General features: G+C 44.5%; 17 protein-coding genes and 1 non-coding gene across 31 annotated transcripts; 7 read left to right on the forward strand and 11 right to left on the reverse strand.

Annotated features, from left to right (window-relative positions):
* Positions 1-20,039: 20,039 nt before the first annotated feature.
* Positions 20,040-47,674, forward strand: Skeletor (DM13 and DOMON_DOH domain-containing protein skeletor). 4 transcript variants are annotated; one of them, XM_076373155.1, is made up of 14 exons: positions 20,040-20,202; positions 29,867-30,004; positions 31,514-31,586; positions 32,473-32,581; positions 34,597-34,759; positions 35,318-35,577; positions 41,541-41,640; positions 42,765-42,949; positions 43,089-43,394; positions 43,657-43,828; positions 43,964-44,157; positions 44,425-44,649; positions 44,951-45,129; positions 45,904-47,674. In XM_076373155.1, exons 1-14 carry the CDS (start codon positions 20,115-20,117, stop codon positions 46,910-46,912), a joined length of 3,201 nt encoding a protein of 1,066 aa, XP_076229270.1. In that variant the 5' UTR covers positions 20,040-20,114; the 3' UTR covers positions 46,913-47,674. The 4 variants fall into 4 exon arrangements, with proteins under 4 accessions (XP_076229270.1, XP_031843267.2, XP_031843268.2 ...); XM_031987407.2 differs by having other exon boundaries at positions 44,951-45,112; positions 45,878-47,674; XM_031987408.2 differs by having other exon boundaries at positions 20,065-20,202; positions 44,951-45,112; positions 45,973-46,258.
* A 2,189-nt stretch (positions 47,675-49,863) lies between these two features.
* LOC116431563 (DDB1- and CUL4-associated factor 10 homolog) lies at positions 49,864-53,490 on the reverse strand. The gene is made up of 6 exons (XM_076373157.1): positions 53,334-53,490; positions 52,277-53,269; positions 52,002-52,115; positions 51,568-51,937; positions 51,282-51,497; positions 49,864-51,198 (listed from the first exon to the last, which is right to left on the reverse strand). The coding sequence occupies exons 2-6, from the start codon at positions 52,471-52,473 to the stop codon at positions 50,125-50,127; spliced, it is 1,971 nt and encodes a 656-aa protein (XP_076229272.1). The 5' UTR covers positions 52,474-53,269; positions 53,334-53,490; the 3' UTR covers positions 49,864-50,124.
* Positions 53,491-53,695: 205 nt separating this feature from the next.
* Positions 53,696-55,397, reverse strand: St2 (Sulfotransferase 2). Its single transcript, XM_031987413.2, has 7 exons — positions 55,225-55,397; positions 54,960-55,163; positions 54,771-54,867; positions 54,503-54,659; positions 54,323-54,443; positions 54,165-54,259; positions 53,696-54,081 (listed from the first exon to the last, which is right to left on the reverse strand). Coding segments are annotated over exons 1-7 (987 nt in total). The 5' UTR covers positions 55,226-55,397; the 3' UTR covers positions 53,696-53,769.
* A 636-nt stretch (positions 55,398-56,033) lies between these two features.
* On the reverse strand, positions 56,034-60,514 carry knk (cytochrome and DOMON domain-containing protein knickkopf). The gene is made up of 12 exons (XM_031987410.2): positions 60,233-60,514; positions 59,256-59,475; positions 59,069-59,177; positions 58,686-58,924; positions 58,388-58,556; positions 58,199-58,310; positions 57,875-58,011; positions 57,677-57,812; positions 57,419-57,608; positions 56,991-57,346; positions 56,742-56,849; positions 56,034-56,678 (listed from the first exon to the last, which is right to left on the reverse strand). The coding sequence occupies exons 1-12, from the start codon at positions 60,306-60,308 to the stop codon at positions 56,491-56,493; spliced, it is 2,040 nt and encodes a 679-aa protein (XP_031843270.1). The 5' UTR covers positions 60,309-60,514; the 3' UTR covers positions 56,034-56,490.
* A 342-nt stretch (positions 60,515-60,856) lies between these two features.
* LOC116431651 (uncharacterized) lies at positions 60,857-62,270 on the forward strand. Its single transcript, XM_031987414.2, has 5 exons — positions 60,857-61,240; positions 61,326-61,401; positions 61,460-61,699; positions 61,763-61,890; positions 62,002-62,270. Exons 1-5 carry the CDS (start codon positions 61,126-61,128, stop codon positions 62,268-62,270), a joined length of 828 nt encoding a protein of 275 aa, XP_031843274.2. The 5' UTR covers positions 60,857-61,125.
* A 34-nt stretch (positions 62,271-62,304) lies between these two features.
* LOC116431649 (luciferin sulfotransferase) lies at positions 62,305-64,272 on the reverse strand. Its single transcript, XM_031987412.2, has 5 exons — positions 63,487-64,272; positions 63,271-63,367; positions 62,913-63,214; positions 62,759-62,853; positions 62,305-62,598 (listed from the first exon to the last, which is right to left on the reverse strand). The coding sequence occupies exons 1-5, from the start codon at positions 63,677-63,679 to the stop codon at positions 62,305-62,307; spliced, it is 981 nt and encodes a 326-aa protein (XP_031843272.2). The 5' UTR covers positions 63,680-64,272.
* Positions 64,273-64,357: 85 nt separating this feature from the next.
* Positions 64,358-70,941, reverse strand: LOC143175208 (uncharacterized). 4 transcript variants are annotated; one of them, XM_076373153.1, is made up of 4 exons: positions 69,898-70,941; positions 65,708-69,816; positions 65,459-65,633; positions 64,358-65,383 (listed from the first exon to the last, which is right to left on the reverse strand). In XM_076373153.1, exons 2-4 carry the CDS (start codon positions 69,731-69,733, stop codon positions 65,160-65,162), a joined length of 4,425 nt encoding a protein of 1,474 aa, XP_076229268.1. In that variant the 5' UTR covers positions 69,734-69,816; positions 69,898-70,941; the 3' UTR covers positions 64,358-65,159. The 4 variants fall into 4 exon arrangements, with proteins under 4 accessions (XP_076229268.1, XP_076229267.1, XP_076229266.1 ...); XM_076373152.1 differs by having other exon boundaries at positions 65,708-69,819; XM_076373151.1 differs by having other exon boundaries at positions 65,708-69,015; positions 69,097-70,941.
* A 1,493-nt stretch (positions 70,942-72,434) lies between these two features.
* Positions 72,435-92,234, forward strand: Ets96B. Of its 2 annotated transcripts, none has more exons than XM_076373026.1 (8): positions 72,435-72,485; positions 77,421-77,532; positions 81,205-81,258; positions 84,988-85,132; positions 85,416-85,552; positions 89,780-90,279; positions 90,511-90,844; positions 91,088-92,234. In XM_076373026.1, exons 1-8 carry the CDS (start codon positions 72,435-72,437, stop codon positions 91,492-91,494), a joined length of 1,740 nt encoding a protein of 579 aa, XP_076229141.1. In that variant the 3' UTR covers positions 91,495-92,234. The 2 variants fall into 2 exon arrangements, with proteins under 2 accessions (XP_076229141.1, XP_076229142.1); XM_076373027.1 differs by having other exon boundaries at positions 91,091-92,234.
* TRNAK-UUU (transfer RNA lysine (anticodon UUU)) lies at positions 81,369-81,441 on the forward strand. The gene has a single exon. It is a non-coding gene; the product is annotated as a tRNA-Lys (tRNA).
* A 284-nt stretch (positions 92,235-92,518) lies between the features above and the next one.
* On the forward strand, positions 92,519-95,052 carry Ude (Uracil-DNA degrading factor). The gene is made up of 4 exons (XM_076373120.1): positions 92,519-92,751; positions 93,216-93,561; positions 93,727-94,464; positions 94,548-95,052. Exons 2-4 carry the CDS (start codon positions 93,218-93,220, stop codon positions 94,819-94,821), a joined length of 1,356 nt encoding a protein of 451 aa, XP_076229235.1. The 5' UTR covers positions 92,519-92,751; positions 93,216-93,217; the 3' UTR covers positions 94,822-95,052.
* A 537-nt stretch (positions 95,053-95,589) lies between these two features.
* Positions 95,590-164,784, forward strand: LOC116431652 (colorectal mutant cancer protein). 4 transcript variants are annotated; one of them, XM_031987415.2, is made up of 14 exons: positions 95,590-96,520; positions 114,526-114,755; positions 115,115-115,251; positions 156,757-157,018; positions 157,941-158,089; positions 159,174-159,392; positions 160,174-160,362; positions 161,057-161,247; positions 161,311-161,577; positions 162,711-162,906; positions 162,990-163,181; positions 163,580-163,767; positions 163,842-163,944; positions 164,637-164,784. In XM_031987415.2, exons 1-14 carry the CDS (start codon positions 96,411-96,413, stop codon positions 164,745-164,747), a joined length of 2,544 nt encoding a protein of 847 aa, XP_031843275.1. In that variant the 5' UTR covers positions 95,590-96,410; the 3' UTR covers positions 164,748-164,784. The 4 variants fall into 4 exon arrangements, with proteins under 4 accessions (XP_031843275.1, XP_031843276.1, XP_031843277.1 ...); XM_031987416.2 differs by lacking the exon at positions 95,590-96,520 and adding an exon at positions 109,327-109,493; XM_031987417.2 differs by lacking the exon at positions 95,590-96,520 and adding an exon at positions 109,349-109,493 and having other exon boundaries at positions 114,530-114,755.
* Positions 150,344-153,009, reverse strand: LOC143175245 (uncharacterized). Its single transcript, XM_076373455.1, has 2 exons — positions 152,846-153,009; positions 150,344-150,710 (listed from the first exon to the last, which is right to left on the reverse strand). The coding sequence occupies exon 2, from the start codon at positions 150,699-150,701 to the stop codon at positions 150,489-150,491; it is 213 nt and encodes a 70-aa protein (XP_076229570.1). The 5' UTR covers positions 150,702-150,710; positions 152,846-153,009; the 3' UTR covers positions 150,344-150,488.
* LOC116431655 (ubiquinol-cytochrome c reductase complex assembly factor 5) lies at positions 164,003-164,576 on the reverse strand. The gene has a single exon (XM_031987420.2). The coding sequence runs from the start codon at positions 164,474-164,476 to the stop codon at positions 164,249-164,251; it is 228 nt and encodes a 75-aa protein (XP_031843280.2). The 5' UTR covers positions 164,477-164,576; the 3' UTR covers positions 164,003-164,248.
* An 87-nt stretch (positions 164,785-164,871) lies between the features above and the next one.
* Positions 164,872-165,889, reverse strand: sloth2 (ubiquinol-cytochrome c reductase complex assembly factor 6 sloth 2). Its single transcript, XM_076373456.1, has 2 exons — positions 165,740-165,889; positions 164,872-165,637 (listed from the first exon to the last, which is right to left on the reverse strand). Exon 2 carries the CDS (start codon positions 165,532-165,534, stop codon positions 165,364-165,366), a length of 171 nt encoding a protein of 56 aa, XP_076229571.1. The 5' UTR covers positions 165,535-165,637; positions 165,740-165,889; the 3' UTR covers positions 164,872-165,363.
* A 5-nt stretch (positions 165,890-165,894) lies between these two features.
* Positions 165,895-167,033, reverse strand: BCAS2 (BCAS2 pre-mRNA processing factor). Its single transcript, XM_031987419.2, has 3 exons — positions 166,844-167,033; positions 166,450-166,715; positions 165,895-166,381 (listed from the first exon to the last, which is right to left on the reverse strand). Exons 1-3 carry the CDS (start codon positions 166,916-166,918, stop codon positions 165,979-165,981), a joined length of 744 nt encoding a protein of 247 aa, XP_031843279.1. The 5' UTR covers positions 166,919-167,033; the 3' UTR covers positions 165,895-165,978.
* Positions 167,034-193,023: 25,990 nt separating this feature from the next.
* Positions 193,024-472,723, reverse strand: LOC116431605 (spondin-1). Of its 3 annotated transcripts, XM_031987280.2 has the most exons (8): positions 428,877-428,944; positions 428,457-428,728; positions 409,490-409,724; positions 246,811-247,124; positions 245,317-245,496; positions 207,465-207,637; positions 199,284-199,651; positions 193,024-198,729 (listed from the first exon to the last, which is right to left on the reverse strand). In XM_031987280.2, exons 3-8 carry the CDS (start codon positions 409,722-409,724, stop codon positions 198,518-198,520), a joined length of 1,482 nt encoding a protein of 493 aa, XP_031843140.1. In that variant the 5' UTR covers positions 428,457-428,728; positions 428,877-428,944; the 3' UTR covers positions 193,024-198,517. The 3 variants fall into 3 exon arrangements, with proteins under 3 accessions (XP_031843140.1, XP_031843141.1, XP_076229143.1); XM_031987281.2 differs by lacking the exons at positions 428,457-428,728; positions 428,877-428,944 and adding an exon at positions 472,405-472,723; XM_076373028.1 differs by having other exon boundaries at positions 428,457-428,940.
* A 613-nt stretch (positions 472,724-473,336) lies between these two features.
* LOC116431556 (erythroid differentiation-related factor 1) lies at positions 473,337-478,139 on the reverse strand. 2 transcript variants are annotated; one of them, XM_031987179.2, is made up of 9 exons: positions 477,955-478,136; positions 476,692-477,730; positions 476,192-476,608; positions 475,328-476,125; positions 475,073-475,252; positions 474,619-474,995; positions 474,229-474,547; positions 473,852-474,155; positions 473,337-473,777 (listed from the first exon to the last, which is right to left on the reverse strand). In XM_031987179.2, exons 1-9 carry the CDS (start codon positions 477,985-477,987, stop codon positions 473,636-473,638), a joined length of 3,609 nt encoding a protein of 1,202 aa, XP_031843039.1. In that variant the 5' UTR covers positions 477,988-478,136; the 3' UTR covers positions 473,337-473,635. The 2 variants fall into 2 exon arrangements, with proteins under 2 accessions (XP_031843039.1, XP_031843038.1); XM_031987178.2 differs by having other exon boundaries at positions 475,073-476,125; positions 477,955-478,139.
* A 644-nt stretch (positions 478,140-478,783) lies between these two features.
* On the forward strand, positions 478,784-480,606 carry Arr1 (arrestin 1). Its single transcript, XM_031987176.2, has one exon. It carries the CDS (start codon positions 478,855-478,857, stop codon positions 479,989-479,991), a length of 1,137 nt encoding a protein of 378 aa, XP_031843036.1. The 5' UTR covers positions 478,784-478,854; the 3' UTR covers positions 479,992-480,606.
* Positions 480,607-487,587: the final 6,981 nt, after the last annotated feature.

The following is a 487,587-nucleotide window of genomic DNA, read 5'->3' on the forward strand; positions in this document are numbered from 1 at the left end:
CACCTAATTTCGTCGAACAACCTCTTATCAGTGCTCCTCACATTTTGCGTGTTTACAGTCTGAATTCTCTCGCGCTTTACGATCGGAAATTCTCGATTTACCGACTGATAAAATTCTTAATGTGCCACTTAAATAACCATTAACTTGTACAACTGGTTATTACCTTAATAAACCAGTCAATGCTCTTATCTAAAAACTTCAATGTATATCGGAGAAATAATATTAATAAATAATTTCCATCGAAGCCGTAGCTATTAACCCTTTGCAGGCGGAAGTCGGCGTTACAGAGAGATCGAATTTTCATAGTTGGAGCACCGAGTAACAAATGATTTAGTTATTGTAATAGCAAGAGATTAGTACGTAGTTTTTTTTCTCATTATTTAAGCAATCGTTATGCAATTCAGCTTCGTCTGCCGAAGGTTTTGTATATTTCGAAGAATCCTCGTCAGCTAAGGGTTAAAATGCAACCCTCGACGAATCACCCGTTTCAAGCTACGAGAAAAAATGCGACAGGAGACCACGGTGAAGCCTTCAACGCTCCGAAGACCAGAAATAATTTCTCACGCGTCCCCGGGGAACGTTGAGAGCTGCGTCCCGTCCATTTCCCCAAAGCGCGGCGTCCCGACGAACGTCTCGCGAGCGATTAGAAAATATCCCTTATCTCGGGGACCGCCGAACAGATCCATTATCCCGTCGTCTTATAAATTAGTCCGCCGGGTGCCGTAGTGCGGGCTCATCAGCGGCGGCAGATTGCGTCCCGCGAAATTGCGAAATCGTTTGTCGTTTCTCAGAAGAAACGATTAAAATGACTTTTGCCAGCGACGATCGCTTCGACGCTAAATCAACTTCGAATGAATGTCACGCGTTAATTGTGTAAATTCAAAGTGGCGAGGTGAGAAGTGCATCTTATTTTTCAGTTTTTGATAGAATGAAAGCGTCGAGTATTTAAATTTAACTAGTAATTGATAGTTTCACGGGAGAAGGCTTAACCTTGACCGTCACCTTGGCTCCTCTCGGCTCGACCTTGACCTTCCTGGTAATCGACGTCTAAACGATGACCTTGCGGCTCGCTGCGCTTGTTCCCGAGTATCCCGGAATAGTACAATCCGGGAAATGAAAGAGGAATTTAATGTGAACGAGATTTCTATTATTTATTGACAGATTTTCACGAAGCACTGGTTTGTGATTAAGTCTGTCGAAGGGGCAATTGGAAGCTATTTAATGAAGTCGACGATGCAGGGAGATGGAAATAACGAGAATCGTTAATTAGGTGCGTAGATAGTTATATAATAGACAGTTTAACAATTTTTTCATACTATCCCCAAATTCATTGTATTTTTTTATAAAGACACTTAGCTATGCAACTTTGCTATTTACCGCATTGAAAAAAATATTAAATTTGATTCGAATTGACTATCTATTTAAAATATGTTACATAACAATATATCTGAATTTTTGTATGTACAGTCGTATAAGTCGATCTCATTGAAAATTGCAATTGTACGCAATGCGTTAAAATGGATTCACAGAATGAGAACTCGACCAAATTGCAAAGGATTAAACAGACGGAATGCTGGCGAGATTACGAGAATACGTGATCGCAGAATGATATTGTTGAAAGTTTGCACTCGTTAGTGTGCTCTCGGCTGGCTCATGCACGCGATCGATTTTCGTCAAGACGCGCCGTGGAACTGCGAGATCGTAAGCGTTTGCGGAAAACGTAGAGCCGCCACTTTTGTAATCCGCGATTTGCGGGAACTGGGTTAGGAGATTCGACGGCAACTGGGTCGGCGTAATTACTGAAATTACCGCCGAACCCTGTCTCCGACGTCCGCGAAAACTTCACGACGCTCGGGACGTGGATTTTTACCTGAGCGAAAATATGGTGATCTTAACCTTAGATCTCAGCGAATCTGTACCGCTTCTTTTAAAAACTCTTGTCTACGATCGTTCGTCGTGTATTTCATACTAGCGGAAATATACTCTTGGTTGCGCGTATTAATCAATAATTGCTAAACAAAAAAATCGAAACCAGTCATTTTGACTGGTACGGTAGTTCTAGTGTTAATAAAATAATATTCTTCTCAATCATTAAAGCATTTGTTCCTTCGTTTCTATAGGTCAGAAAGCCCTATAGCTTTTGAATATTTTCTATAATTTCAGAAACCGAAATAATTTCTTTTCTAAACTCAACCGCATTGGCTTCTAACTCAAAGTTCTAACAGATGCATCTGAAATAAAATCGACAAGTAACACAAACCTGAAAAACATCTAACCCTAATAAACACAGAAATTAAAGTTCCTCTAAAACAATATCCAATGCATCCTAACAATCCATGAAAATTCCAACAAATCCCAATCGGATTCCACGAAATCAAAGAACCGAATCTTCCCAAAAACAAAGCCTCGAATGAGAAAACTTCATTCCACCTTCTCGCCTGATTTTTTCCCATAATCACCCTCTTTTTCATTACGCCGCCGGATCGGCAACGCGACGCGCACACACGTGCGCTCTCCTGTCAACTTTCTTCTCGTCGCCGAAACACGCGAGGTGTTGCCGTAACAGTGGCGTGCGGTATCGCGAGGATTCCGTGCACTTAGTAGAGCACGGACGAAACGAGCCGTATAAATTCATCCTCCCGCGGTTCCCACACGCGCGGCGTACCAGCGAGCGTGGACAACAATGTGGACGCCTCGAAGGACTCGCTCGCTCGCCTTCGAACGAATGAGGGATCGCCGATCGAAGGATGCCCAAGGATAAACCGCGTGGCGCCTGGAAAACGTTCCTCGGCCCTCTTTAGAAAACCATTAATCGATGACTAATCTATTCTCTGTACGCGTCCCTCCATTTTCCTCCGTCTCCGTCGATAATTTCGTCCCAGACCTGGATCTCGCTGAACTTCGAGTGTATATTGTAAATAAATGGAAGCTCGAATGCTTCGTTTAATTTTGTTAACACGTTGACACGGTGGTCACATTTGCAATAAAAATATTTAATAACATAAGTAGCTGGATAACAGTGTAATATGACTACTGTGATATCGAGTCATTAATAATTATTCCCAATACCATTTTCCGTTATTAAGAAATAAGTATTATTACATAAAACTAGAAATTCTCGTGTTACATTGACTGCTACGAGAATTTCGAACGTTTTATATAGCAATATATATATTGTTTAATGACAAAGGCAAGTGGTGTTAGAAATGATTTGGTATGGCAATACTCAAATCATAGTATTATCTAACTGATCTTGCTAAACGTGTCCAATCGACATCAGTTCTCCCATTGCAATTGTATTTAGAATTTATTACTAGAATGTAATGTTATTAGATACACCTCGCAGTATCATTAACACTAGACTTAGTGAAACTGACTTGTTAAAATGCCTCTATAGAAAGTTCGAGAGTCGATATCGAGACTAATTGATTCATGACTCAGTTTGCGTACTGCTGATTGAATTTCTTTAATTCCCCAGAGAAACAGCTGTTATCTTTGTAACAATTGCAAAATCAATAAATCAGAAATTACAGCGTTCTACTTAACACTAGAACTACGTACCAGACTGGTTTCGATTTTCTTGTTTAGCAATTATCTTCGAAATGATTTTGAAAATAGTTTCATTTGAGTACTATACTGAATGTCTGAAGAAATTGAAAATAATCAATTGTTACAATTTTTATGGGGATTGCAAATTAATCGTATTGAATGCTCGGTAATTCTAGTGTTAAATATTCACTGTAGCCTTCATTTTACAGAGATCCGTTAGGAACGGAGACCACGTGTTAATTAAGAATGATCAACCTGCCAGGTGTCCGAGGGAAATCGCAGTTCATTTGAATCCGAGGAAGCCTCGCGTGACTGGGATTACGAAATATTCAGCGATGTCTATGAATTCCCTATTTTCGGAGAGGCCCGAAACAATGCGGCGAACGCATTTCACTATTTTAATGAATGTAGCGAATTTACCTTCGTTATCCGCGGCTTCCTGCGGTCTTGCGTAACTTCTTTATTCCGCGTGTAACAAAAGGACCCTGATTGCGATGGAAAAAAAAAATGTAATTACGCACTCGCAGATGATTGAAACGCGAACGAACGTATGGACTGCCCCGATATTTTCGCGTGTGCCGCGGGCAATCAACGGGAAAAGAGGTTTCACGTGTTCGCGGAACTGACGCGCGTGCACGCCGCCCGCCGCCAGATATTTCCCCGCGAAATTGCCGGTCGTTTCCCGTCGACAAGAACGATTCGTAAACAAAACCGTAACGGGGCCCCGCATTAACCGTAATTCCCTCTGATTCCGATCTCTTTGAGGCCGGCCACGCCGGTGATTCAATGTAACCGGTGAAATTTCCGTGTCTCGTTCGTCCGAATGGCGGTTGATTAAAGGAACCGCGGCCGGGGCTTCTATTTTATACGGCGCGGTCCGCTTTTGTCGCGAAATCGTCATGATAGCGGTAATGAGGTTTTTTCTTCCGGGTGCAAACAAACATTACGGCGGATCGCAGTGTGTTAGAACGTTAATTCTTTAAACACCTGCGCTGGAAAAACGCGTTACGCGCGACGCGACGGTTTCGTTTCGGAAATTACCAGCGTTGCGTCGTACGCGTCGATAGTATTGCTGGAGTAGATATCTCAGATTGTTCTGAAATCTACCACTTTGTACGTAATTATTGAGGAACGACATTTGTGTAGATATCTGTATATAATAGGCGAAATTCTTCCTGGAACTGTCAAATGGACGGTTTTGAAATTTCATTGAAATTTCTCCTTCCTTCCTTCACTTAAATTAATTCTTATATTATCTATTTATAATATGTTCATTTATAATAGAGATATTTATCTTTTTACCTTTCTTATAACTTGTTTACCTTTACTTTGTCACTAGTTATAGGTATCACTGTACTAGTTTCTCTGTATTGACTAAGAGATTGCTAGAAACGAGATGGAATTTCACTTGATTCTATTAGCTTTCGAATGATATCTAAAGAAATGAATTAACCTTCGTAATTTGAATTTTAGAAGTTATAATTGGTAAAAGGAAACGAAGAAAGATATGAAATTCCTTACTTCGATGATCCTTCTAACCGATGAGCGCATAAGAGACATCGATCTAGAAGTTGTACGCGAGACAAGCGACAAAATGGCGCCCTTGACATTTCTCCGATCGAAGGTATCTAGAGCTTCTAGGTTTTGCTCGGGCAGCAAGAGAAACGATCGTGGGTGCTCTAATAACAGTGTTTAACCGAGAAAAACGTGAACAGGACGGGGAATTCCTTCGAGTTTACCGGGAATCGGGGGAGAGACGGCGACGAATCGTCGGGGAAAAGCGGAACGGTAAATTCTATCGGCCGATCGTCGTTTCCAGGTTACTGCCGTGAAATTGCACGGTGCCGCGGGACCGAATGAACAAAGGAGTCCGAGACCGAAGTGTCCGAACCGCGAGCGTACCCTTGGAAACAACGCGAGACCGCGAGCAAACTCGTCTTTTCCTTCTTCTTTTTCCCCCGACGCGGCCGCGGGAACGTTTACGCGCAATTACACCGGTCCGCAGACGCGCGGCAAATCGTAAAATGAGTAACGCGCCTGTAAAACGTTTTGTTACCGTCATGTTTGAGAAACGCAACCGCGCGACTGCGTTGCGACGAGAAATATCTGTTTAACACTGAAACTACAGAGCAGTTCCATTGACTTCTTCAAATTTCTCTACGGAAACTCGAAGAATCCTATCGAGACTGCAATTGATTTACAATTCAGTTTGCGTATTGCTAAATCGATTTCCTTAATAATTTCTCACGTAATCATTTGACATCCTATTAATAATTGCAGAAGGAATCAGGAATGGGTTGTTTTCACGTGTCTGGGACTTGGCTTTCTTTCGATCATTGACGCGGGAATTCGTATGGATTATTCTGTAATGGTTTGATTATTAATCTAATTGTTGCAGGTGAATATGTCTTGATAATAGTGATACGTTGTTTTGTTTATTGGAAAATATGTCTCGATTTTTCCGCAGAATCTTCTTTTTCTATTTTACTTCTATACGCGCGGTTTCCTCGAAAATTCGCTGTCAGAACGATTTATCATCGAATCGTTTCGAAATATTTGCTTCAAGACGAGCATCAACTATAGGGAAACTCGACTGGCGACACGAGCAACAAGATACGACTGCGAAACGAAAATTATACGATAAATCTGCAACGAACAGAACAAAAGACGCCCAACGGGCAACGTGAAAAATTCACGTGGCAGCGAACGTGAGCGATCAAATGCCATTCCACAATCATAAACTGCGCGATGCAACTGTAATAAACTTTCAGGAACGGTCGAACACAGCGTATCCATAGAAATGCATTCCTATTATTTAACCCTTTGCACTCGAAAGTTATTCAATAAAGATGTTCAACGTTTCCCGATGAAATATGGACGATATTCCTTCAAGCGAACTAATGAGAACATACAAATCAAAGCTATTTTAATATTCCAGATCTCGATGCATCATTATTATTACCATTACTATTATTATTATTACTATTATTACTACTACTATTATTATTATTATTACTATTATTATTACTATTATCATTACTATTATTACTACTATTACCATTACTATTATTATTACTATTATCATTAGTATTATCATTACTATTATTACTACTATTATTACTACTATTATCATTACTATTATCATTACTATTATTATTATTACTATTATTATTGCTATTATTACTACTATTATCATTACTATTAGTATTACTATTATCATTACTATTATTACTACTATTATCATTACTATTATTACTATTATCATTACTATTATTACTATTATCATTACTATTATTACTATTACTATTATCATTATTATTATCAATACAAAGCTCAACATTATACACAAAACCTTACAATTCTGCTAAATCAAATCAACCGGCGATCGAGAATCACCTATCGTGTGCAACGGGTTAACAGATCAAGGAATTACGCAATCGATCGAGCAATTGAAACAAATCGATCCAGGAACCGCGTCCGGAACAACTCATTTACCCGGCCGAGTGAAATTTCCCTGGGAAAGCCTGAAAGAAGAGAAACGCCGGAGGAGGAAAAAGAAAAAGGGAGAAGTTAATGTCGTTGTCCGGCGAACTCGCGGACCTGGAAGTCGTTCGCGTATTAATTGGCGGCCGGTGTTTCCTGTACGCAAGTCGTGCATGCGATCGCGGCAACTCCGCGTAAACGCGTGCACGTTACGGCGCCCGTCTACGTGCACAAAAGCGACAGACTGGTTGCACGCGAGTCCACGCGCAATTGTGCGCGGGTCAAGGAGTTCGAGTGAAAGTATTAAATATCAGCGGCCCGGCGAACAAGCCTGCGGTGTCTTCCATTGAATAAGCGTACGTTCGCTTCTATCGCCGCGAGCCGAACGCCCGACAGTGCCGAGCGGAATGCAATCTGATTATTGGACGGAGGATCTTTGCGCTGGGTAACATTTTTAAAGAATCTAACGGAAGGAATGGGGATTTACATGACATTTCTCTCTTTGGAGATCTTTGCAAGCTGAGGATGAAATATCGAATTTATTAACACGAGAACTACGGAGCAATTAAAGTAACATTTCTAATTTCTTGTAAACTGTCGAACAATACGTTTCATGGGATTCGAAGAGTTTGATTATTGGACGGAGAATTTTTGACAGGAAATGAAAAATGAAGACATTCTTTTCCTTGGAGATCTTCGCAAGCTGAGAATGAAGTATTGAATTTAACGCTGAAATTACGGAGCAATTAGAGTGACATTTCTAATTTCTTGTAAACAGTCGAGCAATATTTTTTATGGGATTCGAAGGGTCTCCTAGACGTGTATCTGTAGAGATATATAAATTTAACTGAAAATCCTTCGCAGGAGCGTCTTCCTTATTTAAATACTTGCAGAATAAGAATTCTGAGGTGGATCAATTCGATATGTTCAGTAGTTTTAGTGTTAATAAAGAATTGAAATAGAGAAACAATGGAAACTCTTACTCTTGGAGAGTAAGTTGTGACATTGAAACATTGAATTTTGATGAAGTGAAGGAAGCAAGCTGAGAAACAGAGTGCAATAGTTAGAATGTTTATCGTTTGATAACGTTGATATATTAATGAGTACCAGTCACTTCTTGCGATTGCGATTAACTCAGTTTCTATCGTGGCAACAATCGATCGAAAGTATCCCGAGGAATCAACTATGACACACCGATCATCAGTTCGCATTTCCATTTTGATTAAGATTCAAACGGCGCTGGCCGGTTCGAATATTTCGTGCAACTGTCGGCTAATCCCAGGACGCCGATGGAAAACTTCTCGTTCGAGAGCGCGATATCTCTTCTCGCTCGTCCATAATCATCCGCGCGGCTCGCCGTTGCTTTCCCGTGGCGAGTTCAGGGAAGACTTATGGAAATATCGGCACGAGTTGCGAAAGAAGAACACGGACACGTCGGCCGCGGCAACTTCCGACCGTCAAGTTTTATGAACTCACCGCGGAACCGATTAATAAAGATCAGCGAATTAAACATTATTCGCGACCGTGGTCCTCTTCGTTCGTCTTTAAATCGAGGGCAATTATAAACATTAAACACTTTAGCATACTTCTTGTGTTTCATCTTCCTCTTTTTAGAATACTGATAAATATTGAATTGATTTCTACAGTGGCTGTCATGAATAATTAGAGGAAACCCTTTTCTTTCTAGTCCTCGTGAAACACTTTGTTAATCCTGCTTTCGTAAAATTATTCCTTTGTTCGTCTGAATTGAGGGCAATTATATACATTAGACACTTTAGCATACTTCTTGTGTTTCATCTCCCTCTTATAAGAATACTGATAAATATTGAATTGATTTCTACAGTGGCTGTCATGAATAATTAGAGGAAACCCTTTTCTTTCTAGTCCTCGTGAAACACTTTGTTAATCCTGCTTTCGTAAAATTATTCCTTTGTTCGTCTGAATCGAGGGCAATTATAAACATTAAACACTTTAGCATACTTCTTGTGTTTCATCTCCCTCTTATAAGAATACTGATAAATATTGAATTGATTTTTACAATGATTGCCATGAATAATTAGAGGAAACCCTTTTCTTTCTAGTCCTCGTGAAACACTTTGTTAATCCTGCTTTCGTAGTATTTGAAATTCTCGCGAGCACTAGGTACTGTGTCTAAAGTGCCTGATAAACGAGGCAGTTCTGGGCTCTACGTCTAAAGTGTCTGATAGATGGGGCAGCCTTAGGTTCTGTGACTAAAATACCTAATCTGTATAAGGCATCTCCAGCCACAGTATTTAAATTGTCTGATTGATAAGATGGTTGTAAGTGGTGTGCCTGAAATATCTGATATCAAGGTGGCAACGCTAGCAGCAGTGGCTAAATTGTATTATAATTAATGGGGCAGCTCGAGATACTTTACCTAATATACCTAATACAGAAAGTATTAGATATGACACCCCGTATGTCTAATAAAACAACTTTAACCCTACTAAACAGAATAACCTTTAGCCCCAAAATATCCCAAGCTAACTACAGTGACCAAATTGTATTGTAATGAATGATACAGCTCTAAATACTTTGTCTAATATACCTAATACAGAAAGTATTAGACACCCCATAAATTTAACCCTACTAAACAGAATAACCTTTAGCCCCAAAATATCCCAAGCTAGTTATAGTGCCCAAATTATATTATAATGAATGAGGGGCCGCTATAAATATTTTACCTAATATACCTGATACAAAAAGTAGTAAATATAACACTCTAATAAAACAACTTTGCATTGTAATGAATGCAACAGCTCTAAATACTTTGCCTAATATACCTAATAGAGAAAGTATTAAATACAACACCCCATATGTCTAACAAAACAACTTCAACCTTATTAAACAGAATAACCTCTAACCCCAAACTACCCCAAGCTAGTTCCAGTGCCTAAATTGTCTTGTAACGAATGATACAGTTCTAAATACTTTGCCTAATGTATCGAACACAAAAGATACTAGGTATAACTAATAAAAAATCTTTGACCTTCCTAAATAGAATTACCTCTAACCCCAAAGTATTCCAAGTAGGCGAGTTCCTATTAACCAAAGAAGAATGCGTATCCCATAGACCTTCGTCACCCTGTTCGCCTCCTCTCGCGGTTGCGCCAGTAGAAGCAGCCGTGTTACGCAAGCCGCAGACGTTTTTGCAACGCGACGCGACTCGCTCAGCATTTTCCACTCTGTTTCGCGTAAATTGCGCAGGACACGACTCGTCCCCGTCTTAAAAACCACGCGGAATCCTTTGTGTTCCGCTCTCGGCGGACACCGACGCCGAGGGAAGACCTAGATCGCTCGTAAAAAGATCCCACGATCAATCGGTGGTCGTTACAATTACGCTAATCGGCCGTTCATCTTCGCAATTTTAATCCTTGAACACGTGGGAACTCGTTGTGAAGTTTCGCGAGGTAATAATCCATAAAATATGATGGACGCGACAGAATTTACATATTCGCTCGATTTTATGGAAGTTGAATGAACTATGGAGATCTCAGATGAAAGCTCTCTCGAAACATCTGATTAATCATTTCAATTCGAAGTGAATTTAAACTGTGACGCGACTCGGGTGAGCGATGGCCGCGATTAACAAAATTCGGTAGATCTACGGGACGATCAGGAAATAATAGATTCCAAAATTTCAGATCCTAAACGCCCAACGGATTTCACAAATTACATCCCGGAACGTTTCGATCGCGACCGCGTTCCATCGCGAAACGCCGGGCAAGTTTTTAATTACAACAGCAGAGCCATGCACGAGCCAGCGAGCAGCCGGTCGTTTGTCATCGAGATAAAAGCGACACGCGCGCCGGCACGGATGAAAGAGAGGAAAGGGGATATTCTGGGCGAGAAGAATTTCGGGACCGAACGGGAAATAATACGGCGGCGCGTTCGAAAGCGATCGGCCGAACGCGAACGTAACGTCGGACGCTTTTCTCCCCGCGATTTATGAAGAATTATAAATTCAGAGATTTTTCTAGACCGGGGGGTGGGAAAAATGTGTGTCAGGAAGGCGCGTCCACGGGAACTTTCCGAGATATCCTCGTAATTCAGCCGTAGATATATGGAGATATCGCAATCCATAAATAATCTTTCCCATTACTTCGCGGCTCCGTCGTGTTATCGTTCCGTGCGGCTGATTCTATGCATACTTAAGCGTCTTTTATGCAACAGGACTGGCACGCCTGAGTCATACGGACGGCGATAATCCAGCGGTTGAACGGCCGTTCCCGGCACGCGAACGCTTTCCGCCCCGAGGAAAAGCCGGCGGAGCCATTTTCCGGGCGTTAAGCGGGGACCGAAGGTCCTGAAAACGCAGCCGTTCACGGCCGGGAGATAATTTGAATGAAATTATTGGGGGACGTGGTCGTAGCTCTTTCTCATTTTGTTGTCCTGCGGTTTCTTTTGGAACTGAGTTTGTTGTGTTTGGAGAGCTGGGGGTTTGGAGGTTTGGAGGCTTGGAGGTTTGGAGGTTTGGAGATTTGAAAATTTAGAGATTTGAAGATTTGAAGATTTAAAGATTTGAAGTATTGACGATTTGGAGATTTAGAGATTTAGAGATTTGAAGATTTGAAAATTTGTGTAATATCAATTTCGTTTTCGTAAGTTTCTAGAATGCAAAGTCAATATTTTCACTTGAGAAATTTCTGGTTACGATATGATAAATTGATTGGAGAAATGATTCCCAAAGATTTGTAAGTACAAGTATGTTTGAAAAATAGGAATGAATGAAATTATGATTTAATGTTTCCGTAGCATAGCGTGCAGTGTGCTGTATGTCTTATTAAATTGAATTCTTGACGTTGATGTCAAAAGATGTCTGATTTATCGTGGAATTCAATACAATTCATTTTAATGGGTATAGATTGCTGCTAATTAGGCATGATGTTGCATTGATTAGTAGACCGAAGATATTTATGCAAACATAGAACTCTGTGCGATAATTTAGAGAAACCTTAGCCTGAGAGAAACGCATGTATTCCAAATAAAATGAAAAGCTCATTAAAACTCATCAGATTATTAAGCATATTGAATCTAATAAAATGACGAGTCTTACAAATCCATCAAATCAGCACTCTATTAATCATTCTCAACTAACCGAATGCTTCAGTTACCACAAAAACCTCAAAAAAATCGAACACAACCACCAAAGATGAATACTTTCTCCTTTCTTCCTTCATTACTCTTAAAAAACGATCAGATATTTTTTACCGATACTCTCCCATCTCCGTCTCCCATCAAAAAGAAACGATGAGGCCTCTTAAAAGAAAAAACCAGCGAAAAAAATTGGGACGCCGAAGAAAGTTTCGATCATCGTGAAATCTTCCGAACCAACCTCCTCGCTGATCGATCGAACTTCTGAGCGTGTACAAAAGTATCACGGTCTCCGCTAAACTCCTCAACAAAATTGACCCGCTATCATTTGCATATTCCTCCCATCGAATTTACCCGATTCCAGCGAACATCTCGAAAAAACATCCATTCAAACGTGACACTTCGCAACCATCAAATTTATTCAACTTCGACGCGCCATCTCGGGGATCCCATCGCACCCGAAGCATCGGAGGAAGTTTCCTTTTGTAGAGTCCTCGAACAACATCCTCGAACTTTCTTCGGCTAGCCGAACTTTCTTCGAAACGGACTTTCCAGCGCCAAATTCGGCTCGAAGATTATAAACGGTCGTCCGTGGGAACACGAAGATAATCGTTACCATTCCTCCCGAAGAATCCGAGTTCGGACCGGCGTCCTCCGCCGCCGGAGAAAGTCTTCCTCCTGACACGGAGACCGATTTGCTCGCGAGCACTTTCACGTTATGTGTCGCGACGCTCGTGAACACGGGATCCGTAACAGCGTTAGCGCCGCCGTGATCGACCACGCTGGTTGCGTATCGGACCGCGTAAACGAGACGCGACGTTGCGCAACGCGCGAGGACCGGTTGTCGGATTTTAGAAGACGCCTCCTCTCCCCGATCGAATTCGGCTCTATGAGTCGAAGTCGGGATAAAAAGGTCCTCTGTTGTAGACGCCTTGCGTTGACATTTTACCGAGTACCTTGGAATCTCTTTTTTACGGTTAATCTTGTGAAACAGAGAGTAGAAGTTGGAAGATGGGTTTAAAAGCTGGGAGATAGGGGATTGAGAACTTAGAGCATTGTTTTTCAAACTAGGTAATAGGGGATTAGGAGATTGAGACCTCAACTGAGCATTGTCTTTCGATTTTTTTTGCTATGATCAATCTTGTAATAGTGTGAAACAGAGGATTAATTGAAAACTGGGGAATCGGGGATTGAGACCTCAACTGAGCATTGTTTTTTAAATTTGTTTACTGTGATTAATCGTGTGATGATGTGAAAGAGAGTTGGAATTAGAAGCTAGGATTTAAAGCTAGGAAACAGTGGATTGAGAGCTCAACTGACCATTGTCTTTCGAATTCTTTTACTATCATCAATCTTGTAATAGTGTGAAACAGAGAATTAATTGAAAGCTAGGAGATAGAAGATTGAGACCTCAACTGAACATCTTTCAAACAACCGCACTACAAATTTTCCTTTCTTTTCTATGGTAGCTTTTCTTAATGAACAGATCTGGTAACGAACAAACGACAATTATAAAGAAAAACATCACTCACACAACCAAGAAGCACCAACATGAATCTACTTCCTTCCTCCGGACTAGGATTACCATAACTCCACTCAATCATCTCGCCACACGTCCGTCAACAAGTCTAAACTTCTTAATTCCAATTTAATCATCGACTAACAAACCTCAGTTGCCGCGAACGCCGCTCTCTAATCGACATACGAGCAACAAAGCCGCAAATCCGAAAGAAACGAGCAGCGGCAGAACGAGGGAAGAAATCTCGCTGGAAGAAAGCGAAGATCGATTTAATCCGCGAACCAGCGCGCGCGCGGCGTCACGCGCGGAAAATCATGCTGCGGAAAACTCGGTCTTGTTTTCGATCCGTTTCCCCGGTTATGCGCCGGCTTAGAATTTAGAAAATCGATTTCCCGGCCGCCGCGGTAAGGGGGCGCGATGTTGCAGATGGTGGCTGGGAGGCTCGTCAAAACAATTTTCTCTCGTTAACTCATCGGCCGGACTCATTAACTTCCGCTAATAAGCATGGCCAAGTGCAAGTGAAACACGGGCGAGCGTGGTAATTGCTGCCGCCGTAATTATCCGTCCTTTTGCCGATGAGGCCGCGCGTCGAATGCTTACGCTCGCGCGCCCCTGAAAAGCGCGGCTTCAATTTTCCGGGAAAACGTCCGCGGAAAAATGACCGAGTTTCCTACGCGCTCGTCCTTTTTCTGATCTCCCGATGGTTCGCGGACAGCAGCTACGTATTCAGACGATGAATAAATAAATTCCGTTTTACTCGGTAAATTGGAATTCTTTGGCGAACGTGTAATGGAATAGTTTGAATTTTTCGGAGGTAGCTTTGAAGATTTATTTAAATTTTTGATTTCTTCCGACATTTGGAGATGTTAGTGTAATTTGTTGGCGTGGATATATTTTGGTAGTTTTTGTAGCTGCGTTTGGTTATGAGAAGTTGGAGAATATAATAGTGGAATATAAAGGAGAAAATGAAGTGTTAGGACGGTTGGTCAATAACAGTATTGATAATATTATTAATGTTATTTCTAACATTAATATTATAACATTATAATATAGCTAACATTGCTACCATTAATATTATAACATTATAACATAACTAAAATTGCTATCATTAACATTATAATATTATAATATAGCTATCATAGCTACCATTAATATTATAACATTATAACATAGCTAACATGGCTACCATTAATATTATAACATTATAACATAGCTAAAATTGCTATCATTAACATTATAATATTATAATATAGCTATCATAGCTACCATTAATATTATAACATTATAACATAGCTAAAATTGCTACCATTATTATTATAACATTATAATATAGCTAAAATTGCTATCATTAATATTATAATATTATAATATAGCTATCATAGCTACCATTAATATTATAACATTATAACATAGCTAACATTGCTACCATTAATACCACTAAGATTCTCATCAATAATACGAACACTAACAACATTAACAACATCATTACCAATCCCTTCAATCTCAAACGATTCCACACAACTCGAAACCATCCTGTGAAAACAAACGAATCGCCGTTCACTTTACAGCGGACTTCGTTCATACATCAAGCCGACACTCCGACGTGCAATGTCGTCAACGCACAGGCAACGTAACCATATACACAAGGCGTCCTCAAAGTATGAACGGCGCGCGCAACCTTCTTTCCGCGATGCTGATTTCACTTTCAACGCGTACCCTCGTTTTGTCGCGCGTGCGAGCGCGAGTGACGAGCGGATCTCAAAGGAAGAGGATCCTCCCGACGAGGAGAACAGGTTTACAAAAACACCGAGCCGATTTTTCGCGCGCGAACCGTGCGCTCGCGCGAACATGAGAGACGACGGATCCGAGATGGACATGCTGAATGATCCGCGAAGTGGATCTCGGAGAGAATTGTCTCGGTCCAGGTGCAGGCGAGAACAGGTTTAAGAAGATACTGGACGCGTCAGCCGAGCGACTTTTTTTCACCGTGAACGTCCGCGTGAAAGGATAACAGTCCGGACACCGGTGGAGGAGAATGTAACGTGTCCTCGTGGGATTGGAGAAAGAGCAACCCGACACTCGGCGTTTCTGAATTAATGCGAAAAAAATTGGATAAATAGGGAATGCAGATTTTTCGTAGGAGATTCTGTTCCCGAGATAATCGATTTCGAAAGCTTGACCGACACGCACGCATTGTCCGGCGTTCGAGGGAAGTGGATGCGGTGCGTCATAGACAGACACGCGAGATTATTCCACGTGTTCCGCGATTTTTCCGAGTATACTTTCAGAAATGCAACTTTGTGGAAACTCTTTAATTCTATATTGTTTACTTATTTTTTAATGTAGAGTTTACCTTGTTCTCATCGAATGAAGATATTAGAGACACTGTTTTAATATTCTTAACTTTCGAGTTATGAAATAGGCTTGCCGCTAATTAAATAAATTGCTCGATAAGTTATTGAAAAAACTTTCTCCCTGCCCCCGTGCGTTGGGTAAGCTGAAAGTTTAGATTAAACTTCAGAGGATCGAGGGAACAAGAGAGAAAGATGTAGAATTTTCTATGATTGAAAGAACCGATTACAACGTCGCACGATCGAATTTCGATCACGGAACAGCGAACGCGGATTAAAGGAAAGATCGCAGCCGAGATCCGTGCGTGAGTAATAATCGTCTCTAATTACTAACCGCGCCTCTGCCCCTCTACCGGTAGGCGGGCGACGAGCCGCAGAAAGCGGTTTCTAGGTTGAACAGAAACCTCTTGGTTTCTGTTGGAACACGACCCGGCCCGCATACCAGTCCAGCCATGAAAGAATGGAGAGCAGCCGATGCAATGCCGCGAAATCCTGCGGATCAACGCGCGTCCAGTTATGGAGGAGCTTTCTATAATAAACTCGGGGCCAGGCTGCTGTCTCTTTTTAAAATATGTTGATACCTGGCATATTCAATCTGTTCATGAATCGATTTAAGCTATTATTCATGCATAAAATTGGGAAAATTGGAATTTTTAATAGGGTTCCTCGAATTTGTATTGTTAGTGTTTTTATTGTGATTGAGAAACTTGAATAATAATGTGTTGTGATTGTAATGAGGAGCTAAGCTATTATTGCTGTATAAAATTGGGAAAATTGGAATTTTGAATAGGGTTCCTTGAATTTGTATTGTTAGTGTTTTTATTGTGATTGAGAAATTTGAATAATGATGTGTTGTGATTGTAATGAAGAGCTATGCAATTATTGCTGTATAAAATTATGAAAATTGGAATTTTGAAAAGGGTTCCTTGAATTTGTATTATCTGTGTTTTTATTGTAATTGAAATAAATGTAATTGTAATGAAGAAGAATGACTACTGTTGTTAATAAATGAATTCTCGTATCACATAATTAAGACAGCGTCGTGCCTAACAATTCCCAAACTGTTTCTATTTCACTTACGCTCGAAATTCCTCACTCTCGGCTCCGCTACACTTCGCAATCCAGCGGTTCAATGAAAAATCCTTTCAAAACACTCACCTTCTCCGCGAACAACCCGCCGCAGTTCCAAATCTGCATTAACGAACGCAACACCGTCGACCCCACGATCATACAGCACTCCTCTCTGCAAACATTCAAAATTCACATTTCACAACTTTCCTATACCGTTATCAAATACTGTTACATCCACCATTAATTCCGTTACAAACTCATTCCTCGATCCTCCCCTTACCCTCCCTCCGAACGCGAGGTATCACAAAAACCGCACAAAACCCCCGGAGAATCTCGAGGAGTCCTCTCGACGCCTAAAAAGCGCGGAGCATTCCTAGCGCGAGACTCGATGAAAGTCCTTAAACAGGAACACACCTGCACCTAGTCCTCGGACATCATCCGCGACATTGAACGAATTCATCGGCGCGCGGAAAAAATGGCAAGAAAGAAAGTCCCCCGGCCTGCCGTTTCCATAACCGCCTGGGGGGCAATTCCGTAACAGCCGGCCGTTTCCTTAGTGCCACCGCGAAAATAGCCCAGTCCGTTCTCATAATTATTCCGTAATTATTAGCCGCAATGTAGGCGAGATTAAACTTAATCACAGGCTGCGGGAGAGCCCGTTCACGAGGAAGAAAGATCCCTGCGAGCCGAGCGGCACGTGCAACCCATTATCTTCGCCACCTCCGAGGACGGGGGAGGGCGCTAAACAAACGAGCCGCGCGCCATTGTTGCGAAAGACAATGACCAAGTGACGCGTGTAATCGCCCGGCGTGTATCTTCGGATCGCACCTGCGACAAACTCTCTCGGATCAACGGTGGCAGACACCATCTGCACGCGCCGACGCGGGTCGCGCTCGTTCGCGGGTCCATTTCTGTAATTCACCTGTCTCGCCGCGCCGCGCTGCGCGAGGAAAAATTTCAATCGAGCCCCGGCGCGGAATTTTAATTCGCAATATCGCCGCGGAATGAAAATTCTACGTTCAAGGGATTTTTCACGGTTGAAGGGCGGATTAAAATTGGAATTTTACGTTGAAGCCTCTTTCCCTCGGGGATAAAGATTTTTGAATCGCCGGATTTTTTCGGTCCGCGTTGTTTGACGCTTTGACTGCTACGTCGATTTAAGAATTAATTTTCAAATTTGTCACTCGAGAATTAATAAATATAGAAATAGTGCCATTGTGAAGAATCTTGACTTTTTGGTTTCTGTTCTATTGAGGAAACTTCCGCTTGCATGAGAGTTTTAGTGAGTGTTTGTCTGGCAGTCAACGTGTTAAGGGGTTTTCATGGGGGAAGGAGGATCGTTTTCCGGATGAACGAGGTGTGTTCGAGATTTTGCGAGAGGAGAGGTGGTTTCATTGCTGCTCGATTTAAGCTTTTGTGATTTCTATTTGAACTCTGATCGATGTAACTAATTTCTTATTGATAGTTTATTGAGGGTAAGAGGAAATTGCGTTATTCTGTCAACGCGTGCTATAATTTTAACCATTAATAATACGGGAATAATATATGCATTCAAACAAATTGAATAATATTTAGGTTTGTTACGTTCTATTTGAAATATTCACGATTCTGGCATGATATTGTATTAAGAAATTTCTTAATCCCTTGAAATTGTATCTTGCATTCGTATTAAGCGTAGTAACTTATTGTACGCAATTGTTCTCTAGATATCTTCAATCCTCAGTCAAGCAATTTAGGAACATCGACAATAGAAAATAGGTTAATTCTTTACGTTCGTAGCAAAAATATACTAAAAGAACGATCTCGTCTATGATAACGTTTCTCCAGCTGACAGTCTAAGTAAACCGAAGCATTCGCTCTAAAATTGGGGCGAAACTTCGCGATAGACGCGGACCGAGCGACGTTAGAGCTAATTTGTGTCGAAACGCACAGTTTCTACTCATTAGTAACTGTCGATGTTCCATCTAATGTTGTCAGAGGGTTGAAATAAGTGAACGTAACACCGTGAAAGTTGAATTATCCGGCGATTTCCTCGAGGAGCGTCGTACGGTGTTCGTCAGTGAGACAGGTAATAGGAAGATCGTCGAATGTATTACAGTAGCTGAAGCAACATCCAAGCGAGATCTCGGCCGCGATCTCGCTACGTAAACTGCGGCAATTGCGCGTCCCTCCGCCGCCGTCCCGGCCTGCCCGATTCCACGGGAACGCCGAAAAACGCAATCGCGGAGGGAATGCGGACAAAAGCGTGCATCATTATTTTATTCGCGTCGAAGCGGTCCCTCATCCTTCGACGCCAAGGACGTCAAGGATGAAATGGTACCCGTGGGCATTGGAACGATCATCGCTGATCGAGGAGAAATAATTGCCACCGAAGGCGATGGGGGAACTAAATGTGAAACATAGAATAACGTATAGAAGCGTTCAGAATATTCTCCAATGCTAATGCATCGGTAACGATAAATAATCAAACGAATCAAGTGACATTTACGTATCTGTAATCTATATATCGTTAAACAATGAAATACCAACGTGGAAGGATGAACTTCTTATAGAAAATTCTTCTTTCGATGACTATACAGAGTACCTAAGAAACGTTCATATTTTCGTCATTTGAACACCATAAACGGCATCGGCTGCATAATCCGAAGCACCTTCCTAGACGCACGAGCCTCCACTCGTGAAATGAATCAACGGTTACCGTTCATCTGAATGTCCCAAGTGTTCGCCGCGGAAAAACACGAACAATCACCGTTCGCCCGATCTCCCAAGTGTTTACTTAAGGAAACAGATTAACAATCGCCATTTCAGTATCGCGATTGAGTTTAAGGCCGCGAATGGAAGCCCACAGGTAGCCCATAGGAAATGACGAATCAACGGAACAGCGAACGGAAGAGGTGCAGTAGAGGGGTGAAGGAGAAAGAGAGACACCGAGGTGAAGCAAGGCGAGCCGGGTGATCGTAGTGGGATCGACAAAGCTATCTGGATCCACGACGGCCACTTTCGACGGCAGTAACCACGAAGACGCCATGACGGCACGATCACCCACATCGTCCACGCCGCGGCTCTCCACTATCTATCTGTTCGGAGCTGTCTTCATTCTCCTGGCAACGACACGTGAGTCTCTATACAGGACACCGTGCGCGTACCGCGACGCGACCTCTCTTTAAACGGCCCTCGCTGCCATTTTACGAGCCCGAATAGTAAAACTAGCATCTTCGAAATCGCGATAAACCTTCATCGTTCGACGGGGATCAAGAAACTCGTTGAAGGACCCCTCGAAGCGAATTGCTCGCTGCAAGTAGAGTGCCCGAGTTAGAGATTAAAAGTTGAGGTGATCGGCACGTTAAATTCGAACTGTCAGTAAATGCTAATCTTCTCGCGGAGCCCGTTAACTCTCCGGCGATTAACCTCTTAGCTAATTAATCTCACTGCGAACAGTCTGCGAGCAACAGCGGTGCTTTAGTACATTAACTTTGAAACGTTGATGATAGACAGGTAGTCTCTTGTGAACATAGGTTTCTATTAATCCAGAAATTTTCGTAATTCAGCGAGAGGTTAAACGAGCTTGTTCGTTAGAGCGCACCGAGGAACTGAGAAGTCACCGAAACTGCGTTGTCGTCGTGGTTGTACCATTCTTAGTGTCGTTTCGCACGTTTCACGCGCCAGCAGCGATATTGTCAAAGTTTCCGGCACAAGTTGCCGCGCTCGGGATCTATATCGCGGATGCTGCGCGTCGGGCGTCTCGCGTGCACGCGACGCGACTCGTGCCGCTCCTCGAGCGTTGTCTGTCGAGGATGATCCCGCTGCAGGGTCTCTAAATAATTATCCGCGAGGAGGATTTCGGGGAACGTCAGCGGAGTTACGGAATCGTTTGCGGTGAACGCCGCGCGCGACAAAGGGCTAGGCGGCATTTCACCGGAAACGTCGCGCGACTGTTCGAACGGTTACAAAGTCGGCTAGTCGCGGGTCAATGGGAAATCGCGTTGGAGTTTCGGCGTCCGGAACGCGTCGACACGCGTCGAAATTCCTCGACGCGCGAGTCGTTGCGAGATCGACGTCGAAACTAGCAGACGGGCTGTCGCGACGTCGAAACTCGACTGCCAGGTGGGGAATTGAAACGCTCGGAGACATTGAACTGCGTGATTTCTCGGCCGCGACATGCGCGCCCGATTAAAATGGAACAATAGCGATCGGCAGCTAGAACATTCGAATCGGAATGAGTACTCGAAGTTGATTCAGGATTCTTTGGATTGTTGATAGTTGTACTAAACAGAGGTTGTTATCGAGTCTCTTGTTTCTCGGTTTCGAAACTGTTTCAGTATTCATGTTAGAAATAGAAACTAGTTCCTTATTTTTCAGTTTTGAAACTTTTTCGATATTAACCCTTTGCGGACGAAGATTCCTTGATCGATTGCTTAGATAATTGCAGAAAGGAAACTACGTACTGACCTCTAGCTGTTCGAGTAATTAAATCGTCCGTTTGCAACCTGGCGTTCCAAATATGAACATTTCATCTTGAAATGTCGACAATCATCGCAAAGGTTATCTGTCCATCAACTTCAAATTTCTGTAATATCTGGTTATACGGGATATCGAATTAATTAGATAACAATTTATAAACGGCTATGTGCATTAAAACAGAAGCAATCGAAGAATAGCGGTTAACAAGTTCCTTGAAACAATCAGCGGGCGGAATGGGAAAACGATCGAGCACGACGGATTTCGATGGAGAGCCAATTATCGATCGAACTCGACGCGTTAATTGCACGGAGGAGCAATTAACGAAGAGGCGTCGAGTTGCCCCGCAAGCTCGTTCGGCGTCTCGATTTGCCGGTCTGTTTCGCGTCTCCGACTTTCGCGCTCCACGCTTTTCCTCCGCGCGTCGTCACGCGGATAGAAGAGAGAGAGATTCGTGATGATAGAGGAGAAAAAAAGGCGGTATTGCGGTCGCGGCAAGAAATTCCCGTCCGTCCGTCCGTTCGCCTTTACGGCCGAGAGTTCGCGCCGGACTCGAGGAGTCCCCGGAACGTTCCGATATCGTAATTCCCTCGATCGATCCCGCCGCGAGCGGGTTACGAGACCGATTTCCGGGACACGGGTAGAAACACCGAGGGAAAGGATCCATGATGTTTCTCCGCGTCGCGTTGTGTAACAAACGGGAATACGTTTCTCTAATCTCGTACAAGCGAGAATCCGATCGGGCTTTATGGAGGAACATCACCTGGAGACGTCCTAATTAGAGGCAGCTTTAGGAACTTCTTTGTTAATAACTGTTAAGCGAGAATTCCTGATGTCGTCTGGATTTATACTGTAAACCTCTGCTTTGTATTTCGATTTTTACCAAGCAAGAACGTTCAGAATGCCGCAGTTATTCGCTTTGGAACCCATTTTCGTGAAACATCCATTCTCGATTGTAAACTGAAACATTCGGAGATAGTTTCTGTGGATTCGTAAAGAGATATATATTATCTAAAATGTGGAGTACGAGCTTTCCGATGTCTCAATTGTTTAATTTTTTACTAAGACCTGAAGCTAATCCTTTCGGGTAGAAACAGGCTATGCGAATGCTTGCCATTTCCGTAATTAAAATTTCGAACAATCCGCGCGCTACATTTTAGACGATATATATGTGTTTACAAGTCCACAGAAATGTTTGTCTTCGCATGTTTCAGTTGTTTGCGATCGAGTCGGACAGTAATGGATGTTTTAAAGGGGTTCCGAAGGTAGCGAACGACTGCGCCATTTTGTAACATTTCAGCTCGGGAAAAATGTAAATATGAAACAGAGGGTTACAGTTGTACACCAAGGAAAAATCAGAAGTTTTCACTTAACAGTTGTTAACAACAGAGTTCCTAAAGTTTACCCGTATTTAGGACGTCCGTAGGTGTCCCCCCTTAATGGCTTTCGGCGTTCGTCGCGTTTATTTTCTTCCGTTGCGTCGCGTCGACACGCGCGCGGGCTCCGCGCGTCCCGCGTCAACGGACACGGGTACTTACGAATCGTCAATTGACGTTCATTAGAGAACCGGTGGAGCTCTTTGTAGGAGAGGATTTATTGGGAGAAGTCTCTTTGACCGGCTCGACTTTAACTCCTTTGTGCGATCTAATGGATTGCTGTTCCTGCATTTGTTTTAGCACTTTTTTCTACTGCACACTGTTGTTGGATACCTTTGGATTCCTTAGGCAAATGTTCATGCAAGCTTGATCCCATGGAGCTTTGTTGCGAACCTTTTGGCGAATTGGAACTGAAGGCTGATCTCGATCTTTGATAAGAGAACTAGTAGAATTTTAATAATTAAATTTAATTTAACCTTTAACTCTTAGCACTCCAGATGGTTTTGTAATCTATCGGCAACGAATTTTTATAATATCCCTAGCGGAAATGAAAAATGTTATAACATTTCTCAGATCTTTTATTTTCCTTGTTACTGCGAAATTTGGATGTGTGAAGAATCTAATGATTGTAAGGTAGTTTCTTTAAGATTCATTAAAATATCTAATATTATTCCTAATGCAATATTGGAGCCTACAGAATTCAAAGGGTTAATCTGTACAAGTTTAATTCTTAACTAAAGCTGTACTAGTATCAATCTAAGGAACCTGTCTCTACTGAACTTTAATTCTGATTCTAAACTAAAGAATCTTCGATGCCGACGTATAAGATACAAGAAATAATGTTCCACGCTACATCGATGGCGGAACATTTGTATTCCGGATCGAAAGTTCACGAATCCGAAATTATTACGGTTCATCCTCGAGAATGAGCACCGGTTTGTTTACCGGACGGTCGGCTATTTCTTCTTACGCAATGCCAACCGTAGGGGAACGGCAGGCCGTCGCCGAAGTAAATGGAATTTACTAGGCTCGAGACTTCTCTCGATATTCCGCCGTTGATAGAATTATATTATAACAAACGGGAACGCGTAGGGAACTCGATATTCCCATCGAGAGAACACGACGCGTGAACAAAAGGAGGTGAATACGTCGGGGATCGAATTTTCCTCGTCGGATGCCGTTCGACGGATCTTGTCACAGGATTCTGCGATCGATGAATCCCCCACGTAGATTTTCGAAGACAATCAACAACGAAGGAACTTAATTATTATCCTAATTATCTAGCTTCTACATTAACTTTCCAAAATCCATTTCTCCGTTGAACGTCGACTTCGATAGGTGATCAGCTAGCTCATTAAAATCAAATCGAACCATTATACACCTCGAAACAGACACTGCAAGCTATTTACAATGTTATTACAACAATAAACACACGAAGATGATCAAGATAATCCAAAATAAAAGAACTCGATCGTTATTCAAACTATCTGGCTTCCACATCAACGTCCAGACCCATTTCCCCATTAAACATACAACTCGAGAGCTAATCAACTCATCGATCAAACTGTTATATACCTCGAAACAATAGACACTGAGCACAAACTATTATTGCAACGTTACACACTACCCCCAATGCTCCTATAATACTAAACACACAAATTATCAACGGAATCACTCGAACAGAAAACTGTCGTACTTCACGGATAAATGACATTTATCTCAAAGAAACGGACGATCCCCAAGCGAAACCTCGAAACAACATTCTCCGAGCTTTAACCCTAAAACAATTCGAACACCGTGCAATCCCACTGTCGAAGCGCGGATTTCATCGCGATAGAATCATAGGTTTCCCGTTATCGTCGCGGATCCGCGGCGAGCACACAGGTTGCGACATTGCGCGCGGCTCGGCAATTACGCTTGTCCGCCGCCTTCTGCTTTCTCTTTCGTATGAAAATGTCAAAGGTCCGATACACATCTCTCTCTCCGTCCGCCGTTGTCTCTCCCTTTCCCTCCCGTATCCGCGAAACAGATATTTTTTCCGTCGACTCGCGGTTAACCGAAACGTCGTTGACCCAAATTCGCCAGTCTACTCGCCGGCTGTCTATTAGATACGCAGTATATTTCGCGGTCCGATTGGTCCGGCTTAATCCGCGGATCTCCTCCCTGTATATCTCCATTCTCTCTCGCCTGCTGTCTCTCTCTTTCTCTCTCCAATCAGTTTTTCTCTCTCCGCGTTCCGCCGCGGAATACAGGGAACCGCAGCCTCGTAACTGTTTAACCGCGCTCCGCCGTCGCTGTCGTTACCGCGACAATAATTACGCACTAATGGCCCGGCGGCCGGAACGACGTAATGCATCCTCTTCGATCCCTCGAAACCGACGCCGCTTTGACGCTTCGGCTTCTCATTAGCGATTGATATCGATGCCCCAGATATCTGCCGCGCGGCGATGCACCGCGGAAACCGCTCGGCCCGCTTCGATTAGCGCGGCGCAAGGGGCTTCCGATTTTTACTTTGAATTTCATCTCCCTTTGTCCCGCGTGTCGCGCCGTTCTAACAAGTTTCGGTTCGAGACAACCGTAACAGCGGTCGAAGAAAACCGCCGAGGATATAATCGGTTTCTTCTCGTCGAATGTTGCAACGCGCGAATTTCTGGGCCGATTCAAATGAAAGTTGCAATCGGCGAGCGGCGAGGGAACAGTGGATTGCGACGGGAGTGTTAATCGAGTGTGATTTTTCACTTCGCGCTTTACGAGAGGAATTATTCAACTTTGTTTCCCCCTTTTTATACGGCACACCTGTTCATTCTCTGGCAAAACCACGAACGTTTGTGTTTACCAAAGGAAAACCAATCGATCTCGTACACCTTTTCTATAGACCGCACTCCGCGATATCAATGGCAAACAAAGTGAAGTTTTTCGAAAGGACATTTCGCTTACGATCGTCGCGTGCAATGGGATTTCTGATCTCAGAAACTCGATCGCCAAATAAAGCTATCGAAGCCAGGAATGCAGCGAACAGCTTAGCGTCGAGCTGCTATCTTAAAGCGACAAGCGACCGGTTAATCTTCGTTGATTTCCGTTTTCTCGGGGAGCCGCGGCTTCTCGAAGCCAGCGTATTGACACGTCGAAAAGGATTACAAGTTTTTATCGGGGTCTCGCGTCGAACACCCGTTAGAGATGATTCCGGGAGCAGTTCGCAACGCGAGATCCGTGACGCATGGAAATTAAAAGGTGTTTCTCTAATGAGCGGCCGCGCATCCGATTCCTGCGAAGCGCGGAGACAAGTATACTCGTTCTCTCCGCTTTTCCGCGAATCTCTTCCCTCGTCCAGCGCAACGAGGAAGCGTATCGCGGCGTTGATCCTCGCGGTTTATTTTCATCGGCCTGTCCTACACGTCGCGGCGGATCAGGAAATGTTGCAATGTTAATCCGAATTACAGTGTATCCACAGGCGCCGATCTCCCGGCGGCCGCGGTAACGGATTCTGTAACGTTTCCCGCACTTTCCTCGCAGTTTTTTCCACGGATCACTGTAATTACATCATCGATTAACACCGTCGACGACTCGCGTATCGTTTACAGCGCAAGTAAACCAGGAAACTGGTACTTTACTGGAGAAACTAAGTATACGCACGGTAGAATGATCCTTTCTAAACGGGGAACCGAAAGTGTAACGCAGAATTGTAATATGATAAATGGAACATTCGAATTCAAAGGAAACAGGAGTGTTTGTAGCGTCTGTGTAATTATGAAATTACAGGCTGACCCTTTGCACTGGAGAAGTTACGAGATTCGACGTTCGTTGTGTACTTTGTAGGAGAAAGTTAAGGTTGATTGTCGATGTTATTGAAATTTCGAAGAAATGCTGTTAATATTGGAAATTTGGGTACTTGAAGTTTGATGGTTTGAAGTTTGATTATTGGACGTTTGGGTGTTCGAAACTTCGATAGCTGAAGCTTGAATATTTGAAATTTGGATATTGGACATTTGTGTACCTGAAACTCGAATATTTGAAGTTTGATGATTGGACGTTTGGGTGTTCGAAGCTTGAATAGCTGAAGCTTGAATATTTGAAATTTGGATATTGGAGATTTGTGTACTTGAATCTTGAATATTTGAAGTTTAAATATTTGATATTTAGATATTTGGAATTCAGATATTTGAAATTTAGATGTTTGAAATTTGGATATTGGTAATTTGAATATTGAAAATTTGAATGTTGGACATTTATATATCTGAAACTTGAATATCTGAAGCTTGGATATTTGAAATTAGGATATTGGTAATGTGAATATTGAAAAGTTGAATGTTGAACATTCGGATATCTGAGATTTGAATATTCTAAGTTCAAATACTCCAAATGTTCGAAGCATCGCGAAACAACTAATATCTACGCCAAAAACTACTATCGATCACAAAGGATCAATATCGAATCGCCCCAAACGATTCGAGTCCCCTGAAACCGTGGTCTGCCCGCGAAATTAAACGAAAATGCCTACAGCTCCCCGGCGACTGGCAAAGGCTAAGCCCCGGCAATTTTCCGAATCAGCCATCGAATTCCCGAGTCCTAGATCTCCGAGGAGCAACGTCGATCGTTAACTCGCATCGTGTAATCTCCCGCTGTCATTGATCGAGCGGGCCAATCTGCCGGTGTAAACACGCGTAACGCGAATCACGCTCAGAAGCCGCGTCCGCGGGTTCCCCCCGATCGATCGAACGATCGATCCCGTTCGCGTCCCGGCCGTATGTAAAGCGGAGTTCCCCCCGAGCAAGATGAATCTCGCGTCCCGGCAGAAACAGTTGCTCGTGGCCAGATATGCGTAAACGAGCCCGTAACGGGGGATTTTTCTCCAATTATCAGATACCCGGCGAAGTGGTACACGTTACATCACCGATTACAAACGACAGTTCGTAACGGAAACGAGGGGAACGCCGGGAACGCCGTTCCCCGTATCTAATTTCCCCGGGATTGCGCGGATTCGAGAATTTTTTCCGGAATTTTCAAAGAGACGCCGCTCGCTCGCTGGAGACAGCCACGCGGTTTTATGCGTCGCGATCGCCGGCGAACCCGTGGTTCCACGATTTATGCTCGGTCCACGCGTCAATCTCGTCCGATGGACTGATGATATCCTGTCCGCCGCGAAGAGGGACGACGGTAACGGTACCGCGCTCGGACGCGAGAGGGTTAGATGGACGAGCGGCCGATCGCACGACCGGTTCACCCGATTCGTTAGCATCGATACGAACGCCGGCCTTGATGCCCGATCCATATTTATGCCGGCTTTAATCCCGATTTCCTCGTGGCCGACTGGTGAACCGTTTACCGGGGACTCTTGCCGGCTCGACAGTAGGTCTGCGGAGCGCGATTTCACGTGGACCTTTGAACCCTTTGCGGTCGAATGTCGCTTAATGGCGATTTCGAGCTTCGGTATCTAAAATCGCAAACTACGGAGGGATAATTGCTTTCTTTTAGTTAGAGGCTTTGATGTGTAGATTCTTGTGAAATGTTAAAAGTTTGAGACAGTCTTTAAGACTTTTTGTACTCGCGTGTGAAATGTAGTTATAGTTTGCTGTTCAAGTAGCGATTTTAGTGAAATATATTCATAGCGTTAATCTTCTGTTTGCATGGAGTATGAAGTATTGTTAGGAATAGGTAGCAGCGAACGTGTTAACGATTGAATATTCGTTTCTATCGGCGGTCTGCGAAAGGAAATCGTTTCTTCTCGCAGCGGTTGCCGGCAGATTGCGAGAGCTTATGAAAATTCATGAATTTTCTGAAGGAATTCAGATTGAATTAAGTTTGTCCTCGATGCGTAATGTTGTCGGCGCTTTCAATAGATTAAGAGTAACTAATAGGACGACTGAACATTGAATTCTATTAACCGTGTTTTATAATCTTTCAGAGATTTTTGCAAGCCGCGCTCGTATCACGCTGTCAATAGCGTCTGATATTTAATTAACCCGTTAGCCAACTGACATTTTCAGCGATCCGCCGGGGATATTAAGAAATAAACGATAACCGATCGCAACAGAATCGAATTTCAGAGTGAAACAAGTGAGAAAAGAGAAAGTGCGGTTGTCTAAGACGTAATGAGTCTGTCTAATACGAAACGGATGGCTATCGCGACGATCGGAATGCCGAGGAGGCTGCGAGGTCCGAGCTATCGTTCGAGGAACTTCGATTTTGCATAGCGATCACGATCCCCGTAACGATCTGCGGATCCATCAGGATGAATGTTCGTCGATAGGTCGACTACCGTTAACCGTCGATCGAAGACAGAGGGATCGGTAAACCCGACGGAATTTATTATTCCAACTGACGCGCGATCCTGGATAACGATTAGTTATGCATGCGACCGGTTCTCTGGATCTTCGTTCCTAGAGTTCCGTTCCTTAATTATTCGAGAGGTGAACATCGCGCTCGTTTGTCACGGGTCAACAGGCTCTGCCTTTCCAAATATAACGATAATAATGGCAACAAAGTTACTGCAACAGTAACAGTAACTTTATTGTTATTGTAATAAGACGATTAAACTTCATAACCCGTAGAAGCGATACTGTTTGACCTGGAATAGGTTAAATATTTAACCTAAGCGAATGGAATATTAATTAAGTAATCAAATATTGAGAGAATAATCAACAGTGAATTCTATAGACTCTAATCTCTTCATTATCGTAATCTTATCTAGTAATTCATTAATTATAGGTTCTTATATAAATTCACAGTTTCGAGAACTGCAACAGTTATAGTCGAATATTTTCTCTATTGTAGAATATGTCATATTAAATTTGTATCGAATGTTTTGTTCGATTGTGCTTCGTCCAATTTGCGAATGCTATTGTAGAATATTCTATGTAACCCACGCGGAGACAGGAAGTTTCCTTTCTGTATCGGTTCCCGAAATCGATCCACGATAATTAATCAATCCCCTATTTTGTTTACAGAGGTATGCAGCGAGTCTTATTACGGGAAGCTTATTGGCAAGCTGTCGGAATTTCACCACGGCGTCAGCGGTGAAGTTTACGCCGTGGACGGGCGAACTCTGTTCATCAAGGACTTCACGTACGATGGCGAAGCGCCAAGTTCGTAACCAAGAAACGCGCGGCCCCCGGCCGCCGAACTTTCCCATTACCAGGCGCGCTGGTCGAGCGCTAGGCTCGCTTTCCCGCGGAAAATACTTAGCATCTCGCGGTTTCTTGTCGCCAAACGTCCTTCGTATCACAACGGCCGCTTCTAAGAAACGACACAATCATTCCCACACCTAGAATTACCTTCGAATAATCGCTGCTTTCACGTTCATTTCGTTGGAGAAAGTTTGGGCTGATTGCGGATGTCGTTGAGATGTTGAAGAAACGGTTTTTATATTTGTTGTTTGGTATTGGGAATTAGAGTATTTGGTATTTGGATGTTTGAATATTTGGATATTGGAAATTTGGATGTTGGCAATCTGAATATTTGAAAATTGAATATTTGAGACTGGGGGTTTGAAGTTTGGATATTTGAAGTTTGGATATTTGAAATTTGGATATTAGTTATTTGAATATTGAAAAGTTGAATGTTTCAAGTTTGGGTGTTTGAAACTTGAATATTTGAAGTTTGGATATTTGAAATTTAAATATTTGAAATTTAGATATTTGGAATTCAAATATTTGAAACTTGGATATTAGTAATTTGAATATTGAAAATTTGAATGTTGGACATTTATATATCTGAAACTTGAATATCTGAAGCTTGGATACTTGAAATTTAGATATTTGAAATTAGCATATTGGTTATTTGAATATTGAAAATTTGAATGTTTCAAATTTGGATGTTTGAAACTTGAATATTTGAAGTTTAAATATTTGAAATTTAGATATTTGGAATTCAGATATTTGAAATTTAGATATTTGAAATTAGGATATTGGTAATTTGAATATTGAAAATTTGAATGTTGGACATTTATATATCTGAAGCTTGGATATTTGAAATTAGGATATTGGTAATTTGAATATTGAAAACTTGAATGTTGAACATTTGTATATCTGAGATTTGAATATTTGAAACTTGAATATCTTAAATTAGAAATTAAAATATATGCTTAAAAAGAGAATTTCAGTACTTGAAACCTGACGGGCGACAAAATAATAAGGATGTTTGCAACGTTCAACGCGTCCAACGTTGAAGTTTCCTCCACCCGGTTCCAAAAGCTCCAGAAATTCATTTGCCACGGCCAGTTTCTCGACTCGTGTTACCGAAAGTACCCTTTAAACTCGACCGGAGAAATCCAATCGGAGCATTAAAGTCGAACCAGCTGCGGCCGTAAAAGGTTCTCCTACTTCTCTCCCTTTCCACTCGTCCGCGACTCTCACTTTCCTGCACGGCACTGTTCGATAGAATCGAAGGCGGTGCGTGTACTTACGAAGGACACGCGACAACGAAGGATCTGGCGTGACCGAAGGATCGCGATCTGAATGAGAGAACAACGAAAAATGTTGATCGTTATGCATCGATTGCGAACCGAGTGGATCGACCGTGCGCCTCTAATTAAGTAATTATGTACACGATCTCTGTGATCGACGGAACCTACAATTATGATTATCTCCTTTCAGCCGCCTATTTTTACGTGGGCACATCGAAGAGCCCCAATGGAAATGGAATCAGACTGCGAGACGAGCGTGGAGCGTAAGTGCATTCTTTCTACAACACTACTCAGATCAATCTCTGATAATATCGTGACCCCTTTTCACTGAAAATTATCCTCCAACTTTTTCTTCATTCTTGCATCATTTTTAGACAACTTTTAAATAGATTACACTATAATTATTAAACTATAGATACATCACTGCAAATATAGAATTTCATAAGAAAATTTCACGAAACATTAAATATTCCACTACTTACAATACTTCTTTTTTTCCCCATCATTTTTAGACAACTTTTAAATAGATTACACTATAACTATTAAACTAAAGATACATCACTGCAAATATAGAATTTCATAAGAAAATTTCACGAAACATTAAATATTCCACTACTTACAATACTTCTTTTTTTCCCCATCATTTTTAGACAACTTTTAAATAGATTACACTATAACTATTAAACTAAAGATACATCACTCCAACTATAGAATTTCATAAGAAAATTTCACGAAACATTAAATATTCCACTACTTACAATACTTCTTTTTTTCCCCATCATTTTTAGACAACTTTTAAATAGATTACACTATAACTATTAAACTAAAGATACATCACTGCAAATATAGAATTTCATAAGAAAATTTCACGAAACATTAAATGTTCTGCCACTTACAATCCTTCTTTCGTTCCCTTACGAGTTCTTCAAATTTCAAGATCAATAATTTACATATTTTACGAAGAACACTCAGACGTAAAGAGCCCATTATCGTATTACTTGCTCCGCGTTGGGACTGACGAAACCCGGTTACGCAAGCGAGTCACGAAACACCCAGAGACAATTCTCGAAAGATAAAAAAGGGAACAGACAAAAGAGTTCACGAGACCTTGTACCGAAAAAAGCTGAAACTGGTAATGTTGCTCGACAGGACGGAGACGCTGAGGCGGTACCGAAAGAAGGACATCACGCTCACGCTGCCCGAAGGCAAGACGCTGAGCAACATCAAGTGGTTCTGCGTGTGGTGCGACGAATTCGCCGTGAGTAACGAATCTATCATGCTCGTGACCTTCGCTGTCAACCATCGGCCGCGTGCAACGCGTAGAGAAACCGGTATCGTTTCCTTGCCGTGCAACTTTCACGCTCGCGGTTGTCGCCGCCGCGTGCCAGCCGTACGAGAAAGTAATATCGCCTTGCCTGGCGCTGCGCCGTACGATTAACCGACGAATTCTGTTTAATTGCGCCGGATCTGCGAAACTTTCTGCAAAAAGAACCACACGGCAATCTGATTAGGGGGAGCCCGGCTCTCCGATACTCTAAACTTGCGTCGTCTCTTCGCTCGATGTTGAACGTGAAAATTAATGGAATATTCGATGAAATAAATGTAGGTTTATGGGGATCGTTTGTGGAGGTGATAGAAGATATTAGTGTTGAGTATATGGTTTTGATGATTCTGGAGATCGTAGTTTAATTTCATTAGCTTTCCTTGGTCACTGAGGGTTGAAGAATCACCCGTTGCAGTAGCCGTAGATAGTGATAATAATATGCTCGAATCACTGAGAATTAAGGGATTAGCCACTCGAGTACGTTGATAACAGCAATTTCTTTGAATCGCTAATTGCCAGGGAATTGGTCACTACTCACCTTAATAAGTTACTTTCCTAAAGCAGTAAGGATTAAGACATACCCAATTATTCACCGAGCTATTAGCTTTACTATTCCAATTTGTCCGTTACTCGATTCTGCAATTACTTCTGCAATTCTACAATGTCCATTGGATTTTCCATTTGAAACAACATTTCAACAATTCTAATTCATTGAAGATAAGAGAAAACTCCAATTTTATTGTGTCAACGTGTGATCTAAAGTATAATCAATGATCACGGAATAACAAGTAATTTGCATTCAAAATGAATAATATCTATATTTATTAAATTTTAATCAAAATCTTCACGAGGCTAACACGACATTGTAGGACAAGGGGTTAACTAAAATCGTTTCTAGAATCAATAAAGAATATCGAACACCGACAACTCCAAGCAAATCGACTGACTACAATTCGCTCGATCGCAGGACAATTATCCGACAAGCTTTTTATATAATAGACAATGCCAGAGGTTCGTGAATCCAGCGTAAATCGAGCCAGTCGCAACCCCGTCCGCCTCGCGCCGTGGAAACGGGGTGAACGGCACGAGGCCGCCGCGTGACGTACACCGCGAAATTTCGGATTTAATGAGGAGCACGATAGAGGTACTCGTCCGGGAGATCCGCTTATCCATGCCGGTCCGCATAGATCGTCGATTTACGTCCTCGATATTGCCGGCGCGACGCAAATTTATACCGAGTCCGAGCGTCCGCCGCACGCCACGGTTTCCCCCCGTGCGCGTGTGTGGGTATTTACACGCGCGGCGCACGTTGCGGCGCGCGATGCGCGCACGATCGCGCGTACGCGACGCCGGATAACGATAAGCTCGATCGTGGACCGGACCGCGGACGCGTACGCGCGTTCGTATCAAATATGAGCGCGAGAAATTGCAACAAAATATTGTGGGAATTAATTCACCGGGTCCCGTCGCGATGCCAGATAAAGAGCGAGCCGGGATTTTGGATTGATTCATTCGACTAATTGCAGTTATTCATACGGTCGCTCGCATATTTTTCGCGCGATGCCGCGTAGAATTCGTGCGGGTTTCATTTTGTTCTCGCTGGAGATCCTTTTGGTGATTGGAAATTTGTATGCGACTCGAATGCAGTACGTGTTACTTGCGATCGATAGGCGAATATCGATCGACTCCTGGATAGGTGTCGTCGGTTACTAATATTTGCTGATGCTGTTCGTACGAATTTGGAAAAAGATATTTTGAAAGTTCTATGAAGAGATGAGGAGCGTAGAGCTTAGATTCGAATTTCAACGCTCGAAAACGATTAAACGATTTCCACTCGAGCGGCTCTCGCGAGTTTACAAAGTTTCGGCAATGGCGGCGATCCGCTCGACCTGTTCTACGCGATAGTACTCGTTATTCGGGTATAATGAGCGAGGATTGCGGGGTTTCAGGTGAACTTCGGCGATGTGAGGATACCGCGGGGATTCGACTACCCGAAACCGCAGAAGCTGGGCACCCTGAGCGGCGTGCACGGCGTCAGCTCCGAGCCGATCGTCGTCGTCGACGCTCAGACCCTTTTGATACCTAGCTTCAGCTATGATGGCGAAGCACCGGGTGAGTGTTCCAGTGATCATCTACGTTGCGCGGACCTTACATGATTTACCGGAAATAAGGAATTTACGCTAAACCTGACGGTCAAAATTACCCATTCCTGATTTCATCATTTTGCAATTTTTAAAAAGATGACAGATGTTTCTTATACTATTATAGTGATAATATATTATTATAATATTATAACGCAATTGATTGTATATTATTATATCACGTTGTTTGCGGGAGACAACGGATACTGTTAGCAGAAAGCCAACATGATCATGAAACATGCACTTGAAATGCAATTACGGGTGGATTGATGAAAAAACCGCCAACATGATATTATAAGGAAACTGATTTTATAATATTATAATAGCATATAATTATAATAATATAATTAAGTGTCAAGGGAATTGTATTCTATAAAGAGATGAGGAGTGTAGAGCTTGAGTTTCAACGCTCGAAAACGAGTAAACGATTCCCACTCGAGCGATTCCCGCGAGTTTACGAACTTCCGGCGTACGATAGTATATGATTATAACAATGTATCATCGAACGACGCAAAAAATCGTGTTACAGACGCTAAGTTCTGGGTGGGTGCCGGACCGACCCCGTCGCCGCAAGGAATCCGCGTGCCCGACGAGAACGGCAGAACGGCTCCGTTGCGGCAGTACGTCCGCAAGACCATCGTGCTCACGTTGCCAGGAGACCTGACGGTTCACAAGATCGGCCACTTCGGCGTCTGGTGCGAGGCTTTCACCGTGGACTTCGGCCACGTGCAAATTCCGGCGGCCCTCAACGTGCCGCCCTCCCTGAAAATGCTCGGAGTCTCGCCGCAGGTAAGCTGGAAAGCCCACCAGTGATCGGCTGGCTGCGTGGAAAGACACCGACGCTTCGACACACTCAAACCTATCCGAACGCCTCTACGTTAGACACTAATTCAGTCGTTCCCGCGGTTTCTGCTAGAATATTCCGAGGTTCTTTACACCGATCACCGAAAATACACATCGATCGGGTCTCGATCTGCTCTCGGTTCGATCAAATGTTCTCCATTTGTTTATAATACAGTCACGCAACGAATACTGATTTCACTTCGATTTGTTCCACCTTCGTCGGAAACAATTGACAAGAATTTTGAGCGTATCGACAGTGTATCGAGCCTATAGTCTCCGTTTCATCCGAACCTGCTGGACAAGACACGTTCAGGTAACCGGAAAGTCGGGTTGCCTCACGTTTTTCTGGAAGGAACTCTGCACTCAATAAACATTGTAACTGTCCAGCGAATTAGAGAAATTAGTACTGGCAGTCAATGCTAGCATTCGTTTTTATAGTGAAATCTGGAAAACTAGTACTGCTAGTCAGGTGTGCTACATTCTAGACATATAATTGATGATACGACATAACTGAACAGACACTTCTACGATTGCTAAAATTACTCTCTGCATCACAGAGTCATGCGAGTATTCTAGGCACTCAGGTTCGGATGATCCGGACTCGAAACACTGGGGAAATCGAGAAGATTAACACTTGAGCACCTGACAATTCTGAGACACGAGACACAGGAGATATTACAGACTCATTCAGTAAAAATTCGATTAATCCTCAACACCATATATTACATTAAAAATATTCCATCTCATGAATCACGCGGCAGGGAAGCTTTACAGAACCGCAGTGCTTCGTTTAAATTGTAAAATCGCAACCGCGTGTACGCGGGGCCGGGTGTTGAAGTGTTAAATAACCAGAAACCCATAGAATATTGCATCCCTCGAGACAACAAGCATACCGCGAAGTATCTGCACCGTCTAAACACGTCGGACCACGTGTCCCCCAGCAGCGTGCACACTGGCTCCGTGATCCCCATGCCAATCACGTTCGAGCTGACAGCAGGAAAGGGATTCGCGCAAGCTTTTACCCCGTTCCTGATCGATTTACATCGTCTTTAGCCCGGAGACTCGATGCCTCCGCGCGTCACGTCCCGCAAGTTTCCTCGGGATCGAACTTCCGCCGGCAGTTTCATATTCCGCCGACATTCCGCGTCCCCGTTACAGAATTCGCCGGCGAGCGGCAGAAATCCTCGGTGTTTTTCGCCCCGGCGAACAAAGCGCGTTCCGCGCGGGTATTTAGGCGTGCTCGAACGGTACGCGAGGGAACAAACGAGCCTGCCGGCTCGTCGATACAGGACTCCGGCCATTGTTCCGCGACGAATTTGTCTGCGTCAATATTTGACTGGATATCCGGCTGTGTCGGCGGATGTCGTCGGGCGACAGCGCTACGCCGCTCGCCGATTCACGGATTTTCCGCGTGAACGCATCCGGCAACTACCGATGCGCCCCGTTTTCTGAATTTCACCGGCGCGAGGCGGAGGCGAACTGGAGCACGGGAACTCGATTATCCGGACGAACTGGGGTATACATAAGTTTGAAGATTTCAGGAGAGGAATTGAAAATTGCTATGGCGATCGAGGAGCTGGGTAGATGGACAGTAGTGTCGAAGTGAGCTTCGGAAATATTTGGGAATCATTGTTGAATGGAGAACTATAGATTCGAAAGTTAGCTAATTTACTAGTATACCGATCTAACGCGTAAGCTTGCTGTTAGGACTTTCAACAATCAGAAAATATTTCGAGTACTCTGCTTAAGGTTCTAAACACTCTTAGAAACATATATTCACGAAAGGAATACTCCTAGAAATGATATATTCCAAGAGATTTGAAGGTACGATTATACATTCAAAAATTTGCCAATTTTATTCTACTAATGCCACTTAAACTTGCCACTCAAGAACGTCCAATAATCACAAGCATTGCAAGTATCCCTTCATTCGAATTTTCTGAACATTCTGAAAAGCATATGCCTACGAAGGAAACATTCTAAGATCAATATATTCCAAGAAATCCAAAGGTATAACTAAACATTCCAAATTCTATTCTACTAATGCCACTTAAGCTTGCCACTCAAGAACGTCCAATAATCACAAGCATTGCAAGTATCCCATCATTCGAGTTTTCTGAACATTCTGAAAAGCATATACCTACGAAAGAAGCATTCTAAGATCAATATATTCCAAGAAATCCAAAGGTATAACTATAAATTCCAAATTCTATTCTACTAATGCCACTTAAGCTTGCCATTCAAGAACATCCAATAATCACAAACATTGCAAGTATCCCTTCATTCGAGTTTTCTGAACATTCTGAAAAGCATATACCTACGAAAGAAGCATTCTAAGATCAATATATTCCAAGAGATCCAAAAGTCCAGATAATCGAGGCCGTATCAACTTGGAACACAATCGTTCCGATGCTCACCGGGACACGGTTCGACTAGAACGCCTAAATGCCTAACAACCCTGTCTCTGTCCTTGTGTTGCAGAACGTGCACCGCGGAGGGCAGGGACAGACGGTCGGCCTGGCGAACCTGTACGAGCCGTCCGCCTCGTCGTCGTCGCAGTCGCAGTCCTCCGTCCACGCGAACGCGTTGCTCGGCCAGCAGCGATACCATCGTCCGACCACCTACCGACCGATCCTCCGTCGAGACGATCAGGTCCAGGTGGTCCAGGCGGTCGACTATAGAGTACCAAAGAGCCTGGACAGCCAGGAGCCAGTCGCGGCGAGTTTAGACGACGCTGCGTACCAAGAACCGATCCGCGGTTCGACCTATCAACCGGGACAACAGGCGGAACCACAAGCGAACGCTTACGCGAGAGTGTTGCGTTTCCAGGGTGACAGGGCGGGCGACTCTTTCGTTCGTTATTGATAGGGATCGTTCTCGCTGCGGATCCTGTGCGCACAGGGTGCACCGTTTTAATCCTCGGAATTCGTAGAATCTCGCTTTCCATAAAAGTCTACTCTGTTTCGAGGCTTACCTTGGAATGGGCACAAGGTTCCTCTAGGTGAAAGCATCAACAAGGTTATCTCCGACGATACCAGTGAAAGTGTTACACGCGGTGAAAGTACTTGGCGACTAGTAAACCATGTATCCTCTAATATGTAGAAACTGGAACCAGTGAGACGACTGAGGTTCGTCTGATAAACTATGAACGTTGTCTGTAATCGAATTGACATTAGAAACAGGGTAATATCTATAGCTACTATTAAACCATTCATTCGCTTAGGTTCTATCTACACCTCGTTGAGAACAGAGTAACTTTTATCTGAAAGATTCCTCCAATAACGTCGAAATTCGGTAATAAAGAGATATTGAAACGGTGTGCTCGAACACCCACGAAGATCAAGCCTCTCCGCAGCGATCCCGAACCGTCCCCGCTCTGTTAGCCCGATCGACCGATCGTTTCCGCGATCGCTCGCCCGCGTCTCGCGCCAGGGAAGCCGACGTCCTCCGAGAAGGAAAGAATTTCTGCGACGATTTACGCGGCCGGCCGACAAACGCCGTCGTAAATCAGGCCCGCGAGGCGGCGCAGGCTTCGGGAAATTAGCGAAAGTTCCGTAAGCCTCGCGTTTACCGACTCGTCTCGTTCCGCGAGCGCGGAAAACTCCGGTGGCACAGCTGCGATAATATTAGCCGGTGAAGTTCCAGCGGGTCCCGACCCGGTCGCGTGCGAGCCACTTCGGAAAGTTCGGCCCGCGAGAGGGCAGGGAGCTACCCCTTTATTTATTTTGCCCCGCGACAGCGCCGCCGGCTATCCGTTGAACAACGAATCTCTGAATACAAATATGCGAACGTTGTACACGACGAGGACAGGAAGGGACTCCGGAGTTCTGTCTCTGCGCGTTGTCTAAAAAGTTTCTGGAAATTATCCGCCCCAGTATTTTCGCCGTGGGAATTTTGCGCGCTTCCAGCGTGGAACTCGCCCCGATTACGGTGGAAACGGGAACGTAGCGACGCGAATCTTCCGCACGTAACTTTGCGTCGGGTAATCTAGATTTTTCGCTGCTCGGAGTCCGAATATTTGGGAGTAAGGAGAAACGTGGATAACGCTGCTGAGGAATTACTCGAGGATCGCTTATCTTTCCGTTTGTATTGTCTGTAGTTTAATATTCACCTGTTTCCTACATTATACTGTCTATATTTTGACTATAGCAGCATTTCCTACGAATTGTTTTTGTTCTTCGGTATTTTTACCGATCCGAGCACTGCGAAATCTAGGTTAAACGAATGTACGTTACGCGAAGTTACTAAAGAGGACTGAGGGAATATTCTTGGATCCACTGCGAGAAACGTGGAAACGCAGACCAGGCGGACGTCGCGCGGAAAATGTTAAGAAGACGCTGCACGAAATAAAGGAAAGAAAGACGTTCGTTATGCCTCGCTGTTAGGACGCCGCCGAGTTACAGATTAGAAATCCACCGCGAATTAGACGCAGACCTTCCCGACACGGACGCAAGCCTACGTGGCACGCCTTTAATCCCTCCAGCCACCCCCCACCACCCGCCTCTAGAATTCTATTCCAAAGGGACGTGTGTGCAATCTCGCACCCCCGTGGAAGTGGATGCATCGCGCGCACGTTCTACACAGAACAATACGAGTCGCCGTTGATTCACGGTCCGCCATCGTGCCCGAGCACGCCATGAAATATGTGTCGATATTAGTGACGGTTCGATATACCCGGTTTGTTCTCCGAGTCTCCGAGGGCTGCGCCGCTCGCCGAGGAATATTTAGTTGGCGAACGGATGGAGCTGTTCCCCGAGATACCTGCGAAGATCGGATATTCCCCGAAAATCCGAACGAACGTCCTTCGCGAGAACGTTCCTCGGCGGAGAAACGAAATCGTCGATTCGGCAATTATAAAGTATCAACTCGAGAATCGATTTAACGAGCGTCAACTTGGGAATTAAGGGACGTAAGATTTCAATGAACATTGGACACTGAAATACTCGAAGTTTCTAATGGATAATTAATAGTCTCCCGAAAGAATCGAAGTTTCCAATTGGAAAGTTATCGAGAATTCTCTAAATATCGGTATTATGGATTGCAAACGGCCGAGTAACCAAGCGTCTACTTAAAGTGAAAAGACGAATGTTCACCTTGCCGGCGATCGAAAGAAAATCGATGTAGAGTCGTCGACGGAAAAAATCCGGAGAACGGCCGTTTTCCGCGCGTCACAGCTGGAAATCCTTGAAAGCGTTTCGAAGCGTGAACGCCTGAGGATTGCAGCAGAAATCCGTTGCGTGATATACAATCGAGTGGATCGCGCTCGGATCCGCGGAGGCGTTGATAGATCAGCTGGATCGCGCGGGACAAGCGAAAGTGAGCGGCTGGCGGCCCGCTCGGTCGACCGAGGGGGAAAAAAGAAGCGTTATTTTTGTAAATTCTACGCGTGAGAGGAAACTGGAAACCGCGATTATACTGTGATACGAGCCGTTCGAGAGGGAGGCGCGCTCCGGCGGGACGGAGAGAACAGTCCCCAGCGTTGTTTTGTTCTTTTAGGCCAGTTCTTGTCGACCGAGTGCAGATACTTCGTGTAAACGGGACGATTCACCGTGTACTTACTTATAACTATCGTAGATTTACAAAACATCCCACGCGCACGCAAGATATACATCTCTATTTTTGCTACCTACTTTTTGTACGTTTTTACATGAGAACGATGCGAATAAACAATATTTTTCTTCAACACACGATTCGTTTGTCTTACCTCGAGATAATCAGAGCAGATAGAAACCACTGGACATCTATCCTCCGAAAACAATGATCGACTCGCCGATCGCGTCCAAACATATTCTTACGTTTCCTCCCGTGGAACCGACACCCGAGGGAGGTATCGGTCGTAAATAACAAGACACACGTGTGCACGTGTGTAGAACGAGATGGTAAACGGTGTACGTGTCGTTTGATTTCAGTCGAAACTGAACTGCGAAGTTCTCGAGGACAGGCTGGCTTTCGAGGTGCGTTGGGCCGTGGCCGGGGACAGCATAGTCGCCCAACTCGTCGGAAAACTTGGTGAGTACATATATCCCCGGCGCTGTCCCGCGTTAACCTCCCCCGCCCGCGACCCCCGGCAGAAGGGCGAAACTTCTATCGCGGCTTTATTGAAAACCGCCCGGGTGAATTTACCCTCGCCCCACCACCGGCGGGCCGAAGATCCGGCGGGCCGAACTTTTAATTAACAATGCCAGCCGCCCAGCAGGCCAGTGTCCGGCGTGTGACGTATTTTTAGAAATAATCTGCCGCGTCCTGCGGTCGGGAAAGCCGTGGAGACACGCGCGTCTCGTAGGGTCTCCGAAAACCGTCTATAACGCGGCCGATTTGCACCCCCTGCCGCGTGTAATCGCTCTCCTGGAAAAAGGGGAGCGGAAACATCGCGTTTCACGGTCTAATTCGCAAGACCGGCGGGTTCGGAGAGCGCCTGAACCCCGGGACCACTCTGAATTAAGTGAATTAAGAGCCGATCCATTGATTTTCCACGTGTGCCGTGTGAAGAAATTAGTACGCATCGTTTGGATCGCTCGACGATAGAGTACGTGGACGGAGTCTTTGATAGGTAGAGAATAATTGGCCCGTAGGGAGCTGCTACCAGTGTCACTTTGACGGGTACAATCACCTCGTCGATGGCTTGGTTAGGTCTTGGTTGACTAGGCGAGTGAGACGAGATACTTGGAAGCTTTAGAGGCGTAGAGGGCTCGGTAACAAGCTGCTCCATTGGGGTTTAGAGCGTCTGCTATATTTATGGAATCGAAATGGCCTCTAAGGTCCTGGAGAGAGCTAGCTAACCATAGTGACTATTTTGGAAACGATTGTCCCCCGTTAATTTAGGGAATCTTATATTAATGACATTCCGTTAGGACGCAGATTAGAGTCTCGATGAACGAAGCTCGGGTAGCTCGGGCACCTCGGGATCGCTACACCCGTACTGCACCTAGATGCAGCCCCTGAGGTTAGAGATCGAAGCTCGGAAGAGCTCTAAGTTTCAGGATAAGAATCTTTTGTTACCCCTGCTTCGACTGAGCTACAATTCTAGATTTGTCTTCGAAATGCACGCGACACAGATATAAACCTAGTATACACTCGCTATTGGATCTGATCTGTTTAAACGGTTCCTATTTGTCGATGGATGCAATTGGTAGACGATGGCCAGTACATGGCGTTCGGCCTGTCGGCTGACCCAGAAAGAAGCAGGATGGTCGGTGGCGACGTGGTGGTGGCCTGGGTGGACAAGCAGACTCTTCAGGGCTACGCGATAGATTACTTCCTGGACGCGAAGTCGCAGTGTTCCGGTGGCCGAGGCAGTTGCCCCGACACACGCATACAGGTAAATCAGTTTTCCATTGGCAGCCGGTACCTAGTCTCTCCGGAGCGGCCGGCGGCAAATGGAAGTGGCCGTCGCCGATGACGTGATCGAATTGCGCATTCCTTTGCCGTTGTAACCGGAGCGAAACGTCGATCCGCAGGAGAACACGAACTCGATTCGATTGTTGAACGCCGCCTTGGTCGACGGATTCAGCATTGTCACGTATCAGAGGCCGTTGAAGACAAACGACGAGCTGGACCGTCAGATCCTGACAAACGGCTCGCAGGCGATCATCTGGGCCATCGGACCGCTGAACGAGAGACAAGAGGTCAGCTTCCATTCGGACTATCTGAAAACCGACCGGCTCATCGACTTCGGCAGGCCGCCGGTGTGGAACTGCCCCGTGCCGGATCAAGAGCAGACGCAGCTGTTCGCCGACAGCGAGGAAACAACCGTTGGGAGCCAGGTGATCGATACATTGGAAATCGAGAGCTCGACGATAAGTCCGTGACAATCAGCTCCTTGAGAAAATTATCCTTTCGCGAAGACTATCCGTTGGCAAATGAACTTTTATCGGTTCAATCTTTATAATAGTTCTCTTCTATTACGATTCCTTTCATTCGAAACTCTCGAAGTTTAAAACGATCCTCTATAGCATCTCGTTTATAGTATTATCCGAATGAACAGCAGTGCTTGTGTTCGATAACAAAGATGATTCATGGGAACAGGCACTAGTCGCGACCACAAAAAGGGCTCAGAGGGTGCCAGCAACGCCGGCACCGGCTCCGAAAACCGATGCATGGGACATTCCGCCGATCCAATGCAACGAACCCGACGATGGAGTGCTTTACGCCCAGATGGGACCCACCGGAGGGAAACACGGATATCCTGCTATCACTGGTACGAAACACGAGAATCGATGCGACGAACGCTCGGGGCGTTCGAGCGCTGTCGCGTCGGAGTTCGCGATGACGAGTGAAAGTTCGCGGCGTTAATAAAGGGGAACTGGCCGAATCGGCTGTCGCTTTTCCGCAGGTCACGTGGGCTGGGGTATCTCTTGGTACATAAACGGTCTATTGATTCCGGAGATCAACGTGGTCCGCGGTAGGAAGTACAGTTTCGTGGTGGAAGGCGGCGAGGACCCGGACACACCCGCGCGTTACCACCCGTTCTACATCACCGACGACCCGATCGGCGGCTATCAGCACAAGACACCCGAGGAGAAAGCTGTGAGCTGTCCTCCATTGAGTTTGACGATTTAGGGTATTGTCTATGAGTATTTGGACACTTGGATCTTGATTAACTATGGCGTATAGAATATAGAACATGGAATACGAATATAAGAAACAGGAGATTAATCAATGATACACATGTTGGAGCAATGGTAAAATACTTTTAACAGGTTGTAGCAAGTGTCCAGGTAATTATAGACGTTATCTATGCAGTAATTAAACTTGACGAGAGAAAATAGTGTAAGCGACGCGTTCTGCTAACAGAAAGTGAAGATATTCGCTGGCGCCCAGCGTCAACGCGGTGTGTACCGACCAACTGGCACCGGACGTTTATGCAACTGGGTGCCAGACCAAAATCAACCCCTGGCCGATGAGTTCTCATCGTTCGGTGCGTATCAACGCACCCTAACGCTCGAATGCGATCCTGGCGACCCGGGAATCGTGGAATGGACACCGGATAAGAACACACCGGACACTGTGTACTATCAGGTATATGTCAACGTCGAACATTCGAGTGAATTTACAGGATCGAGCTGCGGGATCGCAGGATTTCCATTGGATCTACACGGCGGTTGAGACAATGGGTTCGACAGGGAAGAAGCTTAAATTCGAAATAATATCTGATAAATATCTTTAGGTTTCCCAGGTGTAAAAATCTATGTATCACGACTGAACACCGCACTGCATCCTGATCAGTCAGGAAATTATTGTCCAATTGTGCGATTCATGAAAAGAGCCTCGGGTGCAAACCTAGTTCCCACATTCACATAATCACGAATAAAATGTTTAGTGTTACACTCACCGGTATCTGGGCTGGAAAATCAACGTGCACGACAGCTGCGAGGAGGGCGAGCCAGCATCCGACGCCAGCGAGAACCACGAGGTGTACGCGAGCCCCCAAGAACAGCGCGAGGATCTCGAGGGTAGCTCCAGCGTCCGTGTCGCGAGCAAGGTAACGCCAACGGCGGAGTTTCTTCAGCAGCATCTTCATCATCCCCATGGTGAACAAGGGCTTCGTTATCAGTATCACCCAGCGACTAACCACGGCAAGCTAAGCGCGTCATACACCCAGCTACTAACGTCCGCTAATAATAACAACAACAACAACAACAACAACTACGTTCGCATGCAATCATCATCAATATCGGCGTACGAGAAGCCGTCGTACGGGACGCAAGAAATGATCGGCGGGCCGCACCGTCACGAGGTACGCGTGAAGGAAACGCATCACGCGCACCTCGACGAGGATCAGTTGCAGCAGCATCACAACTACCATCCGCATTACCATCATCATCATCATCATCATCATCATCAGCTAACGCCGGTCAGCTATCGCGAGCAATCGATGATGGGAGCCGGCAGGCCAGTCGCGTCCCCCCAGTCGTCTTACCCGGCCGGCCGTCAGCAAATCATGGAGATCGATCAGGAGCTCCACCAGCAGCCGTCTAACCAGCAATTGTCTAACCTCGTTGCAGATAGCCCACGACCAATGAGCCACGGGACGAAATACACTTACAACGCCGCCGCAGCCGCCGTCCCGCAGATCCTCTATTCCAGACCGTTGCCCCCCCACCATTACGCGACCAATTACCACCATCTTTATCATCACCCGCCGCTTCACCATGCCTATCATCATCACCACCATCACCAGCCGGAGCAACGGACGCAGTTGATGCTGATCAAGAGACCGGTGATCACGCGTCGTCCAATGTTGCAGAACCCCCACCCGATGACCCAACCGAGCATGCCCTCCAGGCCAGTCTTCCTGGAACGGAAGAAGGCCGTTTACAGGCCGGCGTCTTCTACTTACAGGCGAAACGCCGAGAAGCTGTCCCCGGTGGTGAACAACGTCGCTACCCAGATGGTCAAGCTCAAGAAGATCGAAGCGAAGCAACCGATCAAGATAGAACCGAAGGTGTCCAACTTGGACGTGACCAGTCTGTTCACGACGCCGATGAAACCTGCTAGGAACACCGGCTTCAATCCCGATTCGATTGTGATCGAAGGAGGCTTCAAGCCTATCATTAAGAACATGGAGAGGTCAGAAGAGGTAGCCGAGAAGAGGATCTCCGAGGAGAAGGACGTTTCCCCGCAGGAAGCTTCTAACCATAGACCAGTCGACAGTTTCGAGCCGGTGTTCATACCCTCGCCGCCTGTCCCGACGGTTGACACAGCGAAGAAAACGAAGAAGAAGACGGGCAAACCCCGGCCAGGGGAAATAGACGACATGGAGATGGCGGCGGACAGAACGAACGCGTATTACCTGCCTCCAGTTTCTAGCACCAGTCCCAACGAGCCGCCATCTTCCGCGGTGCTGATCACTTTTGACGGGAAGAGGTTGAAAGACACCAGTCTAGCTAGGTCGATTTCGGGGATAGAAGAACGTCCTTCGGGCAAACTGTCCTCGGACATCTTGAGCAGAACGCCGCAGTTCGGCCGGTTCAAAGGGGAACTACCTGGCCAATTACCGGAAGAGATACGTTCGAGCGCGGAGAAACGTCGTCCGTCGACGGACCTCTCTGTGCCCGATGTACGATCGAGGATCAACACGAAGCTGACTCTAGTGGGACGATCGAAGAGATCACCGCACGAAGGACACATGCACGACATGGAATCCCACGGTAATCACACTAGCGACCACCAACATCATGATCATCATTTCGATTCGTCTACAGTGGCCAGCGCGGCTCAAACGATCATTGCTAACTTCGGGTGCATTCTGCTGGGCATCGTGTTCTACCGTATCATTTGAAAGAGTGGCTGAAAGGATTTCCGAGGGTTGGGAATTGTTCGAAAGTCTCTGTCGATCGATTGTTTCGCAGGATGGACCTAGGGTCCTCGTAATTTTGCCAATAAGGGACAATAAAATCGGCTGCATTCGCGGAGAAGACTCGCGACGGCTTTGGCTCGCGTTCCAGATAGATTTTAGTTGATCATGGGATACCTCCGTAACCGGATATTCACGCGAGCCACTCGATACGCGATCCTGGATCGCTTGGGCGTGGAATAATCGCTGGCGCGGCGGCTCGTCGGTTATTGGAGCGTACGCGACTCCGTGGATAACGGAGAATGTAATCGGCGCGATAACACACGGGAGAGGAATATAACTAACCATTAAAATACTGGTTCTCCATTTACTTATTTATTTTTAGCTATTTATTAAGAGATCACCGTCCTTTCGATCGTGCGCGGGCTCACCCGCGACGAAACGGTTCCGCCGAGCGACTGCGTTCCTCGTATAAAATATAATCGAACGTGGTGGTTCCGTTCACAGGGAATCGGATCGTAAGAAACAGTTCTGGTAAATCGCTGAAAATTTGTCCGACCGAACGGAACGAAACGAAACAGGAGAGAGCAAACAAAAAATAGAAAAGAAAAGAAAACGTGGAATAATCGAGTCTCGTGGTGCAACGGATAAATCGCGGAAGGATTCCGTCGATCTACGTGCTATGAGTTCGTTGACTTTTAGTGTATACGCTTGTACATACGTTCATTGTTAATAAAGATAATGTAAAACGACGAGGAAACAATGGTCATGCTTTTACCATCCCCATCATCGAGCCTCTCGATCGAGAAACATCCTTGATCTTCTTTTGGAGAAGCGTTCCTACACGATCCGAAAGGGGAACTCGTTGCAGAGACGAGCGCAGACGTTAAGCAATGTTTTATTGTATAGAAAAAAGGAGAAAAAAAAACAAACAAATCTTACAAAACAATCAGCACACTAACTACTGTACACGATCGTTATTAGTTGTAAATGAGAAGAGGGCGCGAGCGACGATCAGCTTGTCTCCGTCGGTCGCTCCGGGAACTATTGTCCGACTGGAACTGGCGGCGAACGACAAAATGGCGGATCGCGCTCCGCGAACACTGGCTCTGTTTCAGGTGCGATGGGGAAGTTCGTCGACGGTGTTCCGTCACCGTCGAAGATAATCCTGCTCGCTTCCTCGGCGATGGAAATGGTAACTGAGTATCTCGTTGTGACGACGGTTTCCGTCACGAACAGAAACACCGGTCGTCGTTCCTCTTCCGTCGAACAAAACAATGGTTAAACCGTTCCGATGAACAATTGCACGATACTCCGATTCTAGGCACGATTATCCTTCGAAATTGACAAACTCCGTATAACTTCATCCCTCTCTTCGTCTCACATATACACGTTGAACACACGCTTTCTCTCTTTCTCTCTCACTCTCTCGCTCGCTCTCGTTCTCCGTTCTCTCTTTGTCCTTGTCTTAAAAGTAAACTCCCAAAACTTGCGAAACGCCGGTTCCGTTATTACACATATTATTATTACACGTATCTAATGCCGACGATGTATTTACATATGTTACACGATTCATTTCTTCCCAGCTTCGAACGATTACGAGAAATCGTTAATAATCATCAAGGGTTTGCCTCGCGATCCTGCTTCGCACGGATAGAAACGCCAATCGTTAACTTTATTATACGATTCCCTCGACGTTATCACGTATTAATATATTAGCGTTTAATATATTAATAATACAACGCTCTTTTACGATTATTACAAAGAAAGGACACGGAACATCCGAGTACATGCTGTCTCGAATTTCCTCTCGATTACTCATGTTTCTCATTTTCCCCCTGATCGCTTCGAATCGCTCAGAAGTAAACGTCACTCCCATTGCTCGACTAAAATTTGTCTGCGCTCTCCGTCTCTTCTTCGCTTTGATCTCGGCATCACTCATTCTTTCTCTCTTCTTCCATGCTCTCTCATTCTCTCTTTCTCCCTTTCTCTCTTCCATTTCTGCGACTTCCGCCGGGAAGTCTCGAACCTTGGCGAGTCAATTACGCGAGGTACAGTCACATCGAATATGATCTTCGCACGGTTATTTCATGTTCAACACGCTTACAGCTAGTCACGCGATTGGTTTACGCGGCTAAGAAAAATTTAATACTTAAATATTATACGCCGACGATACGTTCTTCAGCGAGGGTCGGAATTGGCATTCGTCGTTTGATGGTTCGACGTTCAACCCTTCGCGCACATAAATTGTGTCGTTTCGTATTCAACATTGTTCACTGTTATCTTTGTTCCAAATGTTCCACGGCTATTCGGATGTAAACACGGTACAATCATCGAATGAAGGGAAATTAAGACTTGTAAAAAATCTAATGCACGTTTAATTCGAACACTTTTCAATGAAAATGGTACTTGAACCTTCAGAAAATAGAGGCAACATCCACTGGACGAATTGTCGCGAACGACGCGAATGGGCAGAGGGCTTTTGATCGTTCCGGTAAGTCTCGAGTATAGAAAAACTGCTGCAAACGTGAAACGTACAGTCGATCGAAATTCGAATGAAAACGAGTCAGTCTCAAGCTGGATACGGGGAGGATTCGCGCGGGGCATCGCTGGCAATGCCCCGACGGAAGTATGTACAGTTCTGCCGGAGGAATGTTTCTGAGATACAACTGTTTAAAAATTAATCGCTTGCTCGTGCGTGCTTCGTGGCGATACGAAAGACAAGTACTCTGCCGTGAAATCCGTCACCGAGACGTGATTGTGTCTATCACCGACGTCGATAGAAAGGAAAACGGGAAAGAAATACTACTCGTGATCTGATCTTAAGGAACGTAACGATACACCCGGGAAGGTGGGAGGGGATACGGACTGCATGCTAATGACTTTGAGAGAAGAAAAGAAAAACAAAAACGGAAAAGAGAAGAAGAAACGGCAAATCATGTACACGTACCTATATTTACGTACAGGGCGTTCTAACGTGTTTACAAACCTATTGATTACCTCGAGACGATTTGTCTCCCCCGAAATTCGAAGAGAAATCATCCCCGTGGTACTAACGAGTTCACAAATGTCTATCTGCAACCCGTGCAGCTGGACACCCGCAAATACAAATCATCGAGATTTGTTCCCGAAGAGATGAATTTCATAACAAAAAGACAAAAAAAAAAGAAAGAAAAGGAAGAGAATGAAGATCGATCTTACTGAACTACTGGCTCGTGCCAGACGATTTTCCCGCTGAGGCAGCCGGAGACGAGCAAGCAATGCCTAGGGGAGAACTTCGTGCTGACCACGATCCCGGAGTGGCTGACGTTCGTCGCCAGCTCGTGCAGCTGCACTGACTCGAACGGAGGAACACAATTGGATAATTCCGAGCAGTCGCCGGAGAACGCCAGCAACCGTACACCGGAGCCGAACGGTGAACATATCAACCGTCCGTCGGCAGAGAAACACAACTCTTTAATATAACCGGAACCTACATTCGGCTCTTCTATGTAGTGCGTTAACCTAGGCCTGTTCTGGTGAATCATTCGATTCCTCGGTATCGCGTACATCGTCTGTTGGCCCTGTCTGTTCTGCGTTTGTACCCTATTCCTATCACCTATAATCACGACGGTGTTGTTGCTCGACCGAGAGAGCCAGTCCCGCTCTCTCCGAAGCCTGGCCTCCCTGATCGCCACGTGAGCCTCCCACACGTCCGTCGTGCTCACGTGCAGCTCTATGTTGCCCGTCGGGAAGTTGTCGATCATGTTCGGTCTTATGTAATTCACGAGTGAATTTGGTCGCGGCGTGCTGAAGTCCAGCACAAAGTCCCTGTCCGTGTCGATGGCGGCCTCCTCGTGTATGCTCTCGTTCTCGCTAGTGTCCATGTAGAGATCCCTGTTCTCCTGTCTAGCCTCTTCCCTATCGCCACCCACCCGGGACTCGGATGAACCGGAGTTCCTCGAGAAACGCGAACTTCTCGACTGCGACCGTGACACTCTGCGAGAAGAGCCTTGTCCACCGGTCCTCCAGGGCCTAGGCGGTTGCGCGTTTTCCGATGAACCGTGCGAGTTCGAGCTCGCGTCGGACATCGTCGTGTGGAGCACCCTGACGCGATTCGGACTCTCGATTAAAAACGATGACGTGATACCTGATCGTGACGGCTGGGGTTGCTGGAAGTCCTCGAATTCGTCCACATTCACGTCGTTGAACTGGGGACCAGCCTCCTCGCCCTCTTTGCCTTCGTCACCGGAGTTGGAGTCGCGCTCTTGTATGTCGTGGATGCACGTCCACTAAGATGAGAATGGTTGCGATTGAGGGATTGCGGTATAAAGGGTACTGGAAATTGGGGCAAGTAATATGTTTGGAAACGAACCTCGGACTTTTCTCCGCTGCTGACGTTCCTGGACAGTGCACACCATCCCTGAGGATGCACCTGCAGGCTGGATATTATCTCCGCGTCGTCGCCGACTGGGAAATCGGTTAAGAATTCTACTCGATTGTGAGTGCGGGAATGGGAGAAAAGATGCGTGAAGCCCGCGACGTATGGTATCGTGGTTTGAGAGGATTGCATCAATCGGTATATGTTTGGCTGAAATTGAGACAGACTGTTGAGTTACATGTGAAAATTAAGGATAACGTGATTGATAGGCTCAACGTACTCTAAATCCTGCTAGATCTTGTGACAGAGTTTTTAACCTAAGATTGTGTATAATAATGAGGTATCCAGAAGTGGTGCTGATCAACATCTTGCTAGCATCTGGACTAAGTCTAGTTCGCATCAGTCCATTTGTGTGAAACACACGAGTATGGAGAATACTATTTTCGGTAAATGTATTGATGTCCCAGGTGTATATACTACCATCGAACCCACTGGTTAACAGCAAGCTATCCTTGGGACTGTATTCTATATTCTTAACCCAATTTGTATGTCCATTAAGAGTTCTAATTCGCTGCTTTAAATTCCTGGCATCCCAAAGAGCAGCTGTACTATCGTCTGAACAAGTCGCAAACATACGTTGATCTAGAAACCTGTCAAATAAAATAATTAGCATCAAGTACATACAAGTATCAATAATCAGTAGACACTACACACCTAACACAGTTGACACAATCGTCGTGAGCATTTTCTATCGCATGGATCAATCTCCTCCTCAAGGGATCGAACATTAAAATAGTCTTTCTCTCACATGCCGCCAACAAGAGTGAACTATAAAACAATAAAAGTATAATATCATTCTTATTAAATTATTCTAACAAGTAACCACACCAAATTACTGCTGACGCGCAATATTGCCAACGAATACTTTGTTGCAATGTTGTGCATCAATACCAGCGAAAACTTAGAGCCGAACAATTGACAACACTAACCCATCCGGAGAATATTCCAAGTTAAAGACTCCGCCGTGAGTAGCAGGGGACAGTGCGTGGTCCCAAGAGGTCACTGGCTGTATAGAAGAGTAGAGCGTTTTATGAAAGCGATCAGCATGTCCTAGTGGAAACCTTATGCCCAGTTCACGCTGCCTTAACCACAGGCTGTTCGGCTGCCTGGTTCTTATCTTAGGCATTTCACCCGGGTGTCAAATTCACCAGCATTCAATCCAATATAATCAGCAGCTCGAAAACGACAGAACACTTGGCGAACAAAGCCGAGAGGAGAGAGGAATTTCGTATACAGAGAATTCTGGGATCCCCGTTCTCAATATTTTCTCCCGTTGGACAACGTACCGTCTTGACGGACGTGTTCCGCTCGACCGACGAAAATTCACGATATATTTCCCGATAAAGAGAATACCATCAGTCACCGTGTATCTCGAGATGTTCCGGGTTATACGAGAAACGTTCGTGCAGCACTTGCGACTGCTTAGGTTAAGCGCGGAGATGCGACCAGCGGCCGACGTTACACGTGACTCTTGACAGACCCGTTCTCGTTTCTTTCCCAGCCGATGATCCCCGACGAGACCGTGAACGGCGTAAATTACAGGCCGATGTGTCAATGCCGCGTGCAATGTCAGACTCCGGATGGATTTTAAAGGAACTTTAAACACCTGACACAACACGAATCAACGCCATCTTTGCTTTGACATCCAACGTCGTGCGTGTCGGGACGAAGAGGACTCGGCGCGACTCTCAAATCCGGCGACGCGACGACAAGTAGATTCTCGTCGCGCGAACATTAACAAATAAACGAAACGAATCGCTGTTCCATTCTATTCGAAATCCACTGTTCCCCGTCGTCTTCTATTTCACAGCCGAACGTCTCATTAAAAAATAACGGATCGTCTAGTTATTTATACTCATCCGAATCTCACCCAACAAATACATCTATACGTTTCAACAAATACGCTCAACAGATTTCTTCCACTAAAATATTTATTCTCCAATAAACATTCAACTTTATTGCCGACCTTTGTACAAAAAAACGAACCTCCATTCCAGTCGCTTTTATTCAGCTCCGTCGCCGCGTGTAAACAAGTTAACAATTTAATCGCACGAACATAGGAGTCCGAATCATTCGAAATCAATGACCATTAATAGAAAACCAGTCCCACGTCGGGAACAAAACGTGTCCAAGCGCGGCGGCGTAAGCGACAGGCGTTAATTAATCGTCGCCGCGTACACGTCACGCGGACATTTTCCCTTAATCGTCCGATATATATTTTTCTTTATCGCGAGGCGGGACGCGCGTCAGCGCGCGATACATTTGCATACGCGCGTCGTTATGTAATGCGTCCGTTACACATCGATCACGGATAACAACGATGCGAGACGACCGAGAGAGAGAGAGAGCATAATTATCTTACGCACTGGGTCCCGCGCGAGGTCTGCTCGCGCGGATCGCGGTTTACATATTTTATTTGATTTCATTCCTCGTCGGGGGACACGGTGTACTTGTCGGGATCTAAATCGGTCCCGCGAAGACGTTCCTCGGTCCACTCGTCGAATCGCCTGGCCAGTCCCTCGGACATGTAGTTCTTCCAATCGCCGACCTTACCTTTCCTTATGAACCTGTTGTCCTGCGGCACGTCCTTCTCCCGCAGGATATTCTCCAAATTGATCGCGGGGTTCGCCGCCATCTTGGAGAACTCGAGGTGCTTGCAGAGCTCCGTGATCTGCGGCTTCGTCACGGTTTTCCCGAGGAATCTCGCCGTTCTCTCGATCGCTTCCGCTTGGTTCTGGAAACGCAACGATCGAGGAACACCTGACGCTAATTACGCCGCGCCGCGTCATCGGCCACCCAGAAATAACCCGCGTGTACCTTTTTCATTTCCTCGTATGTTAAGAACAACAGGTTTTTATTGTTCCTCAGCGACCAGAACTTCAACACGTGGTCCCAGTACGATCCCATCGGTGCTAATAACGAATAAAACGGATTAAACGCGTTTTGTCCCGTACGATTTACCTTTTCACACTCACAATTGCCTGTCAGGAACAATTCAGCGAAGTCGTCGAAGCTGCCATTCATGCCGTGGAACGTCCTGCAGTAGTGGTAGAAGCTGACGCACGTGTCTTTGGGGTTCCTCGAGACGTAGACGATCTGAAAGATTCGCGTGGTGAATGTGAGGTTACAGTTTCATAGATAATTCGTGAACGAACCTTCGGTTTCTTCTCGTGGATCTGTCGAGGCAACAGCTCCAGAGGGAGGTGAGTCTTGATGTATCTGGGGCGCTGCATGTTCTCGACGTTCTTCACCGAATCCCCTAATTTCGCGAAGAAGTCCACGTAATCTCCGGCGACCATTAGGCTCGAGGCCCTTAAACGAACAACATTCCATTCAGTGTAGTAATTGTACGATCTTCTGATTGCAGGAAATCTTTATATGGCGACGATAAAGTTCTACGATTACTAAGAAACGAATGCTTACTCGAGCAATGGGTTGCGTACGATTAACAAAGTCTGCGCGTTTTTGTAGTCGAAATCGTTCCCGATGCACCACACCATCTCCTGCGCCCAGTGGCTGCCTGCGATGCGCGAATACAAAGGGAGAATATTCATATGCACATTTGGAGAATAGTATTGAATAAAGGGAATTAAATGATTTATATGTATTCACCGGTTCGTGGGTATGACACCATCCACACGTCGTCCTCGTAGACCTCCATGTCCCGTATCCTGCTCCCATAGAACACAAAGTGAGGGGGCAGTATGCAATTGCTAGGTTGAACCCTGAGGAAACTGCATTTCACTTGAAATATCTTGTCCAACTTCGCTCCTACGTCTCCCTCGATGGTGGTGAAAGTAATTGGCTTCTTCTCCACTATAAAGAATTTCGATTTCAGAAGATATTCGTCTCGTGATTGTATTAAATAACCACCCACTTGTTGATCCAAGGTTTCGATCCGATGAACACGTTCCTCTTGCGATGGACGAGATGTTTGTACGGCTACAGTTTTCACAGAAATGTCCACGAGCCTTTTCTCCTAGTGCTCGTATCCCGATGCTTTTTCTCTCTTTTCTCTTCTTCGTCCGGAGCAACTTTCGATTCCGGAACTTTAACGTCCACTTGATCGTAAATCGTTTCGGCTTGGCGGAGGGCTCAGCTGTCAGTTTCCTATATAAAATGAGGGCATTGAGACGTAGTAAGTACTGTTATGTTCGACACGTTGCGACGTGTCTCTCGAGTGTCATTCTATTGAGAGGAAGAATGATAATTGAATGAAAGATCCGTTAATAACGCGTTTGAATCCTCATTTTATTCTATTCGCTTTCTCGTTCGCCGAGATTTCACTTTCGGAGAAAGTGGATGTGTTCTCGGTATGAAATGAGAGAATACGGAACGCAGCTCGATACAGGTCACGCGACAAATTTCAGCTTACGAACAAATAAAGTATAATTATTCTTTCGAGCGAAAGGAGTAACGAATTTTTATGTTACATTTTGCATTGAATAATTGAAGTTCATCGAATTGCATGCGCGGTTATTCGGGATTTTCAAATTTCGTTCGTGCAAACTGTAAACGCGTCATCTGACGATCTCAATTCTAATTGTGTAATTCAACGCCTATGTAATTATCTATAGTTGGTCAGCAAGAGGAAACGAAGACTTTCTTTTTCTTGGGTACTTTTTCTAATTTTCGATGGTTTCTTCATAAGAGTAATTAAGCGCTACTGTGGGATCACAGTGGTCAATAACTGTATTTTATTATCGCATTTTCTGGTGGAAATAATAACAATATTACAGTCTAAAGATAGTGTAGGATAATCACATGCGTTTATTTATCGCAACACATTTAATTCCAATCTTAATCGTAAAAAAGAACTTAAATGTATGATATAAAGTACGAGGCTATAAATATACCTACTATAAATAAAAGATGTTTTATTTCCATGACACATTAATTTCTTGCGTGAAACATGAAATTACGAATGCTGCTAAGATAAATAAACTACCATTAAATATTAAGAAATCAGACGAAAAAGTGCATGATCGATGACGTTAGCATTCTACGCGTACAGATGAAATTTTTCCTTTATCTCTCGTGTAGGAACTAAACGGTCTACAATCGAAAATCTCTTCATCTCAGTCAGTGAACGTTCGCATAGCGAGGAGCAGCGATTAATCTCGACAACAACTTATATCTAAATTTATAACAGACGAAAAAACACAGCCGTTAGTCCCACGAGGAACGACAATTTTTGCGAGATAGCGTCGCTCCTCGAGTAAGCGTCCACCACGTGGATCTTCCAGCCCATGTTGGCGTGGGTGAACGAATTGTAATAAACTGTGTCCGGCCACGTTGAATTCGGGGTAACTTCCAACAGTCCACCTTCGCCTATCAACGAATTACACATTTTTCAAATGTCACAGAGCGCAGAAGCAACGATATTCACTTTACCTGGTTCGCACGTATGCACTAACGTTCTATTGAAGTGTCTGAATGTCAAGAAATCATCGTCTAATCTTCTGTCTCGATCGTCGTGCTTGCTCAAACAGAGTGGACCAACTGGAAGAAGTGTTCATCGTCAGTATATATATAAATCATTCTCCATATAATCAATTCAATAAAGTATTGCTATAATATCATCTGTAATACATTATTTCTTCAACACTAATATATTAGAAATTGATTAATGGCTCGACAAACCAGCGGTAGGTCTCGGTTGACCACGTCTAGTAAACTCAACGCCAGCCAAAACCCTGATTTTGCTTTGCGCCGCGTCGCTAAGCCTATCGTAGCCGCCGTGTGGTTCATCCGTGATGATCAACGGATGATACAGATTCGGGCTGTGAGGATTATTGCCTCCGTGAACACGGAAATTGTAAGTTAACCCCCGGCGGAGGTACAGTTCAGGAACTAACTGTCCCTCGATGTACCAAGCCAAACCCGTGGCAGTTTGTTTCGTTATCCCTTGGTAACCCTTTTTGCCTCCAGACGGGCCAATGGTAGCTTTGAATGTCCTGATGCTTCTGTCAAATATTTCCGCCTTGTCCCAGGGCTCTCTAATAAAAAAGGACAATCCCAATTAACTCTTATTCTGTTATAAATGTATCTCATAGAAGTCTTTTACTCACATTAGAGACTGGTCGTCCTCAGTAAAGTCCATACAAGTGTTCTCAGGCTCTGATCGACCCAGTTCCACTTTCAAGTCGTTCTTAGGGTATAGATCATGGAAAGTAGGCTCATGGTTCTCATCCAATTTACCCAGAGCCCACACTATGTAAACAGGTCGATCTGTAGGGTACTCTTTATCTCCCGGATCAGCTGTAATTTAAGAGATTCTTGATTCAGTTCTCGTTTCTTCGATTTCTGATCATCGATCCTAGACTTACAAGAGTTTAGAGTACGCCTGTAATTGATTATGTTGATCCCGTCTGCCCTGACAGCGGTGTACAGCTGATTGTTGTCCAGACCACCGAACACTTCGTCCCTACAGACTCCTCTGTACTGTCCAAGAACTTTCCCGCACTGTTCCGAACACAAGCAAATTTATTCTATCTAATCTATGGTTGATTTCTAGAAATACTTACTGGTGCTTTCGCGGTGACGTTGTAATCAACGACGTATCCTCTGGTCCCATCCATATAAGCGACCGCAACGTCCGCACCTTCCATTCGGCTCGAAGTCTCCGAACCGGAAAGTCCGAACGCCATATACTCATTTTCGTCTGAAAATCATTAGCATTATGCAAATTGTATTGAACACTTTAACTGCCGAGTCCTTAACTAAGTAGAATTTAGAACTAAAGAACTAAGGGTTTGTTAACACCTTAAAATAGAGTTGTTATAGCTTGAGTAGATTATTAACAGATATACAAAGTGTTAATATTTAGAAACAAATGATTAGCAACTTACCGACTTGCCCAGCCAACTGAACAGTGATCTGAGGACCAAAGATCTCCCAGCTGACTTGAAACCGTTTGTGGAGTTGAATGCAATTCGGCAGGGTTTGCGTGTGCTTGATCACCTGTACTTTGATCGGTCGTTCAATGCTACTATCGCGTCTAATCGCGGGTATGATAAGGAATTAAAAGAATATGTTACTTTTACGAGGGACGGCGGCACGTTCAAGCCGTCTGGAATGATAACAGAGCCGTAATTCGATTTGCTCTTCACGTCGAACACGCTCAACCAGTCGATGTTGAAGACTGTCATATCTCCGGGTAGCTGAATCACTATATCTTCACCCTTATACACCCGTATTGGCTCTAAACTGGAAGCATACAAGAGGAAAAATGTCTCCATGCGAACAGGCCGCAAAAAAATTGTACAAAAGTTATAAAATAAATTGATTACCAAACAAATACTATTTATTGTAACAGAAAAAAAGAATAATACTCACTAGCCATACTCATCAGGAACTTTAGTTCCTTTGCTAGATGGCTGAGGTCCAAGCCCAACCCAGAAATAAGTATCCGTTCCTTCTCCATCATAGGTGAATTCAGGTATCTTGATAGTCTTCGAGTCCATAATCAGTAAAGATTCGGAGGAAACCCCATGTGACCGTTTCGTGAATTGCGAGATCTTCTGCGGTGCTGGTGGGTCGAATTCCTCGGGAATATAGACATCGCCGAACGTGTTCTGAACAATTCAATAATTCCCTGTTATACTCCTCGAAAGATATTTAAATCGCAGCTACTTAAAATAAGGTTTATTCCTCGAAATAAAATTTCATCGTCATTTAAAACGAAATTTCAAATAACTTCGTTACTAATCTCGCAATACCTGACTCCCTAGATCGTACACGGCGAACCATTTTATGTCCGTCACTTTCTTATTGTCCGGCAAAGTAAGAGTGAAATCCTTATTTAAGTATCGATTGAGGACGTTCGTTCTGAAACAAAGAATCCGTTATATAATTTTCCGGACCTTAAAAGTATTGTTCTAGCGCATTGTAAAAGCATGAACTGACTTTCCCCATTCGTCGGGCACAATGAAGCCCTGTGGTCCAGGCCGATTCGCCGCGCCAGCCCAGAAGAACGTGTCAGCCCCGTTCCCATCGTAACTGAAAGACGTCAGCAGCAACGTGTACTCGTCGACAACGTAAACGTCACCGGCAACCTGATGATGGTACGCGTTCAACTTGCCCAGGTACTTGCCTTTGTACACCTCACCCTCCTCCTCGGCGAAACCTGTTTCAAGACCATTCAATCGTGACTCACGGATCTATTAAGTAGTCTCGTCACGTATCGCGTGGTCTTATTATAATTACATATAAATAACGCTTAATTGTCCCGTTACGAGTAATCGGGAGAACTCATTGACGACCGTGAAACCGCGTGAACTCTTTGTCTCGCATCAGGGCCACCGCGAGAGAAAGGGGAAAAAGAAATCTGTGCAGCATTCGCGAGAACTGGATCACCGCGTTCCGACTGCATTCCACTTCGCCCCGCAATTTTTTGCTATTCAAATCGCTAATTGAGCTCGCTCGCGTCACGCAGTAGGATATTCGAGGACACATTTAACCACTTACGTTCGAAAGGTGCTGCAAACTATAATCAAAACTCTCTTACGAAAAGAATACTCTTAAACTTTGGTTCTTCCGTTCAAACTGATTCGATTTAAAGTGTCGTTCGTAAAAGGCGAGCGTAGAAAAATACGTTTCTATGAGGATGTTAACATACTGAAGCATTTACAATTAGGATAACAGTAGAAAAGGATTATTCGACTATCCAAGGCACAAAAGACCAAAGAAATTCCATCGATCGAGAGGAACCTCTGCCCGGAAATTCCCGAAAACTGTATCAGTCACTCGTGACGCACGGAGACTTCAACGCTGGGTAACGAAACGTCACTCGACACCGTTCGCCGCTCGACGATCGCTCGGTCGACGCGCGCCGACGAAAATCACAGATTTTCTCGCGTGAAAACGATCTAGGAGCAACGTACCACTGGCAGGAAACAGCACGCATGCCAGCACGGCCGCGAGAACACGCGTTATCCACCACCTCGTAACATCTGCCATCGCTTCATCTTCCTCGAGTCGTCCCGAACCTCTCAGGAACCGTTCCGAAACTTGCCGTGCGCGATCCCGTTCCGTTTAACGCGCATGGAAACACGAAATCCCGATTGGAAAGTCCCGAAAAAAGTGACCAGGGAGTGGAACGAGCGACGTGCACCGCAATGGACGCGGTTCCGACTCGCTCTGAACGGCTTTGCGCCTCTAGAAAGTCGACTTGGCGCGTCTGAACGGTTAGTATACCGTTCCCCGGCTACCTTGGCACGTGTTCCCGCGTGTCGAGGAGAAAGTGTGCGTGTTCCAAGAGGCGGCCGGATCGGACACGCTGTCCGCGAACGGTTCGGGTCGATGTCATTCGGGCTGTCGTCCTTCCCGTGGCCATTAACTCGGAATGCGAGCCGCGGGGGAACGAACGGGAAAGGTTCATGAATGACTAAGGGCCGATACCTGCGGCCCAGTTTTTTTATTTCCGGATGATCCGTCGGGATGGGAAGTAAACAAAGTGAGGCTACCGAACGCCTCGAGGCCGTTTATTGCAGAGTTTGTAGGAAAAAGGTGCAGCAACTGCATCGACCAGATCGGAAACCGCATGAGTCACTTCTTATCAGCTCCTGGAGAATAAGAACAATTGCATCGGGACAATGAACGAGTTCGAATAATGTCGGCAAGATTTCGATGGCTGCTTTGTTATGAACGGGATTCGATGTGATTCGATAAGTGAAATATTGGAATATGATTGGAATATTTATGAATGCAGAGTGATATTTATTTCGGAGGAATGTAGGCGGAGAAATCGCAATGCTTCGAGTATTAGGATTGTAGAATGTACAGAACAGCATGCGCGGAATGTTTGATCGATTCAGTTCCGGTGCAAAGCTTTTTGCTAGCAGGATTGTTCGCATTTATGTCGGGCATGGGAGTTTACGATGACGAACGTGGTAAGATGAGTAATATAATCGGTGAACAATGGATTTTGTATGTAGTATTTCTAAAAACGTACAGCAGGGTAAAATGTGTTTGCAGATTCAGTGGAAGAACGATTCATATGGCTGCTCAGATTCGCGAAATTCAGGAAGATTAAAGACTTCCTGTCGAAAAAGTGAGTAACACAGCTCGAGAACACGATGGTGTCGACGTAATTGCAATTGTAATTGCAGCCGAACGATCGATTTGCGTTATCCCACGGAAAATTTGAGTACGCCGCTGACTGCGGCTATCGATCGCGACGATCCCCAAATTTTATCTCTGTTATTGGAGAAAAATTCCGCGGACCTGGATGAAACGATCACGCAACCTTATGGGAGGACCGCTTTGATGTACGCTTCTTACGTTTCGAGAGATCCGGAGATGTTGCAGGTGCTTTTGAAAAAGGGCGCTGATCTTCAAAAAACTGATATGTAAGAAGAAAATATTAAGTTACTATTAAGACTGACAATTATTGAAATAATTATATTATACAGTAGAGGCTGGACTTGTCTTCAATACGCAATCGTCGGAGAACGTTCGAAAAACTTGTCGTTTCTTTTGGATGCTGGTGCATCCTTAAATCAGCAGGATTTGCAAGGAAGAACGCCTCTTATGGTGTCTGGTAAATAAAATCAAGAAAAATCATTGTTACATTGCGGGTTTGATATATTTATAAAATTTCATTTTAATTGTTACATCTGCTGGGGCTGTTAATTAAATTTTATTTGTACAGTGTATCTATCGAATTTGGATATACTGACATATTTGTTGGACCGCGGTGCTGAAGTAGATACGAAGGACAATGCAGGTCTCACGGCTCTTCAGCTAGCCATTTTATCAAGGAAAAGGGACGCGGCAGTCGTTTTGATGGAAAGGGGTAGCGATAAATCTGTCGTCACTCCCAAAACCAAAGCTTCGATCCCGGAACTCTGTAGAACCAGTATGCCTAGAATTCTTCGTAGCGTCGAGCTGGAATCGAAGACTTTACAATGGAATTATTAAACAATTACTGTGGTACGAAAGATTATTCTTTCATTTAAAAGAAGAGATTCTGCGATGACAGTTGTTCCGTCGTTTGTTGATCAAACTCTTCGATCACACTCTCAGCCATTTCTCCCTGCCACTGATTCACTCTGCCACTTCGGATAAAGTCGCCATCGACGTCGATCAATTTCAGCTTGCGATTCATCTCGACCGCTTCCTCGTAGTTCACCGAGGGATTCGACTTCATATTAGCGAAACTGAGATGCTCCATCAGCGCTTTCACTTGATCATCCGACAGAGTCACGTTCAAAAACTTGGCGGAACGATGAATCACCGATGGCAAGTCCTATATTCCAAGAAAGCGTTCTTACCAATAGATTAATCCAAAACTAGACTGCGGGTGTTCATAAAAGTTCACATTTTTAAAGACCACTCGGCAGAAAACAGGATTTGTTGTTCATTTTGATATGAAAATAATTATTAAACGCGATTCTCTCGTTACTTACAGATTTCATGTCCTCGTACTTTAAGAATAATACATTGGAATCAGTTCTCCTGTTCCAAAAACCAAGGATATGGTCCCAGAATGGCGCAAAGCACACTGTTAGGTAGGAAACAAGAAGATTAAGCTTGATCTATGGTTTCTTTTAAGTGTCGTACCTTTCATGCCCAGGAAAAGACGACAGAAGCTATTGAAGTCCCCGCGATAGCCCTCCAGCAATCTGCAGTGATGATAATAAGAGACACAGGTGTCTTTTGGGTTTCTAGCGACGTAGACAATCCTCGGCTTCTTCTCGCCTGTCCGTAGCTGTCGCGGTAGCAAGCGGAATGGCAGATGGGTTTTGATGAAACGCGGACTGCTCCGAGTCTTCACGTAATTCACGCTGTCGGAGACCAGCTCGTGAAGCTTTATTTCCGGATGACGAGGTATGATCGTCGTGTAATCGAAGAGAATCGAATGCCTGGAAGCAAACGCGCGTTACCTTTCACGAACACGTTCAAAATTCTTCTAACTTACTCCAGAAATGGAAATCTTTCCGGCAAGAGGACTCTCGCTGCTTCGAAATCCAAATTGTTCGCGATGCACCAGATCATTTCTTGGGTCCACGTTGTACCTGGTTGAAAAATTTAATATTCAGTTCCTTGATTTATCTTAAAACATGTTCAGACTGTTGAATTTTGTTTAAATGGTTGATTTTAAAAAATCGGAGAATATAAAGAAAGGGACCTGTACCAGTTTTAGGGAAGCTGCAGACCCACACGTCGTCGTCCTTGACTTCAAAATCCTCAATCGCTTTCGCGAATTCCTCGTATCTCTGTGGCAAACAGACGCCATCCACAGTGACGTAGCCTTTGCGAAATTCACTTGTGAATTTTTCTCTGAGAATCTGCTCCAAATCTGCATCATCTTCCATCCGAAGAGCCATCCTTCGAGGATTTAAATTTCCGAGCGACTCGAGAACTGATTTGGCTGATCAAATTGATCGCAGAACGATTATACCTTACGACCTCTAGATTTATTTGTAATGGTCGTTGATCAGAGACGCTAGAACCGATTCTGTGAAGAGTAACCGTGGCATCCAAGCCAAGTTACAAGCTCTTATATTTCGTTTAAACGCGACACATTCCTGTCTTCGCGAACAGATCGACTGGCTCGAAAACCCTGGTTGTTCTTATATACAACGGGCAGCGATTAAGACGAAACGAGCTAATGTTGTTAAGCGGTTTTTCTTTCGGCGTTGCTTTAGTGGAACAAGGTTACAGCGGCGTTTTTCTCGAAAGGAATCGTTCTGAAGTGTACAAAACCTGTTGACTAATGCAAGGGAAATTATTAAAAAAGAATAGGATTCAACATAGAATCATCAGCAACGAAAGATAAGAAGAAAAGTGACCGCGAGTTTTCGGGTAATCTCTGTAAGACAACGAGAAGTTAAGCTAACGAAAATGGAACGCGTGAAGTGAAATCACTCGCGTTCCTCGCTCTAATATACAAAAAAGGTTTCCGATCTTTTTACAGAATTATGATAGAACGGCTTGTGTAAAACGGCGAATGGCGCATGTGCATAACGGTGGAAAAAAATCGGAGAAACGTTTATTGTACGGGCTCACTTTATTCTTAATTAACCGAACGGGTATAATCGTCATACAAAATGGTAAAATATTAGAAAACTTCGGGGGACTGTATCGTGTCTAAGTCTTATAATGAATAAAGGGATTGTGTACTGTGATTCAGGTACTAACAACTACTTTCGTTGTTTTTAAAGCATCTCGGTTTCCCATGGAACCGGCGGGCACACGGTCCGGAACATTTCCCCGTGATGGCAGGCTTCGTGGATATTTTACCAGTAAAATGCGAAGCCTCGACACCGTGAAAATGTTCCATTGTCTTCGTTCGACTTCCCGCTATCTTGTCGCCGTATCTAACGTACGTGCGCAACGTTCACTAAATATATTCTTAGTATGAAAATAACTTGGCAAGACAAACTTCTTTATATTTGATATAGATATATATATAATATGTATATATATATATATATAAATATCGGCAGATTCTAGGCACAGACCTTGTCAAACGACGCGTTATATAATACTTCGACTTCTTAGACACGCTATACGGGATGCTCGTAAATTTCCCGCCTCGACTCGCTCTGTGTTAAACACGAACGCGCGTCGCCTATCTAATAACTTAAACCGAACGAAACTGGAATAAACATTAATGAAATGTTAATACGTATTATGCGCGCATAGAATATAGAAGTGTCTTCTAAAACGAGATTCGATTAGCCCCTCCCGCAGCGAGGGGCAAACCATTTTGTACGTTTCTGTATCCTTGGTCGAGAGTCGGAGGGCTGCGATTCGCTGATTGATATTGTAACCCTAGGCAAGTCGTCAACGAGTCCCTGGACTTTACATGTTGGATATAACGCTGACGCTCTGGGACAGATCCACCTGACCTCTTAGTACCTTTTGTTGCAGCTTCTTGCAAAAGATCTTCGCCATCAGCTTGTTCCGTCGGGTCTCTTCTTGCTTCTCCTGCTGCCGCTTTCTCTGGCGCACCTCGTTCAAACGGAGATACCGTTTCCTCAGTCTCTCCCTGATCTCCTCTTCGCTCACCCGCTTCTGCGTGCAAACTGAAAGCAGAATTATTTATTTCTCTAACTGGAACATACGGAAAAGATTCTTCTTCGGCGAGAGTGCAACCTTACCAGTCGGTTTCGTAGAAGGCTTCGGCGATTTAAGTATGTTCGACGTGGTAGCCATCGCTAGCAGTTGAATCCGCTTCTCTTTTCGCAGCTGCCGCAGGTGGGATATTTCCGACATATATTGCCTGCGCGTTTCCGCGTTGCTTACGAAATCCGCTTTGTTCCTGGTCAGGTAATCCTTGAATCAGAATAGAATAAAATATTATTTCAAATGGTAACTTTGAGTAGTAGTTTATGCACCGAAACCCTTACCTGTAAGGTATCCTTCCTTGGCGAGCTCTTACTGGGACTAATCTTCTTCACCATGTTACAAACACAGCCATCAGGTTTGCTCCCGTTAACAACACGATTCGGTAATGGCACTTTCTCCTTCGTGAACGACAATTCGTAGGCGACTGCTTTCGGGTAAGCTTGACAGCTAGGCTGCTTCAAAGTCTGAGTAGCCGTGTTGGCGTTACAGCGATGACAGTGTTTACAACTCCTATCTGCGTCGCCCGCTTCTGGATAGCCCCTGCCGTACAACTCTTCGTTGTGTTTCACTGGTCTGTTGTGGCACGAGCAATCCTTCTCGCAATCGCATTTTGAGTTTTGTGCTTTGTACTGATTCTCAGGCTGCCCGTTGTAGCGAGGCCGAACGCGGACATTACGGTCCTCTTCTGGCCAATGGCCACAATGGCGAGTACCATTGTGCAGAGCCTTGCCAGCTCTATTCTCGCAAGAACAATCAGCCGAGCATTCGCATAACTTTGTGTAACCATTCTGTTCGAAGCTCGAGGCGCATCCGTTGCTCTCCTGATGGTACTTCGGGTTGGCTCTAAATGGTACTCGGCCTTTCTTTGGCTGATTGTTCTCACAGTTGCAAGCTGTAGTGCAGTTGCACCCTTTGCCATTCGCTTCGTCCCTCTCTTGAGCACAATACACCTTCTTCTGGCAATCTTCACATTTAGGACCATTATTCGTTTCCAGTGTCTGAGCGGCAGAACTCGTCTGACACCCCTTGGACATCGGTCTTTTGGCCTGGTGCTTGCAGTCGCAAGTGTGCCTCGTCTTCGAGGCGTTTATTTGATTCTTAGTCTCTTTCTGTTTCAGCTGACTGACCTCTTTATTAACACAGAGCCGAGTGGCCTCGGTAGAGCTCTCGATATCGCCATTAACGTGTTCCAACTGCGTCTGCGAATCCGTGGGACTGTCCTCTCTAAAATGTTCAGTATTCGCGTGCACCACTTGCACACTGTTAGTCTGATCCTTTTGTTCCTGGAGGCAGTACACGCATGTGGACACCATATTCTGAATAGCACAGTGCTTAGGGCATTGATTATCCATGTTGTTCTTGTAGCTGTTCTGGAAGTGCATCGCGTTGTGCGCTGGACACTTGATATAATGCACGATCTCTGACTGTATCAAAGCAGGTATTGTCGAAGTTTCCTGAGGTTCAGTCTGCACACCGGTGTTCACCAATTTCATGGTAGAGTGATGCATGTTCGAAGCGGACACGATCTCGCCGCCAGTTCTCGAGTGGGCACTGGTAACATTGGTCGCTGTTTGAGCGCAGCTGTTTCGCTTCTTGACCCTTTGAATCATACTGTGTGCTCGACTAGGTGGTCGAAACACAAGGTTGCAGTGGGAAGACCACGGTTCATCCATGGAGTTCATTTGTCCATCAGACTCTGTGCTTCGCAGGTAATCATCTTCTCTACCATGTATACGACTCAAAGGAGCAAGTGGTTTCTTGAAGTTTGTCGACCTCGACTTCCTAGGTGATATTCTGGGTCTCTCAACCCTCCGCGGTTCTTCCAACAACTTCTTCAAGTTCGATAAATAACTGATCTTGTTCGTGATCCAAATCAACTGCTTCCTTTTCTCCATATCCGCGTAACTGACCAATTTTGAGTCTGCAGAGTCTGAGTTCCCACACTTCTTCATCTCAAACTGTCTTTCCGACAAGGTCGCTGGCAGCCTCCATCCCACTGGATCTTCGGTATTGCTGGAACGAACGTTTCCCGACCTCCTCAAATTTAAGACCGCGTCCAGCAGCATCCTGTTGTGATCGTCTGGCGTACTGTTCGATAAACTAGAGTCTTGCTGCTTCGATATGCTGGGCATCTTGCATCTCTCCTTCACGCAGAATAAGTCTTTGTTAGTTTTGCGACCCCTTTGCGGGAAGAAGCATTCAGAACTCTCGCTCTTATCCGGCTCCGTATTGGTACTTCGACGACAATCATCGGATCTCAGGCCCATTCTTGCTTTTCGCCCATCGGTCTCCGTTCTGTCAGTATTCTTGTCGATCTTATCGCTACTGCTTCCTAAAACAACGTTCTTCGCAATGACTCTCCCGCTTCCAGGTGGCTTGCGTCCGCACGCGGCTCCTTTCTGCGTGTTCCAATCCCCCGAAGAGTCGCTCGTCGTGTGCTTCTTCGTCAGAGCCTGAAGAATCTCCGCCCTGTATACCTTGTTCCTAGCATGGTCCGGATTCCAGGGTACGTTATCCTCTAAATTATGCTCGATCTTATCGTCGGTGTATTTGGCGGTGATCAGTCTCTTTACCACATGGTGAATCAGTCTTTTCCTCACATCCTTGTCGCACTTGTTCGCATCCACCAAGCTCTTCAGGATGTTGACACTACGTTCTAGGTCCCTGACTAAACTATCTGAATCGCCCCAGAGTTTCTCGTTAATGCTGGAGCTGGTGTTCGGCAGTGTAGACTGAGACCTGCCGGTGTCCGTTGACGAGACATGACTGCCGCTTCCATTCAGTACATTCTCGTAGACGTGTCCAGGGAAGTATTCGAAGCTATTTGCTCGACCGGTTATGTTCTCCACTTCTTCCAGTTGAGGTGTCTGCGACCCTGAGCCGTGCTGAGAAGGCTCCGAACAGCTACGACGCGTCTTGGTCACTCTGATATGCCTGTTGGTGTCGCTGGTCTCGTTGACTCGCTGTTTCCTCGAACTTGGGACCTTGTACGTATCTCTGGAGTTCTTCATGATCACGGTCATGCTCTTCTGTAAACTAGTTCCTCTCTTTGGTAACGGCGGTTTCTCCTCGTCGAGAACAGAGACCTGAACGCCGACGGACTCTTGGCTGCACGCATTCAGACTCGTCTGTATCACTTTGTCGCAAGTGGAGGGCTTATTTACAATGGTGGCGATCGACGAAGATGAGTTGAACATCAACGGCAACCCAGCCCGGTTCTTGTCTTTCGCGTGCAAATTCAACTCGCTCTGGCTCCTCTTCAGCGTGAACTTTGACGCCGGTATGATCAACGTGTTCATCGATGTACTCTTCTTCAACGGTGAGGCTGGGGGGCACACGTTCTCCTTGTTCGTGAACTGCTTGCTTATCGTCCGTCTTACCTCTGTCTGCTTTACCGCGGGGATTTTGAAAGGAAATGGCAATTTGGGGGTATCATTGTTTTGGTCCCTTCTTGAAGTTTGTAAAGGAGAGTCCTGTTGTTTGAAGTCTTTTGGTAATGTCCTTTCATTGGAATTTATAGTATTCCCTGCTATTATACCTGACAAATGATTCTTTACTATAGGAGTGATCTCGATTTCACTTTCAGAACCTGAAATGTTTCCCAACAGGGGAGTGGAGTTGGCATCAGGTGTAACAGTTTTAGAGTTCCTCTGTGCTCCTGCAAGCTTACCAGAGACTCCGGATTCAGTGGTGCCCTCAGGATCTAATCTTAAAGCGGCTGAACAACCTCTAGCTAAAGCCATGCGTTCTATAGTACTTAATTTTTTGTCACCTTGTTTATTCTGGGGCAATGTGTGGAAGTATCCAACATCCGCACCACTGTCCCATTCAAGTGGTTTGTGAGAGGCAATGCTAGAAGTTGGAGAAGATACTTTACGCTCTACAGTCTCTGTTAGAAGTTCTGGATTCTCATTCTTCTCTTCCAAAATTGTTTCAGGTGTGTTGCGTTTCAAATCAGGGGATGGCGATTCCGAATTCGAGAGAGGTTGAACATAGCTAGTCGACGAATCTGTATTCGAGGACTGACCTATTAAGGGAGGTCTTACCCATCTCCTTCTTTCTCTAGGCACGTATGAACGCAAGTTATATTCCTCTCCGATGCAGTCTTGTCTGCCAGCTGCTAGTTTTGGATTTAACTTATATATGCTGTAATAATATTTAATGGCTTCTGGCGATGTATTGGTCGGGGGCAACGAAAAGTATTGATCCAAATTCGTGTTCTGTGAATACTTTTGATAATATTCCATTACCTGATTGGAGAGGCTATTGTTTACCATGCCCAGTTTCAGCTTTGGCTGTGAAGCCATCACTTGCAGACTCTGCCATGGCGCAGAACCCGAGGTGCACACCGAATTATCAATCGTTCGTAACTCTCTCGAGCGCGGCAAATCTTCTGAAGCATCAAAATCTCTCAGACGATTCTCGCAACTCGACGCAGAGTCATAATCCATAATCAGTATCCTATGCGTACCTCATCTCGCGTTAACCGTTTCGTACGCTGTCACATCACGACGAGGAACAATCCTCTCGTGGAATATCGCACGGAAATGTTACATAAACCAACCATTGTCCTTCCAATTGAAAATACCTGAATTCTCCAAACGGTGAGATCCGAGAAAGAGGTTACGACGCTATCGTGAACAGACTCGGGCACAGAACCAAACCCAGTTCGTACGTAACAAACTTTACACCGAACGATTAAACGTTTATATTGTCTTCGAACTGTGCCATTTCCTTCATTGACACTTTATTCAACCTTTCCGTGGCGTTACACGGTTTCTGATCGTTCAAAACGAGAACCACGATTATTGTTTACATTTCTTCGAAAGCGCAATCGTAAATTAGCGGCGTAAAACACACTCGTACCGTTGAATCCGTGTTGAAACGCGCACACAGGCACAAGAATGCCATCTAGCTGGACGCGGACTTGCCATTGGTAGAGCACGACATTGTATTCACATATATAAGATACATTTCTCTTGCAAATCGTTAGTACTGCAGTTTCCCGCTATGAATTCATTTCCCTCCACACGCCAACAACTCGTTGTCATCCCCTTTATTTAAAAGAGGGGTTGCAAGGTATGTCATTTGAATTTTAATTCATGTTATTTGAACGGTACGACAAGCTACCGTTAAAAAAACCGTAAAAAATTGAATCAAACTGTGAAAAAGTAATTGAAAGGGCAAATTACAATTAAAAATTGAATCTGCTGGCTAAAAATAATTTACTACAGATTTCAGAAATGATATAATACGTTTAAATTATTGTCTTTTTAGTCTGTCGATAGTTAATAACAAACGTACACTACATCCGCTATAAATGTATATTTTCTAACCGAATTGTTAATGAAAATATATAATGTTGATGTGAAATTGTTTGTTATTATACTCTGCAAGGATTTCAGACAACGGTAAACGTTAAGCTGTAGCAGTGAAATATTTAATAAAATAAAAAAACTAACCGCAAAAAGAACGACGATCCGTTAAACACTGCTGATCGGTTTGGGCGTTTCGCCGTAACTGGCGCCAAAAGTCCTTCCCATTGATTTAGTCGAAGTGCAGCCAATCTGTCGGTAACGTAGATTGTAGACAAAGTCAATTCCTGTTTCTTAGTAGAAATTAAAATATTAGAAATTGTTTAACTATACATTTTAAATTTCTTTTGTTAATAACCGTGATATTCTTTTTGTAAATAGTTAGTTAGGAACAAGCCGTCATAGAAGTCGGTCGATAAAAATGTTTCAACATTATAATTTAGTGAACATTGTAAATAAACATACTGAATAAAGAAACACGCTACGTACTTTAAATTTATGTCAGAAATATGTTATATCGATCATAAGCCTCAGATGGTTATAGAGATGTTGTTCCTACACTGGATAAAACATCTCTCTACTTTGTTCGATCACATAAAATCAAATTACTTTCTTGGATGCATTAACTTCTGATAATTGCCGTAATCGTCCGATGGAATTAACAATTAAAACGCTCTTCAAAATCAATAATACATTTACGCGATTACTTACAAGTATCATACGTAAATGAACGCAACAATTCTTCCATTTCGAATGCCCAACAGCATCGTTGAATTCGCTAAAATCAAATATCGCAATGCAAAGAAGACACATTGGTATTAGATGATTATCAGCAGAAGCGAATACTAAACTAAAATCATCGTGTATACTTCCGGTATTCTAATCGCCGACCACAGGCAACGAATTTCCACGTAAACAAAGGGTGTCAACCCCCGTAACCAACAGAATTCATTATTAACTACGATCCAATTAATATTCATTCACAAAACCATACCAGTACGAAAGCAACAGCAGCTAAACGCGCTCGAGGACTACCTAGAAAATGATTAACGTTCACTTAATAATACCATATTCAACGTGTATACCTTATCAGAATATTTTACGCCGGTTTCCGGCACTCGATTTCGTCCTGGATCATCGAATCAATGAAACTTTCAAGCGACAATCCTTCCGTGAAAAAGAGATCCCAATCTTTCCATGGACAATCAGCTGCACGTGCAATTCAGGTTTGCATTGCTGCAACGTCGGAGACGCGATTCGCAAGATTATCTGAAAAGCCTGACCGTCGAGGAGTAGAGGTTCTCATAGGTGTTCTGGAGGCATGGTGCTTCGTAGGATGAGAGAAGGTCACCAATGGTTTTGAGGCTCCGCCTACCAAGCAGGGGTTGGAAGCAACCCCCTAGTCAGGGTAGCTCGCGCAGACCCGCTTTCTATATCACGCTGTGGGCGTAGACGTACCGTAGACACAACCCCCTCATGCATATACCCTGTCTTTTCGCTGTTCACCGAGATCAAATCACTCGTCTCAGTCCTATCTTTGATCTTGCCAGTGCAGCAACGTGACCCCGGTGGAACGCGAGCGACGGCTCGTCGTCGAATTCGATCGGATTATCAGTATCGGAATCGTTTTGTGGGCTGCTTGGTGACAAACGCTCGCGAGGAACCGTAACTCGGGAAGCTGCGGGAGAAGAGGATGAATCAGGATCAAGAGGTGCCCGCCGCGGCTACGGACTTGGCCAGATTGGTGAGGAAATGATTATTTAATTGGTGATCGAGTGTGATTATTCATTGTTTTGGAGCTGACGTTGCCGCAATATTAACCCTGCCGCAGTCCTTAGTTTGCACGTGTATTTCGAATATTATGAGGAAAGTTGGAATTTTTGTGCTATTCTCAAATCTGAAAGTATTCTGGGCAAAGTGGGAAATTGAAATTATTGAGAAAGATCTCGAGAATGCAACAGGCTTGAGAAAAATTCCCTTTCTGGGGTACTGCATGCTTGGAAACGAAAACTGCGCAGTGTTCTATATAGTATTGGAGACAAAATAAGTTAGACAAGCTAGCAAGCGTAGAATAGTAATGGATACTGGTTACGCAATTTTTATTAACAATAATGTAGAGTCTGTCAAACATGTACATAGGTGGTAATTTCGCATAGAAAATTTTATTCTATACGCATTCCAAAAGAACAGGATATAAATACGTTTTAAACGTTTTTCCTCGATAAGTATACCTAAACTTTGACGGTAGATCAGAATGATCCAGTATTTGCCAATCGTTCGAAGATTAATATCCCTATTACGCAGTCACCAAACCTCATATTCAATTATTCAACGGCTCCTGCATAATACAAGCCAACCCCCGCTCTCTAATTTCCAATCTTCCGATTCCTTTACTCTTCTTCTCTATCTTCTAAACGAGTCGAAATTTATCAAAACAACCTTAAAAAATGATCGAAATGAATGAACTAAAGTGTCACCTTAAAAACACAGATGGCAACATTACGCGAACTTCATTGGGAAACATTCAAACACCCAAAACTTAATAACATAATGACTCCATCAATAGAAGCCAGTATTTCTCCTTAAGTAACCCTAAAAAAACAACCATTGAATTCACACTTACATCCCACTACTCGATGATATTGTATCCTTCAAACTTATCAAAACAACCTTAAAAAATGATCGAAATGAATGAACTGAAGTGTCACCTTAAAAACACAGATGACAACATTACGCGAACTTCATTGGGAAACATTCAAGCATCCAAATCTTAATAACATAATGACTCCATCAACAAAAGTCAATCTTGCTCCTTAAATGACCGTAAAACACAACCATCCGATTCACACTTATATCCCACTACTCGATGTTTTATCCTTCGAAGATTAGCTGAATGGAAAGCCATGTCCCGTGACGTGGGTGTCCCGTTTCCGTTCTCTCCCTCGCGAGCCACTCGCCGACACAATGGAGTCATAACCGTGGACAGGAGTCATCGAAAGTCGGCGAACGTATAATGTACTCCACTGTCCGCGCGATGATCCTCGTATCGTCGAATTGCCGTAGCACGCGCCACCACGGTCCGATGGATCGTCCCACGGGTGCCACCCCTTTTGCGCCCTCTAAACACGTAATTGTCGCCGCCGTTCGACCCTCTGTCCTGCGATACAAGCGAGACCCGTGGGTGGTCGTGGCTCACCCCGCAGCCGAGGGGGGCAGCGACGAAGCCAGCTCGAGGAAACACTTGATTTATGTTTGTTGATTCTAAAAATCACTCGATTCCCACACACCCGCCTCGTACCCCAACCGGTGGTTAATTGACTCCCCCCATTCGAGAACGTTTCGCGGGAACATATGCTGCCACTCGAGGTTCCCATGATTAGGGACCCCTTCTATCAGCCCCCAGGCGTGTTACAGCGTGAAAATTTACCTGAACATATCCCTGGTGGATTGGGGAACTAGTTCGTCGGGGAATCGAAGAATTATGGGAAATGATAGCTCGGATAGTGTCCGTTCTTGTTTCAGTGGTGTTCGGGGATGATATTGTCGAATATTGGATGTACAGTGATCAAGGAAATTTTCTGTTTCCAGTGGTACGTCGAGATGGGAAAGTTCAATGCTAGCGTCGAAGGTCCAGAATCTTGATTCTTTGAACATAGATCATCAAAATTCGTTTCTTATGCGTCACCTTTCACTAACGTTCACAAAAAAATCTGATGTTGAATCACGAGCAATTACGTGTAAAGTAATATCCCACGTCATCCCGAAATTCTATAGTAAACAAAATCTTTTCAGTTCGAAAGCATTGTGACTTTTCCAACCGGGGGAAAAGATTCCTATCAACAGTCTTTCAATTCTCGCAACACCGCGCGCACAGTAGCAATTAGCAGATAGATTCTCGCGGGGCAACACGCTGTGATCATGACCGTTGTTACCTCACATTGTTCGCGAAACCGGCATTGTCTTCGCACCCTCTTCGAGTCAGCGACAGGCAGAGAAGAGGAAAAAAAGGGAGAGAGGCTTTCTCCAAGTGGCAACGCCTTCAGCCTCTCCTAATTGATAAAATTGGACTCTTCTCAATCTTCGAAGATTGGATCGTTAATGAATAGCTCCGCAATCGTAGCTCCCACCTCGTCTTATCCCTGAAACCTCAAGCATTCCGGGTTTCCCGAACATTTTGCATCCCGAAACGATCACCTGCGACTGGACACCGCGTTGCATGATGGTCCATGGCCCCGATAATCCGTTCGCGGACCCGCTATCGCAAAAAGTCGAGAGACAGGCAGGGGAGGATTCGGAACGTGTTGTCTGCTCGATGACTTTATTATAAACCGAACCGAAGTGCGCAATTACGAGGGTGGCGCACGAAAGGGAATTGGGGTGACGACCCCTCGCAGCATCATCGGGAACGATGGGGCGTTCCGGGCCCCCACTTTCATCCCCGCGAAACGATTCACGGGTATCTCGTTTTCACTAGGTACGAGGAAACGTTACCGGTTCGTTTGCTCGCGTACGGACCGTACCCCCGCAAGCGTGACGCACGGTTACGAACGATGTCTCTTACACGGGAACGATGGGAAAGGTCAGGGGAGAAAGAGCTAAAAGGGGTGGAGGGAGAGAGAGAGAGGTGGCAGGCAAACGGCACGCGACCGTGTTTGCGCGTTTGCCTTACGAGTCATTGCTTCCTGTACGCACTCGATTAACTTCTGATCGGCGAGATTACGATCGCTGGTAACGGTTTTCGAGTGTTCCGGTTTGCTCCGGGGGCAATCCGATTGAAATCGCGGATTCAATCTGTAAATCTTCGATGGACCGAAGTGTTGCGGAATTTCAGCCGACCGTTTAGCGAAACGGTCGATTCTATGAGATGACGATTAGAAAAATTGAGATTTAGTGTACGAGGAATGCAGGGATGTTACCAGTGATATTTGGTAACAATAAGAAATTGCAACGTTTGGAATTTGAAGTTTTCAGAGTCTAATTCGAGTTAGAAAGATTTGTTCATCGGTTCGACGTTTGACACTCCGCAAATGCGACACGATCGAACGATTCAGTGGTCTTAACTACAAGTTCGTTTCGACAGTGAGGAACCAACCACGGACGAGTCTCCATTTTATCGTTCGTTCAACACTGTCACAACGGCGGTCTTCACCTTCTCTCATATCGGGTTGGCGGGATTAAAGATTGAACGTAATATCGGGGAATGTAATTAAAATTTATATTAGGGGGCACAGCTTGCGGATTACGAGTGCTGAGCCATCACGGGGGACTAATTATAAATGACTATTAATTGCAATCAGAGGGGGAGACCAGGGACGAGGCAATGAACGTAAGACCGGGCCGCGAAAAAGGAAGTCGATTACGTCTTTATAAACGATAATATCCTGTCGAGTTAAACGCGAGAGAAAAACCGAAGGAAACTTAGCAATAAAGCGATTAAAAAGCGTAATCCCGCGAAAGTTGAAATCGGCGACATCTTTATTAATCCCCTATTTTTCTTTCGCTCGAAATATTGCCCGCCCGGTCAACAATATGCGATCAGAGGTTCGCGGAGACGTTGCAGTTTCGTTTTCCAATTTTTCCCTTTTTTTGTTCAATGTTAAAGTGTAAGCGATCGGCGCAAACCGCAGCGAAACTTCATAAAGGAGAAGTAGACGGCGACACGGCGTTATTGGAATTTCCAAAACCGGTAACCGGCTTTACCACTAGATTGCTCCGCAAGGAGGAAACCATCCAATCGTTCACCGGATGTCCTCCTCGCCTCCTCTAGCGGGTTCCCGCTCCTCTTCTTTCTCATTGTGCCGAGCTGCGCCGCTTTCGCTCACGGATCCAGCTACTCCTTTCTGCCCCCGCGACGGTCGCCATGTTCATTTTCGTCTTCCCTACGGTCTCTACATCAATTTCGTCCAGATTGTCTTCCCCTTTTTATTTTCTGCGGCGCGGGGTAGAAGACAGCCGCGGACCGACCCGAACGTTCACCTTCCTTCCACTTCCACGCTATTTCCATTCGTTATTGAAATCCGTTCGAAACTCAGCATTCGCACGATTCAAAGAAACATCAGAATGTTTAGAAGTTAGATATCCGCTTTGAGGTTTTAACTAATTGATTCACTACGCTGAACGAATATTAAAACCAATGAAAGTGATTTGAAGAATTAACCCTTGAACACTAGTATCTCGCTTCATTCCTGGAGTCAAGTTCCAGTTGAGCACAGAATTTCTAAAGTACCTTATACCTAATTTATAATAACAAGAACTACAGTAGGGATTACAAAGACAATGACTCGCGAAACGAGAAGCTTGTACCATTCCAATCGCAAAGCTCAGTAATTAGTTAACCGTCCGAGTGCCACGAGTCTGTAAAAACCGGTCGAAAAGTGCCAACCGGCGCGATTGCGCTTTCGTTTCAGTTCAGAACGTAAATTACACTTTTCTATTTTTATACGAAAAGATTGTAAACAGCGCGGTCATTTCGTTTTTCCATAAAAATAAATCATTAAAAGGAAGACGAATAAAGTTAATTAGATTCTCCGAACCGATAGACTGGCACTTTAGACAGTGCAACGGAGAAGCGCGATCGCGTTTGGCACTCAAACGGTTAAGCAGCTACTAGTTTATAATTACTTCCCCGCGAATCAAGGGTGTTGTTCGAAGTACAAGAAACACAATCCTATCCTTTCAGTCCGGCGAGGAATTCAGCAGACTGAGCGATCCGCTGCAAACAGTCGCCGCAGGATACTGTCCCGCTGACTATTCGGTGGGCCAGGCCAGCAACGAGGAGAAGCTGCACACCGGTAAGTGAAATCTCGACTCGGCGAACGTTTTTAGTTGATAAAAGTGGCGTGGAGGCAGAAACGCGCCCCGTCTTAGATCGACTTGAAATTACTCGTGTCCCGAGTTTCGCCGGGAATCGGGGAGAGAAAGTCGCGAAGGGCGGTCCGTTCAGGCCGCGCGCCATCCCCTTTCTCGGCACGATTTTGAAGTTCTTTGATACGACGTTACCCCGGAATGTCGACTCTTCGCCGTGACACGAAGTCCGGGGCCGCGTCCTCTCTTCCTACGGACGCTCACACACGAAGAAAGTTACCGAGAGAGAATGCAGGGAGAGAGAGAGAGAGAGAGAGAGAGAGGACGAACGAGGCTCGAAGAGCACGTGCAGAGGATGTACGCGAACTATGTACAACGGGGGCGAAGAAGGAACCACCCCCCGAAGAGAGGCTGTCACCGGCAGGCAACCAGTCGAGTCAATATCTTTATATAGTCGCATCAAGGACGATATTATTTTCTGCGGGTCCTCGGTGCAATTACGTTTCGAGACGATCTGAAAGTCTCGAAAATTGTCGACCTCGTTCCTCTAACAACGACAGCGTACGGTGGATTCGTTCAACGATACTGTTGCTTTGGAGATACACTGACAATCAAATCGTGATCTATTCCGTTTCCCTTGCCTGAATTGTGTATTACATTACTGTATATTACATCGTGTAATGTAACATTTATAAATATATGGTTTTTCATTTAAATTCGTGAAATTATATATTATTTATATAAAACAATTTATTGTTATATGCCATAGAAATGCATATTATTGTATATTATTGTATTACATTACCAGATTCTAAATTACCATCATTCACAGTCGCCTGTTTAAAAACCATCGAGGTCTTGAAGAGGCAAAGGGTTGTGATTCGAAGAGTCGATGGTAAAAGCGATGCCAGTCAGTTTTCTTCAGCCTTGACCCAGAAATCCACGCCGAGGTGCCTCGGGGCCGAATTCAATAAGCAACGTATTATCGCCGCAAAGAGCCCCATGGGGTAGTCGATGCCGGCTGTCGTACCCCCATAGGGCTCCGCGTACCACCCCACACTCGGGCGTCTGAGCACGGTGATTGACACTTTATATCTAACATTGGCATGCCGTGGTGTGAACCACCAGCCAGGATGGACCGCCTCCACCTAACTCAATCACAGCCTATAATGCTGCAATTTCTCTATCGTAATCGCGTTACGCCCCCTACCACCGCTCCACGTCCCCGCCGACGTGATTCGCCGTGAAGAAATATCGAAACCTGTCGCCTAAGGATCGCCGTTGAAAGAAACAACCTTTCGCCACCGCTCCGAACTCTGCCCTCCCGATCGGCTTCTCCTCCTTCGTTCCACGGGAAGGAAATCAGTCGAAGAGGAAACTTGTTACGCGACATCGCAACCGATCGTTGCAATTTCTATGGGATGTTAATTATTTAAGAGTATTCCAGTGAATCGTTTTTTTATATTCCTGCTTCCTGCGCTTCGATCGTGCCGCTTTTGATTCCGACGTGCGCGAAGGATTGTGAATTGGGGATTGCTCCTCGTGAATATTCGCCAAGTGTGATTTCTACAATGACGCGCAAGACGCAGCTTTGTCAAGGAAATCTTTGTCAGAGACAGAAACGGAGATTCTGTAAAAGTGAACGGTGATATCGTGTTCAGGGTGGAGGAAAATAATGAATATTATAGAATATTCAAGATCCAATGTAAATGACACGTTCCAGATCATTTCTGAGATATCGAATTACGTGAGGTTATTCTTTAAATCGTGGATCGTTCGAGTAACGGCAGGACTAATTTCCAGAACACGATGAGTACCAGCGAAGACACTTAATCCACAGGAACGTTGAAGAAAGATTGAAAATCCATTCACAAAGGAACATTATCGGAACAGTGCTGAGTGACATGGTGTAAGCGACTCTCGGGCTAAACAAATTTGTATCATCGACACGAGTTCGAGTCGTTATCCCGGCTCACGGTGAATCACTTTATTATCCACTGGGCTAAGTAAATTCGATTCGTCGGACGGGACTGCGGCTGCGAACAAAACGAGGTTACTGACAAGTGGCTACCCGTAGCGAATCCTAGAGGCCCATTAAACGGACCCCATGCAGCATCGCAGATATTCCTATCGTCTCATGCGCACTACGCTCGCCTGGAAGGGGTTGTTAGTCCGCCGTCGTGTAATCTGATCACACCCCAGATAGATGGTCTTTCATCGTGATATAACGACACAGAAATAATTTCTTACGTGTCACCGGGCACGAAATGTATACAGTATGCATTCAGTTTCACGTTAGGACTATTGATCGTGGGCGGTGAATTTCACTTATTCCATTAGATGTAGCAATTCATTCGGTGGATGGCTAAAATAAATTCGACGTTTATTTAAAGAAAACCATTACGCATCTAGTTCCCCGAAATGTATCCCTCATTTTACCGATGATTCTGTTTTACGTCCAATAAACATTGTTTACGGTGAAAATAGAAAATTCCGAAGGGGAGAAATTTGAGATGAATCTGTAATTGACTCGATGAGAATGTAGTAAATCTTGGATTTTCCTAAGAAGCATCTTTCTTTTCAGAAGTCTGAAAGAAACCAGAGATTTTAGTGTTAATAATACATACATCTGATTTAGTTTTACCGCCACACGGTATTGATCATCAAGGACAAGAAAAACCAGTCGATCTGTATAAGAAGGACGCGCTAAGAATAAAAATAGATTGACGTCGCAGTTTCCATGACAAAGAAGTATCTAACGAAGAAAATATAGTGTTACATGGAACATAAAATGTAATTCCATAATGGACAAACGTTTGCTCAATATTAATTGCGTGGGATATCTGTTTTCTGGCGTTGATGACTAACGAAACGGACATTCATCGAGTAACCGATATCAATGTAAATACGAGGCATTAATTTCGCCACGAGTTAATTATCCCCGAGCTACCATTAATCATTATACGGATCGGACGATATCATTATATTCCTTGTCGCGCTAAGAAAGCCGAGATTCCGGAACTATTATAAATAGACGTCGAACTTTATGTATTTACGAGAAATACGAGTGCATAGAAAAGTGCAAAAATATTAGTAAAAAATTAACAATGTTGTTACTTTATTTTCAACTTGTTAAGATTCTCAACACTTAGCCAACCGAATGGGGAGATCCACTTTTCACTTAGCAACGTATTGCCTTTCATTCTGTTCATCTTTTGTTTTGTTATTCAGCAAGTCTTGAAGTGGGATTATTTGCTTGTTTTTACAAAACACAGTTTCCAACCGAATTAATTGAATGATTTCGGTTGAAGGTAATGTAGCAGGTTGCAATTATAGTTCTTTTTAGGCGGTCGCGTAAATGTTAAGAGAGTAAATTAATTTCTATGTATTCTGTTCTTCTATACGTCACCTTCTTCTTCGAATTATAGATCATCTCCCCTCGTAGTTGAACGTTTTATCTAAAACTGGTCTTATCAGTGGAGTTACAGTTGCTCATATGGACTCAATACTGAAAAATCGATAAGACGTTTACGTAACTCTAAGTCACGTAATCTAATCGACCAAATAATTTCATAGAAGCATAGATCATTCAATGATATTATTGTTCATCGAATTTTTAATATAACAATTAATTAATTCCCTTCAAAATTTTATTTCAGAAAACGAAATATACTCTACCCAGGAATACAGGCAGGAATCTTGGCTTCAAGATGGTGAGTAACGTTTGTTATAAATAAATGCATTTTCATCGAAGTCAAATATTGAATTTTGGTTTAGAGAAGAGGCTGTTATTCACGTTATTTTGAGAAGGGTGATACCGACTGCCTGGATAGCTCAGTCGGTAGAGCATTAGACTTTTAATCTAAGGGTCCAGGGTTCGAGTCCCTGTTCGGGCGTTATTTTTTTTCAAATCTTCAATATTTTTTATGAAAATCACATCCTCGTATCGCTGCCAGTTTAATCGGACACCAGAGAGTAACAGAAAATGATTAAAATCTCGAAACTCCTTTAACTGTCGTAACAATGCAAGAACATTAGATGTGTTGGCAAGTGAATATAGAAATGACTCAGACACCGTGCTTTTCGAAACGAACAAGAATAATCCATTCATCGAGAAATAAAACCGCCGTCGGCGCGTCCGTAAATCTTCCTCGAAGACGATTAGCCACAGTGGCCGACCACTATCCGGAACATTAATTTTAATTACTTCGAGGAACTGTGATGTAATGCACGGTGGATGCAATGTAATAACAACCGGGGGTTCATATTTAAGGGCTGCCAGTGGAAAATCTGCGCTCACCCCTGGACGGTGAGTATAGCAGTTGATCGTTACCTAACGCCACGCAAACCAATCGCATTTCGTTCATTAACGATGAAAGTTAAACAATCTCCGTCCTATGACTTGTCTCTAGCGAACAAGATGGCGATGAATTTCTCGCGTGAACGATTTACAAACGACATTACATCTTTCATTCGCATTAGATTTGCGAGTAGAATGGCAGTGGGAAAAATGTATTGAAATAAAAGTGCACGTTGAGTTGTAACAGTTAGCAGACTTCCCACATCGGCCACATAATTTTCCATTTTCAATTCGCCGGAAATTTTCCGAGCGTTCCCCATCCGTTCGATCATGCAGCGACGCTTCGAGACTAAGTAATTGCTGCGTTCCAATAACATCAACTAGAAACATGTGCAACCCGAAGGAAGTCAATCTCCATAGACGCGGGAGTTGAACGGAAATGTTTCGCGCATGCAATTTGAGACCAATTTCGAAAGAACTTAGGATGCGGCTCGAATGATCAGAATCCTACAAACATCTTCCGCGACGAATGCTCGAGGCAATCTTCTCCGATACAACGAGTCTTTATCAAAAAGAAGTTCAACCATGATATATCAAATTTCTCCTTCCATTACTGTAATATTGCAAACATAACCAGAAATTCGAATTTTCCCGACTGCAATAAACCATAATATTTGGTAACAGATCTAATATAAATATTTACAAACCCGAATAACACAGAAACGCCATGACTGCATTCAACGAAAAGCAATTTATCCTCAACGTCAAATTCATTCAAAAAACACGTAAAAATCTGCGTTTACGTGAACGTCCATAGTTCAATACGCAATTAAACTACATTTCTATGAAATAGATTTATGTCGGATGCAGGGAAGACGATCTTAACGATCCGTCGAGCGTCTGAAGAATCGAATCGCGTTTTATCGAGCGAAGTCGATCGTTTTTCTCGATCGAACGTTGCTCTAAAGGGGACAGTGGAGGCGCGTGTCGCGCCGGAAGTGGAGGCGCATCGTTGCAACGGCACGTGGGGGTGGGTCCGCGTCTAATGGGGCCGTCGACGATTTTGCGCGGCCGAGGGTGCGCCCCCCGATAAATCAAACAGACCTCCCGGCCCGTGGGAAGCATAAGTCGGAGGCCTCCGGCGATCATTGTATTTGCAAACATCGGAAGTTTACTTGCTGCCGGATCGCCGCCGAAAAGACTCGTACAGATTGTGTAATCGACCGAACCCGGTTCCCCGGAAAATTCCGTTTGATCAGCGATAATCGGCCCACATCGACAAAAATTTTATTCTTTGCATCGCGGAGATCGTAAGCCCGTGATTACAGTTCGAAAATTAGGAAACGCCTTTGAGGAATTTCGTCGTTCAACGATTTTGTTACCAATAGCTGGAGATTCTATTTAGGAATCTAGCAAGATAACTCATTCACTGTGCTAATATCGATCTTCCGAGGGATGATCACATTAAGAAGATAATAAAGCTACAATCTGGAAGACTCGAAAGTTTCTTTGAATAATTTCGCGTTGACGAAGGATTCAATTTATCGATGGAATAAGATAAAATGGAAATTTTGATTATCACTGTTGACAATACAGATGATACTGATCGTAGACTCTGTTGATACAGGGGATGATCGCATGAAGAAGAGCAACAACGATCCGAGGATCCTTTGAAAACATGTTGTGTCATCAACAACAGGTTCTATTTATTACAAAGAGGGCAAGATAAAATCAACGCGCGTTCACCGTGATAATATCGATCATCCCCGCGAGAGGTTGAGCGCAGGGCCGAGCGAAGTGAAATACCAGAGCGTGCACAATGTTGCTCTTTCCCATCCGGCCCGTTCTCCCGTTACATTGGCGCAAAACCAGCCGTAACAGCAAACTAGCAAACAATGCTTTGAATAAAAGTTTATTGGTAAATCTGGGTCCGCGGATCGGCGTGTTTGCCCCGCGCGCGGCTCGTTCCGATTGTTTGCGCGCGTATTACGTACACAAATCCGGATGATAAAGGGGGCGGCGAAAGGTTCGATGGGGGATGGTCTCTCGCAGCCGCGGAACAGCGAATAAAATTAACCGGTAGAAGAGCAAATTTGACCTTGTAATATAGCACATTACAAACGTATAACATTTGATGATTCGCAATTACTCGAATATCACTCCTCTTCTGTTGACTCAGCGAGAGGGCAGGATAGAAAGAGGGATACTTCGCGCGCGGATCATAACCGGGTATGTTAATCGAGCTTCTAATTCATTTCTGATGAACCGCTGTAACTTTTCTCGCGGTTCACAACGAGAATTTCGAAACGATGTTCCCTCTGTTGCATTAACGCGTGCACAGGGGATGAGAGACGTGTATTCGAGAGCATATAGACATTATCTGTCGCCCCCTCTGGCCGTTTGCTCGTCTATTCCAGCCGTATCGAAATGTTTACGGGATACTGGGAGCATCGGCGGAAGGTTTCGCGAAATTTTCGAGATTTGTAGATGAAACTGTCATTTTTGTAGATTCTTCTGTGCAGGTTGATGCGTTCTCGTGGGAACTCGATGACATTCCTTTGGATTTGTATTTTTTGGAAAGTTTTAGGTTGATTGCTGCTTCGAGGAACAGAAATTTAATGATTAGAAATGTTGTAATATTGAAGTTCGAGCAAACGCGAAGGTTTTGGTTAGTAATTCAGGGGTTGAAACACGAACGTTGTAGATTGGATACGATAATCGATGGAGCTTCTTGAAAAAGGGGGTGGTAGTAAGAGGCGGAGGGTGGAAAAATCGTTTGGACTTAGTATAAAGTGCTTCCCCGTGTAACGCGATATCGATAATCGACGGGAATCTTCTGTTGATTCTTTCTTGCCGCTTTAAAAACATCAGCCCCCGGCAGTTTGCTACCTTTTTTAATAAAGTCTCGATATTGCTGGCACAAGGTTGTCGGGGGATTTCATTAACGGCAGTGCAGATCAATTTCAAGATAGTAATAATAAGAGTAGCAACGTTATCTTCGTTGCATTTACCAGAATAAAATACTTGTGACGAAAAGTGATCAGGTTTAATTCACTCTTAAATTAAGAGTACAGTATTGTGGGGCGTTCTATAAATTTTCTCGGAATCTTCCATTGAAAAGTAGTAAACTGGTCTTTTTCAGATACCAACGTAAAGCAGGAATCCGCGAATTGCAGGAGGATCAGCGATGCAAGTTACGCGCAGTATCAAGCGTCCGTCAGCCATCCTCACGGCCAAAACAGCACCTTCCTCGATCTGGATCCGGAGAATCGCTCGAATTGCTTCGGGTAAGGCTTGGATCATTCTCGAACACCACTATAATCAATACAGTAACGTAACTGAACACTGTAAACTACTAGAAATTGTCGAAACATGAAAAACTCTTAGTAGAAAATCTTTCAAAGTGAAAATTCCTCTAAAATGTAATGGCAATCGCAGTCAAACTTCCACTATAGAAAATCCAATTCTACCACTATTCTTTGTCACAAATTAGCGTTTAACATTCTCAATTGGCACGAGTATCCGCAGAAAAATTAGAAAGCAGCTAGAAATCTTGTTTTCTTTGCATAGAGCAAGCAAACTGACTTCGCAGACGAGCGAGGCAACGAAAAGCGTCGCGGTGAAGGAAGAGCCGGCGGACAGGGGATACGGCGAGCCGATTTCCGTCGCCGCCATACCGACGACGACGGCCCAAGACACGCGAAACAGTGAGTAACTGAATCATTTCTTCATTAACGACACGAGGCGCCATTCTACAGATAATATTCAGCACGGTCGACGCTACGACAAATCGAGCTTTCTGACCCAGTGATTCCCTGATCTTAAACGTGCACCGTGACAAATCTCTTGACAATGGACCCATGTGGCGGGGCGCTACCCCACGTGTCCCATAAATAACTGGAGCACAGTGGCAGTGCTCGATGTGTTTCCGTCCATTAATCGAACCCCGGCTCGTGCTCTTCTTCCGGTTCCTCTTCTTGGAACGTCTCCGCTACCCTTCCAGCCTCGTTCCATGTTTTATCATAATCGAGCGCTTGGAAATCGGGCCAATTCGACATTAGAGGTATACACCTGTATGGTAAATATTAAAATGATAACTTTTGGAGTTTGTCGAGAAGTTACGCCTTCGATAGAAAATTGTTTTACTATTGCTTTCATTTTCTGTTCGATTTTGAATGAAATACGTACCTCATCCCGATTTTCAAAGTTTCCCCTTACTACTATTCGAAAATATTCAGTATCCAACGATACCGCAAAACGCGCAACCGAACAATTGTATTCAGGGTCTTTTGCATAAAGTATCGTGAACAGAGTCCACCAACTGCCGGCGAACGTTGCAACGCGAAACGTAATCCTGCGCGGCATGCTCGCCGGTGCACCGGACTCGCTGACGCGTGACTAAGTACGCGTAAGTGAATAATTGAAGAATGCTTTCAACCCGAGAGAGCTACAGCGCCGGGGGCAAGGGGAAAAGGAAGACAGAGGATCGCAGAATCCAGCGAAAGCTGCTAAACGAAGGAAAGAGCATGGAATTCTGTCCCAGGGGAGAAGCAACGAGACTGAGCTTTTCTTCGGGCCGGGGAACCTAGTTGAAACTCCGCGTCGCGGGCCGAACGTTGCTTCCAGGAACTCGCGTCGATGCGCTCGCAACACTGACGGACCCCCGACGATTACGTTAATGGAGTTACTATAGGGTGGAAGGTTCGTCTCGCTGAAAGAAACGCGCCGCCAGCTTTCCTAGATCACGAGCAATCACCTAATAGACCTTCGACGAGGAGATAGACAACGTGTTACCAAAGGTTCAGCCGACGCGTCAGGTCTGCAAGCTCATGGTTCGTAATCGGAACGATGATTAGACTTCTTCGTTTATTCACGCGGACGAAAACGAAAGCTTCGGGAAGCTCGGGGCACGCTCGCCGGGCCGACACAGGCCGGGCCGTACGCCCGTCTACTTCCAAGTCACCCGGGAATTATGCTTCTACTTCTCTTCGCGTAATTCCTCCCTACCATTAAGCCGTTTCCATTATTTAGCAGCAGTTTAGATTAATAATAGGATCGTTGGCGTATCGGTGTTATCGATAGACGCTGACACGTGTGCGGCGTTAGCAATTTCCGCGGAGTTTGCTTCGCGAGGAAAATATGGTACTTTACAATTTTGGATATTGGAATTTTTGCTCGGCGAATCTAAGGGCTTGAAGAATCGTTGTTTTACTTGGTATCAGAATAATTTTGCATCGTATTTATAAATAGTTCGTTTGAGTATCTTCGCAAATCGAATCGCCAATTTTCAAGAATGCAGGACGCGATGACAAGAGTATTCCGCAAATCGAGCGATCCGTTTGAAACCACCGATCGAGAAATGTCACGGGGATCAACGGCACGAACCCTGAACATCCCGCAAACCGACGGGCCGTCATCGTATCAGGTGGAATAGTAATAACCGGTTAATGGCTGCAGATTGGTCGCCGCCCTACTAATTAATACGTGCACGAGGATCACGGGGATTACAGGTGGTCAAGTCCCGGGTCGGCCGGCGATCGCGCGCGTTCCGCGAAAATTACCATCGGCGCGCGAAGAAGTTCGTGTCTGCTTTGAATAAATAACAAAACCTCGCCGTGAGTAATTGCGCCGTTCGCCGCGATCATCTCCGTTCAACTTGATACGCGATCCACGTTGATTTCTCGTTGTTCGACGTGCACGGGCGCGGGCAAGGAGGGACGGACAGAGAAAGACAGACGGGGCTTCGGTGCGTCAGGTGGGTGGAAAATGGAGCTTGCATTATTAACCAGCCTCTACTCCGGAATTCGGGGATCAAGCGGACAGAGACGGAGGGATAAAGGCTCGCCTCGTTGGAGAAAACGAGAAAGATAGAGGGCTGGGACCGCGGGGGAGAAGCGTCGCGTGAAATAGAACAAGAGCGGGGGCGTGAGAGGAAAGAAGATAGCTGATTCTCGTCTGAGAGTGGACGAGTGGAGGCCGTCCTCTTTTCCGTGCAACCCTTCTGCGCACCGCCCCTGACCAGTCCCGGCTTCAACCCTTTTCCTGCTCGGTACATCGCCACCGGTTTCATCAGCTCGCGATTAATTTTAATCTAAAACTACCCGCAAAGCCTCTGGTCCCGCTTGCACGTTGAGGTCGACCCCCTTTCACCGCCCGCTCTTCGGAGAGAGTGCCAGATTGGCCCGCAGCTTTCAGCCCCCTGCACCTCCGCAGCCGCCGCCGTTGTCTGTTTCATCTGCACGGGGAACGGGGGGATGATCCGACCGACGTTTGCCGGGCGAGGAAGGTAAAGCTAACTCGCCGACACGATTAAACCCCGGCTAACCCTTCCTGTTGATTTTCTTCAGTGATCCAGCGTAATTACGGATAGAAAAAGGGAGGAGGCGGGACGGGGGTCCGGGTAATTGGAGAGATACCTGTGAGATTCTGTTTCCCTTTGTTTTTTCGCGATGCGAGAGAAGTCTGAGCGAGCTGCGGTTTGAAGTTGAGGTAACGTTCTTGGAGGGTTGCTTATTGAGTCGGCATTGAGATTTGATTGTAGTAGAAGCTTCAGTTTCTAAGATACTTCTTTCGTATATTAAGGGTTGATCTGTGGTTGCTTTGATCTTAGATCCTTGTTATTTCGGATACTTTCCAATTTAGGTCTGAGTTTCAAACTGTCGTATTTTAATGAAGTAGAACTAACAAGATGTTTGATTCTCATGTAAAACGTCGCGACCGACGTGTCATTGGATACAAGACCGAAGGCAATCAATTCCGAAGAATATTCCCGAAGAAGTTTCGGTGTTTTAATTGCCGGGCGAAAGGGGTGCGGCGCGGGCCGGCGCGACGGAGTCGCATTCCGGCTCGATATCGGAAGAGGGTTCTCAATTTTTCAATATTCCCCGTACACGACTTGGAACGTAACCGGATTACGGTTCGAGAATAGCTTTTTCGGCTCGAGGGACCGCGCGCGGGTGGATCGGCGGGATGCCGGCGGTGTTTGCCGCTCCCTGGGTAGGAGAGCGCCCGATTAATATACATATCGCGCGGAGCTCCGCGCGGTATTTCAGGCGGTGCCGCCATCCGCGAGCTTCGCCGAGCCGGCAACCCCGTGGGCTTTGAATATCAACCAATTTCCTGCCGATATTTGTGTGACGAGCACTTCACCGGCAACCGCGCGTGAGTGCAATCGCTAATACGTCGCCCGTTCCTCGTCCCCTCCTCGGGATCTTGCTGATCATCCTCGCTCTTTCCTTTGCACCCTGGGATCTATATGCTGCATCGATCTTTCACTTTAATCTCCAATAAAAACCTACTTCGCTCACCTGCTAGGGAGAGAACCGAAGGATTCATCAGGTATACCTACTTGATCGTTCGTTGATGCTACTCTATCAGTGGCAACAATTCAAAGATTGATCAAAAGCATGTGGATATGTATTCCTGAATCTCTGTAGATCATTGTTTGGTCTGCCAGCGACAACGGAAGTTGGTGTAATAAATATATACCTACATACATAGCCTACTAGCTGAAAGATTGACTGATCTATTCGGTCCTTCGTAGACAATGACTTACAAGGGAAGTTGTTGAACCCGGAAGTTTGAAAAGTGATGTAATTTTGTGTGAGTAAGTCGAATCTAATATTGCAATTTCCTTTTTGCTGCTGAATTTTACTTTAAGGGCTGAAACCACCCCTCGAAGGAAATGCAAATTTTTATTTCCGTGGATTATCTTGAACGGTAAGAGATAGCGAAAGTTTAAACAAACGATACATTCTTGTCCATGCAATTGCAAACTAAAATTTTCATGAATTTTGGTAAATTGTAATGTATTAGGCTTCACTTACTCTACTGCACAGAGTTTCATAATTTTTTGAATTTCCGAGTTTGAACTTCCCTTGTCAGCGTATCAGCAACAACCGAAAGATTGACCGAATACACTTGGTGCTCCCTAGACAACAACTTGGTCTACCAGCAGCAACAATATGGAAGCGGAACGAGGAACAGTAGAGGTTCGCCGTCGCCCAACAGACCAGCCAGCACGTCTTCGGCAGCTTCCCAATGGCAGTCGACTGTGTCAGCGTCCACCGACGCTTTCTTTCCGCGGCAAGAGAACTGGAGTTCGGATGTGTACGGCAGAAGAAGCGTGACCCCCACGTGGACGGAGCTTGGTGCTCAATTAGACAGCAGGAACCCGTCGTGGGAGAGACAGGGGAACTGCTACCAGAAGAAAGGCTCGCCCAGCTCGTGGAACGCGGACTATGCTGGCAAAAGGCCGTCGTCGACGACCGGTGTGTCGCCGTGGAGCGAGATGACAGTGGGATATCAGCAGCAACGACGTGGATCGCTTCAGCTTTGGCAGTTTCTAGTTACGCTCCTAGACGATCCTGCGAACGCGCCGTGTATTGCGTGGACGGGTCGCGGAATGGAGTTCAAGCTTATAGAACCGGAAGAGGTAAGGAACATGGGTAATTTTCATTCGTTTTCGATAGTCGTTGGTAAAAGTTATACTAATAAAATGGAAGTTGTTAATATTAGTCTTAGAGGATCAATGAAATCTATTTAAAATCTTCAAACTTTGCACACTTTGGACCAAAGAACAATTATAAGATAAAGGATTGACTACATCGAAGTTCTACCCTTCGCAGAACAGAATTTGACGTTCCCGTTTCATTCTTTTCTTCAGGTAGCTCGTAGATGGGGTGTCCAAAAGAACCGTCCTGCGATGAACTACGATAAACTCAGCAGATCGCTGAGGTATTACTACGAAAAGGGTATAATGCAGAAAGTAGCGGGTGAAAGATATGTGTACAAGTTCGTGTGCGATCCGGAAGCCCTGTTCAATATGGCGTATGGCACGGGAGGGTCGTCGAGTCTTCCCAGCGAAGTACAGAATGGCGTTCGAAGCCAGTCTATATCTAGTAAGATATCCACTACGAACGATGTCTCCGAGCTGGGAAAACATTCTGCCAATGGCTATGGGGACGCTGTTCTTGCCATGTACTCGAACACTGCAGCGGGTGAGCCTTTTGTATACCATTTAGTTCCCTAACGCTAGGTCTATGGACTTTCATTGTATAGTTTGTTCTATTGTCTTTAGAAAAACTGATGTGCTCACATTCAAATCAACGTAAATGTTTACCGAATGCTTATAAAATTCAATATGCGTCAAGCTGACGCGTTCTCTGAATCTAGTGTTAAACAGTGATGTTCTTTGCGCATTTTTCACGTGATTGTCGCTATTTATTGTTTTCCTATGTCAGCAGTGTACGGATCGTCCAGCCTGCACCATTTGCACCAGTACCTAGGTGGCAACGACGGTTTCAAGACACCTTCGAACAGATATCATCCCCATTACTCGCACGAGTACAATAGCGCCCATCATCATCCTCCGTCAAGCTACGCGGAGACCTTTTTAAACTACGGCCGCCTATCTAGCCACGAAACACCAACGGAATCGAGGACTCAGGATTTATCGAGGATCCCGTACTGCCAAGAGACCGACGGCATCACCAGGGAACGGGAAACCTCGTCGATTTTATACGATGGCGTGCAGAGAACGCAATTACCGGCCGCGCCGCAGCCAACCTTGCTAGATGCCACCACCACCAGCTCGAAGATCGAGCAAACTTCGTACGCCTGCCTCGGCGTTGGCAGTTGCGTCTGCTGAATCTTCATCTATCTTCTTTATCGGAAGACGACAAGTCGGAGATTGACGTACGAACGACGACTACGGTTGGAATAGAGGATTGATTCGTTGCCATCGTCGAACGGTACGGCAGGAGCTGACTCCCGTAAAGATGGCCGATCCTCTTTTCTCTGTAGTCGCGAATCGTTTTGAGACTTGTGCATAATATACGTGAGAAATAAATGCAACGTATAGCGTGCACAGGTGACAGATGAAACGCGCGATTCGTCATCCACGGTGCAACCAGTCTGCACCCGGTACCACTAGATCGTTTTAGGGGAAGGGAGGATGAATGGGAATGGCCATTTTTGGTACCGCAAGAGGGGAGGATGGAAAATTTTGAATTACCAAATGAATGATAGCCATTCTCAGTGATCCATCCTCTTTAGCGCCTATAGAATCGAAATTTAGAGAATCGAACCCTCCAAATAGACTACCTGGAAATCCTTAGCTAGTCCAGTTCGTTGGACCTAGAGGAACTTCGTGGTACACGGATCGAATCGCGCGATTCCGTGGATCGTGTAAATAGGTTTCGAGATGATAGAACCCTGAAGGCAGGGGCACGAATAATCGATCGGCCATATCGGTTAAGCACCATGTAGACCGGAGGATCTAATCGCTTGTGATCGTTGTCGCGAGTCCAAGTAGTTCACCGCTGGATACGCTCTGTAATTTCTGTAAATATGAAATAAATCTTTATCGAAAGAACAGGCTCGGCAGTCGTCATTACCGAATTTATCCAGTTACGTCAGCGGCCAGTGCGAAGTCCCGCAGCTTTCTCATTGATAGATGGAACAGAGGAACGCGGCGAGTCGTTCCCGATTAGCATAAGCGATTATGCCTCTGACCTAGACACGTTGGAAACGCGACGCATCGTTTTCTGAGCAACTTTTTTCCCGCGACCGGCACGTGACGTAATTCCTGGCGTATTTCAGGCAGTGACACACGGTGTCTATGTTTATATCTGCCCCTCTCTTTCCCTTGATTCGGCGGCTGTCGTTCGTCCTTCTTGCGCTTATGTCACGATGCCTTGCTGGCGAACGTCAGCAACACAAACCGACTCCCGGTGAATCGGACAGTCTCAGCTGAGCGGTTCAACGGAACTCTTTCGCTCTACTGGAACCAGAGACAATACTAGTCAAGGATAACGTTAGCATAGACCTAGTATAGCGTCAGTGCTGGTGATATAATTAAATCGTTAGTGTTTTAAACGAGATCCAGTGGATTCTTAGACATCTGGTAAGTAGTTCCTATATTCTCCAGGTATTTTCGAAAGCATCATTTTTATATTATTCCTTTATTCTTTATTTTGTATTATTATTATTTTTATATTTATTTTATATTTTTATATTATTCGCATATTATTCCGCGTAAAGTGCCTTTATCGATCGGTGTCACGATCAAAGGGTAGCCCGTCGGCGAAACAGTAAAATATAACTTTTTAGCCAACCGTCTGGCTTGTATTGATCCTTCTACATTGTAGCCTCCATCGTCCAGCAACTACGTCAACGATAAAACTGACGTGCTGGCGTCACGCTCTTCTCAAACATCCGTGTTTCCGCGGTGATTGGCCGTTCAGTTCGGTCGCGGGAATCTGGCTACCAGTCACGTGCACCGAAAACACATCCCACGCGTGCTCGAGCGTTGCTCAAACTTCGCGAAACTGGTTCAAGTAGCTCTGACAAGACAATTTTGTTTTTTAGCCATGGCAAAAATCAAATCTTCGGAACCCGAGGAAACTGGAATGGGTTTCAAGGACAAGCAGAAGGCATTGGACACCCTGAAGGTGCTGGACGGTAGGGACATCAGCTACCAGTACCATGTGATCGTGAGTTTCGTCAGCCGTGCCAAGAGAACGCTGCAGATCACCAGGGATGAAGAGAAGCTGGCCAATTTGAAGGAAGCCCTGCAAGTCTTCGAGGAATGGCTGGCTGATTACAAGGAGAACAATCGCAGCAAGGAGAATCTCGCTTACCTGCCGATCGAGACGGTGAAAGGTTTCCGGGCACTTGCCAAGAAGTATGACGTCCTCGACGATGAATTCTACAAGTAATTGCGAACTTAGTCTTTGAAGGGCTGGGAACAACCCTCTAAGTTTGGGGGCAAAATTCGTGATCGATCTCAGCTTTGAGGATAGTTTCCACCCCTTTAACAGCTGTAGCAACTAGAATAAAAGCTCGTGTGAAATATTTAATTGACGAATCGTTCAATCAGGGCCTACAAAAAGGAAAAGGGGGATTACAAAAGTATGCGATCCGTGAAAGTCCCGGATGCGAGTACCACTTGGGACATCGAGAGGAATCGAAGGCTAAAGGAGATCATCGATAAGATCAAAAAGGACCGTATACTCTGGTACGAGACGGACGTCGGCGACTTCCGCGGGCTGCCCACAAAGGAGCACGTTCGGTGCATCATGTTGGGATACAGTCCAGATCCCAGCAAGGTGAAGAAGCTGATTGCAGAGGTGGAAGAGAAGTTCGGAGACGAATGTAGCGAGGACATGGAGGTTGACGACGAGCAAAAGGAGAAGGGCACGAAGAGGAGTCACGACAGTTCATCCAGCAGCGACGAAGAAGATGAAAAGCCGGAGAGGAAAGTTGCGAAACGAACGGGGGACGACAACAAGGAAGAGAAAGAAGAGACCGGGCTCAGCTTCAAAGACAAGGAGAGAGCTTTGAGGAGCATCGAGTCGCTGGATGGAAGGGACGTAAGTTATCAGTACCACGCGATCACAGGCCTGATGAAAAGGGCGGAGCGCGTGATATCGTGCACAAAAGACGAGCAAAAGATCAAGAACATGAAAGAGGCTGTCGGGGTATTCGAGAATTGGATCACGGACTACAACGTCAACGGCAGGGCCAAGGAGAACTTCAACTACTTGCCACTCGATCTGGTGCGAGCTTTCAAATCACTGGCGGATAGATATGAAGTCGAGAATAATGGATTCCTCAAGTGAGTCGTTTGACTGAAAAGGTTGTTTATTTCTAATTACTCGAAGACTTGGGATTATTGACTGGGAGTTTGTCGTTTTACAGAGCGTACGAGGACGTGGAAGGTGACTACAAGAAGCTCAGGACTGTGCAAGTCTCAGATTCTGAGAATGTTACTTGGGACGTGGAGAGGAATAAGAACCTGAAGAGCCTGATGGCTGATATTAAGGAGAAGAACAGTAAATGGTTCCAGACAGAGGGTGAATTAGAGGGTTTGCCCACCGAAGAACACGTTCGGTGCATAATGTGGGCATTCAGTCATGACTCGGGGAAACTCAAGAAACTTCTGCCCGTGTTGACTGAGAAATTAAAGTCGTAAACGAAGATCACGTGTAACGCATTTATTAACATTAATGCTTTACCTGCCGCTAGTTTTTTGATGATCATTTTAAAGTCACTGCGCTAAGGAATATTTAATGAATCTTTAAACTACAACGGCAGATATAATCCATGTCTAGTGGTTTACCCAGGTATCCGTCAATAGACTTCCGGTAGGTGAACTGTTTATTAATAAAAAGTAACGCGAGTTCGTTACGATTGTACAGATGTACGCAAACTTTTTTGTTACCTTTTCGATCGAATGCGCGTCGGAGGCGCGTCAGCACCAATAAAAGCATTATTTTTCCAAATCCAGTTTTACTATAAACATTCCGAATTTTCCTGGTCCCCTTCCGGTACCAAAATTCATAACAATCCAATTATCGGTCTCAGAATCTCTACTCTACCGACTAAATTCTTCAATAATCTCCCACTGATAAATTTTCAACGTCATCCTACCCTCCATACCTACAGTAGAACCATATAAACTACAATCCAATTTACAACATTTCTAAACAAATAAACCATTCACAAACACCCAACATCGATTAAACCTTCAAGAGAAATATCCAAACAATTAATTCAATCAAATCACAATCATTTATCCTCAATCAAATAACCAACTAAATCTTCAATGAACTAACGTCATCTACCACGAGACTGCTCAAACTTCCCACTACCTCCGCCATCTTGGTTTCAGCGGTTCCTCCGACGTCGTCGAGATGGCGCATCATGTCAAAAGTACCTGCGTCTTCAATCGATAGTTTTTATTGCCGCTGTGCGGCTCGCGAGGGTGGGTGAGCCTGGGGTCCGGTTTTGAGGTTAGGGTTAGTGACTCGGTGACACTGGAAACGACGGTTACGGGTGTCCGTAGCGCGGCTCGCATTCGCACCGGTACAGAGGTCACGGATCTCGTCGTTTGAACCGACGGGTCGGCGCAGGTGGCACACGGCCCCCCCTGGCCGTCGAGGGGCAAGTGCGTGAGTCGGGGAGCGAAAAATCATCGGTTTTACATACGTTCGCGTGAGAATGGCACGCGCTCCCGCGGCCGATTTGTTTATGCTCCGCGCATCGGGCTCCGAGTCCACGGGAACAAGGGGATCTACGCGCCGCTTTCGGCCGTCTAAAAATAGCCCTCGCTACCATCGTGGTTCGTAGACCTTCGCCGACACGATCATCGCCGCGATCAGGCCGGTTCGGTTGTGCTGTCGTCTTTTTTTCTTTGGGGATCGATTCACGGGGGGATCGCGATGCAACACGTGACATAACGATCCGCTGTGTCCACTCGAAGACGCACGGTCGCGATCGAGTCCTGCGATTCTAAGTAGTTTTCCTAGTTTCTTGTTTCTCTTTTTTTTGTCATTTTCGTGTATACCGGGAGGGCTTCAGTTGAAGGCCGAGGTTCGTGGGAGTCGGTCGTACGGAAGAGGTTGATATGCGGGCAGTTGAGTAGAGGGAAAAAATAGGGGATTGTTCTCCGTGGACGTGGAGCTAGGAGGATCAAAGCCTAGGGGGAAAGATGGACACGAAACGAGCGGGTGGTGCGCGGAATGTTTGTCGTCCGATGGACCAGCGAGAGGTGAAGTGAAGATGTCACAAACCGCGGATGCCGAGAGTGAGGCAGGCTCCATCTGCGACGAGGAACGCGTTAGGAAGCTGTTCCAAGCATGCGACGGCGACGGAGATGGTTTTATTGATAGGTATGCTGATTATGAATATTGCTACTGAGTTCTCCGCTCAAGAGCTGTATTGAAATTTCGACTTTGAATCATTTAAGTATCTGTATCGATATATAGTGTTAACCCTTTGAACTCTGTAGGCTCCAATATTGCACCGTTATAATATTAAATATTTTAATGAATCTTAGAAACTACCCTAAAATTATTCGATTTTCCACGCATCCAAATTTTGTACAAACAAGGAAAATAGAAGATCGATGAAATGTTATAGCATTTCTAATTTTCGCTAGGAATACTATAAAAATTAGTTGCAGTTGCTAGATTACAAAACAACCTGGAGTGCTAGGGGTTAATCCTTTGCGGACGAATGTCGACATTTCGGCGAGATGAAGTTTTCATATATAATATTTTTTATATAAATATTATTGTATTTCATATATAATATTTTTCGTATAGATATTATTATATTTCATATATAATATTTTTCATGTAAATATTATTACGTTTCATATATAATATTCCACCATTTTGAATACTAAGTTGCAAATGAATGATTTAATTACTTGAGTAGCAAGTGATCAGTGTATAGTTTCCTTTTTCTATTGTTTGAGCATCTGATGTGTAATTTAGCTTCATATGTTGCAAGCTTTGTGTACTTAAAAGAGTCTCCGTCCGCAAGGGGTTAACCCTTTGCACTCGTGAGGTGACTCTCACTCACTATTTGATTTCATACAGAACTATGAAATTTGATATTTAATATTATACTTCATATAATGCATCAATTTAAGAAATATTAAAATAAAATAGCTTTGTTTCTCGATGCCCTTGTAATTTCCCTTCGAGTTTTACAAAACATCGTCTTTACCTCATCAGAGAATATAAAAATGTTTCCAATGAAACATCCGAGTGCAAAGGGTTAAACATGCATACATCTGCAATTTAGAAATACCTTATACTGCTCCAAAGTCTAACCAGGGCTTACCATAATGTACTAACCCCATAAAACTATTCCAATCGTACCCAAAGTACGAAAATATTCTAATATATATTACCGACCCAAGCTTCACTCTACAATTTTTTGGGTTACAATATTTTCCCTGACACACTTCGAAACCAACCCCCCTTAGCCGATCCGAGAAATGCCGAGCGCGCAACAATCGTCGATTAAAGTCTGTCGAACAAAGTTGCTCGTCGCGTACATTTTAATTATAACTGCCATTAATTAACCGGTCCTGAAAGGATCGCGATGTCGCGAGTTAACCCCCGGAACGCGTCCCGCTTTTCCCCTTTTTCTTTATTCCCCCCAGCCCCCCCACCGGCGCCGAATGAATACACGGCCGCGAGATAATACGATATGCACGCGGGGATGCTCGCGCGACGACGCAGCCACCGCGGTTTTCCATTAAACGCGTAACCGTTTCCCCGATATTCAAACTGCCGTCCTTCGCCCCAACCCCTTCGAACCCCGTGTGCGCTCCCATTCTTCGCGCAGCGTGCCGTTGCCACGGCCTACTCCATTCAGATCGTTTTCGCGAAAATTAGCCGTCAATTCGAGACCAGCCCCCCAGTCGCGTTCACTTTGTTACCCCGTCGAGCGGATTCGCGTCAAAGCTCTCTCGAATCCGCCAGCGATCAAAAGCCAACCTGGCCCGGGGTTAGGAACCTCGTCCCAGGAAGCCTGAATCCCGGTTTTTCCACGAATTTCAGAGATCCCTTGCTCTGATTGAGTCCTGCACGTGAACGCTGCACGGATATGGCGCGACTTTTCGTGGAACGCGAGGAGTTTGTCTCTTTTTTTCACTTCGTTGAAGCTTGGAGGGGATAGTTTGGTCTGTCGAAGCGGTCCGCTAGATAAACGTACGGGAAAGTATTTGTTTTATGTAAGGAAAAGGATGCCGCGGATAACGATGAATACTGAAAGTCGGCCTATTTGATGTTCTCCATTGTGGACGAGTGTTGGTTCTTTAGTTAGGTGTACGTTGAAACTGATAGTTCTCCATATTTTTGTTGTATAAATAGCTTCGCAATAGGTTTAAGGTAAAAGGTATTTGTGGATCTAGGATAAATTTAGTTCCTTTTCTTACATGGTCTTCTAGCAAAGTTAATGAACGATAAACTACCCTTATCTCGGCTTTGAAAGACATCGTAAAGCGAAGGGCTTGCAGAGAAAGATCTTCAGGGCTAAGAACTTCAGCTAAGTAAAGGCGTAGAGAATCATCTCCGGTCACCGCCCCGTTTCGACCTCGTCGAAAACAGTTCGATTAGTTCGTCATCCGCGCGCAAGTGGCACGTGACGTGTACGTGCGCCGCCGAACAAAAGCCCGGGCCCATGTTTCAGCGGCAGAACTATTGACATTTCAAGCGCCGCGCGGAACTGCTCTCTTGTCCGCGACATTTACGTTCTCTTTTTCCGCCTTTTTCATCCCCCAAACCCTTTCGGAAAGCTTTCCCGTGTCTCGTTTCGATCGCGCCGCGGCGCGAGAACGCCCGAGCCGGCTCCGTGCCCGCGCCCGAGCCCCGGGATCGATAAAATTAGCGATTACCATCTGCCGTTCGATCGGAGGTCTCTCGTTAAGACGATAAATCGAAGATTTATCGGCGCCGATCGGGCCCCGATCGTATCTCGCCCGAATGATCCGCGCTGGGGCCCGTAACAAGTTCCATCGATTGTTTTGAGCCGCGCGCGCGGATCTACGCGCGTGATAATTAACGGCCACCTCCACCCCCCCTAGCGTCTCGTTACATCGATAATTATCGCCGTTGGGGTGGATTCGTTAACCAGCCATCAATTTATTCAGCTTTATCGCCTTCAAAAATCCCGTTTCACGATGCTGCGAAGAATATTCTCAAGCGCTATCAGCCCTGCGTATCCTAAATTAAAGCCTCTCGATGTTATTGCCGAGTCCCACGCTGTTATCCGCCGACACGCGTCGTTGTGTACTGAACGAGGCGATCCTCGGTTTAAATTGTATTTCCGGAGAGTTTACACAAATTGGCATGTGTTACTCGCGAGGAGTATCGTCTAGTTGATATATTGATTACGATACGCGTTTCTCAAGCGAATGATTTTATAGAAAATTAACTCGGACAGTATAATTAATTTACTTCGCAAATGTTACCTCTCCGCTTAACACTGTCCCACTTTCATTTTCTTAATACAAAACGATTGCCTACTGGTAAAAGAATACTTGTTAAATATTTTTTCGAGTACCATACGATACTGGAATCTTAATAAAATCGGGTCGATCGGCCATGTTAACATCGCGGCTAATGTAATTCATTTAATTCCGTGGATCTCGGTGGTTAGAACGTGACCGTGGCCAATTAAAATCTTGGCCGCGAGGATGATATTCGAGGCACGACGGTTCTCAGGCAATTTCCGCTGCGCGCGGCGAAGACAGGCGGCCTGTGTTCCGCTCGTCGATAGGAAAAAGGCTTTCTGTAATTCAAGGGGCCGCGTTGTCGGATGAAAATGAAAAAAGGGAAAAACGCGGAGAGGAAAAATGAAGGAAGACCCGGCTCCTCTTTTCCCCTTTCCTCTCCACCCTTTCTCATCTTTCGCGTAAAACTCGCCGAGTTCCTGACTGTGGAAGAAAGATCGGTCTCTAGCTTCGAAGAGCTTCTCACCCTTCGGCTTGTACTACCTCTAAATGCTCCCCCGAAAACGTTTCTCCCCTTGTCTTACCTCGCGATTACCGACGCTCCCCCTTTTCCGCTTTGATATATCGTAGAAATAGGCAATAGGAATACGAATTCCCCTGCACCGGCTCTCCCGCTCGCGCTAGAAGCCTCTCTCGCTTATACGCCGCCTCCCTCTGCTCGACTTCTTTCGGTGAATCAGTTTCACGGATCGATAACTCGCGAGATTATTCCGCGCGTTGGGCCGCGGAACGCTCGGCGCGCGGCTGCGAATGAAAATCAGTCCCCGCTGCACGGAGGAACGCGCAGCAGTTCGATACTTTAACCCTTCGCTGTAGTTTTCTTGGAATAATCTATTTGGAAATCCTAGCCTGCCGATGCTGCTCGAATAATTGGATTGCAGGGTGCACGCGCTGCGAGGTAGCGAATGCTGTTTGCTAAAGTATCGGGGGTACGATTACCATATTTCGTCAATCTAAGAGGAGCCATTACTTTTCGTTGGTTCATTTGTTGATTTATTTGGACGTGGGTTCAATGGTTTACGAAACATTTGATCCTGAACAGATTTATAGGCGTCGCGGTCGATTTTTAAGGGGATACTATCAGATTGCTGGGCCGGGGAATAGAATCTTCGCATCGTTTATATGTAACATAGATTTGAAACAATATCCTGTTTTATCAACGATGCTTACAGAAGCTATTAATAAAAGCTGATCGACATCCCGCTTGTTCGCAAGGACACCTTACGCAATCATAGGGTGGTTCAACGTGATCACAGGTCTCGTGGTAGCCAAGGATGAGAGGAAAAATTGGCTGTCCATCCAATATCCACGCGTAACTTAACTGCATTTTCTTCATTTATTAACACTATCACGTTCCTGTACACTTTTTCCATTCTAAAATTCATTCTTCCAACAATACCTTTATGAGAAGCAAAAGAAAATCCTTACAAGTATATTCCTACTTTCTCATTCACGTTTCTATCGCATTATACTCATTTCTATTAGGCATTACTTTTTCATCACGGCTTTATTTCAATTCCTATTTCTATTACAGCCTCACGTACATTTCCATTAACATTCCCGTAATATTTATAAATAAACCAAGCGCCGTTGAGCACTGCTCTCTCACGGGACGCAGGGCGCTTTGGGGGGTGGCGAACGACTGCCATTAGTCGAAATTCAGAGGAGCGAAATTTCCTTTCCTTTTCGCGGTTCATTATTGTCCGCCCTTCCGCAGCCTCGTTAACCTTAGCCCGACGGGATCCACGCGTGGCCTCCGTGCTCCACCGCCGCCCCCGTCCTCCGCACCCCTTTCTCGAAACTCGCGCGCTACTTCGTGTGCATCCAGCCGGATGCAGGCTCACGGGATTGCGAGCGGAACCGAACTCTCAAGTGCATGCTCGTTCGCGACTTCCTCCCTCGTGCGTCTTGCTCTCGCCCCTCCCATCTTCGACTTCCTTTGCAACCCCCGACAGTGGTTCTTTCCCCTTTCTCTCCTTGTCCTTTATTCCTCGATTTTCTAAACCGTCCGCAGCTTTTGTCCTCGCCGACCCTCGATACGTTCGGATAATGCGTTTGAATTTAGCACAGAGATTTCTTTGGGGGAGTTCTTAACTGGTTCATACAACATGGTAGCTTAAGGTGCGCGAGTTATTAATGAATTTTCGTTATACCGTGGTCTTGTACTTTATTACATTGTAGCGTATCATTACGTCGTTTCTCATCGTGCCTCGAAAAAGTAGACAAAGCAACGTTTCAGTGATTCCCCGATAAAAGTAAGGGAATGAGTACGAAAATCGTAACATTATATAGTAATAACGCGGCTAGTACGATGATACGAGAGTATAATAACATAGTGGCGTCGCGATGCGAGAATATAATAATAATAATCCCACCGCGAACACGTCCGTGCACTCGGTGCTATCTGCCGACGATCGGAACATAATTTAGGAGCGCGTAAATTCGTTCAATCGATAATAATCGAATAAATCAGCCGCGTATGCGCGTCCCAGGTGACGCGGACACATAAAGGGTGTCCATTAAATATTGACCCGGGCATTAACTCCGGAATCGTCACGAATATCAGGGTCGATCTAATATTTACATCGCCGTAATTGTTGTACTTTGAGTCCTCCGGGGACTTTGTGCCCGGCCAATGAATCCAGCCATAAGCCTCCCCATTTCAACCCTTATTTCGTGCCTTTTTATTTTCTCTCTTGCTCTTCCTTTCACTGCCAACCGGCTCGCCGTGCATTTACTCTTCTTCCCCCTTTCTCCCCCTGCTTCCAGCCTCCCTCGCCTTTCCAACCCCACCGAAGCCAGCCCCGTTCCCCCGGCGGCGCGTTTCGAAGGCGAAGTTTCGCGTAAATGCTACCCCGTTCCGCGTTCGCGGCCGAGGCCAAGATCAAACGATCCTCCGGCCGTTCGCGGGAGAACGGGGTGGGTCTCTGAGGTACGGGGGTGAATCTTGTTACCAAAACCGAGCCGGGCTCTGCTCGATCAGCGATTAAGTAGACTTTCCTTTCGCTAACGTTTCGAACTTGCGTTCCATGATTTTGTCGTGCGTTTTCTTATATCTGGGGAACGTTGGTGGATCCATTGGACAACTCAGTACATATAGAAAATAATATTTATTCCATATTTTAGCAATTCGTACAGAAAATTTAACTTTTAAGGTATTGTAACTCTAGCTTTTCAATGTTTGTAATGAAGCGCTCGATTGGGTCTTCCTGGATGCAGTTCGAGCTTTGTTTGATCCTCCGTCTAGTAGAGTTAACCACTGTGGCAAATGAATAGCTCACTTATGGTGATGGATGATATATGAGGAAGATTTGGGTTTTCATGCAACACTGTACTCTAAAGAATATTCCTGTTCGCGTGACCAAGGCGGCCTCGATCGGTGCGCGATGCTCGGATGCCACGGATTTTAAATCGAATAATGACAGAGTCACGCCCCGGAATCGTTTGTCTCGTAATTGGATGAGCGCCGGCCCGAGCCTCCCTTTTTTCGTCCTGGCGCCACTCCCGAGCCTTCGAACAGCATCGATCCGCTCCAACTGTTGAATTCCCTTTTCGTCCTACCTTTAATCTGAATTAACGACGACTCGACAATGCAACGTTTCACTCCGAAAGAAACCAGTCCTATTTATCTTCTAAACACCAGCAATCGAATATACTCAACATCAAAACCGATCTCCTAGTAGCTATCAACCAACGTCGTCTAATACAAAATCTTCCTATCACGATAAACATCTCAAAAAGAATAACCATTCAACATCCAAATTCAACATTAATTACAAACAATTAAAAAAGAATCACTTCTCCTGCATTTCTGCAATCCGTCTACAGAAATTTCCATTATTCTTCGTGAGACCTGCACGATATAAACTTGGCGAACACCTTCGATCCACCTGGAACACTCCTAGGCACACCCTAATTCGCATACCAGTGGCGCAATCAAACTTCCAGGACTCCATAACCCTTGCCGGCGTATTTCTCGGTTCAAGGGCCTCCGTTTCCTCGGAACAATTCCAGTTTCACAGTCGGCGATCAACGAACGCTGAAAATTCTTGAACTGTTCGCCCAGTGGCAGCGCGGTGCGTCTCATTCCCCTTGGAATCATTCTGCAGCTCGACCTTCGACCCTCGTGAACTCCGTTATTTCGCGGTGCACCGTTTTTTCCTCTGTCGTTCGTCGAAGTTTCACGAAAGGACTCGCGCGAGCTACGGTTATCGCGTTCGAGCGTGCCCGTAGAAACGATTCACGGTTTCCAGTTGGCGAACGCTGATGCTCTAGGATAACCGAAGCGGTCTACGACACCCCGGGGTTGCGCGAAGGGTGATCGCGTTTTATGGCAAGTGAGTCACGCCGCCGCGCGCGACCCTTCCCTTCGCCGCGATTACTCCGCGGAATCGGCTGCGTTCGCAGATCCCTTCTCCTTTACAATGAAATTACACTCGTTCCGCGAGGAACAGCCCTCGGTCTGCGCTACGTCGCCGCCTTTTCACGGGAAACGCGCTGCCGCCGCGGGGAACTCGCGTAACACGTTCACCGCCACGAGAATTTCTAGCGTTTCGCATAGTAATACTTACTTTTTAACACTGAAACTACCAGGCAGGTCGAAATCACCCGTTCCTGATTTCCTTCTTTCCGCGATTATTGGAAAGATAACAGATGTTTCTCTGGGAAATGATCGAAGACATTGATTTAGCAGTGTCCGAACTGAATTGTAAATTAATTCAAGTTTCAATAGATGTACTCTTGAAGTTTCTATAGAGAAATTTCAGAAAGTCGAATATATTTGGTAGTTTTAGTGTTAACGGAGGCAAATTTTCATAGTAATCACATTACACTGTTATTAAGACAGCTACCTTTGTTACTAAATATTTTTATTTAAGATCGATTCTTTCATTGCAATTGTTCTTGAGAAATTTTGAAGCTCCGGTCATCATACTCTAATTATAGTCGATGCTCTTTTGCCACCGGAATAATCAACTTACAACCCTCTGAACCCAAAGGAACGAGCATCAGGCTCATTCTCGACAATCATTCGAATGATTCGAACGATCTTACGACTCCCCAACTCGATTCCAATTTTTGCTAAACAGCATGCGGCTCGGGTCCCTTTCGAAGCGATAATTAAGCATCAGATGGTATCTGCGCGGATGATTTACGAACTCCGAGATCAATGGTAGATATTCCTCTGGATGGAGCATCTTCCGCTTCCCTAGCCTTTTCGCGTCGATCGTGCCGCGGATCGCCGGGAAAAATCGCGTTCCTTCCGTTACTGTAATTTAAAGATCCCCCTCGACCCTTGACACTCGATTAACCGCCGCGGTACGCTCGAGGAATCTCCTGCGCCCTCACCTGCGCCGCGATGGTTCCCGACCAACCTGAACGGCCGCACGCGAGCGCATGATTCCGGGGGAATTCCGTGAATGTCGATGCCAAGGCCGCGAACGTCGATTTCTTCCTGCTCGCAGGAAAGTGGATCGTAACGGTCAGAGTTTCCGTAGAATCTTGCGATCCGGAGAAAAGCGATCAGCGAGATTAACTCACTGTTCTGAATAATAGTTTCACTGATGTCCACGATACGCGAATAAAGGATAGAAATAAGAATAGAGTGAGTGATTTAGAAACGAGTAAACAGAAATCTAGAGAATAAAATTAGAAGGAATCTAGAGCATGAATTGGTCTTGTTGTACAAAAGTGATGGATTCGATGCGGATGACAGGAGATTTTTATTCGAAAATTACAATTTACAGAGGTTCGTCGGGTAATTGGAGGATAAAGGGTGGAGGATGAAAGAAATGCAAATACGCTCGAAGATTGCGCGAGCAGGGTTACCGGGAAGATTTAAAGTGCACATGATAAATCTGTGCGCATTAAAATCAGAGAGGGCAGTGGAAAGTTGGCGAATTCCTCTTTTAATTGGCCAGCCAATAATTATCGAGTTCCTCTCCGGCTAGCTTCAGCCCCCGTCCGTTAATTACGGTTAATTACTGTCGGACCGGCGCTTCATTCTCCGGGCTCCATTTTTCCACCGACGCGCGGTCGTTCCTCGTAATTTCGTTAGACAGCTCGCGCGCACTGTCCGGTACATGTCCCGTTTTGTCCGGACCCGCCTCGATTTGCGTCCAATAAATTTGAAAATCGCGCGACCCATGGCCGACGTTATTCGCGCCTCCATTTTTCTCCCTTTTTTACGACTCTACCTTTTTTCCTTTCGTTGTTTCTACCCTTTTCATCCCCCTCTTTTTATTGTGCCCTTTGCCTCTCTGCTTTTATCAGCTTGTCTCCCATTTTCCCTTCAACTCCGCTCTCTTCTGCTACTCCCATTTCCCCCTCCTCCTTGTTCCTTCCTTTCTCTCCCTGCAATTCTCGTTTTTCCTCTCTGTGTCTGCTTCTCTTTACCTTTCTCTCTTTTCCTTTCTTTCTCCTGCCTTTCGTTTTTTCAATTTCTCTGCTCTCCACTTTTCCTCTTTTTCTATTCTCCCTTCTTTCTCTTTCACTTTGTCTTCAATCTCCCTCTCCCCTTCTCATTTTTTCTCCTCTCTCCGATTAATTCACTTCAACTCTTTCATCCTCCCTCCACTCGGCCCACTATTAAATTTTCATCTTCCCTTCGCGATATTCGTTTCACGCGACGCTCCTATCGGCCGAATCGCGGAAACCCGGCAAAATCGCACGGAAAATCAATTTCCATTCGAAAAAGAGGGTCGGCGTCGAAAGGGAAACATCTCTGGAGAGGCTGGCTCTTTGAGCGCGCGATAAAGTATCCATCGAACACGCGTTCACCTCGTTAAGCATCGATCTCTATCCGCGAAGCGCCATCGGAAAGAGAGGGCGGACGAGGGAGAAACCGTTCGCACACCGCGAAAGCTATCGAAAAACCATGAAGAGGGCCCAGCGGCAGCGGCAATTAACCCTTCGCACTCGAGACGCGACTCTCGGTCGCCGGTTGGTTTGACGCGGCGGAATTCTAAACTGCGATATTCGGCGTCAAACTTCGCACAACCTGTCGACACGCGAAACATCGCGACAAAACGCTTCTGTTCCTCGAGTCGTACGTAGCTTCGCTTCACGTCAGCTGTAAAAAGTCTCGTCGATATTTCGTCGGAAAATGCTGAATATTTACAGTGAGCAATCCTCCGAGTGCAAAGGGTTAACTCGGCAGGTCCCGACTGTTCCTCTGATGATTCAAGAGCGAGCGCGCCTGGTTGATTACTCGGAAATCGAAACCCCTCGAAACTTCGAACCGACAAAGAGGCAGACGCGCGCGTACCGCGCGATGGAAAGGAAAAAGATAACGTCGAGCCCGGTCGGGACAGGACAAAAGGGAACGGACGCGAGGCAGAGGGCACACCGGAGAATCCGCGATGTTCTCCCAGTGAAAACACGGCATTAGGTAATGCTTCCTTTCTCCCCCAGCTTTTTTCCCCTTTCACGCGGCCGGAAAGTTCGCCACCTCTCTCTCTCTCTCTTTCTCTCTCTCTTCCCGTCCCCCGCGTCGGTCGGTTCTGCGTTTTTTGTTTTTAATGGCGGACCCATTCCGGCGTATCCAGCGGGAACAGCCGAACCATCTGAAAAGGGAGAGGATTGCCCTGAAGGAGGACGCGGGAGTCCTTTTATGCGCGGCGTGGCCCCAGCCGAAGGGCGGCTCGCGAAATAGAGCGGAACGCGCGCTTAACGCGGAACACCCGCCCTGTCGCTTTTCACTGACTGACCCCCGACCCTTCGGCCGCGCGTATTTTCTCAGTGTTTCGATGGCGCACCCCTTTCGCTCTGCCTCGGAGTTTCGTTGAGGTCAAGGAGACGGGAGAACCTGCCGGGATTCCGTCGGAGTTTCGCGGTTTGCGAATGATAAGTTGGCTAATGGAAGGTGGGAGCGGCGAGAAAAGGGAAAGGCCAAGGGAAAGTGTTTCATTGGAGATTTCCGGGAGAATGGAAGTAAGAAAAGTCGAGATCTGCGTGGTTGTAGTCAATGGAATAGTTTAAAAAGATGAAAATATCAAGAAGCTGCAGACAATCTTGTATTGATAGAACAATTTATGAAGACAAAAGTAAATTGCTATTCGAAGAGTCTTGGATCAATGAAACTATCCAGGACGAGAATTCGTAGTCTAGACAATCTCAGATCGATGGAACAACTTAGAGGTACAAAAAGAAAAATTCGTAGCGCAGACAATTCCAGATCAATGGAACAATCTAGAAACACGAACGTAAGAAGAATTCATGGCCCAGACAGTGCCAGTTCAATGAAACTCGCGTCATTAATGAGATCCCAGTAGAAACTTCCCCACGCAGAGGACGAACCATGGGGCAAGGGTGGTGAACGGAGGCCTCGCTCGTCGCGCAACAATGGGGCGACACTTATTGGGTCGGTCGCCGCATTGTGCGTAGCTTTTGTAAGCGCCAGGTCGCGGCATGACGGCGGAGGAGAGCTTTCCGATACAAAAGGTGCTCGCACACGCTCAGCCACGCGAATCGGCGAGCCTGTAACGAGTCTCCGCGCAACGTCGCGCTAAGACGTCCACTTTCGCCGGGCGAAAGGGGTTCATTGCTCGCCGCGAGTGCGCCGCTGCATTGTGAAAATCATCTCACCCGTGAGAACCACCCATAGAAAGGCAAAACATCTCCTTAACACCTCCCACCCTCGGCAATTCACTGATCCTTTATTCCTCTCCGCGTTCCGCGCCCCATCGGCCATCTTCCCACCCCAATTCTCCGCCCCTCGCCTTCGCGAAATTAAACGTTCGCGGTGACCTCGATACTCGAACCCATTGAACCGCAATAACGTCCCTCGCGATCGCAGTTTCGAACTTCGATGAAGCCTCAGCCGATTGGTTGTCTTTCAAAGAGCGAGCGAATCGCGTCGGTAATCTGTTTCGCTCAGAAATAGAAGCCCCATGAAATTCCCCTAGATCTTCAATCTTCTTCAACCGAAACATATGTTCATTCTCTTACCACCGTCCCCCTCGTTCCACCTTTCAATCTTCTTATTTCGTCAACACCGCTCTCCACTCGAAAATGCTGCGAGTAGTAATTACATAGATTACAAGTGCCCACTTTTTCAATAACGTCCCGACCGTGTACACAAACTAAAGACTTCAACGGTTAATGGCGCACCGTATAATTCCACACGCGAAACCCCCAATCAACTCGGAGTCACGCGTTAACATCCCGACGGTCTCGAAGATCCTCGGTTTCCAAGGAATCAGCGCTGGCGGGGACTGTACGTTTAAATCGGCCGGTCCGCCGGTAACCCGACGAGGAAGAAAAGTCTCTAATTTCGCGGCGGTGGCGTAATGGTCAGCCGATTCGCCTCCCCGCCCCCCGTCGCGTCCGCGGCCAACAGGTACGACGACCTGCGGACGTATTTAAAATAAAGCCGCGCGTCAGCCGTAAAACCGCACACGGGACGTCGGGTGACACGCATCGCGGTGGATTAAGTCGCGTCCGTTTCACGCTCGCATCGCCGCTTCTTCTCTCCGCTCCGCTTCGCTTCTTTTTCGCCTCTCCCCCTCGTCCGTCGGTCACTCTTGTCACTTCTCGTCCCTCCTTCTCCTTCTCCTTTCTTCTTCCTCTCCTTCGTCTTCCTCTTTTCCGCCTCCATTTTTTCTTTCCCTTTTTCCTCTTCGCTCTTTTTTTCCCTCCTCCGGCTTGGAGCGACGCGCGCGCGTGCACCCGACCACCGACGCCAGTGGCACTCGCCGCACCGCTTCGGCCGGACCTTAAAATCCACGCGAGAGCGAACGGACACGCGGGGATGATATGGAGTCGTTGAAGCGCTGGGAGTCCAGGACCCTGGAGAGGCTCTCTCTTCGCAAGCTCAAGCGAAAGCTGTCGCGACGGTACGTAGCCACGACGTTTCGGAAGCTTCTTGGTGGCTGAGAATCTTCTGAATTGTCTATTGGTGGTTGTCTTGGGAAAGGGTGATTTTGATGGAACATCGTTTCTTTTCTTTTGACACTCTGTTGTTTGATCTTCTGAGATCACTTGAGTAATTCAGCTTCTCTGTTTCCGGGGAGTTTCGGTTTTGGAGGAATTGATTCGGTACTTAGAGACTCTAACATGAAGATCCAGAATTCTAGGAAATGAAACTATCCGCGTGTTGTCTAATTACAATAAAAAGGAGACACGTTTCAGTGTCATAATTATTCAGAACACATCAACGCGTAAATTCGAATATGTTAATTCCCGAACGAGACCGTGGACGGTTTCCACGGATAATTATGCTCATTACTCGCGCCGGGTCGTGCGTCACTGGATCCGGGCGCGCGTGATCCTCGCACAATGGGTCTGAAGGGGTTAATTCCCTTTGACGAGCCCCGATTCCGTCGACGACACACCGCCTGCATATCAATAATCATTCAAGTACCCGTGCCCGTTTCTGATTAATTGATTTGTTACACGGAACGGGATGATGCATGGGCCTGCCCCGGGTGTCGAGCGCAATTATTGGCCGGATTGGTCCCCGATGCGTCGCAGAAGAGTAATTCAATTCTGTCCGCGGTGAACGCGCCCGCGCGCGATCTCTCTCGTTAACATTCTACTCGGCCGAGTCAATGAACCAGTCCACCGGTATCTCCCCTTGTCCCGTTTCGAAGATAAAACCCCGGGACCCGGCGACGTAAGGTCTGAGGTCATCCGCCCGCGAAACAAGACCACCGAGAGCAACGCGTCGGCGGTCGCCGCGCCGGGGATCCGCGTGGATTTAATTAACGCGTATAAAATGAACGGAAATCGTGGTTTTCGTTGGTAGCTCCTAAACTGTGTTGCAACTTCTCGTTTCCGAGTTGATAAGCTCCGTAAACGATACTCTAGGTCCCAGAGCTGCAATTAATTTAATCTCGTAGATCCCAAAGCTACATTGTAGGTTCAACAGACGTTCAACTCGAACTTCAGTATCCACATCGAAATAAAGAACAATCCACACAATATACCAAAACACTTTAAACTAATCAACACTCCTTGCCATTTACGATACATTCAAGACCTCAACAGCATAGAACTCATTTCGCTAAAAGACTACCACAGCAAAGTACCAAGTTACAATTAACACGCTACCACTCTCCGGTACCCCTAATAAAAACTATCTACTCTGACAATATACATCTTACAATCCTACACTGTAATCAGAAACAGATTACATTGACTGTTAGAAAGATACATATCTACGAGAACTCAGGAAAGAGACTCACGCAACGCGTTAGTTCGCCAAAACATGCATCCCATCCATCATCCAATCAGCGACGCGTCCAAACCGCGGCGACGGGAACCACAATCACGCCCGTGTCGCGGGCGACACAAAGTAAGCTCGGATCAGCTCAATCGTCGTAACAGAGAAAGCTAGCCGTCATAAAAGCCGTCGTTTTTACGATCGCGTTGCCTGGCCAGCCGGCCGGTCTCCGCTGGGTTAAGCCGTTAAGCTGAACGTAACAGGTACCCGCTGTTAACCCGAATCCGCTTTCACGAAGCCCGAGGAACGACCCGTCTTAAACCGACCCGCCTCTGTCTCCCCCCGTTCGCGTTGATGCGCTCGTTCGTTCGTAAGATCTCGAGTGGGCCACTACGTTCTGTATTAACGTGCCCCCTTATCTCTCTCCCTCCCTCCTCTCCTCTCACCTCAGCTTCTTCTCGGGGGGCGGCGTCTCTGATTCGACGCCGCGGACGCGAACCATCTCCGGGAAATCTGTTCAGTGGCTTGAAGAGGCCGCGATTCATCCGCGATGACACTCGAATGACCCTACACTGGCAGCTCTCAGTTCGTACGGTGGCTGGCTGGCTGGCGGCGCATTCACGCGGCGAGCTTTCAATCACGATGACCCTTTCCTCTCCCTACCTTTCAGCGATGTTTTGTATCCACTGGCCGGATTAACCCTTTTAACGCGGCGAAGTCGCTTCCGAGAATGCCACCGGTGTTGTTTCGGTTAACGCAGCTGTTGATGCGATTATGGCTATGTAAGGGGACATGGTGTTTGACGACTTTGCGGACGAAGACTCTCCGGAGTTTACGAAACCTTTTGTACATGCCAAATCACATCGAATGCCCAATAATGTAGAATGAGGAAACTGTGTACTGGTTTCTTGCTGTTTGAGTAGTTGAATCATTTGTTTGCAACTTAGTATTACAAGTATGAAAGTTTCTCAGCAAAGTGTCAAATAATCGTGAAGACTGGGATTTTGCTAATTTCACTTTGATATGCTTGAATTTATTTTGGTATCTTTGGCTTTAGTCGTGGAAGTGACTTTGTTTCTGAATAATTGAGGAATGGTTAGTTCCTTTGACAGAGTTTTACTGATAAATCATCAATAATTGTCTTCAGCATACACTGGGAATAATCGAACACTTATCCTATCGAGAAATGAAACGTTTAAAGAAATGCATGGACAAGAGGGATTTGACTTTGGACATAGAAAGATCAAAGATCGTAGAATTCGAAAAAGTGAAATAGCAATGCGAAGGAAATAAACTAGAAATAATAGAAGGATCACTTATAAATATCGTATCAGCTAAAGCGAAACGGAGATGTTTCCATGAAATTACAGCGATGCACCTATATAGCCTTCCGCTTCCGTCATTTCCTCGGCGCGCCCTTTAGAAATGCCGTTTCCGCGTGAATCGGCACGCGCGTTCCTTGAAAAGCGCGTTCGGCGCCGGGATGCTCGCGTTCCTCGGTATTAATTACGATGGGAAATCGCTCGGTTAAAGGAAGTGCCGTTGAAAAAAACCGAAGCGAGGCGTTTCAAAACGGTCGGCGGAAGTTCCTTCGGCTCGCGTGCGCGTGCTACGCGTTTCACACCTGCTCGAGCGAACACAGAGGCAGCGGGGGAATTAGATGATCCCGCGTTATCCGATCGCCCTCGTTCCCCCCGTTCCTCGCCGAGCGAAACATTCCGCGGAAACTTCCACCGGGACGGGAGAAAAGTTCCCTCTTTCTGCTCTCGAGCCGACGAACTTCTGTCCGGCGTTCCGCGTCCGAGAATCGTTGAACTCGGAATAGGCGTGTCCTGTCTGAATAGATGTTCCGGTGAATAATTATACTCGACGATAGAATGCAACAGATAATTAATACTAGCGATCAAACGATCCTTCTTAAAATCTGAGTTGAAATTCTCCGTTCCTCTCCGTTCGTTTAACATTCAATTAATTCCTATATTAGCCGATCGATCAGTTTTTCAATCTTTGTCTTTCCTGTTTCCTGTGTCCAATAAGAATTATCGTTTAACGTGTTCATCTAACTTGAAATGGATCTTTATTAAATTAAGATTGAAAAGACTCGAACTTTACTCGAAACTTAATGAAGCAACTAATAAAGGGAACACCACAGTTATTACCAATTCGAGTATTTAAAGCTATTATCAATCGAACAATCAATCAAGCTATCAAATAATTATTAAATTAAGATTGAAATTATTTGATAGCTTGAGTGATTGTTCGATCGATAATAGCTTTAAATACTCGAATCGGTAATAACCGTGGTGTTCCCTTTATTAGTTGCTTCATTAAGTTTCGAGTAAAGTAGACTGACATCCCTTTCCATCGTAATTCTGATCGTTTATACTGCTTCCCCGGCGTGTTCATTATTCTTCTTCACGCGAAATGAAATCCGGAAACGTTTGACGTTTGTTTCGAGCGATCCTTTAATTCTTTATCGGCACGGATGGAAGAGCACAGGAATTATACATCCCGTCATGCGTCTCGACGAAAAAGAGGAGCTCGCTACGGTGTTCCGTTTGACTCTCGTCGAATATATTTCGACTCTGCCAGGCGCGCCGCCGGTGAATCTTTAATTCCCATCGTATCGATCGAGCCTGCATGTCCGTCTTCCCGCGTGATTCCCGCTCTCTCGTCCCGACGCTGACGTTTTAATCCGCCGATACTCCGTCCCGCTGTCAACGAAAATTAAGAGGGACATCGGAACGCCGGGACGACAGGGGAAAACGTTTTATGGCCACCGACGATTTTAATTAATCCGCCACTCGCCCGTACAGATACCCTTCCTTCTTTCGCCGCATCTTCGATCTCCTGATGTTTATACGCGATAGAATGTGTGTTCATCCCACATCTTTTTATTAATCGATCGAGGAATCATTGAGAAACTCATCTTGTTACTGTTATCGTCGATCGAGACAGTTTGACGAACCGATATTTATATAATTCTTGTAATAAACGTTCCATCCGATTGAAATCTCTTCAGAAAAATATAACTAGATCGTGCTTTCTGATGGATTTATCGCATAAAAATAAAATTCAGCGATATAATTCTATTTAATTCCATAGCAGAACCCTTCCCGAATGTCAATCTTCAATCTTCACATCCAATTTTCCTAGTTTCCTTCGCCAAGAGTGTCCAGACTGGAAAAATCGTTTCCCCATTAATAATCTCTCAGACAGGGGAGAAAATTGAATATCCACCATGCGAGTAAATTTACCGGAAAGCTTAAATATTCATAAAGGAGACGGTCTTCCCCGTGAGTTAGCGCGACCATCGTGTTTACCGAGTCCAATCTAAAAGTCTCCAGCCGATATTGTCAAAAAATCCTGAAGCTGAACGGTGGTCGCGACTTGGAAAAATGTTCGCCGTGCGAGGATTAAGAAAGTGAAACACGGATTTTACTATTCTTCGTCGCGTATGTGGAATGTTTATGATCGTAATAAAGCTTCTATCTAATTGCTGTTTTCATCAATTAGTTCTTGGACACGTTGAATATCGTGCAAGTATTCCCGGTTTTAACTGTCGCACTCGCATTCCACGCTGCCCGGCGGCCGGCTCCTCGAGCGTAAAGATGGCGGATGGACGCCGCGACAATTACGCGATCCCGTAATTTCCTCGCCGACCTGGGACGAGTGACGGAATTCTTCCTGTTTTTCTGTTTCAGCCAGGATCTGCTGACGGTATGCAGGGAACTGAACCTCGAGAACTCGGTGGAGGAGTTGATGAGGGAATTAGGGGCGGACGAGCACGGTCGCATTTCCTATCAAGAGTTCCTCAGGCGCCGCTTGGCTCTACGACCGGAAATCGAGGCGCTCAGGTCCGGCAGGCATCGAACAAGCTCCCATCACACCCACACGCCAGAGTATCTGCCTACCAGCAGCGATAACAGCCTCGGTGAGCCGATTGTGCCTCTAATTTCATCATTGAAATGGACGCCGTGCTGTGCGCGTTGGCAACGGGCTCTAACTCGACTCTCTGGCGTTGATGATTCTCAATAACTCCGTGAATAAATAATTCTTCACTTTTGTAACTTGCAATACTTCTTTGTTCTTGAAATCATTGTTACTTCTAGCTCTGAGGAGCAACGAAAATAGAAGTTACAGAGTTGTACTCCTGTTACAAATAATGAGCGATAGAGTGTTCGAACTTGTCCTCTTAGTAACGAGTTCTTGCACGCTCAAAGCGTATGATCTTAGGTTCAATCGTTCGATAACTAACTTCCAACGTTCACGATGCGTTGCATCCTTGTTCAGGCACTGTATCGGGCCGGCATGAGAGTTGGGAGTTCGACAGCGGAGCACGGGACCTCTCCCCCGAGCCGCACACTCTCCAAAAGCTAGTGGAAGCCGCGGCTGGCGGGACCGGAAATATGCTAGACTTGGCGAACAAGGTAAGCCGAGAACTATCAAAATCCGATAAACTTTTCTATTAGCCTACGGCGAGCCGTCGACGATCGCGCCGCCCCGTTGGGACGCAACAACGAAACCGAGTCTGTATTCCATAAAACTGAAACGACCCCTTTCGCTCTTATGGCGGGCGTAAAGCGTGGACAAAAGGGGTGTGAATGGAGGCGAGGATTAAATCCGCTGACGAATTCCACTGTAAATTTCTGCGCGGCAAATCTTGGACATTAGAATGTGTAGTAATGAAAATGGTGTATACAGGGTGTCTCTGAAACGGACATCCATTTCTCAGATCGGATTTATTTTGTCAACTCGCAATGTTTATTTTATTCAACGTTATTTCAAAGTTTCGTTAAATCATTTTGATTAAGGATATTTGTTTTGAAATCATCCCCAAATTTAAAATAAAAATTTTAAACAGAGGATTACCTTACATTCAAGATCTCAGTCATCCTCAAAGCAATCTATAGTCAACTTAGCGTGCATCTACCCAAATTTCCGGGTCAATCCAATACGCGAGGAAATAAGGGTTGCTACGTAAGAAGGGATTCTTCTGTCCCCATTGTTCCCCGCTCCCGGGGGATAAGTCTCGGATATCGTGACTCGTTAAAACCGTCCCAGTTTCCGCGGGATCGATAACGTCGACGCCATCGCGGTGCCGTTTGTGTCCACCGCCATACTTCCTCCCTCTCGCGGGGGTTGCTTGCGCGTTTCCACCTCGAAGTGCGAAAACAGATGCTAAAGAAATGCGCCTCGCGACATCTGTTATCATCCGGGAATAGGTGTTACGACTCAGAACAGGATTTATAATTTTCGCATCCTGTGACTGAGAACAGAATGTATCATCGATTCGAAGAGTACTCCTAGAAATTAGCGATGGAACCTGTTCTGCCTATAAATTATGATTCAGTTAGGAGTATTTATAGATTCTCAGTTACTTGGCACTGTGATCGATATTACTATCTAATAATACAATTCATTTAAGATTACATCCTATGAGAATAGAATTTATCATCGATTCGAAGATTGGAATTCTAAAAGTACAGTGTTTATAGTGTTTTAGTTGTGATTGCAATCGATGTTATCTAGCTAGAATCTATTCAGGATTAGATTCTATGAAAATAAAATATATCATTGATTCGAAGATTACATCGTAGAAATATAGTTAAGAATATTTATCGGTTTGCTGTGTTTTAATTACGACTGCAATCGATAACGCCGTCCAGCTAGAATCTATTTAGCATTAGATGTATCCCAAGATTAGCGACAAAATGGCGAACCGGTCTTTCGATTCGATTTTTATATACCGGATCAGAACGCGAGCATGTTCGGCCGTGTTCGAGCGAACAGGAAAGGATTCCCGGAACAAACAGGCGGCCCCGGCGCGAAAGGGAAATAAAAGTCGACCGAATTCCAAGCCGGAGGAGGAATTATCGCGCAGCGTCTCGCGATCGCGGGAACAGAGACGACGGAACGATGGAACGGCGGTGGAAAGGGGAGGCCGCGGAGAATGGCACGGGGCATTTACTGCCTATAAATAACCGTTATTACGCAGTGCATTACCGCACCGAAAAACCGAGAAAGAACACGAGCGAGAACGTTCGGGCCGGCTGCCCTCAGACCGGAGCCGCGCGAGTTTCCAAGCGGAGCCGTGCTTCAAGTGCAACGCTCGGTGTTCGCACTTCTTGTTCCCTCGGTCCGCAGTCCCTACCCTGTAGTCGTTTAAATTCGTTGTTCGGGTAGTTTAACGGAAAGAATCGTTGGTAACCACTGGTTCCACTTAGCAATCGTTCATTAAGAAAGGAAACGTTTAAAAGAATACTTTCATCACTCTACATTTTCTCTTAAATATCAGATTAAACAATTCCTAAATGCTCCAATTATTCTTAATCACACGACTTTACTTTCATCTTCTACTATTGCCATTCACATTCTCGCGATCCTCTAAAATTCGATTCAAGTTGAATTTAAATCACCCTTATTTCACTTGAAAATTTCACGCCCTAGATAATGAAGTATCACTCGCAGAAGACCTACGATCACTGGATTCATTTAAATCGCGAATACTCGCGATTGTGTGAATCGATGTCTCAGCTCCCGTTGAAAGACGAGAAAAGCGTCGTCGCAAGCCGGGCGGAATCGTTATTCGCCGGATAAAATCACAATGGCGGCCGAGCAGCCACTCAGCCACTCAGGCGCGATTCAGCGCCGACTAGCCGGCTTTCCGAAGCTTACCCCGGTCGGACAGCCGGGTTATGGAATTCCAGGGTGCCGCCGCTTTTCCAGGACAGCCTCGCGCAGCCCGGCGCCCGGAGCCCGGATTACTTTGTCCCGGGTGTGCGTCCGTCGTAAACCCGTTTCTACCGTGTCTCACGTTTCGCGAACATTGTGGCAGAGCCCGCCGCGGCCCGCGTTTTAAATACTGGTTGCGCGGATCTCCCGCGTCATCCGCTTGTCACGGGGAATGAGCGCGATACGTGTCGGCGGGCCGTTCGGCGAAAAAAATGAAGAAAAACGTTGTGTTCCAGTGTTGCGCGCGAACACGCCCCTCCGCGGAACGGGCGAAGGCTCTCCGGCAGGGGCGGAGACGCTCGAGGAAAAATAGGAATGCGAGGTCGAGCCACGTTTGAAAGTTTTCTTTTTGCGACGCGTATCGCATTCGAACGGATCCTCTAATCCTCTTAAGGCGGAATCATGAGCGGAATAACGAGGGCTGAGCACCACTGAGAAGTTGGATTAACTCTTTGCGCAAACTTCGAATGTTTCTTGTATTTGTTGCGTTGGTAACTCTGTGTATGTTATTATTAGTGGATGCCGGTCGTTCGATAGAGGTTCGCCTGGCATCCACTTTGTTTCTGTTACTTCGAGATGATTTACTGCAGTGGTTATTAGTGATCGTTGCGGTTTAGTCTTGGAGCTCTAGTAGCAAGTAGAGCACATAACGAAAGCGAGAATAAGAAAATATAGTCTGCGAAGATACTGAAACTTAAAGGGTTAAAAGATATAGAGTTTAGGTTACTAAACTATTGAAAATTAAAAGGTTAGAAGCTTCTAAGTTTACACTACTAAACTACTAAAACTTAAAGCGTTAAAAGCTCCAAAGCTTTGTATTACTAAACTACTAAGATTTAAAGGATTAGAAGCTACAAGCTTTGTACTACTAAACTACTAAAACTGAAAGCGTTAAAAGCTCCAAAGTATAGACTACTAAACTACTAACATTTAAAGCGTTAGGAACTTCAAGCTTTGTACTACTAAGCTACTAAAACTTAAAGGATTAGAAGCTACAAGCTTTGTACTACTAAACTACTAAAACTGAAAACGTTAAAAGCTCCAAAGTGTAGACGACTAAACTATTAAAATTTAAAGGGTTAGAAGCTTCAAGCTTTGTACTAGTAAACTACTAAGATTTAAAGGATTAAAAGCTACAAGCTTTGTACTACTAAACTACTAAAACTGAAAGCGTTAAAAGCTCAAAAGTGTAGACTACTAAACTATTAAAATTTAAAGCGTTAAAAGCTTCAAGGTCCGCATTACCAAGCTACTAAGGTAAATGACAAGAATCGGTAAAGAATAAGCATTTCACACAGTTCGCATTACCATGAAAACCACCAGGGATCCAACGATCACCTTTCCCGCCGCGAAACTACAAATTCAAACTGCCTGGCTCGTGTTAGCTTCTCCGCCGTCGCCCGTTATCTTCTCGCGCCGCGAATCTGCATGATTACGCGCGCAAGACCGCGGCACCTCGGTGCCCGATAGCCGGCCGCCTCGTTTCCTCGGGAACGTAGAACGGGGAACGCGGAATTTCCGAGGACTTTTCGCGCGCTGGCCCGTCGACGATGATCCCACGGACGTTAACCCGTCGAGCAACCGGAATTTCCATGGAAATGGGACGCGCGGCGCAGCCGTCGGGTACCCCGACACGCAGCCGACCCGAACGTAACGCTGTGTCGTTAATTCCGCGGGACTACCCGCGCGGAAACAACGGGAGAGGAGTCTCGCGCGGAAATTAATTCGCTTATCGAGCGTTCTCCGATGTTCTCCTTGTCGAAAGATTGAAATCTTCCAAGAGTTTAGCTCTTCTGTTACCTACCACAGTGTTTGCGTCTGATTGAACTCCGATATTCCTATATCTTCGCATAAATTTCCCATTTCCGAAGCTCGAATCAATGCAAAACCCTCCAAAAAATGTACATTCGAAAATACCCAGAGATCTTGAGAACAGAAGATAGAGATTAATTCCAAGATTAAATCTTCTTAATATAAGACACAGCTTTTCATCATTCTTCCATACCCTCTTTTACATTACCCAAAATTATCGGTTAACACGATTTCACTAAAAATGTATTCATTCCTACCACCCAGAATTATTCTCTCACATTCCTCTACCGATGAAAATTATCCGCTGCAACCTTGATCTAAATCGCTGCGCCCATCGTAAACGGGGGAAGCTTGAACCTGCAACTCGCGGCGAACCACGAAATGCACTTCGCCGTCGCGACGCTAACAAACGGCTCCGAGGACCCGTCTGTTTCCAGCTGGCTTTAACTTCCCGGCCAAATCTCTGGCTACTTAGGTTCTGCTCGCGTGATCCGCGCCGGGTGCAGGAACCGTGTCCCGGGATCGATCTCGTGGGACGCGGACCGTTATCCTCGAGGACGCGCGTCACGCGTACGCTCGCGTGCCTTCCGGCTTGATTTTCTCCGCTCCGTCGGAAGCCCTTTCGGCTGACCTACTTCCGGGGACCCTACTTCAGCGAATTCTCCGCCAATCCTTCCTCGAGGAAACCTTTTCCCGGCTGGTACGTGCTCGGAGCTGCGATCGCGAGCCATTGATAAATCGACGGTCTAGATTTTAGGGGTGGAACTACCCGTTTAGGCTCCGGAATCGTTGCTGTTGCTTCTAATCGGAGCTCTTTTGTGTCCTGTGGGCTATGTAGTTTTGAAGGGCAGTGTAGAGTTTAATATTTGTCTTTGAGAAAATTGTGCGATGGGGAGAAAGAAGGCGAGTTTCTGGAGACAATGGAGAGTTGCAGTTAATGGGGAAGAGAGTAGTGTTTGGTGAAGAGGACTAACTGTTGCTAAAGAGGACGAAGAATAGCGTCTGATAAAGAGGAATAAGAATAGTTTGTAGAGACAGAGAAGAGTTGCAGTTGCTAAAGAGGACGAAGAGTAGCGTTTGCTAAAGAGAACGAAGTGTAGCGTTTGCTAAAGAGGAATAAGAATAGTTTGTAGAGACAGAGAAGAGTTGCAGTTGCTAAAGAGGACGAAGAGTAGTATCTAGAGACAAAGAAGACTTGCAGTTGCTAAGGAGAAAGGGCAGTAGTCTTCGCTAAAAAGGAAGAAGACTAATAGTCACTAGAAAGAAATAAGAGTAGCCTTTTAAACAGAAGGAAGGCTAACGCTTGCGAAAGAGGAAGAAGAGTAGTAGTTGCCAAAGAGAGAAAGAAGCAGTACTCGCTGCAACCGATGCAACAATAATCCAAGCATCCACATTCCACTCGTCACCGTGCGAACCGAACTCAATCGTTTAAACACCTCATTCCCATTTGTTAAGCATTCAACGTTCAACATTCACAAATTGCCACAATGCTTTCCAATCTCAGGCCTTAAATTCCACCGAGGGGCGTAGCGCCTCAGCAATTTTTCAAATCCCGCCGGAGCTCCGTGCTGCGTGACTCGAGATAAACCGAACACGGCTTATTAGAGATACGACAGATTGAATTAAGCAGCACGATTACACAGTGCTTGCTCCCGTTGCTCCGTTATCTACGGATGACCGCGCTCGCTCGCTCGCTCGCTCGCGAGATACCTACAAGTTCACGGAACGGGCGGCAAGGTTTTCGCCGTGGAACAATGGCGCATCGAACATTGTAATCTCGTATCTGTGGCCCCGGTATCGCTCCCCGGACGAGCTTGATAACTTTTATGAAAGCGCTGTTATTCGGGTCATCGATCGGCTAACTCTCCTCCCTGGGGAAACTGTCCTCACGGTTTCGCCCAGTTGAAAATCATCCGGTGTTCTCGTGCCCGAGGTTCCCGATCGTCGCGATTGTTTCCTTGTTGCGCCTGTTTATGGACATGTGTACACGTGTAGCGGCTGTAACGTTAACCCTTCGCTGCTTTCATAGTTGATTTCCTCCCAGCTGCCTCGTGTGCTATTAATCTTTTTATAATTGTTCGCTGCGTCGTAATCGTATCTTTTATGAAACAGAACTTTGGCTCTTCGCAAGTGTCTTTAAATATGTGAATTAGTATCAAGTGCTAATGAATAAGATAAATTGGTCTATAGTTGATTGAAGTAATATTAGTAATGAGTTTCAAAGTGAAGATCTAGGAATATTTTAGAAAACAGAGGGATAGTTGTTAAATGTTGATAAATAAAGCTTTTCTAACAGATCGTATTTTAGACGTGAGGATAATTTGCAAAAGTATACCAAAGACTGATGAAGAAAATGAAATTTTCTGTTAGATTCATTGTCTTTCCGACACATCCTTCCACGTTGCATCCAGCTATGCTCTGGAATCATCGTTTTAGAGTGTGCACACTGCACCAAGGATAATTTTAGCGAGGCGAGGGCTCAGGGCCAGTCGAATAGAGTCTCCTTTTGCAGCGCGCCTCTTGAATTTCAAATCGGCCGACGTCCGCTTCCGATGCCTCGTTAAACTCCCGAGCCAATTGGAAGAACTTGGATTCAGTTTTCCGAGTCCGCCTGGGCTCGGCCGCTTCCGCTCCAATTTCCCCGGCGTCGAAGATTAAACCCGGCGAATAAAACTAATCCACTCCTTAGCCGGAAACAATTTTCTCGCGAGCCCTGCGCGAGAACTCCGGCTTCTTCTGTTTAATCAACGAACGCCTGAACAACAACTTTCGAGCTGTTGCCTTTTTCCTCTTTCGTTCGTTGGAACTCTGTGTCCGTGCTTGTAGGTACGTGCGCGTGTGCTGGCTGTAGCTCTAAGTTTCCGCAATTGTTTTTGAGTACGGCGTGCTTCTGTTGCAGCAGTTGCCAACTTGGGCCACGTGAAAAAATTGTATAACTGAGGAGGAACACCGTCTACCACGTAAAAAGAGCAGGGATAGTTAGAGCCTTTAATTAATTTAATTTCGAGAACAAATGACGTCTGAAAGTCTGTTCTCCAATTACCGTAGCTCTCAGCTGCAGACTGTAACTCTAACTGAAGTTCAAAGAGAATCTAGATCCCGGTTTATTAAATTCTACAAATTTTTTCCAGATATAACCGTTGCGCACTGAAATAATCGAAATCTCAGCAACTCGAGAAATCAGCCATCGCGAAAGCAATATTTTAGACCTACAAAGTATAGTTACTCCACGCGTTCTTTGGCTACCGCTGTCGTGGTACCTTGTATTCAGTGTTCCATATTCCAGAAACACGTCATGCATTTACTATTACTATCGTTACTGTTATTAGCGTTAGAAATTCGAGGGTCCACGCGCGCAGTTCCTTTTTTCCCTTGCCCCGTGGATCTGCGGGTCGCGCAGCCGGTGATTGCCAATAAAAATCAGTCTCATTTCACCGTGGAAACGTCCAATATCGTGGACGCGAGGACTCATCCTGTTGTCAGGGCGGTTGCGGGGTTGAAAGGGGGTGGGTCACGCTGTCGGACGATGTTTTTCTAGGGCAGCACGATCGTTACTTTCTATCGCGACGTCCGACCGCTCGTCTTTCTCTTCCCCCGGATATTTACTTCCGGCGGCACTGTCTTCCAGCCCCGAGAATTTCATCCCCGCCGGCGTCTACGAGCTTCGGGGTGGATTCTTCGGGCGGCGAGCGCGACGCAATAAAGCCTCGAGGCGTCCTCACACTTACATGTCGATATATCGACGCTGCCAGCCTGTGTTTGGGGCGCAGGCTCCTTGCAATTAACGAGTACCTTATTTCTTTATTAACCCTCTGAACGAACAGTCTTATGTATAAATTGTGACGTATTTATTGAATTTTTTATCGACTTATACGATAGTTTGAATGTTAATCAATTGATTTATGTAGTCGTTTCTTGGAAGATCAACTGTAGTTTTTGATCTATTCGAAAGAAGGAATCTGGGAATCTCATTTTGACCCGTTCGCTATTAGAACTCGTGCTGTCTTTGTTAGTATTATTCTACTAATAGCTGTGATCGTTCAGAAATCTAGAGACCTCAGGACGGTAATTAAAGCGATCAAGGTTCTACCCCTGAATCGCCTTCGCCGCGGAATGTAAATTCACCGTTCCCTGCAAGTTTTTGCGAGCCGCGAAAACCAGTCCCCAAGAGTCTGCACTCTAAGTCTCTTTTCCAGCCGCTCAGCGGAAGACGGCGCCGTGTTAATTGAGAAATTAGCGAAGTTAATTAAGAACCCACAGCCAGCCCGGCTGTCCCTCTAATAACGCCACCGTGGCTCGCCAGTGTACCCTCTATTTTCTCTGATTTAAATGATTTTCCGCTTGGAAATTCCACGACTTCCTTCCCTTCTGTACTTCACATGCGCCCGGTGAATGCAATGAACGATAAGAATTCTTATCTGACTCTTACATCGAAGCACTCCGATGATGAAGTTGTCCAGTGTCCAGACGCCGTGTCCTCCAACAGCGCTAACGCCGTCGAGTGGACCGTATACGTTGGGATTGCAGCGAGGATACTCGAGACAAGTGCCCTTTCCCTGATCCATTTTCCAGGCTAGGGATCGATAGAAGTTTGATCCTCCTAAAAGGATCCTAGGATGCCTTTAGTCGGGAACTTGCACCAGCTCAATTACGGACTTCAGAGTCAAGAGCAAAATCAAGAGCACAAAGAGCGCTGAGCAAGGTGCGCCTACTACACACAGTTTCCTGGCGTCTCCAATATCTTGCTTGTTCGCGAAAGCCCTACCTTATCTGGAGCATCAGCGAGATTAGGACAGAAAACATGTTTAACCTTTTATAATAACGACTTCCATCTCTAGATCCACTACTTATATTACTTCTTCCCAAATCGTCTCGAAATCCAACCAACTGCAAACTTGGTTCCAGTCCGCGAAAGCCCTACTTTATCTGCAACTTCAGCGACACTCGACTAAAACATACATAAAATTATTAATAAAGGCAAACATCTCTAGATGCCTAATCCTTAAAACTCTCCCATCACTTTCTTATTTCAAATCTTCACGCTGTCGAACCAACAGTCCAAACTTAGTTCCAGTCCGCGAAAGCCCTATCTTACCTAGAACATCGGCAAGATTTAGACAAAAGACATGTTTAGGTTGTTACAATATCGACTTTCATATCTAGCTCCACTATTTCTTCCCAAATCTTCACGCGATCGGACCAGCGACAGCCCAAACTGACTTCCAGTCCGCGAAAGCCCTACCCCATCCCGGTAACCTCAAACCGATTAAGACATCGCACTGGCACGGCCGCAAGAAACGCGCGCCGATTAAGTAACTCCCGTAGGCCCGTAACTTCCATCGGGTCGTTTAGTTTCTTACACGAGTTTCCGCGTCGCGTTCCCCGCTAATAACTTTCGTCTTCGTGCAGCGCCGACGACCGGTCCGCCGTGCGCGCGTACCGTTACGCCGCGCAGGCCGCGCGGCCCGGTACGAGGACAAATATTACAAGGCGACGAGCAGGTGTGACCATTAAAGGATACACTCGCGTTTCAATTTTTCTCGACCGGCAAACTAGTTGCCGCGCAACACCGATCGCGGAAAAATCGCCGGAAAACAGAAACCGATAACGAATCACCGATAATGGTTTCGATTAAAGCGAGTCCCACGAGGAAACCCGTGAGTTTTTCATCGGTGATCGGAGATTCTACCGGCGCTCCGATCATCGCCGTAATTATGTCAGGTGTGTACAAGTTTCCAGGCCGTTTGACTTTAAGCGGCGATCGCTCACCGGCCGGTTAATGGAATCGTTCGCCGCCGCGCGATCGCGCGTACCCGTCCCCGTAATCGAACAGAGTCATTAGTCGGCAGTCACGCCGGTGATTTTCACACTTCCTGGCAATAAATAACGCGCGGCTCGAACGGCGGCCGCTCGCGAGCGAGCAATAAACGGGCCCCGCGACTTTGTATCGATAAGGATTCGAGGGAGGGAGGGGCGGTCGCTAAAGGTCCACCTCGCCGTTCATAAATCCTCGGACGGCCGGTGAATCGTAAAGTCTCGTAAAGCGCATAAATCAACGGCCGCTCGCATAATAAACCCCCGGGAGAGACCGCGCGCTGTGAATACGCCGGCCGCTCGCTCGGACACCGGGAGCAGGACGATAAACCGGCGGGCGTTATGGCGCGGCGGCAATTAAAACTCTTCGCGGCCCATTCCGGAATACGTAGCCCGTTACACGGGCCGGGGATTGACTCCGCCACCCGGAATCGTGATAAGTGGATAGAGGATTTTACGCATCTCCGAGGAACACGACTCAGGATGTGAATTAGGGACGGCGCGGGGATAAGAGAATGATTTTACCGTATTCGCGATTTATCGAGATTAACCGTTTGCACTTGAGCGGCGGCTCTCGGTTGCCGCTTGACGAAGCGGAATTGCGAAGTTCGACGTTCGGTGGAGTTCGTAGAGTGCGTAGGGTGGACCGAAAGTGAGAAGGCGAGGGAGATTATTGGAGAACTTGGAAATCTTCGTGTTATAAGCGAAAGAAAACTGAGAAATGAGCCGTTTATTTTGAAAGTGGCTTAAGTCCATTTTTCAATGAAATCGAGTTAATCGTTGTAATAGTTACAATTCTACAGAATAGTTTTATCCATTGGTAGTTCTAGAATCTTTTTCGAGTGCGGTTAAGCCACTTTTAAAGTAAACTTCTCATTTTTCAGATTTCCGCTGTTAAATTTGAATTAATCCGATTCGCCTCGGTCTACCCTATGCGAGATATTACCTTTGTCCTTTGACCTCTGTCACTGGAGTCTAATTTAGAGACTTAACGAAGTCCTGCGCGGAGAATTTCGTTTTTACTTGTTTTACGCCTATATGTGCACTAATTTTACTTACTAATCATTTTGCATAGAGTGATACATCTCAGAATAACCTAGTATGCCTAATGCGACTAGATTATCGATGTTTATAAGATGTTATTGGCAATATTGGAGCAAAATTAACTTTCTAGCGCAGGAGATTAACTCCTCTAGCCCGATGGTATTTAAACTGATTAAATGAAATCGCCATTCTCGCGAGAGGTTTTTTAGAAAATTCTAATTTCTTATTTACAATTACGAAGCGAGCAGTTTTAGACTAGTACGAAGCATTGGAAAGTGACATTTTTTAATCAAAAATTAAAATGAGGAACCTTGCGTGAGGAAAGTTGGTAATTAGTTCAACGATTCCCGAGATGCAGTGGCTACGTCGGTCAGCGTTGAGGGTTTAATTTATGAGTGATTTCTCTTCGAGTTTCGGAAAGTTAATCTTACATTCGCAGGTGTAATTGATGTTTAATACACTGAACGCCGGTACCGATTCAAGGAATGCATCAATTATAATAATGATAGTACTGATAGGTGGATAATAAACAGGTATCTAGTGTTTTAAATTTTCAAGATCCACAGAAAAATCTGCGGATCACTGGTTTACAGGATCCACCGTTCACTCGTGCAGATTCGGTAATAAAATTTTAAGGCACGTTTCTCCGCGATATTCGTCAGTGACGCGAGCATCGCCCCAAACGGCGTAACCGATGTTCAATCGCGCCGCTCTGCAGGGACGGGGTTAATATAGCGTGCGGTCTCCTCTGCGGATCTCTCCAGGACCGTGGGTATAACTTTCCGCGGAAACTTTTGTCGTTTGTCTTGGATAGTGGTCCGAAGTTGGTCTTTCTCCGTCGAGAAGAATCGGAGTTGACCGGCAAGAGTCTGGCCGCGCTCTTCGAGTTTATAGTTCTGCTCGTATAGACGTGAAATATTCAGCAATCGCGCATTAGGAGCATGCGATTCACGAGTCAATAAAGCATCACGGAAAGCCATCATCTCCTTGCATTCTTCTACATTAAATCAACCGAAATTTCCAAACGACTTACATCGTTCATCTTACACAGGAAGTTATCGAGGAAATTCAAAAGATTATGAAACTATAGGTAAGTAGAATAAGTGACGCCTAATTCCAATTATTCTCCGAATTTCACTTTAAAGGGATGAAACCTCTTGAAATCCAAATTTTCCGAGGATTATCTTAAGTACAGTAAGAGATAGACAAAAAGTTTAATCAGAAAGATACATCCTCTCACGTCTAAAAAATTGCAAAATGAAGAATTCTCCCAGAACTTTCGGCGTATCAAACAACCAAACCAGAAAGTAGCTCAATAACCGGAAATCTCCGCGCAGCTTCCCTCTAAATCAAAACAGAAGCTTGAGACTCGCCGCGGAACATCCGTACTCTTAAACCTAACCACCAATGCGTCATTAGTCCAGTTTACTGCAAGCTCCTCCCAACCCCTTATCCATCTCCTGAACTCTTAGCCCGCAGCTTCTGCTCGCGCTCGAAAAAAACTCGTCTTCCATCGCATACGTCGAACGGAAACGCGGGAAACAAGCAAAAACAACTCGGAACAAAGTGAGCATCAGCGGCAGGAACATCGGGGGAAGATTCATCGCGGCGATATCCGGTTTTTTTCCGCGCGAGCGGGGTGAATTCGGCGTCGCGGGGGAACGCGACCGGGGGCGACCGTATTACTTTTATCAGCCGCGATAGCCGGTCGCCGGTATCGGGGACCAACGGGTTACACGGTCGTGCGAGGCGATGAAAGGGAAGCGCGAGGGCGAGGCGGGGCGGGGAAGAGGAGGGAGGAGGACGAGGAGGAGGAGGGCCGGATCGGAGCTAGAGGTTTCGGTGCAACGAGCCGCGAGATCGGCGACGCTCGGCGTCCCTCGGTCGCCCTCGGCCTCTGCTACGCGAAATGCGGCAGGGGTGTGGGAGAATCGGTGGTTCAGTCCGTCAGCGAGCGTTTCGCCCAGCGTAGCGGCCGGTCGTCGCTCCGATCGACCGATCTCGTGCGCCGACGATCGAGATTAATCGCGCGCGCGTCCCAGTGTGAACGTCTTCCGAGTGGACAACAGTGAGAAGTTACTTTTTGTGTTTCCGTCAGCCTTCTCGTCGGTCTCATCGATCCCGCCGCGAGATCGGCAGAGTTTGCGATCGATCGAGTAACGAAGTTCGGAGAGTCGATGCATTTTTCAAATTCCCGGTTGAACGATGAATGAAACTTTCCGGGGAAACGTGGAAATCCAGGCGACCGGTGGTCGACGGTTATCGGAGATCCGTTCGATCTATACTCTAGATCAGGATACACGAGGGTACCATCGATTCGCTCGCGCACGACGCGAGAAGTCGTAAAACGTTCGAACCCCAGTTACATATTAAACGACGCCGCAGTAACGCGAGCGTAGATCGAATAATCGAATGCACAGCGTGCTAGAGAATAATAGGACGCCGAATGTTTTCCGATTTAGCGGAGTGCGTAATTAACGGAAAGGCTTTTTAGAGTGATTGCATTGAGTATCAAGTGTTTACCGGGGACCCGGAGGGATTTATTTTTAAGTGGACGGAGTAATTGTCTTAGCTCGGGGGATTGATTATTCTGCCCTCTTTAATTTGATTGTCCTAATTGGCGTTTTCTGGTGGACGCTCGTTAAACCGTCAATGCTGTCTGGAAAGCAATTGAAACGCACATTTCTGCGACAAAACATTTCGAACTTCGAGGAAAACATTATTATTCAACCTCCCTTACGCCACTTCGGAAACGTCCAAAAAACCTACTCTACAACCTCGAAAAACCTACTCATAATCACTATATCCTCTTAAAAACCAAATACAAAGATTCCCAAGGAGACACGTCCAATCCTCAAGAAAGACGTTAGTCACCAGTTGTAAATCCCCGTTTCCTCTTTGAAGCCGCAAACAAACATTCCCAAGTAAGAACGTCGAATCTCCAGGTAAGACAGCGTTAGTCACCAGGTCGTCAAGGTCTCAATCGTCACGCGAATTTCGGTTCACCCCGATTGGAGAATGCAGAACCGGTGTAAATCCAGTCCGCAGGACACCACCCTGCCAGCGGGCCGCCGCGAAGGGTGCGTGACGGTGCCCTTAGCCATAGGTCACAGTGTAACGCAGTAGTCGCGACGTGCTGCGTAGCTGGCTACAGCTCCTCCGCGTTCTCGCCGAGGCCGACGTTGACCCGGCCGTAGATTGCTTATCAAGGGTGCATCGCGATGCAGCGGGTCGATCGATGCTCGCGTGTCCCGCGCCACTATTTTTCCCCGTCGATCGCCGCTGGATACCGCGACGGTGCCTGGAAATTGGCGCAGGTCCGCGTTTATGTAGGGCGCGGGGAAGACGGCCGACCTCGTGAGGACAATCGATGCAAAAGCAATTATCGGCGTATCCCCGGCCACGCGAATCGTCGCCCGGTTGTCCCCGGCAATGGCCGCTTTCGTTTCCTCCATCTTTACGTGCTCCGTCGCGGAGCATTCTTTCCCCGATACGCCGGTAATAGGGTGGGATCTTCGCTGATTGCGACTTATCGATAACCGGGACGCGGCTTCCTCGGGCTCGTTTCATTCTCCAATGAGCAGATACAATTTGCTATCGTCGCTGCTTTTTACGGGACGGGGCGGACACTTTTACGAGCGCGAGAGAACGTGTCGCTTGAATTTGGTTTCTTATGGGGCTGTGTCCCTGATTTTGGGATATGGAGGATGATAGACGCTTGGGGATGTGAATTGAGATATACTTGGATTCGGTGGATCTTTAGCTAGAGTAATCGCTTAGATATGTGTGTAATTAGATGTAATTGGAAATTGAGAGTATATACGGGATGTTAATTTAGGTATCTAAATTATTTGTTATTATTGGAAGATGAAATGAATAGAATATACATAGTTTTGAGGCGTCCGATGACGATAAAAGAAAATCCTGCGTCATTATATTTAGTCATTTCTTCTAACTTTCAATAATAATTTCAATGCTCCAGTTAGAATTAACATTCTGTATAACGATGGGTTGATAACAGAATAATTTCACTTTTATTAAGAAATCTACTTTAAAGTTTCGAACACCAAACTGTATTACATCATTCTTCGTTTATGCGTCTTTCGTAAGCCCGGGACATTATTCACAATCAGTACCAAAGTTTCGCTCGGCAATAATCATTGCGGTCCTCCGTCCGCGAAGATCAAGAACCTCTCTTTCGAGTCCTGTGTTTCGATCGATCCATGAAAGGCTTGTTTACGATCAAAGGAGCGAGCGGGTGCGCGGGCGCGCGCTCGCTCGCTCGCCCGCTCGCCCGCTCGCCTTCTTTTCATCCTGTCCCGTCGTCGCCCGCGTAGATTCGTCACGTGGCCGAGGCCTCCGTCGATTTAATTAGGCGATACCGACGGGGCCGGCCGTTAACGGCGCGGGTCCTCGGCTAATGAAACCGGGTCGTTATTCACCGATCGCCGGTTCTGCTCACCTTAACGGGTGACAATTTACATTAGCTAATGGGCCGATTTACGGGGACCGCGCAGCGGTGACGTATCTCGACGCGACACTCCGCCGCGCGTTGCGTAAATTTTTCGAGGACGCTTCGATAGCGGCTCGATTTCACGGTAAATCATTCGCTAACGAGACCCGCGGACGAGACCGCGCGAGGATCGAGCGATTTATGCACGGAGACGCCGACGATTCTTTGACAATGGATGCTTCCGATGCTGCGATCAATGAGTTCGCATTGCAGATCTCAAATTAGATTTGCATCAGACGCTGCTCTGACTACTGACGATAAGAATTCTCTTAATATTCGTTGCGTGTTTCTAGATTATTCCACGTCAATCCAACGTAATATTTCACAACAACGCTGGAATTACCGAACAATCAGAGTTACTTGTTTAAAACTTCTTATAAGCATCCTAAGAGTATTCGCGAAGCTCAAAGCATTTTTCATCGTACTCCTACAAATAGCTTCCACAATTTCTCAAAAGTATCTTCGCTTAAATAATCGCCGAATAGATTATAAATATTAGAAATTTGGAGAATATTAAAATCCATTGGCTCGACTGTGAAAAATCGGGTTCCAGAAAACAGCAGCGCGTCTTGCAGTGATTTGCGCGCGCGCGACGCGACTCGCAGCCCTTTCCACCTGTCCCGCCCGCAGGTTGTCGCTCGAAGTTCCCTGGCTCCGCTCCAAAAAGCTGCTCGACCACGGCAGCCGTGCTTTCCGGGAACAATACGATTCATTTAATTTCCATTAAACCGATGTCTCGCGCGCCCGGCCCGGCCCGGCGCGACGGTCACCCCGCGTTCGTCATTCCGTCTGGCCAAAGGAGCGCCGATACTACTAGGAGGCCACCGGGCCAAAAGCCCGCAGGAAACAGTGTCTTTAATCGCCCCGTTGGCTCGCGCTGCCCGAATTCGTTTATCCCGGGATTCATTGCCCGCCCCGTTGCTTTTTAAAGCGTGCGCCGCCTTGGCAATCGCGCTGGAAACTCGAGGGACGTAGGACACCGGTGACGGACGTATTGGCCCCTTTCCGGCCGCGCCATTGTTTTTCGACCAGTTGACTGAGAACTTGGATTAAAGGATACGTACGTAATATATATTGAAATAAACTGAAACAGAATGATGAAGAGCTACGCGTTTATTTGGAAAAGTAAACGATTGTTTACCCCTTGCCTTACAATAACGTGAGACTCGTGGCGAACGTTTTAAATAGATTTTAACAGACAATATTACTCGATTTGAATTATAATTAGGTATTGTTCTTCTGTTATCAACGTAGACAGAATATGGATAGAATTTTTCTCTTTTTAAGAACTACTAGTGATGAAGTTGTATCGATCACAGTTGGAGAATAAATCATAGGGCAAGAGGTTGAAGCGTTCGTTTGACCCTTAACGAGATGGAGACACTCGTGAAACACAATTAACTGGTTCAGTAGAATCTCGTGCGAAGCAGAGACTTGAATTTCATAGATTTCCCAGTGTCGTTATTTCTTTTCCTTTCCATTTGACTCTTAAGAAAAATCACGGTTTATCGATCGGTGAATTGCTCCCCGGATTTGTAAAATTTCATTTTCCCGACGGTGCACGTCGAGTAAACTAAATTCCTCCGCGATCCACGTCACGTATCGCGCTTATCTCGCGGGCGGTTCAAAGAAACTGACGTTAAACCTACGCAGATTTGTCTTAAACGGTCCGATGCACTGGGCGACGCGGCGTTCGCTCTCTTACATCTGATTTCCCGGAGGTTTCGCAAAGAGGTTACGATGTGTTTGATAAAACGCCGTCACCGCGGGAGCAGTTACCTAAACAAATACCGGCGGCGGGCCTGTTAAAACGGTAATCACCGTGATAAATCTTGTTTTTTTCGGTTTCAATTTCATCGGATAAATGGCTGCAATTTTACCCGGGTTATTTATGGTCCGCGACCGAGCGATATGAACGCGTCGGCGAAATTTCGACGCGACGCGCCGCGCAGCGCGCGTTCGAACATCGAACCGGCTCGGTCGGCGACCAACGACGCCCGTAAAGTGAAATTTAAAGCGACGCGAAATGTGTTAATAGCCAATTGCAAATACCGCGTAATGTTTGTCACGTGTTGCCAACCGACACATCCGCGGCCGCAGGCCGAAGCGACGCGTTCTCTATCCGACCGCCTGTGTCTCCGAGCGTTGCGAGCCGACGTAAATCAGATCGGTATCTCCCCGGTGAAGCGTTTTCGCGTTCCGACGATCTTATCGGCCGGCCTCGTGAAATTTTTCGCGATCGACCGCTGACGGAAATTGGGTCAACGCCATAACGCTCTGGTTCGCCTGGTCCGCTCCATGACCGAGAGATCATCGTTATTTCTTCACGGTACTTTCGAATCCGTGACCGTGTACATTTTATTTAAATATTCGCTTCTATATTCGAGTGCTTAGTGTTTGGAATAAAGCAGAATTTTCTCTTTGGATTGCCGTTATAGTTGAAAGTCTTCTCGATTTGTTTGAGCTCTCGATTCTCGAGAGAGGAATTTTAGAAGCTAAACATCGGTGATTCGCAGTGAACCTGTTCAAATAACTGTTGAGATATTTTATGAAAGTTTCTTCATTTTGTTGCTCTTCAGCTTCTACGTTGCTCGAATTCGTGTGACACTGGTTTTTACATAAACTTCAATATTAATTTTCTTAGTGACGCACTTGAATCGAATTTTGTTGGATGTACGGGATACAAGATAACGGATCAATCGTTGCGAAGAATCTTGGCTCTAGTTGTCGCTTTATTAAGGAAACTATGTAGAATGCTAGTTCTGATGAGTGATAACTTGACAGCCAAAGCGATAACCCCTCATAACGTGTCAGACTCGCGATAAAGATCTCAAACGCAATTCAATAAGCGCAGATATTACTCAGTCCTTTCGAGTTCAAATTAAATAATACTCGTCGGTTATCTACTACACCGCAGAGGAAACATAGAATATTCCCAGAATTTTCCTCTTTCCTCGATAAATTAACCCTAATCGTGCCACGTGTTTCTATAACGAATTACCACGATCTGACTCTCAGTTTCTTATGAGAATAAAAGGAACAAATAAAATGTTATCGAAGCTTCCGAAAATGCAATATGTAGGAGAAAGAGAATTTTATTTGAAACAGTATAATTATTTCATCACAGCTCACAATAAAACACTAACTAAATTAAACAACGCACACACTATTTATATACTCAGATGCTCTTGTCTCACTCGCACACTTTCTAGAACATTCTTTCATCACCATGCATTAACTTCACATATATTTGGAATACTCTAGATCCTTAAAAAAAAGAACATTATTAACATATGTAGAAAATCAATATAATCTAGAATATTCCAACGCTTTGAACATTCATTCAAAACACGCTCACACACACAGTCGCGTCATTCATCTATTACACACATTCATCACTCAAATACATCCATTCCCACAAATATGAAAAAATTTAAGTAAAAAGCTCAAATACGATTGAAAGTCGCATGGTCCGATCAGGGTTAACGACAAAGTAGTTGCATCGATGATTTAGGAAACGATTCCTAGAGCAAGGAGTTGAAACCATTCGATCTTACCTTCCCATCGCTGGCAACCTCTAAATCTCCCGTTTCTTCTCTCGGAAATCCCCCGGCTTCCCCCCGTCATTTGTTTACTTTCCGCTCGGACCAGCACGATCTCATTCAGTCCTGAATTATCCTTCCGCGGAACGGTACACCGACCGTGTCGCTTCACGGTTCTCGCTTCACGGTATCATTAACGCCCGGCGCGCAGACCGCCGCCAGACGTTATCCTACTTGCCCGATTCTTTGTTCCCCGCCTTACATATTCATTCGCCGCGTATTAGCGTAATCACCGCGCGTGCATTCCGCGCCCCCCTCACCCTTTTCAATTTTCGCGGAGCCCCGTTCCGCGTTTCGCCAGTCTTTGTCCTGAAAAATCAGGCGCCGCCGCGCTCCGAGGCGACGATCGGTAACAAGTTTAACGAACTGACGTTCCTTTCCCTGTCCCTTCCGCGTTCCCGATGCCCCGGCGGCTGTTCAGCCGCGGCCCTCGAAGAAAAACGCGGCCCCCATTCCGGTTTCGCGGCCAAGGAATTAAGCGATCCGATGAAAACGACATCGTTTCCCGAGGCGAATGAGCTCTACCGGTGCGATCGTTACGGTTCAAGGGTGGTTTAGGGATCTCGCTTTTTATTCCCGTCTGTCCACAGCAATTATAATTGCCGAGTGACTCTTGGACCACGGAATTCGAATGCGACTCGGTGGAAACTGATTGGAATTAACACGTTCACGACCGAGCGTTGCGTATGTGAGGCTGTTTAGAGAGACGCATGTGCAACGCTGTTGATTGCTATGATCGTATTAATCCTTTGCTCTATGGTTTCTTTCTGAACTATGATTGATACATTTATTAATAACTTATTGAAAAAGATGAAAATTCTGGGTTCTGTCTGTTATAAGCTATAATAATCGATAGAAGAATAATATTCGATTTTTAAGAATGAAAATTGAATATTTGTGCTCGTTGAATTCTTTCATTCCTTGTGTTAATCCTATCGGATGTAATTTCGTTGACGTCGGTTGTCTTCGGCGAATAGTTTCGGTGAATGGAGAATAACATTCCGTGGCGTTCGGTTTTATGAAGTTTCGGTTCCTGGTTGTTTTTTAAGGCTCGCCGATGTTACAGAGGCGCTCAGTGAATTTTCGCGGGATTATCGGCGGGAATTAGATGAGTCGGAAGACTGGTCGGATTACGCGTAAATATCGAGAACCTGATTTTTCGGTAATTATTCCTAGAGTGTAAAGGTATCGGTCGATCGAGCGTGAAAGGAATATTCGTGGCTGCCTTAATACTGGCGCTGTAAAACCCCGATAGTTGCAACCTCTATAACCCTCGAGGAGAATCTCGTTGGTAGCATTCCGATGGTTCGCCTGGTTGCGAATAAACAAAATGAAAAGGTACAGTGGAAGGAGGAACGTCTTATTGCAATCGTTATAAGAAGTAAGAGGTCTTGCGCGGCTAATTGGTTACTTCGCTAATTGCACGAACCTCGCTACTTGCATTTATTCGGTCGGCCAAAAAGACTTCTCGGGTTTCTTAAGGAAGATTAATGATAAGTTCGACTTTATTAAATTAAGGTTCATTAAACCACGAACGTTTTTCATTTTTCTTCGCCCCCCCCCCCCCCGACATGTTTCAGCGAGTTCATTCATTTATTTGGAAGGGTGAAGTCTTTCCATCGATTTCAATATTTCCATCTTCATTCCTTTGAGGATTGTATTGTCAAGGGAAATATTAATAGATAATATTATTATTATTAATAGATAATATTAATATCAATATAATATAATGTAATATTAACCCTTTGCACTCGACAATATTTTTCATTAAAGATATTCATTACTTTCTGACTAAATATTAACGATATTTCTCGCAACTGACACAATTGATTATCTTCTATAAATTAAGAGAGAACTATTTTACTTCGATGTTTTATGTGTTGATACATGACACAAGGTTTAATATTGAATTGAAATCCTTTTACCCTTACCTATTATCCATATCGATCTTATCTAGGAAATATCAAAGAACAGTATTTTATTTCGAGCGAAAAGAAACGTTTAAATATTCATACTCGTTAAATTCGGTTACAAAATTCTTCCACGAACCCGAGTGAGTATTACAGGGTAAAAGGTTAATAAATCTTTCGGGTTCAGCTACGTGACGTTTACCCGATTCGTCGAAGAATAATTACGGATTTCCATAGCGTAAAATTGGCGCCATGGTGTATCGCGCCATGTGCTACCCGCACGTGCTAATTACTCATATAATATCCGGCCACACGGCTCGATTCACCCTACCGGTTCGCCGGTAATACAGCCTGACCTACGATCGCACAGCCGCGTGAATCACGCGTCGATCGTCGTCCCCGTTCCGGCGATTCGAGTGCGGCCAGCTGCCACTGAGACGATTGTCCCCTTTTAAGGAGGTCGGCTGACCATCTGACAGCGATACAAAGAACTGACGCCGGGTCAGTGATCCATATTGAAATAATTATAATCTGCAATTTAGATTTTCATTTTCACGCGAAGATCGTGTTATTACTGTAGAGATGGATAGTTCAAACGATGTTAGAATGGACGAATAGAGTAATAGAATAATAGAATAGAATACATAAGAGGCGACTCGAAAAACTGCGGAAGTGTCTGCTGGTGTAGACATATTTTTATAGAGGAATTTAAACGAAATAAAATTTCATTTCCTCTCCAAACGATCCTAGCTAATTGGAAGTAAAGTTAAACCGTATTATATATTAATAAATATTGCATTTTATTGGTACTTTGAAGATTCTTGTACGCCATAAACGCACGAAGTTCCGCAGTCTAATTATTATAAATTAATTTAGAGAAACTAAGATCGAACGCCGAGTTTTGTTCCAGCGTTTATCGTTTCCATTAGGTTCTGAAGAAAATATACAGCTTGGAAGAATTTGCTTAAAATATTTTATTATCATGGTTAAGCGATTGTATGGGCTATGAAGGAATAGAGATACTTTCTTTTATTGTCTAACGTGATGACGGATAACAACACGCTATTACTCTGTGAAATGAGCGTTGATTGATGTGTTGATGTGTTGGAACAAACTATTTTTCCCGAGTAGCGTACGTCTTTGTGAACCTATAATGAAATCATATAGTACATTTCATTTTATTGTTTCCAGGAAGGTCTGTTCTTTGTAATGTTCAAAGTTACAAATTTTCAAGTTTCCAAATCTCCAAATCTTCAAATCTTCAAAACTTCAAAACTTCAAAACTTCAAAATGTCAAACCTTCAAAACTTCAAAACTTCAAAACTTTAAAACTTCAAAGCTTCAAATGTTCGAATATTCAAATATTGAAATATTCAAATATTGAAATATTGAAATATTGAAATATTCAAACATTCAAATCTTCAAATCTTCAAAGCTCCAAATTGTCAAACTTTAAAATTTTCAAATATTCTAATCTTTAACTCTTGAAACCTTTAAACCTTCAGAGCTCCAAATTTTCACATTTTCGGATATTCAAATCTTCAAAATATTGAAATATTTAAATATTCAAACATTCAAATCTTCAAATCTTCAAAGCTCCAAATTGTCAAACTTTAAAATTTTCAAATATTCTAATCTTCAACTCTTGAAACCTTCAAACCTTCAGAGCTCCAAATTTTCACATTTTCGGGTATTCAAACCTTCAAATCTTCAAATCTTCAAATCTTCAAATCTTCAAATCTTCAAACATTCAAATCTCCAAACAATATTCGCTCAGTTGCATCACTCAAGACCAACTGAAACTTTCCCAAAGCACCGCCTACAGAATTCGACGTCCGACAGATCGGTTCCCTGAATCCATATCCAGACTCAATCCGGGCAACGGCGATTTCAGTTATCCCCCAGAAGCGAAGAAGCTGTGCAAATCCTTTGAAAGGCCCGGTGAAAATAGACCCCGCTGCCATCGTCCAAGGGGTTAATTAATAATCGAGATAGGAATCTGATCGCGTCTCACGGGCGCGCGCACGAGTGAGTCAACGCGATGAATTAGCGGGAGGCCCCGTGCCCGCACGCTGCAAGCAAAGGGTGGCGACCGTTGAAAGGTGGCAAAGGACCGGCGGTTCTCTGCGTCAGCCTAATGTAAATGTCCGCCGGATACGACGATAAACGATAAGCTAATCCATTCAAAGCAGCAGCTGCTGAACCCAGCCGCGCAACGAAAACTGCCCGTTCGCCTTCGTTTTCCACTCGTCCACAGACTTCCTAAAGCACTAATAATACGTTCAACAAAAATATTCAACTTTCCAGCGAAAAGATAATCGATTCTCCATCGAATTTTATACTTCACTCGAGAAAAGTTTTCTATATATATTGTTCCGCATAAAATTTCGTATAATTAATGATTGAATCCGAAAGTAAAAGGAAAAATGGGTTGGAAACATGCAACGAGATTTTCCCGTGCGAAGCTTCGTTTCGGAGATAATCGACTTCGAAAGTTTAAGCTGCGCGAAGAAAGTGGAAACGGTAAGTCACGAGCAGACGCGTTCGCTGCACCTTCACGTCCTGCCGACTTTCGACTTCGATTATCTCGGTAACGAAGAGTCCTACCGGAAAAATTCATTTTATAGTTTTAACGTGGTTTTCCCCGTAGAACTTATTTCTGTATGGACATTTCAGCAATTATGCTGATTCCAGGATATTTCCTGGTGTATACGGAAAAGGAATTTTCTCTTTAACCCGAGAGGCGTGGTACGCGCGCAGGTTATTTCCGACTGAATGTAAAATTGGCTGATTATACGCACCGCAGGGCTAATCCTCGGTTTCGTGGGCGTCCCTGCGTGGTAATTAACGAGAGACGATGCATCATGTACATACGACGTCTCGATCATAAAGAAATCACGGTGTTATTGGGCTACATCACGTCGAACGACTTGTTGCGCTTTGGAGTCAATAGGATGTCTCAAAATTTTCCATCGTTTCTCCACTACTCAAAATTCTCGAGAAAACCAAACAGTGTAGTAGAAAAATCTTGAGTGTATCGATGATCGTCGCACCTAAAAATTCTCCGTCACTTCCAACCTCAGAATTCTCAATGAAATCAAACATTAAAGCAGAATCTCGATTATCTCACTAATCATTTACCAAAAAATTCCCCACCACTTCTAACTCTTAGAGGTTAGCATCTTCAACGAAATCGAACGTTATCTCACTGACCATTTCACCTCAACATCAACGAGCAAGTTCTCATTCATCAAGGATCACCACCGAAATCGAATCCCAGATCGCTCAATCCAGGAAAATCTTGATCTCCGTCGGATCAAACAAGTTTCCGCGAGAATCGCGTAGAGATGCAGCGGCGAGGTTTCCGGTGCCGTAGGCAGTCCCTTTGATCGCGTTGACCCACGCATAAAAACTAATTGCAGCCGGTAATAAGGGCCTCGTTACGCCCGCGCCGGAAATCCCGTGTCCCCCGGCCCGAGGCCGCGTACATAATTGTCGGTCGAGCAATTAATTTATTTCGCGAACGCCCGCGACGCGTCCTCCTCCGCCGGTCCAGGGATCTCGGGGATCGATACGGCCTGCCGGAGCAATTAAGCAGCAGCCTTGTAGATCGGCGAGGTTTACGCGAGGGCCCCATGCGAACTCAATTACGGTGGCCGCTCCCGTGGCCGTTGCGCCACGGAGAAGACCGCGTTACGCGCGGGACACCGCAATTTGTCGTTTCAAAGTGGATCTTGTGTACGATGGCCGCGGGTCAACGAACGAGCCGACAAGGAATCTCGATCGGTGCGAGCTCTCGGGAACTTTCGACCCTTTGACCATTGTCGTTTTCTAACGCGAAGGGCTATTAACCGGTTGCCCTACGATTTCGTTTCGCAGTTGCACTTGCTGCAACTATTCATCGTTAATAATGCACTTGTAAACAGATTTCGAGCTGTGTCCAGATTTACTCTAATTATACGGATTGCCAATGAAAATTGTTTCATTTGAACTCGGAATGGCATTTGTAAAGGATATTGAAAAGCTTCGACGAGACTGGAAACTCGCGAGTTCTTTCAGTTTCTGGTGATTATTCTTTCAAGAATTGTCATCTTACTGGTATATCAACAAGTGGCTAAGGTTAAAGAAATGAAAATTGAAGATCGAAGTTTCTTTTCGATATAAGTTCCTTCATCCACTGAACCTGAAGTTATGATTAATTGAGGTTTCCTGTGAGATTATGCGCGAATTCAGGGTACTAGGGATCTTTGAGACGTTCAAAGGATTAAGAAACTTCGAATCGAATCTAGATAGGATATAGAAGTCTACGAGTCTAGTAGAAATTAGACAATTCGTAGATCTAAGGAGTGCTTCAATTATTACATCCATCTCTTACCTTCAGTCTGAGCGAAAATTGAAAGAAAACGGAGAAGTGGCTTCGCAAATCGTTCACGCTTCCCCGACACTCAAAAACGCAACCGGCGATTACGGATTCGTGCATTGATTTCAGAATTCCGGTAGGAATTCGCGCGACGGCACAATATTTACTCTCTTCTCGCTCGCCTCGTTTGTTTCTCCGGGGTTGAAGCGCGCCTCGCGGATAAATTTACGCGGCGGCGGCGGCGGCGGCGGCGGCGGCACAATATGCAAATACGTTTACGCCCGAAAGAGATTTATCGCCGAGGCAACGCGGGAGCCGTTTGCTCGCGGCTCGTTCGCGAGGAGCGCGCGTTTCGGCGAAATTAGTCGGTTGTTTTCGAACGCGGGGCGGCCGGGCGCCGTCGAATTTTCCGCGGCTGTTGGCGGCGCGAATTTAGCCCCGCCGACGCGGAAATCCGAGGGAACGCGGCGCCTCCGCGCGAAAAAGACTCCGCGCCAACGAGGAACACCCTGTACACAAAGCTGCCTCCTATCCGCGTCCGTTTATTCCGAACTTTTCCCCGGGGATAATGGAATTTCTGCTCGGAATCCGGCGCACGGAGTCCGAAGGAGTTGATGATGATTCCTCTGGAGTGTGAAATGAATGAACGGCCGTTGCTTTAAAGTGTGAAACGAGGGAAAGTTCATTTGGAAGGTGATTAGTTCGGAGAGAGTTGATGGTGATATTAACAGTCGACAGGAGTTAATAATTACAAATCATTTGTTAAATCGTTGTTTTTATTAGGGTCTTTATATAGTTAGAAAATTACACTAAATTGAAATTAAATTAACAAAGATAGAGCTGTAGATCGGTAAAGCTTAGAAAATTACACTAAATTAAATATCAAAGATTCTAGGGGCAAAGATGGCGGCCATAAAGGAAGCTATTGGTAACTCTCGTAACAAAAATAAAGCTGTAGATTAGTAAAGCTTAGAAAATTACACTAAATTAAGTGTCACTGATCTACAGCTCTATCTTTGTTACGAGAGTTGCCAATAGCTTCCTTTATGGCCGCCATCTTTGTCCCTAGAATCTTTTTGATCATACCCTAACTATTCGAAGCACACCGCGAAGGATAATCTCCCTTTCGATTCTTCCCTTGCCTTTCCTTTCTTTTTCATCGATAGAATCATTAAGCTCGCGATGCTTGACAATTCGTTAAGAAAGGTTTCAAAGCATTCCTCTTCGGACCATTGAACACGGGACTCCGTCCCCTCCGTTTCGCCAGCGAAATTAAAATACCCGGCCCGCATTAATAAGAGGCACGACGGACGCTGCCGCGGAATATCCGATAATCAGATTAAGTCTCCACTAGCTTGCCCTTGATGTAAATCGGTTGGAGACGGTAAACCTGGATCGCGGTTACGATATTCCTCTTTCATCGCCTTCGGAGAGGACTCGCGTTCTTATCCTGGCCATCAGACCACACCCGACGATGCTGCAACTATTTAGCAATTAGGGCTAACAGTTTATAATTCTCTTTCGACAAATTGTAAGCTCGCGTTCCATTGAATTACGCGAGACTCCCATCGCAGGGGTTCGAGTAATTTTCAAATAAGCACCCACGGCGAACGGTGTTTTTAGAATTCGAACGATCGTGAAACAAGGAATTCGAGATTGACAGTTTGCAATCGAGTAGTTCGTTGGTTCCATTGTTGAATCGCTCGATTTCCAATTTTCTAGGCGAAACCACCGCGTAATCATTCGCGTAAACGCGTCGAGACAGGTCGTCGAGAAGCTAACGAACGACCCTAGCGGAGGAACATCGAAGACCAGCGGTGACCGGGCTACTAATGACAGGTTAACGAGCGGCCGGAATGCCGCGCTCGTTAAACACGCCGAGAATGTGTATAAAAATCGGGGAGAAGGGGAGAAACAGAATTTGAAACAAGAAGAAACGCGCGAAATCCGACGCCATTAAAGGGTTCGACGTCGGCGAGGATATATTTCGAGTTCGGGATCGGAATGGCGCGTGCCGAGGCGGAAAAACTCGCGCCGCTCCGCGGATTCTAATTAGTGGCTGGATTTCCCTCGTTTCCCGGCGTGCGATTATTAATAATCGTTTCCCTGAACTTCGAGCCTGAACCTCTAGACAGACGTTGCTCGATCAGAATTCAAATCCGAACCCGTAGGACATTAATCAATCGCGAAACTTTCATTCTAGAAACTTCGGATTGTTAATCTAACTTCCCGGGTTCTCCGTCCTTTGACTCCGATCCTCGAAATTCACTTCGTCCATTCGTCATAGACTCGGACAATCAGTTTCCTAGCGAGCCAAAGTCCTCCGGGGCTAATCCAATCGGAGGATAACAAAAATCTACGTAGGTTCAGTCTCCGATCGCTTCGATATCGCAATAACTCGCCGATCTTCGCGTTGAATGGATCGAAGATCCTCCGGAGGCTCTGCAGCTTGTAGCTTTGATCCGAGCAGGCGCTAAGTTACGTCCAAGAGGATTCAGAAGCTGAGTGTCGAAGGGGATTCGAGGAAAGCCGAGTTAAGTCAAGATATAGGGGAAGATCCAGGGAAATGGAGGATCCTACACTGCGCAATAATTAAGGGGAACCACGTAGGCAACGTGGCGGGGTTCACGGTGGCCGTGAACAATGGCTCCGCGGAGCCCGCGTACTACGTGGACCAGTTGCATCGGCAGAGGTTGCAGTTGCAACACCATCAACACAATTATCAACAGCCGTCCAGATTCCCGGTGCAACCGAGCCACGTCGCAGCCGCGAGCAAAGAAATCCTGGAGGCGCCGCGTAGGCTCGACCTCGTCTACGTTCACTGCGCCACCACCGAGGACGAGGATGCGGAAGAGGAGGAGGAGGAGCCGAAGAGGCTGACCAGGTCCAGGTCGTGGCTCTGCTGCCCCGGCGATCGCAGCTCCGATAAAACCGTCCCCATACAGGTCGAAGCTAGTCACAAGCATCAGGAGTCTGTAAGTCCTCGGGGTCGTTTGACGTTCATTCTTCCTCTGATCTACTTAGATCTATTATATACACATAAAGCGTTTGAAATCGTAGGAAAATCCGGTGGGATATTAATCCATAGAGAAAGACAAACTGAAAATATATGAGAAAGTTTTGTCGTAGGACACTCCGTTTCCGAGATAATTGATTTAGAAGGGTAAACGTGCGTACTCAGAGAAAGTAGAAACAGTGTGTTATGTACAGACATAATGGTCCTCGCGTTCGCTTAATCATAAAACGTGATTATCTCAGGAACGAAGCGTCCTACGAGAAAAATCCTCTCCGCGTTTTCGACTCAGTTTTTCATACACTTTCACCCTGTGTATCTCATTCCACTGTTCACCCTTCACTTCCCATGGAAAATACCATTTCACAGAACAATTGAAACTTCCTCAGACACATAGAACGTTTCTCGTCCCAAATGCTTGCGTATCCTAAATAACACGTCCATTTCGCATCGTCCGACGAGCATCCCCTGTTTCTCTCATTAAATCGATCATCCCCAATCGGCGTCGAAACCGCCACAGCTGTCCAGACGCTTCCGCAGGCTTCCTCGTCGGCGCGACCACGATTTTCGAGTTTATTCCAGGATCGATTAGAGCAGACGTGGTAAAAAGGACGATGGGACGGGGGATGGGGGATAGCGTTGAATCGACGGAGCGTCATCGAGCCGCGTTAACGAAACGCGGGACAAACCAGAGGCGTCGAATCCCCGACACCCGATAATGGAGTTCCGTAATTTTTGCCGCTGTCGTATTCGATTCGAGAGCCGAGCGGAGGATCGAGAGCTGTCTCTCGGCAACAGGACAATGTTTTCCGTCCTTCCGGTTCCCCTGCGCCGGCCGCGCCGCCCCCCTCCCCCCTTCCCACGCCGTTTCGCCTCCATATTCATCCGGGAGCGGTCTCGTTCATTTTTTATCCCGCTCGTCTTCCGCGCTCGCCACGTTTCAGATTATCTTCCTCTCGTCAGTGCCAACCGTTTGTTTCACCCCACGGCGTCCCGGTCCGCCATCTTTGTCCTCGTTCAGCCGTCAGTCCCACGGAAAAGCTTACACAGAGAATCGACTGGCTACCCTTTAAACTTTAATCCGGCGGAGACAGAGCCGGCGCTAGCTGCGGGGCTAACCAACCGGACGATCGATTTCACTGAGGTATTTCCGGATAAACTTCTCTCCTCTCTCTGTCTCCCCCCTCGCCCCGGCAGCCTCGTCTGCCCCGTCCACCGGCTCCCGGATAATTTCGTTTGCCCTTATCCGACACCTTCCCGGATCGAACAGTCTGGCCGGATCCGACTGCGTTCTCCTTCGTACGTCTGAACGATCCTCCAACCGGTACGTCTGTCATTACCGATCGCTTCTCCTCGTCGGATGTCTCGTTAGCGACGTTTCAGACGCGATGCCGCCCCGCCGCCCGTCCCCCCGATTCGGACGAATCAATTTTCCGCGTCTAGGCTGCGCCGCGTTCGTCCTGCGGCCCCCCCAGGCCAGGTCGCTGGATTACTTCTGACTGAATATGCGCATTCCTGCGAGTCATTCCGATAGTTCTTGATGGGGAGAAAAATTGTATAACCGGTCTATCGGGGACTCGCCGGCGCTCCGCGGGCTCGTTCGGTTTCTGGGGGATCCGGGAGATCATTCTGTGATCGCTGATAGCTGGGGGAAACCCCGGGGGACCTGGCTGGCTTTGGAAAGTCTTGGAAATTCAACGACTGAGGCTACGGTGTCTTCGGTTCTTGGAGTCCGGGAACGGTTCCGAAGACTTCGATGGTATTTCGGTGGTATTTAAAGGATCCGTACTCGGTAGTCTGAGAAACTCTAATGAGTTGTCAACAGTTCGCTGAAAGACACCGGCAATCCGAAGGATCGTCGACAATCTTTCAAGAATGCCTGAAAGGTTTAAGTAGTCCTCCAAAGGACTCAAGGGACGATCTCAAAGCTTCAAAAGTCCATGGAAGATTCAAAGTGTCCTCAATTATCCTGTAAGAGGAACTGAAAAACCCAAGAGATCATCTTTGTGCTTGAAAAGTCCAAAGGATCCTCGGTAGTCCTTCAGAAACCGTTCCCAAAGGATTCAGAGGATCGGGAACTCTAACAGCAGCCTCTCAACTTGCCCGGAACATTTTTCGAATACCGCGTATTCAGCTCCATTGTTCCGAAGTTCGAGGAGCATCAAAGCCAACGTTCCCGAAGCACCGCATGAAAATTTAACCGCTGCGTCGGTATTAATTATGCGGGACGTGTGCTCCGCTGGAGATCCTCCGTAAGAAGCGCGCCATTTTAGCGGCGACGCTGTCTCTCGCTCGGGCTAAACGTGTCCGCGGGTGACTCTTTTGTCCCGGGAGTTCACAAAAGGACCGTCGCCGCTCTCGCCCCTTTGGCCCGGTTGTACGTCTTCGCTGAACGATCCCTCGGATCAAAACGGGGCTAGACTGCTCGTCCCTTGTCGACGCTCGAACAAAAGGGAAGAAAAAGGGTCACCGGACAAGGAAATTTGCGATCTCGTAAGGGATAACCGCTTGACCTCTTTACTGGATTATCGGGCTCAGCCCATTTTCACCGGGAATAATCTTCTTGTCCTCTCCTGCACCGACCGGATGATTGATTGATTGGCTAACTCAGGGTGTGGAGATATTGGAATCATCTGTTCCGAAGGAACGCAAATTGATTTATCTGTCTTCTAGGGTTCTAAGTTCTTAAGAGTCTATGATTTTAAAGGTGTAAGTGCCTAGGATTGTAAGATACTGGGTGATAAAGATTTTAAGACTCTAAGACTCTAAGAATCTAGGATTGTATGACTCTATGACTCTATGACTCTATGACTCTATGACTCTATGATCCTAAGGCTCTATGACTCTATAATTCTGGAACTCTAAGACTCTAAGACTCTATGACTCTATGCCTCTATAATTCTATAATTCTAGAACTGTAAGACTCTATGATTTTAAGGGTCTAAGACTTTAACACTGTATGACTCTAAGAATCCATGATTCTAAGACTCTATGACTCTAAGACTCTACGGTTCTAAGACTCTAAAACTCTAAAATTAACTCCAAGTCTGTATAATTCTAAGACTCTAAGATTCTAAGACTCTAAAATTCCAAGACTCTAGCGGAGATCCCTCAACCGCCAAACGATCTCGTTAAAGACCGATCGTGAATCTCCTCGCAAACTGACTCGCGACTCGCGTTCGCGTGTTCGCGATGAAGTCATTACATCGTTAACCGCACGAACGTTGCCCGTTGCATCGCGGACGCGTTCCGCTCACCTCGCAACACTCCGTATTCAATTATTCGCCCGCGGCCATTGTCTGAAAGCTTCCGTAAATTACTTCGGGAAGCTTTCACCGCGTCGAATTCGCCGTTTCATCGGCGGTATCGGGTTCCTTTGAGCCGGCCGTGGATCCGGCCTTGTAAATTATTCAACGGGACCGCCTAACTATTACACTAATTTCATAGGAACACCACTCGCGCGTCTCGTATTCGAAGGAGCCCCGGTTTTTCAGCCGGGAACGCGCGCAACAGTCCGGTTACGCACACCGATTGACTTTCATGCTCTCCACCTCTGAATGAAACTTTTTCGCAGGACCTGTTCGATCACCGAGGGGTTCGCTTGCGCCCGGGACAGATGTTGCTCAGCAACTCTGTTGCCGGCCGTATTCCGTCCTCGAACGGGTGCCGCGGCTTTTTTAATCGCGCGTTGAATGTCAACCTTTCCGGGCCTTCGCTTCTGATCGTTATTAACACATCGGGAACCGGACGCTTTATTGCTTATCTGAGCTTTAAATACATTTACCAGTAATCCTACGATCTTTCAACAGTTGCAATTTATTACCACGTTGAATATTTTGTAATTAATATTCAAAACTTACTTGTATTTCTTAAGTACCACTCGATCACATCTGCTACTCGCGTAAACCTGGGATTAAACTATTAACAGCAAGAGTATAAGAAGTTACTCTTCAGGAAATTACTGAATCGTACGGTAAAATCTTTCTTTACATCATCAGCTAACCATTCAAATGACCCTCTTTCAGTTCAAAAAACCCCAAAGGGAACCGCTTTAAATAACCTTTCCCTAAATGCCTTCTTGAAGAGTCCACAGAGATTCTCTTCCCTTTGAAAGCGGCCGCCCCACTCACGCGCAACTTAGCGAGTCATCGCGGCCGCGAGATTTCGTGAATGGAAAAACGTCGAATCCCGGGACCAACAGGTGCTTTGCGCTTTTCCCCGGGTCGCGTTCGAGTTCCGGGCCAAGCAAATTCCAAGATAAACACCGGCCGGAGAAAGGCGGCCGCCTAAGTCTCCGGCATGCCTCGAGGAAAGCCCACACCGCGAGGAAAACGGGGACCGCGTGGGACGCGGCCGGCCCACCTAATCAAACGGACGATTCGCTCGTTCCAGCGTAGCTGGAGGATGATTCTCCTGGGCGTCTAAGCGATAGTCCGGCCGCCGTTTCCGGGGAATAATTGAACCGAGAGCGGCGCAGACCGAGCGCTGCGCTCGATCCTCCGCTTGGAAATTTAATCAAGTTCGGAATACCGTAGCAGTTCTCCAGTTCAGAACCGAAGTCCCGGGAATTCGAGATGGGCGATTAATAATTGATCCACGGAAAAAACCGAATCGGGAATCTCGCGGTGGGAGGGGTCGGGGGTGTTCCTGGGGTTTAGGAGAACGAGGGAAACTTGAAATTTGTGGAATGGCTGGGGACATTTTTTAGTTTGCTCTATGATGAACTAGATGAACTAGATTGAATTAATAATTGATATTATTGACACGTTGATCGGTTGATCATCGATACTGTCTAAATTACTTGATAATCATCATAAGAAACTGATGTGTCAAAGTGTTTAGCTACCTAGGTAGTGTAACTCAAGAACTATTATACCGGATCATGCTAATTAACCCTAACACCACTTGCGTTTGTTATAACACGATAATTAACGTTACACCACACGCTCTAAATTCCTGCGACGGTCTGTTACCAATTCCAATAATAATTTAGTTTAATATTAGATATACTTTGTGTCCTTTCACTCCCACGTCGATCGATCTTCGTATTTGCTCTACATTATGTCATCGATAGCTGCGCTCTCACATTTTTCACCCGAAAAATTCGATAATCGATAACACTTGACGCATCGGAGAGTTTCTAAACTCGCTCCGCCGTCTCAGTTTCCCAGGCTCCCAGCTCGAAGCGAGTGCTCGGAGAAAATCGGGGAAGACAGCCACTTTCCAAGTAATTTCGCGCGTATCAATGACGGTACGCCGGGTCTTCGACTCGCCGAGAAAGTCGACGTCCCTTCCCCGGTGATCCTCCTCGCCGCAATTTCCGGTATCGCTTTACGACAGCGACGGGGACCGTCTGGAGGCCGGTCGGTGACGCGTATTCCCGCGAGGAGAAATTCGTGTTGGCCCGGAACGCGAGCCGAAGCCCGTCCAACCTGTCCCAGGTGATCGTGACAACGTGAGTCACTGCGAAGAATTCGCCGGCGAGAGCGTTGCGTCGGCTGGCTCCTTTATTTTCTGCGTTGACGTGATGCAACGGCAATGCACCGACCGATTTGCGAATACCGTATTCTTTCGGCCGCGCGTTAACTAGTGTAACGCTAGTCGACACGCTCCTCGAGTCCTTTACGTGCGATGATTCGCAGTTATTGAAGCTAAAGGATTATACGAAGGTATAACACGTTGAATGCCGCGCAATTTCATAGAGCAGAATACCCAAATCGAAAAATATATCGTTCGACTGAACTGCATTATTATTATTGCATGTCCATCTAGCTGAATGTCGTTAGACAGCATTATTTGTAATATAGAAATCTTTTCAAGTAATCGTAGTTTAACTGAACTATAGTGATCCGATTCGGTGGGTCACCGGTGACCCACTTCAATCTGCAAAATGAAAAGTAGAAACGCGGTCCGCGCCGCGAGTGAAAACGGGACACGCTTAGATCTCGTTTCCAACTGATACACGTTGTTTCTACTTTGCTTACACGAATATCTCGAATGTAAGTTATGTTTCATGTTTTTGGTAATATTCTGCTAGTAGATCAATGTACAATTTAAAGGGAGAAGTATATAATTTTTATATACTGGTAGCGAAGATGTCAAATACAATCGAACAAATGTAAATGCCACTTAATTCTTTCAAGTTAACCTTTGCACTCGAGAGTCGCCTGATTTGACACAGCAAAATTATAAACTTCGGTATATACCATTAACTTTTGTATACTGTGAAAGAAAGAAAATAGCTTTGTTACCTAATTTATGTATGACTCGTCGAATTCATTTCAAAGAATCTTGTCTACATCCAATTAGAAGGTATAGAATATTTCAAGTGAACAACGTTCGAGTGCAAACGGTTGAATATCACATTCCTATCACCAATCCTACTTTAGAGTAAACGTAGAGCAGTTAGATTTGTCTTCTCCCAGCGGCTCGTAGGCAACGAAACGATCCCATCGATCGCTGCGAGAGAAATCATAGTGCAAGGGGTTAAGGAAGCTCCGCGGATAAACAAGCGATTCAGCGTAGAAGTCGAGAGGCTGGAAGATTCGATCCGTCGTTTCAATCGCGCGAATGACTCACGCGCGCGTCGTTATCCTCGGACAAGCTGGAATTAGTCAGCGATTCCGAAATCGTCGATTGCTCACGCTCGGGGCTCGAATTAATTGGGAAGGAGGCTCGTTTGCGGGAGGATGATGTGATTCGAAGAAAACGCAACGGGGTCGGGGTAGGTCAAGGTTTATTAGCCAGGTTACAGCCGCCGAATGATCAGGCGTCGGCGGTTAGCATTCGTGTCAGCCGATGAACGAAGAAGATGACGAGCGGCTTTTGCGACGTCCACTTGTATCGCGACTTGTACTCGGACATTCACGGTTTCGAGCCGCACGTGGGCACCGGGTCGTTGCCGCAGGTGCCCACGTTGCAGCGCGGTTTGGCCATCACGCAGGGTCTCCCGTCGGGGCAGGGCGGCGCGTCCTTGCAGGTCTTGCCGGGCAAGTGGATGTATTCGTCCTCAGCCGTTGACATCGACGCGAACAGCAGCGCTGTCAGGAGGAACGTCAGAGCGAACAGGAATCGCATCTTGTCTTTCTGGAATCATCAGGGAAAATATGTTTGCTGCAGTCTAGCTGGGATGTAGAAGCTTGTCCTTTTGGGGACGAATGTCATTTTGGGGGTGACACTTTCATATTTTGGAATGCTAGTGTACAAATGATTTAACGCTAGGTTTACGGAACGCGTCGAATTGACGCGTATTGGATTTTAGAAATATTATTTTGTAAATGTTTACTGACATGTACCCCAATTACCTACTATCAAATCTCCAGTTTCCACAATCTAAATAGACGAGCATCGATTCTTTTAGGAATAATAGAATGAAGTGTACAATAAATGCCTAGTGTTAACCCTTTGCACTCGAAAGGTGACTCTCAGTCACTTGATTTGATACAGCAAAACTATGAAGTTGATTATTCAGTATTTTAAATTAAACTTTGTATTGCAATGTGAAATATTTGAATAAAATAGCTTTGTTGCTTAATTTATCTGTAAATTATCGTTAGATTAGTTTCAAACAATGTCTATATTTCATCAGAAAATGTCCAAATATTTCTACTGAGAAACTTCCGAGTGCAAAGGGTTAACATTGCTGCACACTTTTAGTTTCAAAACAGTTTCTTTTTTAATTGTTTGCCTTGACTTGTTCAGGTAAGGAAAAATCGTACGCAAAATCGACTTACATGTTATCTAGACTGTCACGTCATTTTTGTTCAATGTATTACTGAAGAATGAACAAATGAATGTATTCGTTTGTGGCAATGAGTTAGTTAGTTAAATAGGAAAAGATCAGTACGTTGTTTCCTTTTTCTCTGTTGTTTCATACTAGAACTATACTGGTCGAAATAATTCATTCCTTAGTTTTTTCTTTTGTGACTGTCAAGTAAATAACCATCAAAACTCCCATGCAATCGAAACAGTTTTCTTAATAAAGCAAAAGCAAGAAAACCAGGATTTGTCGTCAAATCCGATACGTTCGATACGTTATCAAGAAAATCGATTGGCAGTCAAAGTATTAAAATCGGAATCTAATAAATCCACGTTCGTAGTTTCTATAAAGAAATTTTCGAAAGTCAGTTTCAATGCTCGGTACTTCCAGTTTTAAGCATCTAGTGTATAATTTGGTTTTATTTGATGACGGTTTTGTATTCTAAGGAATCTTCGTCGTTAGACGGTTAATACGTTGGCTACCATAGGACTACCATAGGTGATACCTTCGGTAAAATCTGTCTAGATCAGAAAAACATTGACTATTGGAAAAATACATAATGAATTTCGTAGAGAAATGTTTGTCTATGGTTCTCTTCGCAAACTCTGAGGGAACTTAGGCTCACGTTAAGGAATGCAGAATGCAGAAGCTGAAACTTTATAGGAAATGTTTACCAATGATTCTTTCCTCGCGGAAACTTAGCTTCGCGATGGGGAATACAGAATCCTGACGCTGAAACTTTATACAAAATATCGTTTACCTATGATTCCCCGCGAGATCTTCCTGGAAACACACGTTCGCTTTGGGGAATACAGAATGCGAAACTTAAAACTACAGCTTTGATCTCCGCGATAAAGCCACAACTCCACGTCAGAAGTTTCAACGTGTTAAACATTCCACCATTCATTTCGCGAACCTAACGCTGCGATTTACCTCGAAAAGAACCTCGACCAATCTCTGTCTACCCAAAAGATCGACAATCAACAGACATCCTTCGAAATTCTCATCGCGAGTCCATCACTAAACCGAGCAGTTGAATCGAAACAGTGCGTCTATCGAGACTCTAATCAATTTATAATCGCTAAATCAATGTCTCGAACAATTTCCCGGAGAAACATCTGTTATCTTTTTAATGGCCGCAAAAAGAGGAAATCAGTGATGAGTCGTTTCGACCCGTCCGGTGGGTTTAGTGCCAATATCGTAAAGCAGGGGGTCGTAGCGAGGCAACAGCGCGATCGCGGTCGTTCCGAAACCAGTCCGCGTTTTTCGCCGGCCCCGTAAATAGTTCATTGTATCTCCGCAAGCTCGAGCATAGCGGTCGGACATCGTCGGACGTGTTAAAAGTGGGAAGCGGCGACGGGCCCGCGAAAAAACATGGCCGTTCGAGCGAAGGGATCGCCGGAACGATCGAACCGCGCGGACGACGCCCGCAAAAACTCCCGGAGAGAACTAGTTTACTTACCTGTTGTGCGCGCGGCGATCGTGTGTCGACAGAGGTACAGCTGGATCCCGACTGATATCCCGGTAATTACGGCCGGCGACTCTTATACGCGGCCGTGTCACGTGGCCCGGGGAATCATTAGCGGCTCGTCGTATCGTAACGCACGCCACGCATCGCTGCCGCCGCGAAGGACACGGAGAGAGAACGCGCGAGTAAACGCGTCTATTTCTCGCGACGCCCACGCGGCGGGAATTGTTTTTTCCTGTCCTCCTTGGACGGTTCACGCCTCGAACGAGCCGAACGCGACGAAATTAACGAGGGCCACGCGCGGCGATAAGGGGGGAAGGTCGATCGCCGGTGACGATTTCGGCCTTTCTCGGCAATTATTATCGAGACCACCGCCGGCGGAGCGATCCTTATCGCGGCTACACTTCGAGCAGGAAATTTCCTTCGGGTTTCTTAATGCGCGGAATTTTTGTGGATCGCGGCTGGAAGGTAGTTAAGACCGCCGACGTCAGCGGATGTAATTTTGTTAATGCGGCAATTTGTTCCGATGAGACACTGACATGGTTTTCTTTCGGTAAAATCGGAGTATTGTGGGTTTTAGTGATTTCGGTGTTGAGTTTCGTTAGGATGTTAGGTAACTAGGTTGTCTTAGAGAGTTTGTTTGTCTTCACTTTCGTTCGAGTTGGATTTGGTGTTTCGAGTTGTGTAGAAAGACAAGACGTCTGAGTGAAATTAAAAAGGTTTCTTCTAAAAATGAAACATGTCCTATATATTCTTCGGTAGGTTGATGTCCGCCATGTTTCATAATTTTGTTTATTAGTCAGCTGAAAAATATACATTCACGTTCAGACTTTGCGAGATATAAAAACCTACTCTCACTGATCAATAGATTTAACGCAGCTTAACCCTAAACGGACCACGATGTGACTTTGAGTCACATTTGAAATTTTAACTGAAGTTTTTTGATTATTTCATATTGCATTTCCAGAAGTGTTTTTGTGCTCTTAAAATTTTAGCCCTATGTACAAAAACAATACATTTCAATCATTCCTTTTATCCTCATAAGTGACTGAGAGTTACATTTGAACTTTTTAATTAAATTTTTTGATTATTTCATATTGCATTTCAAAAAGTGTTTTTGTGCTCTTAAAATTTTAGTCTTATATACAAAAACAACATTTCAATCATTCCTTTTATCCTCATAAGCGACTGAGTCACATTTGAACTTTTTACTTAAATTTTTTTATTATTTCATATTGCATTTCCAAAAGTGTTTTTGTGCTCTTAAAATTTTAGTCCTATATACAAAAACAATAACATTTCAATCATTCCTTTTATCCTCATAAGCGACTAAGAGTCGCATCGCGGTATGATTCGTCACAAAAACACACGGTACGATTAGGGTTAAATGAACTCAGCTATCTAAAGAAGGTTGACGTCTGATGGGCACCCCTAATATATGTAACTACTAATTAGAACGAAAATAAAGGCTTCCCTACTCTTTCCCGTAGAGTTCCAGTACCTACGAGTGCATAAATATTCTCAGTCTACTGGATTATAAGGGTAATAGCGCGATTTTTCCTGCTAGTCCATCCCAGCACTCGTTTCGCTCTACTTATCTCTTAATGGAGGTATAGGCTAATCGTCTAAGTACTCCTCGAGTTACTGCCCAGCCCTAAACCGTAATAAGTGTCCGTCGGATTTCATGGTTCCCTGGCTAAGAAGACGCAGGCACGTATGTACGTGCCCCGTAGTTGAGTCTCTTTGACGTTAATCGACGGACGTGCGCAAGGACGAGTCTTTCCGTGGATCGAGATTACCGAGCGCCTGATTAGAAACCTTTGAGAGCGACGCAGGGACCGATCGGGTGTCCTGGCTGCGTAATTGCCGTGCCGATTACGCGCTGCCGATTGTTCCGCGTAAGCTCGAGATACTTAACCACCACGTTCACCGGTCGCCATCTTTAATACCTTGATTAACCTTCGCCTGAGTGCAAGATCATTTTGATCCAGTCACGTGATGATTAGGTATTTCAATTGACATTGTAGACGTTTCCACGTAACAAAATCTTCTGTCGGCTTGATGGGAAGATATCAATTTTCCGTCGAGCTCAATGGAAGGGAATTAAGTAATCAATTTGAATTAATTTTACTTCAAGTCGGAGATCATTTTAAGGGACAACGGAGCTTTGTATTAACTTTAAGTAATCAATTTGAATTAATTATAGTTCAAAAAGATTTTAACGCGTTAAGCGACACGAAAATCTTAAGCGCTTTCCCATAGAGTTTTTCTGTTGTAGCAGAGAAAAGCAGGAATTATTAATTATTTGACGTTAGAATCCTTGCAGTGCACTGTTATCAACTTTGTTAGGTTAAACATCTTTCGACATCGGTTGTCTTGTATGTTACGATTGTTTTCTAGTCAATCGGAAGTCACCAGTGACTGACATGGCGCTTAACGTGCTAAGAGACAACAGAGCTTTGTATTAACTTTAAGTAATCAATCTGAAATAATTATAGTTCAAGTGAAAGATCATTTCAAGAGACAACAGAGTTTTGTATTAACTTTAACTAATCAATTTGAATTAATCAAAGAGAAAGATAAAGTTAATGCAAAACTCTGTTGTCTCTTGAAACTCTAACATAGTATCGACTAATTAAATCTTCATTCTACTTCGATATCAAGAACTGATTCATTTAATTAAAGATCAGACGGGAGCAAAGGGAAAGTATCAAATTTGTATTCCATTACCTTAGAATCATTGCTTTCTCACGCCGTATTCGGTGTACAAAGATTCTCGGGGTAGTATATAAATAATTTCTTTTCGTCGAATTGGAAAATGCCGTCGAGGCGAACATTCCCGTGCACATTCGCAGAAATTGTTCCTCGGCGGCGTTCGCGTCTCGAATGGAACCGTAACGCCCTGAATATTTCATACTGTTCTCGGAGCCGGGATAACGCCGGGTGTCGGTTCAAGGCTCGGCTTAATGAAATATTTACCACGCCGAATACGTTAGCCGAGCCGGGAGATCGAGGTCTCCCTCCGCCATTTCGGTCCTCGGCCGGACGACGATCCGCAATCAGGACAAATCCTTATCTGTCCGTTCCCGGGGATCCTTGGCCGAGACGGGTTGCGTCACTAGCCGAACGAAACGCGTAGAAGGCAGAGGCTGAATCACACCTGCGACGCCGCAGAATGCTCGAATTACCTGCACACGCCGGCGATCGATGTTTCTCATTTGCATTTCACGTGTCTGCGAGCTGCGCCGCGAACATTGTAAAGAAAATATCGGGTCGGCCATCGAAACCGCAAGGAAGCTTTTTAAATATGGAGTTCATCGTATGTTTTGACTTCCCTTGGAAGATCGCTTGAAGGAGATGCATTTCGATGCTCGTTGCATTGTAGTTGTTCTCCATTGTACGATACAGAGCGTGGTGCCTGATATCTTATATGAAATTGCGCTGCAATCTGAATAAGAAACACTAGGAACGAGAATGTAAAGCATGAGTGTCGTCATCAAAGATGTTGACAAAATGAAATTAGTACTCCGAAGGTTTTTAGTGGCCAATTAGCGTCACTTTCATTAAATATCACTCCTAAGTCTTCATTATATGCTAGAAACTCTAATATCTACTTTTTTACCCAAGATTCCACTGCAATCTAAATAAAAACTACCAAAACTCAAAGCCTCAGCTCACATCATCACAAAACATGCTAACAAAACGAAATTAGCAACCCAAAAATCTGCATCATTTTCATTAACCACCATTCCTAAAATCCTTATTATATGCCACAAACTCTAATACCGACTTTTTACCCAAAATTCCACTGCAATCTCAATAAAACCTACCAAAACCGTAAACCTAACACCTCAGCTGACATCATCACCATGAAAGATGCTAAGAAAACGACAATTCTGTTGCAGTTGCACGCGGCCGCGTTATCGTCGCTGAAGTCCGAGGTGGCCGAGCTGAACTCGCGTCTGGTGGCAGCGACACGGGCCAGGGAGGCAGCCGAGGCGGCTTTGGTGAGGGCCGAGGTGCAGTCGGCTAGGGCCGAGCAGAGGGCAGAGCAGCAAGCGGCCAGGCACGAGGAGAGGCTGACCGAGTTGCATTCCGTGATCGCCGAGCTCGGCAGGCAGCTCGAAAGGCATCGGGCTACCGTAATTGCCGAGGAGGATGAGTCCGGTGAGCAAAGGGAGCGACCGATTCCGTAAATCTGTTGCCGGCGCGCACGCGTGCGGGCTGCGGACTCGATCAGCCGAGAGATTTCCTTTCGACAGAGATTTATGGGGCTAAAGGAGGTTCGATGTTTTAACGCTGTTCACCTGCTGAGCCGTATACGCGCGCACTCTCGTCTCCGCTGACGAAATTTCGACGATTCCTCGGAGAGGCGGGTCGACGCGCCGCGGGGACGCTCTGTTTCGCAACGTTCCGCTAGCGGAAACTCTGACACTGTTCGATTTCGCGGCGCGGTCCCATCGGTCTCTCGCGATCGATGCTCCTCGCGCGATGGAGATTTTGGTAACTTGTTCCTCGGCCGTTTGCAATTGCCGATGATTCGTTGGAAGGATCGTTCGGTGTTCACTTTATCCGGACGTTGACTTAGAACTGGTTTTGCAGGAGATTGCGGTTTCGACGCCAGTAGGTGTACAAGTTAATAAAATACTTAGACGATTAACTGTAACGCTGAGTTGTTCAATGTTCAACACTACCGAGCAGTCGAATTTTCAAATTTTTCTATAGATTTCAGTTGACTTGATTCAATTTATGTGTTACTAAGTCAATTTCTTCAGTAATTCAAAGAAATGTCTTCTTGTAAAGCAATGACTTTGATTCGGTAGTTCTAGTGTTAATCTAAGTAGAATCCCTCTTTTCGAGTACATTAGTAATTATACAATAATTCTGCTACAACACTAGCTCTATTGTCAAAGCACGAGATCGATATTATACGAACAATACACAACAATCGGAAATCTGTACGATTTCCAAGTTTCTACAACGTCGAAGTGAACGAGTTTCAATCGATTTTTCCAGTCTGTCGACGCCCGGCCGGGTCCTGGAAGTTCCTCGTCCTCCTCCCCTGTTCATGGTGTTTTATGATTCGCAGAAATCGAGACGAGCAGGGACGCGGAGGGTTCGATCACGAACCCGGTCGAGGAGAGCGAAGCCGGAGGCGACATCCAAGGCGACGGTGACCGTACCTTAGGGGATGCCGATTCCAGCTGTTGCGAAGACATCGAGCCCCGCGTCGTCGAGGTATATAACCTACCCACTTCCGGCCGACTCGAGCCTCGATCATGGGAACCGTTCACTTTTCCATTCCGCGACCGATCTCGGCTCCCGGCCGCCGCCTCGCCCGCTCTCGATTACGAACTTCTGTAATCGAAAGCGGGCGGTCCGGGCCGCGTGTTCCGCGGAGCTATTAAATTTCGTCCGGTACACTTCGAACCAAGTAATTTAATCGAACGGCGAAACTATGGGAATGCCGGGAACGCCTGCACGGGGCGCGGGACTCGCGGAGCCTGTGATCGATCATTTTTTGACGAGCCGATGCGCAGGATTCGGTGATTGATGGGTGAAGGTTTTTGATCAGCCGATTCGAAAGATTGTATTTAGATTAATTGGATAGAGAGAATTGTGACAGTGGAGAAAATATTCGAAGATTGATGAGTTGATACGCAGGATTCAGGGATTGATGGATGAAAGTTTTCGATGAGTTGCTTTGAAAGATTGCATTTAGATTAATTAGACAGAGAATGACATTCGAAAAGACGTTATGAAGTTATTATACGAATTCAGAGAAGTCGATGGTTTCTTCTGAATTGAAGTAATTTATTATCCTACTTGTCGATATTTATTCTTATCGACACGTTGCGCGCCGACGCGGTAATGCGGGATTCTTAGTCTATTTTAATCGCTGGTCCCACGTTAACATTTTAGATATGCATAACAAATCCAAAAGTTACAAAATCGAATTCCTTATTCTTTTCCGTAAGTTACAAATTTCGGTTTGATGTTTAACAATGTAGCAATAAAGTAGCTCGGATCTCACAATTACAGAAGACACCTAGAAATTAGGGGTAACGTTGTGACAATAATTTCTCAAAAATACTCTAGGCAAACATATGTTCGATACTTTCCGACCAACTTGTGGAATCCTCCCTGAATCTTCCCAGAGTCGAATCCGTGCGAACGGCAGTTCGAAAATAGTTTTTCCGCGCGGCGATATTGCCCTCGTAAACCGAAGGCTCCCCGGCCTCCGACCGTACAGGCTAAACGGTCCCGAAGAGTTTGTTTTATCGAAACGATCCGCGCGTGTGTGTTTTTATCTGATCGATAGAATGGGAGAGAACAGCTGGACAGTCCCGCGGCGCTACCAACCCCGGAGCCAACGCAGCAGGCAGCGTCGTGCCAAAGCGTGGCCGTCGCAGCGCTGCAGGACGAGGTCACTGCGCTTCGAGCCGAGATCGCGAGCTTGCAGACGCAGCTCGCCAATTTTAAGAATCAGGCTAACAACAGGCAACAGGCTGGCAGCGAATCACCTCGCAGAGAGCTAAGGGTGGGTTTTGCGCTTTCGTAGGGGATGATCATGGAATAAATTGGAGTAGTTGCTGGATATTCTAGACAACCCAAGTTGTCGTCTATTTATTTGTATTTATGAAGAACCCTTTAACCTCTTGCGCCGCAGACACGTACATGATATTTTTGTTGCGAAATGGCTAATGGCGTCTTACATCGACAATCTTCGCGTTGCTTTTGAAATGTACTATACGAGATTATTAATAAACAAAATTACATCTACCTGAAATAGGTAGAAAGAGAATTCTTCGAAACTGATAAATCTCCGAATGAAACGCAAGAGGTTAATATTAGTAAGAATTAGCTCTGCGCCACTTGATTTCATACGGTAAAACTATAAATTTGGTATTTAATATTATACTCCGTATAATGCGTCAATTTGAGAAATAATGAAACATGTCTTTGTTTCTCAATGCATTATCGTCTTTGTCTCATCAGAAACTCTTCAAATATTTCTACTGAAAAACTTCCGAGAGCAAAGGGTTAGAAGTAATCATTCATTAAGTATACGAAGTTTACTTAAAAGTACTCCGCTACCATGTGTTCAACCAATTAACTTCGCGATGCGTAGAATCTAATAAATGTCCGATCGGCGCAGAAAATGTATCCGACGAGGCGCGACGAACGCCGAAGTTGAACAAATTTCTCGCATCGTTACCCCACGGCTGCGGCCCAACCTTTGATCAGCCGACACTTTCACGAAAATGTTTATCAACCCTTCCCGACGTAATGTTTCCCCGTCCTCCTTTGATTCCCCGCAGACAAGAGGCAACACCAGCTCGCCGGAACCTTTGAGTGCACCTTGCTCGCCACTCTTACCGCCCCTGCAGACACCGCCAACAAAGAGCGTAACGAGGGAGGAAGCTCCTGTTCTTAAAATGGCCGAGAGGGTGAGGCTCAGGAGGACGGACGAGAGGCACATCACAGGACCCGATATTACCAACTTGGGGGTACGTTATCGTTACCGTTGTCCGCGGCCCGTGCTTTTACGATTCTACGTGGCCGGTTTACCGAAAACCTGTCGCGATCCCATTGATCGCAGGTGGCAATAGCTTCTCAACCCTCGGATCCTATTATCTTCGTCCGTCCCCGTCCAGCTTTCTGAAAACTTCGTTCGTCCCTTGGAAAGTGAACTTTAATCCTTAGCACTTCAGGTTGTCTTGTAATTTTTATAGTATTCCTAGAGAAAATGAGAAATGCCATAACATTTCTTCGATCTTTTATTTTCCTTCTTAGTAGAACATTTGGATGTGCGGAAAATCGAATGATTTTAGGGTGGTTTCTTTAAGATTCATTGAAATATGTAATAACTCGTGCAATATAGGAGGCTATAGAGTTCAAAGGGTTAATGTTTACGAGACGTGAGACCAACGAAACGGAATCTGCAAATTGTCACGCTGGGAAGCAGTAATGGGAATTGTATTGTTCAAATATTAATAAACCTATTGAAAATGTATTTCCTTTGAATTCAAACGTGGACAGAAGTTTCAACAATAAAACCATTTGCAATAGATAACCAAGGGAAACTAGAGGACTAACTGTTAGACCCAGCCTTTGCTTAGTTCCGACGTCCAACTGCGATATCCGCTTACCACTTGCCATCTCGACAGAGTTACTCAGAAAATATTCAATATAATTGGTCAGGTATGCTCCACGATGGTAGCAGAGCACCTGGTGTCCGATCTCTTAGAGCACTCGAACCTCCAAGAGCTGAACGGGTCCGAGAAGCAGTTCGAAGTTGAAACGGAGAGGCTGAACAGCCGGTTGGAACACGCGCGAGCGAACAACGCTGTCCTAGCGCTCACCTTACACGAGAGCAAGGCACAGTGCGACAGGTACTTTCCACTCAAATAGCAGCTGGTACAGATGGAATCGGCACCTAAAATCATTCCTTTCAGATTGAGTCTACTGGTGGGCAAGTACGAGTCGAACGCCACCGCGTTGCGTCTAGCTCTTTCATACAGCGACCGAACCATCGAGGCGTACGATGTCCTGGTCGCTTTGCTGGAGAGCGAGATCGCGTTGTCCACGGAGAGGAACAGCATCACGATCGACAACAGAAGAGCAGCCGAGCATGTAGCCTATCACGTTCTAAACAAGTTGGAGAACGAGTGCGTGAACAGCTTGAACACGCCTTGGGAGGACAGCATAGTCTTGTCCGATGAGTAAGTATAGTTGGAAGCGTTTAGGCAGGGTTAAAGCTTCTGTAAGAACTGGGTGTCGCTTGCATTTCCCTTCTCGCACAGAAAATAAACAGCAAAAGTAGCTGTCGGCGTTGAATGAGAAAAAGAAAGAATGTTACCCCTTGAACCAACGGTTTCCAACCTTTACGACACTGCTCCCTAAAGAAAATTTGTTTTCCATGCTCTCCTATCTTTTAATAGATATAATATAGACGTAACTTTATTACAAAATAAACATTACTTCACGGAATTTGTACTGTTAGGGTATGAAGTTTATTTTTTTGTAGGTATTACGACGTGAACGTTAATTTTTTAGTAGAAATTTTGACGCCTCCCGGGTTGGAAACTGCGGCTTTAAATCCGTATTTTGATCTTCTCTGTCTTTGAAACACGAGAGATCTAGTTCCTAAGTTTAGCTTCTAGCTCACAATGATGCAACCTATGGTCCTTTTCTTTAATAGAACTACGGAACACTTAAACTGACTTTTAAAAATTTCATTATAAAAGTTGCAAATGTGGATTTATTAAGAGTTGAATTGGTTTAAATTGTAGCTTAGGTATTACTTAACCCCTTGCCCTTATTTTCCAGCAATGATCGACAAAACTACTTTACCGTTAATAATTTACTGAAAGTAGTAAATTCTATGCCCACGTTTGCTCTGAAGCAGTTTCCCGACCTTTTTTGTGGCATGCCCCACCTAAGTCTTTCTAAAATTCTTATGCCCCCTTATGTAACATATATATAATTTTTAATATTATATTATAATATCTTTATAATATTTATTATAATTATGATATATTTCAAATTTCAAACTGCCCCCCTTAAAAATCAAATTGCACTAAACACTGCTCTAAAGTGTAATAATTGATGGCAGAAGAGTGATATTTAATTTGAATTCACAAACACTTAGTAACATTTACGTTTGTTTCATTTAAAATCTTCACCACGCGTTATTATAACGCAAAGGCTTAATCAGCTTCTTTAATAGTTTCTCAAAGAGATATTCGTGCCTCTTCAGTAATCGCAAGAGAAGAAATCAAGCATTTGGTGGTTCTAGTGTTAAGAGTATGTCAGATTAATCAGACAACTTGCATCAGTCTACGTAATTGTTCAGAGCCGACGTGACGTGGTGCGTCGAAGACGAGCAGAGACTCAGAAGACACATCAGCCGATTGAAAGGGGATCGGGCTATGGTCAGGTCAACTGCGGTGGAACTGGAGAGCGTCCATGCCGAGCCGTTGAACTCAAAGAACACGATCTCACTGGCAGAAGCCAGGAAACTGGACTTAGAAACCGCCGTGTTAATGCAGGTTCGTCGTGATTTCCGTTTCGGTGGACGAACGCTTCGAGTTCCGTCCTATGGATGAATACAGATCTGGTAATGATCACGCAGGAATTGATGGCCATGCGGGAGGACAAAGCTGAGTTACGAGCGAGGGTTTTCCTCCTGGAGAAGGAGCGAGCTACCATAGAATTAAAATTAAACGCGCGCGACACGCAAATTGCGGCGCAACACGCTGCCATTGAACATCTTCAGGGTCAGCTGAACGACACGGAGGCCATGCTGGCAATGGCTACAAATAAAGTATGAACGTTGCTTTAATTCTTGGTCTTTCAGACTGGGGGAATTTACTCTGCGAATGCAATCAGCTGGTTTAAGTATTTTCATTTGAGAATAAAATGAGTTTAACTCGTTCGCTAATTCAATTCAATGAATCTGAACAAAATATTAGAAAAATGAAACTGAAACGAGTCACTGAGTATCTAAATATAATATAGTTTATAATGTTTGATAATATCTATAGGATTAATTTCTTTTTTAATTTGTGAAATGTAAGATTACAGCCGTCACAAATATGTGATGCTGGTAGGAAATGTGTTAATGTTGTTTCTATAGACATATGTGAACGTTTTGTTAGAGAGTTGTTTGTCAATTAATTAGAGAGGGGTTTTATATTGTAATTGATTGAATTGTACTCGTAGGATCGTGGTTTAAGCGACAACGAAAGCGAAGGCATGGAATCGGAATTGATAGAGGCATTGGGCCGGGAAGCTAGGCTCAAAGAACGTTTGCAGGAGTTAGTTTCCACGTTGGATAAAGTTAATAAAAATTCTGAACTTAGACATCAACAGTCCGCTGAGCTTGTGAATGATTTAAAAAGAGCTAATGGGTAACTTAATTGGAAATATTGCAATGTATATTGATTAAAGTCATTATATATTTTAATGGAGTATGTATTTTTAGAGCTCTGGTACAAACTTTGGAGAAGTCCAAGAAGAAGTACCACTCCAGATTAAAAAAATTGGAACAACAGATGTTGGGCATGGTTGAAAGACACGCTACACAGGTATAATAATGAATGTGGACGGTGAAGTAGGGGATATTATAAATAAGTGTTACAATCATTTAGACATATTTATATAATTTTATTTATTATAGTTCTCTACGTTCTTCTGTTTTACATGAATTACACTTTATCTATGACTTCTGCTGCTTCTCGATTCCCTTTTCAAACTTATGTAAATCTTTCGCTTATGAACACAAGTCTTGTAGGCGAGCAATACTTTCACTCGCTGGAGGATTGCAATACCAAGTGTCTATATTTTGCTTGCCATTACTAAAATCATAGACACAAGCTTTAGCAGCGGCTTTCAGTTTTTCGCATACAATTCAGGGTGGTGTTGTCTTAATTTTTCTTCAACTGCATCTCGTATGCAGTTCTTCTTATATGTCTTGTAAAAGTTAACCTCTCCAACGTGCCACTTTATCATGGTAAACTCCATCAAAGCACCGGCGAGAACGAAAAATGGTAAAAAGCGATAGTTACCTAGAAACCTTTTTCCAGGTACTTTATTAGCAATTCTTCTTAATCTGCTCATAATTGCTATCGTTCCAGAGAACTATAACCTCTGACACTTGGTAAACGCCATCTTGATTTTCCTCGCCAGATTCCCCGTGCTCTGCGCAGTTGCATTTGACCAACATAGTAACGATGAAACTAAGGCCTATGTACCCATTTAATTATATTTGAATTTATAGGTGAACTTATTGAAACAACGAATAACGTTGCTGGAGGAGGAAGCAGCGGGATACAAAACAAATCTACCGCTTCAATCGCAGAGTTCTGGCGCTAGCGAAACATCGTTATGACAATTTAGTGATTAATGGAAATTGTTCGACACTGATTCAAGGAACGAGTATTTTTTACTATCTTTCCTGACTTAACAGAACGATTGAAATGGAGATGAAATTTACGTATTTTTTTACACGGATAGTTGGCCGAGAATAACGCTTGATTATTCGCTTTGTAATTCTATAAAGGACACAAAACACGTGTAGTAGCTATCCTAACGGATTTCAATTTCTAAGCTAGGTTTTACGCAGATCTGCTATTGAGATACAACAAAAGCAAACTATATAAGAAAGTCCTCCAGGTATACTGTGAAATATAAATAATTGTTACTTGATACTATATGTCATTTATAGACAGTGATATTCATCTTGTAAATATGTATATTTCAAGCTTTAAAGAAAAGCGTGATATGTGTAAACTATGATGAAATAAATTGTGCTTTATTAAATTTCCCATTGTTCTTTCATAATCCTTCAATTTTTATGTAAGTCTTTCAACCTACAATTTTATTGTAGATAGTATGAATCGGATTCAATGCAGGGGAAAGTATTAAGATTAGAAACTATTATTATTCATTATTTATGATTTAATATTATTTACATGTACAATACTATACAGAATTTTAATACTGTATCATTTATGCTCCATTTCTGCTAGTCTTCTTTTATATTCCGTTTCTATAAGTTCATCTAAATCTTCAAGAGGTTTATATTTTTGGTGAACCCATTGTGCACCCATTAGCATTGATAAGAAAGCTGCTGTAGCAAATGGAATAAATCGAGGATATGTCATGCCATATGGCATTGTGTCAGTTTTTTTACGATTATTTACTTTTAATCACTTTTCTTTTTCCGTTAATGCAATTATTCTTCAATTATGCTTCTTTTGCTTTATAACCTCTTGTACCCTATGAAAAGATCACATGCTTTCGGTTCGAAACAAATTACTTGAAATTCTGATATAAAGCCACTGCAATAAAAGCTATCAGTATTTGAAAATTGTTACAAACCACTTATTCATTAATTTCTTATATAATTTTCTTCAACTAGACGAATGCTTCACAACTAACAAACACCATGATAGTAAAGTCACGTTTAAGGTTATGCGCAATAGTACGCGCGCATGTGTACAGTATATTCAAAGAGTTGGTATAGAAATGATCAGTTGCACTTAAATAGTTAATGTATTTAAACATATATATATATAAAACGCATTTACAAATTTATACATATCTTTTTAGATGATTATTCACGATCTTTGATTTTCTTGTTCTTGCTGATTCATTTCTGTTGCCATGACCTCTGTAGCACTTTTTCCTGGAACATCAGGTTCTTCCTCACCTGGGACATCATTGATTTCAACAGCCTCTCCTTTATTCATCATGGACTTCTGTATTTCTTCCTCTAAATGAACACAAGCTTGTTCAATTTCATAATTCTTTGATACCAATCCAACCCACTGAGCTTCTAATGCTCTTAATTTTTCTCCTCCTTGAGTTTGCATTGATTTCCTTTGCCAATTAACTTCTTGAATTTTCTTCCTTAACGACTGCAATTGCTTCTGTGCTTGACTGACTAATTGTACTAATACTTCTAAGTAAGACTTCCAAGCTTCGCATCCATATTCCATCATCAATTCAAGATTACAGATTCTGCAAAAATATAAAACATCTCAGGATCACAAAGTAACCACACTACTGCACTTTGTAAATATATATACCTTGTAGCTTGATGTTCCAACTGCGCACTACTGTTTTCTACACTCTCATTCCACGCAGCAAGATCATTCATCTTGCCTGGGGGTGGTGGAGGTAACTCGTAACGCTTCATGCTAAGTACTTCCATGGGTAAACGATTCTGCATTCGTTCAAATTCATGTTTCATTACATCCGTTTCAAAAGCATTTATATTTAAAGGTGGTAAATGTTCTAAGTAATTTTTAGTTGGCCTGTATCGACGAGTTTCTTCTTCGACCATAGCCAATGCCTAGAATATTCATTAATATCGTAAAATTTAATTCAGTAAAATTTCTTTAAAACTATAAACCGGATAGTAAACAATGTAACCTAGAAGTTTCAGGATCGTAACCATTCGTATAAACAAAATTTACTCACCGCTTCTCTAACTCCCGGTTCATCATAGCCTTGATCTATATAGGGTAGGGCGTCAACGATAACTTCACCTGCCATTTAAATAGTGAAAAAGCAACTTTCCCTTCGTTTGTTAAATAATATGTCAACAACGCTTGCGATAATAAATAACGCTCAAAACAGTACTTACTTCTGCCACGGTAACGCGCCAGTCGTCAACTGATCCCGCAATGCGTGAGACAAGGATACCAATTTTGGTGCGAGCGACAGTATCGCCATCTAGCGGCGGGGCATTTTCAAAGCTTTTCCCTATACCCGCAATGTGTAAGACAAGGACGGAGCTACTGTGCGACAAGGACAGAGATAGAGATCCCGAAGCCACCTCCTTCGAAAAAGCATCTCATCAGTCCCTGGTACGTACGCGTGAAGCATCAGGACCAAGGAGGTTTTCGAAAAGAAAATAAGTCGCGCCATCTAGCGGTAGCGACTGTGAACTACAAAGCGATGCGTCGATAGAAAAACAGCAACGAATTCAATAATTACTCGACTCCCACGAATATTTTGTGAACATTTGAAGTTTTAGGCCATAGAATGGTCCTTCCGCTACTTTTTCATTTCGCTTCTGATAGGATTTTGTTCCAGGTTAATTACTTATTAATTATTTTTCAGGACGATGTCCCGTGATAACTTAGAACTTTTTGACAGAGGCCGAGTGAATGATTAAGTTCTTCAATTAATAGGCATAATTTGTGAATGTTCGGACGTGGGGAAATTATAGTGAACTCCCGACAATATTCTAGTATGGTTTATAGTCACGTTTGATTTGTGATTAATGAGTTATTAGTGATTAACGGATGAGCTGATTGCGTCCCGTAAGGAAACCAGGTGTGTGTGGCACCATCTATTGCAAGAACGTTGAAACTTCTAGGCGCCACCTAGCTATTATCTCTGTAACTCACACACCTGCATAGTTATCCGTTTCTTTCCTTAAACAAGTATCGTTTTACCATCTAGCGGAAATACTCTGCTACTATTTTTCTAGAATTTTGAGCGTTCTTGCAACAGATGGCGCCACCACTATCGACGTTTTACAGAACGCAAGCAGCCCATCGGATAATCGCTAATAACATATTAATTACGGCTCAAATTTGATTAAAACTGACACTAAAATGTTCCTAGGGGCTCACTCTAATTTCCTCAATCGCAAATATTCACAAATGATGCCTGTTAATTGTGGAACTTAATAATATGCTCGGCCACTGTCAAAAAATTCTATGATATCTACGGACATCGTTTCGAAGAATAATTAATACATAATTAATCTGAGACAAAATAATATCAAAGGCGATACAGGAAGGTAGCGGAAGGTCCATTCAATGACCCTAGATTCCAAATATTCACAAAATATTCCTGGAAGTCGAGTAATCAATGAATACGCTGCTGATTTCCCTAGGTTATTCTATCGACGCATTTCTTAGTAGTTCAAGCCACTGCCGCTAGATGGCGATAAAAACTTTCCTTTTTAAATACCTCCTTGGTCCTGATGCTTCGCGCGTACGTACCAGGGACTGATGAGATGCTTTTTCGAAGGAGGTAGCCTCGGGAACACTATCTCTGTCCTTGTCGCACAGTATCTCCGTCCTTGTCTTACACATTGCTGGTATAGGGAGAAGCTTCAGAAAATCCCCGCCGCTAGATGGCGCTACTGTGACCCGCACCGCGAATTCTCCGTCCTTGTCTTACTCATTGTGGGTATAGGGAAGACGATGTACATCGCTTTATTCATTATTATCAATTATTATTGCAAATGTTTAGATTACATTACGCTCTTTAAATTATTGTCTCGATGTTCACGTCGTCAAATACGATATTAATTATTTTTAACTATGGAGAAGGTATATTTCTATTGAATTGAAGCGTGGGATGTGTATTGTTAACACTAGAACCACCCACCACTTAAACTGACTTTTACAAGTTACTTTATAACAATCACAAGCGTGCGTCTATCGAGATTTCAATTGAGTTGCATTTCAGTTTTGCTATCACTGGATTAGTTCCGTTCGTAATTCTTCATCTAACGGTATAAATCTAATACCAGATTTTCGGAACAAGTCAATTTGACCATCGAATTTCATAAACCTCATGTTAAAGCTACTTGGATCGATTTCGATTGATAATGTTACTGTATTTCTAAAGCTTTAATTTCTAAAGCCTAAATAAACGAACATATTCTAGGCACAATAGTGCAATCCGCCCGATGAACGTCCGTAAACCTAGCGCTAAGGATTCGAGTAATCAGGTCGAACGGAATAATTGACCGCGGCCTAATTTCCCGTGCGAGTGGAATATTGTCCCTTACAATGTCCCCGGCGAAATGGAGCGCAGGGCACGGCTGTCTCGTTTCGATACCCGCTCGAAATCATAACGGGGACACGATCTTATCGAAATCTTCGGTCGTTCCATTCAATCTCCCCTCCAGCCCGCTATGCCGAAACCCGATATACGCGAGCTTTATCGTGCATTCGAGCGGCGCTCGTATCCGCAATATTGTTCGAGAAATCGCCTCGAGGCTGGTCCCCCTGTGCTCGCAATGAGACACGGAGGAAAACCGAGCGCGGATAAGCCGGGAAAATTTCTTAAACGATAAGTCGACGTGGTCTGGTCGTGCAGGCGCTTTGGAACTCGTCGCGAAGACTCTTATCGCGGCCATAGAGCCTCCCAGTGTCGCGCCGTTAATTTCTAATTCCGCTATTTCGCCTGCTAAGCTATCACATTGGAAGTACACCGCACTTTATGGTACGGTGGACCCAGTCTAAACCTGGGGGACATTAAACTGTACCTGATAACTAAGGTATCTAAAGCTGAAAGAGAAACCTAAGCGGATCACCTAGTTGTAACATTGGATTCGGCAGATCTAGGTCTACTTTCTTAGCACTGAAGGATTAGCGAAAGGAAACAACTCCAATGAAAATATCAAATTCAATATTCAATATCAAATTGAATATACTACAATTGCACATAGAACTTTGAAATCAAACAACTCTATCTCTTGATTAAGATATTTCTAATCAACACAGTTTGACGTTTCCCTAGGAACCTATAGAATATCAACAATGAGCTAAGTACTACATCGAATTCTTTTCACATAAATGTTCTTTACTCGATTTTCATTTAAAACAAATTATTCTGCTGTACACTCAGGTTTTTCATTTTCCTTTGAGTATACTATACTTATTTACCCGATCCTTCACACGGAACCTATCGTAGAAAAACAGAATTGACTACGTCCCAACTTAGCTACCTGGCAACCTTCCTGCTGAGAAATCTCCATTAACACGTTGCGTACTGGCAACGAGAAATCTCGTTTTCATATGAAGACACTGAGCTATGCAATTTCGCTAATTACCATAGTACTTAGAAAAATATTAAATTTGATTCAAATTGATTATCTACTCAAAATACATTACATAACAATATATCTCAGTTTCTATATGTATAGCGATATAAGTTGATCTCCCTGACATTCAGTTTTCTGAAAATTAACTGGTACGCAGTGTTAACACTAAAACTACCAAGCACTTAAACTGACTTTTCGAGATTCCTCTGTAGAACCTCCAAGAATGCACCTATGGAGAATTGATCAACAATTCAGCTTGAGTGTTGCTCAATTTCTTCAACCATTTCTCAGAGACACCTGTTATCATTTTAATAATTATAAGAAGAAGAAACCAGGAATGGGTCATTTCGACCCGTCTGGTACTTTGGTGTTAAGACTATTTAGGGCACTCCGGGATTCTTATCAGCTAGAAGCAGCGGAGCGTTCAGTGCCTAAGTACTCAACGCGATTTCCCCTCGCCGCGTTGAATCCTTCCGATGCTAAAGCCTCGCGGATCTCGCCAGTTGTTCCAATCGCTCGGCGTGTTCGGGGGAATCCCGTGATACGCGTCGCCGGTAAATCTGGGTTGCATACGCGAAGACGCTTATCGCGCCGCGGGAAGATACCCGATTGAAATCGCGCGGCCATGCTATTGACAGCTCGTCTACTCGCGGAATTGTAGCCAGCCGCCCATCCTACCACCTGCAATCTCAGCTGCTACCGCGGTCTCCTTTCCAACCCTGTCGACACACTTTCCTCCCTCCTCCATCCCTTTCAGCCTAGCCATTTCTCGTTCGCCGCGTGCTTGCGTCTGAAGGGTCCGCGCGAGGATTTCTTCGAGCGTCGTCGGTCGTTTCCTATTTTCCGAGCAACGAGACTTCTCCGCCTATCTCTGGCAATCGCTAAGTAGCGGTGAATTAATTTTTCGAGTTCGTTATTCTGTTAGAGGTTCTATTGTATTTTTGTGCGGCGTTGAAGCAACGTTTCTTTATACAGTTTGTAATCGCGAGGACTCGTCCGCCGGAAGTTCGTCGGCGTTTGTGAGCATTATTGCACAACGGGAAGCAGAATTTAGTATGGACGTAATTCGCGTGACGCGGTATTATTAATCAAAGAAAATGAAACAAATTTATTCGGTAATCCACGGCCGCGAGATTGCGAAGTTCAGCCTTCGGCGACGGGGGCGGAAGGGCGCGCACGCAGGGGTAGATTAAACTACAAGCTCGTTCGGCTTCTCTATTAGAAGATAAAGTCATCAGGCGAAGTTTTATAGTCGGGGCGAAGTTGGATCGTGAAAAAGCATTCGCGCGATCGCGTAAAACCCTGGTCCGCGTAAAATTCGCTAGGGTTACTTAGCGGGTTGTAGGAAGTCCGAGCCGTGGCACTTACGGATTGAACGTCCGTCGTTCGTCGAACCCTTTCAATTAATATTACTTTAGTGTTACCATAGTATAAATAATGAAAGGGTGGATATTGAGTAATCGAGAGCTAGGAATAAATACATGTATTTAACACGTTCACGCCGGCGTGTACCACCGGTGGCTCACAGTAAGATATCACATTAGACAGTGTGTACCATTGATGGTTCATTAGACTGCAGCATCAAATGCTCGTAAAATGGTTTGGTAATTAGAAAATATTGCCATGTAGTTGAGAATTAATTTACGTATTGATCGTTTTAATATTTTTATCAATTTTGAGAATTCAGCCAAATGGGAAAGAGTGGAAATTACAGCGCCGGTGTGAACGTGTTAATGAAATAAAACTAAAACTATGGACAAAATATAAAATATGGAAACAACGCGGATAACGCGTAAAAAGTACAACTCAATGCCACAGAGGACAACACACGACTCTCCCGCAACTCTTACAGGCATTCTCTCCCAAAAATCATTCTTACATTACTCTGCTTAAAAATACCTTAACCTACGCTGAGAATTCTAGATACTACATTATCCGTGTCATTCGTGAACCGTTTGCACTCTAAAAACGCCTCTCAGTCATACTATTCGATAGATCGAAACGATCAAATTTAACCCTCTGCAGGCCCATGTAACTTTGAAGTCACATATCAGTATATTGGCATCTTGTTGATTTATTTCATTTTTCACCGAAAGTGGTGAACAAAATTAAGTAATCAGTTAACTGAAACTTTTATACGCTCGGGCGTAAAACTTTGACGTTGTAACTTGAAAGTTACAAAATATCGTTTAAGATCTTTTAACCCTTTACGGACGAATGTCGGCGTTTTGCCGGGATGAAACTTTCATATTTCGGATATTGAGTTGCGAACGAATGATTTTAATAACTCAAATCGCAAGAGATCATAGTTTCCTTTTTCTCTATCATTTAAGCATCCGATATATAACTTGAATCTGCTGAAGATTCTGTGTTCTTTGAAGAATCTTCGTCCGCAAAGGGTTAAAGTCATTATCGTGTAAGAGAAGCTTCAAAAACGATCCGGCCGACAACTGTTGAACGCCATCGAATGTAATGCAGTTCCTTCCGCCGAGGATTTAGAGAAACAAGTGTCTTCTGGCACGACTGCGAGAAAAGAGGAGTTTCATTCTGTGAAACACGCGAACTGCGCGATCGAAGAGGTCCAGTCCCGCGAGGTGGATCCACACCTGCAAGATCGGCTAGTTAGCACTGAAAGTTCGGAGCCCGGGGAGTTTCCAAATTGCATTTCGGTCGCCGAGAATCGAGCTAAATGAAATTTGATCGCGCGGCTGGGGCGCGAGAGAGCCGCGGGACAAGCGGGCGGGCTGGAATCCGCCTCGCGTGTTGCATGCGGGATAAGAAGGGTCGCGGGCAACGCGAGAGGGTACGTTTGCAGCGAAGAAGCTGAGACGACGTCAAGTATTTTTCTTTGGTGTGTTTACAATGGAGTTGTAGTTCCGATAGCTTCTGGTTTTACGACGAAGAATCACTATCTTCGAGCTTTACTGAGTAGAGCAAATAACTGAGAACTCGAAACTTATCGTTGATCAATTAAATCTATGCTTTAACGTAAATGTTTTTATTAGGAATCAGAGGGTAGTACCTCTAGTTGCATAGTTTCAGTGATTTCAACTTTTGCGAAGACGATTGAGTGATAGGATCGATTCTAAAAGAAACCGTAGAAGAAAACGTTCAGAAATTTACGAAATAGTGAGAAAGTTCTTCCAAACAAAACAAATAATTAAATTCCATGGAATCATTTTACAAAATTTAACTTCTCATACATGGTGAAATTCTCACAATGCACATAATTCACTCCTCATAATCCAAAACGCGCATCTTGTGACGAACTGCTACAAAGTCGCTTTCGTCACTTGAAAAACACCGTTGGAATTCGTATAACCATAGACGTTTACTTAAACGACGACAATTTATTATTTTTCCTTATCAACACAAACTTCGTTTCTTTTAATATCTTTTTTCTCGCGTTTATTCAAAACAAAGCATACACACGCTACACCCATACATAACTCATACATCCAAGTTCACATAAATATTAACCCAAGCGTCTACATCACAAATTAAAAGAAAATCGCAAGAAAAAGACCGCGTAGAAACAGGTTCGACTGCACCTGCTTCGCTAGCATCGTCTCCGATCGAGCACGACGGCTCCACTGTAAACGCGCCTTTACGCGAAAGCTGCGTCGCCGCTTCCTCCGCCCCGTAGTCCCCGGAGACTTCTTTGTCCCCGGAATACCGTGTTCCCGGATCGTCGATGGAGCGTCCCGGGGTCTAAAGGCGAAAGGATTCCTCCGCGGGAGGAAACCCCAGGGAGCGGAACGTGGGTGCAGCGACCGAGGCAATTTCGGGATGCACTCGGGCTGGCTGGATATTGCCGCTCGCGGCACGCTTTCGTTTATTTTCGGCCGGGTATGGATTTTGCGAAAAAGACGGCTGTGTGCGGCCCCGTCGCTGGCTGGCCGCGCAACCCTTTTTCGAGCGAGCCCCGCATCCCTGCGCGCTGAAAAGACTCGGCTTCCGGATTCTGGGTCGCTCGCTTTCATAGAGGACTTTCTCTCCCCGCCGCGCTGGGACTTTGGGATGACTTGCACCTGGAATCATTGATGCCACGGCTGGGACGAGGATCCACGGAAACTGGGGCGGATTTTCTTCGTGATTTGAAAGGGTTCCGCGGAGGACTTGTTTGGGTTCTGCTGGCTCGCTCTGCTTGGTAGCTGTTGGTCACCAAGAAGACTAGGGATTCAGTTTTTTCTTGGAAACTTGTGTTTTTGAAGTTTCTTCTTATGCTGATTCTGGAGATCGCTGATAGGAGAAGTTTCTAGAGGGGTGACATATTGATTGGATTCTAGGAGCTTTACTTGATCTTTTCAGAGATCTGTGTCTACTCCTAGATCCCTTAAAGCGGTTTCTAATCTTTATACTACTACACTAAAACGATTTTGTTATATAGACACGTTTTAAATAATAAGTTTATTACAAAATAAACATTACTTCACTGAATTTGTACTGATATATGAATGTCTTCCCAGGCACACATCAGTATCAGTGTTTTTAGCCTCTGATGAAGCCAACTGCGATAATGACATAACGTTGGAAACAAATTCCTACTTACCTTGAATTAACCCCTACTATTTATTTTTCAACTATGATCGTCACAACTACTTTGCCATTAATAATTTATTAAAAAGAGAGACAAATTTTAGGTACATTCTATGCCTATATTTTCTTTAAATTATAACAATTGATAAGAAAAGAACAATATTTCATTTGTATCCATAATAACTGAGTAATATTTATAGTTGTTAAGTTCTATTCGAAACCTCACACGTTATTATAAGTGGTTAATGTTACTATGCTAGTGAATGATGTTTAAAAAATCCAGCATCCGTGAAATCGACTGGTTCCACAATTCTATTGTTAAATCCATCAGCACGTGGCGTGTAAAACAGGGCTTATCATTAGGAACTACAGTGGCAGCACTTTCTATCTCTGCAAACAGGCTTCGCCGAGCAGCAGCTTGGAAGTCTCCGGGTTCCTTTGATCAACTCCAGACGATGCGTCCCCTAAGACTTCGCCGGCCAGGTTTGCTTTAGAATTCCCAGGATGAACGGCGGAACCGTTGGTCGCCGGATCGGGGGGCAGTTTGAACCCAATACCGCAAACGTTAACGCGTGGCTCTCGGGTAACCCGGGTCCAGACGGTCCCGGTAAGTCGACGCGATTAAGTGCCAGCCGGTCCCTATAAACAACCCTGGTTTACTAACGAAATTACGCTGTCCAATGACAACGAGCACACCTCGGAGATTTCCTGCGAACGAGGGGCAAACTGCAGTCTTCAAGTGGACGCGTTAGGGGTTGCTCCGCTGCGCCTCAGATTGCGTGAAGCTGAGTGTGCATTTAAAATGGAAATGAAATTGAAAATCACGAATAATGCTGTAGGAATGAGTGCTGAGCTTTTGAATCTTGAGTCTTTAGGTTTGGAGGCTAGCCATTTGTATTAACACGTTGATTGTTGTTGACGGTGGTCAAAATGTGTTCAAAATTGCTTAACACTAGATTTACGGATATTTACTGCAGACTGTTCAACCGTTGTTAGAAGAATTGATATTCGTTTGTTTAAATCTTAGGAATTAGAAGTTTAAAAGTAGATAATTAGGGTATATATCTGCGTAATTGCGTCAATGACAATCGAGTCGACCAATAATGTTTATAAAATTCAATTCACTTAAATACAATTACAATAAGCAAACTGATGTCTGTTGTGACTTCTGGATTTCTATTATACATATCTAAAATATTAGATTAACATAGGATTAGCAATTATAGATAGACTAAAAATGGCGCATCGATGTGTTCACCTGTTAACACGTTAAGCGTCACGAAAATAATTAAGGTAATTAAACGAAAGTAATTAACCCTTCGCGGTCGAGGACTCATTGAAATATACTATACTATAGCTAAATTATATATCAATCGTTTAAACAGAAAGAAAAGAAACTATACACTGATCTCTCGCTGTTCGAGTGATTCAATCATTTGTTCCCAATTCACTCTTCCAAACAAGAAAATTTCATCTCGGAATATCGACATTCATCCATAAAGAGTTAAACCTATTCATTCGACGTTGGTTATCTCGTATATTACTATTGCGTTCATTCAAAAGCGTCATCAGTGACTAAGATAGCTCTTAACGCGTTAATCTATGATCATTTCTCTGAATAATTGATCAGACACAGGGGAGAGTTCCGCGAGCGAGCGTTACGCCAAGAGCTCGCCGTCATTCGGGATGCAGTATGCATCTTCGATGAACACCCCCTGGATGCAGCGACAGTTTTACCCCCAAATGGACAGTCAGCTTAAGAGAGGCCACGTAGAAGGGTATCTTGCGGAAATTCGATGCTAATGAAGGAAATTGCGTAGATGCCGAACCGGTATTTCCCCTATCTCTGGCCCTCCTAGCCAGCAGCGACGGCGGCGCAGATCCTCGCGCCGCGCCAGTAACGAATTTCTCCCCAGGTTCGTGTCTCCGGGCTCGCTAATTTTCTATTTACCAACCGGCTATGTACTGTTGACGGTTGCTGCCTCCGCGCGGAGCGTAGCTCGGCAAAGGGGATGATTCTGCGCGAAAAATTGAGCCGAAAATATGGGAAGTTTGTCAGTTTCCGGCTGGCTTTCAGTGAAACGCAGGATCGACTGGGTGCGCCGAACGAATCGACAGGTTTGCTTGCAGTGTTGCGTATTCGTGGCAATAAATATCTCGTATATTGCATGGAGAACATTAAATTACAATATTCAACCCATTGTCGCGCTGTTTTAGTTCCAAAATCGTGTCTAGAAACGCAGTTTTTCCTAAATCGTTTGTTTTAACTTGTTCGTGTTATGAAGGATCGTGTATAAAATCAACTTATATGTTATCTAGACTGTTCAGTCTTGATTAATGTATTACTGAAGAATAAACAAACGCGTACTAGTAATGTTTCTTTTTTTATTAACTAAAGTATGTAGGTTATAGCTGTAGTTTGCTTACATATCAAAAAATTGCTAAAGCCGTCGTTTTCGGGAATGGGTTAAGGGGTTAATAAGGTGTTCTTGTTCGAAAAGGTGTAAACAGCGAGCGTATTGATCGAAGGGCAGTTATTTCAACGAAGAAACAGGTTTATAATGCGTAACGAAATTTTTTGGTTTCGAAATTCGCGTTCCCGGGAACATTTGCTTCGAACATTTGTCGAGCACACTCGCCGCTGGCTAATTGCACAGACAGCAAGTTCAAACGCGAATTTTTGCGAAAACGAAATCCTGTATGAGCGAACTTCGCTTTACATTTTTCTCGATTCTGCCAGTAAAATAACTACCACCGATTGTATCGGCGTTTAATCAGAATTCGGCAAAGTGTGTTCAATAAAACTTCACGCTCCATAATTCCGAAAACTCAGCAGCTCTGCATTGTACGTATAGTTGTTTAGTAATAAATAAATTTACTTTCATTCTAAATGAACATACGCATATAAAGCTGTTACAACGCATACGATATAATTTTATTGGACGCTGGAGAAAGTTCGTGGTTTCTGCATCGAAATTTAGAGAACGTTTTTGTAAAGTAATTTTATTTTATTTCATACATTTTTTATTTCATATAACAAGATTATAAATAATAGATAACTAATATTCAACTTACATCTAAAACGAATGAACACTTAGATTTCTCAAATCCAATTGGAAATTCATCACGAGTCTCGCACTATTATAAACCAAGTGGTTAGAGATTTGAATTTTCACGAAGATAAGTCTGCTCGTAACTTAATGCACAACGGTGCCGCCAAGTTCCTCCATCGAAGATATTCAGAATAGGTCCAGAATTCTGCGTGGAGCACACCCTTCCATATATTTCCCAAAATATTCGGCCCACCCCCTGCCTCTCTTTTTTCTCTCTTCGACACGGTTATGAACAGCCAACCCATAGATCAGAGGGGAAGAAAGAGTCCGATGGTATCGTCGATTATTTACGGGCTCTGATGTATGCAGCCAATGTTTCACGGGATATTCGAAGAACACACATCGGTAGAAATCCGGGGAAAGAGGATTATCACCCCATAGAATTTCGCCGGGGGCGGCGGAGGGCGGCGATGGGGTCTCGCCCCGTTATCTCTATCTCGTCAGAGACGTCTCCCTTATTTAAATGGGCTGCCAATGGGACGAGGGCAGGCTTACGAGGGGTAGCGCGTTTCCGTGGGGGTTGTAGACGGTCCCAGAAACATCTTCCCCGAAGAAAGTAACCGATGAATTATCCGCCGTTCACCGCCGCGGGGGATTTCGGTAAATATCCGGGGAAAATTCGCCGCAAGAGTCGCTGCTCGAGCTACGGTCAGTTTCTCGCCCCGTCTTTTGCACCGGGAGGGGCGCGGGAGGGAGGTAATCGCGTTAGTGGACGGAGTTTTGTGGGAAACGAACATTTTTTGGAATTAGCTTGTTTTTTGGAAGACGTTCGCGGGGACATTGATAGTTCGAGGGGTTGAGGGGGAGGAATGGAGAAGGGTGAAATGGGAAGTAATTCGTTCTTTAGGGAGGATAATGAGATGATTAAATAATAATGAAATGGTAATAGGAAGTTAGGCGTTGAGGGTGATTAACCCTTTGCCCTACGATTCATTTCTCAACTATGATCGACATAGCTACTTTGCCATTAATAATTTATTGGAAAGAGGGAGAAATTTTAGGTATATTCTATGCCTACGTTTGCTTTAAGTTATAATAATTCATAACAAAAGGATAATATTTCATTTGTATTCACAATAATTGACTAATATTTATATTTGTTGAATTCTGTTTGAAACCTTCACCACGAGTTTCACACGTTATTATAAGGCAAGGGGTTAATAATGCTCAATATTCAAAGTTAATAATAAATGTCCTTCACGCAGGAGCTAGTTTATGGTCAATGTTTATGGGAAATGTGATCCTTTGTTCTCCTTTTCTGCTTTTTGGCGAAATGCTTGCATAATAAATAATAAAAATAATTTATGGCTATCAGCTGTCTTTTTGTGAACGTCCGAATGTCCGATCGGTACTGGAGTTCATGAATTAGGGGTGTTTTCGGCGCGGCATCGCGAAACTCGGCCACGAATCGGCTTATTCTTAGCTGCGGACAATTTCCGATGATATTTCTTCGGGCCGGGGAACCGGCGGAAATGAAAGTGTCCGCGACGGGAATATTTAAGGCGCGCGCCGGAAGATCAACGCTCCGGGGGATGAATTTCTTTCGGTTCCTCGTGACGGTGGAACGCGCATAAATCTTAATTAATTTGATGGTCGCTTAATCCCCGGGTGTCGGCGCGGCCTAATTCCGCATGAAATTTCTGCGCGCGGTTTTCGGAGCAGTGATTTTCATCGAGCCTGGTCTGTACTTTTCACTCGAGTGACACGTCAAATCAGAGAGCTTAATATGGAATAATTAATTAAAACTTCTTATCAAATAATAATTAAGAAACTGAAGATCCTTAATTCAGTTTATTTATTAATAATATATAAAATATAAATAAATCAGTTTATTTATTAAAGACACAAGTCAGTCATAACTGCTACATAGATTAATATGTAATGCTTATAAATTGTAACGATGGATTGTTTTCAGTTTCTTCAGACATTCATTATAGTATTCGAATGAAGCTATTTATATTCAAGATCATTTCGAATATTGACTGCTTTTCAGATATTAGTGATCGTGAAGCAAAAAGATCGGAACCGGCCATTTCGTCTGGAACGTAGTTCTAATGTTAATTCAATAGAAGCATTAATAAATATTGAAAGACTCGACAATTTGGTTAATGAGACAAGAACGATCCGATTGCTAGTCGAGATCTCGGACAATTTTTATCTCGCGAGCCGCCTGTGCACGCATAAAAAACCACCCTGGGAATTCCGATAACGACGCCGGCCGCCCGCTAATTGCCGTCGCAATTAACGCGAGAAAACGCTGGTCTTCTTGGAAGTTCTTGGACGGCGACCAGGGCTCGGCCGGCCGAGTTCCACGCAATAGAACGACTGCCAGTGGACAAAACCCGAGAATTCGACTATTCGCATAACGAAAATTCAAGGTTAACGCGTTGTTAAGTAGTCTCTACTATAGAAAAGGATTACATTCCAAAAATAACAGTTTTCTGCAAATTAATTCCGTCTCTCTATTTATATTCCGATGGAATCGAAACGCGAAATATCCATTGTCGCTGGAAAAACTTCACAATATCCCCATAATCTAAAGAAAAATATAACTACCGTACGGTTAACTGTATGTCTTACAACCTTTTGTTTGAAACATTTGTATCTACCACTCATATTTTTTAAGTCACTGAGTTCTGTCCAGAAAACGTCCGTTCGGCCGCAGTGTGCGCCGCCCTCGTTGGCCGCACATGCGTATCCAGGTCACGTAAACAAGCTTTCATTCACGTAATTGCGACTGGATATAGTGGACGTTTTGTCTCGCGCCCGTTTCCAGCCCCGCCACATCACCGGATACGTTGTTAGCAAAATATCGACGACCCCGAAAATAACGAAGAAGAATGGGACTCGTTGTCCCGGCTGGCGAGCGATTTAATGAACAACGCGCTCACGGATTAAATGAACCGTTGCGACGAGGGCGGACGGGGCTCGGCGCACTGACGGATGCCCGCGGAACATTGACGTAGGTCACGGTCAATGTTCGCTATTTTTCTGTGAATATTGACGCGTCGGCTATTAAGAACTTGTTGAGACTAGTCAAACTTCATATAATCGCAAGTAAGCTGGTTCTCGAGGTATTGTAGTCTGGTAGTTCTAATGTTAAGATTGCTAACAGAGGAAATTAGTTATTTCAAGAAACGACTTTTCTTAAGAATCCGCAAATTATCGCGTGCAACTCTATAACACGGGTTCCCAAACTTAACACTAGAACTATTAACTTCTTCCGCAATTATGGAAAAGGCAGAAACCTGAGAAATTATTCAATAAATTGATTTAAATAGACAAAAACTAGAATATAAAGAAATATAGAACTCAATGAATCTTTAAACATTCTATAAGGTAATACAGAATAATTAGTTTTACTGTTAGTTTTAGTGTTAAGTATGGCGCGAACGGAGATTCCAAGGCAAGAATCTCGCTAGTCGTCAGTGAAGCGGATCGAACACAATTCCCGCTTGTGTTTCCCTGTCGGCGGTGCAGCTTCGCGCGTTCAGACGCGTCCACTGATCGCTACCCTTGAATAGTGCTCGATACTTCTCTCCCGCGTTTCGAGAGTACGCGATCGGGTTGTTTGCATCTTTATGGGGAGGCGTTCCAGGCCGCAGCCCGCTCGTAAACGCGTGCACGCGCTATTGCCTCGTTTCGAGGGGGTTATTCGCAGGTTAGGCGATGAAACGTGGACGAGCGACGGGAAATAAACCGTCGGGCCCGATAGGATGCGCGTTTTTCACGTGACTGCCGGCCTTTCTCTTCCTCCGCGCCCCCTCCCGCCCCGCGGCTCTCGCTCTCCGTCACTTTTTAAAAAAGGAGAAAAACGCAGGGGTTGTCGCTCGAGCGCGAACGCATCGCCCTTTTTATTATTCGTCCGTTGTTTCGTTGCGTAGTATTTGCCGCGCGATCGATCCGGCTGATGGAACAGGGCGGAGGGTGGATCGGGGAAAAAGGGAAAAATAATTTCGATTTCATTTCCGGCTCCGCTTTCCCTTTCTCCGGCCGGTGTTTCCTTGCCGCCGGATCGCGTTGATTAAACCGGCTGGCTGCAGGGGTTATCGAGACGATGGGGGTGTGTTCCTACAGCGTTTAGGACGAGATTCTATCTGCCCCGTATCGCAAATATTTTCTGTTTGCTCGGCTGCGATACCGTCGGGCCGGCTCGCTGTAGCTTGTTCGAGCAATGGGGCAGTTAGAGGGATGATTTCTTGTTTGCAGGGGTAATTGATGATGAACCTGACTGTGTCGTTCTTGAATTTGAAGGTTTGATTTGCTAAAAACTACCACTGACTTCATTTTGGATTCACTGTAGCTTGTTCGAGCAATGGGGCAGTTAGAGGGATGATTTCTTGTTTGCAGGGGTAATTGATGATGAACGTGACTGTGTAGTTCTTGAATTTGAAGGTTTGATTTGCTAAAAACTGTCATTGACTTCATTTTGGACTTTTTAAAAATTGAAGTTCCATATTTGTAAAATAATTAAATAACATTAGCAGGATTTATTGGGGATCAGGTATGAAGGGGTGGGATCTTTATACTAAATAATCTTCAGATAATTAGAGATCGTAAGAGTTGTAATGAAATTTATTCAGCATTGACAATATGTAGATCTAAGACAAAGTCGAAGAAGTGTACAGGCAATTCATTTTATTGAAAACCATTTCAATCTCTAATAATCAAATTAATTAGTATAAAGATTCAACCCCTTCACACCTGAATCTCAATCAACCCTAGAAATATCTAGTTATTTTATATATGGAACTTCAAGTTACAAGAAAAACATAAACTGAAGTCAATTTTTGGTGGAATAAATCTTCAAGTCCAAGATGTCGGACGATTTGCGCCGCAAATTTGCGGTGTGCGCCAGGTTGAAGGGGGCTAAGATCGTCCCTTAGGGTCGATCGTCTTTAAGAAAGACGCTGACGTGACTTCGAGTCCTTTTCCACCGAGCAACGGGTAAAAGACAGCGAAAAGGTCCTGCGGTATCCAGTTTTTCGCTGATATCGAGCCGCGTTAATGCGCCGGCTGCGGAAGGCAGAATGCAACAAAGCGTCCCGGATGGCCTATCACACTTTCGATTTCCTTTCCCGGGCGTCGCGTGATAGTACGCGGCCCGCGGGACAGGACAAAGCTCGCCTTTTGTCGTTTACTCATCCGTGGTGACTGCCGGTTCAACGAATTCCCGTCGATCCCGCGCACAGACGTATCGATCACTTCCCGACCACGGAATCTCCGTCCTCTCTGCGTTTGCTTTTTGCATTCGTTCGGAAAATGGGAAGCTCGAACCTCCGCCATCGAAGAAATTGAAGTGGATTTTGTGCACTCTTTCGTGGAATATTAATAGGCAATGTATTTCAACGTTTAATTCGGCTGTAATGGATTCTGCAGTGATGGTTTCTGTTCGCTCTGTTGGAGTTCTGCTTTAGAGTAATTAACGTGTTATTCACTGGCGATTGCACAGTGCAATTTTTGCATTTAACATAGAATTAAACGATGCGAAAAATGTAAACTTTAAATTTCTACATCCCACGTTCCTACAATCCCATATTCCCACATTCTCACATTCCTACATTTCTACATTTCTACACTCCCACATTTCTACATTTCTACATTTCTACATTTCTACATTTCGACATTTCGACATTCCTACATTCCTACATTCCTACATTCTTACATTCCTACATTTCTACATTTTTACATTTCTACATTTCTACATTTCTACATTTCTACATTTCTACATTTCTACATTTCTACATTTCTACATTTCTACATTTCTACATTTCTACACTCCTACATTTCTACATTCCTACATTCCTACATTCCTACATTCCTACATTCCTACATTCCTACATTCCCACATTTACTCTTTACACCGCAAGAACCAATCGTCATACAGCAACAAGAAAAACTAAAACATCCCGAATTAAACGTATTAAAACTCTCTATCAAAAGAAGATTCCCCACGCCTGAAAAAATCCCTCTTTAATTTTCGACATTCACTATCCTCGGTCGAAAAATTCCGAGTCGAGAAGTGGCCAAAAGAAACGGAAAAGTGTCAGACGGAAGTGAACGCCGGAAGCTCGCGCGAGGCCAACGCCGGGAAGTTGCGCCGTGCGAGCCGGTTCCTCCCGCGCGGCGAAAGTTACCTCGCGCGGACTCTATTACCGTAACGAATCCATTAATTAAAAGTTAAATCGAGTGTGTTTTGGGTTGGCGGTCGCGCGCGACGCTCGTTATTCATGCCGGCCCGATATTACTTTCGCCCGGGGACGCGAGATTAATCCTCGCGTCTCCCCGCGCTCTCGATCGCGCCGGTCGGCGGTGCATCGCTCGGCCGGAGAATGCTTTTGAACTGTTTACGATCGTCGAGTATCTTATGAATTTCCCATATGGAACCGCGTATTATAGAAAAGCCCGATGCGCAGCCGGGGAGCAGAAATTTATTGGAATATTTGTACGACGGCAGTAGACTCGGCGACATCGACGTCGATGGCGGGCTTCACTAGACGGGGAGGAACCGGAATTCCTGAAGAATCACAGGAGGAACTCGGCGACAAGTTCGCTCCATGCTCGAGGAATATGAAGTTCCGAGATGTGATTTTACCGATTGCTCCTTTGTTTCGAGTGAATACACTCTAATTGCTAATGTAACTGCCATCTGATGTTCGCAGCAGCGTTCGTTAACCACTTGTCTTATGACTTCTTTCGCAACTGTGCTTGATTAACTACTATCGTTAAGAATTTAGTAGAAAAAGAAATTGATGATTAATCCTTGTCTATGTTTACTTTAACGGTTAAAAATTGATAATACACAAGTAATATTTCATTTATATACGAAATAAATACAGTTCAGATTTGCAGAATTTCGTTGAAAACCTTTACCACGAGTCTGACTCGATGTTATAGGAGAAGGGGTTAAAATCACATTGTCATCTATAGTTTACTAAACAAAGAAAAGAACTACATGTTAGCATGTATAATGTTGAACAGCCCAGTCACTCGCGAAACGATTAAAAGACACGATCGCGGTACGTTCCAAACGCGAAATAAATCCTCGAGTTGTCGCAGCCAGACGAAACAAGCAATTTACATTGACCATTGAAGAAGCGTCGGGATAATTTAGCTGTGGACTCAGCCGAGTCCCGAAACAACGCGGCTGAAGGCAAGAAACGGAGCCGTGCCCGGATCTCGCGTTGTTTGCACTAGCGAGCCCGTCGTAACGAGCGCCGCCGTTCCTCACCGTTCGATGCTTGGAAACGTTTTAGCGTGAACCGCGTTACGACGCGGCTTTATTAACCCCCGCCTCTCGCTATGGCCTCTCGTATCCGAGCTTTTTCCCGCGCTTTATACATCAGCCTTCCATCCCGCCGTTCCCACCGAGCATCGACGAACCCGCGCGTTCCGTGACCGGGATCCGAAGGATCTACTAAGTGATTGCTTCGAGTATATATACGCCCGGTCCGAGATCTCGATCCTGAATAATATACCGTAAACAGCTCCCCGCGAGCGCCGGCTTAAATAACGTTCGAGTTCCGCGATGGCGGGTCCGGACACGTTCTCGATTTAACGATAGGTTTATGAACATTTATTGTGTACTTTATTGTGTCGTTCCCGTTTCGTATCGGTCGTTGTCTGATGCTGTATTGACCTGTACTACTTGCGGGAGTGGCCGGAATGCGGAGTACGCGGCAGTTCAGGGGTTATGTTGAATTAATGGATACGGCGAGTGGAAATTTCTTTCTCCGGAATTGTGGTATGGTGTTTGGGGATTGGGCGAGGAAGGTTTTGTGAAGTAATTGGCTGTGGTCAGAGAGATATTGGAATAATTGCTGTTTGGATGTTAATTGTGGGAGATTTTGAGGTGTTGATGTTTGATATGCTTTGTTGTTATTAATAGTGGGGTATGCGTGACATAATTGTTTGCAAGAGGTTAGATAATAGAGTAACGCAGTCGAGTTTGCAGTCGATTATCGTCTGTCGTAGTTCATTTAATTAACTAAATATTTCGAAGTCTTTAGGAGTTTAGAAAATGTTCGTCTCCGAAGGGGTAACTCTTTGACACTAACTACCAGCAGATGAAGTGACTTTTTGAAATTCTTCTATGGAAGCTCCGAGATTGCATCTGTCGAGACTTTGATATACAATTCAGTTTTCGTATTGCTAAATCAATTTCTTTAATAATTCTTCTGAGAAACTGCTGTTACCTTTTCAATCATTTCAAAAAGACGAAACCTGGAATGTACCATTTTGACTCGTCTGGTAGTTTTAGTGTTAATAATTTCTAAGCTCTCTGGCTAAATTAATTTCTTCACTAATTGCACAGAGAAGCAGCTGCTATCTTTTTAATAATTGCAAAAAGAAGAAACCAGGAATGTGCCATTTTGACTCATTGACTGTCTTCGAACGTTTTGTATAAGAATACATATTCTTTCATAACAAAGGCAAATTATATTAGAAATAATTATGAATGACTTGGTATCACAATGCACGTATTACACTACCATCTAGCTGTTTCTGTTACTAACTATTTTTATTCGACATCAGTTTTCTTATTGTAGTTGTATTTAACACGTCAAATGCCATGGTGGTCATCGGTGACCCCCAACCAAATACTATTCGCTCAATAAAACGATGATTATTTGAAAACATTTCTATATCCTAATAATGCTAGTCAATGTGGTAGCATTTAGCTAAATGAACTTGCAATACTAACAATGTAATTCAATCAAGTGATTTAATGTTATACTTTTCTCATTTCGAATATTTTGCTTTATGAAATCATGCGTTCAACGTGTTAAGCAAATTTGAACTTCCGATCACCGTGGCAGTCGACGTGTTAATAATGATAAGAAGAATACATATATCCCGCGAAATCTGAAAATTTCGTCTTCCAGTCTCGACGACAGGGTTCCCATGGGTCGGTTACCGACGAGGTCGAAAGGGTAGCCGGAATTGACCCGTCTGGCAGTCGCGCGACGTCTGATTGAGAGCAGACCGACCTCTGGGGGTTTGTTCAGCGCGACGTGACCGTAACGGACGCACCGTGCACGCGGCTGTTTGCCGACTAAACATTGATTCCTGCATTCCTTCGGTGCAACCAGTGCAGGCTGCACGACGAGCTGCACGCGATTCGCTCGCGGGGAATTGTCGTCGGATGTCTTTGCCCGGGCGCGTTTCCTTTTTGATCCGCGACTCGTTAAGCATCCATATTCGCTGTGCCGTTCCGAAATGGGACCGGGTAGCTCGCGGCGATTCGACGAATTGATGAAAACAATCGGAGAACGAGCTTGCAATCAATTTCAAACGGTAATTAGAGGAAGTCAGTATAATTGAGAGGGAAATGGTATAAAAATAGAGAAGGAAAATAATGGGAAAGGAATAAATGATGTAGCCATGAATAATTAATCTCACTGTGGAATGAAAGTTCTATAACACTAATCGAAGTAGAATGCAAAAGTGCAGGGAAAGTATTGAGTCGAATATATAGTGTGGTAACTATATTAGTAGTTTTATAGTGGTAACCTTACTATGGAACTAGTATAACTATATCAACTTAATTCGTTTGCAATCGATGTATGCAGAAAAACGGAAAATATTCAGTATAATATTGTATAGTAGTAACTATATTAGTAGTTTCATAGTAGTAATAGCCTTACTACGTAACCATTATCAACTCAATTCACTTGTAATCGTTCTAGAACACAAAAATGCTAAGAAAATATTCAGTATTGTATAATATAGTATAGTAGTAATTATAGCAGCAGTCTTATAGTATCAACTATAGTAGTAGTTGCATAGAATATAACTATAATAATATTTCCCATCATCTATCGCACAAACACTATAATCCTATCAACCTGTCTTTACTGTCAATCGATCCAGAATGCAAAAACACATAAACAATATCATAGTATTATCATCCACCATACAACCATTACAATTCTACCAACTCATCTTCACTCGCAATCAATCTAAAATACAAAAACACGGAAACTGCTATCGAAACCCACGAAAACAGAGTAATTCCACAATTTTTCACTGTCAATCGATGCAGAATGCAAAAACACATAAACAGTATTATAGTATTACCATCCACCATACAACCATTACAATTCTACCAACTCATCTTCACTCGCAATCAATCTAAAATACAAAAACACGGAAAATGCTATCGAAACCCACGAAAACAGAGTAATTCCACAATTTTTCCCTACTAATCCGACAATCTAAACCGTCACGGGGTAAGTTGAAATTACGCGGGAAGGCCACGGCGTAATTTCGCAATCCCCTATCGGAACGAACGTTCCCTAACGGCGGGTATTGGCAGCGAGCACGTCCGCAGGGCAAGCCAAGCCGCTTGCCCAGCACCAGGCGTTATATATGTCCGGGTAATTTTCCCCGCGATATTCCTCGGGATTTATGGGTTATTAATTTTATGAACTCCGTGGGTCTCTCGCCTTAGCCGTCTGCCTGCCGCCCCCGCACGTGTCCCCCACGATGAGATATCTCAATTATGGCGGACCGTGGCCGATCTTCCGCACGGCCGGACACGCCTTACACGTTCCCTCCTATCATCGTTCCCCTCTCTCTATTTTCCCCACTCTTCACGCTCGATTATTTTTTATTTGAATTTTTATGGAACCACTTCGCGAAGATATGCTCGTGATTCGATCGGGTCCGTTGGTTTTTTCGGAGCTTGTACGCTGGATGAAGTACATGAAAAGTTCTGTGGGTGTTACGAGGGAAATCATTGGAAGCAGATTATGGCATTCATCCGAATCCACGGTTTCGAGTGGTAATTTTCGTGAGAAAATCGTGAAGATATCGTTAACACGTTCGCTACCGGAGTTTGTTTCAGTGTCGATCCTCTAAAATATATTTTATTCAATTCGATAAATCTAGACAAGCTATTGCAACAAATGAAGCTAAAACGAGTTGAATTCCTAAATGTAATTTCGTAGCTTATAACTTCAACCCCTTGCAAAAATGAAATGTAAATTAATAAAAAGGAACTTAGAAAAATGAAATGTCACTTTGGGTTCAAATTAAACACTATTTTACCATTATTAGTTATATTTTGAAGTAAAGTTGGATATGGATGAATCGGGAATTTTTCTTTGCTTCTTGGTAAATTCTTAATGTCAAAGTTATAACGTATCAATTTGCATATTTGTTTTTAATAAAATTACCTGATAATCTGGTAGAAACAGAAAGCTCGACGCTTACGCTACATCTAAGTTTACTGTAAACATCAATGATCGATAATAAACATCTCATTCATACCAACCATCGATACCCACCAGATTTATCAAATCCCCTCCAAAATCTTCACGAGTAACTCGATATTACAGCGGAAGGGGTTAAGATTAGACCCTCCGCGTCGCTGTGTTCCACCAGGGAAGACACTCTCCTGTTGATTTTAACGTCCAACGTCTATTAAAGCCTCCCTCCCGCAACGTGCTATATTCTCCACACAATTCCGCCGGAAACGGCTCGCTGCCGGTTATCGAGATCTATTTAATTAAGCCCCGGAATAGCCGGGACGTAACGCGGGTACCTCAGACGCCGATTCCTGGCAGCCGGACTCGTCCCGCGGGATAATAAAGTAACAAGAATCGGCGAAACTTCCGGACGGCAGCCGGTCTATTTTCCCGAAGTTCGTTTGACGGAGAGTTGCGTTTATCTCTCGCCGAGGGATAGACGAGAAGCGAAGATAAACACGCTAACGAGAGAGGGCTCCGAAGTCTCGGACGGGAGCCGGCCGGCTCCGTCCTCCATCGCGCGGTCCGGCCAGACTTGATTAATTAAAGCGTTAATATAATTAATCCGCGACGCCGGAGACGGCTCGCGGACGGGGTCTGTCTAACAAGTCGAAAGACACCCCGTTAGATCTCTCTCGTTAAGCATCGGCGACGACGGAGAAGCCGCGGAGCTGGCCCCGGGCGACGGCCGAACAATGGCCGCGCGGATTCAATGGATTTTAACGAGCGCGGGACGAGGCTCACTTACAATCCGGGGCCAATCGATCCCCCGGCGTCCCTGTCGACGTCTCGTTACACGGTTTCGCGGGCATAAACGACAACGGGTACACAGTTGCTGGATGCTGGATGAAGCCGCCTTGCCGCCCGCGGGGCTGCTCCGCGGAAATTAACTCGGCGCGCAGAAATAACGGAGACCGATAGCTGACGCGAGCGTTGCCTGTACTGTTATCGTTTCATCGCGAGAGCGTGGAACCAGCTGGTAATTTTTCGAGGAGGAAAGTTGGCCAGGCTGGTTTGACTTCTTTATTAGGCGGCTCGATGATGTTTGACTTGCTTTGTGTAACGAGTATGGAGATAATTCCTGGATGCTTTTCAAAGCGGCGGGTAGATAGTTTGGAGTTTTGATTAGGTTGTTTGACCGTGTTTAATTGAGTTTGAGGGGATCTTTGGTTGCTTTTAGATGAATCGTTGACGCTCGTGTTTGTTGGAATTTGAGTTCTGGAACGGGTAGATTTTATTACTGTGTGGCAGAGGTGGCCAACCGTGGCGCAGTGCATCCTTGCGCCTTATTCTTTTTGAGTGCTTCAATAAACGTGTGCCTTTTGAACTCGCGTGAATTTAATTGCGAGATTGAGTTGTTCGTTTTCCTCGTTTAAGCGAAGCAGATCCTGCTCCTCTCTCTGTTTTCCTACCACAACCGTGAATATTGAATGAACTTGTCTGCGAACAAAATTGGAGTATGGTATGCAAATGTTGGCCAGCTCAGGTATATGAAGTGGAGGTGACGTTTGTGACAAAGGGAGGATTGATGTTTTACTGGAGACGTTAACATGGAAGTGTTCAGTGAAAAAGTGCTTTAATTATGAATATTCCGAGCAGCACGCGAAGTAAATCGAAGCTACTTAAGTCGGCAGTCCAAGGGAGCGCGCGGAGGCCAGTAACAAGGGTTAGGCAACAGAAGCCTCGGTAATTGGGAAATAAGTTCTTCCACTGTTATTTCCCGGTGTATTACGGAACTGCTGTACTCACAGCGAGACGGTAAGCTGCCGGAGGTCATTGTCTCGGATCCTTCGTTAACTTTCACCAGCGGTTAGTTTTCTTCTTGCCGGGGAAGGGGTTGGGAAGCGGCGTTCCGGCAAAAAGGCCGGAACAGGAAGAAACGAGCGCCGTTAATGCGATTAACTGTACGCGGCCGGATGAAAAAGGCATTCAGGAACGGCTCCGTGCAGCGTCATTGCGCCCTGGCAGTCTGCTGGGCCTGGCGAGCGCGAGGGGTGGCTCCCGCCCTCTTATCTACAACGGTGGACATTTGAATTCCAGCTTCAGTGCGATTCCACGTTTCTAAGACAGCTGAAATTCGAGTCACCTCGAACTTCTGAATGTCTTGGGTGTCTCGTAGTTTCTTAATAGTTCTTTTAATTAACATTCAGTGCTGCTTCCGATGGCGAAATCAAATACCACACGTTATCTATAATGCTTAGAATAATTGTAATAGTAGTATTGCAATTATATTTATGAATTGAGATAATTATTGTTTATATTGCTGTAGAAGTGCTAGGTCCTCAAAATATTTTAATGGAAATATCAAGATAAATTATTACATTCCACTCTCCACTTAATATTAAAACTACCGAGTTGACTTTTTGGAATTCCTCTGTAGAAACTCCGAGAGTGCATCTATCAAGATTTCAATTGATTTGCAATTCAGTTCAAATTAATTTCTCAGAGAAACATCTGTTTTTGAGGAACGTCTTTTAGTGTTAATACACAACTTTTATTCGAAACGTGTCTTTTTATAGAATAAATCATTCGAAAGTAGATTCAGGTAATTACTATTAATTGACTCGCTCTGTACTGCATAAAGTTCAAGTCTCTGAAGATGGTTAAGACGAATATCTAATCCTATTCAAGGTGACCTGAATTTTGCGGTGCGTGTGCGTGTTCGAAGGGACTCAACGTCTCGGTAACCCATCGCCAGCAGTAGTCGAGCGCTAAGGGCGGTTTCCACCCTCTTATCTGGGCAGAAGGCGTTCCGCAAGATCGTGGCCGGTACTTCTCTCTCCGGTATTGTGTTCCGCTGCCTGTCCTCTCTCCCCCATCGTTCCGGCAAACACCGCGTCCTTTATTTTCGGGTAATGTTGCGTGATAACAACGGCCGACCCCTCCGCGCGGAATTGCTCCGCAGGGACGATTATTAATATCGTCGGACCGAGCTCGCGAACAGGGATCCGATCGTTAACGAAAAGAGTGCTACCCCTGAGTTTTCACTGGCTGATTTTCCTCATTTTTTTCCGGCAGGAATGAAGGGAGAATGGAGCAGGATCGATGATCATGCCAGGAATTTAATTCTGATACCACGCGGGCACGCGAACCTTTTAACAATTGAAACTACAGAGCAATTGAATTAACTAGGTTTCATTCTCGTGTAGAAAAAGAAGTGTATTCATTGAGATTTTATTTGTATTTCAGTTTCGGCGGTAGTATATGGATTTAATTAACAAAACTACCAGAATTTGATTTCTTCTTTTATGATTACTGGAAAGACAAACGCTGCTTTGAGAAATCGTTAATGTATAAGTAGAAATAAGTAGAGAATTATATGTTTTACACAGAAATTTGGAAAAGTCAGTTTATGCGTTTGGTAGTTGTGTGGTTTCTCAGGAAAGATCCATCTTTTTGTTGATCACGGAAGGAGAAACTAGGAATGAGTAATTTTAAGTCGTCCAGCAGTTCCAGCGTTAAAATCGCGTGTTTGTTGCGTTTTAACGTGGCGTACGCCTCGCCTGGAAACACGATCCCGAGGATCAGCGTGTTTGCAGACAGAGGCGCGGCTAATTTCATTGGATGACGGTTCGTTGCAGTCGCGGGGACGTTGACCGTCCGCTGCCGGGACGTCGATCAATTAATATCGTTACCGGGCTCTGGATTTTGTGCGTTTATTGTGTGGGCGAGTGTGTCGAATGCAATTAAGGGACATTGTAGCGAAGATACAATGATCCTGAGTAGGAAATGTCGATTTTCGATTGGCTTTGGTCACTGAAAAAGAAACTTAAGATTATTCGAATATCTGCCATTATTACTTCCAACGTGTAGGTTATTAGATGAATTTCAAGTAAAATTGGGTGACTCAAGATTTACCTGGAAGGGGACAGGGGATGAAAATGTTAGACGTTCGACTCCTGAAATAATAGCTACTTTATTATTATAATCACGAATACCATCCATACGTCACAAGTGAAAAATATCGTTCGAACAGATTTTTATCGACAGATTTTATTATGTAATATAAACTTATATGTTATACATTGCTACATGTTCTTGCTTAACGGCTAGGTCCTATCGTCTAGGTCCTTAGAGGCTAGAATGCACAGTGACTTGTACAGAATCATCCTCCTTCCTTTCCTTTCGTCGCTATCTCTCTCTCCCTCACTCTCTCTCTCTCTCTCTCTCTCTCTCTTTTTCTCATTGATTTGTCATCCGTTTGCGCGGCAGGGTGTCGGAAGAGAGAAAGAGAATAAGAAGCGCGTCAACACTGGAACTACCGTTCGAACCGACTTACTTAATGTAAACTTATTCAATAATTTCAATAATTTCTCAGAAAGTCATCTGCAGCTTTTCATCAATCGAAGACATTTCTGGAAAACGGATCTACAGATCTACGAACCCTATATCGATAAATAATCAAAAACAATTTATCAACAGTCGAATGAACCCTTCCAAGGTCATCCAGGATGTCCTTTTAAAATATTCACAAATTAAGCTAGAGTTAATCAACGAATCGCAGAAATTTAATCAAGGGAGAATCGAGGTTAAAACTTCCCAGACGTTCTATCCGGTTCGTCGTTTCAGCTCGCAAGAAGTTTTTCCAGAAACACCGTCTACCGCGAAGGAAGAAATCCGAAATGGATAATTTCGAGTCCTGCGGTAGTTACAGCGCCGAACCGCGCGAGGACACGTCCAAGATGGGGATGAAACGGAAAATCGAGCGGTAGAAAAGAGAAAGAAGGAAACCGTTTCCCGAGGAAAGAGAGAAAGGAAAAAGGGCAACAAGAATCGGAAGGAGGGAGAGGTTACGGGGGTAGAAAGGGTTGGAGGGGAGCGGGAAAAGGTACACATTTACACGAGCGTCTCTTTGGTAACGTCTCCTGCTTGTTATCTCGCGCTTTTATTTCTTAGGCAAAGTCCAGGCAGCTACTTCCTTTTCTCTCTCCGTGTCGTTGAAAACTTTCGTCGCGAAACCGTCCCCTCGAGCGTTTAGTTTATAAAACGTTCATCCTTAATGCTGCTAAAACTGCGACGGCTCGGTCCTGCCTCCCCCGACGCGACGCTTCCTCGAAATGAAAGATGTCCCCCCCCGCCCCCGCAGCATCCCTTTCGTCGCGCTCCACTCGATATCTCGCCGGCAGAAATCCGGATTAAACGAGAGACCGCGAGTTCTTGCCCCTTAAACCGTCTGCTTCGAGAACGGAGACTCATTCCCGCGGAAATTTCATTTGTCTCTTTCGCCGAACTTCAAGCTGGAACGCTGCACAAACCGCGAAATCCGGGGAAACAGGACCAGCCGCACGCTACGGCGCCACAGTACGAGCCTAATCAATTAACCAGTTACGATTGAACGTTAGTTGTTAATTATTATCGTTAAATTTACGCCTAAGATATAATACACTCACCTAAGACGTACCTGATGATATCATTTTTTTTGGTTTGTAAAAATTTTCCCTATCGCGCCACGAGAACGGGCATCGTAGCACTGCCGGGCGAAACAAAAGGAAAAGAAGTTGAACCTTTACACGGTGACCGACTTGTTCCTCGCTTTCTTCCGTGATCCTCCTCTTCCTCTATTAATTCCAAATTATTCAACATCCCCGGATAATTTGGGAACACTCGTTATCTGAATCCATGCACGAAGGATGACGTAGAACAAGAAAATCATACGAAGGATGAACATCTCTGATACTCTCCAAGATGGCGGACATAACAAAGTAAGGTTAGAATCATCGAATCTCCATTATAACCTGACATTCTACGAATCTTCCTCATCGATTGAACAACCTGATACATTTCCCAGTAATAATTTCCACTGGCAAACAAGTGTAACTCAACGTAATTACAAATAATTCCCCCGCATCAATGGCCGCCGCGTCCGCCATCTTAAAACCGCTCGCAGACTTCGTGTGTTCACTGCGAACCGATTCGGTGCGCCGGGAAGAAAGCTATTCCGATCGAGCCGTAATAGAAAGCCACGAAAACGCTTCGCGGGAACGTATTGTTTTCGTTTCATTTCGGAAACCTCTCGATCGAGATAATATCGAAAAGGTTTCGGGACGAAATTGATTCGAGCACGGCGCGCGGCCCGACCCTCCGACCGGGTAAACTCGTTCCGCGGCGGGACAATGGGGATTCCCGGTCGCTCTCCATCCGCTAAATTATCCTCGATACGGTTTTAACGAGGAAGAAATTCCGAAGAGAGTTACGTCGATAATCCGGGCCGGACGATAACGCTCGACCGGCGGTGCGCGGCGAACTTCGGCTTCAAAAGGCGGCCGCCGGACTCGGTTAAAGGGTTAATGGAACAGGCGACCAAGAATCGCGGCGCCAATAAAGGGGCAGGAAGACGCACGGCTGTCCGTAAATTTCGGGTCACTGGCTCGGATTCCATTTCGCCCCGTGTTCCTACGGGCATTCGAGCCGATCCCTTCGATTTGCACAGGATTTACCCTGAACTGTTTCGAGAGTTCGGACTTTACGAGCTCCTGCAATTTGCATTTGTGTGAGACGCATTAAAATAGGAGATCGGGCCAATTTTCCGGGGAAGTTTTGCGTCTTTTCATCGGGGAACTCGGGACAGATGTTTATGGACTGCTGGTTGTTGAAACGAGATCAAGCTGGTGTTCGATGCTAGTGAGACGTGATTATTGTAACCATGTAATTCTACGATGATAAAGAGTTCAGATGTTCGAGTAGTTTAAAGGAACTGCGGATGAATAGAGATTACACGCCTTTCCTATGCACTGATGACGCTTGATACTTAAATTTACGAGATAATACCACTGACAGTTCAGGAGGTTCGACAGATAAGAAACCCAAGGAAACATCTTCAATCGCAATTTTAAATTACTCACTAAACATCTATATCCTGGTGAAGATACACGAGCCAATGACTTTCTATTTCATCAAAGTCCAAAATTCAGCTTCCTTAATCCCTTCACCTGCAATACGCGTCAGAGTCGTAACGAAAATTCCAAGGTGAATTCGACAAACCTAAGTGTTATTCAATTTTTTAAAACATAAATGAAATATTACTTTTCTATTATCGGTCCTCAACCTTTTAATTAAACATACACATAGAATAGGCAAGATCTCTTCGTTTCCTAATAAATTACTACCGTAACTGAATGGATCATCAGTTGAGAAATAAACCATAGGGCAAGGGGTTGAACTCGAAATGAACCGCGATCAGCTCGATCCCGATTCTAATTCCGCCGAGAACGAGTGTACAACCGATACAGCGTCCGATTTACCAGAATTTCAGGTTCGAACATCGCGAGCGACCGGGTCGCGGACGCAGCGGAGTCGGATTTATCCGGGAACACGGGCAAAGTCCTTCTAAGACCGTCGATCGACTCACCGGCCACCCGTTGAATTCCTTCGGGAAACTTTCCCCATCGATCGGTTCGGGCTCTTTGTTCCTCGCGCGTATATACACGCGCACGTAACCGTTTCCCGCGCGTGTAGATGAACACAGGCGCTCGGACGTTCGTCGGCGCGAGTCGAACGGGCTAATTGCGTTCAACGCTTTAAGCCTCGGGGAATTGCCAGCGATTTTTCGCGCCTTCGGGAAACTCTCACCTTCTTTTTCCGCTTTTTCTTCTTCTTCTTCTTCCTCTGCTTCTTTATCTTCTTGTTCGAGTTCTCGCGACCGGATCGGTCGGATATCCGGGGAGCCCGGGAACTGCGGCACGGCCCCGCAGGATCTCGCACGGGAATTCGTTCGCGTACATCGACCGGGTAATCCGGTTCGATCGTCTCGAGAACACTTCCGGAAATTTTGCGTGCGACAGGGGAGGTCTTCTTCCGGTTCCGGCATCGGGGGTGAGAGGGATTGGAAGAAGTTCGAGACTCGTGGCTGGGTAAACGGATTAAGCCTTTGCACTCGAAAGATTTTTGCGTGGGTTATTTTTTAATGAAATATCTATGGAATCGCTGATTGTACTTTATGATTTTCGATTGAACGTTTTATATTCGTATTTTGAGTTTCGTGTTTCTAGGATTATTATGTTCGAATTTGATGTTGTAGATTGTGGTTTATAGTTTTCGTCGGATCGAATGGCGATTGCGAGTCGCGTTCTTCGAGTGCGAAAGGTTAAAGCGCACTGAGGTTGTGCAAGCTCGATCGGAAGTAATGATAAGACGCGATTCTTGGGATTCTCTGGGTTCGTTCGGGGAATATCGAAGTCGACGATCGGTTGATAGATGACTGAGGAGGAAGGGAACAATCGTATCAATCCGATCGACGGTCACCATGATAATGGATTGTCTAAGAAGTTCGTGCCGTTTCGTAAAATTGTAACGTGGTTTGTAGTGTTTAATATATTTAATATTTATATCCTTCCACGAGCACTTTAATTGTTGTTTTTATTGTTATTTATTTCTCTTTCGGCTATTCTCTGTTCTCGAAAGTGTCTCCCTTTATATTCCCTTTTCACGAGGGCAATGCACGGTTCTTTGAGAGTAAAAGTTCCCGGTTAAACGCGGGGTAATTTGTTTTTTACACTGCGAAGACAAAAATGGCTGAAGTAGATTTTATGTGTGCTCATACCGTTTAATTTGTATCCCCGGCAAAAAATAAAAGCGCAACCGTTAACTCTCGCGGAGGACGCACGTGAAACTTTTTCAAAAAACTGCCTTTTCACAGGGTTAAAAGAGGATTTATATGAACGAGGTTTCTTCTGTTTTTACTTTTATTTTGCGGCCAGTCGCTGGATGTTTGAGAACATTCGCGGAGAAGTATTAGACCTAGATTTAAAGGGTATTACCGATAAATTCATTAAACTCACGAATTCTCTATTGTCTCCGTTTACTGTCTCCAAACGAGAAAATCCTTCGAAATAAATCATTCGATTGCGATCCCATTAAACCATCTATCCAAGAATATCAAACATTCATAGTGTTCACCGGTTAACCACTAATCTCCGAGAAAATTGATCGAAACGAATGATAATAATAAAACAATTACAAGAAGAAACGACACGAACCTCTCCCGTGCAACGAAATCCAAAGAAAATGCCGACGGGATGAATTGAAACGGGATCCCTCCACCAAATAGTCGATCATAGAATAGCTCCTCGTACGTAGCACACACCAATCATCTCCACCAAGAATATTACAAAATATCCACGACTATTCGCGTGATCCAATAAAGAAAATTCGAGAACGCCGGTCGTCTCGTCCCGTTACGAAATCCCTGGGTGCTACGACTCTACACGATAAATGTTATTGACGCATTCTAGCGGGATCACTAAATGACGATCCATCGCGCGTTCTCGCCTAGGTGTGGTTCACACGCGAAGGCCCGCGACGTGGGCCCCATCGGGACCACCAGGCCATCGATTGGTTCGGCCGTGGTTGAACCGTCTCGGGTCACGTGTACACGGGACCGTTTCGGCGACGACCACGACTACCACTGGTAGCTGTCGGCGATGGACTTCCCGTCGGAGCATGGGCTCGCGCTGCCGCACCATTTTGTGTCCTTCAACGGCGGACACGATGAACCGCCGCGGCGAGGCTTTATCGTGATCTTCCGCGTCCTCTGGGTCTCTCCCACGCCGCAGCTACGACTGCAGGCGCTCCACGGGCCCCATTCGCTTACTTTGCAATCCCTTGGAGGACCTGGGAACAATTTACTAAAAGTAGTGTTGTTCCTTCGTAAGCGATGGTAGCTGGAATTTAGAGATGAGCAAGCATATATGCTAGACTGATTGAGATTTATATATTTCTGAATGCTATAATGTTGATTGATTATCACATCGGATGTATAGTTTCTGAGTAAATCAATTTTTAGGTGTACTTTCAGCTAGAGAAATGGGGTAGCTTTATTGTCAGCGTTGTTCATAATGAAAGCAATGAATTCGCTGTTCATCTCCTTTGTAAATCAATCGAGAAGGAAGTGGAGACTGTATCGACAGCTTACTGATAATAGTGGGTAATAAATAATAAAGTTATTCAGGGAAGATCCCAGGCTATCAGTTTTGGGAATTTACGATTGAGTACTTGTACATTCGTTTTACTTTGTTATTCGCATGACAGCGTTACTGTCTTTATTATTTTAATGGAGAATCTTCATGGCGAGCGTATCCATTGTCAGGAGCACGTCGGATGATTTACGATGCGGACAAGAGTGTGTATATGTGTGTGTGTGTGTGTGTATATATATATATACTCACGCGTTCTGAGACGTTTCCCCTTGGACGTCAGCCGGTGATGTTTCATCCTGAGCCTGTGCTGACGTTGGTTCGCGTTGTCAGTGGAATTCCACGCATGGCCGACGAGACTGTTACCGCTGGTCGCGTTCGCCATCTTCCTCTGGATGTCCTCAAAGATTTGAGCCTTCTGCGCCTCTGCTGTCTGCTTGTACTTCTGATAATACGGCCAGCCTGTCTTCCCATCGTATCTCGAGAGCTTCGGGGCGGGTGTCGGTGTGAGCCTCGGCCTTTGCAGCGCGTACAATGACGCGATGCTGTCTAAGATGGCCGCCTTGTTGTCCCGAGGAACGTCCGTCACCGTTTGCCCGCTTCCGGTCGTCGTCCAGTACCTGCAACCAAAAGACTATCTTGTTAAGATGTGTATAGCATGTGTCAGGAATGTCATCAATTCATTTTATCAATGTTGATAGAATATTCTTACAGTAGATACAGTTTTCTTTGACATTTTTCCTTTCTGATATACCTTAGATATCATTTATAGCCTCCTTCTCCCTCTAGTGCACCTATATCTAGATCATTTTTATTAATTACCGGTTCCCTTCTTTTATGTCTTCATTAATTATTACTTATTAATATCAATTTTTCTCAATTAATTACTTCAAGATTGTATTAATTTCATTGGTACAATTAAAACATTCGATTTCTTTGTTAATTCCTTTGTTGTTTATGCTATTTTTCCTGATACAATCAATTGCATTGATATCACTTTAATATGGATACATTTAATTACAGAAATTTTCTTCCCATCATCATTGCCATCTTAAAAATCATAAAATTATGTTTCATTAATTATAAAATTTCCCCTTCAGCGATCACCCATCTTGCTGCAGACCACGGTCCTTCGTCGCTTGACTTCACTGATCAAACAAGAATATCACTCAACTCGACTCTAAAACTTCATACTCACGTTCGTTCTGATATCAAATCGTTTTATACACTTAAACTTCCGTTCACCAAAAAACGTTAAAGCCCTCAAATACTCAACCAAACGATTTTCTCGCCAGGAAAATTGTTGGATCGGCGGGACGAACGACGCGAGATCGTTCCCCGTTTCGGCGCGGCGCGTCGATACTCGAATTTCCAGACGCAGGGTTCGTCGTGCCACGGTGCCGCGCCTCTTGAAAACAATTTCGAGCGTTGATTTACGGTTGCCATGTCTACGGGGAGGAAAATGCGGCGGGGCGGGACGGGGCGGAAGCGGAACGGCAGGAAAGAACGGGGAGAGACTCGCGTTTCACCGCCGCCGAAACTTATTCGCACTCCACCCGATCGCTCCGCACGCGGAATGTTTGATCTCGTGTTTCCTGGTATTGGTAGCCTACGCACGAGGGCGCACGGCCATTGGTTCGGGTTTCTCGCGAGGAATACGAACCGAAAATGATCGGAAGAGCTTTATCATAGGGAACGGATGCGGGGGCTCTCGAAATTATTTGATTTTAGGGACGCACACTTTGTTTTACGATGTGGAATGATATCCTCTTGTTGTGTCGTATATTTCATCGATCTTTCGTGCGAAATTTGTCATTCTTACTTCAGCTTCGACAGCTTTGAAGTCGAAGTGATGTAACGTTCTTTAGCGTACGTTTGGAGGGGTTAGATTTTTCTTATTAACCCTTTGCACTCCGATGTTTTCCATTAGAAATATTTCAACATTTTCTGACGAGATGAAGACGATATTTCGTAAAAACAACTCGGCGAGAAATTCACGTGAATTGACGGAGGAAGCTATTTTACGTCAATATTTCTTAGATGCATTATATGAAGTATAATATTAAATATTAAACTTTATAGCCTCACTGCAGGAAATCAAGTGCACTCGAGAGGTGACTCATTCACCAGCAGATTTCATACGGTAAAATTATAAAATTTAATATTATACCTAGTATAACGCATTAATTTGAGAAATTTTGTCTCAAGAGAAAATGTTCAAATGTATCTACTAAAAAGCTTCTGAGTGCAAAGGTTTAAAATTTCTCAGAGGACTGACGAGTGGAACAATACTTTGTTCATAATTTTCGTTGGAGCAACTGATATCGAACAGAATGAAAAGAAAGTTTTGGGAAAATCGTTTGAAATAGCATGGTCTCACCGTTGCCATCCAATTCTATTTACGTTAAATTCCACGCACGAAATTTCCACTTGTCCGGCGTTAATTATATCAGAAAGGCGTTGCTCGATGTACCGTGATACCGCGTGAAGTAAATTGAAGGTGACGAGCGAATACATACGTCAGGAATCTCGGGCGAACCCGACACGGAACCGAGCGATCCCGTTCCTGATACAACCGGGCCAAGTAGCTCGCGTTTTTTAATTTATTCTCCTCGCATTTGCATGATTTCAATTCCCCCCGGCGAAATCTGGTTCGCGGCAGGGATAGGACAAACTCTGAGTTCGCATCAAGCCCCTCGGGGATTTCGTTTCGCGCCTTATTCCTCCGCTTCCGGTTGTGCCCGTTCTCCGGCGCAATTCGATTTTTCAATTTTCCTGGGCAGCCGTACGTCGACTCAGGGACGCGTCTAAATTTGTCAGTCTCCGCGATTCCCTTTAAAACAACGGAGAGCTGTCGGAGATTGCAAAATAAAATGGCATTCGCGAGATCAGAAATATATTAATATGAACTACTTTTTTTCTCTCGAATATGCACACTGGGGAAATGGTGTTATAATGGAAACATTTGTATTTTCTTATTCTCGATGGTTTATGATTAATTTTGAACGAATATATTATAGAATAGTCTCTAATTTCACTGAATTAATTATTCGTCAGTTATCCTAGGGGAACATAACGTATATCTTGATAAAAATGGTACTTGAATGGTAATGATAAGAACAGAATAGTCTCTAATTTCACGGAATTAATTACTCGTCAGTTATCCTAGGGCAACAGAGAACGTATATTTTGATAAAAATGGTACAACATTTTTATCTCGTGTCTCGCAATCAATCTCGACACGATTCCTCGATCTCCTAACCTCGATCTCGAAGCCCGCGATCTCGGAAATGAATTTCTGTACCGGGGATCGCGCTCCTGGCAGCGCGAGGGACGCGCGTCGCCGCGTATCAGGAAAAGTTTCGCCGAGGCGGAGCTCATTTACGTCGCCCTCGTTATTAATGGGCCGGTTAATATTAAAAATCGCCGGCCTCGTTTATTTGCCTTACACGGTTATTTACAATTACGCGGATCCGGCCGAACCATTTCTCAATTCCCCCTCCAGCGCGGTTTTTCTCGTTCTTCGCAGCCCTGCAGCGAAACTAATTATGTTTCTCACGGGGGAAACCGCGACAGGTGAATCAAGCGAACGCGCCGAACAATATTGCAGATGACGTCCGGATACAACGCTCCACTTTGTCCGTGAATGAATTTTGATATCGTTGGTCCATTCAGGTTCCGAATGGAATGAATAATTGTAATCGAAAACTGAATTTCTAAATAGAATCTAAATATTCCATAGACACTGTGAATGCATTAATGACACTTTTAGATTTCTAGTATAACGAGAACAAGTGTTATAAGTGAAACTGGTGCGCAAGATGAATATTTCAAGTGATAAATTATTATCGTCTATTTTATTCTCTGCGGACCTCTTCAATTTCAAGCTTATGCAGTCCTTCGGCCGTCAAATCTACAGTTCAACGTCACGGCGACTACAGTGCGGAATTATAGGATGAAATAAAGTCGCTATTATCATAATCTTCTTTATTATTTACCCCTCCGTGGTTATTCTATCAAAACCGCAATGAAAAATCGCCGTTGCGACCGGTGGATTCCAGCTCGAGTGAAATTCTATGGAACGTCCGGCCCGAGAGGCGGGCGAAGCGGACTGGAAGTCATCCCGCTTTCCATTATTGCGCTTTCTAATGGCCACCGGCGGTCCGAAACAGGAACGAGAGCGGTCGTTTCTTTGACGCGCGGAATCGTCGGAACGACGCCGCGTAGGAACAACATTTGCCTGGCGAGCGTTTCCGCCGGAACGACTCGTTTCCAGCGCGCGTTCCGACCGTACAGCCTCGAGAGATCGATTCCGATCCGTGATTCCTCGATTCCGGAACAGACGCCCGGTGTATTTCGACGAAACGAAACGCGTCTCGGCGATTCGTCGCTCGAACGGAGATCAATTAAGCGAGGCATCACCTTCGCGAGGGATAATTGAAAACGTATTTACGAGGATACAGTTATCATATCGAATCTGCAATGCAGATCGCTCATTACCGCCGTGCCGCTCCGATGATTTTAAAATGCAAATCATCCGCGCCGCGAATTTCTGTACGACAGCTGACGCGAGTTCCGGGGTCGCACCGGGCATTTCCGGTCCGTGAGAAATGCGGCGGGACGCGGCCGACGTTTGCTTCAGGCCTTTTGGAGAATCCTCCTTTGAAAAATTGGAATAATCTGACTTTGATAATAATTCAGAAAGAAGTTGTTGTGTTATGCTATCTAAGATTCATCGATGAACTACTATTATTTCTGTATTATTCCTGTACATCTCACGTATTGAGATATTTTTAAGGAAATCATTACGTGTGAATCGTTAGTTTTTGAGAGATCGAAATTATATAAGACCTCTAAATTTTGAGATTTAACTTTTTTACAAATATTGAGATTTATGGAAATTTCTGAAGTTTTCTAAGTTTTGTGGTACACATTTTCCGTTTTTAAAGACGAGTGGCACGGTGTGTTGCATCTTTTAATAAATTCATTTAAAACCGAGCTTTCAGTGATCTCGAGGCTCCCGTGTAATTCAAGATCGGCTCGCCATTTTGCCGGCAATTCGATTTCAAAGAAAAACCGGCCCTCTAGCTTGAATGGCTGTTCCAAAGGATACTGGCCGAACTATTGTTCGATCCAGCCTGGTCGTCCAATAACAGACTTCTTCGTCGCCGAGTGACATTGTTCGGGCTCGCTGTCATCCCGCCTCGGCGTTCCTGAAGTTGCCACTTCAATGGATTATTATACCCCGCCGTGTAAATAACGCGGCCCATTCAGGCCGTCGTGAAACCCGACGACGTTCCACCACGGAGCCTTTTATTAATGCCAGGCCTCAATTTAGCGGGTAACAATCGCATTATGAAATGGACAACGCTCCGTTGGTTACTGTCGCGGGAAGAATTCAACCCTTTGAGCGCCGTTGACGCTTGCCTGCTCTCGGGGAAACAAAATTTAGCCAATTGTATCTGTGATTTAACTGTTTACCTTTCCGCTTGGAGATATGCCACTTGGAGGAAGATGCTTTTTAAGTTTGTGATCTGCTTTGTCTGGAAGACTTTTGAAATTTGAAATGGAAAACTTCGAACATGAAAGTTGGAAGTTTAACCTCGAAACTTGAAGCTTGAGACTTGGAGCTTGGAACTTGATGCTTGAAGCTTGGAACTTGAAAGAATAAACTTGGTACTTGAACCTTAAAGCTTGGAAGTTGAAAGATGAAACTTGGAATTTGAAGCTCGAAGCTTGGAACCTGCAAGAGTAAACTTGGAACTTGAAGCTTCAAGCTTGGAACTTGAAGGATAAAACTTGGAACTTGAAATTTCAAATTTCAAATTTCAAATTTGAAAATTGAAAGTTGAAATTTGAAAGTTGAAAGTTGAAAATTGAATCTTGAAACTTAAACCCTGAACTTGGACGGAACTTGGACGAAACATGGAACTTGAAAGCTGAAACTTGAAACTCGAAACTTGAAATCGACAGAGCGACTGCGCCTCGTTACTAAAATTCTCCAACGCTTCGTTCCGCGAGTCGAGATTCCGCATTAACTTCGAAAAACAAGTTCCCCGAAAATATAAACCGGGAAAATCGCGCGCGTCGCGGTTCCCGGTCACAGTGTCGCCGGTGTCCTATAAGCCGCGTAATAAAAAAACAAATTCGCCGACGCTGCAATTTGGTTAAAAGTTTCCCGCCCGGGGCCAAACGCATGATATTTCACGGTTGTCGTTTGGGATATCGCAGCGGTGTCGCGAAACAATTCCCTCGCCGCGCTGGGCGAAAAAAATTTCATCGAACTCCATCGTCTGGCAGCGTTTTCGGGGAACGTAACGGCGTTTCCGGATTCGCGCGTCGATACACGGGGATCGAAATCGAACCAGCGTCTCCCTTTCAATTTTCTCGCCGGTCGTTGACGGACTAATTAAACGCAAGCGAGATTTCCGAAATTTCCCCGAAAAACCGACTTCCCACGCGTGAAATCCACGATTTTTCTCGAGCAACGCTTGTTTTCGCTCGAACGAAAAATTCGAAGGGCCGGCGGAAATCAATCGCACTCTAGGAATAGTCAATTGCGACGGAAAAACTCCGATGCTACGGAAAATTGAAAGAATTTTCAATTTTCTATACGAGCGAAAATATTTCCCGACGAAACCACTCGCCGTTTGGAAAAACGCCAAGAGCTCGGCGGCAATATTTCGAGCTGGATTAATGAATCAATTAACACGTTCAGCGGCAACGTCGCGACATCCGCAGTCCAATCATTACAATTTAAATATAGTAATCCAATGACCCGACAGTTGCATAATTACCCCAACAATTACGTGCCAATTCGCCCGGTACCATCCATAAGAACTAATTTTCCGTAAATAACCGATACCATCCGCCTAATTATAAAGCAAGTTTACGAATCATCTACCAAAAATGAATAAAACCGACTCGCAAAAACTAATTCGATATTCCCGTCTCGTCAAGACACCTTCTCTCACTGTCTAAAAGTGGCAACCTATCGGTTCGTAGACTTACATTAAATTCATTCATTTCTTTTCCTTCTAATTATCTATCTCTATTTTTCAATTATCTGCTTAGGAATGAGAAAACGATCGCGCTTACAATATATTATTCGTGAAAATATAAAAGCGTAATTCTGTTTCTAAAACGGAACGATCGCGCGGTTTACAGTTTTTTTCAATGTAAAAACAGAAAAGTGTCATTCAGTTTCTACACCGAAACGAAAGGAGCGCGATCGCTCGGAGCTTTTCAGCTGTATTTTTGCAATGATTCGCAACACTCAGGCGAACTTTTCAAATACTTCTACTCACTTTCTAAAAACCACAGTTACATCATAAACATCACCAGCAAAAACGAGAAGTATTTACAAAAGTGAATGCAAGAACCATTCGCGCAGAGCTCCGCAAGATTCACACCACAATTCAATAATATAAATTCCACAAGCTAAACAAAATCGATGCATCTCACCCGTAATTATACTCACCCAGCGATTCTCATTTACATATACAAAACAGCGAGCTTGACGGTCCAACGAGGAAGAAGACGAACTTGCATCAGCTCGATGGTAAAAGTAGAAGAGAGAAATAGGGCAAGACGGCGTCGCGGGGAAGGGATGCGATAACGATATGAAGAGAAAACGAGGAAGAGGAGAGAGACAGGCGAAAGCGGAGCGAGAACGGCGGCAGCAAAGGGGAAAGCAAACGCCGGATAGACCTCGACTGAGGCTCCTCTCGAAATGCCAGAAGGAGGCTATCTTTTCAGGGCTGCGGCGCACTCGACGACGGCCCATTTCCAGGGCTACCATTCGCGATACGTTCCCCGTCGGACATTGTCGTCGCGGTTTCAAGCCTGCCACTGGGGGCTGCTGTGTCCTTTATGCCGGCCGACCGTGTTCATTGAACGCGTCATTCTCTCCGACCACTCAGACGTTAGTGCCGAGTCCGATGACGGTCCGTCTCTCTTCTACCACCGGATACTCTTTCCCTGGCTAACGAACGTTTCCGGCAGCCGACCCATTTTTCGAACGGCGTTCCGCGGGTATTGTTCTTCGCGCGAATCGAACGCCGACTAGACGCTCCCATTGGAACTAGGGCGTTTTTATGCGCTTTCCCTTGCCAGAGTGAACGTTCCGCTTGGTTTTCCGAGCGAGTGGACGTAGACAGTTTTGGGGCTTGCTTTTGTTCATGGTCGGATAATGGGGTTAGGTGTCGGTGAAGTTTTTGGACGGTTATCGTGTTCTGTTTTGGTTTTTCGGTTTATATCGTGTCTTTTCTCCTTGCTTCTTTTATTCGTATGTTTCGTTCTTTCTCGTTTTTGTGTGTACTTTTCATTTCTGCTCGCTCATATTTTCTTCCCTCTCGCGTTACGCAGGGGGCTTCTCGAGGAAGGATTCGAGGGAGGACGATGAAAGCTACTAGACAGGCGAGAGGAACGTACCTGTATCGTTGAGTGTCCATTTCCTTCCGCTCTTCGGCTATCGCCTCGTTCAGGTCCCTGTTCGGATCGATCCCCCTGGGGGTCGCACTGTTCGCTAGTAGATTGTCGTTGCTGACGAACTCCACCTCGACGTCGTCCTCGTGATACGTTTCCGTCAGCGTGTACTCCCGCAACTGTAACGAGAAACGGAATTTCGAGATCCAATTAGAAGAATCATAAAACAAATTGAATCCGTGGGCCGAATTCGGAAGCGGGACCCGCGGAACACAGCGGAATCGTCTGTCTTATCTGAAGCTTGTTTCCTTGTTTCGATCCGGGGGATTCTTTCTTGTTAAACGCCGGCGAATTGTCCGCGCGGAATGTAGATGCGCCGCGGTTACATCGCGTGCGCCAGATAAGAATTTATTACGAGCAGAATTGGTTACATCCCGACAGTTAAGGGAACCTTCTCATTATATCCCTGTAACTGTTGGAAGCTTGACGTTTAGTATGCGATCTATTATTCATGCAAATTTCCGGCCTCGTAGATTATTTCACAGTAACTGCCCTGGACCAAAGGGAATTTTACCTCAACAGCGTAGCAATTTATCAACCCGCAAGTTGAACAATGTCCTCGTCCCTCGAAATTCTTTTCGTTTTTACGTTTTCTTACGAAATTGGGAAAATGAATTCTACGATATTCACGTGTGCGTTCGCTAAAGATTAAATGGTCGCACGGAGAGGAAGTATTTAATCTTTCCTGCGTAAAGGAGAAAAATGGAATTGAATGTTCAAAGTGGAACGAGTTGTAATCTGTTTTAAAGAATTCGTCTGTGGATTATACAATAAACTCGCGCCGGTTCCCGGGGACGCGTGGAGCGTCGAGAAAGCAGTCGCCCCGCAACTGCCTCAACTTCCGGCGCGAAGTTGCTACATCATCGCTTTCGAAATTTGTATCGACGTAGCCCGGGTCCAATAGCCGGCCCGAAGGTGAGCTCAGCGGCGAACTTGGTACATTCTCGCGCGAAACAAAGCGCACCTACATTATCCAGCCACCCTGGCGGCTAATATAACCGGTTACGATAAACTGAATAATCGTCGAATAGAAGTTCTATCGGAACTAATAATTTCCGGACGGTGGAGCCGCTCGAAATCCCTTGGAATGGGACTGTCCCTTTAGTTCGAAGGCTAGCCTATTATTATTTACAACAATATGATCGATACAACTTTGTCAGTAATTTATTGAAAACAGAGGAAAATGCATACTCTATGTCTGTGTTTGATATAGTATGATAATTGATAGTAGAAGAATAATATTTAATTTTTATTCGAAGGGATTGAGTAATATTGATAGTTGTTAAATATTTAAAATGTTAAACACGAGTCTAACACGTTATTGTAAGACAAGGGGTTAATTAAAGTGATTAAGATTAGTGAGGTAATGTATTATTATTTGAACAAAATTCAGAAAATATGTCAGTGGGACGGAGTAGTAATCAGTAGAATAAATAATCAGTAGTATGGACAGTAAGTGGAGCAGATTTACGTGTGGTCAGACATGCTAATAGAATAAATAATTCGTAATATAAATAATCGTTAGAATAAACGAACGTGTGAGTAATCGGTGAAATAAATAATCAGTAGAATGTACCGGCGCGTGGTCAGACAGCCAAATACGAGATCCACAGTGACTCAGGTTCGTCCAGAGATTTTCCACTCAGCATTCGTACAAACAGTTTTTGACGTTTCGTTATTATTTGCAATCCAATTTTCAGATACTTTACAATTATTGTTGGCGTGCTTCCACACTTTTTGCACTTTTAACGTGGAATTCACAATTTCATGCATAATACAGGGGAACGTGTATGACAGCGCGCGAACAGCGAATTTACGAGTTACCGTGCACAGCTCTCACCGTTAAAACTTTCGTTAAATAAAGTTGCAGCCGGCTTCATCAGGGGATGAAAACGATGTATTGATATTTACAAGGGAACGTAGGATTTTACGGAGAGCTAGGAAAATATTTAACACGTATTTTTCACGTGAAACTACGGAATATATGACACGCGTATTTTCTCACTAGTAATCACCCTCGTTGAAGGGATGAAGACAAGCTAACAGTTTTTAAATGAAAATCCTGTAGGATCGAATATTGTTGAAGCCACTGAAGCTAGAAAAGAAATTTTTAATTATCAAATTGCCTTATTTCTATACCTTAGTTTTAATATTTTCCAAAATATTGTTTTTCATTTATTTACAAGCAACTGCTAAAAAGAAATATATGCAATATTATTTCTAGCGTTTTTTCAGTTTTCTAGTTTCTTTTCAATAGTTTCTTGCTGCGAATGATCGAAATTATTTTTTCAAAAATCCACGGCGCAAATCTAAGAAAGGGCAAGAACCAAAATTCGGAAAAAGAAATATATACAACATTATTTCTAGCGTTTTATCAGTTTTCTAGTTTCTTTTCAGTGATTTCTTCTTGCTGCGAACGATCGAAATTATTGTTTCAAAAATCCACGGCGCAAGTCTAAGAAAGGGCGAGAACCAAAATTCGGAAAAGAAATATATACAAAATTATTTCCAGCGTTTTATCAGGTTTTTAGTTTCTTTTCAGTGGTTTCTTCTTGCTGCGAATGATCGAAATTATTTTTTCAAAAATCCACGGCGCAAGTCTAAGGAAGGGCGAGAACCAAAATTCCTAACGCGTGCATAATGATTTATCGTCGGCGTCCCCAACCTTTTTCCCTTTTCCCGTCGGGTCAAAAAGGGTTTAGCCAGCGTTGCGGAATAAATTTCCCCGCAAACGACAATCGGATCGCGTCACGATGTCACTCGAGTTCCCGGCCTCGTGATTAGTTCCCACACGGAGGATCCCGAGGGAGGCGTATCGACTCCGTATCGGTTCCAGTCCGCGATTGATCGAGCCGCGATCGATAGGTTCTACAAAATTAAAGTAGACTCGCGCCGCTCCCGTATCCAATCTACCCCCGTGCACCATTTTTCTTTTTCCCAAAAAGCCGCGGTAGAATAAAAACTATCCGTCATATCCGCCTAGCTGAAGCTTTCTTTACCGACTTCCCTTAACAATGAATATTCTTTTGCATATTATGCAACAGAATTTTTCAATCAACGTGACCGAACCGGCAACTCGAAAAGCAGTAACAACAGCTGTCACGCGAGGCAGAAACGGTAGAAACCGTTAAGCATTTCAGTACCTTAATTTTCATTTTAATCACAGATTTAATTATAATTTAGATTAAAATTTTTCTTCTAATTACAAATTTCATTATAATCCCGATGAAAATTTCAATTTTAATTTAACTTCAGCCTCAGCTCCGACTTCAATTTTAACTTCGATTACTTCGCTTTTCGTATTGCTAATTAGAAATTCAATGTTCGATATCTCAGACAGCAAAATACAACAGACTGTGGCAAACAAGTTGCAAAACGTGATCCCAGACTGACTGCCGAGCAACCGGGGAAGATCCAAAGACGGGAACATTAATCTCCCAGCGATTTTCATTCGGAAATCCTTCAACGACCGCTGTCTGACAATGTCGGTCTCGCTAATGAACTTCACCCGCTCGAATTATCCGTATCGTATTTTACAGGACCGCCAGGATAATTACACGGCGATAGGTTCTCCCGTCAGCGTCGAGTGAAAGGATGAAATAGGAAGTACGAGGCCTCTCCCGTGATCTCTTCCGCGGCGGGTTTTCGGGCGGTAACGGGAGTACAGTCACGGTTGTTCCTACCAACCGACAGCCGCTTTGAAACTGGGCCGTGCGCTAATTAAAGTCTAATTAATTGTTTCACGTACGGTGGCAGCTTCCAATTATGGTTTCCAATCGATTATATCGGGGGCTTTGCGCGTACCACGGCACGCACGGACGGCTACGCGGGCTCCAGGCCGTTCGAACGCGAGAAAAACTCGGCCGAGGAGGTTCGAGGTATCGCGAGAAACTCGACGAGTACGCTCGCGAGGTAATGGACGGGGAAACGGAACGAAGACTGATGGACGAACGTGTACGTGCCTCGAGGACGCAGCAAGAACCGGCTTGTTTCCTTCCCTTTTTAAGGTGTCGACGCGGTGCCGGCTCGATTAGCAATAATCTCTAATTAGCGTCGTCGACGAGGATGACGTTGGCGTTTAATTAATTGAGAATAACGCTCGTGGGAGCGTTGCGGAGCCGGCCTTCGTTGATTCGTTCGTTAAGAGGGAATTGTGAGCTCGCGATTGACGTTTCATACGTGAGTTCTCCTTTTAGATTGAGTTTGGAAGATTGTAGTTTCAATTGGGGTTAACTAGATGATTGATCAGGGGATGGTCCTTTGGGAAAATGGAAACAGAAGGAACATTTTATTTCTAATCTTCGTCTCATGTCGCTCTAATTTTCTTTTTACTGAACTCTGTACATTTACAGGAGAAACATCAAGATTAACACTAGATTTACTGACTACTGTACAGTTCTATTGTTCTTAGAAAAATTGTTATTCGTTCGTTTAGATGTTAGAGATTAGAGGTTTAAGGGTAGACAATTAATACATATTTGCTGTACTATTTACTTTCGCTGCTAAGTTCGTGTAAGATTTTACCATCGACAATTTGGAAGCAACGCAACAAAATTTTCCGTTCTACTTAAAGTGGAAATTTCATTTGAAGACAAATTAACAATAGCAAAATAGTTGTTTGATCCATGGGTAGTAAGCAACGTTGATTGTTAAATTGATCGAGAAATCTTCATCACGAGTCTCGCTCGTCGTTGTACGTCAAGGGGTGTATAAAGGTCGATCCATTCACCAAATAATGCTTATAAAATTCAAAACGAGTTAAACCGACTCGTTCCGTAAATCCAGTGTTAAACGTTCTACCGTAACGATCGTGTTTCGAACTGCAGCGATACCGGTAATAATAATAAATTTATCGAAGCCCCTTTGGCGCGGCAGGAATAACATAGAAACGAGAGATATACACTTTCCATGAAATAATGTCATAGATTTTGTAAATGACCTAAGATTAAATTCAACCCGTGGCACGGGATACAGAAATGCGTCCCGTTGCCGGCCATTTCCAGAAACGCTTCGTTCTCAGCAACGAGCACGGCCGGCCGTGTGTTTACACACGTAGGGTCGCATAAATTTCGCGACGTGAAATTTGATTCGGCCCGGGACATGCACTGGGTGTCCAGAACTCGCGAAACCGGACACCGGCGGCACCGTTGCGGGGTCCACTTTTCTTCGTGCCACGCCGGAAGTCACCGACGCGACCGAGACAAAAAGCCCGGGGCTAGTTGCGAGGGGGAACTGTGTCGTGAATGGGATTCGCGGCCGGCTGCGCGCTGGGGTTGATATTACCAACCAAAACACACCCAGACTCTACGTGACCGAGAAAATTACCCAGCTGCATACAGGGTGATCCACAACCGGCGATATACAGATCATTATCCTACACGTAGAAATAAAACGAAAGAATCAAATTTTCTTACACGACATCTTGTCTTCTAGAGAATTCGATTCGACATTTTTTTTAATATGACCAACGGGAGATGGTTCTATATAGGGAATTGAATAAATAAGAAAGAATAACATTTTTTCGTTTGACGCTTCGTTTAAAAGATAATGAGGTTTCAAAAGTAGTCGAGTTGGTACTCAGTGTCTGAGCATGACCTGCCAGTTCTACTGCTCGAGGATATCGAGCTAGAGTCTTTGAATTTGATTATCTTGGAAACGAAGCGTTGAAGGAGAAAATTTTATTCTTTCTTTTTGATTTGGTGTTAGTTGTAGAATAAGCTACCGTTGACTGTTGCGACGTGGGACACCCTGTATCCGAGTTTCTACGTTGCAATGTCACCCGCAACCTTGCTTCCGTGTCTTTTCTCCATGAGCTTTCTGTATTTCCCACCGTAGCCGTGCCTTCACTCATTTCCATAGGACGCACACGCTTTTCTTTCCCCACGGGTACTTCGCGATTCTTCGCCATACGCCTGCGAGACCGCCGGAAACACGAGTACAGGTCCGTGGACACTTTTGAGACTGGCTCTTTGAGTCGGGCATCCCATCGCCGATATAAATTCAGGAGATTAATTAAGAAGTACGAATATCAAAACGTATCTATCACAAGAAATCTAACTTAAAAGATTACTACCAAAAGAATATTAATAAATACAATTCATTATATCAATTCCAACCAATTTTGATAATACCCCAAAAATGAACAATATTATAATATTCCTTAGATCTTCTATTTCTCTTCTCAGTACAAACTTTGAATGCCTGGAGAACCTAATAAACTTAGGATACTTCCTTTAAGACCCATTGAAACAATTTAACAGTATAACTAGTGCAATATTACAGCCTACAGAGTTCAAGGCGTTAAATATTAACAAAACTCACTCACTCACCTCGTTCTCAATTTCACCCCGACGTTCCATTATCCAAAGAAATATAAATGAAAACAATTTAACATCACAACTAGTGCAATATCGCAGTCTACAGAGTGCAAATAGTTAATTATTAACAAAACAGTACTCCCCCAAGATCAGTAGCCTATCGCAGAGGGTTAATCCAAAGAATCCACTCACCCCCGTTCTCAATTTCACCCCGACGTTCCATTATCCAAGGAAAAAACCGGATCCGGTAATAAAAGAGCCCGACGTAAATGAGACTCGGTTACAGCGCCCGTCCCAAAACATTCGATGCGCGGGACGGGGTGGCTCGTGCAGGAAGAATCGAAGGGGTAGCGGCCGCCGGAGAATAAATCTCGCCTGTATTTACGGCCGGGTGTATTTACGCGTTCATTTGCGCGGAACGCCGGCAAACGTTGGCTGGCGGCCGTCGGCTGCGCTCGGGGGTATGCGCGCGCGCGCGCGTGTGTGCGTGCGTGTGTGCGCTGGGGACATTCGAGAGGGGGTCGGTTAGCCCCGGGGCGTAAACACAAATTTGAAAATTTTCTCCCCAGCCCCCGGCCCCCGTGCAAACGACACCTCCTCGTTCATTAGCGCTCCGTGTCGCGCGAAACCTAATCTACGCGAGAATATACACGCGGCCGGAAACTCGCGGCCGGACCCAATGGATCGTGGCCTGGCTCCGGGCGCTGTACGACTACCCCCTGAAACACCCGTGTATTTACCCTCGAACTCGCAACAACTCGCATAAATCCACGGCGATTAGTTTTTGGCCGTGTAGATCGACCCTTCGCCCTGGACACGCTCGAACGTAGCTTTTTCGAACGTTTCCGCAGTTCGCTGCCGGCTTCGAGGACCGGAGCGGTATTTTCTTGAATATCCAGGGAGGATTTTTGGAAATTACTCGGTATGATTGTAGGTATTCATTCTTAGGGTGGATGGAGTATTGGTTGTGGCGGGTTTATTGTGTATTAAACGTTGCGACATAGAATTCAGTTATATAGAGGGATTGGTTTTCTTATTTTCTGGTGTTTATTTGTAGTCATTAGGATCAAGGTGAGATCAAAATTTTCGAGAGTGAGGTTAAGAATACAGGAGATTTATTTCCCCTTGTGGACGAAGATTCTGTGGAACAGAAAACCTTCAACAGGTGGAGGTAAATGATATATCATTTGCTTAATTAACAGAAGAAAGGGAAACTACGCTGATCTCCTGCTGTTCGAGTAATTAAATCAATTATCTGCGACTTAGTCTTCCAAATATGAACCTTTCATCTCGGCGAAATGTCGACGTCCGCAAAGGGTAATTCAGTCCGTGATCTTTATAGTATCTTGAATGAGTTTCTCAGATATAAAGTAACATATACGCGGAGAGTGCATCTGGAATTCAAGGAGTATACATCTAATTATTATTTCCATGAGTTTCATATGACCTACAATATCCTATCAAGCTCTTGAAAATTTCAAACCGAATTCGACAAATTAGTTTCTTAGAATATTAATTAAATACTACTATTCCATTATGAATCGTTACACCGAGTAGGCATAAAATAGGCATACAAATGTTTCCCTAATTATTGTACATCATAATTACGAAATATATCATAGAACAGGACAATCTCGAGTTCCCGGCCGCAGTCGCGAATCGATAGTCGAGTTTCTTTCGAACAAGGATCGAAGTTTCTTCCGAAGTCGAAAACTTCGTAGGGGTTCGAGGGGCGTTCCCTTTAATTAGCCCGAGCCGCGGTCCATCGAGAGTCTTCCGGTCGTGAATTGCAGCTTCACTGGTCCGCTCGGTGTATCTTGAGGCCTGAGTTGAAAAGGGCCTCCGAGTCGGTCGCGGCGCCCCTTTCTTCGACGGGAGACCGGTGAAAGCAGCCTCTGGACCCTTGCCTTGCACCCAGTGCGCACCACTTTAGGCTTTCACGGCCGGATGACCCCGTAAAGTTCTACGATCGCCGTTTTGGATCAGGGAGATCTCGACCGGCACCGGCAGTATTTGCGAAACCGACGACGGACACTGAAATTCTCCCATTCCCCCCTTCCTGCAGGACTCGTCCGAGCGGATGCACTTCCGCCGTGCACGATATACGCACACAGGGTGTCCGATTTTGACCTCGCCGGGGAAATATTCTTGAGAGACGGGAAAACTGGAAGAACGGCTGTTAACGCTGAAACTACCGGGCGTAATTAACCCCTTGTACAATGACGAGTGAGACTCGCGATGAAGATTTCTAAACTAATTTAACAAGAATCAATGTTGTTCGTTACCCACGGATCAAAGGAAACAACTATTTTGCTATTATCAATGTATTATCTTCAAATGAAATTTCCACCTGAAGTAGAATGGAAAATTTTGTCGTATTTCTTACAAACTGTCGATAGTGAAATATTACACGAGCTTAGTAACGACAGTAAATAGTACGCCAATGGGTTAAACGAGCTGTTACTAATGTTACCTTTTTGTAATTATTGAGGATAATAAATGCAACATTTGTTGCTACGTAGCTGTTCCTCTGAGTAGAATACAAATTGAATGGTGGCAATAGAAGTGGATAATGAATATGATAGATAAATATACGAGATGGAAGATAGATATAGTTGCAGTATAGAACAACCTTGATATCTTCCCCTCGCAATTATTAAAAAGATAATAGATGTCTCTCTGGGAAAGTATTAAGGAAATTCATTCCATAATGTGCGAACTGAATTGCAAATCGATTAAAGTCTCGATAGATGCATTCTTGGAGTTTTTATAGAGGAATTTCAACAAGTCAATTTAGTTGCTCGGTAGTTTTAATGTTGATAGGCGAGAGTGGATTGATTCGATTTAGAATATAGCTTGATGTTACACAGTGTAATTAATGAGATATGAAGTGCTGATTAGGTACTTGGGTACAGTCAGTTTTTATCAGTCGAATTTCAAGGGGAGGCGAGAAAATTTCGAATTATAGAGATTTTATAGATGATCTATGGTGCGTGATCACTGATAATCACTAAATTCCAGTCGAAATTAATACTAGATCTACGTTCAACACTTTATTCTTTGGTTCTAGAATACTATGAGTTCGTTTATATAGGTCCCAAAAATTGTAACTTCGGAACTAGAGTATTGCAACGTGTATTCACATAATTGCACGAATCAAAGTCGACGTAAGCTACTAAATAATTTTTAAAATATTCAATATCCGTCGGTTCGATGGGTTCCGTGAAACTAGTGTTAAATAAGGACACCCTGTGCACACACGTATGTGTCGCGCACACAGCCTGGCCACGGCGATTCTCGAGGCCGCGTCGCATTTGCGCGGACGTGATTTTGCGGGTGAAATGTCCGTTTGTTTTACATCGTGTCCCGGACGGTCGGTTCTTCCGCCGGAAACTCGTAATAGACACGCCCACGCGGCCCTCGATACATCCCCGGCTCGCGTGGAGCTTGTACGTTAGGTGGCTGCGCATGAAACGTCGAGTGTTGCGGAAATGTTCGTCAAAAATCTGACCACAAATAAACGCAGCTCGAAAGATTGTCATTTAATTAATTACACAGAGAACATGGTGACATTAGAAAATAGTACAAAATTCTTGAACGAGTTTAGGGTCGGTAGATTCTTTCTAAATTGAAATAATTTATTTTCCTATTAGTTCCGATATTATACTTTATCAATAATAAAGTAACTTCGATAGCACAACTATGAAAACATTTATCCGTATTCTTAAACGAGTTTAGAGTCGGTAGATTCTTTCTAGATTAAAGTAATTTATTATTCGACGACTTTAGATATTATACTTTATTAAGAATGAGGTAATTTTAAAACTATGAAAACATATTGGGTTGGTCGAAAAGTTTCGTAGCATTCTCGAACGAAGTTCGACGAACAATTTCGCTATATGAAATTAAACTTCGTCGAACTATTCGCGGCCGATTCTATTCGGAATGGCTGTTAGCGCATTATAATATAAACGGTGCATTATAGAATAAAGGACTTTTTAGGTAGCCCTATATTCCGTTTAATTAACGCAGCACAATAGGAAGACGAAGTACTCGTTCTTCGTCTCTTCAATACGCGTCCGTGCAATGTTATTAAAATTGTAATTACCGAGATTGAAGGCACGCTCTCGTTTTGTCGGAGATTTTTGAATTCGATATTGTGCGTCGAATATTCATTATTACTTTCCGCGCGGTGCGATTTAATACCGATCTCTGCTTTGTTCATTACGAAGCTGATATAATATTTTAATAACGAGATTTTAAATCGCGAATAAATCGGATGAAATACTATTAACAAAACCGAATGGGGTCGGGCAAAGGTACTCGCGCGGCGAGCCCGGCTTGTTGTAAGGGATGACTAAAAGGGAAACTCGATAAAACGGACGAAGAAACAAAACGAAAAAAAAAAGGAAAAACAGAATATACCGGTGAAAGCGTATTATAGAGTATTCAACCGGCAGCAAAGCCGGAAAACGTGGACATTGTGCGAGCCTGCGACCGGAAACGCGGATAGAATACACGGTGCGCTGATACCGGCCGAGCCCTATATAATTGACTCGAAAATTTCCCATGCGTGCACCTAATAAGATTCCCCATCCGCCGACGGAGCTCTTTTTTAATCCGATTCCCTATTTTTCGGTTGCAAAAATGGAAAACGGATTTCCCCTTGGAAAATTTCTGCCGCTCATCCACTCTGCTGCCTTCCGGTTTTCGGAATTCCGGGGAAACACGAACAGAAACCTATCAGCACAGTTAATTGGCGGAACATTATTTTTCCGGGTTGAATACGCGGCATTCGGTTGTCGGAAATTAAAAGAATATCGCGGATCTACGCCTTCTCGAAATAGAAAATATTTTGAAGCTTCTGAATTACTGCAGGACCGCTATAATGTAAGTAGATAACAATCTAACGCAACGATTGCTACGAAATAATTAACACTAACACTATCCAGCAGTTACATTGATTTTTAGGAACTCTATAGAAACTTTAAGAGTGCATCTATCGGTACTGTGGTATTAATGGAATTTAAATGTATTTTATTTTAAAAACATAGGAATAGATAATTGAAGAAAATACAAATAAATGGAAACGATATAGCTCGTAGATCCCAAATCTCTCCCAAATCTCTCGCCATCCGCACTTAACCCTTTGCACTCGGAAGTATTTCGTTAAAAATACTCAACATTATCTAACTAGACGAAGATGATATTTTTTGAAATTAACCCAAAGAGAAATCACAAGTAAATTGAGAAACAAAGCTTTTTTACATTGTCTAATACTTCATCAAATCAGGTGGTGACTGAGAGTCACCTCTCGAGTGCAAAGGGTTAAAAATCATTCTCTCCCAAAGCATTCTTCTTACTCTCACCTCCAACAAATTCTCAAACATACTCGGGAAAACCCACTAACCCTTTGGCCTGATCTCCACGAGTCCCTTCCTCTTTTATGGTCCTCAGAATACTCGCTGTCCCACTGTCTTAAAACTACAATAGTACTCTAATTGATTTGCAATTAAATTTGCGCATCGCTACATCGATTTCCTCAATAATTCCTCAGAGAAACTTATCTTTGTAATAACTGAAAGATATCAAAAATACCTGATATCGACCCGTCCGGTATGTGTAGCGTTAACAATCGTTTCTATATATCTTTCCCGCGGAAACAGTGATTAAAGTGATACACAAAATGCACGAGAACATTAAAGTTTCCACAGCTTCCGGGCAGTGGTACAGTTAAATCGTGTTACGCCAGTTGTCGCGTTAGGGGCTGTTTGCACGAGGAGCGGAACACGCAAATAACCTGCAGATCGCTGCATCCGCCGCGCACGTGTGCGTGCGGGCGGTGTTCGTAAAAGGAGGGAATCGTTGTTTATCGAAGTCGTATATCCCGGAAACGATCGACAGATACCCGCCGGAGTGGCGGGGCAATAGAACTTTCGGACGCGTTCCCGCGGTTAATTTCGTAATGCCCCATTTGCGCGATTCGGGGGCGAACAGGGGAAAGTTTGTTGGGGCGGGTAAACAGGTCCTCTCGATTCCAACGGGAAACTGGAAACAATTCGTGGCAGTGGCGTGCACGAGTTTTCGAACCAAGGGGTCCTGTTCGCGGGCTTCATTTCGACCGGTGACGCAATCTCTTGGCCGGGTTCTTACGACTTAACACATCGAACGCCGGCTGAATTTCAGCTACCAAAAACGCGAGCGTCGGTGATTATATTGATACATTTTTAACCCTTTGCACTCGGAAGTTTTTCACTGGAAATGTTTGAACAGTTTCTGACGAGATGAAGACGATATTTTGTGAATCTAACTCGAAGGGAAGTCACACGTACATTGAGGAACGAAGCTATTGTATTTCATTATTTCTCAAATTGTATATATATATATATATAATGCATCAATTTGAGAAATAATGAAATACAATAGCTTCGTTCCTCAATGTACGTGTGATTTCTCATAAATCGCGGAAACTTTAGCTCCAAACTCAGAGTATTACAATGCGTATTCGCATAATTGCACGAATCAAAATCGACTCAAACTGTTACTAGATAGTGTTTAAAAACTTCAATATCCGTCGAATTGACGGGTTGAGTAACTAGTTAATAGAAAGCAACGTTACAACTGACCATTCTCAATTTAACACATTGACTGCCACGAGAATTTCTATCTTTTTGAATAGTAATACTAATTCTTCGATAACAAAGGCAAATAATATTCAAAATAATTATTAATGATTTAGTATCACAGTAGTCATATTGCGCTATCTAGCTAATTATGTTACTAAATATTTTTATTTAAAATCAAGTTTGTTCTAATTGTTCTTCAGCAATCTGAAAGTCATCGGTGACCAGCGTGGCAGTCAACGTGTCAAACGTTCCTGAGAATTTTCTCCTCGCACACGCTTGTAAAAACATTTTCACAACGAAACAGCTTCTCGTCTTTCACGTTCCCAAGGTACCCCACTTTCGTCGCGTGGCCCGCTGAAAAATCCCGCGGTCCGGACGCGACGGCTCGTAAACGGCCGCTCGTTCCCGCGTGTCCCGGCCGCGACCATTGTTCCGAAATTAGCGTTTCATGTAAATTAATTTCCAGGCTGTCGCGCGTTCGCGTTTTCGTTCCGCGTGACGTGCAACACGCTTCCATCACCCCCTCCCCCCCGTACGTATACAGATAACGACATTCGGGTTTTACTGAGAAATATTTCGATACTTTTCGCGATAATTAACGCGACGGAGCAGCCGGATCCACGCACCGGCGATACGAGATAATTGAAATGATATGCTGCGAGCGTAATGCGTTGTGGAATCCGATGGCTATCCCTATTGCTCATTATCCTTAATCTATTCGAATTATTAATTAACAACAGGATTCGATTGGACTCCGATTTCCTTCGATATACTAGAAAATTTGTCCTTATTGCGAACCAATAGATTGTACTAATTAATCGCTATTATCATGAAAGAAAGATACGATTTAAAAAAAGTGTTTTTATATAAAAAAATAAGTAGAAAGTATATAATACAGATTCTTTATAAGATACTCCGTTTCCAAGATAAGCGTTTGAAAATTTCATGACGCGTCTGACTGTGGCCCACCGTTTCTACTTCGAAGGAGCGTTCGTGGAAACTTTCGAAGTTGATTATCTCGAAAACGAAGGTTCACGTGGAAAAGTTTTACCCCACGTTTTTTTAATCGTCCTTTCGTGTAGAATCGTCTCCCCAATTTTCGTTTCCCTCAGTTCGTCCGTAAGCGAGTGAATCATGATGATTGCAATCGGTGTTATGCAATTCGAATGAAATATTTGATCAAGTCGATGGCTTTGCAGGTGATAAGCTCGGCGTAACACCCGAGTTACAGCGGCAGCTCGAGAAAGAAGACACAGTGGTGCTTCTCGGAGACCATAAATCGTGAAACATTTTTCTATGATTCCCCCTTCCCCGCCGATTCGTTTGGCGGCTCGGCGTTGCATTAGCAAAATCAACTCTTAGCTTCCGCTCGTTTGCATAATTCCCGGTCCCGACGGATTCCTCCATCGAGAATGAATTTCACCGGGAAGAAACAGCTTAGGTATTGGTTTTCAATTTACTCTTCAGATCCGCGCCCCATCCGGACAAACTACGGAATAATGGGAAACAGATATCGGATAATAAGGTGAAGTATCTTCGGCGGGAATTAACATACAAAAGGAACCTGGATATCATTTTATCGGGCAGGGGATCGACCTGGAAAACCACTCTGTCGTGTACACCACAATCCAGATATATCGAGTTACTTCGGCAGAATTTCCAGACGTTCTATTAACCCCATGAAAAATGGAAATTGTTTATCAGTTAATAATCTCGTTTATCAATTCCTTTATACGTGTTTTATAACGGACTTCTATAAGATACTTCGGTCTTCGCGCATGTGAATCATGAAATATTACTATTCTGTTGATAAATATAAATATTTGAAAATGCTTCGAATATCAAGGGTTAAATTTAATATATCATTGTAGGAGAAAGAGAATTTTATTTGAAACAGTATAATTATTTCATCACAGCCCACAATAAAACACTAACTAAATTAAACAACGCACACACTATTTATATACTCAGATGCTCTTGTCTCACTCGCACACTTTCTAGAACATTCTTTCATCACCATGCATTAACTTCGCATATATTTGGAATATTCTAGATTCTTAAAAAAAGAACATTATTAACATATGGAGAAAATCAATATAATCTAGAATATTCCAACGCTTTGAACATTCATTCAAAACGCGCTCACACACACAGTCGCGTCATTTATCTACTGCACACACATTCATCACTCAAATATATCCATTCCTACATAATCAGCTATGAATTCAAAGTAATTATAAGAAGATGAATTAAATAGTTTTCGAAAGTGTGGGTCGGATTGGACCCAGCTTATCGAGAGGACAAAGGTTCCAATTCAGTGGACATATTATTTTTCAGAGGAGATGTCGAAAATGAGTGTCTCTCGTCGGCGTTCACGACACGTCCGTCCGGGAAACATTTTTCCCCTGGTTGTCGGCTTTTCACCGGGCGACTGGGAAAAAGGCTGGTGATTCGGTTAGAACGGTTGTCACCGCGATCGGCGAGTCCAATCACGAACACGCGAGGGCCCTCTCAACGGCGGGACAGCTGGCGGGAAAATTTAGTTTGCTAGGAACTCGAATAACTCGCATAAATTTCCACGTTCGGTTTTTGGACGGGACACGTCGGTCAATCGGCGTTGCCAATTTCTATGCCGGACCCGGCGTGCGTCAGTTTTCCAACTGGGGAGGACGCGGATCGCTTTTACATAGATTCGCGGATGCGGCTGGCGCACGTGCTCCTGTACGGTGGATCGTTTCTTCGAGGGTTCCGTTGGATCTGCTTGTAAAGTGTTTGAGCAAATAAGTGGAATATGTCAAACTGACGGAAGTGCAGTAAATAGAAATGGTAGGAGGATGGAATGATGGAAAGATGGGAAGATGGAAAGTATACAGTGATAGAAAGGTAGAATGGTGGGAAGTATACAGAGATAGAAAGGTAGAATGATAGAAAGATGGAAAGGTGGAAAGTATACAGAGATAGAAAAGTAGAAAGGTAGAAAGATAGAAAGATAGAAAGATAGAAAGATAGAAAGATAAAAAGATAGAAAGATAGAAAGATAGAAAGATAGAAAGATAGAAAGATAGAAAGATAGAACGATAGAAAGATAGAAAGATAGAAAGATAGAAAGATAGAAAGATAGAAAGATAGAAAGGCAGAAAGATAGAAAGATAGAAACATCTGTATGATTACTGAACAGAAGTCAAATGAAAATTGCTTCGATTTCTGCAATGCACTTACAGAGAAACATAAATTTTACTGAACGCCAATGACTTTAAGCGTCTTTGTAACAACACACATGTAGGACACCGTTATTTCATAATTATTCATCCCTTCGAGCTGGAAGCTATATTTATTTCTCCAATGCGTCAGGTGCAAAGAGTGTCGTTTGTTTTTTACACGTCCCCGGCGTTTGTAGTCTTGAAAAGCGTTCTCTTAAAAGTGGATTCTCATCGGAACGGGGACACCTTTTGCTCGTGGAAGCTTAACTACCCCGGGGGCGAACAAAGAGGATACCGATTCAACGCGCGTAGAAATTAAAGCGGCGAAGTTATCGCGCGCTCCTCCCGCGTCCGGCTCGCGTTCGAAAAGCGGAAGGAGCGAAACGCGGAACTCCCGGGCTTGTTTATACATTCCTGGTGCGCCTCAAAGAGAAAGTTTCGGCGGTGGATGATTCTAATAAAACGCGGTTTGAATCTCAATTCCGCGGGCCGCGGGGAACGCGTCGTAAAACGCGGAAAGAACGAACAATTCCCCGAGTTCGGGGTGTCTCGGCAAAAACGCCTCGAATTCTAGTACCGCCGAACATCTGGGAGCAAGAACATCGAAAAATTTCAATGAATACGACCCTTCCCCCATGAACCACATCGAAATTCCAATGTATCCACTCGCCCTCTGATCATTATGCTAAATCCTAAAAAATATCTCAAATAACTCTAATACATTATTCTTTATCAAATTTAATTTATCAGTTCATTACAAACATATCCTACGATTTCCTTCTAAACTGTGAACGACATTGTTATTAATAATCTATCAATAAGAAGAGAAAATTGTACTGTTATTCTATCAACGTGTGCTCCAAGGTATAATCGTTGATAGAGAGATAATACGTAATTCGCTTTCAAACAAATTGAATAATTTTTGTTTGTTAAATTCCATTCGAAATATTCACCGCGAGTCTAACACGATGCTGTAGAGCAAATGGTTAACACTCCTAGTCAAAAATCGATCATTCCCTACAAACACAGATGTCAATCGTGTGTCTCATAAAATTCCCAATGAGCTTCCCTCCCTCCCAGTATCGCGGTGATTAAAAACTACACGTCACCGCCGCCCATCGTGCCCGCGTTCTAATCAATTACACGCAAAAAGTAATTAAGCCGGTGAAATAGTGCGCCGCGTTATTTTCCAGCGGTAACGCCGCAAAACATTCGAAATTCTCGTCGCAGCGGCGGCCAGACGGGGGTCGGGGGTCGTGCCTCGTAAATCTGCGGTCGCTGAGGTCCACCGAGTGTCCTGCGACCGCCATTTCTCTTCGCCGCGGGCCGTTGCAGTCCGTCTGCGGACCGTGTGTATGCACTTCCTTGGAAAAGCTGGGCCGCACGCGACGCACACGTGTTACCCGTTCACCGGGCCGAGAAGCTCAACTTCCGGGCTGATGACCGGACTAATCGCACGGCCAGCTGCCGGACCTACTGCACTTCACTCGGGATCACCCGTTTCTCTTGATGAACTCGCCGGACACCTCCTGCAGCCGGTCCTCTTAGCGGAAATTTTCGATTCCTTCGGGCAGGTGTGCCTTACTGGACTGCGGACCTTTATGCGTCTATGGGAAACTTGGCAGTGCGGCGGACTGCGCGGAAAATGTGTAAAATACTCGAGGTGCTGTGATTCTTATAGTGTTTCTTGGAGGAATGTGTTTCCCATCGCAATTCGGGTTTCATGATTATCGAAGGATACTCGGTGTTTGGAGATTTGAACTTTCGTAAGGCTTCTGCGAGAAATCCAGGAATGAACTTGTGTTTGTAAGCTTGAAAATAGAAGAGCTTGCGAATTAAGAGAAATGTTTTGTATTTCTTTCACTACTGTTTGGAGATCTGAACTCATGTTATGAAGATTCTAGGAGTAATCTAGGAATGAACTTGTATTTATAAGCTTGAGAATAGAAGGTCTTGCGAATTAAGAGAAATGTCTTGTCTTTCTTTCACTACTGTTTGGAGATTTGAATTTTCAAAAAGCTCCGCGATCTATTTATTACACTAGAGCTAGCATCAACTGACGATATATATGTTGAATTACTGAAGTTATGAAGATTCTGTGAGAAATCGAGGAATAAACTTGTATTTGTAATCTTGAAAATAGAAGGTCTTGCGAATTAAGAGAAATGTCTTGTCTTTCTTTTTCTACTGTTTGGAGATTTGAATTTCCTGAAGATCCGTGATCTGTTTATTACACTAGAACTAACATCAACTGACGGTATATATGTTGAATTACTGAAGTTATGAAAATTCTACGAGAAATCGCAGAATAAACTTGTATTTGTAAGCTGGCGACAATAAAAAGTCTTGCTAATTACGAGAAACGTTTTGCCTTTCTTTCCTACCGTTCCTTTTCTGTCTGTTCACCCTTCCCTCTTCTTTCCCTTGTTTCGCGTTCTTTAGTCACGCATACAGGGTGTACCAGCGCGACTTGTCGTCATTAATGCATGCAAACTCGGCCGGATCGCCGGCCTTTTGTCCGTCGGGCCCGTGACATTTGTAGTTAATGCTTTAGGCACACACGGTACACGCACGGCTGCCGGTCCGTTTGTTTGTAGTAAATCGCGATCCGCTGATTGCCACCCGCGCCAGATTGGACCTTTACCTTTTTAGCGACGGAACAATTTCGGCCCTCGTCCATAGCGTCCGGCCGGCCGCCGCCCACGTCCCCACGGTGTAACGCAATTTTTTCGATCCGACCGGTGGCCCGATCGTATTTCCCGCCGGTGAAATGAAAAATTCTACGCGCACGCGATTCCACGTTTCGTTCCGGGGATTCCCGGGCCTCCGATCCACCCGTTTTGTGTTCGAATGAATGCGGGAACTCGGCGATCGTTGTATAAATACTGTGGTCTATCTATTAACACGTTGAATGCCATGGCGGTCGCCCCCGACCAAATCGAATCACTATAGTTCGCTCAATTAAACGATGATTATTTTGGACCATTGCTATATTCTAGATGACGCTATCTATTGCGGCGACGTTCAGCTATAAGCGTGCAACAATAATACAATTCAATGAAACGATTTAATATAATATTCATCTATTTCGCGTATTCCACTCTACAAAATAGTGCGGCATTCAACGTTAATAGTCGCGATAGAACGTTCATCCGACCGAAAGAGGAAAGCGGAGAGCGATCGGACGTTCTAAAACAACAAACTATAAACTGAAGATTAAATTAAAAATGTTCTATGACCCGTGTCCTCTTCCAGTTTCGTTTATCTTTCGCCTTTGTCCCCCGTTCCCTCTTTCTTCGCTTTTAATCGAATGAAGAAAGTACCGGCGAATAATCCACAGCTCTAAAATCACAAAGGTAAAACTGGGAACTCGACTCGAAATCCCCTATGAATCTCGTCTTCCCGCGTTATCATTTCTCCTTCCGGGCCGCTCGCCTCTTTTTCCCCGTTTGTCGAACGGAACCGCGGGAAAATCGATTTTCATCCCCGCGAAAAGGGGGCGAGAGGGACACGGGAGCCGCTAAACAGGGCGCGGTAAAGGGTGAATCGTTTTCCTAATTCCTTTTTGCGGCGGAACAAAGCGAGGAGGATCGAGTATCGTTATGTCAGTCGTGCGCCCGCACAGTATTTGTCCAAAACCAATATCTCGCTGGGTGAACACAGCGCCGGGAACCGCCTCCTTTCGAGTGCATCCACGTGCACGTGCACCGAACGTGTCCTGTGGCGTGGCTCGCGAAGGGAAACGTGACGCCGCAAAGCCAGACCCCGGTTCAACGGTTCTCCCCGTTTTGTGCCCCGGCTGTTTGATCGTTCCAGGATCTTCCTCGGAGATCCACAAGCAAATTCCGATGGTTACCTTTGCGGGATTCGAATGATTCTACCGGAAAAAGTGTTAAGAATATGTTGTCCCTTATAGGAGCGAATGGAAATGTATTTAATGTTGGGAGATCGCTGGAACGATATTATTTTGAAATTTCGATAGAACCATTGTTAACTGCCACGTTGATCATTGATGACCGGAGCTTCCAAATTACACGACAATAATTGTAGTTTGTCAGAGAACTATATCGAATGAAAATATTTGGTATAGTAAATTACTAAATGACAGTGTAACCAAATAATAATAATATTGTGATAAACAATAATTAACTGTTCCTCATGTTTGCTAGAAAAGAAGCGATTGAACTGAAGGTTTTCATGAGAGTCAATGTATTAATACATTCATCCAAGATAATCTATTACAAATTCCAACTAATCAATAACAAGCTACTCGAATAACGTTCATTCGAATACTCCCGAGCAACTGCCAGTTTCTACTAGGTCCGCACATTCAAAACGAAATTCGCCATTCCCAAAAATGCCGACTATCATCTCTCAAATTCCCAATCAAGCCAAACAAAAAGGAGAAATCGAGTAACTCTTCGCTGATCAACATCCCGCAGCTCTCCAATTTCAAACTCGACTCTCCCAACCCAGTTTCCAGCGTTCAATCGGAAATCCAGCTCCCGATTCCTAATCCTCCATCCTGAAACGTTCATTCGCCGCAACTTCGCGTTGCCCGGACGCGAATTTTCACGGCGAACGTCGCCCGGAAGCGGCGTCGACCAAGGGGGTCCCTCCGGCAGCGTGTTCCGCTCGCGGCCGGGGTTAACGCAATTAATTCTTGAGAGTTTATTAAAAATAATTGCAAAAGTAATTGCTCGACGGCGCGGCGGGGCTTTTCACTCGCGCGGCAGCGTGCTCCCGTTTTCGGTTTGAACCGGGCTCGGCGGGGCGGTCGCCGGCGAACTTGCAAATTAACTGTTTCGATTATACGCGGCGGCCGCGATCGGACGAAGACGCGACACGGCCGAATGGAAATGAACGCGGCCGCCCCGTTCGATCCCCGTCGTCCGTCCGCCGAGTTTATCCATATTAATCCGGGACGGGTTCGACGCGAGCGCCCTTGTCCCCGTGCCGGCATCGAACAACGGGGCTGTAATTAATACGTTTCTTCGGCCGGTAATTAATTAATTAATTTCTCTGGCGCGGCCTCGTTTCACGCGTACAACGAACGCACGGGGAATTACCGGAGAAACACGGGGGCCAGACAACGTCCGTTGTGCGACAAGAACGGAGGGGAAAGGGACCGAGCGACGAGAGGGGCGCGAAGAACTCGAAATATTTTATTTACTCTGTTTAATCGCACGCGAGGGAGTCGCCTCTCGATTCGCCGGCACGTTCGACAGGGAAGTTCGAGTGGCCGGGGCTGCCGCTTTGAACTTAAACGGCGCGGCGGACGAGCGTACCGGCGAGCAATTTATTATTCATGATCGATTCCGTGTCGAGATCGGCTTGATCTTTCGGAGCTTATTCCTTGGGACGGTGTACGTGTGTTTCTTGGATAAAGGGTAGTTTGCAGGAATCTTCGGGAATGGGAATAGTTATTTTCGAGCGAACACTTCGATGCTTCTGACTACTGTTTGATCGACGCGATGGAATGAAGTCTTGTCTACACTTTTCAACTGGATGGTCAAATATATACTTTAACTGTTGCACTCGAAAGATTGCCGCTGGAAATATCCAATATTTGATATATAGAGAATATATTTATAATATTCACGTATAAATTATTATTTCAACGTTCCAGTATTTATACAAAGTTCAACGTCAACACTTCGCGCTCCAAGTTTTTACATGAGCTCCCAGTAACTCTGAATGATTTTCACTCTGAACTAGCTAGTCCAGGAGTATTGACAGTAAGAGCTCTGCGAAAGATTGAAGATGCTTCCATTAAGACGCGTATACATTTGGAAGTTCGATTAAACACGGAGTCATCAACTTATCTCACAACGTCGGAGTGCAAATGATTAAACATTCAGCTCTACAGTTGCACTGCATGAAACCAAGCGGCTGTCGCCTCTCAGGTGCAAGGGGTTAACACTTAATCAACGAAGGAACAGTGGTGGAAACAAGCAGCGGTGGGAACCAGCGATCGACCAATCGCGGAGCGCGGAGTACCGTCCATCTCCGGCTACAATCGCGTTGCCAGTCCCAAGCCGCCGCCGCGAGCAGAGAATACACAATCCGTCTAAAAAAAGCCGAGCGGACACTTTTTATTTATATTCCTAACGACGGCTTTTCACGATGCTCCTCGCGTCAGAGCTCGGCCCGCGTGAATTTCGTTGCGCCGCGCCGCGTCGCGCCGCGTCGCGAGCCTCCCCTCGAAAAATAAAAATCAAAAATACGTGTGTCCGCGTGCACGCGCCGGTTCTTCGTTTTTGCCGTGGGTAACGAGACCCGGCGATCGATACGATGGTTTTTCGCCGGCGCGACGCCGGCCGGCGTTAAAACGAGTTCGTCCGCCGTGAAATCTATAATCCCGCCGCCGCGGCCGGCGATAATTACCCGAGTCGTCGCTGTAATTCCATAATTGCCGGTAATTTCGCGCCGTTTACTTCTGTTGTTAAGCGTTCCTCGAGTTCCCGAGCCGTCGCTGTGATTCGCTGGGAACCGGACGATCCGTGAACTGGATTTTTCGGGATTGGAAGCGAGTGAATGATCGAGTTTGTGTCCGGGATTCTGGGATCAGAGATTTAGACGGTTCGTTAGAGTTTATCGGACATTTTTAATAGATTCTTTTGTATCTTTCGGAATATTTGGAGGGGTTTTTGGAGGTATTTGTCAGTGGATTAATTCGGGGGAGAGTTCTATCGTTATTGTTACCGTGCAGACCACGCCGTGCGCGCGGGGAGCAATGGTGGAATGAATAATTGTGGTTTGAGTTAATATTGCAACGAATGTGTACTAATAACACTTCGTTAGGGCGGCGGCGAATTGCGATACAAATCAGCGGGGAATATAGGTTTGAGGGTGGCGTGGAATGCGGAATACGCGTGTACTTCGTTATTTCAGAAAGCGGAGTTTCGCGTCTCTTTTAATTGTGATTGTATTTTAATTATGAACGTGGCTCTTTGAATGCATTCAATTCGAAGAAATCGGGTGTACGCTTTGACGAGGGAATTTGAGTTTGTGGGGAGGAAGATCGAGGTAGGCAGGAATTAAGGGTTAATAGTCGAGGATGAAGGGATAATGAATATGTATGTTACACAGAGTAACGTTTGCGCTGCAAGAAATGACTAATTACCACGCGTTTCTGGCATCGTCCACAGTTGGAAGCGAAGTTCAAACTTCGGCGAACTTCCCTTCCCGAACGCTCATCTTTATTAGTCGTTCGGTCAAATAGTTCCAGCGCCGACGTCGTAAACCTCGGACTTAATTTTACGCGGAAACTTTTCCGTTCAGCTTGTAATTAGAAGCCTCGGCTGCCGTTAAATATGTCGCGGCGCGGCTTAAATATGGCCACTGTTTCCCTTCTTTTTACAACGCTTCGCACCCGCGGCTTCGCTAATTCTCCAAACCGACGAAATATGAATCGAAGAACTTCGGGCGGCACGAACGTCGCTAAGAAACGCGATCAACTTTAAATGAAACGAACTTTTTAATCGTCGCTCGAATTCATTCGATTCTTAACACGAATGCCGCAGGATTTCACAGAGCGAACTGCACGAAATGGGAACGAACGTAGTATTTGATCATTGAATTGAATTGCTTTATTTTTATTGCGCGTCTATATCGTTGAACTTTATTGCACTCGGTAATATAATGTAGAAATCTTTCCAAATAGTCAGCGTTTAATTCAATGAATAACTAATAAACTAATAATTTCAACGAATTTCCCAGTGAAATCTACCAAGTCTTTTACTCGCTATTCTTAAATGTTAATCCAAGAAAAAGATCTGCCTATTCCACAAACTCAAACACGTAAAATGAAAGTTCACAAAGTGTACGCGTTAAATTTCAATAAATCTACGGTAAGACTCATCGAACGCTCGATCGAGTAGCAAGTTTCTGACAAGATTCACCGATAGCTCTAATTAATATCAGTCCCACTGGCGACGAGCATTGTCCTCGAAAACGCGATCGCGTCTTGGACATTTGAAAAGGTTCGCTGCGACGAGGAGCGAGGAGGGGAAGAGCGGGTCGTTGAAAATTTGATTCTGCGATCGGAACGCTGATTAAATCACGGCTCCCCCGCTTTCCATCGGTTCTCGAAGCTGTTTTCCGGCGTGTTTCAGCCCCGGGGCGAAAAAGTCCCGGCGCTGCGAGTCGCGGGGGCACCGGGAAGAAATCGAATTTATCCGGTTCCGTGACGGTCTACCGATATCGATATCAATAACGGTGTAATCGAATCCCGGCAGCTCGATTATTGTAAATTGCGCTCGGAACTCCCGAGCGGAAGGAAACGGTCCGCGATCTCGACGAACGAAATTTTCATTGGCCCCGGGTTTCCGGCGTTGCGCGCGGAATTTCATTGGCTAATGGCGAACGTTTAACCGACGCCGCGCCGTTTATGGAACAACGAGACACAGTCTTCCGCGGATTTTATAATTCGGCCGCCGGTGAAATTGGAAAATCAACGAGTCGTAACGGCGGCAAATATTCCCGTTCGATTCACACTTTTCGATATCAATTCGCGGGGAAACTCATTTACTCGGGGCGCCTCGTGTTATTATTCATTAGACTAGTTCTCTGTGGAAGTTCTCTATCCGCGGGGGGCTCCGTCTGCTTCGACGGAGCTGAGAAACGGTGTTCGGGAAGGATTCTGCGAGCGTCGTGCAATTTCGTGGAATTTTCGGTAGAAGTGAATTTGCTTGAGACTCCTCGCGTATCAGTGTGAAGATTGATAAGCAATTGAGACGTTATATAATTATCTAGTGATAAATTATCTAAATATACAGTAGATTATCAAATTAGATTGGAAATTTCCGAACAAAGCAACGCATGAGATTCTCTGCATCAGTTCTCAATTGTCTATTAAATATTCGTGATTTTAATACAAAATTCCCATCCCCTCTTCCTGCGAACACATTCTCCAATACTGTTATCTACTTCGAAAGATCCTATCCGGAAAAGTTGAGAACCACTGACAGATCCGCACTCTATAGTCGGAAATATTCCAAGTAGATTTCGGTAATGATGCGAACTACATATCTTCCCCGGCAATTTTCATCGAAAGTGACAGGTGTTCGCGATACCTCGAGGAACGATTCGATATAATTAAGCGGGGGTGGTCGGGGGTTTCGCGTCGTGACGAGCCGCGTCGAGAATAGGTGGCCGACCGCATCCCTTGCATCACCGGCGGCCGGCACGACCCGGTGGTTAATCCGTCGATAATCGGACAAGCGTGACAAACCAACGTCGAGGGAGGAACGCTCGACGAGGAAGCGAGAGACAGGCGGTATGTGGGTGAGGATAGAGCGCCGGGGGGGGGAGGGGGTCGCAGGGGCTGGAGGCAACGACACGGACAGCGGACAAACCGTGACACCGAGCGAGAGGAAAAACGAGACGAGTCCCACCGACCGAAACAACCGGAATAGAAAAGAGGATGAAATTAGCGACGTCGGATTGGCAGGACTGGTTGCGGTTTAATTGGAAACGAATTTAGTTTCAGCACTGAGGGAGAGGGAGTTCAATGAACACGTGTGTGTCTCTAACTACTCGCGATCATTGGAAAGTTCCGTGCACGGGAGAAATCGTTTCATTCCGGAGAGGAGCAGAGATTAATTTCGAAGCGTTGACGCGACTGATTATGGCTGACGTTTCCCACTGATGTGGTTTATGCCAGGTAACTGTCATATAATTGTGTCGTGAAAATAGAAATAGAGTTGTTTTATTACGATCTTTGAATCTGGAAAATTCGGTTGGTCTGATCATTGCTGACAGTTTCTACTGGCGTGGTTTTTGTTAGGATAACTGTCATATAATTGTCGCGTTGTGAAAATAGAAATATAGAGTTGTTTCATTACGATGTGCACTGAATCTTTGAAGAAGTCTGTTGGTCTGATCATTGCTGACACTTTCTACTGTCGTATTATGCCAGGGAACTGTCATATAATTGTCATATTGTGAAAGTAGAAATATAGAGTTGTTTCATTACAGTCTTCTTTGAATCTTTGCAAACTGATGTTGGTCTGATCATTGCTCACACTTTCTACTGACGTAGTTTATGCTAAGATGATTACCATACAATTGACGCATTGCGAAGGTAGAAATATAGGACAAGATCCTGCCACAGTGATCTTTTTTGAAAGAATCTATTACCTGGTCTGACCATTGCACGCACTTTCTACTTATACGATAATTCCAGTTATTCGAGAAACGAAGCGCCCGAAACAGTTTCTTCCCGACACAAAGCGTCCCCTATGGCCGTGAAACGATCGATTCCCCCGCGGAGCAACTATTGCACGTCCGAGTGGACTATTAATCCAATTTCATGGCGTGCGACGAGGTACACGCGTTAGCATAATTGTCCCGGGGCCCTCGATCGAGAGGTTCGAGTGCTCTCCGTGCTCATTACAATTACGGCACGCCGTTTCGACGGGACCTTGTTAATTTCTAGGGTTTTTATCGACCCGAATTCCGGCGGAAACGGGCCGCGTCGATCGCCGGGTACCCGTGGAAACCGATTCAAACGAAAGTTCCGGGGCGCGATTTCGCGGAAAAAGCGTTTGTACGCGGAGATTCGGAGCTCGTCGGCCGTTCTACGTCGAATTGCTGCGAATCAAGAACGAAAACGGAGAGCCGACGATTGACGGAATAAACTATGTTTCGGTTCGCTCAATTTTCCTGTTCGCGCGACTGCCCGGCCGTGATTTATCTCCAGGCGGGATCGCGCCGGCAAACGGATAACGAGATCGGCCGGGCCGGTTTTTCTAAACGGAGGAAAAACTTTTAACAATCCACCGCGGCCTGCAGCTGAACGATAAAAAGCTTCTGTGTGCTCGGCTCGCTTTCGGACCTTCGAGGCCTGCAGTTCTGTTTCTATGATTCCAAACGAGCGAAAAGTATAATACAACTACAATAGATACGTTATTAACTACCTTCCAAAATGTAACATTCGATTGAATTAGAAATTCTACTTTGCAATCGTTCATTGATAATGACATAGATCGACATCGGGAAGATTATAGTTCCTAAAAGTTACAGATAGAGAATTCTAATTAATAATTAACCCTTTGAACTCTAGGCTCCAATATTGCACCAGTTGTAATATTAAATATTTTAATGAATCGTAAAGAAACTACCCTAAAATTATTCGATTTTCCACACATCCAAATTTTCTGCTAAGGAAAATAAAAGATCGAAAAAATATAGCATTTCTAATTTTCGCTAGGAATACTATAAAAATTCATTGCAGTTGCTGGCAGATTACAAAACAACCTGCAGTGCTAAGGGTTAATATATATTGAAATAATTCATGAATTCTATTCTGAGTACAATAATATCATCTGCATTGCTATTATTTTATAATCAGTATCATTTGCACACAACGGTGATCACCTACTACAAAATCACCAGGAAAACCTCGAGTGTAATTAACAATGAACAGTTCAGAAATATGAAAACCCGTTGAAACACTTTCGGTTGGACGAGTGGATAACCTCGGCCACGTGTTGAATATCTCTCGATTACCGGTGAAAAATCCAATTCCTCTCATCAGTTTCCTAAAATCCCCGGGCGGAAATCCGTCCGGCGTTTTCCACGCACGCGGGATGGAAGGCAGCGGATAGAAAAGTTTAATCAAAGGCCCCGGACCGACCGGCTTTAATTCGGCATTTTCGCTAATGACCGCGGACATCCGTGACCCAGTTTCGCCCGGTACACGCGGACGGTGCTCGAAATTAATATCTTAAGAGCTTTGGGGATGGAGGTGGCTGTAAATACCGTCGATGTTTGCCGGGGTAGCCGGCCAGCCGATGGAGGGGCGGGTTCGAGCCCGAGCAGACTCCGTTATCATTTATGCCAATTAAGTTGGTTCGCGTAATACGGCGATATTACGGTAACAAAGTAGTCGCGGTGCCCGGTTGTTGCTCCCGCATCGCGTTTCGTTTCCTCGGGGTAGGCGGAGCCGGGTTTAAACTGCCGCGATCCTCGGTTTATTTCTACGCTTGAGATATTGGGAATCAAGTGGAAATATATGGGGCAGAAACAGTTTTCTTACAGTATTTTTGAATTGAAGTGTCGAGGGTGAAGTATGGATGCGGATGGATGCAAGGAGAGTGAATAGATAAAATGGCGCTGAGAAGGAAACTAGATTTGAGGAATTTATTTGAAGTTCAGTTTTGCGGCAACCGAAGTAACGAGGTTCTAAGAGATCAATATAACTAATTTATATTTCTCAATATATAAAATATCGAAGCAAAGAATCTGCTATGACAATAAACGCGTTGATGGTGAAGTATGGATGCGGATGGATGCAAGGAGAGTGAATAGATAAAATGGCGCTGAGATGGAAACTAGATTTGAGGAATTTATTTGAAGTTCAGTTTTGCGGCAACCGAAGTAACGAGTTTCTAAGAAATCGATATAACTAATTTATATTTCTCAATATCTAAAATATCGAAACAAAGAATCTGCTATGACAATAAACGCGTTGATGGCGATGTATAAACTCGAATGGATACAAAGAGATTGAATAGATAAAATGGTGCGATAATGGAAACTAGATTTGAGACTAACTTTGAAACCGAAGTAATGAATCCCTAAGAAATCAATACCGAAAATACCAAATCAAAAAACACCTGAAATTTCACTTATAACATTCTACTACATACTAATCAACCCTCCAAAGCCAAATCCAGGAAACAAGAAACCCGCACGATAATCTGTCGCAGTCGAATTACAAGCAAAATCACCTTAGTCTTCCCCCGAAGATAAGAAACTCCCAGCTCGTTGGAAACTGCCAAGCTTGCGTAATTAACTTTTTACGAGGGCACCGAACTATTCCACACTTATCAAGTTCCGACACCGAATTTTCCAAGTTTCACGGTAGAAGACGCGGAAAGCGCGGTGGGACAATGGTTTTTATCGAGGTTTCGGTAATCGGCTATTCCCCGATCATCCCCGATATTATAATTGTTCCCCCGAACCGGCGTGGCGGCCTCGTGGGGCTCGTTAACGCTGGTAAGCCGTGAGTTAGTATCGTCGAAGCATAGATAAAGGGTGAGACGGGCGCGTTAGCTGGCGAAGCGGGCCGGCCCGGATTATCCCAACTTGGCTGAAAGCAATAGGGCTTGGTTAACCGTGACACGGTCGCCACGCGGCGCCATATTTCGATGCTCGCGCGTACTTTACGTAATTACCCAACTATTCATAGGCGCTCGATTATCTCCCGACTGTTTTCGATTACGCTGCCCGATGTCGCCGGCCGATTTATCTACCCTGCGCCGCGATACGCGGTCGCGATCTATGCGTTAATTAATTCGGATACGGCGGCGGGCGGCTTGATTGGCCTCTTGCTCGGGATACGTGAAAAGAAACGATGGTTATCTTCGATGGACGGTGGTTTTAATTAGAATAGTGTTAACCGTTTGCACTCCAAGGGTGCCTCTCACCCATTGGTGCATCAAAATTGTAAAATTTCGTACTTAACGTTAAGTCTTGAGTAATCTCTCGATACGTGAATTGTGGAAATAAAATACCATTGTTCCCCTTATTTTGTGAATAGAGTTAAGTTAGTTTAAAGAAATGTTATCTGTATCTTATAAAAATAAATTGAATATTTCTAGTGACAAATGTTTGGAGTGCAAAGGGTTAACATTTGTCTTGATTAGATTTCGAAGAGTCTTAGAAGAGATTTGAGAGTCACCTATATCTCATAAAAATAGATTGAATATTTCTAGTGACAAATTTTTGGAGTGCGAAGGGTTAAAATTTGTCTTGATTAGATTTCGAAGAGTCTTAGTAGAGATTCGAGAGAGTATACTCTAGAATTCAATCTGTAGAAATTGAAGAGAATGATTCGAAGTGAGGTAGCTTTATTGTATCATATTGAGTTTTTTATTGAGTTAATATTTAAGTGGAATTAAGGAGCAAGTGAATTACGTACGGATAGAAAAGTTAGAAGTGAAATGAAGATCTCGAAACGAGTCAACTACTTCTACCATTAACCCTTTGTGCTCGGGAGGTGACTCAGTCACTAGATTTGACATAGCAGAATTGTAGTCTTACATATTAATATAATTCTCTGCTTCGTATGTTATATGAAATATTGAAATAAAATATCATTATTTCTTAACATACGTACGTTTTTTCGTGTATTAGTTTATTACATATCTGATTGAGATGTTGCACGTCCCTAATGAAGAACTTCCCAGTGCAAAGGGTTAACCCTCTTTAAATTTAATCATCAGAATACTAAAAGACACTTCTGAACGTTCCTCGAGAACGAAGACAGTTCTCCGAACATTAGCTTCAAAGAACCCACACGTTCGGCGTCTACAAAAATCCTGTGAAATGTTCAGGATTCTTCCAGGTGTAGAAGATTCTTCATGCTCTCCCGAGAGTCCCTGTTTTTTGCTTCCACTCGGGCGATCCTTCTTCATCAGTCGTCGTTCGAGCGGTTCAGCCAGCCCTTCGGCTGGCAGTGTGTTGTTACGCAAATCGAGCGGAATTAAAGAAGAATCGCGCGTCGCCGGGGCAAACGTACGAGGGAGGATTATTCAGATTAAGCCGGGACCAATTGGGGATGATCGTTCGCGACCCCCGTGACCAATTCAGAGCCGTACCGCCCGGCAACCCCTTTCGCGCAGTCGTGTCAACGCTACGGTGTCAAGATAAGCGACCCGGTCCCCAAGATAAATGCGAGGGATCCGTGACTCCGTTCACCCTTGACTCTCAATCTCGCTGTTTATCAACGGGCATACAATTCGGCCGGTATCTCGCGGAAGCGCCCTTTCTGCTTCCCTTCCACGTGACTCGAACAGACGAGAGATATACCCGTGGCAGCCGTCTGCATGCATGTAACGTCCGCTCTTGTATATTTAATAGGGAAATATGAATAGGATAGCTACAGACATTAATAGATAAACACATATTAGACAGATATACAGAATAATTACCATCAGACTGCGGATATTCGATCACAGTTCGAAACGAATTGAATAACTAAACACTTGATTCCAATAATCCAATATCCTGTTCAATTATTCAATAATTTAATAATGTAATATACTTATCGAAACGTCTGTCAGGAAAATTCTGCGAAAGCCAGAATTTACAGTTTCCAAGCTGGAATGCTTCCATTTCCGCGAGTTTTCTGAAACTACCGTCGGCCGTTCATTAATTCATTCGATTCGCTCGAGTTCCGTCTAAAATCACAGGGAACGGGCTCGCAATCGGCGAACTTCGAATCGCCTCGTCGAAAGGAATCGACGGGATAGAACGTCGACTCGAAAAATATTTCTTTAGCACGCGTTCCACACACTCGGCGTCGCCGCCGAATGGCGAGAGAAAGGCGGAGAAAGTCTCGTGGAAATTCGATTGTAGGAAGGAAGGAGCGTGTGTACACGGGACGCTCGTCGTGGAATTCCAGGCACGCAGCGGGCGCCTCGAGTAAACAGCGACGCGGCGGCCTTCGAAAGAGCCTCGCCGTCGCGTTTTCCCTTTCGAGGGGCGTGAAAGGCCTCGTTATTATTTCGCCGTCCCGTAACGTACGTAAATAAGCGGCTATATTAGATTTCGGGAGCCCGGCCCTGGAAAAGTACGCGTCTCGCGCGGAAAATACTGCCGCCGCACGTACACGAGCGCCGAATTCCGTTCCCGTCCCCAGACCCAGGTGGATTTGGACCGGTCTGCTCTAACGAGATCAATTCTCGCGTTCGTTCCGTTGTAATTCGCCATTTGGCTCGGAATTATTGTTTCCCTGAGTTGTTAGCGGTAGCATTAGTTTCCCCTTGCGAGCGCCAACCCTTGTAAGTTAGAAACACATGTGTTGTATCACTGTTTCGTTATTATACCTGGAATTTGCTGTTTCGCGTAGGTGCACACTCTGTATTTCCAAGATTCTTTTATTTATAAAGATACCGTCGAACAGAGAAACTTCTACGCGACGTTCTGACTCTTCAAAGAAATTCCTCGAGATTCAAACGTAAGAAGCTGAACTTCCAAAGGATAAATATGGAAGATAAGAACTTCATTATCCTTTGCTGTATATCGCGCTGAAGATGGCAATACAAGGTTATAGAACGTTGGCAGTTACTGTACTACAGTCCAAAAGATTCCAAGATAATTGTACGAAATAAATATAAAGCGTTGAATTCTTAAATCACTTCAATCCCCGAAAAGTGAATACAGTTCAAAAGATTGAAACTAAATCGAGCGCAAACGGTTAAATACGAAACGCATCCAATTACTACATTACAATCATTCGAGCCTCGAATCCCTTCAAGCGAAATTTCCCGGCAATCGGCGAGGAGCCGCGGGAAGGGCAGGAATGGAAACAACTCGGCCGGTTCCGGGATAGCGCGGAGAGTCGTGTTCCGCGAGGATCGAACATAATTTCCGCGGAGCAAATCGAAAGTTGAACGCTATCTGGAAGCTATCACGCGGGGTCGAGGGGGCCGGCGGCCGGATACTCGTGTTTTATTCAAGAACCGTGGCCGTACTCAGCCTCGCAAACAATGGTTGACGATCCTCGGGTACAGCGGCGGCGAACTTTCGCGGCCCCGGGGAGAGCGCGTCATCGATTAATAGCCGGCGAAACGGCAACGACAGAGGAATATTACATCAGAGAAAAATGAAGTGCGTTCCAGCGTCGAATGGGATCGCTGACAGTGATGAATCTGCGGAATCCTGGCGCGCTCGCGGGAAGGAGCACCGTGATTCCTCGCCCGCGGAGACGCCGAGGAACGGGAAACGGACGATTTTAAGCGCGGCGAGGTTCCCCGCCGCTGATCGCCGAACGAAGACAATGGATTTCCTCGGAATGCTGATAAAGCGAGGAATAATTCGCCGTTCGGCTGAAGAACGCTTCATCGTTCGGCGATCAATAACGGCGAACGCACTCATTCGATAAGGAAATTTACGGCGAGAACGATATGAAAAAGTTCGCCCCGGAACCGGCTGAAATCTCAATTCCCGCGGGCGGACGGCCGGGAAGCCGGGGAAAGGTTGCGGCGAAGGAGCGGCTGGAAACTCTTTTTCCGCTCGTCTCGTTCGGTATTTCGAGCCATGTCGGAAACGTTGGAATTTATAACTGGTGACACGTTATTGGCTTCGCCAAGAATGTACGCTCGCTTCGCGGCTGAGGTCTTGGGAATTGAGAGGACGTCTTGCAGCCGTGACTCTTTTTGAGAGAAATAGTGTTTAAATCGTTGATGGCTGATGTGTGATGGGTAATCAGACTGGGGTGTGAAAGTATTTAACGTTGACGGTGATCGTGAGCGGAGCTTCCAAATCGCTTGAGAACAATGACAAGAAAATTCATATCGGATCAGAATATTTAGTAACATACGTAGTTATGTTTAATATGTAGTAATTATTTTTAGTATCATTTAACACTGTTACAATTATCAACATGCAAACTGCTCGAAATTCTCGTGGCAGTCAACGTGTTAGTGAGACAGATCTGGTGAAGTTAGATTTAAACAATAAGAGACTCTAATATAATTCCTAGAACAGGTTCAAACGTGTCAACTAAATCAGCAATAGTCAACATACAGCTAATCCCTAATTAAAGAACCCAATAAAATCCAGCTAAATCTCATTCAACTCTGATCCAACGCAAATAAGGCTGTAATACGAGCAAAATCCAAATAAGCAGTTCAACTTCCTGTATCTATCTCAATATTGAATGATACTCTACACAATATACCTCGCAGCCCAGAAAGCACGATGATTCAATCGCAATCCCATCCCCAAAATATCATTCCACCCGCTCGCAGCGATTCCCATCGCGGTGGAAACCTTCGAAATCCAATCCGCCATTTAAATGAAATAAAACGCACGAAAGGGAAGTAACGGTTTAAACCTCCGATAAGACTTCTTCCTTCGATTGCTTCACGCTCCTCCGGCTCGGGTAATCATCCGCGCGCGCAACCAGCAATTCGTATCCGCTCGAGCGCGTCCCGCGACCAATCGACCGGCAACGCGACGGCCTTTCCCATCCTGTCCGAGGACATAAACACTATCGATTCGAGGAATCGTCGGGAACCGAGGCTGCCCGGGAACGCCGGGAGCCGCCGGCGATACCGTGGCGCTCGGCGTTCCGTTCGCGTGTTCCAATTTCAAGCTTAACGGAGTACCTAAGATGCTCGAGCTTAAACGGCATCGTTCACGCGCTCGTTTCCACCCTTATTTGTTTCCGGCGTTCCCGTCCCACTTTTTCCCCCCTCGTCTCGCGGGACAACGGAGCATCCTGCGCGCCGTTCCAGCTGCAGCTTCCGATCGCGCGCGCCGGCGAAGACCGTCGAATTAACGCCGCACGGCTCGACGGCCACCGCGGGGACGATAAACGCGAGACGACTCCGACGGAGTGCGGGAAACGAGTCGTGCGAGCGAAGCTTAATCAGCTGTGAATCACGCCTGGCTCCCTTCGCCGACCGCGTCGCCTGACATCCGCTGCTCTTTCTGTTTACCGAACAAACGATCCGTCGATTCCACGTCCTGCGGAACGACACCTAAGTTTAGCGACGATATCGCCGGGCAGGTTTCTCGTCGAAGGAAATTATGTTGGTTCGCGATGTTAACGATAGAACTACCGAGATGAACTGACTTTTGAAATTCCTCTGTAGGAAGTGCATCTGTTGAGAGTTCGATGGAAATTCAATTTGCGTTTTGCTGAAACAATTTCTTTGAAGGTTTCTTAGAAAATGTCTGTTATGTTTTTAATCGTTATTCTAACGAGGATGAAGTACTCTTGTCGATGGTAAACAATAAATAGGGCAACGGGTTAATGTTTACGAATAAAAGTATCATTTCTTTTTATAGCGCGAGAATACGCCATCGAATCGTAAATAAACCGTGGAACTACATTCTACAACTACTATCGTTCAACTTCTCGTTACGATTCGACATACGTTCACTCTTTAAATATTTATTCCGACATTATTATAGAAACAGCGTATTGACAGAAAATAGACGACAATTTGTCCGACACAATGATCATTCAAATTCCTACGGAATACCGAACAACGCCTGCGTCCCCTTTAAAGGGAACAAAGTACGTTTCCCTTTGAATATCGGGACCCGCATGAATCTTGCATGTGTTTTTAAGACCGGCGCCCAGCAGGCACCGGAAGCCGGCGCAAAGGCGGAACGACAAAGTATTTTCTTCCATGTTCGCCGACGGAACGGTACAAGATGTCCCGGCTCGTCGAAACAGCTGACGAGGCGTCGTCGGGGCGGAGCCGAGTCAGGCCGGATTACGTGAACAGGAAGCGAAGGGAGGAAAAATAAGGGTCGGCGATGGGTCTATCGGATTAGCGTGGAAAGTTTGATAATTACGCGGTAACCGAGGCCGGGAAATATGAGCAAGTCGGTCGGGGGGGACGTGAAACTGTCATGCTGCCCGGAGAATGACTTGTCAATGGTTAAACGAAGGATTTTTCGTGAGAAACTCGGAGAAAAGTTGGGGGATATAATTCATTGTCTTCGAGGGTTGCGAAGTAATTTGCGGAGTAGACGATTGGTCACTTTCTTCCTCGGAAAATAAGTTCATTAGGGAAGAGATTGTCTACCAAAAACGTTCACTATTCGCTACACAATTTATCACAGATTTTAATGCACTTTCCTCAGCTGAATTTACAGCGAGTGGTCCTCGAAAAACACTGTTCCCAAAGACAAACGCGCGAGATAAAATTCCCATTAACCTCTCGAGGAACAATTAGACTCTCCAGTGGTAAAGAACGTTTCCCCAAAGCAAATACAATTTTAATTTGAATTTAAAACATCCGAGACACTCGGCCGGCAGAAGGTACGACGAAGAAAGCAAGTGAGGGCGAAATGACCGCAAGAATCCGCGAAGACGTAATTAGCAAGTATAACGGCCGGCCCTCGATCCTCGTTATCGTCGCTGTCGCCGCTCGAGACTCGAATCTCGCTCGAGACTGGGTCACGTACGGAGAAAAAGCTCCTATGGGGAAGTTCCACGGGAGCGGAGGGTCCGCGGCGAGAGGCCGATGACGCGAGGAAAAGTCAGCGGGGCTCGCCGAGCGGTGTCAGTGAATAAATATTGACGAAACCCGGCGCGACCCTCTTCCTTGCCGGAAGTGTGTTCGACGTTGCGGATGACGGTGTCGGTGTCGACGAAAACGGGGGAGGGATCTCGGTGAAGGACGACTTCGGGGAGTCGACGGAAGCGTGTCCTGGTTCGAGAACACGATGACTCAGCGGAGGATTGCGATGACAGGGAGGAGGGTCGATTCGAGAGGTGAGAAATGGGGGATGATGAAAGAGCTCGGGTTATGGGGAATACAGCAATTTTAATTTAACTTAGTGATCGCTCTTTCGAGGAACCATTGAGGAAAATATTTTTATTGCGGTGGAGGATGATTGAAATTACGTTGTTTGGAGCATTGTTTATTTTTTAATTGAACTTGGTGATCGTTCTTTCGAGGGACCATTGAGGAAAATATTTTTATTGCGGTGGAGGATGATTGAAGTTACATTGTTCTTTGGAGCATTGTTTGTTCGAAGGGTACGGTTCTTTGAATATGTTCAAACTGAAAATTAAACGATTCGAGGTAGAGAAATGTTAATTAAATGAAATATAGAGTTTGAATTCTATTTCTATTTAATATTCCTACTATCCAGGTTTCTAATAACTATATCAAATCCGAAGTGAACACTTACGCTTCGACTTGATTATAAAATAAGTTATAGAACAAGTTGGGTGAAGAGAAGATAATTCTAAATTAACACTAGAACTACCAGATAGTCCAAAATGACCCATTCCTTGATTATTCTTTCGCGATTACTGAAAAGGTGCGAATACTTTGAGGAACTACTAAAGAAGCTGATGAAGTGACAGCTAACTTGAACTGTAAATTAATTCAAATCTTAATAAATCTTAATAAATGTTCATAAGTCAGTATAACCCTTTGCCCTGCGATTTATTTTTCAACTACGTTCGACTGCCATTAACAATTTAATAAAATGTGGACCGATTAGGGTTAAGTGCTCTTCCAGTTTAAATTCCTCAGGTATCTTCCTACGTCTCTGTCGGAGAAACAGAGTTACCCTAATCGAACCACGACGTGACTTCGAGTCACATATGAACTTTCTACTCAAATATTTTGATTATTTCATATTGCATTTCGAAAAGTTTTCTTGGACTTTTAACATCTGGTCCCTATAAACAAAATCAATAACACCTTAATCATTCCTTTCATTCCCATAAGTGACTGAAAGTCTCATCCTGGTATAATTCGTTATAGAAACACGCGGTACGATTAGGATTAATGGGATAATATGAGTTGTAGAGTTATATGAACGAAAGGAAAGGTAGAATTTTACATTCGGTGATTTAACCCCTTGGCGTACTATTCACTTTCGTTACTAAGCTCGTGTAATATTTTACTATCAACAATTTGTAAGAGATACAACAAAATTTTCCATTCTACCTCAGGTGGAAATTTCATTTGAAAATAATACACTGATAATAGATTGATGATGAAATGATTTTGGTTAAATTAGTTCAGAAATCTCCATCGCGAGTCTCACTCGTCATTGCACGGCAAGGGGTTAACCGGTTCTCAGACTGGTTAGTGTTAATTTCGGTACGATTCGTTATAAGAACACGTGGTGGGATTAGAGTTAAACAAGAATCACCTACCTTGGTGAAGGTGAGCGTGGCTATCGGCGGCAGTCGAGGCAGATTCGGATAATAGAAGCTGCCAGCCGGATGCGCTGGGTACCGCGAGGTGATCCTGTACGCGATTCCTTGGGGCTGGGTCGGCCAGTTGGCAGCGGTGAATGTGAACCCGTTATCCGTGCCTCCATCCAGCGGGTCCAGCTGCGAAATGGAAGGAGAAAAAAAGATGATCATCCGGGTCCCGGATTGCGCACACTGGTTACTCTTCAATGGCCGCTGGATTTTAATGAGATGGGGGCGCTGGCCAGGGGAAAGCCGTATTTGCCTCGGACCTATTCCTCGCAAATGGGACGCGACCTACATATTCCGGCCGGCGATCGACAGTTTTCAAACGGCGTTTCACCCTTTTTCTCCCCTGACCCACCCCCTTTCGCTCTTTCCCGAAATTACCCCGCCGCTCCGCTCTAACGAACGCCGGATGCCCATTTCCCCGATGGCAAAAAACATTTCTCGCGGCTCCTCCGAGGGAGAAATGCCCGCACGCCGGAACTGGAACGGCGGGCCCGTTAAGTTTGGACCGGTGGCTCGATTTTCTCGGGTGTTCGGTGATCGGTACCTTTTCTAACCGATTAGAGGAGTTTTACGAATGCGGGAGTATTAACTGTGCAGGTGAATTGGTTAATTGGATCGATATTAAAACTACCGGACGTGGGAGAGCTGCAGCGTGGTGGAAATCGTTTGAGTTCAATGGGAACAGTGTGGTAGTATGTGATCTGACAATCAGTGATAGTTGAAATAATTCTTTTATAAGAATATACGAACTGAAACTGAAATGTAAGAACGGAAATATTCCAACAAAAACTACCGGACGGATCGAAGTGACTCATTGCCGATGTCATCTTCTTGCAATTATTACAGAGATAACATATATTTCTCAGAGAAGTTATTGAAGAAATTGATTTACCGATAACTGAATTATAAAGCAATTGAAGTATCAATTCTTGGAGTTTCTATACAGGAATTTCAGAAAGTCAATTTAACTGCTAGTCTTAGTGTTAACACATTGCGGACCGGTAACGAGAACGTTTTTATATAAAGTCACTTAGCTATGCAACATTGCTAATTACCACAGTATTGAAAAAATATAATCTTAATTCGAATTGATTATCTATTTAAAATATATTACACAACAATATGGTATTTAAGTTTTTCTATGTAAAGTGATATAAGTTGATCTCAGTGAAAATTGCCATCACAATTCAGTTTCCTGAAAATTCGTCCTCAATGTGTTAATAAGCGAGAATAAATTGATTCGATTTAGAAGTTTGTTTGGACACAATGTAATAGAGATATTAAGTGCTAATTAATAATTACCCGAGCACAGGAATTTCAACGGAAGTCAAACGAATTTCTGGTTACAGAAATTTTATAGATGAAGGGAAGACAATGAAGACATTTGTCCACGTACGGATGCTCGATTGTGTAACGGATATTGATTAGAATGAATGAAATTACCTCGACGGTGACCGTGTCCACCCAATTCCCCTCGACGCACAGCTGGAAGGAGTCCACCCCTATGAACCAATCGGGGCTCGGGTTGATACGCGACATGATGCTGATCAGAGTGTGATTGCCGTCGAGGAACGCTCTCGCGATACTTGTTCCTTCCCCTTGGGGCACCGGAGGACCGGCGAACGAGTGGAGGCTATTCGGGGAATCGCCGTCGGCGTCGAGGCCGTCGGTTCTTCCGGTTTCCACGTACAATCTAGCCCCGCTGGATAACCTCTCGCCCAGTCTGTACAACGTGTAGGTGGAGTCGTGCGTTCGGCCTGAAACATAACAACACATCTTGGTTAGATTGACTGGACTATATGAAATTTGATCGCATTATTATTATCTGAGGAATTTTAGGAGATTAGACCTAACCAAGACCTAACCAAGACCTACCCAAGGTCGACTGGACTATATGAAATTTGATCGCATTATTATTATCTGAGGAATTTTAGGGGATTAGGAATATATTTGATTGTTGAACGAGCACTTGGAAGATTTAGAAGAGAAGATCGAAGGTTTCTGAGTTTGGAATATTTTAATTGGAGCATTGGTAATTTATAGGAATTCTATAGATTGTTAGTTGCTGGGATATCAATTAAAAATCGATATGCAATATTCAATCAGTCCTATTAACACGTTGACTGCCACGAAAACCTTCAGAATTTTATGTCGCACTTATTCTTTTGTAGCAAAGATAAAGAGGAACACTATAGTTACACTATAGTTACATCATTATCTAATAATTTACCCTATGAAATGTTTCCATTCGACATTCGTTATCTGACAAATCGTAATTATTGTAAAGTAATTTGGAAGTTGCGATCATCGGTGACCGACGTGGCAGTAAACGTGATAAATAAATTTTCAATTTTCTTCTCTAAATCTTTCAAGTGCTCCTTCAACAATCAAATATATCCTTAATTCTTTAAAATCGCTTAGATAATAATAATGCTAAATTTTATATATACATTGGTCGCATCGTTATATATATATATATTCAATGATATAATTGTTTACTGACAGGTCTAAAATGGATCAATTAAAAGAAACACGCCTAACAAAGGCTGTTAAAGTATCAATAAAAATATAATTTTATCTTCGATCGGATTACCCTCGATCGCGCCGAGCGGCGTTCAACGAAGCGTCACTGCACGGTAATTACGCATTCAAGCGGTGTTAACCGCCACGGATAACAATGAAAAATTGACAAAAGGGATCCGAGAAATTTCGACGGTAGGCAGATTTTCGCGGTGGAGTTGCATTAGTCGATAAGCCCCGGCATAATGCAACGATTACGCGGCCTTCCCCCCCTAGCGTCGCTTTGATCGGCGCGGAATTAATTAACGTGCGAGTAACGCGGGTGGATTCGGCTCGTTAATTCGACGGAAACGGTAAATCGGGATCCCGCGGTGTCCCGTTAGCGCGGCGGCGCCGCCCGGAAAGTTCCTTTTTTCCCGATACTGCGAGGATCACGCGAACGGTTATAGGGATCGTTAACGACAGACCCTTCTGACGAGATAGCGGGATTTACGCGGGACAGGGAATTCGCAGTCGATGAACGCAACACTCGCGGGAGCCGTTCCCGGGCTGCGCTTCTGAAATCAGCCGATAGATGCTCCCGATGCATTCGCAATTATCGGATGCCGCGATCGTTCCCGTTTCCGTTCTCCTTTGGAAATCGAGCACGAGAACGACGGGGACCTCGGAACTTTAGGAGCGAAATGCGGGACGAATGCATTCGCGTGTGATCGTTGTGTTTAATTGATGCCGGGTTCAATGGGTCTTTGTGTCGCTTCGAGTCGATGGATTAAGGATTTTTAAGCGAGGAATGGCGATTGGAACTGAGAAATCGATTATTGGGAAGACTAATAAGACTGAGTAGTGTATCGATTATTTACGAATCTGTCACTTTAACGTGGAAACTTTCGAAATTGCTGTCATTGATGTATAATAAGAGTTCGAAAGCAAATGAGGAAATAGATATATTGGTGTTATTAATACACTATTAGTGATAATTAATAGCTAACAAGGAATCGGTTTAATAAAAGCGTAATTCCCCAATCAAACATTCCACTCTCCAAACTCTCTGCGCCGAATAACAAGTTTCAGAAGTCCCCAGGCCGATCGCTGCAGTCAATGAATTTTTAACTCGCAATCACTTCGCTGAATACCATCCCCATTCTATCCGGGACCATTCTCTTCAGGATTCCCGAACGGCGCCGGTACGACCCGACGTTGGTTAACCGTTTCCCTCCCCGGAGCGGCCGGCGTGTTATATGTTCGTGCTTACACACGTATCCAATTCCTCCCGCCGGTCGCGTAGAACGATCGATCGCCGACCGGCGCGAATTTCTGGCCCGAAATAGGATAAGAACATATCGGCCGGCATAATAAAATTTAAAAGCGACGCTCGGGACGCCGGGCACGTAGCGATGGCCTGCGGAACTCGTGCGCGAAAACAGGAAGCCGCTACTCGTCTCGGGTCACGGCCAGCTCTCGCGTCCTGCCAGGAGGATTCGAAGATTGACTGAACGATCACGAGTATGGGGCTCGGCATTTGCACGGGGATTTTTCATTCTGTCGCTCGGTCGGACGGTGGGAAGATTGGTAGAGATTAGGGAGATTGTAAATTGAGAGTGAAGATGTTAAGAATTGGAGATTGTGGAGGTTGGGGTTATACGGATTGGGATTGTGAAGATTGAAGGTTAGAAGGATTGGAGACTGTGAAGGTTACAGATTAGAAGGATTGGAGACTGTGAAGATTGAAGATTAGAAAGATTGGAGATTGTGAAGATTGGAGATTGTGAAGATTAACGACTGGAAATATTAGATGATGAGAAGTTTAAAGAAAAGAATTATTAGAGATAGTGAAGATTGAAGATTAGAAATATTGGGGATTTTAAAGGTTAAAGATTAGAAAGATTGGAGATTCTGAAGATTAGAGAGATTGGAGATTCTGAAGATTAGAGAGATTGGAAACTGTGAAGATTAGAGAGATTGAAAATTGCGAAGATTAAAAATTAGAAAGATTAAAAGTTGTGAAGATTGAAAATTAGAAAGATTGAAAGTTGTGAAGATTAAAAATTAGAAAGATTGAAAGTTGTGAAGATTAAACATTAGAAAGATTAAAAGTTGTGGAGATTAAAAATTAGAAAGATTAAAAGTTGTGAAGATTAAAAATTAGAAAGATTAAAAGTTGTGAAGATTGAAAATTAGAAAGATTAAAAGTTGTGAAGATTAAAAATTAGAAAGATTAAAAGTTGCGAAGATTAAAAATTAGAAAGGTTACAAAGATTGACTCAAGACAAATGAGGGGTACTGCAAAATAATTTCTACATTCGGTTATTCGTAGGAAACTATAGAAATAACCGTGCAACGTAAATTACGCTTGAAAATAATTGAAGAAAAGGAGCCTGACAGATCCCACTTCGACGAAACCGCAAAGCATCGGTTGTGTACCTCCCTTAATCCGGATTCTGCATGCTCGTTTGAAAAAGATTCGCCAGTTTCAGCGTCGTGAGCGAGGCAGATTAAACAGGAACGCTTGTAATTTGAATCTTACTTCGCTCAGCGGGACTTCAATTTCTTGGTGCCCATTTATTCCTCGAAGGATTCAATCCCGCGGGCATTCTGACCGTATCCCATGATCTTCAAAGAGTACCAACGCACACTGAGTTCGTTTCATCGTCTTCTTAATCGTCAAAACATTTACAAATCGCATTGACGCGAAATTGGAGCGGTCAACGATGAACAAAGAATCACTCCTGCGATTAATATTCTTTGAAACACCTTTCAGAGCATTCCATTATGTTTTCCAAACAATTTAAAACCCTCCCGAGCTCCTGATTTCCTTAATAAAACACCGAATTACTTGAATATATGAATATCGAGGGAAAAATCAGTTTTAATGGCTTTCGTTCCGATAAGTGTTCGCCCGGCGCTATATTCCTCCGCGCGATCCGCCATTGTTTCGCGTGCTCCAGTTCGAGGTGCGCCGCTGCCGCCGCGAAACCTATTAAGCCTCGTAGACACACGTATAATCGACGACGTAAACGTTATTCAAATGGAGCCCGGTGTATACCGACGAGCATTGCGATTCAGGATCACAGAGCAGCCCATTAAAATTCATGAGCGCCGCCCGTGTAATTTCGTTTTTACGTGCTCGCACGCATTAATTGCGCCACGCTACCGTGCTTCCTCGCGACGACGCATCGAAGATCCGAACGTCTACGAGCCGAGAACTTAAGGGCGCCTCTGCTTATCGAAGTTCTCGCTCCGCGGGAAAGTGTGGCTGCGTACAGACTCGTTATCGCGGTCTACTTAGATGAAAGCTCGCGGCGCACGAACAATGTTCTTCGTTTTCTACTTTGAAACTTCCATCGCTATTTAATTCAACTACAGTTCAACCCTTTGCACACCGGAAGATTTTCACTGGAGGTACTCAATATTTTCTAACGAGGTACTACATCTTCGGAAATTGTCTTAGCGAGAAATTGCGCATTGAGAAAGGGAACTATTTTCCTTCAATGCCTCACATATCGACGCGTTGTACGAAATTTAATATTAAATTTTACAAGTTCGCTGTGTCGAATCAATTGATGGGATAATGTCGCGATGGAACAGTTGTAGAAATTAGTAAAATACTTCACTGTTAGAGTATAATGGAATGTAGAGGCTGCTTTGATATGATTCAGAGCATAACGGGTTAACCTCTCGATGACAAAATAAGATTATGAGTTATAGAGAAGATCGACGACATCATGTACTAATTATGTGCCAGATTACCTAGTAGTTCACTAATTTCTTCGGAGCAGGGGTCCTACCGTTCGGTAACAAGTCTGCGAGCGGCCTAAGGGAGAACCAAGGGCTGGCGCCACGTGAACGATCGCGTCGAAACTTCGGCCGCGTTTTCAATTTGCCTAGCTGCCCGACAAAACGTCACCGGCTGCGGTTTCTCCGTCTGGCTCGCTCCGAAATTCGCGTTTCAAAGGGTTCCCCACCCTCGCGCCCCACCCCTTGTTGCACGCGCTGCTGCCCGTAATCCTATCGAGTTCTAGGGAGACTTAATTAGTTGTAAAATTAGCGAAAACCGCGAGGGGAATGGTTCGCGTTCCCCGTGACGCCAGCCTCCCGATGAAAAGGGTTCGACAGCGCGGCGGGGAACGCCGGGATGACGAAGAATATTCAAATTTTGTTGATCGCGGCGAATCAACGCGGGATTCTGTTAGAATCCACGAATACTCGCTTAAACCCTGTAACACTGATCGATGAAAAATCGAAATACATTTGGAATTCATCTATTCTCGATTTCCTTTTAACATGTTCCTTCTCGAATTTGGTAAAATAAGTGTTCACCAAACGATATATAATTAATTAAACGATATATTAATAGAATGCAATGCAACAAACGTCGTTTAACGCTACAAGGGTTGAATACGCGAAAACTCGCAGAAGTTACGAGTACTTTTCCGGTCACCCTGTAGACAGGCCGCCTTTTTCAGCCGTGATCAGTTGACAGCGAAACGGCTAATGGACGCTATTAGGAGTACGCGAGTTTACCCCGTGGTTTTTGAATATTCATCGATCGAGTTGTTTATTTCGACGATAACGTATGCGCGGCATGCGATAAATCGATCGGCGCTGGATACGATTTAAATTCCGGTTGCACCGCGCCCGCCGATGCAAGCTGCCCTGTATCCGTGTATTTATTCGTTTCTTCTGTTCCTTTTTTTTCGAGTTTTATTTCATTTTATTGCCACCGCGAGATGGCTGTTCGTTAGCGACGTATCCCGTTTCCGCGCGTGTCGCTGAATTTTATTACGCGAAACACGCGTACGTGCGCGTAAAGGGAAAAAAAAACACGGACAGCACCTACACCGGTTTACGCGGTGGTTCATAAATTCCAGATCATTTCCCTCGTTGGTCCGCCCTCCGCGATCCTCCTCTGTTCCGCGGCTCTTCATTGTTCGCGATGAAAACGATTACGCGGTTTGTTTTATTCCCGCGCTTATTGTTTTTCGTATTTCGCTCCTCGTTTTTCCCACGTTCCGCCGGAGTTCTCCCCGATGGGAGGGGGGCGGGCGGAGACGAAGAGCACGGGAAATATTCTTTGCACCGGATGAGTTGTTCCGTTAATTAAATTAATTAATAGACCGTTCTTTCGGGGCTTACGGCGACTACTTTTGCTCTCTCGCCCGCATTGTTCTGCTACGTTGTTTTTCTGGCCGAGGGAAATTGTACTTGTGTTCGGGAACGTTTGTTCTTGGATTTCGTTGCCGCGTCGAGGCTTTCGCCGTTTTTCAGGTTAACACGTTCCCAAGCAACGGGAAAATCCGCTGTTTCCCTTGACAAAGATGATTTATAATATTTTGCGGCGAAGTTGCAGGGAACAAAGGAGCATCGCCATTATATCACTACTTACTCGATAATTCTATTTCGAAAGATAAAGTTGAAGTACGATGTGAAGCCCTGTCACTCCCGGTCGGGTTCCCCGGGAAATCAACGGTGAAATTTGACCTGCGCTCGTAACAGCGGTAAGTAGAAACGGACAGCCATAGACGGACACGCTGGCGCGAGATTGATGAATATAAATTCATAAACTGATACGTCACGTTCTCGAAATACTAGGTGTCCGACGGTTCACTTTTTGCACTCGTTTGAAGTAGAAATAGTCGCTCATTATTAGACGTGTGAGCGACAAAGCTATGATCTTATTTTCGACACTGACATTATAGACTTGTAAACAATTTATCATAAGCATCGTATTTTCGCTTCACTGTGGACTGGATTGACTAAGTAGAAACGGTAATAAAAAGTCAGACCAGGCGTGAATGCAACACCGAATTTCGTCGTGTCTATTCTTCGCTAGAATTCAATTATAAACAGCGTATCATTTTTACCTCGACTGCATTACCGCGTTTCAAGTAGAGGAAGCAAGCAATACGTCAGACAGGAGTTTCCTCATTCTAAAAATCCTCAACTCACCGACGCATCCTCGAAAATCAAACGAAGCCATCCTCCTATTATCAATTCTACTTCTCCCTAGTGGAAAACCCAACAATGGTCAGACACATCGCCATCAATAAATAACAAAAGTCCCATTATCTCTTCCAAGTGTTCCGCTAACTCTTCGCAAGAGCGAGACCATTATGTCGTTAGATTCCTGGCCATAGCCGAGCCCAGAAAATAGGTGTTCGATCGCGGTGAATTAAGAGCCGGTCCCCAACGAAGAAATCACCGGTCGCATTGAGCGAGGTCGGATCCGTCCGACTTTTTCCTCGTGAATCCGTCGGACTTGTCGGCCAGGTCGAACCGCGCGGCAAGAACAAAGCTGCTTTCACGCCGTTGGCCCGCAGGAATTTCACTAGCCTCGACCCAGCACGGAACAATGCTTGTCCCGCGACAATGCGCCGCCCTTTTTAATTAGTAGCTCCGATAGTAGGCCGGGAAATCGGTCCGCGCGCCCTCGTTCTCACCTGGTCCCGATATCGAGTGCTCCGAACAACGGGGTTCGACCTGACAAATCGTCCGGCGAGACTTTCAGGGCACGGCCATTTGTCTTCCGGCGAATCGATCCCCCGTACGCGCGTGTGGGTACGTGTTCCCGTGCCAATGGATGAATGATTATGCATTGCGGCCCCGGGAACCCAAGAAATTTATATCTTCGACACGGAATTAGCGGTATCCACGGTGCCCACGGGTCACTGAGCTCCACGGCGACTTCCGGGACGTCTGACTAATGAGCGCCTCGACTACTGCTCGTGGGAACTTCTATCTGAAGACGCTCGGTTCATCTTCTTGCGTTCCCCGGGTCTGTGACTCAGTCACTTTCCCATTTCTTAACCTGATCGCATCGTGACGAAGTGTGTTCCTTTATCTTCGGTTTCTTCTTTTCTTATTATATTTCAATAATTAACTTCTACAGTATCGTGCCGACTTGTGGTGAAGATTTCAGAATTTAATAAACAGAAATATTATTCAGTTTGTTTGAATGCAAGTTACATATTATTCCTCTGTTATCAGTGATTGTACCTTGGAGCACACGTTGACTAGAATAAGACTGGAATTTTCTCTTATTTTCAATAAATTATTAATAACAAAGCAGTTATATCGTTCACAGTCCAGAAGGGAATCATAGGATAAGGGGTTAAAGTGCAAAAGGAAGGCATACATCTTTATGTAAAATCGTAGTAACACAATAAATGATAAAATTACTATATTATTGTATTATTATTTCCAACTACGATGCGTTTGTTTTTAAGAACTTGATAGAAACTTTTCGATTTTGGTTTTTGACTGGTGTAGAATTGTTTGAAGAATGGCTCGTATTACTACCCGAGATACCATTTGACCCTATGCAGCTACCTTCCGCGTAAAAATTTCGCGAGTTACATGAAGATCGAAATTCAGGGGAACGCGTCAACGATCGGATTAATCCTGGATTCACCTGAACCCCGATTTTTCGATCGACCATGGAAAGTTCAACGCGCGAAAGCTTTTGAGAGGGCATCGGAACAGGTTGCCCGGGGTGGAAAAATAAACGTTCGCACGGCGAAGTCGTCGAAAACTGGGACGCGTCCCTCTCCCGTAGCCGGTGAGTCGACAAATTCCGCTCGGGTTTTACGAATAGCTCGGCGAAGTCGCATCCGCTCGCCGGGCAAAGTCCCGAGCGAAACTAACTTCGTTCGTCCGCGATATCCCGCGCCTCGCAGGAGGAAACTCCGCCTTATCCGGCCTCCGAATGCGAAGCCCGGCTCACTGGTGGCTCTTTGAGCGACTTAATGGACCCAGGACCCTCGAGCCTCCGCGCAGGGGCGACAAACTGTCGGTCAATAGAGTGGAATCCTTTCCCACGCACGCATCTGTCCTTCATTCATCTTCGTATTCATCAGGACGGCTCCTTGACGGCAAGAATTTTCATACGTCGAGAGGATCCGGGAGCTTTTCAACATTTTACCGCGCTCAGAGGAAGCGGCTGGATCTTTTTCATGAAAAAACGGGTCGCCGGATGAATCCGTGACTGGAATACGCAGATTTGCTGGCCTACCTTGCTGTAACCTCAGTTTTGACGACTGAGAATAAAGCTTTAACAACTTCACTCCACAGAAGTTCTTACAGTTCTGTTTTACTCAACTTTTGGAACAACTCGAATCTTCAAATATGATCGTCGGGGGAACCTTCGAATATCATTGTTTAACACTAGGTTAACGAACTTTAGCGTAGTTATGTAATAAAGTTAATAATAAACTTCAATATGCTTGAAATTAATGTGTTCAGGGAGGCTAGTTAAACCAAACTTTCCATATTTCTCATGACACGCATCAAATTTTTAAACATGGTCATCATGAGAATCTTCGAATATCATTGTTTAACATTAGGTTAACAAATTTTATCGTAATCACCCATTAAAGTTAATAATAAGGTTCAATATGCGTGAAATTGATGTGTTCAGGGAGGCTAGTTAAAGCAAACTTTCCATATTTCTCGTGACACGCATCAAATTTTTAAACATGGTCATCATGAGAATCTTCGAATATCATTGTTTAACATTAGGTTAACAAATTTTATCGTAATCATTCATTAAAGTTAATAATAAGGTTCAATATGCGTGAAATTGATGTGTTCAGGGAGGCTAGTTAAACCAAACTTTCCATATTTCTCATGATACGCATCAAATTTTTAAACGTGATCATCATGAGAATCTTCGAACATCATTGTTTAACACTAGGTTAACAAATTTTATCGTAATCATTCATTAAAGTTAATAATTAGGTTCAATATGCGTGAAATTGATGTGTTCAGGGAGGCTAGTTCAAGCAAACTTTCCAAATTTCTCATGACACGCATCAAATTTTTAAACATGGTCATCATGAGAATCTTCGAATATCATTGTTTAACACTAGGTTAACGAACTTTAGCGTAATTACGTAATAAAGTTAATAATAAGGATCAATATGTGTGAAATTGATGTGTTCAGGGAGGCTAGTTAAAGCAAACTTTCCATATTTCTCATGATACGTATCGAAGGTTGTCGGTGGCAGCTAGATGCTAGCAAAAGGTAGCTAGAGAAGGTCCCGCCAGCTGGGCGCTGGGAATCCCCGTGGCGGGGTGATCCAACTTGATGGAACTTCTCTAACAAGTCGGTCTTAACTCGATGCAACCGCGGCCCGTCCGTGTACCATGTGCAACTGCACTTCTGTGTGCAGGCCACCGCGCCTTAGACCCTGCCAACAGCCGAGACGTGTAACTAGATAGCGGATAACCCACTTCGACGGGTTCCTCGCGGCGTTTGTGTGCCGTTCGTGTTGGTCCGCGCGCGCTGGCTCCTGGGAACCATGGTCACCGACCTTTCCTTGTTTTGACGCCGGATTTCAACTATTCCCGCGGAAACGCGGACTCCGAGGACAACTTTCTCACGGCGGACGTACTCGTTTTATTCGATCCTGGGAAAACTGTGTGGCTAATGGTGTCAGGGATGTGATTGGATTTCCAAAGGCCCCCGGCACTCTGTTCCCAGGAATTGTTTCCCTTTTCAATCGCTTCTTTCCTTGAAAAGTGTGCGTTGTAATCGTCTTAGAGCAATTTCGAGCTATCATCAAAGTTCGTCATTTTTACTGAATTCTTGATCCTGTTTTCCGTAGAATCCAGTTCCCAGTGCTTCGTGGATCCTTTTGCAATTCTTGTTTGTAGAAAATTCCATATACGATTGAAAGAAAATATAGAAATCTACGGTTCGAAGTTTTATTATCCTTTCATCAACTTCCCACTGTTTCGTCAATGTTGCCGTTGTAAGATCTAGGTACTACTTCACGTGACTATTACTTACTCGGGAATGATTCCACAGTTTAACGTCATTATTTCGAAACTTCGGTTCCCATGGGATCGGCCCTCGATCTCGTATTTCTCGGATAAAGCGACGCGAGATCGCGGAACGGTGAATAGATGGAGCGCATCTTCATCCTGGAACTCCCTTTTTCTTCCGATTCCTATAAAACTTTTCGTTGATTCCTTTTTCGATGGGTCCCGGGTAGCTAACGGATGACACGAGCCGGCTTCTTTCCAAAGAGAATAGCACAGGGAGATCGGCAGAGGCTCGTTCGCATGGAGATTTCGATCAAATCCAGGATCAAACGGCGACACTTTTCGAATCTGAATAGGAGAAGGCTGTCCCTGGTCGAAGGGGATTAGAGGGTGGGCGTCGATCGAGGGAGGAAATGAAAATTCACTCGGCCAGGTTCCACGGGAAACGAGCGATTATTGGACAAGTAACCCGAACGTTGCGTCGCTGAAGAGTAAAGAGGACGGGGCACACGGCGCGGGGAACGATGGATTTCCGGGAGCCGAGGGGGACGCACGAGATATAATTGGTTTACTAATGAATTTATCGGAAACGGCAATTAGTTTCCAACGAATCTGCTGATCGATGACGGCGGCGGACGCGAAACGAACTCGGACAACGCTCCGAGAATGGTAATATCGGGGTAAACCCGGTTTCCCTTCGATTCTGCTCGTTTAAATATTGTTTAACCGTGATTTCCGCGTTACAATTATTCTTGGCAACCATGTGACGACCCATTGACTTCTGATTCGAGATCTGAATAAAATATTCAGTACACTGCTTTCCTATTCATTAGAAAAATCATTACTCTTTTAATACCGTCAATCCCAAATCTATTTCAAAGTTAAAGTGTATCACTTTAAGATTTTCTATATATTTCAAAAATGCGAGTTAAATTCCACGCTTAATATTCACACGCCTCAAAGATAACTCATCTATGCTAAAGTATTCATACCAAAATAAACTATTAAAGCGAACGTTTAAATAATTCTCCCAGTAATCCACGAAAAGCAGCGAAGCACCAGAAAATCAACCATGCGATGACCTTTCGCCCGCTGAGTTCAGATTCGAGATCCTTGTCTTTCTAGCTGCATAAAATATTCGGTACACCACTTTCCTATTCATTAGAAAAATCATTACTCTTTTAATACCGTCAATCCCAAATCTATTTCACAGTTAAAGTGTATCACTGGGATTTTCTATATATTCCACAAACACAAGTTAAATTCCACGCTTAACCCTTTGCGGACGAAGATCCCTTGAAGTACAGGAAACGTTTCACGAACTTAAATTATATATCGATCGCTTAGATAATTGAAGAAACGAAACTACGTACTAACTTCTTGCTATTCGAGTAATTAACCCTAGGTTTACGGAACGCGTCAAATTATTTTGTAAATGTTTACGCCGATTTTGATTGATGCGATCACACTGACACGTACCCCAATTACCTACTATCAAATCTCCAGTTTCCACAATCTAAATAAACGAGCATCAATTATTTTAGGAATAATAGAATGAAGTGCACAATAAACGCCCGTAAATCTAGCGTTAAATCATCCGTTTGTACTCAGCGTTCCAAATATGAAAATTTCATCTCGCCGAAATGCCGACATTCGTCCGCAAAGAGTTAATATTCACACGCCTCGAACTCATCCATACTAAACTATTCATCCGAAAATAAACCATTAAAGCGAACGTTTAAATAATTCTCGGAGTAATCCACAAAAAGCGGTACCAGAAGATCCAGCGACCGAGTAAAGAAGATTCACCGTGTCGACTTAAAAGTTGCGAAATCGTTCCTTAGCTAAAGCGCGCGGCGGTATTAAGGTAACGAAGCTCGAATGGTTTATTCAATAAGTTGCCTTTTTAAACAAGCAGCTCTCACGATCGGGTAAATACCGTCCGCGCACGTAGAGCGTGTCTTTCGGCCGCAGTTCCCCGAAGATTCTCGCCGGACCGTGACCGCGGCGTTCATGAATTACCAAGCGGCTCCATTCACCGGTACCTTACCGCGGATTTAACACGATCCTCTCGCGAGGAGTGTCTGCCGGTGACTTACTTAACAGTTAATTAGGGAGAACCCGGCGGGAATCCCCAGTGGCCCGCCAGCATCCGCGCTCGGCTACGGTTGCGGCTTTAAAACCGAGCTACCCGGCGAACGACGACGATTTCCTTGCGTCAGACACGGTCGCCGGTGAAAGCGGAATATCGATTGGACCGCAATTTTCCGCGAAAGTGGAACGGCAACCGAGGCGAACCTATTATTCGGTTCACCGGAGGATCCACGCGCGATTTTTTCCTCGACGGGGAACCACGAATATTCCGGCGAAGCAATATTTTACGAAAGTCAGCGACGCCTTTAATATACTTTCGACATGCTTTATCGATGATTATTGTATCGGCTCTCGAATCTAACACTGAAACTGCCGAGCAGTTAAATTGACTTCTCCAAGTTCCTCTATAGAAACTCCAAGAGTGCATCTGTCGGGAATTTAATTGATTTATAATTCAGTTTGCGTATCGCTAAATCAATTTCTTGGCCAACTTCCGAGGCATTTGTTGTCTTTTTAATAATTGCGAGACGGAGAAATCGGGAATGGGTTGTTTCGACTTGCTCGGCAGTTTTAGTGTTAAATTGACGTTTCGAAATTCTATAAAATCTCCAAGAGTCTATTGAAACTTTAATTGATTTACAATTCGGTTCGAGTATCGATCAATTTCTTTAATCATTTTTTCGACGAGCGTCTGTTCTCTTTTTAATAATTCCAAGATAAAGGAATCATCTGTCTGTGTTAGTGTTAATAGCTGTTTGAGAATATTTGTAGAATCAACAGATGATTTCTACTTGTTGATCTTGATTGTTTTTTAATATAATATATTCGAATTATTTCTATTATAATTTTGAGATAATGCGTCGGATTTTGCGTGCAAGCATTTCTAAAGAGATGTTTAAAGCAGGAATATCTTTACTCGTAGAATGTTGCGAAAATATCCGAGGTCCGTGTATCCAACGCATAACAAATCGCGCAGATTTGTCTCCCAGAATATCGTGCATTTTGTAACAAGAATAGTCCAATTTCCTCATATTTGCGAGGCGATCCGCGAGGTGTCGTCCTCAGCGGTGCCGCAGCCCGCTAATTGGACATTAAGCGCGGCTCTCTCCGAGCCGTCTTCCTCGCGTCCGCCTAATTGACAAGTTCTAAGTCCGTAAATATTTCAGCCCATTACCGACGCGGCCAATTAATCGTCGCAAAACGGGTATCGTCTGCTTCGTTAACGTGTCCCTCGATAAATTCGATATCCGCACCGATACTCTGACATAAAACCCTTTCAACACCGCCGTACACATTGCCTTCATTCATTCGTGTTCCCGTTTACTGCGTTCGGGCGCGATACACGATATAATCAGCGGCACAAAACGACAAGTATTCCGCCTCTGTAGAAAATGCTAAACGGAAAATATGAAATAAAACGTTTTCATTCGGGCTCTCGTTAACGAGATAATCGCGTTCGAATGTATGAATGCTCGGTAATCAACGTTACTCCATATCAAACTAAATTCTCTCTCTCTCTCTCTCAAAAAAAAAAAAAAAACGGACGCTTCAAAAGAACAAATTTCATTGGGCATTTTCGATTCACTTTTTCTCGTCCGGTAATCCGCTAACATTCATTTCATCCGCTGCTTCGAGTTAACCTAAATAAATGCGCACTCCACGCGTTCCAATCTCGATTCGCTCGCAAAGGGAGCGAAGGTTTCTAACAAAAATATATACACTTTATCCTCGACTTAATTTCTCCCACGAAATCGTTAACGTGCCGAGTTCAACCAGCAGGACACTCGGTGTATTCGCGGCCGGACTAATTAAAAATAACAATTAATAAGAGCGAGGACGTCGGAGCTCCACTCGGCCCGGAATAACCGGGGCCCGGTGAACTTCTTCCATTCCGTCGGTCGCCGCGGAAGCACACTCGACCCAGAAAAGCTCATCTCCGTTATCTCGCGAGCCGGGACGGAAATCTTGACGAATCGCGGGGAAAAATTCGGTGACGGGGACGGCGCGGACGCAATCTCGCGTCGTAGCTCCTTAACGAAGGTCTCCGGCGTCGTCTTCGGCGAGAGAGAAAGGAGAAGAAGGAGAACTTGCGCGATATTGAGCCGAATTTGCATTTTATTAGCCGCGAGACTTCGCCGGGGAACGTCGCACGAATAGCGCAATTATTTCCGAACGCGAGGGACACGCTGCGTTCAATTTACAAAGCGCTTCTTTAAAAAGGGCTGCGATAGTTTAAAAATCCACTGGGTTCGAAGATTCGGAGGAAATGAAGCTCGTTCGAAGGTTTTTCCTTCGAAACTCGTGTCGTTGTAATCGTTTCGAAGTTTATTCCAGACTTAGGATCTTCGATTTTCCGAAGGTTTCATATGTGATACGAATTTTAGAGACGCGAAACAAGTTCTTTGAAGTTTCATTTCGCACGAGTTTCCCCGCGGAAAGTTGTTCGACTATTTGATTGTTTTAAGTTGCCTCGCCTCGTCAGCGTCCCACGGTTTTCGATTTGCCGGGTGGACCGTGTGTTACAGCTTTTCGGGCCACCAGACGAGTTTGCCACGCTTTTTTTGCGCGGCCCCGCAGCGGGCAGAGTAACGAAGCGTCGTAATCCCGCCGCGACACTGTTTGACTTTCAGCTTGAAAAGCCGCGCTAACGAAGTCCTACCGATTTCTCCGGCCATTCGAACCTTTAAGGAACACGCTCGCGCGACCTGCGCAAACGAACCGCTCGCTCCGCTGATTCCGCGACACCCGTTGCATCGCGAAATGCACAATCCGTTTAATTAACCCCCGTGTACGATTCGTAACTGCGTAATCTCTACCGGAAGGAAACCCCTGGCTCCAACGACGTCTTCGTCTTCGACTGTTCGTCGCGGAAACAGAAAGCGAACAATCTTCCCCAGAAATTCAACAGATCGTTACATTACACCTGCGAACGTACCTTATCTAACAAACTCACACTACAAAAATTCACACCAACCATATTGAGAACCGGTTGAATCACCGGATGTAAAATTCTACGTTCCCTTTCGTTCATTTAACTCTACAACTCACGTTATGCCATTAACCCTAACCGTACCACGTGTTTTTATAATGAATCATACCACGATGTCTCTCAGTCACTTATGAGAATCAAAGGAACGATTAAAATATTATTGTTCTTGTTTATAGTGCCCAAATTATAAAATCCCAGAGATACTTTTGGAAACGCAACATGAAAATCAAAAAATTTAAGTAAAAAGTTCAAAAGCGACGCAAAGTCACATCGTGGTCCAATCACTTTTCAATTTATCTCTCATGTTCCTTCTGATTCAACTACAAAATATCACCTAATTTCTTCACTTTACTTCTATAGTTACTCGACTGATAACAAAATGGCGATACAGTTAAGCAACACCTAGCAGACACCATCCCAAAAAGCTCCCTCCGCAGCAACAAAATTTAAACGACACCTTGCACACACTTTCGCCTCCCATCCACTCAACTCTCCAATCAAATCCGCCGATAATCACACCCCCGGAGCGTCCTCTCCCAGAAAATCGCCCACTGCGTCTCAGAGACAGCAGCAAATCATCCGGAAGCCATTCACCGGCGTCCCGCGTCCTCTTCCGCGCGTTTCGACGGAAAATTCGGCGGCCGGCCGATCGCGCGAACGAGTGTTTCGCAGCCGTGCAAACAAACGGCGCTCTAACGAACCGGCGTGTTCGCGCCGAGCACCGTGTCCCGCGCACAATGTCCCGTGAAACGTTTAAATGGCACGCATTAGCCGCGCGGCGGCGGCCCCCGCCCTGCCGCGCGGCAGTTCCCCAGGATTTCGAAGCCGAAAACCGTTGCCGGGCCGTAATGCCGGCGAATTGTTCGACGCTGCCGGCCACTTTCGCCCCCGACGGCCGGCGGCCGGCTTGTTTCGTTGTAACCCGGCGAATTAGGGGACCGGCGGGACGCTCCGCGGACAGGCGCGGCCGACATCCGGCCCGGAAAACGCGGAACGTGACGCCGGTCGTGTAATTCTCGACTGCTGAATCGTCGGAGTCGGTGATCCTCGGTTGACGATTAATCTCGAGCGGCAATTGGATTTTAATGGGGGAGTTTTATTGAGAACGATAAGTGGATTCCGCGCTGGAGAGTTTGGCGCGAAGGTATCTGCGAGTTAGAGGGTGATAGGATGCTTCGAATTTGAACGTTTGCGCTTTGGTTTGTTGGATGATAGAGCAATATAGGAATTGTGGGACTGGATGACGGATGATTGATACCATTGTTAACCCTTTGCTGACGGTTTATTTGGAATCAATCGCTCCTGATTGCGTTTAGTTACGCAGCAACGATGTGGGTGCGAGTGTTTTAAACACAGTTGAAGTATTATAGATTTAATGAAGCTTATTTATGAAGATAAGACAATTATTTGAGTTAGATATTTGCGAAATAGTTTGGCGAATCGTGTTTCGCGGTAAAAGCTCGCGCGAGTGGGGCTCGCCATTCAGTTCGAGGAGTTAAATGGAGTTTGACGAAGATATTCACCGCGTTGAATTCAGCTTTGAACTATCGCTATTTTATTCGGAAACTACCTTTCAGTTTAATTAGTTGAAACACTAATGAGCACATTATAATATAAACTCCAAATGGCAAAGTATAACGACAAAATCCTCTGAACAACCTGATATCTTTAGGAAAGAATAATGTGTTAAAAGAACAACCCCGAAATCTCTAAAAATCTAACGAAAAACGATTCCAGTGGACACTTCCGTCAACTTTGCACTCGAGATTATAGAAACAACATATAATTCTCTAAAAATACTAAATAAATTGACCCAGCAATCCGCAAGTAGAAGATAAATAATAAAATGAATCAATAGAAATCTCAACAGACGTACTTAGAGTTTCCACAGAAAAATCTCTAGAAGTCAATTCAGCTCCTCATTAGTTCTAGCGTTGATGTACGTACATTCCCTGATTTGTTTCAAAGAATATTCACATCTCACTGGGCAGCGTTGCATATTTCCGAGCAAAAACTCGAGCGCAGAGGGTTAAGATACGCGCGCGAAATAGTAATTGCCCGTTCGCCGACCGACGCGAATACATTACGCGCGAGTCGTGCGTACACGCGTGATCCAATACGGGATGAGGCATGGCGACCGCGTGATCCAGCGTTTCGATGGCTTCCACCGTCAACGCGGACGTGTTTGCTGATGTTTGCGAGTGCGGCGTAACGTCACTCGGCCTCCCCGGAGCCGACGCGACGGATCCGTGTAATGTATTCGTGCATCGGCCAAATATATAGGCCGTTTCGTCGGGTCATTTTCGAGCGGGCGCGGAGCGGCGACACGCTCGAGGAACCGTGACGCGATGATTCAACATGGAATTTTGTACGAGGCCATTGTTTGCATCTAGCCCGCTGATAGACGAGCCGAGCGGTATGGTCCGCTCTTTGAAGTCCACGATATTCTCGCGGCGAAACGGATTCGAGCGTTCGCGCAATAAAACACAAACATCGGCGAATATTAGCGAATTAGAACGTAAACACGAGAGGGCCTAGCGTGACCCAGATCGCGCGCGAGTCGTCTAACCGTGGAGCGGACGGTTGCAATATTCTCGCGGATAGTTCTCCGGCGAACAATAACATTGTTGCTAGAACGGGGAGCGAAGTTGTTCGTTCGAACATAATGAAATGCAGACTCCTGGCCTGCGGTCGTCGATTTAGAAAGATTCATGGAGGTTTGGTTTTATTATTACGACGGACTCTTTTCGCCGGTGAATTAATTTTCTAGGTTATTCCGCTGGAATAATGAATGGGAATGGGTAATTACGCGGCAAGTTGCACTCTACGTGCGCGTAATGTGTAATATGGTAATATTATTAGTGAATCACAGTGCGAGTTTACGAATATTATGTGTTGTATTTCGTTAAATGCTCCTGAATGCAGAGATTACTCGTGAATATTTATAAATGCACTCTCTGTTGTCTTACAATTTACGAACCGGCGACTTCACTGTTTCATTTCTAATGTTCTAATTACACGTTGGAAGATCAATTTACGCGAGAAGAGGCGCGGCGATCTAGAAACCCAAAATCTTCGCGATCAAAGCGGAAACTCCCCGGAGAACGTGAATGGGACAAGAAACGAGGTTCGCGAGAATCGTTCCAGGCGAAAGTCACAACAGCACGCTAATTGAATTCCGCTAAAACGTTTTCCGGGGCCGACACACATTTCCGTGTCGTTCGCCGCGGCGGATGGGAACGAAGTTACCGGCGGAATATCGCGGCCACGCAACACCGAACGCAATCAGTTGATGGACGGTGCGACGAATATGCACAATGGATTAAAATGATATTGTCGTCGGCGGCGGTTCGATTAAGTTTTATAAATGACCGGGGCCGCCATGAATATTCATCGGTTCCCGGCGCGGCTCGACTTGCCGCTGCTCGCTAATCGCCCCCGGAAGATAATGAAATCACCGATGACCCCTTTACGATTCCCCGCAACGGCCGAGGCGCGATTCGTCGAACGAACACCTCCTTTCGATCAATCGTTCGTCGCTTTCTCACCGGTGCGCCCAGAGTTTCCTTCCCCGTGGCCTCCATCGATCTCCGATTATCGGATTATTCTTTTTGATGAAGATTCTGACGTCCGACGATGCCAGTAGAAAAATAGAATTTCGGTGGAATATGAATTTTTTTAGAAAATGCTACGAAAAGTAGCGTGCTTTAGATGATTTTAATATGTAATATTAACCCTTAGCGCCCCAGGTTGTCTTGTAATCTATCAGCAACTGAAACTAATTTTTATAGCATTCCTTGGGAAAATAAGAACATTTCTTCGAACTTTCATTTTCCTTCTCAGTGCAAAATTTTGATGTGTGGAAAATTCAATAATTTTGGGGTAGTTTCTTTAAGATTCATTAAAATATTTAATATTATAACTGGTGCAATATTGGAGCCTACAGAGTTCAAAGGGTTAACCTTTTACAGTGCATAGACGTCTCTGAGTCGCGACTTGATTCGGTATAGCGAAGTTATGAAGTATAATATTCAATGTTAAGTTTCGTATGATGCATTAATATGTGAAATATTAAATTAAAGCAGCCTCTTTCTTTAAATTATGTACTTCTCATGAACTTGGTTTTAAGAAATGACCACTTCATCGGAAAGTGTGTTGCGTATCTGCTAGAAAATTCTCGGAGTGCAAAGGGTTAAGTATCTTAAACTCGATGAAACTACAGTTGCTACATTTAAAAAGGAACACGACCAATCCAAGAAATATTAAAACATTCGATTAATTCTCACTAAGGATATTACAGGAGTAATTCGAATTACCGGCAGATTACGGAATCAACTAGAGTGCCAAAGGTAAATGCGTAATGGCTCTATCGATTATCAGCTGTCCGAGTTCCGTCGAATTCGAGGAATCGGTCGGTTCTATTTACTACCCGCTACGTGTGTCGGCGTCCCGCAGCTTTCAACAATTACGCAACGCCGTGGATCGCCCCGCGAAAACGGTTACTTTCGCGCTGCTCGGTCAGGTTGGCGCCTACGTATTTATAGTTTGACCCAATCCCACGGCGGATTCGTGAAACACTCGCGGGGAGAAACGGGAGCGGGCTTCGTCACGCTTCTGGCATTCGTTTTCGCCTCGCCGTGTCCCCGGAGCGACGAAATTAACGTAGAAGAGGTGAGTAACCGTCGCTATCCGACGACCGGTCTACGTTCATCCCGCGCGATCATTGGAAATCGAGGGGACCGAGAGAAGATACTCGCCGAGCGTCATCTACGAACACCGATAATACAATTTTATTCGTGAACATCGTATTATATCGCGAATTCAGGCGACGCCACGCGATCTGGGTCGTTTCAAAACCTCCCATGTTTACATTTCAACTCCTCTCTCACAATTCCCTCCGCAATTATGTTCCTAGAACCATGTCGCCATTAATGTTTAATTAGAACAGAATTCTACGTTTGTCCTGTTTACTGCGAACGTCAATTAACGATAAAAACACGTTTAATCTCAATACAATTGAATACAATACCCGTTACATTCGCTAACCGCAGTCCAAAATTCTCGCAAAGTGATATCACAAGACGGTTAATCCGTGAAATTTATTAGCTCTTTAGTGAGTATACTTGTCCTACAATATCGCAGGCATGAAGACTACAAATAGAATCCAACAAACATATCATTCAGTCTAAATTCAAATTACACATTACCCTCTGTTGCATAATTGCTAATGCGAAGCTAGCAAAAGGAAAAACGCCTAACGTTCATATATCTTTAGCTTAAACAGAGGCGATAGAAAGGCAACCAGATGTGTCTGGATTTTGTCACGCGAAGTCAAGAGACTTTCCCCCAGGAAAGGCAATAAACGCTCTTCTAAAGGAAAGCGGACTTCAACTTACTTTTGGGTGTTCCGTGTCATTCGCATTCGAGAGCTTAGAAGAGCTAGACGTGTTTTTCAAAGCTGTTACAATAAAGTCACACTGTAAAATATATTTGTTTCATTATTTAACACGTTGAATGCCATGGAGGTCATCGGTGACCAATAAAATCGACTTACTTTAGTTCGCTCAATAAAACGACGATCAAAAATATTTCTACATTATAAATAATACTATCTAATGCGGTGACGTTCAGCTAGATGGACGTTATAGTAATGCAATTCAATCGAATGATTTAATATTTAATTTTTTCCATTTCGAGTATTTTCCGCCATGAAATCGTGCGGCATTCAACGCGTTAATCACCCATTTCACTCTCCATTACTATCAATGATTATTACCCATGACACAGAGTAACACAGAACTTCCCTGTTATTTCCGATCACTGACAAAGTCACATCGATCTCAGAAAGAAATCATAAGGCGAGAGGTTAAGCATCGACTCAGATAGGGGATTCGCAGATAGTAATCTCTGGTCAGAGGTCGAACGGCGCGCGATAGGCGGCAGGAAATGATTTATCGCAACAGGAGTTCGATACGCGGCGGCGTCCGCGGGACAATGAAGAGAAATCACTGGATCGGGAGGCGCGTCCTGTTTCTCCGTCTTTTTCCCGTCGCCGGTAGCTAACGCTGCAGCCGGGCCGGTGCGGGCTCGCGTCAGCCGGGCAGCAATTTATCGCGTTTAACGGCGCCGACATCGCGCGAAGCGAAGAAGAAAATCACGAACTGTCTCGCGGCAACAGCCCCGTTTTCCAGAACGCTGGAAACGTAAACAGCCACGGCTCGTTTCGAGCCTCGGGACCCGTGATACCCGTCTTATCTCCCGGGTGACTTTAAGGCGGCCCGGGCAAGTTTAACGATCGCTCGGAACGACAGCCACTTTTCCGCCGTCGAACGGTCCCGCCCCCTCTCTTCCCGCGCGGCGGCAGGGACTAACCCGATCCACGGGAAGAAATCCTTCAACTGCATTCCCCCTCCAGAAGCCGGCGTCCAATTAACCGACCGATTACCTCCGGTCTGCATTATTTGCTCGCGTCGAAAGTATCGCGTTTATCTCCGTTCCCCGTGGCCCCTAAACATCCCGGGGGATTAAGTTCGACGGGAACCGGTTGATCGACTGCTCGCCCGACCCATCTTTCTCTCTTTGCCCCCGCTAACGCCGATGTATCTGGGTCATCTCGTTATCCGGGATGATCGTCGATGGGAGAAATCGTGATTTAGCCGGGATTAATTGAATCCCCGGGAAAATCTCCGGATTCCGAGATTAGTTTCGCCTCGACTTCGATCTTCCCTTTTTCTCCCTTGGTTTCACACCCTGTTCGCTCTCCCCGTTTATAGTTGAATAGGGTAACTGCACTGAGTGTGACACCTGATTCGAGAAGCTTGGCGAAACGAGATATGGATCTTCTCCATAAAATCTGCATCGGCGGGAAGAGATTACTAGATTTGTGGAGTAATGTTGTAATAATGCAAAATATTCGAATGCTTCGAACTACGGCGAAGAATGTAGATAAAATTGAAGTCGATCTGAGAGGGTAGCTTCTAACGTGGAACACTTAGGTAGATTGTTTTCTGTTGCTAAAGTGTTTCGCATGGTAAGCTTATTTTCTGAAATACTGTGTTCTAAGTTTATTTTCTGAAATATTGTGTTCCGTATTAGAAGTCGTTACTCTGTATTTTCGGTATTCTTCTCTCTTTCTGGCGGACGTTCGCTGAACGCGTTTACCTAGGGGATCAAAGCGCATTATCTCGGAAACGTCAGACGCAATGGCGGGTATAACGCGACGGAGTCGATTGTGTGCGGCAACATCGGAACCACACGCGCTGAATCCAATTATCTATTCTCTGTTTTCTTATATCCGAGAGAGAGAGAGAGAGAGAGGGGCTCGGTTTAGTCGGACCCTTTGATCTCGACAATGGACAATGGCGGAAAGGAGCTTTCCCGTGGATTTAGCTCACGTGCGCGTTAACCTGCGCTTCCTGTGTGGATAGAAAGAATTAACAACGAACTCGAGAATAGTGTTTTGTGAGACCTGTTCCGGCGATGGCAATTGTGGCCCGTTGGGAGGTAAGTTTAACGGTGAAGGGGACACTGTTGTCAACTATGTAGCCATTGTATGTGAAACAGAAGCTTGGCAGTATGAATAACGAAGCTTCGTCGGAGAACTTTTATAAAGTTCGTAAAGATAGATGTCAAGACACATAATTAACAGATTCGTAAACTAGCCATTTGCCCTATAATATAACACGTAAGATTAGTATTAAACATTTCCAGATTGATTCGAGAAATATCATTGAAAACCAAAAACTCGTTATTTTTAATATTTCACCTTCAAAGTTAATATGTACAGCAAGTCAAACGTTCCTTCGTACTTCTTGTAATTTACCACTGATCAAATTAATTACTCAAGTATATTTACAAAGAACACCAAATAGCAAGAAGCTAAATCATTGCAATGACGAGTACTAATAAACTTCCTCTCCTTTCCAACAAACTATTGTCAATAAAATTAATTACTCAAGTCTATCTACAAAGAAAACCATCTAGCAAAAAGTTGAAATAGTAAACTAACTATCGCTCACAGTAAACACTTCCCCACCTTCCTAACAAACTATCGATAATAAAAATAATAACTCAACTCCATTCAAAAGAAAACCATATTCCAAAAAATTAAAATACAATAACAAGTATTCCTCACAGTAAACGTTTCTTCTTTCCAACAAACCCTTGGTAATAAAATTAATCACTCAAATCTATCCGCAAAGAAAACCACGCAACAAGGGGTTAAAGCGGTCCAATGACAGGTCCACGTTGAGCCGTGCGCTCTTGTGACGATCCATACTCCGCTCGGACAATCGTCAGTCCTCCACTGAATCGTAGTATCGGCCGGGCCGCTTCCTTCTGTACACGGACGCCGCCGGGGAATTCTGTTTCCTCCCGACAGGCCGGGACCGGTCTCCCGGACAAGCGTCCGGGACAAAGACAGGAGTTATCCATTGGCGTTGCAACGGACCCGCGGCTTGTACTCGTCTCAAAAGACCGGCCTCCTCTGATCCGGGCTGAAAGCTCGCCACCATCAAACCCTGCGCCCTCTCTGCCCCTCGTGGCGGCCATCCGCGAGGCCATTTGCGAAATGATTTCGCTATATCGCCGGCCGATGCGCGCGAGTTACATGATTAACCCTCTTCCCCCGACGCGTTATCAAGGCCGGCGTTTGTAGAACGGACGTACCACCATGGTTTTTGCGTCCCCGCCGGTTCTTTGACCCTCGACCCCCCTATAGCTTTGCTCTGAAAGCGGACAAATGGACCGGCAGATAGTTACCCCGCGACTCCACGCGCCGATCGTCTCGCGACGACCGGTTTTGTGCTCGGCGCACCCTTCGTTAGGGGTCCAGCGACTAGGGAAGAGGAATGCGATTATCCAGCTTGATAAAATTGCGAGCGGAGCGCGCCGTGGCAGTGATTAGCCAGCTTGCGGTTATGTTTTGGGATTTCCTTTATGAACATGCGGGGTTTCTTCGTGTGCAATTCGGGGATTGTTTTGGAGAAGTGGAGCGGGACGTGGGTTGATGATTCTAGAGTTGTTCGGGGATTTTCTTGTGATGGAAGAGTTTAAGACTAGAGAGCAATTAATTCGTTGTAATTACTGTATAGGAACTCCGGGAATCTAATGAAGCTTTAACTGGTAGCATTCAGTTTGCTGTTGAATCAAATTCTTTAACCCTCTGCATTCTAGAGGCTCCCAGTCCTGATTTGATACAGCAAAATTGTAAACTTTGGTATTTGTTAATCTTTGTATACTGCATCAATACGTAAATGTTGGAAGAATGGTTTTGTTCCCTAATTTACGTGAGAGTTCTTGATAAATTAATTTTACAAAATTTCCTGTATATCTAATTGAGAAGTATCGGATATTTTAAGTGAGAAACTTCCGAGCGCAAAGGGTTAATTTCTCAGAGAAACATGTCATCTTTCCGATAACTGCAAAAAGGAGGAATCAGGGATGAGTAGTTTCAGCGTCAATTTGTCAGTATAAAATACAGCAATCCTATGGATCGCTAACAAATTTCAGAAACAGAATTCTCAGTTTCCATTCATTCTCGCGAGAGTATTGAAGACTGAAACTCGGTTCTCAATATTCTCACTTGTCCGGGAGTTTTTCCGATGAACGGATAGAATCAGAGTCCCATTCGCGTCCTGTACATACACGTTCGATAATTTTCCCAGACGGCCCACTCGACGCTTCGACCGTAGTTGTCCGCGGCCATTAAGCCCGGGCCGCGTGATCGAAATGATTTCACGCGACCCAGAAATAGCAAACGAGGAGGCGCGCGACGTGTCTCTGTGTATTTGTCAGCCGGCTTTCGAGATAACGAGACCAGATCTCGGCACCGCAAACGACCCAATTCTCCGGCGCGGAACTGTCGATACCGGCTGAAGAACGAAAAGAGAGGCGACGTTACGGGGGGACGTATCGGCGGCATCGATCGAGTCGCCCGCCCGCCCGCCGACGCGAACGAAGATGTTCCTGCGGAGACGATCCCTTTGTCCCTTCGGCGAAAAAATCGAGTTTACCGCCGGATGTGTCCTGCGCCCTTCCCAACGGCGTACACCCTTCGAGAATGTTAACAGGTTTCCGATCGTGGCTCTCTTCGCTTTGGTAATACTCGCCCCGACACACGGGAAAACCACGATTATTGGAATCTTGGTTAATTGAACGGATGTATTTGTCGATTGTTTATCTGTAGTTTTTATATTCTATTAAGTCGACTTCTTTGCCAATTGCGCGTGACAGATATTTTATTGTCCATTATGAAACGAAGGATTCTACGATTATTCTATGGATATATTTGCTTGGAAGTGTTGTAATTAATAATGGAAAAGTAATATTCAGTTTGGAGTTGGAAGAGTTAAGTGACGTTTGCATTTAAATCGTAAAGAGTTCAAGAAGTTTTTGATTCCATTTTGTTCAGATAGATTTTATTATGTATTTAATAGTCTGAATCATCTTGTTTAGCTCTGTGTAAAATATGAAAGCGTCATTGTTACGATAATAAATTTGATTGTAGATTAACAGAAGTTATATAAATTAAACGGTTCGAAAAGTAAATTTCTGTTTGTCCCTAGTACCTGCAGCGTGCCGTAAAGTTCACAGAAGCCCATATAACGATCCACGGTTCGCCAGTAATCGACAGAAGACAAAGAAACCCCGTGTAATTTCTGGCGAAAGGGAGTCGAAGGGCTGAATTAAACTAAACTCTCGGGGAAGAATTGAATTAACTGCGGCTCGCGCTCTTTAATAAAACTCGCTCGGTCAAGAACGAAACAAACGATCTATCTAATTTCACAGAGCCGCTACATCGCCGGACAAAAACCCGAACGAACGACGTTCCGTTGCGCGAGAGCCGGCCTCTCGCGATGAAAAACGAAGAAAAAAAGAACAGCTAAAAGGATTATTTTAACGTGCTTCCCCGTGAATCACTATTCGTTTAGAAAAGCCCGGCGCGGATGGAGGGCAAAAAGAATCGAGTTCGTTTCGCTGCGGCCGAGGCCGAGCGAGCGAGCGAAATAAAAGCGTCCTCTCGCCGATTCCCTCGCAACAACCCCTTAATTTCCCCGGGAATTTTCCCTTTCTTTTTTATTGATTCGACCGCTTCATTTTCCTCTTCCACCCGCCATCGGACTTCTGCTCGATTCAATTTCACCGGGTATCTTTCCGCCCGTCCGCCCCTGTTTCCCCGGCGCGTCCCGCCCTTTGTCGGCGAACGCGCGACGTTTCTTGCGACGTTTCCTCTATCTTGCGCGCGACATTCTTCCTCTCCCTTCCTCCCGGGACTCAGCTTTTGTCGGCGTACGCGACGTTCTCGTCCGTTCCACCCATTGATGCATTATTCAGGAAGCTGCAGCGCGGATCAACGCGCTCCTTGCACTCGGGAACGCTAATGGAGATTAAGAACGGGCGAAAAACATCCGGGAAATCGCGAGTACCGCGGGGACACGCGTTCCTCGTGCATTGTTTGCCGCGCGGACAGACCGGATATCAATATACGCGAGCTGGATATGAATTTCGCGCGGGGAGTCGGCTCGCTCGACGTTTCGGCCGGGCTCGTTGGATAGTAATAATGGGAATTGTAACGCATTTTTATTAGAGACTCAGTGTTTAGTGGAAATATAAATTTCCAGGGAACTGCCGGACCGTTAATATTTATTTGTACGAATATTGGCATCGTTTGTTGATGTCGATTTGTGTGTACGAGAGTAAAAAAGTGGGACGTTTGAAATTGCACGCGCCGCTCTAAATATAACGTTCCTCCGATGAAAAGAGAATCATAATGGACGTATCAGAGCGTTGTTGACGTTACATTCGATTCCGTGATATTGACTGTGTCACAATATCCTCGACAATATCAATTTTACAATGTCCGCGTCTGTCGCGACTGAATTTCTGATTAATCGCCAATTATTATCGCTACTGAACGAGCATATTGCTTCCTCGCGCAATAAAATGTTAAAACATCGACGCGCGACAATCATGCGATCGAAATGATCGATTAATCTGCAATACTGTTAATCAAGCGTAATTCGTGGCGTTCTGAAATCGAGGGTTTTGCCGGGTTAAAAAATTCCGCCTCGAAACGAGCGATAAATCATCCTGTTATCTGCACGTCGTTCCATCGAATTAATTAATAGCGTATTTAGCGGGAGAGATCGTCGCGATCGTGCGTCAAGATTAAGGAATTATCGGATCTGCCGTCGCGATTCCGGATATCCCGCCGATTAATCGAACGCCGACAAACTGGGGAAAGGAGGAGGCAATGAGAAACGGAAAAAATGGCTGAGGGCTGCATTGTCGCGGGGTGAACTGTGCACGGGAAACGGAATAATAAAGCGGCGGACACGCGAACCGCTCCGACAAATGGCGCGACCAAATTACACCAGTGAAATGGCTACCGTTTCCCGACGATGGGAGGCGCGCCTATCGAAACGCCATCACTCCACACCAATCATCGTCCCGAGCTGTCGGCCGATGACGATCGTTCGTCGATCGATCGACCAACGGGACACGAGTACGTCCAGCGTATCGATGACCGACCCGTTCATCGGAATCAGCGGTTACCCGAACGGTTTCTGCAGTTTTGTCGATTTTTTTTCAGACATCGTGTTCCGACTCGAATTACAACACGGAATGCGGACAGCGGTTGGATTTATCCTCTCCGCCGTTCCTTTTTTTCCGTTCTTTTTAATCAATTGAACAGCCCGCGTTCGCTCGTTTGCACGCCGCGGCGGGAAACGATTTCGACGAACGACGGGACGGATGATGATTGAATTATAATGGCGGCGTATTAATCACTGGCCGAGAGGCTGCGGACGATTACGCGTTCGCTGGAATATTTATTGAAATATTTGTTTTCGGCGTGAAGCGATTGGCGCTTCGAGCGCAAGATGCGACGTGGGATTTTCTGTGTCCGATTAAAGTGGAAGTCTGATCGTTAGATCGAGAGTCCGTTGATTGGGGAATTTATAGATTAACCTCATATTCTAGTTATCCGGCTGAGGGTCTACTTATTATACTGAGAATGTGGTTAGCGGGCTGAGAGTCTATTGATTAGAGAGTTTATCGATTAATCTCGCATTCTGGTTGTCGAGACGAGTGTCTACTCGTTAAACTGTGAATCTACCTGTCAAGCCGATGGTACATTCATTAGGGAGTTTACTCTTTAATCTAACGCCTGAGTTGTTAACCTGGAAACCTACTCGTTAAGCTAAGACCCTGCTCGAGAATCTAAGAGTCTACTCGTCGGACTAACAGCTAATTTATCGGACTACGGTTCCGGAACTTAATCAACGGAAATATGATTCTATAGAAATATTTGTAGATCAGCGCGGCGGCTTCATCCTGATCGTACTTGGAGGAATCTTCGAGGATCGATTCCCGCGGAATGTGTACCTCGGTTCCTTCGTTCATCGTTCGCGTGCCGACATTTTTCTCCCGAATTTTCATTACCGTGCTCGATATGGTTATTCCGATACTTCAGCAGATCGCAGGCGGACGAGGGCAATTGATACTGTGGTATGCGTTCCGAGCTTGCAACGCGAGCGCTTTTCAATTAAGCACTTCATCGAGCCATGCCGCTCGATACCCGAGACCATGCCCGTTTCCGGCGGCCTCGATATTTTTACCGGGGCCCTCGATAAAGAGTCGAACCGGCTATCGCACGTTGTCCTGTCTGTCGGGATACTGATGTCCCGAATTAGCAACGTTAACGTTGTTTGATGATCAACGTTACCTGTGATCATCAAACCGATCAAATTACTAGGGAACTCATACTTCTAGTAGACAAGCTGGGAGTAATTGAAATTAAAGAGAATTCTATTTTAAGCATGAATGATATCTTAAATTCCATCCCCTGTATGTTACAAGCTTACGAAAATTCTTAATACTAAAACTACCGAGCAATTAAATTGACTTTTCGAGATTCCTCTATAGGAACTCCAAGAGTGCATCTATCGAGACCTCACTTGATTTACAATTCAGTTTACGTATTGATAAATTCTTATAATAATTTCTCAAGCATCTGTCATCTTTTTAATAATTGCCAAAAGAGGAAATCAGGAATAGACAATTCTGACTCTGATAGTTCTAGAGTTAATATTACAATTATAAATCCATAGATTTGAGAGCTATTATCGAATAACATAGACATTTCTGTGACAGAATTTTTAAGGACTGATTATTGAATTTCCAAAGCTCTTTCCATATTTCAGTCACAGTTGAATAATCGTGAAACGAATGATTGTAATCATTATAATATATATTCATACACACATATGTACACTAATAAATTTTACAATGTGAGTTCTTTCTTCTACACGAAAGATATTTCGAATGAAAAAATCGAGCCGATCAAAAATCTTGAATGAAAGCCCTCTAATTACAATGTCAGCGGGTTCAAAGTGCGTTCACGGGACCGCTGACGATTTTCCTGGATGGTTTTTTGTTCCCCGGGGTCCCGGGAACGCGGTTTAAAAGTTAGCTGGCAGTTACGAAGCAAATTGAACAACTGTAACGACAAAGCCCGGTTTATTTTTTCCGCGGAGCAATTTCCGTGGGGTCGGCCCGTAACGAGACCGAACTCGATTATCGCTCAATTTTTTCCCGCCCGCGCTCATTATCGGGCCCGGGGCTCTTATCCTCAGGCTGATTACGTTCCTTTGAGCAATCTCCCCTGTTACCGAGCCGCGCTCTCGTCCGAGGATTCGGCGTCGACGCGTGATGCGCGATCAAGCAAGTCAGCTCTGCCAAATTGTCTCTCTTCCGCCCTCGCGCAGAGCTGGTTAGTCTTCGACATTGATCAATCTAAATTTCTTTTCATCGGGAAACTGCGAATTATTGCGCTGGAATTATTAAACATCGTTCAATCTTCGTGGTCAGCAGTTTAATCCGACGTTATTAGCTTCTAGGATGCGATGGGTAGACGCTAATTGTAATCATGCGATTAGTTATGGTATTCATTGTCGGCGAACAACATTGTTTCGAATATTCTAAATTGATTTATGTTTCAATTTAACTCCATTAGCCTCATCGTTGTCATGAATAGTAACTTTAATCATTGAAATATATTTGTCGTGTATTAATCAACGGGACAGTTGCTTGAAGTTCGATACATCAATTTATTTCGAGGATTCAGGGCACTATAATTCTTTTAAAAAAATACCTATATAAAATTGTCAGAAATTGTATTATCCGGTTCAAAGGTTCATCGACACGATGAATAGTAACTTTAATCATAGAAATACATTTGTCACGTATTAATCAACGGAAAAGTTGCTCGAAGTTGGATAAATCAATTTATTTCGAGCACCCGACACTACGATTCCTTTTAATGAACACCTGTAAAAGCTGTCAAATATTACAACATCTGGTTGAAAAACGGAAGAAAAGGAACTGATCGCCGACAGATTAAAAACCACACGAACCACGCGAGCGTAAATTCCGTTTCCCGTCCCTGTCAGAATTCTATCATTCATTCCTCGTCTGCCGCGGTGGTTGCGCCGCAATACATCATTTCGCCGACGTTCCGCGTGCGCGAGTGCGAAACACTTTCACCCCCTCGTTCCACGTACCAAAGTAAATATATATAATATATACAGGGTGCCCTCGGAACCACGGTACACAATCACGAAGAAAATCATTCTTCATGACAAACTACACGAAAAACAATTTTCCCTATACTTCATTCCATCGCTTTCGACAATCTATTTAATAATAATAATATATTCCTCGATGATATAAAATTTCCACTTCTTATAAATATCAATGCTAAACTTTTGAAATTGATTAAGTTTCCTATAAGAAGACTTTATATAATATTTTGAATGTGTTTTCACCTGCACATTCGCTTTCTCCTTGGTCGTGTTATGATTTCGTGAACACCCTATATATAGACGTGTATGTGGAATACATACGTATGTATAGTGGTTATGTCCCGGACGACCAGGAGTATATTCTTCGCTCAAGGCGGCGCAAACGTCCTATCTGGCCGACATTGTTCGCCGGCCGCGCGTCGAAACACGGGGGTGATGTACGATTCATCGGGAGCCGGTAAATTGGAAGGGTACGTCGCCTCGTTGATACCTTACCCGCGTATCGCCGGGATACACTGTCGCCTTGGCGACTCTGATTCCTCCAATTAACTGTCTCTGTCCCAGCAACGGACGAAGGGTAGACCATATATTGTTTCTTTACGAGACTTAGGGGTTGATTCGTTCCTTTCGGGTGAAATTACGAGTTCCGTGTATCCCTGCGAGTGTACTGAAGATTCTTGTTACATTTACAGCTTGAAATAGTACTAAATACTACCGCTAAACTACTCAATTGCCATTTAATCACAATTATAAAGACCTCAACTTTTCTTTATAGAACCAACAATAGCCTCCTTTCCTACGTCAAACAATAAAAATTCATTATCCCATTCATTTTATACGAATTCTAAGGAACAAGAGATAGAAAGGCTTTAACGTCGCTCCAGATAAAACGGGAAATCGTCTTCGGCACCGCAAAAGCAAAGTACACGCGACCGTAGAACAATCTACAGTGAAACGAACGCGAGAGTCGACACTCGACGCAAGACAATTCAAAAATGGCGAGCCGAGTTCTCGTTGACCCGCGCGATTCCCATCGATTTCCCGTTCGAAACGAATCAGCTTCGATTGCCCGCGGAAGTGGTGCCCCGGTAATTGGAACGTTCGCCGGAATATAAACATCCGTGTCTCCTCGCTAGCCCCGTTTCAATAATTGATATCGCTTAATTGCGTGGGGGGCCGCGGGTTTTTGCCAGCGCGAGCGACGTTGCGCTGCTGCTGTTTGATTTGCAGATTAGTCGGGGAACGTCCGCGGACCTTCCCCGAGAATCGGGACAGTTTACCGTGTCACGGATCCTTCATCGAGGTGAGCAAACTGCGGCCGACCCGCACCGCGACCCACGCCTACGGTTTTTCTTCGTCGGAGCCTCGTTCGATAACTGGACGACAAGGACCCAGTGATAAACATTGTGTAATCTGCGTCGTTGGGAGTAACAGTTGATTTCGGTTATAATTTTAAACGTTTGCATAATTATTATGCGTGATAATGATTATATGTTTATAAGGATCACAGTGATCGTAATAATAAACGATGCACCTTTTCTATGTAAAGTGGTAGTAATAAAGATGAACTAAGGAAATAGTAGTAACATATAGAGTAACAGAGATAAGAGATAATAATGACTTAGTTTCAATTCTTTATATAAATTAGAACAATACGTTCCTTAAGATTCGAAGATATCTGTACAAATACACAAGTTTAACTGAAAATCTCTCGCAAGGACGTCTTCATAAATGAAATATCTGCAGAATAGAAATTCCGAAGTGGCTAAATTTCACGGTATCAACCCTTCGCACTCTTATTCACCACTTGATTTGACAAAGCAATCAAGCTGAATATTCAGTATCTTAAATTAAACTTGCTATGCGAAATATTCAAATAAAGTAGCTTTGTCGCTAGTTTATCTGCGAATTACCATCAAATTACTTTTAAATAACATCACCTATATCTCGTCGGGAAACATTGAACATTTCCAGTGAAAGGATTCCCAGTGCAAAGGGTTAAAAACACTTGAAATTTAACGTGCCAAATTAACAGTTATCAATAAAAAGCGAGTAGCACCGATCGCAACAGAATAATCGGCGGCAGTTGAAAAACTCCCGGAGGTTTCCCAGAACAATTAGAAGATCATCCGCGTCGCAATTCCGCCGGCAGCGGGGACGATCGATCCCCGAGGGTGTCTATCGCACGGCGAAACGCTGGTCGGGGCAATTTTTCGCTGAACATCTGCCGGACACGTCGGGGATCCGACTGCAATTCCGGTCGGGCGGATCGATCGTCCCGGGTGTCGCGTTGTCGCCGCGAATTAGCCGGCTTTCCGCCGATCGAAAAGCGTTTTTTGGACGACCGCCTGAAACCGCCAGATTCGCCGGGCCGAAAAAAAACACCGGCGCCGCGTCCCGCGGGACGAACAACCGTCCCCGACGTTTCCCCGCTCGGCAAAGAATCCCGATGAAAAGCCGGGCATTTTTTCGCCCGGGAATATTAGCCCGCGGATCGCAACACACGACACGTTTCGTGCGGCCCCCGTGCGCGCGCCGGCGTCCCGGCAATTCCGGCCGGAATCCTTGCCAAGAATTTCGACGGATTATAAAAGTTCGCGGCGGATTATTTGCGGAATCCGCGCGATCCCGGCTTTCCCGGTCGCTTTTGTTGCCCCTCCGCTCTTCCGCCTCTTCCCTCTTTCTGCTGTGTACACTCGACCCTAGATTCACGCGGCGCGTTTCCGCGCGAGTCTCTTTTTCATCCGGTAAATTGGAAGACTAGGTGGTCTTTACGATCTTATCCCTTCGCGCTCGAGAGCTGACTCTCAGTTACCATTTGATTTCATGTAGGAATTTTGTAAAGTCTTATATAGAATGTTAACCCTTTGCGCTCGAGATGTGACTCAGTCACCACTAGATTTGATATCGTCTTATATATAACGTTATGCTGTAATGCATCGATAAAATATTGAAATAAAATAACTTCGTCGCTTAATTTATGTACGTTCTCTCGTTTGTTTGATTCGAAGAATGTTTATATCTCACTGAGAAATGTTATATATTTCTAAGAAAGAACTTTCGAGTGCGAAGGATTAACTTACGTATGGTACTTTAACATTATCCATTGGATATTTTATATATCTGATCACATCGCGATTGAAATTTCTCATAAATTCATAAAGATAATTTTAATAACTACAGGAAATAGTAATATTGTATTATCGAATAAATTTACTAGTTCCTCTAATGCGAAGGTATTTAACCAATCACTTAACTTCAATGATTTCCACGTAATCTTCAAACAATAAATTTGAAGAAATAATAACATCTAATCCCAGCTGTTCGAAGCGTCGCAGTGTCACGTGTACTTCGTTGATCGGGCCAATCGCGAATCAATTGAACCGATCAACCCGGATTACAACAGCCAATTTCGCCGCTCATAAATTCGCCCCGCGGAATGAATAATGCATCGTTGATTGATAAGGAGGAGAGGGATGAGCGAGGGAGGGTGGAATTGTCGTCCCAGGCAGCACCCTCTCGAGGAGATCAAGAGTCACAAGGGTGAAGCCGATTGAGAGATTTTTCAGGGCGGAGGGGAGGTCCTCCCCCGTCCGTGGTATTTAAAGAGTATCCGAAGGGCTCGCAGCCACCCGACTTTCTTTGCGTTCTTTGTGCTCGCGGGGCGACCGGCTCCCAGCTTCCGTGCAGCGGAATAATCCCAGCGGCTTCCGAAATTCGAAGAACCCGAGGGCACGTTCGAAGAAAAACTCCACGAGAGGGAGAATCTTACAAAGAATGGAAGTAACCGGGTATTCGTTGAATTTATAATAAAATCGTTAGGATAGATCGATTAAAAATGTTAATAATTCGCGTGAAGATAAGCGGGTCGTTGGATACTGACACGAAAACTACTAGAAATGAAAATGATTTACACCTGATTTCTTTTCCTAGTTTCATTCAATTCAGTTATTTATTATTTAACGTATTTTTGAGAGTTTCCATTACAAATAGAAATGCTTTCAAGCATACACAAAAGGAAGGAACTATCTATATTTACCAAAAATGTTAACGAAGTTGTACAAGTATTTATTTAATACTACTCGACGGTACATGGAAATAGTACTTTTACGTTTCCCGCATACAATGTGTTAAAAAGACAGATGTTTCTCTGAGAATTTATTAAAAATATTGTCGAGCTTCATTTCTCGAGTCTCTATAGAGAAATTTCAAAAAGTCAAAACTGCTCGCTATTTTTAGTGCTAAGGGTCAAACTGATTAATTATAGATAATTATATTCTGTCTTTCAAGAGATACTTCATGCCGCGAATATTTGAGAAATAATTATTCGTACATACTGTTCATATATGAAACAGTACGAAGTAAAATTCTGATGGTTCATTTTAACGAAACATTCGATAGGAATGTAAAAGTTGCATTAATGAAATAAACTTTAATTCAAGGAAGTCCTCGATAAAATATTACGAAGCGGAGTGTGTTGTAAACAATTTTGATACTGAAAATATGAAGCCACATCGAATAACAGAAACTGTATACAAATATGATCGATATATTATCTCGCAGAGATCTCCGAAGAATGTTTCCAAAGGCTATTTCGCCGGTGTGATTATTTTATCAGTCGCAAACGATTGGTCAAACGATTCGATCCCGGCATTCTCGTATCCGACGATTACATCCGGTCGCGGCAAATTAAATTCCGTTTCGCCGGTCTATCGCCGGCGCACGAAAACGAAACCGAAGACGACCTCCTGTTTCCAATTTGTCGCAACGCTCTCATCCAGCGTCTCCGCGTCGACGCTGATTTATGTCGGCGGAGCTCTCTCTTCCTTGATACGGACAGCTTTGCCCGCGATATATCACCGCCGGACGATCCGTTCGTCGATCCGAGCACCGATCGAACCTTTCTACCGTCGAGCCAGCTCATTTCGCCGGCCATCGTTGTCTTCCGGACAAATTGCTCGCCGATTGAAATTGCCGTGTCGATCGAAAAGTGAGGGACGATGTACCAGCTTTTAACCTAGATCCGAATCCTGCACGAGTTATACGAGCTACATATGTTTTTACTCGGATATTAGACATCAAACGTCACGCTGTTGGAATCATCATTAAATATGAAGCTTAACCCTTTGAACTCTGTAGGATCCAATATTGCAGCAGTTATGGTATTAATCCTTTGCACTCGGAAGTTTTTCGCTAGAAATATTCAACATTCTCCGATGAGATGCAGACGATGTTCTTTGAAATGAATTAATGCGGAATCATACATGAATTAATAAGGACAATTATTTTATTTCAATATCCCATATATTGATGCATCATGCAAAGTTTAATATTATATGTAAGACTTTATAATTTTGCAGATCAGATCAAGTGACGACTGAGAGTCACTCCTCGAGTGCAAAGGGTTGAATGTTTTAATGAACCTTAAAGAAACTATAAAATTATTCGATTTTCCGCACATACAAATTTTGTGATAAGAAGGAAAATAAAAGATCGAAGAAATGTTATGGCATTTGTAATTTTCGTTAGGAATACTATAAAAAATAATTTCTGTGGAGTTGATTTAAAGAACATGGAAATCAGTCGAATATTATTATAATTTTCAATAGTTAAAAATTGGTATAATTGATTTTATGAACATTAGTTTAGGAATCACTAAGGATTTTATTTTGAACGATTAAAATTTGTTTAGGATCGAATTGGTCGAACAGAATTCGGATTTTAATAGTTAATTTGGTATTCGATGAATAGATGGTATTTCTCTAGCGTCTGTTAACCTCTTATGCCCTAAAAACTGAGTGGTTTCGTACGTTAAGCGTTCGCGAGGTAAATGAGAGGAACGTCAGGATTAAAGAGACGAGTGGGAATAAAGAAATAAGTGAAAAATTCCGCGGAGAGGATGAGTGTACGCGCAATCTCCTCGCTACGCTTGGGAAATGGGTCAAAAGTGACACGGTATAGGCTCCGCGAGGGTAGAACATGGATGATATCTAATTATACAAAATGTTTCTTCCAGTAGTCTCCGAGGAAACTCGTACTCGCGTCTCCGATGAGAATTAACCCGAATAGTTTCACGCGTTTCCGCCTGTTTGCGGGAACTTATAATTATTCCGAACGCCCGGTGCAGTTCTGCTCTGACGCCGCGGCAAATGTTTCTTTGTCTTTTCGCGCATTAACCAGAATCCTCTCTGGATACAAGGAATTTGATGCGGGAAGAATAAGACGCTGCGAAGGAACGAGATCTTAGCAACTAACCTCCATATAGAATTCATGAAATTAGAACGCTACACTAAAACAAATTAATTAAAGAAACATCAATTCGAAAGTATATTATAAAAATATAATTATTTTTATCTTATATTTTTATTTCCTGTACATCCATGTAGAATTCACGAAATTAGAAGGCTACGCTAAAACTGATTAATTAAAGAAACATCAATTCGAAAGTAAATTATAAAAATATAATTATTTATATTTTATATTTTTATTTCCTATACATCCATACAGAATTCACGAAGTTAGAACGCTGCGCCAAAATTGATTAATAAAAGGAACACATCAATTCGAAAATAAATTATACAAAAATAATAATGTATATTTCCCGAACAATAATTGCGCACAATTCTTTAGCAACGTCTACGTGTTCAATCTAGCTTCCACCATACCCTTATCATCTTTAATATTCCATATCGTTCAATTTTAAGCCTTACAGATTAATCGTGTAAAATTCAATATTCCAAAGGTAAAAATTTCTTTTAACAGCCGTTACTTTGAATAAATATGAATTTTCCGCGAACAGAGTTCCAGACGATTCGAAATGGATACGGAACTGCAACGGCGGCTGGGAAGGGTGCCCGGAATTCGAAATGTTAGCGTGAAATTACGAGTCTCGGCGCGAAAGGGGTTGCGAGCGCTGCGCCCCGTCGAAATCACTATTTTTCTCGAATCGCGAGACCCCGGGACGCCCGCGGATCGTTCAAAATGCAGGTCGCGGCGCAGCCACGTGTAACGCAATATTGCACAAGTTCGCGGAAGTTTCGGTAAGGACGTGTTTCCGGTGTCGCGGGAGCGCAGACAGTTGAATATTACACGCGGCGCTCGCAATGTTCCCTAATGCGCTGCCGGAAGATGCTCCGCGGCGGAAACAAGCCGCCGCGTCTCTCCGAAACCCGAAAATCACCGAATTTCGAACGCTGGAACAACCCCGTGAAAAATATCCGATCCCCGGCTGACTACGTTCCCCGCTGAAATTTTGCTAGGAACATCCCCTAAACGTTGAAACACGTTTTCCCGTCTCCCTGTGTGCGTGTTCGGAAATACACACAAATATTATTGGACTGAATATTTATCATATCTCTCTGACAGACGAATTCTGGAATTCACGGTGCGTGTTCTCCGTGGGAAAAATGAATGTTTCACTGTTGCGTTATTCATGTGATTGCGACGATTTCTATCATCTATTTTATATGTTATATTGTTCGAGGAGTGTTTTCGCACATAAGATCGGAGAGATACAAGAGAATCCCATGAAACTGTCATTCTATCAAGATGAACAGAAAGAAGATGCAATCGAACGCCAAAATACCCTTGCCTCCTTAGAAAATTACAGAACGAAAGATCAGGACGTTCTAATTGAATCAACATCATCAAATATTGTACCAAGCACTCGAAAGTTCCTCGCTAGAAATATTTTTTGACGAGGCGAAGATATTTTTTGAAACTTGAAGGAACATCACAAGACCATTGAAGAACAAAGCTGCTATCCCAATGTTTAACGAGATATCATACAAAGTTCAACATTAAATATCAGATTTCATAGTTTTCGTGTCAAATCTACCGGTGACTCACCGTCCGAGTGCAAAGGGTTAATTCCGCAAGCTAAAAAGGAAACCAGACAAAATCCAAACATCTCTAAACCCTCTAAACTCTACCATTTCGTTCATCCCTTAAACTCAAAGTCCGTTAAAAAATAACCAACATTTACCAGAAACACGATTCAAAGACCCTCGAGCACTTCTCACAGAGCCGAATGTCGGCGTCGGGCCGCCGGAAATCGCGCGCGAGGACACGCGAATTCCATTTATGTAATTAATACGCCGGCCCCCGTTGCTGGCCCTCGCAATTAACGGTAATGCAGCGTATGTCGAATCAAATATATTATTACGGGATCGTTAGCGTTTCAATTACAAGCGGACGAGGGTGGACGGCGAACGGCCGGGGGTTGACCGTCGTCGCGCGGAAACCGCGGAGCGTTTAATTAAACAGCTTCGACTGGCTTCGTCGAGGAGGGTGGCCCTCGGTTTCTCGCGTTTTCTCGCACGTCCTCGCGAGAGCCAAGCCCCCGTCCACTCCTGCGGCCAGATTGCACCCTGGAAATCCTTGTAGCCGCCTGATATCCGGCCCCCGCTTATCCGCGGGACTTTAATAAACGCGACCCCCGGAGGAATTCAATTTTCGAGATTCGCGCGGACCGGGTAATCCCCTTTTGTGGACGAATCGCGGCGGATTATCGCGAGGATTGCTCTTTATCGTCACTCCTGTTGTCGGATGTTTGAATCGCGACGCTGCGGACGGAGGATTTAGTTTTTTCCATCGGAGATTAATTGTTTAATTTTGATTGTGTATCAGCGTTCGAATGTTTCGGTAATTTCGTAATGGAACTTTCGGGGATGATTGGAGTAAGTGATAATAATGGATGGGATTATCGATTGACGAATCTCACGTTGTAAATGGAATTCTAAATAACGTTCTGTTTATTACCTTCGTTATCGTTAATAGTAGAAAGAAATGGAATTATTGTAGGATGAAAACCGAAACGATGGGCGTTGAGGATTCGGAGGATGTATTTGGGGAGCGCGAAAGTGACACAGTCTACGGTTTCTCAATCTAATCTTCAATTTCTAAATGTACAATGAATATGCCGGTTGGTCGGTGTACAATATGTATCTCTCCGCTGGTGGCGGGGGAGTGACGGACGCGTGGGTAAGATTCCCAAAAATTGGGAAAATCCTAGTACCCCGCCAGCGGTCCGTCGGTTGGTTCCGTTGGCCGGAGACCCGGAAATTTCTAACGACCATAGCAGCAATACTTTAAATTACATGCAGGTAGAAAATTCGTAGCTATTGCCTACCTTGGGCTCAATCCACGGATTAACCAAAAACGACAAGCAATGGCTCCCTGGGCTTTATTGCTGCTAGGATAGGCTCGCAAAAGTGTTTTTTATATATAAATGCCTGCATTATTTATAAATTGGATTCGGATTACCGAAAGAGCACTCAGTTTTGACAACGTGATCGGCAATTTCGATAAATTTCACTTTCCATTGTTTGCCAACGAGGCGGTTCTTCCTCGAGCAGAACAAAAAACGAGGGTGTTCGGAAAAAGTGTCGGCGAGCCCATATTCTCCGGGCAGGATGTCCGGTCGCGCGGTGCTATTCGTTCGGCGTGCTCCCGCGCGAGTTTAATCGCGGCACGCACATGGTGACAAGGGGTCGGCTCGATTATACTCATCCGGCGGGTAGGTTCGAATGTAAATTCGCGGGCTATTCCGGTGCGTTCGCACGCGACGGCGAGCCGCGGTCGGGGCCGCTTTTCAATTTTCCCCGTGCACGCGCCGCGAAAGAACGAGCAATCGACAGGTTCGAAAGCGACGCGGTTCGTAGTTCAGCAGGGCTTGCATATTTCGATGGGCCGAGGTGCTTCTTCTTTTTTCTTAGTTTGTGTAAAATCGACGCGAGAAAATTGGGAGAGTTGGAAAGGTATTGAATTTTGAGTCATTGGAACACTCGATCGAAGGAAATAATTGTTATTCATATATTATTATTATAACCAATCGAAAATTATTATTATTCGGAAGTTAGTATTACTGTCATTCATAAGTTACTATTATTATCATTCAAAAATTATTGTTATCAGCATCGTTCAGAAATTATTATTATTATTATCATTCAAAAATTATTGCTATCAGTATCGTTCAGAAATTAGTATTATTATTATCATGATCCAGAAGTTATTATTATTACCATTCAAGAATTATTACCATTATATCACTCAAAACATTACTATTATTGTTACCATTTAGAAATGATTATTATCATTAGTACAGAAATTGTTATTATTAATACCATTCAAACATTATTATTATTGTTATTCAATAATTCGTATCACTATTCGTAAATTATTATTCATACAGCTTCCAACAAACTCCATTATTCCCTTATTAAGGGAGAAGAATATTATTTGCACCCTCCGCGGAAGGCCCCGCCGGTTCCCACCGCCGAGTGGATTTAATAGACTTTCAAAATCGGATTCGAGCCACGTTATTCGGCAGACACAGGGTACAGAAGGGTCGCGTTTCAGATATTCGTATGCGCACCGATGTGGGTGTTCGTATGGTAATGCGGCCGGGGCGAGCGGCCACGCGCGGAATTTCTTTTTACCCCGGCGCGAGGGGGAGGGTTCTTCGCGATGACGCCTATCAATCATGCTTGACGGAATGACGTAACGAGTTCGTAACGATAATTTCGCGGCCAGGTTGCCGTGGGAGACGCGGGAGCCGGCGGTGCGCGGTGCCGATATTGCGCGAACGGGAATCGTCGTAATTGAAACCGCATGCTAGCGATTATATATTTTCAAAGCGAAGGATAATACCGCGGGGAATCAATTTCAACGCTGGATGCGTATCGAATTTTATTAACACTATTTCGTAAACGTCCACGCTGATTTTCATGGGTACGATTAGACAAATGCATACGTTAATCGTCTATTTTTGAGCTTTCGATGTTGAAGATTTAAACGAACGAATGTCAGATTTAGGAACGACGGAATAGATTGTAGAATAAGTATACGTGAACCTAATATTAAGTGACTCTCAGTCACTTATGAGAATAGAAGGAACGCAATATGAAATAATCAAGAAATTTAAGTGAAAAGTTCAAGTGTGACTCAAAGTCGTATCGTGGTCCGATTAGGGTTAACGAACATCAACCCCCGAGACCCCCATTAACGAGTCCAACAAAAATTCTGCATTCGCACGAACGAAATTCCGCGCAATTCCACGCAATTCGGTGGCCACCTCGCAGGTCCGCGCGGGGGAATTAAACAGAATTGCTTCCGCTGCGATCTAACCTCGACGATTAATTGAATGACACGTACCGGGGCGAGGCGGTGGTTTTCGGTGGAGGAAACGAAGCTGATTCGGTAGGGCGCGTGATCAAAAGTTTCGCTGAGCCGCTAATGCCGCGTTTCTTTCCTTCCACCGCGCCGGGGGAATTCCGAGTCGCCGTTCCGGGGAAACGAGCGCAAGTTTTAAGAGAGTTCGCGCTGCGAACTTCCGGGGATGGTTTAGAGAAACGAGAGGGAGCGAGAGAGGAACGTGAGAAGAAGAGGGGGGGGGGGGCGGCGGTCTAGAGAAAAGAGAGTGGAAGACAAAAGAAGCGAGAGAAGTAGAAATAAAGAGAGTAAGTTGGAAGGAGAGAATAGAGGCCTTTGATCTAAGAGAGGAGGAAGAGGGCGAAATAAAAAGGGAGGTTCCTTGTTACAAGAGACAACGGAAGAGTGTGAAACGTGGAGAAACACGAGAAGAGAAAATAAAAGGAGCGGCAAGAGAGAAAATGGCGAGAGAAAAGAGTCGGATCCCAGAGAAAAGAAACAGAGGGAGGAACAAGAACGACGGTCTTCCGATCCCGAAGGATACAGAAGGCAAAGAAAAATCGGAGCGGAGTGAAACCGCGGCGACAGCGTCGATTAGAAGTCCCTTGTTCCGTTCGTATCGCGTTCGGGCGGCTGTACCTTTTATTTTCCCGCGGTTCCCGCCTCGCTCCGCTCCCCCGCCTCGCCCTTCATCCCCCGAGAGACGAATTAAAGGGAAATCTCGTCCCGCGATCCCGGCTTACTTACATCTCCGCGGGATTGTTTGCCGGCACAAATTGGTTTGTTCGGGCGTCGAGTTTCTGACGTTCAATTCCATTTGCCGCGGGTCGGAGCAGGTGGCGCGAGAAGGGTGGGGCGGGGGCGCGGGGGTGAAGTTGCCGGGGAGACTGCAGAAATTTCTTCGTTCCGATCGCGAGCGGCTCGTCGGCCCTGAATACGAAGTTGCTCGGTGTATGGCTGGCTTCTGTCGATGAATTTCTGAATGGGATTGTGGTTATGGGGAATTGCGGCGGGCGGAGGGCGGAACGAGGCATTAGGGGGTAGGCGAACGAGAGGGATCGACGTGGGAGTGGTCGATAATTGTGCGCTGAAGTTGTAACGGTTTGCGGTGGAAAGAAATGGGACAGTAAGTAGTATAAGCACGTTATTCATCAGGCGTCAGGGGTGGTTGGTTGGAAAAGGGATTGAATGTGGCGTCTATGGTTGTAAAGGAAGATGCAAAGTGTAACCGGAACGTATCATCAGCAATGGAAATAAAACTATAGCGATAAGAAGCTAGAGACGAAACGTTAAGTAGTGGAAGTCAACCATTAATCAGGCATCAGAGAGTTTCGCTATATTCTCACCTGTTTTATCGGTCTATGGTATTATAGTCGTACAAAGCTGATTGGAACGTCATCGACAATCTGAATGCTTTGTCTAATATCCAAAGGAACGTTAAGTAGTATAAGTCAACCATTAATTAATCATCAGAGTTTCGCTACATTTTTGCCTGTTTTAACGTTCTATGGCATTACAGTCGTAGAAAACTGATTGGAACGTCATCGACAATTTGAATGCTTTGTCTAATATCCAAAGGAATGTTAAGTAGTATAAGTCAACCATTAATTAATCATCAGAGTTTCGCTACATTTTTGCCTGTTTTAACGTTCTATGCCATTACAGTCGTAGAAAACTGATTGGAACGTCATCGACAATTTGAATGCTTTGTCTAATATCCAAAGGAACGTTAAGTAGTATAAGTCAACCATTAATTAATCATCAGAGTTTCGCTACATTCTCGCCTGTTTTAACGTTCTATGGCATCATAATCGTACAAAGCTGATTGAAACCTGATCGATAATCTGTCTGCTTTGTCTGACATCCTGACAAAGACGTCAGAGCGCTGCTTTCGTATCGACCCATAGATCGCGAGGAACACTAACGGTAAACGGAGGCAGTCGTTTGTTAATCGGTTCCAGTTTGCCGACTGTTTATGCGGTGGACAAACGGGTCGGCCGTTCTGCCCACGCTACAGAAGCCGCGCACCCCCGGGCAACAACCCCTTACCGCTAATGGCTTTCCATGCGAGGCGAACCCGTGTCCAGCCGCGGCCCTCGAGAAACTACTGTTCCAAAATATCTCTTCCGACCGGTCGAGTCTCCGACTGCGGTCGCTAATGGCGTCGAACGCCTTAATAGACACCGCCGGGGACAATTAATAAATGTAATTTAACTTCGGCCCGTGGCCGCGGATTCGATGGAACAACCGACGGAAATTATTGAATCCTTTTATCGAAACGAAGTTTACGTATCAATAAGTACATTCCGAATCTATGGTTTCAGCATTCTGATGATTCGATTGGAATGTGTGTTCATTGTCTGGGAATGCTTAATTGTTTACTGTATGAACATTTCCATGGTATCCTAGCTGTGGAAGTATTCAGTTAGAAAGATTGAAATCAGTGTTTATATTTTGAAAATATAAAATAATATATTTTTAACCCTTTACGGACGAATGTCGACGTTTTGTCGAGATCAGACATGTTTGGAACACCAAGTTACAAACAAATGATTGAACTATTCGAACAACAACATAGTGTCCTTGTTCTCTATGATTCAAGCATTCAATGCCTAATTTAGCAGAATGTGCAGAAGGTTTTGTATACATTGAACAATCTTAGTCCCCAAAGGGTTAAGCTGCCACAGGAAAAATATCAAAGGAACAAGGCTTCTCGGAGCAATTTCCATCATCGAGGTAGCAATCGGAACAAAACAGGTTTGAAAAAGGGTAGCAAAAGGTCTGCAGTCGATCAACGAAGGGAGAAATCGGCCGGTTTCTCCCTCGGGGCCCATCGAAACGTTTGCAACCCCTTTTATCCGCCGCCGCGATTCTTCTCGAGAGGTTCGTGCCGAGTTTCGATTCTCGCCGCGACGATTCCCCGCCACTTGTTCGACGAACAACGAGCACAGGCAACGAGCTGGCCGTGACTCACGCCCTGCGCCTTCTTTTCCCTTCGTCATTGACTCCCCTCGCCCCGTCGAAGGGTTAACTAGAGCCACTTGAAGCCGAGACCCGACACTTCGCGCGAACGCGAGCCGATCCTCGGTTTCTCGGTCCGTTCACCCTCCAGCGAGGGCGGCGGCGTTAATCCGGGTCGCGGAACGAGCCGAAGACGCGAGGAACCAGCGACTTTTAATTGTTATTCACCGGACAATCAGTCGGCCGGCCGGTGAACGACGAAATTTCCATTGTCTGCGTCATCCACGATTTGATGCTCGTACATTGTCCACGGTGTACTCGTTGCTCGGAGGGATATAAAACCATAATAAAGGGAATCAGCGTTGTTATTTCCGCTTTGTGTTATTTACAACGAGATCCAGAGATGCGATTTCGGATTCTATTGTGCTCAGAGCCCGGGGCTGTTTTAAATAACGCGATGAATCTGTTTGCGTTGCTCCGTCCTGATGAATTCTAGTGTATTGTCGGTTATTAAGAGTTCTAATTAAGCGCTCGGAGCTCTCGCGCGTGAAGTTTGTTTAATACCTTCGTCGCTGAGAAAGGAAATAATAACTTGAATAATATGAAATATTCGTATTGAAATATTAACGATCTGAATAACCTGAAATATGAATAATCCAAGTTATCTGAAATATTCATAATCTGAACTGTCCGACACATTAACGATCTAAATCACCTAAAACATTCACGATCCAAGTCATCTGAAATATTCGCCGTCTGAGCCGTCTGAAAATCATGCAAATGATCTACAGTATGAATAATCTAAATAACGATCACTCCGCGATCATCGCAGGTTCTTCGAGGTAAGCGTAGAAACGCGTCGCGTCACGAGAGACGAGCTAGGAATTTCTCCGTATTAATCGCCGATGCGCTCCGGAGTTAATGAACTGGTTAGAAGATGATGATAGTATGCAAAACGTCGCGCAGCCGCGAACAAGCGGTCCCTTCGCGAAGGAAGCGGCGGCCTTCCGCTTCCGGTTCATGAATCATGCATCGCCCGCCGTTTCCCGTCGCTCGATGAAATCGGTCGCGCGTACAGATTAACAAGAACCCCGTCCCCCTAGGCGTTTTTCTTTTCCGCCGGCGAGCGTAGACGATTCGGTTACCATCCGCTTCCGGTACCCGTCGTTCGCGGATTCCTACGGCTTCCTGGCGCGACGGATTTACGACGGAAGGCTGGGATCGTTTCGCGTCGTTTGCCGGCGAGGCGGACCCCGCAGAAACTTTCCTTTCATTTCCCCTCGTTACCTTACCCTTCTGTACCCTTCGGGCGAAAGTGAGTTGCTCGCGTGACAAACAAGTTACAGCGGCACATAGAAATTACCGTAAATCCACTTCTTTTCTTTGATCATCTCGCTCTCGGCCGTAACGGGGAAGACCGTTTCATTGGTTCGACTTTCTCGAATGGAAACAAGTCGGCGCCAGTATATAAATAATACAACACATCAATTCGTCGGATGAGTGGTTCGTTAACACTAAACGATACTTTACACCTACCTATTCTTACCATGAGGGATGACCCCTTATGAAATAAACGTCGATTTTCAGAAGGAAATTCCTAATTTCTTAAAGGAAATAATTTTCAACATAATTTCTGATTTCTAATGAAATAATCAAACATATTTTTATTTCTATAGGCAAAATAATCAATTAATAGAGAATCTCCCTGTTACCCGAAGACTCATCCCTACAAATTTGAGACGTTCGGGACAATAGCATCGTACAAAATCGAAGGCTCGTCCGGGATTTTATCCCACAATATAGCTATTACATTTTGTAAATCCCCAAGACTCTGGATTACCAGTGTCGCCCGTGATCTGTCAACCTTTCGATCCGAAAATCAAACAAGAGAGCTCCCTTCGAATTCAATTGAATTTCCCAGACCATCGCTCCGAAAATATCAAGATCAATAATCCCAAGCAGCCGGTAATGCCGGCAACCCGGCCGACCCCAAAGTAAACAGCGCGGAGGTCCGTAATCCGTCCTCAAACGAGGCATGAAGCGAAGGGGCGCGAAGGGCCAAACAGAAATCGTCGAACCGGCCCGATCCTTAATTGCAGCGTGCCGCTGCGCCGAAAGGTTCTTTGGCCCGGCGAAAAGGGCTGGCCGGCGTGAAGGGCCTAAAAACACCGGGTTAATTTCCCGGCAACCGGAAGGACAGGACGAAGGGCGCGCGGCGCGCTCGAGCGTCGACGGAAGGGTGGCCTTTAGCGCTCCGGCTGGAGCTTAGCGCTCTTTGAAGGGCCCAGCGTTCGAGGCTCGCACCGAAAAGTCAGCGGAAAGGCTTTGACCGAACCCTGAGAACTGAAAGGGACTGCGAAAGGGTGTCGGCCGGGTTCTCGGTCCGTCGCGCCGGCCCTCCCGCGGGGAATTTCGACGCTCCACGGCCGACTGACCGGAAACGTGGCTCGGCATCGATCGCTCGGCCGGATTTCCCGGACTTTCGCTTTTTCCCTCGTTCGTCATCTTTCACCGCGGCCCGACGAGTGTTCCTGTCGCGGGGAGACGTGAAATAGGTGTTCCTGTCCGAGAGGAATCTTTTCGAGGAGAAGAATCGCCGAAGTTTTTGAACGGAGTTTTTCAGAGTTGGAAGGTGGTTTGATTAGATGGAGGTGATTTGAATTTTAGGTGGAACGTGGGTTGATGAGAAGTTTATGAAGTGTGGTAATTGCGTATTTGTTAATGTAATAATGATGTATGAACGTAACAATCGAATTCAATTTGAATGATGAGAGTAGAATAATATTAGATTAGATGTTGGAGGTGATTTGAATTTTAGTTTAATAGTCTAATATAATATAATTTGATCAAATAAATGTGATTTGATTAGATATTGGAAGTGATTCGAATTTTAGGTGGAATATGACTTGATGGGGAGTTTATGAAGTATGATAATTATGTATTAGTTAATGTAATAGTGATGTGTGAAGGTGACAATCAAATTTAAGGTGAATGATGAAAGTAGAATGATATTTGATTAGACTACGTTCCGTGTAACATTAACGTTCAGTCTAACAGCTAAATAAACCGGCAGCAAATTGGCAGCCACTGGTGTTTTTTAGACAGCAGCGTCGAGAGATCTCGAGGAATGTAGGTCAGATCGCAATTGTAATGGTGGATCGAACCGCGGTCCCGAGAATAACGAATCAGTGTTGATTATATCGTTTACCGAATCGTGTTCCAGTAGTAGAGTCAATAATTCCGTCGACCCGCACATGCACGGGCTACTTAACTCGAACCACTCGAAGCTTGGCCCGTTTCAGAGCGAGCCTATCCGCTGAATGACTCTGTTTAGAGGGGTTCGAGAGCACCGTTGCAAGTTTCGAGCGTAATCCGTGTGATCGTGTATACGTAAAGGGGAGGGTTTCAGTAGAAAAGTCAATGATAAGTCCGAAGGACAAAAGAAATTATACGGAGTCGTGCATGAAGAACCTTGTTGAAAAATCTGTTTAAACGTCATAGAAAATGTCGTGGAATCTAGATCATTACGCAACTACCTTCATCCTTCCAATGCCACCAGCAGTAATTAACCCTTTGGAAATAAATTCCTACATCCATCAAATCAAACATCAAAATATCAGTATATTCCGTTATTCTCCAACGGTTACACAGATTAATTTTAATTCTCCATTATCTTATTATATGTTTCATAATTCGAATAATTTAAATAAACTGAAATAAAATTTAATGTAACAGTATTCAAGGAAAGTTCATATTATTATAGTATCGTAATTTTAAGACAATGGGACAGCGAGTGTTCTGAGGGCCATAAAAAAAGGGACTCATGGAAACCAGACCCAAGGGTTGGTGAGTTTTCCCGAGAGAATGATTTTTAACGCTCGAGAGGTGACTCTCAGTCACCACCTGATTTGATGAAGTAAAATTATAAAATTTGATATTTAACACTGAACCACGCATAATGCATCGGTACGTTAAATATTGGAATAAAAAAACTTTGTTTCTCAGTTCACTTGTGATTTCTCTTTGGGTTAATTTCAAAAAATATCATCTAGTTAGAAAATGTTGAGTATTTCTAGCGAAATACTCCCGAATGCAAAGGGTAAAGTGCGGATGGCGAGAGATTTGAGAGAGAGTTGCGACCTGAGAAGAGAAAAGACTCATACACTTCCTACATCGTTTCTATATATTTCTATTTTATTCAATTACCTATTCCTATGTTTTTTTAAACAAAACATATTTAAATTCCATTCACACATTATTAAAATCTTTATTAAAACCATTTAGTAAGTAAAATTTACGATAAAAGACGACATAACATCTCCAATCTCCAAACAGACAAAAAAACAGAATCTCCTGTGCGCAGATTTGATCAAGAGCCTGACTCGAGAAAAATTCTAATTAAATTCCCGACAAGTGGAGCTGCCTTGAAATATAATCCCCTATTTTCCGCTGGACACTCGGCCCCCGCTCCGAGCGGGGAGTCGGTCAGCGGAGATCGATCCGCGGATGTTCCCGTATTAAAAAGTCGTCGGGAACAAGGGCGCCTCAAATATTTGCGCGGAGGGCGTCGCGTAATTAGAGTCGCTTTCGTTTCCTCGGAATCGATCGGCCGCCGCGCGGGGGCGAGGCGCGGCGAGCGGGCAGGTGGGCGAAGATTTAATTATGCAAATGGCGCGAGTGCATTTGCAAGACGCCCGCGGTGATCCCGGTTGACTTTATCGATTAACCCTCCTTAACGCCGGCCGGGGAGCCGCTAATTACAAACCCGGAGAATGATGTCGCGCGTTTAGGCCACCGCCTCGCCCATTGTACGCTTTTATTACGGCTCGTCGCTCTTGGTTAACCCCGCGGCCGGCCCGCGACCGTCAAATTTCGCCGGCACTGGATCACGGGGAAATTACTTCCTGTTTTCCCCCGGGGAAGAAAATGGTATCGATTCGGGTCAAGTCGTTTCTGACTTAATGCTCGAAATAATGGCACGTATATTTTGAATATGATATCGTCCGTTTATGTTCCCGACGACGAGCACCGATAATTCCGTGCACTTTTCCTCCGTCTTTTATACCTCACGGAGGCGGTACGGTTTTTCTCGAGGATAATGGCACGGTTTTAGTAAATCTATTGTTATGAGGGGAATGTTTCTCCTTTCTCGGGGACTTATTAATAAAGTGACCCCGGTCAGACTAATGGAGAAGGAAAATACGAAGGAAAGGTTTTAATGCCCACGACACCGTATGTTATATCGATAAGGACAGAACCCTACCTTTAATAAAAGGAAACCTTTATTAATCTTCATTATTCTGTGAACCTTAAATACATATATTTCGTTCCGTATATTCTAGGAAATACTTGTATCCTTTATTAGTATACATTGCTCATTTCCCATATAAAAAATTAATATAACGACAAACGGTACGAAAGTTCATACAACAAGGGGTTAACTCGGACGAGAATTCTTAGAACCGTCAAAAATTGTTTTCGTAGAAAGCTCGATCAGAAATCGAACTCTTCAACACTTATTTTCACGTTAGCTCGATAGTTTGTAGAACACCGTAGTGACAAGTACTCGAAATGAAAATAAGTGATTCCTCAAAATTCCATCAATGATACTAATTTAATAAATCAGCAATAATTTAAACACATTCTTACGTTCAGATTTCAAAAATTCCCGGGACTGGTGAGAAATAGACAGAAACCCAAGTGTTAACACCAGCAAATATACTACTGATGAATAGTACTGATCTTTGATTGCCGTCATTATGTACTTTACGCTGCGAGTCAGACGAAGCTCGCCCCGAGAGGGTTAATAACTCTATTAATTCAGCTTCACCGTGCGAATTGGAGGTTTAGAACGCGACAGGTTCCCGACGAGGGCGTCGTTCCCCGGAAGAAAGGGCGAGGAGGCGAGGGACAAAGATTAATGGTGGCTTTCGTCAGATTTCGCGTAATGAGCGGTCAGATCAGTCAGCCAGCCGGCGAGCTGGTTCGTGTGGCGGACCGTCACGCTGAAAAACCGTTCGATCCGCCGGCTAACTGCGGTCAGAGATTATTTCGTGTCCCTTAAAACGACACTCGACGGGAAGCTCGAGCTGGCCGGCGTCCAGATAAACGTCCCATTTACCGGCGAATGGAGCTTTTTCATCTTTTCCGGAGCGGCGGCGGCGGCGAAAGGAAGGCTTCCCCGTCTGTTTTATGATTCGAAAAAGCTGCGACCTTTTTAGCCCCGCGCGGCTGTTCCACCGGGAAAATGTTCTCCTTGCGAAAATTCAGTATCCAATTAACACACTGCGTACTGGTAACGAGAAACCTCGTTTATATATGTAGTGTTAGTATAGTGTAAATAATGAAAGGGTGGATCTTGAGTAATCGAGAGCTAGGGATAAATGTATGTATTTAACAGGTTGAATGCCGCACGACTTCATAGAGCAAAATACAAAATGGAAGAAATATAATATTGAATCATTTGTTTAAATTGCATTATTATTATTGTACATTGACATAACTGAATGGCACCGGATTAGGTAGCATTATTTTTATTATTTTTATTTTTATTATTTGTAATATAGAAATGTTTTCAATTAACCATCGTTTAATCGAATGAACTATAGTAATTCGATTTGGTTGGGGGTCACCGGTGAGTGACGCTAAGAATTCTAGATAGTACATATATAAAGACACTTAGCTATGCAACTTTCCCAATTACCACAGCTTTGAAGAAAATATTAAATTTGATTCGAATTGATTATCTATTTAAAATATGTTACATAACGGTATGATGTCTGAGTTTTTGTATGTATAGTGATATAAGTTGACCTCACTGAAAATTGCCATCCGCATAATTCAGTTTTCTGAAAATTAGCCGGTACACAATGTGTTAACTTCGGACGATCGTGTGTGTGTGTGTGTGTTTTTGGAATTTATTTGATTGCCCAATAATTGAATAATAAATATTTCTGCACGTCCATATTCAATATTCAATATTCCGCTGGGGTGAACGCTGTGTTTGTTTGATAATGTATACATGGTGTACACGTTATTGCTAGCCAGCGTTCTTCTCGTAAATGGTAAATATTAGAAGAAATTGAAACAGGAAAAAGTATTACTGTTTTTTATACAACGACGTGTGTAATATTTTTGTGTTTACACTATTTTGTTAGATATGAAGGTAACCTTCATTTTCTAAAAAATGGAACGCTGTATATTGTTTTATATCACATGAAAGCGTGTGTCTAGACAAATTCATCCGCGTACTGCACAGTGATCTTCAAGGTCACGCAAGGTCAGAAATGGAAGAAACATTTTGAATATTTCATTTACAGGAAAAATGCTGCCTAGTAATAGTGTGAACACCCTGTATACATGGATAGCCCGAATAAAATATTGCAATAAATGTTTCGATTGTTGCAGAGTGTGTATTTTTTCATGCATGCTTCTATGTGTGTTTCTATAGGGTGATTAAATTGATGAAAAAATGAAGAGATATTAAGAAGAGTGTATGAATTAGCAAGAGTTTGTAAGAATGATTTGCGGGTCTAAGATTGTCCAGGACAGCAGCCATGTTCTGCGATACAATTATAATTAACTACAACTTGGAATTACACGCCTGTGATTGTATGAACACGTGAGAGCCTATACTGACAATGCAGGACCGTCTCCCCGTGTTACCGTCTTTGTGCTGATTAACAATAAGCATCCCGATAATTACGGCCGGAGCGTGGATTAATTGATAATACACACCCGCTGTCCGAGGTATTCTAACCTATTATCCTAGACTCACCCGCAAAATTTCAGCCCTTGGAAAGTATTCATCAATCTCCCTCAGATTTCAATAAAATGATCTACCAATTCTTCATTAACGCATTAACTGCCACGGAAAACAAGAGCTTTATATATCACTAATTTTTTCTCCGTGAAATATAAAAATGAAGAATTGTTAATTGTTTGGTATCACGATTCTTACATTACGCTATCATCTTGTTACTTACACTACTGGATATTTATTTGACATCGGCTATCTTATAAGTTATAACTATTTTCTTTTAACGATTCCATTATCTCCAATGTTCAACACAGAAAACTCCTTTGCATCGTTGTTAACAGTAATAAATCAACAACATCGATTAAAACTGAAATAAGTCTAGCGAACACAATACCCAAGAAAACTGTTGAAAACCAGGGGTTAAAAACCACCCCGTGGAATTTTTATCAGTCGGTTGACGAGGGTTGCATTCCAAAGGGAACTTCGAGATCCGATGACCGAGTTAATTAGGGAATCGGTGTAATTAACCGTTGTCCACGGGGCCGAGGGGGTCGGTCGACGTCCGACGAGCCGGAAACGACATTATTTACGGGTCAGTTTGAATCGGCCGACTTCATCCAGCTAAGTGTCAGCGAAATTGCCGCGGTAACTGCCGGCTGGTGTTACTTCAATCTGCATAACAATTGGCCAAGCATCAGGGCCGCTGGAGGGGATAGAAGGGGGGCGGGAGCAGGGAGGCGGTGGCTGTCTGGCCGGCTGGATGGATCCTCGAGGGTGGCGAGGGAATAAATTATTTGCCCTTGACTCTCGCGTGCGCGCGGCCCGCCGATGAAAATTTATGACGACAGCGCTCGGATAGAGGGGTGGTAGACGGGTCGAAACAATGCGACGCGGACGAAATTTATAGGAAAAAAAGGATCCCGGCGAATCGACGGGGACAAGGTTGACTCCCATTCATGTTCGCCGCTAGCAGATTCACGGTTTGTTAGACAGAGTATTCGGTTTGGTACTCACGGTTAAATCACGGTTATAGTGTATGATTAAAACTAGGACGTGTCGAAATTATTTCTGATTATATAATTATATGTATAATTCCTCAGAGAAATAATTTTTAATACTTGCAGAATGAAAAAATATAAAATATGAATATATACAATATAATATATATCAATAATAATATAAGATCTATAATATATATCAATAATAATAATAAGAAAAGATCTAAAATATAAATATATACAATATAATATATAATAATAATAATATATATTATATTGTATATATTTATATTTTAGATCTTTTCATTTTGCAAGTATTAAAAATTATTTCTGTGAGGAATTATATATAATTATATAATCAGAAATAATTTCAGTAATATATATATATATATCAATGAAATTGATTTAGAAATACGAGAACTGAATTGGAAATTAACCCTTTGTGCTCTGGATGTGACTCTCAGTCACCACTAGATTTGATATAGCAGAATTATAGTTTTATATATAATACTCTGCTTCGTACACAGCATCGATATGTGAAATACCGAAATAAAATAGCCTTGTTTCTTAATGTACGTACGTGTTCTCGTTTATTAACTTCAAAGAACGTTGTTTATATCTCATTGAGAAATGTTGCACATTTCTAGTGAAGAACTTCCGACTGCAAAGGGTTGTAGTCTCGATAGATGCACTGTTGAAGTTGCTACAGAGGAATTTTGAAAAGTCTATTTAACTGGTAGGTGTAGTGTTAATATCAGTCATAAATAGATAAAGCTTTTTATAACATTTCTTACAGTATTTCTATGTCTTTAATACATGTTTTTCTTTATATTTTGCAATATTTTAATAATACGTGCAATTAAGAAATCATATAGAATTTGTTGAAGGGACGTTACTCGGCTCGATAAAATGTATTATGCATATGGATGGTCTGTCGTTTGTGTGAGTAACTCTATATAAAAAATTCATTTGCAAGGTACAAAGGGAGGACACCCTTTCCGCGACTATTGTTTCTTTTAACATTCAAAGGAAACCAACCCTCAACAAGGTTCCTCTGACGAGCAGCCCCGAACGTTTACCAGGAGGAATAATGTTAATGAAGGGCGGTTAACGATGCTTTTTAAATATCAACCCCATGGGAGGAGGAACGGTCGACGTGTACACGACGAATAAGGAAGGGACGAATCCTAAAAAGCGTATTTTCCACCCTTGACAGCGCGGATTCTGGTTAGAGAGGACATCAACAGAGTTGTCGAAGAATAGATGTGCAGGGGGTGCGGTGAAAAGCAGGTGCACAGCCGCGGCTACCGGAATAAAGAGCGAGGGAAGAGGAATTCCGGCCGCGCCGGGATTTCGAAACGGGTTCTGTTTGTCGATTGTCAATTCTCCTCGAGTGATTCATGGGATACTGTCCCCTGCTACGCCGCAGCCTGCGTTCGTCACGTGTCCTTGTATAGCTCCGCGATTCCTTTTATTTCCAGTCTGCTAAAGTCTTTTGAAATTTTTCCTTATCTGGGATACACCTTCTCGTGCAAAATCAATTTGAATCGTTTGTTGTAAAATATGATTACGAATGAAATTCCAAAATTCAACTTCTACAAATTTTTGAGTATGCGAATATTTTAGCTTCTATATCTTTAGATCTGTAAATCCTTTATTACCATTGCAAAATGAAATATAATATACCAATACCCAACTTCTCCAAGTTGTTGAGCATGTCAACATTTCAACTTCCATATCTTTAGATTTATGAAATTTTCATTACCATTGCCACAAAGTAAAATATAATATTCCAATACCCAACTTCTCCAATTGTTAAGCATGTCAACATTTCAACTTCTATATCTTCAGATCTATAAAATCTTCATCACCATTGCCACAAAATAAAATATAATATTCCAATACCCAACTTCTCCAAATTGTTCAGCACGTGAACATTTCAACTTCCATATCTTTGGATCTATAAATTCTTCATTACCATTAACACTTGATTGACGTTCATTTACTGTACAGTTTGTTCGATCGCTTCTTAAGAAATTGATATCTTGGATCATTCATTCAGATCTTGGAAATTAGAAATTCAAAAGTAGACAGTCAGAATACATATTAACTACATGAATCAAAATTGACGCAAAGGTTTAGCAAACAATGTTTACAAAATCCAGCATGAGTCAAAATGACTCATCCCGTAAATTAAGTGTTAAATAAAATACTCCAAAGTTGAACTTCTCATTTCTAAACACGATACGATTTCTCAGCGAAAGAAACCTTTCAGTTTCTTGTTCGACAGCCACACGACGATCCGTAGACCGATTCAACCCCTGCGGGTTCCGTCTGCAGACCCAGGACGCGCGTCGAACGCATACAGCCCTTGATCCCGAAGGATGGAGGAGTCGGTCGGTGGGAAGCAGGTGGCTGGCGTGCACTGCGTTTGAGCGGCGCATGTACCGGCAGGCTTTGTAACCGAATCATTAACAGGCAGGGGGTGTGTACACAGGCCGTGCGTTTAGTTTCTAATGGGGATCTTCGAGGGCGAATTAACGCGGCTCTTGATCTTCGAGGGGTGGAATTGTTTCCCCGAGAATGCTCCGGTGTCCGACTCAGACGGCGGCGCGATACACGAGCGATGAATCGCTCACGGTGGCCCGGCGACCTTGCCATCCACTTTGAGCCGAGGAACTTTGCCCCGATGTTTGCTCGCTTTTAAGCCACGCCGGCCTAAAATTTCGTCCGCTTCACCTATGAACTTGGGTTGCTGTCGGGTATCCTCTCTTGGAAACATTGAATCGTGTCTGGGTTAGGTGTGTTAACGTTTAGTAGAATTTTGAAGGAATATAGCTGTTTCTCTGAGTAGAATGTAGACTGAATGGAATGAGCAAGGAGTAGTGGCAATAGAAATGGACAATAAATATGATAGACAAATATAGGAGATAGGTATCGTCTCTTAGAAATATTGACTGGGCTAGGTGTGTTAACGTTTAGTAGAATTTTGAAGGTATATAGCTGTTTCTCTGAGTAGACTGTAGACTGAATGGAATGAGCAAGGAGTAGTGGCAGTAGAAATGGACAATAAATATGATAGATAAATATAGGAGATAGAAAGTAGATATAGTTACATCATAGAACAACCATTTGATTAACACTAACAGTCGGATCAAAATATCTTCGAAATTTTCGCAATTATTAAGAAGATACCAGACGTTCCTCTGAGAAATTATTAAAGAAACTGATTCACTAATAAATCAATTTGTAAATCAGAGTCTCGATAGATGCACTCTCGGAGTCTATAGAGAAATCCTAGAAAGTACATCTAACTGCTCGGTTTTAGTATTCAGTAGAATGTGTCGTACACGATCAGACGCGAATACAAACAGAATTTATATACACCGCAGCAATATTAAACCGCACACAGTCAATATCTCTGATCATAAACACGTTTCCAGTTTTTCTTTAGCGACCCTCATCCCTAAAACCACCGACACATTCCACCCCCATTCGTTCCACCCTCGGAGCCTGATATTAATGACTCCCAATCGAACGGAGCAAGACGCCCGGCGAAGATTTACAGGCGGCGGAGAGTTCGCCCCGGTCCACGGATAGGCAAAAAGGGGTTGGTTTTATCGCGGTCGAGTTCCACCCGCGGCTACGCTCCTGGAAGGCTCTCGGGTCAGGGCGGAAGGGGAGGGGGAGGAGAAGGATGGCCGTGCAATTTTTTCCAACTTATTTCACCCCCGAATCGACGTTCGCTTCTTACCCCCGCGGCGAGCGATATGGAAAGGGTGGGTCGAGAAAGAGCCGGTTGTTTCCGATGGTTATTCCGAAATTGTCTACTGTGGAGGAAGATTGATGGCGTTTTGATAGACTCCGGGAAGTTGCCGGCGATCGAGGCGGCCACACCTGGTGCCGCGTCCTCGAGATGCACGCTGCTAGGCGGTTCCCCAGCCTTCCCGCTTCGCCTCTTGTCAGTTCGACGATGGATACAGCGATTATTATAGCGTGTGATACATCGACCCGCGATGATTGAAAGGAAAAGGGAACTTCAGCTGTTGCGTGCGAGATAAATCTGGGAATCTTGATCCCTAACACTGAAACTACCAAGTTACAGGGAGTAATTCCTAATTTTCTGTAGAAATTGGAAGAGTGTGTTTAGATTCGAAGGATTGCTTAGGCTTGCATCTGTGAATGTACGAATTTAATTAAGAATCTTTTACGAGCCTTCGTAATTTGAATATCTACGGAAGAAAAATTCTGAAATGTCAGTTTGACGTTCGGTGGTGTTAAGGGATCTAAAGTTTATGATAAATTCTATTTTCAATTGAAACTTTACTGAACATTCGAGAATTCTATTTTTCATTGAAACGTTATCAAACCTTCGATAAAAAAATTAAACCCCTGTATCTAAGATCAATCCAAGAATCTTAATCTCGAGTTGAAAGCTTCTACTAAATTCCATTCAAATGAAAACACGAGTCCCAACGAAGAGATTAACACGTTGAACGCCGCGGGGGTCACCGGTGACCCAACTAAATCGAATCACCACAGTTCACTCAATTAAACAATGGTTATTTGAAACCATTTCTACATCACGAATAATGCTACCTAATACGGTGACATTCAGCTAGATCACCGTGCGATCATAATAATGCACTTCAAACGATTTAATATCATATTTTTTCCATTTCGTGTATTTCACTCTACAAAATCACAGACATTTAATCCATACCTAAAGATTCCAAAAAACTCGCCGGCGATTGGTCTACAGTCGACCGAACGGAAGGACACAGGTCCGATAACTCGATCGAAAGTCTGGCCGGCGAAATTAGCCGGAGGGTGTTGCCCGTGGGAAGATAAACGAAAGAAACCGCGGCGTAGAACGATGACCCCCGCACTTAATACCTTTAATATCGGCTTTTATTAAAAGCCGGTGGCGCCGGCGAATTGGCTCGCCGCTGCGAAAGAGAGCCACGGTTTTAATAAAAGCGAAACAAGCGAACGAGCCAGCCCGGGCAGCCCCGGCGCCGGAATATTTGCCGAAGAAATAATTACGGGGCCTGCGACCCTCCCGTGTACGTGTGCTCAGCCCATTTTCGACGTGCCCGCGTCTTACCAGCCCCCCCGTCTGCGTGTACACGCGCGAGCCCGCGAGCGTTACGGTTCGCGTGCGACGAATGCCGGCACGCCGACGCTGCGGGGATTTAATTCGAGCTAGAGCATTCACGCCGGCTGATTTCTAGGACTACTAGAGAACGGACCGGTGAGCTTCGCGCACACCTCTTCGCGTGTCTTTGGAACGACGATCCTCGAGTGTGTCTTCAATCTCGCGCTGAAGGATCGCGTGGCTTCGACGCTGACAGAGAAAAAACACGGAGGAAGTAGGTTGAGCTTTTTAGGGGACGGGGGGCTGGGGGATCGAAGCTCGCCACTTGGAATATGTCGACCGGAGAGGTTCTTTTTCGGTGTTTTCACGTTTTCTCGGGTGGACGAGTTGGTATTTCGATTGGGACGAGGCTCTGGTGTTGTTAGCGTGTTGGGTTTGTATTGGATGTTTTGGTAATGGATGTTTTGACGTGTCTAGTGGTGGTTTAAACAGTTAACTGGAATTTAGTTGGAGAAGATTCTCGTTCTGCGCGGAATGGAATAAAATGGAGCGTGTACTCGTCGAACGCAGGAATGCACGTAGAGTATATTTTAACCCCTTTACAATTTTTACTCTTTGTCGTAGCATCTGTCGATACCTTTAGTTTCTTGCACGTATTTTTCGTTGGTCTCAATAGTTATTATATTTCTGTAAACCTTCACGGCCTGAGCATGTCAGCAAGAACCATGGGTCACCCAACGGTTTCCGCGGCCGATGCAGGAAACCGTCTCCGGTGTTGACCAGATGCGTCGTCCACCACCGCCGAATTCTATAGTCTCTCCCCCTTGGAAAATCTCGCGACCCCTTCCTCAAGGAAACACGCCGAGGGCGTAACCTAGGTTCGCTGATTGGACTTTTCCAAAAATTGGAAGAACCGATCAGTGGACAATCGCAAATTCCGAGGGTCAGCTGAGAAACACTCGCGAGTTCAAATTTCATTCGTATAGCAACCACCGACTAGAAGAGACACACTTAGAAAACTTGTAACCCGGCTAAGTTGTACAAATACAGTCCACTATTTTCGCTAAGTCGCGAGTTCTAGATCATTCACGGGATAGACCGCGACCCCCAACATCCACTATTACTGCCTGGACAGCGTGCACGACCATCACCTATCCCCAAAGTGCCTGCAAACTGCTAAAATATTCCCAACTCGGTAATATCGACTATTTCTCCCTTTCAACTGATACATCCAGTCATTCAATCTCCATCGAACTTTCATATACCGTAAACTGTAAACCATCGAAGTGAAATCCGCAAAGCACAGTCCCTTCGTCCGGATTAAATGATCCTATTCGAAATTCGTCTTGGAACAAAGAAGTCTCCGATTAACGGTCGCAATTAACAGTAATCTGTAGCGCGTCGCGGCAGCTTCCGGCGGGACCGAAGGTGACCAATTACAAGGCGGGAAGCGGAGACGTTGCCCTCTAACTGTTTGCCCTCGGAGGGTTGCCATTTTGATGGAGCACTTAATCGAAATTGAGGGGGATGTAGTTCGGTATGTATCCATTAAGAGGGACCGCGCGGCCGTTGCCGACGTACCCGGCATCCGTCACCGGGGAATTATGCGCATCCAATAATTCAAAATCGTCGGCCGCGGGTTCGCCGGCCGCTCGCGCGTCGCTCGGCTCGCGGGACTCACGCGTCCACCGTTGCCTTACCGGCGAACTCGACGAAACTAATTTAACTTCTGATCCGGGGCGCGGCGCGCGCGACAACGCCCCGTGATTTTGATAGTTCGGTTAATCGAAATTTCGCCCGCGAGTACCTTTGAGCCGTCGCGAACGTGAATTCTTGGGACACGCTCGGCGTTCGTCGAAGATTGTCGACTGAAGGACTAATCGAAGATTTTACTTGTACCAGGATTCATTGTTCAACCCTTAGCAGTCTTATTTTCTATTTTATTGCAACCTCTACCTGTTTCAACAATTTTTTCTATATTTATTTGTAGTAGCATAATTGTACCGTTTGAAGGTAACGTTTCAATGACTCCCAAATATTGAATAAATAAATAGAGCGTCATATTAAGCTGCAATTGGTTAACCCTTTGCACTGAGGTGATTCATTCACCACCAGATTTCATACGGTAAAACTATAAAATTTGATATTTATTATTATACCTCGTGTAACGCAATTTGAGGAATATTGAAGTAAATTAGCTTTGCTCCTCGACGTACGTGTTTCTCTTCCAGTTTCACAAGATGCCTTTATCTCATCAGAAAATGTTCAAATACTTCTACTGGAAAACTTCCGAGTACAAAGAGTTGTTTCTACCATTAACACTAGGACTACCAAGTTAAATTGACTTTAAATTTTCTATAGAAACCCAACGAAACTTCGATCAAAAATTAGTTTGAGTATCGCTAAAACAATATCTCTAGAAATTTCTTAGAGAACCCATTACTTTTTCAATAACTGTAAAACAAGAATTCAGAAATAAGTCATTTCGACTCATTTGGTAATTCTAGTGTTAAAAATCCATCGATATTCTCCAGTTCGATTATTTCCCCACATCGAGAGACCGAACGTTCCGTTCGTAAATCGGATGTTTGAATCTATAGGGACCATAGACTCTTTTAATGCGTCCCAGGACGAAGTTCTTAAGATAAGGAACTTCTAAATATCGTTGAAAGAAAGTTTATTTATTCAATTCCTTGAATCTTAAGGAGTAAAGTTTCAGCATCCCGGAGAGCCGCTGGAACGAGAATCTTCGTGTCGCGGGATTATTCGTGAAAAAGTGGAGGCATTCGAGCGAGGCGGCTTAATTAACTGCCGCCTAAGAATGCGTCGCGATATGTAATCGCGCAACAAACTCAACGGAACTAATTTAAAGTTATAATCGAAGGTTCTCTGCCCTTCGAGTGCGCGGCACGCGTGCGCTCGCGCCTCGCCCCTCGAAACCGAATCCTCGCGAATTCGATGGTTCGCTTAATCGAAATTCAGGGGATGCGCTTTGGTATGCATCCATTAGGAGAGTCTATTCGGCTAGGGCCGCGCGTAATCCATACCTAATCGTCTTAACTTACGGCGAGGTTATCGGTGCCACGGCCCTAGAGATCGCTGTGTTATCGTTCGTCATCGAATCGTCGCCCTGAGCACCGATTAGACCTCAGACGCGCCCCGTCGTTTCGGTGTCGGGATCATTACTGTCTAATGTTTCGAGGGAACCGTGGAATTTCCTCGAGAACGAAGCGATATATTCGAAGACACTGTGATAAGGGCAATTGGAACGGAACTTGCTGAATCTATGCGTTGAATCCTTATTGTTGATCGGAAAATTTCCTGACGGTTCATCGGAAGTTTGAAGTACCTTTTGCTGCTGGCTTTCGGTGATTTTTATTTTAATTAGCGTGATTAAGGGGTGATGAAATTAGCTTTCTTCTAGGTGACGGAATTTTAATTGTATTCGAGGGTTATTGTACTTTGAATGCTAGTCGATGAGCCTCAAATTAGTATAGTTCAATTAATTGACTCAATTGTCAACGAGATGATTACTGGAAAACATTTCTATATTATCGACAATATAATAAAGTGATATTAAGCGAGATGATCTTGCAATTATAAGAATGCAATTCAATCGAATGATTTAATATGTTTTTCCATTTTGTGTAGTCTGTACGAAATCGTGCGACATTCGAAGTTAAGGGATGATCGGAGATTAAACGCGTCACTTCCACGTTCAACCTGGAATAAATTCCTGTTTAGTGGCACGGTTTCCGCAGGAAGTTCGAAAGTGTTCGCGGAGATTCCTTCTCTAAACGAGAAAATTTTGATAGTCACATTAAGGCCGGATCGAAATCCAATTAAGGACTTAGAAGTATGTTCTACTTTCGGATCCTTTTAGCTGACTAGAATCCACGGAACTCTTTCTCGGTATCCGCAGTAAAAGACAGTTCGAATTCACCGTCGACCCCGAAAACCCCGCTAAAGTTTCTCCGCGGCCGGTAACAAAATTGTAATCGCCGCCCGGAGAGCGTGTCGGGACCGATTAAAGCCGAGCAACAACTTCCATTCCGACTTTAGGACCACTTTTGGCAGTCGTAATACCGGACGTAAGCACGTCCCTCAATTCCAGTGATAAAAGACAGCCACCGAATCGAAGTCTCGTAAAACCTACCAGGAGAACTGCGCTCGCAAAATAATCTAGCCAGCGTAATTCACACGGCGTCGTTCCGCGTCACTATTCGCTCGAAACGCCGAGAAAAATCGGAATCTCCAAAAGAACGTTGAAGGCCTTACCAATGAAACTCCGCGACAAAGAAACTTCAGTTCGTCATTGTTGGCAGAAAAATGTCGAAACACTGAAAAATCCCGAATCTTCGGGAAGTTCGGTGAAAGAACACCTATTATCGAAGAAATCAAACGAAATTCAACGAGAATGAGGGAGAACAATAAAAGACGGTAGAATGAGAAATTCTAAATTTCCGAAGAGAAGCTTATTATGAGAAAGTTCGTTAACAAACTTGCTCGACAGAAGGAACACTCGGGTAACTCGACGTGGCTGTTGCTCAAAAGAGCGATCGTTCCCGATCGATTCGCGTCCCGTCAGCGAAAATTAGCTCGGCGTCACGGAGGTCGACGCCTAGTCGACGGGAGTAACGGATGGGGCCTGTTCCCGGGGCGTCGATGCGACGGCGACGTCGACGGGGCCCCGGATAGGTGCAAAGGAGCCGGCTCTCGTCGCGTCGACGCTCATTGCAGCGGTGATTTTCACGGTGCACGGATCGCCCGGAGTCTCGAATTACTGCGCCGTCTCACCTGTCGCCGGGAGTTTCCGATTTCTTCGGTGAAACTCGGGCCTCGCGACGCGTCACGCGTTCCCCGACTGTTAAATTAGCTCCGGGACGTGGTTCGTCGGAATTCCTGCCGCTGCGCGCCTACTCGTTTAATCCGCGCAAGAGATATCGATGTCGATTCCATAACTCTCTGTGCCACTGATTTACGTGTACCCGGATGCTGGGGATTATTCGGTTACGACTTTTGCAAAGGATGGTTTTTCGTTCGTTTCTTGATGAGGGGAATTTTGAAGCTGAGTTTTGACGTAGATGATTGAGGGAGTTGTTGCTGGTGTGATTCTAGGCAATATTTCATGGAAACTTGGGGTGTGAGTCTAATGATGATTTTATAATGTGAAAAACTGAGGACAGAATTTTAAGGATGATTTTTTTTTAAAGGAAACTATAATTTTTTAATTGAAACCAGGGGTATAAGTCTAACGATGATTTTATAATGTGGAAAACTGAGACAGAATTTTAATGATCTTTTTAAAGGAAACCAAAATTTCTTAATTGAAACTAGGGATATAAGTCTAATGATGATTTTATAATGTGGAAAACTGAGACAGAATTTTAATGATTTTTTTTAAAGGAAACTATAATTTTTTAATTGAAACCAGGGGTATAAGTCTAACGATGATTTTATAATGTGGAAAACTGAGACAGAATTTTAATGATTTTTTTTAAAGGAAACCAAAATTTCTTAATTGAAACTAGGGATATAAGTCTAATGATGATTTTATAATGTGGAATACTGGTGACAGAAGTTTGATGATTTTTGTTCAAAGAAAGTATATTTTCTTAATGGAAAAGGAGAAGTATAAGTCTAACGATGATTTTAAATTATGGAAAGCTGGGGAGAGAATTTTGATGGTGTTTCTTAAAAGGAAACTATGAGCATAGTTCTAGGAATAATTATTTTACAAGAGAGAGCTGTCAGGTACAGTTTCTGTAAAAGTTGAGGGAAATTTTATGGAAAATTTGGAGGAGAGAAAAATGAATCTGGTAACTTTCATAGAGGGATAGTGGTATACGATAAAAAATGTCTAGTCAATTTTCAAGGGATCAGTATTCTGTGGAGCGTAGAAGAACTCCGAATAGTCTATATGTGATCAATGTGATCGATGCCTGATCAAACACCGACTCGTTCTACTTCGGCTGCCTAGAGGACCCGCGGAAAAAGCTGCAGACCACGTTCGCCGATCCACGGCAAAGCTTTTACTCTACTCGGTCTCTCGCCGTAACCCGTAGAAGTTTCGAACAACCACTCGATTCCCACGGATGTAGGACAAAGTCCTGTCTTCGGGACCACGGGCCAGAGACAAGCCCGTCGAGGAACGGGCGAACGGAAACTGCCCGACGGAAGTGTTCCAGGAAGACGTAGTGTTTATCCCGTAATTGAATCGTTCACAATCAATGCAAATCCATTGTGTCCTTGCTCGAGTGCTCTTCAAATTTATTTGCTCGATCGGAGAGAATTCGGACAGAATCGAGTGAAGATGGATGCACTTGGAAAGTATGTTTCACTTTGCTGCGGAGGGAAGTGAAAGGAAGAGTCAATGACGTGGAAGAGAATGAGAAGGAAGGAGAAACAGACTGTAATTAAATGGAAGTTGTAATGAATATTTAATTAAGATAAGATAATGTTTTTGCGGTGCTGGTTGTTTTATTGAAATGCGAAATGTTGAATGGTACAGGGATCGAATCTATTGAAATTGTAACTTTAAATAAATTTCTCTTGATAAAATGTTCTAAAGTTCTGAAGATACAAAATTTCAAATTTTCGAAGTTCCAAAGATCCGAAGTTCTAGAGTTCTAAGATTTCAACATTCCAAATTTAGAAATTCCAATGGTTTAAAGTTCCAAAGTTCTAAAATTCTAAAATTCTAATATTCCAAAGTTCCAAAATTCTAAAGCTCCGAAGTTCTACAGTTGAAAAATTCCAAAATTCTATAGTTCCAAAGTGGCAAAATTCTAAAACTTACAAATTCCAATGCTTCGAAGTTCCAAAGTTCAAAAATTCTAAAATTCCAAGGTTCCACAATTGAGAAATTCCAAAATTCTATACTTAGAAAGTTCCAAAGTTCCAAAATTCCAAAATTCTATGGTTCCAAAGTGCCAAAATTCTAAAGTTTAAAAATCCAGGAACTTACAAATTTCAATGCTGCAAAATTCCAAAGTTCCAGAGTTCTACGATTTCAAAATTCCAAACTTTAAAAATTCCAATGTCTTAAAGTTCCAAAGTTCTAAAATTTTACAATTCTAAAATTCCCAAGTTCCGCAGTTGAAAAATTCCAAAATTCTATAGTTCCAAAGTGTCAAATTCTAAAGTTTAAAAATTCTAAAACTCCAAAGTTCCGCAGTTGAGAAATTCCAAAATTCTATAGTTCCAAAGTCCCAAAGTTCCGAAATTCCAAAATCCCAAATTCCTCCATCTACCAAAGCAACTGTCACAGAATCTACCATCTTCCATAATGACAATTCTTCGCGATTTCCTGTCCTATTTCGGCACCAGTACAGTAGTAACGATCAGCCAGTAGTCAGACGGCAACGGATAATAAATTTATCTTTTCGGCGGTAAGGATTATTAGAACGTGTTAGCGTGTTTGAGCATGTGTGCGCGGGACTGTGCGATGACTGCCGTTTGCCTATGGGTTTGACGTCCCCAGGGAACCCTCCTTCCGAGCGATTCGAGAGTACCTTGCGGTTTCCGGGTGAACGCAGTCTCTTTGATGAACCACCGCGGGTTACCGGGCGGTCGTTTGCCAGGATTACGATAATCGTGAACAAAGTCCGCACTTCCGTGTTACTTGTTCGCGACTCTGTCAATATTTTACCGGAGAAATTTAATATCGAACGGCGGAACGACGCTTCTGCTCCGGTTCCCCGTTGCTCCACTTGCCGAATAATTATTACATTTCGAAGGGACTGTGACTGTAATTAATTCCAGAACTAGCGGAAGACCTTACCGTCGTGTACTCCAATCCCTAATATGTTCCAAAGTCCATTATTGTATTAATTCCGACGATATTAAAGGGATTACCGTGCAATTCAATCAAAACTGGAGAGAGAATCTTCTGAATTCTTAGCACTTAATGAATTCTACATTTCGTTATTATATCAATTATTAGAATTCGGAATTAGTACAACAGTAATTTGTCCTCGGGCTACCCCTAGAATCCCTTAATACGTCGGAAAGATGATTATTCCATTAATTATTACGTTGCAACTCGTGTACCACTGAAATCGATTCGGAAACTCCCTCGAAGACACCTGCAGAATCCTCCATCTTTCAACACCCCCTAAATCCAATTACTCCATCAATTATTCCACTTCTAGACATGAAACCTCTCATCGATACTAAAACTGTCAGAAGACGTCACTTTTAGCATCCTTTATCCGTTGACGTATCTCATAACCAATCATCCTATCAATTACTGTCCCTCGCACGACTATCAATTCTACATCCACCGCAAGACACCAGAACCGCATTTTTCATTCCCGAACACGTTCCTGGATCCCTTTTCATCGCGAAAATCCTCCGAACAACCATTTCTGGATTCCAACAACCATTCCCTTCGCAACTCAATAGAAACGGCGGGGGAGTGCCGAATACCCATTCAAAAATCCTTTCGAAAGGTCCATTGTCCGTCCGACTGAGTTAATCGATCATCGGTTAGTTCCTAACTGCGCTACTGCGCCAAATTCAGGGTTCACTAAACTGTAATCGAAAAATCTTCGATCAACCACTGTAACTCCTACAACCTCGTGATAAATAGGCACGTCACACTGCGACAAAAGACAATGTACCTTTCGAAAAAATGCATTTCTCAATCAAACAATAGTTACCTACAAGTATTGTTCTCTCTGTGCCTCGTTCATTTGACTTCTGCAACCAAGAATTTCACGCATCCAGTCTCAAACGCTATTTAACGTATGTTTCTCACAATACTGACAAACTTTATACATTTCCAATATGCACAGAATAGAAAAAATGCGAGAATAAACAGTGAAAACGAAAAAAACCTTTTGCTCGACAGTGTTTCTCAACCTTTTCTGTGCCATGCCCTACCTGGGCTTTTCTAAAATTCTTATGCTCCTCTATGTAACATAAATTTTCAATATTATATTATAATATTTTTGCTATTTCTGCTATTTCAAATTTGATATACTTTTTGACATTTCAAATTTCAAATTGCCCCCGTTTTCTTTTGTAGCAAAGAGAAGCAGGAACAATTATTAATCACTTAGCGTTACAATGTTTGCGTTATTGTCAACTTAGCTACGTTATTAAACATTTTCATTTCTTTTCTATTCCATTCATTCAAAAGCGTCAGTAACCAGTGACTAACATGGCGTTTAACCGGTTAACTGTGTTTGACGAGTATACACGTCATAAAGCTTGACATGATACTAACTCTTTCAGCGATGAATTCTTTATTTTTTCACATAAACAAGTAATTCTTCTTTGTTTCGCTTTGATCTTTCGTTAAAATATACTCTACGTGCATTCGTCCTGCGTTCGACGAGTACAGGCTCCATTTTTGATTTTATTGCGCGCAGAACGAGAGGTTTTTCCAACTAAGTTCCACAGTTAACTGGTTAACGTGTCAAGTCCTCGAACAAGTATCACAAATCATCGAACAGAAGGCTTCATTCGACCCAACACCTTCGTTCCCCATAAATTACGATTGCCCCCTCCCCGCGTGGCGAATGGGAAAGCGAGCAGTGTCTATTTCGAAGGTAGAATCGGCATCTGCGCGGAACATCCACGGGTGTTCGCATGATCGCGCGGAATCCGACGCGGATCCCATGTTCGACGGGTGCCTAAGGCGCGTCGGGGATCAGGCCCATGTATAATTTAAGCTCCGTGTATCAATCGCCGAAGGGCGAGCACGGCTCGAGGAGCAATTCACGTGGCCGGAGGGGCTGGGAGGGGGTTGGTCGGAGTCAGAGGCCTAAGGGGTGATTTCCCGGCGGGCTGAGCGCCGGCCTAGACGGTTGGGCTGCTTAGGTACATACAGGGTGTACCGAGGAAGAATACCTGAGTTCAAGTTGTTTCCCTGATGATTTATGGGACACTGTGGCGTAAGAGGGTCAGTAACGTGTAAATTACCTCGTGGAGGTAGTAGTAACAGTATTAACCCTTTGCGGACGAAGATTCTTTGAAATATGCGAAAGCTTCAGATGAAGCTGAATTACCTATTAGGTACTCGTGGTTACCGTAATGTCGAGCTTTGTAGGCGTTTGCGCTTGGTGTGCCGACTAATAAACTTGTATGTCTCGAAGGATAAGATAAGATCGGGAACAAAACTTAGAAATGAGTAGGAAGAAGAAAAAAAGGAAGCTACGCGCTGATCACGTGCTGTTTGAGTGATTAAATCATTCGTTCGCCACTTAGTCTTTCAAATACGAAAATTTCATCTCGCCCAAACGCCGACATTCGTCCGCAAAGGGTTAACCAGTTAAGTGTGGAATTCAATTTGAAAAATCTCTCATTGTGCTGCAATAAAATCAAATAATGAAGTGTATACTCGTTAAATGCAGGCCAAATGCACTTAAAATATATCGTTGAAAAAGTTAATATCATTAAGAGTATTAAGATGACGTGTATACTCGTCAAATACAGTCAACTGGTTAATATAAATGATTTATATTGCTACTTGTGGATATTCTGAGGTATCGTACTTGTAAAATTATTATGAATTGATTTAATTATAAAGTAGAAAATCCTATATTATTCACCACATGACAACACATTGTCACGGTGGTCACTGGTGACCGGAGCTTCGAAATACCTTGAAAACAATTATAATTCGAAAGATAACCGACGTCGAATAAAAGTATTCAATAATGTAAATAACTAGATAATATTGTAAAAAGAATCGTGACAGTAAGTAATTGATAATTATTCCTATTTACCTTTGTTACGCAGGTGTAGTACGTAACTGATGTGTTTCACGGCAGTCAACATGTTAATTACGTCGCATGAAAGTACTCGATAACGTAAATAACTAGATAATATCGTAACAAGAATCGTGGCAGTAAATAATTGACAATTATTCCTATTTATCTTCGTTACGAAGGTGTGGTAAAACGTGTTTTTCGCGGCAATCAGCGTATTAATATAGAAAGAAGAGAGAAGGTATTAAGTTCCATCGATGTTTCACCGATATTTCGATCGATATTCTACGAAAATAATCGAAAAAAGCCGCAGCTAAGCAGCGATATTAAATTACACGTTAATATCCTGCGCCCCTCGGCCACTTCGATTCCCGTTTAATTTCCTTCCGCCGCCGCAAGAATCAAATTACGCGGAAAACACCGGTGTAACGCGGTTTCCCTTCGAATTACCCGGCTGTATTTCATTTATATCAATAGCCAAACAGCGTCACGCTGTTCGACCGATTCACGGCGTCCATTCACGCGGGCATCGGTAAACGCTGCCCACTTCCAGCTAGTGTTAATCACACCTGGTTTGCATACGGCCGCCGGAAACGGACTCGCTCGGTCGCGGATCGATCGCTCGCTCGCGGGGTTTTTGATAAACCGTCCGATCGGGCTCGGAAGATAATCTCGTTGCAAGACTAACCGTGTAATTTGTAGTTTCACGCGGCCCGGAACCCTCCACCGAAATTGTTCATAGCCGTTGCAAATCTCCGATCGGATATAGGGAAACGCTATCGATCGCGAACGCGACCCTACGCCGCGATACGCGGCTCGCTCGACCAATTTGCGGTCTCACCTCTTTACATGGCCGAATACCTTTAATGGTTTGCGCGAGGTTTGCCTCCGATTGACCGTGCCCTGACCCCGTGTCCCGCGCCGTGTCCCCGCGCGATACCGTGTTATTTAAACGGGCCGAATCCTCCTGTCGAACCGCGCAAATGGCGCCGGAGGATCCGGTACACGACTGTTTAATGACCTGGAAAATCTTGACACTTACGATTGCTGTTTCTTGTGTAGGTTTGTTAACCCCTTGCACTCTAGAAGCTGTTCATTGGAGATACTCAATATTTTCTAATCAGATGCAGATCACATTTCATGAAATTGAGAAATCGAACGTACCTTGAGGAAAATTATTTTTCTTCGATATTTCACATTTTGATATTAAATGTCAAACTTTACAGATGTGTCGAATTGGCGACTGAGTGTCTGGAGTGTAAGGGTTAATTGACTTGGTTCCAGATGGAACATTGGAAGATAGAAATTCGTGATATTAAATCTAGTTGTGATTGTTGTAGATTATATTTTTGAAGGAAGTAATTTTTCTCGAATTAGGATCAAAGCAAATTAATTGTAGAAGTCGCTTAAGGATTGATGAGATTTTCTTGTTTGAAGGAGTATGGAAGAGAGAGAGAAAGAGATCTAGATTTCAAGATTATTATAATTATCATTTTTATGAAGTACTATTCTTCGGAGTTATTAGGATAATTAGAAGATTGCGAGATGCACGAGACTAGACTGTTAGGGTACAACTCTACAGAAAAATCGAAGCTCGCTGCTTTCAGACTTGCTTCCTCGATCCCTCTCAAGTTCAGACTGCTATAATAATTTCTCCACATCAATTTAATTCACTTCCCCGTGGCGCACTCCTCTTCTTAATCCTCAATACACTAATGGAACTGGCTGCGAGCCCTTAGAGGCGAGCTCAAAGAAGACGAATCCCGGAAACGCGATCAAACATCAAACGGAATTCACTCCGATCCCCATCGTGAAACTAATCAGGACCCGTGTACCTTGACATTGCAGGGAAAAGATGAAAATTCGATTGCAACGGATGTACTAATTATCCGGGACCAAGGTAAACATCGTGTGTCCCTTCTCGGGTTGCCTTGTACTTTCCCTTTTGTAGGCAAACACGCTGGGGATACTTGGAACCCAAACGGAGGTCGACAAACATTTGGACACTTGTAAATCTACCACAAAGAAAATAGTAGGAAATTGTAAGATCATTCATTGAGGAATTAATTTCTATCGTGCTATTTACGGTAATCACAATCTTTACTGCAGATTTTATTTCTACTATACTATTCATGATAATAATTCAATCTGCAAAATGCAAAATTCTAGTTGCTCTACATCTAAAAGTTCAGAGTTATTTCTATAATTACCAATACAGTGCATACGAGTGACAATATTTGCAATAAGAATTCAATTCTCTATAATCCAAAGTTCCAATCATCCTAACCTCAAAAGTTCAAAGTTACTTCCGCTCCAACTCAGTGCATACGAGTGACAATATTTACAATAACAATTCAATTCTCAACATTCAAAGTTCCAATCATCCTAAAGCCAAAAGATCAATGTTATTTCCATAATTACGAACACAAAGTTCCAATCATCCTAAATCTAAAAGTTCAAAGTTACTTCCAGTCAAATACAGTTTATACGAGTGACAATATTTACAATAACAATTCAATTCTAAAAATCCAAAGTTCCAATCGTCCTAAACCCAAAAGTTCAAAGTTCCTTCCATAATTACGAACACAGTGCGCACGAGTGGCAATACTTACAACGATTCTATTCTCAATAATCCAAAGTTCCAATCGTCCTAACCTCAAAAGTTCAAAGTTACTTCCGCTCCAACTCAGTGCACACGAGTGATAATACTTACAATAACAATTCAACTTTCAAAATCCAAAGTTCCGACCACCCTGCCCCCAAATCCTTCAAAGCTACATAATTTCAACCGATCCGCGCATAAAAGTGATAGTCGGAGTACTCAAGGTCAACAGGATCCTCGCGACTTCCGGTGGCAATTCGGCAATCGGCTTTATTAAATTCCGTCGCGCCGAATATGCCGGGGCAAAGGTAACTCGATCGCGTCCTGCCACGGGAACACCTGATCCCTTTCCGTCCGCAGGGCCGAGCCGCACGCTCCGCCGGGATTCCCCGTCGCAGGGAAAACTTATTACAGCTCGATCAACTCCCTTATGAATAGCATTAAGGCGGGCGTCATTATAAACGGATATAGCGCGCGGATCCCGCGAATTTTCGGGGGAAATGGAGTTTTCCAGCGACGAGATTGCCTCGAATTGCCGGCGGATCGTGACGCGCGCCGCACCGGAAGCACGACCAGTTTATTGGCCGGTCTGGCGACAGGATTTCTCGAGCGTCTCACGAAATGGCTGTCCCTTGACGTTCAATGATTGCTATAAGAAACTTCGACGTCTTATGTATCATTTATTCTTTCGTGGAAAGGTGGAGAGAAATTGTTAATTATTCCGCAGTAGAATTGTTATGTGACATTGTCATCTTGTTTTTTATATTAACACGTTGAATGCCATGAGGGTCACCGGTGACACCAACCAAATCTGATTACTATAGTTCATTCAATTAAACGATTATTTGGAAACATTTCTATATTATAAGTAACGCTACCTAATGCAGTGACATTCGGCTGTAATAATAATGCAGTGCAGTGATAATAATGAAATTTAATCAAATGACTTAATAATATATTTTTTATGTATTTTGCTCTATGGAACCGTGCGGCATTCAACGTGTTGAGGAACATTTTTATTCGAGATTAGTTATCTTGTAGATAATTTTTGTTTTCGATTAATATGGAAGCTCCGATCATCGGTGACCTAGAATTTTTGGTTTTATCTACTGCAGAGCATAATTGGGTTTGAACTGTGAGGAATGAGGTTTTGGTGAAGTTTACTGGTTAATAGATAAATTGTAATTGATACTGATTTCTACTGATTTTTATGAAGTTTCGTACCGGGAAATGGTTGTTTTGCAGGAGTTTTTGTAGCTGGGAGGTAAATTGTGATTGATATTGGTTTTTGATAGGTATTGGTGTTATGAGATGATACGATTCGAAGAAGTTTTCGTAGTTGAAAAGTGAATTGTATTTTATAGTGACTTTAATCGGAGTTTTCCCCGAGGAAATGATGCTTTTTGTCAGAAGTTTTCGCCAGTGTGCATTTTATTCGAAACGTCTGCAGTTGAACGTTTCCATGAAGAAATTCGGAAGAATTGAAAACGCGGAGGACTTCTTTCCCCGGTCGGCGCTTTTAGTAAATGAAGAATTACATGAAAGTGTGTTAAGTGGAATTTAATCTTGGAGTGTGCAATCCTGTCGAGAGTCTCGCGTTGGTAAGTGCGTTACGAGAAGATTCCGCTCGTAAAAACGCGATGGGAACGGAGAACGAGATCGTCTTTGGACCTGCGTTGGCTGGCAGCCAACGATTTCTACTTGTGTCAAAGTCTACACTTTATATATTTATACTAGTGTCTCTCGCGAACGTACAACAGAAATCAATAAACCGATGATAGGAACGAAGAGCAGAGAAGCGTGATCAACCCTAATCGCACGACGTGACTCTCAGTCACTTATGAGAATAAAAGAAATGATTAACACTAAAACTACTGACCAGTTGAATTGACTTTTTGAAATTCCTCTATAGATACTCTAAGGGTGCATCTATTGAAACCTTAATTGATTTAAAATTCAGTTGGCGTATTGTTAAAACAATTTCTTTAATAATTTCTCAGAGAAACGTCTCTTATCTTTTTAGTAATTGCGAAAAGGAGAAATGAAGGGTCATTTTGACCTGCCTGGTAGTGTTTATGTTAGAATATTATTATTTATAGGGCCCAAATGTTAAAAGCACAAGAAACCTTTGGAAACGCAACATGAAATAATGAAAAAATTTAAGTAAAAAGTTCAAAAGTCACTCAAAGTCACATAGTGGTCCGATTAGGGTTAAGGAATTCAAGAATTTCCTATAATCTCCGATAAAAACGGACAAGAATCGGTATTCTATTATTTCCCTTAGTTCCGAATTCCTATAGCGCGACTTGCGGGCAATAAAAGACAGAATCTTTTCGACGAACATCTCAAACAATATTCGCGAGACCTGTTTTCCCCGTGAAACTACAGAGTATCAGACTCCGGCGAATAACTAAGCCAATTTCGAGGAGCGGGAGGAAATCGGAACGCAAGCGTCGAATCATCGCGCGGCGGAATTTAAGCGGCAGCTGCGAGCGGAGCGATCCGAGCGACAAAGAATCCGCGGAATCCCGTAGGTATTCGATGATATATCCTACGCGGCCGATGAATGGAGGCCGCGAGCTGTCGAGCTCCACGGTATCGCAGGTATTCACGCGTGCGATCAGCTGAAATCGCGCATAGGCTCGGCACAGTTGCGGGCGTCGCCTTCATGGATTGAATCGCGATTCGAATGGCTAAGAAAATCGGGGAAAAACACGGAAATGAGCCGTACGAGAGGCTCGGAGTACGTTTACAACGGGACTGCGAGGAGAGCTGAAAACGCGTTGATTTACAGCGTTTCTATGGTTGATCGAGTGACTGAGCTTTATGCGTTGCTTCAAAGTAACTGCTTTAATTTCGCGATTAAATTCGGTTGAAGGATTTTGGTGTGTTGAAGGGCTGCAGAGTTTATAGATAATAATATTTATATACTCATTGTAATAATAAGGAGAGTACGTAATAATAGAAGTTAATGAAACTGAATGGAAAACAAATTGGTACATACTTTTGAAAAATTCTCGGTCAGATCGTTTTTGGAATTTCTCTTACACAATGAAGGTTTTAAGAACTTTTTGTTGTAAGATATGGAGGACACATTGCATGAGAAGATACCGTAAAACATCAGCATCATCTATTTATACATATCTTTTTAGAAATAAATCATTCAGCATGAAAAGTTTTCGGTCAGAGTGTTTCAAAAATAATGCTTGCCTGCTATTATAATAATAATTTAATGTATAGCATTTAACAGTATTTAACATAAACAACTTAGTATTTTGAGGCCATAACTTCTGCATTAATGACAGCGGCTCATTAATGTTGCATGGACTGTTGTACGCCTCTGTGTACGTTTACTCCTTTATTCCGACTAAAGTCGATATAAACCCCACTAAAAGTACGTTAATTATACACGCGATAAAACAAGAAATTGAAAATCCGCCATTTTGACGGTGTCGGTGGTTCCAGCGTTGAAACAAATGTATTTCCCAGCCTCGCTTTATAGCGGCCCCGCTATAAACGTACCCTTACGCGTCGAATCGATAACCGGCCGCCCCATCTCGACCGGCTGAACCCCGAGCCGATTAATGGACCGATTGATTCGACTTTCTCCCGTGGCTTCATGGACTCTCGCCGACGACAAATCGCGGACGCGTCGTTTGCTCACCGGCGGATTGATTTCTTTTTCGGCTTTCACGTGAACTTGATTTCGGCCACGGGATTCGTGTTCGATGGGATTTATGTGGAAGTTCTGCTAGCTTTTTTCTTCTTCTTTTTCTTTCAAGAAACAAACAACCTGATATAAATAGTGATAATTTCTCTATGCTCCCTTTATTCTTATTTAAACATAGGTAAAACAATGAACGATCGAATCTCTAATACTATCCACTTAACACGCCATGTTTATTAATTCTGAATCTACGTAGACATTTGCTATAGTTCATGGAAATAACACGTCAAAATCTTTAACGCTAGAACTACCGAGCATTTAATACGGTTAATATGCAATTCTTATAGAAATTGTAATAATAGATTATTTTCAGTTTCTTCAGACATTCATTATAGCACTCAAATGAAACTATTTTCAAAATCATTTCAAATATTCGATGCTTCGAAGATATCAATAATTGCTAAACAAAAAGATCGAAATCATTTTGACTGGCACGGTAGTTCTACTGTTAATAATGCAAACGTTGTAACGCCAAATAATTAATAATTCTTCCTGCTCTTCTTTGCTACAAAAACTACAGGAGAACGCTCAAGACTTTCGCGCCGCTCAACGTGTTAATATTACCAATATTACCAAATGCAATAGACACGAAGGAAACTACGAAACACAGACGCTCCTCTGGATCGGCCAATCCCGAATAATCCTCTCCGAAGCAAATTTACGTGACAATAACCACCATGGGAATTCGTGATCTTTGGCAAAACCATGTTTATACACCGAACTTTGCAAGCGGTACGCGCGAGGACTCGAAGGCTCGGCTTTAAAGCCGCATTATTATTGCCGACGATCAATTCGGCTCGGCCGATGGGCCCCGGGTAAATCAGGATCGAATCTTCCGGACCAATCGCAATACCCATTAACGTGCTGGAACTCGGAGAGGATGGCGATGATCGCGGTGATGGCGGTCGCGTTGCGGTCGTCGTCGACCAATCGCCGATCTCTCTCTCTCTCCCTCCCTCTCTCTCTCTCTCTGTTCCCCCCTGTTCCTTCTATCTCTCTCTCTTTCGACGTCCCCCGCAAAATCCAAGGGACTATCGGATCGGCAGGGGTTGCGGAGGGCTAGCGTCAGACCGGCTTTCCGGTCGCCAGAAAATTTATCGGTCCCTCCCGGAACGGTGGCAAATCGTCCGAAAAATGGCCGGCTTTCGAACACGTGGCACATCGTGGTCAGTCAGATTTAACCTCAAGCCATGCGATTCCTTCTAACTTTTCCCTTGTAAGCTATTTCTCGACAAGCAACTAGAAAACCGAAGAATTTCACGTTCGTCGCTACTCCTTTCTCGAGATTAAGGTTCTTCAAGCTCGAGGATCGACCGTCGGCCACTAAAAATCAGAAACAGACATTCCCCTCTCCCCAATATTCCGCAACATCCCAAAAAACTGCCGACAAATGAAAGGTGACTCGGCCGAAACGGCCGACAGAATGTTCCCAGGCCATCGGCGCGCGAAATGGAAGAGGCGTCGCGTCGCGGCGGATCGTCCGTCCCGCGTGCTCGTGTAACGTCATCGGTCCGCGACGCGTTCGAGCCTAGAACGCTATCGGCACGCCGAAAACCGTGTTTCGACGATGAACGGTCCGCTTTCGTCGCTCGGCGTTACCCTTTCAAGCCATTATTCGAGGTGAGCCGCGTCGGAAACGCCTTCGAAACTATCGGCGAACAATTTGTTCTCCCTCCTTTTTCCTCCCGCTCCGTTCGTCCGCGTTTAGAGGGACCTTTGTACCGGCGGACATTTTGCGCCGCCCCGAGGCCACGGGAAAATGGAAAATTCGGGGACGCGATCGTCCCTCGCATTCAATCGAGATTCCGCGATCACGGAGGAGCGGAGAGCGTCCAGGCCCGTCCGATGGAAAAACAAATTGAAGAGGAGCATGATATATGATCGTAATTAACTTTCGAATTTTTCCGCCGGCCCCCCGGGCGCTGTGATTCCCCGGAGAGCGTGCGCAGCAAAAAGACCGCGGCTTCGTCTGCCGCTGACGATGCGGGTATCAACGTTACGGACGATCATCGCTAATATTTTTTCGCCTCGACGGTCCGGCTCCACTTCTACGCGGTGTCGTGGTTCCCTGTCTAGGGCTCTACACGTCTTCGAGATATATAGCTTGCGTCTGGGGTTCTTCTGAGCTTGTCGTGCCTGGGGAAGTTTCACGCTGTCATCTTCAAATTTCTTCTGTATAGTTTGTTACGGCGTGGGCAAAGATTTGCAACGATCCGTTCAATAATGGCTACTTCCAATGTGAACTTAACTGGTTCGAGATACTCTTGGCTTCTCGTTTTAAGGTTCATCGAAGTTACTTCATTCAATTAGTTTAATACGTTCGCTATAGTGTTATATATTTGTGACGGCCGTAATGCTATATTTTACATAATGAAGATGGAATTAATTCTATAGATATTGTTATTAGAAATTGTAAATTACGACATTATATTTAGCAACTCAACGACTCGTTTCAGTTTCATTTTTCTGGGATTCTGTTTAGATTTATTGGATTGAAGGAAATATTATAATTGAGATTGTCAACGTGTGATATGACGGAATTATTTATTCAAGAATACCTGTAAATCACTGAAATGGTACCTTTCAATGATATAATTGTGATACTACAGATAAATACAGAAGAAATAGTTGAAATAGGTTGATATTGCAATAAAATCGAATGTCGAGTCTGACTCGACTCTGCTAAGAGTTAATGGCGATGGGAGACTTAATTTATACAGAGAGGAAACCGTGTATCACGGGATAAACGACTAGATACCTATCAAATAAAGTTCGAATGCTTACCACGACACAGAACTATAGTTACTTGGACGATGTCTTCGATCGATCTCGTCTAGATGTGTGCTCTGATTGCCTCGTCTTAGAGAAACACATTAGCTAATTAGGTATTCCTTCATCTGCCAATGACAACAGTCCGATAGCGTGTAGTTAACTCGTCGTCGACTGTCTGCCACGCCAGTGTTTTGTGTAATGGAAAAACCCAAGCACAAACTCGGTCCGGGCATCGTCTTTTAAATCGGCTAGAAACTTTCTCCACACTTAAGGTGCAAATGCCCAGGAACTGTTCGCAGCAGTCCTGCGAAGGGTCGCTTGAAGTTAGACCCGCTTGTACTCGAACCAGAGTGTTTTTCGTCCACCCAGCTCCGCGACAATTACATTCTAGCGAAAGTTACACAAAATCGATCTCAGCTCTCCTAACACTCTCCGATTCGCTTCGAAATTGAAAACACAGTAATAACTCGAACCAACCATCTCGGTGGCTAAGAGTCAAACGACCAAGAACAACAGAGACAACCCACAGCCTCGCCAAGAAAGGGCGCGCGATAAGTCGAGCCATCGACGTGGTCGCCGGGACGAAAGACAAAAAGCTGGCGGAGGAGTCCAGATGCTCGCGAAAAATGGAGTAACTTCTTTGGGCATTCCTAACACTCCGATTCGCTTCGCAATTGAAAATACAGTAATAACTCGAACCAACCATCTCGGTAGCCAAGAGTCAAACGACCAACAACAGAAGCAACCCACAGCCTCGCCAAGAAAGGGCGCGCGATAAGTCGAGCCATCGACGTGGTCGCCGGGACGAAAGACAAAAAGCTGGCGGAGGAGTCCAGATGCTCGCGGAAAAATGGAGTAATTTCTTTGGGCATTCAGCGAGGCGATTCACGGCGGTGCGCGGCGAACGGTGTTTGAACGGAGTTATCAAAGCGGTTTCCCGGGGCGAGGGAAAATCTCAAAGCCCCTATTTCCCGGTCGCGTCGGGGTCCACGGCGGGGCCTTTTCAAACGCTCCGCGCTCCGCCGACTATCCCGCAAGCCGGCGGAGGAGTGGGTATCGTATCGTTTCGTCGCACGAGTGCCGCCACTTCAACTCTTCAGCCGTGCCGAGGCGTGGGCTTAAAGCACCATCCAAAGAAAATATTAGGGTCGCCTGTCACCCCCGTATGAGCCTCTCGACTGGCACACCCCCTTTCCGTTCGTTCGTTCGTTCGCTCGCTCGCTCGCTCGCTCGCCTTGAGCATCGGTGTCGCGAGCATTTACATGCCCGCCGGCGCGGCGTACCCCCCGTGTCCTCCTCGCCCCGCGCCGCGGCGTACTGTCTTTTAAAGCTGACGGAGGATCGGCTCGCAGCCGGCCGGAGGAACTCGAGTGATAAATTGTAATTGAAACGCCGGAGGGGATGCGCGCCCCGGGAAACATTTCTGCGCTGGGGTTCCGCCGCTTGTTTTGACGGCTGCGTCTGTGCCTAAACGTGTGCGGAGCTCGTACGTGCTCTAGACTGTTTTCGAGGATCCCATCGATCGGCCGGTTGCGCTTTATGGCCTCTTATATGGATCTGTTTTCTACTCCTCTGCTTACGAGTTGTTTCGTAACTGAGATTACAAATTCGGGATTATACTGTACTGAGTTCCTTTTGAGGTAGTCTTAATGATTTGTTGTCCAGGTGGATTCGATGCTTCAAGCTTACAATTAATCGCAGTATTGTATGTTATATATAAATGCGATCTTGCTGAGCAAGTGTCTCCTAAGTTACTATATCAAACTATATTCACTCCAGGTAGCGTTGAAGCAATTTCCAGAGCAAAAACCGTAGACTCCATATCCCGAAGCGCCGGAGCAATTCGTCTTACTCTAAAATGATACGTCCTCTATAACAGGGAGCAACGTTCAGCGTTGTCATCCGGTCAGATTGCAGAGACAGGATCGGCACACGTTGTCGCGAGGAGGAGCAAACACAGCCGCAGCTAGAGCGACGCGGCGGCGCAGAGTCCGGAGCCGGTGTTTGCAGGAAGGAAGGGCTTCGGTCCGCAGAAACGAAGGAAATTTCGGCCGGAAGTCGGTCTGGTCGGCGGATTGTTTGATTTATCGCGGGATGCGCGAAAACAAGGGCTGTGCCAATATCAATCCGGCGAGAGTTTGCTGCTCCGCGTCGTCTGGCTGCCCCTCTTTCCCTTTGTTTGCCCTGGAAACCGGCCGCGACCGGCCTGGGCCGGCAGTTCGGCAAGTGGGTCATAGTAACGCGGCCAGATCCGACCCCTCCCCGCCGATTCCTCGATCCGGGATACGATTTCCAGCCGGAATGGAGTCTCTCGCTTGGCTGGCCGACCGTCGAGCTCTACCGCTGGCTGCCTCTCGGCTTTATTGACTCCGCCGGGACTTTCTTCTTCTCGTATCCTATTCCCAGCTGTCGCTGCCTCTTTCGGTACGCCCGACGGAAGTGTCGGTTGACAGGCAATTGCTCGATCCGGCAAAAGCCGGGGGAACCCTGCGAGCATCTTGCGTTCGGCCTTTAGGCGATATTAATCCTTGGAACTCCGGCTTTGGAGCTCGAGAACCAACAAGTCGATTGGACTCTAACTTCCTCGTGGAATTGTAAGGCTCGACCCTTCTGAATTTCATAGGTTTGTTTCGCTTGGCGAGGAATATCTTTGTTAAAATTGCATGTTTTATAGTAATCTCGAAGACAATGATAGTGACTTTTCGTGAATCTTGAGTGATATAAGTATTGTAGCTTTAACATTTCACTCTTTCTAGATTTCATAGGTTTGTTTCGTTTAGCGAGAAGTATCTTCGTTTAGCGAGAAGTATCTTCGTTAAAATTGCATGTTTTATAGTAATCTCGAAGACAATGATAGCAACTTTGCGTGAATCTTGAGTGATACAAGTATTGTAGCTTTAATATTTCACTCTTTCTAGATTTCATAGGTTTGTTTCGTTTTCCGAAGAACATCTTTGTTAAAATTACATGTTTTATAGTAATCTCGAAGACAATGATACCAACTCTTCGTGAATCTTCGGTGATAGAAGTATTGTAGCTTTAATGTTTCACTCTCTCTAGATTTCATAGGTTTGTTTCGTTTTCCGAGGAACATCTTTGTTAAAATTACATGTTTTATAGTAATCTCGAAAACAATGATAGCAACTTTTCGTGAATCTTCGATAGAAGTATTGTAACCTTAATGTTTCACTCTTTCTAGATTTCATAGGTTTGTTTCGTTTAGCGAGGAGTATCTTAAAATTGCATGTTTTATAGTAATCTCGAAGAAAATGATAGCAACTCTCCGTGAATCTTCGATAGAAGTATCGTAGCTTCAACATTTCTTCTTCGATCAACTTCAGAAGCTTTATTCTACACTAAGAAACGAAATCCGAGTAAAATCCAGATCAATCCCGTCTCATGTCGTGGTTAACCAATTTAAATTCAGACCTCCCCCGCGTTTTACTCGTTTAATCACTGCTCGCCCACGTAAATCACGTCTACGGTCCAAATATGTTTAACTACGGCGTTCGCAACAGTGTACCGATAATTCAGTCGAAACGGATTGTTCCACGGTGCAGCTGCAGTCTGGCGAAGTCTCCAAGTTCAAACGACACCCATTCCCCCGCGATACTCCGGGGTATATCGTCGCCGTGGGTAGCAGCCGAGATTTAAAGCGTCGCGAAGCGGAGACGTGACGGCTGCGTGGGACCAGGATCGCCGGGTTCTCGATAACGTTACTCGATTCCCGGCAGGAAGCGGCAAGAATTTCTTGAGAAACTTCGGTGGCTGAAACGACCGCGATTTCTGCTCGGTACGTTTGACAGAGTAACGACCGTTCCACGCTATATCCTGCCGGGGCAATATTGCTGGAAGCACTTTCCGATATCGATTAATGGTTTAATTCAGCTACGCTGCCGGCCACGGGATCCTGACCGGAGTAAAAGGGATCGGCGAAGCACGCCGAGACCGCAGTTTGAATAAACAATTAACGGACTGGTTGGAAAACTTCATCCATCCTCTTGGATCTCGTTTCTTCGAGGCTCTCAATCTCTTGAAAGACATATCCGATACTCGGAGATTCTCTTAGCCCTTATTGAACCTTTGTTACTTTGTGACGATTCCGAGGAATTGAAATATGATTTATTATATTTTTCTATTTAGCATGTAATAAACTCAATCGACATCCAAAGAAAAAGAAATTCTTGTTAGTTTGAGGATATTGAAGGTTTTGTGAATTGAATGATAGATAACTCGATGAATGTGTTCGGAAAATTTGTAGGGTGGTGATAAGGGACAGGAACGGATACCTCGGTTCGTAAACTTGAAAAAGGACTTTGTGACGATTTCGAGGAATTGAAATATGATTTATTATATTTTTCTATTTATAATGTAATAAACTCAATCGATATCCAAAGAAAAGAAACTCTTGTTAGTTTGAGGATATTGAAGTTTTTGGTGAATTGAATGATAACTCGATGAATGTGTTCGGAAAATTTGTAGGGTGGTGATAAGGGACAGGAACGGATATCTCGGTTCGTAAACTTGAAAAAGACTCAGGCTTTTGCGTGCCAGCCGTTCAGGTGTAATTTAATCCAATTTCAGCAGCGAAACAAATAGGAAAAGTTCGCCGGCGGCGGCAGGTGAGGCAACGGTTAGGAAACCGCGCGACGATAATTTCCTGTTAGCAGGGACACGCGATGCCCGCGGAGCCGGGTTCAATTAGCGAGGAAAGGGAAATACGTTCACGGAACGTCCGGTCAGTAAAGTTTCGGCCGCGGTCACGGAATCGCAGCCAATTTTCGAGGAAGACTATTTCTCCCTTGGCTGACCTTAGCCCTACCGTTTCCACTGCACTCTCGGCTGGCCCGACTGGTAATTGCCAATGGGCTCATGTTGTTAGGCATTCTGCTGGCGATCGTAATAAGCATTCGAAAAGCTCTAGAACCGTTCAAGCGTTTCCGATAGAATTCTTATACGCGATCGATGTTAATTTTAACACCACTTCTACCGAAGGTATCGAATAGCACCTGAGATTTTCTATTAAAATATTCGACTTCTCCAATAACAATTATAAAATTAACTACAGGAAATACCGGAAAATCAATTGAGGAGAAATTATTAAACTGAGGAAATAATTTTAAGTTGAAACTTCAAATGGTGTATCGGTAGTAGTGTTCAGAAATATCTTAATTGGAATTTTTTTGAAAATTAACCGTAAATAGAACAAGTAATGTCTTGAAGATTACTAAGATGTAATTTAGGTATGAATTAAATGTGGATTTTATAAATTTCTTAGTATTAATTATTGACGATGAAGAGTGATTGAAGTGATTAATATTCTGATGTTTCTAAAGAAACTGATGATCATGATACTTATATTACCACCGCGCCTAAATGGAGACTAATATGTTCTCCAAGACGTAGTTTAACTTCGGGACGGAGGTGGCTATTCATTGGCGTAGGACATCAATTAATTCTAATCCTATTACGGTGAAACTTGTTGGCAATTCTGACGCAGCCTGTCCCTGCTTCGTGGAACAGGACGATTATCCAGCTGCAGAAGCTTTCAGTTTCTGCGAGGATCGTTCGCAATGGGACTCATACTGCTGACGCTAATCAGCTGCAATCGATCTGTTCCGGGATGAAGGTCATTAACTTCGGAATGACGGTACACCGTGAGCGTCAATTAATTTCGTTTCTGTTGCGATGACGTGGAGAGAGTTTCGCGTGACCTATTTCGATGATACGCATTTTGAAGAAGTTCCCAGTTCACTTGGAGTCGAAGTGCACTGAAGTGCATTGGATTGGGTACAATTTAGGCAGACATCAACGAATAGAGATAAAATAATGAGTACATAAGAGAAAATTTCTCTTCTGCCAAAAAATTCGATCAAATCTTAGAGACTCAAATTATCAACCTCCACGAAGATCTCTTTTAACACATTGTTGATCGGTCACTGGTTAACTCGTGTTTGCACTTGCATTAGCTACTTCAGTCTTTGAAACACAGGGCAATATAGAACATTGCAAAAGTAAAATATTCAAAATTATATTTCAATTCATTATATGTAAATGAAGTATACTGAAGTTTATTTGGGTTGTTCCACTTTCATATTTAATTACGAAATAACAACCGGTGACATGAGATAGCTTCTGCATGGAATTGTCGGTCAACAATGTGTTAAATTCCTGTCATTCAAATTACAGATTAATTACGTGATTAACATGTCATAAAACTGTATCCTATTGCACATCATCTTCATATGAACAGAGATGAACTAATGAACGTATCAAGAGAAAATCTCCCTTCCACTAGAAAATTCGATGAAATCTTAAAGACTGAAATTATCAACCTCCACAAAAGATCTCTTAAATTCCTGCCATCCAAATTACAGATTAATTACGTGATTAACATCTCGTAAAACTGTATCCTATTGCACATCATCTTCATATGAACAGAGATGAACTAATGAACGTATCAAGAGAAAATTTCCCTTCCACTAGAAAATTCGATGAAATCTTAAAGACTGAAATTATCAACCTCCACAAAAGATCTCTTAAATTCCTGCCATCCAAATTACAGATTAATTGCGTGATTAACATCATCTCATAAAACTGTATCCTACCGCGCATCTATTCTTCATACCTGGTTTTCCTCAGAGAAGAACACAATAATCATTCTCGAAAGTCCTCGAGCTTCCATGTTCGGTTAATGGACGATAAAAGGAACGGAAGCCGAATCGTCTGAATGCTGCAACTGCGCCGGCATTCGCTGGATCTTTTCTAGGCCTACGCGGTTCCGTTCGGTCGCGGGAGCTCAGCGTTCTCATGAAACATTTCGCGTACGTCACAGCCGCCGCGGTTTACTACCGCGGCTTCAATAAACGCGCAGACACCGGGCCCGCCGGCCACGAACACCTCGGCCCTTTAGGGTCGCTCGTAAAACCTTGCCGCATTAGTTACTCCGCCGTCGGGCATAAAAAATGCAGCCAGCCGCCATTGTCCTTTCCCTCGGTCGTCGCTTTATTGCGCGGCTTTCTGCCGCAAGATAAACGAGACGTGGAACGGAGATCCCGAGATCTCGTGGTATTCCCGGGAATTCTGCCACTAGCGAGATGTTTCGAGGTTTTGCTTATCAGAACGTTCCGTTCAATTCTTTCTTGTTGCTTGACGCTGCACCGGGAACCGGGATCTTTGGCTCCCTCGAAGATTTCGGAGGAAAATGCATCGCGAAGCAAGAACGCTGGGAGCAAGAGTGACGTTTTCCTACGATTCTTTCGAAGAATGTAATTGTTCGGTAGATTTCTTGAATTACTCATGGAAATGTTAAGGAATAGACTTTTGTAGTTTCTGTGGTGAGATATAGACTAGTAAGTTCGCTTGGGCGATCTAGTGTTAACACTTTGCGAGAGGTGATTCTTAGTCACCGCCTGATTTGATAAAATTACAAAGTCTTCTATATTTTATTAACCTCTATGCAACGCATCAATGCACGAAGCAAAATAAAACAGCTTTGCTCCTCAATTTATATCCCTTCGAGAGGTGCTGAACAGTTGAAGAACTAGTATCAACCCTTTGTACTATAAAGGTTATTCTCGACTACCATCTGATTCGACAGCAAAGTTACAAAATCCTCTACATGATTGTGGGAATGTATTTGGGTGTGAGAACAGATATATGTGTGCAATAGATGAATGATGCGGCTGTGTGTGAGCGCGTTTTGAATGAATGTTCAAAGCATTGGAATATTCTAGATTATTTTCTCTATATTGATTTTTATGTTAATAATGTTCGTTCTTTATGAATCTAGAATATTCCAAATATACGTAAAGTTAATGCACGGCAATGAAAGAATGTTCTACATATTGTGCGAGTGAGACAAAAGCATCTGAGTATATAAATAGTGCGTTTGATTGGATCGATCGTTTTATTGTGAGTTGTCATGATTTTCAAATTCTCCTTCTCCTACACAATGCTAACCTTCACACAATGCATCGATACACGAAACATCCGAACAAAACAACTGCTCCTCAATTTACGTAGACTTTCTCGTTAGTTTCAAAGAACGCAGACCATACCTCTCTAGAAAATGCCGAACAGTACCAGCGAAGAACTTTCGAGTGCAAACTATTCCAATGCCATTCGGTTCCCTCGCAACCAGAAGCACGCAGATAGCTTCCAACGTAACGCCGCGACACCATGGGTCCGCCCAGCCGGCAGACACGAAATAATCGGGCGGTGTCGGCGACGTGGCGTAACAGCGGCGGTATTTCTCAAGAAATCCAGCTACCGAATGGCACGCAGTCGCGTCGGGGGTTGTCCCGGCCGCCGAACGAGCACCTTGTTGCATTCCGTGCACACGTAGACGCATATCAAAGGGGAACGAAGGGGCATTTCGGTATGCAGGTGGGCCGTTTAATTTAATTGCCGCCGGAAATTCCAACGAGGTCAGAAATTAGCCTGCTACGTCGCGTCCCGTTGCTTCCCCCCGCCCGACGTTGCCCCCGTTGTCGCCCGCTCCTCTCCCGTCCCGATATCTCCGGCGAAGTTTCGCGCTGGATGCAGCCGCGTGCAGCTACGATCGCGCGAGCGGGAAACTTTCCGCGCCCGAAAAGCTCGCGAGAGCGGGAACTTCCCGGAATTCCCTACTTCCTCCGAGGAGACTTTCCGCGATGCTCGTTTGCCCGCGGCTGGCATCGACGTCGCGCGATATGCCCGGGAAATAAGGAGGGAACTCGAAAACGTCGATGTCACGCCGCGTTCCCGGCGAGCGGCGCGCAGGAATTGTTATCGCGCTTCTTGTTTCGCGTTTAATGGAACGATTCCGCGTGTCGGCTGATGGTTACGCTTCAGTGGTAGTGTTTGATGGCTCTCGGGGAGCGAAGGAAGACGTTCGAGGAAGTTTCGCGAGACTTCTGGACCTTTGGGAAAGGAGATCTTGAGTGGAGAACAACTTTGGCAATTGCGTGCCAATGGAAATAGTCCTCGAGATAATTCAAGATTATTGTTTTTAATACTCCTGAACAACGACGCAACATTCTACGCCCACTTATCTGCCTATCTAAGAATACTACTGCACCATATGTCTCAATGTTGATCCATCAATATTTATAAAAAAACCATACAAGTTGGCAACCTCTGGAACAGAGCATCCACTGCGAAAAGAAGTGTTAAATATTTTAAACCCACTTATCTGCCTATCTAAGAATACTACTGCACCATACTTCTCAATGTTGATCCATCAATATTGTAGTATCTAGAATTATTTAGCGTAGGTTAAAGTATTGTAGGATGAATCGCAACATTCTACGCCAACCAGATCAACTACCAACCCGAGAAAAACTGTTCCATCCCAAGAACCCAATATCCACTTAGAATTCCCATCGCCGTTCACGCGGAAACCCGAGCCACGATCAAACCAACGTTTCCTCTCGCTGCCTTCCCGCTGCCTTTCGCAGACCTCATTATCAAAGCCCAAGTCAGTATGGATCCCTTGCAGCTCCGATTTCCCTGCCCGTGGACCCGCCACCGTCCCCAATTACAATCTCCCCGGCTGAAAACGGTAGGCTCCGTAACTCGCCGCGTTGCAGTCCACTTCGGGGACATTACCGGAATTGGTAGCGGTAATTGCGCCGGTGCCGTGGGTCGGGAATAATTGGATTCACTTTATTTCCAGGTGGGGAACGGCCGGATAAAAAGCGACAGGAATTTTTGTCGTTCCGCCGGCGCGGCGGGGGCGACAGTCGAAAGCCAGGGGAAAGCACGGGTTCCTCGAACCCGCGGGAAACGGGTGGCACCGGCGCGCAGCGGCGGCTGCGGTAAGATCTAATTTAGCCGGAGTTAAATAATTTAACAGCTCGTTTGCCCGCGGTCCCTCGCCGCGGCTCGCCTTTTGTTTGTAGGTCAGCCGCGGACGGAGAGGAAATTTTGACGCGTTCACCGGGCGAGCCCGCGAAAAATCCCCTGCTTTCATTCCGGCGGAGCAACGGCGCTCGCGCGGAAGGAAAAAGAACGACGCGAATCGTTAATTTTAAAGGCGAAGCTTTACAACGGCCTCGCGCCAGCTGAGCTCCGACGGACAATGAAACCAGCGCGAGGTCTAACGTTCTCGAACGCTCGCTGCGGCGGAAGCGTTTTGTTGAATCTGCCGCTGTTGGACCGGCAAATGTTTTGGAAATGGAACTGAGTAACTGTTCATTGTTGCCGGGGAGTTTGCGATGAGAATATTTGATTAACGTCGAATAAATTGATGAAGTTTGGAGTTGGGAGTCTGTGATTCGTTGGTGTACGTTTTATTCGAGAATGTGGAAGATTTGTAGTTTTATTCGTAAATGTTTTGGAAATGGAACTGAGTAACTGTTCATTGTTGCCGGGGAGTTTGCGATGAGAATATTTGATTAACGTCGAATAAATTGATGAAGTTTGAAGCTGGGAGTCTGAGATTTGTTGGTGTGTGCTTTATTCGAAAATGTTGAAGGTTTGTAGTGATAGGTTATATTAGGAACGTCGATGAGACAGAACGTACAAGATGTCCGAAGGTTGGGAGTTTGTATTACGTATCATTGAGATCAAATCGATGAACAGAATTCATATAAACTTTTATCCAAAAAAGATTTATTGGGATGATATTTATGACAGTGGTAGTTATAAGAATCGTTCGATAATTCTTCATTCTGCAAGAATATTGTACGAATAATTGTTTCATAGACGATAGAACGATTGATAGTAGAGTTCTTGAAACTGTAGGCCATGCAAACAATAACTGTAAACAATAACTACGAATGTCTATATCTTCCCAATAAAACATTTTCAGGCATAAGTCTATATGAACTTTCTTCACCTATTCCATCTCAGTAATAAGTAGTACAAGTTTTGTCAGCCTTTTTACACCTGTATACAATTTCTATTATAAAAACCTATCAAACGTCACAATAGTAAATACTCGGAACCACCTATTGTACAAATGTCTCAACAGAACGAAGATCGGGCAGCCGCGAAAGCTTCGGTCCCCCAACAATCGCGCGAAGATGATTCAGCCGGATCGTTAGCGATTGCCGCGGTTTCCGGCTAACTGGATTACGGGAACGCTGAGCTATTAAAATCCTCGTAATCTCGTGGAGCGAGAATTAACGGCGGCCCCGTGCGCCGCGGCGACGGCGTTCATGAAATTACGATTCTTGACAATTGCGATCGATCGACGGCGCAACATGCCGCCGCGATTTATCGCGCGAAACGATCGGTGTTTCCCCGAGCGACATTCTTCATTCCGTAGTTCACCCGAGACGCACGGTTGCCTCGGTCTTAGCTGCTGATCCCCAATAACCATTGACCCGTCCCGAATTCGCGAGACGCTGCGAAGTTGCGAGTCGAGCTAAGGGAACCCGCGGTGCTCGCGTACCGATGGTAAATCCAGCGAAGCGAGATTACAGTAACGGAGTTTAGTGTGTTCCGAAGCTAATGAAGTTGCACGACGGACTAACCGGTCGCCGGCTGGCTGACCGTAGATCGTTCGCTAAGCAAGCGGGATTTTCTTGATTCGTGATCTACGGGACTTCGGGAGACTTTGAAGAAGATTTATCCATTAACGCGATGACCGACTAAGTGTTCCGTGTGACATTAATTAACCCTTCGCGCTCGAAAGTTTTTCAATTAAAATGTTCGACACTTTTCGACGAGATATACGTGATATTGTTTGAAACTGATTTAACGATAATTCATAGATATATTAAGCAACAGTGTTTTATTTCAATATTTCACGTAACACTGTGAAGTTTAATTTGAAATATTAAATATTCAACTTTATAGTTTTGTTGTAGATTAAGTGGCGACTGAGGGTCGCCTCTCGAGTGCAAAGGGTTACTTTTCAGAAAACTGAATTGTTCGGATGGAAATTTTCAAGATCAACTTATATTGCTATACATATAAAAACTTGCATATCAATATTGTTATGTAATGTATTTTAAATAAATAATCAACTTCAATCGAATTTCACATTTTTCTAAGTACTATAGTAATTAGCAAAATTGCATAACAAAGCGTATTTATATAAAAACGAGATTTCTCGTTGCCAGTACGCAATGTGTTAGCGTATCATAATGAAGTCAAATGGTATTGGAATTAGTTATTCACGCTTTAGTATCATAGTTCCTAAGCGATACTATTTAGTTAGTCTTGTAATTGCCTTCTAGTTATTTGGACACCTGTCATTGGTTAAATTTAATTCCATGTTTAGTTTCAGACTACAATCCATGGAAATTTGAATGTTATTGTTATGAATTGGGTTTTATAAAAATCTAGGAGATGAAGCTAGAGATCTATGTTTCTCCTAATAACAGTGAAAGGAATTCATTCGAATCACTTCGAGTCATCCGATAGTCCCAGAGTTGAAAAGATAAACGTCTCGTTGCTTCCTAAATTGTTTATCAAATAATTCCGACAAAAATGATCAGACAGGCGCCCACGGCGAGCCCGTCGGCGGAACATTAATTCAATTCGCCGATTAAATTAAGAGCGTAATTGCGAGCCGCCGACAAAACGCGGCGCTGTTTGTCCAAGCGAGACCGATAACGGCGGAGGAAGTAATCGAGAAGACTCGTTATAAAATAAACGCCGGGTACACGCCGCTCCGCGGCTTTAATCACCGGCCGTATTCCCAAAGCAAACGCGTCGGCGAAGTCGTTGAAAAGGAATCCGAAGAAAATCCTGCATAATTCACGGTCGGTCGGGCCGGCAGCCTCTTTGACGTCGCCATGGAACCCCGGGCTCGTTTTCCGCGGGACGGGCCTTAATTTCTCCTGCGGAGCACGTTGCACGCCTTCAAACGCCACTTTTCCGCTCGAGCGGACCGCCGGCGACGCGACCCAAACGCGTCCGAGCGAGTTCCCGACGGAAATTCGAACCGGTTCGCCGGCTCCTTGCTCGGACAAGCTTAGAAGATCGGCTCGTTCGGGTCTTGACGCAACTCGTTGCGTTACTGTCAGATAATTAGCAACCGATCGTGGATTTCTGGCTAATTTGTTCGCTCCAGAAGGAATTCTCTTGTCAACTATGGCTCATTTTTGGGGGAGAGATTCACACTAACGCTACCGAGTTAAATCGAGCTCTTGAAGTTTCTTATAGAAACTAGAATTCAGTTTAAGAGCTGATAAATCTATTTCTTTAATCATTTCTGAGAGAAACATATGTTACCTTTTTAATAATTGCGAGAAGAAGGAATCAGGAATGAGTTTTCATCCGTCTGGTAGTTTGCGTTAAGGGAAATTCTTTGGGTGTGAATTATACTGATTGGAAATTGCGTGGTTCAAATTGTTTTACTATATTGTATTATTACGATGAACTTGTAGTAATTCGAAGAAACAGATTACGGTATATGATTGTAACTGTAAGGTCGCAATGTTTATGAATTATTCCTGGTGAAATAAAGCTAGTGATTCGAACTTTTCGCTCTCGAAAATTTCATCTTTCCGTCGAATCCGCGCGTCAGGAGCAAGCCGGGAAACCTCTCCAAGTACACGGGCACGGGATCAACCGCTCCGGAGGAAGGAAACGCAGGAAGACCGATCCAGAATAAGTCGCGGAACGATCGCGAGTTGAAATCGAAATATACGGGAATGGCGGCGAGACAAAAAAGCGGGGAAATTCGGGAACTCCGTCGCAAAAACGAGAAACAATCGCGAAGTTTCCAGTGGAACGGATCCGAGTTTCGTTCCCGAAACTTCCACGGGATTGCTTCTAGTTCGGGGAGACTAGAAGACAGGCAACGGGATCGGTTTAGCGAGAACTAAGCAAAGAACTGGGAGCCGAAGACTAGGAAAAATGAGGGACGCGTCGGATGAAGAGATCAGGAACTCGGAAAAACGGTTTAGATCACGAGAGTCCGCACGAATGATCGAAAACTCGGCTAGAGAACGATCGGAAATTGAAATATGAAAATGTAGAGCAATGATTGCCAATATTTATGAATTTATACCGACATTTATCGACTAATTTCTAGCTTATCACACCCATTGGAATGAAAGATGCAATTTTCAACTATGCATTCTATAAATTTCTGCGACAACTAAATAGTATGCCACGTCAATCTACATTCTACTTAACACTCACAAGTTCCACAGTAAAGAACCAGAAACACTTCAGATCACAAAGAACAAAAAATATTACTCTAACTTATTAACACGTTCGCTACCTGTAACGCAATCCTCAATTTTACATAAAGAAAATGAAATCGTATAGATGTACTTGATTGAAACTATAAGCTACAAAATTACATTTAGGGATTCGATAACTCGTTTCAGCTTCATTTGTTTCAGTAGTTGGTTTAGAATTATTGAATTGAATAAAATGTAATTAATCACCACTGAAACTCTGGTAGCGAACGTGTTAAATATTTTAAACACGCCACTTATCTTCTTATCTAAGAATACTACTGCACCATATGTCTCAATGTTGATCCATCGATATTTATAAAAAAACCATAGATTTTAACAACCACTGGAACAAAGCGTCCACTGCGAAAAGAAGGGTTGCAACGTGGTGGCGAGTTATGAGGCTGTATTTATCCCGGCTTAACCTACGACCGATCTAGCTCAACCTTACGTGACCTGGCGCGGACTCTCCGCCAGCGATCCTGGATAAGAGCAAGGGGCACCTGAAGAGAGGCTCTCCAGTCCCGGGCCGGCGGACGGGGGCGGAAGAAGCCCGTGACGCCGAAACTATCCCCGGAACTAACTGTTCGTATAAATTTGTGGGGCTTCGGTCGCGTTCGAGTGTAAGAGAGATACGGGATCCGTGTCCTGCCGCTGTCCCGCCACGGAGACGGCGGAAGTCGCGCGAAGCAACGGCAATTTGTTCGACCTAGAGCACCGCGAAAGAGGCGCGCTGGAAAAGACGGCGTAGGTTAGGGGAAATTCTGTGGGACTCACGGTGCTGTGGTTTACGCGTACGCTGCCGATGACGTCTTTTCACGTTGCGATGAGCTGACGTTGAGAGTTGATGCTTGCGCGCATTGTTGGGATCGGTTATTCGAGGTTTTTCTTTGGAAATAATCTCTTCCGTGGATCTGGAATATTATTCTCTTGGGGTTCTTGGTGTTGGGTATTGGGAGATGGTTGATATTAGATTAGGTGGTAGATCATAATTGAAATATGATTATATATTTGTAATAGATATAGTTGTTGGGTATTAGGAGATGGTTGCTATTAGATTAGACCTTAGATTGTAATTTTAATGAATATGTGATTCTATATTTGTAATAGGTGTAGTTGTTGAGTATTAGGAGATAGTTGATATTAGATTAGACCTTAGATTGTAATTTTAATGAATATATTTCTATGTTTATAATATAGTTGTTGGGTATTAGGTGATAGTATTGCTATTAGATCATAGATCGCAATTTTAATTAATATATTATTCTATATTTATGACAGATACAGTTGTTGAGTATTAGGAGATAGTATTGCTATTAGATCATAGATCGTAATTCTAATGAATATATTTCTATGTTTATAATATAGCTGTTGAGTATTAGGAGATAGTACTGCTATTAGACCATAGATTGTAATTCTAATGAATATCTTATTCTATATTTATAATAGACATAATTGGTGAGTATTAGGAGATAGTGTCGCTATCAGATTAGACCTTAGATTATAATTCCATCTATATAGTCATATATTTATAATATTAAACATCTCTAATCCTATCAACTTAGATTCCTCAAGATCATCCACGAAAACAAGCTTTCCATTTTTCAACAGACAGTCCCACACCTTCAGAGTTCCACAATTCCCTGAATTTCCGGGTTCATCGACTTCCCTCGCAAGTTATATCTACAACTCCCACGCTCGCAGTGTTCCGCAAACAACGTAAAGCTAAAAACGAACACGACAAGCGAACGGAACGGTGGGCATAAATTATTCTCGCCCCGTCGCAATGAACTCCCGAAAAAACGAAGCACAAGGGCGGCGCGTTCGCCTCTTGACACCCTCGATAACGTTCCCCCGGCCACCCCAGGGGATCGGGCCAGCAATTTTGCTAATTCCGCTGAATTACGCGCGAGATGAGGGAGCGCGAATCGCGCGGGGCTCTCGTTGTTCGGCCACTCGATAACGATATCGATATGGACGCGATAACGCGGTCGTGCCCGCCGCCCTCCGCGTTGCTTTTGTAGCCGGGACTCGAAGGGAGACCTTCCGTGTTCGACGCGATAGAATTAACAGTCGAAGGGTTAACATCCGAAAGGGCCGCGCCCTACCCGTCGAGGCTCGCCACCGCGCGAGCACGGGAACGAGGTTCCCGGCGCACCGATTGAACAAATGGCCGACACGTTCGCCGCCCCGGAGGACCCTCCACTCGGCTTCTGTTTTCGATGGCGAGCTATTACTGGACAATAACGCCTAATTATATCAATGTTTCCAGAGCGCGCAGTGCAACCGTCGAGAGCGAATTATTCGGCCGCGCTTCTGCCCGGCAACGTTTTACGCCTGTTGCCCACTCCGCCGCTCCCCCGAAACGACGCTTCAATGGACAATTAGTGTCTTTTATCGGTGAATAGGAGCTTGCGGTCAGTGGATATGGCGGAATGGATTGTTGGCCAACTGAAAACCTGCGCTTGCGATTAGTGGAACATTGATCGGTGATATCTTTGGGATTCTGGGTTTTTCATGTTTGAAATTTAGGTTGATGTATCGATGAAGTTTGATTAGATTATTTTTATTAGAGTAATGTAATGCGTGGTGAATATAATTATGCTTCGTTTTCGGTGCTTAGAATTGTTAATATCTTTGGGATTTTGTGTGTTTTTAGTTTGAAATGTGGGTTGAGGTATTGATGATATGAAGTTTGATCAGGTATTAGAGGTATTTAATGCGTGATGAATATAATTATGCTTCGTTTTCGGTGGTTAATTGTTGATATCTTTTGGATTTTGTGCTTTTGGGAGTTTTAACTTTGTTTTGGTTATGTGAAGTTTGATTAGACATTAGATTGTTTTCTGAACGCTTCGTTTACGTTGCTTAGAATCATTGATAGATGATATCTTTAGGATTTTGTGCTTTTGGAAGTTTGAACTTTATTTTGGTGATATGAGGTTTAATTAGATATTAGATTGAGTTCTTTACGATTTGCTTCCGTTGCTCAGAATTTCTCCATTTTCTGTTATTGTTTCTTATTACTAAGAAATATTTAAAATAACAAAATAGAATGCAGTGTATAAAACTTGTTTGCTGGTCAAAGAAGGAAACCGACCGAACTCCGACATGCCTCGCGCAGCGGAGAAAAGAATCCGCGTTTCTGTTTTCAATTTAAAATCCGCTGCGCTGGAACGACGGTTCAATTTCTCTTCGTAACTTATTCAAGAAAGAATCGGACATCGATTGAACCTCGGGAAAGGTCAAGAGAGAGGCGGAAAGGAACCTTTTCCTTTCCCTCGGACATCGTGCCGCGGCAACAAGACCGGACGATCTATTCGTTCCCTTTCAATCTTCGCGGAACGAGATCGCTGTCGATCGATTCCCCGTCGAATATAAATGCTCCACTGAAAGATAAGTCACGGTAAAAGGAGAAGAATGGAAAAAAAACGAATTCCACTGCGAGAACAATCGAATTATTCCGGTCGCTGTCAGCGGGAACTGGCTGCCAATGTCAGATTCAGCGACACAGAGGTTGGCCAGAGCGTGTCTGAAATTGTCAGCGACAACGGGGATCGGAAGCTGCCGCTTTTTGCAGCGTGACATCCGCCCCCAGTCCAGCGACACTAATTTACTATGCTGTTCCCATTCTACTTTGCGCTGCACAACGATTCCTTCAATTTAACAGCGTTTTTTGTGACAATAAATTATAAGTGTTCGTAAACTGTTGGTTTGAGAATTAGAAGTTAACTTAATTAGATATAACTTAATTTTAAACTTGAATTAACAGCTTGCAAATTAGAAGATTGTAAATGATAAGCTTGTAAATTAAAAACTTGTAAATTACAAATTTGTAAATAATAAGCTTGTACATTAAAAGTTTGTAAATTAGAAGCTTGTGAATTAAAAGCTTGTAAATTAAAACCTTGTAAATTAGAAGTTTATAAATTATAAATTCGTAAATTAAAAGCTTGTACATTAAAAGTTTGTAAATCATAAGCCTGTAAATTACATCACTACACAGTCTTGTTCACATCAATTCATACGATCTGAATCCAGTGACACCCAATAAAATGTACTTTACCTTTCGAAAATGTCATTGTTACAATTTCTGAAGCTATACAAAAAAATCTCACATTTCTAAAACTAACTCCTTTTTCTTCCCAACACTTTGTTCCCTTTCTCACTGACAGACTCTTTTAACGCGGTTTCCATTCCCGCAACGCGAATCCACGTGGAACAAACACTCCGCGCAAACGGAGGGACGGCTGTATCTGTTTTCCACCGGAAAGATCCCGATCCACGGCTGCCACGGTTACCGCGAACGGCGACCGGATCGGAAATAGCAGCCCGGAGAGTCGCAAATAAAAATAACTCTCGGTCGCGCGCGTAACACTCGCGCGTGACTCACCCCGTCGCTCGTTATTCAGCCCGAACGACGAGTTCGCGAGAAAATCGTCCTCCTCGTGAGATAACGTTATAAATTCCTCCGCCGCGCCGGCGGACGCAAATCGGCCCGCTAATTTTGTTCGCGAGCTCATTCCGACCACGTTATTATTTTTAATTCGAGTCGGCCAGTTTTTTCCCCGTGCGCTGATGGGGGAGTATTATAGTCGAGTTTCGGCGGGAGGAATATAAATTTAATGGGAGTGCCGGGGCTGGGAACGGTGACATTAAAAGCGACGAGTCACGTAATCTCGTTTGCGTTTATTTCTTGTATTAAACGAGTGTTCGGATAAAAATTCATTCCCAAGGGGAGCCGGAGGAACCGGCGGGACGCGGAATCTAAGAAGACGCGATGAAGTAAATTAGATTTCATACGGCAATTTCATATTCGGCCGAATGGCCCGGAAAATTCATTAGAAGGGAGAATCTCAATTAAAATTGAAATAACAATATTGCCCTTCGCGGGGGGAAGACTCGCGGAATTAATTAAAACACGAGAACAATGAAGTGTAGAGAAAAAGGGCGATCTCGTTTCACGGGAAACAGAAGTTCGGCGGGTTCGCGCGGGCCAAGGTCCACAAGATTCCCTTTTCTTCTCGCGCGATTGATATCCTAGAGAAACGGGGCCAAGGATTGCATAGAATACGTTGTTTGCGGGCGGACTACATCGCGGGACCGTCGCCCGGGGCGCGTCACGAGCAACCGGAAAGAAGAAAAGGGCCGCTTTGCGTGGCCGCAGGCTTTGAGCCAGATAAAATGGGAGCACCGCCGGCTGTCTCTCTCTCTTGGCCGTTCTTTTCCACTCTGGCCGCGGTTCGCTCCTCCAATCCGCCACGGGAAAAAGCCACAAAGGAAACTGGGACGTTAATCAATTATCAGGCCAGTGTATGTATTCTTTGCGTCTCTATTTCTCTCGAGCCCCTTGTTCCCGCGTTCCTGAAGCAATCGCTAGGACCGCGTCCAGACTTGTTACTGCACTTTGCTTTGGTATCTGTAAGATGGGTCGTGGTATGAGAACGCGTACTGATTTTTGTCTTGTTACTTTGATTTTTGGTGTAAACCTGGGTAGCTGTATTGATAGATCTAACAAGTTTAGGTACCTATGGATGTGGATGTATAGATCTAGGTATCTATAAATTTAGGTATCTATAAATTTAAATATACATGAATCAAGGTACCTATGGCTATAGATGTCTGTAGATTTAGGAATCCACAGAGACAGATATCTGTAGACCTAGGTATCTATAAATCTAGATATCTATAAATTTAGGTATCCATAGAGACAGATATCTGTAGATCTAGGTATCTATAAATCTAGATATCTATAAATTTAGGTATCCATAGAGGCAGATATCTGTAGATCTAGGTATCTATAAATCTAGATATCTATAAACTTAGGTATCCATGAATCAAGGTACCTATGGCTATAGATGTCTGTAGATTTAGGTATCCATAGAGACAGATATCTGTAGACCTAGGTATCTATAAATCTAGATATCTATAAATTTAGGTATCCATAGAGACAGATAACTGTAGATCTAGGTATCTATAAATTTAGGTATCCATAGAGACAGATATCTGTAGATTTAGATATCTATAAATCTAGATATCTATAAATTTAGGTATCCATAGAGACAGATATCTGTAGATCTAGGTATCTATAAATCCAGATATCTATAAATTTAAATATCCATGAATCAAGGCACCCATGGCTATAGCTATCTACAAATCTAGGTATCCATAGAGATAGATATTTGCAGATCAAGGTATCCATATATCTGTAGATCTAAGTATCTATCGATACACAAACCAATAAATATACATATAATTTAATTTTCTCACATCAACATTAATCGTTTACACACATATCGTACAACCTGTCTCTCAGCAATAGTAGATTTACGTAGCACAGCGTACTACAAAGTCTGATCGCGACATAATGGGCACACGTGTCCTACACTACACGAGCTCTTCACTCAAGGACCCACCTTACAACTGGCAGATCCTCAAGACCCTTTTCCAATTATCAAAAGTCCTTCCGTGATCGATCCTCGGTGATCACCGGGTCGAGAGGCTCTCGTAATCTCGAAGGTCAACGATCTCGCCGGTTCTCCGGGTGAAACACGGGGGGTGGAAGCTGCAGGTGAACGTCGGAGCCTTTTTCCCCGGCGAGACCGTACTGATGGACGTCCTCGCAAACGGCCACCACTTAATCGCGCGGAAGACTCTCTCCACGCAGCATCTTTTTTCATCCGGTCCAATTACAGACCGGTCTCTCTCTCTCTCTCTCTCTCTCTCTCTCTCTCTCTCTCCCCTCGGGCCCGGGTGTAATTGCTCGCGACCGAACTTGAGGAAAATTCGGACTCATATTTTCGTGTCCTCCTTGCGGATCCTCGGGGAAGCAGAGGTCAGGGGAGATGAATTCGCTGAAGATTAGCCGAGAAGTATGGACGAAGGGGAAGAGAAGGAAGCGGGTTCAATGTGAACGGAGAAAATGAAATTTTGCGAATCCACGGAAATGCATATGGTAATCGGTGAATTTTTAATTAAGAGAAGATTCCGATGGTAGGGTATCCTCTTTTTTTTAACCGGGGATATATCAAAGTAAAATCCCTCTGTCCTCAATATTCTTCGAGCGCAGCGCGCCATCCTCGAATACTATTTTAAAAAGCTTACCGCGGCAAACAAGACGTTCTATTTTCGAAACCAAACAATTCTTTCTTTACTCCTCGCAAGAATATCTCATTCTCCATGCAAATCCCACCTCTCCGGAGCAATTCCTAAATCACTGGAGGTTTTCATTCTACCCGATAAGCTTTTCCTCAAAGAACACGAACGCAGGGATCCATTTTTCTTTGGAAATCGAAGAAAAAACGACCGACGCGAATTGATCAATTTCCGTTTCACACTAAATTCCCGGCTCTCGATTAATCCGCCGGTAACTTTCTCCGGAGAAAAGTTCCCAGACAGGACTGAGACGAGTCTCGCGGGGCTCGTACGTCTGTGCATCGGTTCTCCGGCGGGTAGGTCAATCAACGAGGACGAAGGTAACGGTGGCTGGGTTCTCCAATTTCAAGCATTCGTCGAAACAAATGGATCCACGTTTTTCTACCTCTTCCGGTTTTGTTCGCGAATCTGGGCTTTCATGTATAATTCATTTCGGGTGTAATTGGATGGACGAATTTCTCATATGGTAATCGATCAAACAACTATGTATAATCGATTACATAAACTTAGACCTTTAAGAGAACTAGAGCGCAGCTGAGGAAATTTTAAGATTCTCTCTGCATCTGATAATTCAGAAGGAGAGGCTTGCCAAATCTTTTAAGACACTAGTCGTTGATACCTAACAAAAGAAATATATTTGTGGAAGTAAATAGGTGTGAGAAGAATTGTTAAATTGGCTCTGTGTGAGATTCAGTGTGCCACTAGAAAGTATTGAAAATATATGGAATATGGGATATAGAATGTATAGGATGTAAAATATATGGAATGCAGAATATATAGAATATAGAATATAGAATACAGAATACATGGAATATAGAATACTTGGAATATAGAATTTATAGAATGTAGAATTTATGGAATATAGAATACATGGAATTTAGAAGTTATAGAATATAGAATATGTGGAATATAGAACTTATAGAATATAGAATATGTGGAATATAGAACTTATAGAATATAGAATATAGAATATAGAATATAGAATATAGAATATAGAATATAGAATATAGAATATAGAATATAGAATATATGGAATATAAAACTTATAGAATATAGAATATAGAATATATAATATAGAATATAGAATATAGAATATAGAATATAGAATATAGAATATATGGAATATAAAACTTATAGAATATAGAATATAGAATATATAATATAGAATATATGGAATATAGAATATATAGAATATAAAATATATAGAATACAGAATACATAGATATCTTATAGAATATAGAATATATGGAATATAGAATACATGTAATATAGAATTTATAGAATATATAATATAGAATACGTGGAATATAAAATTTATAGAATATATAACATAGAATACATGGAATATAGAATATATAGAATATAGAATATATAGAATATAAAATCCGTATAATACAGAATACATGGATATCTGATAATTATCGACATCTGCAATACACACCACTCCACACAACACTTCATCGCCCGAATCCCAAGACCACAACCATCCGCACACCGCGGCACAAGTCACGCGTGTCGCCAATACGCTTCTAATTGCCGTTTCCAGCGAGTTCTCACGGCCGCGTAAACAAACGCGAATCGCGCGCCGGAAAATTCGGGGGGGTCCAATTACGAGGATAATCGCGGTGATTGCCAGCGAAGGAACATCGGAAGAAGTTCGAAGGGGCTGGCGGCGAGTTCGACGAGGAAGTTCGGGCTCGTCGACGTCCCCGAGACACGGAGGATCCTCGCTCGCGCCTCGAAAGCACTCGTCCGCGTCATTAAGTCACAATTTCCTCTGCCTCCCGTTCCAGCCCAGAGAAAAGGTAAAATAGAGAGAGAGCGAGAGAGAAAGAGAGAGAGAGAGAGAGAGAGAGAGAGAGCGAGTGGCGGCGAGCAAAAGAGGAGACGCGGAGAAGTTCTGGTGGAATTGGTTCGAGAGGCTCTCTAGGAAAGTGCGGAAATCAATAGTCGGCCGCGCCAGCACGCGCCGAATTGTACACGAAATTCTGAACAATGGGTATTGATTGCCCGGAAGAAATTGCCCGGTGTCGAATATGCCGCCGAGAAACACCGTGTAATCGCGCGCGAATGAACGCGGGTCATTCGATACGAGTTAAAGGGACGTTGTTGCCTCGGGGAAGATCCCTGTATATTTCCGTTGTCCCAGGAATTAAACGTATATCCTGGCTTCTGTTAATATTTACCAGTAACACAATCCAGAATTTCGTTTTTCCTATCTACTGTAACTTCTTTATCCTTGGATTTATTATGATCTTCATTCGATTACATGATTTTGTCGTATGATCAGAAACGTGTTGGAAATATTTATCGGTATTTCTGTTTATAAAGGTCATAGAGGAAAGCCTCGACTTTACGATTGTTTCATTGGATGCCCTGCTCCCCCACCTCTTCCGTGGGCGTGGTCAATATAGTGGGGATAGAGAAATTAAGAATACGTTTTATAGAGGAGTATCTTAGAAACTTAATAACAAGCAATGATATCTAACACTTTTGATCAACATCGAATAGAATCCTTCACAAAGTTCCCTTAATTATAACGTTATTCCGTAATTAACACTAGGTTTGCGGGTATTCATTGTGCAGTTTATTCTACTGTTCCTAGGAAAGTTGATGTTCGTTTATTTAGATTCTGAAAATTATAGATTTAAAAAATGGATAATTAGAATACATATTCGAACCTGTCGAAACATTGACTAAATAATGTTTATAAAATTCAATGCGCGTCAAATTGACGCGTTCCGTAAACCTAGCGTTAAATACGAAAGTGAAACGATTTAAATAAAATTTGAATATACTTCATTAATCTTATACACGATGAATTGAAATGAAACTTTGGACGTACCTGTTATATAACTTTGAGTATTTTCTTTCTATATATTATATTGTCCTATGTTTTGAAAATTAAAATGGCTGATGCAAGTGGAGATACGAGTTAACTCGTGACCGGTCAACAACGTCTGAGCACGAAAACACAAGTTAACTCGTGACCGGTCGGCAAAGTGTTAATTATTATCAGCATAATTTGATCGAAAACCGATGCGAACGATTTAAATATGAATACAGCGCAGTCTTGATCGACCAGCAATTGTTCCCGCGCGCGTTAGTTTCCAGTTTAATGGACAGTGCCGTATTTACCTTGCTCTCGGTGCCCTGTTCGCGCGCAACAAGAACGAACTTCCTCGAGTACATACGGAACTCAATCCGAAGCAGCTGGCTCCGACGAGTCTCGGGATCCCGAATATTGATCCAAGCTTGTTTCCCAAAGCCGTTTCAAAGAAATCCCCGCGAAACTCGAGTGGCAGGGGTCCTCCTACGGAATCCTTTGTTCCGCCGAAAAATTCAGCCCGATCCCCAGGGCCGAATTATTCCTCCCCCGAACGTCCCTCCGGCTGTCTATCGGTCTCGTTCCCCGTTGACGACGATGCTAACGAACCGGCCTGACAATCACATTATCAAAAATGATGGAACGCTCGCCGCCATTTCGACCCCATCAATCCGAGTCGCGGATAAAGGGCGTGTTCCAACATCGATGTTTCGCGGAAGTTCGGCCCGCGATCGTAAAACGCGATACAGAAAGTTCCCGGATCGATGCCCGTACAGACGGACGCTGAAAAACGCGACTCGCAGTGTCCCGTGAGTTATAAAGGCTCGTCGGAAACGCGGCGGAGAGCTCGGCTCTATTGAAACTAAGGTTTCTGGAAGTTGTTCCGTGCTTCTGACCCGTTATCGATGGAAGGATTCGTCTTTCATGCAGTTGCTGACTGGGAATGCCTCCTAAATGGAACCTCGCGATACGCTCCGCCGCTAATGGATCTTCCATTCTGTTTTCGTCATTTGAATATTAACCGAATGCATGTAATCCTGTCTGAAATTTGTTGCTTCCGCTCTTTCATTCGTAACATCTTAGCCTACAATACGACCCATGGCGAAAATGTTGAATTAAATTCGAGAAACCTGAGTGTTTCTTGTTTCTTAGCTTTCGGAGTAAACGCGGAGATAGAATAAACATCAAAATTTCCTAATGAACCATACTCGATAGCAGTTGTATCATAGTTAAGAAATAAATCAGAGGACAAGGGGTTAATATCGAAGTTTCCAAATTCGTATATTCCCATGAACTCAATTGAGCAAAATAATCTACGTATAATAATAAATTATATATACAGTTTCTCTTCAGTTGTTTACATTCATGTACCATAAACGTTAAAAACGGTCCGAACCGTTCAGCGAAAGTGTACAGTATCAGAAGCTGCATGAGTGATCTGCATAAGTCATACGTTCCCGTCGCATCAAGATAAAACGCATCGATAATGCACGGTATAATTCAACGACCGGTTCCCAGTCGCAGCGACAACGGCCATTTATTAATTGCGATACCGGCGCACGGTTGTTTGCCGAACAGTTTATCCGGGAGACGTCGCGCCGCGACTTGCTGCTGGAATTTCATTTCCGGCCCGCTCCCGTGCGTTTCAGTACGGGCCTCGATGATTTCGCGCTGCACTCGTTTGATCATCCCCCGCGCCCAACCCCCTCGTATATACTCGGATCAGCTTAATGAAAATCGCTCGGTCGCTCGTATTAATAAGGTTACACGCGACACAGGTTCCCGGCCTCTGTTTGAATTTTCCATTTTAAATCATCGTTCGAAACTGCTGCCTCCCCGCCCCCCGCCACCCAACGTTCCGGATAATTACAACGATCGAAATGAAGCCGGCGAACAAAGGGTCAGGGCCTGAAAGGGGCCGGGGCGGGGACACGCTCGACCGAGGAAAAATGTGCGTCGCTTTAGTCGCGTTACCGCATATTGCTCGGCAATTTTGAGCACACCTCGAAACTCCAATGGTTTCATTATGATTCCGCGGTGCGTAACTCTTTGGAGGGTTTCTGCTACTTTGGAAATGGTGTTACCGATTTCAGGATAATTAACTTGCGATACTTTATAAGTAACTTATTAAAGTTGAACCCTTAACGGAGGTACCTCGAATTTTCTTGTCAAAAGATACCGTGATGTAGATAACAGGAGGAAATTCACAGAAGCGACTAACGTGTTAATTGTAAATATTACAAAAATTATTATTTTATATATTATATATAATACTTATATAGTTTATAATATATATTATATATAATACTTATATAGAATTTTTATTTCAGTAATTACAATGGTTTAGTTCAATAATTAGAATTTAAGAAAATACAATTTAACACTAAAACGACCGAACAATCGAAGTGACTTACTGCCATTTATAAAAATTACAATACGTTTCCCGAGATTCGAAATTCTAGTTTTGTATCTGTACAAATACAAAAATTGAAAATCTTCCGCAAAAACGCATTCATAATTTAAATACTTGCAAAATAAACATTTCGAAGTCAGTCGGTTCGATTCATCCGGTAATAATTTGACAAAGGAATATTTACAATATCGTTTAGTCATCTTTGTTTAAGAAACCTCTCGTTCCATCGAGACTCGGATAACATTTTCGGCAAGACGTTCAAAGCAACAAGATAACCGATCGATACAGCATGACAAGTGTTTTTTATCGGCCGACGAACTCGCCCGCACGCGTCCAATCGACTTCATCCCCCCGGCGCCCCTTCCACCCTCCGTTATTTGCTTCTTTTCAAGTTTCAAGGATCCCCCTCGGCCGGCGCCGGAGGCTCGTAAATAAAAGAAATGCGAACCGATCGGCTCGGTCCCGGCCCTCTTTATTGTACGATCTTCAATTAAAGAAGCCCGGGGTAGGAGGGGCAACCCTCCAGCCGGGGTTAAATTTATTTGCCAGTTAAAGGCACCGGAACGGTCCAATTACCGCGGGAACACGTCGATTGGCTTACCTACTGATCGCGCGCGGCGAAAATATCGCCGGCCGACGTTTGCTCGGGGGAGGCAAACATCGGTACACCCTCATCCTCCGGACAGCCGACATCCCCGTGCAACCCCTAATTTACTAGACGTTCATTGTTGCCGATGAATCTTTTTACTTCGACCCAACGTTCGTTATCTTTCTGTCGGGATAATACTTCTTCGCGAAGTCTAGACGCATTGTCGATTAAAAGTTACCTTTCAGTAGGCTCTAAGGTATAATTTCTCTGAAGTAGTAATTAGTAATTTATGGCAACGAGCGAGTCTCAAATAGAAGAATACTACCAGTGTATTTGGAATGAATGCAAAGTTCCTTTAGAAATTCCTTTCGTTTCGCGGAAGTATCAAGAGGAAAACCAGGGGAACAAAGGTTGAAGTGCAACGAAGGAGCTACGCTATTAACCAGTTAACTGTGTTCGACGAGTATACACATCTTAAAACTCCTAATGGTGCGAACTTTTTCAACCATGGATTATCTATTTTTTGAGACAAACATGTAATTCTTTCGCTTTAGTTTTTCGTTAGGGTATCTAAGTGCATTCGGCCTGCATTTAACGAGTATACACTTCATTCGATTTTATTGCGCGCAATGAGAGATTTTTCAAACTAAATTCCACACTTAACCGAACTACAATAGAGCTACAATGGTTACACGCGCGCACTTCGGAAATTCGAAACGAGATTTTAATAAACAAACTCGACGCCTCGTCCCCTCGATCTCCGCGCACGAACGACGAACTGAAACTATAAAAGGAGGAGCATCATCAAAGTTCCTATCGAATAATTTTTCCAAACTTTTTACGCCTCGTAAACGCACAAACTTCCCCAGTCGTCTGTTATTAAAAAGCCGAGCTGCCGGCCGAGGTGGGCCATTAAACGCGGAGGTAGAAATTTTATTATAAGCAGGATAAATGAATGGCCGTACAAGTGGGTATCGATCGATGGCCGAACGTTCTTCAAGATCGAAGGGAATCAGTGTCGGCGGTAACTTCGGCTTCCCGTCGGGGCGAGGCGTCTTCATCCCCATTTGCGCAAACCCGCCGCGATGGAACGGTAAATTCGCCGGGTTCGGTGATTAATTGAATCTCGAAAGTAACGTCTGATACCGCGGCAAGGAGCACTTAACGACCGCCCATCCCCCGTCGAGTCACGGCCGAGGGGTGAATATTCCGAGGTTTCATTAATTGACCGAGATCCGCGTGTAGATTAAATTGGCTCGTGCCTTGTACGCCGCGAGGAGGCGAGTCGCAAATCTCATAAACCCTTTCGACGCGCGATAGTTTCGAGATAGAGTCGAGATCGTGTAATTTCGAGGGTTGGAAAAATTGAGGATCGAGGGTCGAAGAATGCGAGTAGCGGTCTCGTGTAATGTGCAGATGTTGTAAATTAGGAATGTTTTAGGATATTTCACAATGAATATTAACACGTTAAATGTTACCGAAATTTCGGTCATTTGCTTATGAACTGTACTGATTTTTTAAATAAAATATTAAGTTATATTCAAGTTTTTAATTTTATATATTTTGATATAGTTTCTTGATGTTTTCGGTGCTTTGTAACGTATCATTCTTGACCATGTGTTCCTTAAAAATATTTTGTTACAACAATTAACGTGTACCACATGTACACGTGACACTGAATATGTTAACGGTAAAACTAGCGATTAGAGGGAGTTGTGGACAATTTCTTATAAAAATTAGAACACGTTTCTTGAGACTCGAAGGATCTCCTAGTATGTACCTTTGCAAATATACGAGTTTCATTGAAAATCCTTCGCACATCTTCATAATTTAACACTAAAACTATCAGTTAAACTGACATTTTGGAATTTGTCTATGGAAACTTCGAGAGTCTATTGAAACTAAGTAATTTACAATTCAGTTTACGCAATGCTAAACCAATTTCTTTACTGATTCCTCAGAGTAATGTCTGTTATCTTTTTAATAATTCTAAGAAGAAGATATCAGGAATAGATCAGTTTGATCCATCTGGCAATTTTAGTGTTAACGATTACACGTCAATATTACCATGTAGTAATTCTTATAAAACTATCATAGCTCTATCAACCAAGGAAAGTAAAAAGCAAACAGCATTACGGTCAATAAAAAAATAATTTCGGAATCATCTCCGCCTAATCCGATAATCTGGACCACTGCGCGACAGTTTGAAACAGGAACGGGTGAGAGGGGGCGGGATTGAAATTATCTTTCCTGATGCGACCGTCGACCACCGCGGATTTTCCCTTATCTACGAAAATTCCCGGCGGCGGGTTTTAAAACTCCTCAGGTTTTGAAAACGCGCGCTCTTCCCGAGTTCGCGGCGAGATAAGACGCCGCGATGTCGGATAATTTTCGCGTAGCGGCGGAATAATTCCGGGACCGGGTTTCGGGACGATACGATTTTTTATTACGCGGTTCGGGAATAATGAGGGTCGAAGAGCAATTTGCGGGGAAGAATATAGATCGGCGCGTAAAATCTGCAGTGTATTCATTATAAATGCCAGCGATTACGCGGAATGAAAATAAATGGCGGATCGTTAGAGTCACTCAGGGAATACGATCGAACTCGTTAGTGAATTATAAATGGGACCGCGGATTTTCTGTGTTTATATACTGCGCCCGATTGCCCGGAATCTGCGTGTAATGGAATGTTTGGCGATGTTTAACGAGATCCCCGTTTTTATTGCTGGCTGGTGCATTCCTCGAATATACTAGATATCCGTGTCTCATTATAATCTCTACAACTTTATTTACAGCATATCATTAAAATTAATGACGAGACGAAAATTCACTCGATCACTCGATATCTAAATACTCTAATTAATCCCTGCTACTCCGAGTTTAGAAATATTTAAATTGCAGTTCGAAATGTATTCATGCGATTTCAAGTTGCTAGCAAATAGTTCATCTAACTGCACTAATTTTAGTATTAAGTAGAATGTGTTGTATATGCCCAGACATGAATGTAAACAGAATTATATATACTATAGCAATATTACACCGTTGATAGTCAGTATCCCTGATCATAAACACGTTTCCAATTTTTCTTTGCCAACCCTCGCCCTTAAAACCGCCAACACGTTCCATCCCCATTCGTTCCACCCTTGGGACCTTATATTAACCCCTTGTCCTACAATATCATGGCAGACTAGTGATGAATATTTCAAATAGAATTTAAAATGAATATCATTTAATTCTTCCAACTCTGAATTGAATATTCTTCTATTATCAGTTGTAATACTTTTAAGTAAATGTAGATATAAAACAAGTATAGAATTTTCCTCTTTTTCTAATGAACTATGAACAGTAAAATATCTTTGCTGAGCGCAATCTGGGAAAAAGTCGTAGGGTAAAGGGTTAACACATTTTTATATAAAGACACTTAGCTATGCAACTTCGCTAATTACCACAGCATTGAAAAAATATAAAATTTAATTCGAATTGATTATCTATTTAAAATATGTTACATAACAATATACCTGAGTTTTTCTATGTATAGTGATATAAGTTGACCTCAATGAAAATTGCCATCACAATTCAGTTTTCTGAAAATTAGCCGGCACGCAATATGTTAATGACTCCGAATCGAAAGGAGCAAGTCGATTTACATGCTCGATAGTTTCAGCGTTAAACCGCGCCCGACGAAATGATTGCGTCGCGGCGAGCAGAAAGTTTCCGCAGGCCGCAAGGAAGCGTCAAGTGCCGGTCCCCTCTCGATTAGTCACTCGGATCGATCGTAAATTCATTAAGCGGGATTACCGAACGCCGCGGCTCGTCTCGACGTGTCTGCCGGGCAAACCGTAGGCGGTCAATGTTCTGCAACACTTGACATCGTTAATTACGCGATCGCGGCGACGTTTCGCGACGATTCGGACACGGAATCGAAGAAATTCGGCCGCGGCACTGGCCGGAAGAACCGCTGGTCGAGCTCCAAAAACCGTGATACGTAGTTAGCGAACTAACTTCCGGTTCTTTCCCGTGGAACGCGCTTTAACTTCGCGCTGTTCGAAGTTTCGCCTTCGCCGTTGTTCTTCTCGCCGAGAAGAAACTGTCTCCGGAGATCGCGTCGAATTTTTCGGTTAGAAGGATGTGTTTACGGTTACACGAGTTTCGTCGAGGAATTTTTGCGCCCTGTGTTCCCGAGAACTTCAATTTTGTGTAAGATCGTCTGTGCACCGAGAAGTGTTGTTTGTTGGTGGACTGATTTTTGATCTGATTCATTGAAATTAGGGAAGATACGATAGAGATTGGGATTTGATTAGATTAACAATATTTATATCGAAAGTGTCAAAAGACACCTTGTGAAATTTCAACTTAATTCTTTTCTTAGTTTAATCACTTTTTCTTCATTGAATTTTGGACGTTTCTAGAGTAATTTCATAACCGTTATTGAAAAGGTTGAAGAGTTGAATCAAAATGTACGAGTAAATTTGGAACATAATTTTCAGTTAAAATTTCGAAAGCTGTCTTTCGACATTTTCGGTAGAAATAGCGTTAAGGATTTTTAATATTGATATTGATGCAAACGAATTTTCATATGAGAGTAAATAATCTTCCAGTAATTTGGGCAAACAGACCTACCATTTAACCGAGTTGTACTCGTTACGCGTATTAATTCACGGGAGCAGCCATTAAAATAGAAAATTGTGCTCCCCATTAACGATTCCGTTCGGGTAAACATAAAACCGAGGGCGCGAGTAATTTTACTTGTTTCTGCGTTTCGGCGTGGCTCGACGAATCCACAGTCTAATTACTTCTGCCATAATTATTTCCCTCTGTCATACACCATCCGAAGTGTTCCCGGCGAGAGGAACGAGCCATTATCGCGCGATACGTTCGAAATTAATTAGACGCGGCGTAATTACTAAACCGGCGCGCAAGGAGCGGCGGGCTTTTTACGATTCCTTACTTCTGCCGGAACTAATTCAGGAAACAAAGCCGGTCCACCTTTATCTCGCGACCGCGCGTCACTTTATTCGTGCGCGGGACGGTTAATTCGATTACAAGTTATATCGCGACGACAATGGAGTCCGGCCATTGGACTTAACGGCGAGGAAAAAAGACGAACGCGAGAGACGGGCGTCTGGAAATGAGAGTTCCAGCCCTACCGGCGCATTAAGAATCTCGAAAGAAGCGAGATAAGTTATTACGAGTTCCAGCGGCATTATAATCTCGGTTTGTATTTCCTGCGGCGGAATTCTCGCTGGGAACGAGCGGAGAACCGTTGCGATCCTGTTCCCGGAGAAACCTCAAGGATGCAAGTAGCTACGGCTTCCAAATCGAAGCACTTGCACACTCAGAATAGGAGCAAATATGGTAACCTCGATAGCAAGCTGAGACGGTTCAAGCAAAAATCGTATTTGGCGGCGAACACCGGTAGACTCGTTGATTAAATGCATTCTCCAGGAAGGAAGGAGCCTCCGGTATATTTTTAACATTCAAGAAACGCGAGAAATCTGATGTATTCTCGCGGGAACGTAATGAAGTAACTTTAATGTAATATACATCTTGAGTTATTTAGCAGATCGAGTTGCAATCGAAGGAAATGTCTGCCGTTCCTTCGGTTCATTCTGAAGGAGCCATATAATATACTAACGAAGAGCTTCGTTCGCTAATTAAATAGCTGGTTATAAATTACAAATGCGTTCTTAACTCGAAATACTCGACTGCATTTCGTTCGTATGTCCTTGTTAACCGAGTATCTGCAAACAGCGATATCAACTCTGATAATCGCATAATAGAGGTGGTCCGACAATGACTACACTAAGCGCACAAAGCGTACTGACCGCAATCCCATCATCGATAATAAAATAACAAATCAAGTGCGAACGTGCCAGGAAACATGGAGCGCCGCAGTGGCCACAGAATAAGCAGGCGCGAAAAAATGGCGGCGGGAAGCTCGCCTGATTAGCGCAACTGCCAGCTCCGGCTTCTGTCATTGGAAAGCAATAACAATCGGGGCAAACGGAAGCGGACGTGACGTCAACAAGCGTGCAATTTGGCCGACGATGCGGAATTGGTTCGATGCGCGGAACCGTTTTGCGTCCTGCAGCGGCGTATTCATCTCGTCCTCCGCGGCGGTTTCGAATTCTCGAATTAACTCCTATTCGATCGGCCCCGCGATCGACGCCGCTGCCGTTAACCCTTTCACCCCCGGCGCCCCTTGCCCCCGGGCGACCCCCGCGCGCGGGAAACGCGCTGGGAAATTTATGCGACGATATTGCGTGTGTCGCGCGCCCGCCGTCCCTTCATTTAGGACGCCGCGGAGATTTTGCTGACGGTGAATAATTCATCCCCCGAAACCCGCCCCCTGTTGATACACCCGTACGCACCATTGTTGCACTCCGCGCCGCCCACGATTCTCCGATCCGACGTTAGCGTTGAGTCTTGAATATTTTTCTTCGAGTTTGGGGAAATCGTTCGCGGAATTGGTTTCTTCCTTTGGTTTGAATCTTTGAAGGTTTGATTTTCTGAATTTTTATATCTCTGAACTTCTGAGTCGTTAAATGCTTGAATTTCTGAATTTTAGAGTCGTTGAATTTTTGAATTTCTGAACATCGGCTTTCGTGGACTTCTTAGTTAGCCGGAAGGAATTTTTTCTTCGCCGCGTACCGCAGAATTTTTATCTCCTTCTGGCGAACTCGCAAGTTCACCGGATGAATATTTAGTCTCTTTTGCGACACCCTCGCAGCCGGAAGTTCTTTAACAATTTTTTGTTCCGCGGAAGTCGCGAAGATAAGCTGCGCTTTATTAAATTAAACTTCGCGGTACTTATGCAGTGACCATTACGTTTGGCAACTTCGTAGTGTCTTTCCGAGTAGTTTCATTATTCAGCTGCTAAGAACTTTCTACATTATTTAACGGAACTCCGAGAAAAACGAGGGAAGTTTCTAACCTGCCCTGTAATGCTCTGTAAAAACCTGTTACGATTATTAACCTAACGAACATTGACAAATCGCGCGAGTATAGTGTACGTTCTTATTAACCTCGATTTACAGTGGAATCATCTTCGACCATAGCATCAGTTGCATCAATTTCTACCAAACTATTAATTTATAATTTTAAATATATATTATTCATAATATAAATTCGTAAGTTCCATAAAGTTACTGTCAGACGACTATGCGACACGAAATTCTCCTATTCCGTCTTGCGTCCGCTTTAAACGCAGCTTTACACGGTTACGCCAAAAACGTGTCGAAATTTTCGTCGGGGGCGCAACGAACCGGAAGCCGATAATGAGACAGGGGCGTCAGAAATCGCAACAGACACGTACGCGTACGGTCACGCGTGCCCATCGCGATGCCACGAGAATCTGTGGCGGACGGACGGCCGTGATTTCCCCGGAAATCCACATATTCGGCCGTTCCGCGGTGAATAAACTCGATCCCAACGGCGGCGCGGGATTTGCGCGGGTTCCGCTCACCCTCTTGACAAATCTCGCGCGCGGAAACCGAACCGCGATTGCGGTGCCCGAGTAATCCTGCTGTGTAAGCCCGGCGATTAAATTTGTTTGCTGCGCGGACACGTCGCGTCGCTTCCGTCCGCCGAATAGAAAGTAGAGAAAGTGGCTGTCCAAACGGGGAATCGACTGTGAACGCGAATTTCTATTGGATTTTCGGTTTTCGAAAGGAGGAAAAGAGAATTGCAAAAGTTTCCTTGAAATGATTTTTTCTGGAACGTGAAATACACGCGTTCTGCTTCGATGAAGTACTTAAAAATATTTCATTTGTTTAGTATTATAAAGTTAGGAGTATATAGGGATATGGTTGCATATGGTCTATTATTATAGAAATTTATAGCTTCAAATAACATTGAGCTAATGAAGCAATATTAAATTCTATCTGTTGCCTCTAGAAAATCGTCATGGGAACCGAGTGAGTGCTTGTATCGAGGCACTGCAGATTACTTTCGAGATCTATAGCTCCGAGTAATAACGAGTGCTTAACTAATGAAGCTACTGTGAATTTTGTCCATAGTCTTTCTAAGAGCTCGAAAGATCGAAATGTGTTTACCACAAGCTAACATTATATTCTCCTATCATTTCTCAAAAGAAAGCTCTCTTTCTCAGAACTCTGTTCCGGTTCCTTTGTTTCATTCGGTTTGAATCCTCGTGCATCGTTCGAACAATCCTCCGGAATAGCGAACCCATTTCCTAAATTGAATCCCATCGTTCAACCTGCTGTTATTATGCTTTTCGATTTCAGCTCGGTTCTCCATCCGAACAGCCATACTTCCGCGCGCGTTCTTCCCTTTCCTCGTACACAGCCAGCGGAAACTCTTTTACGTTTTTCGGCTACGAGGAAACGGAAGGGAAACGCCGGGTCGCGAGCGCGCGACGCGTACCGAGGAATTTCAATTTATCTCTTGGTTTTTAAGTCACGCCTCGCGCGCGACCCCCGCACCCCCACGATTTGGGAATTTTACGGGCGACCGGTGTATCGATTCGCCGGGCCGGCGGAAATTCTATCTTTTAGGAACGCGAAATATTTAAATAACCGTGAATTTCATAATAGCGCCGCGCTCGCTCGTTGATTCCAGCTTGAAAAGCTGCTCGGTGTGTAGGGAAGTTACCGGAAACTTTTGCTGAGAATATTTTAGGATTATGGGGAGTGGATCTTGATTAGTTTGAGGATGATTTTTAAATGATACGAAAGGTGGTAACTGTTTGTGCTGCCTTGGATCTGCTGTGTTGATTAATAATAGGCTTTTGTAACTAAAAATTGTATGTATCCTTGAAGTCATTTAAAGCAGAGTAAATCGGAATTTTTTCTGATTATTCGAATTAAGTTATCTTGAAATTTAGATTCTACAAAATACGAGAATATCGAAGTGAACCAGAATTCTCATTGACAATTCAAACTGAGTCATCTTAAAATTTATAGTCGTCAAACCTCGAGAATATCGAAGTAAACCAGAATTTTCCTTGACAATTCGAACTGAGTTATCTCAAAATTTAGAGTCTCCAAAACTCGAGAATATCGAAGTGAACCAGAATTCTATTACGATAACTCAATCCGAATTACCTTGAGATTCATAATCCACAAAATCCAAGAATCCCCGAGTACAATTCAATTCTTCAAGTCGCCTCAACCACCGGTCCAACCATCCGCCGCAAAACCGACAGTAGTATCACTTACCACTAATCAGCCGAAAAAACGCCATTAGAAAGAGAATCCTCGAGTTACCATCGAAACCTGCTTCTCCGACCTCTCCGCGTCTCCTTTCCGCGTGTTTTCCAGAAGAACACGTAGGGCTGCTAGAAATCTCGAGGATCTTCGGAAAATTGCTGCCCGTCAGATTATACGGAGTCCGAGATAAGGAAGTGAAATTAAACGGCAGACGCTGTGTCTGCTTCCCGCGGGATTTCGAGATGCACCGTGGGGTCTCCGTCTGATCTCGTTTCGTGACCCCCTTCTCTGCCCCCCGTACCGAATCCCCATTCTCCCCCGACGAATCCCCGGCAGTCTCTTCGCCTCGGCGAAGTTGTCCCGAGCTGGTAATAAGAGGCTACCGGCTCGTTTGCCTTTTCCCGCTGCTTTTTTATTCGAACTCCTCTCTCGGCAGCCGTGTCACGCCTTGCTCGAAATTGCCCCCGGAACGACGAGAACCGTACCGCGGTTATCGGGGCTTCCGGTTACCTAGCTCCCCGTGCGCCGTTCGATGATCCCCGACCTTTCGACGTGGCGGATCGAGGATCGTAGCGGCCTTACGAGCCGAGAACTACTGCGATACGAAGCTACCGTTCGCTTTATCTTCTGCTTTTAACCAGTTAGCTCTTTTCAGTATATTCATAAAGAAACGAAGGTCCTGACGAGTACACTCTTACGAACAGATAACTTACCGTCTCGAAATTTTCTAGAGTTTTCAGAGAGTTCTCAGAGAGTTTCCAGAGAGGTCGCGACAAACTGGTTAGAGTACTTAATCTCTGGTCGAGGAGTTCGAATATTATCGAACAGGTCCCGAGTAACTCGTTAACTGTATTCCTTCGACCGACTCTCTGAGAATAATCTGTTACCTCTTCAACAAGAGAAGAATAGAATCACCAACGTTCCACGACGAACGTGTACCAAATATTCCTCCCTTATACAGATCATCGAAATCAAAGCGAATCTGATCTCGGAACGAGTCAAGAAGAGTATTCCAGCGGCCCGGTGAGATTAGTCGTCGCGACCGTCGGAGATCGCGGTACAATGGAACGTAAAGCTCGACGCCGGATCCGCGGGGCGCGCTCTCAAAGGGTGCCGCGGGCCAATTAAGGCCGGGGCTGTTAAAGCGCCGCGAAAACACCGTTCCATTTTCAAACGGTGATCCAATCAGCCCCGGTGAAATGAAATTCCCCGTTGCTCTGGACGCAATATAATCAAGGTATCCGTTACAATAACGACGGGAAGCGGCGCGCGAAACTCCTGTGGGGGCCGGGGCGTGCCGGGGGCGGAGAGGGGAGCGGGGGGCGAGGGATAGAGAGCTCCCGGCGGCGGCGAGCGGAGAATTCTTACGTGGAAGCCGTGGAAGGAAGGGGAGCGAGGGAAATATTCCGTGGAGCGTTCGTCTTGCGCGGAAATATTTCCGCGACGGACGGGCGGCGGGAAGGGCGAAGCCGGCGGAGTGAAAAGTAAAAGGGAGAAAGGCTGCGGCGCGGTCTCCCGGTCCCGGCCAATCAGTGTCTGCTCGAACCTCCCCCGTTCTACCGGCGGCTAGACGCGTCTGGCCGAGGACGACCGTGGAAATAACATAATAAGGAATAATTTTATTTCCGTCTATATATCGTCACGCCCGAATGCCGACATCCACGGACGTGTCTAATTTTATTTCGAGCAACAGGATTTTCGCTGATAGGCCACGCCGATGCACGTGTCCGTCCCCCTCGGCCGCCGCGCCGCGTCGACCGGAATTGCGAGCTGGTTTTTATTATCTTCGCCGGACGGTTTCGGAACTGGCTTCGCCGCCCGGTTATTGGATTCGATGATTTCGGATTATTCTGCTGGACGCTTTTTCGAACGCTCTTTAGTGGATTCGTTGGGGAATTTTAGCTGAATGTTCGCACTTGGTGCACGGCTCGCCTCGTTGGGAGATATATTGGGAGATTTTCCTCGGGACTACTGGCAGATTTTGAATTGGCGATTGATCCGGTGCGGCGGAAGTATTTTAAATATTATTGCTACGATGATATTTGAAACGGAAATAAACGGAGATTTTTGGGGATATGATTGGGAATAGATAGAAATTTGAGTAACTTGACAGTAAATCTACTGAATAGACAATTCAGTTTGCATACTGCTAAATCAATTTCTTGAATAGCTTCTCAGAGAAATATCTGTTATCTTTTTAACCGTTGCAAAAAGGAGAGGTCAGGAATGGGTGATCTTCAGCTGTCTGGTAGGTTTAGTGTTAAATATAGTTTCTAACGAGGTATTAGGGGAATGATCATAATTGAACCCGCAATGAGCAGGAAATTTAATACTTCTGCGCCCCTAAATCCTTCAGGAATTTTCGTACGAGGAGCCAGCAACCCAGGAAATCTCCAGACAGTGTAACAGGGAGGAAGCCAAGGAAATAATGCGACAGTCGCAAGAACAAGCTCGCCGTTTCCGCTCGGCGCGCCCATTATCACGCGATGGCGGCCGCGGGGAAGCAGTAAAAGCGACGAAATGCGAAATTAACTGGCAACTGTTCGTTCTCGTCGCGCGAAAGCGAGAAGGCCGACGGCCACCGGCGACCGGAAGAAAAAAAAGGGTCGTTCTGAAAGTCAAATAAAGTTTTCAATTCTTAAACACTTTATTGCGCCGGCCATTTAAATTTGAATATCATTCGATTACCGTGCCACCTTCGCCAACGCCGCATTCAAATTTATTCTCCCGACGTCCGACTTTACTTCGAACGATCCTTGTAGCCTTTCACCCCCTCCCGTCGCCCCTCTGTCGCTTTTTCGCCCGTTAGTCGCGCGAGAACACCGAATTCCGGCGATCCAGCGATCGCTCCACCGTAAAAGGCGATTATTAAATGGAATGTGAAGTTCTTGGCTCGGATTACTTCCAATTTCCACGCCGTTGGAATTGAAAAGTCGCGGTTTGTACCCTGGACCATGGAGAATGAGAGCGATCGTGTCGGTTGATAAATTTCCAGCGATTCCTTGGGATTCTTTGGGAAGAGTTGTTTTCGACGAACAGACTTCTCATCGTGTTAATTCCTCGCAAATATTAACGCTAAACTTATCGGCATTTCATAGTATACATTTTCTTGCAATAACTAATCGAATGACTGGTTATAAAACGAAGGTAAACGAGAAGAAACGAGAGCAAAGCAAAAGGAATGAGAAAAGTCGGAAAACTGGAATCGGACAATGTAAGAATTAATGTAGGTTAAACGGAGAACAGAAAATACTGAGTATTAAATAAAATTTGATTGGTCATTCGATCGACACGTTCACTGTTAATAATCAAATTTGCTAGAAACAATCTGTACAGTATCTCATTGATGAAGTCTACGAAAGAGATACCCGAGAGAGCCCAATAAAAATCGAATACAAACCGAAGCAATTCCTTTAATAGAAACAGAAGCTAACAAGTTGAGGGCACTGCCTAAAACGATCGCCTATCTCCGGCAGTTCCCAGCAGAACACAACTCTCCCGACGCGTCGCCATAAAATTCCCCGTTTTAAATCTCCATAAAGAACCGCGTTGCCGCGCGCAAGCAACACAAGTCAAGCCATCAACGCGCGGAGCCAAATCGGGGAAACAAAACAAGTCCGACCGAGCCGAGCCTGAAATTGATTTCGAGGCGAATTTATTTTTGACTCCGCTCGCGAGGCGAGGATCGAAGGTTGCCCGAAATATCCGGCGATTTTTTATTTATTCGCGGAACGCTTTTCGAAGCGGCGTCCGCGGTTCCTCTCGTTTTTCACAAATTTCGCGATGCACCGGGGAAACGCTCCGTAAGAACACGATTCCAGGAAAATACGCCCGGAAACGCGATTCTCGCCGATTCCACTTCGGCAACGGACGCTTCCCTTCTCCGTCCGCCACGCGAAATTTCTTTCGCTTTCGTTTATTTTTCGAGTTTCGCGGCATTAACGGTGATCCTATTAAAAAGTTGGCGCGCCGGCTTCGAACGGCCGGGCATTTGAAATGCAAATGCGGACGCCTCTTCGCGGTTACGTATTTCCCGATCTCGCCGACGCGCGGGGCGAACATTAACACGCGCAGGGAACTGGGAACTCGAGCTTATAAGGAGTTATCGTACTTACGAGAAGCAACATGCCGGCGGAGCCGGTTCCTCCGACGGGAAATAGATATAACCGCAGTTTAACTCTCTAACTCGGTAATTTATTTCAATTGGGGAGCGTTATTTATATTTTCCGTAGAAACGAGACACCGCTGTCACGGTGTTCCGTTGATAGTCGAGTGGGAAGAATACTTAGCACTCTTAGAAATGCGGTGACTATCATTAACATTATCTTCTAAGACATCAGAACTGGTTCCGCGGTAGTTTTCTATGAAACAACTTCAATTCAGCTATGATTCAACTATGATTCAGCTACGAGTAAACATTATGTCACTGCTACGACGAGATACTAAGAAATAACGAGTGACAAATAAGAAATATTCATAATAATACAGGAGAATTGTGTCCAGTCGACGGAAGGTTCGTCGAATACGATAAAACACCAATTCCCATTGGTCCCTACGTCGGAACACGTGCATCCAAGGACCAAGCTTTCCTTGATCAATCCCTCCAAGGACCTTCGCCTGGAAAGGGTCGCCGGGCGAGCTGAAAATACGGTGCAAAACGCGCGGAACGATCCGTCTAACAAGCTCGTAAGTGGACGGTGTCCTGGAGGCCGTGTTCACGGCATGGCGTCGCCTCCTTGGGGTGAAAAGAAGGCTGAAAACAGTGGGACGCCATTTTTTGGATAAGAGCAATTTGGCCGGCCGGAAGTCGGACTGCATATTTTATGCGCATTTCGCGGCAGTGGTTGGTTAGGACGACGGCGAAGGGAAAAGGTTGCGCAGGGGAGGAGGGGAGAAAAATGCGGAATAAAATGTGCGCGAGGTCTGAAAAGAGTCGGGGGAAGCGGGCCAGCTGAAGAACAGCCCGGGAAGGGAAGAATAAAAGAAAAACCGAGAAAAAGAGGAGGTCGGCCGGGAAAGGGACGGAGAGGGGGAGGGGAGGGCAGAGGTCGTCACGCGAAATAGAACAAAATCAGAACCGGTGGGCCACTTCAAACGCGTAATTGAAAATTTCGTTATGGAACGGGGGCCGCTCTATTTAGATAGCGTTCCGTGGATTATTTTCACTGTGTTCCGGCCGCCACGCGCGCGCGCGACGTTCCCCGGGACACCTTACGTAACGACGAGAATTGCATTACTCAAAACTCGTTTGCATTCCGTCGGAATTGGCCATCTGCTTCGGCGCAACGGGCGAGCGCCGCGATTTTTTCCCCTCGCGCACCTGCGCTCTTATGGAAACATTCCCGGCAGACTTTCGGGAAGCACGTTTCGCCTTCGCGTGTCGACCGAGGATTTTTCATTCGAAGATAAACGATGAAATAAGAAAATTCATCGTTCGCAAGGACGGCCGGAAATCCGTTGGTACACGATTAAAGTTTCAGAAAGTTTCGGGGAGGACCTCGTAAAACAAAGTCGCTCCCCGGCCGCCGAAATAATAAGAACAAGATGTCCCGAGTTTCCTTCGAGGAGTTCATCAAACCGACGATACGAAAAAATTCCATAAAAAATTCAGGGGAAGACATCGGCGAGAGGGAGCGGAACGAGGGCCCTCGGCTTCGTTCTCCTCGGGCGTCCTCGATTTTCCTATTTCGGGTCGTCGCGCGGTTCTAAGATACTGTAGCCGACTCGAGAAGCTTCTGGTAGCTGTAGGGTTGACGCGTTTCTCGGGGAATAACCGGCGGGTTAAGCCGACTAGGCGGCGGAGGGATGAACGATAGCGTCTCCGCTGGAGGGACGAAGAGGATCGACGTCGGAAGACAGGTGAAAAGGTGCGTCGGGGTTGCCGGTGTGCGTGCACGTGTACAGTCGTCGACAAGACGTGTAGCTGCTTCGTGAAATAACAAAATCACGTCTTGTGAAATCAAATTGCTAATGATTTCGTACAGTTCTCACACTGTTATCTAATTACTTAGTTCTCAGGTTACACTACCCGATTACTTAGGCCCTACAGAATTATTTAGTTGCTTCTTATATTACAATCTAGTCATTCATTTTAAATATCGTTAGTCCATATCAATCTAACTCCGATTAACTCCAATCGGTCACTGACATCAATCAAAGTTAGCACGTTCCGAATGACAGAACAGTTGCAGCACGAAACCAAAGAGTTCAGCTTCTAACTTAAAAGTCCAACACAAAAGGTAGCTGTGTCGTGGTGAAGACTGTACGCGGGGGTGCCTCGACCCTGGCCACGCTTGATTAAGCCGGAAATACCGCCGGCTGAATGCGGAGGGGGCGAGAGGCAGCTAGACACGTGGGGTGGGACGAAGAAGCGCAGCCCGTGGCCGCTGGCCGGAAGAGAAATAGCTGTTTCTCGGAGACGCCGCGATGGGAGGGATTCCATTCGACCGATGTTTGCCTGCCTCTTTGTCCTCCAGGTTCCCAGCCCTTCGCTCTTCGTCCCTCCCCCGAAGACGACCTTCGGCGTCGTCATGGATCCGGCGACTTTGGAACCAAAGAATATAGCGAGACCCGAGCCGCTATCTTATCGAGAGCGCTTTTGAGGACTGTCCTTCGGATCCTGTTGTACCGCCGATGTGGACACAGAAGATAGGGGAGGCTCAGGGTAAATAGGGGACACCGACCGCCGGGTCGCGATTTCTTCCGCTAGCTTTGCCTCAAGATGATCGCGGAGGGGCCCTGCGGGAAACCATTGTCGGGGGAAAATTGAATCGATGGTTTTCGGATCGCGTGTCGCGCCGCAGGACAATCCGAGGGGAAATGTTCTGTGGCTGATGCAAACGGGGGAGGGAATTTTGAAATTAGCGTATTGGATCTTATAGATGCAATATCAATTATGCATCAAACACAATAGATAGAAGAATATACTCTTTTAATCAATAACAGCAGAAATCCTCGAATCCTTTATATAGAAGAATAAACTCTTTATCTATCCATGAACTTGAAGTGTTAATAACAGCAGAAATCCTCGAATGATACAGTTAACATTAACATTTCCGAGCAATATCACTCGAGAATAGACGAAAATATATGTACAGTCACCTCGTTCGGTAGCTGTTCATTATGGAAAAACGTATTAAAAGGCAGATTAAAGAACCAGATCAATCTGGTCTCCAGTTTCCATCGAACACATCGCCGAATAAAAGGAAACTCGAGTAGACCGTGGTTGGGGAGGAAAATAAAACGATCGAACGTATCCGAGAATGTTGCTCAGGCTTGTGCCGTTCCCTGATTCTTGTCCTGAATTTTTTCCGCGGTCTGGGGAACGTAATCCCGCATTTTCTCTCGGCGAAAGCTCGCTCACGGTTGTTCCAGTTGGAACTTCCATTACCAGCGGCCCGGGGAGACGGCGAATGAGGCGAGACGCAGCGGGAAGAGCGCGAGAGAGGAAACGGGGGTGCAGGGAGAGGCTGGCTGCAGGATGCGCATAGGTTCTCGCGATAGAGACTTCGAGGACGCGCGTCTTTGCCTCCGCGGGCAGATTATGCTCGCGTCTAACTGTCGCGTTTCGCCGGCACGGAAACCGTTCCCCTGCCCATTCCCGCGTTTCTCATCTGGCCGACAGGGGAATCTCGTTCGATACACCTCTGTAGCGGCGAGATTCGGATGGAGTTGCGAGCAGGCGGCAATTCGCGAGCAACGCTGCATGATTTATTATTCTACCTGTTACTGCTATTTGTTGTCGTCGGGATGTGTAACGGTAATTATGTAGATTCCCTTGCACATTTTAATGCGAGGGGAATTTGAGCTTTGAGATTTAATGCGGGGGTTAGAGAATTGAGTTCAAGTGCGATGTTTTAAAAATTGATATAGGATCTTTGGATGTAAAATATAGGATGTAGATGCTTGGATTTCAATTAACAGCAAAGTTCTATGTAATAATTCCTCTGGAAGTAGTTTGAAACACTCGTGTCTGATCATTGCAACCCTTTTCTACTTGACCACTGAAATCCAACTTGTTCCAGCACAGAAACATATAAAGTCTCGTGTTGCCACCATTTCGCGCATAAAGAATCCATCATTAATTACTCACTGCAGCACTTGTTACAAACTCTCCGTTATTCTTCACTAACCCTTCAAACTGAAATGACGAGTCACTTGTGCTCTGAATACAAAACTAGATTTCGCAAATTTCACGAATATCCTACATTGTAACTAAAATAATTTTCTCACCGTCATAAATAAATATCGTCACAGCTGTAACACTTCAACTTCCCTTAAAACACTCCACAGGGTCGGGAGAAAATTGAACAGCGTAAACACGAACTTCAAAATAAATCGTCAAGCAACTGGTTCAACCCCTTGACAACTTTCTTTTCGATCATGTTCGTCCAACAAATTTTCCTGTCAACAATTTAGTAAAAAACAAACTTCCTCCTCGTTATAAATGAAGGTTTATCCCGAAGATGAAAACATCGAGAAAGTAATTTATCAAAGTAATTGTTCACCTCTACCTATGTATAACAAATAACGTGGAGTCTCAATAAAATGTTCTACAAATCTTCACCACGAGTCTCGCTCGTGAGTACACGACCAGGGGTTGAAGGCAGAAAATTATTCGGTCTATCCGAAATATCAATCAAAATAATGTCGGCCGCGTATCAGCTCGAGGGCGTCGATTTTCCGGATCACCAGCGGAACTCGTTGCCCTCGCGGATCGATAGGGGGAAGACGGAAGCCGGATCGCCGGCCATGAAACGCGTGTGTAACCGCGGATCTGGATCGGGGCGCGAACAACAGTCGGAAACCAGATGGAAACCCGGGACGAGTAAGGGCCGCGTGCCTTTTATTAGCAATATCGGCTCCGGGGATCGGTAAGCATAAAATTCATAACGGCGTTTCCCAGCGGAAACGGGACTCAGACCTCACGGTGTATTTCCAGCGGCCAACGTTACAGATCCCCGCGCGCTGTGCTTTATCTTCTCCTCGGTACGTTTTATTTCCTTCGTGTTTACGCGATGCATCGCGCCCCGCCGACGTTCGACGCGCGAATTATTGGATATACGGACCCACACGGCTCCAATTTCAACCCCCCGTCTCCCGTAATGACTGCGATCGATGGAGACTTTTAATTGAATTTCGATTCCGATCGCGGCGAATTACCGAGCGGTTTCACCATAATTTTTCCCGTGCACCGATGTTTTATTTGGAACGTAATTCTATATTGTTCCGTCGAACCAGTGTTTCGAGAAACGCGAGCTTACGAATAATTGTTTGGTTTCGGGTTAACGAATATGAATATTGCTTCGCTCAAAGCGAAACACGATACTATTTTACGGCTCGATTCTCGTTTTTTATAAGAAATTCGAGCATTCGTATGTTTCAGCGAGATTCATCGTCCTCTTTTGATACTTACGTACAAAAAAGCGAGATGAAAAGATTGTCGGTGATACTGAAATGGGATAAGCTTGAGTTATACCGACAAAGCGGGGATCAAAATTGCAAATGATTTACTAACAAGTACATCTAATATCGCTAACAAAGGAGCACTCGAGAGTTTAGTCAAAAGCGACCCCCGCAAGCCTTTGAAAAGGCGATCAGCGGGGATTTCGAGGTTCCCCTATCCAATCCGGGACTCTGAACCTTTCATCCCCTCTCGAAATATTTTCATTTATTTCCCGTTCCCCCCGGCGTTCGCGGGACATCGACAGAAGGATTTGCTGAAAAGTCGGCGCGCGAGCCCGAGTCACGTCGTTCAGCGAAAAACTCGTGTAACCCCATCAACTCGAAACCTTTCTCATGTTTGCCGCCCCTTACGAGACACCGTTAGGCCGGCCTCTATGATCACGCGTATATGGAGAACGAAGATGAACGGCTGGGGGATCAAATCCGAGAAACTTCCGCTTATAGGGTTTCCTCGAGGTGCTTTGAAGGAGTCGAGAGGGCTTCGGAAAGTCTGATACACTTTGCGATCGTGTTCGACGCCATAGTGGATATTCCTCGGCGGATTTGTCAGGTGAACATTAACGAGAGGCTTGAGTTCAGTTAAGGGTCTCGGGCAATTTGCAGTGCGATGGGAATTGAATCGACTCTTTGATCTCCTTCGGTGTTTCGTTGGAATTTCGATACAATTCTATTCTATCGTTATCTATTAAGAAGAAAATTGAGATCTTTTCCTTGTATCACCCTTCAATTTGTGTGTCTATATGGATCAGGTTCTGGCGTTCCGGAAAATTCACCTACGAGATTGCAAAGTTATTCATCGCCACCGGCGAGATTATGGGACTCCGATCGATCGATACAAATTTTATTATAACTAGAACCATCCGGGGAAGCTGTTCCATTTTCTTCAAACATTACTCTGTCCACGGTCCGCCGTATAACCGTAAAATTGTTAATTATCGCGATCGACGAGTCTACAAGAATTTAACGGCGTTCCGAATGGCTCCAATCTCCGATAAATTTCTCGCGCGCCGAAGCTTCTTCCGGCGGGCAATAACAATCCGCTCTGCCCGAGAGATATCATCTGAAACGGGGGTATTAGAAAGTAAACGAGCGCTTTAACCGTGATCGCATGCAAATCAAGCCATTAATCATCGGCGGGATTAAAAGCCGGCGAGGAAAGAAAGGAGGAACGAGGAGGGCGGATAGGGGAGGAGGACGGTAACCTTGACATTAAGGAGATCGAGTTAATAATTCAACGCCGCCGGAGTACGGACGGGCGGACGGCGTGCCGGGGGGAAACGTAAAAGAGAGAGGTGGAGTGTAATCGAACGCGATAAAAAATAAATGGGCTCGCTCCTTGAACGCAGCCGCGTCGCGCTGAATTATGAAGTCCGGATAAACTTGAGGGTGGTATCGGAGGAACCGAGAGGGAGGATATCGCGCTTTCGCGACGGAATCGGGGAACGAGGGCAGTTTTTCCGAAAGGAACGCTCGTCGAGAGCAGAAACGAAGGGAGAGACGAAGGACGGTAATGAGAGAGTGAAGTAGAAGAAGGAAAATAAGAGAGAACAGAAAATGAAATAGTGAACGAGAGAAAATGAAAGGGAACAGGAGAAAAATATCAAAGAGAGAAGGTAATGAAGGAACAAAGAGGAAGAAATAAGGTCGGAGAGAATAGAAAATAAAATAGCGAGCAAGAGAGAAAATGAAAGGGAACAAGAGAAAGATATTGAAGAAGAAAAAAGGTAATGAAAGAACAAAGAGGAAGAGGGGAAATTAAATCGGAGAGAATAGAACGTGAAAGAATAACTAAGAGAGAAAATAAAGTAGGAAAGCAGAGAAGAATGCCAAAGAAGAGAACAATGCGAGAGAAACAAGAGCGGCAAAGAAAATAGACTACAAAAGGAGAGGGGGACGGAAGAAGATAAAAGAGCAGAGGAATCGTTAAACCGGTAGACGTAAAATTTGACCCGGGACGACAGAGGCGAACGAGGAATCCGGTTTTTCCGTAGGCGACGTCGATGCCACCAGACCGGAATCCAAATCGTTCCGGAACGGTCCGTTTTTCCGCGGCCGTCACCGACGCCGGAATTCTAATCCCCGGAGTGGTCCGTTCTTCTTCGGGGACCGACGAGCAGAATTTAAATCCTCCGCCACTTCCGACGGGGACCGCGATCACCGCAATTCGAGTCTCCGCCCCGAGATTCGCGCGAATACGCTACTAGAAATCGTTCCCTTTGGTCAGAAAAAAAGATTATTGGACCGGAAAGCATCGACGGATATCGCCGGCGGCCGTCAAAGACGTAGAATCCGAAGGTGCGCCGTCGATTCTGCTCCCTTTCGCGACCTCGCCACCTCTCCGGAGGTCTTATTCGCGCGATTTCGACGCTACGACCCCTGAAAGCTTCTTTTCTCGATTATACCGAGTACTCCGGGCCGGTTGCACAATAAGGGGGTGGCTGCGGGGGATGAATGGGGAATGTATTGGACGCGACGAGCGGTAATTCAGTATTTATGTCCGGTGCGTTTTACTGAGGAAATTAAATTCTTGCATTGAATCGACGGCGCTCGATATAGGGATCTTTTCAGCGAGATATTTTATACTTTCCATAGGGAGGAATATTTCCGGCGTTTCGGGGCTAGCTCGAGACGCTAATCTTAGTGTGCCTTTTATTCGAGGTATATCGAAATGTTTAAAGTGTGTCATAACTGATTCTACTCTTAACAATAAACCTACTTCCTGATTTCTCCTCTGTCCAAATATTAAAAACGTAGCAGATGTTTCTCTGGGAAATTGTTAAAAAAATTGATTTAACAGTACACAAACTGAATTGTAAGTTAACTGGAGTCTCAATAGATGCACCCTTGGAGTTTCTGTAGATAAATGTCAAAAAGTCGATATAACTGCTCGGCAGTTTTAGTGTTAATAATAATTCAAATATAACTGAACAGATACCCACAGCGTTCCAATCATCCTGTAATCTTCAAACATAACGTAGACAACAGTCAAACGATGAAACTCTATCCGCAACGATAAAAGTTCCTTCTTTTTCACTTCCATATTCTGAAATTCTCGCTCAACTACCCATCTCAAGACTCCCTCAAGCGATTAGTCTGCCTAATCTCCACAGAAGACGTCGCAGACGCCTGCAGCATAGCCGGCAGCTAGCGCAGCAGAGGATGCATCGAAACAGGTGTGGCCGGCGCACGTGTCGTTGCACCGGCCTGTCGCCCGAAGCTAAAATTATTCCTCCGTAGTGGCTCGTGCTTATGGTCTATCCGGTAAAGGGCCTCTCCACCGAGGTCTCTCGGCGAGAGCTCTCCCTTCTCCCCTGTCCGGCGGGACAGAGAGGAGAAGAGGAGAGAATAAGAAGGACAAGGGGGAGGATGGGTCGAGTCGTACTTAAGTGGAGGCCAGAAGAGACGCGGATATCTAACCCGAGCTTATTATACATAAACGAGACCCTCTTAACCGCGCACTCGACCCAGTGAGCGCGCGTCCGCGTCGTCGGCGACGGGATCCGAGAGAATCCCGCGGCCACGCGACTCGCAGTGCGAATCGCGAGACACCGGGGGTCCAACGGCGCGCCCTGCGTTCGGCGATGTTTCATTTACGAGCTCGTAAACCGGCGGCAACGCTTCCTCGGCGAGCGCGCCGTAAACGCGAGCCTCGCGTATTGATCCCGCGCGAAGCTCGGAATAATGATTCCCGCGGAAATTAGTCTTCGGGTGTCGAAGTGTCTGTTGCAGGGGATGCTAGACAAACTTGGAAACAAGTTCTCGGTTGGATCTAGGTTGAAGCTAGACTTTTCTCGAGTTTGAACCGTGTCGGAGATAGCTGGAAATAGATTCCTAGCAACTGAGATCCAAGCTTAATCCTTTACCGAATCTCCCTTGCATTTTTCCTCGATAACTATATTATTACATTTCCTTTGAAATGCTTGTTAGAAGATAGTAGAGAGCAGTGTAAACGATTATTCTTAACAATACTGAAAATAACATAATATAACCTGACAAAGCACATCTGTGAATAAAACTGTCCAGCTCGACATAGGAACGTAAAGGGTTAACAAAGTTTCAATACACTAATCTCAGAAGCATGTCCCAATCCATTCCTAAAAAATCGAAACAAAGAAAAATTCTTATCACCATCCATTCTCCCCGAAGTTCCTCTGCAATCCCGACACAGCATCAAGACAAAAAGGTACAGCAAAAGCGATCGCCGCGAAGGCACCGATTGCATCTGGAAACAAAGGAGTCCCAGTGCAACCTGTGCCACGTCCGAAGATCCACTGCTGAAAGGCGGGGGCTGATAGCGCGCCGTTGTCGTCCTGCTCGGCCGTTCGTCGGCGCGTTAGGGAAGCTGTCCGAGTGTCTCGCGGGACGTCTAGGTTCGCAGCGAAAGGGGTAGTCGGTCCGGAGTGCCTGGCAACGGGGAGGCCGGCTTGGTTTCCGGCGGCGCTCTAGTTAAGAGATAATGCTTAATCGATACTGCGAAAGCGGTGTTATCGTCGTAGGAGGTAACCCGCGGACGGAAGACGGCCCCTCTGCATCCCCTGATGCATGTAACCAATTTCGAACCGCACGCGCCATAACCGTATCTGCACGCAGCCGACTATGCGGGCCCGCGTGCCGTGTATTAATCCTCGTGATGCGTCTCTGCCTCCGGTACACGGCGCCCACCGACGCAACGGCCACGCCGCGCCGTAACTTTGCATCAACAAGCGCCGTTGCGGCTACGTGGCCCACGGTTCGCGTATCCGCCAGCTAGCTCGGCCCCGCAGCGCTACACGCTCGTACTTTCCACGCGATCTTGCGGCCGCCCTTCCAGGCCAGACCCTCGGCTTCAACGGATATCGCCGCGGACGCCGCCGCGCGTTAATCCATCGCTTCGCGGCCCGCTGAGACCTCGCGGTTGTTGCTTCCGAATTGCTCTGGTATCGCCGGCCCGTGTTCCCGTAATTATGAAGGGCCCCTTTGTGTCGCGGAGGAGGCGCGTATGTTAGGCTTGGGACTCGTTGCTCTGGGATTGGGATTGTTCAGCCGTTTTTGGGGAATTAGGGGAGGAATTGTAACGCGTGCTCGGGAAACGCGTCGGGTTGTTGCGCGAATGTGGCTTTTGAATGGTTCCTGTGGTTTTAGTGAGGTTTTGTTTGGATTAGTCTTAGAGTAATGGAAGTATAGAAGCGTTGCGTTAAAGTACCGATAAGTTGTCGATCTTATAGCTGGGTTTAAACTGACAGATATTTATTAGGATGCGTTTCTCGTATTGCGCAATGTCTGACTGAATTTATATTTTCTAGGCTAATAAAGTTCTGAAGCGAAATGAAAGTTTCGGAACGTAAGCGTAAACATTTCAGAACTCCGGGACAGCGTTATTACTCTAGAGAAAGATTCGATCGTTAAGCTAGCCACGAACCGTACGATTCCGAGTTAAAAGAAACAAGCTGTTCTATTCCCCCCGAAACGCGGCGAATCCGGCGTCGCAAACCAAGGGAGGTAAAGTACACCTTAAACCCCATTACAAACGCAACAACGGCGCACACTCCAACCGGGAAACTCGACCGAGCCCATCATTACCGTGTGTAGAATAATTCCGAATTTCCGGAGACCACGATCAGTTCAGGGGCCATTCGAGACACCTGCACTGGTTACACGAATTCCAGTGCATCCAGCCTCGGGGGTTGGTCCTAATGCAAGGGCCGTTGGGCGGTAAGGTCGCTGATGCGGCGAGAGACAGTGTACCTGTGATAGCTAGGCGTTCCGAATGCGGCAAGTTCGCAAGTACCTCGTAACCGCGGGAATAACGCGTCGTTATACGACGCGGAAAGGTTGTGGAACGCGGCCGAGCGTCAGGAAGGGGTGAGAGAGGACACGGGGCGCGGGCGAAACCATTTGTTTATAATTCCTCGGGGGATGGAGCTGCCGGTCCGCTCCATTTCCGTCGTGCTTTCTCTATGCTCCGCTCTCTCTCTCTGTCTTATCCGAAAATTCTGGCCGCTCTCCATTCTCCCGCCTCACCTCGTTATTCTTTCCCTTCTTTCTCTCTCGCCCTTCCACCCTCTCCCTCCTATCTAACCCGTTTCGCAGCTTTCTCTCCGTCCTCCCTGCGTTTTCGGTTTATCTCTCTCTTTCGCTCTCTAACTCGTGTCCCGGTTGTTTCTTTCATTTTTCCTCTCTAACTCGTATTCTAGCTCCTCTCCCTTCCCCTCTAGCACGTTCTCCGCATCTTTCATCCTCCCTTTTTCTCTTTTGCTGGTTCCCTGATTATTCCCCTCTTCTTCCTTCCGACTCGCTTCCCGGCTCTCTCTCTCTCTCTCTGCCTCTCTTCTTACCCTCCGCTTGTTTTCACTTCCCTCTCTCCCTGTCCCTCTAGCATATTTTCCAGCTGTTTTTCCCACTTTTTCCCTTTCGCTCGTCCCCTCGTCCCGCGGCCCCAACGTTCGCTCCAGCCAGGCCAAATTTAAATTTCCGGTATTCTGTTCTGCTGCCCCCGCGCTGCTCTAACGACTTTCTTAACAACCCTCCACGGTACCCTGTCCTCTAACCCCCTTCAGCTTCTCCGACTGTCGTCCCGCGCGTGCTTCCCTCGTCCCCGGCGATAGTTGACCGACGAACGCCGTAGTCCGCGGCTAGTCACCTCTGTATGCTAACTAGACGACCGTCGTCGAGATAACTTTGAATTAGCCCGCGATTAGGGGATGTCCGAGCCAACGGATTGTCCTCGCCGATTAACCGGCTCCTTCCGCGATAGCGGAGACTGTAATGTTTCTGGATTTAACTGGGGAATGGTGGGTAGTCTCGTTGCACAGCAGTCTTTTTTGCTGTTATCAGCGAATTGAGCTGGGAAAAATTTAACCGAGCAGAAGACGCGAGGAAAGAGATGGAATCTAAAAAGTTATGGTGTCCAATTATGTGAGAGAATATTATTGAAAATGGCGATCTAAAATATTTCCTTACGAGTGTAGTGGATATAGTTGATTACAAATTTTGATATTTTCGTAGTTTAAAGGAAAAATAGGGGACTCTTAGAAGACTTTGTATGTACACTATTTTTCGAATATTCAAGCGATCGATGTGAAAAGAATTTTATTTTATCCCAGTTTTTGACATCAAATTTCCATAAACACGTCCTAGCCAATTACGTTTCTACCAAAACAGTCTTCATAGAAAAAAGTTCTACCGTTCATCGAATACCTTTCTACAAAGGTAAAGCGAGAAACGCGACCAACGTATCCCCGGAATTCACTGAAAGAGACGTCCGAGACCGGTCTCGTTGAAAACCGCACTAGAATATTCATTCAAGAACAATGAATTCCTCGCGCGGATGATCTACATCCCGCGGGGCGCCTCATTTCGCAGCGGATTCTCAGAATCTCGATTTTCCGGTTTCAGGGAATTATTTATTCAACCGGTGGACCACTTGTTCATCAAATATAAACACACCTTACCGTGAAATTTTCATTTCATTTATATTCTGCACTCTTTCCGCTGGCCAACTTCCATAGTCAACTTTCATGTAATCTTTTTTTCGTTGTATTTCACCTTCTCTGTTATCTCTTGACTTCCGTAATTAACTTTCCACGATATTCTTTCTATTTTCTTTCAACTCTTTTATTATGTTCCCACTTACAGTCAGCTTCAAACATTTTTCTTCCAATTGCCTCGACTTATACAGTCAACTTCCTGTTAACTCCTTCAAACATCTCTCAACTTCAACAATCAACCCTAATTTCCTGTCAATCATCTCCCAACAGCAACATTCGACTTCCTCCAATTTCCCCTCATTCGCCTCTCAACTTCATTAACCCCTCAACTTCCTGTTAACTCCTTCAAACATCTCTCAACTTCAACAATCAACTTCCCCTAATTTCCTATCAATCATCTCCCAACAGTAACACTCAACTGCCTCCAATTTCCCCTCATTCGCCTCTCAACTTCATTAACCCCTCAACTTCCACAGTTATCTAATATCCACAAAATCTCAACAAGCCGACACGCAAATCATTCGAAAATCGCGAAACAATGCTCAACCTATACGTGTTCCTCTCGTATATAAATATAATGGCCACTATCAAACCATACCGCCGAAAGATTCTATGGAACCGGCCGACTGTAAAGCGGAAACCGTTCGCCGGGAACGTGACCGAAATCTCGAACAGGCCGACGGTCATGTTCCATCAGCGCGCATCGCGTCGCGTTCTCGGCGCCATTCGTGCGTCGCCGAGCGTGTTTATTGCGTAAGTTCCCCGTGGAAACGGCGAGGCCAGGCTCGTTTTCGGCCGGATATTTAGTAGTACGATTTCCCGCGATATCCTCGCGCGCCGTCAGCGCGCTAGTGGCCTCGAGGGTGCAGCGGAGCGAGCGGGCACCGGCTAGAACGCGGCGACGAGTGCTCGCGAGCTGAAAAAATCCGCAGACCCGACTAATTTTCCTCCAACCATCCTCGAGAGCGAAATTCTGCCAGGAACCTGTTGTTCACGGCTCGCGTGGCTTGACGGGGAAAATAGATAAAATTAGATCCGACTAGTTGCTCCCCCTTTCTCTCTCCTTTCCCCTCTCTCCTTCCACCGCGATCGATCGGCCGCCTTATTTCTTCCGAAGCCGAAATCCCTTTCAATCTCGCCCGCAACTCGACAGCCTCGCTCGGCTCGATCATCGCGAGGGTCTTCGAAAATTGACCTGGTTCCACTAATCCCAATCCGCGAAGCTTTAGAAATTTAATTGTCTCGCTAGTGCGTTTGAGACGAACGATAGAAGAATGTTGGAGATGTCGGCGGTATAAATATCGTTCCACTTTCTGTTCTTCGGTTATTTTCGTACGAGGTTTCCAGTTGAAGGGAACAACAGGTACGAATTTGTAGAATTTGCAATCGTAGGATCCACTCTGCTGAATCTCGCTTGCTTATAAAGTATCAAAGAACTCTCAAGATTCGGTTGCAACTGAGAGCTGCAATTAACAGCGGAACCGAGCAGTGACGCTGAGTTTTCAAAATCTTTTTATAGAAATTTCAAAAGCCCTTTCATGAGAGGTTCAGCTTGTATTCCAGGTTACGTGTCGCTAAATCGGTAATCCGCTGAAGGAACATCTGCGCCTTTTCAATGATCGCGAGGAACACGAAGAATGGTTCGCTTCGCGTGATCCGGTGCTCCTACTGTCAAAAGCAAGGACCATTACGTAACGATTGGCGATTTTTAGAACGCCGTTGGTCCAGAGGTTCCGCGTCTGATTAAAGAAAGCGGCGCGCACGCTCGCCGTTAAAAATACGAGCGGGAGAGGGCGGTAAGACGGTCCGCCCCGCCCGGTGCAACGTTTAATTGGCAAACTGGGACGGGAGCGTCAAAGACGAGCGCCGGGCGTGCCATGTATCCATAATTGGAGGAGAGCTCCGTCGAAGGCCTCGCGTTTTAGAGAGAAAGCGGAGTCGGGGGACTAAGAAGACGCGAAAGGACCAGAAATCGAGTGGAGGAGGGCCAGCGGAACCTTGAAAGGGTTACCAGTGCATTAACTGCCTTTGCCACTCATCTCGGTGACGTGTACCGTTCGCATTATCCATTGAGACGGCGGGGCGGAGGGGGGAGAGGGACGAGTGCCGCGTAAGCCGATTTACTCGCGTAAATCAGAGACGATACTTAGGCGAGCTCCGTTTCCTCTTGATTCCCCGGGGATGCTCCGCTGAATTCTGGAATCGCCTCCACTATTCGGGCCATCTCTCGCTCCCCGAATCGCCTGGTGAGGTTCCCTTTTTCCGGCTGTACCCGGTGTTTTCGTTCTACTTAGTGCTTTGACGGATACACTCGTTTTGATACGTTATGCTGTCTATGAATGTGTTTAATACGTTTCGCGTCGCGGACCACCTTTTGTGGTACCCGCCCAATTTTTCTGAGAAAATATGTTTTGTGAAGTATGTGGCAAAGAGTAGCGGTACACGTTGCAAAGCAGCGAAAACGTGAAGAAATAATATCGAGGTATATATAAAAGTCGGAAAAAAGTTGAATTTATCTTAATATTTCATTTAAAAAATCAGTGCACAGATCAGTAATGACAATCTGGTTCTAAGCTTTGCGGTACGTTTTGAAGTATTCAAGTAGAGATATTCATGTTCAATTATTGGAGTTCAATTATTTGAGTATTCAAGTTCAACTATTCAGTACTCAAATTCGAATATTCGAGTTGCCTTATTCAAATATTCAAGTTCAATTATTCAGTACTCAAGGTCAAATATTCAAGTTCAATTATCCAATACTCAAGTTCAAATATTCAAGTTCAATTATTCAGTACTCAAGTTCAAATATTCAAGTTCAATTATTCAATACTCAAGTTCAAATATTCAAGTTCAATTATTCAAGTATTCAAGTTAAGGGAGTAGAAATATACAGGCAGTTATCTATTCTCATGTACTGTCTTCAAATTTAAAGACATCTCTAACCAAATGGGAACGCGAATATATTGAGAATGTTCAAGCAGACAGATCGATGCAGGATTAATATTTGCGTATTGCACAATTCTACGGCTTCATTCGGTCTCAATAATTATATTTAATATACTTACAACTATTTTCGTCACCCTTCTATAATTCTTTACGTCACTTCCATTCTTCTCATAGAAAATTCCATTGTACTCTGTTTGTTCACTTGCGAATCTCTGGCTCGACGCTAATAAATTCAATATCGCATCACTGTACTTCAGAGATTGTAGATTCTAGATTACACACGGAGGGAGATCATAGATTACACGTTACGAGTTACAGATTACAGTGACAACTTTCGAAACTACGATTTCCGCACGACGCTCGAGCGCAACGTGTTCCCGGAATATTCCGAGCACATTATCCGGCGAGCACGCCGCCAGGCGCCGGTTATTTTCTAAACAGTTTCGGCGCATTATTCAAGAACCCGGCGAACGTAAGGCGGTCAAGGAGCCAATTTAAACCGATTAAAAGTCGAACAACCGTGCACCGTCTTTTAAGCATGAAAATATCCCGAAGTTCCTGCAACTTTCCACCGGTTCCTCGCGAGTCCCGCGGCATACATCGGAATATTTACCATAAATTTCTTCCGCGCGCGATCGATCAACATCTTCTCCCGCGGCGACGTTCAATCAACCTCGAATCAAGTTAGCGAGCTCCTCATAGAGGCGAGGACCGAGATTCGAAGGAAAAGTGTAACGTTTCGAAAGTTTCTGTCGTTCCATTAACACACATTGGACAGATAATACTTTATCCTTGATATTGCGCTAATAAATTACGCACGATCCATTCATATCATTCTATTCAGCCACTTATCTATGGTCTACTTCATTTCTCTGGAAACCTTGCAATCCCATCTTTTCAAAATTTCTGACAGAATCTATATCTTTCTATGATCTCCAGCGAAGAAAGTTAAGAGGCAAGGTAATACGAACATTTCAGAGAAAACGAATCGAGGAGGTAATTGAAAGAGGTTCGCGTTGCAGGCGAAAGTTTCGAGTCGAAGCAACAGGTTCGCTGGTCAAAAAATAGAAGGACTAGCCGGCGGATTTTGAATTTACGAGGCGAGAAGATCCGCGAGAGCGCTGGCCTCGTTCAGGGGAGGTCTAAGGTTAGATTCGGGATTCGTGCGATTCAGCAAACTTCCTCGATCTCCTCTCGCATTATAATTCCTGCCGCGAGCGTAATCTCAGTCGGAGGCTGGGAAGAACAGCGAAGGTAATCTTCAGCGATATTGCCGACACAGAAGTCGTAGACATTAAAATACAGAGGGAACAAGCAGACGTGAAACGAGTAAAAATCCGACTCCGGTTGTAACGAAAATTGCGCGATTTTAAGCAGTAATTCATACATAAGGAAGCGAGCATTCGCGAGGTGTTAAATTTCATTAAAATCTTCGTTTCACTCCGCAGGTTAGTTTACTCGTCAAACATCCGCGATATTACGGCCCGCCAGGTGAGCGGGGAATATATAATAAAATACTTGCGCGTGGAGTTCGGTGTCTGAGAAAATCGAGTGAAAACTCGCCGAGCATCGTCCGACTCGTCTGACCATTAACAGCCACTTCCACTCGCGCGGAACTCCGCAAAGTTCGAGAGTCCGTTCGACAGTCGAAAGACACTGGGATTAACACTGGATCCGCAGAGCCCGTCGATCCGACGGATATTAAATCTCGCGAGCGTTTAGTCGAACGTCGAGTCAATTCTAATTAACACAGCCACGCGTGTCCTAATTATCCGTCTTCGACGCTCCGATCGAACCTTCTCTGATTCTCGAGATCGAGCTATTTTTCTAGTTCAAAGTGTGAACATCAGATTCACCGTTAACGAGTGGTATACGGAACGGCGTTAGAAACCGCCACCGCTTCTCAGCGAATTGACAGCGACAGAAATTTACGGCACGGCGGCCGTCGGGGTTAATGATCCGACATTATAGAATCATTTCCGCCGACAACACCGCTTACACTGTCGGTCGTTAAAAGCGCGGGGCCACATCTTCCTATTAACGAGCAGGGAAAATACTATTCCGGAAAGTTTTAATGAAACCCGCGCAAAATGGAACGCGGATAATTCACACAGCTCCGCGGGTTTTATTATATCGTTATGAAACAGGGGAGCTCGAGTGGCGGACGCCTACAGCCCGCGGATCTAATGTTTGAACTACTTAGACGGCACGAGGTATTTTCCTATTTTTTTTCTGCCGGCAGGCTCGCGGTTCAATTTTCGAATAGGCGGATTCGAGCGAGGGGAGAAAAGGGGGATGTTTTTACAGGGGAAAGTTTCCGCGGGATAAAAAGCGAGAATACGGTCGGGATACATTCGGGGAGTTGTTATCGAGATTATTATATCGAATTCTGGTCCGCGTCTGCTCTCCTCTATTTGCCTCGCCCCCCGACTCGCCGCGCGTACAATGGAGAGTGGCCCGCTCGATGCCAGACTCCCCTCAGGAATTCTGATACGGAACATGTGCGGCATATTTAGTATCATCTCGCGCGGCGTATCGTTGATGCTTCTAATTTCGATGCAGCAAAAACCACTGACGCGCCTACTGTTTACCAATGAACGCGAACAGAACGGTCTCCTTGGGAAAACGACGGGAGCAATTGTCGTCGGACCTTCGTAGGGGATGATGAGGGATTGATAAGCTTTTGTTAACCTGTTAACTGTGGAATTTACTTTCGAGAATCTCTTATTGTGCAATAAGGGTATATTTTGCAACTAGGGTGTATTTTAATGAGAAACTAAAGCAAAATGAAATGTTTATCTGGAAAAATAAGGAATTCATCGTTGGAGGAATTAGTAGCATTTCAAGCTTTAAGATGACGTGTATACTCGTCAGACGCGGTTAACTGGTTAAATGACACTTCGATGGTACTATGTGTTATTTGGAAATATGAGCTGTGCTTTTTGTCGTTGATAAATATTTAGAATATATTTTGTTGGGGAATATGGTACTCCTAGTTATTTTTAATTTGAGGATTCGAGGATATTTTGATGAATATTATATATTATTCAAAAGCGAGATATTTCTTTTGAAGGTTAGTTTCTGGATTTTAATGTTGATTAAAATTTGTTATTAAAATTTGTTTTTGGATTTTAATGTTGATTTCATTTTCGTCTTTCCTAGGTTACATTCTCTGGCGCATTTCTCTTAAAAAAAAATTTGAGGAGAATATTTTGGTGAATATTATATATCATTCAACAGCAAAATGTTTCTTTTAATGGCTAGTGTTTCCGAATTTTAATATTGATTTCATTTCCGCACCAGGTCACATTTTGCAAGAAATATTTTCCCTTCGTCATAAATTTCCAAATTTCAAATAAACAGTAATATAACATATAACAACGCATCGACGTTTCTATATTCAAAGCATCCGCAGCTGTTGATTTCACGGTCAGACAAACACATAATTACGACACATAATAAACAGCGCATCGCCGTTGTTTCCACACATCGCTCCAAAATATTCGCAGCCGTTCCGGCGAAAAACAAAAGACAAATCGCAACTGGAAGCAATGCCGAAACGAGTTCCCTTCCGTTTTCCAAGAGAAAATCACGGCTGAAGTCGTCCTCAACGAGGACCGCTGTCCCCAGCCGTTCGGTAAACGAATATTCATGTCCACGCGACGAGATGATATTCCCCGGAGGTCATAAAATTCCTGGCCGCTGCCGCGAGACGAACCGCCGGGCGACGCGCAGCGCGGCCAAACGCGTTTCCTGGACAAATCTCAATAACTTAAAAATTATGAGTGATAGACAAAAATGTTACGGTCAAATAAACTTCGAAGTTCGACTATAACAAAAATTGAAGCTTACCAATGCGTTGTTTTGTGATCTCTGCTGTACAAAATGATTTTCATTTGAAAAATCAAAATTCTCCAATCAATTCAGCTGAAATCGAAACGCGAAATATCCATTATTGTTGAAAAACTTCATAACATCCCCATAATCTAAACGAAAATATAACCACTGTCTGTTTATCTCTATACTTCACAACCTTCTGTCTGAAGCATTTTTTCCTATCACTCATACTGTTGAAATTATCCAGCTTTGTATAGAAAATGGGCGTTTGATAAATAGAGAAACGGAATTGATTCGAAGATTTTAATTTTCCAAATAAAAATCATGTTGTATAGCAGGGACTACTTAGAAACACATTGATAACCCTCAATTTCAATACATTGCGGACGAAGATTCTTTGAAATATAGACAATCGTCAGCAGATGAAGCGAAATTATGTCGATTGCTTAGATAATTGGAAAAGGGAAACTACGTACTGATATCCCGCTGTTTTACCAATTGAATCATTCATTTGCGACTTAACACATTGACTGCCACGGTGGTCACCGATGACCGGAGCTTCCAAGCCGAAGAACAATTACAATAAAACTCTTGATTTCAAATAAAAATATTTAAATAGCGTAATGTGACTACCGTGATACTAAACCATTAATAATTATTTCCAATATCAGTTGCCTTTGTTATTAAAGAATAAGTATTACTATTCATAACTCTAGAAATTCTCGTGGCAGCCGACGTGTTAATATTGCAAATCTGAACATCTGATCTCGCCAAAATGTCGACGAACGACGAAAGGTTAACCCTTTGCACTCGAGAGGTGCCTCTCACCAATTGATTTCATACAGTGTAACTATAAAATTTGATACTTAATATTAAACTTCGTACAATGCATCAATTTGAGAAATATTCAAACAAAATAGTCCCTCGATGTAAGTGTGATTTCTCGTCGAGTCAGCTTCACGAAACATCCTCTCTATCTCATCAGAAGACGTCAAAATATTTCTAACGTAAAACCGAGTGCAAAGGGTTAATACTCGAATTTCGGGTTTTTCCAGCAGACGTCCGTGCTGACGGTTCCTTTCCAATTCTCCGGCGACAACCCTATTAACCGTCGCGACGCGCGAATCATAAATGCACCCTCGTAGACGAGTCCTCGGACCGGCGTCGGGGGTCGCCGATACGTGGATTTCGCGGATGAATTCGTCGTAACGAGAGCATCGTCGCTTGCATATTTCAGGGAGGAGACGGAACGCGACAATGCTCGTTGCTTCGGACCGCTGCGACTCGAGGGATGCCTCTCGGCTCGCCTCTCTACATAAATACAGAGTAGCGCGATGCCATCAACAATTCATCGCTATTATTACGCCCTCTCTAACGACGCCCGCTCCGCATCGAGAGAGGGATGATACCGGGACGGGGAGGGGGGAGGAGCCTCGCAGCTGTCACCCTCGAGAGGGCCGACCTACTCCGGCTTCTAATCTGCATCCTTAATAACACCTCTTCCAAGTTTGCGTGAAGTAGCTCGGTAACGTTTTCCAAGGGGTGAGAAGGGATTCCGGCGATTATTAACTGGGATCCTTCGTTTGTTTCGCTCGTGGACGGACGTTAAATAGAGCCTCGCTAACGGGACGGCGCGGAAATTAAGGGACTAATGTGATGAAGGTATTAACTCTTTCAACTGAAACGACGGATTGTTTGTTGAGAACTCGACTGAGTATAACGAGGCAGAAATTATTGGGCTGAAGCGTTATCGATAAGAGTTTCTCGATACGAATTTTGTTCTAGTGTGTATATACAACAGGGAATATTCGTGTATATGGTAGAATAAATATTTTTAAGAACGACAAATCATTTGAGTAAAAGTTTCTACGTCAATCTCCATAAAACTAAGAAAATTAAATTGCCTGGCATCGGAAAGTAAATTGCAGTTCAAGAGGTTGATGATGTGTACACTGGTTCAAGGAAGTACTCGATTTACTGGATAGGTGGAGATTGTTCAATTCTTCTAATAGGTCCTGTTCTCTACGGAAAACGCACGTTCTGCACGTTTGGACAACGATAGATGTGCCGGCAGCTCCAACAACGCAGCAGTTGGCGATTCAATTACTTAATACACTCGTTTAAAAAAAAAGCTACGCGTAAAGTGGCGCGCAAAAATTGATGCAAAACGTCGCACAAAAGGAAAGCCGGAAAACAAAACGGTAAAACTAAAATCCGCGTGCTCTCCATTAAAAGAACATTGGTCCCACAGTGTAGGTTCGACAAACAATTCGGTCGTTCAATTATTTAAACCGATTCCATCGAGCGTCGCGACGGGCAAAGTAAGATTAACGTTATCGGCGGCGATTCGACCGTGAACGTTCGCCGCGCCGCGCCGCGGCGCGCAAACAAACGCTTTTAATTCGACCGGAAATCGTTCATAACTGCAAATATTGACGACAACAAAATCATTTCTAACGGGCAGACGGGATCGTTGAGCGATCGATGATCCGCGCGTAATTAACGAGCTTCCGTTACGGCCAGGGACGCGAATCGATGGGACCCGAGCGGCGCGCGGACAAAAACGCGAAAGGAAAAACCGATTCGGACGGGGAGCGGCGCCGGAATTTTGTGATCGAACGCGCGCGACCCTCTCGACGCGTCTCGTCGCGTCGCCGTTCCATTTCCTGCTGCTCGGAACTCGGCGTCGAACTCGACCGCGTGGATTCAGTCGATTTTCCCCTCTTCCACCGGCTTAACGATCGCTCGAGCGGCATCGATAAGTCGATGATGGACCTAATGCTGTTAAGGATCCAGCGTCACGGAAAACTGCGCGAATTCTAATTTATTCGGAGTTATTAACTTTCGAGTCCAACTCCGGAAATATCTCGCGAACGTAGTGAAATCCACCAATGTGCGTCGAATATATGTTAAAATGAGAAACTAATGCGAAACGGGATTACTTTTAGTATTAGGATAGTACTCGAGTGAAATTAAGTACTTATTACCCTAGAATTAATCCATTAATTGTTGATAATGTTAGTATAACTTTGGAATAGACAAATACAATTGAACTGCTTAAGGATCCATCGTCCCGGAAAATTCAGCGAATTCTGATTCATTGAAAATCGACGGAGCGAACGGGGAAACGTTTTCAAAAACGAATCGGTTGAATCCGGCTCCCCGTTGGAAATGCGTTTAAAAATCCACTGAACTTCGACGTTTCGCGATTCGCAGCGTCCAGCTGCTGGTTTCCTCGATAAATTTTTGGCTGAAATTTCATCGGCACTTTCGGCAAGCCGAGCCGGAGTATTCGAAATTATCACTTAAAGTTTCCCAAAGCGGCGGCGCACGGGTTCCTGATGTACAGACTTCCGGGATAATCCGCGTCATCCCCGTCCCGGCGTTCGAGTCGACCGTTTCCGCGGGAAAATACGCTCCCACCGGGCCCAGGGAATTTATTTCGATTCCTCGATCCAAGCTGTTCCTCGCGAGGACGCCGCGATAAGGCTCCGTAGGGCGAATATCGATTCCCGGCTAGTGACTGGAGGCTGGGTGATTTAATGGGACGAGGTCCCAAAGCATCGGAACTTTAATGCGCCGCGGTGTCCTTCGAAAACTCGCGGAAGTGAAACAAAGATTGCCGTCGGATGGGATCGCGCTCGGTATTTGCATGAGAATTGAACGCTCGCCGTGCACACCTTCGCGCGGAGGATGTTTCAGGGCGGCGCAGGGGAGTACGGCTAACCCGAGCAACAAACTTCTTCTCGAATCGAAGTTCCTCTGCCGGCTCGGAGCGAGTGCGGCTCGAATGCGCGATTAACGAGCGATGGAACGCCGGTCGATAAGCGATCGAGGAACTCGTTAGGGTTCCCGGGAACCGTGACTAAGTGGATTTTTGTATGGGGGACACTGATGAATGATCTGATTGTGCAAGTTTCGTTTGGGAATGACAGCCGAGGAACACCGTTTCGGAGAATGTGCAGAATTTTCTAGATCCCGGAGTTTCAGAGTGTGTCTCGAGGATTTATTTCGTTGGAATTTCTTCTTTGCGTGGCTTCTGTTGCAATTGAGCTTGGAATATAGAATAACGGTTGAAATACTGGGCAATGAAATTTGATAAATATTATGCATAATCGGCACTGAATGCACCGATACCTTGTATATACCTGTTTCTACCGTTACCAGCTAAAAAACTGGTTATAAAATAAACATGTTGAGAAACTGATTAATCGGATAATATAAGAATTGACGTACAGTTGAATTAACGAAGAGAAATGGAAGATTCTAAGTGAATCTTTGGAACCGTTTAGTGGCGACACGTTCAGTGTTAATATCGGCAAGAAAGTTTCTCGTGGCGCAACTCTGCGTTGGAGATACGTACAAAATGTCGATCGGAAGATCGGAGAAAGGGAAGCACAAGGAATCGAGTGAAAGAGAGAAAGGGACCAGAGGGTGGAGAAATTCTCGCACGAGCCACGAAAACCGGGCCGCTTTAGAACGCTACATTAACCGGCAATCTTCTCGCCCGGTGCACCGAGAGATGGCATTCGTCTTGCCAGCGAAACGACGGGGCACGTCGATAAAACTTTTAATTGCTCTCGCGGCGGCGAGAGAAAAAGCGTACGTGTGTGTGTGTGGCAGGGAAAGAGGGCGAAGAGAGCGCTTTATCGAGCGTCGCGCCCGATGCTTTCGAAAACTTGTCCTCGATCTGGAAGACGTGGCGCGGGTCGTTGCACCGCGAGCTGTAGCCGGCCGATGGCAACACCATTTCCAAAAAGTCGATGACAAATGGCGGCCGGAATTTTTGTGACGGGTGTCGAGCGCCGCCGGAGGACATTGTAACTTTATTTCTCCGACTCGCTCGCTCGCACGCTCGTTCACTTGCGACCCGTGAAACCGTTGAAATACAAGTTTCACGCGAGCTTTGATGGCTAATATTACTTTCAGGAACCTCGAGTGTTGCTTTCAGTAACGACTTAATTAATTATGAAGCTACAGTGTTAGCAGTAATTCGAGGGAAATGTAGATGAATTCATTACGTTGTCTCTTCACTTTTCATCTACTTTCATTTTTGTCGTAACAATTTCATGGAAATGTATCTCAGTTTGGTTAGTTAGATTATTGGTTATATTTAGTTGGATTACTTAGTTTCTCATTTACCGTCCAGATCGCTTTCCAGGTCTTATAAATTTCTTTACAAACTGATAACACCTTCCCAGCTTCGAGAGGCAACAGCGAATTCCTTCGAGAATATTCTACCTCAACGGGGAATTTCTATTTCAAGGCACTAAACGAATGAAAGTATTCGTTATCGGCTATCCGGCGATATTACCCGGAAGAAAAGAATCGGGCGGCTCGCATCGATCAAGAAGATCGACGGCGGGTAATCGACGCGATTAAAAGCCGGGTTTATGGCCGATAATCCGGGGGACAGAATATCGGGGAGCTTGTAGCACGAAATTGCTCGCTTCGCCGGCGATTTTATCGGTCACGGAACACGGCGCTGCTCCCTTCGTCCGGCGCGCGACTGGAACTTTATTTTGCGTATAACCCGGAACGATTTAAATTCGCGTTAACGCCGCTTCGCGCCCCGTTCCGCGCCTAATGCGAAGAAAAACGGCGCAAGGGTGCGCCGGTCGCCCCACGCCGCTCGCGAATGCCCGAAATTAAACCCGGGCCACGTTTAATTCCGCGGAATCGCTGGCATAGTTCCCCGCGAATATTGCGAAAGTCTCGCGCGCACGGCCGGCAAGGAAAAATCGAAAATAAAGTTGAGGAATTCTGTTCAATTTTTACCGCGGGATTAATCCGTCGCGCGATTGATACGCATCGCGGGAATTTCACGGGGGAAATGCCGATTTTATTATCCGCAACGTTAATTGAAAATATCGCTGGATAACCACGATCGGGAGAATGCGGGGTCGGAATTCTTCAACCGTGAGATAATGTATCTCATAACCCTTTCGAAACAGGTTTTCTTTCCAAGATTCGGAATATTATTGAGACTCTAGCTTGAAATCGAGCTGTTCTGGCGCATCTTGAATTTCAGTGGTAACTGATAATGGAAACTCTCTGAAACCACTGTTTAAACGTAAGTTTGTTACGTTTTTATCGAAATCAAGCTTCCATTGGTGGTATGGATCAGGCTCTATAATATTAATCCTCCTTAACCTTAGATAACTAAACTTAGACCATGTTATGTAGCTAAATATTCGACTCGTAGACTACTGGACATGAATATTTTTATATTTCTATTTATCACGAGCACAGTAGAATAACTTAAGAAACGATCATTACTTGTCAATGAAAAATAGAAAACTGTTGAAAAGTAAAGTTTGCGTCCTGGCATATATCGTGTTCCCTAATTCCAATCCGCAGGAGTGTTTAATTATCTAGGGTTAAACACAATTCAAATCCAAATTACATCGCACACAAAGTAACTCGTTTTCAATCACCGATGACCGATATTTCGAAATTAATATAAAACAATCGTAACATACAAGATAACCAATCTCCAATGAAAATGTTGAACAACGTACCTAAGTTGACAACAACGCAATGCAAACATTGAACAATCGTCTCTGCTTTTCTCTGCTACAAGAGAATTACTCAGCGGGAGAACGCTCGAGATTTCCGTGGCGCTTAACGTGTTAAACGGACGATGTGCAATCCGTCTGTGGGGGGTTATAATTTTTCTCAATTTTCCGGCTGCTTGACCGCGGCTTTATATTTAACCCGTCCGCCGCGCTGTCTAAACTGCGCGCGGAACGACGCTAAGAAAGTACCATCTGTTCCTCCGCCTTTTGTCGCCGCTCGCCGGCCTCTCTCCTCTGTTTCTTATTGCCCTGCCACCCCCGCGATCCGTCTCGAGGCGGTCTCCTTGGCCGGCTTTCGAAACAAACGAGGGCTGGCTGCAACCCTGCAGCCCACCTGCGAAAGTGGATGCACGGGGAAAGGAGGAAACGAAGCCAGCCGACTCTACAAGTTTTAAAAGAAATATTAAGTGGAGACTGCGCCGGCTCCGGGTCGAAGGGGAGGCGGCTGAGTTATCGGGCCACTTTGCATAATTTAACCCTAACCCCGCCCACGACGGATCTCTTATTCCTCTTTCCTTCAAACTCCCGCTATCCGTATCGCGGTTCTCGAGGTGTTATTCGTTAACAAGCAGCTCGCTACGCCCCGGCGAAGATTGTTTTCTGATGCTGATACGAACTGCTCTCGAGGAACTCGAACCGGGAACACTGTGGTTTATTCATGGGACGCTGAGGAAGGGTAGAATTCGAAGGAATATTTTGAAACGAGTTTTCGGGTGATCGCTAGATCGAAATAGCTTTCTACCAACATAGCAATATGGACTTGTAGGCTTAATTAATTATCATATATCTAAAGAGATCTGAAAATATTCGAAGATACAGTCCCTAACAATCTACAAATGACACTTTAACCAACCACTCAACTTCAAAAATTATAAATCGGAAAGTCACGAGATGAAATGTTTCAACGCAGGTTAATATTGATTCTATCGAAGTATTTTCTACCGTAGTTTCTGAAGACTCTCAGCCCTACTTGGATCCAGAACCGATGTAACTCTTACGGGAACCCTCGAGGAATTGTCCTCGTGATTCCCTTCGTTTCTGGCTGGGATCCCCAAGGAAGGGCTGCCAGCGCTCGTTCTTGAAGACAGCCTAGCCTCGGCGTAGCAGGCACGTCCGCGAAGGAACCGAAGAACACGGAGACCTCGACAATCAAGCGGAACGAACGTCGGCCAGTGAAAAAATAGCGAATCGACGCCGACGCTCTCCGCCCGGTGTCGACGATCGAGCTTCCACAGCTTCCTCTGTCAAGTGTTTACGGCGCGCGTAGGGTGTGACGGCTTTTGATCGCGGGACAAGGGAAAAGCGCGCACACTTGCACACGTGCGAGCCAGTGGCCCCAGACGGAAGGAGAAAGAGAGAGAGAGAGAGAAAGAGAGAGTGTGAGATCCCCGCGGGACCTTCAAAGCATGTTAACGACCCCGTCGAAGCTCGGCTTCGCGCCCTTCAAGACTGGCGAGAAGTTTTTAATCAAGAATTTCCTTCGACACTGTCGGGATCGCTCGCGGAAGCGGCGTAATTAAAACTCCCCGTTTGACTTGGTATTTCGGGACAGCGCGGAACTCGTGAATAATTTCCAAAGAAAATAATGGACCGTTCCGGAACTTACTTTTACTTGGTTAAATCAACTCGCTGATGGGCCGGACGTGGCTTCCCTTCGACAGCGTTACCGAAACGTTTCGGGGATCCGTTGAAACGAGACCCGGGTGATTAACGCGTCGACTGTCGAATGAACGATCATTAAAGCTCCTCCAGACGGTGAGAAGTCGAGATTCTGCGTAACGATTGGTCTACTCTCCTTATATCTCGTGCGTGCGAAATTCGGTTTGATGCTTCAGTGAGAGAATTAGTGTTTCAGTTTATGTGAACAATGATGTCGGATATTTCGATGACGTGGTAAAGTGTTGATAGACGCTGTAATTTATATTATGATGCACCTGGTGAAATTCGTCGAATTTTTGGAATTATTGGGATTATCGACGAGTAAATTAAATGTCGACTACATGGGAATTTCTATCTGTGATATCGATTTAACGAACTACGCGTTTGATGGTACACTTCGATGTGACATTTAAGTGTGAGCCACTGGTGGCGCACGTCGGTGTCAACGTGTTAAACGAGTCCAGTCATCGGTAAGAATTAGAGCCGTGCTCAACCGTTCCGCGCGACGCGTAATAAAACGGCGGCATCCAGTGTTTTACGACTCGTTTACGAGCCGAGGTTACGAAAGAAACAATCAAAGCGACATCGAACGGGCTGGAATCGGCGTGACCGACGCTTTATATCGATTATACTTAAGCCGGGGTGTTTAACTTTGCGAATAAATTCCAAAATGTGTCCTACGCGTAGTACTTCGCGCGACACTGCGAAAACACTTCCCGGCAAATGGGAGCAAGTCCTCCTTTATCCTTGTTAGCGGCGCCGACGAAGATCCCTGGGACTATTTTGCTGTCAGGCTACTTTGCTTTGCTCGTTCGTTCTCATGACCCAAGGGTGACCTTTCGGATTTTCTTGAGAAAACGTGACACGAATGTTCTATATTTCTTGTAACTCATTTTAATGGATTCATTTCATTTGGGGAGTAAGGCTTGCTAACCTCTATGACCTCTGGGACTTAACCTTTTTCTAGTGTTCTTATATATTTCTTTTTTTTGGAGAATAAGCTCATTCTTATCCAAAGAATATTTTCCGTTCCCCTTGGAAAACTTGCTTTCACCATCACTGGGAAACCCTATTTTTCACGTTTCCCATTATACCCTTAAGTAAACACTGTTCACTGCGTTTTCCTTTCTTCTAACAGTAGAACTTCAATTTAAGCCCTTTTCCTTACCTTTTTCTTTCTAGAGATATTTTGTTCACCATTTTTGGATGTTTCCGTCAAAGAACAACCAACCATCCTCCTTTTTCTATTGGAGAACTTTTCCAAACCCACTTTTCTTTACCAGAAAAATCCAAGGGAAAGTGTGTAACCCTTAAGGGACAGCTTTTTACATGTTAAGTGGCAGTGGTAGAACTACTTCTAAGGCGAAATTATTCATTAAACAGGACGAAAAACTTTGCCACTGTTCCATCGGGAATCGATCCGGGAACCCACGTGGCGTCAGTCGGACGTTTCACCCACTCCACCGAGAGTACTTTTCTCATTTCCACGATTTTATCACTCACAGATGCTACCATTACGCAACCCATGAATAAGCGGGATCGAACTCATAATTCCGGAGCCAATTAATCCAATAGAAGTCGGACTCTCCATAAACGGTGCCTCGAAGGCGCTGGTTATTTCTTATCTCGCATCCGGCGCTCGGCGGGCGTGCACAAAGCCGCCATTATCCGTATTAAACGCTTCCAATACCAACTCCCGTTCAGATATAAAATATACACGGCTCGCGGGGCACGATTTGTCGCTCGATAAACAGCTTTCCAATTTACCGAGATTGGAAGCGGAGGTGGTGCCGGCAAATTGCAATAATTGGCAACGTCACGGGAACATTGAAACGTAATTTTTATTCCTCTCTGGCAAATTACTTTCTGTTCGTGCGCCGCGCCGCGTCGCGTCGGCCCGCGTGGAGAGAACAATTTTTTAGCGGCGTTTCCCGGCCGCGATACGAGCGAATCCAGCCAATAGCCGATCCCCGTTGTCCGACGGATAATCGTCGACGCGGAACTCCATCCGTGTCGCGTCGAATCGTTTCGTTCACGTGACTTTTGAGCAACCGTGAAAATAGCTAACGAATCGTAAAGGAAAGTCTTGCATAAATTAAAGGACAACTGTTTTATTTCTGTATTTTTAGATACCTCATTCGAAATTCAATATTGAATCTCCAATCGTATAATTCTATTATTCAATGGATAGTCGTTATTTTCGAAAATATCCAGTTGATAAGTTGCCGCTGTAAACCCGGATTTCCGATAGGTAAACACCGCCATTGAAAATCCGATTTTTCGAACGCTGGTGAGCGTTAATAGCGCCGACAGACGCGAGAGGGAAACGATCGGTATCCCCGTAAAGATAGCTATTTGAATAATTTCGCAGGAAATTAGCGCTTGACACCGGTTGCTCGGCGAACCTTTGAACTTCGGACGCGGAAATTCGCAAACTGATTCAGATTTTCCGGCAAAGGGAGAGCGGCTCGCGAAAGGGACGAGGGCAGAGTGGCACTGTGGAATCTGCGAAATTAGGAATTCCTTGAAACGCCGACAGGAAAACCGGGAAGCTCCTCCGGAGCTTCTTCGCTGTTTTCCACGGGGACGTGTTGATTCAAGCTCGTCCCCTTTCTCGACTTAATTACGTATTTCTCTTAACGTTCCCTCCTTCCCCTTATCGCGCGTCTAATTATACCCGGCGTTCCCGAGTTTTCCTTTCGAGCAGTCTCAAGGAACGATGGCGAAAAAAGGAGGAAGGAGGAGAAGGTAAAGCGCGCGCCGTTAAGCGCGTACGGGGTTAACGAGTCGCTGCTATCGTCGATCTTCGATTCCGTAACGCGAAATTGCGTTCAGCTGCTTCTGCAATGGCTATGCAACCTACTCGGATTGTAAGGGTTCCATCCAGCCGCTTGATCGATCGCTGTTAATTAATTCTGTTAGTCTGGAATCGTTCATTATATACGCACCTTAACGTAGATTTCAAAACAATTCTATACATTTCTCTATATTCTCAACAGCATTCTACGAATACAATTCCCTATTCAGAAGTTGAGAGAGACTAAAGGACTCCGGTGAGACTAGAGAAAGATTTCCGCTAGAAGTGTACCGAGCGATTCGATTATCTTTCAATTATCCTCCCAATTGAAACAGCGATAACCACGGTGGCCCTAGATAATTAATAACGAGCTAATTTCAATCGAATCAAAAATTACGCTTTAATCCACAGTGTTAGCGTATAATCCAATTACATTTCGCTCGACTTTGATTCCGGGGAACGGAGCCAGGCTGCAAACAGAGGCCACGAAAAACGAAAGTAGAAGAGAAAAGGAAAGAAAGGATGCGATACAATAGCGGAGTCTAAATAAATTGGACGGAAAAGGAAAGCGAGACGCTGGGCCGAAGAAAGAGGGTAAACAAGAAGCGAACGGGGAGTGGATGGCGAAGAAAGGGATGAAACCAGTCGGAGCACGACAATGCGTAGCCCAAGCGGTAAGCTTGAGGGCTTGCGTTTATTAAATCAACAAAAACCCCACCACCGACGCAGCCACCGGCAAAGGAGGGGATGGTTTTCAGACGCGAGCAGTACATCTGCTACAGAGAGCTTTCCGTCATATTCTTCCCTCTCCCGCTCCCTTGCCTCTATTTATTTATACGCTATAGCCTCTACGCTGTCTTTATTCCGCCACGCTCATCTCCAGGCTTATCTCGACGGGCATCCTTCTCGACGATAATAACTACAGAAATGAAGCTTTCTCCGCGTTGCCGCAGTTTTCTTTCCAGCTGCTTGCTCAACGAAACGCGAAGCTTATTTTGGGATAAATAAAATCTACCGATGACTAATAGGTGTATTATTTACGTTACATGTTTGTAGTCACAGTTTTGTAGTTCACATGAAGAAAATAGTGGACATTCGCGTATGAAGTTAAAAGATATAATATTGTAATTTAGAAATTTTTCCAATTTACTAGGTTGATAACAGAATCTTCGCAATATTCCACTAAAATTCTACGAAAATTCTATTAAAATAACAATGGAGGAAATAAATGGTAGAAGGCGTGTTAAAGGCAGCGATGAGTTCCGGGTTTCGTTGTTACCGTGGATTAGTCAGCTCCGAATTTTATTTTCGATTCTCGTTTGAAGTTAAAGGATATAGTATTTCAGAAATTCAATTTCTTCAGACTCATTTTTCCATTATTTACTAAGTCGATAAAAGAATCTTCACAAAATTCCACTAAAATTCTACGGAAATTCTATTAAAATGACAATGGAAGATCCAAATGGTGGAAGGCGTGTTAAAGGCAGCGATGAGTTCCGGGTTTTCGTTGTTACCGTGGATTAGTCAGCTCCGAATTTTGTTTTCGATTCCGTTCCCATCTCGCGGCGCGCGGGCCGCGGGGGTGGGATCATCCCCGTGTAAACGTGAGCCTGGAACGCGCGGAGACGGTTCTTTGTGCCGGGGCTTCGTTTTCGGGTGAAAATACTGTGTCTCGTGCACGTGCGTTACGGTAAGTAGAAACAGCGGGTAATGGACAGACGAGGAGGATAAAGTGTGTTCTTTACGATTCCGGTTTCCTTCGCCGGAGAGAAAGGGAAGAGGGAATTGTGTTATCGTCGCGGCGACAATGTGGCTGATGGGATTCTCAATTTTGCACCGGCTGATGTATTATATGTTCAAATGAATGTACAGCGTGTCCCATTTCCGGGTATTTTATAGAACCTTCTGCGTACAGAGAGTGTGATGTTTTTCTTTTTTAATAAAATAAAGACATTAGGTCACAGCTGGCCCATAAGTCGATATACAATGTTTTATATATATATAAATATATATGTATAAAATATACAAAAAGAGAAAACAAAACTCCTAAGATCTAAAATAGTAAGTATACAGAAGATCAACAAGAGCAGCTACACGAAACTAGTTCCTTATATCCTAAGATTATTAATTACTAAAGAGCGTGATGTTAATCACAGAAAATTCCGAATGACTGCGTGGAGATTTTGAAGGAAAACACTTTGACCATTCCATTTACAATCATTGGAAACGATTCAATTTGACCCAGTCGAAATTGCAAACATTCATGCACTTCTTAAGCAAATTTGGAAAAATTCAATTCCTTTTTTCCTTCCCGTTTACCTTCTAATTTACGTCCTCCGCAACGGTCTCCATTACTCCTTTTCCCCTCGTTTATGCCACCATGTTTATATCATACTCTTATTTCGCTACTCTCGAATCTGTTTACCTCGAAAGCGTTATTTGATCTCGCTCGCGCAATAAAACCGACGTCATTATTAATGCAGCATCGTCGCGAGTTAAATGAGACCCCATAGAACGAGAGGACCGTTTATGAAATGGCGCGTGATCCATTGAAAGCTTCGATCGGCCGGGTTCTATGCGCCGAGGGAACGGCGGAAATGGAAAATAAAGGGGATACACGATAAACACTTTACCTGCGTACGCGTATATTGTCCTTCAAGCTGCCGATGCAGCCTCCGAACAAAAACGGGCGCTTTCTCTCTTCTCCTTTTCCGTCGCCGCGACCGAGAATTCGATCGGGATTGGAAAAATAACCGTGCGCTCCAGTTCGAAACGTTTCCGCGGCGAATTATTCACGGGACTCATCAGTATATTGCGTCCCGCGGCGTCGAATCGAATCGATGCCGGCTCCGTGGCACTCCGCTCGCGCGTAAACAAATTTACATTCCGTTTCACACGCTTTTAAGAGGAACGCGGCGTGAAAAGGTAACGAAATTCGTCATTCGATGATCGGGGAGTCGAGAGTCCTCGACAACCGGCGAACTGATTGGTGAATTAATGCTCCGCTGATTTTCATTGGGAGATTTTGATCGCCACTTTCGACCTATTGCTTGTTGCTATCGAGTTGGAGTGGATGGATAGACACGTGAACGGAATTCCACGTGTTCTCGTGATTCTTTCTGAGCTATTGAAACTGTTAATAGAAACAAATCGTTTTGGTATTTAGATTGTTTAATAGTTTACTATTGAAATTGGACTTTAGAATTAAATTCACAGTAGAAAGAAGTTTCTAATTTAATTATTAAAGTAAATTTCAATTATATTTCAATAATAAATAATTCAACGACTGCACGTTTATATCTTTGCGTGGTATGCGAGAATCGAATGTAAAAAATCATGTGTAGAGTTGTTTAACGAAGCCTTCGAGAGGCAAGTCCGTCAGGGCGCGCTCGTTCGGCCGAGGATTAAATAAACACGCCGGCCTGTCATTATTTTCAGAGGGAAGCGACGGAAAATGGTACATCGCGATCGGAAAAACGGCCGCGACGCAAATGACGGGGATCGAGAGAGATGCTCTGGAAAGATGAATCGCGCGGCGATCGCAAGAAAAGTGTGGCTTAATGCGTCCGACATTCGCGGAGACCCGTAATGACGGATGGAAGAAACCAGATGGGGCCCTTATTGTCGGGCTAAAAATATTGAAGCGTTTTGCGCGGCGGTTCGGCTCCGCCGGCGCGGCATTCTGCGATAATTTAAAATCCTTTCAGAGCGAAATGATTGTACCGTGCGCCCGGAAAAAATTGAAGAGGGAACCCCGAGGAGATAAATGCTCGATGAAAATCGGTGACAGGATACTTCGCTACGAAAAACTGTGTACCTCCTCCGGACTTTGAATGCTCAGTCGACACGCGACTCTTGTATTATAGCGGTACATCGTCGATTCTCTATTTTCGATTCGATAGAAAGTACCATGTAAAATTAGACTTTATGCAATATTCGGAAATAGGTTCACGATTTACAGGAAAAGGAAAGTATTAACACTATATCTACAAGTGTTCAGATCTAAAGTAATTCCTTAGTAATTTCTGTAGAGAAACATCTGTCTTTTCGATAAGCAGTGAAATAAGAAAGCAAGAATAAGTTTCACTAACTGCATCAATCCAAACTTCTCGAACCACTTAATACCCGAGACAAAATTCTCCAGCACATTTAATCAACTAAGATCCGAAACAAGGTACATATCTTCCAAAGGCGTTCGAACCTCCCTCGGAACTTCCCTCGAAAATCATAAATCCCAGCGTCCGTTTTGCAATTCCAAGAACAGGACTGATTCCTCGGACAGCGCGGTTTTTGCGCTGTCCGGCAGAATCGATGCAGGTCTGATTGCTCAATTAAAGGAGCGACCCTTGTTAACGAGGAGCAGGCCGCGGCGCAATTACGAAACGGCGAGATGCCGCGCGAAGATGGACCGCTTTGAGCGGAGCCGCCGACGCGAGGAACGCCGTCGCTCATATTCCCGGCCGCTACTATTCATATTACCTGGAATTTCAATTCCAAGGACTTTCAGCTTGTCTCGGTTTAATTAACTAGCGGCCGAGCTAATAAACGCCTGCTCCCCGGCTGAAAAACCGGCGGAGCCTTTTTATCCGCGGCGGGACGCACGCACGCGGAGAGCCAGTAATAAGGATACGCGCGAGGACCGAAAGGAATGAAGGGCGAAGAATACGCGAGGGGGAGGCCCTCTTCGTGCCTGCGCCGGCGGAAATTCCGCGACGCGCGAAGAATCGGCGCTCTTCCCGCGAACGGGACAGCGGCATAGTTGAGCAACGCGCGCGCGACCAGCTGCAACAACAAGGTTCTAGGTCTCCTTAGGACTTCGGCTTTCTGTGACTCATTAGTTTATTCTATGGCTTTTCTAACTCGCCCTATGATTTATTTTTGAACTGTGATCGATAAAGGAACTTTGACGTTAACAATTTGGTAGGAAACGAGTTTCATACTTATTCTGTGTCTACATTTACTCTAGAGCTTGGAGATTAATATTGGAGTAATATTTTATTTATTTTAGGAATTAATAACACATTTGTGGAGCTTAATTTGAAATTTTCGTTACGAGTCAGACATGAGGCAAGGGGTTGACCGTTGTACGACGGATCAATATGAAGTGTCAGATTTTAGTTAATGATAATTGTATATATAATGATTGAAAGAAATAATAAAATATAGTTATGACTTTTCATAAGAAGAGCTTCGAGTGCAAAGGGTTAAATAGCGGTGATGGAAGTGAAAAGATTCTTTAAGTTTGTATTGAGAATTTAGAAGAGACTTTTGTTGGTTTGTTGAAAATAATTTCGTGGTGTTAGCTCGAAATGAGTACACCCTTCGATCTTCGTTCCTAGGAAACTGGATATTCTAGGGAAAGTGGGCGGACGGGAGATTAGAACAAAACAGAATTACGATTACGGGAATCAGTGGGTGTAGCGTTAAGTAATAAATAGAACAGTGTATGATTCCGAGTAGTTGGGAATAGATCCGTGTTCTAGGAAGTGATTCTATGTCCTGAAGTAGAATGAAAAGTGATGCCTTTCGAAGTTATTGGTTGTTACAAGTATCCCCGAAGCATGGCAGCCCGCCAACAACGCGCGCGGGTCAGGCTTGCGGGGGTTACTCGTAGATGGCACGTATTTTTCAATTTTTCGTGGAACTAATAAAAAAGGAGGAGTTTGAGGGGCGGTCAATGTAGAAGCAAGTTTCGCCGAGGACTGAAAGTTTTGAAGAAGTTGAGTGCCACGAAAGATGATTCTGGAAACTTCGTTTCGGAAGACAGAACTTGTTACCGCAACACGTGGACTGTCGAACCGCCGTCTATAAGAATCTCACGGAGTCAATTGAATTTTATTAGAATTAACGAAGATTCTTGACCCGATTCTTGTAGATTCAAAAGAAAATTCAAGTAAACATCGATTTCTATAGATTTAGTTCTAGATTCCAGACTGAACTGAATTCGCCCAGGGTAACGCAATAACAATGAATTTTGAAGGAACAAATATACGATAGATAAAAGAACCGCAGTGTTCTGAAAGATCTGATTGGCAGTTCAATATCAGCGAACTACTCAAACAAAAAGACACTCTCAGCGTTCGAAACCGAGTACGTAGCTCCATTCACCGAACGATCCCCTAAAATACAATCCGCGAACGAGCACGAAAGCCGTCCGTCGCCGCGGTTGGGCAAACAGGAAGAGAGAAGGTCCGGAATATCGTCGACTAAATATTACTCAACCTTCTTTTATCTACCCACGCCACTTGTCACGCGTTTAGTGCTTCCGGTTCTCGTCCGCGGCGACGTAGCGACGCCTGAACACTCCCGGGAAATCTGTGGGATCAAGTGGAACGGTTCACCGGGAAGACAGCCGAAAAAGCAACGGCGCCGAATGGCACACGCGTCTCGCGACCAATGATAGACCGCCATTAAGACGTCGAATTATTTCAAATCCGAGAGTTTCGACGATCTCGAAAAGATCCGAGCTGAACTCAAATACCAATCATTTATTTACTAAATTGATTATCCCCAGAAAAATTAGACGAACCCTTAGAATATTCCGTAAAAGGAAACCAAACAAAGTAAAAACTATGAAGACATCGAATTACTTCAAATCCGAGAGTTTCGACGATCTCGAAAGGATCCAAGCTGAATACCAATCATTCATTTACTAAATTGATTACCCTCAGAAAAAGTAGAACCCTTAGAATATTCCGTAAATAAGAAAGCAACCAAAGTAACAAACTATTAAGACATCGAATTACTTCGAATTCGAGAGTTTCGACAATCTCGAAAGTACCGAAGTTTCTATTCAAATACCAATCACTCGTTCACCAAATTGATTACCCTCAGAGAAAGTAGAAAACACCCTACGATATTCCACGAATAAGAAACCAATCGACCGTTTCAATCGGCAAAGCCGAAAATGCTAAACTCTACCAAAGCTGAAATCTGTTAACATTCGCAGAGGAGACTCGGTCGGACCTGCGAGCGGCGCAAACGGGAACACACTGATGGCCGCGGAATATTTTCAATCCTGAAGGAGCTGGATGCGCGATTACGTGGCAGAAACTCGGCGAGAGGTGCGCGGAGGTCGAAGGGAGGCGGCGGAACGCGTTGCGAAACGCGAGGCGCAAAGTGCATCATTTTTTCCCGCGATTCTGTTGCTTTTCATCGTCGATTCGAGGCGGTCGCGCTCTCTCGCAGCCGGTGCACGCGGGAAAGGAGAGAGAAACGGGAGCAAAACGAGAGGAGACCGACTACTCTCTCGGTTCAAGCTAAAAATACCTTCTCCTCTTTACCTACGCCCCCTTCGCTCTCGGGCACACCCCGAGAGCCTCGCTCTATCTCTCCGTTCTCCGTCTTCGCCTCTCTTTCGCTCTCTCTCCCGCCCTCTGCCTCTTTTCCCGGCGTTCTACGCACGGTCTCTTTCTCGGGCGGGTCGCCTCGGTTTCCCGGCGTCCCCGTCTCTCTGTCCTTCCGCCTCTCGCGGCTCGAAACCGTCGCTCCGCGGCTATAAATAAAAAAAATAACGAGAACACCGCGCGCGCTGCGGGTGTCTCGAGAGAAGAATAATTAGAAGCGGCCCTTGGAACGTCCGCAGAAGAGAAAACTCGCCGCGGCCGGCTCTTCTTCTTCCCCCGATCTCGTTTCTCGCGGCTGCTCTTCGTCTTCTTCGTCTTCGGCGTCGTCGCCGCCGCCGCCGCCGCCGCCGCCTTTCCCCGCCTCGCGAGCGCGGACAAACACATTTCGACCATCAACACGCTCGAGTGAATATGCGATGAACCCTTTCACGCGCGACGCCCCGGGAAAAGCGATTTCCATGGGAGAGCCGAACGCTCGACGAGCACTTGTTCGATCCTCGGAGATTTCGGATCGGACTCTTAAACGCCGTGGGAAAACAGTGGAGAAAAGAGTTCGCTGGTTCTCGTTAGCTTTGATGTTTGACAAACTGTCGTGCGCTGTTCCTTTCTAACGCGAAAAATCGACCGATAGCTGCCGACTTGGAATTGAACGTTCAAAGTTCGGAGGTCGTCAACCCGACGCGAAGCCACCGAAAACAATACGCAATTATTCAAGAACCAAGAATAGAGAGTAGCAGTCCAGTTGCAATTCGGCTGATTTATTCATCGATTCGTCTAACAACGGACTGGAGGCTTCCTCTGGATATTTATCCGCGGAACAAAACTGCCCGAGTGAATCGATAAACAAACACGCCCGGCCGGTTCTATAAACGGCGCGAGTCGCCGAACGTATCGGCGAGCGGAAAAAGAAGGAAAACAAGTACACCGGGGACGCGTATCGACCGAACTTTTTCGCGGGACGCGGCGCGACGCGTCCGAAATAAAACGCGAGCCCGCGGACGTTTCATTAATTCCGCGCGGCGGACCGTATTTCTGGCACGGCCGTCCGGGTTCCCGGAAAACCCGCGGCCGAGCGGAGCCTCGGCGACTGCGGAGACCTCCTCGCGCCTCTGTCTCGCCGCGACGGTATCGCGGCAGGGAAATACGTGGAAACAGCGTACGTGACCGTCGATATTTCCGCGCGGGCACTCCTGATAGCATTAGAGGCGCGCTAACGCTCTTACGCCGCCGCCGGAGGACGGAGGAGAGCGGGAACGAGGCAGGCACGGGGTCGAGTGCACGGTCAACGCGAGAGAGACGCGAGAGGAGAAATAAAAATGAGGGAAAGCGGGTACTCGCGCGAGGAGGACGTCGAGAGAGTATCGAACCGGATGGAACGGGGTGCAGGAACTTAGGGGATGGGGCGGGTGCGAACGAAAAGGGAATTGCTCAGAAAAACGAGGAGGAATCGAATTAAGTCCGGCGGGCTCGCAGGAATTGCGCAAGGAAAACAACGCGCGAGAACGTCGGTGCCGATTTTACGATTCCTCCGTGCGGCGGGAGGACAAAAGCTTCGGCGGGGACGAAGGTCGTGAGATGGAACCTTCGTTCCGGACGCGAATTCCATTCCATTAGTCGGCCGTTAGCGATCGTACGTGCCCGCCCGTCTGTATACGCCGGATAGATCCTGGGAAAGCCTTCGTCCCAGCGCGGATCCTGCGGAATGCGGGACACCCGGTGCGAGAAGGAGGAACCAGGAACGAGAAACGAGTTCTCACCCCACCAGAATGGCTCTCGTCGCGCGACGAATCGCCGTAAAGGATTTTCGATTACGTTTCGTAGCCACCCTGCCACCCCCGCCGCTTCGGATCTCTTCGGTTCTTCCCACCCCTCGCGCGCCCTTCGATGTTTATCGCCTACACTTCGCGGCTATCCCGTTCTTCGCGAAACTGCGACCCATTTTCAACTTTTCCCGGGCTCCTCCTTTTTCTGTTCGTAGGTTCTTTTCTTTTTTAATTGCGTCCAGGGTCATTCGCGCACGCCCGAGTTCACGGTGTTATGGAAATGGCCGCGGAAGTCGAGGGAACCGGTTTATCTCCGGGCGTTCCACTTCGCAGTGTCGTCCATCAGACCGCTTTTAAGGGTAGACGTTATCCGGCTCGCGCGACGGGACACGAAATTGCTGGTAAACTGCTCGTCGTTGTCGAGCTTTGTGCGGGGAATTGAAACGTTTGAGGCTCTCGGAATTCGCTGCCGGAATTTTGGTAATGTGGCGCGGCGGAGAAGTCTTTTTGAGTGGTCTTAGGATTTCTATTGCTATCGTATAAGGGATTACGGGGGAAACGGACGAACGGAGCAACATCGTTAGAGAATCAGCTTCGAGCTTCTATTCTACTTCGGAGTAGCTGCTAGAAGCATCTAGCAATCAGTTTAATTATTTGAATAACCAGAGCTAAATACGCAGTTCCCTCTTTCCCTAGCACTTAGGAGTCCAATATATTATTCAGCTTTCTCTACTAAGAGTTTCGAATATTTCGCAAAGTTCTGGCGAAAGAACCGAACTCCCAAAAGACTCCTGGGTAAAGTTCAACAGTCACGAACAATCGAACGTTCGAAATGGGAACGCGGAAGCCAGCGAAAGCGAATCCGGGAGGATCGATCGTGATACCGCAGGGCGGCAGGATCAACGCGCTTCATTTGTCGCGCGCGGAGCTATCAAACGACGGTGCCCGGGTAGAAATTCAAGGGATTAAAGCTTTCCCAGCGTCACAGTGGAATCCGACGTCGGCCGCGAGTCGGGGGTGGTCGCTCGCTAACGATTCACGGATTCTCGTGCCCGGCCGGCAGCGTTAACGTAAAACAAAATGCCGTCGACCGGCTGCAAATGCCGCGCGCATCCGCATTCCCCGCATTTCCCGCCTTTCCCACGATCCCCTGTTTCCTTCGAGCGTCCCCGACCGAATCGTGCGTCGCGCGTCCCTTGATTTTGCCCCGGGGAATGCGGGAGAGCGCGCTCTTTAAACCGAAATTCAATTTCGGCCAGACACGCGTGCCTTTCTAATTCGAATTTGACGTTTTCCCCGGATCCGCCGGTAACGTTAGGTGCGGACGGCCGACCGGCTGCGACTGCCATCCGCGCGGGACCGTCACGCGGAATTTATTCGACTCCCGATCCGGCGACATCGAGAGGCGCGCTCCTAGCCGCAGCCAGGATTCGAGAGAGCGCGAAACTGCGGAGAGTTACGAGGCGCAGGAGAAATTTATAGACCGTCAGAGACCCGCGACACCTGTTCCCCTACAGCCCCCACCCCCCGCCATTACCGTCTGAAATATTTCGCTTGTTTATGGGACCGATCGGGAATGGAGCTGAGAGTCGAACCGTTGCCGCTGATTTTTACCTCGTCCCGGATGAATTTTCCATTTTTACGCGTGTTTCGGGGGTTGTTTATTCTTCCGAATCGTTGACATCGTGAGGTACTTTTCGTTCGTCCTTGAAGCTGAGTTAAGTGACAATGTGATGTATGAAGCCTTTAACCCCTTCTGGTTGAATAATAAGCGAGACTCGTGATAGTTTCTTCGTTTAATTTTGTAGAAGCCGACGTTGTTCATTGCGCATGGATCAAAGTATAAAACTGTTTCGCTACTATGATTTATAATATTTAAAGTAAATGCATTTTGCTTTAAATGTTAATAGTAAGTGTTAATACTGAAATGTTACTCGAGCTTAGTATTAGGAGAAAGTAATGCGGCAAAGGGTTAAGGGTTAACCTAGTGAATATACTGAATTACTAAAGTGTTTCTCTTTGAGACTTATGTAAAATTCAGTGTTGCTTCGGATAAAACAATCTGTTTTTCGTGTTCCGCAGATCTAATATTTCCGACTAAAATTCCAAATCTATCGTTCCATGTACAAATAACAGAAACATCAGTGATTTTTCACTTCCGCTCTACTTCCGTTCCATTTACTAAGCCCTCGATAAAAAGCTTCTTTCGCTTCTAACTGGAGTACCTTTTAACGGAGACCTTCCGCACTCCGTGAAATAATCTATGACAAGCCCGATGAAATTTAAACGAGCTCTAAGTGTCCCGGTCGAAAACGGCTCCCCGCGGCGGTCGTGAATAAGTCTGCCGCGGCCCTGTTCCAGGGATTCGATATATATCGTTCCGGCACCGGAAGAGACCTCAATCATCGGTGACACGAGTCTCGCCTGGCGTCGCGTCGACAGTCCGATAATTCCCAACTTCTCCAATTATCGTTTCTCGCGCGGACTGGGAAAGGAGGTCGAAGAGAACAAACCGAGGAAATGGCGTGTTCCGGCGAGCGAGCTGACGTCGCTCCCGGAGCGTGACCCCGCGACGACGCGCGGCTCGCAATCAGAAATAAGACCCTGCTGATCAGACGAATCAGACCACGCAGCCGGAATTTCCCTGCGAGTTACCGACCATCGTTGTCGCCACGAATTTCACATTCGCGAAAGGGGGGCAAACTTCTTCTTCCTTCGTTTCGTAACCTCTCGCTCTATAGTTACGAGCGAAACTCGTGCGGATTTCCAGAAGAATAATCGATGTTCCTCGCTGCACGTGGACCGAAGCGCTAGTTTGCTGTTTTCAATATTTCTCCTTCGAAATCAACACTAAACGTACCGGTGGAATTTGATTTAAAATTCTACGTTTTATTTCGTTTATTCAAGTTTATACCGATTCCAGTCTAGTTGATCAGTTTATCGATTATCTTTCTTTCTATTTCTATTCCTACGAAATGAGTTATTCGACTGGCTGCTTTAAACATGTGTGTACAAAGTGCCGGTAGATTTAGTGTCAATGTACGTTTACGATAAATGTAACATTCCTTCGAACTTTTCGTGAATGATAATTAGTCGAGCTTAGTGCTGAAGGAAATCACATGGCTAGGAGTTAATTATCTTTTGGTATTGAGATATCGATGAAAATACGTCGACAAGTTTCGCGATGAAATTCAGTGATTTCCTCGGAAGAGGAGGACACAGACGTAATAAAAAGGGTTCAAAGACTTACCGATCAGCTTGCCGAACTGCGCCGGTGGCTTCCATTCGGGGTAGTGACGTGGAAATCGCGCCCTCGACCAGTAAGTCCTTAAAGTGACTTTGTACAGCGCCAGCTTATCCTGTTTATCCTCTTTTTCCAGTCTGTCCTGCGCGAACGATCCACATTGGGCGACCACGAACACCAGACGCGTACCCAGCAGCGTCAACAGCAGCGTCGACCACTGCAGCCACGTCACGCGGAACATCTGCAAGTTTGGGGACGGAAATGATGAGTCCGGCAAAAGGGTATCATTTGTAGATTTTGCTTTTGAAACGTTTGGTCAGAGAGCGGAACGTAGAATCGCGTGTGGTTATGTTTGCGCTGAGTTTCTGATGACTTAGCGTATATCTACGTTGACGCTGTGCCAGATCCACTGAGTTTTATATTTTCAGTAACCATAAGAGAAAAATTCAATGGCTCTAACGTTAAAGTCTTCCGCTAGTTCTAATATTAAAGGCTTGTCTCATCAAATGAATTATTTATCATTCACATACATCAAACTCTGTTATTCTGTCGATATCGATAAAGAGTTCTCTAATACCAATATTAAAACCTTGGCAATCAATTATGTACACACCATCGAACTCCGTTATTCCTTCGACATCAATAAACTAAGAATTCTCTAATACCAATATTAAAACATTAGCAATCTATTATGTACACATCAAACTTTGCTATTCTGTCGACAAACTAAGAATTCACCGATTCCAATATCAAAATCTCACCGATCAACTCAATTATCTACGCACACATCGAACTCCGTTATTCCTTCGACATCAATAGACTAAGAACCCTCTAATACCAATATTAATATCTCACCAAACATCCCAAATATTTATCACACACAAAACCCACGTCGCCCCGAACACCGTCGCCCCCGTTTCCCCCAAACGAATTCGACAAGCTCACCCCAGAATCCGACTCGTGTACGTTTAGTCTCGCCGCCCCGAAATCCATTACCCCGCGGAAGGTCCCCCGAACATACCGATCGCATTTTACACAGAAAAATCCGCGGGATCGATAATAAAATGACGAGGACCGTGTCTTTCCGAACGCCATCGTTCATTTCCCCCGACAGGGATACAAGGAACGAGCCGTGTTCCGCTTTGAAAGTCAATCCATTAGCCATCCTTTCCCCTCCCCCGAACGCCCCCGATCCCGGAGAGCATGAACAGGCACGCAACAACGTTTTTAGAATACGAAGTCGCGGCCAGCGGCTGATCGATCAGTCCCGCGTGTGCGGCCGGGCCACGCATTTGCAGGTGCGCATCGGCCGGCGGACAGCATAAATTTCACGGTGTTTTTAAAGCCCGGTAATCTTTCAATCAGAGGCTCGATCAATCGGCCCCGCATGAATACGAATCGAAATTACGGCCGGCGCGCGGCAGGATCGATCGAATGCCGCGGACCACCCCGTGTGTTATCCTTCCGGCTCCCAGCGACCGTACGCATTACCTACGCGCGCCGCGGGATTTAGGACTCGCGAGCGCTCGTCGGAAAAGTATAATGTTGTCGTCGTACATTTGGATTACTCGTTGTATCTGGAGTTTGCGACGCACAATGATGATGCTTTGAAAACTAGACGTCTGTGTGCTGCATTGTCGCTTTTGTTCGAGAAACTTCTCCACTTTGATGAAAAGTTTCTGAATTATAATAATATATACATATCTTCTGACAGTGTGAGAGAGGTTTAAGAAGCTGATCGTTCTAAATTTTCTAATAATAAAGTGGAAGGTAATCTTGAAGGGGAAGTAAAACGTTGATCGTCTGCGTTTCGTCAGACGGTGTCTTCGTAATGTTGTCGTCGTACATTGGGATTATTTGTTATATCTGGAGTTTACGACGTACAATGATGATGCTTTGAAAACTAGACGTCTGTGTGCTGCATTGTCGCTTTTGTTCGAGAAACTTCTCCACTTTGATGAAAAGTTTCTGAATTATAATAATATATACATATCTTCTGACAGTGTGAGAGAGGTTTAAGAAGCTGATCGTTCTAAATTTTCTAATAATAAAGTGGAAGGTAATCTTGAAGGGGAAGTAAAACGTTGATCGTCTGCGTTTCGTCAAGCGGTGTCTTCTTAAGGGAAAGGGGTGCAATAAACAGAGAACTACACTAACAAAAAGGGATCCTCCAGCTAAACGGTGTTCTTCTCAGGGCATTGTTTCTATAGGTTTCGAGGTAACATTGCAGTAAAAAATTACTATTACGAGTTTTCACTATTTTATGGTTCAGTCCATAGAATCCTGCCTTACAAAAGAATTTATAATGATGCAGAATTTCCAGATTAGAATAATAACAAGTTTCGAGATTGCAGTGACGGATGGTTTTTTCGTCACAATACGCCGATACACAACTCGGCCATTTCCCGGTGCAATCGGTCTCGAAAAGCGAACGAGAAAGCGTACGCCCGACGAAGTCTGGGGAAAGTAAAAATAGCTGTTCGCAGCGCGCGCGGCGACGCGTCGGTTTTCCGAAAATTGTAACCGCGGTTCGATAATAAAGAGTTTGACGTACGAGGGCCCGATCGACGGGGACACGGTGCGTGGGTGGCGGGGATCGCGAGCGTGCAACGCGGGGAACGATCGTATCTGGTCGGTCTGTTTGCATATGCAGATCCGCGAGTGTACTCAAAATTCAAATCGCATTCGAATCGCTTCCGATCGGTCGACGCGGCCCGCCGCTCGTCGAAATTTCACGGCGGTGTCGGGCTTCGGCGCGATTTTACGCCACGCCGCGCAATCTTGTTACGCTCTGACCGTGAACTCGCTCGGTTTTGCCGTTAATCGTTTCGCAGTTGATAGCTGCAGTGGGGGAACGGTTAAAGCTAACTGCCTAAGATAGAAATGGCTCGAGTCAGGTCTAAGTTCGGATAGAATTAGATTGATTTCGGTTAGATTATAGTTCGGCTCGATCGGGATTGGATTGAACAATGGTCGAGTTTGTTTGCGATCGAATTAGATCGTCTCGTCTCAAGTTTCGGTTGAGTTCGAATTGAAACAGAGGGTGTTCGAATCATCGAAATTGAGAGGGTGTCGTGTTTGAGTCGAACGAATCGTGTTCGAGCAAGTTTGAATTAGGTTGAGACATGTTTGAGCTTGTTGATCTAGGCATGTTGAGATTGACCGAATTGAAAATTTTTGAAATATCAAGTGCTCGAGTGATATTTCGAAATACGTTTCGTTTAATACGACCGATGTCGCGATATATTTTCGAGATCCCAACCCAATTCCGAGAAAAATTCCCGACCCGCCTGCACCGACATTATCGGGTTCTTGCACACTGCCTGATAAAAACCGACTCGAGCCTCGAAGCTGCTTTCCCGACCTTTGTGCGCCGGGAAATACCATTTCCATCCCGTTACTTTATACAAACGTCATGCAAATTCGTAAGTAATCGTTCCTCGGTTCTGTCTTTCAGCTGTGGAACGTCTGAAAATCGAGTGAAACGAGGACCCTGCGTCATTTCTAGCCGTTGAGAAGGTTGATTATCCATCCATGCATTAGACGCTAATTTATTTTACTGTCCTGCGACAGCTTCTACTGGCATACTGTTAGAAATACCGTGGAACATTAAATACATCAGCTACAATGAAAAACTATCCTTTCAGAAGCAGCGTGCAATATACATTCTCCTTCACTTATAAACTTTTACATTATATCCACGAATGAAAGAAATATCTAAGGAAACCTAAATTTCCGTTAAGATCAGCGGTTTATCATCAATATTAATTAACAACCGATCCACGTCAGTTATTAGACGACTAATGGAGACTCCCATAAAACACAAAGATCCAACATCCACCCGCAAACTCAGGCGAAACGTCGAATATTCCGATAAATTCGTTAATTCTGTAGAAATTGCAACTCTTCCTGTCGCGCGGCAAGGCAGAAAATAATTGCAGCGCGCAACTGCAACATTTTCCTCTGATATACTGTCGCAAAGGTTCCGGAAGGACTCCGCGGACCGGACGGTCTTTGAAAAACAGCAGCGCAAAGCCGGTAACACAAGTAACGCGGAAACAAAGAGCGGCCAACAGCTTTTGTAAAAGGATTCGAGGGTCGCGCGACGGTATTTTTTTAAGTTCCTCGGCGTGTGTCGCGCGGAATTCGTAAAAGAGGAGGACGGTCGCTGGCCGTGGAGCCGGTTCGAGGTTCATCGATAAACGAAGTAATTTCCGTGCTTTATAGGGCGAAAAGCATTCGCGAAATTCTTTCGGGGATTCGAATATTCCAGATTTATAATGCCGAAACGAAGTTGGGCCGATTTGCGCGTTGAACGTTCGGCGCAACCATGCGGAAAATACGCGGAAAAATAGCTTCCCACTGCATACGGGGTGATTCAAATGTAACATTACGACGCGTACAGTCTGCACGATCGCACATTGGATGTATATTGTAAAATTTTCACCTATCTGTAATTGCTTCGGTATTATTTCGCTTTTGTATGGTGATTCGTGTTTGTCTTCGTTTGAGCAGAAAGTTTGCTGTTTAAATCGAAGGGCAGTTCACATGAAAATGGAGGATAAAGTAGATTGATCGCGTCGACGCTCGTTCAACTGGGACTCGTGACCACGCCGGACACAATTACTAAGTAATGCAATGACTACAATGCTGACGGTTACACCGGTGTACAGTTTGACGTACTAATTTTCAGAAACTGGAATCAAACTGAAACCTGGTTACCGCCGGGCTTCAAATAGAATAGAAACCTCATGAAAGTTTATCAAGCGTTCTGGCATAATCGGATTTAGCACTCGAGGATGCTGTAAATTGGTAATGTATGCATCGTCCGCCGCTATACATTTTGTAACGTTATTGTTAGAACTATAAATTATTCGCGCGATGGTGTGAAACGCGGATTTGGCGATAGCTAGAAAGAACTAATCACAATTCACTCTTAAAAAAGCTTCATTCAGGTGACACATCAGTCCAGTACAATTCTAATCGTAAGATATGGAAAGATTCTATCGTAAAACACATTTCACAGTGATCCTAAGTTAATCAGTTAATTCGTAGAACCTACTCATCATCTCAAAACCCAAAACAACAAAATTCATCAACAGTCAATTATTTCTCAAATAAACATACAATCCTTCTTCAGTCTAAGTTACTGTTTCATTTTAACGTACACCAGACGCAAGCTCCATAGTTAACCAGTCAAATATTCCACAATCGCGCAAAAATCTTTGTTACAGCGCAAAAAAGTCCCGTCAGCTGGACACCGGAGCCAACTCCGAGGCAGCGAAACATTAACTAACCCAGAATGAAATCAAACACTCGCGAGTCGCGAAGTAGTTAACGCTGTTTCCTGGTCCCTGGGAAATCCTCGAATCAAAGAGGAAAAGGCGGGAGAACTGACAGCGCGCTCGCGCGGAATTATGAGTTCCCAAGTGTAACTTTCGAATCACACCGCGACAAAAAACTTCGCCGAGGATTCAAGGGAGGAGCGGCCGGTTTACGTGAATGCCATTTTGTATTTACCGCGATCATTATTCGAGCGGAACGAATCGACGGATAAACTCGACGCGCGCGGTTTAATTAATTGAAAAATGCATATGGTCCCGGGCGCGCGCCGTTACCCCTGGTCAAACTTTCCCGACCTATCGCTGTTCGGGATACGCGTTGTTTAAACGTCCTAATTGAACCTCGATAAAACTCGGCCCGCCGGAACGCGTGAAACTCGATACATACCGAAACGTTCGGCCTGAAAGCATCGAATTCGAAAGTCGGCTGCCGCTGTGGACACGACGGAGGAACTCTGTTCTTCTTTTCTGTTCGATCTTGAAACTCGAAACGACAAATTTCTTCAACGGTGAATTATTTATTTTTTCGAATGAACGTGTAATTCTTTTTTATTCTGATTTAGTCTTCTATTTTTTCACGTGCATATTCGTTGATTGGTTTTATTACACGAGATTTTTGAAACTGAATTCCGAAAGAAATAAATAGATTGAGGAATGATTCAGCTAAATTGTCGGATTACTATATTTTTTATTGTTTTTAGTGGTGTACTGAATCTTGCACAGATTTGACCCTTTGCACTCTAAAAGTACTTCACTAGAAATATTCAACATCAGATGCAGACGTGATTTGAAAGCAATTTAACCAGTGTAGATCAAGGAGCACAGTTTTTTTATTCAATATTCTATATATTGATGCATTATGAAGATTAATGAAAACAAAATATAAGAAGCTTAACATTAACTATACAAATAAATAAAACATACGAAGATTAACATTAAATATTAAATTCCATAATTCTCTGTGCTGAATCAAACAGCCATTGGAGCGCAAAAGGTTGACTATTCTTCTTACACATATCTCCTTCTGTTAATTATCAATAATACTTATGATTCACTGGTCCCGTTTGAAAAAAGTAGACCGTCTTCCGTCAACTTGCTCCAAGTTGAAAAAAACAGAGGAAAGAGTCCGAAGAATCTTTCCATCGGCCGGTCGACAAATGGCCAAACTTCGAAACGAGCTGGCCAGAGTGTTAATCCGCTCCGCAAATACAAATATCCCCGAGTAAGCGAGAACTCGCTGGATCGCGCGTATTAACGCAACTCGTTAACGAACTGCGTGCGTCCGGAAGTTTCGCGTTTTCCCGGCGGCTCGCCGAATCAGTGGGAACTCGGTAATTACTTTTCCCGCGGACGAACTAAAATATAACTCAAACGAGTCTTCGCGAGCGTAAACGCTGTCCGCTCGGGTTCTTAACACTTCGAGGAACGGGCGTTAGATACCTTGGCTCGGTCATCAGAGGAATTTTGTATTCCAGTGATGAATAATATTATTAGATTCGCTGGAAATTCAGTTTCCCGTTATTCGGACATTTTTCGAGAAACGTTTGATCATATGTTAAAGTCGAATTAAGTGGGAATTCATGCGTGTCATTTTGTGACTTTTACAATCGCATTTCGGGATTGTAAAGAAATAATACGTAATACGAGGCTTTTCGACAAATGGATTCTTCCTGTACTGAGAACATTTGACGGGACGGGTAATTACCGAATTAATGGGCAAACGAAAACGGTAATGAAACTGCATCGCGCGAACGAATATCAAATACGGCTTTCCGGTGCAAGAGATATTAAATCGAATGAATAATATTGTGCTCACACTGAAAGGATTCGGTTTTTAGTGGTGTTTTTCGATGTCGATTATTTGTTAACCCCCTTCGTCTGATGTATTAATTAATTCGATTGCATTGATCCGTCGTGACTGAAACTGTGTACATAACATTTCAATTTGGAATATTCTATTGATTTATATTAATCGTCATTTAATTACCGAACTCTAGATAATCTAATGAAATAAACGTTGAAGATCGATACAAATTTTATTTGATTCCTTGCACTGCTTCGTGTTATCGTAGAACGCACTGTGGCGAGAAACACGATGACGCGACACATTGTAAATGCATTTGTTTCAATGAGTAGTGCAATATTCGATTAATAACAAATATTAATGATTTACACTGATCGCAAATATGCAGTTCCATCAATAAATATTAGGACACCCATTGTGTACAAAGCTAGGACAAAATTTCATGGAAATGACATATTTTACATGGCTTCTGTTTCATGTATATCGTAAACATCATTAATTACAGTGCTTACACTATCGTATCATTATGATTTCTTTCGTTTGATTTTGTCGACTTTGTGCATCTCACTGTACACTCTTGTTTCGATTCTTGTTTGCATCTAAACGCATAATGACCTCGGTTGATAGTTTATCATTCGTGCTTCTATTATCGGTACAATTATTCAGTATCTAACAATTTCTCAATATGTCGACATACACCGAGTGTACACGAGTAAATCTTTGACTTCGATTTTCTCTAAAACGAAGACTCCCAAGAAAAAATTGTATTCTTTCTATTCGACTCATTTTTACATGTAGAATGACCTGATAATTGGTTCATGAGTCGCACGACACCCTGTATAATAGACGCATATGTTCTCTTCATGCAATAGAGGAGGTAACCGTCATATGTACATCTTGTTCAAATAAATAATTGTAATATGTTGACCATAGTTTTAGCTTTATTTTATTAACACGTTGAACGCCGCGCGATTTTATCAAACAAATTACACAGAATGGAAGAATATGATATTAAATGATTCGATTGAATTGCACGATTATTGTTACATGTTCACCTAGCTGAATATCATCGCATTAGTTAGCATTATTTATAATATAGAAATGTTTTCAAACCAACGTTTAATCGAATGAACTATAGCAATTCGATTTGGTTGGGGGTCACCATTTAATACGATTAATATGCGATTCCTATGAGAACTGCAACAATAGATTATTTTCTGTTTCTTCAGGCATTCATTATAGTACTCAAACTATTTATTTTCAAAATCATTTCGAATATTCAATGCTTCCAAGATATCAATAATTACTAAACAAAAACATCGAAACCAGTCATTTTGATTGGTACGGTAGTTCTAGTGTTAAATACGTACATTTATTCCTTTTTTATTACTCAAGATCCACTCTTTCATTATTTACGCTATAGTAACACTATATAATAAATGTACGTCACCTCATGGAGTTCCACGTGAATCCAGAGCCAAGCGTATCAAAGCTGGAAAAGCCGGCCGCAAGAATCGAAGCTCTATCAATCCGCGATCTTACGGTTCGAGAAAGCGTGAGTTACGCGCGACCCTTCGGATCCGCGCGGCGAGTGGCTGCATTATTCGCGGGCCGGGGAAATATTTTCGCGCGAAAATAGACGGGGGCACGGGGACGTTATTTCACCGGCGGAGTCGTATCTCGTTTACTGTCAGCGGCGGGAAAGGTTTCCACGGCTACGGGCTCGTGGCAACGAGCCACCTAACTGAAAACTACCCTCTATCTCTGTCCCTCCGCCTCCCCCTATCGCCGGCCCAACTTTTTTCTCGCCCGCCCTCTCTCTCTCGTGTTGCGTACATTTCATTGCGTTTCATTACCCAGTGCCTCTCGCCGCGATATCTCGCGAGCGGCGGAGTTCCGCTCGCGTTTGTTAGGTCCCGTTTGTCTCTCGACGACCCAATTTCCAACCCCTAACTTACGCGAATTAATACTTCGGCTACAACCGTCGCGCGGATTCAGGTGACACGAATTTCAGTATAGATACGAGACCGCATTCCGTCGACTTGGCTTTGGGTTACCACTTTTGCATCGGGTTCGGGTATCTGGGTCGCTTTCCGACGATTTGTTTAGGATGTTTTCTGAAACGGAATCATGCAGCGATGCTGATAGAAATTCGTCGGGCGGAATGCAAGTGGAAGCTCGATGCTACAGGGAAACCAAGTGTTTGTGATCCTTGTGTTTGGAACTATGGGTTAAGCAACTCCGCGCGAATCCACGGTCAGCTGTACTGCTTTCTATACCTGGAGGCGCTGTTCGAGTTGTTTCCGAAAGCTCGATCCGCGAGCCAATTAAAAGTCGAATTTGCTTTTTAACTGGGATAGGTTTCTGAGATATTGTAAGTGGAGAGGATATTCTGATTGAGGGACGGGGGAGTAGTTTTTAATTCTTTCTAATCGCGAGCGAGATAGGATTGTAACGGTTGTTTCATTAGTTTTACGAACTAACGATCGAGAGCAGGGGATGCGATTAATTTTTCGGGAGGAAACTGGGTTTTCATATTTCAGCGGGTAAAATTCCAATTTGCCTGCTATCCGGCTCATAAATTATTCAAACGGTTCAACCTACATTCTCCGCGGTGGTCGAAGACAAAAACCACGTCCATCTCGATGCTCATCGTACCACGAGTCCCGGAGCATCGCGAAATCAATTTTCCGTGCTCCGGCCCTCGCGGGATGATCGTTTTTGCTCGACAAACTAAAAGCTAATCCCGTGGCTGGTTGTTAATCGGTCGAACTGGGGTTGGAAAAAGCCTCGCGTGCACGCGATCCGCCCCACAATTATCCGACGGAACGGTTCGCAGGGGAGGCGATTCTCTTCCGGCTACTTCAGAATTTTCTGGTAAGCAACAAGTTGTCGCGATGCACGATTACTTGTTGCCACGTGAATCATTGTTTAACGCTGGAACCGGCGTGCGAGTGGCAATGTCTCGTGTTTCCTTGTTTCGCGATTATCGATGTTCTAAAATTACTTATATTATCCGAAATTATTATATATTAATAGTTTCACTTGCCACAGTGAATGTACTAAAGAGTGATCGCAGAAATTGAGAAATACTGATTAGTATAATGTTTATGGAAATTCCATTTCATCACTAGAACTATCGAACTAATTGACTTTTTCAAATTTCTTTATAGAAACGCCGAGATTGCATCTATTGAGACTAGAATTGATTTACAATTCAGTTGTATTGCTAAATCAGTTTCTTTAATCATTTCCCAGAGGAACATCTGTTATCTTCTTAATAATTGCAAAGAGAGGTAATTTTAGTGTTCATGTTATTAATCGCTATTAATATCTTAACAAAAAGTACAGGACCAAGAAACTTATACTTCCTCAAGTACGAATTAACCCTTTGCGGACGAACGTAGGCATTTTACTGGAATCAAACTTCCATGTTTGGAATACCAAATTACAAACGAATGATTTAGCTGTTCGAACAGTAGGAAATCAGTACACAGTTTCATTATTCTCTACGATTTAAGCATTCAATGTTTAATTTAGCAGAATCTGCAGGTTTCCTATATTTTCAACAATCTTCGTCCGCAAAGCATTAATGTTAGATTACTTACTGATCTAAGTCACACTAGCGAAAGAAGAGTAATAAAGAAGTTATTAATAATAACTTAAATATACTCCCAAAACGACGATCCCCTAACAGGATCATCGTCCTCGGAATTTAAGATCACTCCGAAAGACGTTTCCTCCCTAAAATCAGCTTTCACAGCTCATAGCCCGTGTTGCCCATAAACCATCGAATTTCCCAATGTGTATCGTTTGCAACACAGGCGTCGAGATCTTCCTAGGAAACGCGTAAATCAGTTTTGATGGGGCGAGGATCTCGCGGCGCGTACCCGTGAAATATTGTCCCGGCCACCGGGAACAGGAATCCCGTCGATCGTTTTATGGTCGACGGAATTCCTCGTTTTATTCCGGTCGCGCGCGGAAGCCGGGCCACGCTCGTAGGCGTTCGGCAACGCGGAAGCGGCAGCGTTTAAATTCGTGTAAAAATCTCGGCGAGTTTCGCGTTTAACGCTGGAACTACCGAGCATTTAACCCCTTGATCTATGATTTACTCGTCCTTTAGCTGTGATCGATGTAACTACTTCGTCGTTAAGAATCTATTCGAGAAAGACAATTTCTATGCTTATTACACGTCCACGTTTACTTTAGAGGCTAACACGTTGAATGATACATGACGACAATATTAATAATATTGATAATGTTATGAATAATCATCTTTAACAAGCTGCAGGGCGCCAAATAAATTATTCAATGCTAAATAACCAAATCGTAATTCGTATGAGAAACGAAGCTTCTAAATGGAGGTTATGGGAACAAGATAAATTTCGAATAGCAATAAATTGTTAATAATTATAGCAAGCTGTAGAGCGTCAAATAAATTATTCAATACTAAATAAACAAATCGTAGTAAATCTGAAAAACGAAATCTCCAAAATGGAGGTTATGGGAACAAGATAAATTTCAAAGCAATATTATTAATAATAATCTTTATCAAGTTGTAGAATATCAAATAAATAATTCAACATTAAATAACCAAATCGTAATTCGTCTAAAAAACGAAGCTTCCAAAGTGGAGGTTATGGGAATAAGATAAATTTCGAATAGCAATAAATTATTAATAATAGTCTTTAACAAGCCATATAACGTCAAACAAATGATAAATAAATTATTCAATACTAAATAAACAAATCGTAGTAAATCTGGAAAACGAAGTCTCCAAAATGGAGGTTATGGGGACAAGGCAAACTTCGAATAGCAATAAACAAACAGACTAGACATACAAACACTGACGCACCTTTGCTGCCCCGGTCGACGAAGGTATCCTTCACGTTCGGCTGCAACAAATTGTTTGGTGCATTCACTCTGCCGTCAATTATACAATTGAATTTACTCCTCTGTTTGAATTCCACTAGCGAAGTGCACGGGGCCATTGAGTCGGATAGGCGCGCGGTCTTCTAGGACCTTTTACCTTTGCGCAAACAGTCGGTTGTTTGAAATTTCGCATGCCAATCGTAGACAGATTGTCTAGTTCAGAACTGTTACCCGAAACGGGCTCAAAACTTCCGTTGCACAACAGAAACACGACCAGTTTCACTTAATTGAAGAGCACAAACCGCTTCCCCCGCTGCGCGCGCGGCCATATTGGTACCGTTAGTCACGTGGCCCGACCGCGGGAGCGGCCGCCTTGGCGCACCCGTTTGAATCGGTTTCAAACGCGTCTTAGCGTCTTCAACATTTATTCCTTCCTTATTTGCAAAGTTTATATTATATTATATATATTATTGAATAATTAAATTCGCGTCTTAGCGTCTTCAACATCTATTCTCTTTATTTGCAATGTTTATGTCATATTCCTGTTATTGAATAATTAAACTTGCGTCTTAGAGTATTCAATATGTATTGTCTCCTTATTTGCAAAGTTTATATTATATATCTATTGTTGAATAATTAAATTTTAATCTTTAAGCTAGATAGATTCTTGCCAATTTCAAGGTATAGAGGAGGATAGATGTATTCATTTTTATTGAATAATTGCGAGAAACGAAGAATAGAATGAAAGAGTATGAACACGAGTGCCATGTCACTTCTATGCGATTATCTCTTAACATTCGCAACACATCGAAATCTCAAATTTAACTTCAACTAAATCCGAACGAACAATTTTCACGGTGTCTTCACTGTTCGCAAACCATCAGCTGCCATTCAATCATAGAATTCCCAACAATCGTAAGACTCACACCTCTTAAACCCACAAACCACCACAGTTCAAATCAATCTCGCAACTTCCTACGATTCTTCAAACCCTGCCGACGTTCACTACCATCGATCCAGCGTCTCCGCAGCGGGAAGACGACCGAGGAGACAACTTCGGAAGGGAAGGAACGTTTCAATACGTTTCGCGGTTCCGCGGAAGTCGCGGCGGAGCGATACTTCCTCCCGGGCGCGCCGCTTTAAATAATGTTTGAATAAAAAGGCCGAAAAAGTTTTTCGGTTAGACCGTGCTCCGAGCGAGGATTTACAACGAGGGGAGAATAAGCAGCCTCTCCCCCTCCCTCGTTCCATCCACTGTGTCCCTATGCAGCCGAGGTAATAATAAAGTGAGACGAAGCCGGAAGGAAGGGGACGGAAGCTGGCGGAAACGAGAGAGGCGAGAGAAACAGCAGCGGAAGACGAAGCGTCCCCTCTTTCTCTCTTCTTTCCTCTTGCTCGTGCTCCCCCTCTCGGTTTCCCCTCTCCGACGTTTCTCTCTTTGGATATTCAATTTCAATCGGATTCCTCGAGAGCTTCATCCCTCTCGGAATCCGTTACAAAAGTTCGGTCGACGACGCGAGCCGAGGAACCGGACCGATTTCGACCTCTTCCGGTGGGCAGGGGCGTGTTTTAAAAGTATACCGAGAGACCCGGAAACTTCTCTCCCCCGCACCCGAGTCGTTAACTTCCCCCAGAACCGTAACTCCGTCCTTCGCGCCCCCTTCCTCCCTCCGCGACGCCGTTTTGTCCGGGAACACGTGTCCCGAAGTGTTGCCGAAGTGTTTGCGGGGCGGGCTTGAGTATCGCCGCGGAATGGCCTGGCAAATTACCGACGCTCCCGGCAATGCTAAATATCCGATGAGGTCGGAGCGGCGCGGAGGAAATCTCGGTGATGCAGGGAATATCTTATCTTTCGGGTTTCTTCTGCGCTGGAATGGCGATTCTTTGATTGTGTTATTGTTGTTTGATGGGGGGACGCGAGTGATTCATTTGGTAGTTTCAGATTGGAGATGTGTTATGGAGGAAGTAGTTTCGATAGGTAGATATAGGGAAGTTTGGAAATTATTGTGAATCGAGGATTAGATTCAGGACAGACTCGTGAAGATTTCAAATGCAATTGAACGAATGTAAGCATTACTTAATTCTTCCAAGATGGAATATTATGTTTGTATTATTAATTGTAATGCTTCTGAGTAAACGTAGACAGAATAAGTGTATAACTTTCCTTTTTTTCTAATGAGTTATGAACGAGAAATCATGTCTGCGCAATTTGTATGGAAATTGTAGGATAACGAGTTGAAGGGATTGAAAGATTTTATGTTGATGGTTTTTGATAAGGGATTTTATAAAATGTTTGAATATTACTTCCTTGGTATTCATTTGGTGGGACGTTTTATGTACCTGTTGAAGATTGACCGTGATTCTTCGAGAGAGCTGTATCCATACGTGAAATTTTAACGGTTCAATTAGCATACATTAAATCAATTTATGGCACCGCGAGCGGGTTTTAAATTTCAGTTTGCGTGACGGTAGCAGTGGTATTACAGTAGAGATTGTTGAATATCCCGCGAATATAATTTACATAATCATAATGCAATAATTAAAATAATTTTAATGGCACTTTTATTCATTTACTCGAGCGCCCTATGGAATTCCCACATCAATTAAATCGGTGACCGAACATTATAAATCGAATGGATATAATGCGCTGAGCTGCAGCGTGGCTTATGTACTTACAGCACGATTATACGCAGTCGTTACAAGTTATAAATTCAGGCACACACAGTACCGATTGCCTTGTGTAACTCATTCAAGGACAGTTACATCATTGGTCACAGAATCGAATTCTGTTCAAATTTTAATGAGAAATTACGCGTCGGGAAGTCCACCCAATTTACAAAACATAATTCGCGCCAACAGAAATTGAACATTGGTTTTGATTCGATCGATTAATATTTGATTTATTACGATAAGATTAAATGTATTATATTTCAATCTTCCACGTCAATGAGCGTTCCAAAACCAATACACCGAAATCCGTAACAAGATTTCTCATTAAAAAAGGATAAGAGAAGCAAACCTTCATTAAACAGCAATTCGTTAAGAATTTCCTTTCCATCGGGAATGAGCGTTGCCGAAGATTAACGCGTTATAATCAATCACAGGCATTATCGCGCGCGTCGGAATCATTCGGAGTTTAATATAACTCAAAACAGGGATACCTCGAGGCAGCGCCGTTAATTCGCGCGCAAAGAACGCCAAAGTCGGCCGGCGATCGGACGGGCGCGGAATGTCGCGGTCGGAAGAGTTCACGGCTGCAACAATTAATTAATACATTTTCGATAATTAAACGCGGCGATCGTAATGAGAGTCGCGTGTCTAATTTCCGCCGGATAATAATTGGTTGAGGATCGGGCTCGCGTTAATAATAACGTTAACGCTCGCATTAAAACGAGCGGACCAACGGGTACGTCCATGGGAATTAGAAGATTCTATGTACGCCGAACGAATCGTTTCCACTAAATCCTACTAAACAACCATAACCCGACGCGCCGGCTATAATTTCTAGTTCGTTGAGTTTATTCAAAACCGGCGCGAACGCGGCTGGTCAACGCGATTCCCCATTTTCAGCATTGTAACCGGACTCCGCCGACGCGAAAGCAAATAGCGACGCTGCGTGGAATAAAAAAAAAACCGTCCGTTTCGGTATAGCCGGGACTCCGCTGCAATTAACGGACCTTCCCGCCGTCAAAGTTCTCGTTTAACCGGACCCGCGGACGACCGAAGCCCGCGCCCGACCCCTGAACTCGCGCCCTTTTGTCGCGCGACGCGAAAACTCGTTAATCATATCAAGCATGCACGAACGGCGATCAATTTCGCTGCTCGATGGACTCGAGTCGAGCCGTAGCCGGCGCGACTATGAATTTTGTCGCGGGTTTCGATTCGATTCCGGTGCATTAACGAAAAACTGGGACAGAAAACAAGCTTCCTCGGCGTGACTGGCGGAGAAATATCGCCACGGGGGCGACAAACTCGCGACAAACACGCTGGAAGTTCGAATGGAGATGGCGGGTGACTTGGCAAGCTGTAATAAGATTGGTAAACAACATTGGGTTTAGGTATCTACGTATTATACGCAGCACGCGTCTTTCCTAATTAAAGGTCGCGCTGGTCGGTCACTTAGATTAGGTCTGAGTTAATATTTCTGTAATATAATACGTTAATGTTTCATTATTGCTACTATTATTATTACTTTATTTCTTAAAACAAAGATAGTTTAACACTTCAACTGTCTAGTAAACACACTCAGAAACTACGCAGTCGAAAGAGATTTCTTAATAAAACAGAAACTCAAGATTCTTCATAACGATACTATCCTTATATCTCATATATCCAACAGAATTCAGTTCTCTCGTTACCAAGAATATTAGTGTTTATATAATCGACCGCGCTCCTTTCGTTTCAGTTCAGAAACTGACTGACAATTTTCTATTTTTACCTACAAACATTGTAAGTAGCACAACCGTTCCATTTTTCCATTTCTAAGCAGATAGGAATAAAAATAAATAATTGGGAGGAAAGTGTATAAGTCAACTTAATGTGATTCTACGAACCGATAGGTTGGCATATTTAGGTTAGTACGTAAGTACCTATGTTCGAACATGTAGAATCTCTTGACTTTTGTCTCCTTTTCGATTCTAATTTGTCGTTTGTCGATACGGTCACGCGCAACTGATCAAAACTGTGAGCAAAACACACCATTGCTTCTCTCCCGCTAGCCATTAAGTCGGGGACAAGCAGTAATTGTTCATGTTGCGTATCTTTGGTAACGAATCCGCAAATTAACCGCGAAACTTCAAGCGCAACGGGGCTCTTCCGTTATTCGCTCGCGTTTCAACTGTGCGCCTTTAGAATACGTTCCGCGTCTGCATGGATATCCTCTCGGACTGTTACACGTTGTTTCCGAATCGTCGATGTTATGCAACGACATGATAAAATGATGGAGGCGTTCATTTATCACCGCGGTAATGTGACAACGCGTGTAACACGTGTCTGCAAATCTGTATATTTTCGGATACTGCGTTCGCTCGTAAATAACCTCTGTCGCGAATGTTTTGCGGAGAAAGTATTGGAGGATAATATAGTGAGCGTTGTAGTCGGAATAACAGAACTGAGCAACGACTGGAAATATATATAAAACGTACAATACGTTAAATACAAATTTCGAATAGAGAGGAGATCGTAATGCAATGGAAAAGTTCCAACCCTTCATCTTACGGTATTAAATTTCTAATAACGTTCAACCCTTTGCACTCGAAAAATTTTCCATAGAAATGTTTGAACATTTTCTGAGATAAAAAGAATATTTTGTGAAACTGGAGGAGAAATCATACACTGGGGAAGAAATAATATTAAACACAATATTAAGTATAATATTATATATCAAATTTCATAGTTTCACCGTATGGAATCTAATGGTGAACGATCACCTCTCAAGTGCAAAGGGTTAACACAACTAATATTACAATCCTAATTTACACTAAATTTATATTAAACATATAATAATAAGTACAACACACAACAATACACTATTTGCAAATACCGAATAAAAATTGCTTCACGAAGAAAAACAGGAAACCAGCAGAACCAACGACCTCGGGGAAAGAAAATCGCGCAAAAAGCATCGCAGAAACGGTAATAATTTCCCAGCGACTGTTTCAATTAACAGGCAACGTGTAGAGTTACAGGCGTATCGTAATTGCATCCTAATATTCCTCGCGGTGCAGCCCGGCCGCAAGGAAAAATTCGCGTGGAGAAGAAAAAAGGAGGCGGCCCGGGGCTGGCTCTCGTTACCGCGGCAGCGCAACCTCAGAACTCCGCCGGTTGCGGTTCCGTTCCCGTGTTCCGACTATTCTCGGCATTACGCAACGGAGCGGGAACCGCGGCTGCTGGTCGATCACCCCGGGTGAAAACCCGTTGATCCCTTGCGAAAACGCGACACCAAACGCCGCGACGCGACGCGACGCGACGCGTCAACTCTGTTTACAAGCGAAAGTTGACCTTAGCCGGAGTCTATTTACGTGGACGGGGCTCGGGAGACTAAGGGTGGGAAGACGTTCAGCCCCTCCAGCTTCGCAGCGAGTCATAATTGGAGCAAAGAAACAATTACAAGCTGTTCGATACTCTTAGAACCTGGTTCCTTGAAGATTTATTTCTAGAACGGCTTTAACCCTTTCGAGACGGATTTCGAATACGTCAGAGTTGAGAGATGAAATTGCGATGATAATACAGTTAAGAGGAGTTTGTTGAAAGACCTTTTTTGAAATTGTAAACTGTAAAGTGATTTTTAGTTTTCAATACGTTTTACAATGTGGACAAACGTGTGTCTCTCGAAAGGGTGAAATCGTTTATCGTTAGTTTCTCGAATTTCGAAGGCGAACGCAATATAGAGGATTGTTCGATTGGGGATCTTTATGGGAAAATACGTTTGCTCAGTGTTGCATTCCGTTTATTGAATTTACTTTTCTTCTGTTGACTGAATATATGGAATAACATACGCAGTGACCATTTTTCCAATACTGCGCTGTATCGAGATACTACGGGTTTTATTTTTAAGAATGACCAAGCGCTGCGAATAAAAACTCGGTATACCAGGAACGCTAATAAATCAGAGTTAAATATCCGTGTATTTCTCTTCTACGTCCAAGAATAAAAAACTCGAGCATTGAAAGAAATCATGTAGCTCGACCCACGTATTCAGTAACGACTAAAAGTCTGATCAATTAAACTTCGATCCTCCAAATTCTGCCAGCAACACAAATTCCTATAAAACCTCGCTTCGTTCATATTAAATTCCTCGTTTCCCAAATCTCCAGCGAACGACGCTAATAAATTATAAATCGATAAACAACAGGAAGTTTCATAAAATCTCCCTTCGATTTCCCAACGAAAAACAGAGAGTTCCCATCGATGAACCCCATCGAACAGTGCCGTTCGTCGAACAATCCGTTCTTACCTTATTCCGGATGCGCGACGGTAGTCCCCGCCGGTCGCTGCCTCCCCGTCAGTCTCTGTGGCGAGCGGATCGGTGGCAGCCGCGAACGAGAAACGCGGAGAAACCGAACACACTCACATAAAAGCACACACAGGGGAGGCCGGGTCGCGGTTTAACTCGCGGTTGATCGCGTCCGTGTCAAGAGGATCGTCTGTTTTCGCGGTGGGCCGTTCGTCGCGAATGTTCACCAGTTTCCGGCGTGCGTTGCGTTGCGTTGCGTCGCGAAGGGAGAGCTACCGAGAGAAACAGAGAAAGAAAGAGAAACGGGCCGGGGGAAGAAAGAGTGAGAGACAGAGAGGGAGTGAAAGAGAAGTGGCACGGGTCGCGCACGAATTTGGTCGCGAGCGAACGGGAACGAAAAGGGGGAAGGGAGGTTCTCACGTTTCACGACACGTATCACGCGCGGGTCACTCCGGCGAGCGTCGCGATGCTTTTAGCTTGAGGGTTGCCGCGGTACTGCGAGGTCCGCGCTGCCTCGCATCCGATCCTATTTCCCCCGACCCCTTACCCACCCAGCCCACCCGCTCCGCGGACCATCCATTGGCTGATAATTTCGCGCCACACGTGTCTGTCGACTCGTTCGAACTCGGGCTTGCGCCCTACGCTGCTGTCGAACTTAGGATTTCTACCGTTTTAACCCTTTGCGCCTGGAAGCCATCGTGTTGCTTATATTAGGCTGTACTGAACGATTTTTTTAGTTTACCAATGGAAAGTATTTTCTGTTTTGAACATCTCTGTTTCAATTGTGGAAGTTCTGGAAATGTAATGGTTGTTGATTGGTGAATCTTTATTTTATTTGAATATTTTGGGTATATTTGTATTATTTAAAGTTTGACGTTGAATGCTGAATTTTCTTTGGTGAGATTGAATTTGTATCGTGTGTATTTTAGCAATGATTTACTAACAATACGGTCATTCGAAAAGGCAGTAAACTCTGTTTAGCTCGAGTCTTCGCGAATTACAGCCTGTCCACCGTCTACGATCGCATTGCCCGCGGTCCCGTCGCGAAATTAATTCTATTTAGGCGAAAACAATCGGCGTAGTAAATTGATTTGCTTAACCAACCCAATAATTAACCAGCCGCACGCTTTCAATTAATATCCCCCCACTACGGAATAATCAGTCAAGTTTCCAGTGCTCCGTTCCCGAAACTCAGTTTCCAATCTTGTGTCCCTAACAAAGATGACGTCAGCAGCGGAACTGATAAGAACAAGTACCCGTTAGTTTCAATCTCGTCCGCGAGATCTATAGTTAACCCTTGCCGATACATTAAGTTTAATTACGTTCCCCGGCTAACCAACTGGATATTCATTGGATAGCTTTTTCCTTGTCCAGGTTTGTGGGAAAATATGAAGCAAATACATTACACGAGAGAGAGAGAGGGGGAGAGTGAGCAAGAGAAGGAGATAGAGAGGGGAGAGAGGGAACGGGAAATGAAATTACAACTGTTCGCGGTAATAGTAAATGTTTCCATCGCAGTGTGCTAGAACATTTGAAAGTGTAATTTCCCCGACACAATTATAACACTAGTTTCCCCCCTACCAGGCCGCCTCTCACCCCCGGCCCCGCCATCCCTTTATGCTTAGTACCGCAATGCGCTTCTGTATTCAATTCAAGCGTTCGCTGTCAAATATACACCCCCTGAGCTCGCAATTCACCGAGATCTAACTCAAACAAAATTACTCCGGCCCCGGTCGGTTTCACCTATTGATCGAGGATGAGCACGAGTGGCCCACGGCCTTTTTTTCCCCCCTCGTCCTTTTCATTAGCGATAGCCCGCTAATAACCCGGCGCAACCCTTGCGCGATGAAACGCGACGTGACACACATTCGGTTCATCTGAAAAGAGATTTTCCGGTGGCTCTCGCCGCCGTCTTTGTTCCCTGCCGTTAAAAGTGTCCCAATATCGTGCTCCGTTGAGTGTTCTGATCATACAGATCAATTTTTAGACGTGTTTCGAATAAAAGGTAGAAGAACGTTCAAAGTAAACAAGTTCAGTGAATTTTATTCGCAAGAATAGATCGTTATATATTAAACCATTCGTATTAGGATTTTTCATAACTGCACTAGAATAACTTTCTGATTAATAGTTGAATAGAAACAGAAGAATTCTATCATCGTCTATATGAAAAGTTGTTTCGAAGCGTAACGATTAATAGTAGAAAAATAATGCTTGTCTTGAACTCGAAGGAGAGACGTTTATTTCCTCGCGAGGCTGCCAGGATATTGAAGACGTTGATTCCTCGATTTCCCAGCTTTCTTTCCAGAAATACTTCTATTATCTAGTTTCACCGGTGGTATTGGGTAACTCGATACCCGTATTTGTTGCGAATGAATGAAGCGAGGGCTGCTAGGTAGCGCGAGACAGGGATTCGTTAATTTATGCGAGACCAGATGCGCTGGGATGATGGACGGCGTTAATTCGACGAGGCACCGTGATCCTTTCTCACGCTCCTCTCATCCACGAAACTGAGGCGAAGGATGCTCCGAGACGTTGGATACCGGAAGTTGCACCGAGGAACACCATTCCGGCCCGATCGTTCCCGGGAAGAACGTAGAAGGCAAGGGGCACAGCGAGAGCGAGCAAGAGAGAGAGAGAGAGAGAACGAGCCACTTAGCCGAAATTACCCGATCCGACATAGACGAGTGGCAAGAAGCAAAGAGAAACGAGGGGCAGGGCGAGAACGACGTGGCCCACGTAATCTTGATTTGCGAGTGTTTCGTGATAGCAATCGATGATAAGCCACCCCTAACGATGATCGAAGGGAGCCCGATCGGGTAAACCAATTTGCCGTTTTGTTGGCGATCGTAAATACGGCTCGTTCGATTTAATGAGACGGCAGATCGGAATATCGGATAGGAAGAACGGATGCGGGAGTGAAAGAAGAGATTTTATAGATAAAACCATCCTTTCCATAATACCATAATACAGCTAAGAGATGCTCATTGGCTTTGATGAGATTTTCATGGAGAACCGTTTCTTAGGAATATTTAACAAGTATCTCTCGTCGGAAGTTATTCATAGTATAAAGTGAAACAGCTTTCAAATACTGCGATGGAGAACTTATCTTCAAAGCTATTCTAGCTCCGCTAAAATTACCCGATCTTATATCTCCGAATACAACAGCTGTTTTACTTACTGAAACGACACTAATAAATCCCAAGTAAGTTCTGCGAAGTCAACATTTCAGAGTTCCATCGAAATCGACGAGCGCGGTTCCCCGACAACCCCTTGTTAGCGCCATTCGTCCCGACGGTCAGGAAAATTTAGATTACAAAGTTAGGGGAAGGATAACGCCTGTCGTCCCTCTTCGTCGCCGCGAGGAAAAAAGATGGAGGCCAACAATTCACGGGACTTCGGACCGTGTGGATGCACTCGGAGGCGACAAACTTTTTCGTTCCGGTACCTCCTTCCCGGCCATCTTCCGGCGTTCTTTTTTCCAGGAGGAATCGGCCCGGTCTCGTTAATCCTTTCTTCCCTCGCCCCCTCGCTGTCCCGCAGCCCTATCCCGGCGAAAAAACTTGTATCCAACAGTTCCTCCATGTTTCTTCCCCCCGCTATCCGTCCGACGGTCTTCCTCTCCCTCTCATTTCTCATTCGTCCCTCGGAGAAAAGTGCACTTTAGCCGTGTCAACCGTAGACAAAGATACAAAGGAATATTCCGTGCGTCTGCGAATATCACGTAGCCGGGCCACTGGAATATTTCATACGGGGGTGGAGCGAAGAGGGGCAGCGCATCCGCGTTCGGACCCGAACGCGCCCGGGACACTTTCATCCCGTGCGTCTCTCGCGCCCCTCGCGGAATGCATCTTGCAACGGGGATTGATGCACTCACTGCAGCGACAATTCATCCCACGAAAAAGCGCACGCTCTACAGCCAGGAGGACACTTTTGCTCTTTCGATGGGTGTGCTAGAGATTTTTGAAGCTTCCCTCTACCATCCAGTGCTGAGAGACAGTGGCTTTGGATTGGGCAATCAGTGCTTTCGCCGGATTTCAGAGACATTTGAGACTACTTTCTGTTGACATGAGATCTTTAGGAAGCTTGATGCGATAGATTCTTAACTCCTTGGCGTGCTATTTACTTTCGCTACTGAGCTCGCGATTTGGAAGCATCAAATTGACAATTTGGAAGAAATGCAATAAATTATCCATTCAACTTCATGTGGAAATTTAATTTGAAGATTATACATTGATAATAGCAAAATGGACATTGATTGTTGTTAAATTAGTCTAGAGATGTTCTTCACTAGTCTAGAGTCTCACTCGTGATTGTATGGCAAGGAATAATATTATAAACGTTTTCATTTCAATTAGGTCAATGAAACGCAGGTAAATCTTTCGGTAGCTTTAGTAGGCTTCGAAGTATTAGATCGAATGTTTTTCTATCGAATACGAAATATGCGATACGAAGGTGTAGTTAATCAACTCCGCGATGATCAAACGAGGTACTTGACAATAGACTGCGAAGCAGGCTTCTCCGATATCAAGGCCAATTCAGCCCTATTCGTGACATCTGAATGCGAGCCTCGTCGCACGTGTAAACAGAAGGATCCGCCTTTCCATTCGAGCCAAGATCTTCCGGGGCAAGCGCGGCGGAACCATTTCGCGGGAGCCCGTCGCATCAACCTAAACAACGCTTGCGAGGGAACAACGCGAGCTTCGGTAATTTCGAGAGCGATACCGCGGAAACGTTCGCCGAGCATAAGTACTAATGAGACCCGAGGAAATATAATTATTTAAGCGACCCGGCGCGCTTTCTCCATCGACCGTACTACCCCGCCCCGCGCCGATACGCTCGCGCCCGCTTCTAATTATTTACAAACGTGTCTCGTTCGCGGCTGCAATCCGCGCGTGTAATTAAACTCGGCGACGCTGAGTATAACCATGTTCGCGGCCGATTCTAATTGAAGAACGAATACTTTCGCGTTTGTTTCCGTGAGATTTAACGGCGAGAAAGATGGCGGCGAGGGATTAAGCCTTAACGCGTTGAGTGCCATTCGGATTACCGGGGTCAAGCAAATGGAATTACTATAGTTTATTCGACTAAACGATGATCATTTGGAAATATTTTCATATTATAGTCTTACCTAATATGACATTCAGCTACATCAACGTGCAATAATAACACAATTCAATCTAACGATTTAATATTACACTTTTTCCTTTTTACTTTGCTCGGTGTTATTCGTAAACTATAAATCAAGTATTGCTTATCAGATCGTATTAGTCATCAAATCAAGTATTACTTGTTGCTAGTCAGTCTTTAGTTACAATAGTTTCTCTTTTATATTGAAAAACCAAACTGTACAGGTGAATTAAGTAGAATTAAAACACGAATGTCATGGGTAAGACTCGAGACTGTTATGAAAACGGATCACGTACGCGTTGAAAACATTGGAATTAAGCAGTTAGCTGTTTTTGACGAGTATGCTCGTCATGAATACACGCTTTCCAAAGGTCTTCGGTATTCTTCGTATCGCCGCGTTTCTTTCGATCACCGGGTAGGAGACAGATTACTCCCGGGGCCAGACTGTATCACCCGGTCGGATGATAGCCGCTTTATCGGATTCAGTAGGTATGATGGATCGCCAGCCGCGAAACACCGAATTCATCTTACGCGATTCCAACGGAGCGCGATAAATTATCGATACACTTTGAGGTATCGTCGCGACCCGTTACCTCGCGGGTCGCGAGTCGTGATGAATGGGACTCGCCTGTGAACGATGTCCTCGGCGTCCTGCTCAGCTGAACACTGTTCTTATGATGAAATGTTTAGCGAAACGTCTCCGCTGGGATAACTCTGAATCTTGCGTTTGAGTCCGCTGACTATTTCAACTCTAAATAACTCATTACTGCAGCAAACTTCCGTGAGTTCCTTCAGATATTCATCACAGTATCCAACTGAACCTTATCTTCATATATTCAGCACCTTTAACCCCTTGGTCTATGATTTTTCTCTCAACTCTGATCGATACGGCTACTTTTTCATCAATAATTCATTGTAAAGAGAAAAATTCTAAGCATATATTATATTTAAGTATAATAGTTGATTACAGAGGAATAATATTTCCTTTGAATTTACAGGAATTGAGTAATATATATTTGTTGAATCATGTTGAAAATCTTCACGAGTCTCACTCGTGGGATAAAGGGTATCGCGACACAAAAACTAAAACTATCTCTAACTAGCAGCCTAGTTCTACTAATCATTTAACATTCTTACCATTCCAATAACCCTATACCATCACCATCATCATAAAGGTACAAACCAAATTCCCAAAGAATTCCCGAAATGCCCGATTAATCGTTCTTTCACCGGGAAGTTCAACATTCTAGCTATCGTCATCGCTAACACAGCGATACGCTGTAGACGCGAGTTCTACGCGCAGCCCAGAAGTGCCAGGCTCAAGATTCCCGTGCCAGAGATTCCTCTGCCGTTCTACATCTAGATTACATCGGTTCGATGGGTGGAGGGCCGCGTCCGGGAACGCCGGATCCTCCCGTATCTCGCGGAATTCGAAGTTGACGCCGAAGGTGCAGTCGTCGCAGGGAGATCGGGGGCCATCCAGCGGATTAAAACGTTTCATTGTTTTCCCCGGTTCCCCGGGCGCTTGTTGAACACGACGCAACGTACGCGTTACGGATATCCGGCCGCAAATCGCCTCCTCGCGAACCCGCCCCCGGGGAGCCACACGTTATAACCGAACGGAGCCGAACTTCAGCCCGGAATTCGTTCGCGCAACGGAACTGCCGTGGAAACGCGACGAAACTCTTCCCTTTCCACGGCGATCCCGATGCCTGCTATACCGCCGTGTCTGATTACTATTCAAATATTCCGGGATACCTTTAATCGGCCCTCGCGTTGCGCCAGAGAACACCGTGTCCTGGAAAAACGCGGTAATTTGTGTTGTTAACACAGAAACTACCGAACGGATCAAATCGATCTACTTCAGAGTTACTAATATTTTGGAAGTAATTAAGTTACGAAGGCGTTTCTGAGAGAGATTTTAAATTTTTGTGTATTTCTGCGGAGACGAGACTAGGAGACCCTTCGAATCTTATGAAACGAATTGTTTTAATTCTTAGAAGAAATTAGAAATAAGTTACTTCAATCGCTCAGTAGTTTTGGTGTGAATTCGCTTGGCTCGAGTTGCGTGTGGTTTCCGACGAAAATTTCTGCGAAAACCGTATGTTTCCAATTGTGCAAATAGAAGTCCAGGATCGTTTTGACACTTCTGACAGATCCAGCGATAACTTATCGAATAATCTATCACATAGAATGATATTAAACTCTTTTTCTAATACTAAGCTCCGAAATTCGGGTCACAGGTGTCACTGTATCGGAAGAATAAATCTTTCAATGCTCCCGCTTTTGGCAGCAACAATTCATTATCTCGTCGATATTCAAATATCTAGCAATACAACGAAACAACAAGAATAATTAAATAAACGCAATAAATCTCCTTATTTCCGGAACGGGCGTTCAGTTTTTACCAACATCCGAGTCTCGATTTCAGGGAACCACCGCCGCGAAACGCGCAGATCCGAAGATTCCCGTGCGCCGAACGCTTTAATACCATCGCTCCTTTAATCCGAGCGATCCGCGAAACGAAAACGAAAAAGAGAACGCGACTCGGGGCATCGGTTTCATCCGCGTGGCGGAATTACGCAGCCGGCTGCTCCCATAATTTTCTTCCGCGCAATTGGTCGTCCCGCGTTACCTTCCCGTTTCCGTTCACGACCGATCCGCCCGGCCTCTCCACACCCACCTAGCATCATCCCCTAGCATCCCAGTCGCCCGCCGACCTCCGTCTCCCGTTCCTTTCACCGGGAGAGAAAGTCAATGTCAATGGTGCCATCGTTCGCCCCCCGCCAGCCACCCCCGAGCCCATCGTTCTCGCCGTATTCGACCACCCGCCATCTTCCAGGACCGTTTTCCTGGATTATGAGAGAAGCCGGGACGGTCCCCGTCACGGGCACATCCCGCATTTTTCAGTCGGGACGCGCCCTTCCAGCCGAGAACGCTCGCACGGCTGACTTCGGAAATCGTTTCCATCGCCAGGAAACGGGGAAACCGTGCGCGAACGGAATACGCAACAGCTGGCTTCGGGATTTTAATTGTTTCGAGGGCGCCCGAAAGGTGAGCGGCCGCTGCGTGCTAGAGACAGGGGATGAAACGTAGAAACAACCGCCTGGAAGATGCGTCCGACCCTCGTCTGCTCGAGTCAGAGGTTCCTAGGGCCTCGGGTGTGGTTCTGATAATACCCTACGGGGCTTATTTGCCGTGATATGTACCCTTCGTTGTATTCGCTTTCCGCTTCCTGCTCTCGAGAACCTTTTTTCGTACGCGAAAGAATGTTCGCTAATGTACAGCTTGTTTAGAGAATGAAATTACACGTGTACTCGGATCGTTGTTAGCTGAAGTTTGAACCTTAGTTTAGATCCGAGTTGGGTCTCCGCTGGGATCTGAGTTAGATCTAAGTTTCAGTTCAACTGTCAGTGATTACATCTGTGTCCAGCTTGGTTCGAGTCATATTCGGAAGAGACCCAATTAGGTGAATGCTTGGACTTCGATTAACTGTAGATTAAGTTTCCATTGCGACTGGATCTACGTTTGGACGTCGGATAAGACCACATTAAGTAATTAAAGTTGTTTCCAAGTTTCTCGTCGATATTCTAATATCTTCGGCAGAATTCTGACATTCCAATCCGAGGATATTCGCTATGCGATATTCATTGCTCGTTTTCGAAGGAAGTCTCTTCAGCCCGTCCCCGACTTATCGTCGAAATCTTCAAAGGCAGTCCCAGCGACCCATTGTTTTCGCGTTTCCGCTCGTGTGATCGGTCAGGAAGCAGACAAAACGCCTTCCGCCGTGTCTCGCACGGTTCTTAACCCCGCTTTTAATAGCGCGTCACCCCTGTTAACGCGTGACCGCCTTCGACTGCGGCAATCTCTTCCTTTGTCATCCCGCAAGAGTAACATTCTCTGCCAGTCGCAGCTTCAAAGAACAATTACACATCTGCTGTACACTTTTTACGCGGTGTCAACAGTCGATCGATATACACGCGCGATAAATACCTAGAAATCTCTTTACCTTATAAAGTTTTCAATTATTCCGGCGTGGAAGTAGATTCGTTACAGCAATATAAGACAATAAGCAAAGATTCGTCTTCAGCAACAGTTTCGACGAGCAGTTACACATTTCCCGGCCACTTTTCACCGATGTCAATAATCGATGAACATCTATCTACGATGAATACCTAGAAATCTCTTTATCTTACAAAGTTTTCAATTATGCGAGCAAAGAAGCAGATTCATTCTAGCAATAGAAGACAATAAGCAAAGATTCGTCTTCAGCAAGAGTTTCGACGAGCGGTTACACATCTCCCGACCACTTTCCGCAGATGTCAACAGTTGATCGATATCTATAGACACCCAGGAATCCCCTTACCCGGGGAAATTGTATTATCCCAGCGGACAAGGAAGCGTTTTATTACGACAATAAGTGCCGCTCGCAGCTGGCGAAGAGGGATCGCTCGCCGCTGGTACAATCGGCGGCGAAGAGGACGCTCGAGGAACGAGCGTCCCCGTTCGAGGACACTCCGAAGACGTCGATTCGACCGCGAGAGTGGTCGACACGGACGCAGAGCGGAAGGAAAAAAGGGTTTGTTCAGCGAATTAACAGGGACGCTCGGGAGCCGGCGAGCAAATATCGAGCGGATCAAGCGAGGACAGGGATGGCGCCGCAGTCGAAAAGATACGGACCGACCCCGGTGCTCGTTCATGGCCGAATGTGCCGGGTAAATGACTCCGGCGGACGCATAATGGAGAGGACGTGTCATACATTCGGAAAGATAAGGGCGCGCGCTTTGCTCCATTACCCTTCTCCTTTCCTGCCCTTCTATCTTCCCCGTTGTTTAATTACAACGTTTTCGCGTTTGACGAAGCGTAATCTCGCGCCAGCTAGAAACCCTTGTTCCGAAATCCCCGGGGATCCTGTTCCTGAATAATATTTTCATCGTCGATCCTTTATGAGCGCGTGCTTTGGAAAATACTAAAAGCAGTTGGAAATGAATTAACGTTGAAGTTGAAAATGAAGATATAAATACACGGAGCTTAATAAATTCCCTGTATCTTCATCAACTCACAACGAGAAAATAATGAAATTAACGTAACGCGTTGTATTTTCATATTCATTCTACCTGAATTAAACGAACCGAAGGAAACTATTATAACAGAACCAACAGTCGACTCGACGCTCAAACAACAACCATCCCCATTCAATCTTCAAGAACATTTAAATACTGTATCAACCCCTAGCGTCCTCCGCAGCTTCCCTTCTCGCTAAACAAACCCGAACGAATTCTGTTCACGAGTACACATTGAAGCAGCTCCGGCCGAGCCGGCAATAAACTTGATTCGAAGCTTGCCCGAAGACGTTTCAAATAATTTTATAGCGACTTTACGGTCCACCGTATATCCTCCCGGCGTCCCCGCTCGCCCGAATATGTCGTCCTTCTTTGGAGAGTTCAAGGATGGAATTTTCGCGCACCGAGGAAAAAACCGTTCGCGCGCGCGGTATCGGCTGGAAATCAGTATCCCCTAAAGTCGAAGATTGCCCCCCCGAGTGAGACCGATTTCCTCCGCGCGGCTGGAAGCGATCAGCCGGCATTCGGGTCGGGCCGGGCTAAGTCGGGTCGAGCTGGATCGGGTCTCGGGACGGGCCAGCGTTTCTGCATAGACGATCGAGCCAGCCGATCGCGTCCTTTTCTCGCGGCGAGATTGAATTCGCCGGGTAAACTCTATTCAGAACCCTCTCCACGGCCATCCACGCGATCTAGCCCGGATAGAGAGGGTCGTGGCTTTCGTGCAGCCTCCCACTACCCCTTAGACGTAGCTTCGGTTCAATCTGCCGTTTCTCTTCGTCATTTTCCACTTAATTCTACGGGTTATCCGCGTTGAAACAGAATTTTCATCGCTCGACGCGGCTCGTCGGTGCTCTGCCGGCGGGAGCTACAAGATACGGCTTGTCATCCGAGGAACATTTCTTGAATGTCGCGGTTCCTTCTGATTCTTATGTGTTAGTTTGTAGATATTTAGGGATACAGTAGTTCCTTTGTTGAAGATTTGAAGCGGCTTCGCGTTGTTCTTTAACCCTTTGCACTTAGACGACTCCCAAGCCAGATGATTTGATTCAGCAACATTATGAACTTTGGTATTTACCCTCTGTATGCTGCATCGATACGTAAAACATTGAAAGAAAATAGCTTTAGTTCCCTAATTCATACGTGATTTCTTAATAAATTCATGTCAAAGTATCTCGTCCGCATCTAATTAGAACATATTGGATATTTCAAGTGAGAATCTCTCGAGTGCAAAGGGTTAGTGTTTGACTTAGTTATGTTTATTCTTTCGTACTTTTTAAAGGAAGATGCAAGGGACTGATGATTGAAGAAATAGTCAATGTTTCTAGTTCCGTGGATTTAAAAGGAAGATTTAGTATCCAGTATTTATCGCTTGATGAATTTGACAGTAAGATGAGATGTTCGTGTTTGGAATACTAAGTTGCGGACGAGTGATTCAACTGCTCAAACAGGAGGAGTACACAATTTCCTTCCTCTATTGTTTAAGGAGTCGACATATAATTTATCTTCGTTCGAAGTTATTACGTACTTCAGAGAATCTTCTTCCGTGAAGGGTTAAAGGAGAAAAATCAGGTTGCGTTTTGCCGGTATTAAACGAGTTCTCGTAAACTTCCTAAATACAGGAGCCCGTCCCGGAATTTTTCTCGGATCGCCTGTGGGCAGGCCGTAACGCGGGTGCGCCCGATCGCGAAACGATGAACGTGTCCGCGGCGGCGTGGCTGGCATACGATTCGCGTGGTTGCGACGAAACGGGAATATGTAAATTAGGCGAACGCCAATTTCGCGTGTTCGTGACTCGCCGCCGAGCAGCCGGCATTCGTAAGTGCCGTGGAACACGGCAGACAAACAGAGGTTGGTAAAAATTTATTAAAACGTCGTACCGTAAATTTTCGAGGGGAAGCATTGAAAGCGCGACCGGCAGGGAAGAGAGGAAAAAGAAGAGGGAACGCGCGGCGAGGTGAGGCGAGACGTGGCGCAACGGTTGCCGGTAGAAAACGAGGAAAAATCCGGCGCGGTTCGCCGACCCGGGCCAAATCGTGGAAAATACAGTCCGGCGCTGCGCGAAACTTGCGAAACTGTAATTGAAGATCAAATAAAACGAACGACCGACCTGCTTCCCGGAAAAATCCCGCGTCTTTTCTTCCCCCTGTTGCAATTAGATCGCGAAAGACGGACTTGCTGGCGCGCGGGTCCTCTAACCGGCGAACGCGGGGAAATCCGTCGATTTTGATGAAGTTATTGTTAGAAGCATATTTCACGCGTGGCTTTCCTTAATCGCTTCTGCTCGCGACAGAGTGAACGTTGCGCCGAAGTTGGAAGGAATTTATATTATACATTGACTCACGAAAGTATTTGAAGTTTGAACACTTACCGTGAAATACTTTATTAATTAGAATAAGTATATTATACAACTCTTACCGAGGTATTATAAACATTGTAAGGAGGTATGTTTATAATATTTCGGTAAGAGTTGTATAATATACTTATTGTAGTCAATAAAGTATTTAATGGTAAGTGTTCAAATACTTTAGTGAGTCACTGTATATATATTATATTATATTATATATAAATCTTATATATATTAATTACATATATTTACTAATATATATGCAAAATTAGAGAGAATTGTAAAGATCGAAACAGAGTGTAATCGAGTGGATTCGTGTATTGTATTAAAATAAATCGCGTTCAAACGATATCGCTATTCGATCAACTTTTAGACCTTACCAATAATCCCCACGTGTATTATATTTATATTACATATATCTAAGTAAACTCCAATCAAGAGAATGGCAACTATTTTTAAGAACTCCCTCTATAGAAGTCTGATCAAAATCATCCAATATCACTTCGATACGTTTGATTGAATTCTTCCGACTCTCAACAAGGTTTATCGTAAACAGGCGAACGTTCCGTACGAAGATTCTCGAGAAAGACATTTTATTTCTCGACTAAAGGGCAACGCGAGACGCGCAACGGGGCCTTCGTGATGAAAAGGTCCTCTCACGACCGGAACTCAGACCTCCGCGCGACTCTTTCCCTTTCCCGGACTTAAGTGGCTGAGTTTCTTCGCCGTGTATTCCGAATATCCGGTTCATCCTGCTTCCCTTCGCTTCTTTCCCTCCTTTTCCTTCATTTTCACGAAGGTGGGAACAACTTCGAAACCGCGACGCGACGCCGGGGTTACAAGGTTATGAGGAAAGCTATAAATACGCGGGAATACTTCTCCGTTTACGGCGCGACGCACAGTAGGGTATTTGCCCGATGTGAGCGGGCAAAATTAAAGACAGGTTTAGATCGGCTTTTACAAGAAAATATGAGAGTGTAATACAATGACATGGAATAATATGCATTTATATGGCAACGGACAATAAATTTGTTGATATAAATTAAATATAATTGCATACAATTATACGAAAAGAATATACATTTATATATCATATATTACATGATGTAATATACAATAATATAATACATAATGCATAATAATGCATCATAAATAATATATAATTGTTAAATTTATTGATTTTTTGTAAACATTGATACTGAAGAAATATTAATAACAACTTTTCATGGAAACTGTTGCGAGAAATTTCAAGAGTAAAGCGCGTGATCGAAAAACGTTTAACTTTTAGAATAGCTCAGCACTTTCCGAGAGATACAAAATTTCAACGACATTGTTCCTCGCATATTCTACTGTCTCAAACCGCAAAAATTGTTCACACAGACTTTTGACCGCCCACATCGGGCGCGCACCCCACTGTACAACGGTGGAAAGCTGCGGCCGACTTCAATTGTCGGGTCCGAAGGAGGTCGAAGCGCTAATGAAACCGATCGTTAACGCTTGTAGACCGGGAGTCTGAGAGGATCGACGGGAATTGTGTCACCGTGCTCGCACGGATCACTGGCGAACAATGTACAACCTTTTAAGCTATTATGTCAACAGTTGTTGACTGTCTTCTCATGAGACTGAGTCGATTTCAACCTAGAAACTTATCGTTTTAAACTAGATATTTAATCGAACAGCCTTTTTCTCAACTGGGTGCTTTCTATTTTATATAAAATATTAGTAAATTCAATATTTAATTCGCTAGAAACATTTTAAAAAACAAAGAACATTCATTGTTCATGTATACCCTCCAATAGCCAAAAAAAATCTCTTCTACGTACAAACAAACGAAAATGAATACACAATTTAACCTTCAGCAGATTCGACCAAATTACATAACGGATGCCTAAATAATAGAGAAAGAGGAAAGTATGCATTGACACCTTGCTATTTGAGTTATTAAATCATTCTTTTGCAACTCAGTATTCGAAATATGAAAGCTTGATCTCGGCAAAACGTCGACATTCGTTCGCAAAGGGTTGACTCATCCTTCAACTTCTTAACTCCCATTTAATCCCAACAAACATCAACTTACCATCCCACAAAACCCATTCAAACTCACAAGACCCACAAGAGAATACTTCCTCCACAAGTTTCCAGACGATATCAAACCATTTTCGCCCGTTCCTAATCGCGCTTGTACAGAAGTTACCCTAAAAATTCCACGCTTAACAGGTTAACACGTTGAATGCACGGTTCATTGAGGTTCAAGAGTTCATAGAAAAACACAAAATGGAAAAAATATAATATTACATCAGTTGATTGAACTGTATTATTATTATCGCGAGTTCATCTAGCTGCATATCACCGCATGGTATCACTATTTATAAGATAGAAACGTTTCCGAATAATCCTCGTTTAATTAAATGTAGTAAGTCGATTTGGTGGGGGGTCACCGGTGAACCCCCATGGCATTCAACGTGTTAATATATTTCGTTCCTCCGTCGTACCGTTGTATTCCGTTACGCGAAGCGCGAGTCGATAAAACGTCTGCCCCACGAGCCAGCGAGCGAGTCGAAAAGCGGAGAACGCCGGGCGGGGCGTAATGGAGTCCGCGGACTCCATTTTTTCCCCGTTTTTAATGTTTAGCGAATCGCCGTCACGCGTCGCGGAACAATGAAACATTCCTCCGGCGTCGTATAAATACTCCTTTGGTGGGCATGGGACTGCTTTTAAAGCTTTTATGGGGGAGACAGGTACTTCGGGCCGAGCGCCGTCCCCTACCCCCATCCCACGGCGCGTACCTTACGGAGACACCGTACCACGGCCAACCCCAAGCACATCCCAATTCACGGACGATGTTTGCAGTCTTTCGTTGTGTATTCAGCTACAATAGTGCTTTCAGCCGCGCGCCGGTGAAAAAAATTTTTCATGCGGGGAGAACGTTTCCAGGGACCAAATAATTCTGAGGTTATACGCAGCTGTCGGGGGAAAAAGTGGATTCCGGGGATTCTGCTCTGCCTCGGCTTCCCGTTGGAATAAGGACTCGAACGTGGTCATGTTGGCAGAAAGTTTGGTGGGCGGTTTTCGAGAATGTAACGTTGTTATCGGGGAATGTTGGTGGAATTGGATAATCGTGAGCTGACGCAGAATGGATCTAAGGGGGTGATTGGCCGAGTGCAGTGCGATTCTATTGGGAAAACTGAATCGAAAACGTGGAGTACCGTGTTTCATTGTTCGTCACGCTTGGGATTAAAATTCATTAGGAGATATTGATTATTAAAAGTAATATCGTTAAGTTTGCAATTTAACCCTTGGCACTCCAGGTTGTATTGTAATTTATCAGCAGCTACAACTAATTTTTATAGTATTCCTAACGAAAATGAGAAATGCTACATTTCTTCGATCCTTTATTTTCCTTCTTAGTACAAAATTTGGATCTGTGGAAAATCGAATAATTTTAGGGTAGTTTCTTTAAGATTCATTAGAATATTTAATATTATAACTGCTGCTATATTGGAGCCTACAGAGTTCAAAGGGTTAACGTTAAGCGACATGTCAGTGACTAACGCTTCTGAATGACTAGAAAACAATCGTAACGTACAAGACAACCGATGTGAAATGAAGATGTTTAATAACGTAACTAAGTTGATAATAGTGTAATGCAAGCGTTGTAACGCGAAATAATTATTAATTCCTGCTTTTCTTTGCTACAAAAGAAAGACTCTACGGGAGAACGCTTAAGATTTTCATGGCGCTTAACCTGTGAATATTTTCATTAAGAAATACAATTTCTATTTAAATTACCAACGTTATCTTTAAATTACATCTGACTGTAATCAGACAGATTTTAATTTTCATTTTCACAGAAGGGAACAGGTCTTCATAAGGAAAGGGGGATGGTACATTCTACCTTCTACTTTCAGTATTTTCTTTTTCATACAGAATCCCTCTGGTTATATCACCATCCATCTTCCAGTGTGATTCCCGCAAACCCCGCAAACGTTCAATTCTACTTGCCGCGTTCCACAACAGGCGTGCTCCGTTGCGCTTTTATCTGGTATTCTACGTTTAACGATCTTCCCACTCTGTAGAATGAATCGAGCCTATATTGAATGCAGGTGAATAAAACCGATCTTAACATCGATTGGCTCTCGCAACGTGGGAGCAAGAAACGCTTTGAAAAGTTCCATTGAACGTACAGCATGATTCCCGTCGAGCAGCGCCGGAATGAGCCAGACGATCGTCCATTTCGAGTATTAAATGCAAGAGGACGTCCCGAGGAGAGGATTTTTATGAAAATGAAGTGAGCAAACGCGCGGTGTTCATTATTGTGCTCGATCACAGTGGACTGGAGGGTAAGCAACGGACACCGAGCATGAAAAGCGCCGCGGTAGGGTGCAACAGCTCGCTTCGTAAACGGTCGCGGGGGAAAAAGAAGACGAGGACGGTCCTGTGACGGGCGTCCGAGCCTGTGAAAATATTAAAGCGACTCGTCGCGGCCAATGTCACGCAGTTAATACCGGACAGTGTTACAAGGTGAACGCGGCATCAACGAGGCACTGATGTTTCTCGATCAAATGAACGTAGTAAGTTCATCGCACTAATTTTCGTTATCATCGAAGTCGTTAGTTAGTTTAACCCTAATCGTACCACGTGTTTTTATGACGAATCAAATTTTAAGAGCCCAAAAAACTTTTGAAAATGCGATATGAAGTAATCCTGAAATTTAAGTAAAAAGTTTAAATGTGACTGAAAGTCACATCGTGGTCCGATTAGGGTTAAATCGTTATCGAAAATGAATATTTCTAGTAGGCAATACTCGAGTGTAAAGGGTTAAACTCGATATGAAATATAATCTTGATCACCTAGATTTATAGAAGAATATTATTATTGTCATCTCACACTGGAAATCGCACTACTTACGTCACGAATTCCTAATGAAAGAATTTTCGTAAAACGTCCGAATTGAAGTGAAGTAAAACGTTCAATCTACATTTTTAGCTGGCAAAATCTACGGTATTTTTTCCGAGTCTCCCCCGGTAATACTTTCCCCCAGCCTCTGAAAGGATTTAAGATCTTCAAACTTGGCGAGGAATCTCGCGCAGCCATCGGAAGACTATCAGAAGACAGCGGGCTGGTGGGAAGGGGTTCGAGAGGAGTCGCGATTGAATTTGTGCAACGCTTCGAGCCCGTCCCCATATATCAGAGATCCATTCAATCAATCTGAGAGGAACACTTAACGCCGTCTCCGAAGTCTCCCTCCCACCCGCTGCCCGTAGTAATTTAAAAATGGCCGGGAGAAGCTGTCGTCCCCTGTCCGTTTCTGCCGACTCATCTCTATCAAACAGCGATTCCGAGGGCCCAGCCTTAATAAGGTAAACCAAGTGGATCCGAGGCGGGCCGGATCGGCTCCGGGAAAAGGGGGCAGGCTTCCCTTCGAAGCTTAGTCACGAAACTTTCGTCGAATCAGGGAAATTATAATTCTCGTAAGTGCTGGCGGGAGGAAGGCTCGCGAGCCGTCTCGAGTGTACGAAGAAACGCCGGACGAGGGAGGGGAAAAATCGTAAGATTTCCGTCTTTCAGCCGGCAAGCCAGGCCAGCGTATATTTCCGCGGTTACTGGAACCATTCGAACCCTCTTCCTTGGATCGTGCATTCGCGTGAAAGAAATTGAAGCGGCATTATGAAATTTTCCGTGTTTCTGGTGTCTCGTTTCTCTTTGCTGGGAAATCTTGTGTGAATTCCAAGTGGTTCAGGAGTATTAGGTTTGAACGATGTCTGAATTAGGTTTAAGTCTGTAAGACATTAGTAGAGTTTGAATAAGATATGATCAAGTTTGACACTGTATTTACATTTATAATACAGTCTGTTCTATTGTTTGTAGAAGAATCGATGTTGTTTCATTTAGATTGATAATTGCATCGTTGAAAGTTGACGTGAATATCTATGAAATCAACCTAGTGCTAAGTCAAGCATAGACTATATTTGACCTTCAATTCAAGTTAAAGCTAAACCCGAGTGAAGACAGATTCAAATCTATCCTAGAACTAAATCTGAAAGCTTTAGGTGTAAATTAACACTACGTTTACGGAACGCGTCAAATTGACGCATATTGGATTTTAGAAATATTATATTGTAAATGTTTACGCCGATTTTTATTGACGCGATCACACTGACATGTATCCCAATTACCTACTATCAAATCTCCAGTTTCCACGATCTAAATAAACGAGCATCAATTCTTTTAGTGTTAAGTTTCAGTAATTCCTGACTCGTTTCTTCAATCAAATCAAGTACTACTGACTTAGGCCAGCTCAAAGCAAACTCTAGGATCCATTCAGGTCAAGATTAACCTCGAGTCCCTTTTGAACTGGGTTCAACTCGGGTCTGAGCGAGGTTCCAGCTATTTATGAGGCGTATTGGAGTCAGGGTTAATACAATTCCGAGCGAGATCTGGACTCCGAATTTCGCCCGAGCTGTCTCTGGGTTAGTCGTTTTTCCGGGCGCGGTTCGGTCGGCCCGGCAGTGCGAGAGATCAAACGGGAGACAGTTAGAGGACAGAGAGTAACTCGCAATATGCGATTATGCAGGGGAGGATAATTGAATCGCTTTCCGGGGGGGCGGAGGGCAGCCGAAAGGGTGGCCTGGCTGTTTTGGACGGAACTTCCCCCGGAAAACGTTAAAGTGGATCATAATTGAGAACGGTTTAGTAATTAAATTGAGATTATGAAGTTACCGTTTCTGACCTGAATAAAGTTCGCGAACGACGTTGGTTACCGGTCGCCCGGCGTGAACTCGCCGCCTAGTCGTGAAAAAGTTTCCGCGCGGCAACGTCGGCGAGAAAAAAGGTCGCGGCCGCCTAGGAGAATTCTTGAACAGTTCCTCGTTCGAGTAGATTCTATTGTTTTGGGAAGAAGAAAGGTTGATTCGGTGGAACTGGGCAATTTACCAGTAATCAAGTGACATTCGCCAGAAATCAGTTCTGTTGAAGAATTCTTGGGAAATTTATTATTGAAGCAAATTTTATTATTCGGAGATAAGGAAACATTGATTTGATGGAGTTGGATACAAGTTTATCCGGGATCAAGTGAAATTAGTCGAAAATCAGTAGTTACTCAGGAGAATTCTCCGAGAATTCATCGTTAAAGCGGACTTTACTGTTCAGAAATGAAGAAACATCGATTCGATGGAATTGGATAGAAATTTATCATGAATCAAGTGAAATTCATCAAACATCAGTTAATACTTAGATGTCTTAAACAATTCCTCGTTGAAGTTTGACTCCATTCTTCGAGAATGATGGAAGAATGATTAAATGGAATCGGATCTAGATTCACCAGGAATCAATTGTTGCAAAGAGACGCATGTTTCAAGAGCCCTTTCACCGGGGATGATGAATTACGATTCCCCGCGAGTCTATTAAGGCGACGCGCAATTAAGTAGGATTGAATTTTTGCGCGTCAAGGAAAGAGTGTCCCGGGTGACGGCGGAGAGGGCTTCTATTACTCGTTTCGCGATCAAAATCTCATCCGAGCGGAAGAAAGCGAGCGCGCGGGTTCACGGTAATCGTTTCTCGCTTAACGAGCAGTCGCACGCGTCCGGCATTCGCAATCAACCCGTTCCGAGTAAACGAATTTTAATGACACTTCGGTAGTTACTCAAGCTGCCGTGCTAACCTATATCGTAACGCCTGGCATTAACGCGCTCGGTATTACAGTTGAATCGAGAATGCTTGCGCCACATTTCTAGCGCGTTCGAGACAACGTCTATTTCCAGTTGGTCGCCTAAAAAATATTTAATGAAACATAGAAACTAAATAAAATTAGAATAATATTAACCCTTCGCACTCTAGAAACAATCTTGTTTTCTGTAAATGGTCTTTCGTATTGTTATATTTGTTACATTGATATGTATCAATAGAACATTCAAACGTATACACATCTTTTTATACGATAAAACACGATCATTGTCAATACTTCCAGAGTAATTACTAGTCCATAATAGAATGGAATGCAAAGGATTAAACATTAGAGGATACTTAAACAAACAACTTTAAAACACAACGAGAATATTCTATATTTTCCTTAATTATACTTTACTAATCACTGCTTTCCAATTTATATCCTTCATCTGTTCACCATCGCGATCCTCCAAGCATTTCCCATTCACGCACACGTGACTCCTGGCAAACGCACAAAGAAAATCAAACGATATCGTTCGTCGACCAAAGGAATTACTTCGCCGAGTTTATCGAAACCGTCGCGCAACGGCGTATCAGATGCTCGACTCGGTCCGCGTATAAATTGGAGGCTGAAACGGAGCGAGACGAAAGCCAGCTCATTAAGGCCGATGTCTATTGTTTGTCGGCCCTTTCGCTCGGGAGACAAAGGGGTAGCGAGCTTGCCCCCTCCGCCCCTCGTTTGGGGATTAATTTTCGATGTTTACATTTGCTTAACTCGGCCGCGGAGCTCGGTCGTCTATCGCGATTAAATAATGTCGCTCGGATGCTCGACGACGCGTGCCGCGTAATTGTGGGAGTTCTGCCTGGCGGAAACAGTCCGCTGGCCGCGCGGAAAACGCCGCGCGCCGAATGAAAGCCGCTTTAACGAACTACATCTGCTCCGCTTCCGGTAAAAGGGTAAATAAACGGTCGGATAACGTTTGGAGTAGCACTTATTATCGGATTGTGTCTCTCGCGCGCGCGCGCGCGTGCACCTCGCCGGCCCTGGCGAAAGGGTGCCGGTATTCTTGGGAGGAAATCCTCTCTATGGAAAACCCTTGATAAAGAAATGGCGGCTCTTCCGCTCACGGTCCGTTTGCACAGTAAAGAAAAGGATTCTTCCGTGGTTTTACGGGATGATTGTATTACATTCCGCAGGATTACGGTCTGTTCTTATCTTCGAGTTAACGAAATTCGACTGGACAAATATCCGCGGAAGATAAGAACAATGTGGAACGGAGACGCGAACGTTCGGGGAGATTTGAGTGTTCTTATGTTCCGGTTAAACGAATCGAATTTCGAGAGGTGAGGACGTAGCGTTCCACGGATTCGTGGAGGTTTAACTGAAACTGCATAGGACTCGAGCGAGAAGCGAATTTAATTGAAATCTTCAGACAATCTAATTATGGACGGAGTCTTCTTGATCTAAAGTGATGAACTGATTTATTTGTGTAATTACGTTTGACTCTCGAGTCACGAAATTGGGTGGAAAAGGTATGTTAGTTTTGGGGGTATATTTATTTCACATAGTCAAGCAGAGGAGATAGTAATAACATTTCAGAAAAGAAGAGTAGATTTTATTCGGTGTTACGAAATTCAGGTCTCGTATATCGGGGATCAAGTGTATTGGATTAATCTTTAATTTAATTTAATTCAGTTTCAATCAGACCCGACTCGAATAATGAAATGAAGGTTCAGACACAGAGACGTCTGACGAGTGCACAGGTGCTAAGACCGCGAGACAGGTGGAAGATGAAGAAAGAGAAGATTGCGCGGCGCGTGCAGGCTGTCCGATCGTAGGGGAACTAACCGCTCGGTAGCAAGAGCTTGCATATTTTAGGATGTCATCAGAGGCGTCGCGCCGAGGAACCGGTTCGAGGTGGATTCGCTCCGTAGAAGTTGCGCGGCGACATGCTGATTAAGGTGCGTTTATACTATCCGTTTGTACTGTGCAGACAAAGATCCTGTGCACCGTCAGACACGGAATAAAGTTTCCGCTCGAACAAAGAACACCGTTGATTTTCAGCAAACATTCGGAAAAACATTTTTCCGAGCATGAACTCTTTGCCGACGAATGCCGACATTCCGACGAGGCGAAAATTTCATGTTCGGAAGACTCAATCGGAAACAAATGATTTAATTACTCGAACACCAAGAGATCGGCACGTAGTTTTCTCTTTTTCTATTAATTAAGCTATTGATATATAATTTAGCTTCATCTACTGAAGATTTTGTATATTTCAAAGAATCTCCGCCCGCAAAGGGTTAACTATGTCGAGTCACACTCGACATTCGATTCTATTGCATCTACTTATTTTAAACATTTTTTCTATATTTATTTGTATCACAATTGTACCATTTAAGGGTACAATTTCAGTGATTCCCAAATCTTGAGTAAATAATTAGAGCGTCATGTTAAGTTATAACTGAATAAACATCGATGTGAACCTCAAAACGAGAAGCCAAGAACACTTCAGACCGCAAAGGGTTAACAGTAAAACTTTGGAAGGATCAATTGACCTAGAATTTTTATTTTGCAAATATTCAAATTGAAGGCGCGACGGCGAAAGATTTTTAATTGCTTTGAAGATATCAATAATTTCGAAGTAAACATTCCGGTGCTAGTCACTGTGACGGTTGTCGATTTTTCAACGATGAAAACAGTCTCAGATTATTATCGACAAGAATCTTCGGCCGAACGGAAACGTTACATACCCGAACGGACAGTATAAACGCACCCTTAGAACGTCTTTGCTACAACACGACAACGGAAGAAGACGTAGCCGCGAACGTCGGAGCAGGAGAGGCGAATTGATTTATCGAGGTACAAGAATGCGTCCGCGGGAGAGAGAGGCAGTCGAATTAAGAGCGTCTCGGAAGCAAGCGCGCGGCGAGTGACAAATTAGTCGTCGAAATTAATTGGGATCCGACCGCGTCCTTGATTAATTAGGGCCGCGGGTCTATAACAAACTTCATAAACCGACGCGGCGGTTGCCGCGATGAAGCCAGCCAAAAATGTCCGGCGGAAATTCAAACGAAAATGTCTACCCGCTCGTAAACAAATTCACGAGTCGCCGCGTCAGTGCTTTTCAAAGTTTACCAATATTGCCGTCGATTAATACCTGTGTCAATTAAATCCGGCGGGCTCTTTTCACCGGAAAACTGTCATTGAAACTTGTATCGGTGATTCCGACGCGGTGCAAAAAAAAGGGAATAAATAAAGCAAAAATGGCCGACGACCGAACCGCGGGAAAACAATTCCACGAAGGAAGGGATTTCCCAATGATGTTCGCGGGAAAATTAACCGCCCTCGCGGGAACGCGGGAGAACCGTGGAAGAGGAGCGTAACGCGGTGAAAAAGGAGAATCATGGTGTTAATACAAACATCAACTTCCGCGCGTGTTCGCCGAGCATTTTCCGGCGGCTGGATATTCCCTGCTCATTTTTCATACGCAATTTCTTGGCCGAGCCGGCTCTGTTTGCCAGCCGCCCCTCGTCTTCCCCGTTCCCGGGCCACTTTTCCTCGCTGGCGCGGTCGAGTACGATTAAACATTAAACAGCCGGGACGCGGACTTTTCCCTTGGGGGAAAGTTTCGCGGGAAGAACGAAGGGCGACGCAGGGGAAACGGAAAGTTCCCGCGAATCCGGCGAACGTCGCGCGGATCGGTACCAGCGAAATCGAACGTTATACCTCGCGCACCTGTTGGCCGCGCGGGATTAACCCGAGCTCTAATTGCGCGCGAATGAAAGAGAAACACGTGGGAATTGTTTCTAACGTAAGTCGCGAAATATGGGGATCGATTACGATGTGGAATTACTGTTATCGATCTGCGACATATTCAGGGAGAGCATTCGAACGTTTGGATGGTGAGTGCTTCTTTTATTTGGAGCATTTTGAACGATGAATACTGTTGGAGGTAATTGACACGGGAATTGCGTGAAATGTGTTGGTGTGTTGAGTTTGATTACTTGTCCAGGAAATTGATGGAGCTGTTTGGTATTAACAATAACGCACTTTGCATGTGCAATTTTTAGGAATTAAATAAATGGTTATGAAATATGAGTAAATAAGTTAAATCAATTTTTCTTATCGGAAACAGAGAGCGGAAGACAAAGTTGAATGTTAGTGTCTTGTGAATAGAGAAAGAAAATTCGAAAGTGTAAACTTTTAAGTAAACTTTTATTTAACACAGATAATCGAGTCTCTAGATTACTGAATCGAAATGTGAAGTATAGTACGCAGAATGTTCGTAATATCGTGAATTTGTATTTAATTATTAAGAAAGTTGCCAGAGCCAGGAGATGTTAACAGGTACCTCGAGAAAGTAGAGAGAGAATTGAAAACTAGAAATACATTAATATTTGCGAAATATTAACGGACGGAGGGGTAGAAAGTTTCCCTTTGAGCAAAAGTGGCGGAGTGCTTCTTAAGAATGTTTAAGTATCTACGTGCCTTGTCGATCGCAATCAAGCGATTAAATCGGAAGCAACGAGTCGTTGTTCAAACTTCTGAGACGCCTCGAAGCTTCCAGCCGAGTTCCCATTTCCCCTGGAAACGCCATCGATCAGCGCTCCGAGGCTGTCTCTGTTTACCGCGCTCCTCCCGCGAGCAATATAACATTATAAGAGTTCGACGGGAGTCCTCGGGAGCGATTTTTATCGCGACAACGCTCGAGCGCGGCGCGTCGCGCCGGAAGCCTCGCGAAATTTCGCTCTTTCGGCAAACGGGATAACGGGGAAGCTCGGGCACGGTTGTTGTCCTCGGAGACACGAGCAAATCGGTTCTGCCGCTGCCTATTGGCGCGAGGATTCCGCTCGTAATCCACGAACGTGAAAATAAAACGGCAGAAATGAAACTGGGGCATGTCAACTTCCTTTCAATTAGAGTTTCTCAAGTTTCAATGTAACAATTACTCGAATAGAACCTTCCATCCTTTGATATTATTTTATTTGTTAGAATCTTAAGGACATCAGTGCTGTCGAAGAAAAATCTGGTGAGTGCGTAAATGAGAGATTTTTAAAGTTGCTGACCTTAAAGGAAATTAAGTTTGAATTAAATTAAGTATAAATTTTCACATAAATTTTTCGGTCAGTTTGATTGGAATAAAACTATCAAGAAAGAAGAAGCTTCGACTGGTGCGAGGGAACTTTTCCCTCGAACAAAATTTTAGCTAAATAGTTAAGAGGGAACTGTCGGCTAGACTTCGTCGAAATAACCGCGCCGCGGTGGTCGGTGCCGAACGCGTTCCTCGTAATTAAAAAGTCGAGGGACGCGTGATCCTTTTGTAGCGACCGCCGAAGATAACGATTCAGAGCGTGGCCGGCGGGGCCGCGATAACTGGGGCGTGAATGGCGGCGGAAATTATCAGAGCACGAATTCCAGAAGCAAAACTGTCGGCCGGTCCTACATGTACTAAATAAAATTTTCCTGGGCCGAGGCAGACATCAAAGAACATCGGGAAACCCTCCGGAACAGTCCAAAACCAACCTTTTCGGATGATTATTCCGATTTCCCAGAGTTTCCTCAACAATCGTAAAAAGTATTTTTACATCTAGACGTCTGGTTATTCTGAAAAATATTTAGAACCGTTAAAACTCTTTCCCAAGAAAAAATAACTTAGATATCGAACTTTTAAATACTGGAAAATCAAGGGACTACGTACCGATCTTTTATTTTTCACACAATTAAATTCTTCTAAACACATTTGGGATCCCGATAGTTTAACGCTAGAACTAGAGTAGTAAAAATTAACTTCTCGAAATTGTTCTGTAGAAACTGCCAATCTCCAATTCAGTTCAATCAACTTCTCATAGAAGCATCTATCTTTCCAATAATCGTTAAAATCACAATTCATTCGCTACTTCCAGTGCTAAAGCTATCAAAGTTATTTCACCCTAAATATTACTCACATGAAACTCGAGAAATCAACATTAGAATAATGAAAAACTATCAAGGTTATTCGATTCTAAACATTACTCACGCGAAACTCAAGAAATCTGTAAAACATCAATAATCAGACCGCAATGTGACTACACGTTAGATTAATAAAGGGACCATCGCTAATTCTCCGGATGATCCGTCACCCGCGAGTGACTGATCGCGAGGATCCCGGCGACGGGCAAGCGAACTCTTCACGCGGCGAATGAAAGGGGAAGGGAGTTCGTTAAATCGAGGCTCGCGTCGACAGGCAGATTTACGCGAACACAGCGCGACAGAGGGTGGCTGTAAACGAGACAAACGTAACATAACGCCGGCCCGTATTTTCGACGAGAATAAACGAGATTACGCGCGGCTGATTATCGTCGGTCTAGGAGCCCAGATACGTCGGTCCGGGGAAACGGGACCGGAACCGGGACACGGCCGCGAACAGAATTCTGAACCGCGCCGGCTGAATTTATTACGCGGCTCCTCGCGGCCGACCACGCGCGTATGTTTACTACTGAATGATAGAGCGGCTGGAACGCAACCGAAACGGGAAAAGAGAAGACGTGCAACGGGAACCGACTGGAACAGCGCGAAATTGCCCCACTGATGAAGGAAATGCCTTTTCACAAGCAACTGAATCGTAAGGGACAGCGTCTGGGAACTCTAAAGGTTAAACGGTAACAGTTTGAAAATAATGCCAGACTTTGGAAAATTGAAATCTCTGCATTCGGTGTTGACTAAATAGTTCACACTTTGCTCTGCGATTTATTTCTCAATTGTAACACTTCGTCGTTGATAATTTATTGTAGAACGTTTCTAGAAATGTACTATGCTCACGTGTCCTCTAAAGTTGAATCATTGATAACAGAATAATACGTAATTTGAATTCGAGTAATATGTACGTTCATCAAAGTCTGTTTAAAATCTTTGCCTTTAGCTTGACACCTAATCAAGAGTTAATGAGTAAATTATTTGAAAGGAAGTCTAAATTCAGGCGAACTAAAGAGAATGCAAATTGGGAGTCTGTATTCTAGGATACTTTGATGCAAATTGAGAATCTTAGAATTTTAGAGAGTTAGAATGTTAAATGTTCTATGGGAGCATTGGGGATCCTTTATGAACTTTCCAAAGATCTCGTGAATCCATTGAAGGGTTCCTCTAAAGAACTCTAAGACTTCTTGGGAACTATAGTAATAGCTTTCTGAATCCTTAGAAAATCCATCAGCGGTCAACAATGAAATAATAATGATAGACGACAGTGCCAGTTATAGTACCCAGACTATAAAGGTTGGCCCATTAAGCTCGCGTGTCAGGCGTCGCGGAGCATCACCGTTACCACCATTCGAATCAATAACAGACGGGCACTTTGTTCGCGGAATAATATCTCGCCGCGTTTACGATTGAAAACGTACTCGATCCCGGAGAATTACCCCATCCCGTTGATCTCCGATCGACAGCAGAAGCTTTCCTTACCTACCCCGTTTATTTATTCAATTCGTCTGACCTCGTTTTTCCGCGGTGCAATATCTCGCGGAACGTATATCCCCTCGGAACACCAAGAAAATCCCAGGCCATTGGAGAATATTCCAGCGATCAATCGACGCCGACGGGATCGCGAATATTCCGGCGTATAAACGAAAAGCCGCGCGCGCGTTCTCCACGAGCGTTTTGTAGAACCGTCCGGGAACGATATCGCTGATTGACAACCGACGCGGATCAGAGCAGCGATCCCGTATTCATTACTCAATGACTAAGCGTCCCGCGGAAACGATTTCAACATTTAAACCGATCGAAGGTCCTTCCGCGCCATTGCATCCTCTAATGTTGCCTCTTGTTTCTCCAGCGTACGGGAAAATATGATACAAAAAGAATCTTTTCTTGTAACATAGGCATTAGAGAGTCTGCGTTTTAGACTCCTTTTGAAAATAACCTGAGAATCTGCGATATATATAGCTTACCGCTGTTATGAAACAGAATAAAATTCCACAAAACGGTGCCCTTTTAAATTTTTATTCAAGAACCCGCACTTTTCCGGCACCTGATAAAAAGTATTCGCAAAAAGGGAATAGAAGGTTCAAAGACGATCTAAGGATAACCGAAAATAACGACTGCGTCGTCGATTAAATACAGCAATCATTAATTCTCCTTATTATTTTCCCTCGAAGTTCCACGATAAAAACGAGGAGAGATCCCGGGGTACTCCTAATAACAGGGGCAGATAACGAAGAACCGTACCGCGTCGGAGGAGAAATGTATTCCCGCGTGGATGTTGCACGTCGCGTTTCGAGGGTAAAGAAGGGCGATGGATTGATGGGAGGAGAGAGCGGGCGAGCGTGCGGCGGTATCGTGCCAATTAGCAGGGACCCGGGCACCGCATTTATCCTCGTTACTGGGGATATTAAGTAATAAGAAAGAATAAAGATCCTGTCCGGCGATATTGCCCGAGCACGCGCGTACGTGACCGTCTGTATCCAGTTGCCCAGTTTTCGTCGATCTGATATACGGGGAACACGCTAAACGAGAAATAATTGCCGCGGCTGAGAGAAAGAGAGTTAGAAAGGGAGGGCCGCGCGGCCGGTGCTGGCCACACGCGACACGATCTCGCGCGAAAATTACGAACATCATGGAACGGAGCCCATTTACCAGCGTCTTAGGGGCCGTCGATATTAACCCCTTGACCGACGATTCATTTCGACCGAAACGTTCCTGCTTACGCTGTTTAATTTAAAAAATGGCAAACTGCTTCGGGGAATGTTCACTTTGGAGACAACCAATTGTATAGGTACAGGTTACTTGAATTAAGAAGAAATTGTATGAACACGTACATATACTAGAATGTGGTGTACATTCTTTAAAGAGGTCGTAATAGTTGATTGAAGTATCTGTTTTCTTGGAGATGTGACGAGTGGATAGTCGTACTGAGTTTGTGGAAATAAGAACACTTATGGAAGATTTCGTTTCACGCGTTGATTAGGGTTTAGAGGATTGGTTTAGAATGCTTCTCGAGCAGAACTTTTCGATTTCTAAGCACATTTACTCGATATTTGTTTGCCAAAGTCTAGAAACATTTTCGATAAAGTGACAAACGAAAGGAAATATAATTTAAAATTCATGAAGGGTTGAATGAACTTGTTCGTTGCACAATTTTCGCAAAGTACCCCGGCAATTTCGCTAATTAGAACTCTTAGGTTCAGAAGCCAACTGCCTAGCAATCTCTTTCGGGGTCAGTGGACCGCGTTCCGATTCGATTTACGAGAATTTCGTCGCGGTGGGGAGCGCGGAACGTAGAAAAGCGGATGATTGGTCGAGTGGGAGCGTATTCCTCGGTCGCGATGACGGATTTCGTCTAGCGTAACGAAATCTGAAGTCCGCCGGGCGGCGAATAATACGAACGACACCGCGGACGTCTCGAGAGCAGCGAGATTTATTTTCCGCGGTGGCCCGGACCGACTCGTTTGCCTCGTGAGATGAACGATCGATGCGGAGAAGCGGGTTTCGTGAAAACTTGCGCGGAACCGCGTGGAAAGAGCTGCGAGTATGGGAGTACTGTAAGGGTACGTTTACAACGGAGTTGTAAGGAAACTGTGGATTAGTTAAGCAAACTGTTGACCGGAACAAATGAAACATGCTTCTTTGATGCGCTTATAATGGCGCTACGATGCATGGTGTCATTTAAACTTGTATGCAAATTTGAAGAATGAAGAAGAATTGAAAACTATTTGTATCTCGTTAGTTAGTTTCAAAGAATGTCGTCTACATCCCATTAATAACAATGTTTGCAAAATAACATTGTAGCTTTCCTTTCGACTTCAGCTGCTGATTCCGAGTAAATCAAAAACACGTGTTCCTCCGCTTCAATTCCAGTATCAATTTCATCGAACACAGCTCCGTTGCAAACGTACCCTAAGATCGAGCGGCGAACCGGAAACATCCACTCGTCCCGTCGTGGAAACGGCGGAGAAAGCGGTCGGACAGGGTCTTAAATCAACGTCAACGATATTTAAATTAATTACCGATGCTCGTCTTCCGATTCCATCGCGTGACATCCTTAACATCCTCGCCCGACCGTCATTATCGGCGATCGTTCGACATCCTCGCGACATAATTGCAGCGGATCGGTTATCCGCTGGATATTACGGTATCGATCGCTTCGCGCTACCCCCGACTCGATCATTTTTTCATGCGGACGCACGGCACGCTGGAGCGGAACGATCCGCGCGCCGATTAAGAATTTCTAATGTAATTAAATTAAACGAGATCCCGTTCCATGATAAGAGGATTCCCGGCGCCGCGCCGCGCCGCGCCGTCCCGGCATCTGCAGCCGCTCCCGACTCTCTCTCTCTTTCTATATTCAGCGACGAAACGAATGGCTTAATTTCGCTTTCGGAATAAGGGATTGCGACGAATGGACCCCGGGATAGGGAAGACACGTTCGGAAGCCTCTGAAAATTGTATCGTAAATTGCGCTCCATTTGTTCCGCTGCTCGACGGCTCACGCGAGCTTACGCCGCCGGCTCCGAGCAATTCTGGGAGGAAAATTCCTGCACAGGTGAAGAGTTAAGAATACTTTTGAATTAATCGATGCCTTTCGACGAACGAAATTGGATCTGCGACGGGGGACTTCGGTCTGACCATGAAGGGCTAAACATGGATGTGACCTGGACCTGGTCTTGAGGCCACTTTTTTACAATCGTTCGAATATAGACCTACGTCTTGACCCAATTTATTATCGGGTCAAATCTGTAACTTGGGACTCGGTTAATATAGACTTCAGCTTGATGTAAAGTGAAGCAGAAGTTGACTTGTCATAGGTGATTCGAGACAATCCAGCGAGGTTCTGAATCTAGACGAAATTTAGGCACAGATGGTACTTCATTCGAGAAGATGGCACTCGTATTATTATACGAAAACCTTGGGAATTCAATGTTTCCAAAAGGAAGTCCCCGAAAACACGGGGGAGTCGAACAATATCTCGCAGCCTATGTTCGACTTAACACGCCGATTGATCAACACGGGGACTCTGGAAGGGGAAAGAGCCGAACGCCTCGAAGCGGCTACGAAAATTGAATCATAAATTGAACTTCGTTTGTTCGAGCCCCGGGAACAAGAGCGGAGAACAGAAAGAGGATGAAAAAAAGCACGGAAGCAGGGGAGAGCCGACCGAATTTATTGAAAATTGAATCTCGCCCCTTGGCCCGGCTCCGGCGGCACCGCGATCGGGAATAAATTTGAAGCACGGCTTATTTTGACGCCCCGGACCGCCGACGACGCGCTCGATGACCGAACTCCGCGCGGAATTACGTATTCCGACGGCGACACCTTTCCGGGAACGTTCGCGGGCGGCGCAGACCCGTCTAGACATCGAAGGGAACACGTCTTTCTGACGTATTATTGGCTTTCTCGTTCTGTATTACCCGGTATCCCTTGCTAGGGTTTCGGAGTGACGATGGAGTCCTTTGAACCTTGGAGTCCCTCGAACATTTCAATAAAAATTCCCAAAATCTTAATGGAAATTCCACGTTCACTGATATTCCATGACAATACAGTAATACCGATGTAATATAATAATATAGTAGCGTCATTACTAATTCATTAGAAAAATGAGATAAATTCTAAGCGCCAATATCCACGTTTCCTCTGAGGAATAATTGATAATAGAGGAATATTTAATTCGATTAAAAGAACTGAGTAATAAATATATTAGTAACATTACTTCGCAATAGTTTTCGCATTGTATTACAGCGTGTCACACATTAAAACAAGAGAATGCGTTGGAAAGCGTTCATAGAAATTTAATTAGAAAAATTATGCATTCGACAGGACGGACATTTGCAATCATTTCTGTAAGAATAAAGTTTATAGTGACTTTAATATCCTGTTTCATAGCGTATTTTTAATTTTCAAGTACAGTAGACACTTTCGTGACACTGGAAGTTCATCGACACAAACTTCAATCGAGACAATGATCTCCAGAGAGATCCAATAACCATTTTCTCGAAAACAGAGCCTCATATAACAAAATATTATTCTATACTTTCGACATATTTTTTTCATATAATCAGCTTTTGTCCGGTTGTACCATCCGTTACATGGCACCCTCTACAAGACGAAGCTCTAATAATAAGATTAAATTGATAACACAATGCAGAGACGTAGGGCACAGCGCTCGAAGCCCCACCGAATCGCATTATCGCAGCCCGTAACGGCAGAAAATTTACGGAGCACGGTTTATCGCCCCGGAAACATCCCCAAGAGGGATATCCGGCGCGTAGATAGACGGACGGCCGGCCGCGCGGCAACGGAAAATCGAAAAAACCGGCCGCGGCGCGCGGCCTCGTTCGGGTTATTAATTAATTCGAGTTTCTCGCGACTCCGGTCGGAAATTAGAATTTGTTGCTACCCCGGCGGGCTTCGGTAATGGCCGGGAAGCCGAGGAAACCCCTGCTGGGACACGAAACCCGGCCCCGTATTTTCTCATCGACAGCAGCGCCCTTGCCCGGCTATCGGTTCATATTAATTAATTCCGCGGATTTCCCGGCCGCTTTGTCGCGGCAATAATTCCGCTTCCCCTCCTCCATTTTCCTGTTTCTTCGATTCCCGGCTTCAATGAGACACGAAACGCTTTGCGCTCGATGTACGTTATACCTGCAACGGTTCGTGCCCCACTCGAACTGCGGATCTTGAATGTTTTGCATCAATTAAGTGTGATGTGGATCGCATTGTGTTTGATTTCATCTGAATTGCTCCCCGCGAGGAATTCACGGAATATTGAATAACAATAGCGTTTCATCTTCATTATAATACATATCCGAGGAATTTTCGTATGAATTAATTCGGATGTACCCGGATTGGAATATGAGCAGATTGAAATCTAGATGAATGTATCTTTATGAATTTAATAAGAAGGTAGTTCCAGTGTTAAATTATAGTCGAGTCAGCCGAGTTAGTAGTAAACACGTTATAAACGGATTCTAAGCGCGCGAACGTTGAAAATGTAATAACGGTGTAGAAGGATTGGCGCACCCTCGATCGAGGGGTGTCTCTTTCATAAAACGGAGCGTAACCCGTGTCTCTCATCGGACCACGCGATAAGAACGGCACGTTCCGCGATATGAGTTACCAGCCAGTCTCTATCGCCGCGGTCTTTGATCCTCCCGCGCTCCTTCGAATCACGTCCCATCACGATAAAGTATGTCGTCGGCCTGTTAAAGCGCGCGGACCTTTACGATCCGGCACATAAATTAGGATCTATTCGCCCCGATGGGAGCGAAGGGCGCGGGGGAACGGGGAACTCGTAATTCCGCGTCAGATTCAGGGGCTACAAACTGCCCGGCCTATTAATTGACTTTATTGCGCAATAATAAAAGCTCGGCTTTAGCGTACATTCACACAGCTGTGTGCGGTGCGAATTCGGCGTGAATTGTGCGATCGAATCGAAACGTTCCGCGCGTAAAAATCTACACGAAAATGTGCAAGATTTGTCTTTTTCCATGGCGCGTTGAGTTTTTCGGGAGACGACGAGTGGAAACGGTGAGTCATGAACCGACAAACTTGATAACGAGGAATAATAGCTTGATTCTCTTTATTATATTTTGTCGTATACCGACGATCGATTTGTAGATTAATAACTTGATGGTTTGTCTTTGCAAAGGGTGTTACATTGGAAAGGCACGGTTCATCAAGATGCTGTTGCTTAGCCCGAGTTCAGCGCTAAAATATCCAAGTTCGCATCCGCAAGCTAAATATCAATAATTTATACATTGATGCACCGTGAAATGGCGCATGAACAAGAGCTCACTGTCGTATGCACTTTGTACGTCGCCAGTTGAAAGTGTAAGGTCTCCCTGTTAACGAAATGGGAAAGTATGATTCCGTGAATATTTCATGGAACTCGCGTACTAAAATGGAACGCGAATAATTCATGTAACTACTGTTGCTTGTTACTGTGCGTTACTGTTCGAGATAATCTGAATAATATATTGCTCGCAAAGAATATATTTGCTGGACGTTGGAAACATATTTCATCGGTACTTACGTTTTATCATCCGATTAATCGAACGAGTACAAGCGTTGATCAAATTCTTTATGGAAATTCGAGTTTCTAAGAACACAATTAGGACGCGATTACATTATACTGTAGTTTTTTAAATGGTAACGGACATTTTCCGTTTCGATTCAAACGTTACATGAATAGAGAAACGGAATTTGCGCGAAACTTTGGTGTTTAAATGAAGATCATTTTGTACAGCGAGTACCACTTAGCGACACGTCGGTAATCTTCAATTTTCGTTACGCGAACAGCCGAATTACGGGATTTTGTCCACTGTCGTCTGGCGCGCGGCAACCGTGGGACCATAGCGGAAGAACTTACGGCCCCGTTCTTCATAGCCCGCAATGCGTAAATCTTGGCGGGGTACGGTCGCGGAAACGGCGAAACTTCCGCGTAACGGGCATACGTTCAAGACGCGGAGGCAACTGCGGAATTACGGGTGTAATTAGCTTCGCGGCGAGTCGAAACGAGCGGCGGGACTCGCCGACGAAAGTTGCACGGGGATTCTTCCAGACGTCGCTCAACGTTTCTCCGGAGTTTATTAACACTTCGAGTGCCAGGCGGGAAATTTTGCAAGTGAAAAAGTATGTTTACCTTCCCACCCGTTACATGAGATGAAAGCGTCAAGTAGGTAGAAATGACCTAGGGGCGGTGAAAGTGGAAGCTCCAGGGTTTATAATGAGTTGGGAGTGAATGATGTACGACTTTCTGTTAAAAAGTTACAGCAGTTCGAAGGTCGACAGTGTCTCGATTGCAATGTTGTAATTCTTTAGAGCAGAATATACAAAATGGAGGAAATATGGTATTAAATCGTCTGATTGAATTGCATTATTATCAGTGCACGCTCATTTAATTGCATGTAATCGCATTGAATAGTATTATTTATAATATAGAAATGGCATTCGACGTGTTAATACTAGGTTTAGAAATTTCATAAATATCATTTGGTAAATATTTACATCGATTTCGATTGTAATCATACGCAGTTGTCTACTTTCAAAACCTCTGATTTCCAAAATCTGAATGACAATTAATTTTTCTAGGAACAGTAGAATGAAATATACAAAAAATGACTGTGAACCTATTGTTAACTTTGTGACATAGTATATGTGTGTTCCTTTTAGCCGAAATTTCATTATTGGGTTCAAGGTATACACGAGGGAAATACAAAAGTGGTATCTGTTCGAGGAAACGAGGCCGATTTCTGGAAGACGCTGCGGTCAGAATTAAAAAGCGCGACGCGTAAATATTGTCCCGGTGCTACGATTTTATTTAGGAACCGTGGACGCGCTGGTTCGAGTAATCTCGACGGTTCCCGCCTCGATATTGAATCCGATTCCGAGCGTGCCGGCTCGTTAAAAACGCATTAGACTTTAGTTACACCGAAAACTTGATTCCAATATCGTTCCCCGATCTCGCGGGACAACCAATCGCGCGGTAACTGCTCCGCCGCGTTTCTGACTCTACGTTCCCGAATTATCGCGGCCGTGTAATTAACATAAAGTCGCGGAATATCTCGGCGAATTTATTTCCGCTTAACCGGTGCACGCGTTAACACGGAATTCCTGAGAAGATGAGGGAAAACGCGGTGGTTCCCCCGGAAGCGCCGGTGAAAATTAATTATTAACATTTTCGCGGTCGTAATTCTTAGTACGAGCGTTTATAAACATTCTTTATTTATATTGCTATCTCGACTGCGAAACGTTGCAACCGAATTGCGGATTTTCATTCCCGTATGGTTTACGAATATTCTGAAAAACGATTACTTAGAAATCTACATACGTTTTCCTCCTTGTATATTACATTCAGCTCGCTGAACATTCTCAACACAGAGAATACAACTATTTTACGAGGAACATGTAAAGAATTTCGATGAGAAGTTATGTAACGTGAGTCCTGGACGATTATCGATTCACCGATTTTGTTCGAGTGAGAAAAAAGGGGGTCGCATTTCATTCTACTCGGTTTATACGGAAGTTGATCTTTGGCCCAGTTTCGTTAAAGCCTCTACAGTAGCTAATGCCTCAAATCATTGCTCGATGGCTAGTCTACCGTTGACACCGATCCGTACAACTCGAGCACCGGATTGAATTGCAAATCTTGGATCGTCGATACGTGTTCGCCGGGCGTTCTATGAGCCGTAACTCCGACGCCGACGTTCGCCACGCTGGGTGACGACTCGGGGCTGCTGCCGGCTTCTTGGCCTCGGAAATGGGGTCGTTTTAACCCTTTCGTTACGGTGCAGATGGCCGACAGTATATAACTGTCGCACGGGACAGTTGAATCCTTGTGTACCCACCGTCTACGCTTTGTCAAGCCGAACGCGGTAGCTGCTACTTTATTACATCTTTTAACGTAACGTGTTTTCTTCATTCAAAAGGATTTATACTAACACGTGACGAAAATGAACGTACAAATACGTAAATGAATACACGTTGGAGTAGTGTAAATTTAAAAGTAAGTCTATCAACGTTTCAGTGTCCGTTTAGTTTCTTACAGAAAAGAAATTCTTATTATCTTAGTAAAAAGGCTACTTACTGACGAACAAGTGTCCAGTGACTAATATGCGAACACTATCGATATAACGCGAAGCTTTGACGAGTGGCTACACAGTCACCGCTACCAACGGAAGAGTTAAAACCAGCCACGTAACGTCTGTTAGTTACCCGGCCTGCGCACAGGAGCACAGTGAACAGCTCGGTTTTCGTCGCTAGCGACTCTCGCCTCGCAATCGGCCCGATATTTCACGACACGAGCCGTTACACCGACGAACCCTGGAATTACAAGTGTACACGGCCCGTTGCGAAGGGAATGCACGTCCCCGCCACGAATCATTCGACGCGAGAACGCTCGCAATTTAATCCTTTCCCTTGTTTTCCCGTTCCTCGCGGCACCCGGCGAGAAATGGACGATATGCCGGCGGTGCGCGCTCGGTAACGACGGCGTGCATTGCCGGAGAATTACTGGGGGACAAGAATTCCAAGTTTCGTTGACGATTCGAACTCCTTTCGACGATTTTCGATTGCATTAAATCAAGCAGGGATAGGCAATACTCTTAGACACGGTGTATTGTAGTCTAACGATTGTTCAAAGTTTGAAATTGATGAAATTGCTCGATGAAATATAATAATAAAAACTAATCTAATTCATACTATAACGAAGGTATAATTTGTTCAAATTCAACAATCTATCCATTCACCTTTCAACAGTAATTATTACTTAAAAATGAACTCTCGGATCTACCTAACACTATTTCTTTTAACACGCTGCAACGTAACGACAAAAACGTGACAGGATTTCTAATTATCCTTCGAAGTTTATTCCCTCTTCCTAAGACTCTCCATGCCGAATGCTCTAACGAACTTCCTTTAGATTTCTCTCTCAATGTTTATAGAGGCAACCAAATGAATGACGAAAGTTTAATTCGACTGACCTAGTTCGAGAAAAAATTAACCGAAATGGTACCGAATGGTACCAAAGATTCCCGTCACCGGAAATCGATATCATCGCACGATCTGGCCGGCCAAAAGTCTATTTTAATAATTTTACCTAAACCGAAAACTGTTTGTTGTTTGAGATAGCTGAACATGTGGGAAACAATGTCCTACAAATTTTTTGATCTTTGGAGCGCTCGAAAACTGCTGAGCTATCCGGAAACTTAATCATTTTTCGACTAAAATTTTAAATTTGAAATTTCTCGCAATACTTTCCATGTTTTTTGGAAAAGTTCTTCAAATGTTCCTTCACCATCGAAATTTTCGGACAAGTATATAGTCCGCCTTTAACATTTCATTACCTATCTACCATGAATCTTAATGCAAATATCGACTCTACGTCGTCGCGTCGTCCGGAATGAATTCTGGCAGCAGCTCGGTCACGGAGCTGATTATCGACAGTCACGGAATAACTCCGCGCTGCAAATATAATTCATGTCCCGTGTTTGCATTCACGGTAATTTATTATCGGCGTAACGGCGTTCCGCGGCCGGTTTCTATGCGGGTTATTATTTACGACGGTCGCGGTGCCTTCCAAAACATGTGGCACACATCCACTTCGGGGGAAGTTGAAGGAACACGTTCCACCCTGAGAATTTCCGGGTACCCGACGTGCGATGCATCCGGAACACAATTAAAACTCGCCGAACTAACGATCCTTGGCAGGAACGGAGAGCGAACTACCGTTCCTCTTTCTTTGAGAACGGGAGCGAAGCCGTTTCCTTCGCTACCTAACGAACGGCCCTCGTTCAACATCCACTTGAGATTATAGAGGCGCCAGGTTGATGATCAACGTGGCCGAAATAGATTTTTTATTTGAACCGTTGGGAACGAATCGCGCGATGAAATCGTTCGAGTGGAAGATTACTTAGCGTGGCAACTGGCAACTTGGTGCAATCATGGAATAGAGGATTGTCAATTCTTTCAATCTCATCAAATTATACATTAACACATTCGCTAGCAGCATATTTGCGACGAGCAGTGTTTCATATTTTATGCGACGCAGAGTAAATTCCATTTACGTGTATTTTCGAGTAATATTGTAATGCACGGTATAACGACGAGATCCTTTTGCTCGATTATTACTTGTATTTCGCAAAGGCGATGTTTTATCTAACAAAATATTATAACAACGAAGACTATGAGACACTGGTAGCGAATGTGTCAACGTTAACGCTTCGCTTAAACGAATTCCGCGGTCGATACTCGTAGAGCTTCAAGAAACCAAGACCGAAGATTCTAATTGCGCCCCGTAACTAGTCCAAAACATTCAAATTCCAGCGAACCAAGCGATCCTCTCCAACAAACCACGGAAACACGACCAACTCCGTACCTCGACACGATGCCCCAGTCAATATCCAATCGACCGGAAGTGTCGATAGCGAAGAGGACTCGTGACGAGCTCGAGCTCTCCCCTCGCGGTGTCCAGGGGAACGGCGAAAAGAATGCAAACGCGGGAGGACAGAAAGGCACCGACATAATTGATATAACCAGATAAGACCGACCAGAGAGGCTCGGGATAGGATAGGAACGCGGCTTGAATTCGAAGGGGCCCCGGAGGCATCGTCACAGGCCGGAGGAAGAGAGAGCCGCCGCCATGTTCGAGGGAGAGGTGGCGAACGTGCTGTCGCAGAATTTCCCCTTTGTCCGAGCCGAAATTCCATCGGCAGCCGCAAAGAAAAGGCGGCCGGGTTGAACGAGCCTAGACTGTCAACCGGCGTCTCCTCTTTTCTTTTTTTTCCCCGTCCTCCCCCACCTTTTCTTTCGCGTCTGACGGATTCATTATGTAATTCGCGTAATGGGACTTCGCCGCCATTCCCGGCAGCGCCCTTCAAGACGTCTTGGAATTCAATTGTTTCAAAGTCGTGGAAACTCGAGGAGAAACCGTAGAGAAAGACCGGTTTCCCTTCGGCCTCCCTTAATTCCGCTGTGTGTACGTGCGTCCAGGGGGTTGGAAACGGGCGCAAAAGGCTGCCGGTCGGTCCGCGACCGTAGGAAATACCCGAGCCTTTCAAGACGGCTACTCGACTTCGCAATTCCGTTTATTGCGCGGCGGTCCGCGAGGGTCTTCAGCGCACGCGCACCGCGGTTAAGAAGGGAGGATTTTTTACAAAAGGGCGCCCGTTTGCTCGGGGTTCTTATTAATCTTTGCAACTCGACGGATCTTTCACCGTAATCACCAATTTCCGAGGAGGTATCGGTATTTTCTGCAACCTACATTAAGAGACAAATATATAGATCAGAGAACTAAAATATTTTATTTGAATACCTCGCTGATTATGCTGGGAATTCATTAAGATATTTGATAATCTTGTACAGAGAACTCTCTTTTCCCCTGCTTTGTTAATTTTATATGGAGTGATACATTTGAAAACAATCTAGTATGTACAATGCGAGACTATCGATGTGTATAAGACGTCATTGGCAATTTTGGAAAAAATACATCTTGACGTACGTCTTTCCAGAGGTTAGTAAATGGTGATTTTTATAAATATGCTGTACGAAAGGAAGTGGTGATTGACAGTCGTCTCTCGAGTGCAGTGATCCCGAGTTCTGTTGATTGAGGATAAGATCGTCCGTCGCAGGAATCATCCGAATGTTGCCCGACTCTATGAGAGACTGTAAACTCCCGGGACGATTCTTATTTCCCATGAACGACACCCTCGCGGGGTTGGAATTGCGCGCGGCCGATGGCAGACAGATAAGGGCCTCGGAGAAAGGACGGAGGGCTGCGGATTGCTCGATCCTTCTCGGCGAGAATTTCTTTGCGGATTAATATTTGCGCTGCCGCACCGTGGAAGGCGGAGGGCGAGCGGAATAAATAACGAACGTGGTCGGAGACAAATGGGGTGGATCAACCCCCAGAACGAGCACGAGAATACATCTTTCCAGTCGGCCGAGGAAAAAATGTTTTCGCGGGTACTTTCGGTTTTCTGGCTCTTTACACTGGAACGTTTTGCTGGTTCGGATTAATTTGCACTGGAAGATTTTTCCTCTATGTGTATTCGTTAATTTCTAACGAGGTGTTGATTAAATCTTTAATCCTATTAAATAGAAATAATTATTTCCTGTTCAGTTAACGTTATACAAAATAGGATATTGAATATTGAATTTAATGGTTCTGGTGTGTTAAAACAAACGGTGAACAGCAACAGTCCGAATGATTTCAGTGGAAGAATTGTAGTTTATGTATAGGTAAAGTGGTTCTCGAGAACAAAGTTCTTTGTGTAGTGGTAATTGCACTGTAGCGAAGCTCTTAAGAAGAAAGGATCAGCTACTTGGTTAGAAATGCGTATAAACAGGAGTGAATTTGACATTGAAGACATCGAGGGGAAATGCAACCGCAACTGAAAGCTTTTTCCGCGACGCACGCTGTTGCTCCTCGAATTGTTCATTCAGAGTGCATCCACCTGTGAATCCAGGTTATTTAACGCTCACTGCCGCGACAATTCAGCGTGGTCTACTGGAAGCAGTGCGAGGAACTTTGCGAGACCCGAATTTCGAATTCAACCTTCTAGTATTTCTTGGTTTAAGAGACAAATTCCTGCAAGGGATGGAACTTTCCGTTTTTACTGCAGAACCCGTCTTTTATTAAAACATTCTGTTTTATCGTCCAGCGAACAGATGTCGGGGTGTCCTTTCTCTCAAGGATAACCCTGTATTTTCATAGGTCTAAGGACCATGAATGTGAAATTAAGGACAGCAGCCTTGGGATTTAGGCTCGCGTGAGCTGAGTTCCTGACTTTATGTCGCACGTTTTTTCGCGAATGATGTAGCAAGCGTGATATAACAGCTCAAACAGGAACGATACGATTGCTACTCACGGTTTTGATATCGAAGATACTGTAAAAAATAACCTATTAGCATAATTAAGCGGGATAATCCACAGAAAATTACTTTTAGTTGTCTATGTGTCAGTTACATCGATCGGGGCAGATTAATTTCAATCGAAAGCTTGGAAGACTTTCAACCGAACATCTCCGATGTATAAAGTAAGCATCACATTGAGAATGAAGTTGCAAATGGCTTAATCGGCAAACAATTAACTCGAATTAAAGTGCGATAGCTAGAAGACTGCGTTGAAAAGCGATCCAAATGAAATTATCCATTCGTTCGTTGAAACGACGATAAACGGATCACAGATCCCCTATCCAAAGCAAATTTATCGAACGATCGGCGGCGGGATGTTATTTAATAAGCAAAGTTTAACCGGATAATTCATCCGAGGACACTTCGATCTCGAATGACAAGAATACCCTCGGGTTGAAGGGAACAGAACTGCCGGACGAAAAAAGGAGAAAATGATCAGGCGAAACGGTCTGATGTATTTTCTCGAATGGCGTTCTCGACGGGGTGCTGAAAGAGGAAGTGAATGGACGGGGATCGAAACGGAAGGCCCGAGGGATGAAATAGTCGAAAGGTCAAGCCACGGATGTCCGGGGAGGACCGAACAAGATTGGGAGACGAGAGGAGAGACCGACGTAAAAGGAGACTGCGAAGTAAGACAACGGGACTGTTCTTTGCGCCCTTTTGTTTCGTTTCAGACACACCCCTCCCTGCGCAGAGAATCTGTTCGAACGTGAGGGATGCGACTGACAGCTGGATTTGTTATATCCCGACGGCCGAACGACGCTCGTTGTTCATCGATCTTCGACGATAACGGCTGCGCCGGATTGGTACGCCGGCTTCGTTAAAATTAATCGTCGAACGTACCGTCGCACTATGGGATACTTGCCCGATCTGAGCGGCGAAAATTAAAGACAGGTTTATATACTTTTTACAATGAAATATGAGAGTATAACATAATAACACACAAAAATATGCGATTATATTGTATATAACAATAAATTTTCAGCGTGTCTGGGGGATACTTGTTTTTAAGTCAATAGAAAATTCGATGGGAAGAATATTTGGTTAATAACATAGTGGTAATGTGATCCAGCAAATATGCACATGAATAAAATATTTAATTCCTTAGCGGAGAGCGTAGAAATGAAATACAGAGAGAGGGAAATTTCGAAACGAGACTGCGAAACGTTGCAAACTTCAATTTTTTATGAACATAAAGCTCGCTTCCGGCGGCGATTTAAATCTCTCGATTGTTATTTGCGAATTCATTGGTCGTACGGATGTACATTGAGATAAATCCGATAGCGAACAAACAACAGGTGATCGACGTTCGATGTAACTCGTTTTTCGGCAGGTTTAAAGAGTTTCGTTCGCTGTTTCATCAGCGGAGACTCCGGGAATAGCGAGGCTAATGTATTTTCGCCAATGACTGACATCGATCGAAAGTCTGAGAGTGATAAACGAGTTTTGCCCACTGAATAATTCATGCTGGCCGTGCTTCAACCGCGAAAGTTAAAATTCTAGCAACGGCAGGTTGAGTATATTCAAATTTCGAATTTGTATTTCGTGTCTGCGCTTGAATTTCGCACCATTTACTAGATGATAGTCGTTGCGAGATAAATTATAATAAATTTATACATGAAAATCATCCTAAATAAGAAGAATCAGGATAAAGTAAACTTATTTATATCTATATAAAAATTATATAACGTAATTGTAAAGAAAGTAATAAAAGGTTGTTTCACGCGAATTTTTATTTCATATCTGCACTCGAATTTCGCGCCATTTATTAAATAGTCGTTGTGAGACAAATTATAATAAATTTATACATGAAAATCATGCTAAACAAGAAGAATTAGAACAAAGTAAACTTATTCATATTTATATGAAAATTATATAACGTAATTGCAACGAAAGTAATAAAAGGTTGTTTCACGCGAATTTTTATTTCATATCTGCACTCGAATTTCGCGCCATTTATTAAATAGTTGTTGTGAGACAAATTATAATAACTTTATACATGAAAATCATCCTAAACAAGAGGAATCAGGATAAAGTAAACTTATTCATATTTATATGAAAATTATATAACGTAATTGAAAAGAAAGTAATAAAAGGTTGTTTGGCGCGTAACGTGAAACAACTGTTGAAATTTCTAATACAACTACTACGTTAGTCAGCGTGCTAACCGTACACCAGCCGGTTCGAATAGCGGAAAGTTTCATCTGAGAATTTCTAATAAACGAGCTTTCAGTCTCTGTACGAGCCAGCCGTGCTCGCAGGATTCGCAATTGAAAAACTTAAACAAAATATATCTCAGTCCGGAAGTTCATTCGAACTTTGGTGCCGCCATTCGTTTCGGCGCGATATTATTCACACGTTTACACTTACCTTCCTCGTTCAACCTCTCGCGACGATATCACGGCGCTCGGAATATCGATAAATTTGGCTCGGTAAGTTTTCACACTATTTTACCACAATTTCACCACACAAGAGTCATTTCTCACATTTTTTTACTTTGCCTAACCTACATGCACCGTTCAGGTCAATTTTAGTAAAAGACAAGCAAACTTCGAATTACTTTTCATGTTCTATATATCTATAATCTAATTAAATAATAGTAGATTACATATACATTACAATCAAGTTATAATATTTACTTCTTCCCGTTTAATTTACTAAATATTAATGCAACAATTACCTGAACTGTCCACGATTCGGCGGCAAATCACTTTTGATTTGAACTGACCGTTCAAATTTCATACCCGACGCGCCACCTGGCGGGAGTTTGCGCAGTCTCCAGTTAGCAATATGAATTGTGAAAGTGCTCCATGGGGAACATCGCTCCGCATTTAATCGACGAATTTGGTAAGTTTATTCTTCTTCTATGCGCTAAAATATTAAAAAACATGTAAAGGTTAAACTTATGCATCAGTTTTTCTAAAAATCTAATATGGAGATTGCGTATCAAAGAGTATATTGAAGATTAATTAAGCCGCACTGTATCGGTACCCAACAGAAGGGATTCAAATGCAGGAGCTTAACGAATTATACAGTTTTTCATTTTAAAACGCGATATTAACTCGATTATTTTAATTAATGCGGTCACGTGAGTTCAAATATATATTTTGAAAACAAGTTTACATATGCATTAACAAATGAGAGGAACTACTAAACCTTGTTTAGTCAAAAGTTTATCTAACGGTTTTCGCAACCATCATGGCGGCCGAAAGTAATTCAAATGAAGCAGATCCTAACCGTATAAATTGTTAAACTTTTTTATTCGTTTTTCCCAAGGTTTTTAAAGAAAATTAGATCGTAAGTCTTGTAGCCGTGATTTATTTCTCTTTTATAAATCATATTTACGTATACATAAATAAAAGCTTCGATCTGACTATGTACATTGTAGGATAAAAAAATGTTCCTGGGGTCATGGGATACCGCAACGAGTTGGAGAACGTTTTCTTTGTTAACGACCAGCGTTAATAGCGATATAAAAACCTTGAAAAGATTGAAAAAACCAATCTCGGGAAGGAATCATATTCGTTGATCGAGACTTCACGCGTTGAGTCTGCGAACTGGCACAGATATGATATACATGTATTTACAAGTGTAGAAGTGTTTAACATTCTGTAGACGGTAACATTTTCTCTAAATCTCGTAGAAGTTGTGCAACGTGCTCGATTAACGTGAAACCGGACATTGTAACCGGTCTCAGTGTCCTGCTATAACACTGTTTATACAAGTTTGCCAATGCCTCACAGCTGCAACATTTAAATCAATTAACACATACCCTACATTACACACAAACTGCATTGAAAATCCGTATTATACATACTCCTTCTTACTGCTGTTGTTATTTTTTGTAACAAATAACTTAGTTATAAATCTTAGGATAAACTGTAGTCTCTGTTCAAGCAACACTACCAAACTCTCTTCATCCTCCAACAACTTCTGATCATCATTTCCTTTCCCTTCTGTAATTTCTTTCCTAGCCTTCTGATTGACACCGTTAGTGCTCTCATTTTTCTGTTTCTGAGAGCTGTTTCTCTCGCACAATATATCCAGAATTGGTTTGCACTGTAATATTAGGTCAAGACCATTTTGGTACGCCTTCAATTTTCCATTGATTGTTGTGGCACCTAATACAAGATACTAATAAAAATATGACCTCAGATAAAAATGAATGGAACTACTGTAGTAGGTGCAACGTACAACGTGCTTGGTGTTCAGCCAGAGCAACCCTTTCCATCTGAACAGTTAGGAACTCTGTAATCTGTTCTAATGCTAGCAAGAGCTTAGCTGCCTTTTCATAGTACAGCTTGCACAACTGCAAGCTTGTTTTTCTTTTGGCGTTGTCTGTGTCTGGTTCAAACTCTCTATACACACGGTGATACAAAGATGCAAGACGATGTTGAATAGTAGCTGCACGGAATTGGTAAACGGGTTGCCGTGGTCCCGACGTTTCCATGTCACAGTGTTTCAACGCCTTTTGTAATACATCTACCACTTCTCGTTCCAGTTCCTCTTCGGTCTACAATTTTAACCAGTTACATAGCAACTCGATCACTGAATCAATGTTGAATTTGGAGATAAGAAATGTACCTTGCAACCGGATATAGGATAGTCTTGCAACAGTGTTGCCATGGTAAATAACGTGGTAGATAGATCCCATGTAACGGTATCCCAAATCACAGGATTGGTCTTCTTAGTTCCTAGGACCTGTAGTGCCTTCTGATAACTGGCCAAAGCTTTATTATAAAAATTACGCTCTTCAGTGTTCTGTTTAACATGCATATGAGCGCAAAGGCGCATAAGTCTTCCAGTATTTGAATGCAGAAGCGCTAAATTCGCCTCGTCATGAACTGTTTCAAATGCCTTAACTCCTGCTTCTAAATGATTCAATGAACGCGCAAGTAAGGCTGTTACATCATCATCAGCTCCTGACATCTCTTCATTTAAGTTTTCTTGCTGATACCGGGCTGTAAATGCAATAAAATTATTCTGTAATTAATGTACATAATTATGAATGGTCCAGAGAATGAATAGGGCAACTTACTTCCAGCCTGATTCATATAAAGAACGCCTAGCTCATTATGAATGTTTCCTAATCGCCTTAAAAGATTATTTCTATCCATTTCCAACGGCTCCAATAATAAGGCTTTTTCGTAACATTTATAAGATGCTACTAAAGTAGATTCTAGACTCTCTAAACGTTGTGGCAGTAAGTCAGTGTCATCTGAAATGAGAAACAGAGTGTCTAATAACCATTTTCCCAAAACGAGTACTTTATGAACCTGAGATAGAGACTCACTCGTGTCCAAATCTTCCATTTTACAGATGTCTTCGATAATCTTTTCTTCGGTTTCGTTTTTCATTTCATAATCATTTCTATGCTTCTCTATATTGCACCAGTCTTGCACAGTCATGAAGCAACAATCACCCGCACGACCCAATAAATAGCTAATCGACTTGTGGTTTCTTATTCCACAAAAGAGCTCCAAAATTTTTTGGCAACGTAACACCGTTAACATATACCTCAATGAAGCCCCGTAATTCTTATTGACGTATTCATTCTCAGCGAGCACGGCAAAGATCAATGAAGCCTTCTCGTATAACAATGTCTTCAAGTGCGCGTTCCAACTAATATTGTCGCTCTTTTTAGGTGCTTGCCAAGTGGGCAGTGTTTCAGCTTTAACTTTACATAGTAATGCCTTTGCTACATTTTCATTCTGCTCCTCCTTCAAAACGAGTTTTTCTGATTTTTTATTTTTTTTCTGTTTCAATTTCTTTTTATGGCTGGGACTATTGGTGACAGAACCGTTCCCAGATTGCGTTTCCTTCTTGTCATCTTTTAAAGAGGTGTATGGCATAGGTATTGCTTGAAGAGGTTTGGCCATGTTCAAATGAGTTTCTTCGTACTCTTTCTTTTCCTTCTCCTCCTTCTCTGCTTTTTTACGCTCTTCATCAGAAGAATCTTCAGTTGGGAAATATTGCAAACATTCAAGTCCTTGGCAGACATGTTCTAAGGCAGCTAAACATCTTTCCTCCACTATACCAGAGATAGGTGGTGGCTTGTACTTTGGTTCTTCTCTATCTTTATGCTCTTTAACTGGAACAAGAGTTTGTTTATTCGCGCGAAAAACGTTTATTTATATTAAGGGAATATCAAACTTACTGTTGGCTAATGTTAAGGACTTTATTGCAGCTTCTTCACTTTCTACTTCTTCGTCGTCCTTTTCAGTATCGTGATTCGCGCTTGATTCACTTTGTGTATCTTCTTCATCGCTTTGATCACAAAGTCCTGGACTAGCAGGATCTGTATCTGATGGTATATAAAGGTCGGACAACATGAAATGAGCAGATGTTACAATCTGAGGATATTTCTCTTTAGTTAACAATTGTATACAATTCTTCAAAAGCATTCTAATAGTGCCCTGTTGTCTGTGATAATCAGAAGAATATTTCATATTACGAGCTACTCTGTATAATAACATGGCAACAGGCACAGTAAACGGATTCTGGCCCTTTTCATCTGATACATCATTACATAAAGATGTCAGATCATACAACTTTACAACATCGTCATCCTTGCCTATGGAACATTAAATAAGTTATGAAATGCAGTTTACAAAAAATGTAAGAGTGTCTTAACTAGTCCATGCTTAATTATATCACCTTTAAACAACCAATAAGTGTGGCCAGCCTTTGTCGCATTATTTTTTAGGAAACTCAGAATATTTTGTGCTACGTCTCTGATAACTTTAGGGCTAAATTTAGAATGATCCATATTTGGTAAATCCTCTGTTTTTATTAATTCATATTTTTGTACTATGCCATCCAAGTGATAACACATAACCACTTCTGGGACATTGCACATCAAATTATCTAACCAATAGTCAATACCAGTTAACACATTAATAGGCTTAGACATATCCCTTAAACGTAGACTTATACATGGATGTGTCTGCCCTCCAAATATTGGCATATCGGTACCAATGAGCATTTGTATGTTCTCAAAAGTCCACACAATATTTCTAGCGAAATTATGATTGTAATTTGGATCTGGCACTTTCTCCTCTTGTGAAGGCTCTGGCAGACATGGTTCTAATGTTTTCACAGGCAACTGTGGCTTTGTACTCTGCTCCTTATTATCTCCTACTCTTATAGAATGATACAGGAACTTGGATACCAAATTCCTTTGCTGTAAGGTATTCCTATTATTTGTCTTACGGAACAGAGTCTTGTCCTTGTCTCCCAGATTCTGGAATATGTGCTCATAGAAAAACTTTTTCAGCCATTCCCAATCACTCTCTGCTTGTCTTAATAAATATTTATGAATATCAAAATCATCAAGCAGCAAAGTATTTTCGATTCTGTGAACCATCATTGATATCACACCATGGTTATACGGTAGTTTCAGTAACTTTTTAATATTTTCAGCGTCAGACACAACATCAACTTCACCAACACAATCAGGAAACATGTGAGCCATACGAAAACTGGAAAACCCAGAAGTTTGGGACCACACACTCTGCAGGCCATAACTTTCTGCAGAGCTGCTGAGCCAGTTGCTGGGAGGTAAGTTCAAATCTGTGTTGCATTGCAATTGTGCATAAGTTGCTGGAGTCTGAACAACAGAATATTTTACAACTGCTGTAGATTTCACTGGTTTCTTAGGCGAACCAGGAGGTATTACCAAAGACATAGACTGCACCTGAAATCAACACGCTCAAGTAAACAGAAAAATCAGTTATTCGATGTCCCAGTTCTATTTAGGTGGGTCTATTTATAAAGGACATTAATTATGTGGGTAGTCTGTTGACTGCCACTACTGGCATGAAAAGGACTCAAATATTTTTCACTTAGAGAAAACATTTAATTTTGTTTTATGTTAAGACACAATGCGAATCACTGTTCGTTGAACGGTATTACACTTACTGTCTCAACCTTATCACCCGTGTCTTCTGACATTTTCAATTTCGAACTGTTTCACTCGCGTCTGTAGAGACCAGTTGCTGTGTTCCAAAAATTCTAGAAGGAACCAGAGTGTGCCGAGAACACAAGCGCATAACCACTGATTATATGATCGTGCAGGAAGGATACAATCAGTTTGAAACAGTTTTCTAACTTATCTATTTCTCTCTATATTATCAATCGACGGTAACCCTTCCGCTTCCCTCTTTCCATTGCCACACAGACGACTTACAACTTACGACTAAACGAATTAGCATATTCATCCTATTACACGTTACAACAGAATTCTCCTTATGTATGATGAAAAACAATCCACAACCTTCCTATACCATAAACTCTTTAGCACATAATCCCTGAAGAACAAGACTTCCCATGGCCGCCATATTGGAACAGTAGTTCGTCCCAAATTTTTCTAATTTTATTATAAAAATTATCGCGTCATTAAAGAAAATATATCAACCTGAATAAAAAACAAGAGCAGTCCTAATCAATCTACAGCGTACACAAAGAAAAATAATTCTAAACGACTGTTTCCCCTGAGAATCTTTGCTACCGATGAATAGCATCGCTACTAAAGATTATAACGGCAAACCGAAGCCCATGAATATCATTGATCTATCCCGAAGACGGGTGCGTAGCGTGTTATTCCGACGATTAGAAGGCAAAGTTAGCCAACACGTGAAAAGGTTAGCAACGACGTGAGCAAAGGCGCGCGGTGATCCGCGACGCTGAATGGATTCGGAAGCCCCTGAAGATCCTGACGTCATTGGTACCCTGTTCATATAAAAGAACACGTTACCACCTCCGCGTTCCAGTCGCCGACGGAGGTGGAACGGTCGGAGGAACGCTGCAGCGGAATTGGTTATGGTGATGAATTTCAAGGTGTTCAAGAAGTCCTCGCCAAACGGCAAGATCTCCTTGTACTTGGGCAAGAGAGACTACGTGGATTATCTATCAGGGATCGAGCCAATCGATGGAGTAGTCCTACTGGACCAGAACTACATAGACACCGGAAGGAAGGTATGGGGCCAGTTGATCTGCAGTTTCCGCTACGGCCGCGAGGAGGACGAGGTGATGGGCCTGAACTTCCAAAAAGATCTCTACCTCGTCTCCGAGCAAATTCAACCGGCCACCAAGAAGGCGGAGGATAGCTTAACGAAGCTGCAAGAACGACTGCTGCGGAAGCTAGGACCGAACGCCATCCCGTTCACCTTCAAGTTCCCCCAAAGTGCTCCGTCCAGCGTGACCCTGCAGCCAGGTGAGGACGAGACCGGCGAACCCTGCGGCGTCAGCTATATCGTGAAGTTCTACTCCGGCGAGACGGAAACTGATCTCACTCACAAGAGGAGCACGGTGACAATGGGCATCAGGAAGATACAGTACGCACCCACGAAGCAGGGTCGCCAGCCGTGCACTGTGGTGAGAAAGGATTTTTTATTGAGTCCTGGGGACCTGGAACTGGAGGTTACCTTGGACAAGCAGCTCTACCATCATGGAGAGAGGATAGCGGTGAACGTGTGCGTGCGGAACAACAGCAACAAAGTGGTGAAGAAGATCAAGGCACTGGTGCAGCAGGGCATCGACGTGGTGATCTTCCAGAATGGCCAGTTCAGGACGGTGATCGACGCGGTGGAGACGCAGGACGGCTGCCCGATCAACCCCGGTTCGAACCTGCAGAAGGTGCTCTACCTGACCCCGGAACTGGAGAAGAACAAGAACCGACGCGGCATCGCTTTGGATGGAAAACTGAAGAGGGACGAAGGCGAGCTAGCTTCTAGCACGCTACTGCTGTCCCCGGATGTCCGGGATTCTTTCGGTATCGTGGTCTCGTACGCTGTCAAGGTCAAACTGTATCTGGGTGCCCTGGGTGGAGAACTGTCCGCTGAGCTGCCGTTCATTCTGATGAGACCGAAACCGGTGGACCGGATCAAGGTGGTGAACGCGGACAACGAAGAGGTGGAGGACATCACTGAAGAGAAGGTGCCCCTGGCTGCTAATTAGACAGGGTCCAAGTCAACTTGAACACGGGAAGCTCACGTGTCCAAGCGATTCGCGTGTATGGGTGTAACATTCTGGGAATGTAACGCGTCCTCTATTATGTTAACCCCTTAAGGGCCTGGATCGGAGTCAAGATTTATTTTTGTATTAAGGAATGCTGGCTAAATGAAGAAGACTTGGGCGATAAAACAAAATGGAACAGGGACGTTGGTAGATTATTTAGTATTCGAATTTTAAGTTTGATAGTTTCATTCGGGTAGGCCCGAGGACCTTAAGGGGTTAAGGATTATGCCCTCGATTCTTGGATCTAACTGGCTCGCTGCAACTCACTGGAAATTGGAACGACGACAATGTAGGACCGAGATCGTCCTCTGTTCTCCGAACCGACTCCTCTTAGACGTCCAAGAAATTCGTATCGATCACTGCTGGAAGCTAGGTGAAAGTGAACCGACCGTGCGACGCAACTGGAACGCGACCCTTTCAAAAAGAACATGCAACCGATCTGTAGCTCTCGTTTGCACAGTAGCATCCTGCGATTGTAAAAATGCGTATAACAGGAAGAAAAATGGAACATTCGTATAGAATCTGATCCAAATACATCTGTATGCTATTACACAACCGAGTATCCTTTTCTACCTATCCGAACTTCGCATCTTAGCTATCGCAATGATTATTTTGTAACAGTCTCTATTTCATTAAACGCAACGTATCCTTTTCACCGAACCAATATGACAAAGGAATCCGATTAACTTCCCTAACTTATCTCCAGTGAAACGAATTACTTCTTCCTTTCATACGGAAGAGAAAATGGCCTGGCTGGTAGCGGACGCGTTGAAACCTAATTAACAGTCGAGTACCCACTTATATTTGGAAAAGCGTTATGCAACGACCCGACTTTGTCGAAGCTCGTGCTTTATGCGTTAAGGTATAACGATTTTAAGCCAGGTTACTTTTTTTTCATTTAAATCACCAAGAAAAACGCTCGAGAGTGAAGCACTTGAAAGGTTCCGCGCGAGGGAACACGGATTCGACTTTCATCGATACTTTCGCTGGTCCGCTTCGGAGCTTTAACCGACCCGAACGCGAGCTCCGCAAGCTGTAATGAAATCGTTCGCGGTTCATCGAATTGATTTACGCAGTTCGATTGTTACCGCGACGTTCGATGCTTCCGTGTTTTCTTTATGCGCGCTCCGAAACGGAACGACTTCGCGTCCTCGTTAAGGCGAAGCCGAACGAACCGCGGAGTCCTTATCGAAGCGGCTGCCGCTCGTTAATATCGCGCCGCCGATCAATCAGCAACGTTAAGCAGATAAAGGCGCGGAAGACCAGGCGTGTCCGCTCTCAAATTTATCTTCACGATTCAGGAAACCCTTCCGAGCGTCCTCGAGCGTGAAAACGACCGTTCAACAAGTACGACGGCCGAAAAGTTGATATCGCGATTATCGAAAACCAGAGATGCGCAAAGTGTGAAGGAGAAATCGCAAAGAAAACTGTAAAATTTTTATTTGATCTTGAATGAGTATGATTCTTTCTTGTTTCATATGATTAGCAGATTTTCTGACTGTATCTTTCTATAATGCAACAGTTCAAGTTCTACGAAGATCAGTGTAACCTATGAAAGTACAAAACTTCATAGTCTAATTATAGTTTCAAACACTTTTCTACATTGTGTCCCATTCCTCCATCTTATTTATTTTGTGATCCGCCTAGGGTCGCGACCCCCGGTTCGAGAGGCCCACTCGCAGTGTACACAAGCACGGAAAACAAGGTGCAGGATTCTATTTTCGTGGAGTGGTGTCGCTCGGAATAAACGCAAACACGGAGAGAAGCGAAGAGGAGCCACGAACGGGACGAAATGAAAAAAAGTCCGGTGATTTCGAGCGTCGAGCAGAGAAAATTTCGATTTATCCGCCGGCCACCCCCAGGAAGCTAACGAACGACCGTGGCGCGGCGAAAAACGTCGGGCGGTCGTTATCGATTACGAGATAACACTGGAACACCGGTTACGCAATGTCCAGTTTCCTCGGACCGGGCCTTTTTTCTTGCGAAAAATTGTTTCCTCCGTCGAGGACAAGGTCGTGCATTTTCGATGACGCAACCCCTCAGACCGGTTCGTGGCCTAGAAAAATAGCCGCGTGCGCGGCCAGCCGTGTTCTTGCGTCTCGGGAGCGCCGGTGGCCGATCGATCCGTCCGCCCGTCCGTCCGCCCGTTCGGAAAGAGGAATCATCCGCAATTTCGCGAGGTACCACCTAGAACCATCGGAAAACAGACTCGACAACTTATGAATATGAACGACAAAAGAATGAAGAAAAGGCGGAGCATAAAAAGTTTCAGGCAACCGTCGTAAAAAAAGAACAACAAGAGGAGAAAAATCGAAGAAAGGATTCGTCAGTAGCTAACATTAAACTTATGGTTGTTCACCAATAGAATCGTTCGAAGGTCAAACTAACCACGCTTCTTACAATTCTCAAAAATTCAAACGCTTTTATCTTTCATTATACAGAAATGATCACTTCAAGAAGCGAATGGCTCAATCAAGGAGTTGCCCACGAACTCAGCGCACCTAGTCACGTCTAGCTCATCCCTTATCCCCAGCCAGAACCGCAGCAAATAATAAGAATCATCGGGCACGCAAGGATCATAGGTCCTACATTCGCCGCAGGTATACAGCGGCGACAAATCGAAAGAAACGACGTCGCCGGCGACGATCCTGGCGATTCCCGTGTGGAAGGTCCTGCGAAGGGCAGCGCCGTCTCGCCGCTACCACCCTGCACCTATATACTTGTGGTGGTGGGCGTCGGAGGAGCAGCGAGCGGGATGAACGGAGAACGCGATGTAGGAGAGCCTCTGGTGGAAGAGGGACGCAGCGAGAGGGATCGGCTCTCGGCGGCAGCGGCGGCGGCGAGCGAGAAGAGAGAGCGGGAGCGTTTCATGGAGGGAGAGACAGCGAGGAGATAAAATTAGAGAGAGAGAGGTCAGAAAAAGCTTCGCGGCGGGACGGATCGGATAAGAGGAGAGTAAAAATCCGTGGACTGAAGAAGGAGGCCGTGGAGAATCGTGTGGAGAGAACGAGACTGCCAGCGGCGGCGGCGGAAGGGGCGAGCGAAGGAAAGAGAGAGAAAGATTGAGCAAGCTAGGGGGAACTGTCCAACGGAGGGAGTAGGACAGAGAATGATACGATCGAGTCGCGAGAAACGGAGGGAGAGAGAGGCAGCTTGATGGGGCGCGAGGGAGGGAAGGAGACGATAAACTCGGGGTTCGGGCGGTCCGCAGGCTATACCGGTGCGTCAGTCAGGCTCGAGACACCCGCGAGAACGGAGCGTTGGGTGGTTGCCTCCCCCATTTTGGTATCGGGTACGTAACGTTCGATGCGCCCCCTCCATCGTCGTCGTCATCCCCTGCCCGCCTAAAGAGCCCGAGAGGAGTCTCCGGTTACGAGAGAGGCCAGTGTCGCGTAGAGTGTCGCACGAGGCGTGTTGAAAGAGAGAAGAGACCGACGCCTGTTCTCCGCGAACCGAACCGAATTGAACCGAGCCGTACCGTTCCCGTCGCTCGAACTTCAACCCCCTGGCCCGAGCCGATCGGTGTCGACGCGATCAGCCCTCTCTCCTACGTCGCGCGTTCTCGAATTCATTTTTGTCTGGTGCCGGTTCTCCGGGGATCCCCTTTCGGTGAGAGATCGCAGCTACGCAAGAGGCAAGGAAGAGAAGAACAAGAGACGCTCGCGCGCGCACGCACGCACGCAAGCACGCACGCACGCACGTCGTGGCGAAGGTGGTGGCCCGGAGAAGCGTTCTCTTCAAGGTTTTCCGCTCGCGAGGCTCTCTCTCGTCCGCACCGGGGGCGAATCAGCCGCAGGAAGAACGAAGGAAGACGGTGGCGGCTACGCTACGCTAGCAGCCGAGTGAGTAGCTATCTCGGAGCCTTGACTCTGCCCTCTCTCTCGAGGATACAGTACACGTATTTCTCTCTCTGTCTGTCTGTCTATCTGTCTGTCTGTCTGTCCGTCTATCTGTCTGTCTGTCTGTCTGTCTCCTCTTAAGCTAGGTGTCCATTTGGGAACGAGATCATAGACAGTTTTCGGGATCGTTCCTTTTAAATGAATATTCCGTTCTGACTGTTGGAGCATCGTCAGACTTATCATCATTCGCGGTAGAGTATCCGCTACTGATAAACAATCCGGAGAGCGACTTGCTTTACCCTCAAATGGACACTCAGCTTTACTCCGACCCGAACCTCTCCTTCTACATCTCTCTCTCTCTCTCTCTCTATATATATATATATATCTATCTCTTTCTCTCTTTCTCTCTCCTCTCTCTGTCTCTTTCTCTCTCTCATTCTCTCCCTCTCTCTATCTCTTTCTCTCTTCGTTCCTCTCGGTCCTCCAGATTTTTCTGGCCTGTGGGTAGACCCTGGCTCTCGGGGCCCGCCGCAACAGACACCGGCGAAAACTCACCGATACACACGACGAGTTTCTCTTCTCCCGCGGCAGCAGACGGTGGCATTGATTTCCTCCTCCCGTCCTCTCTCGCTCGCGCGCCGCACGCCCTTCCCTCCTACGCGCTGCGTGTATACGCACGCCACGATCCTCGTAATTTTCGAAGCTCGGGGCCGGCGCTGCTCGCCTCTACTCCGCTTTGTCAGCGACAGCAGCGGCGGCTGTGCAGAAACACACGGGGCCCCGGGTCGATTTATAAACCGGCCTTGAACACGCTTCTGCCCTCCCGCCCCCTCGAACTTCCTATCGAGGCCTGATCGATACACCGCTCCGAAATAATCAGCTTCCGACGACGAACGTCTTCGGAGCCTCCTGACCTGGGTCCCGGCTTCCAGCGTATCGGTGGACGACTATTTTAGAGAATCTTAGGGGAGGAGCCGCCTTCGGCCCTCAAATATTTAGTCGAAAACGGTGCGCCGGGTCCGGCTCGGCGTGTATTTTCGTGGGTACGTTTGTTTGTTCACGCGGAACCATCGCGGCCCGCCTCGAGGGGCTCCGCTGCGAAAGCCTGTGGCAGCAGGAACGAGTTTCTTACCCGGCCGCGGTTTCACGCGAATCTTCTCGCGACCTTGAACGCTCCGCTCCGGGGTCGGGCTGGTCCCCGGTGTTCAGGCGCGTTCGAAACGCGGGATGCGAGACGTTCGCTCGGCGAAGTGATTAATTCCATTAAATGGAATCCAGAGGGATCCGATTCGATTTCAGTCGAAGTATTTAGGTGACTGGAAAGGAATTAGTCGGTTTAGACATGCGAGAATGACTGCGAGAGGTGTATTCCAGTTCAGGTGGGGATATTCGATTGAAGGAACTCGCGACGGGAACGAGCGGTATCGATTGCCAATGACAGTCCGCGTGGGACGATTAAGATATCTCTATTTGTAAATAGACTGCCGTTTATCCACGAGCACGCTACTGCGTCGTCTTCGGCACGCGCGGCTGTTTACTCGCCCAGCGAGCGAGAGTTGTTTGCTCTTGGTCGGTTAAACGTAACCGGAGCGACTCGAGCGATTTAAATAATTTCGATGGTACACCTTGATCGACGGAATCATTATTGTCTGTAAACTGGATCTCTTAAGGTATCCATGGAATCGGAGCTTAACTCGAGTTATCGTACCTTAGATACATTCGAAGACTTCCTCGTCGATTCTCCGTTTATCAGGATTATCGTTCCAGTTAGAATTGAATATTGAAATTCATTCGTTTCGTGAACGATGCATTTATTCGACGCGTTCGCCGATCGATCCAGCCCAGTCGTGTTCCCGATGACTGATTTCAGGCAGGTAATTGGCAGCGTTATCGCCGGCCGTACCAGCTCGGAAATCGAACCGGTCGAATCGTCGACCTCGAACAACCGCGGCCACCAATACGGTATTAGTCACGCGTCTACGTCGACGAATGAATATTTCAACGTTACGACGCGCGCCGTTGCCTGCGCAAACATTCCGCTGGCTCCGGTGTTCGTCTGGAAAACGGTTAATTCAGCGATACACCGGGAAACGAAATAATACCCGACTCTGTACGCACGAAACCCATCGACCCGCGTGGATTTCGCTCTCCTCTCCCTCGCCGGTTCAGTTCTTTCGTCTTTGTCCCGACCGCTGTGTCAGCTACACCTCGCAACGGTACTCTTCGTCGCTCAGGGGGGGAGGAACAACGATGACAACTAATTAGTCAGCTTTCATCTTTCCTCATTTTCAATATTAATTTGCTATTCGTTACATTACACGTAACCAATCAAAACTATGGACAAAGCACACAGGGGAGGACTCTTTTCCTGCAACGAAGAGTATTCAACGTTGTTCAGGAGAGAGGAGCTCTCGATAGAATGCAGACTTAATTGGTCAGCTTTCATCTTCCCTCATTTTCGATATTAATTCCCTATTCGCCGATACGGTAACCAGTCGGAACTATAAAGAAAACACACAGGGAACCCTCCTGCCCCCCGAGCAACGAGGAGTACTTTTCCTGCTTCGCCGCGAGTAATCTCGCGAGCATCGGCCACTCCAGCCCCGGAGTCACCTCCAACACCATTGTCCCAGTTGCTTTTGTGCGGCTTCTGTTGCCACTTAACGACGTCGTCGCCGCACGCGACAGGGCATCCCGAAAGAATCCGATTCTTTCGGGCCACGGAGGCCTCCGTGTTTCTTGCCATTAACGCGACGCGTGTAACCGCCGCCCTTTGTGTCCATCGAAGACAACAAACTGCGGGGGGAACGGAGTCGATGAGCCGTACGGCGTTACTCCGCCTGCCCATTCTTTCCTGTGTAGTAATTACTACGGGCTTGATTCGCCGTGCGGCTGAATTTCGACCGATACGCGTCGGAACACGGATGAAATTATTCGCGTGTGAAGTGATCGGTTGTGGGAACTTCTTCTTCCTTCGTTGTAACGGGGTTGGGAAGTTCAGATGAAGTCTCGATTGTACGCCGGTGTCGGAGAGAATCGATAACGCGAGGCGTTCTGCTCGGTAGATTCGCTGTAGTCTCGCTTCTGGGAAGGTTCATTAAATTTTTGTTTTATTTGCGGCCGATATAAAGTGGCCGCGGGGTATGTAAAGATTTATATTAAGTTAATAAGGCGATCGGGAACCTGTTAGCGAACTTTCGCCGGATAACGTGTACGAAATTTAATAACCATCAAATTGATGGGATCTGCAAATCCAGGGTCAAACGTCCCGAGCGCCGAGAAACGCGCTGACAAGAAGAAAGAGCGGGATTTAATAAGCCAGACGGAACTTTTAATCAGCGGGGCGAGCAGAAATCCCCTTTATCCGCGCGAGGAGGGTTGAAAGTCGGCGCGAGGGTGTGCGATTCACCGGCACGCGCTTTTTCGCGTCTCCCGCGGCCGAACGTTTACTCCGTGCATTGCACGGTGGGAAGATTAAGGGAAAAATATGCGAAATACATGGTGAATTAATATTGACGTGGCGGAACTTGACTGAAATCGATATTTTTCGAAAAGACTTTTTCCCTTTATAGAATTCTTTCTTTCTAAGGAATATTAATTTTAACCAACCTTCTCAAAATTAAAATACTTTTCCTGTGTCCATCCCATATTCTACAACATTCCAGCTTGATTCTGAAAGAATCGCCGCTCTATCTTA

The sequence above is a fragment of the Nomia melanderi genome, chromosome 13 (genome assembly GCF_051020985.1).
Source record: "Nomia melanderi isolate GNS246 chromosome 13, iyNomMela1, whole genome shotgun sequence".
NCBI lineage: Eukaryota > Metazoa > Arthropoda > Insecta > Hymenoptera > Halictidae > Nomia > Nomia melanderi.

Bases quoted from the DNA above. Each gene is read 5' to 3' on its own strand.
- LOC116431605 (XM_031987281.2), bottom strand. From the start codon at position 409,724: ATGTTCCGCGTGACGTGGCTGCAGTGGTCGACGCTGCTGTTGACGCTG. The intron at 247,125-409,489 runs GTAAGTCTTTGA...GTTATGTTTCAG, and splicing joins GCAGTTCGGCAAGCTGATCG to GCCGAACGCACGACTCCACC. The intron at 207,638-245,316 runs GTAGGTGATTCT...TTCTCGTTACAG, and splicing joins CCACGCTCACCTTCACCAAG to TTGCGGGAGTACACGCTGAC.
- LOC143175208 (XM_076373150.1), bottom strand. From the start codon at position 69,877: ATGGATTATGACTCTGCGTCGAGTTGCGAGAATCGTCTGAGAGATTTT. The intron at 65,634-65,707 runs GTAAGGGTTTCG...TTCTGATTCAAG, and splicing joins CAAGGAAGGATACCTTACAG to GATTACCTGACCAGGAACAA. The intron at 65,384-65,458 runs GTAAGGTTGCAC...TTCTGCTTTCAG, and splicing joins GCCTTCTACGAAACCGACTG to TTTGCACGCAGAAGCGGGTG.
- Arr1 (XM_031987176.2), top strand. From the start codon at position 478,855: ATGGTGATGAATTTCAAGGTGTTCAAGAAGTCCTCGCCAAACGGCAAG.
- LOC116431652 (XM_031987415.2), top strand. From the start codon at position 96,411: ATGTCACAAACCGCGGATGCCGAGAGTGAGGCAGGCTCCATCTGCGAC. The intron at 159,393-160,173 runs GTGGGTTTTGCG...GATTCCCCGCAG, and splicing joins CACCTCGCAGAGAGCTAAGG to ACAAGAGGCAACACCAGCTC. The intron at 163,768-163,841 runs GTAACTTAATTG...ATGTATTTTTAG, and splicing joins GATTTAAAAAGAGCTAATGG to AGCTCTGGTACAAACTTTGG.
- LOC116431649 (XM_031987412.2), bottom strand. From the start codon at position 63,679: ATGGCTCTTCGGATGGAAGATGATGCAGATTTGGAGCAGATTCTCAGA. The intron at 63,368-63,486 runs GTACAGGTCCCT...TTTTTCAACCAG, and splicing joins CTGCAGCTTCCCTAAAACTG to GTACAACGTGGACCCAAGAA. The intron at 62,854-62,912 runs GTACGACACTTA...CCTACCTAACAG, and splicing joins TCTTTTCCTGGGCATGAAAG to TGTGCTTTGCGCCATTCTGG.
- BCAS2 (XM_031987419.2), bottom strand. From the start codon at position 166,918: ATGGCAGGTGAAGTTATCGTTGACGCCCTACCCTATATAGATCAAGGC. The intron at 166,716-166,843 runs GTGAGTAAATTT...TGAATATTCTAG, and splicing joins AACCGGGAGTTAGAGAAGCG to GCATTGGCTATGGTCGAAGA. The intron at 166,382-166,449 runs GTATATATATTT...ATATTTTTGCAG, and splicing joins TTGGAACATCAAGCTACAAG to AATCTGTAATCTTGAATTGA.
- LOC116431563 (XM_076373157.1), bottom strand. From the start codon at position 52,473: ATGCCTAAGATAAGAACCAGGCAGCCGAACAGCCTGTGGTTAAGGCAG. The intron at 51,498-51,567 runs GTACGTTGAGCC...TCTCAATTTCAG, and splicing joins AAGATCTAGCAGGATTTAGA to CCAAACATATACCGATTGAT. The intron at 51,199-51,281 runs GTTCGTTTCCAA...TTCTCATCTTAG, and splicing joins GCAGCGGAGAAAAGTCCGAG to TGGACGTGCATCCACGACAT.
- LOC116431655 (XM_031987420.2), bottom strand. From the start codon at position 164,476: ATGAGCAGATTAAGAAGAATTGCTAATAAAGTACCTGGAAAAAGGTTT.
- LOC143175245 (XM_076373455.1), bottom strand. From the start codon at position 150,701: ATGCGATTCCTGTTCGCTCTGACGTTCCTCCTGACAGCGCTGCTGTTC.
- LOC116431556 (XM_031987178.2), bottom strand. From the start codon at position 477,987: ATGTCAGAAGACACGGGTGATAAGGTTGAGACA. The intron at 474,156-474,228 runs GTACGTTGCACC...ATCTTGTATTAG, and splicing joins GGCTGAACACCAAGCACGTT to GTGCCACAACAATCAATGGA. The intron at 473,778-473,851 runs GTATGTATAATA...TAAATGTTGCAG, and splicing joins AACAACAGCAGTAAGAAGGA to CTGTGAGGCATTGGCAAACT.
- Ude (XM_076373120.1), top strand. From the start codon at position 93,218: ATGGCAAAAATCAAATCTTCGGAACCCGAGGAAACTGGAATGGGTTTC. The intron at 93,562-93,726 runs GTAATTGCGAAC...TCGTTCAATCAG, and splicing joins CTCGACGATGAATTCTACAA to GGCCTACAAAAAGGAAAAGG. The intron at 94,465-94,547 runs GTGAGTCGTTTG...GTCGTTTTACAG, and splicing joins GAGAATAATGGATTCCTCAA to AGCGTACGAGGACGTGGAAG.
- Ets96B (XM_076373026.1), top strand. From the start codon at position 72,435: ATGAATCAGGATCAAGAGGTGCCCGCCGCGGCTACGGACTTGGCCAGA. The intron at 85,553-89,779 runs GTGAGTAACTGA...GGTGCTCCCTAG, and splicing joins GGCCCAAGACACGCGAAACA to ACAACAACTTGGTCTACCAG. The intron at 90,845-91,087 runs GTGAGCCTTTTG...TTCCTATGTCAG, and splicing joins GTACTCGAACACTGCAGCGG to CAGTGTACGGATCGTCCAGC.
- sloth2 (XM_076373456.1), bottom strand. From the start codon at position 165,534: ATGCCATATGGCATGACATATCCTCGATTTATTCCATTTGCTACAGCA.
- Skeletor (XM_031987407.2), top strand. From the start codon at position 20,115: ATGACGGCACGATCACCCACATCGTCCACGCCGCGGCTCTCCACTATC. The intron at 31,587-32,472 runs GTAAGTGCATTC...GTTGCTCGACAG, and splicing joins CTGCGAGACGAGCGTGGAGC to GACGGAGACGCTGAGGCGGT. The intron at 34,760-35,317 runs GTGAGTGTTCCA...ATCGTGTTACAG, and splicing joins CTATGATGGCGAAGCACCGG to ACGCTAAGTTCTGGGTGGGT.
- St2 (XM_031987413.2), bottom strand. The intron at 54,660-54,770 runs GTAAGCATTCGT...TGTTCGTTTAAG, and splicing joins GTACGCAACCCATTGCTCGA to GGCCTCGAGCCTAATGGTCG. The intron at 54,260-54,322 runs GTGAGTGTGAAA...ATTCGTTATTAG, and splicing joins ATTGTTCCTGACAGGCAATT to CACCGATGGGATCGTACTGG.
- LOC116431651 (XM_031987414.2), top strand. From the start codon at position 61,126: ATGTACAGAACAGCATGCGCGGAATGTTTGATCGATTCAGTTCCGGTG. The intron at 61,402-61,459 runs GTGAGTAACACA...TTGTAATTGCAG, and splicing joins AAAGACTTCCTGTCGAAAAA to CCGAACGATCGATTTGCGTT. The intron at 61,700-61,762 runs GTAAGAAGAAAA...TATATTATACAG, and splicing joins GATCTTCAAAAAACTGATAT to TAGAGGCTGGACTTGTCTTC.
- knk (XM_031987410.2), bottom strand. From the start codon at position 60,308: ATGGCAGATGTTACGAGGTGGTGGATAACGCGTGTTCTCGCGGCCGTG. The intron at 58,557-58,685 runs GTGAGTATTATT...GTATGCTTCCAG, and splicing joins GTTCCTGATGAGTATGGCTA to TTTAGAGCCAATACGGGTGT. The intron at 57,347-57,418 runs GTGAGTAAAAGA...CTTTTTTATTAG, and splicing joins GAGGACGACCAGTCTCTAAT to AGAGCCCTGGGACAAGGCGG.